Here is a 572,825-nt window from a genome sequence, read left to right as displayed (position 1 = left end):
AGACAATGATGCCGACGAGGAAGTAGAGACCATGTACACAGATCAGTACATTGTCCCAGTGTAAGATATTGGTCTATTGTCGGTCAATGAACCCTGGTGTCTAAACCATATATTCGCACAGGCAAATCAAGATACAACATCATGGACCAAGTTTGCAAGTTGTACACACACCGGTCGCTGAATGGTCACCCAGCAATAGGCAGGACATGTCCCTTTCCTTGTCGCTGGAGCCGACCTCAACAGGTGGTTGCCATGAACGTCCCAGATGTGTGGCACTGTGTGGTGTCCATGCATGGGATGTCAGCAGTTGGCGTGAAGACATCGTCCATATGGTTCAAGATAAGCCAGTTGTTAAAGAAGTTACTGGTGGAGAATGTGTGAAGCTCTGGTGTTACAAAACGAGTGTCTTTTAACTCGTTAAATAGGTATACAATTTAAACAATGTCGATATCACTTCAAATCATTTAAAACTTTAAAGAATTAACTTAAAAGTTCCTTTCGACAGTTACTTTTCTAAAAATTGTGGTAATGTCTTGGTTTCTATTGACAAAACCTGTTTTTTATACGTTACTTGATATTGCGGCGTTGAACAACAAACAGTGGTAGCTCATGTTGCTGCTCGTTGTGGCAGGCGTTTGGCAAGGGACTGGTCATTTGTTACAAGAGCGGGTGGGTGGTCGTGAGGTCGGTCTAAGCTTAGGTCCGCATGAAATTTTGCTGCTACTGTCTGGTCACTGATGTTCCTGCTACTGTCTGGTCACTGATGTTCCTGTTACTCTCTGGCCACTGTTGTTCCTGCAATTGTCTTACCTGTGATGTTCCTGCCACTGCCTGGCCGTTGATGTTACTGTTACCCTCTGGCCACTGACGTTCCTGCTACTGTCTGGTCACTGATGTTCCTGTTACTCTCTAGCCACTGATGTTACTGTCTGGCCTGTGATGTTCCTGCCACTGTATACCCTGTGATGTTCCTGCTACTGTCCAGCCTGTGATGTTCCTGCCACTGTCTGGCCACTGATGTCCCTGGTACTCTCTGGCCACTGATGTTACTGGTCGGCCTGTGATGTTCCTGCCACTGTATACCCTGTGATGTTCCTGCTACTGTCTAGCCTGTGATTTTCCTGCTACTGTCTGGCCTGTGATGTTCCTGCCACTGTCTGGCCACTGATGTTCCTGCCACTCTCTGGCCACTGATGTTACTGGTCGGCCTGTGATGTTCCTGCCACTGTATACCCTGTGATGTTCCTGCTACTGTCTAGCCTGTGATGTTCCTGCCATTGTCTGGCCTGTGATGTTCCTGCCATTGTCTGGTCACTGATGTTCCTGTTACTCTCTAGCCACTGATGTTACTGTCTGGCCTGTGATGTTCCTGCTACTGTCTGGCCACTGATGTCCCTGTTACTCTCTGACCACTGATGTTACTGGTCGGCCTGTGATGTTCCTGCCACTATATGTGGCCTGTGATGTTCCTGCTACCCTCTGGCCACTGATCATCCTGCTGCTGTACGGCCTGTGATGTTCCTGCCACTGTCTAGCCTATGATGTTCCTGCCACTGTCTGGCCACTGATGTTCTAATCTCTGTCTGGCCCCTGATGTTCCTGCCACTGTATACCCTGTGATGTTCCTGCTACTGTCTAGCCTGTGATGTTCCTGCTACTGTCTGGCCTGTGATGTTCCTGCTACTGTCTGGCCACTGATGTTCCTGCTAGTCTCTGGCCACTGATGTTCCTGTTACTCTGACCACTGATGTTACTGTTCGGCCACTGATGTTCCTGCCACTGACTGGCAACTGATGTTCCTGCCATTGTCTGGCCACTGATGTTTCCGTTACTCTCTGGCTACTGATGTTCCTTATACTGTCTTGCCTGTGATGTTCCTGCCACTGTCTGGCCTGTGATGTTCCTGTTACCCTCTGGCCACTGATCATCCTGCTACTGTCTAGCCTGTGATTTTCCTGCTACTGTCCAGCCTGTGATGTTCCTGCCACTGTCTGGCCACTGATGTCCCTGTTACTCTCTGGCCACTGATGTTACTGTTCGGCCTGTGATGTTCCTGCCTCTGTCTGGCCTGTGATGTTCTTGCCACTACCTGGCCACTGATGTTCCTGCCACTGATGTTTCTGTTACTCTCTGGCTACTGATGTTCCTGCTACTATCCGGCCTATGATGTTCCTGCTACTGTCTGGCCACTGATGTTTCTGCCACTGTCTGGCCTGTGATGTTCCTGCTACTGTCTGGCCACTGATATTCCTGCCGCTGATGTCCCTGCCACTCTCTGGCCACTGATGTTCCTGCCACTGTCTGGCCACTGATGTTCCTGCCACTGTCTAGCCACTGATGTTCCTGTTACTGTCTGGCCTGTGATGTTCCTGTTACCCTCTGGCCACTGATCATCTCGTTACTCCCTGGCCACTGATGTTACTGTTCGGCCTGTGATGTTCCTGCCACTGTCTGATCACTGATGTTCCTGCTACTGTCTGGCCACTGATGTTCCTGTTACCCTCTTGCCACTGATAATCTCGTTACTCTCTGGCCACTGATGTTACTGTTCGGCCTGTGATGTTCCTGCCTCTGTCTGACCTGTGATGTTCTTGCCACTATCTGGCAACTGATGTTCCTGCCTCTGTCTGGCCAATGATGTTTGTGTTACTCTCTGGCTACTGATGTTCCTGATACTGTCTGGCCTGTGATGTTCCTGCTACCCTCTGGCCACTGATCATCCTGCTGCTGTCCAGCCTGTCATGTTCCTGTCAGTCTGGCTACTGATGTTCCTGCTACTGTCTTGCCTGTGATGTTCCTGCCACTGTCTGGTCACTGATGTTCCTGCCACTGTCTGGCCTGTGATGTTCCTGCTACTGTCTGGCCTGTGATGTTCCTGCCACTATCTGGCCACTGATGTTCCTGTTACCCTCTTGCCACTGATGTTTCTGTTATTCTCTGGCTACTGATGTTCCTGATACTGTCTTGCCTGTGATGTTCCTGCCACTGTCTGGTCACTGATGTTCCTGCTACTGTCTGGCCACTGATGTTCCTGTTACCCTCTTGCCACTGATAATCCCGTTACTCTCTGGCCACTGATGTTACTGTTCGGCCTGTGATGTTCCTGCCAATGTCTGACCACTGATGTTCCTGCCACTGTCTGGCCAATGATGTTCCTGCCACTGATGTTTCTGTTACTCTCTGGCTACTGATGTTCCTTATACTGTCTTGCCTGTGATTTTCCTGCCACTGTCTGGCCTGTGATGTTTCTGTTACCCTCTGGCCACTGATCATCCTACTACTGTCCAGCCTGTGATGTTCCTTCCACTGTCTGGCCACTGATGTCCCTGTTCGGCCTGTGATGTTCCTGCCTCTGTCTGGCCTGTGATGTTCTTGCCACTATCTGGCCTGTGATGTTCCTGCCACTGTCTGGCCACTGATGTTCTAATCACTGTCTGGCTACTGATGTTCCTCCACTGTCTACCCCGTGATGTTCCTGCCACTGTCTGGCCTGTGATGTTCCTGCTACTGTCTGGCCACTGATGTTCCTGCTACTCTCTGGTCACTGATAATCCTGTTACTCTCTGGCCACTGATGTTCCTGCTACTGTCTGGTCACTGATGTTCCTGCTATTCTCTGGTCACTGATGTTCCTGTTACTCTCCGGCCACTGATGTTCCTGCTACTGTCTGGTCACTGATGTTCCTGCTACTCTCTGGCCACTGATGTTCCTGTTACTCTCTGACCACGGATTTTCCTGCTACTCTCTGACCATTGATGTTCCTGTTACTCTCTGGCCTGTGATGTTCCTGTTACTCTCTGGCCTGTGATGTTCCTGCTACTGTCTGGTCACTGATGTTCCTGCTACTCTCTGGCCACTGATGTTCCTGTTACTCTCTGACCACGGATTTTCCTGCTACTCTCTGACCATTGATGTTCCTGTTACTCTCTAGCCTATGATGTAAGCCCCCATGAGTAATAAGAGTGACAAGGCAAATACTGGAAACTGATTCACAACGATATGTTTATTTCTTACACAACACTATTATTATTTCTAACAGTATCTAATCCCTGAGTGTTTTTCATAACTATTTCACTTCTGTAGAAATCAGACAAATGTCTCATAAAAGTTGCAAAACTGATTATATGTTGTCATATACATGAAAACCAATATCAGCCCTGTACACAATGAAGTGGGATACACATCTCAAACATTCTAATCATCTGATTTGATTGATGAACTAAATACATTCGGACAGGGTAACTGATTTGGACTTACTGAGCAACTTAGGATCACAAGTGATTTGTTTAATGTCTATCATCCAGATATTCTGTGTCCAACTATACTTTACCGTAAATCATTTTATATGTTTTAATAATTGAACATTTGAAAAACTTAATTACTGTATCATTTACTTGTATTCTATATCATAACTCTTGCTATACAAAATGCATAGAATATTTATTGATTTTTTTGGTACTGTTATTGACAGATGTTCCATTCTGTAATTGAAAGAGAAAAAATATATTGAATGTACTGACAATGTACAAATTCAGTCTCTTTAATATGTCAAAAAAACACATGAGTTACTTTGAAAACAGACAGCATAGAGAATAATAACAAGGGCAAGATTCACTGTAAATAATCTCCAAATATCATTTTCATAATTATACCAGTACATAAGAAGCTGGACTCTCATGAAATATATATATAAAAACATACACACAAGTTTATGCTGTGGAACCTGAATAATCCGTATGGTACCATACTTGGTGAAATGTTGGCATTAACAAACTCCTAAATTAAAGAATCATTATGGGATAATTGGGTGTAACTGAATTCAAAGAATATATACTACTCAAAAGAAGTTGAAGACCACCCAATGCTTTCATATTATTTGAACTTCTTTTGAGTAGTGTACATAATAAGACATAACTATTCATCTGTGAATGTCCTGTGGTTTTACATCTTGCTTGTTCAAGAGGACAAACGAGTGGAAGCTCCTTCAGTACAGAACCAGTGTATGTTGTCCTGCAAACATTCCACCACTCCGCTCTTAATCACTCTTAGTCCAACAACGCAGTCACAGCAATCTGAATGACTGAGCTCATATGCTATGTCATGGCCTGTAGACTTCATTGAATGATTGTTTAGGGGCACAGTTCTCTCAAGTTTTCCTTCAAGCCATTCATACATCATGTATATACAGTATGTACATCTGTGCATCTGATTTACGAGGAGGGAGGCAGGATTTTCATGTATTTACAGATGATTGACAGCATCACTTCATCAGCACCGCCTCCAATGGACAGAAGTCTGAAGTCCCTGAAAACAGTATGACAAAAAATATATGAGGAAAGACTGCTTAAACATTGATTTCTGTTCTGCACAAAGGTATGAATAAGACTCATCAGTCTTGCAGACTAGCACATTGTATGCACAGTTTTTGTGGGGACACCTGGTAGAACATTATCAATGGTGCTCTTTAGACATAATGATCTTCCATTTTCTTGGGTCCAGACCACCTCAGTGGCCTTCTGATAGAGGGTCCGCCTGGCCACGTCATACCAGAAGACTTTAAAAGATGGTTCTTGTCGTTGTCTGGCGCTTGGCATTAAGGGTCTAAAACAAGGACTGGTCGACTCGGAGTCCATAATCGTGTCTGGGGTATTCAAGTTAAGCTGCAGCATGGTATATGTATCTCAGTGGACTAGCACTGTAAAATTGATATTAGTCCGGACTGGTACAAGCAGCCACACACACATGTGCATGCATGTTGCTATATAAGTGCAATAATCTTGGACACGATGATAAACCCAATTTCACCTCACCTTCTAGGGTCAGCTGATCCGTAAACAAATTAAACATTTTAAATAAATGTCAGGCTCAGAAGTTGTAGCTATCAAGTTACGGTGTTGTCTGGTAGACAGAAACATATTGTATGTGTCATTGACATGGTACATAGACACCAGGGATCATAATCAGAGTGAATGTGGGATTCGAACCCAGGAACAGCAGAAACCCAGGATCAGTTGCAGGCTTATTAAAATCAGCTGTTTTACTCTGATTCCATACCTCTCTGCATGAAGATCTGAGGATACCTCCATAGGTGGTCGTGACAGGGGAACTTTCTGATGAGTACTGAGGTTTGTAAATTCTCTGTACATACCAACCAGCACACGTCAGATTTCTGTATCATGGAATCCAACTCTTACATGACGATATGTGGATATTTTATATGCTGTTTCTGATGGAGTTCTGTTAAGTGAGGTGAGGTGAGGTGAAATTGGGTTTAACGTCGCGTCCAAGATTATTGCACTTATATAGCGACGTGCATGTATGTGTATGTGTTTGTGTGGCTGCTTGTACTAGTCTGGACTAATGCCAATTTATAGTGCTAGCTCACTGAGATACCATGCCGCAGTTTAACATGAATACCCCACTCAGACACAGTATACTGACTCCGAGCCGATCAGTCCTTGTTTTAGCCCCTTAATGCCGAGCGCCAGACAGGGTAACAACAAGTACCATCTTTTAACGTCTTTTGGTATTATGGGCGGGGTATCGAACCCCGGACCTTCCGCTGTCCGGATGGACGCTCTACCACTAGACCACAGAAGCAGTCTACTGTTGAGTGATATTTGTGTTATATGTGGGTTTTCATTTGTACAAATCAACATTTCTGAACTGAGGTGGCCAAAAAAATAAAGATGGAAAGTTGACAGTGATTTGCTCAAGAACCCATGCAGTATTTCTTTTACATTGGGCAGTCAAATTTAGCTCAGGGTTGACCTGACTGGACCTTCTATGGGGGTGTTCTCAGGTCTGTATGAAGAGTTAAAAAGATCTGAGATAAGGAGAGGTGAAATTGGGTTTAACGTCACGTTCAAGATTATTGCACTTTTATAGCGACATGCATGAACGTGTGTGTGGCTGCTTGTACTAGTCCGCACTAATGCTGATTTTATAGTGCTAGCTCACTGAGATACCATTGCCCAGTTTAACATGAACACACCACTACGACACAGTATACTGACTCCGAGCCAACCAAACCTTGTTTTAGCCCCTTAATGCCAAGTGCCAGGCAGGGTAACATGAAGTACCATCTTTTAACGTCTTTGGTACGACGTGGCTGGGAATCGAACCCAGACCTTCCGCTCTCCGGGTTGACACACTACCACAAGACCACGGTCAGAGCTTAGGTTAGGTGGGTAATGTGAACTCAATTTGTCCAAATCTCTTTTCTATTATGAGAGTCCATTGTGTTTATCATACACTCACCTGTACAAGCGACTAATGAGCACTTCATCAGTGTAGCCCATCCCTCCCCAGTACTGCAGACAGGAGTCGCACACCTCCCTCGAGAGCCGGCCTGCCTTCAGTTTACACATGGAGGCCAGCTTGGTCACATCATTCCCATCCATGTACAGAGCTGCAACAACAAGGTAGGCAATTCAGCTTCAACATAGTACAAGATCCCAGTATCCCATACCCAGTATCTGCAATAATACTGTGAGTACTGGCTGAGTAAACTAGTCAATATGATAGACAAATATACACCAAATAAATATGTAATTTGTCACATGGAAACCACATATTATCAAGATATAAATCTGTCATGTTATATATTAAGCAGGCCTTCAACATGTTCAAGAGCAGAAATGTACTTTCATGAACCATGTGAGTGAGTGAGTGAGTTGGGTTTTACGCCGCTTTTAACAGTATTCCAGTAATATCGCGGCGTGTCAGCTTAATGTGGGAGGAAAGCCTGAAGTGATGCAGGTCTCAGACGTTTACCACTTCGGTGAAACCCATGAGCACGGGTATGGTGCTGACAAACCTAGAAACATAATCGAACCGGGATTCGAACCCACAATCATCTGGCGTGTCCAAGGGACGCAACTCTGCACAGCGAATCGCGGCGCCTTAGACGACTGGGCCACCCATGCCCCCCAGGAACCATGTGAACCTATACTCAGTGTTATTATTGATAATTAGAGATAAAATGATCAAATCATAAGCTTCCAAGAGCGCAGTTCCGAGGCATCTATGAATTGTATATATATCATGTATATTTGTTATGAAAGTGACACTTGAGTTTATTCTTTTATTTCCTGCATGAACATCCACCATCTCAGATATGAGGTGGGCATGACCAAAATACAATTGTCCGACTGGCAAAAAAATATTTCTAGATCCCTTGAATGAACCATTATATACCCACACTGACTGTTACCTACCATGTATTGCCATGTCTGCCAAACCACTGGGTGGGTTCATGAGTGTGTTTTGGGTAGCTTTAACTATCACCTTCAATCTTGCTCTTTTCATTGTTTTTTATAGTCCTCCATTTTTCAAGTTTAATGAAATCATCGAATCAGCATGACAGGGGCATAAACAACATGTTCTTCAAATGTTAATCACATCGTCAACATACTCAGACCTAGTGACGCTAGTCGGCATGTGTTCATATTTGACTTCCTACATACCTAGGTGACCCTTCAAAAATGAAACCAACTGTATTTGTAAATGATACTACACTGCATAGCCTTTCATAAATAAACATTTGAATTTGAAAATGCTCCCTTCCTTTGTCCTCGATATCCTTATCACAGTACGGTGCAAGGTGAACCGGAAGAGGGGCAAATGGGTTGCAGGGTGCAAGGGTCTAGAAGTTTCTTTGTGTCATATCATGGTTGGAACATCTGAACCCTTTTCCCTCCTGATATCCTTCAGGCATTTAGAAGAGGACTACGTACCAACAGCCCTATACAGCAGAGACCGAAGACTCTCAATCTCAGTCTCCAGCTCGGCAAGGCGGAAGTGGACCACCTGGTTGCTGAGGATCGGCTTCCCGAAGGACTTCCGCTGAGCCGTGTATGCAGCTGTCTCCTGGACGATCTTCTCTAGGGGAGCCAGGACTGAAACAACACCAGCTTCGGGATGTATTTCTTACCTTAATGCCATGATCAGCAAGTTGAATGTTAGGAGGTCAATATACAATCTTGACATGGCTTATTACGTTCAACATCAACTTAGAGCTTTCTTTGTGGTTAATGTCGACTTCCTGTTAGCCATTTCATTGGTCTGTCAAAGGTCACCAAGGTCTTTCTGACGTGACCTGTAATGGGATGTCCTCAGCGAGAACTCATATCTAATTTTAATGAGACTGAGGTAATCTAAAACATGTGATTAATCCTGTCTTGTTTACTTAAAGCATTACTTGTTTATTATTGAGCAAGTTTATCTCTGCAGCCCTTGTAATATGCAGCTGCTAGCCGATTCGTCTCGCATCAAAACACGAGCTGTGTACCACGGAGTATGCTGATCACTGTGTTGGATTAACAAGACTGATTTTGGTAATTTGTTGCAAATTAAGTGTTTCGGAGTCGGAGTGCGAGACTGTCAGATGAACGGGTCTAAGTAGCACTGATTTAATCGGTTCCCATCATTAGTGTCGGATTAACGAGTGTCTGATTAACGAGGCTTGACTGTAAAACAGTGTCAACACCCACCAAGAGCTGCTGCATACAGTCTCTCCTCCTGAAACTGCAACATTTGGTAGGTGAATCCCATCCCCTCCTCTCCAATAATATAGCTGGCTGGAATACGAACGTCTTCAAAAAATATCTGTGCTGTGTCAGAACACTTCATTCCCATCTTTTCAATCTTCTTGGCAACCTGGATACCTGCAAAGGAAGATGACAAAAACAGGTTGGTCTTCAGCACATCCACCATCATCTTCCCATGACAAGATGCAGCTGATACGTTTGGTTCCACATAAAAACATCTTGCCGCAACTTTTCAGGGGCACACAATACGAATGTCTCTTATCTGGGCAGAAACAAGTTCTTCTCACACAAGATAATGATGGTAACAATGCAGAAAAAGAGTTGGGAATGTTATGCACTTATTCCCCACCTTCTTCTAAAAACCTAACGGGATGAGGGTTGTCCAAAAAGATGTACTGGCCCTTAATTTAGAACCAAGTAAGTTTATACATTCAGGTTTCAGAATTTAGTTCAGTGATATTATTTTTCATAAAATCAAAGATGGCTGCTTTGTTGCCATTTTGGATTTGAGTTTGATGACTATTCTATGCTTAAGTCCCCTCATCCCTGGATTACTGGTACCTAGTGAAAGTACACTCAATCCGACAAGTGTAAAATGTGTGATACGATGCAAATGATATTCTGGCCAGATGAGTTCTGAATGACAGCACATTATGCTATATGGAGAATGGTTTGGATCCAGGTGTCTCCTCACCTGGAAGGTCCATGGGTAGACAAATGAGAGACTTGTTCTGGTGGGCCTTCCCTTGCCCCGTGTTAGCTAACAGACACATCCAGTCTGCCTGTGTACCATTAGTTGTCCACATCTTGCCACCATTGATGATGAGATCATCTCCAGTTCGGGATGCTTTTGTGAAGATACCTGATAGACAATATCAAATAAATCTTTTAAAAGATTGTTGAGGGTTAGTTTGCTTGAAGCTTCATTAAGAATTTTCTAGTGACGTTTTACAAGTTGGAGAAATAGTCAAAGTGTTAGGTATGCTGAGACTATCGTATGTGAACCTTGACCTCCTATTATTAACTCACTCGGTCACCTATTTGGATGACTTATTTTTCTATGACCTGGCTTCTGATCCACGCAATAGGGATACGATGACATGCATCAACCATGTCACCAAGCCTGACCAACCCATCCCGTTAGTCGCCTCTTGAAAACCTAGTTGCACCAGACAAAACCAGTTTGCACCCTGGGCCCACTTGCACAAAGCGATCTTAGTGCTAAGATGATCGTAACTCCCATACTTTAACATAGGCTAACAATAGCTGTAGCGCTAAGATCGCTTTGTGAAAGTGGGCCCTGGTTCCACAAAAGGAACTAAACACATAATCTTGCAGTACACAGTTTGATGACAAGCCCAAGAAAGCATGCCAAATAAAGGGGTTAGTGGTGTAGTATTATTGGCAGAGCTTAAAGGTATTGAGAGGGTTCACAAATCATTGTTGGAATGAAAAGTGAGGGTTGGTCAGACACACATTTGAACTTGTATTACAAGCACTTGGTGCATGAATACATAAATATTACGCTGCACTTTTCAATAAAAGGTTGCACTGGTGAATGTGTTATACAGCTCAATCAGGCCATGGAACCATCAAATGGGTTGGACTTTCGATTTCTATGAATGATTTCCAATAACAAATAAGCAGGATCTGGCAGAAAAAATAACTGAAATAACATCTGACATAATAACACGTAATAACACCTGAAATAACCTGACATCTTAACTAACAACACCTACATAATCAGCCAAAATACCCAACAATGATACCTGACATTATAACCAACAATAACATCATACATAGTAACCAACTGTAGCAGGACGCGGAGTCATCCCACAGATGACATCCTTACCTTGTCAGCTTGCTGACGGGGTTAACCTCTTTGGTCATGTGGACAAGGCGTCTGATCTCGGATCAGAAGGTCCCTGGTTCGAATCCCATCACGGGACTCGGAAACTTTATGGTCGCTACATTGGCGCCCAACGTGGGGCTGAGCACGTTCATATTAAATTTGAGCAAAATAAGCCTCAGTACCCTACGATGCGACCCGGGATGTGCCTTCTGTTGACGGGGGAGTATGTAGCAGGGTGTGCAGTCATCCTACAGATGACATCCTTACCTTGTCAGCTTGCTGACGGGGTTAACCCCTTTGGTCATGTGGACAAGGTGTCCGACCTCTGATCAGAAGGTCCGTGGTTAGAATCCCATCACGGGACTCGGGAAAGTTTATGGCCGCTACACAACAATAACTTGATATAATAACCACCAATACCATCTGATACAGCATCTGCACTAAGCCCCCTGTTTACTTACTTGATACATCTGAGCCGGCGCCGACCTCACTGACCCCGAGACAGGCCACCATGTCACCAGCAATGGACGGAGCAAGGAACTCTCCCTTCAGTTTGTCACTTCCAAACCTGAAAGGAAATTATCCACCTTTGATTCGTCAATAAACTTTGTACCCAGTCTATATATTCCACCCAAATTTCTGGCTGCAAATGGATGAATGTGTTTCATGGGATTCAGATATATAAGTGACATCGTTTGAATTATGTTCCAGGTATGTGACAAGCATACTCCTGACCGATCAAGTCTTCCAATACTGCAACAACACACACTTCCAACCCTGCTCGCAAAACTTTCCAGATTTACAGTACAGTATTCAACATAATAAGCGCCCAGGGCGCTCTCAAAGTTAAAATAGGGGGCTCTTATTAGAATATTATTTTGGTGAAAAACAACAGAGTTGAAAGATCGTAAATTTCGGGGTTTATGCTGACAGCTTGAAATGTTTATATACGACAGATATATTTTTTCCAGAATTTAATTTCCCATAATTAAGAATGCATATAACATACGTATTATACACAAATAAAGAAGTCCTGCGTACATTGATCAATTGGGATTATTAACTAGCCAATACATTAGCAAATATCGCTGTGGGCGCTTATTAGAGCGGGGCGCTTATGACGTCGAATACGGTATATCACCAAGTGAGTTAGTGATAGTGTTGCTATACCTTTGCTTTTCGTAAACCCAATCACCTATAAAAGTCCACCCTCTGTATCTCCAGGGCTAGCGTTTCGGAAAACCTAAACCAACCCCTGGACCCATCTCCGTAATTCTTGAAATCTCAAATTACCCGCCCTTGATATGCATTAGCAATTTACTGACCAATCAAATGTCGAGATAAGGTCATAATTTAAGTAGGGAGGGGGGGCTTCTTATATTTTATTTTATCTTAAAGTCATCAAGCTGAAGACTGGACACCTTGGTAAGAACAACAAATGACTGAAATAACAAAGATAATAAATTAACATTGATTTCAACAGAAGCAGTTGGATGTATCTGTGTCAAACCTATTTTCGTTTTTCCAACTTGTACTCCTGCGTTTATGAATTTATCCTCAGTTTACGTTAACTTGTCATGTTCCACTCAAGCGAACTTGTTGAAGATTTCCATAAGAGTCATGGACTCTGGCAAAGGACAGGCATACCAGTATTTAATGGTTTGACCACCCTCTTGTATTTTCAAAATAGTGACCACCATCTTGACAGGCTGGCATATCGCAAACAGGAAATGGCCGTTTGACAGCTGATGTCATAACAGTGCTTTAAGCATTTCACTCAGGCAAATAAAATTAATTTGTCAGGGGGTCTAGTCTTGAGTCAGACGGGGATGATAATCTAATTTATTATGGCTTAAGGAAAAGGGAAGGGTAAGAGAGGTAACTCGTATCACCTGGAAACTGGTGCAGGGACAGGTAACTCGGGTACTGTAAATCGTGAAATTAATGCGTCTCCAAAAGAATGCGGCCACTGGACCCTAGCCAAAAATGCGACTCAATATGAATGCAACATCCCCTCCTCTCAAGCATCAGTGGATTTCTATCTAAAGATGTCCTCAGTCAGGTTTAGAATCCTCACCTTAATCCAACCTTACATTAATCCAATCACACACCAAATAGCACGGCTTATTAGCGCTGAGTAAAGTACTTCTGCAAAAACAATACAATGGCTCGTGTCAGCCTTTGACGCAGTCGCAAAGAACGTCTGTGGCATCTGTCTGGACTTGCAGGTGTGATCAGTGATGACATAAGTGAGTAGAACTCTTGTCTTGACCTCAGCAGTGAAAATTCACAGGACGTAATTAGTGTTTGAATGACATTGTTTATATACCTTATATACAAATGCTGCTCAATAAACAGTGGTGTGGAATACATCAGCGTATGTCTAAGTTGGTATTTTTGCTATCCAAAATGTCTTATTGTTGATATAAATGCGATGTTTAAAAATGTGAGCAAAGACCACACGCACTTTTTGCATTTAATTCACGCTCGCGTTAATTTCAAGATTTACAGTAATCATGTACTCGGGTACTCGGGTCAGATGGGTCAAGAGATGGACCCAGTACCCACAGGGCTACCCGGACCCGTGGTTAGTCATGTGATATATTGCTTAATAACAAAAAGGATCTAGAACTATATGGTTACACTACAAGTTCTACTAATGTTGGCATTTCTTTCTGACTAGGCACCGATTCCTTCTGACTTTAATACGTTTGAATAAAGATAAAACTTCAGTCAACTTCAGTGTATGCATGACCAGATCGTTTATATGTGTATCTAAATACATTTTGTCCAGGGCTACAGTCTAACTATTCCCAACAGGACATTTGGTACCTATCTCTTGAGACCAACAGCAGTTACCTGGGTAGGGTCGGGGAATAGGAGGGTGGGTACCTGGGTAGGGTGGGGGAATGGGAGGGTGGGTACCCGGGTAGGGTCGGGGAATAGGAAGGTGGGTACCTGGGTAGGCTGGGGGAATAGGAGGGTGGGTACCTGGGTAGGGTGGGGGGAATAGGAGGGTGGGTACCTGGGTAGGGTGGGGAAATAGGAAGGTGGGTACCCGGGGAGTAAATATGGACTTGTCTCAGCCCTACTGGAATCCAAAGCCAGTTGTATTGGACATGAAGACATTCTTCCCATCAAAAACTTTCATTTGCATGTCAGTCAGTTATTCAAAGTTGAATTTCTCACAAACTCAATCATAATCAATGGGACTGGCCAACCCAACATTGAGGCTGGTTTGTAACTTGCATTCTGATTGGTACATTAGGCCTTGTAGCGTAGCCAATCAAATTGGCATATGGAAATCAAGGGTGGGTAATTTGGGATTGTGAGAACAACGATGGGTCCAGGGGTTATTTTAGGTTTACGGAAATGCTAGCCCTGGAGGGATAGAGGGGATTGAAGTCTTGAAAGTATAAATGTTTAGTATGCTTCCGAAAGGAAGGGGAGGGAGTGCATAGGAACTACTATACATGTTTTTACAGCTTTCACCAAAGAATCCTCAGGTGTCGTTATGTCTTTCTCTGTCACATTGACATGACCTGGAGTCAGTATAAAGTGACAGATACCTAGCTAGAGCCGGCGTGGCCATGTCAGTCTGTACTCCTATCGCCATAGGAACACCTCCACAGTTAATGTGTCCCAGCTCCTCAGCCACAGCCATGCCATAGGAGTAGTCCAGCCCAAGTCCGCCATACTCTGTAGTAAATAGACAACAGCATAAACATCACAGCCAAATCTCCCATACTCTGTAGTGAATAAACAGCATAAACATCACAGCCACAGAGTCGTCCAGCCCAAGTCTCCCATACTCTGCAGTGAATAGACAACAGCATTAACATCACAGCCATAGGAGTAGTCCAGCCCAAGTCCGCCATACTCTGTAGTGAATAGACAACAGCATAAACATCACAGCCACAGTCGTCCAGCCAAGTCTCCCATACTCTGTAGTGAATAAACAGCATAAACACCACAGCCACAGAGTCGTCCAGCCATGTCTCCCATACTCTGCAGTGAATAGACAACAGCATAAACACCACAGCCACAGAGTCGTCCAGCCATGTCTCCAATACTCTGCAGTGAATAGACAACAGCATAAACACCACAGCCACAGAGTCGTCCAGCCATGTCTCCCACACTCTGCAGTGAATAGAAAACATCATAAACACCACAGCCACAGAGTCATCCAGCCAAGTCTCCCATACTCTGTAGTGAATAGACAACAGCATAAACATCACAGCCGCAGAGTCGTCCAGCCAAGTCTCCCATACTCTGTAGTGAACAGACAACAGCATAAACATCACAGCCAGAGTCGTCCAGCCCAAGTCCGCCATACTCTGCAGTGAACAGACAACAGCATAAACATCACAGCCGCAGAGTCGTCCAGCCCAAGTCCGCCATACTCTGCAGTGAATAGACAACAACATTAACATCACAGCCACAGAGTAGTCCAGCCAAGTCTCCCATACTCTGCAGTGGATAGACAACAGCATAAACATCACAGCCGCAGAGTCGTCCAGCCCAAGTCTCCCATACTCTGCTGTGGACAAACAGCAGCATGGACATCAAGGTGTGGATGGATGAAACTGTTGTTTATAAGTGTGAGTTAAGAAAATATATGTGAAATCGTTACAAGTGTAACAAATGTTATATTTAGGATAACACTTTCTTCGTAAAAAACAGATTCTCATACTTTTTGGTGTTGAGTCACGTCTGGGATTCGACCCACACTGCCAGAGTGAGGCACCTTATCACCAGCACACAAAGCCAGCGATCTAACCCACTCAGCCACTGAGGCTCCATACCATTACAAGTGTAGTCATATTATTACAACTGAGTTGGGTTTATTGTTGCTTTGAACAGTATTTCAGGAAAATAAGAGGGTCATTAATATTTCCCTCCTTCATGAAACACAATTAGATTTGGAACTGTGCTCACAGACTGAGGATCATCAACAAATTTGAACACATGACCGATAATGGAAATGACTCTAGTTGGGCCTTAGCTCCAAACATCAACACGAGTAATCGAAATGATATCACACTGCGTTTACATCACCAGTGTCTGACCTTCCATACCAAGTGACAATATTTGTTGTGACTTTAGCCCATTATAATGAGATAGATCATGATGTAAAAAACATTGTTTACTAAAATAAGTCCCACATAATCATGATAATAACATAACGCTTACAAAATTAATGAACATGATATCAATGAAAGAGCTTTCCTGAAAATCCTGTTGGCTAAAAATCTTCACAATTTTGTAAAGCAGCTATTCCCTCCCGTTGCTCACATTTATTTTCAAGGAAAGTTTTCTGTTATTACATGATTGTATAAACATATTTACTGTAAGAACTTATTTTCAAGGCAAGTTTTCTGTTATTACATGATTGTATAAACATATTTACCGTGTGAATCAATTAATTACTGAATAAAGAGCATTCAAAACATTGATAAATCACATGGGATAGAAACTTATAAAATAATCAATAAATTGGAATCACTTTTGTTCAGAAAGAAAATACAAACTTACATAAGTCATAATACATTACATGAACATGATCCAAACAGCAGGGCCCACTTGCACAAAGCGATCTTAGCGCTAAGATGACCTTAACTCCCATGCTTTAACATAGGCTTACAATAGTCATAGCGCTAAGATTGTTTTGTGCAAGTGGGCCCAGGATTACTAAAAATGAATTGAAAGTCTTGCTGAATCATGTTCATGATGTTAATAAATGGAACAAATAAAAAATAAAGTTTGAAAGATTTATGAAGTAATGTAAATGAAAAAAATGACTCGACTGGGCAAGGTGGCAAAGCCTGGGAAAGCCTGGGAAAGCCTGGGAAAGCCTGGGAAAGCCTAGGAAAGCCAAGGTAAATCCAAGGCTTCCTACCTGTAGGTTTAGTTACACCCAAGTAGCCAGCATTTCCAAGAGTCTTGAACACATCCTTGGCAGGGAACATTTGAGCTTTTTCCCATTCATCAACATAGGGATTGATTTCTTTATCAATTATCTGAAAACAGAAAACAGTCCTCCATCACTCCTTGTGATACATTACTAACTAACTTCACCAGATTAAACTGTCAGCTATTTATTGCTGCCAACATTGTAAAATTAGGTATGCATTGTGATCCAGTTTACATCTAAACAAAATCTACATTTGCACAAATAGATTGCTCTCATTGTCAACACACTGTGTATGTGACTGATTGTGCTCAAGCATGTTAACAAGCTTATCATGTGTCAGAATATTTTTATTCTTAAATGTGACATGAGTTTCGTTAAATAATCACAAACACGACATTCCTGAGAAGAGAGACGGTCAGCGCCTCATCCCCAGGCGTATCTGTGAGTGGGGTGAAAAGCCTTGTGTTTTATTTGAACAGATACATGGTGACATCAAGAAATGTACCAAGACCTTGTTGTCTACTACTTTCTAGGTGAGTAGCGCTAATGTAGTTCAACACAGGGCAGCTAGAATCATCTATCTCTGGGGACCCTGAACAACTCCACGCGTCATGCATGCGCAATCTACCTTTCTTAGGTTTTCTCTCAGTTGCTTGTGTTCAGGTCCAAACAATGCTTCTTGTGGCTCATTTCGTTGTTTGCATTGTCTTGATACTGACAAATTTCGCACAAAGCAATCTCGCTTTGCTCCAACTTGCCTACAAACCGGGTTTAGCAGACGACGAGCCATCTTTCTGATCAAAGTTCATATCCATATTGTCACTTCCGGGTTTAAAGTTTAAACTCCTTGCAATGTCAAAGGCATCGCTTAGCGCGCAATGCTCTGTACGAAGTTACGATATCGAGGATTGCACGGCACTTCAGAAGGATGGTAAGTGTCTACTCCAGTGCCCAATGTTTATCACAATCACAATGTATCTGTATTAGAGATGATAGGCAGGCAATAAATTATTTAAGTTGTACTGCTTTTCTATTTTGTGATACATGCAGGTGGTCGAAATCGTACCACTATACAGCGTGAAGACAAGTTTCTAGTGACTGCAGCAAGACGTCATCATTTCGTGACTGCCACCACACTCAGAAATTACATGCGGAAAGCCAGTGGCGTCAACGTTTCTACCCAGACAGTGCGTAATCGTCTACGTAAGGCTGGTCTCCGGTCACGGATTGCATGGATTCGCATCCCGCTGATCCGACATCACAGGCAAGCACGTTTGGATCGCGCTGAAGGTCACGTCAATTGGTCCAGGACTGGGCTCCAGTACTTTTCACTGATGAACCGAGATGCTGTCTAGACTTCACAGATCGCCGTGCATGAGTGTGGCATAGACAAGGAGAAATATTTCAGGATTCCAATGTTTCCGAACATGACCGCTATGGAGGGGGGACAATAATGATTTGGAGTAGTATCAGTAGAGCTGGAAGAATCGATCTCCATGTCCTACAGCTGGGCACGATGACAGTGATGACATTCTGGATGAGACGTGAGACATGGTGAAATCGGACCTGACTGAATCCTCATGGGCGATAACGCACGGCTTCGTCGTGCCAGTGTCGATGTTGCCTACTTGGAGCAGGAAACTATTGTCCGCACGGAGTGGCCAGCATGGTCACCAGACCTCAACCCTATCGAACACACGTGGAACGAGCTGCAGATCGAACTCTCACGACGCCCTGCCCTTCCGGCAACTCTACAGGAACTCGGCAATGCTCTTACTGAAGAGTGGCCCAATCTCCACTTGTCATCCATCCAGACACTTATTTGAAGCATGCGATGACGGCACCAAGTTGTGATCGCATCACGTGGATCACATACGCGCTGAGAGAGGTTTATTTTACATTATTTTACGTTTCAGTTGTTGTCAGATAGTCTCATTTTGACGGGTGATCTGATTGATCAATGGTTAAAGTTGTTTGTTGTCATTGTGTGGCACATTACAACGGACCATTAAACATGTCTTCACACAATGTTGTCTTTGGCTATTTCAACAGATACACACCATTGACGTATTACCTATAAAGTGGTGATCCTTAGCAAACTTGCAAGTTATACATGTTGATAATATTGTTTACACTGGTATAGAACGTACAACATAACTTAATATCAAACTTACGTTACAGGATGCAAAACTTTAACAAAAGGTAAATGTATAAATGTGTAGAAAGGTATAAGTAAATGCTAAATGAAATAGAGTGTCTTTTTATACTGTACCTTTACCATATTATGAATTAAATGACTGACATATATACAACACTTATATTTATCAACAATGGGCTGAACCACATGGTCTCACGAGCAGTAATTGACCTGGTTACCATTGCCATTACATCCAACGTACAGTATATCAAATATACCGGTAATACAATAAGTGACTGCATACACTAACCTGTCAAACGTTATCAACATTTATTCTGTACACAACTACACACTTGAAACGTTCAAAGTGATGTTATTACAAAATTGCATGAACAATTAACTACCATTGCAAAACCACTTCTCTAAAACCTGAACTATTGTTTCTATATTCGCAGCAAAGAAAGGCTGCTCCCTCTCCTACTGTTACCAGCTGATTGGTTATGCATTTGACATGTGGAACAGTATGTGCATTACTTAACCAATCAAACTGTGCTGACACTTATTAAGTAAGGATAAGATTTATGGATGAACAACTTCTTTATTACAATTAGGAGCGACGTTTCGGTGGAGGTTGCTTGATAACGGTGTTAGAACCTACACCGAAACGTCGCTTTTAACTGTATTAAAGAAGTTGGTCTTCCATAAATCTTATCCCTACTTAATACTCCAACTTCTAAATGCCTTTCAAAGATGAAATGACACTTATTGTTTTGACATTAACTCTTATTTTAACTGTGAGGCTTTCTATGGATTGGGGGTTCATATTGGGTTGTGGGACGTATTCTTTTATCTTGAGAATACTAAAATAATGATTTTGAAATTAAAATCCACCCGAAATATCTTCAAATAACATATATTTTTCAACTTTGTTTAACGCCGCACTCAGCAATATTCCAGCTATATGACGGCGGTCTGTAAATAATCGAGTCTGGACCAGACAATCCAGTGATTGACATCATGAGCATCGATCCACGCAATTTGGATCGATGACATGCATCAACCAAGTCCGCGAGCCTGACCACCCGATCCTGTTAGTCGCCTCTTACGACAAACATAGTCAACTCTTACGGCAAGCATGGGTTGCTGGAGACCTATTCTACCCCGCATCTTCACGGGTCGGAGTATATGGCACAACCACGGATATATTTGTGAATGGATAAGTATTTAGCTGACAAAAGTTCCGCGAGGAAGCGACCAAAACAAGTACAACTGTGTCCCATAATACCCCATGGAAAATAGGTGTAGTCAAGTATGTATTTCATCTTATCAATATAGCTTTTTGTGCCCACCAAATAAATCACAAACACTATATGTGAACCATTATTAACAGATTTATGTAACAACCAAATCAACACGTTGTTGTCATGGTAGGAAACGCGCATTCAAACTGTCATCATATGTGTAAAGTATTTCAGTTAAAAATATATCACGGCTGTCAGCTCGATGATGTGGGAGGAAACTCCGAAGTGATCGTGATGTAGGTCTTACACATTTACCACTTTGGTGAAACCCACAAGAACGGGTGGTGTTTACAAAGCTAGTAGAAATTAAGGGGATTCGAACGTATGATCAATAGATTTCTGTCACGCGTAAGGGACGCAACTCTGCACAGCGAATTAAGGCGCCTTAGACGACTGGGACACTCGTGCCTCCTTGCGGCTTTGTAATTGAACAGAAAATAGTATCTATGTTATCAGGGCGCTTCTATGCACTATCTAGCAACAATGAGGTTAATAACCATGTGATGGTGCACATGTTCAGGGAAAAACGGAAGGTAAGGGGAGGTTGGCTGATAAGACACCTAAAATACACTTCCGGTCAGCATTACATTTCTTACGGGATGAGACACTCGACTTTAAATCTGTGAGTCGCTACTTTTGTAAGAAAGCTATAGGCCCGACCTGTGTACCAACATCATTAAGTCCGGGTTAGAACTGGTCTTCAGCAACCCGTGCTTGTCGTAAGAGGCGACTGTGCTTGTCGTAAGAGGCGACTGTGCTTGTCGTAAGAGGCGACTGTGCTTGTCGTATGAGGCGACTGTGCTTGTCGTAAGAGGTTACTGTGCTTGTCGTAAGAGGCGACTGTGCTTGCCGTAAGAGGCGACTGTGCTTGTCGTAAGAAGCGACTGTGCTTGTCGTAAGAGGCGACTAGGCTTGTAAGAGGCGACTATGCTTGTCGTAAGAGGCGACTGTGCTTGTCGTAAGAAGCGACTGTGCTTGTAAGAGGCGACTATGCTTGTCGTAAGAGGCGACTATGCTTGTCGTAAGAGGGGACAGTGCTTGTCGTAAGAGGCGACTTTGCTTGTCGTAAGAGGCGACTATGCTTGCCGTAAGATGCGACTGTGCTTGTCGTAAGATGCGACTGCGCTTGTCGTAAGAGGCGACTGTGCTTGTCGTAAGAGGCGACTGTGCTTGTAAGAGGCGACTATGCTTGTCGTAAGAGGCGACTGTGCATGTCGTAAGAGGCGACTTTGCTTGTCGTAAGAGCCGACTATACTTGTCGTAAGAGGCGACTATGCTTGTCGTAAGAGGCGACTGTGCTTGTCGTAAGAGGCGACTATGCTTGTCGTAAGAGGCGACTGTGCATGTCGTAAGAGGCGACTATACTTGTCGTAAGAGGTGACTATGCTTGTCGTAAGAGGCGACTGTGCATGTCGTAAGAGGCGACTATACTTGTCGTAAGAGGTGACTGTGCTTGTCGTAAGAAGCGTCTGTGCTTGTCGTAGGAAGCGTCTGTGCTTGTCGTAAGAGGCGACTAACGGGATCGGGTGGTCAGGCTCGCTGACTTGATTGATTCATGTCCAAACTTAAGGGAAAACTTCATTCCTTGACCCTTAAGGCTTTTGTTACAAAACATGGTGACCATAGATACAGTTACATATCTAACTTCAGAGGTTTCGGGGAGTATGTCAATAATGAAAGCAATTGCCATGTGAAGTTTACTGAGAAAACTATGTGAAATGCTGTACTTCCTCATTGATAACATCGTTCGATAACCATCAAGTAGCCAATTCCCTTCCACTGATTTACCCACCTGAACTAGAAATAAAGGAGATCACCGAGTCCCTCCCGTATGGTGTGCCACATATTTTGGCCGCAACTTTTGGCTAAAAGCACAAGGCTGGGTGTTGTGAAACCAGTTTAGTGCACCTTGTGACCTCTCCTCACTGATGCCACATTAATAATACACATGATTCTCACCATGTTGACACCGCGTGTAACCCGGTTAGGTCACATGGCTGATAGGTCATTGGCGCAGTGTTTTGCCAAGGTAACACGAAGAGACTACATGAGCACAACACACTTTTCAATTGTAGATAGCAGAGCGACTTGTGCGTTTGTAGTTGACAGACTGATACACCCCTCTGTGTCGGAAAAAACGGGTAAGCCAAGACAAATTAATTCAACACATTGACTAAGTGCGCAGCTATGTGAGATTGTGCATACACATGATTTCACTTTAACTCAAATTATCATTGAAATATAAACTTTTGTTTTGTTTAACCTGTCAATCTTTCGTGTAAAATTCCAATATGCCACTAGACACGTAGAAAGATTATTAAAGTTTTTCAATGTTAAAGTTATAGAATGTTTATATAAATCATGATTTCTCATTAATTGATCTTCCTTTTGTCAGTAAACAGGAACATTGAATATATTCATGTTATAATGTATATAAGTAAATATCATTATCACGTATGGTGTATGATTTACGATGAGTAAATTTCAGATAAAGTAGAATATTCACTCATGTACACGATTTTTTTAATATTTAATAAAATACGTCGTAAAAATATTCATTCGTATATTTCATTGATTTTCACATAAAAAGTAGTTATTTTTAAGTGTTTAAGGTCAATATTTATTGCAACATATTTGTGAGTATAATGTTATTACATTTGTATGACGTTTCCGTGGAGATTCTAACACGGTTATCAAGCAGGCGCTGTGACGAAGAGGGTGCAAAGCCATACCATGTCATCAGCTATATACTCACGTGCACTTACCTGATAAGGGTGTTAGGGTCTAAACCGAAACATCGATACATTGTCAATAGTTACGAATCCAACATCAAAATGTCATTCAAAGAACATATGACTATATGTAAACATATATTTCTGTGTGTATTTGTTAAATGTATTTCGGTGCGCTGGGGTAGCCTAGTGGTTAAAGCGTTCGCTCGTCACACCGAAGGCCCGGGTTCGATTCCACATGGGTAACAACATATGTGAAGTCATTTCTGGTGTCCCCCGCCGTGATATTGCTGGAATATTGATAAAAAGCGGCGTAAAACCATACTCACTAAATTTATTACAAGTATGACGTATGACTTACTTTTGACACAGGTCCATCATGGCTGATGTAAAGACTCCACTGTTAGCGGACCAGGAAGACCTATCCTACTCATCAATAGGGGAACCATGCACCGTTAACCCTGACAGGAAACACTCGGAATCCTCCATAGACATTAAAACCTCGGCATCCGCCCAGGGAGATGTAACGAAAGACGATGTTAAAGTTAAACTATATAAGAGGCGATGGTATATGTTAGTCATATTTTCTCTAATGTCGGGCACTCAGTCTTTTGTATGGAATACCTGGGCCCCCATATCTAATTCCAGTGAAGTAGCGTTTGGATGGAATGATGCGGTTATCTCCCTTATGGCCAACTGGGGGCCAATCACGTTCTTTATTGGGATGCCTCTGTTCGCATGGATGCTGGATATGAAAGGTGAAAAGAACTTTAGTAGTTGTGCATGTTATTATCTGGCTTGTTTGTTATACATTCTGCTATTAATGTATCCTATACGCAGTGTTCGAAATACGCGCCTGCCCGTTAGCCCGTGGCAAGTAGATCTCGTGTCGGTCTGTAGTTCCAAATGTGTACGGGACCTTATAGCCTGCAGTAAATTCACTGCTGTGGGACGTATGGCAATAAATGTTTACTTTATTTAATCCAAATGGTGTGAATGGCGAGTGCTACCGGTTGGGCAGGAGATCCTTACTATTTTCGCGAACACCTGCTGTCATCACTCATTTTTAGTGGTCCATTCATATAATTTTCACAGCTGTTGTGCACTTTACGCCAAACGGAATCTGTTTCGGCTGATAATCTTGACTATTTTTTCTCTTGCGCTGACAATATATATCAACGTGTCGATTTATTTGTCACAATAAGCTTTTAAGTAAGTGTCTGGAGAGTTTAGTCAGGGTCTGCAGCTTCTAAAATCTGTGGGAGCTGATGGCAGCCTGTCATTTTTCTATTTCAAACACTGTTCTCAGCTACTACTCTCTTACTGAAGCTGAAAACTTTTCTTCACTTTTCTGTTCTGCGATATGACATTTTAATTTAAAAAAATGTTTTCTTTGACAATACAGCAACCATTTGTCTATGGCGTCACGATATGGCTGAAATACTGCCGACGTGACTACAAATTGAAATGCACTGACTGTAAGATGGCACAATTAGCTTTACAGAATTACGTCCCTTTGGCACACCAGGAACCTCTGATCGTGGGTTCGAATCCCAGCTCCTCCCTGGCTATATTTATAGGTTTGTCAGCTCATGGGTTGCACCAAAGTGGTACATCTCTATGACCTGCATCACTTCGGGCTTTACCCTATGCACGTTAACCTCACTGGTGTGATAATAACTAAAACACTGTCCAAAGTGACGTCCACCGAATCTGATAGCTTCGTATATTTTCCTTTCTCTATTTACATGCCTTATTGTCTCAACCCAAGGTGTGGTCTGTTTCAGGTCTCAGGATATCATCCCTCCTGAGCATGTTCATGATAGCAGCCGGCTGCGGGATACGATGCATAACAACCAGCCCCCCATGGGTCACGTGGTCAGTATATCGTTCACCCACATGATCCTAAATAATGTTATCACCCTGTTATCATACATTCTTCTCCTGAGACCCGTGAAGATCAGTGTTTGTCGTAATAAGCGACTATGCTTGTCGTAAGAGGCGACTAACGGGATCGGGTGGTCAGGCTCGCTGACTTGGTTAATGCATGTCATCGATCCCAATTGCGTGGATCGATGCTCATGATATCAATCACTGGATTGTCTTGTCCAGACTTGATTATTTACAGACCGCCGTCATATAACTGGAATACTGCTGAGTGCGGTGTTAAACAACAAACAAATAAAGCATTCTTCGCCTGAGGGGCACGGGTAGCCCAGTAGTTTAAGCCGCGCAATTGTATGTGTACAGCTGCGTCCCTTCTTATGATCGTGGGTTCGAATCCAAGATTGGCCCTGGTAATGCTCCTTGGTTTCTCAGCACCGTGCCGTGCTTGTGGGTTTCTAAGACATGCCGTTCTCCTTTTCATCAAGCAGACACGTCGTGATATAACGAATACCATTACGGCGTTAAACCAAACCAAACTCACTCTAAACGACGTCAGACCTAGCTCATTTTCTCACTCAACTCATTCTTCATTTTTTTAAAGAATGTGCGAAGGACTCCAAATAAATGTTAAGAAAGACATAAACAATTTTATAATTTAAACCCGTACAATGACTGGAGGATTAAGATCGAACACTGTGTATCTAGTAGGGGAAGCACACAAACAGGTACTTTTTATACACTTTTTGCCTCCAGGACAATGCATATTGGTCAGTTTCTGAACGGTCTTGCTGGGCCGGTGGGGACAGGCGGACCTCCCTCCATGTCGGCTACGTGGTTCCCACCCAACGAGAGGACCACAGCCACGGCCTTGGCTACAATCATCAAATTTCTCATGGTAGCTTGCTCCTTCGTCATAGGTAGGTATTGGTCAAAAGAACAGACTTTTCCCAGTGATTAAGCTCAGAATCAGAAGTTTATTGTCGAAACACTCCATTTTGATAATACTGATGCAATGACGCAATGGCGACAAGACTCGTGCAGTGCGCAGTAACATAGAGAGTCTTCAACATTATTCTAGTCGGTCGCTGACTTTGTGAGCTGGTTCGTTTACTCGTACCGAGAATTTAGAAGCGCCGATTAGCATATTAGAAAGTTCACGTGACCCACCCTCCTATGGAGGTATCCTTGGATCTGCATTCAGTGAGGGGCGGTGGGGTGGCCTAGTGGTTGAAGCGTTCGCTCGTCACGCTGTAGACCCGGGTTCGATTCCCCACATGGGTACAATGTGTGAAGCCCATTTCTGGTGTACCCCGCCGTGATATTGAGGGAATATTGCAAAAAGCGACGTAGAGACTCACTCGCTGATTCAGGGAGGTATGAGAGAGAACTATTTGATTTTAATTGGTTTGTGTTGCAGTGTTACTATTGTTTGTGTTTCTTATTCTGCATGTCTTATATCCAGGTCCCCAGCTGGTACCCGAGGTGCATACGAAGAACTGCACACTTGATAACTTTACCATGAGGTATTTACTCAAATATCATGTTATTGCGTAATGTCATCCTTTGCGATGTAATGTAACGTATTGTAAAGCGTTATTGCAGAATTAAGTTGTATCCCGTATAAGACGTAGAATTAAAGGGAATATCGTCTACATGCTATACATGTATGAAATGTGTTTCAAGAGTTAGTAAATTGTCTGAATATGACCTAAAGTGTTGGACAATTTCACAGGAAGTAATTACATGAACTTAACGTTTCATCTATTTTTTCTGAAGTTCGTCCCCCGCATCGCAGTTTGAAGAATTTCACCTTGAACATGGCTGCATGAACGGCACCAACGTCACAGGTCAGAAAAGAACTATCCCCAAATATTTTTTAATAAGAAAAGAAATAATTATAAATGCTTCAATATGCAAAACAGTATTGAAGCATTAAAGATCGATTATATGTATTAATGCAATAGAAATCATACGTAAAAGTAAGACAGAGTTCAGATGTAAATTCAGTTCAAACTGATCATTTACGAGTAACCATTACAAGATGGCTGTTCGAGTGTTCCAGTTAAAATAATAATATATATATATATATAGTTGTTGAACTTTGCAAGATTGTCTGTGTTTCCAGTGCCAACGGTAGCAAAACTGAGAGAAGACATAATGTTCCTCATGTATGTAGGTAAGAAGATTTATTAAATATATTTATCAGTGATTATCAAACTGTCTATCAAGATAATCTTAGTCTTAAGCCTATAACATTTCAGAGTGCGCCTCGTCAGTTATAAAATACTTTATATCATTCATTTCAGTATGAATCTGGTCAGTTATATAAATACTTTACGATCGTGCATTTCAGAGTGTGCAAATACTTTACGATCATGCATTTCGGAGTGTGCAAATACTTTACGATCGTGCATTTCAGAGTGTGCAAATACTTTACGATTATGCATTTCGGAGTGTGCCAATTCTTTACGATCATGCATATCAGAGTGTGCAAATACTTTACGATCGTGCATTTCAGAGTGTGCAAATACTTTACCATCATGCATTTCGGAGTGTGCAAATACTTTACGATCGTGCATTTCAGAGTGTGCAAATACTTTACGATCATGCATTTCGGAGTGTGCAAATACTTTACGATCGTGCATTTCAGAGTGTGCAAATACTTTACGATCATGCATTTCGGAGTGTGCAAATACTTTACGATCATGCATTTCGGAGTGTGCAAATACTTTACGATCATGCATTTCGGAGTGTGCAAATACTTTACGATCGTGCATTTCAGAATGTGGCTGGTCAGTCGGGTTGTTCCTGATAATGTTGCTGTACTTCCCCAACAAACCCCCACATCCCCCTTGTGTGTCGGCCTCGGTTAAGAGAGAGAGCTTCAAGCAGGGCGTCATGGATCTGCTCAGGTATGTCTTTCCATCCTCTCTCTCCGTTCCTTAAAAGATTACAACTAAAAAACATAAATGGAGGAAATTATTTATCTCTGCAACATAAACGAACAAACAACACACACACACACACACACACACACACACACACACACACACACACACACACACATAATCATGATAATCATACAGTTGCTATTTTCCCTTCACCAGGCGGCGGCAGTTCTGGGTTCTGGCTTTGGTGTTCTGCCTGGCCGGTGGGGGCAGCACGGCGTGGACAGGGGTGCTCAAGGTCAACATGAAACCCACGGGCATCAGCCAGGACCAGGCAGGCTGGATCGGCTTCTACACGTTCTTTGCTTCCTGTGCCGCCATGTTGGTAGTTGCAAGGTGCGCTGGTATTCAGTGTTATGAAATTTGTATACATGTATGTAAATATATGCGTCAAAACCTTTCCATAATATTAAGAAATAAGAGTCTATTGTACAATTCCGACTATATCATAAGTACCGTATTCGACGTAATAAGCGCCCAGGGCGCTCTTAAAATTAGAAATTGGGGGCTCTTATTAGAATATTATTTTGTAGAAAAAAAACAGAGTTGAAAGATAAATTTCGTGGTTTATGCTGACAGCCTGAAATGTTTATATACGAGAGATATATTTTTCCAGAATTTAATTGCCCGTAATTAAGGTGGCATTGAAAACATGAGTGCGTAGTATACGCGAATAAATAAGTATTGTGTACATTGATCAATAGGAAAGGGTGCTAATTAGGATTGTTCACGAGCCAATATATTAGCAAATATCTCCGTAGGCGCTTATTACGTAGAATACGGTATGTGTTTATGAACCACTATGAAATAATCACGAGTCGATAACAACTTTTGAGCAAGAGTCGTATGACGCTGTTTGAAATCTTAAAAGAGCATGCTGGGTTGTACCTGTGACACTGCAGACACCAGAGGCGAGATTATTGCTGGACATGCAGGCGAAGTTGACTATTGGAAAGTTGAGGTCATATATGAACTGGATATGGTTTTGTATCTTTGAATCTTTATGTACATATCCAAGTATGAAACACAAAAAGGCGGTTTCGCTGATCTTTTATAATTAAAAAGCAGGGAGGGGGGCACAAATTAACGAATTTATCATTAAGAGTTCAGAAGCATATATTTTCGGTGAAATATGTTTATGGTAGTTGAAAATGTGAAGAGGGTCATTTATGGCGTTGGGGCGGTCGGGTAGCCTAGTGGTTAAAGCGTTAGCTCGTCACGCCGAAGACCCGGGTTCGATTCCCGACATGGGTGCAATGTGTGAAGCCCATTTCTGGTGTCCCCCGCCGTGATATTGCTGGAATATTGCTAAAAGCGGCGTAAAACCATACTCACTCACTCACTCACTCATTTATGGCGTTAGAAGTAAATGACGTCATATGGAACACTAAGCTTGTCAGAATCCTTTGATCGTGGGTTCGAATTCCGATGAGCGCTGATTATGTCGCTAGTTTTGTAAGCACTCTCTGTATATGTTGCAGGCTGGTTGATCTGTTTTCCCGCTATATGAAGTGGTTCATCAGTGGCGTGTACTTCATCGCAGCGGCTTTCTTCGCCTGGTTTGCGGTCATATGTACTGGGGTGCTGCCGGCGACTTTACGTAATGATTTTCTCTTACTCAGACTACATTTGTAGGCTGTCATCTAACCCTGTGATATCTTACTTTACGCATGTTTCTTAGTTGCCGGACCGCCTCCGTGGTATAGTGGTAGAGCGTCTGCCCAGAGAGCGGAAGGTCCGGGGTTAGATCCCCGACCGCGTCATACCAAAAGACGTTAAAAGATGGTACACTTGTTACCCTGTCTGGCGCTCGGCATTAAGGGGCTAAAACAAGGCCTGGTCGGCTCAGAGTCAGTATACTGTGTCTGAGTATTCATGTTAAATGGCGGCATGGTATCTCAGTTGGCTAGCACTATAAAATCGGCATTAGTTCAGGCTGGGACAAGCAGACACACACACACACACACACACACACACACACACACACACGTCGCTATAATAATAATCTTTGACGTGACGTGGAACCCCATTTCACCTCACCTCACCTCTTTAGTTGCAGACTGAATCCCAGTTTAGCATGGTCCTTAGCATGGTCAGGGCACGTCCATAGGATGTCGAGTCACGTGAACCCTTAGCCAACTTTGACCTCCCAATATACGTGAAGGATCCGTGGGTTCTTGGCCAATCAGATGTCAGCTTTTTAAAACGATCGGCTATATTTCTTTTCCTCATTGAATTTCGATCTTAGCATGAGAAAAACCCCGACAGGGCACAAGTACATCATTGATAGTACATCCTTTGGGGCGTGGAGGCCATGCCGCCAAGTAACACCAGGCTGTATAAAATATAGTAGGGTTGATTGATATGTTCTAAGCCTCAGGAATTGTGTAATAGTAAACTACGTTCATAACGAACACGCTTATAACGAACTGACCGATATAACTAACTTATTTTTTGGTCCCGAACAACTGCTGTATATATGCTGTAAATATGCTTATAAGATGGACTACGTATATAACGAACTAAAATTAGTGATCCCTTTGAGTTCGTTATAACAGTAGTTTACTGTAACAGTGAAATCTTTTGTTATGGACATTACATGATGCACAGAGGTATACCACAAAAACTTGCGTCAGTTAATTCGTGACCAACTCGTGTTATTCCGGGACAAGCCGAATAGCGTTACGGAAAGGGGCGAGTGGTGACGAAAGTCTGTAAATTATGCAGGGGTCTGTAACCTTTGGAAAATGGACAAACTTGAGGAACGTGTTCAAGTAATAGCTTGTCCATTTTCCATCTACAGTAAACTACGTTTATAACGAGCACGCTTATAACGAACTGACGGATATAACGAACTTATTTTTAGTCCCGACCATTTGTTTCATAAATGCTGTTTGTTTGCTTATAACGAACTACGGTTATTACGAACTAAATTTAGCGGTCCCCTCGAGTTCGTTATAACCGTAGTCTACTGTATATATATATATATATATATATATATATATATATATATATATATAAAATAAAATCCACTGTACCATTTCCATAATCACATGAAAACGGGTGGCCCAGTCGTCTAAGGCGCCGCGATTCGCTGTGCAGAGTTGCGTCCCTTGGGAGCGCCAGAAAAAATGATTGTGGGTTCGAATCTCGGTTCGCCCCGATTATGTTTCTAGGTTTGTCAGCACCATACCCGTGCTCGTGGGTTTCACCGAAGTGGTAAACGTCTTAGACCTGTATCACTTCGGGCTTTCCTCCCACATTAAGCTGACACGCCACGATATAACTGGAATACTGTTAAAAGCGGCGTTAAACCCAACTCACTCACTCATTCACTCTGGCCTGTAAAAGGGGCACAACACCGCACAACGAGTTTTTGCGACGGCATGGCCGCCATTGCCTCATGTACTAAAACACGCCGTGGACAAACAAATACCCTGAATACCAACTTTGTAAAAGGGACGTTATACATTTGATCGCTGGACGCTGGGTTAGAACGGACCTTCAATGCAATATGCCTACTGTATTTCTAGCCGTGTTGTACGTGAGCGTGATGACGGGACAGACTGCACTCACAACGGCTATACCAATCGTCTATGAGATGGGCTGCGAACTCACCTACCCTATCGGGGAGGGCACCGCCAATATTGCCATGACGCTAATGAACAACGTGGGAGCTCTGATCTTTTTGCTGGTGCTGATGATCCCAAATATTGGTGAGTAGGTACACCTTGGGCCACATGTTTTACTTCTATCGATATTTGATTAACGCTTTGGTCGTTTGGGCCATTGCACAGTGTGTGAGTGAGTATTGTTTTACGCAGTTTTAGCAATATTCGAGCATTATCACGGCGGGGGACACCAGAAATGGGCTTCACACATTGCACCCATGTCGGGAATCGAACCCGGGTCTCCGGCGTGACGACCGAACGCTTTAACCACTAGGCTACCCGACCGCCCCTTGCACAAACAATGTGTAAGTGGAATATTCTATGATACTTCGTATCTATTGTTTGAATAGCATTTTGAAGCTGAGAAGATTTTTTATATCAACTGTCGTTATTATGTTTTCTTGTTGGAGCGTAGAGTAGATATGAATTAAATTTTGTGTGTTTAGACTCTGGAGCAGTTTAGTACTGACACTTTGGTATCCCACATGTTACTTTGTAGTGTAGGGTTATTATATCTGAGATACATTATTTCCTGTTTCAGGGACAGTGTGGATGAACTGGGCGCTGGTTGGAGCTATTGGACTTTCTATACCAATGGTGTTAATGATCCGTGAAACCCATCCCAGGCTGGATATTGATGAAACAAAAGTCGTCGAGAAAGACTAACACTTAAATGATGATACGATCAAAAGAATGCCTGGATATGCAAGATATTGTGGAAATAGAACCACAACGTGTGTGAATGTGAATGTGAAATCGGCCCCCACTTTCACTCAAGTACAAGAAGAGCGTGAAGTGTGAATAATAATAATACTAACGATATTATTAATAATGAAGTTTTTAACATGTGTCCATTTAAACATTTTCGTCCATGTAACAAATGTTATATTTGAGATAACACTTTCTCAGTAAAGTACAGATTCTAGTACTTATGGGGGTTGAGTCTCACCGGGATTCGAACCCACACTGCCAGAGTGAGGCACCCTAATCGCCAGCACACAAAGTCAGCGTTCTAACCCACTGAGCCACGGATGCTTCCACTAAATGAATGTCCGACAACTGGTAGTCTAGATCACGTACTTTGTGTACCCCTCTGACAGGTGTACATTGACACGGCTCCAATGGCAAGCCAATTTCATCCACGTTAAACATGGCGATGTTACTTTCTGATTCGTTTATATTTGTAAATGAAAACAGCCTACAGTTCAACGGCCGTCAAACGTCACAAGACCATTGGCTATTTGTTGTGCACGTGACATGCTATACGTCATCACTCGGACGTTTATGTATTGTGTAATAGCACGTGGATATGGTGATAGGAGGTGAAATGTATAAATGAACTTTAGCTGGGAAAGTTTTGTGCAATGCCATTTATATCACTTCATATGTTTTAATTTTTATAGCTTAATTTTATTGAGCGTATTGACATATCATCATGTGTATATATTTCATACTATATTTAAATAATGTGTATACGGAATTGTGTAAACAAAATGTAATATTGTTATGATATATGAATAAAATATAAAGAAGATTTTTCTGGTTCTGTTATTATTTTTCAAGGAAAGATGTTGAAGTAACAATTATACCATTGTATTGGTGATGATATGAGGGGTTGGTGAAAATGTGAGTGTATCCGACTCCACCGGTGGCCCCCGTCACAAACACATGCAGTGGCAAGTCACTTACTCACGTGAGAAAGTGCAGACACGATTGTACCTCAAGTGTTGTGAAATGTGGTCACCAAAAGGGTTTTTCATATCCAATACATTTTTGTTGATACATGTATTTAGCAACATTGTAAAGATAAAATACCAAAATCAATAATATCAACACCGCTGAAGGAGTGTTTCTAAGAATTAAAGTCTTTATATATGTTTTTCAATATAAAAAAACAAGGTGTGATTAAGGACATTATTAGTCCATGAAATTGACACAATTCAAAGTTTGACAAGCATAATTTCTTCAATTAATTCGACTCGCCAAAAAAAAGACACAATTATGACGAAACTAAATGAAATAGGTAGATAATAAGTCTTGGAAAAAAACTTACTATTGGCAACCCATGGTGACCTTCTCCTCAAATAGCTGCACTTTCCTAGACTTCACATTGTTAATAAAACTATTTTTATTCAAAAGACCTCTTAAACTGGCCCCTTTCACACATGTTAATCATGCTACAAAATTTGATATTGTTTACAGCTGAAAACGTGAATACATGAAAAATAAAAATGCCATATTAAATTGTCTCCAAATTCTGAAGTTGTGCAGTGTTAGTAAGCCACAAAGGGAACGTGAAAAAACACAAAGCTAAAAAAAAACAAGAACACATACACGCTAACATCCCAACTTGAGATCGCAGTTAACAGTTCATCAATTTATCAATTCCTGTTTTGGTTTCAAATTAGAACTGTTCACTCATACACATGTTACAGATAAAATGGTTGGTCTAGATCTGTTTTCTATCCCCAGCTGCGATCTACACCACCGTCATAGCAGGAAGAATGTCGATGAGTTCGTCTTTACCCGTCATCTTCGAGTTTGGGTGCGAACTCACCTACCCCATCGGTGAGGGTACAACGAACGGCACCATGACGTTGATGAACAATATTGGGGCTTTCATATACCTTCTGATCCTCATGATTCCGGGCATAGGTAAGTAGCTTGTTTCTGTGAGGAGCTCACATACCATTGTCACCCTTACATCATTCCTACTGAGGGGCGGTTGGGTAGCCCAGTGGTTAAAGCGTTCGCTCGTCACGCCGAAAACCCTGGTTCGATTCCAGACACGTACAATGTGTTAAGCCCATTTCTGGTGTCCCCCGCCGTGATATTGCTGGAATATTGCTAAAAGCGGTGTAAAATCAAACTCACTCACTCACTCATTCGACCGCGGAGGTGAGTAGCCCAGTGGTTAAAGCGTTCGCTCGTCATGCCGAAGACCTGGGTTCGATTTCCCAGATGGGTACAATGTCTGAAACCCATTTCTGGTGTCCCCCGCCGTTATATTGCTGGAATATTGCTAAAAGCGGCGTAAAATCAAACTCACTCACTCACTCACTCATTCTACCGCGGAGGTGAGTAGCCTAGTGGTTAAAGCGTTCGCTCGTCATGACGAAGACCTGGGTTCGATTTCCCAGATGGGTACAATGTGTGAAACCCATTTCTGGTGTCCCCCGCCGTTATATTGCTGGGATATTGCTAAAAACGGCGTAAAACCATACTCATTCGACCGCCTCCGTCGTCTAATGGAAAGAGCGTCGTCCCGGAGACGTATACACGGAGCTACGTTCTGTAGATATCACAGTCACAATGTCATTTTCTCTTACGTCAAATGATTGTTTTATGCGAGGTATGGTTTGCAGGTACAGTATGGATGAACTGGTCTCTTGTCGGTGCCCTAGTCCTCTCCATACCGTTGTTGTTGACGATACAAGAGACGCATTACAGACTGGATGTGGACGAAACCAAACCAGAGCTCACGGACTGATCTGTACCAGTAGACTGCCTGGACGTATGGAAGAGTTGTTGATATGTGGAACACATGCTTGCCTCCTCTAGTTACTCATGCATTTGTCATACAGCGGGGAAAGGATAACGAGAGATAAGCTGATACAGCGTCTGTTGGCTTAATGCACGGTCGGGTAGCCTAGTGGTTAAAGCGTTCGCTCGTCACGCCGAAGACCCGGGTTCGATTCCCGACATGGGTACAATGTGTGAAGCCCTTTTCTGGTGTCCCCCGCCGTGATATTGCTGTAATATTGCTAAAAGCGGCGTAAAACCATACTCACTCACTCACTAATGCACTAAACTCTGGGATTATCCACAAATTCAGTGAAATGCAACTAGGTATGCAACAAATGTGTATCAGCAAAATATTTCTTTCTAACGCCATGACTATATCACGTGAACGTCATTGCACGAACACCTTGTATCATCACTCTCTGACAGTGATTCCAAAACACGTGCTTATGATATAGTCGGAATCGTACAACGGCGTTTTGTTGAGATTTCTTATGATTATGGAAATGTCAGTTCTTATTTTTTTGAAGGTTATTTTACACAACTTCTTGCACTAGTCTCCGAAGCAGACATGCCACCACTGGAGGTTAATCACCAGGACACGAAAGACCAATGTACCAGTGCCAATGTCTAATTCAATGACGGAAAACTGCACTTATTTCATAGATTTACAAATGCTGCGTGTGAATTTAATCTGTTTTGTGTTGTTAACGATGTATTTTACATGTGTTACTGTATTTACCATACATTTTTGTGAATTGAAACAAATAAAGAGAAGTTAATCCACGTTTTAATGTGTTTTAATTACTAGTAGAATTAAGCAATTTGTCAAATAAATTTATGTCACTTTCAGACAATATGTATTGTGTTTGATCTTGGTAGGTAGGTGCGAACCCTGCACAACTCACGTGTTACAGTTTATCCCTTTCTAGCTGCTGGGTAAACGGGAATGGGTACAATGCCATACTGTGTTATGGCGTGCAACAGATGAGGCGTTTAAATATTGAGAATATAAAACACCCATCACGATTTACTGTACATATATTTGACTTGGCTACGCGTTCATCTAATCAGTACTGTACATCTACACTTTTTATGTATTTAATTTTTATGTATAGTTTTAATATGTTGCTCTTGTACCACCGTTCGTGGTGTTGAGAAAAAAATGTTTCGGAATCGGAACAATGTGCCAAACAGAACGGTGTTGGCAACAACACATGTACCACATGGCTATTGGGTGTTCTTCATGGCAAGGGTTGCATGAACATGCTTAGCTTAGGTTCTCCTAACCCCTGTCAGTGTTCTTACAAAATAAGGTACGAGGATGTACCCCAAACAGCTTGAAACAATAATATATATAAATATAAAAATTAAAAATGTTTGATTTAAAAAAATCATCACGGCTTAACGGCTTATTAAAATAAATGCGGAAAAACCGTTTCAATATTCATATCTATGACAAGAGTTAATTGTACAATTCCGGCTATATCATGAGCATGTATTATGAACCACTATCAAATGGTGATGATACCCGGGTTTCGCGAAAAGGTGAGCGTGTCCTGCCTCTACGCTGGCACACGTCATAAACTCATGCAAAGGCGATTCAATTATTCACCTAAAAAAACACGAGGACTCACGGCACATGACATGAGTTATCTGAGGGTTTCCAACGGGTATGACACTGGCCATTGAATATATTTTTTATAGAAAATTTACTTTAAAAAAATGATGATAGAAGTATCGCCGCCTGCTCATCGCGTCACCAGAATAGATTCCCCAGTCTTAGGTCATCACAATAGTTGCGTTAAAATAATTAGGTCAACACGAATAGATTATTTCTTCTTCAGAGAGAGGATACTTATGATTAAACAACTAATATTGATATTTTTAACAATATCTTTACAAGTTAGGTAGATACGTGTTCATGATCAGAAAATGTCGAAAACAAATCTCGATTAAATTTCGAACAAGAAGGGATCAGTAGCGGTCTAAATTCTGACAGCCTACGAAACTAGTGCTCTGGAATGTCGATGGCTGATTCTATAAATAGTCCTGATAACGTTATCGTAACGGGACTAGATCAAGGTTGAACTGGAAAATCATGTCGGTGGCTATACATATACCCTGCATTTATTGACCTCATAAATAGTCATGATGTAAAAGCTGTGCAAAAAACAACAGCAACAACAACAAAACGAAAACTGTCAGTGAAAGATAACAATGTAAAAGCGTCTCACTTGTCAATGGTAATGATAATATATTTGGTTGTGGGGGAGGATATTTTCCTTGGTCTACGTACCCCCAGAAGGTTAAAAATAAACCTAAAAGGAAATGTATATTTAATTAGAAGGGTCACTGAACGACATTTTATCACTCACCTTTGTTACTTTAGCTGGTTACACGTAACCTGTCGGGTTGTTGTATACCCGATATCTGATGAAACTGACTTACATGTTGATGATTTTAAAAATTAATTAACCCAGATAGTTTACTAAATTTACTTAATTTACCATTACTCCGTGCCAATCAGGATAACAACCGTGTCAAAAATTACATAAATAATCTGATATAATATCAATAGGCAAAATAATAATTATGTATTCATATATAATGGCCGAAAGGACTTTTTAAGAAACTATGTGAAACTTGTTATTTCCCTCTTGTTTAAGTTATTTTTGTTGCAGACTTGTCATGTTTGGATGCTCATTGCCCTTGTAAAAGACCCCCAGTTAGTGTGGAATCACCCAAGGAAGATAACATACATTTATACATCACAGCCTTTACCTTGTTAGCTAAAGAGTACGTCTTATACAGGAAACATTTAAATGTATGTATCAGCTACAGCTAATAAGCAACATAATAAACAACAAAAAACGATTAACAAAACAAATATATATCAAAACATAAAATAAAAATGCGCAAATCATTAAGAACTGGCCACATATGTTCTATGTATTAATCTGGAAATATTGTACTAAACGGGTGGTTAACAGAAAGTCTAACTTAAAGATTGGATTTCGCCCCCAAATACAAATGTTATAAAACTTTAGTTGGATGAAAGAGTCACCGAAACACTGCAAACGTAAGATCCAAAACACAACTATGATACCCGCATCAAATACATCACCATCGAATAACAATGTCTCGTTTGATTCATTTTTAACCACCATCAAACATGGGTGTATACTTTCTATTGCCCGACAGTATAAACAAGAGTAGTCGTTCTTTAACTATCATTACATTAACTTAGGGAAAAACTGTTCTTTATTACTCTACACAGGGGGTGGTGCAAACCTAATTTCTAAACTATTGTTTATGTATATTTATCCAATGTAATTTTATATTTTGTTCTCTGAGCAAATACATGATGGCGTATGAGGGCTTTGAAGATGAAATACCGATTTTCACAGAAACAATGCTTTGTATTAATACAAAAAAAGTCTCTGATACATTCCTTGTTTTGACTTGTTCCATATATTCATTGTTTTTTTCCCCCAGATGAACAATTGACTTGCCGTTGCATGTGTTTGTGACGGGTGTCAGCGTTGGGGCAGGATATGCCGACCTTTTCGCGAACACCTGGTATCATCACTATTTGATAGTGTTTCATAAACACATGCTCGTGGAATAGTCGGAATCGTACAATGGACTTTCAAGAGATTTCTATTGAATAGAGAAAGGACTTTGCCGCTTATATTTTTCTACAAAAGGGCCTGTGTGTCTCATGCCTGTCTTGGGAGTCGACTAAAAATCGCGTGGCCATGCGCTTCGACCACTATACCGATGGCGTGGATCGTTGTTCAAACTTTGCTCGATTCTCTGTCCCAGGTGCGATTGCGGACATGCCGCCGCGATACAGCTGGAATATTGCCGATGTAGAATTCATTAGCTCAACCACCCATACAGCAAGGGCGAGAAGTCAGTGCAAAGAGGCGACAGCTGTACATAATGGTATAGTGATACTAACATGACTTGGCATATATACTATGAAGAACCCTACACAGAAACGTTGACCATTGTATTGTTTTTTTAACAATACGTTTCCTCAGAGATATTGCGAACCGACAAATATATTATTTGAAGTACTGTAAGCCTTTATTTGAGAAAGCAAACAAACAGATGTAATGCATGATCAGAAATATACGACGACTTAAGACGTACTTAATCTCTGTAGTTCAATACAGTGTTAGGGGTCCATACCTCGCCATCTAATGTTTATCTTGTAGCTGTGCGATAACCGGAATCCTACCTCTGGAGGCTCGTGTAATCTGTGTACCTACAAACCTGGATGTGTGCACGCACTTGTAACATGTCAGTGATAACACGCTTAACTTAACTACTGCCATGTAGTGGCTATAATAAACACAATAGATACAGGCTACTCTAAAGGTGGGTGTCCTTAGGCGCTTTTTTCTCTTTGAGTGATTTGAGCCTAGTCTGACATCACTCTGGGGTGATTTGAGCCTCGTCTGACATCACTCTGGGGTGATTTGAGCCTAGTCTGAGATCACTCTGGGGGTGATCTGAACCTAGTCTGACATCACTCATGGGTGATTTGAGCCTCGTCTGACATCACTTTGGGTTGATTTGAGCCTAGTCTGAGATCACTCTGGGGGTGATCTGAACCTAGTCTGACATCACTCTGGGGTGATTTGAGCCGTCTGACATCACTCTGGGGTGATTTGACCCTAGTCTGACATCACTCTGGGGTGATCTGAGCCTAGTCTGAGATCCCTCTGGGGGTGATTTGAGCCAAGACTGAGATCACTCTGGGGTGATTTGAGCCTTGTCTGACATCACTCTGGGGTGATTTGAGCCTAGTCAGAGATCACTCTGGGGTGATTATAGCCTTGTCTGAGATCACTCTGGGGTGATTATAGCCTTGTCTGAGATCACTCTGGGGTGATTATAGCCTTGTCTGAGATCACTCACGGGTGATTATAGCCTTGTCTGAGATCACTCTGGGGTGATTATAGCCTTGTCTGAGATCACTCTGGGGTGATTTGAGCCTAGTCTGAGATCACGCTGTGGTGTTTTGAGCCTAGTCTGAGATCACTCTGGGGTGATTTGAGCCTAGTCTGAGATCACTCTGGGGTGTTTTGAGCCTAGTCTGAGATCACGCTGTGGTGTTTTGAGCCTAGTCTGAGATCACTCTGGGGTGATTTGAGCCTAGTCTGAGATCACTCTGGGGTGATTTGAGCCTAGTCTGAGATCACTCTGGGGTGATTTGAGCCTAGTCTGAGATCACTCTGGGGTGATTTGAGCCTAGTCTGAAATCACTCTGGGGTGATTTGAGCCTAGTCTGAGATCACTCTGGGGTGATTTGAGCCTAGTCTGAGATCACTCTGGGGTGATTTGAGCCTAGTCTGAGATCACTCTGGGGCGATTTGAGCCTAGTCTGAGATCACTCTGGGGTGATTTGAGCCTAGTCTGAGATCACTCTGGGGTGATTTGAGCCTAGTCTGAGATCCCTCCCCTCTAGTAGGTCCAACACACTAACTCCAGGCTCATATCACTCTCCGTTGGCCCCAAATCAATCCCTTACTTTCTACAGTATCACACGTCTACTGTTCTGGCATACAGTTCTGGTCCTTTCAGATCTTCACGTAACCTTCGTCACGTGACAGGACCCTGCGATACCACACATTAACCTACATGCATAGTCACATAACACAGCATATGAATGCACCTAATTACAACACTTCTCCCTTGGCAGGTTTAAGCATTATTTCTGCATTTAGACAACGAATATTCTCTTTTCAACGTACAGCATTTTGGCACCGTGTTGATTGCCTCGCTGATTTCAACTACAGTAAACTACGGTTATAACGAACTCCAAGGGACCACTAATTTTAGTTCGTAATAACCGTAGTTCGTTATAAGCATATATACATAATTTATACAACAAATGGTCGGGACTAAAAATAAGTTCGTTATATCGGTCAGTCCGTTATAAGCGTGTTCGTTATAAACGTACTTTACTGTACATTTCCGTTGTTCGGGTAAAATCAATGCCCGGGAGACATTACATACCGGATGTAAAACATTTGGTTCAGGAATTAGCAATGTAGGTGATACACTTTGGCCATTGACACACAATTCTGTACACTGTCTTGAATGGAATATTTTAAACTTCAGCATAGATTGATTCATACATTCTTGATTCAATCTTGAAACATTGTGTCCGATATTTCGTGTTATGTCTTTCCTTCAAATTCTTTTACTGGCCCTTTAATTGTAAGGCCTATTGTTGACAGGTACAAGAAATTTTATGGACCTTTACACCCAACACAAGTTCATTTCATATTCTGTTTACATCCACGTGTTTGTCCATGCACTGACTAAAACCCGGATGATTAACCAGGACAAACCAAAGAAAGTAGAGAAATTAAATGAAGCACTCGTAAAAGAACTAAAGTGCCATCCTCACAAGCGGTAGCCTACAAGCAATAACCATCATTACAAGATACCAATTATGTTTCTGGGTATTCACGAACAGACATTATGTATCCTTTGTTAACCAAGCCTCCTTTATGTTGTCATTCTCAGGTTAACCATGGGAGATAGTGACACAGCACCACTACTTTATGAACAACATAAGCAACAAACCTTTTCCTCTTCTACAAACACACCGGAAGGTGACACCTCAATACAGTACGGCTCGTTATCTGACACACAAGGAATATCTTCTGACGGAACAACAGACATCACTGTGCCAAATGAACAGGGTATTTCAAATGAAAAGGAAAGACTCTACAAGAGCAGATGGTACATTGTCGTGTTGTTTGCACTGCTTGCTGCTGTTCAGATGTCAGTCTGGAACACTTGGGGCCCTATCTCCCACACTGCTGAAGCAGTGTTTGGTTGGAATGATGCCGACATATCATTACTTGCAAACTGGGGCCCCATCACTTTCATGCTCGGGATGCCTGTTTTCGCCTGGATGATGGACGCAAAAGGTGAGAATACACGTCCACTTGGAATGATGTAGCAATCTGGCACCCTATTACATTTTGCTTGGTATGTATATAAACGACCAGGCAAAAGAAAGTTTACACAGTGGATTTGACCAAAACATTACAAACGTTATTCAAACGTTAATAGGTTGGATGAAAACGTGAGGACCAAACACTATTGTTTCGTTTTAGCCACTATCAAACATACATGCATATGTGGACTGTGTTTTGCCAGGCAGTTTAGTTATCTAGATGATAAAAACATATTCTTACGTCGTTAATAACATGCTGTAGGGGTTCGAATCCCGGTTCGCCCCAGTTATGTTTCTAGGTTTGTCAGCACCATACCCGTACTTGTGGGTTTCACCGAAGTGGTAAACGTCTGAGACCTGCATCACTTCGGGCTTTCCTCCAACATTAAGCTGACACGCCGTGATATAACTGAAATACTGTTAAAAGCGGCGTTAAAAACAACTCAGTCACTCACTCACTACATGCTGTAGGCATAATTATTCATCGTCGTCTCCCTCCCTTCATCATGCCCACAATGCCTTTGCTCGATGGTGTATTAGCCGACGCATCATGATACAACTGCAATGTCATCAGAGCAGCGTTAAGCTTGTTTGTTTGTTTGTTGTTTAACGCCGCACTCAGCAATATTCCAGCTATATGACGGCGGTCTGTGAAATAATCGAGTCTGGACCAGACAATCCAGTGATTGACATCATGAGCATCGATCCACGCAATTTGGATCGATGACATGTATCAACCAAGTCAGCGAGCCTGACCACCGATCCCGTTAGTCGCCTTTTACGACAAGCATAGTCGCCTTTTACAGCAAGTATGGGTTGCTGAAGACCTATTCTACCCCGGAATCTTCACGGGTCCAACCCAGCTAAGCAACTCTCTATGTGAGGAGATGCTTTACATGTTGAAGTTGTATACAGGGTACGACATATATTAACTTAAACTGAATACTCAGGTCTCCTCCTCCTCCTCCTCCTCCTCCTCGTCCTCGTCCTCGTCCTCGTCCTCCTCCTCGTCCTCGGTCCTCTGCATTGGCGTATCAGGACTAAAGCGTGATTTTGTTCAGATTACATAGGTTTCATTACGAAATGCCACTCGGTTTAACTCAATTCAATAAAACCCTGATCTATTTAGTCGAAACAAGTGGAAGCTAATGAATTGTATTTTCAGCTGAATAATGCATTACTATCGAAATATGATAACATCAACACGTCTTAGCAACTGTCACAAGGAATATCTCTCTCTTCTGTGTAGGTCTGCGAGTGTGTATGGTCATCACTGTGCTGTGTTTGGGATTAGGTTGTGGGATCAGATTAATCCCTACTCAACAGCCGTCCATGCTGCATCGATGGTGAGTTTTTTTTATAAGTAACTTCTTGCCAAATGTTGTTGCATATGGTGAGTGTGGCAGCTATCCACTCTACACTAAATATTGTGTCATATTTATTAAATATTGATTAGGCGTTATAGTTATGTCCACACATAGACATCCGCTTCAATGTTATCGAAGGCTATGAGATCATTGTAATAGAAAATACTTAATTGGACATCTTGTATTAGACATTTGCAGTTTAGTTACGGCTTCCGGCATGTTTGGTTATCCCAGGGAGTTGAGGAAGCATTAATCCTGAAACAACGTATTTTTGATTGTGCATTCACTTTTCATAGATAAACGATAATCTTTTATTCAACCATGAAATCAGAACTTAAATTTGAATCGTATGTCCAAAATATTAATGTAATTTGGTCTTTCCGTATATTCTGACAATTTCAACGATTATCTGCACCTTTTCCCCCAAAACCGATTGTTATATCTATCCTACTTTTGGATGCGATCGTTCGGCCATTGCGTTTATCTACGTTGCTTAGCCACATCTTTGGGGACCAACTCACTTGATATAATCCTCTCACAAATATAATCGTCCAGTTTTTACGTCACCAAGTTGTGAGAGTATGTTCGAATCTTCAGACATGACGCCATGATAGAAAAATGTTTCATCTTGAAAAATATACAACTTTTCGCTTCTGATTGTTCTTTGCGATTAATCGCATAGCTGTCTTTATTTTAAATTATGACCTATATTTGACAATTGCTCTTTGGACCATGGTCTTAAATTCTTTTTTAAACATTAATTTTCTGACACTTTGTAAACATCATCGCAAAAAATGACGCTGAAATTTCGCATATCTGTTCCCACTGAAAATCTATATCATTGCTTTTACTTGGCCATTTTTGTAGAAAATGTAACGAACGTTGATATTTGTTTAATGTGTGCACGTGTTACGTTTTTCAGTTCAATATATTATGAATAACATTTTTACCTTGTTTTGACCATGCTCTTTAATTCTCTGAAAATGAATATTTAGCTCTATCAAATCAATCTCCTTTGAAATGAGGGACTGAACTTTGGCATGTGGGTTCTGCTTATGATGACATAACGTTTTGTTTAAATTATTCAGTTAAACAGTTTAGTATTTCTGCAGAAACTATCTGAATACCAGTGATGACAGCTACTTTGTACAGTAACTCTTCTTCACATTATTATTGTTAACTGTATATCCAGGTGATTTACACTGTTAATTTGTTTCAGGTTGATCAACTTTGGGCAGATTCTTAACGGTATCGGGGGGCCTGTCTGTACGAGTGCAATGGCCCCGCTATCTTCACAGTGGTTCCCTCCAAACGAAAGGACAACAGCGACAGCCATTCCGTTGATAATCAAATTCCTGGCTCTTGCTGGATCTTATATCATTGGTAGATCTATATTTGGGTTATAGACATATTTATGTTTAGTAGTTCTATTACCCAGTTGGGTAGCCCCGTGGTTAACGTGTTCGACTGTCACATTCAAAACCCTGTTTCGATCCAAATGAGGCCGAATATTGAGCTTTAATGAGTGTTTTGTTGGATAAACATGAAATGTTCACATTGTTTTTTCATTGATTTAGTTCAATTTTCAACAACAAAAGTCATACCTGGATATGAGTAGACAGAAAACATTTTGTAAATATTTTTAGTACCAGGTTAGGTATGATATAGTTGCGAATTTCCCCTATTTTTCGCTGATATGTAGATCTAGTCAAGTGTAATGTTTTGATGGTTGTATGGTCCAGATTATTTACAAACCTCCATCATGTAGCTATTGCTGAGTGCGGCGTTCAAAAACAACAAACAGTATTGTGAATATTCAAAATGAACATATTTCTTCATTTTCAGGTCCAATTTTGGTACCAGATGTATCTAATCTGAATCAAAATCATTCAGACATCAATAGCACCATGTTTAGGTATATATCTTTTCACTATTGTTTAGAAATAAATCACCGAATTTTCACCAAAGGGTGTTCTATTTCATCAAGCATGACACAGATACTGGGAATACATAATACATACGACAAATGCACACCATAATATATGATATTTACCTAAGCCCAATGATGCTTGAATATGGAAAAGAAAGATATTTCTCCAGTGGTATGATGCATAGCCAATATTTCATCATTTCATCTTAAAGTCACTTAAAGAAAAACTTTGTTTATAATCGTTGCAATGTGAATGTGTCGCATTTTATTTATTTTGCCTTGTTTTTTGAACAGCTTTGAAGATTATGCTTTCATTGGTGAAAGTGCAAATCACAGCAATATTTCAGGTTGGCAGACCATTCTTCTTTTTATTATTATATTGTAACATTTAAAATTTGTTACATTTATCAATTTTGAATGTTCAACCAATTCTAAACCTTGACTGATTTTGATCTGATGTTCCTAATTGTTAAGGAACGCACTTACCACTTATGTGGTACATAAGAACATCATTAGAAATTGAGCGAGAGATTCAGAAAATGACTGGTAAAGTTTATGCTGTACAATGTCAATGAACTTTAATGTGTTTTCAGATTTGCAGGCTTTACTGAGTATGTGCTGCCCGGCGTCAGCCAAATGTTTCAAACGTCACAATTTCCTGGAATCTGAGAACACATACTATTAATCTCCAAATATCAGGTTTATCCCTGTCTTAAGTTAATTTCTACATATAAATTATGCATTTATGTTGCATTTGTACACTGACTGCTTACAGGGAATACCGCGGAGGAGCTGAAAAAAGATATTTACTTCTACCTCGAACTTCGTAAGTATACATTAGAATGGAAGTACCGTATGGTTAGCAAAAGTTATGTTTAAGCCATGCCCAGAAAATCCCGCCTTGATTTAGACTGCACACGGTGTACCTATGTCGCGATGATTTTGCCAGAGACGTTGTAAAGCATCACTTTTATGGTTCATATGTAAGAAAACATTATATAAATTCCCCCGGAAACATGTAGAGCTGATTGATTCACTAACTCCCAACCTCGATTATCCAGTGTATCAATCCTTCTATTTGTAAATTACGCGATATTCATTTGCTAACATCTTCGTTTCGAGCCCGAACTGAATGCACGACTTTAAAAACAACCCCTGGTCAAATTACTTTTATGAGCGATGGAGGCTGTGACTTCCGACATGTTGGCGAATGTGTCGAAGATATTTATCAAAATACAATGACGATATTATATACTGATTAGTAGAGGGTGGCTTAAAATGTGACAAGCAATACGTGGTATATTTTACTAAAACCATGGTCATCCACTGTGGGTGTATTTTTATTGTCCTTAATACCTTATCTAGCCCCCTCCCGAGGCTATGTTTTAAAAGGTCCAACCTTTGAGCAGTGAGTGTTGTGTTGTGGCAGAGGCTGGAGCGGCAGGTGTACTCCTGGTCCTCATACTGCTGTACTTCCCCAGCAAGCCCCCGACGCCGCCATGTCGCTCAGCTGCCCTGAAGAGGGAGGACTTCTTACCTGGACTGAAGCTACTCGCTGTGTGAGTGACGGCAACTTTACCTGTCTGTCCTAGATTATAGTAAATGACGGCAACCCTTACCTCTCTGTCCTAGATTATAGTGAATGACGGCAACTTAACCTCTCTGTCCTAGATTATAGTGAGTGACGCAACCCTTACCTCTATATCCTAGATTATAGTGAATGACGGCAACTTAACCTCTCTGTCCTAGATTATAGTGGGTGACGGAACCCTTACCTCTACATCTTAGATTATAGTGAATGACGGCAACTTAACCTCTCTGTCCTAAATTATAGTGGGTGACGGAACCCTTACCTCTATATCTTAGATTATAGCGAATGACGGCAACTTAACCTCTCTGTCCTAGATTATAGTGGGTGACGGAACCCTTACCTCTATATCTTAGATTATAGTGAATGACGGCAACTTAACCTCTCTGTCCTAGATTATAGTGGGTGACGGAACCCTTACCTCTATATCTTAGATTATAGTGAATGACGGCAACTTAACCTCTCTGTCCTAGATTATAGTGAATGACGGCAACTTAACCTCTCTGTCCTAGATTATAGTGGGTGACGGCAACCCTTACCTCACTGTCCTAAATTATAGTGGGTGACGGAACCCTTACCTCTATATCCTAGATTATAGTGAATGACGGCAACTTAACCTCTCTGTCCTAAATTATAGTGGGTGACGGAACCCTTCCCTCTGTATCTTAGATTATAGTGGGTGACGGAACCCTTCCCTCTATATCTTAGATTATAGTGGGTGACGGCAACCCTTACCTCACTGTCCTAGATTATAGTGGGTGAAGGCAACCCTTACCTCCATGGTTTTCATTATGATGAAATAAGGAGCGGGGAGGGAGGGAGTAGAGGGATCCGACACCACTGAGCCACCAGTAACGAGGTATATAAACGTGCATAATAAAAACTTTCTTGAAGTTTCAAAGGAATTGTTTTGTGATGTATTGAGATTTAAGATATGTGTTCTAGTTATCCTGATACATATAAACTCATTCGACTGTACCTTTATACTTTTGTCTGATTGTCTGAATCCCAAAATCTGATTATTTGAAGTTGTCTATAAATGTTTGTCCATTTCAATTTAAAATAATTTTGGATAAATGTGAAGAAAATATGACTTTGTATGTGACTACGTATCAACGTTTAGTGATCTATATTCCTAGAAATGGCAACTTCTGGATCTTGGCCCTGGTATCCTTTCTAGTTGGCGGGTTTAGCAGCGCGTGGATGTCAGTGCTCAGCCTCAATCTGAAAACAGTGGATGTGAGTCAGAAGGAGGCTGGCTGGATCGGCTTCTACAGCTTCCTGCTCGTGGGTACGGGGATGCTGATCCTAGCAAGGTAGAAACTTTTCCACAGTTCAGTCATGGTAGCAAACATATTACCTTGTCGGTTAGTTAACTTCGAATACCTTTGACATAGTTAATGTGACTGGTTTGATATGTGATGAACAACAGATCGCTAGGCTAGCTGAGTCATAAAATGGCATCAAATGTTAAATAACACATTTATACCTTTTGTTTTGTCTGTAAACGTGAATACGTTTCAAAAATCATTAAAACACTATTTTGATGTCAAACTTAAGTTTGTTTCATAAAAAATAACATAGGAAGCCTAGAAATATTCTTCAAGGTGAAGGCAGTTCAGACATGGTAGTAAAAAACATGTTACCGTTTGCACCATAGAACAACAATATATCATGTTTGAAACATTATGTTCTATTGATAAAAATGATACATCATTTGTTTGTTTCATATAATATAATAAAGAGTTTCATATAATGTTGAAACACCAAACACGCAAATGCATTAATTCTACACGAGACTAGTACTGTATTATGATGTCTATTGATTTCTTCAGATTGTCCGACTACTTTGCGCGTGGTATGAAGTGGTACATCTCTGGTTTGTACTTGATCTCATCCTCGATGTATTTATGGTTCGCCCTCATGTGCATCAAGGTGGCGCCGTTTTCTATGGGTATGTTGTCAACCCTATTCTCAGGGAAGCATACAACTTTCACGAAGTGCATCATGCGCATCTTTGCACTGTCGTACCCCAATACAAACGTTCTCATATAACTTAATTCTATCAAATACAATTTAGGATTTACACTTCATGAAAGTAATGACAATTTATTCTTAAGGAGGTTGCAACTAAAATTCATTTCAGGCGTCATTTAAAAAAAATATATGTTATATAGCAGAAAATCATTACTTTAGATGGTTTTGTGTTACGATGTGGAGATATTGGCCTCGGTTATTCTATAAGCTACTCTCCCTGGTGATAGGGTGAAAAGTGTTAATATCAGAATTAAAAAAAGGGCACACGCAAAAAGCAGTATTTGTTTTGTCTATTAAGTGAAGGCATGCCAATAAAGGTACATTAATATTTTACATATTGCATCCTATTCAGAAAAATCATGTTGTCATCTATTCGTGACAACCACATCTACAAAAGCCGACAAAATGCATCGAAACAGTTTTAAGTCTTTTGTTACAAATAACATGAACATAAATCTTAATGAAACAACCTTTCACACGGTCACACCCAACAGGACAGTTAAAAAGTTGACACAAGGGAGATAACTCTTCACGGTCTCTCATTGAGAGCATCTTACGTATTGCTGCTTATCATTCACTTTAGGGGAGACCTTAGGGGAAACAAACATCTGCCCAAACAACTCAACACGCATACTCAAAACATCTTTGTTATCCTCTTGAAAAACATGCATTTAAACATAGCGATTGGTTATAGAACACAAAGAAAGATAAGAAATGTCAATCAATTGGAATCACTTGGAGATAAGGAAAATAACTGTTTACCGGATGCCCTCAAATATATGAAAAGGGAAGTTTACCAAACAATGTAGAGGAATCTCTTAAGCGCTAAGTAATATCCACAATAATGTTAACATCACAAAAATACACTGAAACCTTGTCCGATAGACCATCTAACATGTGGCAAGATAGTTCGGGATAAACGAAGTTCGAGACAGAGTACCGATGTGAGACCACAGAGCCGAACGTAATAGCGACATAATGAAGTTCAAGTTAACTGTGCTTCATTGTAACGGAGTAGTTCTTCAAAGACTATAGATTTAAGGACAAAGTGCAATTCGAAAAACGGCCCAGTCTGCAGTTGCATATGTTTCCATTTCTCCTATGTCCAGTCAGCCTGTACCTGTCCCTCCTGATCGCCCAGACGCCGCCCACAGCCTGTGCCCCCCTGTTCTATGAGCTGGCGTGTGAGGTGGCGTACCCCGTGGGGGAGGGGACGGCAAGCATCGTACTGACATTCACAACCCAGTTGGCTACCATTGTGTTCCTCTTCATCATGATGATTCCCAATGTTGGTAAGTGTGATATGTCCGATGTATTGCTGTTTATAGTGTTTGTTGGTTTGTTGTTTAACGCCGCACTCAGCAATATTACAGCTGTATGACGGCGGTCTGGAAATAATTGAGACTGGACCACACAATCCAGTGATTGACATCATGAGCCTCGATCCACGAATTTGGGATACGATGACATGCATCAACCGAATTAGCCAGCCTGACCACCGATCCTGTTAGTCGCCTCTTACGACAAGCATGGGTTGTTGAAGACCAATGCTATTCCTAATTATAATGACCAGTGGTCATACACGGGGCGAACAAAAAAACAAGCACATCCTGTCACAGCTATGGGACGCAACTCTGCATAGCAAATTGTGATGCCTTGGACCTTTTTATAATAATCCGACAGAGTAAAATTTGAATTTCACATAGCCATTGTTGGTTTGCTCTTTTAGGCTGGGCACCACGATGTGCTATGCTTTTCTATACTATGAGCTTTCAATGAAGTTTTACACCTTCACACTTACGGTAATGGACGTCGCCGTAAGGCTTGGTGACTTGGTTGACAGCATGGCATCGTACGCCGCCTGCACATAATATTAATCACTTAATTGTCTGGTCCAGACTCGATTGATATGATCGCAAGAGTATCGCTGAGCGTTATTTTATTTACGTGTTACTTAATGTAAATTGTTTCAGTGCTGGTGCTATCGGTAGAGCAGGACATGCTTACCCTTTTGGTGAACACCTGGTGTCATCCATTCACACAATTTTCATCATTATTTTGCCTTTTAAGCACCCTGGCAGATAACCGATATATAACCGTATACCTGATTATTATCTAACCTTGACGTTGAGAAACAAACAAACAAACAAACAAACAAACAAACAATATAGTGGTTCCTGGAAACAAACTACTTGAATGTCTTGAGTGATCAAGAACGTTTCTCTTTCAGGTTCAATGTGGCTCAATTGGGCGCTGCTAGGAGCGGTGGCATCAGGTACAGTGTTAATACTGCTACTTAGAGAGCGACATCAACGACTGGATATTGATGTAGAACAAAGCCTTTCCAATAAAAAGGAACACTGACGAACTTCATCGTTCTGTTCTTGAAGATTGACCAATGGCGCGTCAAACGTTGTCAGACATTGTCATTTTATTAATACCATACGTAGCTTGAATAAATAATAGTATACACAAATAGAACAAACAAGAAATGTTTTTTCGATGGTGATGTATTTGATACGGGTATTACAGTTATGTTTTTTTACCTTAAGTCAGGTTGTTAACGTGTCGATAAAGTTTGTAAGGTGTTGGTCAAATCAAATTTTCAAGTGACTTTCTTTTTGCCCAGCAGTTTATTTTCCCGTGGTTAATTGATTACTAATACTTGTCTTGATAATAAACATAATGATACAGTAAGGCAGACATTACTATTCAGAAGAAACATTTTCACTATGTCTGACACAAACATCATGGCTGTAGAAATACAATGTAAAACTGCAGTGTGTGTGTCGTGGACATGCGGACATGCGGACATGCGGACATGAGTTCTATTTCAAGCCATTGAACATATTTGTACTCTTTGAAATATTGCGTTTTACTTCGTAATATTCCTTTACGTATTCAAACATCTCTTAAAATCACCCTTTGTGATCCTCTGAAGTGACACCCTATTATTCCGGACGGTACTGTTCATATGAATATCGTCCGGTTTAACGAATGTCCGGATTAACAAATCATTGGTAGATAGTAATGTTCTTTTAATTATGTGAACATTCCCAAACGTTATTATTCGGAAGAAAGGGTTCCGGTTTAACCGAGTCCGGTTTGCAAGGTTTCACTGTAAACAGCACGATAATGTTGCCACGGAAAAAAGCCAGCTTTTCAGCCGTCTTTTTCGCCACATTAGACGTCAATTGGACATACTGAAAAAAACTGTAATGCTAACTGATTTAGTATTCTACTTTATACTGAAATTTTACCATCTGATCTACGGATTGTTGACTACATCAGTGCAAAATAAATATTTTATTTGTTGAATACCAGTAATGAAATAACACCTATATAAATTTTTCAATTTTCTGAACTCAGTTTCACAGAAATATAAACCCACCCAGACCATGGCACAGTCCCAAAGAGCATGTTCATAGTCATGCATTGTTTGCTAACATATATGAAGTTTCTAGTGTATCAGAAGCTTCGTTATTAACCCTTTGTTTTATACCATGCACATCACTGTTGCTAACTAAATGCACTGTGATAACGGCTAATACCGGACGTCAATACAACATGACCCAAAGTGCGCTGTGAACATTATCTTCTTGTTTCTGTAACAGTAGGTGTCTGTGCCATGTTTTCATGTATGAAAGGGCCCAGGCCACGTTTATACTGAATTAAAGAAATGATTTATGGAAAATGTAATCGGAATGTGTTTAATGGCGAGAGCATCTTCCGCAATACCCTGTTTATGCTTATAATATAGTGGAGAGAATATGTAGAGTGAGCAGGGACGAAGAAGGATGACGTCTCCATCCTGTACCCCTCAACGAAATTCCACTGGGATCCAGGTACACCAGCATCGTTGACAGAAGTGTGTGGACTTCGGAGGGAGGGGATTATCTAGAAACATAATTACTCCTTCAACGCACTCTACGAGATATATTTAGCCTCAAAACATTTCAGCCTCCCCTAGTGTCATACAGCCACCGTTGATAAACCTGTGTTGCAGAGATTCGTAAAGTCCACATTAACGATGTGTCATGGTATCATCAGCTCTATGATCCAGTGCATTGTATGCCTATTGTATTACAATAATCTCTTTGGCATAGCATCGTTTTGAGAATGATTTGAATGCAAGGACGCTAAAAATAACCATCCAATCAAATTACATTCATTAACAAGAGAGACATTATAGGATACTGATAATTGGGACGGAGGTGATGTGTATATAGAAATTATTCTAAAATACATAGTCAATGCTACATACATGCGGGTTGTAGCCCTCTGCAGTGGTCCATCAGCTGACTCAATCTGCCCTTAAAGCCAGGTGTGATGACGCCGGGGTCAAGGGAAACAAAACATTGACCTGTGAAATATGTGTATTTGTTATGTCTTTATGTACACTCAATGTAGTGGTCTATGGGAGATAACTCCGGACGGCTTAATGTGTTCATGGTATCAAGCTCCTCACAGCGATAGCCCGTTCGCGGAGCTCTCTATTCTTCAAATTGAAATATGATGGCAGTCCCAAAGACATAAACAAAAGTATAAACGTTACTACATATGGGGTTGGAGGGCAAATTTCAAGATTCTTGAAATGGCTGCGCCCACACTGGGGGCAGCGATGTTACCGAGAGTGTAACGAAGGTGTCACGCGCTGGGAAGGAGCTTGTCATGGTATGGTCTACGGGAGATAACTCCGGACAGCTTATGTTATACAATGTACTCTTCAGTTCAGGAGTAAGAAAGGGTCATTTCCAATATGTCTGCCTGCATGTATGTGTGAATAAAAACCCTTGTTCTACCTTTCCTGAATCCATGATACAACAGTATTAGTTTGAGTGGTTGTGGTTACAGCTTACAGTAACAAATATATCTCCCCCAAACAGGTGAGATGAGGTGAAATGGTGTTTAACGTCGCGTTCAAGATCAATGCACTTATATAGCGACGTGCATGCACGTGTATGTGTGTGTGGCTGCTTGTACTAGTCCGGACTGATGCCGATTTACAGTGCTAGCCCACTGAGATACCATGCCGCAGTTTAACATGAATACCCCACTCAGACACAGTATACTGACTCCGAGCCGACCAGTCCTTGTTTTAGCCCCATAATGCCGAGCGCCAAACAGGGTAGCGACAAGTACCATCTTTTAACGTCTGGGGATCGAACCTCGAACCTTCCGCTCTCCGGGCGGACTCTCTACCACTAGACCACGGAGGCGGTCCCCCAAACAGAAATGCATATGTGGAGATTCATTCCGTGAAAGTGGTGATAAATAGCTGAAATGATTCCGTTTGGTCCATATAAGCATGTCCAGCTAAAAAAACATGTAGATTTGTTTCATGCAGCAGCTACACATGAAATTCTTTCCTTCCACGACTTATTTACCTTATTACAAACACATATGCGTTATTACTTTTTTTACATAATATATAAACAGCTGTTACATGCATTTTATCACTACCATATTAATGCCCAGTTTGGATTATTACACAGTGAAAGATAAAACCTGCGGTTAATGGTATTTTCGGACATAAAAACTGATTGAAATGGACAGTCTGCGTTTTGAAACGTTTTTTAAAGGTTATTTGTATTACAAGTCTGCGTTTTAAATATATTCGCATGTATACTGGATATAAAAAGTGTGGTCATGTTAAAAAGGAATGCTCAGGTTTAAAACGTCATTTGCTCTCTAATAAATAGCTGAAATGGCTCTGTTTGGTACAGCAAAGAACGTTTTTACTGTAAAATGTATTTCACTACTTAAGGTAACAATTGGGCAAAACAAATACAAGTTTCTTACATAATACCACTGCACAACTTTACATAAAATTATGATCCTGTCATATTTTTAAGAACCAGCGTGGTAGGATAGATTGAATCGTCTGAAAAAGAACTATTTCTAAGAACATATCATAATTATCATATGTATGGATATCCAATTGACGATTCATCAACAGTCCGTACAATACAGTGGGACCGACCGAAGAGCGCTGATGTTTGTGTTCAATTGACAGACTATTGACAGACTACTGACACTGTTGACAGACTATTGACAGACTACTGATAGACTATTGACAGACTATTGACAGACTATTGACAGACTGTTGACAGACGTTTGACAGACTGTTATTAGGACAAGAAGTATTATGGATAACAACTTATTTAACAGTGCTTCATATTAAGTTAAAAAAAATACATTTATTATGAAATTAAATAATGTTTATGTCAATACATATCACACCCGATATTGTTATTGTTAATTGACCCCTCTTTGAGCGCGTGTAGCTCTGTCTCCTGTTACCAGGTGTGGGTTTTGTCAATGAATTTGTTATGATAAAACATTGATCCGACAAATGACCAAATAGTATGTTCTTATTTCAATAACAAAACATTTACACCTCTTATGTCGTAAGAGGCGACTAACGGTATCGGGTGGTCAGGCTCGCTGACTTGGTTGATGAATGTCATCGATCCCAATTGCGTGGATCGATACTCATGATGTCAATCACTTGATTGTCTGGTCCAGACTCGATTATTTACAGACCGCTGTCATATAGCTGGAATATTGCTGAGTGCGGCGTTAAACACCAAACAAACATCAAACAAGCAAGCTTTATATGAATCACAGTTACTTTTTTTCGTTAGTATACATACCATCCAACTTTATACCTTTAAAGACTCTTATCTCTGATATGTCTAGGTCTGAGATGGTCAGTGGTCATATCTGTATTGTGTGTAGGTTTGGGGTCAAGGGTCAGGCGCATCCCAACCGAACAGCCGCCCATACCAACAAGCGGTGAGTTACAGTTACGCTTGTGTTAGTGATTGATTGATTCAGACTTCCTAAAGGATGTTTGTAATGTACGTAACAAAACAAATGTAAATATTCAAAGTATATAAACTAGGCAAACCTCTCGCTGAGTACATTTGCCCCTTTCATTCTTAAATATAGGTAGACTATCTCCGTGGTCTAGTGGTAGAGCGTCCCATGCCGCATCATACCAAAAGACGTTAAAAGATGGTACTTGTTGTTACCCTGTCTGGCGCTCGGCATTAAGGGGCTAAAACAAGGACTGGTTGGCTCGGAGTCAATATACTATGTCTGAGTGGGGTATTCATGTTAAACTGCGGCATGGTATCTCAGTGGGCTAGCACTATAAATCGGCATCAGTCCGGACTAGTACAAGCAGCCACACACACACGTGCATGCACGTCGCTATATAAGTGCAATAATCTTGGACGCGACGTTAAACCCCATTTTACCTCACCTCAAACACCTTAAATATAGTTGTATGGTTGGAGGCACGGGTGGCCCAGTCGTTTACGGCGCCGCAATTCGCTGTGCAGAGTTGCGTCCCTGTGACACATCAAGAACCTATGATCGAAGGGTTCGAATCCAGAAGGTTTGTCACCATACCCGTGCTCGTACGTAGTACCAAAATGGTTAACATGAAGGGCCTGTACCACTTTAGACTTTCCTCCCTCATTCATCTGACACACACATTTATAACTTATATACGGTTTTAGGCAACTGTACACCCAACTCATAAATTGATATCCAGAATTGTCATTTTGAGTGTAACATTAAACATGAAAGGAGTCGAGTTGTGATGGCTAAACGACAACAAATCTGCATTTGACTCACAGGTTGATGAACACAGGTCAGATTTTGAATGGCTTCGGGTGTTAAGTCGGCAGTGGCGCTACGGCCGTTCTAACTGCTCAGTGGTTCTCTCTTTACGAGAGGGCGACAGCCACAGCAATCCCTTTGGTCGCCAAGGAGCTTGCTCTTGCTGGATCCTTGGTAGATATAACGTGATGGTTGTTGCGACTCAAAACAGCTGTTACTTGACAGCACTGTTAAAGTGTATAATGTTTGCATCCAAAACAACCACATCGCATTTAACCGACTATATTCATACCGTTTGATGACCCCATACCTATGAAAAATATTTATCAATCCAAGATTTTTCACATTTGATGAAGGGTTTACTGAAATTAGAATATTTACTAAAGATGATGCATATCATAGGGTAGGTACATCTCTTATAAAGAAATAAATTAACCATGCATTACCATATAACGTGTTTAAGGAATACATATACCCTGGGCGTAATTAAATAGAAACAAGCGTTTAAAAGGCTATGCATCCTGAGCCTAATGAGAACACTTCAAATCTTCAAAGAAAAGATGCGTCCCCAAAAGAATGACAATAGGATACGTTTAATTTCATTTACCTTAAATAGTACAGAATTGTGCGCACATTTGAATTAAACATGTAAAACTGTCATCTCATGATTCATTTCACAGAGTAATGAGTTTGATTTGACGTAAAACTGCTGAGGTTATGTCTTTATTGTGCAAGCCATTTATGGAAAAGTACCAGTAAATACATTCACTGTTACAATAACTGAGGAAACAAATCTCCGTCAAACAGCCCCAGCTTCACGTGTTTACCATCTCTCACCTAGCATGTCCTCGCAATGACGTGTTAACATATATACACTGGGGTTAACCCGTTGACTGAAGGGTTACTGTGGACTCGGTTTGTGATCTCCGGAAAACTGTTGATAGCTTCTTTAATTTAACACGATCGACCCGGATGTTGTGCAGGGGCTGAAAACAGGGCGCGCAAGGGGCTGGTAAAATAAGTGTCAAACTGGGCAAAATAATGGGGAAGCATGACAACAATCTACGTGAACCCCTAGTAATCAGACAAGTACTCCAAAAAAAATTACGGATGAACAGAGACAACTTGAACCATACAAAAGAAAGATCGCCGCTTTCTAGTGAGGCATCGGATCTCGATTTAACCAACATGGCGGACGCGGTGAAGCATTGCACTGACGTTACACACGGGAAAACACGTGACAACGTGAAAACACTGATTCTGGAGGTACAGAAAACCAGAGCATTGGTGACCTACGAGTACAACGACATGAATAATCTGGTGAGTTTATTCATAATGATATTACTGAAATTCAAAAAACACAAATCCGTCTTCGAAGAGACATCAACTCTACCGAAGAATAACTTGCAGCCATGAAAACTCGATTAACCAGACTAGGAAATGAGGTTCTTGAGAACGAACGTACCAGCGTGGATTTAATCAGTTGGTTGTAATATGTTTTATCCATTAACATCCAGACCTGACTGGGATTTTCATAAACTGCCAGAAATTGAGGGGAAAGAATTAAAAAGAGATCGTGAATGTTTCAGCAGGTTTTGCATAACAGTAATATACATTTGACAACACTCAAAATTTCAATGTTATATTTGCTGATATGTTCAAGATACCTGTGCAAAACAAGATGAAAGAACTGTAGTTCAATGTTATTTATAATATTGTTCCTTGTCGAAAATGGTTATTCAAAATATATGGTCAAGTTAGCCCCATCTGTGAAGTTTGTGATAATGTGGAAGACGACACTCAATATTTCTGTCAATGTAAAAATGTTTCTGCTTTGTTAAAGGATTACAAAAACTTTCTTAGTAAATATAATTTGACAACAATGGCCCTTAGAAATCTATATGTATGGATCTTCAGTTAATGTGTATGACTTTTTATACTTAAGTTTGAAATATTATATTTACAAATCACGCTATGTGATAATTTCAACTAAGAGTTGAATTGAAATATTCTTGATAACAGTCAAATATAACAAAAAGATTATACATTTCTTGAAAGTCTCATGGAGGATATTATTTAGTATGCTCTTATGTGAAATTACATTCAAAACCAGAAGTCCCTGACCACGTGACATGCATGATTTATTGTAAAAGGGTGGTTATTATTTATGGTGATAATTTTTTTTAACATGATCATTATACACAGATATTTTGACGACACGGGTAACAACATTCTCAAGGGCACGAGACACACGTAGAAATGCAGTGACGTGTGGACATACCGTATAGAGTGCTGATGAGTGTATGGTTGCACACGTGCATAACTTATAATAAAATATCCAAGATAATACAGTAACACACACACACACGCACACACACACACACACACACACACACACACACACACACACACACACACACACACACACACACACATGAGAGGGTCCCATGGCATACATACATGGCAAGCATGGTATCAATCCAATTCCCATTCACCACCGCTTCTTTGGCAATGGCCATCCCATCTCCATGTTCCATTGCCCTCAAGACAAAGACCATCCAATTTCCATTCTCCATTGCCCTCAAGACAAAGACCATCCAATTTCCATTCTCCATTGCCCTCAAGACAAAGACCATCCAATTTCCATTCTCCATTGCCTTCAAGACAAAGACCATCCAATTTCCATTCTCCATTGCCCTCAAGACAAAGACCACCGAATCTCCATTCTCCACTGCCCTCAAGACAAAGACCATCCAATCTCCATTCTCCATTGCCCTCAAGACAAAGACCATCCAATTTCCATTCTCCATTGCCCTCAAGACAAAGACCATCCAATTTCCATTCTCCATTGCCCTCAAGACAAAGACCATCCAATTTCCATTCTCCATTGCCCTCAAGACAAAGACCACCGAATCTCCATTCTCTTTTACCCTCAAGACAAAGACCATCCAATCTCCATTCTCCATTGCCCTCAAGACAAAGACCATCCAATTTCCATTCTCCATTGCCCTCAAGACAAAGACCATCCAATCTCCATTCTCTTTTACCCTCAAGACAAAGACCATCCACTCTCCATTGCCTTCAAGACAAAGACCATCCAATCTCCAATCACCATTGCCCTCAAGACAAAAAACACACAATCTCCATTCTCCATTGCCCTCAAGATAAAGACCATCCAATCTCCAATCTCCATTGCCTCTTAAGACAAAGACCATCCAATCTCCATTCTCCATTGCCCTCAAGACAAAGAACATCCAATCTCCATTGCCTCTTAAGACAAAGACCATCCACTCCCCGGACAGGGGACTACATACTGTACATATCTCCGGTACGTTTCTAGTATATAACTACTCATGTACATATGTCGGTTATCTCTCAGCACCTGACCGCATCTTGTATCAGCAACCACAAGGTCTTTGCATCGATAACAGCGGTCACTAAGTGACGTGTAAACTATTCTCCACAAATAGTAAGTTGTTTTCCTATTGCCTGGATTAATGATGATATCACATTGAAAAGTGTGGTATATAATAAGCCGTAGTGTAATTGGCCACATAATTGTGTCATGCTTTATTTTGGCTGTGATATTGACGACAAGAGATTTTCAACACTCATTCTAAATGTTATGTATGATCGTATCATTATAACGGAATGCTTTTATCGCTTTGAAGTTTTTAGAATAGGTATACAGCCACTTCACTTGTAAAATATGAACAATAAAATATGTTAAACAGTTGAACGTTTTTAGTTTACCGCATATGATCGTATATGACCGTAGATAGTAGATAGGTATGTAGTTGACGAAATTTTAGTAACATGTGTATTTTGAATATGTGCTTTAAATATTCCGTAATAGTGTGCATTGCTACTTGAAGGATCTAACTAAAATGGTGAATGTGGTTAACGCCGCTTTGACAAGACCCGAGGTGATGTCCATCTTAGACGTTTGCAACTATAGTGAAACTCACGGGTGTGGTGCAGGCAAACTAAATATTAACAGGGCAAATCTGTGATTCGATACCAGAATCATATGTTTCTGTCACGTATAAGGACACAAAACTCTGCACAGCGAATTCCGGAGTCTTAGACAGTTGGGACACCCGCGCCCCTTTTAATATGTGTTATTGTCTTCGTTATATATACAAAGTTATATATGTTACAAAATGCCAAAACATTTCAGTCATTTTACGATTATTTTTCAGTGAGATAAAATCACACTAGACTAATTATGATAGTATTAGAAGCCAAACAAAATAATATATGTACATAATCCTATAATTTTCAGTTAATGGGTGATGAAATAATGCATAAAAATGGTTTTTATTCGTTATCAAAATATAATAAATGGCACAATAATTGTAAAATGTAAAAACATGGCGTTTTTTAAATTACCTAAGTGAATTTTAAGTCACTTTACACATTAACAGTAACATATAATATAACCTCTCAATTGTCATAAAGGCACATTAACTTCTCATATTTTAGTTTTGCTGTGATATTTGCAGTACTTTGAATTAACACAATGCCCCACATTCTAGGATATAGATATGGTTTGTTTACCATTACAGTAGTCGATAAACAAAACATGCCTGACCAAATGTTGGATTCCTTTATTTAAACCTTACTAAAAATGCTTTAAACCTATTTTCATTTATCACAGTTAACACATTTACTTTTGTGTCACGTCCAGTGTTGCTCGAATGCCTGGCGCAATGCCTTTACCTAACAATGAGTGTAGCAGTTCTGTTTTTAAATGATAAAGTGTTTCTATTTTCTTGCAAGCAATACCAGAGAATGGACGACGCACACACGCCATTGCTGGGTTCAACGACTGGCCCTGAAGTTCAATATCCTCCTGTACACAAACGCCAGTTTCCGTCCAGAGTTAGCCAACTAAACAATCCACGTGTTGCTATACCCGACAAGGTAATGTCCTCAACTACTGGCTATACGTATCTGGGTATATGCATCTGGATATATGTATGTATGTGCATGCATCTTGGTATATGCATCTGGATATATGTATATGTGTACATGCATCTGGGTATATGTATGTGTATACATGCATCTGAGTATATGCATCTGGATATATGTATGTGTGTACATGCATCTGGGTATATGTATGTGTGTACATGCATCTGAGTATATGCATCTGGATATATGTATGTATGTACATGCATCTCAGTATATGCATCTGGATATATGTATGTGTGTACATGCATCTGAGTATATGCATCTGGATATATGTATGTGTGTACATGCATCTGAGTATATGCATCTGGATATATGTATGTGTGTACATGCTTCTGAGTATATGCATCTGGATATATGTATGTGTGTTCATGCATCTGGGTATATGTATCTTTCATATACATCTGGGTATATGCTTTTAAAGTATGTATCTGGGTACATTTATCTGGTATATCACGTGTGTACATGCATCTGGGTTCATACATGTTCATTTGGATTTATTTGCATGCGGGTACATATATGTTGGTCTGCGCATATGTATCTTGCTATATGAATCCGGGTTCATGTATCTGATACATGTATCTGGGTTTATGCATCTGGGTATATGTATCTGGTATATGCATCTGGTTATACGCACGTGTGTACATGCATCTAGGTACATACATGTAGATGTGGGTATATATGCACGTGGGTAAATATATATTGGTCTGGGTATATGTATCTTGGTTATATAAATCTGCGTATATTCATCTTGGTATATGCATCCGGGTATCTGTATCGGAATACAATACATGTATTTGGGTATATGTATCTAGGTATATGCATCTGGATATATGTATCTGGGTATATGTATCTAGGTATATGCATCTGGATATATGTATCTGGTATATGCATCGGGGCAAATGTATCTGGTATATGCATCGGGCACATGTATCTGGGTATATGTATCTGGTATATGTATCTAGGTATATGCATCTGGGTATATGTATCTGGGTTTATGCATCAGGGCAAATGTATCTGGGTTTATGCATCGGGCACATGTATCTGGGTATATGCATCAGGGCACATGTATCTGGGTATATGCATCGGGCACATGTATCTGGGTAAATGTATCTAGGTATATGCATCTGGGTATATGTATCTGGGTATATGCATTTGGGTATATGTATCTGGGTATATGCATCTGGGTATATGTATCCGGGTATATGTATCCGGGTATCTGTATCGGAATACAATACATGTATTTGGGTATATGTATCCGGGTATATGCATCTATGTATATGTATCCGGGTATATGTGTCTGGGTGCAGCCGTATAGGTTCACCCATCTGGACACATACAACCAGTTAGATGGAGCTTGAAGAAAATATTCAACTGCATCTATTAAAGGCCAATTCGGACAACGAGAGAGTCAAAGTACAATTTGATGTCAGCTGATTTAATTCATCAGAAAATCTATCGACACAGAATAGAATTGTTACAGTAATCCCTGACTGACATATATGTTTACTGATGAGAGAGAAATGGTATGTTTATGTAAGAATTGTTTCATTTCAGGGAATATGGAGTGAAGGGATAAATTTTCAGTGTTTTTGAGTATTGTGTATGTGAATGTTTTATTCACTGAGCGATTCTAGCATTTTATATCATCCCTGACATTTTCATGGATTATATCTTATATCCTGGATTATATTACACATTCCATGTTACACGTGTGTCAGTAGTCTGTCTCACAGTCTCAGAAACATATTTCCCCCTTACGCCCAGCCCTTACTGAAATGCTATAGCCCTGAATGAAGCAAGTCTAGATTTTCCACAGGTTCTGAATCTCCCATGTCACTGGGGCTCCTTTTCAATTTAATATGCGTCAGTCTAATGTATCTGTTAAAAAAACATTTTCAGACAGAGGTAACAGTGGAGGCAGGTTTGAGGCTGAAGGTCTACAGCAGACGCTGGTATATTCTCATCGCCTATGCGTTCTTGGTCGGTCTCCAGTCCCTGGTCTACAACACCTTCCAGCCTATTTCCAAAACAGCCGTCTCTGCCTTTGAGTGGAGCAGAACTGACATCACCGTCATCGCCAACTGGGGACCCATCATGTTCTTCCTCTTCATGCCCCTGTATTCCTGGCTGCTGGACACTAAAGGTACACGCCTGTATCTCGGGGTACACAGCCTGCCTTAACTCTAGTGTCTTGTAATCTTGATGTCGTGCCAGGTTGTTTACAATACTTACAATAGGCAATAAATACTTACTTGTTTGTGCAAATTGTATGAATGGCAGGTGCCATTTACCTGATAGGGCAGGACATGCTTATTCTTTTCGCGAGCACCTGGTGTCAGCACTCATCTTGTACGATCCATTCATAGAAATTTCATCGCTATTTTGACTTCTGTTTCTGGAATCTGTTTCGTGGGAGTATAGAGCCTGGTTCTTCTGTGGCGTTGACGTTTTATACTAAATATTTATGTTGGCAAAAGATGGTGTTTTCAGGAGAGGCACAGCTACTCACTCGATGTTACTAAGGCAGACACAACATGTTGGTTTAAGCAAGTGAGATGACCTATCATTTCACGATTATATATTTTCAGATAATTTAAGTTTTTCTTTACTAAAATAATAAATCCGAGTGTGACATCTTTTAACATATATGTATAATGCAACTACTATTGAAGATGACAAATGTCCCTGGGTCTATAGAATATACTGGATGAATGTGTTCCTGTTCTAGGTTTGCGAGTGTCGTGTCTTCTCGGACTTTTCTCCATCACACTGGGGTGTGCAATCAGATGTATAACTTCAGACCCTCCTTGGGTCAGATGGTCAGTTCACACATGTTTCATGTCAACCCGTGGGGTAGGATTTGTCCCCAGTGTCCCATGTTTGTATAGGTCGCCATGATGGAACTGACATAATGTCGATTGCGATTAAATAGCATTCACTTAAACGTACATCTTTCTCTCATCACCTGACTGCGGTGCAACGCTCCTCTACCCCTACCTTTTCTTCAGAAGTAACCCAGATGTGAGTGAGTGAGTATAGTTTTACGCCGCTTTTAGCAATATTCCAAAGATATCACGGCGGCAGATACCAGAAAAGGGCTTCACACAATGTACCCTTGAGGGGAATCGAATCCGGGTCATCGGCGTAGCGAACGAACGATTTAACCACTTGGCTACCTCACCACCCTTTAACTGACATATGGGGTACGCAGGTCGCCAGCAACCCATGCTTGGCGTACGAAAGGAAGAAATGAACCCGGTTGTCAGGTTTGGTGACTTGCATGATTGTGTGAAATCGAACCCCTACTACATCTGATGCTGCTCATAATATCAAACACAGGTTTGTCTGTTCCAGAGTCAATGCTTTATAGGCCGCCTTGATATGGCTGGCATATTGCTTACATCTTAAACCTCACTCTTTGTTTGGATACACAATGCTATAAGCCTCCACAATTCAACAAGTCGTAATTGACGTGCCTTGGCATGTGTTTGTGACGGGCTTCACCGGTACCGGTGGGGCAGGACACGCTCACCCTATCGCGACCATCTGGTATGATTTAATAGTGATTCATCAACACATGCTTATGATATACTCACAATCGTACAATGGACTACAGATTATGAAAATGGTTTTGTCGTTATTTACATATATACAAGATTGCTAAACGCGACAATAAACCAAACTCACTCACTCACTCACACATCTACAGGACCATGCACCTTGGACAACTGTGCAATGGCCTGGCTAGCCCTGTCAGTACAGCAGCGCCCCCTGTGTTGTCGTCGCTCTGGTTCCCACCTCATGAACGTACGACCGCCACAGCACTCGCCGCCATGTCCAAGTTTGTCGCCCTGGCTGTGTCCTTTATTGTAGGTAAGATGTTTGAGGGACTAAATAATTCAATTCTGATGTATCCACTGCTCATGACGTCACAAACAAATACTATTTCGTCAGATTTATTTTTTTAAACATTTATGCTGTATTTTCTTTCTGAAGACATGTTATATACAAATTAACCTTTCAATAACACGAATCGTTACGTATGACTTCCTAGTGAATGAATGCTTGGCTTGTTAATCCGTAATCTCTTGTGGCTTTAGTTAGTTTTTACTTACAGCACCCCTTGCTGTTCCCGAGATAACACATAGGAATTGCACAGCGAAGAACTTTGCAAGGTGAGGTACGTAGGTTTGTCGAGCCTTATTACCTTGTTCCTACGATTCTATTTTGACACTCTATGAATGTGACCAATGATTTTCCCGAGGCTAGGGCGTTAACTGGCTATAAAAGTCCAGTTCCCACGCTTGCCGAACTGGGCTGGGGTTCCGGAGTTACATTTTGGCTGGACTAACGAGTCTTTGCATAGTCCAATCTGGGCGTCGACATATATTTTGCAACCCTTTTCATGTTTTTCATCAAGGTGCTCAAAGTGATCTGATGCACTTCGCGAAGTAAGACCCGTTTATTACAATATAGATCTTGATTATCCTTCAGATCGTTTTGACTGGGCGCCACCATTTTGTCTGTAGCAAATGCAAGTGATATGAGAGATGGAATCTGATTGGTCAATAGAAGGGACCGACAAGGGACATAACTCGTAATAGCCACTGGTGGCGCTACGATCTGGTCCAGAAATTCCAGCCTAGCACGGCAAGGGTGGAAACTGGACATTTATAGTCAGTTAACGCCCTTGCCTCGGGAAGATGGTGACCAGTTGACATCGCAACTGAATACAACATTGAACTAGTTTACAATAATGTCTTACTTTTTAGGTATGAGTGGGACAGTACACAATATAAAGAAGATGAGGGAAGTAACGTCACAGAAACGTGCATTGAAGGCGCTCAAATATCTGGTAAATCTGGTTAACGTTTAGCCCCTGAAATAGAATATTTAAAGATTTTCTTTCTGTATAATTATCTTTTCTTATATGTTAGAAAGGAGCCAGCCTGACGTTGAAAAACATCTGATCTTGCCAAAGATTTGTAGGCTTGCTTTTGGACTTGGGGTATTTTTGTTTCAACGAGGGTTTGAGTCAAGGGTCAAGCACATGCCTTACTAAATGTAATAATACAATAATATTCATTTTGGCTCTGGTGAGATTAAAACCGACTACTATTAACTCCTCGGCGAATATCCGCGTCCATATGTATGTATGGCATGTTAGAGGTCTTACTACGTTGAGAACACTGCCAATCAAGCACATTAACTAATTGCCTAATTCATCTGTAAAGCGTCGATACCAATATAGTAGTGATTGTAACACTTCTTTCTCTTTCCTGTTGTTTCAGAGCCCCCAGTTACAGAATTAAGGGCAGATATCATGCACCTGATGTATATTGGTAAGCATAAACACACCACTCTTCATATCAAATGTCACAAATATCATGTGATGAATCTGTCACTACATGAACACATTAATTAGCCTTACATACGATATGCCAGATTGTACATATCCTTGTCCTAAAAACATACAAAGTAAAATGCTTATGTCAAGTTATTTTCTACACGATATTTTCAGGGCATGGTCAAACAAGTTGTTTTTTCTATATATAACATTCTTTAATTGTAAACCCTAATGGAACCCTTGCGTTTATGAAACTGAAACAATGCCTCTCCACAAGTACGTTTGAGAGAATTAACAACTGTTCACTAGAGGCTGGCGTCGGTGCGTTGCTGTTGTTGATGATGTTGCTGTACTTCCCAAGACGTCCCCCATTGCCACCGAGTGCATCTGCCGCCATTGGGAGGGAAGGGTTTATGCAGGGACTGAAAGACCTCAGAAAGTAGGGAGGTTGTCTTTCAAAATAGTAATTAACATGAAATGGCGTTTCTTGTATCTGTTAAACACAGTTTTAAGAATGATATAAAGGAATCTACTTTCAGCAGATATTTCTTATGATTATTGAAAAGGTTTGTCGTTTTATGTAGAGACGTATATTCCATATGTGTATAAATATATACTGAACAAAATTAAAAACTTCACAATCCTAAAATTTTAACATTTTGACCAGTTATCATTGTGGGCCCTCATTGTGTATTTAAACAGTAATGGCCACGTATTGTCTTTAGATAACACCCGTTTTTGTGCAGGTGAATCGATCAAAATCATGTGCACAGCACTATAGTGGCAAAAGTGTTTTTTCACGTGCAACTGGTCACGTGGCCATAATACCGCACGTGTTTTCAGCCATACTTGTTAGCAGTCATTAACAAAAAAAGAAAAACACAAGAAAACAAAAGTCTTTACGGCCATTTGTCATGCCACGCCTTTCAAATGTGCAACGTGAACGTGCCATCGGCATGTTGCAGACGGGAACGTCCGTAGCTGAAGTCGCAAGGACGATGGGGTGTAGTCGACGGACTGTTTATGATTTACAGACGCGTCTACAGCAACCTCGGCCAGGTCGACCACGTGTGACGTCACATGCAGAGGATCGTCAGATTGTCTTACGTCACCCCCGCAACCGATTTTTGACGGCTACATCAACCAGAAATGAACTGTTTAGGGGTAGACTGAGTGCGCAAACTGTTCGAAACCGTCTGAGAACTGCTCACCTTCAAGCACGACGGCCATACTGCGGGCCGATTCTGACTCAATTACACAGACGTCAACGTCAATTGTGGGCACAGCGACACTTACGATGGACTCAGAGGAATTGGAATCAAGTCGTCTTCAGTGATGAATCCCGATTTAATCCTCGATTTGCTGATGGTAGGGCGAGGGTGTGGAGGCGCCGTCATGAACGTTACACCCAGTGTTGTGTACAGGGAGTTGATTTCGAGGGGGAAGTGTCATGGTTTGGGGTGCTTTCTGTGGCAATGCACGTTCCAGGCTTCTTGTCATCCGTGGCAACCTCAACGCTGCTGCTTACCGCGACCAGGTACTGGCACCAGAACTTCTGCCTTTTATGGCAGCACATGGACCCGGTTTGATCCTCCAAAACGACAATGCCAGACCCCACACAAGGACAAGGAATTTCCTTCAGAATGCGGGAGTCAACGTCATGGACTGGCCGTCAAGGTCTCCCGACCTCAATCCCATCGAACTCGCCTGGGATGCTCTTGGCAGAAGTCTGCGCACTCTCCAAAACCAACCACAGAATTTGCAAGATCTTGGCACCATTTTGCAGCAACAATGGCGTCGTCTTCCCAATCATGTGTTCACAAGCATCACAAGTTCCATGCGGAGGCGTTGTGTGGCAGTTGTCAACGCACATGGTGGCCATGCACGCTACTGAACTTGTGTGCCATCAGATTCTCGTGCTTGGGACTTATGATTTAAACTGTTGATGTTATTACCGAATACCGTGCATGGAACAAATTATGGTTACCACCGTTAATTAAAATCCTTCTTTGGACATTAATGATTAAAAATTACCTTCTCTGATACATTTGTCCGTTGTATATCATATATGGGATTACTTTTAAAAATGTGAAGTTTTTAATTTGTCTTAGTATTTATTTCTTGTGGGGAGATATGTATGGTAATAAATATGAATAAAGAATATCAGAAATTACGATGGCCATTGAAAATGCATGCCATTGCGTCTTTATGTGACCCGTAGTTGCATATTTAGGGGTTATTGTATGACAGTTTTCATAGCATTCCCCATATCAACCCGAGACCTCCATATCAACCTGAGGGCTATGAAAACTGCCATAAAATAACCTTTTTATCATATACCATAACATAAATTTGTAAAATGTATCTATTTGCAAGTGAATGCAAAACATTTTTACCTTGTTTGGAAGTCATTGTCACGGGAAAGCTGTCCGAGCAGACGAGCAGACGACGCATTTTCTCTAATTTGTTATCACCTAGGCTGATATCGATCTCTTATTCAAAATTCGTTGACAAGACATATCAGCCCGGCAGGGGGTGTAATACGGGTCTGGTTATTACAACCCCTGTCATATGCCCCTCTCTATTGCACATGCAAAATGCTCATATAATTGATAGGAATGTGATAAATAAATATATCATATCATATTAATGTTTAAGACATTAATGTAGATATAATATAGTTATACTTATAGTTTCTATATCGTCACGTTACGGCCTTACATTTGACACAGCATTCCCATGGTTGGAGTGTCCATGGTGTTCTACATGGTTCACTGCCTCTAGGCATTCCACAACCATGAACATGGTAAACATAGGGCTTGGAACGGTAAATGGCTCCGACGAGTGTCCTATAGAGCGTACAACCATGTTAGATGCCTCATTAGACCAATTATCACCATCGTAATCTTCAAACATCCGAGGGGGCACGGATGGCCCAGTCGTCTAAGGCGCCGCGATTCGCTGTGCAGAGTTGCGTCCCTTGGGCACGCCAGAAACCTATGATTGTGGGTTCGAATCCCGGTTCGCCCCGATTATGTTTCTAGGTTTGTCAGCACCATACCCGTGCTCGTGGGTTTCACCGAAGTGGTAAACGTCTGAGACCTGCATCACTTCGGGCTTTCCTCCCACATTAAGCTGACACGCCGTGATATGACTGGAATACTGTTAAAAGCGGCGTTAAGCCCAACTCACTCACTCACTCAAACATCCGACTTACGACTAAGGAACCGTTGGGTGGTGAACCAGGTTGTTCTGGCTGGGCTGTATCTGATGACGTCTTCCAGACACCCGAGCTTCTGGCTCCTGTCGTGTCTCTACATGATGTCCGGGGGGAGCAGTGCAGCCTGGGTGGGGACCCTCAGTCTCAACCTGAAACCCACCGGCGTCACCCAGAAGCAGGCAGGCTGGATCGGCTTCTACTCCTTTGTGACGATGTGTGTCTCGGTTCTCCTCACAGCAAGGTAGGCATCAGTCGGTGTCATTAAACCTCCACGTATTATAGGGGCGGTCGGGTAGACTAGTGGTTAAAGCGTTCGCTCGTCACGCCGAAGACCCGGGTTCGATTCCCGACATGGGTACGATGTGTGAAGCCCATTTCTGGTGTCCCCCGCCGTGATATTGTTGGAAGATTGCTAAAAGCGGCGTAAATCCTCACTCACTCACTCCACGTATCATAGCCAACATACCATAGGTGTCATGTCCAGTTTTAAACATTTTCAACCTTATTTAATATTTAATTTAATTCTAAGCTGAATTTTACTGATAGAATATTCCAAAAATTCAAACTCGTTGTGGAATACCCAATCCTTTTATATTGTGTTCGTTCATATCTATCGGGATTTCCAATTAGTTGGTTTTTCTCTGCATTTCTTTGTCACCGAAACACATGGCGTCACAGTTTTGTTTAATAATCGGTATGTTGGGTCTCTTCCAGACTGGGTGACAGGTTCCCCCGACACATGAAGTGGTTCATCTCAGGCCTCAGCCTCATCACGGCCGGCTGCTTCCTACCCGTCACCATGGCCAGCACTAAACTCCTCACCTTGTCACTCCGTGAGTATATCCCCCCGTCACCATGGCCTGCACAAAACTCGTCACCTTGTTACTCCGAGAGTATATCCCCCCGTCACCATGGCCTGCACTAAACTCCTCACCTTGTCACTCGGTGAGTATATCCCCCCGTCACCATGGCCTGCACTAAACTCCACACCTTGTCAATCCGTGAGTATATCCCCCCGTCACCATGGCCTGCACTAAACTCTTCACCTTGTCACTCCGTGAGTATATCCCCCGTCACAACAACGTGTAATAAACTCCTCACCTTGTCACTCCGTGAGTATATCCCCCGTCACCACAACGTGTAATAAACTCCCCACCTTGTCACTCCGTGAGTATATCCCCCGTCACCACAACGTGTAATAAACTCCTCACCTTGTCACTCCGTGAGTATATCCCCCGTCACCACAACGTGTAATAAACTCCTCACCTTGTCACTCCGTGAGTATATCCCCCGTCACCACAACGTGTAATAAACTTCCCACCTTGTCACTCCGTGAGTATATCCCCCGTCACCACAACGTGTAATAAACTCCTGACCTTGTCACTCCGTGAGTATATCCCCCGTCACCACAACGTGTAATAAACTCCTCACCTTGTCACTCTGTGAGTATATCCCCCGTCACCACAACGTGTAATAAACTCCCCACCTTGTCACTCCGTGAGTATATCCCCCGTCACCACAACGTGTAATAAACTCCTCACCTTGTCACTCTGTGAGTATATCCCCCGTCACAACAACGTGTACTAAACTCTTCACCTTGTCACTCTGTGAGTATATCCCCCGTCACCACAACGTGTAATAAACTCCTCACCTTGTCACTCCGTGAGTATATCCCCGTCACCACAACGTGTACTAAACTCCTCACCTTGTCACTCCGTGAGTATATCCCCCGTCACAACAACGTGTAATAAACTCCTCACCTTGTCACTCCGTGAGTATATCCCCCGTCACCACAACGTGTAATAAACTCCCCACCTTGTCACTCCGTGAGTATATCCCCCGTCACCACAACGTGTAATAAACTCCTCACCTTGTCACTCTGTGAGTATATCCCCCGTCACCACAACGTGTACTAAACTCCTCACCTTGTCACTCTGTGAGTATATCCCCCGTCACCACAACGTGTAATAAACTCCTGACCTTGTCACTCCGTGAGTATATCCCCCGTCACCACAACGTGTACTAAACTCCTCACCTTGTCACTCCGTGAGTATATCCCCCGTCACAACAACGTGTAATAAACTCCTCACCTTGTCACTCCGTGAGTATATCCCCCGTCACAACAACGTGTAATGAACTCCTCACCTTGTCACTCCGTGAGTATACCCCCCGTCACCACAACGTGTAATAAACTCCTCACCTTGTCACCACACCTTGAGTGTACTCGCCCCACCCCCTGGCGACTTCAATGTCGCATTTAGTTAAACATCCCTTTTAGCAATCATTTGTTTAATAAGCACAAGGGCGCTAATATATAAAGAAGATTATTATTTGGGCTTGAGAGATTTCTTTTGAACCTTAAGACCGCTTCAGTTTCATCACTTTCTTCGTCCTTGGGCAAACATACCCCAGGAGTCATAGGGGCGTGCGTGTTCAACGACCAACTGCATAGATTGCGTTACATATACGCGTGCAACTGCTAGATGTTGTTGTGTATATAAACATGCATCGGCGTGTCTGTTGTTTGGAACTGAAACGCGACTTTGAAAATCCAAACGTAGTTGGAAAGACTGTGTACATGCACACATAGATAACTGACAATGCAATTTTCAGACAAACATACATTAAAACAGAATATTTAATTATTACAGTGCATGGGAGCTATGGTAACGTTTCATGTAATTTACAGCGAATAAGGCAATAGAGTTCCTTAACATATATAGTAAATCATCTATAATATGAAAGAATTGGATATAGAATAGGGGGAGTAGTTTGAGCCTGATACTCAAGAATTGGATGTAGGACACAGGGAGTATTCTGAAAATAAATTATAGGTTAAGAAAAGTATAGTGATTTAAGAGAGACACCTTGAGTTTTTCCAAATAAAGTTAAATATAAAACGGTAATAAAATAACTGGTTCTAACACAGCTGATACAATATTGGGGCTCGTTCTTAACCTGACATTTCAGAATAGAAAATAAGAAAGAGGGGTTTAAAACCTTTATAATACAAGATACGTTTGATCTTTTCTGAAATCATTTTAATTCAAAACAGAGGGAATGTTTTGAGCCTGGCTAGGGGAGTCATGTGAGCCTAGGCCATATGACTCTAGAGTCAAATCTAGGAGGAGTCTTTGGAGCCTACTACACCGGTGGGTAGTCCAGTGGTTTACGCGATGGCTCGTCACGCCGAAAGCCCGGGTTGGACTTTACCACATGGATGAAACCCATTCTGCCGTGAAAACCCCGGATGAATGCTGAAGGCGGCCTAAGACCCAACTCGCTCACTCCCTCGTTATATCGAAACCTGCATTTTTGCATTTGTACATATAGTGCGAATATTCGATCAACGCGTCGGGTTCAATGTTTTCCCAGGTCATACAATAAGGTAGCGCACACTCGAGAAGGTTATTGCAGAGATCGACCACGGTGCCCACACAAATGTATTCTTTGTCTATATCCAATGCCCAACATGTTATACCAACTGTTTTCAGCCATGTTGTATGGTTTGGTCATCATCGGCGTCGTGGCTGGCGGGTCAACTATACCTCTTTTCTTTGAACTGGGTTGTGAACTCACCTATCCTATAGGGGAGGGGACAGCGAACGGCGTTCTCAACCTGTTCTACCATATAGGAGCGCTGACGTGTCTCCTGGCTTATATGATACCACAGTTAGGTGAGGCATGGGGACAAACGCCTATCTGTTCAGACTTTCATTTCAGCTTCTCAGAAATATATGGAATCCGAGGATGGGACATTGCGACAATGCGACAACGCGACATTTTAGCAATTTGTCGCACTGTCGGGCTTTGAATAATCTTTTTTTTTATTTTATCAAAAGGCGACAATGCCATAACGCGACATTTTCAAGGTCAAAATGTGTCGCGTTGTCGCGCTTTGGTTAATTTTGCCACTTTTTTCTTGCTTTTGCAAGAGCGACAATGCGACAATGCGACAACGCGACAATGTCCCTTCTAGGAACCCATCCAATTATATAAAATGTGTGAGTGGTGGGAGCTACCGGTAGAGCAGGACATGCTTACCCATTTCGGGAACACCTGGTGTCTTCGGTGTTTCAGTCATATACATTTCACCACTAGTTTGCCTTTTACGCCCAATGGAATCTGTTTCGTTGGCTAATTGAGAATGGTTATCTCAAGCGTTGACGTTTTATATTTACAAACCTCTATTTGCTTCATGCTTTACATGTGTTTTATATTTACAAACCTCTATATGCTTCATGCTTTACAGGGGGCACGGGTAGCCCAGTCGTCTAAGGCGCCGCGATTCGCTGTGCAGAGTTGGGTCCCTGGGGCACGCCGGAAACCTATGATTGTGGGTTCGAATCCCGGTTCGCCCCGATTATGTTTCTAGGTTTGTCAGCACCATACCCGTGCTCGTGGGTTTCACCGAAGTGGTAAACGTCTGAGACATGCATCAATTAGGGCTTTCCTCCCACATTAAGCTGACACGCCGCGATATAACTGGAATACTGTTAAAAGCGGCGTTAAACCCAACTCACTCACTCATGCTTTACATGTGTTTTATATTTACAAACCTCTATATGCTTCATGCTTTACATGTGTTTTATATTTACAAACCTCTATATGCTTCATGCTTTACGTGTGTTTTATATTTACAAACCTCTATGTGCTTCATGCTTTACGTGTGTTTTATATTTACAAACCTCTATATGCTTCATGCTTTACATGTGTTTTATATTTACAAACCTCTATATGCTTCATGCTTTGCATGTATTTTATATTTACAAACCTCTATATGCTTCATGCTTTACACGTGTTTTTACAGGGCGCGTGTGGCTAAACTGGGCTGTGGTTGTAACGTTTGCTGTGACATCACCTCTTGTGTTGTTGCTGAAGGAGAGACATCTCCGTCTTGAGGTAGACAGGTCTGTACAGGAGGACACATCTCGGGTTATAGATCCATCCCTGTCGTGAGCTTGCTGCTGTGTTGTTGCTGAAGGAGAGACACCTTACAGACCTGCTTAGAACTTGCTTCATCAATGTTGCTGTTCTTCACTGACTCGTTTCAATAAAACTATTTTGGTGCTACATGTTTGTAGGAAATGAGCTTTTTTTGTGAATGTGAATGTAATATGAATAGTTTGAGTGACTGGGTGAGTTGGGTTTAACGCCGCTTTTAACAGTATTCCAGTTATATCAAGGCGTGTCAGCTTAATTTGGGAGGAAAGCCCGAAGTGATGCAGGTCTAAGACGTTTACCACTTCGGTGAAACCCACGAGCACGGGTATGGTGCTGACAAACCTAGAAACATAATCGGGGCGAACCGGGATTCGAACCCACAAGCATAGGTTTCTGGCGTGCCCAAGGGACGCAACTCTGCACAGCGAATCGCGGCGGCTTAGACGACTGGGCCACCCGTGCCCCCAATGACAACACTGAAGCGTTTTCCTCATTTTAATATGAGCAAATCTATGACCCAAGCAGATGTATCTGTGATATGTAGAGACATTAAGTACAGACATTTGGTGACACACTCACCTTAGACCATGTCCTTTCCCACTCATTTTAGCCATATTGGTATACTTGATCATGTCAAAAGTAAAAAACTATGCAAGTATGAATACAAGCGACAAAACTCTTTTCATATTCATAAAAAATATCTGCCAAAAGCAGAGTCGATTGTAGGATTACGACTAAGAAAGACAAAGGGTTTGTGGTCAGTCCTTTGAACATGTTTGAAAATTTGTCCACCAATATTTCAAAGTTTTCTACTACTTTAAAATTTGATCTCAAGGTCCCTAATTCTGCCTCCTTTGTGATAAGTAAATTGGAAACCTGTGAATTAAGGCGGTATCATTCATAGAGTTATACTGAGACTATACCAAGCATCCCATGACTCAAAAACATGTTTAGGTAAACTGAGTCACCATGAGGACTGTGGAATAAGACAGCCCGCACCACACCAACCATCCACATGTTGATTATACAAAGGTAGTACATATGCTAACAGCTATTTGACCACACTGGCCCTGATGTATAGGCACTAGGGGTCCACCCACACACCGTTAAACCATTGTCTACCTGACTTCCTGACCCTGTGAATTGAGAACTCTGGATTACATGAACAATCACTGTTAGCGAGTGAGAGAGAAAGAGCTTTATTTCAGTAAAGGGGCCACCGGCCCATTATACAATACATGATATCAGAGTTAGACAACTTCAGCGCCAATGAGAAAGTTATTACGCCTTTTAAAAGCAAGAAATATAAATTTAGCTAAAGCATTAATTATGCATGGGGTTCTAAATGTACAGAGTGTTACAAATTTATCAAAAGTTACATTTGTGTAAAAATAATAAGGTAGAACCTTACGTCTCAAACTGTCATAGTATTGTTAGCGAGTACAACGATGTTAAAGATGTAAAATGCATTTACAAAATAATATCAAAGAAGTAAATGTATTCTTTAATAACACAAAAATCGTTCTTAGTAACACAATCTTCCTTTCTCTTCGTCATTGTTTAATACTAAACATTTGAATTGAACAAATTAAGTGTTGATTCTTTTCATATGATAAACTAGTGTGGAGGTGACAGAACATTGTGTACGTTGACTTTTAAGCAAGAGTCCAACAGAAACATGGGAGCTATTTACCAAGGAAGGTAATCTTCGGTATTTGTTGACTTTGTTGGCGCCACAGCTATGTGAATAAAGTAGCGTTTACCTACTCTGTATAAACACAACAAAGGTTAGCAGTAACATAGCAAAACGTGCTGTGTTGTTTGCACACGAATTTTTTCCTATTTCAGTTTTCTTTTCTCGAAAGTTAATTTTAAGAAAACGATGACGCTATTGCAACACGATGAGCCATCCCATTCCAATTGTTTGGATTAAGGGTGAAATACTGCCATCGCCTCTGGGTTGAATTTAATCGCATGTGAGTTTGAATTTTTTTAAAAATACTGCAAATGAAAATTTCATTTCAGTGTAACTTATCCACATTGCTACAATGACGTTACTGTAATAATTCTTGTTCAGTGTTGTGTTTACTTCGAAATACGTGTTATCACATTCAGCTAATTGGAGTGTGTGAGTGATTGGGTTTAACGCCGCTTTTAATATTATTCCAGTTATATCACTGCGTGTCAGCTTAATGTGGGAGGAAAGCCCGAAGTGATGCAGGTCTCAGACGTTAACCACTTCAGTGAAACGGGTATGGTGCTGACAAACCTAGAAACATAATCGGGGCGAACCGGGATTCGAACCCACAATCATAGGTTTCTGGCGTGCCCAGGGGACGCAACTCTGCACAGCGAATCGCGGCGCCTTAGACGACTGGGCCACCCGTGCCCCCTTCAACTAATTGGAGATGTTTAACATAGCACCATAAAGTTTTCCATGTGAAAAAGGTATGATGAGGGTATAACAGTAAGTACACTTCTTGGTATGTTCGATAGTACTTTAGATGACAAAATACTTCAAAGCAACGTCTGCGTCATTGTGTTGAAACCATTGATACATACTTATTCCAGCTAAATGCTCAGAATTATTTATCATATAGTGATTTGCTTAATGTGGTTTTACGCCGCAGTCAGCACTATTTCAGCGGCCCATACATAATCGGTCACCCCAAAGTGGTTGATACCACGAACAACGGTCCACGCCTTGAGGTCACGATGACATACAATCAGCAAGGTAACACATTGTCGGCTCTTATGACAAGCATGGGGCAGTGAGTTACTAGTCTACCCTGAAACATCAACGAGATGTTATGAAATAATAGAAATTAATCTACGTCATGCGACTCTAAAAAGTGGGCGGCGGGTAGTCTTTTGGTTAAAGCGTTCGCTCGTCACGCCGGAGACCCACTACGTGGGTACAATGTGTGAAGCCCATTTCTGGTGTCCCCCGCAGTGATATTATTGGAATATTGCTGAACACGGCGTAAAACCATACTCACTCACTATCGAAAAAGACACTTGTTTCTGAAACCATGAATGTTTCAGTACTTGGATTTGGATTTTTATCATCGACTCGAATTAATTCTGTCTTATGTACAGTTCTTTGTAACTTCAATTACTCAACATGATAATAACAATGATACATAAAAGCACAAGACCCTACTGTTACCATGCATTGTTTTACTCCATAACTTCTATGTTAATATCAGGGCTCTGTGTGTTGTGCCGAGATATGCAACTCCTATAAAATGTAAACGAGTAGCCATATAACATACCCCATTGGTCAAGAATATGGTGACCTTTGCGGCCGTTTGAACTCACGTGATCTACGTCAGCGTTACCATCCTTGACCCACATGGACCTAAATGACACAAAGGGAAATATCGCGGGATCTCGTCCAAGTTTCAACACTTTGACATGCGCAATAGTCTCGTCCATAGTACTTTCCATGGTAACCAATGCAATTCCGCCATCTTTGTAATGCACCGTGAACTCCTGTGCTTCTGGGTTGATGTGGACGTGAGTTATTTCTGCAGCAGGTCTCAGAGATGAGGAGTTGACTTGACCAATCAGAACAGAGGATCCAAATGGTATCCAATCAGCTCCGTGGGGTGTGTACGGCAACAGCCTCACGTTGCCATCTTGGTACATGACGAAAGTCTGAGAGAATCCTTCCGCCCAAGGAACTGGAGCGTACATTCTGAAGTAGTGAGCTGTCCTGGACATGTCTTCTCCCTCGATGGTGATGCTCATACCATCTTTCAGCCACCACATGTCGATATCCACGCCCTCAATGATCACGTTATTGTCGTTAAAGATTGAAAAGCTTCTATCTCCCTTTAGAAATCGTTTCTCCAATTTCACACTGGATACAGACGCAGAATTAACGTTATCCCCGATGAAGACGATCTTTAAGATGTTTTCCTTCTTTTCCGCCCACGTGTAGTCGGAGATGTCCCAGGTGAGGTTGGAACTGTTACCTTTCTTTATGTATTTGGTGCCGATGTTGTCCCAGATACCGTTCCGGCCTTGGACGACAACGCTAATGAATATTCCAGAGCGGACGTTGACTAGAGATATAGTCAGCAGTGCGCCAACGTCATGGTCATTCATCCCCTCCTCGCGACCTTGAACTTTGAAATTGGCTGTCATCTCAACAGCCAGCGAATGCTTCTTTACAAGGTCTAACATGACTGTCTTGTCAACGTACTTAAACGTTTTCTTCGCGAATTTGATTCCCTTTACCTCCCAGAGAATCCTAGTACTGAAGTGGCATTTGTTGAAATCAGGTTCTCTTTGATTGGCTAAAGTATGGTAACCCGGGTGACGTGCCCTGATTCTGTATTTTCTTACATTTTCATGGAAAAGCAGGATTTTGACATTGTCCGCCTCCGCGCACTTGGTGGGGTAGCTTTTCTGTAAAGCCTTCGCTGGTCCAACGGTATCTTTGAAAACTGAGTACATATTAGACGAAAATGGGATTTCTGTATAACAGAAGCTTTTACACGTGAATGCCTCTTTAGTTAAATCAAGGTCTTCAATATCCAGTTCAGCCATGTCGATGTTAACTCCATGACGGTCACCATTGGTCACCTGCACGCGCAGAACATGCCGGCCACGTGATAATGTCATTTGCTCTCCAACGCCTTTAAAGGATGAGTACTTACTCCTTATTTTACCAATGGCCTTGTTATCCGTGGTCATCACTCCAAGATACGTCCCATCCATGTGTATCACAACCGTGTTGGGCTTTCCATCGTTTAAATATCGCAGTTCTCGTAACGACACCTTCGATTCCTTCTGTAGACAGAAGAACATCTGATGCTTTTGTCCGGATTTTAAGTAAACGGCTTTGTTTCCAGACGCGTTCCTATGATTAATAACCTTCCCCTGGGTCCTAAAATCCTCGGCTTGAAGATAGAATTGGCTGCACTCAGCCGAAGCAAAAGCCAACAGCACAAATAGTATGGACATCATCAGCGGACCCTCTCTACTAGAATGCATTTCGGTATTCACTTCATCCGTGGAACGAACGCAGGCAGATTAAAGTATGTTGGCAGTCAACAGTTTGATGACATACGAGCGCTCCGCATCACCGAGTACATACTAGCAGCCACACCAAACACGCAGGACTTTTATACAGTTATCTAACGGTTTCCTAATCAGAGAACGCCAAAGTAGGCGTCCGACGAGTACACACCCAGGTTAAACACCTCCTGATCACGTATCTGCATAACAAATAATGACCTATACGTTTGTGGGTAGGACTCATTGTGATGAACGTCGCCTTCGGAATCGTTCATTTGTCACGGGGGGTTAAAGTAACTTGCATTACCTCAGAAAGAAAGTAAGTGTCAATTGTGAGAAATAGTGGTAGTGAAGGTCTAGGGTGTTCAGGTCGGCACGTGTAGTATATTTGGGGCCACTGTCGGTATCTCTAATGTGTATAGAAACAGCTAATTGTATACTTAACATGTGTTCTGAAATTGAACAGGCATTTAGTAAAGACATTCGACATTTTTGAGAGATACTCAGATTCTGATATTTTAAAAAAGTGAACCAATGATATTCCACGTTGGCACCTGCAAATTGGTTCAATGATATTGATATACGATCTTTGTGATCACAAAAGATAAAATTAATTGGGTAGATTTATAGATCCAAGATTCAGCTATTATATATCAACATACTCTCAACCTTTTGTTGCTATCACTCAAATATTTGTGTTAGTTATGCATAGGTTATTATTACTCCAAGTACTGTAAACAGATATGGAAATTTAAAGAATGTATTTTCCTTAAATATTTGAAATAGTTCTTTTTTTCATTGAAACATTAACTGCTGTTGGCCAAACTTACGTGTCAATCTTATGTTCAACTACTTATTTATGTAAATTGTAAACAGTATTCCACACGGTTTTGCCTCCAACACATAGGTCATACATTTATGCAACGATCTCTTTTTTCGGACGTGTTGACTTGTTTGTGCACCGTGTGGGGATAGGCTTGTTTTATTCTACATGTAAACCAGTGTACCGGAAATCAGTGCACCGTGAATCCTCGATAGGAAGCTGCGTGTGTAGATCAAAATTTAAAGGACACTGGCAACACCGTAGACCAAACTACAAAATAAACCTCGCAACATCGTAGATCAAATCTTAAAATATAGTGGTAACACCGAACACCAAATGTCTAAGAACACTGGTAACACGTAGACCCCATTTCACAGAACACTGGTAACACGTAGACCCCATTTCAAAGAACACTGGAAACACGTAGACCAAACTACAAAGAACACTCGCAACACGTAGACCAAATTTCAAAGAACACTGGCAATACCGGAGAGGCAATTACAAATAACACTAGCAACGCCGTAGACCCAATCACAAAGAACACTGCCAAAACCGAAGACCTCTGGTGTTGATGTTTTGAATTTTTGTGAACCATAATATTCACAACGTGCACCTCAAGTCTTAATTATGCTTTTCCGACGGCTTTGTTTTAAAAACGTCGATTTGCAGTGCATCACAAATGTTTCTGATGAAGTAAACATATACCAAGTGAACTGGCGCGTCAAGGGATCCAACAGTTACTAAAACAGCGAGAACAGGGAGTGGCTCATCACAATCCCTGGTCACGTACCTACTTTATATATACTCAACAACAAAAGTTCCTATGACACCAATATTTTAGTGTATTTTTCAAACAAGTAAAGTTTGGTTTTCAAAATTGTAGTACATGTATGGAATCAAGTCACAAAAACGCAGCTGCTACAGAAAAGCATGCATTCCATGCAAAAGGTGACTTTTATGCAAGGATCGAGAAACACGTCCACAGAAACACCATTTGGTGTTTATGGCGACGTTGGCAACAGACGATTGCAGTCTGAGATCATCCTCGGGGTGGCAGGCCACGCGTAACCAATTATCGACAAGACAACTGGATTCGAACAACACACCTACGAAATCGATTCCAGCCAGCAACAGTGACTGCAAGAAGCATCCCTGGCCTTCGACGAATATCTTCACAAACGTACGTCGTCGTCTCAAATGTGCAGGGATTGTCGCCAAGAGACCCGCCATACGTCCCATTTTGACAGGAAACCACCGTCAAGCACGTCTACAGTGGTGCAGACAGCGTCTACGCTGGACGGTCATGCAGTGGGGACAAGTTCTATTCACTGACAATTCTCGTTTTCACCTCAGCCACAGCGATGGACAGATTCGAGTGTACCGACGTCGAGGTGAACGTTACGTCAATCATTGTGTCATGGAAAAAGATCGGTTCGGGGGCGGCAGCCTTATGGTATGGGGTGGGATTACAGCAAGACAGAGGACCGTTTGATAGTGGTAGATGGAAATCTCAATGGACAGCGCTACCGCGACGAGATCATCGGCCTTAGTGTTCTACCGTTTTTGCGTCGTCATGGCCCAGGCATTACCTTTCAACATGACAACGCCCGGCCTCATATTGCTCGACTTTGTCAGGATTCTCTTCAACCAAACAACGTGAATGTCATCCCCTGGCCGGCTGGCTCCCCTGATCGCTCACCAATCGAGCACATGTGGGATGAGATGGATCGGCGCCTTCGACGTCAACCACGTGTTCCACAGACTCTCCAGGAACTTCGAAACATGCTCCAGCAGATATGGACAGATATCCCACAGGACTTTGTGCGACGCCTGGTCCATTCCATGAGACGAAGATGTGTTGTTTGCATCGCAACCAGAGGTGGACACACACGCTACTGATTTGTATATTGACATTTTGGCATGTTCATGTTTTTTTATGAGATCACGCATTTTCTGAAGTCAGTATGGCAAATTTAACCATTTGAACACTTACAGGATTCTTTTATCTGTTGCAAACCGAAATTGTTTCAGATTTGGTAAAAAACATAACTTTGCACTAAATCGTATTCAATGTCACAGGAACTTTTGTTGTTCAGTATACATGTTTAATGCTCCTTGCATAAATGGGGCACTCCTTTGTGGCAAAAATGCATGTACGTAATCTGCGGTGGGACATTCGCAGACAGATCACTGTGAAATAGCGCCGAATATACTTTAGCTGCCTGCAGATGGTACAGCCAGCTAGATAAAGTTATTAGTACCATATCTAAATATTTATTGTCGATGCTTGTAATAGTCATTAATCAAAGACTGATTATGGAAGTAGGACAAGATGAAACGGCTGTGATATGTTAATAGGCAGAAGACGAACGCTAGTGTGCTGATCCCGTTAATCCCAGTTAATCCGTTAGATGCGAGTCTCGTCAACATTTTGGGATTCTACATTTTTGAATTTGCATGTGGAGTAAAGTTGTTACATCTGAATCTTGAGGTAATACTTTTGTAATACAGTTCAGATGATGTAAAGTATCTCTCAACATTCAGTAAGGACTTATAACTTTCTAGAGTAAGATGCCATTTTTTGTTGAGACAGTCATGTGATCGTTGTATAAAAAATACTTAAGAACAGTTTGGTATCACCGACCACTTGACTTAACCATGCAAAGTCGAATCCATATTGGAAAAGTAAGGTCCTGATGTTGGTTGCCCAAGTTGTTTTCCAGAATCATCCAATGACTTGAGCATAGCACATACATGTCGTGGTAGCCTGTGTCTCCCCATATCCGTGTTGTGGTAGCCTGTGATTCCCTATATACGTGTTGTCTTAGCCGGTGACTTCTCACATACATGTGGTGGTAGCCTGTGTCTCCCTATATACATGTTGTGGTAGCCTGTGTCTCCCCATATACATGTGGTGGTAGCCTGTGTCTCCCTATATACATGTGGTGGTAGCCTGTGATTCCCCATATACATGTAGTGGTAGCCTGTATCTCCCCATATACATGTTGTGGTAGCCTGTGACTCCCCATATGCATGTCATGGTACCCTGTGACTCCCCATATACATGTTGTGGTAGCCTGTCTCCCCATATACATGTTGTGGTAGCCTGTGACTCCCCATATGCATGTCATGGTACCCTGTGACTCCCCATATACATGTAGTGATAGCATGTGAATACCCATATACATGTTGTGATATCCTGTCTCGACATATACATGTTGTGGTAGCAAGTCTCGCCATATACATGTGGTGGTAACCTGTGACTCCCCATATACACGTTGTGGTAGCCTGTAAATACCCATATAGATGTAGTGGTATCCTCTGAATACCCATATACAAGTAGTGCTATCCTGTGAATACCCATATACATGTTGTGATGCCTGTGAATACCCACATACCTGTTGTGGTAGCCTGTGACTCCCTATATACATGTGGTTTTAGCCTGTGACTCCCCATATACACGTTGTGGTAGCCTGTGAATACCCATATAGATGTAGTGGTATCCTCTGAATACCCATATACCTGTTGTGGTAGCCTGTGACTCCCCATATACATGTGGTGGTAGCCTGTGGTTCCCCTTACACATGTGGTGGTAGCGTTTGTCTCAGCATATACATGTTGTGGTATATGCTGTGACTTCCCATATACATGTTGTGGTAGCCGGTTACTTCCCATATACATGTGGTGGTAGCCTGTGTCTCCCCATATCCGTGTTATGGTAGCCTGTGATTCCCTATATACGTGTTGTCTTACCTGGTGACTTCCCATATACATGTTGTGGTAGCCTGTGTCTCACCATATACATGTTGTGGTAGCCTCTGTCTCCCCATATACATGTTGTGGTAGCCTGTGTCTCCCCACATACATGTTGTGGTAGCCTGTGAATACCCATATACATGTGGTGGTAGCCCTTGGTTCACCATACACGTGCGGTGGTAGCCTGTGTCTCAGCATATACATGTTGTGGTATATGCTGTGTCTCCCCATATACATGTTGTGATAGCCTGTGGCTCCCAATATACATGTTTTGGTAGCCTGTGAATATCCATATACATGTTGTTGTATCCGGTGTCTCCCCCTATACATGTTGTTTTAGCCTGTGTCTCCCCATAGACATGTGGTGGTAGCCTGTGACTCCCTATATACATGTGGTTTTAGCCTGTGATTCCCAATATACATGTGGTGGTAGCCTGTGGTTCCCCGTACACATGTGGTGGTAGCATGTGTCTCAGCATATACATGGTGTGGTATATACTGTGACTTCCCATATACATATTGTGTTAGCCTGTGACTTCCCATATCCGTGTTATGGTAGCCTGTGTCTCCCTATAAACATGTTGTGGTAGCCTGCGACTTCCCATATACATGTTTTGGTAGCCTTTGTCGCCCCATATACATGTAGTGGTAGCCTGTGTCTCCCCATATATATGTTGTGGTAGCCTGTGATTTCCGATATACATGTTGTGGTAGCCTGTGATTTCCCATATACATGTTGTGGTAGCCTGTGACTCCCAAAATACATCTTTTGGTAGCCTCAGACTGTGACTCCCAATATACATGTGATGGTAGCCTGTGATTCCCCATACACATGTTGTGGTAGCCTGTGATTCCCCATACACATGTTGTGGTAGCCTGTGTCTCCCCATATACATGTTGTGGTAGCCTGTGACCTCTCATATACATGTTGTGGTAGCCTGTGATTCCCCATACACGTGTTGTGGTAGCCTGTGTCTCCCCATATACATGTTGTGGTAGCCTGTGACCTCTCATATCCGTGTTATGGTAGCCTGTGTCTCCCCATATACATGTTGTGGTAGCCTGTGACTTCTCATATACATGTTGTGGTAGCCTGTGACTTCTCATATACATGTAGTGGTAGCCTGTGAATACCCATACACATGTTGTGATACCCTGTGACTTCTCATATACATGGTGTGGTATATGCTGTGACTTCCCATATACATATTGTGGCAGCCTGTGACTTCCCATATACATGTGATGGTAGCCTGCGTCTCCCCATATCCGTGTTGTGGTAGCCTGTGATTCCCTATATACGTGTTGTCTTAGTCCGTGACTTCTCACATACATGTAGTGGTAGCCTGTGTCTCCCTATATACATGTGGTGGAAGCCTGTGTTTGCCCATATACATGTTGTGGTAGCCTGTGTTTGCCCATATACATGTGGTGGTAGCCTGTGTCTCCTCATATAAATGTTGTTGTAGCCTGTGACTTCCCATATACATGTTGTGGTAGCCTGTGTCTCCCCATATACATGTTGTGATAGCCTTTGACTTCTCATATACATGGTGTGGTATATGCTGTGACTCCCCATATACATGTTGTGATAGCCTGTGAATACCCACATACCTGTTGTGGTAGCCTGTGACTCCCTATATACATGTGGTTTTAGTCTGTGATTCCCCATACACGTGTTGTGGTAGCCTGTGTCTCAACATAAACATGGTGTGGTATATGCTGTGACTTCCCATATGCATATTGTGGCAGCCTGTGACTTCCCATATGCATGTGATGGTAGCCTGTGTCTCCCTATAAACATGTTGTGGTAGCCTGCGACTTCCCATATCCGTGTTGTGGTAGCCTGTGATTCCCCATATCCGTGTTGTGGTAGCCTGTAATTCCCTATATACGTGTTGTCTTAGCCGGTGACTTCCCATATACATGTGATGGTAGCCTGCGTCTCCCCATATCCGTGTTGTGGTAGCCTGTAATTCCCTATATACGTGTTGTCTTAGTCGGTGACTTCTCATATACATGTTGTGGTAGCCTGTGTCTCCCTATATACGTGTGGTGGAAGCCTGTGTTTGCCCATATACATGTTGTGGTAGCGTGTGTTTGCCCATATACATGTTGTGGTAGCGTGTGTTTGCCCATATACATGTTGTGGTAGCCTGTGTTTGCCCATATACATGTTGTGATAGCCTGTGACTCCCAATATACATGTGGTGGAAGCCTGTGTTTGCCCATATACATGTTGTTGTAGCCTGTGTCTCCCCATATACATGTTGTGGTAGCCTGTGTCCCCCCATATACATGTTGTGATAGCCTGTGACTCCCAATATACATGTCATGGTAGCCTGAGACTGTGACTCCCCATATACATGTAGTTGTAGCCTGTGCCTCCCAATATACATGTTGTGGTATCCTGTGAATACCTATATACATGTTATGGTAGCCTGTGTCTCCCAATATACATATTGTGGTAGCCTCTGATTTCCCATATACATGTTGTGGTAGCCTGTGACTCCCCATATACATGTCATGGTAGCCTGAGACTGTGACTCCTCATATACATGTCATGGTAGCCTGACACTGTGACTCCCCATATACATGTCATGGTAGCCTGACACTGTGACTCCCCATATACATGTCATGGTAGCCTGTGTCCGTGACTCCCCATATACATGTCATGGTAGCCTGAGACTGTGACTCCCCATATACATGTCATGGTAGCCTGTGTCCGTGACTCCCCATATACATGTCATGGTAGCCTGAGACTGTGACTCCCCATATACATGTTGTGGTAGCCTGTGACTCCCCATATACATGTCATGGTAGCCTGAGACTGTGACTCCCCATATACATGTCATGGTAGCCTGAGACTGTGACTCCCCATATACATGTCATGGTAGCCTGAGACTGTGACTCCCAATATGCATGTCATGGTAGCCTGAGACTGTGACTCCCCATATACATGTCATGGTAGCCTGTGTCCGTGACTCCCCATATACATGTCATGGTAGCCTGAGACTGTGACTCCCCATATACATGTCATGGTAGCCTGTGTCCGTGACTCCCCATATACATGTCATGGTAGCCTGAGACTGTGACTCTCCATATAGATGTCATGGTAGCCTGAGACTGTGACTCCCCATATACATGTCATGGTAGCCTGAGACTGTGACTCCCCATATACATGTCATGGTAGCCTGAGACTGTGACTCCCCATATACATGTCATGGTAGCCTGAGACTGTGACTCCCCATATACATGTCATGGTAGCCTGAGACTGTGACTCCCCATATACATGTCATGGTCGCCTGTGTCTGTGACTCCCCATATACATGTCATGGTAGCCTGAGACTGTGACTCCCCATATACATGTCATGGTAGCCTGAGACTGTGACTCCCCATATACATGTCATGGTAGCCTGAGACTGTGACTCCCCATATGCATGTGGTAGTAGCCTGTGACTCCCAATATGAATAAGCCTGCTATGTAATGACACTACAAAGGTGTTCTGCTACACTCACCAAAGACCATGTTGTTGTTTGTATTACTGATGTCACGTGATGTCGGAGACCTTACATGCAAATGACAAATCTATTTTAAACATTTTAGCACAAGTTATGTGTCAAAGTGTTGTTCAAATCGGTTGATTGATAACAATGTTTCTGTGACTTGTGCTGCTATACATATTTGTGATTTAAACCATGAGAGTTTGGGAGTAGAAAAAGTAGCAAGGTATTCGTAAGTATTCACAGTGTCAATTTGTTTCTATTCAAAATACCATTTCTCATGTCTGGGTGGTCCACCCTTTCGGAATACAATACTCTTTGTCCAGTTAAGATGGAAATACATTCCTTTAGCATTACAGAACACTTCAACAAGGTTAATTTTTATTCTGGAGTTTGTTTGTAACGTAGTACCTGATACTGCTGACACACATAAGTGTAAACAGATGGAATATACGTAGATATAAATATACACATAACGCCATTTCCATTTCAAGTTGACATATAAAGATGGTGAAGATACAAGCCTTGGCGTGATCCCGTGTTGCACTTGGCAGTCAAATGTCCGTCCTGACATAAGATGGGAGTCTGCGTACATAGAAACAATAAACGTGAGAATTATCACCTCTGACCCCAATTGCTGTAGTCTTCCAAAGAGAGCAGTATGACACAGCCAAAAGCCGCAGGAAAGTCACCGAGGTGACAGTAAAATCAGCCCCACTTCTTCACAAGGTATTTCTGAATCATAGCCTGGAGTGTCAACATTGGGTCAATAGTGGAGTAATCTGTCCAGCTGCGATATTGCATTATTAGTGTCCTATCACTGTTGAAGTCTTTGATTTGTCACCTGTGTTAACAATTTACACAATGAATCAACAAGGGATATTACACTATAGTCCTTTGGGTCATGCGCGTTGCGAGACTTGTGAAGCGGACATATAATACTCACCCCTCCGCCCACCCGACACCGGTGAATGAGTTGCTGAGAAGTATGTTTTTAAAAAGTTTAGTAAATAGTGGAGTTAGGAAGTCTCTTGTTGATATTAAAATCTCATTTCCATTCAACCCGCATCAGAAGACTTATAATGCTTTAGGGTATTTAAAATGATTTATATGTCTTATTCTCGGACTGGTTGGTGTTTGATAATAAGTCTGATTGTTCATGAATGAGCGATACATAATCTGGCGGGGTACTTGTGTTATACCATTCAAGAGTTTCCCAAACTGTTTTGGTTCAGATCTTGAATAAGGTAATCATGCCTTGTTTGTCAAAATATCCATAAATACGTCTGGACGTCTGTGAACTGTCAACGTCAAAACCTATATTTCCGTTGATATAGGCTGTTACACTACGTTGATGTGTTCACGTCATGTTTATTAACGGTACAAAATATAAAATAGCACTTACGCCGGTGCAGTTAAACGACACACAGAACCAGTGGTAGAGCATCTCCGGGAGAGCAGAAAGTCGGGTGTTCGATCCCCGGAAGCGTCATACCAAAAGACGTTATAAGATGGTAATTGCTGTTACCCTGCCTGGTGCTCGGCATTTTCTAAAACAAGGACTGGTATCTCAGTGGGCCAGCACTATAAAGAAAATCGGCATTGCTCCGGGCTAGTACAAGTACACACACATACGCGCGCGCGCGCGCGCGCACGCACAGAAACAAGCTCACACGCTCACTCACACACACGCACACGCACACGCACACGCGCGCACACACATACACACACACACACACACACACACACACACACACACACACACACACACACACACAAGCACACACACACACACACACACACACACACAAGCACACACACACACACACAAGCACACACACGCACGTCGCTTTATAAGTGCAACAATTTTTCAACGCGACGTTGAACTCCATTTTACCTCACCTAAACGACACACATTTAGTAAGCGCTCATAAAATCACTAATCATCATTCACAAACGTTTGAATTCAGCGTCGTAGCTAACATAAGTGAATGTTGCCTAATGTCACACGCTGCAATACTGTCGCTGTATGACGGCGACATATATCGTGCTGGACCAAACAAACCAGTGGTCACGACGCTGAGCAACGATCCACGTGATCGGGGCACGACCACACACGGTCGGCAAAATCACAGAGCTTGAATACCAGATCCTCTCCAGGTGCTTCTAGAGTTTTATGGTAGACATGTGGAGGACATTTCCAAATTTGACGCATCTGTAACAAAATGAGGTCCGATGCAATTCCCTATTTTGACTTGAACAAAATGTTCCCGTGTTTTTTCATGTGAACAATTAACTTGCCTTTGCATGTGTTTGCTATGGGTGCCATCGGTGGGACAGGATACCTTTTCGCGAACACCTGTTTTAATCACTATTTGATAGTGATTCATAAACACATGATCATGGCATACTCGTAATCGTACAATCGACTCTGCTTTATGCATAGATTTCTATTGTATCTGAAAGGGTTTTATCGCTTTATTTACGAGAAGCAGACGTTAATGGGGACATATTCTTTCCCAAAATACAGCGGAAAATACATATATCTACCATCTGCCTTCATGTTAAATCACATTTATTATAGACTCATACAATGTACGATAAACGATGGGGTTGGTAATATGGTAATATTACGGTTTGTAAATAATCGAGTCTGGACCAGACAATCCAGTGATTGACATCATGAACATCGACCTACGCAGTTGGGATACGATGACAACCATCAACTTAGTCAGCGAGCCTGACCACCCGATCCCGTTAGTCGCCTTTTACGACAAGCATGGGTTTCTGTAGACCATTTCTAACCCGGATCTTCACGGCACCTCTCCCACTGTTACCAGATAGAGAGTATATGTAGGAATGTAGGAATCCCCCCCCCCCTCCCCCCCCCCCCCCCCCCCCCGTAAGCTTCCACCGTTCATCCGACACACTGCCAACATTTTTACAAGAGCCTTGGCCCAGATTATGGAAACACAAATTCCACAACTCACCTAACCTCATATTAACACTTATCTCAGGAAAACAATCAACACGTCGTAATCAAAGTCATTGTATCAAGCTGATGGCACCACCATAGAGTATTCTCGCAGTTGTTGGGTACCAGTTTCCACAAATGAAAGAGTTGTGACTTCAAATAATGTCTTGTTACCAGAGTCATACAGTGCTTGAGCATTTAATATGCACATGTAACATTGGCACGCATTGCCTCAGTGGCTATACAAAAACGGACAAGAAATCAGACCTCTAATTCCAACATGTTCATCCCTAGGATGTCGGGTCAAATTATCAACGTACAACAGCTAAAACCACAGCTGTAAGATTGCTACTTCGGCATAAACCAATATTCACGCACTCACTCACTCACTCGCTCACATAAACTGCCGGGTAAAAGAAATGTTACATTCATGTTTGATGTGCTGAGTCGATGGGGATACGGGGATAATAGTCGATATTACATGCATCATATCAATGAGTATCGCACAACAGGTGATGTGAACAGGTTTCACACAACCAAATGTTTTCCCATGGACTTTTATAGTAACGTTTTATTTATTTTAAAAATAACTAAGCATTCAACAGCTATTACCTGTACGTGTGTGCACAGTTTGGCCTTAGAGCAGCAATAAAAACACAAAAAAATGACTAGCTGAGCCAGTTCCTTTTCAGGAGTACAGGAAGCTAAACACACCACCCCCAGTTTCGCACCAAATGTCACCTACTTGAAAATAGCTGTGGTCACATTCAGCATAAGTCATCATGTTGAAAAAACAGTTCTAAATATAGAAAAACATGGCCAGTTTTAATAACTGGATGGATGTGTGTGATTTAGTGTAGTAGAACCAACATGGCGTTTCAAGGAACATGCCCGGCAGTTTATGTACAAACACAGATGAGTTTTAACAATAACAACTCTTAAGACACTACCATTTATGTGTACACCTGAAAAGAATTAAGCACCTCTTACTATATGCTTCCTTATAATTTATTTCTTAATCGCATCATGTATTACTTTCTTACATTTGTTTTTGTTCTTAGTGTGGCCAACTCATATTGAAGTATACCGCAAACGAATATCCAGTAACTGTTCCATGGCTTTAGCTGAACTAGGTTCCATTGCTTCATCAACTTCATATTGTAACTTGTCGATTCCCAAATTGAAACAATATGTTAACCAAGAAGACGTAAAAGAATTTAGTGTGAAACCAACAGACAATCAACGAATGTATTACATAATTCACTAGGTTTACTGATCAATACAAATTACTGTACAGCAATAACAATGGCATTACACAACAGAGTGGTAGTACAATATTCATTGACAGTATATAATATGATGGCAGTGGTCAATATCATAAATAAAAACACAGTGGTGATAGCAAAAGTCGGTGCTAATAATATATTCACCCAGCGGCGACGGTGTTCAAGCTTTCGAGATGGGCCTACTCAGGGAATCCGGGGTGATGAATGATCTTCACACGAACTCTGGTCTTGTTGTAATGAAATGTGTGAGAGACACGTTCATGTCCCCTTATATACAGTCTATCTAGCATCTGGAAATTTCAACACAGTGCCATCACAACATAGACTATTCCACATGTTTCTATAACACTCTATCACAGTCCACGGTATTCCGGAAGTTTACACATCACACTTGTATCTAAATACAGTAACTTAATCACAACTGCTTATATTAAATAGTACTACACTCCTGACAACTAATCACTGCCCAAATAAATTGCATTGAGCTTCTACCGTATTTCAACAGAAACAATGTAATACAGTTCCAATCATTGTTCAACAATAAAACACACTGCCATATAACAATATGATGTGAACGTGAACTTGTAGTATCTGTCTGGAATAGCATAAAGTGTTCTTTCATTTTATACCATGGATCAGTGGTATATCTTAGACATTTAATACAATGAGATCATTGCCATGAGAAAATGTTTCCAAAAGCTACACGGAATTCGGTATGTATGATAATACAGACGTACGGTGCTTTATAGATTTCCAGGTGTTATATGAATTGAAAAATACTGCATTCATTATATTCTGTAAGTTTTAAAAGGCCAACACGTGTCTGTTCAAGGTTACATGTGTTAAAATGCACTTTTGATGGCAATTAAGAAGCGTGTGAACAACCAGTTCAGCAATGAATCTCTATACACACAATAAAAAATATATGCTAATAACACATTTTTGCGACGATTCCTATTCACATATTTTCGCAAGGAAAACGTTTTTCATTCTTGAGATACTTGACGGATGAAGCCCGAACAAGTGTTGACTACGTACTTGCTCAAGCAGACATCCTTTACAATATTGACTGTTTATTTTTGGAGCCGTGTCAGAAATATGCTCAATGAAGATTATGCTTACCATATTGACCTCGTTGTAAACAATGTCTATGTGGAGATGCTGATGTTGGTCAACATGCCCCGGATGGTGCAACGCTGCAGTCGGCATTGTCAGGCTACACCTGGCGCAAACAGAGGATAGGTACTGCAAGACAATCTGTCCTCTCTTTTCGTGGTAGTCATACTATTTGCTAGACTCCTAATGGATTCGAATGGAGGTATTTTAGGTGCACAGGAATTTGCACAGGTGTTAATGCTGTTCTCTTTGATCAGAGCAAATAAGGCTAGAAAAAGGTTTCAAACGTTTTTGGCGAAATATATTTTTAAGTAGCATAATAGAAATGGATTTCGTAATGCAATTCTTGGTTGGGGTAACGAAAGAAATACACAATAAAAGATAAAGAGAGAAAGAGACACTGTAAGAAAAGTATAAGACTGGGGTGTTGTGAGGGACAAGTGAGAGAAAGAGAGACTGTTGGGGACTATGAGAGAAAGAGAGAATACGAGGGACCATGACAGAAAAAGAGACTGCGAGTGACAGTGACAGCAAGAGAGACCGTGAGTGACAATGACAGAAAGAGAGTCTGTGAGTGACTGTGACAGAAGGAGAGGCTGTGAGTGACAGTGACGGAAAGAGAGACTGCGAGTGACAGTGACGGAAAGAGAGACTGTGGGTGACTATTACAGAAAGAGAGACTGTGAGTGGCAGTGACAGAAAGAGAGACTGTGAGTGGCAGTGACAGAGAGACTGTGAGTGGCAGTGACAGAGAGACTGTGAGTGGCAGTGACAGAGAGACAGTGAGTGGCAGTGACAGAGAGACAGTGAGTGGCAGTGACAGAAAGACAGTGAGTGACAGTGACAGAGAGACAGTGAGTGGCAGTGACAGAGAGACAGTGAGTGACAGTGACAGAGAGACAGTGAGTGACAGTGACAGAGAGACAGTGAGTGGCAGTGACAGAGAGACAGTGAGTGACAGTGACAGAGAGACAGTGAGTGACAGTGACAGAGAGACAGCGAGTGACAGTGACAGAGACTGTGAGTGACAGTGACAGAGAGACAGTGAGTGGCAGTGACAGAGACTGTGAGTGACAGTGACAGAGAGACATTGAGTGGCAGTGACAGAGAGACAGTGATTGGAAGTGACAGAGAGACAGTGAGTAGCAGTGACAGAGAGACAGTGAGTGGCAGTGACAGAGAGACAGTGAGTGGCAGTGACAGAGAGACAGTGAGTGACAGTGACAGAGAGACAGTGAGTGACAGTGACAGAGAGACTGTGAGTGACAGTGACAGAGAGACAGTGAGTGACAGTGACAGAGAGACTGTGAGTGGCAGGGACAGAGAGACAGTGAGTGGCAGTGGCAGAGAGACAGTGAGTGGCAGTGACAGAGAGACAGTGAGTGACAGTGACAGAGAGACTGTGAGTGGCAGTGACAGAGAGACTGTGAGTGACAGTGACAGAAAGAGAGACAGTGAGTGGCAGTGACAGAAAGAGAGACAGTGAGTGGCAGTGACAGAGAGACTGTGAGTGGCAGTGACAGAGGGACTTTGAGTGGCAGTGAAAGAAAGAGAGACAGTGAGTGGCAGTGACAGAAAGAGAGACAGTGAGTGGCAGTGACAGAAAGACAGTGAGTGGCAGTGACAGAGAGACAGCGAGTGACAGAGACAGAGAGACAGTGAGTGGCAGTGACAGAGAGACTGTGAGTGGCAGTGACAGAGAGACAGTGAGTGGCAGTGACAGAGAGACAGTGAGTGGCAGTGACAGAGAGACAGTGAGTGGCAGTGACAGAGAGACAGTGAGTGGCAGTGACAGAGAGACAGTGAGTGGCAGTGACAGAGAGACAGTGAGTGGCAGTGACAGAAAGAGAGACAGTGAGTGGCAGTGACAGAAAGAGAGACTTTGAGTGGCAGTGGCAGAAAGAGAGACTGTGAGTGATAGTGATAGAGGGACTGTGAGTGACAGTGACAGAAAGAGAGACTGTGAGTGACAATGACAGAAAGAGAGACTGTGAGTGACTATGACAGAAAGAGGGACTGTGAGTGGCAGTGACAGAAAGAGTGACTGCGAGTGACAGTGACAGAAAGAGAGACTGTGAGTGACAATGACAGAAAGAGAGACTGTGAGTGGCAGTGACAGAAAGAGAGACAGTGAGTGACTATGACAGAAAGAGAGACTGTGAGTGACAGTGACAGAAAGAGAGACAGTGAGTGACAGTGACAGAAAGAGAGACTGTGAGTGACAATGACAGAAAGAGAGACTGTGACTGGCAGTGACAGAAAGAGAGACAGTGAGTGACAGTGACAGAAAGAGAGACTGTGAGTGACAATGACAGAAAGAGAGACTGTGAGTGACTATGACAGAAAGAGGGACTGTGAGTGGCAGTGACAGAAAGAGTGACTGCGAGTGACAGTGACAGAAAGAGAGACAGTGAGTGACTATGACAGAAAGAGAGACTGTGAGTGGCAGTGACAGAAAGAGAGACAGTGAGTGACTATGACAGAAAGAGAGACTGTGAGTGACAGTGACAGAAAGAGAGACTGTGAGTGACAATGACAGAAAGAGAGACTGTGAGTGACAGTGACAGAAAGAGAGACTGTACAGAAAAGAATAGAACAATATGTTTCACAATATTATTATGTTGTGAAATCTATAGAATTGCAAACTGGAATATAAATAGAATATTACTTGAGGTTTCCTTTAACTACAGGTGCATGTCAGATTTTGTAGATAAACTTTTCTGGCTTTGTTTGTGGCTTAATGTCAAGTGATTTTCCAAATTAGACACATCACTGCCAAAAATGATGGCAGATGTCATTCCCTAGTTTTACTTCCCGTTTGAACAATTGACTTGCCTTTGCGTGTGTTTGTGAGGGTTCCATCGGTGGGGCAGGATACGCTCACCTTTTCGCGAACACCTGGTATAATGGCTGGTATGTTCAGGATTGGATAAAGAGGGACGACATAAGAATGAACATACGAGTGACACATCGGCGAGTGAGTGGGTGGATGAGTTCGGCTTAGGGCAACATTTTGCAATATTCCCGCAATATCATGGGGCGGGGGACCACAGGAAAGGTCTTCACTCATTGCTTACAATGTGGGGAAACATCGGAGAATGATAGATGGTACTTTCTGGCAATGGTGGACACATATCCAAAGGTAGAATTTTTCACACACACACACACACACACACACACACACACACACACACACACACACACACACACACACACACACACACACACACACACACACACACACACACACACACACACACACACACGCACGCACGCACGCACGCACGCACGCACGCACGCACGCACGCACGCACGCACGCACGCACGCACGCACACACACGCACGCACGCACGCACACACACACACACACACACGCACGCACACGCATACACACACACATACGCACACACACGCACAAACACATAGGCGGACAGACCCACACAAACACCTCCTCTCTCAATCTCTATCTCTTATTCTCTCTCGCCCTCTCCCGCTCTCCAACAACCCTCTCTCTCCTCTCACTTTCTCTCTCACACCCCCACACCTTCACTCCCCCCCACCCCACCCCACATACATACATACATACATACATACATACATACATACATACATACATACATACATACATACATACATACATACATACATACATACATACATACATACATACATACATACATACATACATACATACATACATACATACATACATACATACATGAGAAACGACAATCACAGACTCAATAATCTAATCCATGATTCGGTCTAAGTATATGTGGGAAGCATTAGGTGCCACTTAACCTCATATCAAGGAACATGCCTTTAGCAACCAAACTTTGTAAGCAAACCGTGCTTTTGCCCAGTTTAAATGAATTGACATTTACTGCTATCTATTCCGAACTATGGAGAATGCGAAGACACACAACAGAACAACTCTCGTTCAGCGAGGCCTTGGTGGAAGAAACACATGCTAAGCCAGCAGACACCTCGCCCGCAACATGACGAATGTCACACGTGGCTAGTTGTCCGCCCTCTAGTATGTTATCTAACGTCTAATGTCTTCTCCATGACGTAATTACGTCATCCCCCGAAGAGTACACGGTGACGTGATTGCGCGTGTGTTGAAATGCTGATGGACATTTTTTCAAGACTTAATGACGTGGATGCATATGATGTCTCAACGACCAGAAAAGAACGTTTTAAAAACACTTAATGCTCCCACCCTACAGTGCTTCTGGGAATGAATGTATTCAGATGCCTGTGGTTGGGTAGTATTTCCCGTGGGTGTACCTTCCCCATTGTACATGTATGTGTTACAAGTTTGTCGTGACATTATGTGCCTGGAATACTGCCCACGTTAAATATAAACTCAGTGACATTACACACGATAACACTTTCAGCACCTTGATCGATCTTAATACTTCTGTCCAGCTGCATCAACCAATGGACACGATATGAGTATGAGTTAGTGAGTGAGTATGGTTTTACGCCGCGTTCAGCAATATTCAAGCAATTACACGGTTGGGGACACCAGAAATGGGAATCGAACCCGGGTCTGCGGCGTTTATATTATGAGCGAATGCTTTAACCACTAGGCTACCCCACTCTCCACGTGAGTATGAAGGTCACACTGACGGTAACCTTTACTCAATGTCGTTCCATGTAACTTATCTTATCGAGAACAGTGTTCGTTGCTGACTTTCAGATTCCACATGCCTAACAACAAATGCAGATGTGTTTTTCAGACAATGACCTGCCCTTATCGGTGATAACATAGCAAGGGGTAAATATGCTGCGTCATTACACTGCATATACATAATCTAGGTTGGGTCAGGGACACAGTGTCTAAAAGCACTGGGAACGATCCAAAAAGATCGAGATACAATGACACAGCCTTAATTAAGTCAACCCTGTGAGCATGATATTCTCAAACCTATCAAAAATATAATTCCTATGAATATGTCTTTGACATTTAAATGTTGGTGGATGTTGATTACAAAAAAAACTCCAGAAAGATGTAATGATACAAAAGTGTTTTTCTTGACGCTTCTCCCACAACTTTTTCACCAGCAATTTTTTCAAGAACCGGATCTATAACAAAACCTGCCCATGACCGCTTTACCGGTTTCGCAAAAAAGTAATTTCAAAAACAATACTCTAACATGTCTATCTCTCTGTGTCACTAGGCGATACAAACTATGTGTAAATATTTGAAGTCGATGACGGAGAAGCTACCTCTTCGCATGGTTACCTAGTCACGTGATTGCCAATACCACAAAAGCAGGTTTATGGCATTGTTCCGACAATGGTTCTGACAAGCGTACTATTGTTTTGTACCTTGTGTCTCATTGACATATGACCTTGTCTAGGTTACACCACATGAGTGTATGCTTGGGTCATTCTGTGAAGATTAATCAATGGGTCTAGTCTCTTAAAGCTTTTGCTAATATTCTCGTTTGTATTCGATTGTAACGACACTATTTTATTTTATGTAACACAACACTTAATGTCATTCTTGTATCGATTGTTTTAATGTTAGCTTATGTTTTTGGGCTTTTGACCTTTTCGAACCGACGATCATACTGGCATGCTTGGGTTTAAGACATAAGCCTCTGTCTACATTTCCAAGCACCCGAACATGCACAATGATCGAAATGCAACTTCAGAACCAGGTAAGAGCACGAAAGCGAGATATTTTTAAATAATTCTCAGATACGATCACATGTGCATCCATGATTCACCATCCAAACCCTCTCCAACACATAGATGTTTACTAAACTCAAAGACCCGTTTATAGGTGTTTACTTAACTCTTTATATAATCATCATGTTTTGACAGCAATCTCAATAGGTAGCTCTAAAGCATCAACGAGTCTAAGGATGGGCTTCTATCCTTCGTCATGGCATTAAGAAGACATGTTGTACCTTTTGTAGTGGATTTATTGTTCACATTTGTCATCCTTAAACTCAAAGCCTGAACAATTAGCACATGTGTGTTCGTTGTTTATACTAAGCAAAAAACGGAATTCTGTTGACGCGGAAACACATTGAAAACATAGGAAAGGTGTTGTAAGTTAATGTTTCGTTCTTTAGGGATCATTTTCCACTTGTAATACCAGTGTTCCTTTCACATGCTGATGTCATATTTGTAAACGTTTTACACACATCACTAATTCAGCAAAAAGGTTTGAAATAGTGTATGTATGTGAATGTGAACCTACCTTTCCCACGCCACAGTGTGCAAGGAAGCTCTGACTCACACACGCAGGACATATGTGACCAGGTTACTAACGTATGAGACATACCCTGTCACACACCTTTCTCTGTTTTCCGTGACGCTCGTCATGTCGGTGCCTAGTAATTATTTTGACAAAGAAGCTACTCAAGTGCATTTTAGAGAGAGTGCGAGAGAGAGGGGGAGGGAGAGAGAGAGAGGGAGAGGATAGGGAGATTGAGAGTGAGAGAGAGTGAGGGAGAGATTGAGATTGAGAGGGACAGGATAGAAGAGTGAGAGGAGGGAGAGATGTTGAGAGAGAGAGAGAGATTGAGAGAGTGGAGGAGGGACATTGAGAGAGAGGAGAGTGAATGAAAGAGATTGAAACAGAGGAGCGAAAAATTGAGAGATTGCGAGAGAGAGACTGAGAAAGTGGAGAGAGAGATTAAGAAAGAGATTGAGACAGAAGAGAATGATTGAGAGAGAAAGAGAGAAAGAAGAGAGAGCAGCTTTGAACAGTACCAAGTAAATACTTTGACAACGAAGGCACTGACATGCATTTTATAAGGTGAGACATATATGTATAAACTCAAAGCTTTCTTTATATGTATAAAGCCGCTTTGAACATTCTTTCAGTTGCGATGGCATCCGATGTTTAAGATATTGGTGAAACCCACGAGCACGGGTATGGTGCTGACACGCCTAGAAACATGAGCAGTGGGAAAACGCAATTCGAACCCACGATCAATCATAGATTTCTGACGCAATACCGGGGAGTGAATTGCGGTGCGTTAGTTGACTTGGTACTCCGTGCCCCTCTTCCCCGATTCCCTACCTACCTTTAGATGAAGAAGAACAGGAACATGGCTATTCATCAGATGCCAACATGTATACACTAGTATTGATAATATTTGTAACAAACCCATGCAACTTCTTCTATTTAATGACTTGAATAAATTAAACCCATACACAATCACTCACCTCATATTTACACTTGGACTATACACAGTACACAACTATCAATGCTACACTAATGCTAGGATAGTTGAAAGCATCATCATTGTATTTTACTATTTTTATGAGGCAAGTTGAGCATATAATAAAGAAGGTTAACCAAATCGAATATCATGAAAGTGATGTTTACTGATCTCAACCAAACTTGTTTTATAAACACGTCGAATCTTTACATGTATATTTTCACACGATGCGTGTTTGAACAGATTTAGATGTTATTGCAAAAATGCAGTTTAAGCATGTCTCCTTACACGTTGAAGTTTGAGAATTCAATAGTGTTTACAATGAGGCAGAAGCCATAAATTGTTATTCAATGATATGCGGTGGCCTGAAGTACATGCAACTAAACGTATCGATATAATTGTTTGCTCCAAGTATTAAATTAACGGCGAAAAACACGTGTAGGTACATATGTTTACCATCACGTCTAAACAATGTGGGACCAGCTCCCAGCCATCAGAATACGGTGTGATGAATTGTCGCCTACTGAATTCAACACTTAATGAACTAAATAAGGAACACACTATCTTGGTATTGTAAACTTCCAAATTGCTCTGAAGATCGTTACCTTCTTCTCAAAATCAAATAAACTCATTTGGACTGCGTCGTCAGAGGAAGACAACTGTAAAATTCATGAAATGTTACTGTTTATTATGAAAGCAGCAATCACCTGGAAGCGCCATAGAATCCAGTTAAAAATGTGCGGATTGCAAGCCTTGGCATTCAGACAAATATGTCGTTTTTAATATCCCCGGATATTGGATTCCATATGACCTTGTGTGACCTTGTGTGACCTTGGTCTCGTAGCCGTAACGCAGAACTAGTTGCGATTTAACAAATCCCTGTCTTGTTCATCAGGCTAATTGTTTTAGCTCTAGTTTTGAACGAGATCCATGGCCTTGTTAATTGTTGGCATTCATGCAATACCTTGAATTGTGGGTAATGGTGAGTCGTGTTGTCAGTTGAAGATCAATGGACCCCTATGTCGGAACGGCGTTTGTCATCTACACGACAATGTCGGTTACGTTTCTGTCGATGTGTCCAACTTTTTAGAAATATGTATAAAAACATTTTGATTATCTGTTTATTTTCATGACATTGTGCAAGTCGTGTAAATACAAAAGGTGAAATTTCTTGCATTTTGTATTTGCTCTTGGTGTCTACATTCACATTGGGCATCGAGTAAGCTCTTTTTACCAAGCTTTCAAAGAGCGTCATTCGACTTTTGCTCAGAAGTGTTTTGATCAAAGCTACTACATTCAAGGCCTCAGTACAGCTTTAAAAGGTTTTATGATTAACATGCGGAGGCCATTTCCAAATTTGACTTCATATCCTATGCAATTCACTTATTTTGTCTTGTGCCACATGACTGTGTTTGTTCAGGTGAACACTTAACTTGCCTTTGGATGTGTTTGAGACGGGCGCCAAATCTGTGACCGGATACGCTCACCTTTTGATGGTGATAGTGATTCATAAACACATGCTTACAATACAGTCAGAATCGTAAAATGACTTCATATTAATATGGAAAAGATTCTGTCGCTTTTATTAAAATATTATTAAAAAATGTTAAAATAGCCGAAGGAAGCAAGACATGAACGCTTGAGCACCAGGTGTCATCACTGATTTTCAGTGATCCACACTCTAATTTTCACCATTTTTGTCTTTTACAGCCAATGGAATCTGTTTCATTGGATAAGCGAGACTGGTTATTCTCTGGCGTTGACGTTTTATATTTAATTGATATACTGTGGTTTCATAGGACGGCATGCATGATAAAGGATGCCGAATATATTATTTTCAAATAGCAAATGTCTTCGATTTAAATTTTTTTGTATGTTTGTTGTTTAACGCAGCACTCAGCAATATTCCTGCCATTTGACGGCAATGTTTGAAAGCAATGTTAAAAATTTCAAAATCAATTTTTCGATCAAAATCTTTGTTTGTCCTGATAAACATTTACTCCATTGATCCTTGTTCAACAAAACCTAACAACCTTTACAAGCTGTTTATTGGATGGAATTTGATTTGTTGAAACTGACCACACGTAGACGGTCAAGGTAGACCGCATGTGGTCATGTATTTGAATAACAGAAATGCAAACATGATCGCTGAACATGTTCCTGCTAGAATTGATAATGTCTGAGTTTCGATTCAAGTTGGCCATGAATCGTGAATGGCGATAGGAAAACCAATGTTAGCTATCCCTTTTATGTTTTTGCAAACTTGCATATTTCGTTGACTTTGCCTTGATTAGCTATAGATTACCGAACATGGTTAAGTTTTTTAAATTGTTAATAATGCAAGCTCTTCTTATAGGTCCCATCAATAACAAAACAAACATCTTCTGTTTTATGGTTAAAAGATATATTTATTTCGACTGCAAATTAAGATCGGAAAACAAGACAACGCTTAATTTAATATCTCCCTATATAAAAATCAAGTAACGGAAGAAAGCCAAGGTGTACACATAATAATTACACAAGACATACCTTGGTGGTCAGTATCAAGCATAATCAACAGTGTTCGGTTTTGACAGAAAGATGGGAATGTACGTAATATTCATTCCTACATATATATCACTTATGTTCTTGTATATTTTTGCATTAGAGTAGAATGCATCTGTATATGGTCCCTAGATATGTTGTTGTGGGTAGAATAATGGACTTTCGCATATCTGTTCTCTTCTGTTAAGATTAACCATTATGATACCCGTAGTCATCTTTTGAAATTAACTCGATTGTTCATGCCATTGTTTCAATCTTCAATAAATCCTATATTATGATTGTTCAGTTATTACCACAGAAGCCATTTTCAGAAACACCAAACAAAGGTGATGATATTGAAAACGTATGTCTTTTTCAGCATGTAAACAATACACACAAATATAGAAAAAGTAAAAAGTACAAAATGTATTGAAGATTTCAAAGAAATAATTCATAATAATGATTAAAACTCATTATTTCTGTTTAGGTCAAACTGTAAGAATAAATCTGTTGCTGAAAGCAAATGTTCCAAGTTGAATCAAGGCATGCTAGGCCAAGCAATGTGGAATGAATGAAAACATCTGACACAATCAGATGCTTTTGATCCATTACCACAAAAAGAATTATACTGTTATATTAGTGAGCTGCGTTGCCTGTTCAGTAATTATATTTGCAATCCCTCCCCTAAGAATCTACAAATTGTATTCTTTTCTTTTTATGGAGTTTATCGCCAACGTGTGTATAGTTCTTAAGAAACACTGTTAAAGCAAGCAACAAATACGAAAACAAGTACCTCACGAACCAGTATTGATTGGACAAAACCTCCTAATTGTTTGTGAATTGCTTGCGTCTCCTGAATCGTGTTGTCCAAGTGGTCACTTCGATGTGCTATTGACACGGTCTCACGGTGTTCACCTTGGCAATGACATTAATGACAGTGATCACATTTCAGAAGGTCTTGACCACTCATTGCCATGTACTTTGGTTCCAGAAAAATGGTCGCCGTGATGCTTAAGATAGTTGACTTAAATAGATCTCTACATAATGCATTCATATACACACAGGATATGCCTGTCCTACCAAAACGAAGTCCCTCTCTAGAAGGCATGTTTACAGATATCTGAGGTTATATCAAAGCGTGGTTACCTTGGCCTTAAATGGTACGTACACATATGAGTAATATGATATTATGTGTGGTGTTGGAATTCTTCGCTTGGACTCAATTGATTGTTTGGCCTTTGGAATGCCGTGTGTGATGGTTTATTGTCTCTTTTGGCTCAGTGCATACGATTTGCTTCCGAGTGTCCAAAATATCTTTGTTCAACTGATATCCTCTTTGTACTTTTTATCACGTTGTTTAAACAACTGACATACTTGTTCTGGTGATAAAACGTAAATTGCCTCATACAACGATCTTTTGTGTGTTCGGGATAGCTTCGCATAATGATATGTCATTATCACAAATGTTCAAACTTGTGCAGTAAAGTCATATCAAACTGAAACTTTTGAGGTTTTTTTTGTCACCGAGATTTCATAACGCAACAGGATGTTTTACGTGTTTATAATTGATAAAAAAGTACGTTCATAAGCATTTATTTTCCAAATGGCGCACGTTTTTCTCAGTCGGATTAGGATTTTATAGCAAAGGTGAAATCCTTTAAAAATACACAAGATTTCCGTCAAAACAACGGAGTATTTGGGGCCCAAAAGAAAGAGGGCTCGTTGTATGAGATGCCTTTGAAACACATGTTTATCATCGTGATAACACATATTGAACATCGAGATAACGTAATTTAGTATCGTGATAACATATACTTAACATCGAGATAACACAAATTAATTAAACATCGAGATAACACAAATTAATTTAACATCGTGATAACACAAATTAATTTAACATCGTGATAACACAAATTAATTTAACATCGTGATAACACACCTTTACCATCAAGATAACAAATATGTAACATCGTGATAACACATATTTAACACCGAGATGACATATATTTAACATCAAGACAATATGCTTCAAGATAAGAGTGTGCGTTGTGGCAAGTGCCAATAGTGTGTGACACGAAAGACGACCATTCAATGCAACCATACATTGTCATGCTTCCTACATACATCAAATTCAAAGAAATATTATTTTTTCTTCTTTTGTATCACATGATACAACGTGCTTATCCTTGTTTCAGTAGCTATTAAGTCTCTAAATACATGAATACATCCATTTTAAGTCATGGAAACGTCTCTCTTCATCAGTGATTCAAAATGTTACTTTGACGGCTGTAGAATTATCGATGGCTAACTAACTATTGAATATGACCTTCATCTTTTCCGGTTCTACAGTTTGGGCATAGAGTGTTCAACATTTCTATTCCCGTACAATCATAAATAGATATGTTCTGGTATTGGTTTAACCAGTTTCTCATTCTAAGTCCTGTAACTGTTGTACGAATATAGATCCATTGTAGGGCATTGTGAACGTGATAACATAATAATGCTCGAAACATACACTTGAAACACGCTGAAACAAGATCAGCCGATGTAACATGAAATGGGTGAGTGAGCATAGTTTTACGCCGTTTTTAGCAATATTCAGCATTACCACGGTGGGTGACACAACAAATGGACTTGACACATTATAACCCATCTGGGGAATCGAACCCGGATCTTCGACGTATCGAACGAAGGTTTTAACCACGAGGCTACCTCATCACCCCTCAGCAGCTTGAACTGCTTGTTTCGGTACATGTTTGTTTGTTGTTTAACGACACACTCAGCAATATTCAAGCTATATGACGACAGTGTGTGAATAATCCAGTCTTGACCAGACAATCAAGTGATTGACATTATGAGCATTGATCTACGCAATTGGGATACGATAACATGCATCAACCAAGTCAGCGAGCCTCAACACCCGATGCCTCTTACGACATGCATTGGTGTTTATCTCAGAAGTGACAATACAGCATCTGAAATGACACTTAAAAAATATTGGACTCTTTGCGTTACTAATCACTGAGGTAACCGCATCTAACTTAGCATCAGTAAAGAATATTTATATCAAATTCACATCCATTACAAACTCTATAGTTGAGTGCAATTAACATAATCACGGGACGAAAAGCCGGATTTTACATAATTGAAACTAACGCAAATACATTAGGAAATGCATGCAATGACAGGATTTGCGTATGCTTTCCGATATCAACTAACTTTTGGCGTTTATTTCATACGAAATACACCTTTGAAACATTGGATCATCGTATATTGCCGTAAGCGCAAGCACCCTTGTCATGAATGCTATGACCGGATTTGCACCATTTCCAAGCATGAAGTTGATACCTCAGTAAATACTTGAACATAGATGCGAGAATGCTGAGGCGTATCCTGACCCACCATTGGCACCCGTCGAAAGTTATTGGTTTAACTGAAAAACACGGTAACATATGGTACAAGTGAAAATAAGGACTTGTATCGAACATCATTCCATTCGCTACTTCTCTTGTAGTCACAAATTAATCTATTTATACTGCTAAAATAACTTTCAGATCTGTGCATACGGACATACGCTGAACAGCTAGTGACTTTCTAATCTCTGTTGGAATAATGCAGTTGTTAGGCCTGGCATATATTTGGCAGATTTGTTCCGTTAAGACTTGTAATCATGTTGACTCCTTAATGGACTATTGGGCTCCACATTGTTTGCAATTTCTATAATTCTGCATTTACGAGTATCATTTTCCATAATGTTCATTCATCTCATAAGAATGTGTCATGAAACTCATATCTGACATGTTGTTTTTTTAAAGTTTATGAAGCTACATACAATTTGCTGTACTGTCCAAAATGTTTTCATGCACATAAACATGCGCACTGTCCAATTAAATGTGTGACTTTTCCCTACCTGTTCTGAAACATTTTTGTAAATACAACTTATGATAATATATTCAAGTAAGAATAAATTTATATACTTCCAGTTATATGAATCAGTCGACATGAAAATAAAATGCTTTCGCTAAAGGTTTATTCCACTGATTAACCTAGTGCACGCGCTACATGTGTAGCCTCATGACAACAGTGGGACAACTTTGGCAAAAACGCGTACAGTCCAGTGTGACCCTAAGCGGCCGAGTACAACAACGGAAATGGAAAAGTAACAAGTATAGCCAAGAAATAAATCAAGAATTAGTACTTCTGTGCACTATATCGATTTTCAGAAACCCGTGGTATCTACACTATAAGTGATATCACTAATAAGACATGCTAATATTTCATGCTACTGTATGTGCATTATTCGTATAAAGTAAGTTCAATATCAGATTATGTTCCAACATAATGAACTACAAGACTAGTCTATGGCTAGAGGAAAGGGAAAAGTGAGTGGGCACCTTGCATTAAAAACTCAAGTGAATAATCCATATGCTTCCACGTTTGCGGATGGGTAACTACTTACTCAAAACGATCATAACAACATATAGTACAATAGAAACACCCATACATATTATTTAACTAATAGAGGAATTACATTTGAAAACATACAAAATAGATCCGGTTACTCCTTGAAAATGGCGGTCCAGGAGCTAACATCGACTCACTCACTCTTAAATTAGTTTCAAAGTGTACTTGTGCAATGGTGTTAATCTTTGTTTCACGCGTCCTTTGTTACTATCATGATCGCAACCAGACAGACAACACAGACAGCCTCGGTGACTTTGTCATTGAACCGATTGATCACCAGCCAAGCATGTACATACGCTAGGGGAGTCGATGATATAACATGCCACCGTACCCACTCAATATTGTACATATCCTTGAATAGACTTGGTACACAACATGCACTATCTATATTATTGCCACATTCCGATGATCGCGTGGAACTGACAATGTTTTGTAACCTTGTCTGGTGTTTACTACATTGTTGCGAGGGAATACGTCGTTGTGTCAAATAAAATCTAATGCATTGCTGTTGTTGAGAAGGTCTCGCTTGCACAATGCAGTGATAAGCATATTCCGGGCGAACTACTCAAACATAGCCATAAGTCGTTGTGTCACGTTAGACAAATACAGTTTCCACTTTTTGTTCGGACCTCAACTTCTGCAAGATACGACCGTTAACATTCAGTATTGCAGCAGATAGCAAAGCAATATACAATGTAGTTTATATGTAAAATAATATAATAGATTTGAAGGAGATATGAATAATTATAAGTTAATCTGTCATTGTCTGTCTGTCATTAACTTAGATTGAGCGTCACTTCCGAAAGAAAACCATTTTTCTCAAACGTACCCATATGGGAACGTTTGAATTCATTCATATTGCCAAATATATGAATTAAAACTATCTATATTGTACAACATTTACTTGACCTGCGGCATAATGAAACCGTGGCGAAGTGATCAGGGCTAATCGTGAAATAAACATGCCATGAATATCGTTGTCAATAATTAGTTAATGAATCTATTTTGGAAACAGTCCGATGCCTCACAACGGTTTTTCTTCCGGGTTACTGACACTGTTAGTCTTCGGGGAAATTTAATCACAGTGCAATGAAATCAGGCGTAAGTCAGAAGAGAAATGTCGATCGATGTGTGATACCATTTAATGTTTAAGTGATCAATCACATATTCGTATTTTATAATATGGTCCACCCCAAACACAATTAAACATTAAATGTACTTGATTATCTGAATATTGTATCATTATTCTTTGATAATTTCAAACGTTTTCCTTGTAAACAATTCCAAACAAATTTTGGAAACAAACATATCAAAATGCGTCGAAAGAATTGAATGTTTTTACAGCGTAGTTACCAATTAAACGTCTTCCGGGGAGATGAAGTGCCCACTACTGATATAGAGACATAGAGATCATATTACATAACTAATTATTAGCTGAGTTATTGATAAGGCTCAAGTATAATTTGAACTTGAGTCCTGAATCACTAAACGATGCACTGCCTTGGACCCTCGCTGCTATTCCTGCAGTATATAAATATCATTATTCATTCATTACGTCATACTGGTTGATTTAGACTTATATTTTGGAACATACGTTGAAATGCATAACCTAGTAGTTTCCTTCAGGTACTCAGTATATGCGATTTCCGTATCCCAGTATAATCAGTGGACGTTCACAGACAGCTTAAAACATTCATCTATATCCCAACACAAGATATGCATGCAATGGAGAATGTGAGAGAAGTGTTTTATGATGAGAGAAGCAAGTATCCACAAGAATCTACACGCGACATGAACTTGAATAATACAGGAAAACGTCAACAAGAAAACACTATATGCCACAGGAAACTGGACCGGATATTCCCATACATGTGTGAGTATCAGGTTCGTACATGTTGCCAGAACGTAAAAAAGTTGTTATAAATTCTGTAGAAACTCGAGAAAAATCATAGAATGAAAACATTAGGCTTTGTTATAGTTTTTCAATTGAATATGAGGGCTGACTTTTACATACATATTAAACGATTACCATATTTACACACCTCTGTCATATATGTCATAGTATCTTGAAAGCTCTTCTGTTTCATGACCTGCGTAATACTGGATTCCAAAGCTCCATGAACATCCGTACAAAGACAGATATATTACTGGGTCAAGCAAATGTACCACCAAATCCCTGTCTCGAAGATTAAGCATCAACCTATTTCTATCAAGGAAGTACTCTCCGTATATTCCCAGAAAGCATTTGAGACAAGTGGAATTAATACCATGTGAATTCTCAAAAACTTCAATTCTGTCAAAACATGTGACTTTTCAACTTTGTACACCACTATCCCACACAACTCAAGGAAAAACTCAGTTCTTTGGGTCTTTTGCTACAAAACGTGGTGACCATAGAAACAGTTACACATCTATCTTCAGAAGGACATTTTGTCAAAAATGAAACCAAATACCATCTGAAGTTTACTGAGAAAACAATATGTGAAATGCTGGACCTCCTCATTGATAACATCTATGTACAATTTAGAGGTAAGACATGTAGACAAGAAGTAGGCATCCCCATGGACACCAATTTTTGTCCCCTTCTTGTGGATCGCTTTCATAATCCATATGAATCGGAATTTCTGCTCGGATTGGCAAAGTCAAAAGAACATAATTTGGCCAAGACGTTCAACTTAAGCTAAGCTTCAGGTATATCGATGATCTGATAGCGTTCAATAGCAATCAAATAGCCAATTCCCTTCCACTGATTTACCCACCTGAACTAGAAATTTAGGAGACCAGTGAGACCGCCTCATCTGTTTCATATTTAGATCGATACATAGAGATTCAGAGTTTAAAAAAACAAGCGCAGCAAGACTGTATGTCAAGAGGGATGACGTTCCCTTTATGTCGAGCAATGTTCCTGCAGCTCCAGCTCTTGGTGTATACAACTTCTGAGATACAATCGAGCATGCTCTTTCTTCTCAGATTTCAAAGAGCGTCATACGACTCTTGCTCAGAAGTTTTTTCACGCCCCAACAAGCGAACCTACATCACCTCTCGTCAAATCCCCCAGGAGAATGAACATCACATTCAAGCCTCAGTAAAGCTTTCAAAAGGTTTCATGGTGGACATATGGAATACACTTCCAATTTTGACTTATCCGTGACAAGAATGATGTCCAATGCAATTCCCTATTTTGCCTTGTACTATATGTTCCCGTGTTTTTAAGGTGAACAATTGACTTGGCTTTGCATGTGTTTGCAAAAGATGCCACCGGTGGGGCAGGATACGTTCATCTTTTCGCGAACATCTGGTAACATCACTATTTGATATGGATTCATAAACACATGCTCATGATATGGTCGAAATTGTACAGTCGCTTTTGGGGAGATGAATGTATATGGAAAAGCGTTTTGCTGCTTTTTTAAATTCATATTGATTCAAACCTCGGATTACAAGTTTATTTCCTAGCATGCATTAATTTGCGAAATACTGTCCCTTTGTGTGGTGAATCATTGAAGATAAAACAAAATTTGTCCCTAATGTCTGTCTTTATTTGTGTTGTGGGTGAGTTGGGTTTTCACCGCTCTAGGTATTATTCAAACCATATCACGGCGCAGCACACACGAATGGGAATCACATAGTGGGAGATCGAGCCAGGACATTGGCGTGAAGAGCGAACGCTTAATCAACTTAAACACCCACACCCCCTCATTTTGTAAATGTATGAACATAAAATTTGACGCAATGTAAAAACATTTCTCGCTTAAAAAAACACATAAATTAAATATACATATGAAATCGTGTATTTTTATGGAAACTCATTGCAGATTACGTTATATTTGTTCGACCAAGTATTAATTATTTAATTGACATAATACAGTACAATACAATGGATTTCCATTGTAACTATGGCCTTTTTCAAAGTAAATTTAGTGCTGTATGTCTTTATCGTGAACACCTGCTGTGTTTAAGGCTAGACTGGGACAAATTTAAGCAAGACACATCCCCACTAATTAGAAACAAACATTCTTACAAACACACACACAAACCTAAATAACTTGGAATCGTGATTCACACATACCTGGATTTGAATATAAGAAAGTAAAGGAGTTATGTGAAATGACATCATCAATTGTCGAATTTTCGAAATTACCCTAATTGGGTAGGGTGTACTAATTTGGGAAAACCCTAATCTGTAAATTTTTGCAATTAAATTGCATCACCTCAATTGAAGTATTTCAACGTAACGTTTCACAAGCTCTTCCTATAACCAACATCATTTCGCAATTCTCCAAAGGTGTGGGAAATCTGGCCCAATGAATGTCGCAACGATCTAAACAGTCCAGCCCAGGTTTCAATAAGGCTCGAACAAGTTAGTTCTCTAATCCAAACATCATGATTAGATTGAAAGCTACCTTCATCAAGACACGATTTCAATCAAAGCTTTATCAGGTCTTCCGCGAATCCACAGTCATCTCCTGAACTTTTTTGAAGTGGTTTCTGGCCCACGTGGACTGTCCCGCCAAAAGCAAATTTCTCAGGGCGTAGCAGACGTCATTTTGAGTGTCGTCTGCTCGAGCATCGAAACTCCGCACTGTCACGTCTGCACTTGTTTGAGATACTCTCCAACGTGTGCCGTTATTTAAAGCTTTGCACAGCCTGAGAGCGGGATTACCTGGGCAAAAGAAACTGTTACAGGCCTCTGTGCGGTCGATGCTAGAGGTTGGCCGGCGTTTAACAGCAGCCAAGAAAGGGAGTGTTGATTCATTAGGAGCTGAGGTCTCTTCTAGTATAGAAGGATTTTGACAAGCAAGTGAAAGTTACAAACCTTCTTGAGAAGAAGGAGGGTTTACAGCTGGGAGAGCTGCTAAGTCTTTGTGAATTATGATACGGATGCTGGAGTTGCGTGAAAACGGGTTTTGAGCAGATATACCTTGGACTTAGACTGCTGACCATTTGAGACTGTTTCGGGATTGTATGAACCTTTGGAGGTTTTGAACTCTGTGTGAAGTTCATAATAATATTTCATAATACCAAAACACTTCAAGGCAGAGGTGTACGTAGCTGAAACATGATAAAACATTTTCGGAAGAACTCTTCTAGAAGCAACACAATGGAGACTAAATATTGGTGTCTTTTGATTTTACTGTTGACAGTCATAGAGGTAAGAATCTCATTTTATTATGTTCATATCGCCCACCTATTTTGTGATATTCTAATTCTGAATTCTGAACATGGGTATGTTCACAGATATGTGTCGATTTGAATTTATATGTAAAATGATAGCATAATTGCCTTAATATGCTACGTTGGTCTTGGTATTCCATTGTCCTAAATATGTATGGCCACTTTATATTAAGAAAAGGTAAGGGAATATTTGTCTTGACTCACTTGGAAAAAAAGATGCCCTGTACCCATGTATTCGAAGAGCAGGATCGTCAAGATAAACCGACTGAATTTTAACAGCTTGATGTTACAAGAGCACTATATAACAGACTTGATTTTGAACCATTCAGCGTTGTTGTGGGTTACTCAACTTTCACACAGGTCTGTTAGACATGACCAGGGAGCCCTAGCATATGCTGTCCATCCTTGTTATTGTATCAGTCCCTAAACACTTCCTCCTAGGTGTGTTGTAGGAGATGCAAGGTCTAAACGATGGGTCAGCGAGAACCTGGTGCAAAATGTTTTACGTCTTTTTAAATGGCACTGTTAAAACATAACAGCATGGTATGATGTTCATGGACATAATACATACACTCTACTCTGGGTGAAGATACGATGTTGTTTTTTAAATTGAACTTTCTTGATCTTGGGCGTTGACGATGTGCCTTTGCCATAGATGCATTTTGAATGAGGAATGTGGGATTTCTTAAAGTTTACATAAACTGTGGGCATCGGTGAATATTGTGAAACAGAAAGGAAAACTAAATATATGAGATAATTGTCATCACTATTTGAAAAGTTTATCCCAAAAGCTTTTATTGTTATCTAAACCCATGACGAGTATATTACGTGCCCATCACTGATATTCCGCAAATACTCGTATATACAAGATTTGCAACTATGGACGTGTACAAGGTAATGGTGTAAATGACAAGAAGGCTGTCATTTCTTATTAGCTTCTAAGTGTTTACCTAATAATTTATAACTTTGTAAACTGCCGGACAAACGAAACTATTCACTTGAAAGTACCTGTTTCACTTCGCTCATTGCTATGTAATGTGAAAGTGCGACCCTCATTTTCGCCATGGCCACGCATATTGTCAGATACTCATTGATAATATGGTGGCTCATTGATATTCAATTGTAGCCATCATCAAACGTGGGTGTATACTTTCTTTTACCCGACCGTTTAAATTTCATTTTTATTATATCTCATTTGGTAAAAAAAACCCTCTCAAAGCAATTGCCTAACCAAATACTCGTCATCGCCTGATGTAGATAGAATCTATTCAGAAGTTGTGATTTTCCGTCTACCGGAGGCATTATGACAACTCGGAATTTCTCACATCATTAAATACATGTCGTCATTTAGTAAGAACAAAACATGTCACAAGCCACAAGCACGTCAATAAATATAGCAGAATATATCCTAATTCTAATAATTTCATTCATCTTCGATACCTTGACGCATATACTAATGCTTTATCATGTCCACGCCACACATCCGCCTCCCCATATGTCAGATTATACAGCACGACTTGGCAAAGACGTGTTGTAAACATGCTTCATATTCTTAACTATGGACAGATAATGCAAAAGAAATTGCTTTGTCCTAATTTAACTTGCGGTTAGACAAGTGGCGTGAGCATTACATATGTGTAAGCGATGTAGTTTCTAATAAAGGCACAGCCACAATCAAATTCTATTTAAGGGTCGCTATCCTCTCCCCGTGCTATGACCCTCTTCTAATGGCAAATCATCCACACGCATCCGTGAAAACTTAAATTGATTTAAATACAGATACGAACAATTCTAATATTATTCCACGTGTAACATAACCTTGCTGCAAATACGATCTTTTTTGTCATTGGATCGATGAAAATGCCTCAATATAATCTACATCTGGCATCTGTTGAGTTTGCACACCTGGGCCCACTTGCACAAAACGATCTTAGCGCTAAGACTATTGTAAGCCTATGTTAAAGTATGGGAGTTAAGATCATCTTAGCACTAAGATCGCTTTGTGCAAGTGGGCCCTGGACCAGAAAGGCTGCCATCCTCACTATTTGACAGTGATTCACAACATACAATTCATTACAATAAACCTACAATCGACTCTGCTTCTAGCAGAGATTTGTTATGAATATGTAAAGGGTTTTGTCGCTTTTATTTAAAAATAATTTTAAATAATTTGTTTTGGAAATCGTTTCATTTCAATCATTTTTGTATAATTCAATATGAAAGTAAACAAGTTATTTCCATTGTCAATATCCTTTCTTGAGATATTTATATTCTTCCTCATGTGTTTATGGTGCAATATGAAAAGCACACTGTCTGGCGGTTTGCATATTGACAAATCAAAATAGAAATTGAAATATAACATACTTCCCACAACCATAATGCAAATTACACCTTATCTTCATATAACGCGTGTATAATTTGGATTTTAATCAATCAAGTTCTATCTCACATGGTCACTGTCAAAGACAATGCCATTTCACGTGTCCACTTATAATTTGTATTATCTGATGACTATCAACAAACGTTATTTATCTTTTTGGAATCGTGTTTGTTCATCAAACAATACACACAGGGCATATGCAAACCCTTCTCATAATCACGAGACGTTGGCAGCATGTTTGATGCCAAATAGAAGGGTAACCACCATTATTTATTCTAAGTGAGGACTTTGGTTCTCGGTAAGCGATGCACTTACGTAATCGATGAAGCACACACATATGCGATTTCACTTAGGAATTTGGATAACAGGTACAGTTCTGATCCCTTGGGAATTAGAGCTATGAAATGTTAAGACAAAATTTTTGATTTAGTTTAAAATAGGCTTATGCGTTTGGCAGCACCGGTTCACATGCATGAGAACTATTCCATCGTGCTGTGTATGTTGACGTTGATGGGGTCTAAGAACCGGTGATATAACATCTGACAGGAGTTGGGACATTGTCTACATTGGACGAAGAGTACATACGACCAAAAGAATGTCTTCACACGAAAGTATATTTATTTTGTCACATGGCTGTGGTTAGACGTTTCAAATGCTTACATTGGTATTTAGCTAGTCATATTTGCTTACAAAGAAATTGAAAATCAGAAGGTGTATGTAAATATAAACAACAAAACCATTTCCACATGTCTTATTGCATTCTGATAAATGCTATACACTTGAATGCAGGTCTGCAGTTTTGGTATGTTTTCATAAACAGAATAAGAGAGTTGATTGTATGAAGAGAGTTGATTGTATGTGTTAATGATTCGGTTTTAACCATTACGGGAATGCACATTTAATCCCTCTTAATTCCGATGTCATGAAACCAAACGGTCATTATCACCACTGTAATTAACTGAAATGGCGTTTAGCGTGGATAACAAACAAGTCCTTGGTTCCTTACTGAAAATGAAAAATGACTCATTGTGATTTCAGGGTTTCTGAAACGCCGTGTTTTCGCTCTCACCCTGAAAGGGAATTACCCAGTATTATCCCCCGACCATTAAGCAAATGAATGTTGCGTCAGTTCTGCTTCTTTTCGCAGTGAACGTCCTAAATGGAAGTCTTTTGCTGTTTTGTTTATGTTTACATGAGTCATATTTCTGTACTGGGCCTGTTATCGTCTATGTGATCTTTAAGCTGGCAAGGACTCGGTCAACAGCTGGCATGAATGCTCACGCCTTAATTTCAAGATGGCTGCAAAAGTTTGGGCAAAGTTCCACCTGTTTATAGGGAGGGTAGATCTCCCCTAAAGGTAGTGTTGTCTCAGAATTTATATAATCTCTTTCAGTATCTCCATCGTTCTTGAATAAATTAGCATTGCCCCGTTACTGCCAATAACATGCAATATGCTTTGAAAAAACTATCATCTTTGGGTTTTGGTGGCTCGACTGATTTGACTTGTAACTTTATGTTATTGGGCGTCTAGTTGGATGTGATCCTTTGTAGCTTTTGAAGGGTGTGGACTCATGAGTCGGACATGGAAATGAAATAATTTCAGACATGCAGAGTACAAAACGTTTTGTGTGCACTCTGCCTCTGTGCCTAATTTGAAATCTCACAGTTTTGTAAAGAACACTTTAACGTCACCTGAAGACTTCTAAGCTTGAGCTGTCTTTCAAGGATTAAACAAACTCTCATGTCTCTATGGTTTGCTAGACGTGTAATGTCAGAGAAGGAGTCACGAGGACAATGTTAGTGGTGATAGTATATATCACGCGATATGGAGAAACGTCATGACAGATGCAATAGCAAGTTATTAGAAATGAGAGATGATGAATTAGGGGTGAATGGATTTTGTAATTTTCGAGAACGTAAAGTATTATTCAGTGAGCACTTATGTATAGAATAGGAACAATAAATCACATTAACTGTCAGCAATCTAAGAGGTCAATTCAGGGAGGCCTCCAGCTGACAATGATGACATTACGACACCATATGACCATTAATGCTATAACCTCCAAGTTCCAATCAGGACGATTCTGGCATATTGAAAATCCAACAAAATTCAACAAATCTGAAACCCTTTGTTTAGGGCATTGCTTCACAACCCTTATCACCTTGTCATGGGGCTCTCGCATGTCTCTCATAGTAAAATACCATTCAGTATCCTGCTGCATTTTTTGGCTCCATCGTCACACTCATCAGCATAAAGCCGCCCGTCCTTATAAGACACATGGTTCATAATACGCCTTTGTTTAGTATTGCCATGTGAACACCTTCTCGACTCTAACTGGTGTAATCTAAGTCAACAAATCACATGTTCCCTATCTTGCTTTTAAATTCAAAATGTTGAACTGCAATATACCAGCAGCTCCAGTCTTTCGGGTCTTCATTTCACTACTTTTAAGGTAAAATCGATCATGCTCTTCTACAAAGATTTCATGCGACTCTTGCTAAAAAAGTTGTTTGTTGTTTAACGCCGCACTCAGCAATATTCCAGATATATGATGGCGGTCTGTAAACAATCGAGTCTGGACCAGACAATCCAGCGATTGACATCACAGGCATTGCTCTTCGTAATTGGGATACGATGACATGTATCAATCAAGTCTGCGAGCCTGACAACTCAATCCCGTTAGTCGCATCTTACGACAAGCATAGACACCTTTCACGGCAAGCATGGGTTGCTGAAGAACTCCAACTCGGGTCTTCACAGATTCAAAAGTTGTTTGATCAGGGTTGCAACGTTCTAAGGCCTTAGTAATTTTCAAAATGGTTATGGTAGATATTTTAGGTCCGATATTTTGCCTTTAACGCCCAATGGATTCAGTTTCGTTGGTTATTCTCTGTTGAAGCGTTTAATGTTCTCGAAAGGGTTCTGTCGGTTATATTTACATAGTAGTACAGATTTTCTACTTCTAACTCACGACGCTTTGGTTGGAAAGTGGTATTACACAGACCAGTTGATAATAAATTTAGTTCCTCTCCACTCCAGGTTCAATATTTAGACCGTGTACCCCATGCGATGAAGTCCGTTATTCATGTATGTATGCATCAAAATGGTTTATTTCCTTGATTTCCTAATTTCGTTATAGGTTGTGTTGAATGTACGGATAACTGAAGCAATGAGGTTGTCCTGTTTGTATAGGTTGTGTTGAATGTACCGATAACTGAAGCAATGAGGTTGTCCTGTTTGTATAGGTTGTGTTGAATGTACGGATAACTGAAGCAATGAGGTTGTCCTGGTTGTATAGGTTGTGTTGAATGTACGGATAGCTGAGGCAATGAGGTTGTCCTGGTTGTATAGGTTGTGTTGAATGTACGGATAATTGAAGCAATGAGGTTGTCCTGGTTGTATAGGTTGTGTTGAATGTACGGATAGCTGAGGCAATGAGGTTGTCCTGGTTGTATAGGTTGTGTTGAATGTACGGATAACTGAGGCAATGAGGTTGTCCTGGTTGTATAGGTTGTGTTGAATGTACGGATAACCTCAAGCAATGAGGTTGTCCTGGTTGTATAGGTTGTGTTGAATGTACGGATAACTGAAGCAATGAGGTTGTCCTGTTTGTATAGGTTGTTTTGAATGTACGGATAGCTGAGGCAATGAGGTTGTCCTGGTTGTATAGGTTGTGTTGAATGTACGCATAGCTGAGGCAATGAGGTTGTCCTGGTTGTATAGGTTGTGTTGAATGAACGGATAGCTGAGGCAATGAGGTTGTCCTGGTTGTATAGGTTGTGTTGAATGTACGGATAACTGAAGCAATGAGGTTGTCCTCGTTGTATAGGTTTTGTTGAATGAACGGATAACCGAAGCAATGAGGTTGTCCGGGTGGTATAGGTTATGTTGAATAAACGGCTAACTGAAGCAATGAGGTTGTCCTGGTTGTATAGGTTGTGTTGAATGTACGGATAACTGAAGCAATGAGGTTGTCCTCGTTGTATAGGTTGTTTTGAATGTACGGATAGCTGAGGCAATGAGGTTGTCCTGGTTGTATAGGTTGTGTTGAATGTACGCATAGCTGAGGCAATGAGGTTGTCCTGGTTGTATAGGTTGTGTTGAATGTACGGATAGCTGAGGCAATGAGGTTGTCCTGGTTGTATAGGTTGTGTTGAATGTACGGATAACTGAAGCATTGAGGTTGTCCTCGTTGTATAGGTTTTGTTGAATGAACGGATAACCGAAGCAATGAGGTTGTCCGGGTGGTATAGGTTATGTTGAATAAACGGATAACTGAAGCAATGAGGTTGTCCTGGTTGTATAGGTTGTGTTAAATGTACGGATAACTGAAGCAATGAGGTTTTCAGGTGGTATAGGTTATGTTGAATGAACGGATAACCGAAGCATCTAGGCTGTCTCAGATGTATTAATCACTAAAGAATGTGGGGGAATAACTAAAGCATAAAGGTTGTCGACATACTGGCTTAACTACATGGATATATAGAAAAGACGACTCTAAATTAATGCAATCTGTCTTGTAAAATATATGGCGTATTGTATTTAACCTTGAATGTACTTCTCAATGTTAAAGACCAATTACGTACAAAACAAAATATAGAAGGGATAAATTCAAAAAACAAGGAGCGCAACCTTTTCGCGAAATACATTTCTTTGAATCTTAAATAGGACATCATGTTATAGTGACAATTATTGTCTCCCGCTCGATTCCTTCCTTGGTCATATTAGACGATGATGTCCTGTTCACATGTGAGATCTATACGTCTTAAACCAACTCCCGTTTGAGGGAGGGATTACACACCGTCTTTGTGGGAAGACAATAAGGGGCTCTTCATTTAAATTTACATTGAATCTGACACACTATCCCATGGCAGCACAGCCTTCGTGGCATTGATTAAACTCTTTAAAGTTATATAAATAAATACATCATTGGATTATAGCGCCTGTCCCACCCCCGTGGACGGTGTCTTCAGATTACAGTCTCCGATAACACAAGTGCCTGTTGATCAAACATTTGTGATCCCGTTTTGTCGTTTGTCGAAAATATGTCCTTAACATTGGTGAAAAATTGGTTTGTTTTGTATGGCATTTGATGACAAGATGCGTCATCTGTGCAGTGTGGACAATGTTTAACTCAAAAGGGCGTTTAGTGTCTTCAGTAAAGAGACATCCCAAATTTATAAAAATGATGTTTTTTGTAAATGTTTAAATGTTTCCACGCCAAGGTGCATTTTATCGACAGAGATTTAAATATTACATGGAATACATCACTAAATATTCCAAAGACATTTTGTGATAAATGATTGCGGAGATTGATAACAACATGTTCTAGAGAATTATGTCAAGGGTGGTATAGTTACATTTTTAGCATAGAAATGACAGATACATAGCCAAATGTCGAAGTGATTCATACGTACCCACTGTAGGGGCCTGTGTGACGAAACCCAGGTCCGGCAAACTTTCCAACACAAAAAATGTCAACTTATATCTAAAACCATTTCTCAACTATAATTTAAGCATAGTAGACATTCAATCTTCTTAAATCTGACATGTGTTTAATGTAACACATGCAGTGCCACACTGTGTCACCAATTTTATTCAAAGACACACATCTTTGTGTCAAGGTCAAAACCCATTTTGGCCAAATCGCGAGATGATGTTAAACTTTCTTTTTTAAAACCTTAAGGAGAAACATTGTGTGTCAGGACCTAAAAGCTTTAAAATCCATTTTCAAAATATTTCAGATCTTACTAATTGTATTAAAACCAACAAAAACTTTCCCCAAGTACGCTGTATATTCCTAAACAAGCAGCTAGCATCTGTTAAATATCTAACTTCTTTTGAATCATAATTCTAACCTCGACATAAATTCAGAGTTTGTTTTCATTTAACTTTGCCCAGAAAACCTTCAGCATATTGTCTCATTTGTGAAACATCGTCTCCTTGTACGTGACGCAAACGACTTTGCAACAGGAACAATAGCCTATTATGATCCTACCGACCTGCCCCCTGTAGCAGGTACACAAGAAACGTGACGTCAGCAGAAGTGGCGTTCTTATGGTCGAGCAAGTCCGCATGTCCAACTAGTTATACATGGATTACTGACCAATCCCGTCGAGGGGCTTTCATGTTGTATCCATGTACTCAGACTTCCAGATGACCCCAACATGACTTCATTCAAGCCATTCCCTTACTATCCGCAATATTTCTATATGTTTGGCACCAATTGACGCTTAACTACAGATGGGGTCTATAGAAAAGAGTAACAATCTATTTCAACGCTTTTCAACATGTACATTTACCCTCTCTATTAAGAACGGAGGTTGTAATTTGAATTGCCTGAATTTTGTGAACGTTATATTCGCTTGAAAGCAAGGTGTGTGTGTGTGTGTGTGTGTGTGTGTGTGTGTGTGTGTGTGTGTGTGTGTGTGTGTGTGTGTGTGTGTGTGTGTGTGTGTGTGTGACGTGTGTGTGTGTGTGTGACGTGTGTGTGTGTGTGACGTGGTTGTGTGAGTGTGTGCATGTAGTCTCCAATCTTGAAACAATGTGCAAACAGAACAATCAGTTTGATTTCCATTCTTCTTTGCCGAAATACGTCTGCGTCATCACACACAAAATACTTTTATTTCATTCCATCTTCTGGACCATATTGCCCTGTCCTTTTCTTCGTTAGTTTCATAATCCATGGTACACATTCCATTAACATTTTACAGTAGTGTTGCCCATTTTAGCACTAGTTGTTTGATTTACCATGTCGCAGTACACATACAGCACACAGTAAACCCTTCAGCAAATTGACAATTATATTTTCTTTAAATACATATTTATATTATGTAACTACTTCTACGTGCACACAATTCCTTTTATACACAAAGAGCATTTTCCTCCCTATAATGTATTTTTCCTCAACGGGACAAATGCTAATTCACATATTTACATATTTAAAAACCAACATGTCTCTATTCAGCTTTGTCACTGAAAGGTCTTTGAAGAACTCGGTATACGTAGTTGAGAAGCCAGCAGATAAACAAAGCTCTTTGGGCACGCCGACGGGGGCAGAACGCCGACTCCCATGCCTCAAAAGGGCGGTGTGAACAAAGGAGCAATAATCAGGAACATTACCCAGGAGATAATCTTGCGAAGTATTCTTTTGCACTCTGACATAACATACGACCTTTTCTATGTCGTAACATAGATAAAAAGATGAGTACATACATTCCTTACACATCGATGGGTGGAAACCCCATTTGAGATCTCTGTATCAAACATGTGTGTGAGATCGAATTCCAGGTCGGTGATTGGCTACCCCATGGTGACGACTAAGGTCATATTATGACGGACTTCTTTTCTGCTTGTTATTCATTGATAAGTTTCTCGTGTTTTAGTCGAATAATGTTCATACGTCTGTGTCGACACTTTAGGGGTTTACAATATTAAATAGATGTTGTATCATCTTATCTTGTTTGCATTATCATCATGACGTTGACAATCCACATGTTACTGGAGGGCCACACTAGGTATTAGTGAGCAATACATCTATCATGACCGGTGTGCCACAGCGGTCATGAAAATAGACCACATATGCATCGATTCGATGCTAACATGGGTTTTTGGATGTGTAAGAAACAGATTACAGCACTATTGCGTGTCATATACCATGTATCTGTCAACTTGTTTCAAAACGTATCGAACTCGCTTGTGTGCTGCATGGTATCAGACAGACGTGTGTGTAGTAATCTGACTTTTACACTTATGGTTACATGTAAACTATACGTATTGATTTTGTGCTGTGTATATGTTTTTATCATATGTATATGTATAATCATTATTTTCTTATTGAAACAACATTTGCGACCTTTGGTTTTCAGTTAGGCTTTATGTTTTATATTTTTCGTTTAAGTGAATCAACACATTTTGTCAGACCACTGACACTGTCTCATTGTCACTATGTGGTACCCCAACCAAACTATCTCAAGTATTTAACACGAGTGACCAAATACTGCAAACAGTCGGGTAACAAATCTGGGTCAACACCGTGTATTTGCATTGGCAGAGACTGGTCAGTCGGATCAGGTGTTCCATATATTTGAACACCCATGTACAAACGGTCCTATCCTTGATCTTGACCAATTCAACTAGCAGACTTACGAAACATTTCACACAGTAGATTGAGATCAACATCAGGGCTAGTGTACACATCTTGAAGCTTTTGTCTTTGAGAAGCAAAGAATAGAGGTCCAGCTTTGTGAATAAGCATGGTTTCTCCTCTGATTCTATACATAAACACAGAATATAGCATTTGTTCACTACTATTAAGTCTTTGAAAGGCTTTTAGAAATGATACACATAAGGAAGAGAATTTATGGATGTCAACTTCTTTATTGTGAGGAACACTGCTTTAAGTGTAACTATATTATTACGTACTCTTTTGCTAATTAGCCTAGTGCTAGCTTCATTCAGCGGGTGTCAGTGGACAGTATGCTCATAGCATTGTTTTAATCATGTTTTCTTGCTCTCTTTATAGGTGAAATGGGGTTTAATATCGCGTTGAAGATAATTGCACTCACTCAGAGACGTGCATGCATGTGTGTGTGTGTGTGTGTGTGTGTGTGTGTGTGTGTGTGTGTGTGTGTGTGTGTGTGTGTGTGTGTGTTTGTGTGTGTGTGTTTGTGTGTGTGTGTTTTTGTGTGTGTGTGGTTTTAACATGAACACCCAACTCAGAATGTATTATCTATGAGTGAGTGAGTGAGTGAGTGAGCTTTTTAACAAATATCTACCGCATATAACGGTGGGTTACACGAAGATATTCACCTATGTCAAAAACTTTATATCGTTATGTACCATAATCTCCAGCTTATGGCCACTACATTTGCTTTAGTTGTAATTGACATGTAAATAATATTCAAATTTCATGGAAAGATGCATTTTGCTTACAACTAAGCTTTAAATCAAGATTACACCATCAAAATGCCCGGGTAAAGTCATTCCTGAAATTGTTGGGGTAGACATTCAGAGGAATTTACTAAATATGACACATTGTTCAAAAGGTTTTGATCAGGTTTACAACATTCCAACCTTTTATAAAGTTTTATGGTAGACATGTGGAGCACATACACATTTCCAAATTGCCAAAATGATGTCCAATGCAATTCTCAATTTTGACTTGTACCATATTTTGGCATCAGCAATTATGTAACCTATATCTGTAACTGCTCCCGTTGGTGAAACCCGATGACCTTTGATGTCTTCGTCGTGGGTGTTGTCGTCTCACAGCCGAGCATGTAGGCGTGACTGGTCAATAGGTGGAGTTAACGCGAGGGCCCTAAGCTGGCTGACCAAACACATAGGTGAGAAATCGTCTCCTGATCAATGGCTCAGGAAAAGATAACCCTCAGAGAGTGCCATTCATCTCTGGATTACTTCAGGTAGTTCAACGCCCATGCAATGATCAGCATCTTTGGAATTCGCACTTTGAAAGATTAACACCTGTTAAAAACAAATTAGAATGTTGGTTTTGCATTTGTCTTGTCATACAAATAGTTTGTAGCTCTTTTTAGACAAAACAATGTCTGACACGTAAAGAACATAATTTAATCCATAGATATCCCTCGTTAACAGAAAAACGTCGCAATGCCAATTTGCTTAAACTTTTAGAAACTTCTTTTATAAAAATAATGTTTTTTCAAGCATTATAATGTTGAATCGTTCGAATCTCACACAGATTGAGAGTCCTAGTTACACAACTACCACCATGTTTGGGTTGTAAAGAAAGAAACAAAATGGACGTTTAATTGTTGAACATGTCCTTTTGGTCAGCCGATTACGTTGCTTCTTGCGCCTCTGTTGACAACCCATGTACATCCTTTGTTCATTTATCTAAAGGTGTCATGGATCTAATATTGAATATGTTAACAACGTAGCTATGTTTTCAAACATGGTGGTAGCCCAGTCCGATCAAAGTTTGATGGAGCCCATGAAGCAGGAATGACACACTCTATCAAGTACATCTTTCAACGTCTTAAAAATAATTACCTCATGAGGGTGACATGATGGAACAAACTAGGTAAATGGGAATAATGGAGAATTACTGCTATAGAACATGATCCAGACCGTATTTGTTGCACTGACGCATACAGTATTAACAAACGCAATCTGCCATAAAAGACGACTATGCTTGTCGTAAGAGGCGACTAAGGCGATCGGGTTGTCAGGCTCGCTGTCTTGGTTGATGCATGTCATCGTATCCCAATTGCGTGGATCGGTCCTCATGATGTCAGTCACTGGACTGTCAGGTCCAGACTCGACTATTTGCATAGCTGGAATATTACTGAGCGCGGCGTTAAACAACAAACAAAGACAAAGAACAAAGGCAATCAGAACCCATTTGCTCGTTCCACAGAGCAACTGTAGCAAGTGATGCCCATAAACCAGATGCATAGCTGAAGTCATTACAACTACTATAAAGACACCATTACAAGTTTCTCGGCACATTTTATAATTCACATTTCCTTTATACTACAGAAGAACAAAAATGAACTTTTAATTAGAAATGGACAGTGAGCTTCCATTTCCTGAAAAGACTTGACAAAGGGTGACTGCAGCCACATCTATGGCGACACGGTCAACAAATGACGGGCGTGTAACATCACTTCCTGCAGATAAATAAATGAGCCTGCTGGGAAAAGAAATGTCCTATTGTCTGTGAAATCCCAAAGACACACTAGATCTGTGGTAGGCTGTGTGATATGGCGTGGGTCCGCACGCTGATATGTGGAAAATGAGGATGCAGGAATCAACACGATGAAAGACCATTGTAGAAATGCGACTGTGATGGGTAGGTCATACATATTTGTAAGTGGTCAAGCTCTGTAAATACACACGATTTAGAATGTTGACAATTGATATAGGTTACAAGAACAACATTGTTGTACATCACTCGTCACTTGACACATATTAGTTGAATAGATCAAAATATAGTAAACAGAAGCTATAAATAAAAGGGTCATTTCTTTCTGTTCTTCCAACTTTTAAATGCCAACCAAAGATCTCAAAACCAGTGTATCGATGTCATAATCAATGCAATTCATTGATTGGGATTTGAACAAATAAATCTATACCATGGGCTTGTTAAGAATGTTCAACAAAGCCGATAGTGTAACATATTTGTAAGAAATTTTGAAAGGTGGGGAACTTTTGAGCTAAATTTTTCACTTTCACAATCCAAAATCAAATGGTCCAGTTATAGAGTTGACGGTTTCATCATGGACTATATAATCACATACTTATATTACTATAATGAAGACGTCATCACACGCACAGGTAGGGTATAATTCCCGCATGCTGCATGGTGCGTGGTTAGTGATGAAATTCTATCACTAACGGTGATATGTATAACAAGTGATATAAGTAAAATACCTTTCTGGGGGATGTGTTTTCTGTATTCAAATGAAACGCAATATTAATGTAGTTAGTGGAAAACTGGCGGGGTATGTCAGCACATTTGTGTCAAAATTATATGATACGTAGCATAACTTTGCCTTAAAACATATCTATCGAAGTATTGAGTTAAAATGAGGTTAGTACGTCCATGCTGCTGATACGGTTTTATATTCCGATCGAGTTCTAAATAAGAACTGGAGGTCAAATAATGTTATATATGTAGTTCCAGTTGAAAATACGTTTAAGTTCATAACTGTACATCAATGCAATTCTCTGTGCTGTGTATTTAATCGTTAGGTTGAATCTGTTTTTGGCTTTATATTTTCTCTATGCAATGAACTACACGTTTGGTAATCGAGATTTGAGTTTATGTCAACATAATATGTAGACGTGTATCTCGTCAGTGGAATACTGAGCAACTGTCAATGGACAGGTGTCACTTATTTCTGTCAGGGTAATCGAGTACATCACGTTTCTTGATTTACTCAAAACACTACTCAGGATTACGACATATTTGATTCTGAAGTTTGTCCTTAATTCAGCCTTAGATATTCTAACTGATTAAAATAACTGCGCTCGCAAAATTGTCTTGCCAGGAGTGTGTTCAGCTAAAGGAGTAGAATTGTGACATTTCAAATTGACATGCTACACATTCTGTGAAATGCCCCATTCACTTATAATTACATTCGCTTGTAAAAGCAGGTGCTAGTTTTCTATCTTGGACATGGACACGACTCTATCTAACCAAAGATGACAGACGTTGCAAAATATTTGAAATGGTTGTTGTCACGTTGGAAACTGACGTCGTTCAGAAATGCTGAATTTACCCCCCGAAAAAGCATGTTGATCAGGAAATTGACAACTGTTATAAACAACAGGTATTTTGTGTTGTGACAAGTTACAACCCTCTCTTTAAACGTCAATTGTCTGATCGGTGACTCTCAGCAAACAACAAACACATGAGGCCAAGCTGCACTCAAACATATCGAATTACTTCCGCCTTTACTTCTTTGGGTGAAACATGGGGTTGTAAAGAATTTGGTTTAACTTTCACCGGAATTCACAGTGTTTTGAAAACAGCACCCGACCATATTTTGGTTGTGCATGTTATACGTGTAGTATTGCAATGTCTGGGTATATTCAAGCATGAGAGTAAACTGCGCCTTCAGTATGGGGGAATTAATGTTAGATCAAAATAATTAGAGAACTTGTTATTAAAAAAATACATCCTTTATAATAATACAGAATATGTACATTACATCGCATTATGTGACCACATTTGTGTAACGAATCCATAAGAAACTCAATCTCAAGACATAAACCCATTACAATCCTATTTTCAATATAGGTGTTTCATCATCATATCTCGCTAAATCCCAGACGTGCATGCTTTTTGTCTTTAACAATGAATTATATAGTTCTGAAGTTCAATGTGTACCCAGCTGGCAATGCTGCACCTATATATTCACAATGTGAAGTTTTGGCATATATGAACTGATATAGTACATTCGATCTTGAATGTGGAAATTACTCAAGGTATGAAGGCGCAATAACCACCTCTTCCACCTTCCACTTTCGGAATCATAAGTACAATTATAGACTACAAAATGCAGTGTTAGATTTGGAAGGAAACACCATAGAAATCGACTAAGCGTGTGTAGTTGAAGTTCTATGGACCACAGACCTTGAAATACGGCGTTTTCATAGCCGACTGTAACGTCATATTTTTTGCGTCACTGTGAGCGATATGACGTCATCATAGTGACGTCCGATGTTCTGTAGGGTGCCTACTTCACGTCTGACTACGAAGATGCTGTCTATGCAGTTCCAATGCCTGGTTTATCGTTGATTTAAAAATACAACGTTTAAGCAATATACAATATAAACTTGGTTTCGTAACTCACATAGATAACCCACTGAAACAAAGACTCAATGTTAATGCGTGCTACATGCGTTTTACATATTGGGTATTGACATGGTCAGAAAAGAATTCTTAGAGCTTACGGTTTCGGCATAACTTTGGAAAAGACTGAGTCTTTTTGCGAATACCTGTTGTCATCACCGACTTTCACGGACTCATTCATATTATTTGCACAACTAGTTTTAATTTTATGCCCACTGGAATTTGTTTCGTTGGAAAATCGAAACTGGTTATTGTTTAGGATTGACCTTATATATTTCTACAACATCTGGTGTTTCATAATAGCAAATCATTTTTGTATGCCTGTAACAACTAGTTATTTTACATGGATATTTGATATTGACCCGGACACACATTTCAGCAGGAGGTAAGCTAATGTAGTTTAAAAATATATATTATTCAAGAAACAATTGTTAAAATTAGTTACCTGATCAGACAACCAAATATTTACTCCCTTTAAAATAACTTGTATTTTAATACACAAGAAATGTTTGACAAACAATAGTTGATGTTTACCGTTATACTTGCCTTCAAGCCAGACCCGAATTGATTTTAAATAGTCCATGTGACGTCGTATAATGTAATCGAGATAAATGTTGTCTATAATAGTGTGTGGAATTGAATACGATATTGAAATTATATACGTGTTCATTGGGCGAGACATTTCAAAACAATATGCAGTATAAGGTGTGAAGATCTTTAGTTGACTAAAGAGTATAGTTGATATAGTTGAACAGTAGAATACTATAAAGATGTAGGGAATCAATGTGGGCCTTGAGTGGGTGTTTTGGGCCTAGTAGAGGAGAGTGACCTAAGCCTGGGCTGGAAGAACTGAAGATTTGGTTTGAAATGGCTCAAAGACAAAACACCAATAGAACTAGCATTTTCAAAATTGACAATTTTATTAGGATATCATCAAAAACGAAATGATGTATAAAAGCATATTATAACTGTAACAAAGCAAATTATATTCAGATCAAACATTTCCGACTCCATACCAAAATTCCCACACATCAAACAAGAAAGAACCGATTCATATTACATCGACAGAAATATATCATATGCACAATGTAAAAACGGACAGTTCATGACATTTTGGTCTCTCTGTCACCACCTATTCGTTTAAACCCACGAAACTGCACAATCCAACAATATGACACTGGAATAGATTTTGTTTGTTATCATCTTTAGATATACTTTGCAACTTGTATGTATTTAAGATTGCATGTGAACTATATATATTCTGTAAACTGATTGTTTGTGTACTCCAAAAAGAAATAAAATCATAAAAAAGATTTGGTTTGAACCTAAGCTCAAACCACACAAGAGTGAATTTTAAAGTGATTGATTTCAGCCTGTCTCACCGGCGTTAAATGCAGGCGTACTCAGATACCATACCGGAATTGTAACACGAATACCCTGCTCATATGGTCTAGGGACGACAGCTGATCAGTCCATCTTTTATCCCCTTAATGCCGAGCTACATGCAGGGTAACAATAAGTAACAAGTATTAATGTACTTTGGTATTACGCGGCCAGGAGATCTTAACACCGACATTCCGCTCTCCGGAAAAACACTTTGTCCACTGAGGCATAGCTGATTACATAACAAAAGCTAACAGAGGGCGAAGCTACATTATGATGGTCAAGCCCATGAATTTTAATATCCTCACATCTCTACACAGTCATGGTGCTCCATAGCCTTCATATGTAAATTACATTTTATTAAAAAAAACCCATTCCTGTAGGTCTCATTGCTCCACAAACAGAAAACAGTTTTACTTGTGGTTTGCACTTAATCCTGTGCACAACGCACATGTCACAATCAAGCAACTTTGGTCGCTTAGAGTGGCTGGATGGGGGACCTTGGTCCGCAAGCTTGACTCCTGTGGAGTTTCTAAGGCTTTGGTTCTGCCCAAGTCTGAAACACAAAATATGTCTCGGAAGGCAAGTGACTTTGTCTGAAATCTGCCTCTGTTCATCCAGCAGTGAATGGGGGTACCCGCTAGGTATCCTATTGGTGTGATTGCAAAGCTTCTAGCGCCTTATAAGGTAGCTTGGGTTGTATTATTCTCCCAGGGAGCTGAGAATGAATTATTATTATTATTATTATTATTATTATTATTATTATTATTATTATTATTATTATTATTATAATTATTATTATTATTATTATTATTATTATTATTATTATTATTATTATGTAAACCTCTTGTGCTTGCAGAGTGTCTGCTCTCTTGGAACCATCGAGATCAGAGTGGAGAGACTTGAGGTTTCGGCTGGGTACGACTGCACACAATGCCAGCTGATGATTCGCGTGTGCGTGTTCGAGAGGGGGCGGCCACAGTGTGAGGACTTCCAGGAAAGTCAAGTACTAGGTACGACCTTTTTACTTCTACTCGTTTAGCAAAGACAGCACTTAATATGGTCAAATCGTGAGATGTTTTACATGCAACGGATGCTCTGATAACGTCGCGTTAGTGAGTCAACGGGTTTTGAGCGGTAGCAACCAATAATATATTATGAACTACAGCACGTGTTTTGTCTTTGGTAAAACAGACGAATTCAAGTCGAAATATTTCTGGCATTATAAGAGCAGTCAGTATCCACTGAACCCATCACAAGACATTCTATAAATCTTCTGAATTGCAAATAAAGAAGTATTTAGAAATAAAAGAGATCGCTGGTCGCTGAAATATATGTAGATTAAATTTTATATAACAAATATAGACCGTTAGAATATGATTAATAGAACAACTTCAACAGCATATATAGACGATGTTAAGTTCAGAAAGGAGGGTTTTGAAAAGCTTCAGTGTTCCTCTATCATAATAGAGAGTGATCTGGAATAAGAGGTGTTTCATCTAACCTTGAATCTATTACAGTCGGTATTCGTCATTTTTCGTCATTTAATCAGTCCCAATATGCTTTTGTAATTACTCTTAATTACAGTAGTAAACAGACGTGTGTAGTTCTTAAAACTTTTACTCGCCGCAGAAGGATAACGGTGGTAATGTAACGCATTTTGCGAAACCACATCAACATTTACAATTACTTTTAATCCACGAGTAAACATTGAAGATATTTAAGTGGTACAATGACCTTAACACCACTAGTGAGGAAGTGTTTGCGTCGATGAGAACCAGAACACATGTCATTTTTTATCGAGGGAAAAGCGTTCAAAACTCCCCCAACAAACCCTAAAAACTAGCGTTTCTTGGAATGAAGTAGGGAGTAGCCTACATCCTCGAGAGCGGTGAGAATCTTGGCAAGTCGTCATGACCTACTAAGACATCCATCAGGGTGGTAATACAGTTAGCTCTGACATTTGACAGTCCTATAAAGAACATACCTATGTCAAGACATTTACCCGCCTTCTAAGTCGCGCAATTCCGCCCAAGTCAGTGTTAGCAAACTGTTGACTTACCGATATACTTGCCGACCTGGGTATATGTAACGCTGAAACCGACAGGACTCCGACAACACGTAGTATGTGAGGAGGGATTGGCATATTGAACCATGTCTTAACAGATGCAGATGAGTTGGTCTGAGATAGATACCCAGCTATGCGGAGTGATGAATGTAAGACCCGTGTCTGAAACACCCCTTACCAAGCAATGCGGAGTGATGAATGTAAGACTCGTGTCTGAAACACCCCTTACCAAGCAATGCGGAGTGATGAATGTAAGACTCGTGTCTGAAACACCCCTTACCCAGCAATGCGGAGTGATGAATGTAAGACCCGTGTCTGAAACACCCCTTACCCTGCAATGCGGAGTGATGAATGTAAGACCAGTGTCTGAAACACCCCTTACCCAGCAATACAGAGTGATGAATGTAAGACCCGTGTCTGAAACGCCCCTTATCCAGCAATGCGGAGTGATGAATGTAAGACTCGTGTCTGAAACACCCCTTACCAAGCAATGCGGAGTGATGAATGTAAGACTCGTGTCTGAAACACCCCTACCCAGCAATGCAGAGTGACGAATGTAAGACCCGTGTCTGAAACACCCCTTACCCAGCAATGCAGAGTGATGAATGTAAGACCCGTGTCTGAAACACCCCTTACCCAGCAATGCGGAGTGATGAATGTGTCATGAATGTTACTAAGAGTGACAAAACCCTTTGCATATTCATAAGCAGTCTCTGGAAAAAACATTGTCCATTGTACGATTCCGACTATATCATAAGCATGTGTCTAGGAATCAAACCGTTGACGTCCGTCACAAACACATACAAAGGCAAGGCAATTGTTAACCTTAAAAAAACACAGGAAAATATGGTACATGTCAAAATAGGGAAGTGGACATATTTTCTGTCACTGATGCGTCTAATTTTGAAATATCCTCCTCGTGTCGACCATAAAACTGTGTGAAAGCTTTACCCACGCCGTCAATATTGTAACCTGATTAATCCAAATTTGAGCAAGAGTCGTATGACGCTCTTTGAAATTTTCAGAGAAAGTGCATGCTTGACTGTACCTCAAAAGATAAATGAAGACAACAAAAGCTGCAGCTCGACATAAAGAGAAATTTGACTGTTGGAAGGTTGAAGCCCTTCCTCTGGACATACTGTCTTGTGGAGAGTTTTCTGTCAATCTGAATCTTTTTGCACATCTACGAGTATTAGCACATGCTCAAGAGAAGTGACTATCTAGGAATAAGCCACCCAGTGGTTATTGAGCAATGTAAATAAAGCGACAAAACCCTTTCCATATCCAATAGAAATATCTACATTAAGCAGTGTCGGTAGTACAATTCCGACTGTATCATAAACATACGTTTATGAATCACTATCAAATGGTGATGATACCAGGTGTTCGCGAAAAGGTCAGCGTATCCTGTCCCACCAGTGGCACGCGTCGCAACACATGCAAAGACAAGTCAATTTTCACCTGAATAAACACGGGAACAAATGGTTAAGTCAAAATAGGAAATCATATCTGACATCATTTCTGAGGTGAGGTGAAATGGGGTTTAACGTCGCGTCCAAGATTATTGCACTTATATAGCGACGTGCATGTACGTGTGTGTGTGTGTGTGCGTGTGGCTGCTTGTACTAGACCGGACTGATGCCGATTTATAGTGCTAGCTCACTGAGATACCATGCCGCAGTTTAACATGAATACCCCACTCAGACACAGTATACTGACTCCGAGCCGACCAGTCCTTGTTTTAGCCCCTTAATGCCGAGCGCCAGACAGGGTAACAACAAGTACCATCTTTTAACGTCTTTTGGTATGACGCGGCCGGGGATCGAACCCCGGACCTTCCGCTCTCCGGGCGGACGCTAGACCACGGAGACTGTCTACATCAATTTTGGTCACTGATACGTCAAATTCGGAAATGGCCTCCACATGTCTACCATAAAACATATGTATCCGAAATGTGTTGTAACGCATTGTTACAATGCATTAAAGTCTGTTATTTGTTATTCGTAAATATGCATTTATTTAAAGTTCAAAATAGGTTCATAAATATAAGAGTTTCACTGACGCACACATTATGAACTTAATTTAAATGCTCATTATGAATAACAAATAACAAAGCTAATGCTAACAATGCGTAACAACACGTTTCGGATTACCAGACACCATAATTTAATTAATAGCCCTGCGCAAAGCAAAGGGAATGATAAGCCTGGCGTCCATTTGGTGTTCAGATGGGGACTGGGATGGGATTGTGTTTTCTTTGACTGAAAAAAAAAATTCGTCTTCAGGTATTACTTAAAAATATTTGAAAAACTGGTAAAAAAATAAAATGTACGGCATCTCCTTTCACTGAATAAAATTGCGTGTTTGGAAGCAGTGACCCAAAATATCCTGCCTCAAACAAAAAAACAAAAACAAGAATTTCTCCCCCTCCCCAAGAACATTAGATAGTTAATCCTTACATTAGTGATGTCACATGCATACATTTAATCTCTGACTAGACGATTTCCTCTGCTACCCCTCGGTATACAGCAAACACCAAGGGCGGGTCCAGATAGCCAGTGTGACACAACCAATGCATTGTACTCCTCGAACGTGGCTAAGTACACATTGTGTACGTACCTCTCGTGACTGTAGTATCACAGTTGAGATTACTTTTTGTTGATTGTCCGTTTTTATTCGTGTAAGATCCATTTGTAAATAATTTCTTTAAACAATGTTTTGAGTGCTTTCAAGAACATATCATTTCTGTGTCCATGTTTTATCGTAGCAACAACGGGCGGAAATGGAGCGGGATTGCAATAGGAATTTGTATTCATGAGAAAGTGACAGGTAAACACGGGCATTTAAAACTTTTTCTCACATCCTTTAGATGTTTCCTTGTTTATCGTGATGTCAGTTTATGTAGGTGTTATTGCCATTATTTTAGGGATGAAAATATAATGATTCTGCGGATAGCAATGTCTTTATAATTACATGACCACCTTTTCAAGAAATGTTATTATTCTCTTGATCGTGAGATTATGTTATTTGTCATGGACGTGTGTTTTCAAACACGTTTTCTGTGAAATTGAATTTATGCCAAACTGGTAATCAAAATATCCAAAACGTCATTATGTGTTTATGATGTATGGAAACAACTGGCTGGAGATAAAAGCGATTTGGACTGTGTATATTAATAAGAGAATTAACAGGAAAATAGAAGAACTCTTCCTCAAAACTTGTATTTTATCCCAGATCATGTTGTATTATGAAAGCTGATGAGGACGTTAGTGTAACGATGGAGCTGAACAATCTCATTTTTTCACAACACTTTTTAGGGGTGTGGGTAGGGTAGGGTGTGCCCATACCAGTGTCTGCACCCCGTTTTAAACCCGGTAGTATATACCAGTATCTACACCCCGTTCTGAACCCCGGTAGTATATACCAGTGTCAACATCCCGTTCTGAATCACGGTAGTATATACCAGTGTCTACACCCCGTTCTGAATCACGGTAGTATATACCAATGTCTACACCCCGTTCTGAATCACGGTAGTATATACCAATGTCTACACCCCGTTCTGAATCACGGTAGTATATACCAGTGTCTACACCCCGTTCTGAATCACGGTAGTATATACCAGTATCTACACCCCGTTCTGAACCCCGGTAGTATATACCAGTGTCTACACCCCGTTCTGAATACGGTAGTATATACCAATGTCTACATCCCGTTCTGAACCCCGGTAGTATTCACCAGTGCCTACGCCCAGTTCAGAACCCCGCACCAATGTCTACACCCCGTTCTGAACCCCGGTAGTATATACCAATGTCTACACCCCGTTCTGAACCCCGGTAGTATATACCAGTGTCTACACCCCGTTCTGAATCACGGTAGTATATACCAATGTCTACACCCCGTTCTGAACCCTGGTAGTATTCACCAGTGTCTACGCCCAGTTCAGAACCCTGGTAGTATTCACCAGTGTCTACACCCCGTTCTGAACCCCGGTGGTATTCACCAGTGTCTACGCCCCGTTCTGAACCCCGCACCAATGTCTACACCCCGTTCTGAACCCTGGTAGTATTCACCAGTGTCTACACCCCGTTCTGAACCCCGGTAGTATTCACCAATGTCTACACCCCGTCCCACGTTAATGCCAAGGCCACAGTGACATCACGCTGGGCGGAAAAGGTCATGTTTAAGGATGGTTAGTAAGCTAATGTTTTTCACAGTTTTACTTCCAAATCCCTCTATATCCATTATCTCTGAGCTGCCTAAGCTAGGGAAGTATTTATGTAAAACGTCTACTTTTAACAACTGAAGTGAGGTATATTTTGTAGTAGATGTTCCAAAGGAAGTGAGTGTAAATACGAGGCCACTATACCCATCTACACTATTTCACTACGTTGCAACTGCGTGTTTTTTCTTTTTCATTTAAAAATTATTTTTTTTTTATTCAATTAAGTATATGATGTTACATAATGTAATGTTAAATAATGTAATGTAATGTAATATACTTATTATGTGAAGGTTACATACCTATACAGCAGACAGTAAATTATAGATGGCTCGTCATAATACAGGTGTACAACAATGTTAACAAGTAGTGAAATTAGCAGGCAACATTTGCCATGCATTTTGGGGTCATCATTAACTAAGTGTGAAGCTAAATCCTTACAGCACATTAGTGGGAATTGTTCATGCTCAAAATACAGACATATTGACAAGACGGTTCATTTGCCATAGTTTTCCATTTTCTGTCTAACTGTCTTATTGTATTGGTTTTTTTTATGTGCAATTGATTTCTCTATCCGAAATACTAGTATATCCCCAAAACTAAAGTCTTCAGAAAGTTTTCAAGTGACAATTTGTTCTTCTTAATACTTGCTACTTGTATATATTTTTTGCATTCCAGTATGATGTGCTTTAACAGAATATTAGAGTTGTACCCAAGTAAAACAGAGCATTTTGTAAATGTAAATTGTTTTGTACATTTTGTATTAAGAAAACATTCGGCTTTGGCCCCAATCTCTTTAACATGCTTACAATCCCAATAAACATGCAGTGAGGATTTCAGTATTAGTTTCACAGAATGAGCATCGATCATCATCGAGAATTTTCATTCTTAACAGTTCTTTCTTTGTACAGATGATGCGATGAATAAATTTGTATTGAAATCAAGTAATTTTACATCTTTTGTACATTTTCTGTATTTGATGAAAACATCGTTCCATGATATAAGTCAAGAATGGAATCCCTGTTTTCACGTACTGTTGGGAGATTTGTTGTAGTTATAGTCCATAGCGCTACAACTGTGTGTTATGACTGTGGGAACGTTTCATAAACGGCAGCTGCCTATTCACGAATGAGTAAATGCAGTAAGAATGATTATATATTGTCTTTTGTTTGCTGATCGTCCAAGCCTGAAACTAGAGAAATTTGAGAATAATGTCCAAAAGTACCGATGACAAATAACTTTTAAAAACACGTTAAAGACAATGGAGCTTCATCGGCATGAACTGTATTTCATGAATAAGACAGAATCATCATGTATCATGTGACTAGACGCATGGTGAAATCACAGCTGGTTGTGGCAAAGACAAGTAATAAATAATCATGGCGAATGATTTCATTTCTGCTTCTTTGAAACTTGTAAAATATTTATTAAAACTACACCAGAGCATTTTACGATAGTCTCACAATGAATATTTGTCAATGTCATGTACGGGAACAACAGGACCGAATTGAGGTAACAATTTTTCTTTGGCAAAGAACACTCAAACAACGCTTTGTCTTCTACAACTCAATATACAGTTCTTTCAGCCTTTTCTCACTGATCAAACTGTTGAAATACCTTTTGGGAACAAGACCCAATATGTTTACCGATATTAATCTTGATCACGTCGCCACCACTGAAAGTCATTGATGCCATTCCCAGGTCAACATATATGATAGTCTTAGTCAACATTGGATGTACTTGTGGTCAGTCTTAAGCCCCGGGGCATGACTGGACATTGCCAGGTAAACCTAAAACCAACACATCAAAGGAAGCGTGATATGCATACCTCAACATGTTTATTATTACAATTGTGATATATTACATTATCCGCATATCGGCATTCGTCAACATTTGTAAAAGAGATATTGTTTAGTAGAACACTGACGTCAGAAGCATTGATGAACAAAAGTGTTCATTTGAGATATGTGACATATTCTTTCACTCAAATATTCGTACAATTTGGTCATCGGTGCTGAGGGCACCAGGGTACCGTTGTACAAAACAACCTTAGCACTACGACTGTCGTACGTCTGTGTGAAGCTATTGGATATAAGATCACCTTAGCGCTAAGATCACTTTGTACGATGGCACCGAGTGATGTTGAATGTCATTATATATAGGTGATAAAAACACAGCTAATATATGCCCCTTTTCACTAAACATTTAATATATGCAATAAAATATTTGTTGTGGGCAACCTGTTATAAATTCCATCTTGGAGGATATTCAGAAATAGCATTTGTGTTTATTTAACGTAAACATTAATTAACACCTTAGTTGAATTGCGTGTATTGGTTATGACGAGGTCTTATGTCCTTAAAACCTTTGAAGCGCTCCTGCCAAATAAGAGCACACTGAAGGTATCTTCGCTTCCTGAAAGGTGTACCATGTGTCATGTAACTATTATCGCCAAGTTGCCATGTTTGGATCCAAAATAGGACTGGTAAGCTGAATGTGGAGAGGCCATGAAAGGCGCTGGGTGTGTTATGGTATGTGCGTCCGGGAGCGCTTGAACTGATGGGCTAGGTAGAGAATGTGCTCGACTGACTCCGAACACTGTGGGTCGTACATGAATAAAAGAAATAGAAATATATATTTTGAAATATTTTGAGATAATTATCATATATGTGTTGAAAATTATCTACATATTTATTCTGCAGTCATGATGAAAGCTACTGCATGAATTAGAAAGTTCGTATTTATTTTGAAAAATATAACGCAATTTAGTAATAATATTTACTTTGTTAAACATTATTCAAATTGTAATTGAGTTATATTAGATGTCTCAAATATAGTATTTAATTTAATATTTTTCAAACCCTAGAAGCTGTTTTAGGCTAAATGTTTATGATTCGATCATATATGCGTTAAAACCTTGGGGAATATACGGTAAAGGTGAGTGTACAGACTGAAATGGGTGTTCCACTGTGTAAACGTCGTACCACAATAAAAGATTATCTGACTGAATATGTAACCGTTACTAGATGCTTGCATATCCATACGAATGAGCCAACGAGCGGATTGTCACACTCATTCCCTCACAAACACCGAGGTTTTAAAAGTTAAAATGAAAAAAAATTCTCATTGAATCCGATTTTACACGTTTAGCACAGGTAAAAAAATCCCAGGTGGATGTTTAAACAACTATTTTGTGTCGATAGATCCTATTTTCATTTCCTAAAAAGTTGTTCAAACCGGTCGTGCTGTAAGGTCTTCTTGACACGAGTTTCTAACCGAACACGCCATTCCTCACTTCCGGATTTGCGCGATTACGCTTCTTAGCACCTGTCTGTGGCTCGCCCGGGGTGCGTCTTTGATTTGGTCAGCTGTACGGTTGCTTTGAGCTCGCTTGATTGGATTTGTTGAAAAGAGGCTACCAAGAGACCCGGGTCCGACCTGGCTTTTTCTGACAATTGTGTGGGGAGGAATTAGCTCGTGGATGTCAAAATAAATGTTATTTTAAGAAAAACCTCTTCTAGTTGACTAAGTTATTTTTCATTTTGACCTTGAGCGTTAGGTTGAGTTAGGCATCCTTGCTGTTTCTCTCAATCAGTGCCAGCGAGTTGTTTTAGATAGTTTTATCAATTCAATATCATTTAATGGAAAAAGTGTTTTATGCGGAATCTAACTTACAATGCCTCCTTAACGTTTCCTTTGGCACGGAAAGGGTGTCAAAACAAATAGTAGTGATATATTCTCATCAGTGAAAAAGGTATATTTTTTTCTACCAAGAACAAGGTGTTAATTCATACATTCCTTAGCTATAGGGATTCATTCAAACAGTAAAAGTGGAAATAGTCTCTTGTGTTAAAATATGTTTTTCCTTATATTGATATAACAAAGAGCAGATTATCCTCACTAAACCTGACGATATGAATCAACCTTCACCAAATGCCAAAATGTTTGTAATATTTACAACATATAAATCTGGTGTATACGTATATAAATCAAATTAAACTGCCCTCAGAAATTAATTTACATTTGGTTAAAGTTGCCTATTGATTAAGATTACGTCTTACTTTTTCAAATGATGTAAACGATCATACGTCATGCTGTCTTTACTTTTGAGAGGTAGTCTAGTGGTAAGGGGTGCGCTGAGGGCCTGGGTTCGATTTGGTTACTATGTGTCAAGCCCATTACTTGGGAATCCAAAGCGGGTGCATTAAAAATGTTATTAAAATGTTACAGGATTAAAGTAGCACTAACTACGCGCAAATTTGCTAGCTATTAAGGACGCCATTAATAAGAGGATAAAAGAAGGTCGGCTAAGAGTTAGTGTCTGTGTAAGGTATCCGTGTTAAACTGCCGCATGGCATCTCAGTTGGCTGACACAGACACAGACAGACAGACAGACAGACAGACAAGTTATGATCTATTAACACGAAACTTCAGACAGGGATTAATCTAGGATTTTAAGGTGGCCTAAGTTTGATATATCCTTATACGTTATCATTTCGGAGATACTAAAGAATGGCATTTCAAGTCATGTTTGCAAAGTTAGAAGAAAAGGTAATTTTTATATTCCAATTTGTATTTGTAGACATAAGCCGAATATCGATATATATCCCTGAACTGATTACTATTGCACGTCCCTACGGGAATGTCCGGTATTTCAAAAGTACCGGCCTCAAAGCAACATAAGTCGATTTACATTTGAAACACATACGCTTCTTTTGACTAGCAAATATAAGATTTGAAACATATATATATGTTGTTTTGTTCCAATTGGTATGAACAGTTTGGCGAATACACACATTTAGTTACACCATGGCGTATGGGTGTTTGTACAAGTACTACATTGCAACGTCAGTAGATGTTATGGCCACATTTAACCATATTCCAGTCAAGTCACGGCACAAGAAATGGACTTCATTCCTCGGTCGGCCGAACACTTTAAAGACTAACTAACGAAACGCCTTCATACATGCAACAATTTCAAATGTATATGTATAAGAGACATCGACTTACTTCATCAAAGTACAAGCTCTCATATATCAGTAGTGACTTGGGCCTAGGATGAGATCACCCTAGATTGACTTGGGTGTAGGATGAGATCCACCTAGAGTGACTTGGGCCTCGGATGAGATCCCCTAGAGTGACTTGAGCCTAGGATGAGATCCCCCTAGAGTGAATTGGGTGTAGGATGAGATCACCCTCGAGTGACTTGGCCCTAGGATGAGATCACCCTAGATTGATTTGGGCCTAGGATGAGATCACTCTAGAGTGACTTGGGTGTAGGATGAGATCCTCCTAGAGTGAATTGGGTGTAGGATGAGATCCCCCTAGAGTGAATTGGGTGTAGGATGAGATCACCCTCGAGTGACTTGGCCCTAGGATGAGATCACCCTAGATTGACTTGGGCCTAGGATGAGATCACTCTAGAGTGACTTGGGTGTAGGATGAGATCACTCTAGATTGACTTGGGCCTAGGATGAGATCATCCTAGAGTGACTTGGGTGTAGGATGAGATCACCCTAGAGTGACTTGGGTGTAGGATGAGATCACTCTTGAGTGACTTGGGTCTAGGATGAGATCACCCTAGAGTGACTTGGGCCTAGGATGTGATCACTCTAGAGTGACTTGGGTGTAGGATGAGATCACCCTAGAGTGACTTGGGTGAAGAATGAGATCCCTCTAGAGTGACTTGGGCCTAGGATGAGATCCCCCTAGAGTGACTTGGGCCTAGGATGAGATCACCCTAGAGTGACATGGGTGTAGGATGAGATCCCTCTAGAGTGACTTGGGCCTAGGATGAGATCCCCCTAGAGTGACTTGGGTGTAGGATGAGATCCCCCTAGAGTGACTTGGGCCTAGGATGAGATCATCCTAGAGTGACTTAGGTGTAGGATGAGATCCCTCTAAAGTGACCCTGGCCTAGGATGAGATCCCCTAGAGTGACTTGGGTGTAGGATGAGTTCCCCCTAGAGTGACTTGGGTGTAGGATGAAATAACCCTAGAGTGACTTGGGTGTAGGATGAGATCCCCCTAGACTGACTTGGGTGTAGGATGAGATCCCCCTAGAGTGACTTGGGCCTAGGATGAGATCACCCTAGAGTGACTTGGGTGTAGGATGAGATCACCCTCGAGTGACTTGGCCCTAGGATGAGATCACCCTAGATTGACTTGGGCCTAGGATGAGATCACTCTAGAGTGACTTGGGTGTAGGATGAGATCACTCTAGATTGACTTGGGTGTAGGATGAGATCCCCCTAGAGTGACTTGGGTGTAGGATGAGATCCCCCTAGAGTGACTTGGGCCTCGGATGAGATCCCCTAGAGTGACTTGGGCCTAGGATGAGATCACCCTAGAGTGACTTGGGTGTAGGATGAGATCACCCTAGAGTGACTTGGCCCTAGGATGAGATCACCCTAGATTGACTTGGGCCTAGGATGAGATCACTCTAGAGTGACTTGGGTGTAGGATGAGATCACTCTAGATTGACTTGGGTGTAGAATGAGATCACCCTAGAGTGACTTGGGCCTAGGATGTGATCACCCTAGAGTGACTTGGGCCTAGGATGTGATCACTCTAGAGTGACTTGGGTCTAGAATGAGATCACTCTCAAGTGAATTGGACCTAGACTCAGACTAATCCCCCAAGACTCAGAGCACTCCACCCTCGTAGGCTCAAATGTCTCCCAGGGCTCACCTGACTCCCCTTACTATTTCAAATGTCCATGTTTGATTGTCTGTTCTGGTGTGTTGGAGGCGTATGTTGTTGGTGTTGTTGGGCGTGAGAGTTGCTTGGCTGACACATGTGCCCACTCCTATGTTGGTGCCTACACATGTGTCCAGTCGTTACAACTTACGAAAAAAACTAATAGTTTTACATCAGAAATATCTCAATTCGGACTGATGAAATCATTTGAAAGAATATTTTATTTATGTTTTATGTCTACATTATGGAAATGGTTTTATGATACACGGTACCTTTCCTTGCGCGTGTGGATATGTTGGGTTGATAATAGTCGGTAAAAGTGCATGTTCCCTTCAAACAAACACAGACAAACTTTATAACGTGAAACAACTTCGTGTGCATAACTGGACTCCCCAAGGTCTAGTTGGTGTGCTGTTCCCGATATCAAAACTCTATGTTAGAGCGTCATGTACATCATAGTCATGTACATACACTTTACACATGAGATATTGACAAGGTCCCAGCTTGCAGACAAGAATTCTTAAAGTTCACGTTTTCGCAATAACTTTGTAAATTCATCTGAGGCAAAGGCTTACCCTTTAGGCGAACAGCTGGTGACATCATTGATGTTCAGTAATCCCGTCACGTCAGTTTCGCCGCTAGTTTGAATTTTATGCCCAATGTTTTGTTGGAAAATTCTCCAGCATTGACGTTTAATATTATTTTATGTTTTATACTTCTGTTTACGACAGGGTTACGGGTGGCCCAGTCGTCTAAGGCGCCGCGATTCGCTGTTTAGAGTTGCGTCCCTTTGGCACGCTGGGAACCTTTGATTGTCGGTTCGAATCCCTGTTCGCCCCGATTATGTTTCTAGGTTTGTCAGCACCATTCCCGTGTTCATGGGTTCCACTGAAGTGGTAAACGTCTGAGACCTGCATCACTTCAGGCTTTCTACCCACATTAAGCTGACACGCCGCGATATAACTGGAATACTGAAGCGGAGTCAAACCTAACTCACTCACACTGTTTACGACAAGAGAATTGGTTGACAACAACATCTGTTGTTATATAATATCAAATACAATAAAATCGAAGGAAAACCAAGATATGTTATTCTCTAGCATTGACGTTTTACATCTCTTCAATGGCTGTTTGCAACATGAGTATTGATTCATAACATCTGGTGTTACATAATGCCAAATAAAAAATGCAGGTAAAGCCTTGGGGTTGTTTGACATAGATATTTGATATCATCCGGGCAAGAGATAAGCTATATATATATATATAATTTTGAATAAATAAAAGTGACAAACCCTCTCCATATTCATAAGAAATCTCTGTCAAAAGCAGAGTCCATTGTACGATTCCGACTCTACCACGACCATGTGTTTATGAAACACTATCAAATAGTGATGATACCAGGTGTTTGCGAAAGTTAAACTTATCCTGCCCCACCAGTGGCACCCGAAGAATTCACATGTCTATAGAAATAATGTTATTTTGGTTTGTTTCCATTGTATCCAAGTAAGAAGTAACTCCCTTAACCAAGATACGTTTTGGCTTACATGAAATGTGTATATCCTGCTGTATATCCTCATTACATATTCACAATGTGTATTCTCGGAATTATAAAGGGCAAGTATACTCTATGCTTATCGATGATCTGATTTCGTTCAATTACCATCAAATAGCCATTTCCCTTCCACTGATTTACCCACCGTCACTAGAGGTAAAGGAGACCTCGTCTGTTTCATATTTAGATCTTTGCATTGAGATGCAGAGTGACAAAACACTCTCCACAAGACGGTATGGCAAGAGGGCGACTTCAACTTTTCAATAGTCAACTTTACCTTCATGTCGAGCAATACTCCAGCAGCTCCAGCCTTTGGTGTCCACATTTCACAACTTTTGACATACAATTGAACATGCTCTTTCTATCGAGATTTCTAGGAGCGTCATACGACTGTTGCTTAGAAGTTGTTTGATCAATGTTACAACATTCAAGGCCTCAGTAAAACTTTCAAAATGTTTCATGGTGGGGACGTGTGGAGGACATTTCCAAATCTGACGCATCAGTGACAGAAATGATGTCTAATACAATTCTCTATTTTGACTCGTACCATATGTTCCCGTGGCTTTTTCAGGTGAACAGTTGACTTGCCTTGGTATGTGTTTGTGACGAGTGTCACCGATGGGGCAGGATACACTCACCTTTTCGTGAACACCTGGTATCATTACTATTTGACAGTGATTCATAAACACATGCTCATTATATAGTCGGAATCGCACAATCGACTCTGCCTTATGCAGATATTTCTTATGAATATGGAAAGGGTTTTGTTGCGTTATGTACACTACCAACATGTAATATAGGTAAAGAGAGTGTACTTAGCTGTTCGTTGTGGTATGCAGGCCCTTCTGACATTCATACAATGTTTGGGGCGGTCGGGTAGCCTAGTGGTTAAAGCGTTCGCTCGTCCCGCCGAAGACCCGGGTTCGATTCCCGACATGGGTACAATGTGTGAAGCCCATTTCTGGTGTCCCCCGCCGTGATATTGCTGGAATATTGCTAAAAGCGGCGTAAAACCATACTCACTCACTCATACAATGTTTAACATGCACATCGTCAAGAATCACAACTAAGAGGAAGTGTGAATTAATTAAATTTACAATAGAAACTTCTCTGCCAATATCAGAACACAACAGTGTCTGTGGGCAAAACTTTGGAAGATGCTGGAATTCCGCGCGGACAACAACCGTCTTCCACAAGGCACAGGCATTCGCACGTCCAGTCGAGTTGGTTTTGGCCGAGTGTTGTGTGATAGGGAGCTGTGTCTAATATGAAGGGCAAACATCTCGCCAGGCCCCGTACACAACACTAGCTTGCTGCATACACAACTAGTTTGAAGCTCTCTTGTAAATTAAACACCACGCTGCCTAAATTGGTCCCCTTGTCAACCCTCTTTCCGTTCGTGACAATTTCAAATTAGTTATAATTGTTATTGCTGCTCTTTCTTACTGACCCGGTCTGTTTGTCTTAACAAAGGTCTGGATTCGAAGAATGCGCGTAGGCACTGTGCGGTATTGGAATTTCAGTCTTCGCCTGAGAAAACTGCTTTCTCAGCATCTTCAGTTAGGGAGTTGTGATAACCTCTAGGTAATTTGTTATGTCAGCTTGAAACGCTTTGGAGAAGAATTGAATCCTATTTGATATCCCCTGACATGGGTCTTTTTGTCTGGAATGACAATACCTTGGAGCTATTTCTAGGTGATTATTTCCAACACGTGTAAAGATGTCGACAAAGTTAAAAGCGTCAAGGTATAGACAGAACACGTATTTTTCAAATAAAGATACTAAACGACTTGATCCCTAACGTATATACTTATATTGTCCACAATTAGTTCATTGTATGAAAACTGAAGGTGTTATGTTAAATTCAATCTATTTATTATTCAGTAAGTGAAATTTATAAGAACGCCGTACAAATAATGGCCTCGGGGACAAACAGCTGCTAGTTATGGATTTATCTGTACTGTACGTAAAACGAATCGTTTCATTCAAACAAGTTTAACATTCCAATAGTGAAGAGTACAGAAAGCTCAGTCGTTAGGGAACTCATTCATACGGATCTATCTAAGCTGCAGAGTGGGTGTTAATTTATTCATTCTTTCGTTCGTTCATTCGCTAACTCGTAGTGACATAAACATAGTTAATTATATGGGTATATTTTTGTTGTATCCATTTCCGGGAGTTAGAATTGTTTAACTACCAAATTTCATTCCTAAAAACACAAGAAAATAAATCTCACTAATCAAGCTTGTTCTTCTGCAGTTTGCTACAGTGAAAAAGCAACTGTTAATGTTTGAACATCTTAATGGGTGGGCAACCTTACGGACTATGCGGATTAATTGAACGTGGATTCACTGCGTGGTTCGTGATGTAGGAGTATTTAGCATCTCCACCTGTGTCAGAACTGCCCTACTTTCTTCGACAAAACTCCACCTACTTCGTATCTTCTCACAATACGCACGGCGCCTTACCTTCTCCCACATTACGTCATTGTTGTATCACAAAATCTTTTGAAATCCTCAAATCCCCTTTTCTTTTGAACATTTCTAAATATCTGGCAAGAACCTGTCGGGATTCGCCACAAACAACCAAATAGAGTTGACGATTGATAGCTTTCGTATTGACCGGATTAAGAGTCAGATTTTACGGCCATACACATAATCCCTCAACAAACATGGCGGACGCCGGTCTCTTCTCGCGAGATTCGCCGTTAATTTAGTAGAGAGCGCGGTTGTTTTATTAGGACATTTCGTCATTCATCAGCATCGATTGTAAATTGAGCGTAAAATGTCAGGCATTCAACGGCATTTACTTCCATTGTTGCCATGGTGATAAATATTTTTCGCTTCTTAAATGTAGAACGGACAGAACGTCCGGCATTGTTTTCACACGTCCTCTTTGTGGACACATTCTGGAAGCCCTGCTTGTAAGAGACATATTCGGAAGCAAATAACTATTTGAAGATCCTAATTAGGCATGTATTGAAGATTTAACGTGTTCGTGTTTCTTCCTATGTCTTAACGGACTCATTGCCTTGAATTGTCACCACACAGAATACTATTTAGGGTAGTTTATTGAACTATCTAGAATGAACTATTGGGATGATTGCGCTGAGTAGTATCAGCTTGAACTCTAGGACCGTGTTTTTCATCTTGTTTGGACAGACCTGATGCAATGGAATTCCGGCATTGCCTATTGGTAACATCCAATTCACGGTAGTTTATTGAACTATCCAGAATGAACTTTGAGGCTAATTGGGCAACCTAGTGTCGGAGTGAACTGTTTGACCGTATTCTTCCCGTCTTGTATCACTGTATCATTTCATAGAATATCGACATTGTCCTTTATGGTGACAAATATGCCACAAATATTACACTCAATAAGTATTACATAGGGGCACGGATGGCACAGTTGTCTATGGTGGTGCAATTTGCTGTACAGTGTGGGGTTTCTACAAAGAAACCTATGATCGTGGGAGAGAGAGAGGGGGGTGGAGAGGGGGGGGGGGAGAGGGAGAGAGAGAGAGAGGGAGAGAGAGAGGGAGAGAGAGAGAGAGAGGGAGAGAGAGAGGGAGAGAGAGAGAGGGAGAGAGAGAGAGAGAGGGAGAGAGAGAGAGAGAGGGAGAGAGAGAGAGATATTCTACAAGGTGAGACGTACGAGTACATGTAATGAGCTCAGGCGAGGCGAGTGAGTGACCTAGATTTTAAAGCCGATTTGAACATGATTTCCGTTGTCATGGTCTCCGATGATTACAAGTTTGAAATGTTAACGCTTTTTCTGGTAAATTGAGACTATTTACCTGACATTTTGAATATAAAATAATCATAAACCAAGTCATTTTGGGGCTTTGAAATAACCTTGAAAGAGGTTTAGCAACTGTTTTTCCATGTGTGGTAGTTAAGCCAGTGTCAGCTGGCATATTGTACAGTGCGGTGTTCAACAGCACATAAACAAAACAAAATCATATAGATATGACCCGCAGAGTTCTTTGAATAAATGGCTTCGAAAGTTTCAGCTGTTCCACCAGATGGTCTTCCTCCCATTTGAACACAAACGAGCAAGAAGGTACAGGTAGAAAGAAGCACCATGAAATAGAAATACATTCATTAATTGTTTGGTATTCAACGCTAGACTCGGGAATATTGAGTCTATATGACGGCGGTCTTTAAATAATCGAGTCTGGACCAGACAGACAATCCAATGATCGACATCATGAGCATCGTTCCACGCAATACGATACGATGACATGTATCAACCACGTCACCGTCCCTGGCCACCCGATAGTTTTAGTCGCCTCTTACGACCAGTACAGGTTGCTGTGGACCTGTATTCTTACCCGGAATCCCGACGGCTCAGAAATACATTTAAAACGTTTTGAATAGGTTTTACTGAACATAAAATAGAGGGAAATGGCAGTGAAGCTCACCTGATTCGTTTCAGGTTGTTCATTAATTGCAACAGTCCACGTACTGTAAGTGAGTTTGAATACAGTGAATTATATATTATCTGAAACAAAAATTGTGGTTGTTTTAAGATCTATACATTGTTTAACAATTTACTTGTCAACGAGGTTGTTTTGGTGGGGACGGACAGGGTGACAGCTCAGAAACTCTAAATCACGTAATTCTATTCACACAGTGTTGCAAGACATTACTCCTTAACGTACTTTCCTCTTCACTTCCGTTTTGGAGATGAACAGTGATTTGACTTTGTAAAGGGCTGCATAAGTATATTTCAAAGTTAGGATTGCCTTGGTTTTTTTTCGGATGAACGATTGACTTTGCATGCGTTTATGACCCGTGGGGCGTGAAACGCTCACCTTTTCGCGAACACCTGGTTTCATCACTATCTGATGTTAATTATCATATGCTCATGATATAGTCAGAATGGAATGGTACAATGGCCTCTACTTTAAGCAGAGAAGTCTTATGATTATGAAAAGGTATTTGTCGATATTATTCATTTCGATTACTATAGTTTGTTTAAATATTTAGCGTGTAGTAAAGTACATTATTATAAGTTATTACTGATACATACATATACACATACACATACACATACACATACACATACACATACACATAAACACACAGTGAAAGTGAGTGAGTATGGTTTTACGCTGCGTGTAGCAATATTCTTGCAACATCCCGACGGGGGACACCAGAAATGGGCGTCACATATTGTACCTACGACGGGAATCACACCCGGGTCTTCGGCGTGACGGGCGAACGCTTTCACCAGTAGGCTACCTGACCGCCCCATACACACACAGAGACATACATATGCATATATATACAGACAGAGATATACACACACATGCTCATATATATACATACACAATTCGATCAGCTCAAATAGTTTCATGTGCTAAATACAGCCAAACATACCGTGTGGCTGTAATTATTCACTCTTCACCAAGTCATATTTCAAAGATCTGGGTTGCATTATAAAGTTCATATCACAAGTCAAGTTGACTTATTGACATACTCCACAAAAGTGCACATATTTCACAGATTGTGAACGGATCAACTAAAATCCACCTTAATGCATGTAATACCCCTCTTTCATAAAACTGCCAAGACAAGATAACCTATAAGGATATGTCGATGTTGTACATACTGGAGTTCAAATGCATTACGTCATTCGCGAAAAACAACAACGTTTGAGTGGCATGCTTGCCACAAGTAAAATATGTCAGCATTTTAATCTTCACATACTTTAAGATATATTCCTGGCAAGAAATCGTCTACAAAGTTTATCCTTCTAGGAAGTAAATCTCTCGTTTACATCCGGAGTTCCAGTAAGATATCCCTCTCATTTAACACAGTATGTTCATGGGCCACGGCATGACAATGACTACGTCTTTGAAATTCTTTTGCTGGGTGAACAAAACTCCTTCTTTGATGTGTTATGCAAAATGACTACTATCCTGGACGCTTCCAGGACACGCAGAACATGCAGACCAGATCCTGGGGACGCAACATGTGTCTTGCGATGGCTAGAAATTGTATTTAGACGTTGAAACGCACAACGGTTGTAAATATGTGGTCCAGAATTTCTGACATTTGTCCCAAAACTCGGATATCGGAGAGTAGAGCGGAAGGAAACGTTTTTTTTACTTAGATTTGTTTTACTTCAGTTGCAAATGCAAAAAGAATGACTTCCTATTTCCAACTCTCTGGCAGGTGCTCGCAGTTTGTCACTCAAACATTCTCATTACCGGAACCCACAGTAGTTTTTTTTCGTTATTTGCAATGTCAGAAATAATGTTTTGCGTGGCTGTTTAGACTCTCTCGGTAAGTGACTTTGCACACATTTCCACAATGAAAAAAAATTGATTTTCTATGAAATACGTGCAGATATCTAGTTCAGACACAGCTTAGCCCCGCGAGACATGCTTCCTACTGATGTGACACACTGCAAGACTTCCGGGCGTCATAGTTTCCAGTCTTTGAAAGAAAATATTTTGATTCATTCAATGGAGAATATACACTAACCTCCTTAATATATACCTATTTATATATATATTAAAGAAACCCAATTCGAAAATAGCATCTTTTTCATTGTAGGTCTACTTTAACGGATACATTTAAGTTGACATCAAGACCTGGTGTCATGACTGATTTTCAGCGACCTATTCATAATATTTTGCCTTTTATACCCAATAGAATCTGTTTCGGCAGATAATTGTGACTGGTCATTCTCTGGCTAACGTTTTTTATTTCCTATAAATCCTGACAATATGATATAATAGTGTTATAAAAACTGATGACACATTCATATTCACATTCACCAATTTGTCATTCTTCTCGTAATGCATGGATCAAACGCAATATAATATTGTTATAAATGACCTGTCATGCGTGACATACATGTAATGTAACGCTTATAGGGTATGTCGAAGATTGGTATTGAGGTAATGAATGCAGATAACACAAAGGGTTTTCCCACATGCTTAAATGTGGTTTCTTGAAGACGAGCTCTCGATACAAATACCATGAAGAGTTTTGGAAGTAGGAACATCATATCACATACACCAGACAGCAGTCAGGTGTATGTATTTGTATCCTTACAAAATGGAAAAATGTTTAATCTTTTGAAGACGCGGTAGGGTAGGCTAGTGGTTAAAGCGGTCACTCATCACGTCGGAGACCCGAGTTCAAGAAATCACATTGGTACCGAGTGTGACGCCCATTTATGATGGTCCTGGAGTGATGCAGTTAGGATATTACCCATGGCAACGTTCAAAACAATCACGTACTTATATGTTAACGAATTATCAACTTGTGATTGATTTTGCTCAGTTTTATCAAAAAAATCTGGACATTTGTACATATGCTTTCAAAGGTCTAAAGGATGTCCTTATCACGTTTATTTTATTTATCAAGCATTAGTCACTAATCAACAAATTTGTTTCTCTATTCACTAATTCGTGAATATTCGAAACTTCTTAAAATATGCAGTGGGGGTGGAGATGAATCGTAAATATTGACACATATTACGAAAATAACATTTTAAAAAGAGCATAAGTCTAAGTATGGCTTTGTTTGTTCTTTTTTTTTTTACCTTTTGACTGCTGTGGCGGAACAAGCCACAGGACTTGACACCTCTGCGTTAAAGTAGCCAGCGATAGGGACAAAGGCAGTAGAACCTGCTTAAGTACGCTCATCGTTACTGCTTTTCTCTAGCTAACAACACCATTCTCAAACCTTTCTACAAATCTTCGCAAATTTGAAAAGTTTTACAGCTGAAGAGAACAAGCAGTATGAGATGTTTGTAGATTAACAAAACGGATTAACCATGTCTGATTTAAAGAAAATAATCCACGGGGTAATCCTAAAACCATGTTTCTTTTTCGAGGGATTCTGTTTATCAAGTTGACAAGGAGTGGCTATTATGTTTGTAAATAATCAACGTTTTTTCTCTCCTCTGTGTCGTGGACAAGGAACACATTCTCGAGGTCCTACGGCCTTGGGAACGGTCACATTTAGCTCTTGTCGGACTAGTTCCCAATTGGGTGGTAATATGTCGCATCCTACCATCAATCGGTGAAGTCTATGGCAGTTAAAGAAAGACTTTTGGACAGACGTGTGTTAATGACAAGACAAATGACATGTCTGCCTTTGACCGAATTCTGTGTCCAAAATGGCCCCTATTACTGATGTGTAGCCTTTTAAACAGAATAGTCGATAATGGGAGATGAGAGATGCGAAAGTATCGTTATAAGATGAAGGGTATTGAGGAGGCTGACGAATGAAGTATGATTTGAAGTTTCTTCCAGGTATTACATAATATCTAATAAATGTCTTTATGTACTGGTGCTGTTGTGTGTCTGATATGAAGTATATGTAGGGACACGAGTGTCGCAGTGGTAGAGTAAGTGGTAGGGTGCAGAGTTGCCCCCCTTAGTAATGCAGGATCTGCTGATCGTGGCTTCGAATTCCCGATTCCTCCTGATCTTTGGTTTGTCGACACCCTATTCGTGCCTGCTTAGTAAACTACGATCATACGATCGGGCTCAATAAAGGGATACTCCGTGATAACCGTGAAATACTGTTCGACTTATTCACTTGTAATGCGTTCATAAATATCCATGCCAGTTCAATATCTCTAAAATTTTCGGGAGAATCGATTGTAAAATTTGCACGTGTTCAATAATCGACTTTCCGGATAGGTCACTTGTTTGACGTGAACGTGCTGTATTGTTGATCATGACGTCATAGTTTGTGACATCACAAATTATTAACGTTACGACATAAAATATATCAGTTGCTTTCGACAATATTTCTTCCTTTATTTGCAAGTAGCGTAGCTCTAAGGTGTTATCAATGCTAGAAAAGACGAAGATCATTTAACAACGCCGCCATTTGCAAGTTCTGGACTTCATAACATCATGAAGGACATACGTGTAGATGTGGCTGCACATCTTAACCATTGTCACCATGAACAAGTGTTTGTTTCCAGAAGATATATTTTTACTGTCAATACCTATTTCCTGAAAACGTCTATACTCTGTAATTTTGACACATTTGGTGTGACGAAGTCTCACAATAACACATCTGATACGAGGGTTGATTTATAAGTCTTGAGCCTCACACAGAAGGAATTGCATGATAGTTGTTGTTGACATTACATGGTGTTATAGAGTCACAAAACTTGAGTCAACTGAGCACATTGTTTCGCTTTGACAAGTCAATAAAATAAGCAGGGGTTTGTGACCTTTGGAAATGGACAAACGTGAGGTACGTGCAGAGATCAAGTACTTGCAGAAAAAGGGTTTAACACCAACAGCCATCCAGTAACATAGCAGTACAACACTAGGACGGGTGCCCTTACTATACCACCGTAAAGAGGTGGGCAGCAGAGTTTCAGCATAGCAGGGAAAGCCTTGAAGACGACCCCCTTTCTTTGAGACAGGAATTTGGTGGTACATTTGCTGGACCCAGTAATATATCTCCGTTTTGTACCGCTTTGTTAAGCCTTGGAATCCAATACGAAAGACGAATGGACATATCTTCAGGTTTGGTTTCAGTGCCAAAAGTACTCGTGTGCTTTTTACAGATTTCTTCCTCAGTTTCTATACTGGGCTTAAAGTCTGTATTCTTTCTGTAGTACGACCAAATAACCAGCAATTTAGAGCATGTTTTCCTTACAAAACTCGCCCAGTCTCAAATTATCTTCTGCATCGCCAGCATTATTATATTTCGAGTCAGCGTTTGATGTTGACTTAAAACGTGAGAATCGTAGAGCATTTGGAACACGGAATTTGCACCAGCAAGTGTCACAAACGACAAATCAGACTAGCGAATTAACATTTGCAATCCTTTACGTTCGGCGGTTGGCAACGTCTATTTGTTTCCTCAATCCATTATTGTATTTGGCGTGGCGGTCAATTTAAGCATATAACCAGCTGGAGTTGGGATGCCAAAAATGTTGAAACGTACACCACAGGTGCGTCATATTTAGATTTCTTTTGGAGAGGCACTTCCGATCTTCTCACGTTTATAATTTGCAATTCAGCAGTGCACCACTGGCACGACGGGATTTAGATTTTTCAACATAAAACATTGTTTGGGACTCGTTCCATACTTGAGTTAAACCTTAACAAGAAGCATATTTTTTGACAGTAAATGTTAGTGTCTGCACAGAGAGGATTATCATTTATTTAGGAGTAGTAATAGCAGCAGCAGCAGCAGCAGGAGTAGTTGTAGTAGTAGTAGTAGTAGTAGTTGTAGTAGTAGTAGAAGCAGTATATCATTATAGCATAATTCCAGCAATATCACGGCGGGGGACACCAGAAATGGGCTTCATACCTTGTTCCCATGTGGGGAATCGAACCCAAACCTACAGCGTGACGAGCGAACGCTTTAGCCACTAGTATAACCCTACGTTTCTCATAAATCCTGCTGGCAGTAAGTGTGACATCTACACAAGGTTGCCAGGAACCTGGACATAGTTTAGATGCAAATCCGTGGAGTATATTTGCACACACATCAATAGTCACACTTCAATATGCCTTGTATCAATCCTTGATGCTATAGAGACTCAATTTCGGTTATTGATATGTTAATCAAGGAAAGCAAAAGGCAACCGTTGAACATGTTAAACCCACTATAAAAGCGATTATATTATAGAAAATTAATATTGCTATTTTGAAATTATTCCCAGGAAACCATTGTATTTTTGCGAATTCTTAAAACATGTGTTTTACACCACTACTACTTATTTTCTATAATTCATTTGATAATAATTATTGATGATACAAAATGATGAACGAATTGTTGCATATCAAATTTGATTTCAGGAAACGGTCCTGTTTTAAGAAGATCAGGGTCCTTATTCATTACAGAGGAAAATACGCTCGGGGTAAGTAACCTGTAATCTTTTAACTTTGTTGTGATGACCATGGCTCATTGACAATTGAAATGTTTGAACAAAATCATCTCATCGTTGTCAGATTTGGCTTTGGTTAAGAGAATACTGTACAAATACTGTATCAAATTCTCACGAATATTTTATACACAACATATGTCAGTCTTGATGCCATACACCATGTAAAACATCACCACTACACCATGTAACACATCACCAATTCACCATGTAACACATCACCAATTCACCATGTAACACATAACCAATACACCATGTAAAACATCACCAATACACCATGTAACACATCACCAATACACCATGTAACACATCAACAATACACTATGTAACACATCACCAATACTAACACATCACCACTGCACCATGTAAAACATCACCACTACACCATGTAACACATCACCAATACACCATGTAACACATCACCAATACACCATGTAACACATCACCAATACACCATGTAACACATCACCAATACACCATGTAACACATCACCAATACACCATGTAACACATCACCAATACGAACACATCACCACTACACCATGTAACACATTGCCACTACACCATGTAACACATCACCAATACACCATGTAACACATCACCAATACACCATGTAACACATCAACAATACACTATGTAACACATCACCAATACTAACACATCACCACTACACCATGTAAAACATCACCACTACACCATGTAACACATCACCAATACACCATGTAACACATTGCCAATACACAATGTAACACATTATCAACACACCAAGTAACACATTGCCAATACACCATGTAACACATCACCTATACACCATGTAACACATCACCAATTACCAATGTAACACATCACCAATAAACCAAGTAACACATTGCCAATACACCATGTAAAACATCACCACTACACCATGTAACACATCACCAATACACCATGTAACACATTGCCAATACACAATGTAACACATTATCAACACACCAAGTAACACATTGCCAATTCACCATGTAACACATCACCTATACACCATGTAACACATCACCAATTCCCCATGTAACACATCACAAATAAACCAAGTAACACATTGCCAATACACCAAGTAACACATTGCCAATACACAATGTAATACATTATCAATACACCATGTAACACATTGTCAACACACCAAGTAACACATCACCAATACACCATGTAACACATTGCCAATACACAATGTAACACATTGTCAATACATCATGTAACACATTGTCAATACACCGTGTAACACTTTGCCAATACACCATGTAACACATTGTCAATACACAATGTAAGAGTGAGTGAGTGAGTATGGTTTTACGCCGCTTTTAGCAATATTCCAGCAATATCACGGCGGGGGACGCCAGAAATGGGCTTCACACATTGTACCCATGTCTGGAATCGAACCCGGGTCTTCGGCGCACAATGTAAGACATTGTCAATACAGAATGTAACACATTGTCAATACACCATGTAACACATTGTCAATACACCGTGTAACACTTTGCCAATATACCATGTAACACATTGTCAAAACACCGTGTAACACTTTGCCAATATACCATGTAACACATTGTCAATACACCATGTAACACATTGTCAATACACTGTGTAACACATTGTCAATACACTGTGTAACACTTTGCCAATATACCATGTAACACATTGTCAATACACAATGTAACACATTGTCAATACACAATATAACACATTGTCAATACACCTTGTAACACATTGTCAATACACCATGCAACGCATCACCAATACTTCCCTCACATACCACAATACATCCACCATCCAAAGGGAAAGCTGACTATTGGAAAGTTGAAATCCTCCCTCTTGTCATACAGCTCAAACCACCACCAGACACCCACACAACCATATGATCACACACATACCACCACATTGCCAATACCCCACAACACAATAATTTCGACACCTTAATGGTTCAGAAGCCTTGAAGTAAGACACAGAAAACACTCTGCTTTGATTTGGCCGAAGTGTTTTACAAACGCCTAAATCCATTGATTTTTTGTTGTTGCGTTTACGTGCTCAGTTAACCAACATTAACAGTGAACATGTAAGGCAATATCCGTCCTTTAAAGTGGTATTTGTACTTTAAATTTGTCACAAAACAGTGAAAGTATACATTGACTCGTTAGTTCCAATTTGTGCCTTGTTAAAACATACGTATGCATTGTGGCATATAACACGTAACCGGTTAAGAGCTGTTTTGCTTGCATTTACATAATAAAGCCAATGTTTTAAAAAAGATCAACGCTTGTTTGGCGAAAGTTTCTCAAATATGTCCTCTAAATATGACAATTAAGCTCTAAGGTTTTCGATTATCCGAGAGAGAAATGATTTTCACAACTCTTCGTGAGAGAAGCTTAAAGGAACTGTTGCTGTTAAAGAGACATGATCCAAACGTTGGCTGGTATGCGTATCGTAAGTATTCTCTCCTAAATGCAAATTGCAATAATTAAATCTATGATTTTCAGATAGACATAAGACAGAGTTATGTCATTTCATTCTCAGAAACATCATTTTATCAATGATGGACGAAGCAATCGTGTGAATAAAACACATAGATTACAATTAGGAAGTACTTAAATACAAACACCTGTTCTATATGAAAGGGCTATCTTGAAATCATATGTCATGGTGTTACAAAAGGTAATGACACGAATATAGTATATATAAACCTCAGATGGGTTTGTTGACTTTACACTTTCATTGCATGCGTAATTTCCTATATAAAAGAGTGGTGACATCTAACATCTCTTGTCATAATAAAACATCTAACATTTCTTGTCGTGATAAAACGTGTTATACATGATGACACAAGTCGGTCAGCTGTTGGTTTATGAGTCGAATTAAAATCTGATTTGGCCCAGATGGTGAGTTGTCATCAGAAATCACTGACCAAAGTCAAGTCAAGTCAGGTCTATATTTCGCTTGAAGGCCACAGGCCCATCAACATGCCATTTACACAAATATATTCACCAAATGTCAACACGTGGTAAACCTGCGTTTATAACGTATCTGTCTCTTATAACTTTGCGACACTAAGTTACATAGTGTCTTTAGCAATGTTCCCCGATGATAGTATTTGAAACACATTCAGGGCTGGATATTGACAGTACATTTTCGGTAAGTAATATTCTCCGAGATCATCATAATAGTCACAGATTTAAACAAAATTCAACTTCTGTACCAAGTTTACATGCAGGACGTGTGCGTAGTGATAACTCTATTCTTAACTATCTACCTTCATTGAACTTCACTTTTGACATTCCGACTCCAAGTCATGCTACGACGTTTCTTGTCTGAGATTACATATATATACTTTACAGGCTCTAATGAAGTTTTTACTCTCAGTACAGTCTGTGCCTGGAACCATTGTTCAAGGCGCTATTCAAAACTGAAAATGCGTATCATTAGTGCATCTTTAAATACCATAAGAAAAACTACTTTATCGCCAACTGTGATTGCAAGCCCTGCCTGAAGCATTTACACATAGTGGCATATTGATGGGAAAACGACAAAATATTTTCTATTCTCTGCATGTTCTATTCTTGTGGTTAGTTAGTGTTTCTCCATTTACTATCTTTGATTGAAGAAAATACTTTCTAGTCAAACGTGAACACAACCGTTATAAAATCGTTTCCAAAATTAGCCTGTGTCTACGAAACCATCCAAAAGTGATGATATAACATGTTTACAATTATCCCAATACTATTGTTAGCAAAGGTGTGTGCAAGCACCCATATACGTCTGTAATGTTTAACTGATATGTGCATCTGGTCAGTTGGGTGTCTCACTCTGAGGGTGTGGGTTCGAGTCGGATTGGGGTCAACCCCCAGAAAGGGACCAGAATGTGTGTTTACTGAGAAAGTGTTATACCTTTGACAACTTTCTAAATGACATTGTCTATTCATATTTGGTATGAGTTTGAGTACTGTTTAATTCTGATTTATTTTTTTCAGGATCTAATGCTGAGAGTTCAGGTTGTGGACAATGTTGGATCGAGCAAGATACTGATTGGGGACTTCACGATGGACATGACAAGTGGGTGAAGAACAGTGCTAGACACACGTGGTTAGAATTGGTCTCCTGCAACCTATGCTGGTCTTGAGAGACGACTTAATGTATCGGGTGACAGGCTCGGTGATTTGGTTGATGGCGTGTCAACGTACCCCGACGGTATGGATCATTGCTCATAAAATCATCACTGGATTGTCTGGTTCAAACTCGATGGTTTTCTGGCCGCCACCATATGGCTGGAATATTTCTGAGTGTTGCATTAAACACAAAACTCACAGAGAGCAATGCCAGACACGCCAACAAAACTATCAGTGTCGATATGCGTTTTCAATTTTGCTGAAAGCAAAATTCGCCGATCATGTACGGCTCTTCTCGAAGGAAACACATTTCCATTACCTTTATCTATCTAGAGACTGTCGAAGCTCCATGTTATGGGCCTATTTCATATCAATGAGAAGTTCGTATGAAGATGTTCTTGAAAAAGCTAGAACAACAAATCATTGACCTTCTTCACAAGTTGTAGGCATTGGGTCAGGTATTTTCTATATCGTATACACAGCAACAGTGTAACCTGATTGTAACTTAAGTTCATCCGAAATCAAATTATTTCTTTGACTCGGAACAAACATTAACGCTACTGAATTGAATTTATTTTTCGGTATGTCCGATTTCGTATTATTATAAAGTGTATGATCTTCTCGGCAATTGTCTTTACATATGTGGGGCGGTAAAGCCGAGGACCAAGGTTCCCCACATGGGTACAAAGTGTGAAGCCTTGGTGTACCCCCCCGTGATATTGCCGGAGTATTGCTAAAAGCGGCGTAAAATCATACTTACTCACTGATAAATATGTAAATGAAGAGACGCAAAAACCATTGAAGCCACGTACAATATTCCACTATTAGAAGCCCTGTATCATATGAAACAGCATCTCAGTGCAGCTTGAATGAGGGGAAACGTGCGCAATACTTGCAACCTCGACATACACTAAAATGTAACAGTATTACCCCATATGCTTAAACGTTGTAGCATATTAGTGTAAAATATGTCTGAAGAAAGGCAGAGTTACAAAAAGGAATGTTAGCAGCTGGTAAATGATAAAACATTAACGTCAGCCCGGATGGCTGAATACCCTAGAGGCAATGACTTTGAGAAACGGTTTTATAGAACTGTTACTGGTCAGACATCTTAAACAATGTACCAAGTCCGACAAGATGCCCCCACGTCCTCATCTTCCCGAGGCAAGGGAGTTAATTGACTATACAAAGTCCTCTTTTATGGTGTGTTAACTCCCTTGCCTCGGGAAGATGCCACTTCCTCGTTGCCTGTACCTGTGAAGTAAAGAGGCAAAAGAAGGGCATCTTCTTGGTGCCACGAGGACATGCTGCATGCAACAGGAATTCAATGAATGTATAAGATCTTAAAATGATTGAGGTGGAAATCGTGTGAATTTTGAGGGAACACAGCGTTTTCGTAATTCATTAGAAAAATCACATTTTTTTCTGAATAAGAAATGGTCCAACTTCCTCAAAGGATAACGTAGTCTTGTTCTCCATCCCCCACCCCATCCATCCGTCGTTGTGCATTCAAATACTAAATCCCTATATGTTATTATAGTAGTTATTGGGTATGAACGTAGTGTTACAGCATCGAGGCGTGCCAGAATCCTTTAGTGATGGGTTCTATTTTAAGATTCACCCGTATAATGATCTTGGCTTTGTAGCACTATACCCGTGTTCGTGGGTTAGTTAAAAATGTAAGCACCAATGACCTGCTTCACTTCGGGCTTTCGTCCCACGTGTAGCTGACATATGAGTGAAAATGATGTATTTTTTTCAGGAAATTAATAATTTCGATGCATTTCATTCCAATCAAAACTTCCCCACTGTCTTCATCGCTGTGTAAGTAGGTCATGATAACTACATGCCAACTCTTCTGTGAGGCCCCTATCCCTCGTGTGGACGTGTAAAGTTGAACGCTTTTATGACAATATGGTGGAATGTTTCAGGTCTGAATGTTGCTGGCAGCGTGTATACTTCATCAGGCTTCGAGCAGCTTGTGTCTGTCCCCGCAGGGAGAAACACTGCCCAGATGGACCTCTCCATAGTCGCCAGGGTAAGCACGTCAACATCCACGTACATCCACGGAGTCTCTGTAAACATGGCGGATATGTCATGTGTCGAGTGAAATATAATGTTTATCTCATCTCGTGACGGGGGGAAGGAGATATTTTCACAAGTGGCGTATTTATTATATAACTTTTAGAAATTTACGAAACGACGAGTTCAATGAGAACTTTACAGTTTAGAACGAAACATTTTCAGACAAATAACAAACAGCAAGAAGCGATGTTAACTCCATAAATGGCCATCTGTCATTATTTTGCCTTGTCATTGTGGAAGTAACGTAAAAAGGAAGTCAAAAGTTTGCGAACGGGACGGACACTTACGATGAAGGGAGACACTCTGCGGGGGGGTAACTCTTGTGTGACAATAGTTCCGTCAAAGTATTATGTTCACTGCAGTGAAATATCAGGTGTTATGTTCACTGCAGTGAAAATTCCAGGTGTTATGTTCACTGCAGTGAAATATCAGATGTTATGTTCACTGCAGTGAAAATACCACTTTAATCAACCTCAGAAAACTCAGTCTTTCACACTGACATATAATATAAATGTAGCTAACCCGACTCTATGTTGGGGATCATGATCTTAACCCGCGATTCCAATTGCATTGTAGATTAAATGTATGTGCTGCAATCTGAGTGGTTTAAAAACGTATTATGGGGTTGACAATATTTCGGAACTGAGACGGAGTATGAATAAATTTAGTATCCTTTTTCTCTCAAATACAAATTTGCAAAACACATGAATCGTTTAGGCGAAATGGATACCGTATAATTTATATGGTTTGATCAATATTTATAAGAAAACGTTTGTTCAGTTGTTTTCTCCAAATTCTGCTTACCAGGGGTTCAGTTGCCACAGAAGTATATATAACATGCTCTGGCAAATTACTCACAACCTTTGATAATCTGTTATAAACTTATCCTCAGGGTGTACACACTAAAGCAGGGTTTACACAAGAAAGCAGGGTTTACACACTGAAGCAGGGTTTACACACTAAAGCAGGATTTGCACACTAAAGCAGGATTTGCACACTAAAGCAGGGTTTACACACTAAAGCAGGGTGTACACACTAAAGCAGGGTTTACACACTAAAGGAGGGTTTACACACTAAAGCAGGATTTACACACTAAAGCAGGGTTTACACACTAAAGCAGGGTTTACACACTGAAGCAGGATTTACACACTAAAACAGGGTTTACACACTAAAGCAGGGTGTACACACTAAAGCAGGGTTGACACACTAAAGCAGGATTTACACACCAAACCAGGATTTACATATAAAGCAGGGTTTACACACTAAAGTGTTCGCTGAACTTGATAATGGTCAATATGCCGCGGTCTTAAAATATATGATCGGCGCCTCCTTTCAGAGGAAAATATTAGTTTGTCTTAAAGCCCTGACCTATGAAACATTCTGTATTAACAAAATTAACACCCCCTCTTCCACCAGAATACTACATGGGTCAATCCCTTTGCTTCAATCAAGCTACTTCGTGCGACGTCATCACGATATGCCAGATCAAAAAGTGAAAGTACAAAACATCCAGCGATTCGGTAGAAAAACTACTGCAATAACACAATAACAACATGTAATCATCTATAAACAGTTGGCGTGAAGCAGGTAGGGCTGATTGTATACTGAACTGCTTCCAGATATACTGCCAGGACAGCTACTACGGCGTCAACTGCAACACATTCTGCCGCGACACCGACGCCTACACCTGTGACGCATTTGGCTCGAAAAACTGCACCATTGAATACACTGGGGAGAACTGTGATATCGGTAAGGTTGACCATCGTCGCGGAACGAGGGCGTTTTATGAAACTGATATTAATAATTGGTTCGCTGTTGTTTATGAATGACAGAAGAAATCTTATACGTCACAGAATAGAAAGTACAACTTTGAGCACATTATCTCAAGTGGAATGTCATTGTTTTGGGGTAATTATAACGAGTGGAAGTAGTTCCTCACAACGGAAACTATAAAAACTCTATAAAAAGATTTCACCGTTTTTGTTTTTTCTGGCGATAATAGTTCTATTACTAAGATAACTCAAAAGACATGATGTACTCGCCTTTCGCTATGCACACAACAATGCATACAATCTATGCGATATTTTTGCTTTTGTTTCGAATACAATACGTCTACGACGGTAATGTTTAGCACCCGGATATGTCATCATTTGAAAGGAAGAACCCTGTTACACTGACTCAAACTATTAAGGTTCTTTGGTCAAGATCCGTGCACAGATTTCGGGGCATCGTGAAGAATCAGTTGGGCCTAGAGCTGTTTGGACATTATTTTAATTACTGTTTCTATTTGTAGCCTTGATGCTCACAATGGTGAATGCGTAAATGTTGTTTTTGTCAGAGATGTCCAGATATATCACGTCCGCCTTTAAACATTCGTGTCTGAGCAGCGTAAACCAGTGGTTAACAGTTTAAGCAACGGCCCAAGACGTCAGGGCACGATGACATGCAATTTGTCATATCACACATTGTAACCGACACATCCCATTGGTCGACATCACAACTGCTCAGTGCCACGGCCTTTAGACACGACAGTAACAGTCTTCCAACCAAATACCTGTCCATTGTACATTAAAGCCTATGTTCAAAGCTGTTTCCGTCTTCAATCAAGCCGATGTGACCTTCAAGATCTACTCTTCTGGCCATTGCAGCAGAACCGTCGAGAAGACGTTTTCACAAACGTAGTTATGACTACTCGCTTGTATTTTACGGAAATATGTTCACCCTCATTATCCCTATTCTTTTATCCCTCTATGTTTGTTAGCTCACCTGATCCATGTCTTCCGTTCCAGTGAGCCCGTGCAGAATGTATCCGTGTCTCAATGGGGGATCCTGCAGTCCGATCCGGACCCAAAGCGGATATTCTTACCGATGTGAATGTGACCAACACTACACCGGAGACGACTGCAGCCGGGGTACGTACATTACTGACCGATGTATCGTTAATTTATCTGACATCGAGGTGCTAAATGGTTACAGACACGCTATACATTTTAAAATGAGTATGGTTTTACGCCGATTTTAACAATATTCCAGCAATATCACGACAGGGGACATCAGAAATGGGCTTCACACATTGTACCCATGTCGGGAATCGAACCCGTCTTCGGCGTGACGAGTGAACGCTTGAACCACTAGGCTTCCCGACCGCGCCTGCATTTTGGAAATTAGAATAAAGAATATTGTTTTATGACATTAACTTTATACAGGTACCGGTGCATATATTGTCTTTTTATCACCAAAGTGACAAAATCCTTTCTTTGATTGTGTATACATGTTAACCTCCAATGTCTGTTTAGACTTGCAGATGCCTATACCATTGGAATAGCCGCAAATCAAGGAACTTATCACATCTTTATAATGCATGTAGAAGTTGGACGAACATGAGTGATTGAGTTGGGTTTAACGCCGCTTTTAACATTATTCCAGTTATATCACGGCGTGTCAGCTTAATGTGGGAGGAAAGCCCGATGTGATGCAGGTCTAAGACGTTTACCACTTCAGTGAAACCCACGAGCACGGGTATGGTGCTGACAAACCTAGAAACATAATTAGGGCAAACCGGGATTCGAACCCACAATCATAGGTTTCTGGCGTGCCCAAGGGACGCAACTCTGCACAGCGAATCGCGGCGCCTTAGACGACTGGGCCACCCGTGCCCCCTGACGAACATGAAGATAAGATGGCATTGTATGGATGGCAACATGTTTATTGTTTGTAACGACCTTTCAAGGCTACGTATAGCCTCTTCATCCGGCATATTTCAACATCTGTGTTAACACACGTTATGATGTTGCAGGACGTGATGACTGCGCCAGTAACCCCTGTCGTAACAATGGCACCTGCAGTGACGGCATCGGCAGCTTCGTGTGCATATGCGCTCCAGGAATCACCGGAGAGAGATGTGAAGAAGGTAACAGCTTATGCAGAAATGTCCACGAAATACGGGTTCTTATCCCAGTAGTTAACGAGGGGCGTAAGCCTGTTGGTAGTCTAACATCTAGTGCAAGACTTTCACACACCATTTGTGATGCATGCCAATGTAACAGTTTATGAGTCTCATGCGTGCTGCTACTTTAAGTATCCAGACCTAGATGTGGACATGAGCAACATACCGTGGAGAAGCAGAGCTCATCCTTTAAAGCAATATATAGATCACCACTAATTGATCAGTTTGCAAACATTATAATACAAGTCCAGGGTTAAACTTTTGCAGTATATGAAAACATTCAGGGCTGCTTGCATACACCTAAAAAGGTTCATTGTGTCCGATTAAACAGTATCTGAACTTACATGTGTCTTGAAATTTGTCTGTGACAAACAACTTCTGATTCGCTTGCCTCAGAAAACTGAAACTGTTTAGGAAGACAAACAGCATACTTTGAGATGTTACTTTTCACCATTGCTTATTGGTTATATACTATTAATGTTAATAAATTGGTCATTTCTTTTTAATATTTGTTTAGTTTTGTTAAAATTACCTTATTGCAGATATAAATGAATGTGAAGAGTTATCTCCCTGTCGAAATGGTGCCACGTGTTTGAACACCCTCGGGAGTTATGTCTGTCAGTGTCCAAGAGAATTCACCGGCAAAGATTGCCAGACAAGTAAGTGCAGTACAAACGTGACGTTCATTTGTAATCCATGATCCGCTGATATATAGTATGAAATATATAGCATGAGGTACTCCAAGACCCGATTAGCCCCTTATCATATAGAGTGAAATATTTTCGAAGACATTTATGTTGATTTTATTTAAACTCAGGTAATAAGATCATGAGTCGATCAAGTAGGAATTTAGACGAGTAAATATGAAATTAATTTAATTGTTTATCATTTTTTAACCTATGTGTTATGCGGAGATGTGGTGTATAAATTAAAAAACATCGACTGTGTAGTTGAATATTTCTTTTAGATTAAATTCCACATTGGTAACATGCCAATCGCGTTAAATTCGAGATATAACAATGTTCAACACAACGGTTGTCGACTGTTTGATATTTCGGTTGTGTTAAAATAACATTTAATTTCTGTATGTCCCAAACGCTATCAATATTGAGTCAGTATTGTGCTTGTGTAATAAGGTCATAAACATATTCAATTTCTTCCAGAAATCACAAATCCCTGTTCACCATATCCATGTGTAAATGGCGGCGTGTGCTACTCGAATGACGAAAAGTTCATCTGCAACTGCCCGAGAGGATTCATTGGCGACATATGTGACCAGATAGACCGATGCACGTCAAGTCCGTGCCTGAACAACGGACAATGCACCAACGTAGGCAACACATTCACATGTGCATGTGAACCTGGCTACTCTGGAACAACGTGCAACAGTTACGACCCGTGTTACAACAGTCCCTGTGAGAATGGCGTCTGCAGCAGGAACGGCAATAACTACGCCTGTAGATGCCAACAGGGATACGTTGGTAGGAACTGTGACGTCGTGGACACATGTGGCTCCTCACCTTGTCTTAATGAAGGGTCCTGCGTCCCATCCCCCACAACCGCTAGAGGATATCGCTGTATTTGTCCCCAAGGTTTCACCGGAATTAGTTGTGAGAACTTCCAGCCATGCCTGAGTAACCCGTGTTTTAATGGAGGAGTGTGCACCGCCAGTGGACGAGGATTCGCTTGTCAATGCCCAATAGATTACACAGGCGCTACCTGCACAGACCGACGCGATCTTTGCGCTCCGAACCCGTGTCAGAATCGTGGAGCGTGCTTCTCAAACGGGGACAGATTCATCTGTAGTTGCCAGTCTGGTTTCACGGGTGAGAGATGCGCGCAGACAGATCGATGTAGCTCTAACCCTTGTCAAAACAACGCAAATTGCATCACCATTGGTAATTCCTTCTCATGTGAGTGTCGCCCTGGTTATTCTGGTCGCACATGCAGCGATTTTAACCCCTGCTTCGTCAACCCCTGTCAAAACAATGGTATCTGTCGAGCAAGCGGGAGCTCCTATACATGTGAATGTCAGCAAGGATTCACTGGAAAAAATTGCACAGTCATCAACACGTGTGAAACATCTCCATGTAGAAACGGAGGAACCTGCTCGCCCAATGGACTTACTTATCGCTGTAACTGTGCTTCTGGATATACTGGCTTCAACTGTGAAACGTACCAGCCCTGCGAGTCTAACCCGTGTCAAAATAGTGGAACATGTTTCTCGAACCCAAGCATCAACTCCTACTCATGCCAATGCACGAGCGGTTTCAGGGGAAGCAACTGCGAAGAGACGAATTATTGTGCCTCAACACCCTGTCGTAACAATGGCCTGTGTGTTAACACCAGAAACACCTTCAACTGCACATGTCCCAATGGATTCAGTGGTAGAACCTGTAGCATTCGCAATCCTTGTAACTCAAACCCATGTCTAAACGGCGGTTTCTGTGATGCAAATGGTCAAACCTACAGATGCATATGTACTAATACGTATATAGGAAACAGATGCGCTTCAAGAAACCCATGTGCTTCTAATCCCTGTTTGAATGGAAGGTGCTTGGCTACAAATGAATCCAGCTACACGTGTGCCTGCACTGAAGGTTACTCCGGTCCCCAATGCCAGACGTTTTCAATCTGTTCACGACAGCCATGTAGAAACGGCGGAACATGCACAGGAACTGGCATATCTTACACCTGCAGATGTCCACGTGGATATACAGGGAACAACTGTGAACGACAAGATCCATGCTCCTCAAATCCGTGCGACAATGGTGCGACATGCGTATCAGCAGGGGCGTCTTTCTTCTGTGAATGCCGCCAAGGTTATGGTGGAAAGAGCTGTGAGTTTGGACCCTGCTCGCCGCGAAACGGCGTGGCCTGCTTCAACGGTGGAATATGCTTACAGGAAGGGTCTTCCTATACGTGTGAATGTCCTGTTGGTTTCACTGGTCCAACATGTCAAATCGCAACCAGCTGCCGACCCGGGCTGTGCCAGAACGGCGGAGTGTGTTTCTCCTTCTCGCCAACAACATTCAACTGTAGCTGTCCAAGCAACTACACGGGACAATACTGTGAGAATCATGTGTGCGCTTCCTTCCCATGCGCGAACAGCGGGTTCTGCTTTCCCGACCCAAGCAATGCAAGGGGGTTTGATTGCAGCTGTTTGGCTGGTTATACAGGGGAGCTTTGTGAGGTTGAGGTGCGACAGAACTGTGGATCTAACCCATGCCAAAATGGTGGACAATGTGTTACGCGGGACTTCGTCTCGGGTTATTCGTGCGTATGTCTAGACGGGTTTACTGGACCGAACTGCGAACGAGAAGCGAATGCCTGTACTAGCCAGCCATGCTTAAACAGAGGACGATGCGTATTTGATGCATCCTACATTGAACAGTACAGATGCAACTGTCCAGTAGGATTCGGAGGTAAGAACTGCCAAAACTCCGAAGCAACCTCGTGTCAGGAGAACCCTTGCAGAAACGGAGGAACCTGCAGATTCGATGCTTCTAACAACATTGGCTACAAATGTACTTGCAGAGATGGGTATGAAGGTGCAAACTGCGAAACCCTATTGGACCCTTGTTTCACCAACCCATGTCAAAATGGCGGCATCTGTAATCGCGACCCTTTCCAAACGTCTGGCTACACCTGTGGTTGTTTAGCAGGATTCGCAGGAACCAACTGTCAAACCCCGATCGACGTCTGTGCATCAAATCCTTGTGTAAACAATGGAAGATGTGTTTCATCGGGTGCTATATACCGATGTCAGTGCACAACAGGTTTCGGAGGCATTAATTGTCGAACCCGCACCAACTTCTGTGCCCCGAATCCTTGCAGAAACGGCGCTAGCTGTTCCCCATTAGGTTCCACTGGCTATATATGTCGTTGCACAGCAGGATTTGGGGGTGTCAACTGCCAAACCCGCACCAACTTCTGCGAACCGAACCCATGTAGAAACAACGGAAACTGTGTCTCATCAGGATCTGGATACTCATGTCGCTGTTCTGCCGGATACGGTGGAGTCAACTGTGAGACCATCACTGGCGCCTGTTCATCCAGCCCGTGTAGTAATGGCGGAAGCTGTATTCAGTCGGGAACAGGTTATTCCTGTCGATGCAGTCCTAGATACGGAGGCACCAACTGCCAATCTCTCACCAGTACATGCAACCCAAATCCCTGTCAGAACGGCAACTGCGAGTTTGACGTCACACAGTCTCGCGGGTACAGGTGTCGATGTAATGCTGGGTATCTTGGGAGAAACTGTGAAACCAGATCCAACCCTTGTTCAAACAATCCCTGTCAGAACGGAGGCAGGTGCTCGCCGGATCAGCGTAGTCTGAATGGCTACGCGTGTCAGTGTAACAGCGGCTTCGGAGGGCAAAACTGTCAGACCCCTGTTGGACCATGTTCTGGCAACCCTTGCGAAAATAACGGCATCTGTCTCCCTCGCTCAAACACTCAATACACCTGTGCATGCCCAACTGGCTTTGTGGGTCCTAGGTGTGAAATAGATAGTAGTGAGAACAATGTTTGCAGTACTGTTACTTGTCAAAATGGGGGAACCTGTGAAATAGACCCAAGCGACTCTAGTAGATTCAGATGTGTCTGCCCGAGGGAGTACAGCGGTATATATTGCCAGACATCAAGCGGTGAATCCTGCCAGAATAACCCGTGTGAAAATGGCGGACAGTGTTCCTCCCTCTCGTTTGGGGGTTACATCTGCACCTGCGCTAGAGGATTTGCTGGAATTAACTGTCAGTACATGACGTCCCCTGCGTGCAGCCCCCAGCCGTGTCTAAATGGTGGAAGCTGTACCCCGTCGCCAGAGTCCCCCTTTAACTTCACCTGTTCCTGCCCCTTGGGATATGGTGGTCAGTACTGCCAACTCCCTGTGAGCACTGAAGGTCCCTGTAAGTCGTCCCCCTGCCGCAACCTGGGTACATGTGTCCCCATTGACAGCGTCGCCTTCCGTTGTGAATGCTTGAATGGATACACGGGAGATAGCTGCCAGATCAGGAACTTTAACTGCAGCGCCAGCCGGTGTCCAAATGGCGTGTGCTACCTGACCCAGTTTGGAGACGTCGACTGCATGTGCCCACCGCTGACCAAGGGTCAACGATGTGGTAAGTAGGCGAAATGGGATTTAATGGGATTAGCTTAAAATGTAGAAATACAGTTGGATCGATGTATGTTTATTCATTGTTTGTAATTTACAAACATGCATAGTGTTTTCTGTAGTCAAGATGGGTGGTCCAAGGTGTCGCAGGTTAAGTCACGTCGGGGTCTGTAGATCATTGTTCGAATCCAAGATTGGTCCCGATTATAATCCTTGGTTGGTCTACCAGGCTCTTTGGCTTCACCAAAGTGATAAACGTCAATTAGTTACATCACTGCGGTTTTCCTCCTACATTAAACTAAGAAACTTCAATTTAACTGAAATACTGTTAAACCTGCACCATTAAAATCATTCACTTAACCACTCTAGTTATGTCGGCCAATCAGCACCAAGATACATTGAGTGTTGAGGGGAGATAACAAGAATTCGTAGTTTTGACGACTGGTTAACTTCGAGAAAACGAGTGTTTCGAGATAACCGGGAAATGACAACAATGGTCAACTGTAATCAGTTATCAAGAAACTATCACACCTTAACATGAACCTGATATTCGAAGTGAAGAAAGAAGTGTCCACCTGGTTGTTTCCCTAACCAACACCTGTCCTATTTGTTTCAGAACACGTCGACTTCGAGTGCCCGCGCGGTGCGGGGGGCGAGTATCCGCACCCATGGGACTGCACCTTGTGGATTCATTGTGACTGGGGACGTGCATGGGTCAAGGACTGTCCAGCTGACCTTCACTTCAACAAGATCACTCACACGTGTGACTACTGGGATCGTGCAGGCTGTTCCGTTACGCCAAGCAGATACTGGTTCTTCTAGCCGACACCAGTCAGGACCAGTTCTCAAGGATACAAGCAGATACTGGTTCTTCTAGCCGACACTAGGCACAACCAGTTCTCAAAGATACATCATGCAATCTTTCATGTTCAAACTATGTTTCATGGTATTCTTCGGAAATGAGACCTGCTAAATAACGTCAATTTTTTTAAGCATACGTTTGTGATAAATGCGTTTCATGAAAGTATGCAGCGATTTCAAGTAAAAAGTTCAAAATATGATTCATTTTGAAAGATTGATGAAGCTTCATGACACTTACAGTGGTACATATAACTGGAATACTGATTATTTCCTCCAGCTTCTTTCATACGGGGTACGAGGCTATGTGTTAAGTAGCAAATAGTTCGGCCATATTTTGTCTTATCCTCTAAAACTGCATATACCATAGAAAGCATCATTACAGAGTTGACATATCTAGAAATGGTCAGTATTTCATTAATATGTAGCAAGATCGGCGACGGTTTCACAACTTGTTATTGTCTTTCATATCTTTGCATTCCTGTGTATTGTGTAAGTAAAGGAACTTCGGAGCGGTTCTAGTCCATTATTCCTGGTGATAATATTTTTTCTACTTTTATATGACTTAAATATTCACATATATGCTTGATATATAAGTTGCCACTTTCATTTTATACCTATAGGTACTCTGATATTTCATAAACTCTTGAAATTGCTTACGACTGAGAAAGATTACCATTTCGAATGAATTTAAAATTAGTTTTCTTAAACATTTTTTTTGTAAATAATCGCTTGTTACACGTCATATCCTCAGTACTTGTATCATACCTTGCATAATCAGTGTAAAACTCTCATTGCATAGCACTAATATTATTGTACCTGAAGTTGTGTGTCACGTGTGTCTAATTGTGTTCAATTTCAATGTTCTAATGTATGTGGTTCATAAATGTTCACGTGTAATCAATATAAGGAGTCAATTCAGTGTCGGGAGAAAAACACAAGCCAAAGCGTTCACTCGTCATGCCTTTGGTTCGGGTTCGAGCCCCTATAGAGGTCGTTTTGGGTGGAACGAGTGTTTGATGCATTCAGTTGCCTAGCAACCCCAAACAAACCCACACCTTTAACTCAAAACTATGGATAGCTAAAAAAATAATGTTTTGAGGGCGCGGTTGGGTAGCCTTGTGGTCAACGCGTTCGCTCGTCGCCCGGGTTTGATTCCTTTATAATATGGGAAAGTCCATTCGTAGTCTCACGTGCTAATATGGCCGAAATACTACCAGCAGTATGGTAAATCCTAACCCCAGACACCCATATCCTCATTCACGCCATTATAACTACCCAACTATAAATCTAGCTTTCTGTCTGTTGCTTAAATGCTATCCACCAACAGATTACCTAACTGTCTGTCCCTTTCTCCCCGCCACATCCAAAGTTCCTTAAATTGTGTCTGGTCTCTAAGGAATGACAATTGTTGTTTCGGTTACACGTATTATTATGTCTGGTTATTAATTGAAATGTGTTAAAATTATATGTATTGTGTCCTACAGTGTCTGTTCAAATGAAATGTAAATAAACTGAATTTCAATACAAGATCTTTAAAATGAAAATATTGTCAAACAGTGTTTGTATCATATGGTTCCAAATGTAAATGTTATGTTAATAAAAGGTTTATACTTGTCGGTTATTATATTTAGTTAATTCAGTTAATCTGTATGAACTTATGTAACCGGAATGCTGTTCAAAGCGGCGTTAAAGATAGTCATCGAGTCATACTAAAAGGTTGGAAGACGTAGAGTGCGTCACAGGCGAATTCTCTCACGCACGGCAGCAGGACATCATCTAGAGTAAACGTAGCTCGCATACAACCAATGAATATAGCAAACATTGTCCTGTCCTGTGTTTTGTAACTCAATGTTTCTGAAAAGGCCGCTCATGTTTTCAGGTGAACAATTGACTTGCCTTTGCATGTGTTTATAACGGGTGCCACCCTGGAGGCAGGGTGTGTTCACCTTTTTGCGAACACTTGGTATCATCACTATTCGATAGTGATTGGTTAACATTTGTTCATGATGTAGTCAGAATTGAACAATGGATTCTGCTTTTTAGAAGATATGAGTCAAAAACAAAAAAAGAAGTACACGCGCATACATATAAGCTGGCCGAACTATGCGCAGAATGTTTCCACAAGATCCAAATACATTTTTTAAACCCTTATGGTATTACATCTGTGACTAGTAATCTGATTCATCTGGGTGCTTCCGATACCACCCAAATTCAAAAAGAATGTTTTGTTGTAATCCCCGGCTATCCTAAGGATATCACCTGCAACTGGTACTATGGTTGAGCAGGAAACATCTTCAACCAAGAGAACACAACCGACGGAGCATACAGTGATGGGATCTTTACCTGTACGTACACGATACAAGAAATACAAAAGACGTCCACGTCCAGAAGAAGGTTCAATGAAGCCAGCACTGTGATGACTGTAGCCAGGTCCATGACGACAACATTAGGGAAACATCAGTGACATTAAGACACCAGCGTGGGATTACCTAAAAACGCTGAAGTAATATGTGTCATGTTAGAAACAGCGCGCTGTCAAATTAAATTTACATCACAGTACGTTTTTGACCCGTGAAGATCCGGGTTAGAATAGGTCTTCAGCAACCCATGCTTGTCGTTAGAGGCGACTAACGGAATCGGGTGGTCAGGCTCGCTGACTTGGTTAATGCATGTCACCGTATCCCAATTGCGTGGATCGATGCTCATGATGTCAATCACTGGATTGTCTGGCCCCGACTCGATTATTTACAGACCGCCGACATATAGCTGGAATATTGCTGAGTGCGGCGTTAAACAAGAAACAAACAAACAAAACGTTTTTGAAATCCCGGAATAATATAATTTGTATTCTTTACGCACTTTCAGGCGCGGATGTTAGTGGCAGATGGTTCGTGACGTAAGCAAACCGCGTCCTCACAATTATTTTCATTATAATGATGGGTCGGCTCCCGTTAAAATATGAAAATATAAATAACCATCACATACTACGAATGAACATGTAAAAACACATAAAAGTAATATTATCGATTCGTTTTAATGTTCAAATTTCAATTGTCATCATAGATGATTCTTGAACGAAAGTCGTAGATGTGTTGGTGAAAAACCTATATATATACTACTAATAACGACGGTGAACAAGGGTGTAAATGAAAGAATTACGACCCCGTCCAAGTAAAGTATGGACAATGGATACAAATCGCAATTCATACCTAGCCAGAGACACGCCAATAACTTAAAACATTTCTGGATCATGAATTATCAATCTCATTAAAATCAGATCTTAGTTCTCGCTATCGCTAAGCTTTGTTTGGCGGCATCGAGAACTTAGATCTGATTTTAATGAGATTGATGAATTATCGCTTTCGATTTCGAATGAAATTAACAGGTATCAAATCTACAATCGAAACCTCTGCTTTGAGAACACAGCTTGTTTTTCTCCTAATGAGAGAATAGTGTACTCGCAATGCATTATGAAGTTTTCTAACCCCGTAGGTTAGATAATACATAAAGTATATAATACATATATGTTATCAAATGTACATGTATTGTCTTTGTCTGAAAAGGGAGGATATGTTGGTTTCCGGATCACATTACAGATCACAGATCAATCACAGACATCACCGCTTTGAGCACGCTTCAGGGCGTAGCGTTGGTGCATTATACACATTATACAAATTATACACGCACACACACACACACACACACACACACACACGCACGCACGCACGCACGCACGCACGCACAAGCACACGCACACACGCACAAGCACACGCACACACACACACACACGCCACCACCATCCCCTTGTTGAAAACCAAATTTAGTATGTTGTGGACAACTACCCCAATAATAATATACACACTTAGTCAGTATGAACACTTTTCGCAGCGGACTGGTTCAAAATATAGTTTGACTGAAAAAGCTGACCAACTCAATCGAGTGAGTCGGGTTATAACCAGATAGGCTTGAGTGCTCTGTCCAGAATTCAAGTTCTGTTTACAAAAACTGTAACGGTATGTAACCCATTTAACGTATCTTATCAAGACCAATAACCTAATGGCCAAGATACGTAGAAACTACGTCAGATAACAAGTCATTGTAGATTAGATATCAGCCAGTTCAATGAAGAGGCGTATTATTCATTGGCCTTGAGCCTGTGACTGTCCTGAAAATGTGCTATTGCGATTTAAAGTCAAACTATTTTGACATAGTTTCACTCATTCGTGCTTGTTATGCAACGTGAACATTAAACTAGCGAGAATTAACATCAGAAATAACCATAATATGCCAGAGCTAGATCACATATAGATCCTCCTCCCTCACTATAGAAATGAGGGGGAATTATTAAGTCAAGTCATTCACCTAATCCGGGACCGGTGAAGATCCGGGTTAGAATAGGTCTTCCCAAGCTTGCTGTAAAATTCGACTATGCTTGTCGTAAGAGGCGACTAACGGGATCGGTTGGTCAGGCTGGCTGACTTGGTTGATGCATGTCATCGTATCCCAATTGCGTATATCGATGCTCATGATGGCAATCACTGGATGGTCTGGCTCTGACTCAATTATTTACATATTTACATATAGCTGGAATATTGAAAAAAAAAAAATCTATTCCGGGGCAGAATCGATCCCAAGCACCCATGCTTGTACGTGCCTACTGAAATAGATCTTTGCTCTTGCCGTCAACCATTGGTTTGCCAGGATTGTGCTACAGTGGCTTAAAACAACATTCACTATTCCACTGATGTCAAGAGTTTTAGCAGTAAAATAACTATTTGTTTCCTGGCCATGTCAACAATTCTCTCCTCCCTACCCGATAGTCCACAGATTGATGCTCACCGGGTCAATGGTTTACCGTTATAAAATGGTTACCGTTACACCTGTAAAGCTCGGCTATGTTGAAGAATGTAGTGGTGAAACAGCTATGACCCAAGCTCACTAAAATGATGGCCTACATTGATAGTGTGAAGGTTAGTGCAGCGACACTTGCTTAATTAGTTCAAGTACATTTACAATATGATAACATGAAGTACGTATGTTGTGTATAACCCTTGTCAAGCTTAAGACGAAGATGATGATGGTGCTATTCGGGATAATGGCGGCTATGGAGGAGTTGGTTGGTTGGTTGGTTTGTTGTTTAACGCCGCACTCAGCAATATTCCAGCTATATGACGGCGGTCTGTAAATAATCGAGTCTGGACCAGACAATCCAGTGATTAATATCATGAGCACCGATCCACGCAATTGGGATCGATGACATGCATCAACCAAGTCAGCGAGCCTGACCACCCGATCCCGTAAGTCGCCTTTTACGACAAGCATAGTCGCCTTTTACGACAAGCAAAGTCACCTTTTCCGGCAAGTATGGGTTGCTGAAGGCCTATTCTATCCCGGAATCTTCACGGGTCCTATGCAGGAGTAAACACCTTTGGTCATATGCTACTAGTCCGCAGCATACTTTGAATTAACGGTTACCAAAACTAACCAGACATTTTAGAAAAATATCTAGTCCAGCTAGATTTTCACTAGGGTCGGACTAACGGATCATTATGGATCATTCGCGCAATTGTACGCACCTTTTACGTGCACTTCCCTCAGCTCATTATCACTTGACGGGCGAAGAGGGGGGAGTGGGACAGCATGGGTTTGAGACAGTTTGTTTATGTTTAACGCCGCACTCAGCAATATTTCAGCAACATGTCGGCAATCTGTAAATAATCGTGTCTGGACCAGACCATTCAGTGATTGACTTAATGATATCGATCTACGCAATTGGGATACGATAACATGCATCAACCATGTCAGCGAGCCTGACGACTCGATCGCCTCTTACAAGCATGGGTTGCTGAAGACGAATTCTAACCCGGATCTTCCCGGGTCACTTTGAACAGTATTTCAGTCAATTCACTAGTAAACGATTTACCCGATGAAGGAGCAATATAGCTCTGAAACGTCGTGACAAAGAATAAAAGAAGTTTTCATAAAAAGTGTCATGTATTCAAGTGTAAGATGAATGCAGATAATACGCGGAGCAATTTGCGTTTTTGAGAGGCGGGTTGTTTTGTTGAAGAAATATCCCTAAATGACAGTGTCGTAGTGTTGTAATACAGTTACACTCAGTACACCCTGTTATCTAAAAATACCTCGAAAGGTATACATGTGTAGTATGCTTCAAAACGGGTGGGATGGCACCCCTTGATCGGCGTATGTGTGTCATATCACGGGGTGTCAGCTTGATGTTAGACGAAACCCTGAATAGAGGCAGATCGTGCACGTTAACCGCTTTGGAAACCCCTGTTCAAGGATTTGGTGCTGTGTAACAAAGGCTCACAATTAGGGTTTAATCTGAGATTCGAACTCAGACCAGTGTTAGGCCCGTCGATGGAATTTTCGTTTTGAGTCGATTAAGCGTTATTGCAGCGTGTTGTAGAGTTGCCTGGAGTGCGAGACCTGTAACACTGATATGAAACTAACTGTATTTCAAATATATACGTCAGTAATCGTCAACGTTCTTGTCACTAAAATCCTTTGTTAACCTTTAATTGACACAATTATGCAGGCCCCCCTTGGGTGTCTGGTGAGCAGAGGTATGTATCCATGCATATTCCTATCTTTTTTCACGCGTTGTGGCTCGATGTAAATTTATTGAGGGAGCATAGCGACACTGAGATATTTCCAAATACTCGTCTGTCATATTTCAAAACGACCGTTTTGAAATCATATACCAAACGGAAGAGGTATTTTGGCAAGTACAATCCGACAAACCTAATAAAAATTCTTAAGACATTTTGCCAGGAACATATGTTGACTCGAACTGTAAAACGCAAAGTTGTTGCTTTCTAGTTCAACAAATGGAGTGAGAAAGAGTTGTCTCCCTTAAAGCACCGACCATGTCGTGATGTCTTAAAAAGATACAAAACACATAAATAAGTTGTAAAATTGACCCAAGAATACCTGTTAGGCTACATAAAGTTGGATTTTTAAACGGTCATGTGTTATATAAATATACAAATGTGCTTTTAATATGGGCACACATTTACGACAACCACAATTCAAACTAACTTTATTCACGTGACTCAAATATAGTCTGCTATTCCTGTCTGCATTGTCAATACGGCTTCAGGGCTGTTTATCGTTGCTCAAGGTCCAGGCTTCTTACCAGATAATGTCATTCACCAGGGATGGTAAGTTGCAATCTGACTCGTGCTATTTAACCGTTCGGTTTAAGAGTTTGTGTACATGTAGTGCTGCAGGACAGCAGTGTTTCCGTCACCACTGGTCACTCAGAAACTTTCAGTGTAACTTTGATATCGATTTAATAGTAAATAGTTCAAAATACGACAGTGAGATATTGTAGCACGGACTTTCTCCTCCTTCCCCTGTTTATAGATCACTTAAGGGACTTACATGTAATAGTGATGCACCAGTTATAACCTGCATAACAATGACGTCATCCCATTGTCCTGTCCTGGTCATAAGACTCAGTGAAGTCCGAGAATTTAGTGAAGATGTAGAAAAGACGGGATATTTCTTGGCGGCGTATCCGCAGTTTTAACGGTCTACTATAAGTTATCTGTCCCAGATTCGTCATTGACGTGTATTGTTAAGGTGGCAGCGAAGGGTGTCACATTTGTCAGTCACAAGTAGGATTCATCACTGGGTCAGGTGTATCGAGGACAGTCAATTTGTTTTTAACAACATCATGTGATGAATTGTGCTTGTGCTATTGAGTGAGCTATTTACATTCTTATCTACAAGTTCATTATTACAGTGACATTTATCTGGGTTGTTATGTAAGCCAGTGGGATAAATTAGTCAGTCAAGGTTGTGAACCTCAGTGTTATGCTGTTGAATCTTTCAGCGATATTGTAACTCTGAACAGAATTTCTAGATTCTGGCTTCAGACGAGTGGCTTAAGACGTATAGTGATAATACTGATATATGTTATCTTTCCAAAACTGTTGGATAGTTGATTGAATTAGTTTTGTCAAAGATGTATGTGAACTGAACAAAATTTCTTTCAGTGTTATTTTGTTTTTTTAGTAACTCTGACTTTCTTGGATCTGTTTATATCTGGTAAAGAGTCCCCAAACACACCAAGCATTTGGGATTTCCGAAAGAGTGTCAGGATGAAATGAAATGAAAGGATAGAAATTACTCCAACTTGTTGTTTCTACTTCCCTTAAGCAATGTATTGTTGGTATGTTATTTCTGTAATGTTTTACATGTACTTGTTTAAGTTTTGTTCAGATCTCTCTTTTGATTGCCTGATTGACAATGCTATTAAATCCCTCTTATGACGAAAGAAGAATTGTTTAAACGGTCATATGATGGATAGGTGTAATACACTAAATTGTATCTCATGCTATTTCCTACTGTTGTATCTACAGGCTAACATATCTGACAGATAGGCAGCATTGATACACATCCATACAAGCATACCAGGTCAGGATTCATTATGGCTGAGGACTTGCGAAAACCCCTTCTCCGCTCGGCCAGCATCAACGATGGAGACAATGTTGAGGGCCTCCCTAACTACTCATCCATCAATGCAGTTGACGCTGTACATGAAGATGCAGTGACTTTCTCCAATACTCGTATTGCAACACCAAAATTTAATGATAACATCCTTGGCTCCAGTAAAGATATCCAATCAAATGAAGAAGTGACAATTGATAGTGAACTGAAAGTCAAACTGTACAAGAGAAGATGGTATATACTGGCTATATATTCGCTATTTGCGGGATCTCAAGGTCTTGTATGGAACACATGGGGTCCAATCTCACAGTCATGTGAGGAAGCATTTGGATGGAAAAATGCAGATATCTCCTTGTTAACCAACTGGGGACCAATATCTTATATTGTGGCTGCAGTATTTTTCTCCTGGATGATTGATGTCAAAGGTATGATTACGTTATATTTTTTTATTACCATGTTCAACATGCTCTGCAACTAGGTTTGTCGGTGGATCGATCGCCTTCTTGCCTTTTATGTTTCAGATCTTTATTCTATGTCAATTACCTGCGTAACTTCGGCCTATCCACCCACATTATGTATGAGATGCTGTGCTCATCCCAACTCACTCACTCACTCCAGGGCAATCAGTTCAAGATGGCCATGCTGTGATATATACATCTCTATGGTGTAGTGGATAGAGCATCTGCTCAGAGAGCGGAAGGTTGATGGGTCGATCCCAAGGCCGCATCATATCAAAAGACATTGAAAGAAGTAGTTACCCTGCCTGGGGCTTGGCATTAAAGGTAAACAATGCTCCAACTCCTACCTGTCAAGCGGCACTGTTTTAATTAGACCCAATAATCACCGGATGCCAGTTAGCGTTATAGCTGCCTGACAAATTGGGCCTCGAGGGGCAACCTGGAGGATATCCCTTTGAATCCTTGCATTGGATTAGATGATGCTTACTATAACCTTTCACCTTGCAAAATCCCTCTTTGTGTGTAAAAGTGTATGTACAATTATGTAGTTTGGTATACAGCAAATGCGTGTACGTAATAGTTTTGCAACAATGAAGTTCAGTTCATATACTCAAGACAGCAACAACCCTTATTTGTCAGGCGAATTGCATAAAATACAACAATAATAATACTCCTTTTTTGTCATCCATGTTTGATGGCAGTTTGGCTGCAGCTCTTTATTGTGTATCCTTTGTTATATATATATATATATATATATATATTATTCGATACTCCGATAGATAAGGCTTCACACAGTGCAGCAAAAAAAACGCCAAACAGAAGTCAAACCAGTCAAGATTATAGTCCATAATAAGCAAATTTTGATTCCGCGAAGAAAACACAGATTCATATTTCAATACTTTGAAAGTTGGAGCACTGTTTCCCTTTAAGGGCATAAACCGAGGATTGGTCATTATAAGGCGAGTGGAGTATCCATGTCTAACTGGGGGTATTGTCTCCGTGGACTAGTGAGTGAGTATGGTTTAACACCGCTTTTAGCAATATTCCTGCAATATCACAGCGGGGGACACCAGAAATGGGCTTCACACATTGTACCCATGTCAGGACTCGAACCCGGGTCTTCGGCGTGACGAGCGAATGCTTTAACCACTAGGCTACCCGACTGCCCCCTCCGTGGACTTGCACTGTCAGGCTGGGATTAGTCCAGATCAGTACAAGCAGCCACACCTGACATGCGCACATGTTGGTATGTAAGGGTGATGTAAAACCCCATTTCGCCTCCCCTATTGGTGGTGTGTTTTGTGTTGCAGGCTTGCGGTGGGCGTGCCTGTCCAGCATGTTCCTTGTGGCAGCTGGTTGTGGACTCCGCATCATCACTTCAACGCCCCCACTGGTCACATGGTAGGAGCCAGCCTTCTGTTTTTACCTTGACCTTCACAACTATAGGATCCCATTGATTAATTTTATGGGTCCCTCCTGGAAATACATGGGTCCTGTAGCGTAATTAACATTTGTGCTGTATGATGCAAGATTTGATAAGTACTTATACATCCAACCTTATATTTCTTGTCATGAACTTGGTACAATGAATAGTACTTGCATCTGTGCTAACTGGACGTAAATTTCTGCGTCGTGTAAAACCCTGCATGTACCGGTAGTTGTCAGACATTGACATTCAGTTTCAGGATCTTCTTCTTCATCCATGCTATGTATACATTCACTGTTTAGTATTTGTTCATAGAAGGGAATTCCCAGGCCTTTCCTTTTATTTATGGAAGGGACCGTCTCTGTGGTCTAGTTGTAGAGCGTCCACCCGGAGAGCGGAAGGTCCGGGGTTCGATCCCTGGCCGCGTCATACCAATGGACGTTAAAAGATGGTACTTGTTGTTACCCTGCCTGGCGCTCGGCATTAAGGGGCTAAAAGAAGGACTGGTTGGCTCAGAGTCAGTACACTGTGTCTGAGTGGGGTATTCATGTTAAACTGCGGCGTGGTATCTCAGTGGGCTAGCACTATAAATCGGCATCAGTCCGGACTAGTACAAGCAGCCACACGTACATGCATGTCACTATATAAGTGTAATAATCTTGGACGCGACATTAAACCCCATTTCACCTCACCTCAGCTTATTCATGGAAGGGAATTCCAAGGAACTTCCTTTTGTTCATAAAAGGGAATTCCCAGGGCTTTTCCCAGGTATGTGGAAGTATTTTATCAGTATTTATGTCATTTCCAGAATACAATCTCTTGAAAATCATACAATGTTTTATAGGCATCAAATTGTGTCGTCCATGCGCTTATGAACATCTGTTTCATGGTCATGTGACTGACCTCTTGTTCAATGGAAAAGATGTTTACTGTGTTTGTTTGTTTGTTGTTTGACGCCACACTCAGCAATATTCCAGCTATTTGACAGTGGTCTATTGATAATTTAGTTTCGACCAGACAATCCAGCGATTGACACATGACCATTGTTCTACGCAATTGGGACACAATGGCATGCATCAACCAAGTCAGCAAGCCTGACCACCCGATCCAGCTGGTCACCACTTACAACAAACATTATTGCCTCTTACCATGCATAAGGCAAGCCTGGCTTGCAGAAGACCTATTCTAACCCGGATCTTCATAGGTCTGTTTACTGCATAAACTTCACATTAAAAATTATTCTTCCTCACACGTTATTTGTGTACTGGGTACATTCACTTCTAAAGAACCGTAATAAGACAGCTGCCATACTAAATGAATATTAGCAGGATGTAAGGATTCTATAAGTTGAATACTCATGTACAAGTTTTTTCAGCTCAAAAATCAGTTTGCTAATTCGACTAATGACTTGTCACAGTTCAAATCTGTGCAGGAAAGCCCAGAGGTCCCGCCATAAAAGATACATTTTGTTACCTAGTGTTATAAGATAACAATGTTGGTGTTGTCCATTGATTGAAATAAAACATCACAATCCTCCCTTAATTTCCAACACTGCTTTTGAACATATCTTTCACACATTGATAGATTTTCACAAGGTATACATGGTTAACATGGTTAAAGTGTCCGTTGTATATTACAGGTTAGTCCATGCTGGTCAGTTTCTAAACGGCCTGGGCGGGGTGGTGGCCATGGGAGGGCCCCCTGCTCTCTCTGCCCACTGGTTCGCACCCAATGAACGTACAACTGCCACCGCTGTGGGTTCTGTGCTAAATGGCTTTGGCGTAGCAGTGTCGTTTATCATAGGTCTGTGTCGAACAGGACTACAACACATAGGGGTGGAACGATAGCAGACTTCCAGGGCCATAGGCAACTTGTACATGTTGTAGCTCTAGCTCAGACAGTGTAACCATGGCAACAGGGCTGGGGTAGTTTCTTACATACATAAATAATCTCATTGAATACTTTACTCTGATATGATACCCCTCTGCTTCAAGATCCCACACCCCTTCCATAGGAGGTCGCGTCAAGTAACCTTCCTAATCAGCCAATCAGCATTGAGGGTTCTAAATTCTCAGTACCATTGAGCTAACATTTAGGGCAGCATCTGATTTCCATATCACTGTTCCGAATGCAAAATATGAACCGTGCCGTTATGTTGTTCCATGTGTTGTGGATATTGTGTAACTCTGTTGTTGAGTCCCAGTGCTGTAATACTGGTGTTCTGTATGGGGTTTCTTTTGTTAGAATTGAAGTTGAATGGAATTGGAAAGATGACATTCGCAGTCTGCAACTTTTACGACTAGTGAGATGCCTGAGTCTTGTAAAATTCTGTTTGATGTATTGAGCTCTTCTAAACAACACTAAACTGAAGATGAAGCTAAGAACCATGTTTGGGGTAGTAGATTCAAATGTATGTGGCACAAAACGGCATCACCTCAAGAACCCACATGTTCTCCATGTATACTGGGCAGTCAATATACGCTCAGGGTTCCCCTCAGACAAACTTCTATGGGTTGTTGCCAGGTCTTATTGCAGTGAGGTATCACATGGGATTAGAAGATCTGATTTGAATGACATCAAATACATAGTTTGAAGGTTAATTGGTCATGGTTGCCTAACTGATGCGAGGTAGAGCTACTGTCCCTCCCTGACCCGACAGCTTGCTCCCATCACAATGGCCCGGGGTCTGTGTTGCATTGCAATATGTCTTGTCTTCATGATACAAATTTATATTTCATATGCCATTTTAAAAAGATAATCATAATGATTTAGTAAATGATTCTGAAAAATCATTTTTACTAAGGTTAAATTACTAGATTTTCAGCAAAAAAATATATATTATCATTTAGCATGTTTTGTGCATCAGCATATTAAAGCATATTCCTATTTCATATTTTATCTTTACACATGCAGAATACATCAATGTATCGTGATACACCTATTGTTTCTGGGTCAGTGTTGATATAATTATGGTTTGGTCATGCAGATGATTTAATTATGTTTGGAGATAATATAAATTCCATACTTAGATAATGGTATTGTGGAAGTTCAAAAATAATATATTGCAATACACACACAATATCCTTTCTCCCCTACAAATAAGGTTGACAAGCTTCTGTCTGTTGATGATCACTTTGTGTATGCATATGCAGCTTCACATGTGAGCAATTTACAGCAATACAAATAAAAATAGTGTAGTAATTGTTCGGACCTGTTTGAATTAGGAAGCGATTTTAAAATTTCTTTTCAGAAAAAGATTCCTGTGCTTGATATTCATGATGGAATTAATTATTTGTTTATTAATTCAGGAAAATGTGTTTCCAGATGGTTATGCCCACCTTTTTAACACTTACAAATATGTGTATTTGGAAGTTCTTATTATCTGAATTTCAGGGATACTTCTGTTCAAAGTTGTAGTTTAACAATGCATTTATCATGTTTATGTTAAATTAGGCGTCACAAGCTCTTCCTATATTGCCTCAAACTACTGGTCCTGTTATCTCATTTGAGAATATTAACTGACACCTGCAGACTTTGGACTGAATATCTGCCTCTGAACAGGACTAGATATGTCCCCATCAAGGTTTTCTTGTCATTACCTTATTGACAAAAGTTAAGATTGAAGGGGCACTTGCTACATACAAATACAACTACCTCAAGCCAGCTCAATGACCCTAGGACCCCAGGGACCCTTAATTTTAACACCGCATGTGTGTATGTGGTGAGAGAATGATTTGGCAAATTAAAATCTGCACAGGTGGGTATTTTTGGCTAGTTAGGCTCGGACATTCGAATTATTAATCTGGTATATGTCCCCATTGCATTGTTTAACCTATGGTGCAAATTAGAAATTGGCACTCGCCCTCTGGTCCATGCCAAACTGCCCAATAGTTAAGGCATCATAAGGACCAGTAGAAATTTGTCATTTTTAAGGGTTTTGCTATATATTATCATTATTAGGACTAGTGGACTAAAAGTGTTAGTTTATATACTGATTTTTCTGTTCCATGGTTAGGACAAAGTGATGATCATTATAGTATTAGCAGTAATCGTAGTCATTACACAAACGCCATCTACTGCAAGTGGGTAGACTAACATTTAGTCTCTGAAATCTTATATTACACAATATCGTTCTTGACTCTAAAAATAAAAATAAAATTCCCTATGTGGAATAGAGCTAGCTTGAGCTGGCTAGACTTGCTTTTGTATGCATTTCTAGATTATGTTTTTTTCATAAAATAAATATATTCCACGGTCATGGTGCAGGACTAGCAAGTGGGCAGCAGGGTGGCTTGTAGTTGAAGCATTTGATCGTCATGTCAAAGGCCTGGTTTGATTCCCAAATGGGAAAGGTGTCAAGCCAATTTCTGGCGTCCCCTGCTGTGATATGGCTGGAATAGTGTTAAAAGCAGCATAAAACCATACTTCCTCACTCACTCCACTCCCGGCTTGACCAACTACGCCATGTTCACCAGTGGTTGATATCCTACTCTTTTACCCTTTACTGTCCTATGTAACTTACATGAAACAATGATTATATTTCAGGTTAAATCATGTAGGTCTCTTCCTCAATGGGTTGGCAGGGCCTGCAGCTATGAGTGGTCCTCCAGTTGTGTCAGCACTGTGGTTTGCCCCACATGAGCGAACCACAAGCACAGCTCTTTGCTATGCCTTAACTGTGGGCTTGCAATCTCTCAGTTTCATTATTGGTATGGCCAATGGAAGGGACTGCACTATGGTATTCTAGGGACTTATCTAGGTGCTCTATGGCATATGGCAAATCTTATAAATAAATGAAAATTTGAATAACGATATTTTCAGCTAAAATGTAACTTACTAAAAAGATCACGTAAATATTGTTTTACTTTATTGCATTTGATTTATGTTGATATACCTAAATAGGGATTTGAAAAAAATCTCAATATTTTTGCAAAATTTTGTTTTCCCAAATTGTCTGACATGGGCCATGGTTGAAGGTCCTAGATAAATCCCTGCACCTATTACTTTCCAGTCACATTCATTTCATTTTGCATGTGATCTCTCCTGAAGCTGCTAAGGCTAGCTTTGTTGTCTCTTGTCATTACTGAACCTCCATATTGCTCTTTCTACCTTGAGCATGTTTAGCATCTTTCTTAACACAATTAATCTCATTCTCAAATACTATTGTTAGCTCATATGGAGCTACAATTACAAATTGTTTTCTTCTTGTAATATATTACTACTACTCAAATGAGATCAAACAGCTAAGACATCAAACCATGTATTAAAGTAATATTGGAAATGCTGAACAGAAAGATCATAAAGGCATATGTAGGTTTCAAATAACCTGACAATTTATCTCTGTGTCCTTCTCGGTTATTATATCTGGGACATTAACCAGTTAACAGATTTAAACATGTTAAAGGTTATATTACCATGCATGAAGTCCATCATATTTCAGAGATCTAACCATACAACATGTAGAACATTTGGTAATTTGTAACACTTGTCTAGATCTCATTACCTTAGATAATGTGACATTTTGTTTTATTAACAAGGCATCTGCTACTATTAACCTCACCATGCTTGGCTAATCCCTTGACTAGAGGAATACGTAGTGATCTGTACCATAGTCTCTTGGTTATAAGCCCAGGTTGTAAAAGAACAAGTTTTACAATTTTTTTGCAAAGTGTGTATATGCATTCATCATATAATGGGTAGGTTTCTCGGCAGGATAAAGCCAACGGATAAAAACGATATCCGTTGGGGTCATATGCGGATAGAGATGCAAATATCAAAGGTCAAGTAGGGACCACTTTCACTGTTTATAAACAAACATGGCGTCGCCCTCGTCATTCGGCGAATGAGTCAGATTTAAACATCGGGAATCTGGATAAACTACAGAGATAATTGCTTTCATTATCAAAAGAAAAGTCTAATGTACTGAAATTCAGTGTCTTACTGTGACGTAGCTAAGGCATTTTATGTTTTGGTAACTTTGGAGATATAAATTTCGACACAATTTTGCGAGGGCACGAGGCCTAGTCAAGCGGGATCAGTAGCCATATCTGTGCTTGTAGACCTGCGGCTTGAACCTTTCTCCACAAATTAAAATAGTTGGATTTGGCCGAAATATGTTTGAATTGTTACCCTGTTTTGTTTTGTGTGTACATCTGACTACACTTCTTAACGTTATGATAGGACAGACCGACTGTCAACAACATCTGACCTTGGCCGTGGCGTCTCATAGACTAGGGTTAGAGTAGCTTCCCTTTGACAAAGGGCAGTTACTCTAGCAGACAGACCGAGTGATTGCCGCTAAAGGCAATTAAACACAATTGTTGTTTTGCGTATATGTTGCTTCGCCACTGTATAAGAAAGAGATTTCAGTTGGAACTATATTGGCTACTGTCACTGTCCGACTGACACATCACTTACATGGTGACGTAATAAATATTAATGTGCACATTCCAGGAAAACTTGCAATGTTTCAGTAATGTTTGTAAGAGAGGGAAAGCGATTTGAAGCACAGAATTAAAGAATGACATTAAATGATAAAGAGGTTATCACACTTGTGTGTTTGGGGATGGTAAATATCCTGTATTAGGAATAAACACTATGTATTTAGCTCACCAAGGCTCGCTAAATACAATGTTTATTCCTAATGCAGGATGTTTACCCTCCCCAAACACACTCGCATGATAACCTCTATTTATCATCCAAAACAGGCTTCCACAGGAGATATCGCTTGGGTGAGATCAACCGATATCTACATTGCTTTGCAGACCATTGTGATGTCATTGGTTACTATGACATCACAATTAAATGACATCACTAATGGCTCTGCTATTGAAGCTGTTAACAGTACTTTGTACACTTAAGACACTGCTTATTACTGTCTACAAATTGAAAAAGTTGGAAGAATGATGTTGGATGATAAATAGAATTTCACCCTTGTGTCTTTTGATATCAAATATATCAACTCGTGTCGATATATTTGATGTCAAAAGACACTTGGGTGAGGTTCTCCATTTGGCTTACCAGGGAATTCTAGTTCGTTAAGAGATAGATATTGTAGGTTTTTCAGGAGGAACATATTCAATGCCTAACTACCTGCCCAAATGTTTTGTGGATGACCTTGAAATTAGCATGATTAGGTTTCTTCAAAGCAAGTATTCAGAAGTTTGATCCCTTAATTTCTTTCCTAGTTTAATGTAACTGAAATGTTTGTGTTATAAATTTGTGGAGACAATCAAAATATATACATAATGCAATCACCCAACAAGCGCTTGTACTGGACTGATGTGTGGACATTTGTTTTGAGTACTGGTAGTGTTCCTGAATATTTTGGATTGAAATAAACCCAGTATTTTGTCATTTTGAAAGTACTGCAGGTTGACACCTTTTCGTGGTACATGCAAGTGTTTAGTCGTCTTAAACATGTTAAAGCCATGCCATGATGGTAACCAGACTGTTTAGGTGTTTCTAGGTCAGAGCTGTACCAGAAGCAGACAGAATCGGATGCTTTACAATGGGTATTCCAGACGTAGGTTTCAGTGATACCGTATCTCCATGGTTCCTGGGGTAATGGAAGAAGTGATATTTACACTTTTTCAGGCTAAACCATCTGGGACAGTTTCTGAATGGGCTTGCAGGACCTATAGCTATGGCTGGACCTCCAGTGTTGTCAGCTGTTTGGTTTGGACCTCATGAGAGAGCAACAAGCACTGCCCTTGCATTCTCCATTACAAATATCCTGATGGCCTCTGGGTTCTTTTTGGGTATGTGAGACTGTATATAGCAGAGTCCATATACCAATATGTAGTCTCTGATTCAGCTGGTCACAGAAGTTGGTACCCGTGTATAATTAGGAGCATCTTGTATGTGTTTGCAGCATGTTTCAGAAGTTGACACTCGAGTATGTTTACCAGAAGTGATGTTTACATTGTGTGACTGACTCGTTAGGCATCCTTTCTTTGTACAGGCCGATAGGAGACTTCAGTAATAACCAAGAAACTACAAAGATATGAGTACTGTCCAAGAGAGGCAATGTTTTACCATTTTACTCAGTGAGGATGAGGTGGTGGGTAGGTCTGTATGACCTTGACAACGGTTGACAAGAGTTAGATGTCAAAAGTAATGTAACTTTGTTATGTAATAGCTTCCAAGTACTTCAAAATTTCAGAAGAACTATTTTTTTAAGCCATAATTTCTACAGTCAAACAGCATGTTCAAATGACCGAAAAAGCATTAAAACCACCTGTTCCTGATCCCAAATCCTCAGCTTTAGTACCTTCAGTATTCCTTTCGCAATGTATTAGAGGCAGTCAATATCTAGAGTGTCAAGTGTACATCCAACCACGTTCCATGTTTGTTTCATGACAAATTGTCAAAATGGAGAGATGTGGTCTAGTTTACCCCTCTTTATATGCATGCTGTGACACATATATGTCAATGTGCTTTTATCGTGTGCTTTCCATGTTGAGTGTAAAGACTGTTTGTCATTTCTGTGGGAATAGATATTTTGTGTATACAGTTCAAGTAAAATGTGTGTGAGTTAATTGTTTCTCTAGTCACTTCTTTTAACAAGCAGTACAGTACTGGGGACCTATTCTTCCCCAGATAAGCTCATCAAATGTATAATATGATAAGTAAGATGATTTTGGATAAAAGTGAATAGGTAGACAGGATTAGTAATGATATTTGGATACTATTACATCAATAACAATTGAGAATTCTAATAACCATTTATAATACTCCAGATTAACACCTCACACATGTTTATTAATACAACTGCAATGCCTTTATCTGTCTCTTTTTTGCACTCTTACTGCATGCTGACATCCTACCTACCATTGCATATCACTTTCTAACACTGTGGGTGTACCTTCACCTGATAACAGACTAAGAACAAACTTAACACAGTGTGCCTCTACACACACACAAACACAAACACACACTCACACTCACTCACTCACACACACACACACACACACACACACACACACACACACACACACACACACACACACACACACACACACACAGAGACACGCACGCACTCACGCTCAGACACACGCGCACAAACACACACCAGACACACACGCGCGCAAGCACATGTTTTGGATTTTTAATACTGAAATATTGTAAATCATCCTGATTGTCGACATTACAATTTATAATGCTGAAAGTACAGAATAAATTAATAACTGAGTCTCAGGATTTGATTTTACATCCATAATTATTCCAATGTATTGTTGAAATTACTTTTGATTTATGTAGTATTAATGCTATGTATTTGTATGTATTGTGTATATGTTACTGTGTTTATGTGTTTAGGACCTCTCCTTGTGCCGGAGAAAGCCCAACCTAACTGCACCATTGGAAACCAGTCAGTGGCATTTGGGTGAATACACGCTTATGATGTCACACAAAGTGACTTTTTCATATTGATAAAGTGTTAAAACATAATTATATCCTCTTCAACTAAAGAAACACAAAATGAATGAAGTCATTAATATATATGTAGGAATCATGAATATAATGAAATGTGCTCTAAACATGTCACATGTCACCATTGCTGCAGTTGCCTTAACTTGAATAGAAGTGGCTTTTATGCTGTGCAAGGTAGAGCTAGCATGGCTAGGGTACATGTCTGTATTTTTAATTCAGTGTGGGTGAAACTGTAGAACCCGACATGACAATGACTCCATAAATTAGTATCAGGAAGTTATGTGATGAAGGGAAACACAGGAATAATGGGGGTTTTCAAATAAGAAAACTTGATTTTGTTTTCAGGGTAGACCTGCCAAACTACAACTTTAATGAATTTGAGCTGTTTGACAACAACAGCTGCAGCAATGCATCTAAAGGTATGTTTACATACATCGAACCCATGTAGCCGACCAGAGAAAGCCATTATTGTTTTTTTTTGTTAAATCACAGGTTTTGTTTGTCAAACAGTCGAAGGAGGGAATGAAAACAAATATGGCACAGATGCTTAGGTCAGATGAATTCACCATCTTTAGCACCATCATCTGGTGGAAGATTAGTTATTTTTGTTTCTTTCTTGGGAGTCAAAGGGAGATAATTTTGGCAAAGTCTGCGTATCAAGGCCAAGGAACATAACGTACCGTTTTATGCAACACATTCAACTGAATGATTAGGCCAATCTCATTAAAATCAGACCTTAGTCCTCGCTACCGCTAAACAAAGATCAGAAGACATCCCATTAGGGGTCAAGTCAGAACGACCTTTCATCCGACCAATCAGAGCGTCACTTACCAGATCATGAAAGTGACAGTCGGAATGTGATTTCTAAATCATACAACCTCGAAACCTTTAACATGGGGTATTCTGAACGATAGTTACGGGTTTAGCGACTGAATCCATACAATCTAGACCATATATTAGCCATTCCAGAATTTCTTTTGTTTAGGTTTCAAATTTGTAATTGAGAATTTGTCAAGATATGTTTCGAAGCGTAGTCGCCAATTTGAAATTAGTGCCGTAAAACACGAGAAAGCTGCCTTCTGACTGGTCATTCCATTTGTCGGTCAAAGTTCGCGCAAGGTCGGTCTTGGATCAGTGGATCCGTTATCCATAAAGATAAGCAAATAATGTCCGAACACATATCATTTTATGATATCACTTAAAATGTGAGTCAGTATTTCTTGGGCATGCAGTGATCTTTATTTGGAATAAGAAATAGAAACACAAAAAGATGTCAAAGAAAATACTAAAGGGTTCCTTCAGAAGTCAACCAAAATAATTTTTTGTAAGAATTTAATCATGTTAGTACAGTGTATATTTTGTTTTACAGCTGCAAGGGTCACTAAGGAGAGAAAGGACATTATGTTTCTACTGTATATAGGTAAGACAGCCTTAGTTAGCACCAGAATATTTTTTTCTAATATAAGCTCTGTATGGGCTGACAGGAACCAATGAAGTTTCCAAGTGTTCCTTGTGTTCCTTGTATTGGCCAGCGACACAGTACTCCATGGGTCTACAGGGGTATACATGTTATACGACCACCTTATTTGTGGGGTCTACAGGGGTATCCATGTTATATGACCACCTTATTTGTAGGGTCTACAGGGGTATCCATGTTATACGACCATTTTATTTGTGGGGTCTACAATAAACCTTATTTGTGGAGTCTACAGGGGTATCCATGTTATACGACCACCTTATTTGTGGGGCCTACAGGGGTATCCATGTTATACGACCACCTTATTTGTGGGGTTTACAGGGGTATCCATGTTATACGACCACCTTATTTGTGGGGTCTACAGGGGTATCCATGTTATACGACCATTTTTTTTGTGGGGTCTACAATAAACCTTATTTGTGGAGTCTACAGGGGTATCCATGTTATACGACTACCTTATTTGTGGAGACTACAGGGGTATCCATGTTATACGACCACCTTATTGGTGGAGTCTACAGGGGTATCCATGTTATACGACTACCTTATTGGTGGAGTCTACAGGGGTATCCATGTTATACGACCACCTTATTTCTGGGGTCCACAGTGGTATCCATGTTATACGACCACCTTATTTGTTGAGTCTACAGGGGTATCCATGTTATACGACCACCTTATTTGTGGGGTCTACAGGGGTATCCATGTTATACGACCACCTTATTTGTGGGGTCTACAGGGGTATCCATGTTATACGACCACCTTATTTGTGGGGTCTACAATAAACCTTATTTGTGGAGTTTACAGGGGTATCCAAGTAATAAGATCCACCTTATTTATTGAGTCTACAGTGGTATTCCATGTGATGAGATTTGTGTTATTTGTGGAGTCTACAGTGGTATTCCATGTGATGAGATTTGTGTTATTTGTGGAGTCTACAGTGGTATTCCATGTGATGAGATCTGTGTTATTTGTGGAGTCTACAGTGGTTTTCCATGTGATGAGATCTGTGTTATTTGAAGAGTCTACAGTGGTATTCCGTATTAAAAGAACAAACTAATTTGTGGGTTAGAGGACCTCAATCGATGGCTCATGTTGCAATGTTGTGCTGAACAATGTCACTGATTTTGTACTGATGTCTTCAGGGGTTATTTTCAGGTGTTTTGATTATAAAAAAAGCAGTCTATAAAGTTATTATTGTTTGGTTTTTTATCTAATAGAATAGACAGAATAGACTTCAATATGTTTTTGGGTTATTTGAGTTACAAACGTAGAGATGTGGTAAACCTGCAATTGTAGCAGAATTACACATTTGTAATCCCATAAATGCAAACCAAAAGTGTGTGCGTGCGCTTGTGTGCCTCTGTGTGTGTGTGCACGAATGTGCCTCTATGTGTGTGTACGTGCGTGTGTGTGTGTGTGTGTGTATGTGGCTCTGTCTGTGTATGTGTGTGTGCTTGCATGTATGTGCGTGCATGTGGTGTCTTGTGTCAATGTGTTAAATGGTATGTAATGGCTATACCTGTCACTTCCAGAGTTTGGTTGGTCTATGGCGGTGCTGCTAGCCATGTTGCTGTACTTCCCCAAGAAACCAGCCATTCCTCCATGTGTCTCGGCCTCAATGAAGAGAGAAAGTTTCCGCAAAGGACTGATAGAATTGATGAAGTATGTCATTATATAAAAAACAGAAGCATTATAGTGTTTGTTTGTTGTTTAACGCCACGCTCAGCAATATTTCAGCTATATGAAGGCGGTCTGTAAATAATTGAGTCTGGACCAGACAATCCAGTGATTGACATCACGAGCATCAATCCATGCAATTGGGATACGATGACATGCATCAACCAAGTCAACGAGCCTGACCACCCGATTCTGTTTGTCGCTTCTTACAACAAGCATGGGTTGCTGAAGACCTATTCTCTACCCGGATCTTCACAAGTCTAGTGAGTGAGTGAGTGAGTTTGGGTTTAACTCTGCTTTGAGCAGTATTTGGGTTTTGTCATGATGTGTCAGATCAGCCCAAGGAAACTGTTTTTGTAATTGTGTCCGAATTGTTTATATGATGCCATGTTCATATGAAATGTTCATGTTGGCTGAGACAATTTCTCAACAATTTCTGCATGAAAACTATAGACATGCAATAAGTGTTCCTAGTAATCATGGTACTTAAAACCCATGTCAAGTCCATGATATAATTCCAGCTATATCATGAGCATGTGACATATAATATACTTCTCTTGAATTACAGGAGAGGAGATTTTTGGATTGTGTGTTTTGTGTATGGCCTGGCCCTGGGAGTGTGTAACGTTTGGACAGGCGTGATTGACGTCAACCTGAAGCCCCATGGAATACACCAGAAAGAGGCTGGATGGATCGGCTTCTATGGCACAGTTTCTGGATGTTTAGGATCATTAATTATGGCAAGGTAAGGCTGACCTACCTCTAGGAACACTACCGATGGCAAGGTAAGGCTGACTTTCCTGAAGGAACACTTCCGATGGCAAGGTAAGGCTGACCTTCCTCTAGGAACACTACCGATAGCAAGGTAAGGCTGACCTTCCTCTAGGAACACTACCGATGGCAAGGTAAGGCTGACCTTCCTCTAGGAACACTACCGATGGCAAGGTAAGGCTGACCTTCCTCTAGGAACACTACCGATGGCAAGGTAAGGCTGACCTTCCTCTAGGAACACTTCTGATGGCAAGGTAAGGCTGAACTTCCTGTAGGAACACTTCTGATGGCAAGGTAAGGCTGACCTTCCTCTAGGAACACTACCGATGGCAAGGTAAGGCTGACCTTCCTCTAGGAACACTACCGATGGCAAGGTAAGGCTGAACTTCCTCTAGGAACACTACCGATGGCAAGGTAAGGCTGACCTTCCTCTAGGAACACTACCGATGGCAAGGTAAGGCTGACCTTCCTCTAGGAACACTACCGATGGCAAGGTAAGGCTGACCTTCCTCTAGGAACACTACCGATGGCAAGGTAAGGCTGAACTTCCTCTAGGAACACTACCGATGGCAAGGTAAGGCTGACCTTCCTCTAGGAAACACTACCGATGGCAAGGTAAGGCTTAACTTCCTCTAGGAACACTACCGATGGCAAGGTAAGGCTGACCTTCCTCTAGGAACACTACTTGTGGCAAGGTAAGGCTGAACTTCCTCTAGGAACACTACCGATGGCAAGGTAAGGCTGACCTTCCTCTAGGAACACTACTGATGGCAAGGTAAGGCTGAACTTCCTCTAGGAACACTACCGATGGCAAGGTAAGGCTGACCTTCCTCTAGGAACACTTCTGATGGCAAGGTAAGGCTGAACTTCCTGTAGGAACACTTCTGATGGCAAGGTAAGGCTGACCTTCCTCTACGAACACTTCTGATGGCAAGGTAAGGCTGACCTTCCTGTAGCAACACTTCTGATGGCACGGTAAAGATGTTCAATATGAATGACATGCACAAATAATGTATTAGATTTGTTCAGTTTAGCTTCGAAACTAACTACAAGATATATATTTTTGCTACAATGAGTGAATATTGGACAATTAGGAACTACTTACTGTGCTGTGAATGCCACAAAGGCATACACTAATTTCCAATGAATCCTTCATTCTTTGCACTTAATTTCAGATTTGCGGACATATTTTCCAAACACATGAAGTGGATCATCCTAATTTTGTACATGTTAGGAGGAGGATTCTTCGTGTGGTTTGCACTGATATGTCAGGGAATAGCACCATCCTCTACAGGTAAGTGGTATTGAGTATGCCTGAATGTATGACCTGCATGTGCTTCTGTATGTTTAAGAGCGATTGCCTTCTCCTTGTTTCTGGATCTTTCTTTCTGGAATGCTTAAGCAGCTATGCTCTGATTTGCAGCGATGCTGTATGTGGCTGTGATAGGAGGGGTGACCACCCTCAACTCAGCAGTGCCCCTCTTGTTTGAGATGTCATGTGAACTGACATACCCTATAGGGGAAGGGACAACTAACGGGATCCTCACACTGATGAACAACATTGGAGGCCTGGTGTTTCTCTTTGTCCTGATGGCGCCCAGTATAGGTATGTAGGTCTTCTGGTGACAATCGTGACATAATAATATAAGATAACACCTTCTTCAAAGATTTACCTACCATCGATCATTTCATGGTAGAAGTTGTAGAACGTGATGAGATGACATTTTTGTTGACCATTTCTCAGTATGTTCGCAATGTTTCTACTTATAACACCAGTCCATGTCCCTAGCTATGAATATGTGCTCATTGTCTGGTCTGATATTTCAACAAGCTTTCAAACAATTCTAGATGGTATACTTCCAAACTATCTATTTATAGATTGTTTTCCATAAGACGACATTTTTTTTATATCTTGGTTTAAAGTCCAAGGGTTAATAAAGAAATAAAAATGAAAATTAGCCTCTTCTTTATTACCGCCAATCTTTTCATAAAAAACAGAATTCATTTCCTCGTCGAGCTCAAAGCAAAGGGAAGTCACTCTGATATTTCTCGGTGGGGGGGGATCCTTCTCTAATGCCATCAAAGCTTGTCAATGCAAAGCGCAGTGGTGACCAGTTTAACTCTTTCAACACTGTTGGCCGGTACACCGGTCAAGAAGCCACGAGTCACCAGACACCACAGTGTAGACTGGCCAAGTCAGGTCAAAATAGTTTATAATTTTATTAACCTATTTGTCATATCATTCATTTATTAAATCTATCACATTTCACAATGTCTGAAATTTGTATTCCATTTGATTTTATCATTTTTTATCAGTGGATTAAAAAATTATTCCCTATTTCCCGCAATGTTTTTTAAAATAAAATTCTCGGGCACACTTCAACAACGGGTCCTCATTGAATATGTCAATCAGCAAAATAAAGATGTTTCAAACATCTTTGAATATATTATACAAAGTAATAAAATCAACAAAAATATATGTAATATAAATAATATAAGTTGCCAACTGACATCTAAGTTATTCTTCTTCTTTGTGCCATCGCGTGTAATGTAAGTCAAATGACATCTCGGCTTCGTAAAGATGTTTTAAAAGAAGATAATTTCCTTGATAAATGTTGGCTTCATCTATTACACAAGAGGCTCTGGGAACTTGGTGTCACAGCAGTAATCTTCTGGTTGGCTGGTGTTGAAAGAGTTAAACGTCACCCATGCTGCCAAAATAGCAGCGTCTTCCACCGTCTTCATGCATTTCCACCCATGACGTGAATATTGTTATAATGACATTTGTGCACAAGCTGAGTGCCAGGGATATGATAAAATGTTCTTGAAAAATTGAGTTGTTTTAATTTTGTTACTCCAGAATATTTTTTTTATACCTACCTAACTTTTTAAGACAAAACTGGAAAGAGGAAATCGCAGAGGCTTTTTTTTATTTTTTAAATTGGCCTACTTCACTTTTGAAATGAGTTTGAAAACCGTAAACCAAGAAATAAAATAAAAATGTCGCCTGACATGTTACACAAGGTGTTTGAGAATGTGATGATATTAATTAAGGCCAACTGATATGTGTCATTACCATCAAACACTGGTTTGCCTGGGCCAGGCCTGAAGGGCAGATCCAGCATTTTTAAAAGGGAGGGGTTACAAAACAAAATCCTCTGTGTGTCTGTTGTTGGTGGTGGGGATCAGGGTGGGGGTGGGAGTTGTCTACAACATACTACATTTGGTTTTCAAAAGGGGTTAGGAGGGCAACCCCCCTCTGACTTCTGGGGTAATCAGTGCTCACTCACCTTATCACCATATTGTTCCATCTGGCTCAACCAGGGTAATCTGTGAGGATTCCAGAGCAGAGTAGGTGCCCCATACGGTGGTTCAATTTCGTCACATCAATACATGATGTGAAACCCATAATTCCTTTAAATACCTTACCTGTATTACATCAGAGCCATAAGTTCCCATTTTTACTGTCATCACACTCTAAAATCTTTTGATTTTCAACAGACGTCCTCTTCACTGTCTACTATGTAATTAGTTTTGAGGCAAACCCGATCCTTAAGCTTGAAGGTCGTTGGTCTGATCCCCAGCCACAAGATGTTAAGGGATGGTACTTTTCAAGCCCTAGGGTAACAAAAGAATAAAAAGAATGTACCACTTTATGGATAACAACTTCTGGTTTATTGCATACAGCAACGTTTCAATGTAGATTCTTACACCGTTATCAACCAAGTGATGAGAGATATATATGCATGACATGTTGTGATAAGCAGCAGATTAACATAGACAACGATAAACAAACGACAACAAGCACATAATTGGATGAAGCTAAATGTACAGTACGAAAAACAAATAGCACACGGGTAAAGAAGCACACGGGTAGTGAAGCCAGATATTCAGTGATGATAAGGATTTAAAGGATATACAGTTGTGACAAGCTGATTTGGTCCTAATCAAAATAGACTTGCTTAATTAGATCTTTATAGGCAGACTTATTTTGCCAACTCCTAGAATGCCAATCAAACAGTTAAAAAGAGAAAGACTAGTTCTCTCTTGTGTCACAGGTACAATGTGGATGAACTGGACCATCATTGGTGTCATCGGCGTCTGTGTTCCGGTTCTGTTCTTGCTCAAAGACACCTACAACAGGCTGGAGCTTGATGAGGCCAACACTGAAGCCTCGTAGCATGGAGGGAAGGTAGTCAACTCAGGGAACTTATCAACAACTGTTGATGGCATTTGTATCCAGTTAGCCAGTTAACATGTGTAACAAAATCTTTCCCTGTGAGTCCTGTCCGAACTGCTTCACATGCGAGGGAGTGTTTCTGTAAAGCTCTTCTGTCAAGTGGATCATCCGGATCCAGAACCAGATCAGTGAAGGCAGGCTTGACTATGGATGTCAACTTCTTTGTTGTTTTGATACAGATGCTCGTACCGTTGTCAAGCAATATAAGTTTTTGAGCAATTGAGTTTTTACTGTAGGGTTTCTATTTTAATTGGGTTATTACATTTTTCATTGGGTAACCAATATTTTTCTCTCATCTATTTATCACTCTTTTGTGTTTTTCACAAAATTAGTGAACATCTTGATATGATGTTTTAGATGTATATAACTGTTCTAAATATACAGGCTTGTATTAGCTCGTAATTGTGTTTCAGAAATAAGCTCCTTTGTATGCATGCTGGTGGAAAAGCTTCATTGGGTATTTACGCTGTTTTCATACATTTGAGTTTTTCATTTAATGCATGCGTTTCTGTACGAAAGTTAATTGAAAGTAATCAGGTTTTGAATTTTTTTTATTTTTATTTTTTATTTTTTTATTATTTTTTTTTTGGGGGGGGTATTTTACGCAAATATGCTGCTTATCTGTAGCTCTGCTACAGCTTCTAAAGGCCCAATTAAGATAGAGATCCACATTGTATTGTTAGCAGAAAAGATTCTCCAGCATGCATTCCATGTTCCTTTCTATAAACATGAAATTGTGGACATTGCATCATGCATTCCATGTCCATTACAATAACTATGTTATTGCAAAGCATGTGGTCAGGTATTTTAAGCATTCCCGAAAGAAACCAACCTATAATAAGATATAATCAGTTTGTATGTATTTATGACTTGATTCAACTGTGTACATGTTGGCACAGATGAGATCGATGTCGGTTAGGCCATGTAGGCATGTGTGAAGCATGTGTGATTCCCCATTGTTTCCCAAACAGGCATCAGTACAGGATTCCTGGGCCCCGCTCCACAAGGCATTCTTAGCACAAAGATTATTACAACTCCCATACTTAGATACTGACTTACATTTATAACAGTCATAGCACTGAGATCACTTTGTGGAACAGGGCCCTTATGTCCATTTCCTGTCATTGTAATAAGTGACTTGTGCCAAATGAAGGCATTGTCTCCATGTTAATATGCCAGACTACTAGGTTGTAGTACACAATAAACATATTTGTGGACAAGGTTTCAAATGACTTGAATCAGACTTGCTAGGACTGCCACCTTCCAAGCGTAACCTTGAACTGAGCATTAATTTCCAATTTCATTAACGATGCTGAAACCAATTCCTTCCCACTTCCAAAACGAAAGTGCACTCAAATGATTTGTAGCAATACTCCCCTACTTAAATATTTCAGCAAATCTTTATGGGAAAAAATTGACTTGTAAACATCTTCTTTCTATCTTATTCTGTGGAAGGTGAACAGAATTTATGAATATAGATTCAAAATATTATCTTTGAGATGAGATGACTTACAACAATATATGTGTTTCCCCTTGTTACACTTATCTGACCATTTGGGGCTTAACTTGAAATTATCTCCCTTGGTCAGTGTGTTTGTGCAGTGCTGTATGCAGGATCCTTCAACAGCATTTAGCTTCATGCCCCACCCCAGTGAGCTTCATACCCCACCCCAGGATCACACAATACCAGCCATCAGTCTTTCAATCACAATGTACTTTTTTTATGTTTAATACTTAATTTGAATACTCACGATCACCTATATAATGTATATTATGATTATTGAATAATAATTTGAAAAGTTAATGGAAATTGTCCTCAGCTTTCATTCTGTCAACATAGAAGTTGCTTGACTGGTACTTTTTGCAGAGTGCCTTTCATTGGGATAAGGCTTCCAGTGAACTTCTAACATTTGTTACAATAGGGCGGGCCCCTTCTTGTTTGTCAACAGAGGCGGCTTTATTGATTGGGTGATCAGACTTATTCTTTTTTTCATCATATTTATAGATTTTATATGTTGACTTTACTGTACATGTATGTATGATAACCTTAGTCTAGTTCTGTACTTGGTTGTTCCGTTACTTATAATAATTGATTTGCAGACATCGTAAATCTTTGTATCATGTTGTGATGCCCGTATTTGTTCATGGGTATGACGGTTACTGGCAACGTTCGTACAGATCAGGGGATCATAATGTTATTCAAATTTGGTATTTATCCATCAAGTCCAAGATTGACCCTGATGATGTTTCTAGGTTTGTCAGCACCATACCTACACTCGTGGGTTTCACCAATGTGGTAAATGTCTAACACCTGCATCACCTCCCTCTTTCCTCCCACATCAGGCTGACACACTGTGACATAACAGCAATACTGGTCAAAGCAGCATCAAATCTTACTCACTCACTATTACCTCAATGTATTGCAAGAGACCAACCCCAAATTACACTATGTAGTTTGTTTGGGAAAATAGATATGATATTGGTAAATATGCATAACATTTTGCATAATGTGAATAATAATATCTCACTCTCACTAAGTATACTATTATTATAAGTATACTATTATTATAAGCATTATATACTATTATTTAGATTGTATCAGATGTGGAATAATACACTCAAGTCAATGCATATTTATTCTTTGTTTATTTTATGCTATACTTCAGACTTCAATTAATGGCAACCGGTCTCAAACTTAATATGTCAGTGAAAGTTTTTCATGGAATTTTGCCACCACTGTCGGTGATTTATGACTACTGCACAAGGTTATTGACTTCAGAGATTATTTTTCCATGGACTTCTTCCCAACAGCTCAGAGAATTCTTTTGGCACATGTCTTGAAAAGGTCATAGGGTCAAGGTCATGATATTGTCAATTACATTTGTGTCAAATGTCAAGATACCTTTGAGGAAATTTTCAATGGCAAATAGATTATTGACAGAAAATATCCTATATTCCACATGCATCTAGTGAATTCATTTGGCACATACAGTGTGAAGATCTTGATTACAACATAGAAAAGATTGTAGTTACACATGCTCAAAACATATTAATGCATATATCATTAATCTTAGTATATACTTTCTCAATGATGGAGGTTTGAAAAGGTTTGGGTCAGTATGCCTCAAAGGTCAAGGTTAACTTTCAGCTTTTTTTAAAACTTGGTTGTCATTGTCAGTTTCTACAGGTATGAAACTTTATGTTTGTTCATGGGTATATATATATACAAATCCCACCTCATTTCATATGCCTTTCAAACATGTCAAAGGTCAAGGTCATCTTTGAGGGTATTGTTGAAACATGGTTTATTGCCAGTTGCTGTTGCTCTTTTATTTTTACAATCATGAGACTTGAGGAATTGGTAGGTCGTAACAAAGTCTTGATTGGGATCAAGATCTGGAAGTAATATTTTAGGACTGGAAGTACATTGTGGTACATTATGACTTTAAGCCCTGAAGAAATGGCAGTGATGGGGCTGCTTCTATGTTACACTAATACAAAGGTGTGTTTTACTTTGTTGCAAATTGATACCAGATTCACAGCCTACAACTGCTGATATGACAAACTATATGGTGCACTATTGGCAGTAAGGATGTCAGGAAATAATTGTATTCTACATAAGCTGGCAATCTATCATTAAACTCCACTCTTATATAGTCTGGAATGTAATTTAAGGTACCGATGTTTACTACAATATCTGAAAAACTATCGTACCTACTCCAGTCAAAGTTGGTATGAGATTATTAAACAGTCATACATAACTGGATATTACATTTAAAGACAATCGGTGCATGAATAAAAAATCTGTTCAATTTAGCTATCACTATATTTCATCAACAACCAGACCTGTTCGTCACGGGTTGAACGAGCATTCATTGAAACAGCCATCTGCGTAATGCTACCCCTGCGTCACAGGGCCATATGACACAGTTGAACCAATCAACTCAACTCGAAAGCACGAATACGGTGTTAGCGTGTTAGCCCGTCTGCCAACCAGGTTCTTTTGCTTAGATCTTTTTGCTGAAATCTTGCCAAACAGTTCACAACACACATTGTGTTCTGAATGAAGTGACAAAAAACACTTCCTGACGCTGCTTGAAATGTAACGGGTGAAGTACCACATTTTGTCTTTTTGTTCTTCAAAGTTATTTCAATGTGTTGCCATGTAAATATTTGTAGAATGAAAGTCACCTGAGTCATGTGTCTTTCAGGTTTCTAAATTGTGTGCTCACCTTTTTTCGGCTGAGTCATACATTTGTATTCTGCAGAATAGAAGGCATATTGCTTTTCTGATTTGATATAATTTCAACATTTCATTTTTTGTAGTTAATATATTTATAAAGTAATAAAAAATTAAAAACGATTAAACTGATGCTTAATACCAAAAGCATTTGAATGTTTAGTCATTTCATGCTGATTTCAACCGTCTCAGCTTAAGTGAATCACAGACCAAGAACCAGGCAATGGAGGCAGAATGAGAGGACTGTCTGAGGAAACCACTCATCAATTACACTCACTCTCAATACATATTGGATTTCTGTACAAATGTTTTGTTTATGTTAGATATACATGTAAAAATAGGGTAACAGTAGGTCTTTGAAAGGCATTTAGAAGTGATTCACATAAGGAAGAGAATATATGGATGTCACCTTCCTTATTATGAGGAACACAACGTTTCAGGGTATATGCTTATTCCTTCACCTGATGAAGTTGTGTTCCTCATAATAAAGGTGACATCCATATATTCTCTTCCTTAGGGTAGTTTTGTTATTATTACTCAACAGGAACAAATAGGTTGTGTTCACTGTGTAACTGTATGCTGTCCCATTAGTTTCCATAGTATAAAAATGTATTGTTTTATTTATATATGTGAATATTCACGATGATGGCTACAATAATACATCCGATGAGTGCAATCCCTCAGGAAGGTGAGTGAGTTAATATGTAACATCACCATCTGGAAAGATCCATCATACAAATGACAAAGGTTAAAGACATTTGGTGTAACTGACTTTTGACAGTGGGGGAATACACATGTATTTCCCAGGTTTACCCATGTAATAGTTGTGATTGGTGTATTTTAACTGTGGTTGAAATAACTATGTACATCTCTGCAGAAAAGGCAATTGTGTTAGATGTAAACTCTTGGTAAGATATTTGAATAAATGTTGTTGTTTTTATTTGGCATTTGTGTGTATTGTATTCATCATGCTTGGCATATAGCTGATCACACAGCTAAAGAACATCCTCATGAAAGTGAAAACAGAGATGTTGTTATGAATTTGTGTCTTCAAGCGTAAGTTATCAATCTGTAAAATGAGCAACATTGAGCTTTGGAATGAAGACAAGTTATCAGCCAGATCATGTCACTGTGCTCACGTTTCCACTTTCTGTTGGGTTTGCACTGCAACATCTTCAGTGTAGTAAAAACAGACTGATCATGGAGCATGGTTAAGGCAGGTTTTTATCCCTTTTACTTTATAATTTGAACTAAATCTAATATATGTCATGCACTGAAGTGCTTCCAGACCACAATCGTTATGTTATTGATATACGGCACTCAATATAAAGTTTAATATGTTTTACTTCAATTTTGGTGCTTAAAGCTAAGATACTAGTGTTAGGTGACACAGAAGACTAATCATTTGCCTAGATATCCGTGGTTCTGTTTGTTGTGTAACCCCACACTCAGCAATATTCCAGCTATGTGACGGCGGTCTGTAAATAATCGAGTCTGGACCAGACAATCCAGTGATTGACATCATGAACATCGATCCATGCAATTGGGATCGATGACATGCATCAACCAAGTCAGCGAGTCTGGCTTCTGTTTAGTAGCCTCTTATAATAACAAGCATAGTCACCTCCTTGGTTCTGAAAAAGATTGAATGTCAAATTGGTACTGCAGACCCATGAAAGAACATGGCATAAGTGACATCAACTAATGCCATGTACTATGATAAGGCCAGTGTGTTGACTGAGGAAGAAATGTGCTAAAAAAAAACGTGGGTTTCTCAAAATCAAAGGATTTCCTTGAATGTGTACAATCCCAGAAAAGAACCAAGTTCAAAACATTTAATCTTTTAACTTCCCCTCATAAATATCCCACATGCCACTTTTAAGAAAAAACTGAGTTCCTTGATCCACAGGGCATGCCTTAACGTAGTGACCATAGTTACATCTATGTTCAGAAATTCAGGACATTTTGTCTAAATTGAAAGCTAATGTCATCTTAAGTATATTGAGACAACTACATAGGAACCCATGAAGATCCGGGGTAGAATAGGTCTTCAGCAACCCATGCTTGCCCTAAGAGGCGACTAACGGAATGGGTGGTCAGGCTCGCCAATTTGGTTGATGCATGTCATCGTATTCCAATTGCGTAGATCGATGCTCATGATGTCAATCATTGGATTGTCGGGTCCAGACTCGATGATTTCCAGACAACCGTCATATAGCTGGAATATTGCTGAGTGCGGCGTCAAACAAGAAACAATCAAAACTCATGCATATTTAGGTCTTTTTATTATAATTCAAAGTGACAAAATCTATCAACAAGACAGTATGTGTTAGATAAAACACGTCAGTGGGTGTTTCTTTATATTCACGCGGATCAAACATGCAACCTTCAAAACTGTAGCCCAGGGAGTGTACTACTATAGGCGACAGGCGCGCTGATAAATCACAACGCTTTAAAGCTCCAGTTCGCCAGCAAAAGATATTTTACGCCTGTTTCCTATGATTCATGGAAAGTATGTTTGAAACGTAACAATGTTGTTTTAAGTTCTTTTTTCGGTTTATAAGTTGGATAAAACACATATCCTCGGGTTTTTATAATATTTAAAAACCCCATTCTCGGGATAAAACCTGGTATCGTCACTATTTAATAGTGATTCATAAACAAAGGCATATAATAAAGTCGGCCCGCGTCATAGAGCTGGAATATTGTTGAGTGTTGCGTTAAACAACAAACAAACAACTATAATATAGTCGGAATCGTACAGCGGATACTGCTTTTAGAAGAGATGTTTTATGATAATGGAAATGATTTTGTCGCTTCTATTCAACAAGAGAGCGAATAGGCGTTATTGCCACATGATGACGTTTTCAGATTATTGCCGCCAAATCAAGGTAGTTGAAATACTATGAGAGTATTCATGGATTAACAAAACTTCCTGAAATGTTTTAATCATCAATACCACAGTTGTTTTAAATATTTTAAAATTAATGTAACTTTCTTATACTAACCACACAGACAGTATTATTCCAACCTTGGCAGTAAATTTGTTCTAACAGCCAACTTTCATCAGCTCGATGGCGGTCGGGTAGCCTAGTGGTTAAAGCGTTCGCTCGTCACGCCAAAGACACCGGTTGGATTCCCGACATGGGTAAAATGTGTAAAGCCCATTTCTTGTGTCCCCCGCCGTGATATTGCTGGAATATTGCTAAAACCGGCGTAAAACCATACTCATCCACTCACTCCACCCGTACCAAAGTCTTAGTCTTGTGATCGCTTTGTGCAAGGTCTGCTCGTACAGTTTTTGTTCAGCAAAATATCTCACACACAGGTATTAAATTAATACAAATCCTAAATCAGTCTAATAAAGCTAAACTTGACACAAAAGTGCCCTGGTATGAACATGATGTATTTACACTGAAAAGCACCGAATTTTCGACTCGACTCGCTATCGCACCAGATGACACCAAACGTATTGTGTGCCGTATATAAATGATATAACGATTGTGGTCCGGAAGCCCTTCTGTGCCCTGACATATGTTAGACTTAGCTCAAATTATGAAGTAAAAGGGCTAAAAACCTGCCTGAACCGTGCTTCTTGAGCCCGGGTGAAATCACAATTTTCACTGTCCAGCCAGAAAATGGTAGTTGCTACTTACCAACATCCGGTTTGGCATGGACAGCGCTTACCCCCTGTGTCATAGGTAAGCGCAGCTGACCATCAGTCTCCGTGCATGTAGCAGACAGCGGGTAATAGCTGCCATAACACCTATCTCAGTGAGGTGAGGTGAGGTGAAATGGGGTTTAACGTCGCGTCCAAGATTATTGTACTTATATAGCGACGTGAATGCACGTGTATGTGTGTGTGGCTGGTTGTACTAGTCCGGACTGATGCCGATTTATAGTGCTAGCACACTGAGATACCATGCCGCAGTTTAACATGAATACCCCACTCAGACACAGTATACTGACTCCGAGCCGACCAGTCCTTGTTTTAGCCCCTTGTGATCCATGCTAATGGATCATACTATGGTAAGTGAGTGAGCCTAATGTGACAGGAAAGACTGAAGTGATGCAGGTCTCATACGTTTACCACCCTTGTGAAACCCACAAGCACAGGCATGGGGCCGACAAACCTAGTAACTTAATCAGGGCGACCGGGATTCGAACCGACGGTCATAGGTTTCTGTATAGTACCCAAGGGACCCAGCTGTGCACAGCGAAACGCGGCGCCTAAGACGACTGGGCCATTCGTGCTTCTGATACTATGGCCAAGATGGCCCCAAGATAGGCTCAAGATGGTCCCAAAGTTCAAACTTTAACCAACAACTATTTAAATGTTATGGCGATTCACACATCTGATTCATTAGCAGTATTGACAGCCTATCCTGAAACTGTTTGGATACATATCACAGATTCTGCCGCATGTACCGGTCGGGTAGCCTAATGGTTACAGCGTTCGCTCGTCACGCTGAATTCCCGACATGGGTACAATGTGTGAAGCCCATTTCTGGTGTCCCCGCCGTGATATTGCTGGAATTTGCTAAAAGCGGCGCAAAACCATACTCACTCACTCCACCCGTACCGCAGTCTTACACTCTAAATCTATGTGTTCTAATATAGAACACTGGACGCGTCCATACGTTCTGCCACAGAATACGAATGTTCTAATTCGTGCAGCACGTGTTCTATTGCTGAACGCCTGTGATCTGATGTAGAACGCGTGTGTTCTCTCCTGGGAGAAGTCCATGCACATTAGCAGAGATTATGTGCTGAATGTTGTTAGATAGATTTAAATTCGACCATCATATTTGTGTTTTCGGAATATTTATTTTTGAGAAGAAGAGAGGCTGGTAGATTGGTATGTCAAACAGAAAATGTGTATAAGAAGGGTTATATTTTGAGTTTGATGAATAATAAATAGTTTATAAACATGGCATACTTTGTGTTAATAATAACTCATATGTAGCCTGAATAAATACAACAAGAAACATTACTGAAATACAACTCATTGCTAATACATGGAAATAACTTGCTTGCATTGGGGACATTTACGTGTATCAGAACACTGGCATTCTGATGGCTAATTTTAGCTGGATCTTTAATGGGTGCTCTGGAACATATACGGTCTATTTGCTGAACGCCTGCGTTCTCTCCTAGAACGCGTGTGTTCTGCTGTGTTCTATAATGTTATATGCGAGAACACGTGTTCCATTAATAGAACATCGGTGTTCTGTTTTTCTAACAAGCATTCAAAGCTGTCCATGCTCTGTGATTCACATCCGTTATGTGAGAAACTGGCGTGACGTCGCATGTATTTGGCGCTACAATTTCCTATGATCTGAGGTGTGTCTGTGGTAAGTATCCATCTAGGAATACTTTTGTTTCATATTTAATACGTACCTAAAATAATGTAATATTTCGGCGATATATTCATATGCTGATCCCAACGAAGTATAACCGGCCCCTTACAAAACGCATAGCAGACGACATATTACTCGCCATTTTGACCGTCATTTCTGCCATTTTTCCACACGCTTTATTTATAAATTATGAGATGAAATTCCAATCCAAATTGCAAGTGTCACTATTTGAACGTTTCCGTTTATTTGAATGATGTTTTAATAAAATGAATATATATTTCAGTTTCTATATGAATCGCCTGAAAGTGCGAAGCGGGCTACATGCAACAAATCTCTGAACATCTAAATTTGGGATCCGAGGGCATGATCAGCAAGCATCGACAATGCATCGAAATCAGCAGGGAGTAGTGTAAGTATGTAATGAACAAAAAGAACTAAACCTTCACAGGACATGTTTTTGGCTATTATATGTGAAATATTTTAGAGAATCAGTCTTGTTGTTTCTATTTCAGGGTGCATTGCAGATAATCAGTACCATCCATGGAAACTATTGCACAGGGCACACGTCTACACAAAGGAGGAAAAGACACAAGGTTTTGCAGATCAAATAAGAAGGTACTTGTGTATATTTTGCTCTAACCTTTATCCAAGTAAGTGGTAACTTTGTTAGTCAAATGACATTTTTGGCAAAACATTTTGCAACCTATAAATAATGAAACAAATGTCACGGTAATCTTGGGTTTACTAACGAACATTTGTTAGAATGTCCTATGTAATATGTACGAGTTTGATAACTATATGACTATGATCAAATAAATGTTTTGTGTTGTAGGATGTTGGGGAGTCATATTTGACATGAAGTTTCCTGAAGCCTGCGATGGTCATGTCGCTGTTACGAACATCGTCCTTTGGGGATATTTACCCACAAGAAACATCTGCGAAGTACATGCGCTTCGTGAAAGACTTGAAACTTAAGTTATCTTAAGTATGGAAGTATGCTTCAATTTGCTACACGACAGTTTGTAATGTTTCATGAAGAACTCTGACTCATAAGTGACTTGAATATCCATGATCATCCCAAACAAATATAATAAAGAATTCATGGTTGCAGTTCAGAATTCGTCCGTGTGATTTTATGCCAGAGAATATGCATGGGTGTATGGTTTAAATTCTTACACCTTGAAAAACATCGGGTAAATTGTATTCGACACACACGATGAGTTGTCGTTTCAGTAATGTGGAAGTACGTGTCCGAGAACGTGTAGTGTTCTGAATCTCGGTCCAGAACACTTTACAGGCGTTCTAAAAGTGTTACATCGTCAGAACACGTTGAAGCGTTCTAAATATGTTTGTAGAACACTCCTGTTCTGGGTCGAGAACATCAACGTTCAGAATATTTTCAGAACACATGGACGCGTTCTAAAAGTGTTACATCCATGTGTTCTGTCTAGTGTTCAGAAGTGGAACACTTGGGTTTAGAGTGATAGTCTTGTGATCGCTTTGTGGAAGCGGAGCCTGGGCATCGGACTGGAATGTCGAAACTTTGATGCATAGTCAGCGAAAAAACAACCCAAAGTCTAGAACTGAAAATGCAAAATACTACTTAGCTGTTATAATTTTGTCCTGAGGGATGTTTATGTAATTGTGAGTGTCCATGACGTAAGATTATTGTCTCAACGTCCTTTATCTTCAGCTAGTACATAGGTCTCGGCTGACCCCATTGATAACAAAACCAGGGACTAGGAGCGCATACACAGATCATATCACGGGATACAGTGGGGAAGGTATGTGACATCAGGAATATGCTCCCATTTAAACAGTGCAGTGCCATTCAGGTACGTTGGTGGTAGCTTTATGGCCCTGTTTACCCAGGGGCCTGAAGTTAGCAGCGGGTTCGTTATTCGTTATTCGTTTTTCGAATAACGAAAAACAAGCCAGCACCGGGTTCGTTATTCAAAGGCGGTATTTAAACTACAGTAATGTGGTCAAATACACTGAAACTCATTTAATATATGACAGCAGGTTCGTCTTACATCATCATTCAAAAAAGCTGTTTAGGTATTCAGTACTTTTCAATAACGAAAAACAAACCAGCACCGGGTTCGTTATTCAGACTTGGTATAACAAATACATTATATAAGATACCGTATTTCCAGTTGGTTCGTTATTCGTTTTTCGAATAACGAAAAACAAGCCAGCACCGGGTTCGTTATTAATAAAGGCTGTATATTAAACAACTACAGTAATGTGGTCAAATACCGGGTTCGTTATTTAGTTTATGTCCAACAATACTATTAAATATAAGATAGTCTATGGTCTATCTCCCAACAACTGTTAAACTATTCAGTACTTTTGAGTAAAGAAAACTAACCAGCACCGGGTTCGTTATTCAGTTCATGTCCAAGAAAATATATAAATAAATGGAATAAAGAATCTGCTACTGTTTTTTTATTTATGTACTTATTTACAATAAAGACTTAAATTGTGGGGAAACCTTTGCAGAAGTAGCCCTCATTAAATATTGACTGTATTTTAGGACAAATAATCAAATATAGGAAAATTTAATTGTATAATGAGTGTGGCCTCTGCTCGTAGACCCTGCCACTGTATCTTCAACCATACCACCTATATCCGTTCCCACAGAAAAAAAAACGTTACTGGTCAGTGTCCATCATCACCCTCTATAGATACAATGTATCTATGTTTTCATGAATTACATGACTGGTCAGTAAATGGTGATGACATAGCACACAACTGCAGTAAGATGTCTTACTACTCTCCGAATGTCTGACACTATGCCATTAGATTTGTTTGGGTTTGTAACTTTGATCGTTGACTACGACCTGGAATGGATCCCATGATTGTATTCATCATATAGGTGACAAGTTAACCTCACGTTTGTTTGCACAGTTCTAGACAACCACTTGCATAGTGCAGTAAACTTAGATTATAGTTCAGTAGAGTTCAAGACTTCAGTAAACATAAGTGTACATTGTCTGTATAGATACATTGCCATTTAGTATTAAAGCAGTCAGATGGATCGGTTTTGCATTGTGACGTATATAACTTTCTGTCCACAGCAAATTTACCTATAGAATGAATATAACTGCTATCTGACGAACGACTTTTTATAGAAAATACTGTCTGGGTAACTCACTACATTTAACTGTAATGAAAATTATCATACAAGAGTGTAAGTGGTATTGTAACCCTTTCCTACAAATGAATTGAATACAGTTTGATCTATCCCCTTTTAGTTCGTTATTATTCATCCATAAAATGCCGGACAGAATCCGACTGAATAGTGTTTTGACAAAAGATGAGTGGTGCTGTTTAGATTCCAGTTGCTGGACAGTGTGTAACTAAAAAGTGCTTGACCATAAATTAGACTACCTCACATTTGTGAATTTGTTGGACATGAACTGAAAACTAAAATGCTGCAGTTTAATTTTTCGTTATTCAAAGTACTGAAATGAGTTTCAGTGTATTTGACCACATTATTGTAGTTTAATGAATAACGAACCCACTGGAAATACGGTATCTTATATTTGTTATACCAAGTCTGAATAACGAACCCGGTGCTAACTTCAGGCCCCTTGTTTACCCTGGGTAGCGTCTACCGTCTACCGTCTGAAGGATGATTATGTTTTTAGAAAATCGTTACTTTTTACCGTGAGCATAAGGATTGAGGTCGCTCAAAACAATATTAACGGTCGGTTGTATGTACGTAGGGAGCCCTTGTGGATTCCGGGTTGAGCCATCATCCCGAGGCAAAGCAGTTATCTGACTATAAAAGTCCAGTTTCCAACCTTGCCAAACGCCGCTGGAATTTCTGGGCTCGATCGTAGGCCAACCAGTGGCTATTACCAGTGATGTCTCTTCTATTTCCCTCCTATTGACCAATCAGATTCCACCTTTCATATCACTTGCATTTGCTTCAAGCAAAATGGCGGCGCCCAGTCAAGGCGATCTTACCGATAATCAAGATCTATATTGTAATAACACGGGTCTTACCTAGCGAAGTGCATCAAATTGCGTCAGCAACATTATTAAAAACATGAACAGATTTGGAAAATATTTGTTGACGTCGAGTTGACGGTACACATGCTATGCAAATCCTGCCATCGAAACCTCCACGGCAGTTTACGAACCGGATGTCCATTTCGCCAGGTGATTTTGATTGTACTATGCATAGACCCGTTAGTCCAGCCAAAATACAACTCCATAATTCCAGCCTAGTTCAGCAAGGGTGGAAACTTGACTTATATAGTCAGTTAACTTCCTTGCCTAGGGAAGATGTGTACGGCAACCGATGCTTGTCGTAAGACCTTGTTCGGGTGGTCAGGCTCGGTGGCTTGATTGGTCGCTACCCTGATGGATGGAGTGTTGCTCATAATATCAATCACTGGAGAATCTGGTTCAGAGGCGATGAGCCTATTTACAGTCTACTATGATATAGCTGAATTGTTGCTGAGTGCAGCGCTAAACATAAACAAAGCATACGTGGGGATTCGAACCTGGATTTCAGTGATAAACACTTACCAGTCACCAATCTAAATGACTGTCCTATGAAGGCCTGGCTCCATATTGTCGGAAGGTTTGCTGGTTTTTTGGAGACTGCGGTATTGTAGCGTATCATGTTATATCACGGCAGGGGATACCAGAAATTGGCTTCAATCATTGTACCCATGTTGGGAATCGAACCCGGACCTTAGGCGTGACGAGCGAACGCTTTAACCTCAGGGCTACCCTACAAACCCCTAGATTATGTAGAGAGAATATGTTATGATTTCGGCCTGTTGGATTTGTATTATGCACTAGATGTGGTAGTTAAATGGCGTATGGTTTCTTTGCCAATATGTCTACATCAAGATATTGTACTTCGTACATGACCCGTGAAGATCCGGGTTAGTTTAAGCCCGTATAACGCCTTCTTGTTTACCTCAGCGGCGCAGCTTAGAGCTGAGATTTGATGGTTGTTTTAAAAAAAATACGAGGTAAGGGGACCACAGATGAACATGATTGTGTAGCCTATGGTTTGTATAGGAAGTACCAATAGGTTGAAATAATTGACATTCATATTTCATGCGATATCGAGCTGATTCGAACCGAGTGCGAAATCTTGAATAAGGACCAGGATAGCGGGTCACTCCTTGTCTATACACTCTTAAAAAAAAGAGTAGTAAATTTATTGTACCTAATAAAGTCGATATATTTAATTTAATATCAAAGATACCAAATATGAAATTTTGGAGCTCGATATTCACATGTTGTCGTGGTACAAAGGCATTGAAAACTGTTCATTGTCGTGTCACATAAGGCCACAAGGTTGCGCAAGGTTGCGCTGAACTCAGTATGTCGTGTGACCGCCCCGGGCAGCAATCACGGCTCTGTATCTCCTCGGCACTGCCTGGATAAGTATACGAATTCTGTCCTGCGGAATTCAACGCCATTCAGCTTGTAGCGCGTTGGCTAGTTGTGGGAGTGTCTGCGGCGTGTTCTGACGTTGACGTACACGTCGATCGAGTTCATCCCAGAGGTGTTCGATTGGGTTGAGATTTGGAGATCTCGACGGCCAGGGCAAGTCGTTGATGTTGGCATAATGATGGTAGTCTACCGTGACACGAGCTGCCCCCCCCCCCCCCCCCCCCCCCCCCCTTTGGCGGTCAATGATTTGAAAAAGGTGGGATTGAAGAATGTCATATATCGATTTGCTGTCAATTTCCCCTGAACCACAACCAAGTCAGATCTCGTGGTGTAGGATATGGCCCCCCTCACCATGACATTACCGCCAATTCACATATACAATGTGGAGCAAAACGCTCATTTCGACGACGATAAACACGTTGTCTTCCATCACGCCGGTGAAGAAGAAATCGTGATTCATCGCTAAACCACACTCGTCTCCAGTTTCTCAAATTCCAAGGCTGTAAGGTATGGCACCAACGCAAGCGTCGCTGTCGATGGATCTGTTACAAAACAGGGACGAAAACGGGTTTTCTGGGTCGGATTCCAGCCTCGCGAAGATGGTCCCTGACAGTCTGGTCCGATATCCTCCTCAAACCAGGGATGCGTCCTGCAGTCTCCGTAGTTGTTGCACTGCGATGACGAAGGTGGATCAGTCGAATGTTGCGATCTTGTGCAGGGGTGGTAACTCTTGGTCGGCCGGTCTGCAGTGGAATTGAACTGTGTGTATCGGTCATAAAGGCGTCAAATGGTGCTGTGGTGTACGTTGAAGTGGCGTGCAACAGAAGACTGCGATTCCCCTCTTTGGATACGTCCTATGGCGATGTTCCTATCGGCAGCGCTGAGTCTCGGCATTTTTTAACTTGAAAAATCGACAAATCGACAATGGCTGCGTTTTAACGCACCGTTTGTCGAATATCAGGCCACCAACATTTTCCAATACCATATATCCAATTTATATACGGGATTTTTTTGTGTAGTCAGGTTCAGTGAACTACATACTACCTGTGCGTTTCTTTTTTTGAAGAGTGTATGTATAACGACGGGTGTGATTATTTTCTATACGAATATATCATGCTATACACGTTATCATTAAGTTCCTGTGATGTTATCGTATCTCAATTGCTTGGGTCGATGCCCAGACTCTGGCCCAGACTCGATTATTTACAGACCGCCTTCAAATAACAGGCTGATTGCCGCGTTAAACAACAAACAAACAAAACTTCGTACACGATAACTTGTCTCAGTAGCGGTTAAATTGCTCCATATGCATTCTGACTGGTGTTTGGAAGACTTGAATCATTAAAAAAAACTGTCAGTTTTGCCCGAGCCGAGTTTCCTCTTAAACTTATCCTACTGCACATATACCATGTCATATACAAACCACTAAAGATATAGGTTTGTGATATCACCTGATCAGTTGACGCAGACTGTAAAACGTCACTGACCTACGTCAAGGCTATGTTATCATGACATACCGTATATCTTCGAATAAAGCAAGGATTTGCCCTGTCGTGGAAACCGGATTCTACCTTTATTCTATTCTGTGCAAGTCTTTATCATCTTATACCAAAACTCACAATGTTACTTTGGGGCGATAGTCCCAAGTGTACTTGCCTAAACGGTTGTCACTTCTAGCCTGGTTAGATAACCTCTATCAGTAGAGTTTCTTAAGATGAAAACGGTGGCACCGTCATTATTTACAGCTGGAATATTGCTAACTGCGTCGTGAAACAACAAACAAACAAACAAACAAATCATGTGTTCACACAATCCTGTTGACAATGTCACCAAATGCCACCATGCCAGGCCACACTTAAACCCTGTAATGTAAGTATTATTTATAGCAAGGAAACAAAATTAATTAATAAAAACGTTTTTTGTTTAATACAGGACTTTTCAACTACCATAACGAGTCCAGGGGTATTTAAATGTTATTCTCCATTATAAATACAATACATCATGGACGAAAAAACAAGGCTTTTATCAAATACGACGGGCAGCCTATCTGACGGATCCGGCGAGAAAGAAGCTCCACCCGATAGGGTGTATACCCCGCAATATTTATCCATAAACGCTGCAGACCCCAAACTCAGGGGTAGCGATGACTCCTGGGTAGACCTAGCGTCCGACAGTACAAGAATAGCTACCCCAACTTTCGACGATAGTCTTCTAGCCCCAGTCAACAGCCACCCGAAGTCTCCACCAGTTGCCCAGGAGGTTGAGGTGAAGGTCAAATTATATAAACGACGGTGGTACATTTTGGTCATATTCTCGTTATTCGCGGCCACAGAGAATTTTGTATGGAACACCTTCGGGCCCATCTCTGCTGCCAGTGAAGATGCTTTCGGATGGGATGACGGAACCATATCTACGCTGACCAATTGGGGACCTATATCTTTCATGGTGGCAGCCGTGTTCTTCTCTTGGGTCATTGATGTGAAGGGTAAGGCTGTGCTGTTCTGTTAGATGTATTATCGTTTGCACTTTCCCTGTTACCATGCCAACTTCATCAACTTAGGTAGCATCATTGTCACCATCCGCATCATCTTCGTAAACAGTTTCGTCGGGTTTAATAATCTTCGATGTTATCACTAATACCAGCTTTATCACCATTGGCATCATAGTGAATGGCGTTGTCATATTGTCCTCGTCCTCGTTGTCACAACTACACTGCTCAAACTGAATTAAGGACCACCCGATTAATACGACTGTAGTTAATCTGTCATGACGGATTAACTGAGGTAATGTGAAGGTATCGGGCTGTCCTAAATGAATGAGCCGAGTTTCCTCTTAAACTAATCCTACTGCACATATACCATGTCATATACAAACCACTAAAGATATAGGTTTGTGATATCACCTGATCAGTGTAACGCAGACTGTAAAACGTCACTGACGTACGTCAAGACTATGTTATCATGACATACCGTATATCTTCGAATAAAGCAAGGATTTGCCCTGTCGTGGAAACAGGATTCTACCTTTATTCTATTCTGTGCAAGTCTTTATCATCTTATACCAAAACTCACAATGTTACTTTGGGGCGATAGTCCAAATGTACTTGCCTAAACGGTTGTCACTTCTACCCTGGTTAGATTACCTCCATCAGGAGAGTTTCTTAAGATGAAAATGGTGGCACCGTTATTATTTACAGCTGGAATATTGCTAACTGCGTCGTGAAACAACAAAGACACAAACAAAACAAAAAAATCATATGTGTTCACACAATCCTGTTGACAATGTCACCAAATGCCACCATGCCAGGCCAAACTTAAGCCCTGTAATGAGTATGGTTTTACGCCGCTTGTTGCAATATTACAGCAATATCACGGGGGAAACCAAATATGGGTTTCACACATTGTAACCATGTAACGCTTTAACCTCTAGGATACCCTACCACCCCTAGGTGGTCCTTAACGTCTTCTGAATAGTATATTCCCAGCTCCGACACCGAAACATCCAAAGTGTAACGACAGGCACTATGCTTCTTACTTGTAATTAAGTAATCTTACCTCAACAAAGCCTAACAAATCGAGAAATGCATGATCCGTTAAGTATACAGCACTGGTATGTAAGTAAACTCCGAATTCCAGGACATTGTTGTCATTATGGCGAGACAAGGCATCCAAAGGTGACTACTTTTGTAACTGCATATTCGCATTTTCAGGGATAAGGCCTGCCGTTGTGACCAGTATGATGCTGATAACAGCGGGATGTGGCATACGGTGTATCTCCTCCGCGCCACCTCTCGTAACATGGTGAGTACTGGAGACTCTCGTAACATGGTGAGTACTGGAGACTCTCGTAACATGGTGAGTACTGGAGACTCTCGTAACATGGTGAGTACTGGAGACTCTCGTAACATGGTGAGTACTGGAGTCTCTCGTAACATGGTGAGTACTGGAGACTCTCGTAACATGGTGAGTACTGGAGACTCTCGTAACATGGTGAGTACTGGAGACTCTCGTAACATGGTGAGTACTGGAGTCTCTCGTAACATGGTGAGTACTGGAGACTCTCGTAAAATGGTGAGTACTGGAGACTGTCGTAACATGGTGAGTACTGGAGACTCTCGTAACATGGTGAGTACTGGAGACTCTCGTAACATGGTGAGTACTGGAGTCTCTCGTAACATGGTGAGTACTGGAGACTCTCGTAACATGGTGAGTACTGGAGACTCTCGTAACATGGTGAGTACTGGAGACTCTCGTAACATGGTGAGTACTGGAGTCTCTCGTAACATGGTGAGTACTGGAGACTCTCGTAACATGGTGAGTACTGGAGACTCTCGTAACATGGTGAGTACTGGAGACTCTCGTAACATGGTGAGTACTGGAGACTCTCGTAACATGGTGAGTACTGGAGACTCTCGTAACATGGTGAGTACTGGAGACTCTCGCAACATGGTGAGTACTGGAGACTCTCGTAACATGGTGAGTACTGGAGACTCTCGTAACATGGTGAGTACTGGAGACTCTCGTAACATGGTGAGTACTGGAGACTCTCGTAACATGGTGAGTACTTGAGACTCTCGTAACATGGTGAGTACTGGAGACTCTCGTAACATGGTGAGTACTGGAGACTCTCGTAACATGGTGAGTACTGGAGACTCTCGTAACATGGTGAGTACTGGAGACTCTCGTAACATGGTGAGTACTGGAGACTCTCGTAACATGGCCAGAAAAGTCCAGTTTCCTCCTTTGCCGAACTAGGCTGGAATTAGGGAGTTAAATTTTTGCTGGACTAACGATACTCCAATCAAAATCGCGTAACGAAATCGACTTCCGGTTCGTAAACTGCCGTGTAGATTTCGGTTGATTGCAGGATTTGCAAAGCATGTGTACAGCCAACTCGGCGTCAACAGATATTTCCCAAATCTTTTCATGTTTTTAATCAAGGTGCTCACCTGATTTAATGCACCTCGCGAAGCAAGGCCCGTTTTATCACAATATAGATTTTGATTATCGATCAGATCGTCTTGACTGGGCGCCGCCATTTTGTTTAAAGCAAAGGCAGGTGATATGAAAGGTGGAATCTCATTGGTCAATAGAACGGACATAACTCGTAATAGCCACGGTTGGCGCTACGATGGAGTCCAGAAATTCCATCCTAGTTCTCGCGAAGATGCGTAGCATGGAGACTCTCGTACCATGGTAACTGGAGTGGACGCGATCGCCTGTTTACTCAGATAATGAATGTTGTTTAATGCCGTGCAATATTTCAGCTACACGACATCCATGTGTAAATACTCAAGTCTAGGCCCGACCAACAAGAGGTTTACGTCAAGAGCAACGTTGCCTTACGACATCTGCAAAATCTATAGGCAGACTCTAATTGCACATAAGTCACAAGAAGCTTTCGTTTTGCCATATGATGAAGATACCTTCATTTGATTTTTCCAAGGATCAACCACATCGGGGCTGCCTTGAATGGGTTGGCCGGGCCAGTGGCCATGTTTGGTAATCCCGTTCTCTCCAGCATCTGGTTCGGCCCTCACGAGAGGACAACAAGCACGGCTCTCACCATCGTCATCACCAACCTAGGACTGGCCTTAAGTTTTGTCATAGGTAAGTCCAAACACGCATCTGTTAAAAACTAACGAATAATATCTCAGTGAGTGAGTGAGTGAGTGAGTGAGTGAGTGGCTGCCTGCCTGCCTGCCTGCCTGCTACCCCACCGCCCCTCAGAAACTATGAGATGTAGGGGTACTGACTTACAGTTTGGAATGGTGTAGTTTCTCGTTTTAGATACGTTTATATTGTGGGAAATGTAAATATGAGTAGCAGTGTAAGACGGTACAATCTTCTAAGAAGTTCTTATTTAATATCTGAACACATGGAGCTGGTTTACTGTGGCTGTTTGAAGGAAGCCATCGAACTATACCTAAAGGTTAGGAGACATAACGTTTCACGTGACCTAACTATTTCGTATCACGTGACCTAACTATTTCGTAGTAGAATTCCGTCTGTGCACGATATACCACTGATATACATGTATGATCTATAGTTACATCAACGTAGAAAATAAATATAATGCGAGCTATAGCCAAGTAATGTATACTTCGTTTGAGGCTTCCTTTAATGGGCAATGAACATGTTTTCTTCTAGGGCCAATGGTAGTCCCGGACCGTACCAACCCAAACTGCACCAATGTACGAGACAACCAAAGGTGAGTGTTTTCATATTTATGTGCAACTAATCTACTCCATGACACGCTACAAGATTGCTGAAGCCTTAAGCAACAGTCATTCAAATAATGATGTTTATTTTTGATAATTTGAGATATTGAGGTTGTTAAAAGTTTTGTTGAGAAAAAATGACAGGAACATCATCGATAGGTAACCAGCAATAAGGAAGTGGTGCAACGCCGTCCTGAATAATATTTTGTGTTGTATGACGGCGTGTGAGCTTAATACGAATCAGGCGATTATCACTTACGAGAAACCCACGATCACTTGACTGGTGCTGACCGATAGAGGGTTATAATTTGGAGCGAATAAGGTATTCGAATCCACGATGAGTCCTGGCACGACTAAGGGACACAACTCTGCAAAAAGACATGGCGCCTAACACCACTGTGATGTTTGTTGTAATATTGAAGGGTTGTTCGTCGTATTAAGCGTCTTACTCAAATATGTACCCACAGTTCAAATTCTAGACCAAACTCTCATTAATTCGAATAGGCGCTCAGGACCGGAAATAGCATGTCAACAAATCCATTGTGAAGTCCCGTTGTCCTAATGATGACTATTCTTATCCTTTTCCAGCATCCACATCACGGCATATACTTCCCAACTCGTGGAGACAGACTGTTCTTTGTACTTCAATACATCAGGTGAGTGTCTTCACGACATGTACTTCCCAACTCCCAGACACCGACTGTACTCTGTACTTCAATACATCAGGTGAGTGTCTTCACGACATATACTTCCCAACTCCCAGACACCGACTGTACTCTTTACTTCAATACATCTGGTGAGTATCTTCACGACATATACTTCCCAACTCCCAGACACCGACTGTACTCTGTACTTCAATACATCAGGTGAGTGTCTTCACGACATATACTTCCCAACTCCCAGACACCGACTGTACTCTGTACTTCAATACATCTGGTGAGTATCTTCACGACATATACTTCCCAACTCCCAGACACCGACTGTACTCTGTACTTCAATACATCAGGTGAGTGTCTTCACGACATATACTTCCCAACTCGTGGAGACAGGCTGTAATCTGTACTTCAATCTAAGTTGTAATACCTTACCTTCAATGAGGTTTTTTGTGAGTTAAATATTAACCCAGGATTTTATTGACCTATGACTAAAACGACATTATTTATGAATATTTGTTTACATCATCGTATTCTCGCCCTTTAGGGACAAGGATAGCAGAAGAAAGGAAGGACATTATGTTTTTGCAGTATAGTGGTAAGAATCATCATTTCGCAAACATGTTTTTGTCATTCTAGTCTTTGTTGGGTCATATGTTACTGGTGGATTTATGTTTAAAAGTTTACTACTCAAAACATTCTAAGGATCACCACTTGATAGGGTAATACGTCAAATTGTGTGCATCTGTTGACATAGCCAGAGACATATTGCGTGAAGACATGTTTAATAAAGCAATGTCCGTTGTCATGTGCCACACAATGCCAACATGCAACATGCGACCAATAATCAGTCAGATCACCCGTCAAAATCAGCATATCTGACAAAAACTAAAATGTAAAAAAATGACGAAACCACTTTCATTATCCAAAAATTACACCTCTCAGTTGCGCGTATGTGAACCACTTCATGCGATCACAGCCTGGCACCGTCGTCTCATGTTCCTAAGTAAGTCTTTGGATGCCAAAGGAAGATTATTCTAATCTTCAGTAACAGTTAGAGTTCCTGTAGAGTTTCCGGAATTGCAGGGCGTCGTGAGAGGGCGATCTGCAGCTCGTCCCACGTGTGGTCGATTAGGCTGAGGTCTGTGACCGGGCTGGCCACTCCGTGCGGACAATGGTCTCTTGCTCTAAATTGGCATCAACGACCCTGGCACGATGCACTAGCATAACGTCTCACGTACACAGCCTGTGTCGCACACCTGTCGTCGTGCCCCGCTGTAGGACATCGGTTCTTCCAGCTCTACTGATCCCACCCCATATCATGACTCAGCCCCTTCCATAGCGGTCAGGTTCGGTTACGTTGGAATCCTGAAATATCCTTGTCTACACCATGCTCGGGTACGACGTTCTGTGAAGTGTTGACAGTATCTCGACTCATCAGTGAAAAGTACTGGAGCCCTGTCCAATTGACGTGATCTCCAGCTCAATCCATACATGCCTGTCTATGATATTGGGTCAGTGGGATGCGAATGCATGCCCCCCATGACCGGAGACCAGTCTAAGTAGAAACGTTAACGGCACTGACGTTTCGTATGTCAGTTTTGAGTGTGGTGGCAGTCACGAAGTGATGACGTCTTCCTGCAGTTATGAGAAACCTGTCTTTCCCGCTAAGTGGTGGAACGCTGTCGACCACCTGCTGATCCAAACGTCTGGTATCGATTCCATGCCCTGCTGATCATACTGTGGCTGACACCAAAAACGTTTGCAAAAAGAAGTTGCAGTTTCAAGCATGCCTATACATCTGCCTAATTCTTCGGTCGTCAAACGACGTCCCTGACGCTGATGGGGCATAACTATATTCAGTTGTGGCAGTCCTCAGTAGCAAATATTGTGCTCTCTGATAATGATGTGTAATTATTCTATCCCGATACATCCAAACACACATTTTCAAGAACCTCGTGCACATCGCTCCTATGACTGCATGCCTCTGTCCGTTCATCCTAAAATTGAGGTCCTGTAGGGGTTACGTTGTGTACCGGGATATTTCATTCTTTATTTGTTGGAGGATTTTTTTATACCATCAAAACGTGATCCTTAGCAAACATTGAGTAGCATATTTACATTTTTCAAGAGCAATGCTACTTTATATTATAAAAAATTCTCAAACAGTCTTCAATTGTACTGATACTACGTCACAATGTGTGACCTTGCTGTGTATCAACCACGTATGTATATGTCCCATTGTATACTTTAAAGGCTGTGGCGTAGCTAAAAAAACATTTTTTTATGGACAACAACTTCTTTATAATACTGTAATAGCGTTTCGTTCTAGCTCCTTACATCCTTGTCAAGCAAGGGTGTTATCCAGAATTGTTATTTGGTCTACATTGTCATCCATCAACTTCTAAGAAAAGCCTATCAAACAATTGTGGCGTAAATGTCATATTACTGCATGGGACCTAAATTTACATTTACATACGCTTTCACTCTACTGGCGCCGATAAGGACCATCTGACAACGGCATGTACGAGATGTTCACTCGATTGGCGCCAATAATTACCATCCGACAACTGCATGTACTACGCTTTCACTCTGTTGGCGTCAATAATTACCATCCGACAACGGCAATTACTGCATCTTCACTCTATTGGCGCCGATAACGGGACCATCTGACAACGGCATGTACTACGCTTTCACTCTATTGGCGCCGATAAGGACCATCAGACAACGGCAATTACTTCATGTTCACTCTATTGGCGCCGATAACGACCATCTGACAACGGCAATTACTTCATGTTCACTCTATTGGCGCCGATAAGGACAATCTGACAAAGGCAATTACTACATGTTTCAGTTTGTGGGTGGTCCGTGTTCCTCTTCCTGGTCATCCTGTTGTACTTCCCCAGCAGACCTCCCCTGCCCCCCTGTTTCTCAGCATCACAGAAGAGGGAGAACTTCCTGGTGGGACTCAAGACGCTCTTCAGGTGACCTTTGTTCGTGTGAACGCACTGTAAATCACATTACATTGTTACAATGAGAAAATCGGGGGCACGGGTGGCCCAGTCGTCTAAGGCGCCTCGATTCGCTGTGCAGAGTTGCGTCCCCTAGGCACACCAGAAACCTATGATTGTGGGTTCGAATCCCGGTTCGCCCCGATTCGCCCCGATTATGTTTCTAGGTTTGTCAGCACCATACCTGTGCTCGTGGGTTTCACCGAAGTGGTAAACGTCTGAGACCTGCATCACTTCGGGCTTTCCGCCCACATTAAGCTGACACGCCGTGATATGACTGGAATACTGTTAAAAGCGGCGTTAAACTCACTCACTCACAATGAGAAAATCCGATTGTATTTGTTCCAAGACAACCCTACCAAGAAATTCTATGCTTGACCTATAAAATAACTGTTTTTCCTAAGAATACAAATATTAATAATTAAAATATGTGGATATCGAACTTTGACTTCATTAACACTTTTGACAGAATGTATCATTAAACCACAGCGGTACTCTGTGGACGGGGATGGTCTACGTAAGGATAGGGCGATGGGGAAACCAATTGGTTAAAGTGTTCCCTCGCCACGCCGAAAGCAAGGGAACAATGGCTACACATAGCAAATGTTTCGTGGCGACATCCTGAAAGGAGAAGGGGCACGGGTGGCCCAGTCGCCTAAGGCTCCGCGATTCGCTGTGCAGAGTTGCGTCCCTTGGGCACGCCAGAAACCTATGATTGTGGGTTCGAATCCCGGTTCGCCCCGATTATGTTTCTAGGTTTGTCAGCACCATACCCGTGCTCGTGTGTTTCACCGAAGTGGTAAACTTCTGAGACCTGCATCACTTCGGGCTTTCAGCCCACATTAAGCTGACACGCCGTGATATGAATGGAATACTGTTAAAAGCGGCGTTAAACCCAACTCACTCACTCAATCACTCACACTGAAAGGAGACGACGTTTTCCGATAGCTACCACAACGTAACCATGTACTATTTCTCTTTCAGGCGTGGTCAGTTCTGGCTCCTGACTCTCATATATGGTCTCACCCTGGGAGTAGCCGATTGCTGGACTGGCCTGGTGGACGTCATCCTCAAGCCGTACGGAGTCTCTGAAAAGGAGGCCGGCTGGATGGGGTTCTACGGCAACGTGGGTCAGATGGGTTTGTCGTTAATAGTTGCAAGGTAAACATGATACGCAATTGTTAGAAAAAACACATTCTAATTATTCATAGGACATTTGATAATAAGTAATTTCATTGAAATGGAAGATTTCTACAGGGAGAGCTGGATAGTCTTATGAAGTGCCCCGAAAATACCTTTCCCCTCTGACATGGTTTTTAATATTTCAGATTTGCAGACAAATTTTCCCGCCATTTTAAGCTGTTGATATTCATCCTGTATCTACTGGGGGCTGGGAACGTGGCGTGTTTCGCCCTCGTCTGCGTGGGGGTTCTGCCCTCTTCTCTAGGTACTGGTGTAGTACGATTTGGTAAAAACACACATTGAATGAACACCGGGAAATCCACCTTTTTTACTGTTACAAGACCGGTACGGCACGCTCATAACGATATCCGTTTTCTTCTTGGCATTGAAAGCTGTTAAATATCTTTGAGACGGCGATTGCTTTTAATTCATGTTTTCGCGAACACCTGGCAGCATCACTGTTTGACAGTGATTCATAAACGCATGCTTAAAAATATCCAAATCGTACATGTATAAAATGTGATTAGAATGTAAAAACATGCAGATCTAAACACGTATAGAGTCGAAACAAATCATATGAACTATCGACTCAGATTATAAACACCACATAAACACAAACTCCATATAATCTGAACATGTTAAGAGTTTAGTCACGTTTAGAATTTAAAGATGTTTGATTGGTTGGTTGGTTGGTTGGTTTGTTGTTTAACGCCGCACTCAGCAATATTCCAGCTATATGACGGCGGTCTGTAAATAATCGAATCTGGACCAGACAATCCAGTGATTGATATCATGAGCATCCACGCATTTGGGATCGATGACATGCATCAACCAAGTCAGCGAGCCTGACATCCGATCCCGTTTGTCGCCTTTTACGACAAGCAAAGTCACCTTTTACGGCAAGCATGGGTTTCTGAAGACCTATTCTACCCTTCACGGGTCTAAAGATGTTTGAACAAAGAGCATATCAATGGGAATTAAGTCAAATATGGATAGGATGTATAATGTATGTTGAAATTACAAGGACCGGTTGGCTCAGAGTCAGTATACTGTGTCTGAGTTAGGTATTCATGTTAAACTGCGGCATGGTATCTCAGTGGGCTAGCACTATAAATCGGCATCAGTCCGGACTAGTACAAGCAGCCACACACACACATACACGTGCACGAACGCACGTCGCTATATAACTGCATATAACGTTAAACCCAATTTCACCTCACCTCACCTTAGCACAGATGGTAGCGTGAAGTCCTGCTAATCAAGAGGTTGCAGGTTCGTATCCCGCCGAGCTTTTAAAAGCGCTGTGTTCATAAATGTGAGTGAAAATGGTTTTACGCCGCTTTTAGAATTATTCCAGCAATATCACGGCGAGGGACACCAGAAATGGCCTTCACACATTGTACCCATGTCGGGAATCGAACCCGGATCTTCGGCGTGAAGAGCGAACGCTTGAACCACCAGGCTACCCGACCGCCCCTGTTCATAAATGTGTTGCTGCTGTATTACTAATAGCATTTCTATCATACAGGAAACGGAAGCTGACAATGAAAGAATATCTGGTTACTACGATAGATCCTCAACTTTTTAAGTTACCCTCCATACTTCTAAATCCCCATTCAGCGCTGAACAAAACCCGATCTTATCATCATGCGAAAACTTGCACCCAACTCAGACTCGGGATATAGGAAAGCAAGATTCTGGTTACAATATTATACGTACCACAGTTAGTAACGATTCGTCTTGGTCTGTTTGTAGTTTAGAGGGAAGGTAGGATAGCCTAGTGGTTCAAGCGTTCGCTCGTCTCGACTTAGACTGTGTTCGATTCCCAACATAGCTACAGTGTATGAATCCCAGCATCGAAGGTTGGAACTATTTCAAGAGAGTGTAAACTACATATACAAACAAATTCATTTTCGAATATCTTCAGTTATTATTTCAGGGTTCAGTTTTTTTATAAGAATTGACATCAATCAAAGACTTATATCCTTGCTTCAAAAACTTCCGTCTCGTTGATTTACGCAAAGTGTACACACCCTTATTTACGTTTATATCTCCATAAACGTAAAAATATATTTAAGTCAATTCTTATAAATAAATCAACAATAAAGTCACAGACAGCTTATTTAATCATTAATACACAAAAATGTTGACAACAATAAGAACTCAGTCACATGGTACAGCGCCATATTTATTATGCAACACAAACTCCGCCCATTCTATTATCATCCAATCAGTAAGCAGTAGTCCGTTAGTGGGCGTGGCCTTTTTCGGGTTATGGAAACAGAAACGCAAAAACAATGTGCTTCGTGAGCCATTCTTATGCCATGGAATCTATTGCAATTTATTTATTTGTATATGTTTCCTTTTTCGCAGTTGTCCTCTACGTAACATTCATTTCGGCAACCACCATCCTGTTTTGTGCCGAGCCCCTTATTTATGAACTGACTTGTGAGCTGACGTTCCCTATCGGCGAGGGAACAACCAACTCCATTCTGACACTTGTCAACAACATATTCGGCTTCGTCTTTCTCCTAATTCCTACATTACCAAATATTGGTAGGTATTTCAATACTCCTCCCGTATGTTCAAACGTTCTGAAAATGCTTTGGATTAAAACTATGACCTTTACATTCCATACATATCAATCTCATCAAAATCAGATCCAAATTCTCGCTATCGCTAAACAAAATTCTGAGGACATCCCATTACGGGTCACGTCAGAATGACCTTTCTTCCGACCAATCAGACCGTCGCTTACCAGATCGGGAAAGTGACAGTCGGAATGTGTTTTCTGATCATGCAACCTCTAACTGGTAACACGGGGTAATCCGAACGACAGTTAGTGGCTGTGCGACTGAATCCGTCAAAGTCATCATCGATCTCTCGCTCCAATGGGATAAACATTTGAACCGGAGGAGAACTTTCCATAGCCCGTGTGAAGTACTGTCATACAATCTCGGCCATCTATGAAACATTAAACAATTTTCTTTTGTACAGTTTTCAAATTTTGAATCAATATTTTTCAAAGCGTAGTCTGAAATGGAAATCGGCAGTTTGAACAACTTGCTTTCTGATTGGCTAAATGTCGAATTCTTGTAATTTCATTGGTCGGTCAAAGTTCGCGAAAGGTCGTTATGACGAGAACTAATATCTGATTTTGGTGAGATTTCATTCCTATGAAATGTGAACCGAGCAGACTAGTGTACAACCTGCTTGAAAAGATACAGACTGAATACTGGTTCACTGTTTAAATTACAGGGAGCCAGTCCTGGATGAACTGGGCCATGTTGGGATCTATAGTCGTGTCAATCCCTCCCATCGTGCTACTCAAGGACAAGTACTTGAGGCTTGAAGTTGATGAGCACGCCGAGACGAAGGTGACAAGGCAACAGTGATTGAACCATGGCCGCTGGCGCATCACTACATGAACAACTGTATTTTCTCTATGGATACTATCCTGGAAATGGATACCCGAGATGTATGCCATTCGTTGAGTTCAACACCATTGCATGACCTGCAACTTCGTACCTAGGATTTGTTGTCCTTCACAACATTCCGCAAACGTTCTCATTGTTGTATATTCATATAATTGGCGTTCCCTCTTAGATGATGTGTTAAAGAATGGTCCAATCGTCAGTGTGATAGCTACATATATGTCCGCATCTCTGACACACGAAAAAGAAGACAATCAAAACAATTACAGACAGACTGATAACACATCAAAGCATGAATGAGTGAGTGGGTACAGACAAAGTTAGGTGACTAGGAGACATTAATCAAAGATTTTGTACCCACGCGATCTCTTATTCTTAAACACATTTAATATAACCACTTAAATTATGCATCACGGTCTATTGTCCTGGTTTAGGACTGGTGATTCATACAGTGACTTCAGTTCTGATTTATTGGCAAATCTGACATTAGTAACAGCTTCACTCAAATTCAAGAGAATTGTCACTATTTAACATTAATTAATAGCTCAATGCATACCACATAAAGCATTGTATTAGGGACATTTCTGAATGAAAACATCACATAAAAGGAAAAAAATGAGGCTGAGTCAATGGTTGCAGCGACACGTGAAGATCCGGATTAGGTCTTCAACCCATTCTTGTAGTAAAAGGAGACTATCGGGACCAGGTGGTCAGACTTGCTGGCTCGGTTGGTTGATGCATGTCCTCGTAGCCCCAAATGCGTGGATCGATGCTCATGATGTCAATCACTGCATTGTCTCTTCAAGACTCAATTATTTACAGACTGCCGTCATATAACTGCAATATTGCTGAGTACGACGTTAAACAACAAACAATGGTTCCAGAAAGTGTACCCCCTTTCCTCCTTAAACAACTGGATTATGAATGAAAATAAACAGCAAGTATACCTGGTCCACCTGAATCACTTTGAAAAGTATATGGGGAGTGCTTAACGTGTAGTCGAATGTAGCAATGTCTTAGTGTCATCACTGATTTTCAGTGATCCATTCACCTAATTTTCACCGTTATTTTGCCTATCACGCCAATGGAATCTTCTTCGGGGGATAATCGAGACTGGTTCTTCTTTGGCTTTGACGTTATATCTACTTTGTGTACGTTGTGTGTAATGCAGAAACAGGTCATTTACGAACTGTTTAAACTAGGAAATTAAAGGTTGGGGTATGATTTCTACCCACAGTGTGTATATATATCTTAAACATAACATAAATGAATGTGTGACTGTTTGTAAACAAAACACCGGTATATTGACCGCTATACATGTTGATTGAATGAAATGTATGTTAGCTAACTCGTGCGGTTTTTAATCACTGTTCAGTTGTCAGGTAGGTACAAGGTGGCACGGGAAATAGACGCGTACCATATTTATGAAACCCACGAGCAATAACGTTAGTGATAATAGTTCAAGTGAGTGAGTGAGTGAGTTGGTATGTTTCTGCGCCGCTTTTAGCATTATTAAAGCAATATTACCGCGGAGGACACCAGAAATCGGCTCCACACTTTGTACCCATATGGGGGAATCGAACCCGGGACTTCGCTGTGACGAGCGAACGCTTTATCCACTAGGCTACCCCTCCTTCCCCGATAGTTCAAGTTACATCACTCAAGACTGAATGTGTTTGACATTTCAAAATTTGACGCTTCAGTGACAAAAAGTATCTCCGATGCAATTCCCTATTTCGACTCCTCCCATATGTTCCCGTGTTTATTACGGGGAACAGTTGCCTTGTTCACCAGCGGGACAGGATACGTTCATCTTTTAGCGAACACCTGGTATCATCACTATTTGATAGTGACTCAAAAACACATGCTCATGATACAGTCGGAATCGTACAATCGCCTGCTTTTGAAAGAATTGGAAAATGTTTTGTCGATCTTATTTGACACTTTCTTGAAAGGTCGATTAATCTCTGTGGGCCATTATTTGTCAATCTTATTGATTCTGCTTATCGTATAGTTGTGTTTTACTTAATTTCATTCATTATTTGTGTATTAACTAGCGACGCGTCGAACTGGGGTAATCGTCGCTGGTCACGTGTAAGGTTTTCAAATGAGGTGAGGTGAGGTGAAATTGGGTTTAACGTCGCGTCCAAGATTATTGCACTTATATAGCGACGTGCATGCACGTGTATGTGTGTGTGTGTGGCTGCTTGTACTAGTCCGGACTGATGCCGATTTATAGTGCTAGCTCACTGAGATACCATGCCGCAGTTTAACATGAATACCCCACTCAGACACAGTTTACTGACTCCGAGCCGACCAGTCCTTGTTTTAGCCCCTTAATGCCGAGCGCCAGACAGGGTAACAACAAGTACAATCTTTTAACGTCTTTTTGTATGACGCGGCCCGGGATCGAACCCTGGACCTTCCGCTCTCCGGGCGGACGCTCTACCACAAGACCACGGAGGCGGTCTGTTTTCAAATGAGTCCCTGTTCACCTTTGCACTTCGTTGATAGGCGTGGTTGTCTCTGGAGACGTCGAAATGAACGTCAATGTCAACCTTCAACCTTAGACCTCAGGACAGATTTTGCGGTGGGTCGGTTATTGTGCTGGTTGGACTCACTATGACATGACCTACCCCTACTCCATATTGTGCAAAGAAGGGTCAATGGGCAGTACTGTCGGGACAACACACTGACACCTTTGGTTGTCCCGTTTGTAAGGCATTCGGGTCGACGTTTTGTCTCAGAGGACGATAATGCCCGCGCTCACCGTCCACAAGTCGTCAATGCTCACCACCAGTAGTACAACATCCATAGAATGCCATGGCCAGCAATGAGCCCTGACCTTTTCCCCTACTGAGCACGTCTGGGACATGATAGAGAGTCGTGTGCTTCAACGTCATAGGCTGCCGACCACGTTTGCTGAACGTGGCCAGGCGCTGCAAGGGGAGTTGGAGACTCATACGGTGTGCCCTTCGCCGAGTGAATGAATGTTGAGTGAGTATGGTTTTACGCCGCTCTTAGCTATATTCCAGCAAAATCACGGCGGGGGGACGAATGAATGTTGACAAATCGTGGCGGTATTACCCACTACTGATAAAAAAAACTATCGTCCTTCAAGATCGCTGACGTCCATAACATCTATTATCCTACTTCACTACCCGCTGTAATGCGTTTCCCATTCGTTCAATATTATGTTCAGCTATTACCAGAAACTAATCTCTTACAATTTTGGAAAAAGTAAATAATTTCCGAGTATTACTACTTTTGTTTGAAGAGTATGTATAACACAAAGCCATAAGACAATCTTGGAATCTCAAGATGTAAGCACTATTGGTGGCTGAGAGTGTGGGTGACATGTCCGACTCCCGACATTTTCTTGAGATTAGTTCCAAGCAAAACGGACACACAGGTTCTTATTTTAACTGTGTCAATGTTCACCAAGCTTAGTAGGCAGCTATGTTGGTTCACATTTCCCAAAGAATTGGACCCCATGATCCAGTCCAGGGTTCATACAGGTTAGCCTGACAAATTTTCTGGATATCATTCCAGTTTTGTATATCACATAAAAGAAGTCTAAAAAATCACAACAAAAATTAAATCAATTAATTCAAACTTTCTTTCACTTTGGTCAAAGCATTTATTTGCCAGTCACAGGTATATCAACAAAAATAATTACAGGTATAAACACTTTTCATGACATCACAATTTTCTATTTTACAAAACTATTCCAGGCCTGGGAACTCACATTCCTTGTATGAACCCTGCAGTCCTATGCATCAATTGGAGAGGACTTAATAGTCAGGCTTGTTGACTTGGCTGAATTTGTGGATTTCTGCTCATGATTTCAAACACTGGTTAGTCTGGTCCAAACTTGATAACTTGAAAGCTGCTGTGAAAAAGCTGGAATACTGCTGACTAGCATTAAACAACATTCACTCACTTCAGCTTAACCATGGTAAACATGTATACTCTGAATATCAGTTCCATTCATGCAGCTGAAAGTTGGTGCAGCCTTGAAAATTATCTCAGTGATGCAGGCCTAAGATTATTACCACTATGGGGTTTGAACTAGCAATGAACCGTGCATGCCCATTGGGCCCCCAGCTGTTTAGAAATGAATCATCAATAACCATAATAACTACAAACTAGCTGCCTGCTGTTTCTCTTTGCCTAGGTGAACATTGGTGTTTGGAGGTTAAAACTATAAAAGTTAGCTAAAAAAATCATATGTTCAGCATGTTGAACATGATCTTATGCCTCCATTTTTTATTCCAAAATGTGTATCTAAATAATTTGAGTCAAGCGAACTAACCCATTAACAATTATGACAAGACTATCAGACTAGTACCATTATGAAACCATTTCTCACAATGGGCAAGGCTGATAACATGTTTCTCTAGTTTAGTACACAGTATTTTGAATACAGCACCTAGAACTTAGCAGTTTGTGGGTTGTATACTACATGATAACATACCTAATATGATATATACACGAGAAGTGAAACAGGTTTGAAATATATAGATTTATTTTCATTAAACATGTGAAATACAAAATCTTCGGACAAAAGTCCAGAAAAAAAACAGCATATCACCCAATCATTGGAACCACCATCTTTATACAAATAATTTTGGCAGCTCACTACTAAAAATTGGCCGAAAAAGTACACTGAAATGCCTTTATGAAATTTCAAATCAGATCACCAAAGTACATTGCTTCCCTCTTCTCTATAAAGAGCATGTAAAAAATAACCTACATGTATTAACATGAATTTTTTTTATTTTCTGTTAATTTGAATCAATTTCCAAGACAATCAATGAAATAGTTGGGTTTTTTAAAAGTCAAGGAAAGCAATTTTTAGATGTTTCATATCAGCAACATTGCAGACCTGCATAATGTATAAGACCAACAGGTGACAGCAATGCCATTTCAATCAAGATAATCAATCACACTGGGTGTACCTTACACAGAGAGCATTCTCATGCAGCCCAGATAAAGAGGTGGAGTTTCAGCGACTTAAGGATATGGACTCAAAAACACATATTACACAACCATGCACATTTACAGTAAATATTAAACAATGCCAACTTATTACAGTTATTTCTAGAAAATTTATACAACACCATAATTCAAAACACAATAATTCCTTAAATAATCATTCTCACTTTCAAATAGTACCGCAAACATTCTATTCAGTAAACCTATGGATCTGTTTTTGACAGATGCATATTTTTTAGTGATTTCTATGTCATGATTCTTCATTTCTGTTTTCAGCTTGCAATATTAGCACTATTTTTGTAGAGGGAAGCAATGTTACTGAACTAAATTACTGAGTTACTGCTTCATTAACTGAGCTCCAAATATGCTGCAAGCATCTTTCAAAGGCCAACAACAGAGGTAAATGGACAATGTATCCCATAAATCAACAAATAATGTTGTCCTCCAAGAACAATGAACAGGGAATATCTAGAATTTGTGTATACACCTGGGCTGCTGTAACGCAGTCATTTCATCTAATGTCTACAGTTTCCGTTAAATTATACAGAGGACTGGCACAAGATGCCATAAACACAAAGATAAAACCCTTCAAAGAAAAAGATTGACTGAAATATGAAAAGAAATTCTCGTCCCAACTTCGTGTTCTTTTATGCTCAAAATTCATTACAACTGATGCCAGTCCTATTTCATTGGTTGTCTTATAAACCTTTGTAATGACTATAATTTTGCAGATAGCTAGAACCAAACCCATCTTTATGTGTGAGTATCACAGACACCTTTTCTATGGGTTCATGTCTGTCATTCCTTTCCACTTGATTGGCAAGAAATTCAAGCCAATCCTTTTGTTCACCACAATGTAGCTCCTCCTCCGGAACCTCCTGTGAACCAATTAGAACTCTGTTGGGTACCCACAACTGACTGCCCCTGCATCTGAGCGATCTGCGCAGCACTGGGGGCCATACCAGGAGGAGGTGGCTGAAAAAGCAATATCTGTCGGTCAGACAAGAAAAAGGGATTTTCTGTGAAGTCATATAAGTGAGTTTGGTTAAAGCCACATTCAACAGCATTTCAGTTATATCACTGGGTGTCAGTTTGATGTGTGAGGAAAGCCCAAAGCAATGCCAGTCTCAGAAAATTAACACTTTGGTGAAATCGACAAGCATGGTACATGAGAAATTGTGCTGACAAACCAAGTAACAAAAATTAATAGATTTCTGGCATACCTAAGGGACACAACTCTGCTCTTAAAATATAGCACATTAGATGACCAGGCCACCCATGGCCTGTAAAGTCATTCAGGGTTAGAATTTTTTTTTTTTAGGCACAAGCAAAATAAAAAATCAACAAGCAATTATTTTTCTCAACTCAAAACTTCAAAATATATATCACAAGATTGCATGATCATGATTTATGCTGCATATAAACAATGGCTGATTATGCATGTTATGATATTCAGATAACAAAGTAATTAAATTACACTCATAAATCATTTATCAAAGATAATATCTGCATGTTTGTAAAACATCTTTGCTACCACATATTATACACCATTTCAAGTTCCAATCCTATTGTTTATAAATATGTTATGTTTATCACATTATTTAGATAATGCATAATTTACAACTTAATTATGTTCATTGTAAATAAAGAAAATGTAAGCTAACACATTCATAACGTCCAGATTAAGGACCAAGGAAGCGCAAAATTGACGATTTTCGCAAACAGAATCTATAAGATTTCATAAAAACGCAATTGAAAAAAATATTTTAAAAAGAATTGTAAATAGATCTGGTATCTGACATCACCCATTTCCCGATAACAGCGGCTGTCCGTTCAGAAACATGAAGAGATACCTCTGTTTTCGAATAACACGTTCATCAAAGACGGCCATGTGACACATCGCTAGAAATTTTCGATAAAATTGGTTTCTAAAGACGCTTTCTTTGCCAAAATCTGATACAAGGTTCGTGACTGGTCAAATGTGACCATGTGACCTAAGTCAGCCAATCAAATTACATCTATGGTATGATGAATTTCATAATTTGACGAAAGACTTTTGTTAAATTGTGTGATTCTGAACGTTTTAAGCAGGAAATTGTGATCTATATTAAAAATATGAAACTTCATGGATGTATCTTGCCATGTTACAAGCTGTGACAAAGATTTTTCATGCTTATATTTTTGCATTAAACATCGTGTTTCGAACCGAGGAAATTGAGACGATGAAAGCTGAGATGGCATTTGACTTACATTTAATACACGCGATTGCACGAAAAGATGGAAATAATAACTTAAATGTAAGTTTGACAACTTTAAGATATATTTTTTCATATTTTATCTATTACTTTGTATAATATATTTAAAAATTTGCTTGAAAAGTCTTTACATTGCTCTTTGACATGTTCGATGTGGACCCGTTGTCGAAGAGTGTTTTCGAGATTTCATTTTCAATAACATGGCGGGAAATAGTGAATATATTTTTTAATTTATCGATAAGAAATGATAAATTGAAATGGAATACGTATTTCAGACAATGTGAAATGTGATAGATTTAATAAATGAATGATGTGACAGGTAGGTTAATAAAATGATATACATTGCAGGGTTCCCCCTAGACTCCAATATCTGAGAGTCACCTTGACTCAGCCTATGAATTTTTGGGAGTCAAAAATATTTTTTGAGAGTCAAATGTTTTATTGTATGATTAATGAAATTTAACGTGTTCACTGTTAATGTTACACTAAAAGTTAAGTATCTTTTAAATATTATATGTCTTTAGTTTAAGTTATCAAGTGCTAATTAATGTTCTCAGCTGATTGTACAACAGAGAAATAAAGGATATATGAATGAAAAACAAAGTTTGTTGGTTTTATCTTTTCACAATCTTTAATTACTTCACAGCTCATGAAACAATTTACAGTGACACTAATACAGGATGAATAAATAACATCAGTCTCAACTGTGAGACATAATTTTTAATCATGGATGGATATTAAAATACATTTCATGTCAGATTATAATCTAATACCACTAGCTCATTTACATCTTTTATCTAGTTATCTTGTATTATCTATCAACAGTGAAGTTGAACTGAAGACTTGTGAGCACTGTAATATTTTCTGGTTGAATACAGTTTATTAGCAACAACAAACACGTCCAAAGCTTTACATTTCGTATATACCATATTTATTCGCGTATAATACACTCTCGTGTATAATACACACCCCTAATTATGGGCTATTAAATCCTGAAAAAATATCTCTTGTGTATAATACGCACAGACTTTTCTTCAGTCTTATTTCAGGCTGTCATGATCCGTCATTGGAAATAGCATAACAAATCCGAATTGAACAAGTATTTGTCACAGAGTGACGAAATATCCCCCGCCTGTACACCATAGTACCAAATATGAAGACAATCCAGCGATTAGTTCTTGAGATATTGTGGCAACACCGTTTTCCAACTCCAAAAACAGATTTGCCTGCTGTGACCTTGAAAATGGGGTCAAGGTCACCAAATCTGACAGGTGTATGCGGTGTCTGTATATACACTATAGTTCCAAATATGAAGACAATCCAGCGATTAGTTCTTGAGATATCATGGCAACACCGTTTTCTAACTCCAAAAGCAGATTTGCCTGCTGTGACCTTGACAATGGGGTCAAGGTCACCAAAACCGACTGGTGTCTGCGGTGTCTGTATATACACCATAGTTCCAAATATGAAGACAATCCAGTGTTTAGTTCTTGAGATATCGCGGCAACACCGTTTTCCAACTCCAAAAGCAGATTTGCCTGCTGTGACCTTGAAAATGGGATCAAGGTCACCAAAACCGACTGGTGTCTGCGGAGTCTGTATATACACCATAGTTCCAAATATGAAGACAATCCAGTGTTTAGTTCTTGAGATATCGCGGCAACACCGTTTTCCAACTCTAAAAGCAGATTTGTCTGCTGTGACCTTGAAAATGGGATCAAGGTCACCAAAACCGACTGGTGTCTGCGGAGTCTGTATATACACCATAGATCCAAATATGAAGACAATCCAGTGTTTAGTTCTTGAGATATCGCGGCAACACCGTTTTCCAACTCCAAAAGCAGATTTGTCTGCTGTGACCTTGAAAATGGGATCAAGGTCACCAAAACCGACTGGTGTCTGCGGAGTCTGTATATACACCATAGTTCCAAATATGAAGACAATCCAGTGTTTAGTTCTTGAGATATCGCGGCAACACCGTTTTCCAACTCCAAAAGCAGATATGCCTGCTGTGACCTTGAAAATGGGGTCAAGGTCACCAAAACCGACTGGTGTCTGCGGAGTCTGTATATACACCATAGTTCCAAATATGAAGACAATCCAGTGTTTAGTTCTTGAGATATCGCGGCAACAAACAGGTGGGACGTACGGACGGTCGTGAATACTATATCCCCCGCTTCGCGCGGCGGGGGATAATTACGCAAGTTAATCCTGTTGTTACACTATCTGGTAATAAAAATGTGTTCTCTGTATATCTGACCTTATGTTTGTCATCTATTTTATTAATTTTATTTAAAATTTCATTCAATAATGTTTACCTAAATTTCAGCAAAAAACATGTGTCCCTCTGATACTTACAACTTCTGTTTACCCCGTTCCATAGGTTCTGCTTAACCACATACTGTAACTGTGCCAAATCACATTATTCACCGGAACAATGATAATATTTTCTTCTGTTTCATTTTTTACAAGTCTACACATCTAGATAAACATATGTCATGGTTAACTTTTAGTGAGAAAATATGCCGAAACATGAAAAACCTTGTCAATTTGCGGAATTTTCCTTTGTTTACATCACGTGCTGTCATCGAAGCCACATGGAGTGTGAGAGTTACGTTCACTTTGATGCATAAATATATTTTGAAACGACGATTAATTAAAAACTAGACGTAAATTTTAAGATGTTTGCATATATTGTCTTCAGAAAATGTTTATAAATTAAGTTCAGGTGAGCAGTTGTAATATTTTCATTCCAAAGCTGGTAAACAACAACACAGATATTTTGAAATTGCGTCAGTCATGACGCAGTCATTAATTTCTGGACGTATTTTTCCTTAATTGAGAGTCATATACGCAAGAATACTGCGTCAGGGGAAACCCTGATACATGTACTATTTTGACGTGACTTCGGCTTGGTCAGTCGACCAGCCTTACGGGTGTTGTCTGGGATTCGAGAATGGCATGTCATCTTAAAAAAAAGAAACAACCTTGGGTCAATTGAATAAAATACCGATGACATAGTTTTTACGGCATTTGATTGGTGTCCCGAAAATAGACATACGTCATTGCAAAATATTAATCTCCGTGCTATATGTTCATTGGTCAAAAAGAGCTCGGAATAGTCCGCGTTCAAGAAAGTTGAAAGGAAGTGAAAGTTTTTTCCGGAAACGCAAATGGGGAGGTAACTCTAAATTGGAGGTAAACAAATCAAGGATAATCTTCGCGAAATCAAAAGTTATCACAGTGAATTTAGAAATCTAGGTATTTGTCAACCAATTGTGAAACGGAAAAAGCAAGTCGCAAAAACTATTGTCTTTATTTTGATTTATAGACGCAAAATCATAAATTAAGACGCATCTTAGCTTCCCTTAATTTCGAACCCTGAGTCATGTTAATTAACTATCATTGAAATGACACCTTGTGCAGTTAAAATGTAAGTGTATGGCATGCTACATACATAATATTACCAGATGTAACTATTACAAATTGCCATATGACAACTTGCAATAAACTCATTCCTTTTCATAATAGTGGCGCCTGTTTGAAAGGAACTTGACATATGGTTGTGTTGTGATTGGTACGCGCATGTCATTGGGTACACACTTACAGAATAATATAGAGGAAAGGTGACATTTCAACGTCTCTCTTGTACATGTTGTATGTTCAACATGTTCAAACAACACACAATTCTTGAAGTTTCGTACCCAACCCAGAAATTTCTCATGTTTCTTGATTCTTATGAACCAGAAAGACAGGATATTAAACACGCACACAGCAAAATGTAATGTTATTAATTGTGGATATGGTGATCCTTCCAATAGAACTATTGAATATAAAAGGCTGCAATGCACATGAAACACTGTATTGTGTTTGGATGGCATACTATTATCATAAATAGCTTAGTAACTTTTCCCTCTGGCTGATTTGATAACTTCCTTCCCTGACTGACTTAAAGGGCAAGTTCACACGGAAATGAACCAATTTTTCTTGTACTTTTTCCACATTAAAAGTGTTAACATAGAAGTGTCATAGACAAAAATATAAAAACATCATATTTAATTAACATTTTTTTTGCATTAAAACGATTTATATTTTTCACATTTACCAAGTGTTCTATTTCCATAACAAAAACACCATGGCTTATGCCCCTTGCAATATGACGTCATTGGTGCCAATTGATAAACATTATGACGTCATCATGCTTTGTTAGAGCCGCTTCACGTGGTGTAGGTACAGTTTTGTGATTCTAGCGTCTCAGATGCCAGCCAGAATTGTGTTATGCTGAGTCACCACTGCGCCGGAGTGTGTCGTAGACCATGTTGTTTTACAGCAAACTGGTCCTTGATATCTTTTGCGTTGAGAATAGACAGGGACCCAGTTGAATTGGCACCAATTACGTCATAATCTAAGGGGGATAACTCAGGCCTATTTCGCTCGTAAAACGAAGGCCTCATAACGACATATCATTTTAACACTATTGTGAGCTTCCTACTTTCACTGTGAAAAAAAATGAGTGTATATTTTCAGACACAGATACTAACTAATTCTAAAATTGCGTTTTGTTAAGAAAAAGAAAGAAAGTGATTTTTGCGTGAACACTTCCCCTTTAAATGTTTACAGACTGGAAATATTTTATGTATCCTTGAAGATTTCATTCAATGACTATTGACCACCCTCTACGAGGGCTCTAGATAATTGTATAAGCCATTGAGTATTTACTTACATGTTGTCATTTACATTGGGTATTTGATAGTATTCTTTGGGTATTCAATATATTTTACTCCCTTGAATCCAGTCTAATGGGTATTTTCAAACAAATGATTAGACATTTTTAAAAATAGTTATGCTTAATAGGCTGTTTTAGGTAACCTCTAATTGTCTTCTGTCCATGTGCTGCCCGAAATGTGTCCAGGGTCGCATAAGCTCACTACAGAGATACATGTGTCACTTGCAGTAAGCAATACAATTGTGCATTAATCACTACAGTTGAGTTTATGTATAGCTGATGCCTGCATTTGATCAGTTAGTAAAGATAAATAAAGATATTCAGGTACACAAGCAGAAAAGTCTACATTGGGTAGTGACGCACCATGTTGTTATGCTGATGAGTTTTAGAATTTTTTCAAGCATATTTTGTCCAAAAGCAACAAAATTAATTGGGATGTGGTGATTTATTTTGCGCAGTTTACGCAAATACACAGTTCATCTGGAGCTAAATACTCCACACAACTGAAAAGGGGATACAACTCATACTGGTGCGCTGATAATCTGTCGTAAAAAGAAAACATTTTGCAGGAGTGAGTGAGTGAGTACGGTTTTACGCCGCTTTTAGCAATATTCCAGCAATATCACGGCGGAGGACACCAGAAATGCATTTTGCAGGAAGGTACAGTGATATCGCAGTGTAGATTTATCTCTACACAATCTCTATGATTCCGACTGACTACTTACTGGGATTCGTGGCTGAGATATCCCATCAAATCGTGCTCCAGCATCAAAAGCTCCTCCAACAACAACTGTCCCTGGCTGCTGAACCATCATTTGTTGAGCCACCTACAAAACAAGCATCAGTGATAAGCACCTAGATAACCTAGATAACGCCACTAACAAGAATTATTTCGTTTGTAAGTGTGCCACAGGGAACTCATAAACATGTTCAGGTTTGCCCCTTTGAATTAAAATGTGTTAACTTTTGGATCCATCATCGAACTGAGGGAACTCCTTTGACCAAGGCTAGATAATTGCTTGAAAGTCTGTCCCCTTCCCTTTTGGTGAATATGATAATACCCTTAGTCTGATTACCCAAATCTATCTTGTGATTTATACCATGTATTTAGACTGTTCATATGTTTGTTTCTGATTTCATGTAATAAGCACTGTCCTGGGTATTGCTGCTACAAATATGATACCCTCAGGCACAGGGAACATAATATATACCCGTTCCTTTGGCATCAAAACACAAGTAATTTCAAACCTTGAACCAGGATCAGCTTCAAAGTAATTTGGCCACCAGGTGAGATAAACAAACTACTCAAGACATATTCGATATACATTTAGTGCTCACATACCAGGGTGTGTGCCAATGGCATGGTTAATACAATAATGACAGTTAAAACCAGTTTCTGGTTCCTGAAGGGCATATTTAAAAATTATTCTGGTTCTAACAAAATTGGAAAATTTCCAATACATTGTATATTTTTATACTTATCCTATCTCACACTATCAGGGTTTTACCTTAACCTTCAAAACTAGGGGTCCAGAGGGTACCCAATTACAAATTTCAAGGGTCCTTACAGGAAATATGAGGGTCGTGTCAATTAATGAAATGGTGTCGTATACTGTACTAAAGATCTAGTTACTACTTTAATTACACTACAGTAAGGTTTATATTTCTTGTCAAGAATTTGGTACAATGACCATTATTGTGCATCCCTAGAGATGCAAATATATTCTTTTCTGCATCCATTCTAAACATTTGTGCGTACTGGACGCACATTTCCGCGTCTCATAAAACCCGGCATTATACATTTCTTCATTCTTATTCGTTCCTATGTGGAAATAGGCTTGAACAACTTACAGGTGGGGTCAAGTCGTGTAGGTCGTTATGCACAGGACTAAGTGCATGACCAATTTGTTTGGGTGGTGACCATGGTGATGCTGGGATGTGTTCGGAGTAATTTTGTTTAGAGACTGGAAACTCAGACTTTTACAATAATTTGTTTATTCATATACTTATCCTTTCTCACACTGTGCATTTCTTATTCTTCTTTCGAACATGCCTGAACAAAAGTTTCCTGCTTCTAAAAAACAGTTCACCCAAACACACCTTTGCATCACCATGGTCACCTCCCAACAATCTGGGTCATGCATGCTTTTCATGCATATACCGTGTGAGATGGGATAAGTATATAAATATACAATTTATTGTAAATTTTTCAAATTTATTAACTTATCCTATCTCAAACTATGCATTTATTCCACGGTGGGATGGTGAGGTGCAAATCTCTAGCCTATAAAGGCAACAACCATAGTATATACATGAGGAAGCAGGTGCAAAACAGTGATACAGAACAATATAACACAGAATAACACTGTCTTGTGACATAAAACGCAAAAAATTGTGGACAGGGAAGAAACACACCCAAAAAAGTGTCGTGACCCTGATAAGTGAAACAAATGAAATACATGAGATCAGGAACAATCAGCAAAACGTGCTCATATGTAAAGAAGCAAATTGTAAAGCCACATGATACAATGTACGACTTATTCAGAGATGGACTCCAACTCGAAGAATAATGCCAAAGTTTATTGCATATAGAGAGATGTTGTACAAGGAACTGAATCGGGTACATGTCTCACTCTTATCTGCGTAGATATGTCCTATAGTGTTGCTGTGTGAGAACCAATGGGCCAACTTGATGCAGACCTTGGACGTCAATCACAGAGATGTCTTGGAGGTAGTGGGATTGGAAAACCATGTTGGATTTCCAGAAACACCCGTCCATAATTGCAGCCAAAGTGCAATTACTGTGTGAAGCTATAGTGGAGGTGCAGGCAGGCCAGCAAAAGTATAAGCCTGGAGAACAACCGACCAAATCCCAAAACAAATTGTGGTACAGGAGACTTCAGAACAGGTGCATTAGAAAGCGGAATATAGTGCCTCTTGGAGGAATGTCGAGGAGGTTTTGTCACATCAAAGTAGAACAGAAGCACATGTACAGGACACAAGGATACGTCTTCAAGATCCTCAGGGTTTAAGGTCGACGTCAAAAGCGAGATAGTAAATAACTGACCAGGTTGTCCAAGAAGTTGATTTTTGGTAATGAAGTCCCATCAACAGCCCAGAAAAACTTTCCCGTGCGAAACAAACTCGGTTGACGTGAGACATGAATCTCACTCACTCGAGCAGTCGCAAGAACCAAAAGAAAGACTGTTCTTAACATGATACATTCAAAGTCCTTCTTGGCAAGTGGCTCTTAATCAGCGGAAGTTAAATGGCAAAATATGACGTTGAGATCCAAGGTCGGTGGTTGGAAACGAGATGACTGGTCCGCCAACTTGTAAGACTGAAAAAGGGATTGCAGTTGCACAACAGTAGTGACCTTCACAACCGTTGTAGTAGCGACAACGGAACTGATCACAGCAAGATACGTAGATGAGGTAAAACCCTTAAGCCTTTGTGACTACTGAAGATGGAGGTATTCGGCAATTTGTTGTGGTTGCCTGGATCATCAGACTGAAAGCATGAAAACGTGTTGCCCAGTGTGACACTGCCAAGATCACTGCTTTGAATAAGTTGTTGATGTGAAGATGGCTTTCGTCGGCAGATCATGGCCCTGCCTCCTGTAGCTTCTGACAAGGAGCTCCCCAACCCACAGTTGCTCTGTTGCCATTGACGCAGATAGCCAATGGAACAAGGTGTTGAATCTTCACCCAACGATCTTGGTGAACAAACATCTTGCCTAGACGTGTGTTGAACAGGGCCCACGATAAACAGAAAATGTTGAGAAGGAACCATCAAGGATATTTTTGGCATTGACCAGCCAGCCGAGTTGATGAAGGTGATGCTGCGTGAAGTTGAGATGTAGTAGAAGGATGCCTGGGTCTTCACTGGCCTGAATGAAGTCGCTAATTATGATTCTAAGATGATGCCTCAAACATGGAAGGAATTTGACGATGGGCTTGGTGAGATTGATAAATAGCCATTGGGACAAAAAAATAGGGGAGCACCTTCTATTGGTAGGGGCATAGTAATTGTACATAGTAACATGATTGACGTCATCCAGAAATGTGGAGGTATATCTAGGTATAACTTGTTGAAAGTTTCCATGTTGAAAATGAGATGAGTTGATGGCTGTCTTTGTTTGGGACCATGAAGATTAGTAAGTAAAAACCCATTTGTGTTGTGGGATCTGTGCCCAGGCACTCTGCAAGTAGCGTACCTATGGTATCTGTGAGAACAGAAAGCTGCATGTCTGGATACAGGTGCTGAGGAGGCTTGTAAGTCGTAGGAGGAGTTGCCATGAGGGATAGATGATAGGTGGTAACACAAATGGGTAGTCCAGGATGGTCCAATTCTTCCAAATTCTTGCAAATAGACCAAATCTTCTGCCTACAGGCGATGTGACCACAGAAACAACTGAGGGTGAAAGAGCCCAGTCGGTCTGAAGAGGAGTCAAGACACTTAGAGTTTGTATCCCCGTTCTCCTGGATTTGCTACTTATAACCTCCCGGAGATCCGACTAAGTGCGAGTGAAGGCAGGTAATCTATAGTCTTTCCATTGTTGCTCTACAAGCTGGTTACATTGTAAATGAAGCAGATCAACTGTCACCTGGAGGGATGTGTCATGCCGAACATTTTGTGCAATGTCTTGAATGCATCCAGCAAAAGGTGAAGGAGTTGACCAAGTTGGTACAGGCGATTTTTGAAGGCGTCAAAGCTGAAGGACACCTAGCTGTCTTAAGGTAGTAATCGACACCGCGCAGTGAGCAAAGAAGATCCAAAATGGCCGTAACCTTATCCTGAATAAGACCAGCAGCATCTCGAATGCAAGTCTCCTTGGATAAGATGTATGATCCAAATGATGAGTAGATGACCGGATCCCTGATAACTGAATCTTAGAAGAATAATGCTCAGTGAGAGCACACCCAAGAACGTGACCCTGCATGAGTCTTGATCGACAGAAGGGATTGATGAGTTTGAGCGGCAATCCTGTGATAACCGATCCCCAGGAGGGAGATCTCTAGAACATCGAACAGGGGATCTCGAACGTTGAGAGGTAGACTGGGAGTGTAAACCTGCCAGAACAGACAAAATCGTAGTAAAAGAAACTATGGAGGGTTCAGTTGAAGCTGCAGCATTAGATATGCCTTCAGGCGGAAAAAAAATTATGTTGTTATCAACAACAGTAAAGGAGGGTGTTGAAGGAGAAAGACTAGGACAGGCTTTGTGTTAGCAAGTTGGAGCACGACCGACTGTGAAGAAAAAAAGGGGGTTGTTGGATCCAATACCATTGAGAGAACTTTCTGTACATCCAAAGCAGAAGGTTGAATTGCCGTAGACGTCAACAGTAGATTCTCCAGAAGGGGATGAACATTAGAGATGGTAACATCTTCCATGAGAAAGCTGTCACATACGCCGTCGTCACTGACAGACAAGACAGGAAGCGAGGTGGTTAACGATTTGCCAATCCCAGGAGTTGTAGGTAGCTTAGTCGCTTTCTTTTTCAAAGGGATTTTCATGACGTTGGGCGATTTTTCAGGTTCCTTGGATTGAGAAAGCCGGTCTTGTTCCCTGCCTTGGCACTTGTGTAGATAAATGCTGAATGTCGCGTCAGATAGGTTGACACACTGTAAACAACGTTTAGATGAACTGCTGCAATCCGAGAACCTACAATTCAAGCACGCAGGTCAGTGCATGTTGAAAACGACCAAAGAAAGGAAATCTTCAAGTCTTCATAGAGGGATATAGGTAGAAGAGAGAGAGAAGAAAATTTGATTTCTCTAGCGGAGCACATCACCAAACTGTGGCGATTAGAAAGCCATGTGTTCAGTCTTGTAGGTCACTACTTGCATGACCCCAATTATTGGGAAGTGACATGGTGATGCTAAGGTAACGTGTTCGGGTGAATTGTTTTTTAGAAGCAGGAACCCTTTGTTTAAGCATGTTTCCGCTTAGGATCGACAGAAGAATGAGAAATGCATAGTCTGAGATAAGATAAACACAAAAATTAAAAAATGTACCTTTCAAGAATGTTTCTTATATGAAGCCAGTGATAAATATACTTTCACAAAAAAAAACATCAAACTGGACAAATACCTGGCAACTGAGCATATGAACATGCGTAATGTACAGCATGATTCACACTACCACAGGATGCAGAAACTGAAAAGGGTATTATCAACCTCAATGAGAAGGACAAGGGCAAACTTTCTTAATTACAACTGCTTATTATATTCCTAATAATGAAATGAGATACACTGATTTTGATGATGGATAAAATGGACTCTTCTTGTTGGCACTCTCATATAAGAAACTGGATCCAGAATACAACCCAAAGCTACGAACTTGCAGGCTCAGAGTATCAGTACATATTTAAGTCTGGAATTCATGATGGTCAAAAGGGATAATGAATACATGAATAGATTCAACGAAATGAATACATACGACTAAAGAGAGAAATTAATTGTTATTTTCACTGGTCCACCAATCAGCTACAAAGTTGCCACATATCTAATGGTAAAACGTTAAAGTCTCAAGTCCTTCCTTAATTCTACTAGTCTCAGACTAACAAACTACTGTCAGTTTCGAATCCTGAAAAGAAAGACTAAAATATTTGCAAAGTTCTTGAATTTACCTATCAGCAGTGCTTTGAATTAATTTGTCTTCCTTAAAATTGCTTGCTATTTAGGATTCTACCTTAAAAACAAAGGACTAACAAAGTTGAAAACATCAATACCATCTGCAATATGTACCGTGTATACTTAACTGTTTCTAATAAGTTGTACACAAGTCTCATTTTGATTGGAAAATAGAGGATGTAAGTCAGTCTGTGCAAGTATAAAAAGAGGTAGTGTAACATGGCACTGTTTCCCTTACCGGAGAATAGGGGGGAGGAGGTCCGTGGGGAGAAACTCCCTGGGTCTGGTGGATCACTGGCATGTACTGCTGGCGGGGGTAGGCAGACGAGGAAGCAGGTACTGAAACACAATTCAAATGACAGACCAGTTAAACATGTTATAAGGTTTTACTGTTTGTTTGTTGTTAAACGCCTCAGCAGCATATTCCTGCTAAATGACAGCAGCCTTTAAATAATCGAATCTAGTGATCGATATTATGAGCAATGATCCATGTTGTCAGGTAAAAGGACACGCTATCGCCCAAGTCACAAAGTCTGACCACCCAATCCATTTGGTCACCTCCAGACAGCAACCCAGCATCTCATGGGACACATGGTTTATTACCATATAGTTTGCAGTTTAGTTGGTTTGTCATGTGAAGTGAAGAGCAAATTATCAAGTAGTATAAATGGATGTTCAATACTGTAACCATGACAGCCGATTATGAAATGAAGTTGATGTTAAAATGTGTTGTATCATATTCAATACTGGTTATGCTTGACAGTGACAAGATTGTCGGTGCTACAGCAGCAGCAGATTACACAATCTACGTCATTCATAGACTGTTCCAAACTGCAGACTCATTCAGATTGTGACAATTAACATAAAAAATATTCGGTCTCATAAACATAACTGCAACTGATGATTAATAACATTGAATTAGGATAATGAATACCGGTTTGCACATTTATTAACTGGTTACAAATTGTATTCAAATAGTAGCTGGTTATCCAAGTAATTGTGACAGGCCGATGGTTTATCCAGCGATAGAAACTAACAGTATTAGACCACTAGTCCTTAAAATTATAACATAGCAAAATCCTTAAAAAAGGCTAATTTCTACTAGTCCTTATACTACCTTACTATCGGGCAGTTTGGCCAGGACTATAGGACTAGTGCCAATTTCTAACGCTGTTATCCCCTTTACAAAGGTTATTAAACATCAATACTCACCATACCCATGCTGCATGGGTTGCATTTGAGCGTATGCCTGCATGTACTGCTGTTGGACGTATTGAGATTGGGCTTGGTATGCCTGGGCCTGTGCCTGCATGGAGGCAAGGTAGGCAGAGTCATGCTGTGAGGCAGACGCAGGGTAGGCAGCGGCGCTCGACTGGGCTGAAGCGCTGTATGGTGGGGGCTGAGATCCATACTGCTGCTGGAGAGGAGCACCGTAGGCATACTGTGGGGGAGGCATGCCTTGGGCTTTGCTGGGATCTGGAATTCAACAAAAGATATGATTCCTTTATTGTACAGTGTCATCAGTTTTTAACATTAGGCATCAACGTCAGGGGCCTGTGTGATAACTCCCATGTTAATTTAGGGGGTACATTGATCCAAATACTATAGCAGACAGAAAAGGCTTCCATATAAGTATTATCCACTGATCTCTGACCAAGCGATGACCCAAGGGTTCACAGTTAGTTACAGCCATAGAAGACAACAACGTGCTCATGATATGAGCATGAGATACATCAACCAGGTGCATACTATTCAGCACCTGTAACTTTGTGCAAGATGATGTTACATAGTAAATGAAGGTAAATGATGATTAATATGATGGTAGCAAAAGCAATGTAAAAAGAGTGATCAACTTTGATGACAGAACACGCAAAGAAGAGTTCATCATAGGCCGCACCACTGCGCCACTGGCACATTCAATTTTCAAACAGCGCATATTGAAATTATGGAGGGGCCACATTGTGAAATCCATAGTACATAGTGTTAGAAGATAAGTATGTGTAAATCATATTTTGGGAATATCGGTTTGCAGACGACAAATGTGATAATGCATTTCTTATACTTGTAATGAATATAAGAATCGAGTGTGATACCAGAGAAAAAAGAAAATGTAATTTTAGTAACTGAAACGTTGCTGTATCATCATGTGGCACTCGCTGTTTAGCCGATGGTCATAATTGGTACAGTTGGTCGACGGGAAACTTCTATTTCCACTATTATGATTCCCTATCATTGGGTAATATCAGAATTCTACTGATTGTTTTTCCACTGACAGAAATAAGCGCATATGCTCATAGTTTCACAAACAGTAGGCCAGAGTATTTTCATTCCTTTCAAAGAAATGAGAGGCAATTGAAGATCAAGATGTATCAGACAACTCTAAGGAAATGCCAGCTGATATTTTGCAAAAGTTGAAACTAAGTTCGTACCTCTAGTGTCTCGAAGAAATTGGCTTGAACTTTACCTGTAGCTTAGATTGTCAGACAGATATTATTAGCAATGGCCATAAGATTTTCTGATTGGCCCAGATTGTGGGGGTTTAGTGCTCATGGTGTCCACCTATTTCAGCTTGTTTGTTTGTTTGTTTTAACACAACACTCAGCAATATTCAAGCTATATGACAGCAGTCTGTAAATAATCAAGTGATTGTTATCATGAGCATCAATCCACGCAATTGGGACACGATGACATGCATCAACCATGTCAGCGGGCCTGACCACCCAAACTCATAAGTCCCCTCTAATGACAAGCATGGGTTGCTAATGACCTATTCTAACCCGGATCTTCATGGGGCCCACCTTTTTTCAAGTCCACAAGGAACTTTGACGGAAATATGAAAACTTCAAAATAGAGGGGATCGTTGAGGTCCCATGGAGTTTGAACCAGGGACGCCCTAAATCATTAACTTCTAACACTAGGGTAATGACAAGGACCTCTTGCCTTTCATGCCTCTGCCTGACAACCAGTGGATGATATTATGTACAATGTTCAACATTGTCAGAGTACAACACACAATATACCAGTCACAAGACTGACCACCTGATCCATTATTGCAGCATAGGTTGCCAGGGTCAAATTCTAACCTGGAATTCTAATGTGTGAATCTTTGGTGACATTATTCAAAAGAAATCAGTTCTGCACTCTATCCATGTGAAAGGATATATCCTCCTGAATCATCAAAAGTGGCTAGGTGAGTTTGTGACAGGAATCAGAAATCTGTAGTGTGAGTTGACATATCATAGTCCTGCTGCCTATTTGAGATGTGATGACATACCTATACATTTAGCGATACATAACGCGAAGGCAAGATATCACATGTATAATGCAAATCAGGATACTTATTATGCACTGTTTTGGCGTGGAATTCTACAGGGTCCATGTTGCCAAGTTCACACAAATTGATTGCCTTCCCCCAGTATGTGTTTCACTCATTGTTATGAGGTGAATTGTGACACTCCTCTGCCTTGTAATGTTAAATTATGATTATATGACATATATATTAGGATATACAGCAGTAGGGCTGTTGTCTCTCAACTCACTCAAAAAACTTGAATTCCTGTGGTCTGGGAACCCACATAATCTTAAGTCACCATTGTGACTGATGTGGTTGCTACATATACATTTCACACCTCATACAAATCATACCATAGTAATTTCTGCTAATAAAATCATCACATTAATCATAAAATAACAATAATGATGTAAATTACAAATTGTATCACTGTTTGAAAAAAGTAAAATTTCAACCCAGGCCACAATAAACTAATTATTAGATTCACATCCCACTCGCCTCACAAGGAAACAGACCACATCAGTTAACTTAACAATAATAGTGGACATTTATTTTTACCATGTTTACTGTACAATATCCACCCACAAGCGCCTACTCATAGCACTACAGAAAACAAGAAAGCACAGCTAGGGAGTAAGAACAGATTGAAATTAGAAGTAGTGACACCTGAAGAGATGGGTTTTCAGGACAGATTGGAAGAGGCCAGGGAGGGAGAATGCTTGATGTCGCCAGAAAGAGAATTCAAAAGTGTAGCTGCTGCATAGGGAATGTTCCTTGACCATAGGATTTGATTTCTTTCTTGCCAGCAGGTGGTGATGCTCTGACCAAGGGTATGTGGACGGAATGTATCATTTAATGAGCTCCATGACATAGTCGGAAGCAATTCCAGTCTGTCACAAAGTCACAGAATGTTGTATTCTATACTAGTCTTTACAGGTAACCAATGTAAGGCTTTCGGAACTGGAGTCATATGTTGATGTTTAGATGTTAAACATATAATATGGGCTCTATTGTTCTGAATTTTTTGCAGTCTGTGGACCTGTTCTTGGGTAAGACCAAACAAGAATCTTGAGAAAACAAAACTTTGAAAGAGTGTTGGGCTGCATCTAATGCTGTGATATGAACGGATGTTACCAATTGAGGGGAGCATGAAATAGCAGTTTCTGCAAAGGTTATCAGTCTGTCATGTCTGGCTATAGATACACCCCAAAATTGTATTTGCCTCTTTTGTGACACGTCTGCTAAGAACTTGTCGATGATTTATGATAACAGCATTTGGAGTAGCTGAAAATGATGAAATATGACTTGTTCTGAATACAACTTGTGAAAAGAACAACTGCAACAGATCGGCTGAAATGTCTGTCCGCATGTGTGTGGCTGTCAAAAGATCTTAACAAGTCTCTGTCTATTAAAATGTTATCAGTTTTGCGTTCTGATGTAAGCTCTTCAAAAATCTGCTGCCTTCAAAATTGTTGATTGGCTGTTATATTCATGTGAAGATGGTGTACAGTAATTCATGTGACATAAGTAAATTTAGCTGCATGTTCGGTTCCAAATTCAATTTAGTGGGGTTAAATCTACAAGGAACCTACCTTTACATTGAAAACACAGTATGTTTATCTCCTAACTGTCACATGTGACGGTGAACATAACATTAAACAAAACCAGTTATTTCCAGATAGAACTTGATAATCATTATCACACGAGGGAAATGTACAGTAAAAATCTTTGGAATGGATAACCAACATTAGCAAACCAGTCTAATAGATGAGTCAAGTCATTACATGATGTAGTGTGACACTCTGTGATAATCGTCACTGAATTTCTAGAATATATAGGCTACAGATATATCTAAAAATCATCTCCATAACTTGAATAATGTATTCATTTAGAGAATTTGAGAAGAAATTCAAGTTCTTTTTGCCATATCCATAGATTTACTGGAACAAAGTTGAAAAAACAGAATACAATATGGTGCATACACACAACCCACTACATGTATTTATCTCCTTTGTTGACCATCAGACCTATGTGTAGATCGAAAATAACGCGTTTTCACCACAAAGGTATATGACCATTAATCGACGTAAATCTACACGTGCCGGGATCTTCAGAGTAGAAAATATACGAACTGTACATTAAACTATATTTATCAGTGATATAGAGGTTAATTCGTTCTTGTTTTTCCCAATCACTGGAATTCCATGTTGGTGTTTTACTGTTGCAAAATTGTTCGCATTCTTTGAATGAACGATTCTTCCAAATAGCTATCTTTTTGTCCAACAGAAATGGATCACCGAGTGTTGAAGGAAACGATACATCTATGTGCATATCTGTGCTTTTGATTTACCTTGTTTAGACATAGCGATGGCTGTTTCAATTTCGCAATCTGAATCTATTTTGTGTTCGATCGCTGTGTACTTTCTGTTTTCTGAAGGCCAAGTCATGTGACCAAAAGGAAGTACCAGTCGGTAAAATTTTACCCCTCTTTATCTCTTGAGAAATGGAAAATGTGCAACATTTTTGTTTCTACATATATGCTACAACTATTTCGATATACGAAGCAACTTCCGTTTACTTGTATACAACATTTTGTCTTTGTTTTAATCAGTTTTAAAGTTTCTCGGCTATTTTTAGTAACAGATGCACTTATAGTATTTGCTGACAACTAGTCAACAGTTAGTACTATGCATGCCCATATATGGCTTAAAGGCTCTCAAACGGTTGTCCGTGAAAATGCGTCATGGTGATAAAGTGTTTAGTTCATGTCATATTTCTATCTGTGATAACTGACGAATGCAAATGTCAGCCATAACACAATCAAGAAAGTTCTGGTCAAATATACAATTCATGAATATTTTTGTATGCTGATGTGCATATTCAAAGAAAGAAACATATCTCAGTATCTGTTTTTGATTTCAAACATTCCTTGCATCGTGTACATCAACATTAATAAGTAACATATATAACTGTAAAATCAGTATAGTGTACGGTTATTTTGGTAGGGGAGTATTTTGCATAGTGCACTGTTAATTGTAAGGTTGGGGTGGGGGATATATTCTGTAAAATATCCTTAACACCTAGTACATAAAATACGCCAAAAAATCTTCTGTTTATTTTATTCCACAGATCCTCGAGCATGGTTATCCCTGGCTCGCAGAGGTTATAATAGGAACATGTTACCTTAAATGGGTAAATACTGAACGAAACGTCATCCACGTTACAACACTCATTCACTATTATCATTCCCTTTTTGGGGAATGTCAAAAGGTACGCCCCATCTGGTCCAATATGGAAAACAGGCTTCTCAATAAAGGGAAATAAACATTCGCATTTCAAAAGAAAACGTTTTACTCGAGTATTACTTAAAAACAAAAACAACAACCATGTAAACACCATAATCTTGGGACTGGAAAAACTCATATTTGACACAAGAATTGAACACAAAATGCCAACTTTTTTTCAGGATATCCAATAGGAGCTTACTCAGTACTACTCACTAATACATTTATTGCAAACGTAAATTATTGTACGGGATATTTCAACAGGTACTAGTCAAGCAGTCATTTACTCTTCTCTTAAAGTACAATTACTATATGTGTAATATGCGTAACTGTAAAATGAAAATGAAACATAAATAAAAAGTTACAAAATAAATAAATCCTCTATTATCCAGTATATTATTTGTCCATTCTGTGTCGATAGATATACCTTGAACCCATTCGCCAGCATAGTTTCGTTTAGTGCCTGATTCGAATGGCACTTTTAAAAAAAACAACCTGTCCAATCAAAACACGGGCGCAAGATATTCTGAGCTAAGTTAGAGACTGGAGCTGTGCATATGACGTCACTTTCGATACGGACCTAAGTTGGCGAATGGGTCAGTGGTGTTTGTCGAAATAGAACAATGGGTAATCTAGGATGAACAATACTGATAGGGTTAAAATATGTCTATATACCCATATATTTGTTTCAATATATTTAATTTCCCACACTCTCGTTCTTAAACAAATGACCATGTGAGACGCTATCTGTAATTTGTACCAGTAGCACTGATAGTCATATTCAGTGGTACTGGTATAAATTAAATATAAGGTCTATCGTGATCGTATTTTAGAACGGAGAGTGTAAACGGTTCAGGGGGTCTAATCATAAAATTATATATGCATATGGCGGTAGAGTAAAATCACAAAGCATATACATAATTTTTTTTAAAAATCAATGGGCAGAACAGTAAAAGGTTTCTGCACAAAAAAGGGCGGATCCAGCATTTTTTTAAATAACAGGAGGAGTCCAAAAAAATTCTCTTTCAGATAGATTTACTACCTATATAACCAAAGGCGTATATAAACTATATCTCTGATATTGATCTTTAAACTATATTACAGTTAAATCAAATACATGTTTATCTCCTAATCTGACAATATCGCACAATACTAAAGATAAGTTGATACGATCGAGTTGCGTGGATGCATTTTTGTCAGTCATTCCACCCTTCTCGTAAGTACTGCAACAACTTTTGCTATAATATTCTAAACGCAAACCGCTCAATGTCACGACGAAGTTAGAACATTATTTTTTGGGATGCAGTTACAGATTTATCGATTAGTATTAAAATTGTTGCGCCCCCTAGTGAGCCAATGCGGGTCTCGAAGGGCAGATAATCGACAGATTTGTGATCATTTTTCCGTGGATTGCGTGTCCAAATTATTTGGGACTTATTTTGTCGTTCTTTGCCGAACTATCCTGTCTAGTTTCGGCAGAATATTTTAGTAAGTATCCATGGACGTGTGTGTTGTAGAATCTTCCCTGTGCATAGCAGTTTTGCCAACTATAGACACGTTTTCCTGTAGTAGAAATTCGCATGACTTTGCATGACCGCCATATTGGTAAACAGAGTGAGCAAGAAATAAGAAAACAAACACAAAGAACTCATTAAGCTCCTTCGATGATTGATTATAACATGTTGAAATTATATGTTGAAAGGATAATTTAGTCTTAGGCATGATGTGGCACACTCCGAACATCGTTATTTGAAGTGAAAATGAATTGTCAAAATATGAGGACCGTGCATTCCTTTATATGCTTTTGTGAAACTCGCTGATTCGAACGTGTTGTGTCATATTTTGCAATTGTAACACATTCGCAAAGTTTGAACATCAACTGTCAATGTTATTAACCTATTTACTGTTTTTGATAATTTCTTTGGTAATCTCTGCACTTAACAACATGGTTAGTTAAGAGTAGGACATTAAATATCAGCGGTAGAAACTAACATTTTTATTCCACTACTCCTTAAAATGATAACATATCGCAAACCCCTTAACAATTTCTACTAGTCTTATGATACCTTAGGTATTGGGCAGTTTAGCAAGGACTACAGGACTGGTGCCAATTTCTAACGCTGAATGTGATTTGCTGTTTTACTAATATTATGCGTGCCAAATGCCATATGAACGGTCATTGGAACAGCACTTACACAGACATAGGCTGTCATGATATTTCAGTGTTGGCTAAATTAACAGTTGATTTGTTGTGTACCAAATTCAAAATGGGTAAGTTATAGATTTACTTGGGGGTCGAAGACCCATAGTGTGCTATTGAAGCAAACCTTGAGGACCCCCTTAATTTCGAACACTGTAACTGAATAACCTCTCTGTCGCGTCAGATTATAAGCCTGAAGTGAATGCAGATTTACTATGTTCACTGTTTTTATGTAAGTGTTTGATTATTATCTTTAGGATAATGTTGGGACCCGAATTATGACAACGATCCTTTTGACTAACTTTTAACACTAAGTAAGGTTGTCACTGAATGATATTGACTATAGTCAATAGGTTGTCAAATGTGTCAGATCTATCACATACTTTGGTTTCTCTTGAACATGAAACATTTGGCCTGAATTAATTTCTTTTAAACCATTTGGTGACCACTTAAATTCTCAGGACAATGTCAACTTTTTTAATAATTTGTGTCACTATATATTCTGATCTATCACATGAATAGAAGGTTTCTGGACTTAGGGAACTTTTCTTCAGAAACAAAGCAAATTGTTTGTATATTAAAATGTGCTTGTTGACAAGAATGAAAACAACATTCAAAGTGATATCATTTATCATGTATGAAAGATTTGAATCATTGTGTGCCACTCGTTTCAACAGCTTATCAAGAGACATAGAAACACCTGATCTGCCAAACAGTGTACAATTTGGATTGTTTTGTAAACCACAAATTTGCAATTATTACAGAGAGAAGAACAGTGTTTGAAATTAAGCATAAAAGTCAAATGATATTTTCCCTTATGTAAATGTTGCAGATTTAGGAGACCCCTGGATGTTAATACTACTAGAGCTGCATACCTTAATTTTGGAGCACAGGACCCTTCTATAATTCTAAGCACTGGTACAGAGCTATGTAGCCAACAATACTACTTTTGCTACAATTAAAGGAGCAGTCAAACTGCTCTTGCTACTACTAGCCAGATGACACTGCCTGCTTGGGCTCACTGAGACAATGCCATACACGTGTATATCACTAGGTGATTGATGCATAAATTCATCTATGAAGGTTTCAATTTACAAAGGATGCTTATTAATGAAATTCTTGAACATAAAGATAAAAAGAATGGTGGAGGCTCATCAGATGCCATTGTATGGAAATACCCCAGATGGTAATAGTTTTATTAACAAATATCCTACAGTGAGCATGGTGAGATCATGTACGGATTTCTGATTGTGTGGATGATAACAGACTGATTTGGATTTATGATGTTATCTATCTTGACTTTCGACTCAAACTATTAAAATTTAACTTGCCATTTGACAGCTATGACACATGTATAAGGCCACAACATGAAAACCCTGATTTCCACTGGGAGGTTATTATAAACTTCTATATCTGTATCAGATTCAAACTGAATGAAAATCAACTGCCAAACTGTATACAGCAAAAACAATACATATATTTGTTTCAGAAATGACCATTTCAGGCAACTACATTGTATATTCTGCAACAATCTCCACGTCCTTATTGTCATCCATGCTTTCATGGTGTAACCCTATACCTGTGTATTTGACGTCATTCACCTAATGCTCAGTTTTGTGACTTTATTACAAGTAGAATTAGTGGTAGCACCACAGAGTCCCTTAGATTTCCTGACAGACAATGCACAATAAACATGTCATCTGTCAAGACATGCGACCGCCTCCTTGGTTGAGCATCCACCCGGAGAACGGAAGGTCCGGGGTTCGATCCCCAGTCGCATCATACCAAAAGATGTAAAAAGATGGTACTTGTTGTTACCCTGTCTGACCAGGGGCTAAAACAAGCACTGGACGGCTCGGAGTCAGTATACTGTGTCTGAGTGGGGTATTCATGTTAAACTACGGCATGGTATCTCAGTGTGCTACCACTATAAATTGGCATCACTCCGGACTAGTACAAGCAGGCACACACACACATACATGCACGACGCTATATTAGTGCAATAATCTTGGACGCGACGTTAAACCCCATTTCACCACACCTCTCCTCACCTCTGTCGAGACATTATAACAAGTGTTTATCCCTACCTCTGATGTCTGAGATTATTCAGGTGATGGTGTCCAGGATATAGGAATCAGTGGTTTCCATTTAGTATATCTCTTGTCTTGATTAATTAATATTCCATGATATTTTTCCATCTACTAAGCCAGGTCTGATGTACTTAATATATTACATATTAATATTATTTATGTACTGTGCACATGGAAGCACAGTAAGAGAGGAATGATAAGCTGAGTTGCGAAAAAATGTAATCAGAAAGACTTACCAAAGACACATTGATTGATCATTGTTATCTTACTCAGTATTAGCTGATAGTACATTGATTCAACATGTTCAATGGATCGATGGATTTGTTGAAAAGACATAGACATTATGAAAATAATTGCCACATGTGCTATCTCATTTGGCCAAACAGACTTGACACCTATCCACCAATAATTTATAGTTGAATTTCCTCTATGCCAAACAGACACAACTAAGTCATTGTTTCCACACATCCTTTCATTTACAGACGTGCAACAGACGAGGTTATAAATAAAGTGAAGGTGACATCATTAGTTTGAGTTTCAAGTGAAAATGAAAATCACAGATTGCCTATCAACCTGCATATCCAAACTTCTTCAATATTACTGTTACTACCCCAAGAAGATGCCCACATTTGTAATGAATTCCATGACAAAGTTTATTTTATTATTTGTTCAGCAGTTATTCCCAAGTTATTTCGCCAATTCATTCTTCTTGCTCGCACCCCGCATTGCATGAAAACGCTAGTAGTGGTCATGCTATATCATGTTTATAACATGTGGGATGCAAACTGCTCAAAAATGATAAAACCAGTCAGTAAAATGCAATTCACATGATCCACTTCCAGCTGACATCACCAATATAACTAAACAAATGAAAGAAAGCCAGTTCATCCTGAAAACGTAAGCCAAGTGATTAAATAACACAAAGTAATGTCTGAATGACAGTTTGTTTCAGTTTGTGTGGTGTGATAGTAACTTGTACTTCCAGAAGTGACGGTCTACATGCTCTATCCACTAGCAGTGTTTCCCAGGGATTTATCTACGATTCAAGGACAATTTTGAAAAAGTCAATTTGTTCAAAATTGTGTTTTTTTAAAAATGTTAAGAGGTATATGAACATTGAATTATGTCTCTCCCTTCTTCTTCTCTCTCCCCCCTCCCCTTCCAACCCCAAGGGATTTTGGGGAGACATTGTTTTTGGCCTGGTTCTTGTTGGTGTTGGCATCGGCGTCATTAAACATCAAACCTGTTTCATCTGCTTCACACATGCAAGAAAATCAACCGATCCGAAACCCTGGTTTATCAACTGTTATCATCATTAGTTCAGAAGAATCATTGCCTTAATTAGGAATGTATAATTGAGATCAAATTGTTGAGGTCCTTTAAGTTCTATACTTTTTCAATTTCAGATGCACTCAAAGGATGGAAAACAAAGGATGACAGAGAGATAACTTCATCAGTTAAACCTAGAACTACAGCCCTCTGCTGTAGCATTGTGATATCTACAAATAGCAAAACCTCAGCTTAACACCGTAAACATTTTGCCAGTGCCATGGCAGGGAAGGGACAGAATCCTCATGGTCTCAAGCAGATTGAGTTGGATCAAATCTGGGATGATCTCAAGTCAGGGATCAAGTCTGTTTACAAACGACAGAGCATGTCCAAGCACAGATACATGGAACTCTATACGTATCCTTTTACATGTTCAATATGGGTAACACTGGTATCGACAGTGTCCTAAATTAAAATGAAATTTAAGGTGTCTTTGCCATACTCCGTTTCAAGCTGTCTACTGGTCTGTTGATATTTTGCTACAAAAGTGCCTTAAGGATGTCAATCTGTCTGTTGAGAGGATTTAACTTTTTGTGAGATAGGTATTTTTAAAATCGTTTCAATTTAACCAAACAGTCCAAATAAAGCAAGGCCTTAGAGGGCATTTTATTGCACATGAAATCGTTACATGCCAAATTCACACATTGCTATAAGGAACACTCACTATATTATGTTTTACATGTTTGAGACAAGTAGGCGACGCCCAGAATTTAGGCAAGCATGTTTGGGTTGTTACAGGTAGAGAGGGTGTACGTATGTTGTTCACATGTTGTCAAGATGATAAAAGTAACTATACTCCTGTGGACACATGTGTTGCTCATAACAAGTAGATACCAGAATTCTCTCAAAGTCGTTTGATAGAAGTTATTTACAAACATATAAACATGTCAAAGCCAGGTAAGCATGGCCAAATCATACATGCTCAGGCTTGGGAATTGGCCTATGTCATACATTACATGGAGAAAGAACGTAAAAATAACCTCAAGCATTGTCAAGAGATAGCATTGCCACTGCTCTGTCTGCATCAGAGCAGAAGGTATCGCTCGTAACAGGACACGCACATATCCATCATACTACTTGTTGCAGACCACCTACAATGCCTTTCTTCACAGTGGTACGCGCCAGCAGGCGGACCTCATACATAGTCATACGGGGTTAATAGTCGGGTCACAACTTAACTTATCCTGGCTTACCAGTAATATTATTTATCTTAATAAATTAGTTAAACATATCCATAAAATGTGCATCTGCAAGGAAAGATTATATTTTCTCCATGTTATTGTGCACAGTTTTAAGGAAATGGCATAACATCACAAGTACGTAATTCAGCGAACATGCATCAACATTCCATTGATGACATGATACTGTGCTAGCACGTCATGTAACATGGTTATGATACAGTAACTTTTATTGTTCGAAGGATGCGTTTATGTGGGATTGAATCATTTTTTACATAATTGATGCATTTAGAAAATTGCATGGTTAATCATATGCAATAATCAATTTTTTTTTAGCATAACAAACTCAGTTCAAATGTCATTTGCTTGCGATATTCCGATCAGATGTGAGGCAAACTTCAGGCAGAAAAGTAAACAGATGGAATTCAGAACAAGGCTTTCTAAAACTCTTTGTATGTACATGATAAAACAATCCCATTGGCTTGATGGTGTGTCCTAATGATCAATGTACACAGCTTCCTGCAGTTAAGTGGATCACAAAAATGTAGCAGGAAGTAATTCTGAGTTCCCTTTTCGGTCACCATACAGTGGAAATCATTTTGATATGTAGATTTAGACGTTGTTGGATGGCATAGTTAGCTGCTGTTAGTGGTTTACATTTACTTTGTAGGGTAATGTTAATAGTAGGAGCAGTAGGTAAGTTGAAGTCATTGGGTACCTCATTGTAGGTGGCAAGTAATACAGTGGAGAGGAAATATTTGTGTGAGTTAAGTACTGATAGTTTTGACTATTGTTTAGATTATTGAATGTTTAAATAAATTTTGCCTGCAACATTGTTCATGCAAAGCCCAATATTTCTCCAGGGCTGTGGGGGGCGGTCTGGTAGCCTAGTGGTTTAAGCGCTCGATCGCCACGCTGAAGACCCGGGTTTGAATCCCGACATGGCTACAATGTGTGAAGCCCATTTCTGGTGTGGCCCGTCGTGATATTGCTGGAATATTGCCAAAAGCGGCGTAAAACCAAACTCACTCACTCACTCACTCCAGGGCTGTGGTACCTATGGTCCACCCCCTCAAAATGTCCTTGTGTGATCACTGAGAATGTTCTACATTTGCTTACCCCGCAAGCAATACATGACTTGTCACTGTACCCAATTCACTTTTTGTTTGATATTATATTATATTCTGAACACATAAAGTTAGAGATCATGATTTTGTCATGTTTATGGGGATATTTTTGTTTAAGAACGAGCACACAATGTCATATTTCACATGTAAAGATTTTCATGATCGATAACCTTTTTTGGTTCAGGATGTAATTACAACATGTAAATGACGATTTGACTGTCTCAGCTTCATATTGGCGATAGACTGATGTCATTAAAGAACTCCCAATAAACAAAAGTTAGATTTTCCGAGTGAAAGCAAAACCAAACAAGCAGATGTCCTTGACATCAGGCTCCAGTTTCCAGCAGACATAGGGCTGTAATGATTCACTGAAGGTCATTCATGTCGTGTTTCAACCGACACCACGTTATGGCATTAGATCCTTCCCTTGGGGTAAAGACTACTTATACCTGTGATGATGCTGAGGTTTATTGATGGTTTTACAATGGATTTGTTGGGGCAAGCTTGTCAAGTGTTATGAGAGTAATAAAATAGGTTTGGTGATAATTCTGAAATAATCTGAAATAAGTGTAACATCAGCAAGTTTAAGAACCTTGCCCATCATGATTATAACTAATGTAAGGATGTTGCTAGGTGACATGGTCATGGGTTTCAAACCTGTGTTCTCCTCCATAAGGTTCACTGTGTTGCTTAGTATATTTTTTTTTCTAACGAGAACCACCTGCCAAAATTCTTGGGCAGTAAATATCCCCGGAACCGTATGATGATAAGAGCCAGCTAATATAGTCATTGCGGTTAAAAATTGTATGTTGTATGATAGAACTTTGGCATAAAACAACATTCACTCTTTGTTAAATACTATACCGATAACACATCAGATACTGTCTGTTAGTTTAGTTCTGCATTCTACCTTTGGATAAGGATTATACAGTAAACTACGTTTATAATGAACACACTTGTAACAAACTGATGGATATTACAAACTTACTTTTTGGTCCCGGCAATTTGTGTATATATGTTGTATATATATGCTTACAACAAACTAAAATTACTGGTCCCATTGAGTTTGTTATAACCATAGATGACTATTTTTGGCTAAAAATCGCCATATTGCTTTAGCTAGAAAATTGGAGCTAGAAGCAAGGACTCCTTGTGAATTTCCTTAGCTATTTGAAGGCATGTTTATAACTACTGCACCAGTGTCCATGGCCAGGGGTCAGGCTCACAGACACAGTCACGGGGGCCTGGGGGCCGCAAGATTAAACAACCCACCAGTGGGGCACAGTTTGTCGGACATGAACTGTACAAGAGAATCAAGGAGTTCCTCAAGAACTATCTGGTCAACTTGTTGAAGGTAACCAACTGAACAGTTTATGCTTGTTGTAAAATAACATTTAATGTGCCAATAACTTTTGACAGACCGAGACATTGGAGCTAGTGAAGAAACATTGCCCCTAGCCCTAGAGTTTTCGACTCTGAAATGATGCATCATTCAGGGACATTGTTGCATATGTCTCAAGTTAAACCCAGGTTGCATATATTTTATGGTACATGTAATATGGTTTCAGAACCATTGCATTGTTCTGTGGCATGCTTACACACATAAAGTTTGCATTAATTTACAACTATTCAATTTCAATGATGTGTTGAGCATGTTTACTGTGTGGTGCAGCAAATGCTGAAAGTTGCCAAGAATATATTTTGCCTGTTTGATAACAGTCGTGTGAAAAAACATAACTAGACCAATAGTGCTACCACAGAAGCTGCTCCACATGTCTGACAGGCTATTTTTTGTTCTAGACTCATCCTTCAGGCTAATGTCGCAAACTGATCATGCCACTTCCTTTTCAGATTCTTTGATGTAACGATGACCAATAATTTGCATCCCTGTGAAACGATATTGGGACTTTTTTTTATAGGTTTTGGTTAAGATTAGTCATTAGTCAAGGTCAGCTTTCAAATTTTTGGGAAACTTGGTCGTATCATTGTCAGTTTCTGAGACATACTTAACTCTATTTACATTATAAGTTAGTAAAACAAATCCCACCACATTACATGTCAATTGCATTTGTTGAAGGTCAAGGTCACATTTTAACAAAGTGTGCAATGTTGTCATTCTTCTTCTTGAATAAGGAGCAAAAATTGTTGGCCATGTTGACAGTAAAGGATATCCTGCAATGGATGTATTTCACAGGGAATTCTTTTGTCACATGCTATGAGAAGGTCAAGGTCATGAGAGCATGAATGCATTAGTGAAACTTTACTTTCTCAAGTGTATTATTGCATTTAGCATTAAAGTTAGTACATACTTTCTTTAGGATGGGGCCCTGTTTCAGAATGATTTTGATCAAAATAAGTTGGCAGTCAAGGTCAGCATTCAGGTTTTTTAAAGCATTGTTATAGCATTGTCAGTTTTTGAGGAGTGACATTTTATGTTTCCATGTATCTTTACAAATGCTACCATATGAAATGATTGTGAACTGTCTATCATTCTTGAGGTTATGAAACATGGTTGCATGATTTGTTGGAAGTTACTATTCTGCTTTTACTTTTACAATTCTGGAAGTAATGTCTCGGGCTGGGCGTACAAGTCATAAGTTTTGAGGAATTGGGGGTGAAGGGACTGCTTCTCTTTTTGCAAGTAGTTACAAACAGCTTCAGTTTACCAAGATGCATGAGCAAGATGAGTTCTACTCAGTGAAATCTGTACTGACCCATCTCTTTCAGTGATATACTTACAAAAGGATTTTTCATGGATTCTTTGGATTGATGTGTGTGATGATTGTATGAGAACAGATGCAAATAAAATCATGCCTTTACTCACAGGATGGTCAAGACCTCCTAGACGAGCAAGTTCTGCAATTTTATACCAGACAGTGGGAAGATTACCAGTTCTCCAGCAAAGTGCTTGATGGCATCTGTGCCTATCTCAACCGACATTGGGTGCGGCGAGAATGTGATGAGGGAACCAAGGGCATTTATTACATTTATTCTGTATGTATTTATTTAATAAGCTTACACAGTCAAGTCCTGTTAATCTGACATGGTTGGTTGCGTATGATTATGTCGGATTAATGAGTTTGTTTGATTAACACAAATTGAGTAGTATCAACGTTTATGGTTGAAAAAAGGACAACTACATGATTGATAACGATACAAACACATTGTAATAAAAAAAGGAAATAGGAAATATTCATTGTTACATTTATATTACATTGTTAGCGGAACATGTTTTCTAAGCATGCAACCTCTGAAGCTTAACACAAAACTACTGTTACATGCTGTATGACTAATTCAAAATACTTTTAAAAGCGTAGTATGGAATGGAATTCGCCAGTTTGAAATTAGTGACGCAATGCTCAAGAAAGGTGCTTTCTTAGTGGCTAATGTCGACCTCCTGTTAGTCATTTCATTGGTCAGTCAAAGTTCGTGAAGGTCATTCTGACGCGACCTGTAATGGGTTCTCGGTGAAAGTGAGAATTTGTATCTGATTTTAATGAGATTGAGGTAATCTAAGCATGTGATTAATCATGTTTTGTATATTTAAAGCATTAATTGTTTATTGTTAAGCAAGTTTATCTCTGCGGCTGTTGTAATATGCAGCTACTCGCCGACTCGTCTCACATCAAAACACAGGCTGTGTACTAGCGGTCAGATGAAAACGGAGCACACTGATCACTGTCGGATTAACAAGACTGATTAATGAGTGATTTCAGTAATTTGTTGCAAATTAGGTGTGTTGGAGTCAGATTGCGAGACTGTCTGATTAACAGGTCTAAATACATGTAACACTGATTTAATCAGCATGATCAGTTCCCATCATTAGTGTCGGATAAAGCCGATTGTTGGAATAACGAGTGTCGGATTAACAAGACTTGACTGTATTTTATGTATTTTCTTGCTTATGTGGATTTTACCATCTTTGCATTCAGCCTTAGATTTAGTTTAAGTGACAATCTTTGCAGTTGCAATTGTGATATTCCTGAAATATTGCTAAAAGCTATATGAAATCATACTCACTTGTAATCTATTGACCATTTTGCCTGATGTTGTGAAACACAATCCTCAGGACTGGCTGCTTGAAAGTCTGTCCTTGTCAAATGTTGCCAATCACAAATTTTAGGGAATAAACAGCATCTCTTTTTCTTTTTCTGTTATTTCAAACTTGAATTAGGGTTGTTTAGTTATGTATTACCGTATTTTCTTGTATTATACCCATGTATAATGCGCACCCCCCTCTAGCGGGTTCAAAATTTTGGAAAAAAAGAAATTTGAATATTATGCGCAGCGAAGTCCGGCAAACGAACGGGTGCTGAGAAACTTCGTCAGTACAAATTCGAAATTTGAGATAAAAAATCACCAGACATGTTTATTTACCGTTTAAATAGTATTTATTGTTCTGCTAGGCATTGTTTTATATTTAGGGATTAAGATTACCTTGCGTATTTTCTCGTAAACTAAGCCGGAAACAGCAATCAGCTGTACACACGTTTTCTTGGAATCGACCGGTGATTCGGTCAAGACACACCCAATGATATAACTTTATAGGATTTTTAATGCAAGGATCGGCAACAATTGTATCTGAAACTATTTTATTTATCAGGAATAATATATTCCAATATATTGTTAATTTAGATGCAACCTTTACTAAACATATTTAAAATAATAATAACCCTAGGCGAAGCAGCTGATCGCTATTCCCGGGTATTATTTTTTACATGGAACCAGTCTGACCAGTCACCGTCAAGGCTCACACGCACGTGATCACGTGATCGCGAGAATTTCATGTTGACATAGAATCGTCAAACAAAAACAAATATGACTTTTAACGAGTCAAAGTATGTCATTTATGATATATGTATCCATTCTCTGCCAACTAAAGTTTGTTTCAAGGCGTCAATAGCGGTATTCTGACCGTGGTTGCTGTTAATAACGGTGAGTTGTGCGATCTTCCGATCGCTTCACACACGATTTCGCCGAAATTAATAAAAACAATATTATAAAGAATTTTGAATAAAATCAATGAAATAAGTTACAAACATAAGTCCAGATATACAAAGAACACTTTTTATAGCCAGAAAGTGTAATTACATGATTATTTTGCGTACTTCAGTATGGATTTGTTGACATGGTATTTCCGGTGTTTCGTGCTCACGGTAATGTCTTTCCATGGGGGGAAAAAAACATCCAAACTCATAATTCGTGTATAATGCGCACCCCCTTCTACACAGCTGTGTTTTTTCGAAAAAAAGTGCGCACTATACTCAAGAAAATACGGTACTAATGGGCAGAATTTATGTGAACATCCACTGGACAGGTAAACTTTGTATTGCACCTGTTGTTGGTGGAATTGACCTGTCACAGACAGTGGGACAGGCTATTATTTGAAAATGTTATTTTGATATGGACACTGTTATGTTTCAGCTTGCTTTGATCACATGGAGAGACAACCTCTTCAAGCCTCTGAACAAACAGGTGACCAATGCTGTCCTTAAGCTGATTGAGAAAGAGAGAAACGGGGAAACCATCAATACCAGACTTGTCAGTGGTGTCATAAACTGCTATGGTGAGATATTGACTTGTACAAGTTACTCCTTTGAAGGGGATTACTTAATACAAAATGTCCCCAGTAATTGATGCTTGTACATGATGATGTCATTGTTCTCATGGTTTGTGATATGATGTGATGTAATAAAGCCAGCATGGAGCAAAGGTACTAGATACTTTATGGATGTAAGAGAGTATTGAATTTATTTCCTGCTGAGATTGGCTTGAAGCAAAGGTCTTAGATACTGTTATGGTTGTAAGAGAGTCCTGGATTTATTTTCAGTTGAGCTTGGTCTAAATGAGGACGAACCAAGTGCTAAAGGACCTACATTAACAGTGTACAAAGAGAACTTTGAGAACCCATTCCTGGAAGATACAGAGAGATTCTACACAAGGGAGAGCACAGAGTTCCTTCGACAAAACCCTGTCACAGAATACATGAAAAAGGTATGACATTCTTTTTAAATTCAGGGCAAGTGTTAATATTGATGTCCATTGCACAGTTGCTGTGTTTATACTATGGTTAATCATCAGTACTGTTCCTGGTGAATCGTCTGGATTAACAGATATCAAGATTAATTATTTGTTATAACATGGTTGTTCTATGTTGTCTATCCCAACAGTGGGGGCTCATATGGCTGTAATTTACACTGCAGAGTTGGGCACACTAGAAACCTATGATCATGAGTTCGATTCCCGGTTCGCCCTGATTATGTTTCTAACTTTATGAGCACCACATCTGTGCTCATGGATTTCTCCAAAGTGGTAAACGTCTAAGGCCTACACCCACATCAGGCTGACATGACTTGATATAACCGAAATACTGTCCAAAGCAGCCTATATTAAAATTCACATTGCCAATAGCATTCAGTGTTTGGACTAACAAGATATCTCTGACCTATGAAGTCCTCATTATCCACTGTTCCTGAAACAGTACATGTTATATAGAGAGAAAGACATAGTGAAAAGTGAGAGTGTCCGGTAGCCCCAACATGTGAGACAGCTGTGAATGTCTGTTGTTTTGTTGGCAGGCTGAGACACGGTTGTTGGAGGAACAGAAGCGGGTGCAACTGTACCTCCATGAGAGTACACAGGACGTGTTAGCCAGGGTGTGTGAGAAGGTCCTCATTGAGAAACATCTGGAAATATTCCATTATGAGTTCCAGAATCTGTTGGATACCGATAAGAATGATGGTAAGTGAAGTCTTGCCTAATAATTTGAGATCTACTCTGTGCACACAACATGCTCACATCATTGTCACATCACAGCCATTGACTTCAGGGGAGAGGGACTGGACAAACTATGAGATTTCTAGAATTTTGTGATAGTCAATTTGTAACACATTTACAGCACACCTGAACACTTGATGAGCGATGACATTCAAATAGGACAACTGTGGACATATATCCAATTGAAGACATTGCACAGCAAATTGACAAAGAGGCAGGTTAAATCTTGACTCGTCCTTGACCAAACAGTTCTCCATCACTGGTTAGACTATATGTGAGTCCTTCACACTGTGTCACAGTTAACAAAGTTGTTGACAGGCTGCCTGGCTCTGAGACGTACCTCATGAAGGTGGTTCGCTGATGTCTGGTCATACTGCTTCGCAATTCTGGAATTAATGCCGTAAATGATGTAACCATTGTAACACAGTTTGCACGCCCACACATATATTTATAGGCCTACTCATGATGTATCACGCAGAACAAACGTGCATCGGTCCTGTGGTTCCACTGCCTGTATTGTTACATTTGAGTTATGCATTTGGTTGTTGCTCTGCTTTGAGGGTTCCAACAATAACAACATGATGATGAATTTGGTACCATGCTTCATGCATCACATATTGGTTGTGTGTCTTCATATATATTAATATCACCACATTTTTTAGGAGTGTGTTGGTCAACTTCCTACTTTCACTGTCCACTGACAGCTTTTCAGGTAGTTTTTGTATAATGGTTTGAGTAAAGATGGTAATCTGTATTCAATCAAAGACAACCTGGCTTCAAATTAGATGTTACTTTTTCAGATTTAGGTCGAATGTACACATTGGTATCACGTATACAAGATGGATTGGGTGAGCTGAAGTCCCTCCTCGAGACACATATCTACAACCAAGGACAGGCTGCTATAGAAAGATGTGGAGAGTCTGCATTAAACGTGAGTCAGTGGTAAGATGTAAAGAAGAGGGTATCCATGTGTTGTAGCAAGATCTCCACTTCTGCTCTTGAACCACATTCAGGAGGCTAGGTCACCGGTACCCCATGGTTAACAGCTGAAATGGTGATTTGTATGTTAAAATGCCTACTGAATATAAGTAGTACTTCTAACATTAAGGGGCGGTCGCGTAACCTAGTGGTTAACGCGTTTGATTGTCACTCTGAAGACCCGGGTTAGATTCCTGCCGTGATATTGCTTGAATATTGCTAAAAGCGGCGTAAAATCAAACTCACTCACTCACACTGACATTAAGGATCAGTGATTTTGCTGTAGACTGATGTCGGTGGGACAATATCATGATTTCATGATCTTTTGATGGAGCATACTTCTATGTTATTACCAAATTGAGAAAAATATTTTAGGATATTTTGGATGACAATCAGTCAATGTCCTAGAAATTGAACCGATCTCAAGGCCTGAAGGATGACCACCTTACAATTTCCCATGTTGGATTCCTTGTAAGAATAGGCCCCAAGCCAGCTGTGCTTGATGTTAGAGGCAACTTAGTTAATCAGGTGGTCAAGCTTGGGACTTGGTTGATGAAACACGAGAACAAGAACTGTGATAGCATAGATCCTTGCTCATATCATCAATCATTGGATTATCTGGTCCAGGCTTGGTTAGTTACAGGCCACCATCATTTTGTTGGAGTTTTGCTGGTGTGGTGTAACACAACTAACACATCCATTGCACCAAAAAGTGTTTCTTTGAACCTGAAGACAGCAAGCATTGTTCATGTCATCGACCACTTGTTTGTATTACCCAGTCTTACAGGATGACATGATATAGTAGTGACTGCCAACACCACTTGATCACTGCAAATTGCTGGATGCATGCTGCTACACACAGCATAGATGAGAGTATGTAATCCCATCTGAAATGACAGCGTGTCGTTGTGGCTGACTCCTGATAGAAACCATCAACTTGTAATTGTTGATCCCCTTCTCAAGTCATGATGTAGCTGCTACTACAACCCTCACTCACCCATTACATGTATGTATTTTGCAGGATCCCAAAACTTATGTACAGACAATACTTGATGTCCACAAGAAATATCATGCTCTGGTCATGACAGCTTTCCACAATGATGCTGGCTTTGTGGCAGCATTAGATAAGGTAGGTGTTGACCAGTAGCTTAGAAATAGAGTATGTCAATATAAGAGTGATCAGATAGATAGATGTATTGCTCATGGTGTCTCATTTCGTTTATGATGGTAAGTAAATTGAAATTGACAATTGTGTAATTATGTCATATAGACATAGGTTATTAAATATGTTCCACTTTACATCTGTTGATCTCTCTGGAATTGTCAAATATGAAGTGTGTTCTTCAAGGAATATGTATGTAATGCTAAACTCTCAAGTAGATGTTGAATTGAGGATGATGTTGTATACTTGACGCTACAGGCATGTGGGCGGTTTATCAACAACAACTCGGTGACAAAAATGGCAAGTTCTTCAAGCAAGTCTCCGGAATTACTGGCTCGATACTGTGATCTGCTCTTAAAGAAAAGGTATGATTATCTCAAATGTCCTTTCTTCAATTCTCTAACACAGAACCAAAATTTGTGTCTCCTCCAGGGGGTGTCTCCACCATGTCACAGACTAGAGTTACCTTCCCTCAAGCTCTCACTTTTCCTCTATCACAGCTGGCAACACACAGCCATTAGCATCAGGCTCAATATTGGTTCTTCTGGATTACATTTGTGATTAACCTTTCAGTGGATGGTTACTACATACATTAACGCTTTAGTATGTTTTGTTCTTTTCAATTTTTTAAAAATTTGAATAAATAATAGGCTTGTGATTGACTGTGTTGAGGCTTTCAATCTATGAGGCAAGCATATAATTTCACCTATGATGTCAGTTTGTTTTAATGTGTGAGCTCACAAAGCACCTAGAATAACTGATTTAGAACCTTCATTGAAAACTAAGTGTAATATGGAAGTTGATCATCCACATACTATCTTGTCCAGTTGTACAGAAGGTAGTAGTCATCATCAATAGAAAGAAATAATATCTGACTGGAGTGTTTGTCCACAATTTCAGACTTGTTATAATGCTTTATTGACACCTTATCCATGGCAATCTTCAGTATCTACTAGTATTTTGGTTTAATATCCGGTGATCTGCTTTCCTATCTATTCTGAATGACAAGTGACCTAACTTTTGGTAGTGTAAAGTTTGTGAAATCAATAGAATGAAGAATATTGCACGTTATTCATTATTTCATGAATTTACATTTTTACAGCTCAAAGAACCCAGAAGAAGCTGAACTAGAAGATACACTGAACCAAGTGGTAAGATATCTTCTCTATGCATCATTATCCCTCGACTTTGTCTCAATTTGATCTAGGTCACCGTGCTATGTATTTTCATCTTCCTTGCTTCTGCATGGTCAGTCAATAGTCATGGGTCCATCAGTCAAAACAGTAGCGATAGTGAGTTTCTAGAATATTTGAACATATATGCAGCAGTCATTGGAGAAGTTGCAGATTTGGGTCGATTGCGGGATTTGCAAAGTTTGAGTACCTTCAGTTGGGCATCACAGATATTCTCCAAAGCTTTTCGTGTGTTTAATCAAGGTGCTCAAGTGTTGTGTTCCAAACAACATGCACTGGGTGTCTGTGTGGCAGGGAATGTGAAACCTTTCCTTGATTAAGTTGATCAGATTGTCTTGACTAGGAGCCGCCATTTTGATTGAAGCAAATGCATATGATATGAGATGTGAAATCTGATTGGTCAATAGGAGGTATATAGAAGGGACATAACTTGTAATAGCCACTGGTGGCGCTACGATTGAGCCACGAAATTCCAGCCCAGTTCAGCAAGGCTGGAAACTTGACTTTATAGTCAGTAAACTTCTTGCCGCAGGAAGATGTTAAGGCCCAGAAATCAGATTTTGCCTGTGCCAAATGCTTTAGCTGCCCATACCAAGAATTTAGACACCTCCATGCTGATAAGCTGTTTTGAAAATTAGGTAAAGAGATTGTAGTTGATCTGAAGTATTACATGAGCTTTGAACAATGAGGGTAATGATTTTGTCATTTGCTTTCAGATGGTTGTGTTCAAATACATTGAGGACAAAGATGTATTCCAAAAGTTTTACAGCAAGATGCTTGCCAAGAGATTGGTGCAGCACATGTCAGCAAGCGATGATGCAGAGGCCAGCATGATCTCCAAGCTGAAGGTTAGCTGGTGTAATAGTGGGGATACCTTTGTATATATCAGAACGACACACACTGATAGTATTTCTACTTTGCATATTACTCTTCCCCATAACAGATTCCTTGAAATGCAGCTGTCTGTTAATGTATTTTACAGAGAAACTCCTGTGGTAAATCTTGAATGTGGAAAGGCTGTACAAGTAACTGAACAGTAGAGTTGGTTTAAACAACTCTTCATTTAATATACCTGGGCCCACTTGCACAAAACAATCTTAGAGCTAAGATGATCGTAACTTCCCTACTTTAACATAGGCTTACGATAGTCTTAGTACTACCGTATTTTCTTGAGTATAGTGCACACTTTTTTTCGAAAAAACACAGCTGTGTATACACGGATTATGAGTTTGGATGTTTTTTTCCCCCCATGGAAAGACATTACCGTGAGCACGAAACACCGGAAATACCATGTCAACAAATCCATACTGAAGTACGCAAAATAATCATGTAATTACACTGTCATGCTATAAAAAGTGTTCTTTGTATATCTGGATTTATGTTTGTAACTTATTTCATTAATTTTATTCAAAATTCCTTATTATATTGTTTTTATTAATTTCGGCAAAATTGTTTGTGAAGCGATCGCACAACTCACTGTTATTAACAGCAACCACGGTCAGAATACTGCTATTGACGCCTTGAAACGAACTTTAGTTGACAGAGAATGGATACATATATCATAAATTACATACTTTGACTCGTTAAAAGTCATATTTGTTTTTGTTTGACGATTCTATGTCAACATGAAATTCTCGCGATCACGCGATCACGTGCGCGTGAGCCTTGACGGTGACTGGTCAGACTGGTTCCATGTAAAAAATAATACCCGGCAATAGCGATCAGCTGCTTCGCTTGGGGGTTATTATTATTTTAAATATGTTTAGTAAAGGCTGCATATAATTAAGAAAATAATGGAATATATTATTCCTGATAAAAAGAAATAGTTTCAGATACAATTGTTGCCGATCCTTGCATTAAAAATCCTATAAAGTTATATCATTGGGTGTGTCTTGACCGAATCACCGGTCGATTCCAAGAAAACGTGTGTACAGCTGATTGCTGTTTCTGGCTTAGTTTACGAGAAAATACACAAGGTAATCTTAATCCCTAGATATAAAACAATGCCTAGCAGAACAATAAATACTATTTAAATGGTAAATAAACATGTCTGGTGATTTTTTATCTCAAATTTCGAATTTGTACTGACAAAGTTTCTCAGCACCCGTTCGTTTGCCGGACTTCGCTGAAAGGTTACGGTGTAAATTTTTTCTGCGCATAATATTCAAATTTCTTTTTTTCCCAAAATATTGAACCCGCTAGAGGGGAGTGCGCATTATACATGGGTGCGCACTATACTCAAGAAAATACGGTAATATCGCTTTGTGCAAGTGAGCCCTGGACAGCAATAACTTACCCAATAGGACTTAGAATGTCTTTTGCCTTCAGCAGTTGTTTATGACTCATTCTCTGTATATGTTGATAAGCATTCATAATGTAAACTTTGAGTCATGGTGTATTATGCTCACTGTAACACAACACCAACAATGGTTTCCTTGTTCTGAGACCAAGGTACCATCTGATTTGTTTAGTTTATAACTTTCGCTCGTCACGCCAAAGACCCATGTTTGACCTCAAACTCGTTTGGTTATGGCAGAGCTGTATGTTTAGTTAATTTTCAAGCAGTCTTTTCAGAGGTGTATGTAAAAGATGAAGAAAGAACATACATCAATGTGGGACTGTATTACTTGGTCATATTACGGTTAAAGATGAGTCAATCATGTTAGGGCCACATGCACAAAGCAATGTTATCACTGACACAATCACAGGGCCAGTGTTCCTTGCTTGCATTGTCAGGATAAATTTCAATTTGACGTAATAATATTTCAGCATTGACAGCATGTGTGATATTCCCTTAGCAATACGCTGTTCCTCATTTTGCTTCCAGCAAGCCTGTGGTTTTGAATACACTTCAAAGTTACAGAGAATGTTCCAAGATATTGGTGTCAGCAAAGATCTCAATGAAACATTCAAGAGGTCCATTCAGTCAACGGATCCTCTGGATGGTAAGTCCAAACTGGTTTTTGTAGATCTCTTTTCTGTAGACCCTCTCTCTGTCTCCTCTTCAAGTTTTCTCCAGACATTTACAGAAAAATTACAAAACTACAAATGATTATTGAGTCATAATCATTGGTAATAATCTGGTGCTGTATGTATTTGAACGAAAGTTGAAAATATATTTATTTTTAGTTACATCATGTAGAGTTGCAACTACTATTTTGTGTATTTAGCTCAGACATTTAGCAACAAGTGAAATTATTTATTTACCACTACCATTTGTTGAAACTCTTTGTAATATTGTTCTTTCTTCAGATTGTTTTGTTGATCTGTCATATACTTCTGACTGATAGCGTGAATAAGTATAAATAGGTGTTTGGGTAGTTTAGTAGTTTGTCTATTCTCCAGTTATGTGTTCAAGAATAGACAAAGTGTTTTTCAGATTAGGCATTCACCTAGTGGGGATTCTGGGTAAGAATATAGGTCCCAGCAACCTATTCTTTGCCTAAGACACACTAAATGGATTGGGTGATCAGGCGCTGTGACTTCGTGGATTTTATGTCATCATATCACAATTGCTTTGATTGATTCTCATGTCAAGCAGTGGATTGTGTGGTCACGTGATAATTTGGCAGGCTGCCATCATATAGCTTCAGTATTGCTGACTGAGGCAACAAACGAAACAAGCCAATGATGTTTTCTTTTTGTCTCCCATTTTAATATTGCTGCACTCTTAGAAACAGAAACATCAAAATCAGTGCTTTCCCCACTTTTGGGGGAGTTCTTGTCCCTCCATATTACAATGTGTTTACATGTTTGCTTTGCAGTTGACTTCAGTATCCAAGTGTTGAGTTCAGGGTCGTGGCCATTCCAGCAGTCGTGTAGCTTCAACCTTCCAGTGGAGGTAGGAGCGATTATTAGATAGAGATACTGGTCTGAAAAGATATAAGGAGATAATCCTACATTGGGATAACTAGTAGTGGGACGATGCATCAGTGGATCACGATTTTTTTAGTCGATCACAAGAGCAAGCGCGCACTAAGCCAAAAAATATGATTCTTACCTTAAATGTTTTCTTTAATAAATGTTACTCCAAACACTTATTACCAGTGAAAATGAGCAGCGAAATTGTAAATATTTTCATCCATTGTGCCATACACTGCCAATTGTAAGTCGTTAGTGGGACAGGTATTTGGCCATCCTGTCAATGAAAAAGATGGCTTACGCACCACAGATAAGAGCACATGCAAGTATCGTGATACATATCGGATCGCACAGTTGGTGTATCGTCCCAGCCCAAGGGATAACAGGACTGATTATGTCCTGTTACCCCAGTACCCCATGCATGTCTTATAGGCTGCCATGTGATGATTGGGTGCTTAAAATCGGGTTTGTGACCACTCTGTCTTTCATCACCCATGAATAAGATAAGATGACACTTTATTATCCCAGAAGGATATTTGAGTTACATCAGCACAAGGTCTCAGGTTATTTTTAAACACACATTCAAATAAATAAGAGCATCACAAACATAATTAACATTAGATATGGCACTAGCCATTAAGTGCTCAACAATTATTTATCCCAAAACTGATAATGGAACCCGGTACTAGCTGGTATGGATGAATACATAGGCCGCTTTGTGGTGTAATAGTGATGTGTGTCTACTTTCAGTCAGGTAATGAAAACAGGTGATCTCGAACTTGCTGATGTCATGTGAAACCCACTCTGTGCATGAATTTTGGGCAAACCCTACCTTAGCCTAATATTGAAGTAATTTGTCCCGTCGATGGTCGCAAGGGTCATGATGGCCATGGCACATGTTGCACAAGAAATATTGTCGTTGCATTACAAATGCTGATTGGTCTGAGCACACACTGATTTCCCGGTAAACTGGAACAAGCTTGGTTCTTTGGTTAAAAATACTGACAACACCCTGAAGTGGCAATAGAGGAATGCAGTGTATACAAACCTGTTAAAGTATTGGCAGTGATGCGAAATGGCTAATAAGGGGTGATTGTATCTTGACAGTGTGGATCAGCACCCATGTCAACAACAGGTGTGATTTACCTTGACTCAGATATTTATAGGCCACTGTGATATAGCTTGAATTATTGCTTACAGGGCAAAAAATACAAGATTCTTTCACTTTTATGAAGTTATAAATTGAGGATGATAGAATTCAGTGTTAAATTTTCTCCTTTATGTTGGTATTGATTGAGATGCTTTTGATTTTGCAGTTGGAGCGAAGTTTCCAGAGATTCACATCATTTTATAGCAGTCAACACAGTGGGAGAAAACTAAACTGGTTATACCACATGTCTAAGGGAGAAATTGTCACAAATTGCTTCAAAAACAGATACACACTGCAGGTGAGTGTTTCAGATTAGCTGCATCTCAGTTTATCAGAAATCACGGATTGTGGAAGTCCTCAATATACATGCTTCTGAAACATACTGGTCTGCAGTTTTCTGAGAGGAGAGGTGTGGTTGAAGCATTGATTCATTACACTAAAGACCCAGATTCTATTCCTTACAAGACATTTTTCTTTGCCATTTTCAGGCATCTACGTTTCAAATGGCCGTCCTGTTACAATACAACACAGAAGTATCCTACAATGTACAGCAGCTGATGGAGATTACACAGATAAAGATGGTAAGAGGGCATGTGACATTAACTTGGTCTGTCGAGATGCTGATCATTATGATTTTGGAGGAATTACCGTATATCGCTATGTTTTGACGTGTTTTTCTTACCTAGAATTAGGGGGGTTTCAAGGGTGGCATCCTGAACACAGTGTTGAAGAGTTTTGATGGGTTTTTTCACCAAACACAAAGACATTACCGTGGGCATATAACACCGGAAATACCATATCAACAGTCCAAACTGAAGTACTCAAAATAATCATGTAATTACACTGTCTTTTTATAAAAAGTGTTCATTATAATTGCTGAGATCATCTGGTTGAGGCTGTATTGTTTCGAACCGCTGTCATAGCTGGAATATTACTGAGTGTGGTGTTAAACAACAAACAACATCTGGTTTACAATGTGATGTCATTTGACTTGAAGTTAAATCATTACATTGCCTTTAGGTTTTCTCCTTATGTTAGCTAAAGGCAAGGTAGTTTAATCTGATATAAGGTTCTAGTAGGCATGTGCTTCACCCAACGGAAGGTTATGTTGAAAGGTAGCACAATTATCTGACCAATGTCATTTTGATATTTTGCAGGACACCTTAGTGCAAGTGTTGCAGATCCTCCTGAAATCCAAACTCTTGGTTGCGGATGATGATGAGAACAACCTCCAAGCATCATCTCATCTAGCACTCTTCCTCGGATATAAAAAGTGAGCTCCTCTCATCAGTATTACTGATTTTAATTGTCCATAATTGATGTTTTCCACTTTCAGAATATAATTTGTAGGATAACATCCAAATTAAAGTACATATTAGGTCATGTTATGGCTATGTGCATGGTAGGTAATAGTATGTTATGTGTTGAACAGGATGGGGCAAGTAATAATATTTATACATGCAGACTTATTTTTCAGGACATGTAACTCCATCTTGCCTGTCCAAAACTAACTCTTTACCCTGTCACCAGTGCGGATTCGGTGTTAGACTTGTATCTCCAGGAACCTGCCTGCTTGTAAGAGGCAACTAAATGTTTGTCAGACTTGGTTGATTGCTCATTACGTTAATCACTGGTTTGTCTGGCCAAAACTATCATTCAGAGGCTGACGTCATGTAGCTGGAATATGACTGAATGCTGCATTAAACAACATACAAAAAAATATCTCCTTCCTGAATTTGAACTACATGTATTATGACTGAGCTGTTAATTGTACATGAACAATGAACTACGTGATTTCCCTGCTTATGCATTCCTCCACACTCATGTGGTGTATAGCTTGTATTATGATGCACGTGATCTCCACTCTGTTTACAGTAAGAAACTTAGAGTGAACATCAATGTTCCCATGAAGACTGAAGTGAAGGCAGAGCAAGAATCGACACACAAACATATAGAGGAGGATAGGAAACTACTCATACAGGTACTCATTGGAAGTTTCAGGGATAGGCCTTGCCATTAGTCTGTTAGTGAAAGACAAGTGAAACAATAGAAGGACCTTTTGGTATTCCCACAAAATCTAGTTGGTTGACAATAACCACGAGCCTGAAATGAGCTGCTGAGAGTTGGATATGACCCATGATGCCTAGCCCTGATATTAGTTATGTCCACGCGGGGATTTTGAGTGATATTTGCCTCCAGCAACCTATGTTGGCAACAAGAGGTGACATAATGGATCGGGTGGTCAGACTCAGTTATTGGTGCGTCATCGTACATTGATAGATTTTTTCTGGATCACTGGATGTGTGGTCCAGACTTGATTATTTACAGGTCACCACCATATAGCTGGAATATTGCTGATTGTGTTGGTAAATTTCGAGAATTATTGTTCTACTCATGAACGGCAAAGACGATAACCATTATTTCTGTCATTGCAGTATTTTTTACCAAATTCTGCCTATACGATTAAGTGATATATATCATAAATTTCATTGCAAATACATGACTGGTAATTTGAACAAATTATTATTTTGATAGTTCAATAACTACTCTTACATACAGACAGACAGATTAGATAGAAATTCTCTCATCAAATTGGACTTAAAAGTTAGTCAGATATTTTGTTCTTTAGAATTTGTTGGGGCCAGGGGCATATGTCCTCTTCTGATGACTCTTGTTTTAAATATTACTTAGTTTCAATGCCAGTTAACTCATGTATTCCTAGTTGCCTCAACGCCTCCAGGGTTGTCATCCCTGAAAAAGTGGAGTTCAGTAGCAGCGGGAGTTATGCTAGCCATATTTGTACTATCTTCTGTGAGCAATGCTTGAGCCATATAGTTTTAGAAAGAATTAAATATGAAATTATGTGCCCTCTTAAGATATTATCTGTTGGAACTTGATGTTCGCATTGGTTTCTGGCAGAAACAAAGCGGAGAAGAAGGGCAGAAAGTCAAGTTTGTTTAAGAATGTGTTCAATAGGGATACAAAGCTATTGTTAGCAGTTAGTATCGTAGTCTGTAGGTATTATAGACTCAATCCTTTGTATGTAAAGATTTCAGTAGAGCTGCTGTTGATGGATGTGTTCTAGTTATGTATCACATTCCTCCTTCCTCTAGGCTGCCATAGTGAGAATCATGAAGATGCGGAAAGTCCTAAAACACCAACACCTACTAGCAGAGGTCCTCAATCAACTGTCCTCTCGCTTCAAGCCCAGAGTGCCTGTTATTAAGGTAAGCACTACCAGACACTAACAACTGGCAGTCTCCATAAGGACTTAATAATCTGATAAATTGTCTCTGGTGTCAACCAAGGCAAACTATTTTACAATAAGTTTGCTCAAAATATATATACATTTTAGATACTGTCATCAAAAGCATCATGCATAAGGTACTTTATTTAATTTTTAGACAAAAATAATTAAAGTTATGTACCAATATAGCTTTTAACCTTTTAGTATTTATATGAAAAATATATGTTAATAAAGTGAAAAAAAGTATCTTACCCTATATCCATTCTTTGTTTTTGTTTCAGAAATGTATTGACATTCTGATAGAAAAAGAGTACTTAGAACGAGTTGATGGACAAAAGGACACTTACAGTTACCTTGCTTAGAACCTGTGGGTGCACCTTGCCTTGCTAGCCATATCTGTACAAGCCTGCTAACTGCTCGGGGGAAGGGGACTAAGGCTGCAGTAGCATCACTTCATCACTCAGTAAGCCTTGGATAACACCATGGTTTGGCTCCATCAGGCTCTTCGACACTGTTTTTACCCCAGATTATTAGACTTGGCATTTTTAATGACATGGTTGGAGTCAGACCAGTTGCACTCTGCTTAGAAAGAACTTACATATGCCATTCTACCATGAACAACTGCATGGTTTCCATACAGAATGCTTTTAAAGGTGATTGTGTGAACCTACTGAGGCAAGGGTTTGGAGTTATAAACCACATACTTCCATGTTCTTGTTGGAATATTAATGCAGACAGTGGGTTAGGCCTGTGGTATAGAATCTTTAAGACTATAGGCTCACAGTTCCAATGAATTTCCAGCTATTGGATATAATTGAATTGAATGGATTGGACCATAAAGGAGACTTTGGGGCAAAACCTTTTTGGTATCTTTGTATATGCCGGTAAAGGTTATTGTAGAATATGATTCCATATTTAAGATGTTTCTTTTAGGAAAGTGCTTGACTAGAAGTGAAGGGCAATAAATCTTTTCTTAATCTGAACAAGATGGTAATGAGATGTTGTTTCTAACATTAAGGAGACCATTCCTGTATTGCTATTTGACTTACATTGTGTTATGCTCGTGTTTGTAGATTCTTGCAAGAAGTCACTTGTTGGATAATCAGGCAGGTGTTATCACTGTAAATAGTGTTCAAATAAGAATTTCTTTTGATAACTTTTCCACTTGCAGCATATGTAATGCATGTGCCTATTTTGTAAATATATTTATTTATTGAATTCTGTCGTTAGTGACTTGTGTACTGTAACCATGGTAACCATGGTAATGTTGGAACAAAGATGGAATTGTAAGCAGTAATTATTTCCAAGGACTGGAGTTGCGCAGCATGCATCCCCTCAGGGCTTAGATTACTATTATAAATAAGGAATGAAGGGGAATATGTAGCAAAAATAGCAATACAAGAAGAAACTTTTTAATGTCATTGACTTTACTGTGCAGAGAATCAGGACTTCAGCCAATCAACTGTCCATACCAATACCAGAATTCATTATTATCAAATTGATTGCAAGGTGTTTTCTCTCTAAAATTTTAAACAAATCGACACGTTTGCACTCCTTGCAAACTAGATTTTTCTGTTGAGGTGCTTTGTTCCAAATGTGATAATACAAAAGAAAAAAGAAGCTAGATTTTATTATTCTCTTGTACAGTGTAGATAACAGGCTCAACCTCATATCACAACCCACCAAAGGAGAGAATCGGTAAATTTTGAACAGCCACACAAGGTTTGTTCAGCGTGTAAATATATATTGTAAAATATTGATATCTACCTCCTTCCCTTAATCCAGATGGAACCCAGTGAACCTGCACATGTTTTGTTAGGACTTGTATTTTGGAATGAGGGAAGGAGGGTCGTAAGATTCTAGTTGGTTCTTATTTCATTTTAAGACAAGTGGGTATGGTCATGTGACTATACTTGCTGCCATGGTCATGACATCATCCACTGATCCCCACATTGTTTTTGTTCAATGTAATTTGTATGTATTGTTACGGAGGTACTGATGGGGACTTAAGTGTGTGATACTGCATTTTCCATCATAATTGTAAAATTGGTACAAGTGTAGTATAATTTTTCACAAATTGAATGCACAGATTTCTGTAAATGCTTGTGTATCTAATACTGCAATATGGCTATAAAAATGTCAACTTTTAACTGTGTTCTTGTCTTCTTCATCATGGATACCATTTCATTGATATTTGTCTCTGGATGAAATTTAATAATGTCCGACAACCAACCTGAATAGCACTGAGAAGTGATAATCGCCCAACTTGCTGCCGGGTACCCATAGTGGATTGTGACCACTCCATATTGTTACAGTGAACTCACATGGTAGTATTGTGATAACACCGAATTCATTGCTCATTTATCTTAATAGGTTTAGGTGAAGTAGGAACCCGTGAAGATTAATAGGTCTTCAGCAACCCATGCTTGTCGTAAGAGGTGACTAACAGAATTGGGTGGTCAGGCTTGCTGCCTTGGTTGATGCATGTCATTGTATCCCAATTGTGTGGATGGATGCTCATGATGTCAGTCACTGGATTGTCTGGTCCAGACTCGATTATTTACAGACCGCCTTCATATAGCTGGAATGTTGCTGAGTGCGGCGTTAAACAAACAAACAAACAAACAAGCAAACTGTTTTGGACAGGTGAGGAAAATTCAAGACAATTTCTGGGCACATAAACCATTTTTCAAGGGCATATCAAGTCTCCGCAAACCCTGGTTAATAAAGTCTTAGATAGGTGTCTGGTACAGCTGCACAGTCAACAAGCATTATGAACAACAAACAAAAACAAACAAGGTGGAGTATGAGGATCATAAGCCTTAAGGACCATCCAGATATATGGAAACCAATGAGATATATCCTGAACAAAAGTGAGGGATCTTGAATATTTTGGGGGATAGTTTTTGGTAGTGAAGACTCAGCACACAACTACGTCAAAAATACTCCAATAACATTCATGATTCTAACCTTCTTTTGTTCAGCATATATTATTATAAAAAATAATTGCAAAATTTATGTCTGATTTGAGCAACTACTGATTGCTGAGCATCAGTCATGGGAAATATTGATGTGTGTCCGCAGCTAGATTTGCTAGATTATTTGTCACAGGTTTACTTGTTCCCGGCCCGGTCATGTCGAAAACAAAGCTGTAAAACCCCAAACACTCCATTCATCAAATGAAAACCCCAAACACTCCATTCATCAAATGAAAACCCCAAACACTCCATTCATCAAATGAATGTCATGGTCAAAGGAACACCAGTGAAAGTCCAAACAGTTTCATTGAGCCTCCAGGTGATCAGTGGATTGACTGTTGGATCAGGATAATTATGTACCAGAATGTGATCTTGTGTTTAGGCCTCCGTGTCTCCTTACAAAGACTCCAGTTCTTTGTGCTGGCAGTAGTAATTACTACCACAGTATCGTTCGATGAACTGTACATTGATGTTTTGGAATTTAACTACCGGTAGATATTTATAACCGGACATTTTATGTTAAAATCACCAGTTTCCAGTAAAATCAAAATGAAGCCAATGTTTCTCAGCCACAACTGACATTGTATCATGTGTGTTTTGGAAATAATTGTAGACAGGTAGATTTGCATTGATAAACACTGGAAAATCATAGTACACTAAACATTTTATTTACAAATTTATGAACAAACTGTTATACTAGGTGAGAGTAAAATTACATTAAGTATTCATCATGAAGACAGTGAAGTGGCAAACAATGCCAAAGAACATCAGATCTACATATATCACAGTTGTACTGTAAAACATCTCAACTTATCAACCTCCATGTTATTTCTTTTTCTGTCATTACATGATAGTCAAAATGATTTACTATAGACTATCGCAATGGTTGCTGCAGGGATAATCAGAAAAATGTCAAATATACTAAAAGAATTAAAAGAACACCTGTTGTTTTTAATATACTGGCATGGATGGTGCAAACAGTCCTCCAATTGTAAGGTGTTCTTAACTTGTTTTTAGTAATAATAAATTGTAGGGTGAAACAATACAGTAAGGTCACAATATGGTACATATCATGGTACATAGGTCACGATAGGTAAGCATATTTACAGCAAATCGCATGGAAACTTTTTGACAATGTATATTACAGAGCAGGTTCAAAAGAAAAAGCTAGCTGTAGGCACATGTTCGTAAGGGCTATTTTTAATAGTTTACTTGAAACGCTAATTACAACACATTTTGTTATCTGACTGACAAAAACGCCAGGGGTCATTAAACGAGTAGTAAGTAATTTATTTCAGCAATTGTATCATCTTGTATCAATACAGAGAAGAACGTATCGTGTATTGTATCGTCACATGAAAACTCACAGTGCACCGATGTATTGTTTCACCCTATCAAATTGGTACTACCTTTTGGACATACCACATTAACAGGTCTACCATGCTGGTCAACCATCCATGTACATATTCAGCAATGGCTGGCAGTGCAATTACTGACTACGTACGTCATGGGATCGATCATTAGTAAGACAACTATAACTTAAGGTAACATTTTCACCGCTCAAAACAAATGTGTGTTTATTGTGTGTCACTGCATTCAGCAATATTCCATCTATATAATAAGAGTCTGTGATATTTGAGTCGTCACCATGGTGACCATACCATCCAGTAATTGATGTTACAAGCCATAATCCACACCATCCAGGAACATTGATGTGCCATCAATCAAGCCTGACCTCCCGATGCATATAGTCGCCTCCAAGACCAGCATAGGTTGCTATGACCAATTCAAACAGGTGAAAAACAGGCTTGTTACTTAACTCTTTTCAGGATGGTATCAAAGTGCCACATGTGATGTAAGTATGTTTCTGTATAAGGATTCTCCTTGTAGATTAAGATTGTATCTGTGAGATGTGTACACACCCTGTTCCCAAAATGATCATAACACAATGACTGAATCAACTTCAAAATCTGAACTTGGACAACACATCTCCCTGAGGAACAGTCCTGACCCGTTTCAATCGAGGTGATAGGAATCCTGAAATTGTTGTCACACATAGCGCTAAGATAACTTTGTGGAAGGGAGCCCCAACCAAGGCCTTACAATTCATCTTTTTTCTTGTTTTTTCCAAAAACTCCAACTGGGCATGACACACCTACACCCCCGCCCCCGCAATATCCACCCGGGTTTTTATGCAGATATTGCTGGTGGTAATCCTCAGCGTAGTAGAACTCAGGAACAGGTATTATCTCGGTGGTAATCTGAGGGTAGCCTATTTTCGTCAGCAGCTCTTGATATGCATCCCTGGACCTTTCTGCCAGTTGTTTTTGTTCTTCATCGTAGTAGTATATACCTGATCGGTACTGAGTGCCGGAGTCATTGCCCTGTCGCATGCCTTGCGTCGGATTGTGGTTCTCCCAAAATACCTGAAATATACATTGGCACATCACTATCAAGATTGTCAGTGAGGGAAATCAGGTTACTAGGCAAGCTTCATACCAGGATGTGACACCTTTGTTACCGATGTCGTATCATCAGTGTGCATACAGGCATTACAAAAATCTTGAATTTTAATCCCTCTAACCTCAAATGTAGTGACATTTATAGGTTTGTGTATGTCTTTGGAAATGTCATTGTGACTTTCTATTTCCCAGATAAATTTACATTTTCTTTGATTGGTCCAAAATTGCAGACTAACAGAAAAACACCCAACTTCTCCCTTGCGTTCTCACTGAACAATTACATGTTGGTTGAAATGAAATAGAAATTCAAATTGACAAACAAAACAATATAGCTTTGGGAAGAGTATTTGGCGTAAACATAACATTCAGTTGGGAGTTCAACTCCATGCATGGTTGCACGTCACCTAGCACAGTGTGGAGCTGTGACTGATGGCAGCGATAATGTACAACTCCATGCATTGTTGTAGGTCACCTAGCACAGTGTGGAGCTGTGACTGATGGCAGCGATAATATACAACTCCATGCATGGTTGCAGGTCACCAAGCACAGTGTGGAGCTGTGACTGATGGCAGCCATTATATACAACTCCATGCATGGTTGCAGGTCACCTAGCACAGTGTGGAGCTGTGACTGATGGCAGCGATAATATACAACTCCATGCATGGTTGCAGGTCACCTAGCACAGTGTGGAGCTGTGACTGATGGCAGCCATTATATACAACTCCATGCATGGTTGCAGGTCACCTAGCACAGTGTGGAGCTGTGACTGATGGCATGGATAATATACAACTCCATGCATGGTTGCAGGTCACCTAGCACAGTGTGGAGCTGTGACTGATGGCATGGTTAATATACAACTCCATGCATGGTTGCAGGTCACCTAGCACAGTGTGGAGCTGTGACTGATGGCATGGATAATATACAACTCCATGCAAGGTTGCAGGTCACCTAGCACAGTGTGGAGCTGTGACTGATGGCATGGTTAATATACAACTCCATGCATGGTTGCAGGTCACCTAGCACAGTGTGGAGCTGTGACTGATGGCATGGATAATGTACAACTCCATGCATGGTTGCAGGTCACCTAGCACAGTGTGGAGCTGTGACTGATGGCAGCGATAATATACAACTCCATGCATGGTTGCAGGTCACCTAGCACAGTGTGGAGCTGTGACTGATGGCAGCGATAATATACAACTCCATGCATGGTTGTAGGTCACCTAGCACAGTGTGGAGCTGTGACTGATGGCATGGTTAATGTACAACTCCATGCACGGTTGCAGGTCACCTAGCACAGTGTGGAGCTGTGACTGATGGCTGTGACAATATACAACTCCATGCATGGTTGCAGGTCACCTAGCACAGTGTGGAGCTGTGACTGATGGCAGCGATAATGTACAACTCCATGCATGGTTGCAGGTCACCTAGCACAGTGTGGAGCTGTGACTGATGGCAGCCATTATATACAACTCCATGCATGGTTGCAGGTCACCTAGCACAGTGTGGAGCTGTGACTGATGGCAGCGATAATATACAACTCCATGCATGGTTGTAGGTCACCTAGCACAGTGTGGAGCTGTGACTGACGGCATGGATAATATACAGAGCCCTGTGAAGGGTATATTGCTGAGAGGAGCTTGGTTAATGGGTAACAAAGTTCTATCAGTCATCTATATGACTTACTCCATGAGTTTATATTATTTCCTGCATTACAAGTAAAGTATTAATGATGTATAAAGACATATCTGCCTTTGTTCAGATCTTGCATTATCATTTTCATGTTTCTTCACACCTGAAGCTGACATGCCGTGATATAACAGAAATACTGTTCAAAGTGGCGTCAACCCAAACTCCCTTATTTCTGTTTGAATTGTGAAAGAGTGAATAACTGAATCTGGTTTCAAGCTGCAGTCAGCAGTTTTCCAGCTGTATCGTGGCAGTCGGAATTAATGGAGCCTGGGCCAGGCAAACCAGTGGTTGATAGCATGAGCAACATTCCAAACTGTCAAATACAATGACCCACAATCACCCAGATTACATCTTAACCTGATTTTCATTCTTGTCAATTCTTACGACAATGGGGTAATGGGGACCTTTCCTGAACAGGAATATTCACAAGGGTTGTGAAAAGTGTTGTCATATCCAAATACTCATATACAGGATGTTTAGTTTAGTTATCCTTAATAAACAACATTGGTCAAACACATGGGATGGTCTCAACAAAACAAAGTGGATAGCAAGGGCGAATCCTGCATTTTTAGAGGGAGGGGTCCAAAATATCAAACTCTTCTCTCAGATAATTTTACTGCCTACAACATACTACTTTTGGTTTTCACAAGGGGGGGTGGGGGAACATGAAGTTGAACATGCAGAAAAGACGTTAAAAGATGGTATTTGTTGTTACCCTGTCTGGCGCCTGGCATTAAGGGGGTAAAACAAGGGACTGGTCGGCTCGGAGTCGGTGTACTGTGTCTGCGTGGTGTATTCATGTTAAAACTGCGGCATGGTATCTCAGTGAGCAAGTACTATAAATTGGCATCAGTCCAGACTAGTACCAGCAGACACACACACATGTGCATGCACATTGCCAAATAAGTGCGTTAACCCCATTTCACCTCACCTCATCACCTGAACATGCAGCCACTTCAAATAATAAAGGGAGATCACTACTTCATGCAACCAAGACATCTGGTACACAATGGCATTAAAATCAGATGTTGTACTCTGACGTGATACCTCTATGTGTCAAAATCTGATGACATCAGCATAGGAGGTCGTGTCAGGTGAAAGCTGAGCGAACGTTGACCACCAACTCTAAGTGAAAGCTGTGTAGGTTCAGGAGCTATTCAGATTTCAGATGTCTAAAATGGCTGGCATATCTGAAAGATCGGATTTCAATGAGATTGCCTGGTACACCGAATTACATAGTTTCATATCGGTCATGACAAACAACATCATTAGCGGAAAGGAAGGTACATGATTCAAATTACCTGCAGAAGTCTTGTGAAGTTTGTTTTTTCTGGGTCAAACACAACCCTGACGACCTCGGAATGCCCCGTCTGTCCCGTACACACCTCCCTGTATGTTGGGTTCTTGGTGTAGCCTGCTGCATAGCCAACCTGTCAACAGGGCATATGCTTCAGTATGTCACAAAACTCTATCCCTTTCCAACAATCCCTCCCCTTTTCAACAGTCCCTCCCCTAAATCCATCCAAATTAATCATTTTATAACACTTACCGCCATTTGTTACATATTATGGCATTTTTTTAATTCAAACAGAAGCAGCCAAGAGGTGATCATTGAAAGGGAGATAACTCTATAGCCTCCAGATTAATACCTAAGCCAGTTTATGAATTGTTTAAGAAAGTTTTTAACATATCTAAACTGTTATTTTTCAAACTATAATAATACATACTTATTGTTACGTAATTTACTGTTGGGGTACCCGTGAAGATCTGGGGTAGAATAGGTCTTCAGCAACCCATGATTGTCATAAGAGTTGACTATGCTTGTCGTAAGAGGTGACTAATGGGATCTGGTGCTCAGGCTTGCTGACTTGGTTGATGCATGTCATCGTATCCCATTTGCATGGATCAGTGCTCATTGATATCAATCCCTGGATTGTCTGGTCCAGATTTTATTATTTTCAGATATCCATCATATAGCTGGAATATTGCTGAGTGCAGCGTTAAACAAACAAACAAACAAACAAATGTTGGGGATTGGTGAGGAAAATACAAGGCCATTTCCAGGCACATCACCCATTTTCAAGGCCTTATCAAGTCTGTGCAAACCCTGGTCAATAAAGTTCGAGGTACGTGGTACTGCTGTTCAGTCAACCAGCATTGTAACACATCAATGGCCAAGCCTACCTGAGTGGAGTAGACACCCTTCTCCTTCCAGTACTTCTTCTCCACTCCCCAGAAACATCCCATACCTGGTGATGGAAAGCAAGATTACAACCTCTGTGGACACTGATCACCGTGATTACAACTGGCAGATGTTACTATCCGTGGAGTACTGTGGCATGACAACAACTCCAACAGATTCTATGTCCCATCATGATGTATACTACTCAAAAGAAGTTAAGAAACACCACGTTCTATCATATGACAGTTAATCTGTCGTGGCTGGTGGGTATTGCAACACACAGCCTTCCAATGGGGGTGTTATTTAACCTATTTTGAGTTGTAGATATCCATGGTACATGTACCACAACTTCAAAACAAGTTTAAACGTTTCACTAAACCTTTTGCTACAAAAGACAATTTTATCAGAGCTTCAGACAGATATAACAAATGTTATATTTGGGATAACACTTTCTTAGAAAAGTACAGATTCACATACTTTTTTGGGGTTGAGTTCCGTCCGGACTTCGACACACACCAGGCACCTAATCGCCAGCACACAAAGTCAGTGATCTAACCCACTCAGCCATCAAGGTTTCCACAAATATGGAAGTCTGACAACTGGTCGTCTAGATCACATACTTTGTGTACCCCTCTGACAAGTGTAAATTTGGTGGGTTCGAATGCCGGACAAGACTCACCCCCCCAAAAGTATGAGAATCTGTACTTTACTAAGAAAGTGTTATCCCAAATATAACATTTGTTACATTTGACAACTTTCTAAATGGCATTGTGTGTTCAGACAGACAGATCTCAATAAACCTTGGGGTGAGTGACGTGAAAAATGATACTCCTGGTTTCAGACCTGGAGTTATCAGGAATACAGTAAACTATGTTTATAACAAACACGCTTATAACGAACTGACGGATATGACAAACTGTTTTTGGGTACCGGCCATTTGCTCGGCGAAACCTCATTATCGGTGGTTCGAGAAGGGAGCTAACTCTGTTTGCCTAATTGAAAACTAAACGTTGTTGAGAATATGTACTACGTAAACAAACCCTACCTTAGGGATAAGCTGGGTATTTAATAGCTGGACCAATAACAACGTACAGCGTGACTGACGCCATTTCTTGCCATTACGAAAACAACAGAGATAGCTCCCATTTGAAATTAGAGTGACCTCCCTTTCCCAACATTTCCCACTGATAATGCGGTTTCGCCATTTGCTCTATATCTTACCACTAAAAAAAAATTGGTTGATATAATGAACACACTTTTTATGAACTGACAGATATAACAAACTGTGTTTTGGGTACCGGCCATTTGCTGTATATCTTATATAAAACTGATGGCTATAACGAACACGCTTATAACGAACTGACAGATATAACAAACTGTTTCTTGGGTACCGGCCATTTGCTGTATATCTTATATAAATTTGATGGCTATAACGGACACGCTTATAATGAACTGACAGATATAACAAACTCATTTTGTGGTCCTGTGTCTACTCTGTGAGTGACAGTGTGTATGTTTATAACAAACTGTCAATCTCTGAACTGCTCATGTGTCACCAATCTGCCCGTCAAATCATCTGCAGCCATGTGCAGCTGTTCAAAGCAGCTCTAAACAATTGAAGGCACGTGATTAACTGGATTAGGTTCTGACGCCTTGTCCTCATTTTACACACTCAGTTAATTAACAACAGTAAACACCGCGACAACACTCGATCAGATCCATCTTTCAACCAATGTTCGAAGCAAATTCACAGATTGCCTCACCGACGGCAAGTAACTCTTGTACTGTATATGACAATGAAACTGTCCCAATAGTAACATGTATTTACTTTTGTCATGTATGAGATGAATAAACATAGTCCACAAGATTAAGAAGCAGTGCACACTTTTGTTATTTTTCGAGTCACATGACGTGGTCACATGACTTTATCCAAGATGTCTGACGGTCGAAATGTGCATAAAATTAGTGGCCCCTTTGTGTTTGTTATAACCATAGTTTCATTATCTATTTTTCGCATTTCTTTCTGACTGTGCATGCATTTCTTCTAGCTAATATGTTGGAGTAAAGATAAAGCTTCAGTCAACTTCAGTGTATGTACGATCAGATTTTTGTTGTAGATGCATCTAAAAATAATTCCTAATCGGACATTTTGTACCCAACACTTAAGCAAAGGGTCAGGGTAATAGGATAGGGTAGTAATAGGCGAGTAAATCTTGACTCGCCCCAGCCGTACAGAGTTGTTTATAGCCAATCAACCTTCACACGTCTTACCGATCATGGCCATCTTCATGTTGTCTGGGAATGGAGGCACTGTCGGGTTCCCGTTGACAGCATGTTTTGGTGACACTTTCAGGGTATCGCTCCGTCCTGAAGCAGGAGCACTCCATCAGCTAAATATCCTCTTTATTTCAGCGAACAAGATACTAAATGGTTCTCTGGCACAATTCACATTATTTCTTGTCTGCTCTAAGTGCACAGTTGATTCAGCTACACATATAAGTGTCAACAGACATTATTACCTGGCACTATTCAAAGTAAAAATCAATTTTGAGAAGTCCCTAGATTGACAATGAGAAACTTACTAGTGGTGGCCGAAGTTTCACAATACTATGAGCCATGATAAGAGTATTGTATCATCAGGTGACGTATTGATACAAAATGATCCACAAAAATGTAAGAATGTTACCAAGTTAAATGGTAAGAAACTAATTGGCAGATTACCATTTTACTGAACCTGTAGACAAAATTCCCTTTGTGTTTTAAGTCCAACTGTCAAATGCTTACCATTTCTGGTTTGGTTTGGTATCCGATATTCCCACCAGGACTGGCAACTCTAAAAATTACCAGTCCCCCCTAATTTTTGTCAGTTCCAACTTTCAACAAATGAAAAAAAGTATGAAAATTACCTGTTTTTAATTCTTTCAACTCTATTTTTTTTTATATTTCGAGACTTAATTGCTGCAAATATATATTTAAACTTGAGGCAAAGCGAAATGTTATTTGATAGCACTAAAAATAGACAAGGGGAAACCCAGATGGCAACTGACAAGCTGACTTTGTTAGAAAAACATACTTATATGAATATAGCCGATGTTTTGTTCAACAACAAAGATTTATAAGGAACTTTATTTGCCGGTCCACAGGGACTGCAGTAACATGAATTACCGGTCCAAGCCAAATTTTACCGGTAAAAATCTGGTAATTAATGGGAACACTGGGTATCAACCACTGATTATGGAACACTATCATGTCAGCTATCTTTAGAAACCTATTTGTTTCTAGGTCATAAGGTGGTATGGTGGCACATTCATCTATCATGCCACATTTCGTTCCTCGGTATGCCAGAAACCTATGATCATGGGTTTGAAGCCCAGTTTTCTCGGATTATATTTCTGGGTCTGTCAGCACCATACCTGGGACCACGAGTTTCACCGATGTGGTAAATGTCTAAGACCTGCATCACTTCGGGCTTTCCACCTACATTAAGGTGACACAGTACAGTATAACCAAACTACTACATAAACCAGTGTCAAACCCAAATGAAAATGGTCTGGAGTTCTTAAAATTACTTGCTGAAACGACAGCACTTCACCACTAAGTTCATGTGTTGCTATAAGATTTCATGGAGAAATATTGAATGTGTTTTTAGTTCTCCTCTCAACAACATATGACAGCCATGCAAATGATGGGGAAAGAAGCAAAAAGACCTCAGAAGAAATTTCTTTCTTTCTGCACATGCAAAGTAAATCAAGTTTCAAACCTGGCATAGCCTCTTCCTTGCTGACCATAGACATCTTGGATGCCATATCTCCCATAGCAAACCAGCTGACAGAAGGGAAGCTGTTCTTCACCAGACTCACGGCAAGCAGCAATCGAGCAGTCCGCTGCACCAACCTGAAACATACACCTGGTCCATCAACTGATGACGTGAGTGAGTTTGGTGTCACGCTGCTTTTAGCAATATTCTAGCAATATCATATCACTGAATAACAAAAGTCACAAAAAATATAATTCCATAATCATAAAAAATCTTTACCATGTTGTAAATGTTCTAATCAATTGTATATTGACATACCTATTCTATCTACTCACACTATGCATTTATTCTTATTCTTCGATCCTGGTGTGGAAACGTCCTAGTTTCCAGCTTAAAAAAACACCACTCACCCAAATGCATCACCAAGTCACCACTGCGATCATGGGTCATGCACCACTGCAATTCCATGCGACATGACCCCTGAGATCTGATCACCACCCTCCACTAATCCAGCACCCTCATTCTCAATCTAGAGCGTACAGGCTGGTGTAACTGTGATGCGGGGATGGTTGGGTGGGCGTTTAGTGTGTGAGATGGGATAAATATATAAATACAATACAATTTATTAGAAAATTTACAATTCTTTAAAATTATCCTATCTCACACTATGCATTTATCCCACGGTTGGATGGTGGGGCACAGATACCTTAGCCTGTAAGGACCTCAACTGTGAGATGTATACGAGGAAGCTGGAACTAATCACGAAATATTCAAAGGATTTTACAAGGATTAGTGATAAGCTCGTGTAAAGGTTGCTTCAAAAACCCTCTTTGTGCTACCAAGAGAGATACTGCATGACATCGATGAATCATGTATTCCATGGTTTCACACAGGACGCCGTTCCAAGGCACGACCACGTATCCATGAGCCAGGTGAAACCTACTCAGGACTTCAATCTCGCCCCGGATAGGAGGTGTCCTGTCAAGTCAGACCTCACACATACGTTCTTGAGGACATAAGGTGGACCAGTTTGGCTTCTCTTTTATCGCTTTTTCAAACCTTTCAAGCTCACATAGAGGTTGAAGAGGGTAAGAACGATGGTAATGGTTAACAGGAGTGAAGTCATGTAAAATAAAAAAAATAAAAAGATTCTCTGTTTGGGTATACGTCCGAATACCAGACGATAGAATTGAGAACGAGGTTGCTGTATGGGTCAGGTGATCAGATCGCACTGGATTGCAGTGGTGCGTGACCCATGATCACAGTGGTGACTAGGTGGTGTATCGGATGTATTTAGGTGATTGGGTTTTTTTTTTAGCTGGAAACTTTGTTCTAGAATGTTTCCACACCAGGATGGAAAAAATAAGAAGAAAAGCATAGTGTGAGATAGGATAAGTTTAAAAATTCAAAGCTTACTGTACGATTCAGGTGAAGGGCATGAATGTGTTCATGAATCACCATGAAACAGCAATGACACCAGGTGCCCACAACAAGGCGAAAACAAAGGAACAAAAACTCAAACCTCCTTATCAAGTTTTCTCATTCTTTTACCCAATGTGGTGGGGATGGTATCAAATTTTGAAAAAATCATGTTTACGAAGCTAAAAATTGGTCAGTGTTGACAGCAGGAAAACAAATATGACAATATTGTATTTGATATCATAATTATGTCCTATTCAGCCATCATAACACAGGGATTAGTGCAACAACATGGCATTATGCAAAGGAAGTACGATCTTGTTATGCCAGATATTCACAAAAATAACATTTTATAGACCTTAAATTACTTCTTGCTGATTTTAAATTGATATGGATACAAAAGTATTCTGGTGGGTGGAAAAACAAAGAAAAGATCTTTTTAGCCTTCACACATTTGAACTGTATTCCAGCTATATTACGGGTTGTCAGCTTGTGGGATGAAAGCCCGAAGTGATGTAGGTCTCTGACGTTGAAACCCAAAGGCATGGGTTATGGTGTTGACAAACCAAGAAACATAATCAGGATTCAAACCCACAATCATTAGTGTCTGGCGTGCTCACACACTTGACATTGTCATGATTGCTGGAGACTTAAAGAATTACCTTTATCCAACAAACATTTTATTACAGTTAACACGGTTGTATTAACTCCACAGGTTGTGACAGCTGTGGGAGTTGTGGTATGGATTAAGTTAAATAACATGTAGATTTCTGTAGTCCATGATGATATTGCCAGGGTTCCACCATATGTTACAAAAGTAGGGACCCCCATAATTAATTATAAAGGGTTATGAGGGTCCTATGAAGTAATGAAATGGTGAAATGTTCTGTACGTTTTGAAAATTACTTGAGGGCCTGGAATGAATCAGTGATCATGTGGACAGTGGTCACGATTGAAGGATGAAATAACAGACACCCACAAATGCTTTCAATACGCTGTAGGTACAAAGAATATTATTATGGGTCCCTCAGGACACAGCATATTCTTTTTCTGCGTCCATTCTGAACATTTGAGCATACTGGACACACATTTGTGCATTGCGTAAAACCGTGTATGGCAAATAAACGAATAGACTTATAGTGAGTGAGTGAGTATGGTTTTACGCCGCTTTTAGCAATATTCCAGCAATATCACGGCGGGGGACACCAGAAATGGGCTTCACACATTGTACCCATGTCGGGAATCGAACCCGGGTCTTCGGCGTGACGAGCGAACGCTTTAACCACTAGGCTACCCGACCGCCCCGAATAGACTTATAACAAGTATTTGTCACAGAGTGACGAAATATCCCCCGCCTGTACACCATAGTACCAAATATGAAGACAATCCAGCGATTAGTTCTTGAGATATTGTGGCAACACCGTTTTCCAACTCCAAAAACAGATTTGCCTGCTGTGACCTTGAAAATGGGGTCAAGGTCACCAAATCTGACAGGTGCATGCGGTGTCTGTATATACACTATAGTTCCAAATATGAAGACAATCCAGCGATTAGTTCTTGAGATATCGCGGCAACACCGTTTTCTAACTCCAAAAGCAGATTTGCCTGCTGTGACCTTGACAATGGGGTCAAGGTCACCAAAACCGACTGGTGTCTGCGGTGTCTGTATATACACCATAGTTCCAAATATGAAGACAATCCAGTGTTTAGTTCTTGAGATATCGCGGCAACACCGTTTTCCAACTCCAAAAGCAGATTTGCCTGCTGTGACCTTTAAAATGGAATCAAGGTCACCAAAACCGACTGGTGTCTGCGGAGTCTGTATATACACCATAGTTCCAAATATGAAGACAATCCAGTGTTTAGTTCTTGAGATATCGCGGCAACACCGTTTTCCAACTCTAAAAGCAGATTTGTCTGCTGTGACCTTGAAAATGGGATCAAGGTCACCAAAACTGACTGGTGTCTGCGGAGTCTGTATATACACCATAGTTCCAAATATGAAGACAATCCAGTGTTTAGTTCTTGAGATATCGCGGCAACACCGTTTTCCAACTCTAAAAGCAGATTTGTCTGCTGTGACCTTGAAAATGGGATCAAGGTCACCAAAACCGACTGGTGTCTGCGGAGTCTGTATATACACCATAGTTCCAAATATGAAGACAATCCAGTGTTCAGTTCTTGAGATATCGCGGCAACAAACAGGTGGGACGTACGGACGGACGTACGGACATACGTACGTACGGTCGTGAATACTATATCCCCCGCTTCGCGCTTTCGCGCGGCGGGGGATAAAAATGGAACTCATATCAATACCTGCAGCTTGTGAATGTCTCCTGAGATGTTACACCATACAACAAGCCTGGCTTGTACTGTTACAGAACAGCAGCCATTACACTGCCCTGTTAATTACTACAGCAACAGGTGATAGTGACACAGCATGTTATAACAGTGTTGGTACAAGACATTAACCTAGTTGTATCATGATATGAATGAACTTTCAAACGGAACTGATATCATATCAGCAGTTTATATATTTAAATTACAGGGTGATAAATATAACATATAATTGTGATATCATTATATACATTACAAGCATCAACTATCAATGTATAATTTGCTGAATCACGATGATGACGACGACGACAATGATGATGGTGATGATGACTTATTCACATCTAATCCACTATCTAAACAATGTTAATTCTTATATAAATAACATATAATAATTAAAATAATAAAATAGTAATAAATTTCATAATGTAACAAATATTTCCACGATCAACATGATCTAGATGTCAGGACTACAACACACACATGCTGGCACTGTGCACATAGTGTACCAGCTGTCACAGTCAGTGTCATGGATCACAAATGTATTTTTCAAATTACATATTCATCCTGGCTTTCCGACTTCACACGCTATATATCTTACCACATGATATTAGTTCCGGCTGCCATGGTACATCCAAATTTGATATATTGTGTGCCAGACGTATATCCCTGTGCCACGTATCACACAAGCCACTATGCATGCTATGTGATATGTGAACACTACACATTGAATAAACACCAGGTAAATCCCACACTCTTATCTGTGTGGCCAACACAAGATTACATCTACTGTACGGGGTGGAGTACACCAGTCTTGGTCAACCGTCTGCAGCATGGACACTTCAGTGGTGGGTGTTTATACATCAACCACTTCACGTAACATCTGTCCATAAACGTCAAGATTCTGAAGCTCTGTAGCTCACTTTAACAGATAAGCCTTTAGTTGAAAGATTTAATTTTAGTTATATCATGTGTACATCTCTAAATTAAAGTTCTTGAAACTTCATCAATTTGGTCAAATATGTGTACACTTTTAACACTTTTTATCAATGTTTTGCAATTATAAATCTGTTGATTATAGTGGGACAATAATGGCCCTCACCTAATTATACCTTGCACTTTGCTTATTAATTGAGAATGTTCTTTATTTGAAATAATTACATGTTTGAAGTTGTGTTTTATCATTATGTCATAGCGACCGATTTGTGACAACAATTGTCTGAATGAACATTTAATTCCAAAGGCTATATGCCTTGATACACTTCATTGCCATTATTTATAAGATGGTAATCCCAATTATTAATCCCCATTGTATTGGACATCGACTGTCTGCCATCCTGAACGAGATGTGCAAGTATGCCACAGATGAATTACTGTTGTTTATATTTATGACTTACTAAATGTCAGGTGACCTTGGCTATATAAGCCTTGGTCCAAAGATGAAAATCAGAGGGAGAAAGAGTGAGACGAAAGGTCTTACCCTTAGCCTAGCTAGGGTTAGGCTGGGTGCTCCGGGGCACCAAGACAACAACCACTACCACTATGTGCTGACCTGGCACATAGTAATTTTTGTATACATGTATATATCTACCTGTATAAAGTAAAATTGTATATACAGCAAGCCATCGTCTCCAAGTTGTCACTTCCTACCGAGAACCATACGCCGACCCCTTGCATGCAAGGCATGCAAATAACATTAATCAACGTCACACCAGCGCGTTGTTAATTACATTCAAGAAAAAGTTTGAGGAAAACAAAAATAATCAACATGACAACTAAGGAATTCTTTGATAAGACAGCTTTCATCAATGTATTACACTATTTTGCTATACAGACAGTATACATGGTACAACTTGAATTTTACAAATCTTTGAAATACTAAGCTTTCTTTACCACATTTACAGAATTAAGAATATGATGAATGGTCAGTATCCTAAAGTCACTGAATAACACCATTTTATCTGTTTTTATACACAAGTATCGGACCACTTTCATCCTGTTCATCATCATTTCATAATTATATATTACAACACAGCCCTTTATAGTAAGTACTGACCCCTTCAGGAAAATGTTTGTAGTTGATGGCCTTGAACCTTTTCAGTCTGAAGAGAATTTTCTTACATACAATACATTCAGTTCTCTACTTGAAGACTATTTTATTACTTATTGAAAAGTCTAACTCGCTACATACATGAGACTACTTGAAATGTGATATACCATATTTGACGTATTAAGCACCCTGCTTCTAATAAGTGGAACCCTGACCAACGTCTAGAACAATCCATAAGTAATCCTTTTAAGGGCCCCTACTAAAACTGAATATTTAAATGCCAGTCCATATTTTTCTTGGTACATTGCAAATATGTTCTAAATAAGTTTGTTCACTACTGCTCGATCACTGAAGACAAATTGAACTCATTGCATATGGTTTTAATGAGGCCCCATTTTTTTACTTTACTGGTACACATGTGCTTATTATGACAAATACAGTACATGAAACATGACTCAATTACAATACAATGAACAATAGGCCTATACAAACATTTATTTATACAAACTGTAAATGTATGAATTGTTAGAATTACAAAATAACTAAGTTGCAGATAAGACAAGATGGCACACTTACCGTACCTACAAGTGAGTTGTGTCACTCCCTGTGCTGCCACCTACTTGTGAGATGTGCTCAGACACACTCCACAACATAACCTATCTCGTCACTGCACTGTGTCCTGAATAGGGATATCCTAGTTAGTCATGTCCTACACTTATTGCACGGGCCTCATGAATAGGAAATAAAGTTATCAAACTGAATACTTAACCTGAAATGACGACACAATGGGTATCTCAATAACAAGTACTAAACAGTTTCCCTCACCTGTGTTCAATGTTACAGATTAGGATTTATAGGGACTGGTCATTTATCATAGGGGGTGGGTCAGAGGGAGCAGGGGGGGGGGGGGGGGGGGGTCACATACAACTATGACAGTCAATAGGAGAATGTCCTTAAAAAAAAACACATACTTGAAATGCACAAAGACTTGTGAAGGGTCATCCCAAAATATGGCAAGCATTAGGGAGGGCAATTATTCTCAGTACATTAGGACATAAAACACCTGAACTTCCCAACCACCCCTTGTAGTGAATGAGTGAGTGAGTTGGGTTTAACGCCGCTTTTAACAGTATTCTAGTTATATCGCGGCGTGTCAGCTTAATGTGGGAGGAAAGCCCGAAGTGATGCAGGTCTCAGACGTTTACCACTTCGGTGAAACCCACGAGCACAGGTATGGTGCTGACAAACCTTGAAACATAATCGGGGCGAACCGGGATTCAAACCCACAATCATAGGTTTCTGGCGTGCCCAAGGGATGCAACTCTGCAGAGCGAATCGCGATGCCTTAGACGACTGGGCCACCCGGCCCACCCCACCCCTTGTAATAAATGAACATCCCCTAACATTATTAAGTTGTTGGGTTTTTTTCTTTTTGTAATTTTTAATCATTATGAGATAACAGGTTGGTCTACATGGTCTATAGAGAAAAAAACAAATAAAGAAAAAGAAAAGAAGTTTTGAGAAAAAAGGCAACCAAGATGCCAACATTTGATTCTAAAATGTTTATCCATAGGACCACATATTCGTAATAGGCAGTACTTATGAGATCTGTTCATGATTACTTGCTGTAATAATGCTGATTGGGGGTTAAAACAACAAACAAAAATAGAGCCACAAGGTCATGGCTGTCATGTTTCAGACTGGAATCGGAATCCTGTGAGAGACACCAGGGCTGGGATCACTTGACTTTCAGCCAAAACATTATAAAGGATGGGCGGCTTATTAGACTGAATACCTTGTCTCCTCTTGCAAAGGTTATCACCTGTTTTAGGTGAATCTGAGAAATAATTGTGCCTTTTTAAAGAAAAGTTTGTAATTCTCACCATCAAGATCACAGACGGACAAAGTATTTGTTTGTATTCAACAAAAAATACATTCTGGCATATTATAAGTTTCCACATAATGAGGGACTATGTTTCACAGAGCAGTACCCTAGGTGTGGACATTGTTATGCAATGTGGCATATATGTCAAACAGAGACATTGTATGTCAGCCTATAAAACAGGAACCAACAAGATTAGGCCGTTTCAATGCAATCATCACACTATTTGAGGCTGACTGTAAGACCCAATTTAAGTGAGCTTTCGAAAAGGTTCATTATGACATTCTTCCCTAATGTAATTAGCAGAATGGTTCCGTTTGTACATCTAAACACAGTCATAAAACATTCAAGTTCATACATGAACTTCTGAACATCATCAACAACTTAGTTATGGATCTTATCGTGCATTATTGAAGGCCTTTTGAAGCCTGTGCAAAATTTATGTGCGTAATTATAATTGTTTACTGCTATGGAGTGATGGTTTCACGATACTACATCATGTGTAAAAATACAAGCAGATTATCAACTCATGATCAGGTCATATCTTATGGAACTAAACACTTTCTTCGAAAACAGAAGGAAACGGAAACGACATAGCTTATGAAAAGTGAGTGAGTGAGTGAGTATGGTTTTACGCCGCTTTTAGCAATATTCCAGCAATATCATGGCGGGGGGTCACCAGAAATGGGCTTCACACATTGTACCCATGTCGGGAATTGAACCCTGGTCTTCGGCGTGACGAGCGAACGCTTTAACCACTAGGCTACCCGACCGCCCCCTTATGAAAAGAAAACAACACACAAACTATTATTACAAACTCACTTTGACAATTTAGTCATTAAAATCAAATAAAGGGATCAACTGGCTGGAGAGCAACCAGTAATGACACTCAGAGTGAGGGCTAAACTGTATGAACATCAGAGCTTGCAACACACAAAGTGAAAGTCAGTTCTTATCATTTTCATATCACTATGTAGGTCTAGATCTATACACAATTTTATTTAGTATGTGTGACTTCAAGTTAACACTGACAGCCAGACAACCACCAGCTGTACAGCGGAATACAATAGTTCCTCAAAACAAGAGGTGACGTGAGGGTAAGTATGCTCATCTTGCTCTACAGGAACACCTGTTGTAGTTAGCTTACTAAAAACATATTCAAATAACATCATTGGATGAGAAAGGTCTGTGAAGAACGACCTCAGTAAGTCTGTCAGAATGCCAGCACATTGTAATGGATGTTCATCAAGTGCAAGATGTCAAAAGGACGACATGATAAACATGACGGGAGAGTTTTCAGAAGTTGTTAATGAACCTGTGGAGGTTACATGTGTCATCATTGATCAATTAGCCGATGATTCATAAAGATGTGTCAAAAAGATGTCTTGGTTAAATTCATAGATTACTGTAGACTGTCACAGTCAGTTCAGACATGGACTGAGTCAAAACAACAATAGTTTGGATATATATGTGCATTTCCTCGTTGTCTTTACTATGTTGGGTCATAGTGAAGATATTCGTAAACAATCATGCAGTCTTGTACGTTTATGAATGTATACTAAAGTGCTGATTTCAAGATTAAAGGGACTAAATGATCAGAAACAACGCTACTGAATGTATTCGTGCTAGGGAATTCCAAGGAATGTGAAAGTAGTCAGTCAGTGTTAACGTCAATTCAAGTAAACAGTCCCGTGAACTTGTGTCGTTGATACACTTATGAACATCACTTTCGTGGTCATGTGACCAGCCTCTGTTCTAATGGAAACGCTGTATATCGTGTAAACTTCAAATTAACAAATTATTCTACAATAGCCTAGCTATATATATTGTTGTGCAACTTTGGTGATTAGGACCAAATGTAGATATATGAAAGTAAACTGATTACTTGATTATTGGTAAAGTTTTGACAATCAAAAATATTATTTTTAATTTGAATGATGAGTTAACAGAAAAGTCATGCCACACATTTATCACTACCAAATATATATGTGTTTGTTGTTTTTTGTTGAAAATCTTTGATTATATATATGTATCAACATGACCTAATATTCCAAACTCGCTGTACAATTGAACTGTGGATTATCCCATACACTGATGACCGAAAGCTATGAAATCAAACATGCATGACATTGACAAACTCGCAATTACCAAATGAACAACGGCTATCTCCATGATCTGATGTGAAAATATCAGACGAAATATTTGACACGGACCCGTTTACCCACTACCTTACTACGACAGAATGACTTGCTCTTTCTCGTTTCTGCATTATTTTCATACAACATGAATTATCAATCAATTAAATATTTTTTAAAGATACGTCAAAGTACATTTGACTTCAACGGTTTCTGACAACTCTTTAAAACTAATATAAGTTTCCAGTGTCACTGCATGATATATACTTACATGAATCGCTGTTGTTTACGTAAATGATGAAACTGCTTACTGATACTTACATAAACCACATTGGTGATCTCTACCGATTGGTCGCTCTCCCCTGACAAACACTGGGATTCCGCTGCTATAAATAATATGGAAACCTTCCATAGAGGTGCCCGGAACTCTCCAGTCTCAAACGAAAGAAGGCGTGTTCTTCCAAGCTCCTCACAGCGATAGTACGTTCCCGGAGCTCTCTGTACTATGAGAGTGTAACGAAGGTGTCACGCGCTGGGAAGGAGCTTGGGTGTTCTTCGTCGGAAGGGAGGTAACTCTGATATCCAGGAAATATGGCTACTGCAGATTGGAGTCCTCTTGGAACTATATATTACAGGTTGGAAAATCTAACTTAATGTCATCGAACGTTATTCGTAATGTGACCTCATTTTCAAGCTTTGCTGCTCTAATTTTCATTTCACATTTTATCACAGCAATTTCAAAGGAAATTATATCGTTTCAAGAAAGTGGGAGTGATCACTCATCAAGGCCTATTATTTTGGACCCTCGATAGCATGGATAGGCTACGAATACGATGAGCACTACAAGCCCTGCTGATATTGCAGCGTTAGAAACTAGCACTAGTCCCGAAAGCCTTGCCAAAGTGCCCAGTAGTTAGGGTATCACGAGGAATAGTAGAAATTTTCCATTTTTATGTTTTTTGCTATATGTCATCATTATAAGGACTAGTGGGCTAAAATATTTTTTTTCTGTTTTGTGTACAATGTAATAATAAATTGGAATGTTTGCTCAGGCAAAATAAACTATTAAGCTTCTGTCACTACTGAAACATTATGGTGCATTTTCACAACATCTCTATTCTTTGTAATTTGCAATCTAACGTTGACAGTGGATTTTTTTTTGTGTTAATAAAATAATGTTCAATGTTCATTGCTCATTGCTCATTGCTCATTGCTCATTGCTCCAAACATAACTAATGTAAATTTATTCTTTGCTTCAAGAAAATGCGAGTTATACACTATGGAATGGAGTGGTCTGGTGGACCTGTCAAAATGTACCGTGGCAGCAGCACCATACGGAGGACCCATAGGTAAAAATCTCACAGAAAAGTTTATGATAGAGACCTTTTCTAAAATCACAAGTGATGATTTAAATGTCCAAAATATAACGTTCTTTGTCACGTCTCCTAAAAGCTGCCAGTCACTGATGTGGTGATTACCCATATTGATCAACAGGATCAATTGCCATGATTATATCTTCAATACAAAGTGAAACCTTGTTTGTTCTATAGTTGGGAAGTGTTTGGGTAGTGTTAGATTAATAAAGGTTTCACATGGACATGATCAATCATTTCAGTTTCATTATACATATTCATATTTCTATATATGTAGAAGGAATATGTCAAATGTTTGCTGCTTGTACCCCATGTCCAGATTTACCATGAAAACTGAGCAAGACAAGTATTAGCCAAAGATTGGTCTCTATCATCACATCAGTCTCATTAACATCAGATATGTTCACCTAATCACACCTCTCTGCATTAAGATCTGAGAAACACCTCCATAGAGATTACACCAGTCAAACCTCTCTGCATTAAGATCTGACAAACACCTCCATAGAGATTACACCAGTCTAACCTCTCTGCATTAAGATCTGACAAACACCTCCATAGAGATTACACCAGTCAAACCTCTCTGCATTAAGATCTGACAAACACCTCCATAGAGATTACACCAGTCAAACCTCTCTGCATTAAGATCTGACAAACACCTCCATAGAGATTACACCAGTCAAACCTCTCTGCATTAAGATCTGACAAACACCTCCATAGAGATTACACTAGTCAAACCTCTCTGCATTAAGATCTGACAAACACCGCCATAAAAATTACACCAGTCAAACCTCTCTGCATTAAGATCTGAGAAACACCTCCATAGAAATTGTCATCGGGTGAACCCTGAGTGATCTTCAACTGCCCCGTCTAAAAGAAGGCTGCATGGGTGTTTCAGCCAATCAGCTGTCTTAAATGATAAAATGATAACCTTAATGTTATTTCCACCTTGATTCAGAAATTTTGAGTTGCACAAATAACCAACGGGGAACAAAGATATCCATTTTATTGTGCTCTCTCATGGGTGTGGATGCCATGGCGCTCAGAAAAAACAGGATTTGGTTGATCATGTTGATATATCCCGAACAATATAATGGTGCCGATATACATTCTACTTTCAGAATTTGTCATTTTAATTTGATTTCAAGATACTCAAATCATATATACTTGTTTGAATGCTTCACTCACTTGTACCAAGAATTTATAAGCGTTGATGCTCATTGGCTAATTAGAAAGTTTCCTCTGGAGGTGTCCTGAGATCTTCATGCAGACAGGCATGATATGATTTTATTGAGAATGTGTTTAACTTGAATGACAGATATTTGTCAAGATATGTGATGATTAGTATTATTAAGCATAAAGTTTAATATCAGAGGTGCTTACTTCTGTTTAACACTTACCAGCTGGGTGGCCAAGTGGTGTGAGGATCCCTTGATTTGGGTTTGAATCCCAGATTCCTCCCGATTATGATCCTTGGTTTGTCTGCACCATGACCATACTCAGTGTAGCAATATGTAGAATTGGTAAATGTCTACAATCTGTGTCACGTAAAACTTTCTTCCCACATTAAGGTGTCATTCTGTTATATACCGTATTTGACGTAATAAGCGCCCAGGGCGCTCTCAAAATTAGAAATAGGGGGCCCTTATTAGAATAAAAAAATTATGAAAAAAAGTTGAAAGATCATAAATTTTGTGGTTCATGCTGACAGCCTGAAATGATAGAAAATAAAAGTCTGTGCGTATTATACACGACAGATATATTTGTCCACAATTTAATTGCCCATAATTAAGGGTGCATATAACACATGATTGCGTATTATACATGAATGAATGAGTCTTGTGTGCATTGATCAATCGGAAGGGGTGGTAATTGGGATTGTTCAATAGCCAATATATCAGCAAATATCGCTGTGGGCGCTTATTAGAGCGGGGCGCTTATTACGTCGAATATGGTAACTGAAATACTTTGTAAGATAGAGTTAAGAGTTTGGCTTAACCCAGCCATGTCAATGAGTTTTTCAGCGCTGTGTTCTATACTTTGTTTTCAGCTCTCATGAGAGATGAGAGCAAGTCTGGCAGGGTGACAACAAACGTCAAACCCATCATCAGTGTTTACAATACTGCAGGGAAACTTCTCAGTCAACTCAGGGTAGGTACAACATTGTACAAGGGAGGTTGATACCTCCAGATGGGAGCTCTAATCCAAGGTATCTACATTATTACATGTGGACAAACTCCCTACAGTCATGACAACCATGGCAACATTACAGTCTCAGGACATCACTACAACCATTGTTAAACTGTGACATGGTATCTCAGTGGGCTAGCACTATAGTACCAGCATTTGTCTGGACTACAAGCAGCCTCACATACACATGCTCGCACGCCAACACACGCATGCATGTTGATATATAATCTTAGACACGATCAGGCCTACCAATGAAAACTGACAGACCAACAGAAAACTGTCATATGCCTACAACACACAAGGAATCAGCGAAAGAAAACAATGAGAACGTAACCAAAATCTAAGAAACAACCTCATAAATGAGAGCACACTGCCAAAAACATGACCGCAGCTTTCCAGACTTGGCCTGCGTGGAACAGGAAGGAAGTTGACAGTCATGTCATGAGGATCAACAAACAGCGAGTAAACGTGCATCTTACAGCACAATATAGATTATTCTAGATGTGTATCGTTGTATTACGGCTGTAAGATGTAAATGTACAGTTTTCTGTTGCAGTCTGTCAGTTTGCGTTGGCAGGCCTGACAATGTTAAACCTCATTTCACCTCACCTGACACATTGTCATGCTGAGATTCTCATCAGTGTGTTTGTGTTGTCAGTGGAACAGTGGCCACGTGATACAGATAGGGTGGACAGTGACGGAGGAGCTGCTGTGTGTGCAGGACGATGGAGTTGTGTTGGTGTATGACATCTTCCTCAACTTCAAGAGGACATTTGGGATGGGCCAGGTGTGTACACAGCATGACTTGTTTCCTTCACATTCATGTTAACTGTTTTTTAGATAACCGCAGTCTAAGTAAGGTGTCACTTTTTAATCATATCATGTTTACAGTGTACAGGAGTTGTAGACACAGATTATCTTAATCTCACCAACCCACCACCCCTATAATACAAGACCAGAGCCTTAGCTGAAACAATATAAATTTCAAATAAATATTTTTTATGCTGGATCTGAACTGTACTTACAGTAACAAGTATACTCTTCTGGCAGTGAATTTTTTTTTCTTTATTTGAAATTGGTATTAATAATTTATAACCATGATTACAGTTAATTTGTTGTGTTGCATTTTGTACATGTCCCCTATATATTTGGTGGTTGACATTAGAGAAGTTTCTCCAAAATGGTTTCATTTTTCCCTGTAGGAGGCAAAGGATGTGAAGCTTTTAGACTGCAAAATATTCAACAGTTTCCAAGGCACTGGAATTGCTGTCATGACGACAGGATTCCGAATATTCCTTATCACCAATGCTGAAGATCCCCGTGTCAGGAAGCTGGCAGAAGTCCCAGGTATCACAACTTAAGCGTCAGGGTCGGACCGTTTCATTTTCAGAGGGAGCAGAGTTTTTTGTTTGAGAAACAATATTTTGCCTTCATTCTTAAAGGCATACATTTTTGTCAATTTGACTTTATATTTTTATTTTTTTCAATATATTTCTTGAACAAAATATTTTTCTCAAAAAGATCTCGTCGCATGGTTAAAATTGTGATGGCACAGTTAAAATAAGTTCCCCGTTCCTGTGGGGGCACACTTTGAGGTCTAACCTAGGATCATGCTCATGTAAACGGCACTGGAGGATTTTGAGACTGGTGTACAATTTTTTTTATGTTAAACTGTAGGTAAACAGTACATTGAAGGTGAGCTTCAGTACCTCCAGTCCATGGTGCTGGTAAGAATTTATAATGATCACAAAGAGAACCACTGTGGATGGAAGCCAAGACTTAAGACCTAGCCCAACATGGTGCTGTTAACTTCATTGTGATCCAGGATTATGCTGGAAGTTTTGCTTGCTTTCCAGGACTGAATTCTCTACCCAGTAGCTGGACCATTATCAACATAGAGAGGAAGTCTCTAGCCCTGGTTGCCAAGAATGACCAGCTCTTCCTTGTGGATCATGGAGGCCAGTATCAGGAGCAGGTAAATCAGGGGGACAGGAGCAGGTAAATCAGGGGGACAATATCATGAGCAGGTAAATCAGGGGGGCAGGAGAAGGTAAATCAGGGGGACAAGAGCAGGTAAATCAGGGGGACAATATCATGAGCAGGTAACTCATGGGGACAGGAGAAGGTAATTCAGGGATTCAGGGGGACAGTAGAAGGTAAATCAGGGGGGCAGGAGAAGGTAAATCAGAGGGACAATATCGTGAGCAGGTAAATCAGGGACAGGAGCAGGTAAATCAGGGGGACAATATCATGAGCAGGTAAATCAGGGGGACAGGAGCAGGTAAATCAGGTAAATCAGGGGGACAGGAGCAGGTAAATCAGGGGACAGTATCGTGAGCAGGTAAATCGGGGGGGGGGGGGGGGGGGCGGGGGGGGGGGGGGGGGCAGGAGAAGGTAAATCAGGGGGACAGGAGCAGGTAAATCAGGTAAATCAGGGGGACAGGAGCAGGTAAACCCGGGGGACAATATCATGAGCAGGTAAATCGGGGGCAGGAGCAGGTACTTGAGGCGGACAGGAGAAGGTACATGAGGCGGACAGGAGAAGGTAAATCAGGGGGACAGGAGAAGGTAAATCAGGGGGACAGGAGCAGGTACATGAGGCGGACAGGAGAAGGTACATGAGGCGGACAGGAGAAGGTAAATCAGGGGGTCAGGAGAAGGTAAATCAGGGGGACAGGAGAAGGTAAATCAGGGGGACAGTATCAAGAGCAGGTAAATCAGGGGGACAGGGGAAGGTAAATCAGGGGGACAATATTGTGAGCAGGTAAATCAGGGGGTCAGGAGCAGGTAAATCAGGGGGTCAGGAGAAGGTAAATCAGGGGGACAGGAGAAGGTAAATCAGGGGGACAGGAGAAGGTAAATCAGGGGGACAGGAGAAGGTAAATCAGGGGGACAGGAGAAGGTAAATCAGGGGGACAGTATCAAGAGCAGATAAATCAAGGGGACAGGAGCAGGTAAATCAGGGGGACAGGAGCAGGTACATGAGGCGGACAGGAGAAGGTACATGAGGCGGACAGGAGAAGGTAAATCAGGGGTACAGGAGAAGGTAAATCAGGGGGACAGGAGAAGGTAAATCAGGGGGACAGGAGAAGGTAAATCAGGCGGACAGGAGAAGGTAAATCAGGGGGACAGTATCAAGAGCAGATAAATCAAGGGGACAGGAGCAGGTAAATCATGGGGGCCAGGAGCAGGTAAATGAGGGGGACAATATCATAAGCAGGTAACTCAGGGGAACAGGAGCAGGTTAATCAGGAGGACAGAAGCAGGTAATTCAGGGGGTGGCAGGCGCAGGAAAATTAGGGGGGACAGGAGCAGGTAAATGAGGGGAACAAGAGCAGGTAAATCAGGTAAATACTGGCGACTCATACCAGTCTGTATCATTATATATATATATTAAGATACGACAGGATAGATGAGAGGTTTTCATACTTTTTAGCTACTGCATAATATTCTGGTGTGTTCAATACCACCAGCCCAGTAGTTATAAAAGACATTCAAAATTAATTTTGTTATTTTATTCATAACTTGATACCGGTTTGTACTTTATAAATAAGTATTTACAATCCCAAGTTGTAAAATTGTGTCTGGCCTTTTTCAACATGATAGTGTGATGTTCACAGTCGCCGGAGGTGGAGTCCGAGGTGGAGGCGTACGTTGGCATGGCGCTGTCCTTCAACAACAAGTACCTGGCTCTCTTCACACAGACTGGGATGATATGGATCGGCTCCTCAGACTTACAGGTACCGGATGTTATCTGTGGAACACTGCACCACAGGGATCCTGTGGCAGAATACATCCTTAACTTGTTGTTAAAAAGTCACACTCAGCAATATTCAAGCTATACAACAAAGGCCTGGAAATAATTGAGTCTTGATCTGGCAACCAGTGATTAATATTATGAGCAACATCATATGTTGTTGGGGTATGATGACACACTGAACACACCCAATCCATTTAGCTGCATCTTACAACAAGCATAGGGCTGCATCTTACAACAAGCATAGGGCTGCATCTTACAACAAGCATAAAGCTGCATCTTACAACAGGCATAGAACTGCATCTTACAACAGGCATAGAACTGCATCTTACAACAAGCATAGAGCTGCATCTTACAACAAGCATAGGGCTGCATCTTACAACAAGCATAGAACTGCATCTTACAACAGGCATAGAACTGCATCTTACAACAAGCATAGAACTGCATCTTACAACAAGCATAGAGCTGCATCTTACAACAAGCATAGGGCTGCATCTTACAACAAGCATAGGGCTGCATCTTACAACAAGCATAGAGCTGCATCTTACAACAAGCATAGAACTGCATCTTACAACAAGCATAGAGCTGCATCTTACAACAAGCATAGAGCTGCATCTTACAACAAGCATAGAGCTGCATCTTACAACAAGCATAGAGCTGCATCTTACAACAAGCATAGAACTACATCTTACAACAAGCATAGAGCTGCATCTTACAACAAGCATAGAGCTGCATCTTACAACAAGCATAGAACTGTATCTTACAACAAGCATAGAGCTGCATCTTACAACAAGCATAGAACTGTATCTTACAACAAGCATAGAGCTGCATCTTACAACAGGCATAGAGCTGCATCTTACAACAAGCATAGAGCTGCATCTTACAACAAGCATAGAGCTGCATCTTACAACAAGCATAGAACTGCATCTTACAACAAGCATAGAACTGTATCTTACAACAAGCATAGAGCTGCATCTTACAACAAGCATAGAGCTGCATCTTACAACAAGCATAGAACTGCATCTTACAACAAGCATAGAACTGTATCTTACAACAAGTATAGAACTGCATCTTACAACAAGCATAGAGCTGCATCTTACATCAAGCATAGGTTGCTGGGGACCTATTGTCACCTGGAATCCCCACATATCTGTCAAAAGTGTTAACCGTTCTGAGGATTGAGATGTTATCTTTTGTGACCTGGCAGATTTTGTCCTAGTATCTGAACAGAATGGTTCATTACTAATGTTATCAACCACTGGTTTGCCAGGCCCAAACTCAGTTCCTTTCAAACCAGTGGAAATATACTTTACTAAGAATGTGTCATCCTAGATATAACATTTGTTACACTGTAGGTATATCTGGAGCATGGCTGACTGCTGCATAAACTGCTCCATAGCTGGACTATTGCTGTCTGTAGGGTAAATAACATGCGCTCATTCAGGAAGTCACTGAACAGTGTTGGTATTATTGTATCTGTAATTTCAGCTTATTATTAAAATTTACATATTTTTTAGTTTTAAGTACCTTTTCTTTTCTTGTTTCAGAAATGTTATTGTGAATTCAACACCAAATCCAAGTCCCCGCCAAATCAACTTGCATGGTATGTCATAATCTGATATGTTCTCGACAGATCACATGTAGTGACATGCTATGTGAATGTGTATTGAGTGACATTCTTCTTTCGACATGGTCTATCTAATAACTTCTGGATCACATAATTTACCCATTTCTTTTGCAAAAATTTAAAAAAACATTTTCAAGGGTTCCTACTATTTGAATCTCCATGACATAGTCCGTATGCCTTTCCTTTCCTTTTTCCAAAAAGTCTATGAGGACAGTCTTATGGAAACTTTTCAAAAATAAGTTTTTCTGGTTTGGAGGAGAAAATTTTGTTTTACACAATTAAGTTGTATACCTTATCAATTATAAAAAATGCATTGCCAGAGACTTGACGTGATGGAAGAGCTAGATTGTTCATTGTTCTGTCTGTATACAGGTGTGGCAACGGTGCTGTGGTAGCGATGTGGGACAGGCTGATGGTTGTGGTCGGACCAGATAAAGACTGGATCAAGTATCCTTTACATGTTCCCTCAGAGGGATGCTTGGGCACCAGGGTAGTCACCATCAGCTTAATCTAAATAGTCCATAATTTATTGTTATTGATTTTTCCCATAACATTTCGACATTTCACTTGTCTCCATCCAGTGGGATATTCTTTGTCAGAATAGGTCCCCAAATACTTCATGTCTTTCATAAGAGGCAATTACGATGTTATTAAGATGTGGGCAGTCAGGATCTGTGACTTTGCTGACTGCATGTCATCGTACCCTGATGAAGTGTGTCTCCCTCCCTCACTCACTCCCTAACTTACTCCCTCACTCACTCACTCACTCACTCACTCACTCACTCACTCACTCACTCACTGTCCGAAAAATATTATTCCTTAATCCGGTTCAGATACAACTTTGACAGCCCAGTCTCTCTAGTACAGGAGGAAGATGGGCTGAGGATATTCGGGGATGATATTCATGAGTTTCTCCAGAAAGTGCCAGGTATGTAAAACAGATGTGTCATCAGGGCTCTGAAGGAGGACACAGAGTGATATCTTGTCATCAGGGCTCTGAAGGAGGGAACAGAGTTATGCCTTGTCATCAGGGCTCTGAAGGGGGACACAGAGTGATATCTTGTCATCAGGGCTCTGAAGGAGGGAACAGAGTGATATGTTGTCATCAGGGCTCTGAAGGGGGACACAGAGTGATATCTTGTCATCAGGGCTCTGAAGGAAGGAACAGAGTTATGCCTTGTCATCAGGGCTCTGAAGGGGGACACAGAGTGATATCTTGTCATCAGGGCTCTGAAGGAGGGAACAGAGTGATATGTTGTCATCAGGGCTCTGAAGGGGGACACAGAGTGATATCTTGTCATCAGGGCTCTGAAGGAGGACACAGAGTGATGACTTGTCATCAGGGCTCTGAAGGAGGACACAGAGTGATGACTTGTCATCAGGGCTCTGAAGGAGGACACAGAGTGATGACTTGTCATCAGGGCTCTGAAGGAGGGAACAGAGTGATTTCTTGTCATCAGGGCTCTGAAGGAGGACACAGAGTGATGCCTCTCATCATGGCTCTGAAGGAGGTCACAGAGTGAAGCCTTGTCATCAGGGCTCTGAAGGAGGGCACAGAGTGATGCCTCTCATCATGGCTCTGAAGGAGGGAACAGAGTGATGACTTGTCATCAGGGCTCTGAAGGAGGACACAGAGTGATGTCTTGTCATCAGGGCTCTGAAGGAGGGAACAGAGTGATGTCTTGTCATCAGGGCTCTGAAGGAGGACACAGAGTGATGTCTTGTCATCAGGGCTCTGAAGGAGGACACAGAGTGATGACTTGTCATCAGGGCTCTGAAGGAGGACATAGAGTGATGACTTGTCATCAGGGCTCTGAAGGAGGGAACAGAGTGATGACTTGTCATCAGGGCTCTGAAGGAGGACACAGAGTGATGACTTGTCATCAGGGCTCTGAAGGAGGACACAGAGTGATGACTTGTCATCAGGGCTCTGAAGGAGGACACAGAGTGATGACTTGTCATCAGGGCTCTGAAGGAGGACACAGAGTGATGACTTGTCATCAGGGCTCTGAAGGAGGGAACAGAGTGATTTCTTGTCATCAGGGCTCTGAAGGAGGACACAGAGTGATGCCTCTCATCATGGCTCTGAAGGAGGTCACAGAGTGAAGCCTTGTCATCAGGGCTCTGAAGGAGGGCACAGAGTGATGCCTCTCATCATGGCTCTGAAGGAGGGAACAGAGTGATGACTTGTCATCAGGGCTCTGAAGGAGGACACAGAGTGATGTCTTGTCATCAGGGCTCTGAAGGAGGGAACAGAGTGATGTCTTGTCATCAGGGCTCTGAAGGAGGACACAGAGTGATGTCTTGTCATCAGGGCTCTGAAGGAGGACATAGAGTGATGACTTGTCATCAGGGCTCTGAAGGAGGGAACAGAGTGATGACTTGTCATCAGGGCTCTGAAGGAGGGAACAGAGTGGTGCCTTGTCATCAGGGCTCTGAAGGAGAACACAGAGGGATGCTATGTCATCAGGGCCCTGAAGGAGGGCTGTGATCTTGAGGACAGGGTTATTGTCTTATTGACACTCCAACACTGACTTCGCTCATCTTCCCAAGTTCAATAGCTCTGTAGGATCTCAGATAAGAACAGGTCCCAGCATATATTGTTGACTAAATCAGACCAGGTGGTCAGGTTCTATGACTTGGCTGATCATGTGTCACCTTGCTCCGATGCTGTGGACCATTGTATTCAGACACTGGCTTGCTTGACCCAGACTTGATTATTTACAGGCTGCTATTATGTAGCTGGAACATAGCTGACTGTGGCATTAATCAGCCTTCAAGCACACATTTAACCACCAGTACCCATACTTATAGCTCAAAACCTTAGAGTTCAAATCCTACAGTGGGAATCCAAGTATTCTGCACTGCATTAACATTATCATTAACTGTCATCTCAATTGGGGACATCATTTCCTATTCCCTTGACAATAACAGGACACAGTGTTGAGTGGAGAAGAGATCAGTGTTTACTGATAATTGTAAAATGAACAGGTCTATGCTCTTATCTGATCAGTTGAAAAATGTTCTTAGATTGGATTGGAAGCTGGAAATCTTTGGATCATTTACTGTAAAGATACTCCTGTATCTGTTTCTTCCATCCCTAGCTGTGACAGAACAAATCTTCAAGATCGGATCCATGGAGCCAGGGGCCATGTTGTTCGAGGCATCCAGGGAATTCCAGGTGTGTAACTTGCAAGCAAAAATAGACACCAGCAAAAACTCACCTGTTAATTACAGGCCATCATTACATAACTGAAGAAAAGTAACAAATGTTATGTTTGGGATATCACTTTCTCAGTAAAGTACAAATTCTCATACTTTTTTTGGTTGAGTTTTGCCTGGGATTCGAACCCACACTGAAGAAAAGTAATTGTGCAATTATTGTTGTGATGCCAGTAGGTAACACTTGTTTAGGGAAATTAACAACGATGTTGATAGTGATCTAATAAGGAGAAGCCACATGGTCATTTATAGTCTTTGACGTTAACCATTAGCCCGGAGTCTGGTGAACTGTTAGTCCGTCAGTTTCATTTTTAGACGATGATTTTGTAGATAAGGTTCAGTGTACAATATAGGGCACGAGTTGTAGCCCAGTGTTTGACATGTTTTAAATATATAGTAGCACTTAGAACACTCATTTGTAGGTTGTATGAACTGACTTAATGATTGAACCATACAATCATATTGTTATGATGTCATTTTATTTTTTATCCCCCGCCGCGCGAAAGCGCGAAGCGGGGGATATAGTATTCACGACCGTCCGTCCGTCCGTCCGTCCGTACGTCCCACCTGTTTGTTGCCGCGATATCTCAAGAACTAAACACTGGATTGTCTTCATATTTGGAACTATGGTGTATATACAGACTCCGCAGACACCAGTCGGTTTTGGTGACCTTGACCCCATTTTCAAGGTCACAGCAGGCATATCTGCTTTTGGAGTTGGAAAACAGTGTTGCCGCGATATCTCAAGAACTAAACACTGGATTGTCTTCATATTTGGAACTATGGTGTATATACAGACTCCGCAGACACCAGTCGGTTTTGGTGACCTTGATCCCATTTTCAAGGTCACAGCAGACAAATCTGCTTTTAGAGTTGGAAAACGGTGTTGCCGCGATATCTCAAGAACTAAACACTGGATTGTCTTCATATTTGGAACTATGGTGTATATACAGACTCCGCAGACACCAGTCGGTTTTGGTGACCTTGATCCCATTTTCAAGGTCACAGCAGACAAATCTGCTTTTGGAGTTAGAAAACGGTGTTGCCGCGATATCTCAAGAACTAAACACTGGATTGTCTTCATATTTGGAACTATGGTGTATATACAGACTCCGCAGACACCAGTCGGTTTTGGTGACCTTGATCCCATTTTCAAGGTCACAGCAGACAAATCTGCTTTTAGAGTTGGAAAACGGTGTTGCCGCGATATCTCAAGAACTAAACACTGGATTGTCTTCATATTTGGAACTATGGTGTATATACAGACTCCGCAGACACCAGTCGGTTTTGGTGACCTTGATCCCATTTTCAAGGTCACAGCAGACAAATCTGCTTTTGGAGTTGGAAAACGGTGTTGCCACAATATCTCAAGAACTAATCGCTGGATTGTCTTCATATTTGGTACTATGGTGTACAGGCGGGGGATATTTCGTCACTCTGTGACAAATACTTGTTATTTTAAAAATTCAATACTTTCGTATTGTCTTATAAGCTGGAATATTATTATTTGAAATTTGATAGAATTCCGGTTATACTCATAAATGTATGCCCATTATGTTCTACAAAATAGATATATGACCATGTCAGCATGAATAGAATCCTAAGTGATTTGATTTTTCCAGAAACGCAGCCAGAAAGCTGATGAATATGTGAGGATGATCAAGGACAAACTGGACATTGCAGTGGACCAGTGTATTGAGGCAGCGGGGAATGAGATTGAACCAAATAAACAGAGATTACTGCTGAGGGTAAGTGGTGGCACAGGATCCTGTGCACAGAACCATGGTCACCAATGAGGTGAAGTAAAGCAACGTTGGTCGTGGAGAGTAGTTGGATCGGTGACCGTGTTCGTCAGCTTGACTCCTGAGAGTTCCTAGGGCTTCGGTCCTGCCTCACACAGAAGCACATGCAGCACATGTGGCGTCTCTTGCAAGTGACTTTGTTCCAAACATGCCTCTGTTCACCAAGCAGGGAATGTTACCCAGCAGTGAATGTGTAATGTGGTAATGTGACTGTTAACTTTCTAGCACCTCACAGGCAGCTTGGGTTGTGTACTCCCCAGCAACTGTGAAAGAATATTGAATGCACACTATTCTATTGACCCGGGTAATAATGGTATAAGGGCTTTGAGCAATGTTCAACAGATGGACTAAAGCTTATTACAAATATCAATTTATTATTATATTATTTGATTGTTCAACTATCACATCAAACTGTTACAGCATATAAACATTGCCTGGAGATGTTTTTGAATAGAATTTTGATGTTGCCAGTGATCTGAGACATATCCTGCTTCATTTTATGTAAAATAAGGAACGAATAAACACATTTCCATGCAAATTGTTGCCCTCTGAGGATGGCTATATCTCATTATTCCTACTAGAGTATGGACCTGAGGCATGTGGCCCTGTGTACAGCACACAGCTCACAAAGTGGGTCGCAGAAAGTAGTTGGATCGGTGACTGCGCCCGGCAACTTGACTCCTGAGACTTCCTAGGTCTTCGGTCCTGCCCCCACACTTTCAGCAAATGTTCATAATGGGCCTCTATTATCAGCAAATGTTCAAAATGGGCCTCTATTAACCCAGCAGTAAATGGGTACCTGATACAATGAGATGATGATATGACTTTTAACCTGTTAGCACCTCAGGCTGAATGGGTTGTATACGCCCCAGGGACCTGAGAATGAAAATTGAGCACACACTGATCAATAACCAGTGTAAATATGGAGATCTATCATGATCAAAGCGGAATTTATGCAAATTCATAATTTAATCTTTTTTACTCACTCACTCACTCACTCTGTGCTTGTGTTTCAGGCTGCTTCATTTGGTAAATGCTTCTTGACCGACTACCGGCCGGAGGCGTTTGTCAACATGTGTCAGATGCTACGAGTGTTGAACCAAGTCAGACATCACTCTGTGGGTATTCCGCTCACATACGTACAGTATCCTTCTGGCAGAACTAGTGAATCGGTATTTAAAACCTGGGTGCTGTCATGTCATGTGGGGGCGGTCGGGTAGCCTAGTGGTTAAAGCGTTCGCTCGTCATGCTGAAGACCCGGATTCGATTCCCGACATGGGTACAATGTGTGAAGCCCATTTCTGGTGTCCCCCGCCGTGATATTGCTGGAATATTGCTTAAAGCGGCGTAAAACCATACTCACTCACTCACTCACTCATGTCATGTGCCCAGTCATCCAAGTCACCACAGTTCGCTGTGCAGAGTTATGTCCCTTGGGCATGCAAGAAACCTGTGACAGTGGGTTCGAATCCTGGGTTACCCAGATTATGTTTGTCAACAGCTCGTAATTTTCACTAAAGTGGTAAACATCTAAGACCTGCATCACTTCAGGCTTTCCTTCCACATTAAGCTGACATGCTGGGATATAACTGGAATACTGTTCAAAGCGATGTTAAACCCAACTCACTCACTCACTATTGACAGATGTAACAAGTTGAAGATAAAAAAAATATTTCATTGACACACTGGATAATTTGTCTGACTTACACCTTATCTGTTACGCCTTGTCTTTACAAGTTCCCTGAGCCGCTGGCTAGAGTATAATTGTTGTTAACCCCTGCAAGTTACTGTGGCCTGGTTGTGCTGGTTTTCCCCAAATATTTCATCTAACTACTTCTTCCGTTTCAATCTAACCCGGAATAACCATGGTCCCAAGCAACCTATAATACCAGGCAACTTGATGGATTGGATGTCAGACCTTGAGACTTGGTTGGTTGTGTGTCATCGTAACCCAATTGTGGGGATCGTTCATCATAATGTCAATCACTTGTGTTACTGTTCCAGACTTGATTGTTCAGTCTGCCGACATAAGACTGCAATATTGCTGATTATGGCGTAAAACAACAAACAAGGAAACAAGATTTATGCATCATGTTGTGTACTTGCATTTACCTTAACACCTTTAAGACTGGAGCACCTGTCAATGTCGGTGCTGATAGATCGACTGGTTCTCCGGAAGTTCTTCTGCCTGGCTATAAAGATCTGCCAGTATCTGAAGATCCCGGATGCAGAGGGTACCAGCAGAATACTGGCGCACTGGGCCTGCTACAAGGTAGGGCCGCACTTCTCAACCCAAATATACCTGTAACTTTGGCCAGATGGCATTGTGTGAGTTCCTGCTGATTGCACTGTCGTGATTCTTAGCACTAGGATCACTATAGAGATACATTAATGCATGTGATGACATGGTATGGCTCCTGTCTATTCTGGAGGTGTACTAGTCCCCAGTTACCTGTGCTTGACCAGTGGATAGGGTGGTCAGGTGCTCATATATCCAATCACTGGTTTGTCTGGTCTAGATGTTATTATGTACAGAATGTCGTGATACAGCTGGAAGGAAGGTGTCTAAGGTTTAAAAAATGGAGAGAGTGCAACAGCAATGGCAGACTGGCACCTTCATTGTCATTGTCCTGGGACGTGTGATGCATTATGGTTGATTACTGACTAACACTCAGTTCAATCATTCTGTTAGAATTTCCTCCCGTATGGAATCCAGGTTAGAATAATTCACAGGCAAATCTGTGTCATGAGAGGCAACAAAATGACTTGATCATCATTTGGACATTGCTCATAATATCAATCACTGGTTTGTCGGGTCAAGACTTGAATAAATGTAGGCTGTGTCATACAGATGGCATATCGCTGGGGGTGACGTAAGGCAAGAAACAAGCAAAACAATCAATCATTTTCTGTTATTATTTGTTTCTATGGAATTACAGCTTTGAGTTTTCACCTGGTACTCTGCACTCCACTGTTGCCTACAGGTGCAGCAGAAGCATGAGGAGGAGGACACCCTGGCTAAAGCCATCTCCCAGAAGCTGCTGGATGTCCCGGGGGTCTCCTTCTCCGAGATTGCCAGCCAGGCTCTGGACCAGGGCAGGAAGCAGCTAGCCATCAAGGTAACACAGCCATTGTCGTACACAGCCAGATATATATTGCCTAGCTACACAGGTGCAGTGAGAAGAGCCATCTCTGAAAGCCTTCATTATGAACAACAGTTACAGGAAAATGAGCTCCGTGCCATATTACTCTTCAACACTATTCGCCAATCCCTCTAAAGAATTTTGAAATTGGGTAACTAGACCTACCAGTACTAGCAATCACTGAAAAGAAACTACCTTGACCTGTTTGATGACGCTGATGAATATTTAAAAGTGGCCCATTCCCATTACAACCATTTGAAAATTTAGTTTTAGTTGAAACATGACTCCAAGGTTTTGGCTCAAAATGTAAAGGCCAGAGGGCTTTTCAGAAGCTCATGGTTATACATTTGTTATATATTTGTGTTTTGACTAACTTAGGATGTAAGAAATACCAGAATGAATAAAAAATAACCCACCTTATTGAAACAATACTGTAGTCGTGGTATAAAATAAATTCATTGACAGCGGGTTAGAGAAAGAGCACACGCAACATGTGCACAACTGAAGTCATGACATGTAACATTGAACACACTTTCATCACCTGTTTTGGTGGCTCAGTGGGAAAAAAGCTGGTTTCAAAACTAAATATGATATGGCTAGGATAAGGATAAATAAATAGTCTTGGTTCTCAGGCACTGCCCACATCATCAAAAAGTTCATTGCATGTTTTGTTTTTGTTTCCATTTTCAATTTTTTTTGCGCATTGTGTTTAAGTATTAGGATTTTTATATTTTTTTGAAAATGGAAATAAAAACAAAACATGCAGCAGACTTTATGATGTTTTTTTAGCCTAAGATTGCAGGTTAGGTTCACTTCATGAAATTTTTTGTGTGACTTTCAACCTCTCAAAAATTAACATTTGATGCATATGAAAAGGTTGTTTGTACAATTCAACTGTAAAATGTCGGTCTTACAATTCAAGTGAACAACCTCTAAGCAGGTCTTGCAATTCAATTTCTCATTCTCATTCTGACTTGTAGTGAAAATAATCAGCCATACGTGGAATATTCAGATGATATTGATTGAAGCATATAGATTTTTCTGAGACAACAGTTGTCTCCCCTTGACTGTTTCAGCTGCTGGAGTATGAGCCCAAGGCATCAGAGCAGGTGCCCCTGTTGCTGAAGATGGATCAGGATCACACAGCTCTGGGCAAGGCCATCGACAGTGGAGACAGTGATTTAGGTACCCATGACAACCACTTGTTTAAACTCATTTCCTCTTTTGTTTTTTGACTCTGCACCTATTCCTTGTGGCAAGTATATGGAAGTAGTGTGTTCTTTGTATGTAGTTTTGTTTGTAAACTTTGCACTCATGAATATTCCAGCTGTAGAATGAAGTGTTGATGATGTCTGTACCACACAAACCAGTGATTGATATAATGAGCTACAATCCATGCTATCAGAGTATACTGACATGCAATCAACCAAGTCACTGAGCCTGACACTCGATCAGTTAAGTCAACTCACATGACAAGCCTGACACTCGATCAGTTAAGTCAACTCACATGACAAGCACAAGCTGCTGGGGACTGATTCTAGCCCCTGGGGTCCCGCTATGTGTGAACCTAGCCAAGAACATGTACAATATATTTGTACCCAATTCCAAACCAACATGATGACACACCCTGTGTTTGCTTCCATTATTTACAAAACTTTGCAGTTGTAGAGGTTGTAGAACCATAGCAGCTACATCCTAATATATTCATATATGACGTACAAATCTCCTTGCCTCATCTTACCTTGTGTATTTAACATGTTTAATACTAGATCTACTTTCAGTCTAAAAAATAGTTAGCGCTCATGAAAGTAATTTGGCATGAGTGATAATTGATAGTACTATTTACTACATTGAGACATTGACCTTCTCTTCTTGTTTTACTTTTAGCTGCATATGGTTTATGTCATGAGATTAAAGTAAGAATGAATGATTGTGTTTCAGTGTACACAGTGCTGTTACGACTCAAGGAGAAACTTCAGAGCAGTGGTGACTTCCTCATGACGATCCGAACCATGCCTATTGCCTACTCCCTCTATATACAGGTAGATAACTAGAGCCATGCCTATTGCCTACTCCCTCTGTATACAGGTAGATAACTAGAGCCTACTCCCTCTATATACAGGTAGATAACTAGAGCCTACTCCCTCTATATACAGGTAGATAACTAGAGCCATGCCTATTGGCTACTCCCTCTGTATACAGGTAGATAACTAGAGTCATGCCTATTGCCTACTCCCTCTATATACAGGTAGATAACTAGAGCCATGCCTATTGGCTACTCCCTCTATATACAGGTAGATAACTAGAGCCATGCCTATTGGCTACTCCCTCTGTATACAGGTAGATAACTAGAGTCATGCCTATTGCCTACTCCCTCTATATACAGGTAGATAACTAGAGCCATGCCTATTGGCTACTCCCTCTGTATACAGGTAGATAACTAGAGCCATGCCTATTGGCTACTCCCTCTGTATACAGGTAGATAACTAGAGCCATGCCTATTGCCTACTCCCTCTATATACAGGTAGATAACTAGAGCCATGCCTATTGCCTACTCCCTCTGTATACAGGTAGATAACTAGAGTCATGCCTATTGGCTACTCCCTCTATATACAGGTAGATAACTAGAGCCATGCCTATTGGCTACTCCCTCTGTATACAGGTAGATAACTAGAGTCATGCCTATTGCCTACTCCCTCTATATACAGGTAGATAACTAGAGCCATGCCTATTGCCTACTCCCTCTATATACAGGTAGATAACTAGAGTCATGCCTATTGCCTACTCCCTCTATATACAGGTAGATAACTAGAGCCATGCCTATTGCCTACTCCCTCTGTATACAGGTAGATAACTAGAGTCATGCCTATTGCCTACTCCCTCTATATACAGGTAGATAACTAGAGTCATGCCTATTGCCTACTCCCTCTATATACAGGTAGATAACTAGAGCCATGCCTATTGCCTACTCCCTCTATATACAGGTAGATAACTAGAGGCCTACTCCCCATATATACAGGTAGATAATTCAAGCCATGCCTAATGCCTACTCCCTCTATATACAGGTAGATAACTAGAGCCATGCCTATTGCCTACTCCCCCTATATACAGGTAGATAATTCAAGCCATGCCTATTGGCTACTCCCTCTGTATACAGGTAGATAACTAGAGCCATGCCTATTGCCTACTCCCTCTATATACAGGTAGATAACTAGAGGCCTACTCCCCATATATACAGGTAGATAATTCAAGCCATGCCTAATGCCTACTCCCTCTATATACAGGTAGATAACTAGAGCCATGCCTATTGCCTACTCCCCCTATATACAGGTAGATAATTCAAGCCATGTCTAATGCCTACTTCCTCTATATACAGGTAGATAACTTGTCCTGTAAACAATACGGCTGCTATGTTAACCTCCCCCTCCCTTATGCTGTAAACAATACGGCTGCTATGTTAACCTCCCTCTCCCTTATGCTGTAAACAATACGGCTGCTATGTTAACCTCCCTCTCCCTTATGCTGTAAACAATACGGCTGCTATGTTAACCTCCCCCTCCCTTATGCTGTAAACAATACGGCTGCTATGTTAACCTCCCTCTCCCTTATGCTGTAAACAATACGGCTGCTATGTTAACCTCCCCCTCCCTTATGCTGTAAACAATACGGCTGCTATGTTAACCTCCCTCTCCCTTATGCTGTAAACAATACGGCTGCTATGTTAACCTCCCCCTCCCTTATGCTGTAAACAATATGGCTCATATGTTAGCCTAGCTAACTATCCTTCCTCCCCTCCACAGTTCTGCAAGCAGCAGAACCCCAAGCTGGTGGAGGACCTGTACTACCAGGAGGACAACTTCCTGGACAACGGCAACTGCAAGGTCGTCAGGAGCTTCCAGGAGGAGGTAGGACCAACACAACTCATTACGTGTTATACATTGCATGCTACACGTTACATGTTACTCTTTGCGCTTTGTTACTTGTTACATGTTGCACTTTACATGTTACACATACATCATGTCTGGTATTATAGATGGAATATTGCTGACTGTGCACAATTTTGCAAACAAAACAAAACATATTGAAAGTAGGGTTGCACTCCATACATTTACACATGTACACTAGCTGAGTTTTAGGCATGACTACTTAATTACATTAAGTAATACGTTACCACTGTTATACCGAGGCTGTTGTCTCCCACAACTGCTGCTATAGCGAAATCTACCACAGAGATCTCAATTACCTCATGCAGCACGTGCGTAGCCACCTAGCTGCCATGTGACACCCTTCACTCTTGTCTCCTTCGTCTGCTTAGCAAGACGTGTTTTCTCCTGCTGAAGCGTTCCTTGAAGATTTGGTGATATTTATTATAGTTTATTCTCTAATAAACTGTGCTTTTATGGGGCGTTGCGGTAGCTACGCTTGGTTATAATTTTCCCGCCAAACGGAAAATTTTTCCCGCCCTTTTTTCTCTATACTTGCGGGGTTCGCGTATGCACGTTGTGTTTTACGTTTCCCCTGTTCTTGTATGTTTTGGGGGTTAACATAACTTATTTCTTTAATAAAAGTTATATGTGTATGTTATATGTTCACATTGCTCGTTTATTTTCTTGTGAAAATGCTCGTTTGTGAATCGTTGTGGTGCGTGCGTTGTAACCATGTTTTGTTCTTTGTTTATAGCAAACAATGTCTGACATGGATATGTCCCCAGTATCCACCCCCTCTACCCCTGCTCCTCGGAGTTGTGGGGTGTGCAGAAAGTTTTTGTCATCCCGGGATCCCCACGATCGTTGCCCGCGGTGCAGGGTTCCTTGCGGGGACACCCGGTGTACCCTGTGCGAAGGTCTGGGGCCTGCGGAGTTTGAGCGGTACCGGCTGTACGTACAGTCCGTCTCCACCCCTGTGGTGGCCGGTTCGTCCGGTCGGGGTCCCCGTGCGGGTACCACCTCCTCGGCTGCGGCGGATCCCCTTGCGGCCCTCGGGCTGTCTGGGGCTTCCGTCACCGCATTATTGTCAAAACTTGTGGACTCCAAGCTGGCGGCCTTATCGCAAGATAGGCCGCTGGCTGTTCCGTCCCCGGCCTCTTCGGTGGCCGCGGGTTCGGACGCGGGGTCCACCGGTACGGCGGCGGCTGCCGTGGTTACCGGTCCTTCCCCTGAACCGTTGCTTCCGCTATCGGTTAAGGACCGCGTTGCCATGGTGTATGACCTCTTCGAGGACATGCCAAAGCCCCTGCCGATACCGCGGGGAATCCACGGTTCCGTGGGTTCCTCCGAGGTATACGACGAGACGTCCGACAAGGCTTTCCCGGCATCAACCTTGCTGCGCGGGATTAAGCCTTCTTTGGAGAAGGCCTTCACGGCTGCCTCCGGTCGGGGTCTCCTGTTACCTCCCCCGTCGTGGAGAAAAGGGTCTATCCCAGTACATGACCTTGCCTTTCCCGAGGCTGGTCCTTCTGCGGAAGCCCATGTGGAGCGTTTGGGGGTCCGTGCCCCACCGGTTGCCACGGTACCACAAGGTACCTTGCAACAGCTGGACACCCTCGCTCGACACTCCATGCTGGCAATGTCTCACGGAGACACATACCTGGCTGCAGCGGCCAGTCTGGTCGAAGGTTCTCCCACGGACCGAGACCAGCGCATTTACAACTGCTTGCTCGGTTTGAATGCTTCCCTGGAGTACGTTGCCGGGGCTTCGGCCTTTGTTTCCGGCACGTGCCATTTTCTTCGGCGCCAGTCGTATCTGGTTGCTTCAGGGTTGGACGCTGCTAATCAGGAGGTGCTCCTTTCGCAGCCTTGGTCTGCTCGGACCCTGTTTAATAACAAGATCCCTGGGGTTCTGAAGGAACAACAGGCCGCTGTGTCTGCCGAGGCCTCTCGGCACACACTGGATCTTGTGGGGTCCTTGCATAGGCGCCTGGGTGCCGCTCCGAAGCGGAGCGCGCCCCAGGATGCTGCGTCCGGCAGGCCTAAGGGGTCGGGTCCTTCTTCCTCCGGTCTCTTTTCGACTGTTTAACCTGATCTAAGATTTAGCTCACGCGGATACAGTGTTCTCATCCGCTGCGGCGATGAAATACCTATCCAGTGGGGCCGTTTGGAGTCACCAATCATTTTGGCATTGACGATTGAGCCTTACGGTATGCGCTTGACAGTGCTTTGGTATTCCTATAGGGTAACGCCTAGCTAGGTGCATGCGCATCGAGTGCTTCCGCCTTGGTGTTTACTTCCGCTGGTCGGAAGGAACGCTAGCAGTCAGGATTCGGGTTGTAGGTGCTCCCCACCACCTACTGTGGTAGTCAGCCTCGGTATAACAGTGGTAACGTATTACTTAATGTAATTTGTAGAATTTTCCTATTCGGAATATTCTATAAGTAATACGTTACCACTGGGCTGCTGCCCGCCCGTCCGTCCCCCGAGCACTTGCTCTCGCAGGAGACAAGAGTGAAGGGTGTCACATGGCAGCTAGGTGGCTACGCACGTGCTGCATGAGGTAATTGAGATCTCTGTGGTAGATTTCGCTATAGCAGCAGTTGTGGGAGACAACAGCCTCGGTATAACAGTGGTAACGTATTACTTATAGAATATTCCGAATAGGAAAATTCTACAATTTTCTGTGCTACATGTTGAACAATGAGGATGGCATCCTTTTTGTAAGTAGTTTTGAAAGGATGACCAAGTCATTAATCTAAGCTTGTCAGCACAGAGCATTATTTAACCCCGTGGCAGTTCTGTGATAGTGTATAAGCCAGTAAGGTACATGCTTGTCATGAGAGGATGAAAGGATGGATGGATGGATGGGCAGACTGAGTGACTTGGCTGATCGCATGTCATGGTACCCCCGGCGTGGAATGTTACTCATAATATCAACCACTGGTTTGTCGTAGCCTGAAGTTGCCAGCAGGTTTGTGATTTAATATTTGTTTTGTTTTTTAAAACAAAAAAACAAGCCAGCCCCGGGTTCGTTATTCAAAGTCTGTTTATTATACAAATACAGTTATATGGTCAAATACTCGTCTGACAGGTGTACCATTGTCCAAAAGCTGTTGAGTTTCAACAACTGTTGGGGCGGTCGTGTAGCCTAGTGGTTAAAGCATTCGCTCGTCACGCCGAAGACCTGGGTTCGATTCCCGACATGGGTACAATGTGTGAAGCCCATTTCTGGTGTCCCCCGCCGTGATATTGCTGGAATATTGCTAAAAGCGGCGTAAAACCATACTCACTCACTCACTTCAACAACTGTTTCGTTATTCAGTACTTTGAATAAAAATAAGCCAGCACTGGGTTCGTTATTCATTTAATGTCCAGCAATAAAAGATGTCTGTCTTTCAACAACTGTTTAATTATTCAGTACTGGACATAAACTGAATAATGAACCTGGTGCTGGCTTGGTTTTCGTTTTTCAAAAAATGAATAACGTAAGACGAACCCACTGCTAACTTCAGGCTGCTGTGGTTAGTCTTGTCCAGGCTTGAATCATACAGGGCCGCCATCATGTGGCTTGGATATTAATGAATGCAGCGTTAAGCAAGAAACAAACAAAACACAGAAAAGTGAAAGAGTATTAGATATTGGTATAAGAAAATCACAAGTTGGAGCTCCATGAACTCAGTGTATTGTTGAATGTGATGTTACTGTGTGGTCCAATTAGAATCCTCACCCTCTTACAGCAGTACACCATTTGTACACAGCTAGATTCGAAATATGGATAATTTTCATGGTCCAAGGATTTCAAGTTAACCAGTATGAACTGTTGGACTTACTTTTTTTTTTGTGGAAACTTCGGTGGCTGAGTTGGTTTGATGGCTGACTGTGTGCTGGTGATGAGGTGCCTCACTCTGACAGTCTGGGTTCGAATCCCGGACCCCAAAAGTGCTAGACTCTGTACTTTACTCCGAAAGGGTTTTCCCAAATATAACATTTGTTACATTTGACCACTTTCTAAATGGCATTGTGTGTTCATTGTTTTGGCCATTGGATCCGTGCCAATTTACAATCATCAGAAGGGTACTCAAAGTATGTTCCAGTTGTCGTACTTTCATTTTGTGGAAGCCGTGGTGGCTGAGTGGGCTAGATCGCTGACTTTTGTCTGCTGGCGATTAGGTGCCTCTCTCTGGTGGTGTGGGTTAGAATCCTGGATGGGACTCAACCCCCAAAAGTACTAGAATCTGTACTTTACAAAGAAAGTGTTATCCCAAATATGACATTTGTTGTATTGAGTAGTTGTGTTGTGGATACTGTTAGGTTCTTATTTGCAACTGTGTTCTAAGATCACCTGTGTCTCCACAGATGCTGGATGACAGATTGAAGCGACTGGAAGATGCTCAGAACTGCTACAGCAGGGCCAAGAATGACTTTGCTGCAAAGGTTTGTATTCCTAGAATTTGTTATTGGTCAGTATGTCAAACAGTCTACATGCAGCCGCTTACTCACTCAGTCGGGAATGAGGGGCGGTCGGGTAGCCTAGTGGTCAAAGCGATCGCTCGTCACGCCGAAGACCTGGGTTCGATTTCCCACATGGGTACAATGTGTGAAGCCCATTTCTGGTGTCCCCTGCCGTGATATTGCTGGAATATTGCTAAAAGTGGCGTAAAACCATACTCACTCACTCAGTAGGGAATGAGAGTATTTGACAGACATGACAAACCTATGTATAAGAAAACAGTGAGGACATAGTCAGTGGACTTACGATTCGATGGGCGGGTGTTAAAAGTCTAGACTTATTGTTGTTGTAATATTTGATTGCCTGTCAACTGTTACAGTGTACATTATTAACTGTTACACTGTACATGATGTCTTGTGTCTCCAGCAAACAGAGGACCAGATCTTGATGTTAACTGTTACACATTATGTCTTGTGTCCCCAGCAATCAGAGGACCAGATCTAGATGTTAACTGTTACACATGATGTCTTGTGTCCCCAGCAAACAGAGGACCAGATCTAGATGTTAACTGTTACACATGATGTCTTGTGTCCCCAGCAAACAGAGGTCCAGATCTAGCTGTTAACTGTTACACATGATGTCTTGTGTCCCCAGCAAACAGAGGTCCAGATCTAGCTGTTAACTGTTACACATTATGTCTTGTGTCCCCGGCAAACAAGAGGACCAGATCTAGATGTTAACTGTTACACGGCACATTATATCTTGTGTCCCCAGCAAACAGAGGAGAGATCTAGCTGTTAACTGTTACACGGCACATTATATCTTGTGTTCCCAGCAAACAGAGGACCAGATCTAGCTGTTAACTGTTACACTGCACATCATATCTTGTGTCCCCAGCAAACAGAGGACCAGATCTAGCTGTTAACTTTTACACTGCACATTATCATGATTATATCTTGTGTCTCCAGCAAACAGAGGACCAGATGTAGCTGTTAACTGTTACTCTGCACATTATATCTTGTGTCCCCAGCAAACAGAGGACCAGATGTAGCTGTTAACTGTTACACTGCACATTATATCTTGTACCCCCAGCAAACAGAGGACCAGATCAAGCTGCTCAAGTTCCAGCGGCGCCTCGAGGAGGAGCATAACAAGCCGTATGTGGACCTGTCCCTCCACCAGACCATCTACAAGCTGACAGTGGAGCAGATCAACAAGCCCGCGGAGCAGCTACGCAAGGAGTTCAAGGTTCCAGAGAAACGGTCAGCATCTTGTGACAGCAATGGTTTCAGCTTTTTGTGTGTTGATTATGATATGGCTTGGGCATGGGTCTTGTAATATAGACATGTATGTATTGTTTTTGCCCACTTGGCTTCAGCCTTGTGTCAGAATGATGACCTCCACAAACAGTGATGGACTGAGTACAATTTCAATGTGTAAGCAATATCATGTATAGAATGATTGTGCCAGACTCACCCTGATTAAGTTTCTAGGTTGTCAGCACCATTCCCATGCTGAGATTCACCAGAGGGTGAACATCTTCATCCCTTCGGACCTTCCTCCACCATCAAGCTGACATGCCGTGCTATAACTGGAATACTGTTCAAAGTGGTGTTAAACCAAACTTTCTATGCACTCACATGTATAGACAGATCAAACTAAATGACCCACAAAACATAAATATTAATGGCATAAGAAGTCACAAAAACAAAAGTATTTCTGGTATCCTACCACTGAGGATGTTTGCCGGTAAATGACCTGCTGCACCTCCCTGCAGGTACTGGCTGCTGCGTATCAACGCCCTGGCAGAGGCGGGAGACTGGGGCGAGCTGGAGAAGTTCTCACGGACCAAGAAGCCCCCTGTTGGTATGGAGGTGAGTGACATGCTTTATAACATAATCCCTACTCAATGATAATGTTCACCCTGCTTGACATAAGGGAGGTGGAGTACCCTGCTTGGCATAAGGGGGTTGGAGAACCCTGCTTGGCATAAAGGGTTGGTGTACCCTGCTTGGCATAAAGGATTGGAGTACCCTGCTTGGCATAAAGGGTTGGTGTACCCTGCTTGGCATAAAGGGTTGGAGTACCTGCTTGACATAAGGGAGTTGGAGTAACCTGCTTGACAAAAGGGGTTGGAATACCCTGCTTGGCATAAAGGGTTGGAAAACCCTGCTTGGCATAAAGGGTTGGAAAACCCTGCTTGGCATAAAGGGTTGGAAAACCCTGCTTGGCATAAAGGGTTGGAGTACCCTGCTTGACATAAGGGAGTTGGAATACACTGCTTGACAAAAGGGGTTGGAGTACCCTGCTTGGTATAAAGGGTTGGAAAACCCTGCTTGGCATAAGGGAGTTTGAGTACCCTGCTTGGCATAAGGTAGTTGGAGTACCCTGCTTGGCATAAGGGGGTGGAGTACCCTGCTTGGCATAAGGGAGTTGGAGTACCCTGCTTGATATAAGGGGGTTGGAGTACCCTGCTTGACATAAGGGAGTTGGAGTACCCTGCTTGGCATAAAGGGTTGGAGTACCTGCTTGACATAAGGGAGTTGGAGTACCCTGCTTGGCATAAAGGGTTGGAGTACCCTGCTTGATATAAGGGGGTTGGAGTATCCTGCTTGACATAAAGGAGTTGGAGTACCCTGCTTGGCATAAAGGGTTGGAGTACCCTGCTTGATATAAGGGGGTTGGAGTATCCTGCTTGACATAAAGGAGCTGGAGTACCCTGCTTGGCATAAAGGGTTGAAGTACCCTGCTTGGCATAAGGGAGTTTGAGTACCCTGCTTGGCATAAGGGAGTTCGAGTACCCTGCTTGGCATAAGGGAGTTGGAGTACCCTGCTTGGCATAAGGGAGTTTGAGTACCCTGCTTGGCATAAGGGGTTGGAGTACCCTGCTTGGCATAAGGGGGTGGAGTACCCTGCTTGGCATAAGGGAGTTGGAGTATCCTGCTTGGCATAAAGGGTTGGAGTTCCCTGCTTGATATAAGGGGGTTGGAGTACCCTGCTTGACATAAGGGAGTTGGAGTACCCTGCTTGATATAAGGGGGTTGGAAAACCCTGCTTGGCATAAGGGAGTTGGAGTACCCTGCTTGGCATAAAGGGTGGAGTACCCTGCTTGATATAAGGGGGTTGGAAAACCCTGCTTGGCATAAGGAAGTTGGAGTACCCTGCTTGGCATAAAGGGTGGAGTACCCTGCTTGGCATAAGGGAGTTGGAAAACCCTGCTTGACATAAGGGGGTTGGAAGCAAGTCAAGCAATCCAGAACTTAGCCAAACAAGACAAGTAAAGGACGTTTGTAAGAAATTAAGAAAGTTGACAAGTGATTGGCTCAATCAAACCCACATATTTTCATTGTCAAGGCCAAGCTTGTTCACCTTCTACCATCTACCTAAGGCCACACTTTTTTCATTTTATGTTTCACAGATTTATTCCACATGTTCCACACTAGGTCGGTTGAAATAAAAATAAATAGCTATGTAAATCATTTATTTATTTATGAGAAAGTCATTCTGCCGTGGAGTTAAAACTGCAGCTGGCTTCTTGAATCACTCATAGTGAAGGAGACATCAAATTTATACATAACATTTCATATTGCATCAGGGCTATATTACGAGAGGGAGACATAATAAAAATATATCTTTTTCTGTTTAATTTATTTCTTTTCCAGCTGCTTTACAGTAGGGGTGGCAGGCCTGTGAAATGAAAAATAAAAAATGTGTGGCCTAAGTTATCTGCTTGCCAGTTGTCTGGATGTCAGGTGTCGTTGCAGGCCAAAACTGGGGGAATGATGGGTTGGAACTGGTTATCAGTAACCTATGTTGTAGGGCTGGGACGGGTAACGCGGGTACTTGGGTCGGGTGGGTACTGACTAGGACCCGGGTACCCACAGGACTACCCGGACCCATGGTTAGTCACGTAATATATTGTTTAATGACAAAAAGTATCTAATACTCTATGTTTAAACTACAAGTCACTAATGTTCGCAGTTCTTCCTGACTACTACGCCCATTCCTTCTGACTTTTATATGTTTGAATAAAAATAAAACTTCAGTCAACTTCACTGTATACACCAGATCGTTTCATACATGTATCTAAACACATTTTACCAGAGCTACAGTCAAACTTTTCCCAATCAGACAGTTTGTACCTACCTCTTGAGACCTACAGCGGTACCCGGGTAGGGTCGGGTAATAGTGGGGTGGGTACCCGGGTAGTAAATTTGGACTCGTCCCAGCCCTACTATGCTGGTCGTAAGAGGTGACTAAATGGATCGGGTGGTCAGGCTCATTGACTTGGTTGATGGCATGTCAACGTACCCCAACAATGTGGATCATTGCTCATTACATCAATCACTGGATTGTCTAGTCCGAACATGATTATTTACAGGCCTCTGTCATGTAGCTGGAATATACACTGAGTGTGGTATTAAACAACAAACACACTCATCACACAGCCCTCCAGTGTCCCTGCCTCTAATTGTACTGTATATATTCCAGGTATTTGTTGAAGCTTGTGTCAAACTACACAACAAGCAAGAAGCTCACAGATATATGAACCGGGTCACTCCAGACAAGAAGGTCAAGTGTCTCATCAAACTGGGGTCAGTACTTTTGCGATATTGAGAGGACGTGTTTTATCTGTTAATATTGCGACTTGTGGATGATGATGAAAGATGTCAGATTTTACCGGTATACATGCATAACATGAGTATTTAAAGAATTTTATTTATACTATTTATGTGAAATTTGCTCAATTTGTCATTGGCCAGAGGATGTCATATAAGATGTTACCCATTGTCTGTCTATCTATCTGTCCATCAAGTCTCGCTTTTGTCAAAAGGGATTTTTGTTAGGACATATAACATATGTTAGGATATATATATATATATGTATGTATTGCAATTTGTATCATAATACAGCTCTCTGTATGGCAATATATTGCAGTACTATTTATGTGCCATACGCCCACCCTAACATAACATAATCTAGTTTGATCATGTGACTTGGTATCATACAGATCATTGGTGGTTTTGCCCAAAAGTAGCCAAATCAACCAGACTCCGTGATTCAGCTGAAAGATTCCTCCAAGCCTTTGTGGGTGACGGCTGATGATATTGGGAGCTTACCAAAAGTAGCATCATCATTTCTGTGTTGCAGGAACCTGAAGGCAGCTGCTGAAGCAGCATTTGAGAACCGAAATGAGGACGAGCTGAACACAGTGCTGTCTCGTGTCAGCCTTGCGGACAAACAGTTGGCGGAGTCCATCCGCGCCATGAGGAACGAACTGGGCAAGAAGTAAAGACACTTCTCTACTCAACTCTTCTGGGAAACATCAAGCATAATGTACACTATACAGCATTGAACAAACAGTATGTTGATAATCAACCAGTGATTTGGGGAATACATGACACTTTTAATGGATAGTAACTTCTTTTAAAAGAAGTTGCTATCCATAAAAAGTGTCATGTGTACATGTTCTTCCAACTTCTAAATGCTAATCAAAGACTTCAGTGATTTGGTATCCTTCATCATTGGTTCTCACAGTCACAAGGTCTACAGTAGCAGGCTAGACGCAATGATGCAGGACTTCAGTGTTCAATCTGTTAGTCTATGGGAGTGGACATAATTAAGCCCTGCCTGCTTCACTGGCTTAAAAACAGCAATGTATCAAATTTATGCCCATGGGCTTAAGTTGAATTATTATTTTGATGACCACTGTGAGTGAATGTTTAATAATGCATGTTGAACTTGAGCCGGTTGCACACTGAGTACTGATCAAGACTTCCACAGTGACAAGACGTTACCCTCATCACCTCATGAAGGCCATGTACTGGAGACTTGTGACAATTTAAGCTAATGTCAGATTTTTTGTCATGTGACACATCCTTGTTTTTGAGTGAGAGAGTATGGTTTTACGCTGCTTTTAGCAATATTCCAGCAATATCACAGCGGGGGAAAGGAAATGAGCTTCACACATGGTATCTGAACCCCGTTATTCAGGTAACGAGCTAACGCTTTAAGTACTAGGCTACCCCACTGCCCTCCTTTTTTTTAAGCCTAGGGCTTTAATATGAGTGAATTATTATCAGCAAAGATGGGTAAAACTCATAAATAAGCCCAGGGCTTAAATCTGTACATTGCATGTATTGAGTGATAGGAAGCACAGGGAAGACCCAGGTTCAGTTCCATCTTGGACACATTGTGAAGCTGATTCTTGTCTCCCACCATACTAAAGCTGCAATTTACTAACCCAAAGTCAGATTTCTGAACCCTATAAGAATGAGTGAGTGAATGTGTCATCACATATGCAGTGTTAAAGCTATTTTTGCATTGTTTCAAAGAAGAACTTTGTAAGAATAGATCCTTGTTTGAATAGGCCTTCAGCATCCTAGCTTGCTGTAAAACGCGACTATGCTTGTCGTAAGGGGCGACTAACAGGATCGGGTGGTCCGGCTTGCTGACTTGGTTCATACATGTCATCGTATCCCAATTGGGTAGATTGATGCTCATGATGTCAATCACTGGATTGTCTAGTCCAGACTTGATTATTAACAGACCGCCATCATGTAGCTGGAATATTGCTGAGTGAGACGTTATGCAACAAACAAACAAACAAACAAACAAAGATTATGATCCTTGATCAGCGCGATACCCATGCTCTTGGGTTTACCAAAGTGTTACATGTGTGTCATCTGGGTCAGCTGCGTTTCCTTGCAGACGCACTGCAATATAACTGAAGTGTTGTTCAAAGTGGTGTTAAGACCCTTGAAGATCCAATCTCATTAAAATCAGATCTAAGTTCTCGCTGCCGCAAAACAAAGATCTGAGGACATCCCATTACGGCTCACGTCAGAACGACCTTTCGCGAACTTTGACCGACCACTGGAATGACTAAAAAGAAGTCAACTTCAGCCAATTAGAAATCAGCTTTCTCGAGCTTTAGAACACTCGTTTCAACCTGGCGACTTCCATTTCAGACTACACTTGAAAAATATGTTGACACAGTTCTCGATTAAAATTTTGAAAACTGAACAAACGAACATTCCAGAATGTCTAATATATGGTTGGGATTGTATGACAGTGTTTACCACTTACTGTGCAACGCCTCCTCTGTTCAAATGTTTATCCCACGGAAGTGAGAGACAGACGATAATTTTGACGGAATCAGTAGTGGACTGCAACTGTCATTCGGAATACCCTGTGTTAACGTTTTCATGGTTGCATGATTAGAAAACACATTCCGACTGTCACTTTCACGATCTGGTAAGCTACGCTTTGATTGAGCAGATGAAAGGGCGTTCTGACGTGACCTGTAATGGGATGTCTTCAGATCTTTGTTTAGCGATAGCAAGAACTAAGATCTGCTTTTAATGAGATTGTGTGAAGATCCGGGGTAGAATAGTCTTCAGCAACTCATGCTTGCCATAACTGGCGACTATGGTTGTCGTAAGAGGCGACTAACAGGATCGGGTGGTCAGGCTTGCTGATTTGGTTGATGCATGTCATCGTGTCCCAATTGCATGGATCGATGCTCATGATATCAATCACTGGATTGTCTGGTCCAGACTCAATTATTTACAGACTACCATCGTATAGCTGGAATATTGCTGCGTGCGGCGTTAAACAACAAACCAACTACAACAACAAAGTGGTGTTAAACCCAAATTCCTGACATAGACTTAACATTGGTGTGAATCCTTAATGCTTCGGCTGAAAATTTCTCTTAAATGGTGCAGCCCATTTTCCCCTGTTACTCTTTCACCTTTATGCTAGATGTCAGCATAAGAAAGTTTTTATGACATTGAAATGTTTTCATGTGTATATTGACATTAAACCTGCAAAACAACCACCATTCCGGACTGTATGAATTTCAGTTGTGATTTGTTTAAATCAAAAACTGTAAAAGACACCGACGCATTGTTTGAGTGCTGCTAAATCAAATATATTATGATTGAGAGGACATTGTTAAATGTCTTGTGTAAAGTTAGTGCTGAGTATTTATTTGTGTTGTTTCAGCAGACAGGGTGTTTGTTAGACTTGTTATGATATGCCCGTGTAAATATACAACAGTGCAATATAAATAAAGATTCAGACGGATACAGTTTTTGGTTTTTTTGCTTTTGTTTTTTCATGAGAAAATTGATTTAAGGTCTGTGAATGTTATTTGAAATTTGTGATTTTAATGGAGGTTGACAGATATATTTTATATTTATTTACTAGAACCAGGTGAAAAGTATCTCTTCCTTAACTATATCTTCATGCGTTTGGCTTCTCTCAGTGTCTGGAATACAGTTATGTCAATACTTCAAATAATAGTTTGGAATTGTTTGTACGGATGATGATGATGATGATGATGATATTTTTTTTAGATTAATAGTTTTCTAAAATAGGCCATTTTTTTAAAATATATATACAAAAGAGAGTTTGTCCATAATAATTATTTCTATATTTGTTTTGACCATTGAACCCAATCCAGACCCAGACCCCATATTTTTTACAAAATATTCTTTAAGCCAAGTCATAAAAACTTTCTCGTATAAAATTGTTCAAATATTTATGCAATTTAATGATAACAACAACCTCGGTTTCACTGGGAGGGGGACCTCCTCCGTGGTCTAGTGGTAGAGCGTCCGCCCGGAGAGCGGAAGGTCCGGGGTTCGATCCCCGGGGGCGTCAGACCAAAAGACGTTAAAAGATGGTACTTGTTGTTACCCTGTCTGGCACTCGGCATTAAGGGGCTAAAACAAGGACTGGTCGTCTCGGAGTCAGTATACTGTGTCTGAGTGGGGTATTCATGTTAAACTGCATGGTATCTCAGTGAGCTAGCACTATAAATCGGCATCAGTCCAGACTAGTACAAGAAGCCACACAAACACACACACGTACATGCACGTCGCTTTATAAGTGCAATAATCTTGGACGCGACGTTAAACCCCATTTCACCTCACCTCACCGTCACTGGGAGGGACGTGAAAAGCATTTTGTGCAGGACATACAATCTGTTGAGACCTGGGCCCAGTTTCATACCAAGTTATTTGTGCTTTGAAGGATGTGTATGTAAGAGTATGTGACTGACGACAAATGTAGACAGATACTGCTTCCTGAAACAGTCAGATAATGTGTCCAGACCACCCCATTTTGATATTAACTGACCAATTCCTTCTCTCCCCAACTGTATCTTACATAATGGTGGCAATCCTCTGTATTTAATCCCTTGTTGGGCTGTCTTGGTGGGACACAGTAGCCAATGATTGCCATGACGGGTCATGTATTAGACCTGGGGAATGCTTTGGATGTTATTCAACGGGGGGGTGGGGGGGTGGGGGGCACCAGTGGTCCAGTCATCTAAGGCGCCACAATTCGCTGAGCAGAGTTGCATCCCTTGGGCATGCCAGAAACCTATGATTATGGGTTCGAATCCTGATTCGCCCCGAATTATGTTTCTAGGTTTGTCAGCACCATACCCATGCTTGTGGATTTCACCAAAGTGGCAAATGTCTAAGACCTGCAACACACCATGATGTAACTGGAATACTGTTAAAAGCAGAGTTAAACCCAACTCAATCGTTACTAAACAAGGTTGTCAGCAGTTAAGGGGAGACAACTCATACAATCGCTACTGTCGTAAAGTTATGATAGCCCATTGGTGTGTGGTTGTTGGGCTGTGTTATGTGCCTTAGACAGGCCAGGATCTGCTGGTAGTAACAGCACCATACCCACACTCAAAGGTTTCACCAGAATTTTATGACACCTACAACATACATCCATCCAGATATGTACATACGTCGAAACAACTATTGTATGTCTGTGTTAAATAACTGAATCACTATAGCTGATTGTAGCATTAAGATTTCAAGCCTTAGCCCAGTTTTGATGTAGATCCCGTAAATTATACATAGAAACAGGTCGATATGTTGGAACACCAAGAGAAGAAAGAACTTGTGATGTATGTAAGTATGGATATGTAGGAAATGTGTATCACTTGTTGCTGTTTGTGAGGCTTATGCAGATCTGCGTCAAATGTATCTTCACAAGAAATACTAAGTACATCCCACCTTACAGAAATATAGCATACTAATGTCTGTTGATAACACTGACGTTGTTAAGCATGAGGCAGTGTTTGTACTTCATGCAATGCAATTCAGAAACAATAGTGTTAGTGTGCAATTCAAAAACCGCCAGCTAGTGGGCTTTGTAGCTTACACTGTATGGGCCAATGGCCTGCATCCATGCTGGATAAAGATGATGATGATTGTGATGATGATGATCATAATGATGATTGTGGTGATGATCATAATGGTGATTGTGATGATTGTGGTGATGATCATAATGATGAGTGTGATGATGATGATGATTGTGATGATGATTGTGGTGATGATGATCATAATGATGATTGTGATGATGATGATCATAATGATGATTGTGATGATGATTGTGGTGATGATGATCATAATGATGATTGTGATGATGATGATGATCATAATGATGATTGTGATGATGATGATCATAATGATGATTGTGGTGATGATCATAATGGTGATTGTGATGATTGTGGTGATGATCATAATGATGAGTGTGATGATGATGATGATTGTGATGATGATTGTGGTGATGATGATCATAATGATGATTGTGATGATGATGATCATAATGATGATTGTGATGATGATTGTGGTGATGATGATCATAATGATGATTGTGATGATGATGATGATCATAATGATGATTGTGATGATGATGATCATAATGATGATTGTGGTGATGATCATAATGGTGATTGTGATGATTGTGGTGATGATCATAATGATGAGTGTGATGATGATGATGATTGTGATGATGATTGTGGTGATGATGATCATAATGATGATTGTGGTGATGATGATCATAATGATGATGTGATGATGATTGTGATGATGATTGTGATGATGATTGTAATGATGATTGTGGTGATGATGATCATAATGATTGTAATGATGATTGTGGTGATGATGATCATAATGATGATTGTGGTGATGATGATGTGATGATGATTGTGATGATGATTGTGGTGATGATGATCATAATGATTGTAATGATGATTGTGGTGATGATGATCATAATGATGATTGTGATGATGATGATGATAATGATGATTGTGATGATGATGATGATGATTGTGATGATGATGATGATTGTGATGATGATGATGATTGTGGTGATGATGATTGTGATGATGATGATGATGATGATTGTGATGATGATGATGATGATGATTGTGGTGATGATCATAATGATGATTGTGATGATGATGATGATGATGATTGTGATGACGAGGATGATTGTGATGATGATGATGATTGTGATGATGATGAGGATGATGATTGTGATGATGAGGATGATTGTGATGATGATGATGATTGTGATGATGATGAGGATGATGATTGTGATGATGAGGATGATTGTGATGATGATGATGATTGTGATGATGATGAGGATGATGATTGTGATGATGAGGATGATTGTGATTATGAGGAGGAGGATGATGACTGTGATGATGATGATGATGATGATTGTGATGACAAGGATGATTGTGATGATGATGATGATTGTGATGATGATGAGGATGATGATTGTGATGATGAGGATGATTGTGATTATGAGGAGGAGGATGATGACTGTGATGATGAGGATGAGTTTTGATGAGTGAGGGAGGGAGTGACTGAGTGAACGAGCGATATTACATTACAACACGGAGTTCAAAGAATGTATTTTGTTTGCACAGTTGAAGTTAAATCATCATGAATCATTGCTCATGCTGTCGACCCCCACTAGACTGGTCCAGACTCTATTATTCACATGCTGCCAGGATACAGCTGGAATATTGCTCACAACAGTACATGTGTGTACCAGTGCTGGCCATGCCTGTTCAACATCATGTCGCTCATTAGTAGCAAGGGAGATAACTGTAGCAGGCCCCCACAACACTATCTGCAGATCATATGTTGATAACAACTTTGTGCCCTGAGTCCAGATCCTTGATAAGCAAGAAAATGAAGTTCTTTATTTCTATAGTACACTTTTATCTGAATTTATATTTTGCATTTACATTTGTATTGAAAGAAAATATCTGCTTGTTCTTGTCCAGATCTGTTTATCTCAGGTTGCAGGCTACTGATCCAGAAAAAGTAGACTTTATATTGATCTTGTGTATTGCATTTTGTGGCCTTCTGTGTGAAGCTTGCGTTTATGTTGAACGTACACAGATCTGTGTGTTTTTCAACATGAAGCTCATTGCGACTATTATAACAAAGACAGAAAGACCTAATATAGTACCACTATATAAATGGAAGGCCAGTTTCTTTAAGTCCTGACTGATATTACCCTGACTTGAACAAATGTATTTTATGTATCCTGTCTAAATAACGTGTCTGTATATTTCAGTTTTGTTTCTTGAGACAATTTATTCGCCCACCGACATCTTAAATGCAAAATGTATTTCGTTCAGAAGTGTAACATACCGGGTTGGGTAAGTTGAATATTTCTGCATCTGTTTGTGTACCTGTGAAGCATCTGAAATGTTATAGACTCGGTGTATTCCCTGCCCCAGACTGTTATTAAACAATAACATTAAAAATGGCACCCATCATAAACATATGACACTCTTTGAAATCTTGTTAGAGCGCATGCTCGATTGTACCTCAAAAGCAGTGACATGTAGACACCAAACGCTGGGGCTGCTGGAATATTGCTCGACATAAAGGGAAACTTGACTGTTGGAAAGTTGAAGTCATCCATCTTGCCATACAGTTTTGTGGAGACACTCTGAACCTTTATGCATAGATCTAAATATTAAACAGATGAGCCCATATCACTAGTTATCTTTATTTCCAGTTCAGGTGGGTAAATCAGTGGAAGGGAACTGGCTACTTGATGGATATTGAACGATATCAGATCTTCAATATACCTGAAGCTTACGTAAAACTTCTTGACCTTCATCAGGTGATTGCTGAGTAAAGTGCAAGAGGCAAATTAGGACATATAGATCGTGATATGTCTACACAACACAAGGTGGGATGATTGTACGAAGATAACAATATAATGACAAAGCCAATGAGATACATCTTTGTACATTAATCCTATCTCATTGACTCTGATATTCATCCCACCTTGTGCTGTGTAAACATATCATGCTATATATATATATATATATATATATATATATATATATATATATATATACACACACACACTATGCACTAACTCATTATTCACCTGATGAAGGAGCAAGAAGTAGCTTGAAACGTAGTGACAAAGAGTAAAAAACGTTGCTATCCATATGGATATGGATATATCAATGAAATATGGTCTTCCAACTTCTAAATTCCTATCAAAGACTTTAATATATCTCTCTTTGTGCCCATTCTTATGGAGCTTTGGCATCCAGTACAAAAGAGGAATGGACATGTCATCAGGTCAAATGTTGACAGTACTGATGCATGGTTTGGGCAGATTTCTTCCTGAGTTAACATGCTGGCCTTACATATGGCATTATTTGATCTATCATTTATACCAAGTTCTTGGATCAAACAACTACAAACTTGATAACTGCTGGGTGGGACAAGAAAATAACTGTCTCCTTGGTCTAGTGCATGCCCAGAAAACATAAAACATAATACTTGTTATCCTGCCTGCCCCTATGGGGTTAAAACAAGGACTGGTCGGCTCGGAGTCAGTATGCCGTGTCTGAGTGGGGTATCCTTTGTAAACTGCCCATGGTATCTCAGTGGGCTAGTACTATACAGGGGCATAAGTGTGGACCATCAGACACACACACCCTCGTGCATGTGCACACACACAGACACATATGCAGGCATTTCGATATATAAGTGTAATACATGTAGTCTCTAAATGTGCGAAAAACTCAATTTCACCTCCCCCCACATGAAAATATGGACTATCATGAAATTTTCAGGCTTAACAAGGGGTTTTATGCTTCTAAGATTACTTCCAGATTGGTCTAGAAGTTGATTGGGGCTAAGCCAGTATTTGAGGTGTTGTTACATTATTACATTATTATAATGCTATGGAGATGGCCAAGGCCTACTCTGGCCCCTGATTGGCAACGTTTATAATGACCAGATGGTCAAACAGCCTGGGGGATGGAACAGACCACCCTAGTAACGGCCGAACTCTGGCCTCAAGGTCATCCTACTTGCCACAAGAGGGCTCTCAAAGAGGATCAGGTGGTCTTGTGACTAGTTCATGGATGGATCAACTCTCTGAAGACTGGTTCTCAGCTGTGATCTGGCTAATGGTGTGGTCATTATACCTGGGGCATTTGTCACCTGGCTTTCGTCAGTGCTCACAATATCAAACACTGGCTTTGCTGCTCAGAACTGCCTCTTTGGAGAGGTCTTATTCCAGGAGAGCAGGTCGGTGATAAAATGCATCTGACTTGGTGAATGGGGATAAAACTAGTCGGCAGTAGTCTGTACTCGTAATATTCTCTATTATCCAGTGTAAGATGTATCCATTCTATTATGACGGGCTATATATTTGTGGATCTATTCACAACCATAGTTTCATTAGTACCATGTCTCAGTGAAGAATGACACAATGCTGAAAAAAGACATCCAATCCAATCACACTGTTTTTGTATGATTGAAACAAGTGGCGACATCAGTATTCAGACGTTATTTTTTTGCCATCTCGAACACATCCAGAACATCTTGTAGCATAAAGACTACCCTCCCCTTGTCTTAGTACTCAAGAGAGTGAGTGAGTTGGGTTTAATGCTGCCTTTAACAATATTAGTTATATCACGGCGTGTCAGCTTAATGTGGGAGGAAATCCAGAAGTGATGCAGGTCTTAGACATTTACCACTTGGGTGAAACCCACGAGCAAATGGGTATGGTGCTGACAAACCTAGAAACATACTCTGGGCGAAATGGGAATCGAATCCACAATCATAGGTTTCTGGCATGCCAAAGAGACGCAACTCTGCACAGTGAATCACGGCACCTTAGACGACTGGGCCACCCGTGCCCCCCTATAGTACTCAGGAGAACATTCTTTCCAGGAAAAAATACATTCATAAACGTCTTATGATTAAATATATTGAGGTTTAATTTAGGCCAGTACACAATATCAATTGGCTGTGAATGATTTGCATCTACATTCACTCACTGACCAACTAAGTTATGAGACATCATACAAATATCTAAAAAATAAAAATAAGAGACAAAATTAAGAAATATGAAATTTATTCCTTCACAGTACATATTTGTGGCATGTGACAGATCAACAATATTCATGACTAGATAGTAACAGGATTTGACACATCACATTTTCAGAAATAAATAACCAGCTTATATATACACATCTCTGATGTAGACAAAGACAGTTGTGCCATGCCTACAGCAAGTTGTACGGGTAATAGTATGTGTTTGCTTGGTTACTGAGATCATGATATCTATTTACACATAGAATACTTGCTCTTTCAGTGGCCTAATCTGTAGAATACTAAACAAAAACACTATATGGTTATCTTATTTATATGACATCATGTTTCAGAAAATCTTAAATTTGTTATTTTCTTATCCCTGCTGTCGTACACAAATCGTTGTTTCTCACGCATCCATTTACATCAAGAACTGGTCACAATCATGTATTTATTGTCCAATCATATACTATAAAAGCAGTTTGCATCCGAAAGTCCCGTGCTTGCTTCCAATTATTTTTATGATGATAATACGTGAACTTCAATACCATCTACATGGGATCTACATCAGATGAATATTACATTAAATTAAATTAAGTTAAGAATTTGTATAACGCATTTTCCAATTAACAACTGCTTAAATGCACCTAGACCATGATTTATCTGTCAAAGGCTGTCTTGAAGAGACAGGTTTTGAGTGTCTTCTTAAAGTTTGTTAGATTTTCTATTTCTCGGATTTCTTGTGGCAGATTGTTCCATAGCAATGGGCCAGCATGTTAAAATGACCTATCACCATATGTTTTGGTACGTGACTTAGGCAACACTAGCAGATGTTGATCTTTTGAACGGAGAGAACGTGCGGGCTTGTATGGTGCCATCAGTTCCTGTAAGTAAGCAGGAGCCAAACTACGCATCGCCTCGTAAACCAGAGTGAGTAGTTTAAATCGCATTCTTTGGTGGATTGGCAGCCAATGCAGTTCAGACAATATTAGGGTGATATATGCAGTTAACCTATATCGTGTGTGTGGAGGTACAGTATTTGCAAACAGTACCAGGTCTGACAAAATGGTTTGATGTTTACGTCTTCCAGATATATGGATATTTTCACACTAGTAATGACAATAATATCAGCAACAAACAGGTTGTTTAACTGCTTAAATTTAAACAAGTGTTCATTGAGACTTGGACAACGTCTGCATCACCTTGGTACCTTTTCCAAAGTAATGTATAAATAATAATTTAAGAACCATATTGCTCCTTCTGGAATTTGTGTAGAAGTAGAATTTGGCGCTCTTGAGCAGGGAGTATCTATATATAAAGCACTATATAAATCTATAATATATTACTATATTGTATGGATGCATTTAATGCAGATGGCCACATTTGTTCCTTAAGATATTGCAAATTGTTTTAGTATCCGTTTATAAATAATGCAGTCATAGGTTTTAGCCCATTGATGAAGGGCCTTGTTATCATATTCGTGTTGTTTGTGTTACTCAACTACAGCATAGCACTAAAGGATGTAGACAATGTGCCGATACAATGAATGAAACTGTACAGTAAAGACACACAATATGACAATGTGAAAATAGCACAACACTAAACACTGATAGAATCAACAAGATAAAGCCAAAGAATTATACACATAATTTGTTGAATATAAACCATATAACAGATATAGCTCATATGAATATATACATCGCACCAGCATCTCGGAACAAAATGAAAATATAAATTTTCAGATAAGTGTTATCTGAGCTGTATGTTCTAAATGTAGCTCTTGAAGAGTATATATACATCTCTTAAACAAGCTACAGGTATCAGTATAGATATAGTTGCATTTGCCAGTGTTTTTAACTTCCCTTATTATACTATTCAAAAGAAATTAAGGAACACTCAATTTTATCATATTGCTATAGTAAATATGGCATTACAGATTAACTATAGTTATATGAAAAAATTGGGTGTTCTTTAACTTCTTTTGAGTAGTATATAAAGGTAATTAGATACCTCATGCCGCTTCTCTCACAAGGTATATCTGCCGGTATTATTTTAGTTTCAACTGTATCCTAGTTATCTGATTTTACCAACTTTCAGGAAAATGACAAATCCATTTTTGTTGCATTTAAAAAAATAATTTAAAAAATTTAAATTATTGAAAAAAGTTTCCCAAAAGACATGAAAACTAAACCAGTTTGGTTTTAAGATGAAACAAAATGATTAAATGAAAATTTCAACATTTGATGTTTTCATATTTGCAGAGTTGTTAGAAGCCGGCATGAAACAGTCCTCCTGGATGTAAAAACAATGAGAAATGACAGTACATCATCTACTTACATGTGACAAGGTAGCATGAGATCTAGACTGGATAGCATTGTTTGACTACTGAAATGAGTCAACAGTTTTATGGCTATACCCCATGAGTACTTGAAAAAAGCACATTTCATCGAATTATTAAAAAAACATCCTTTGCAGGAATTGATATTAAAAAATATCATTTTTTAACAATATGCATTTTGACAGTATTCATGATGTAGATTAAGGTAGAAAATACCTTAAATGTTCTACAAGAACTCCGTGGCACTCTGCCACAGACTCGTTCTGTACAAAGTGATGGGTGAGCCACTTCAAAGGATGTCAAAATAGTTCCCTGATTTGAATTGAGGAGGATGAAAAGTTGACTTTGTGAGAGGCTGTCTTCCATAACCAACCATTAATATTTTGGAGACAGATGGGATTTTTGTGAGGAAGATATTATTTTTTCAGTCATAAAACCATCATAAAATATTTCATGAAATGCTGAGCAATCTTTTTAGGAGTTGCATCATGTTAGTTTTCAGAAGTTTGGGGAACAGATAAATTTGTTATATTTTTTTCAAATCCCAGGCCTCCAGAATATCAAATGGCCAGGTTCTAACATATTTCACCCAGATTCCTGAGACCTATCTGTTCCTTTAGCCTAACATGAAACACAAGCACTCAAACCCTGTCAGTCAGCCAAAATGTACAGTTACATTAATGTTATCTAAGACAGTAAAATAATAACAACTACCGGGTACCCATATACTGGTTTGACAGAAATAATCAAGAAGTTTCGTGAGATTGTATTTGACCTCAGTCTGTCTGAGACCTCAGAACACCACATAAAGTAGAATTCATAATTCCCCTGTAAATACAAATAAATATATATTCAACTGTACAACACATCTGTAACAATTCAAATCTGCTACACAGCTTTAAAAGGAATAACATGTTTGCATGCCCATTTTGAACTTTATTCAAATATTTGAAATCTTTCATGCAATTTATCCAAGGTTTCCAAGATTGAAAACCTCCTAGCACCAGTAGAGACAGAAACTGGTTTGAGAATGATATGAAATATCTCTCAAAAATATATAATGAAATTGAAAGTTTCAAATTCAGGAAATGGTGATGATGAGGAGTCAACTTGAATTTTCAAAACAATTCCAGATGAACTCTAGGATTCTTTCTCACTTGTGTCCATTTATGTTCCTCTACACTGAAACACTGCTAGTCTGGACACGGTTCCCTCTGAACAAATACTGTGGATCTACAAAGACTGGTAATCAAGGGGAGTTTAAAAGGATGCTTTATCCGATATTCCAGAAGTTCTTTAATCTCACTGATTTCACAGGGAAGATTTCACATCCAGAATAATGTGAGTGAGTGAGTTTGGTTTAACGCCGCTTGGAAGAGTGTCCAGTGTCAGATTATTATGAGGGGAAAGCCAGAAGTGTTGCAGGTCTCAGACGTTTACCACATTGGTGAAGCCAATGAACACAAACCTTGAACCATAACAGGCGCACCCCGGGATTCGAACCCACGATAATAGGTTACTGGTGCACCAAAGGGACGCAACTCTGCACAGAGAATTGCGGTGCCTTAGATGACTGGCCATCTGTGCCCCCTCAGTTGGTATGTCAGCTTGATAAGTGGGAGGAAAGCCTGAAGTGATGCAGATCTTAAGACCTTTACCACTTCAGTGAAACCCATGAGCACGGGTATCATTCATAAATTCCAACCATCCATTTTATCATCATCATAATCATTTAAAGTAAATTTAGATCATTCATCCCATTTTAAATATTGGGATTGAAAGAAAACAAATTGTAACATCTCATTTATTGTGTAACAGATTTGAAAAGGTTCTCCATGTTATAGTCAGTAGACACACCCCTCCATGTATGGGCCCGGGGCGTACATTCGCTGTACTTCTTGCATATATTGTAGACGATGTTGTTCTGCTGTCATGGGACTGTTGGTATGCTGGGACGGCATGTTGAAGCCACGCATACTGTGGGACATGTGAGGATTGTGGGCATGTGGGGGTGTTGTCGTTAACGCCAGCGGCTGATTATCTAGCTGCTGATTGGATGATTTTAAAAAGTCCTCTTTGTTTGGTTCGCCTTTCAGTATTGGACGATGGTTATCTGGGAATGCCATTGAAAACAGAGCCTCTGGGTCACAGACAAATTTATACACATAGCGCTCCCCAGCTACCTTCTGCATGATGCCTTTCTCATAGTAATATCGCAGAGACCGGCTAAGTTTGTCATAGTTCATCGCAGGGCGGTTCTTCTGAATTCCCCATCGCCTTGCCACCTGAAACATGGAATGTATTATTTATATTTTTTACATGCTGACATAAAAATGCTATGATCAATCACAAAAGCATGGTAAACAGTCGATTCAAGAAAACCTCATCCTGGAATAAGCATCTTCTAAATGTAAAATGTCGACACCAGAGAACAGTCCTGACCCCAGTCTTGATTATCCAATGAAACAGATTACTTTGGGCATAAAAGGCAAAAATAACAGTGAAAATGATTTGAAAGGATCAGTTATCTGAGTAACTGCTGACTGATTCTCTGCAGCACTGGTGACTCAAGAGAAGGTCGACGGGTGCACACCAATCTCCAGACACCTGATTATGACTGGTATTGTGGGCTACCAATGCCACACCCAACTCACGTAATCCCACAGCTTGTTATAAGAACACCATTGCTGCTATGTTCATATATGAGATAGCTATCCCATAACTAGCAAAGAACAATGAAGAATGAACATGGTTTATTTCAGGATAACCCATTATTCTATCATGACATCATTTCTTGAGATTCGAACCTGCGCTTGCAACTTGATGACGTCGTAAATTGGACGTTATTTTTGACTGGGAAGTGTCTTGTGAGATGTAGTTGGGCAACACAGATAAATGCAATGGCTGAACAATCACCTCCTAAAACGGGGGAGATATGATAATCGTCATTATCGTTTCTCATACAATAAAACACGAGGGGCGCAGACCCGTGTGATTTATTCTCCCTGCAGTGTTTTATTGTGCAACATGCCCCAAGTGGTTTATTCTCCCTGCAGTGTTTTATTGTAGGATAAACAACTCCACTCGTTTAATTCTTGAATACATTGCTACCATAGAGTAAATGCCAAAATTCACCGCATCTTCCAGATCAAGTGAAATGTTTTCAGTGCATCTCACTCTGTCAGTGTCCTGGCTTAGTGGGACTACTGTGTAACACACTGACCTGTGTGGAGGCCAAGGAATATCTGTTACCAGCCCTAACTATGTATAATCAAATAATTATATATATCACATCCAACCTGCAGGAGCACAGCCAGTATGTGACATCCTCAAGGACTTAGCACCAGATCATTACTACACCACCACTGTACCACTGATCAATACCCTGTCTTGCCCTGGACATATGTACTGTCACTTCATGGAGGTCACTTATTTCCATGTAGCACGACTTTTTCAAGAATATTTGCATGTTGGGAAAAAATTAAGGAGGGAACAAACAATTACACTTTTGCCTTTAGTCAAACAGATTTTTAAAACATAAAATGTCAATGTCTCTCCAAAACAGTCCATTAGGCATAAAAGGCAAAATAGAGGTGAAAATTATATGCATGGATCACTGAAAATCACAGTGATGACACCAGGCGTTCACGAAAAGGGCAAGCATGTCCTCCCCTACCGGTAGAACCCGCCACCGCCATCCACCACAAAAGTGAAACCATTTCTATGTGGGAGTGGTCATGTTTGGATTTTGAAGAAAAAAAAGACAGGAGAAATAAGAATGCTTGCCTAGGGGTGAGGTCGTGTTTTCTTTACCACTGTTAAATATTGAAACTGTTATTGTTTCTACAATTTATGTTGGTAATACCAGAAACCATATAATAATCTATTATATGGTCTCTGGTAATACTACAGTCATATCTGGGGATAACCACTAAAAGTGTTCAAGATAATGAAGCTCCCTCTGACTGGCTGACAAAACAATGACTGATTATCTAGTACTCTAGTGTCATGTTTATTTTCCAGACTTGTTTCTCTGCGAACAATGACCTGTCATCATGACTGTCCAAGACAAATTCGGGAAATGAATTCTGTATATTCAAAATTGTGTATTGAAAGTTTACAGGCAGTTGGAGTACCCACCTCTTCTGGTTCGATGAGTTTAAACTCCAGTCCCCGCCCTGTCCAGGCGATGAAGGTGGAGTTTGACGGGTCGTCCAGCAGCGCCACCAGGAACTGCCACAACTGCAGCGACCCACGGCGCTGGTATGTGGGTGGGGCACCGTCTCTATGGTGATAGCGCTCGAGATACAGGTCTCTGTAAAACTCTGCCTTCATTTCCATACCTGGAAGAAAGGTAGACCGTGTACTTTCAAGATACAATGAACTGACGGACATTATCATACAAATGTATGTCTTACCATTTTTTATTGTTTTGAGTATAGCGCACACTTTTTCCCAAAACACAACAGCTGTGTAGAAGGGTGTGTGCATTATACACACCATTATGATTTTTGATGTTTTTTCTCCCAACACAAAGATACTACCGTGAGCATGTAACGACGGAAATACCATGTCAACAAATCCGTACTTGAGTATGCAATGTCATTTTGTAATTACACTGTAATTTTGAAAATACTTAATCCCCTTGAGGGGGATGTGCATTATACTGGGTGTGCACTATACTCAAGAAAATATGGTACTATCATGAACTATATCGTGTATAATTTACCACATCATGTCTACATAATTTACCATTTCAATACAAATTTACTATTTCATACCATGAGCTGCAAACCTGACTCTCACTGGTGTACATGAATAGGTGAACACATGTTCTGTTAGGTACATAAAGTAGAGATGATATCAATAAAGCACCTTGAGGTACATAGATGATATCAATAAAGCACCTTGTGGTACATAGATGATATCAATAAAGCACCTCGAGGTACATAGATGATATCAATAAAGCACATTGAGGTACATAGATGATATCAATAAAGCACATTGAGGTACACAGATGATATCAATAAAGCACCTTGTGGTCCACAGATGATATCAATAAAGCACCTCGAGGTACATAGATGATATCAATAAAGCACCTCGAGGTACACAGATGATATCAATAAAGCACCTTGTGGTACATAGATGATATCAATAAAGCACCTCGAGGTACATAGATGATATCAATAAAGCACCTTGAAGTACATAGATGATATCAATAAAGCACCTTGTGGTACATAGATGATATCAATAAAGCACATTCTGGTACATAGATGATATCAATAAAGCACCTTGTGGTCCACAGATGATATCAATAAAGCACCTCGAGGTACATAGATGATATCAATAAAGCACCTTGTGGTCCACAGATGATATCAATAAAGCACCTCGAGGTACATAGATGATATCAATAAAGCACCTCGAGGTACATAGATGATATCAATAAAGCACATTGAGGTACACAGATGATATCAATAAAGCACCTTGTGGTCCACAGATGATATCAATAAAGCACCTCGAGGTACATAGATGATATCAATAAAGCACCTTGAGGTCAACAGATGATATCAATAAAGCACCTCGAGGTACATAGATGATATCAATAAAGCACCTTGAAGTACATAGATGATATCAATAAAGCACCTTGTGGTACATAGATGATATCAATAAAGCACATTCTGGTACATAGATGATATCAATAAAGCACCTTGAGGTACATAGATGATATCAATAAAGCACCTCGAGGTACATAGATGATATCAATAAAGCACATTGAGGTACACAGATGATATCAATAAAGCACCTTGTGGTCCACAGATGATATCAATAAAGCACCTCGAGGTACATAGATGATATCAATAAAGCACCTTGTGGTACATAGATGATATCAATAAAGCACATTCTGGTACACAGATGATATCAATAAAGCACCTTGAAGTACATAGATGATATCAATAAAGCACCTTGTGGTACATAGATGATATCAATAAAGCACATTCTGGTACATAGATGATATCAATAAAGCACCTTGTGGTACATAGATGATATCAATAAAGCACCTTGAGGTACATAGATGATATCAATAAAGCACCTTGTGGTACATAGATGATATCAATAAAGCACATTCTGGTACACAGATGATATCAATAAAGCACCTTGAAGTACACAGATGATATCAATAAAGCACCTTGTGGTACATAGATGATATCAATAAAGCACATTCTGGTACACAGATGATATCAATAAAGCACCTTGAAGTACAGAGATGATATCAATAAAGCACCTTGTGGTACATAGATGATATCAATAAAGCAACTTGAGGTACATAGATGATATCAATAAAGCACATTCTGGTACATAGATGAAATCAATAAAGCACCTTGTGGTACATAGATGATATCAATAAAGCACCTTGTGATACAGAGATGAAATCAATAAAGCACCTTGTGGTACATAGATGATATCAATAAAGCACCTTGTGATACAGAGATGAAATCAATAAAGCACCTTGTGGTACATAGATGATATCAATAAAGCACCTCGAGGTACAGAGATGAAATCAATAAAGCACCTCGAGGTACATAGATGATATCAATAAAGCACCTTGTGGTACATAGATGATATCAATAAAGCACCTCGAGGTACAGAGATGAAATCAATAAAGCACCTCGAGGTACATAGATGATATCAATAAAGCACATTCTGGTACATAGATGAAATCAATAAAGCACCTTGTGGTACATAGATGATATCAATAAAGCACCTTGTGATACAGAGATGAAATCAATAAAGCACCTTGTGGTACATAGATGATATCAATAAAGCACCTTGTGATACAGAGATGAAATCAATAAAGCACCTTGTGGTACATAGATGATATCAATAAAGCACCTCGAGGTACAGAGATGAAATCAATAAAGCACCTCGAGGTACATAGATGATATCAATAAAGCACCTTGTGGTACATAGATGATATCAATAAAGCACCTCGAGGTACAGAGATGAAATCAATAAAGCACCTCGAGGTACAGAGATGAAATCAATAAAGCACCTTGTGGTACATAGATGATATCAATAAAGCAACTTGTGGTACAGAGATGATATCAATAAAGCACCTCAAGGTACACAGGTGATATCAATAAAGCACCTCGAGGTACACAGGTGATATCAATAAAGCACCTTGTGGTACAGAGATGATATCAATAAAGCAACTTGTGGTACATAGATGATATCAATAAAGCACCTTGTGATACATAGATGAAATCAATACAGTACCTTGTGGTACATAGATGATATCAATAAAGCAACTTGTGGTACATATACTAAACTATGGTTATAACGAACTCAATTGGCGCTCTTATTCTCGTTCGTTATAACAGTAGTTTGTTATAACTGCTTTTCGGCATATATACAGCAAATGGCCGGGACAGAAAAAAAATTATATCCATCAATTCATTATAAGCATGTTTGTTACAAACATAGTTTACTGTACATGATATCACTGAAGCACCTTGTGGTACACAGATGATATCAATAAAGCACCTTGAGGTACATAGATGTATCCATCATGTCCATATACAATGTAGTAAAACATTCATATGCTAATAATTCTACAAATTAAAGGCTTTTATTGCTAGTATTTTTACACTGAAATATTAATCGGATATATCAGAATCAAGGAAAGATAAAATGTGGGTGAAACCTTGAATTGACATTTAAAAACTCAAAGTCATGATTTGCAAAGCTTTCCAAGCTTAAGGAATAAAAGCAAAATATTTTACTTAATCTAAAATCCAAAATGTAAATTCAAATTTAATTCCCGAGCCAAAAAGACAACATTTTCTTTAACTTCAGCTAAGGACCATCTCATTATTCAACAATCATAAAATACTAAATCCTGCTAGTTTCTTTAGGGCGAAGTCCCTGATGATAAATTTACACCGCAGGTACCCAAACCAACACTGTTGATAAACCCAATCCATGTCACCAGCTTCAGCAGGGAAGTTTTCAATCAATCATGTCATTTTTTCATTTAAACGTCATCTCAGTACTCTGAATGAGAAGCGCTAAAAACCCGAGCCCAGTTGCAGCAAATCTTGAAACTATAGCGCCACTCAATCGAAATCCTTTGTTCGCTGACTCAATACAAAAACCTGTGTTTTTCTATACAGATTGCTCCATCTTGAATAATCAGGTGTTACTACAGTTTCATTTAATGAGATCATGCTAATCTTGACCTGAATACAAGATCAAGTGAATGTGAGAAGCCTTATTCGTGCATCAATCTCGCTATTGCTGTTTCCGTGGTCTCTAAACTGTCGCACATTGACGACAAATAACTTGTTGCTTTGTGGCCTCTCAAAAACAATGACAGTTATAAGATAGACACAGCTAATAAATCTGCCCATTTAGTGACAAATGCAGGGTTTTGACATAGTTTGGGGCCTCAGCTAACAGAACATCAATTACTCTCGTATCCTGCCACGGTTGGAGGGTGGTGGTTGTTGTAGTCAATTCAGCCACCACCTTACGCAAAACAAATAACGATGGTCTTCATATTCCAAAAAAAACATAAAAAGACTGTTGTTATTTTTTTCAGACAAGCCCTAGTTCAAATTGGTTTCAAGAAACACCAGTCTCAGGTCCAAGTTACTCCTAGTTCTGACTACCAGACGATCCCTATATGGAACAACCCCTTGGGTATTCCGGGTCTCCAACTACCTATGCTGGTCGTGTGAGACGACCAAAAGGATTGAGTTGTCCAGTTCGGTCACTTGGTTGATGGTGTGTCATCGTTCCCCGATGACATCGATTGTTGTTTACACTATCAGTCACTGGATAGTCTGGTCCAGACTTGATTATTTACAGCTTACTGTCATATAGCTGGAATATTCCTGAGTGTGGTATTAAACAACAAACAACCAAACAACTATGAGGAACATCTACATTTATACAAACAGCCATTACAATCATCCTGAAAATCCTGATTCAATCATCCTGAAAATCCTGATTCAATTATCCTGAAAATCCTGATTTGATCATCCTGAAAATCCTTATTCAATCATCCCTTGCAAATCCAGACTAAGTTATAAGACATTATGTCGAAATGTTTGTTTGTTGTTTAATGCGACGCTCAGTATTATTCCAGATATGTGGTGGTGGTTAAATAATCGAGTCTGGACCACACAATCCAGTAGTTGATATTGCGGTTGATTTTATTAACAACATTTGACACTGAAGACGTGCAATCAACCGAGTCAGCAAGTCTGACCACCCGATTACAAGAAGCATGGGTTGGACCTTCTCTAACGCGGAATTTCCACAGGGATAAACCATCGCTTTAGCTAATTGCCTCGCCCTTCTGTGGTTGATATTTGCACCATCAACATCTAGATGTCAAACTTCAAGGTATGTATGCTTTGTACGTACTTATGAATTGGGAATTTATTAAACAGAGGTGTTGACCTGAGTGAAATCAGGAGTCACCAAAATACAGATACAAACTGATTGTGTCCAGGTTGTCTGCACTATATACATGCTTGTGGGTTTCACCAAAGTGGTAAACATGTTAAGACAGCCATCGCTTTGTGCTTTCCTCCCACATCAAGCAGCAATGCCGTGACATGGTGGAGAAGCTCAGAGAGCCATGTTGAACCCAACTCACAAAAACATTAACCGATTCAGGGAGACTGGGTCAAGGAATAAAAGACACGCATCAGGGGCAACACTCTGGACATCTTGTTGGTGAGTGATCCCAGTAACAGGAGGTGTTGTTGAGTACTTTCCCAGCTGAACTGTCTCCATCCTACGTTCCCTGTGATTAACAAGTACACATATGCTAATCTAATATGACACTAGACGTGTAGTTTACCCCCTGCGGAGGAGTTACTGCCCTTGGCAAGATTTGGCACACTGATCCTGTGACAAAATCACCAAACTTTCTTTGAAGCTAGCAACACTAAAAAATATTCTGAGCATAAAAAGGAATAATTTATTAGGTAGGATTGCTTTGGGGTGGAGTCCCCATGGGGGCTCAATCTCGGGTCTGTGACATTTCTGGTTCAGTTATGGGAGATGGGTTTCAAAACGGATTGAAAATGTTAATTGCAAAATATGGTAAATGTGACATTGTAAGATGTCTATACCAAAATTGTTAAGATCTTGGGTTTGGCTACAGCGGAATATTAAAACTAACCAAACCTTTTTACTTCGATGGCAAGACCACTGAATATTACTGGTGATTACAGAAGCATACAGACTGAACATTAGAGTCAACATCAGAGTGAACATCAGTGTCAACATTAGCGTCAACATCAGGTGAACATCGGAGTCAGCATCTGGCAACATCAGGTCAACACAGGAGTGAGCGTCAGGTGAATATTGGAGACAACATCAGGTGAACATTCAGTGAACATATAATTTAATTTCATCTTAGGACAAGCATCACCACCATTTTTTGGACAAGTAAATGGCTGCATATGTTTATCTAAGGGCATATGTAACCAAGAATAACCTCTAACAACAAAAATAATTGTATATTATCAATTGGAGAGCCTACTATGCATGGTTAACACCTGTAGAAAGGTATAAACACCAACAACAGAAAAGTATAATCTGTAACTATGGACAAACAGAACCTTATCTATGAACAAGGATATCCACCACAAATTGACAAATAGTATTCTCTAACTATGGACAACCAAAAGTAGAACTTCATCTATGGACAAGCATAGCCTCAATCTGTGGACAAGAATAATCTCACCTATCGACAAGAAAAACCTCCATCTGTGGACAAGCATAACCACACCTATGGACAAGAAAAACCTCCATCTGTGGACAAGCATAACCTCACCTATGGACAAGCATAACCTCCATCTGTGGACAAGCATAACCTCACCAATGGACAAGCATAACCTCAACTGTGGACAAGAATAACCTCCATCTGCAGACAAGCATAATGTCCATCCGTTGACAAGTATAACCTCACCTATAGACAAGGATAACCTCACCTATGGACAAGTATAACCTAACCTATGGACAAGAATAACCACCATCTGTGGACAAGAATGACCTCCATCTGCAGACAAGCATAATGTCCATCCGTGGACAAGAATAACCTCACCTATGGACAAGAATAACCACCATCTGTGGACAAGAATAACCACCATCTGTGGACAAGAATAACCTCCTTCTGCAGACAAGCATAACCTCCATCGTGGACAAGTATAACCTCACCAATGGACAAGGATAATCTCCATCGGTGGACATTCATACCCTCCATCTGTGGACAAATGTAACCTCACCTATGGACAAGTATAACCTCACCTCTGGACAAGTATAACATTAATCTATGCCTGACCTACTGGTAGCTACCAGATTGTGTCCCCCCTGACACATGAGCTGTCCGCAGGCTGCACCTTGCAGCTGTATAAACTCTGTCACCAGCACATTAAGTATTAATCTTTCATTCAGATGATATCTGTCTCACAGAGACAATCATCAGCCTGCTCTGTAGGCACAAACCCACTTTAGAAACATAATTAATTTTGCAACGAAGTAAATTGACAAATTACAACACGATGTAAGATAGTTCGGACGTTGGATGGACACTGCCATAGGTTACACTGAAACTGTATATCTTAACAGTGAATGATAAGTTATCATAATAGGAAACTCATATATGGAAGAAATATGTACAAAAATATATATTAACAATTATCGTAGATCAGACTGTAATTACAAGTTATTAGTTTCACTTACGTCATTGCGCGCACTTGTGATGTGTTTCATTCCAGGTCGCCTTATACGGTCGCCTTATACGGTGTATAGGATTTTGGGTTGATTTCGAAGGCGTGTACAGGGGGGTCGTCTTATACGTGGGGTCGCCTTATACACAGCGATATACGGTATGACATGAACGTTAATTTGAAATTGCATTCTGTATACAAGGACATAGATAGCTTGTTAATGAGTGGGCCCGTTTCATACCGTATTGCTTCATATATACGCATTAAAAAGACACAACAGTGATTGATTATAATATATAGACGATATACAAAATTAATTATGAGATTCGTGTCCCACACAGGAAACACACCAGGGAACTTCCAAGGATTTCAAACTAAGTGTCCTTGGCAGGCAAACTGGGAAAACCTTTTAAAAGTCCTACTTTCTTAAGTTTAGAAGTACATATGTATCTCATCATTGCATTCAATCTAATCTCATAAAACTAAGCATAAAAGCCTCCTCTTCTCTATTGGTTCTGTTTTAAGTGAAATACAAGTCACTCTACAAAACTATTGGGCGGTGGGGTAGGCTAGTGGTTAAAGTGTTCACTGTCATGCCAAAGACCTGGGTTTGATTCCCCACATGGGTACAAATATGTGAACCAAATTCAGGTGTCCCCGCCATGATTTTGCTGGAATATTGCTAAAAGCAGCATAAAACAATACTTACTACAAAACCATACTACTTGTTAAAACTTCAATGATATGAACTAGAATAATTAGGTTTCAAGTTGGGACATTTGACTAAAATTTGCTGCAGATCTGGAGTGACTATGGGCCTGTGGGCAGGTCCCGAGAACTCCCTGTATACCAATATGTTTTTGTACACATCAGCAAGCACTAATTGTCATTAGGCCTATCGGGCATGTTGCCACTTTCCATTTCTAATTCAACACATAGCATGGGTCTAGAACGTAGTGACTCGAGTGGAAAAAAGAGTATTTTTGTAAATCAGACTACACTTTGAACGCACTATAGCATGACCATACACAAGTTTCATTAATATTAATACCACTACCCTGCTCCTTCCTCCCCCTCCCACCATCCCTCCCCATTCCCACCCCTCTCCTCCTCTCGCCACAACTTCTATACTACCCTGTGGTGACAGCAGACAAGACTCTCTGTGATTCCCTCAATTATACGATAATCATCAATACTAGCAATTTATATTGGAAAAATTTACATAATTACCCTTGAAAATGAACTCAAACCTCAAGCTGTATAATAAAGGGTCATTGACAACCCCACAGTCATGAATTATGGCCTAGTAATTGCTAACCTAAAGATGATAAATTTTCACAAAACCTAAGAAAGGCTTTTGTAGGAATATGATATGGCATCTTCACATTATAGTAACCGTGGCAACGGGGCACGGCCACTTGACAGGAAACAACTAAGGTGGGTCATCAGTGTTGGAAATTCGACTTTTCTGACAGAAAATTTACTTGATGTGATTGAGATGATTGCGGTGTATTTTGACAATGTTCATGTTTCACATCACACTTGATAAGGTGGACCAGCTCCCCTGATTGCAGTGAGGTGGTGGGCACTGATTGGCACAACTTATTCCTCCTGTTATTGATATCGGACAGATTTGCATGCCGTTGATGTGATCATGTCTATTTGGCTGATTTTCACATGTCACTGGTAACTAATGTGGATTTTGATTCATGTTTTGAAACATTTTAGTGTTGAATCCTTCTAATTCAAATGTTCATTGACTTTGTGAGTGTGATCTCTAAATACAAACCGTGAAGCTTAGGTTGTACGGCGGATACTTGTGTATAATTATTAATGTATTTCTTACATAAATTCTTTAAGCTACTTAAATATAAAATATTTGAAATGTAAGCTTATTCTTTAAAGATTTTAAGCACTAATTTTTCTTTTTATAAATAAAATTTAGACCAAAAATTGTTTTTTTTAATAAAGTGTATATTCATAAAATAATACTGACGAGACATTGTTTAACAAAACAGAAATAGGCATCCTCAACTCAGTAACTATCTTCACAAACATATTTACCATTCTCACAAAAATAGTGTGAGACAACACAGAAAGTTTTATCTACTATCTTGAACTGGTGTTTTAATAAACTTCCGTGCAAAGTAAGTACCGGTATACACCCATGTTTGATGGTGGCTAGTGAAACGAACAAGACATGGGTTATTCAATGGTGATGTATTTGATACAGGGGTCATAGTTGTTATTTGGACCTTATGCTTGCAGTGTTTCAGTGACTGTTTTCACCATAGTAACGTTTGTAATTTTTTGGTCAGATCCAATTTTTATGTGTATATTTGTTTTAGGTCGGTAGTTTAGATTATTAATTATGGAAAACGTGAAAATAATTTAAACTAGAAAAAGACAATTGAATTACTTTAATCTTATCATTTCAAAAACAACACCCCCCCCCCAAAAAAAAATCTTTTCCATCTAAATTTCCTAACAAAGCATTTATTTCTTACAATATTGCACTGTCTGATTCTGATTCATAACTCCATCTCAGATAAAGACCTGTGAAATCAAACAAAAAATTCCATATTTAAATAATCCACTTATTTCATGTTCGAAGTCATTATCAAGTGATTGAGATTTGATTAATTACTTCTATTAATCTTAAATATAGGTGACGACAATCTCTATTTCATTCCAATTTTGAAATTATGTAATAATCAATGATGCCACTAAATAGACAAAATTACAACGGAAATCCTAAACGCACGGAATGAATGGATGGGCATTCAATTAGGATAATTCCCAATTAATTTTGCAAATGAATCCAATGTATTAATATTATTTCTCTGTCCCTTTCCCTTCTGAAGCATTAATCAAACTGTTCATTTTGTATCTTGTTATGCGTCGACCGAGAACAGGCCATGAAAAAATAAACAGCATTCTTATTTGACTTTATACAGAAAATTACCAAATTATCAAAGTTCAACAAAATCTCTACAAAGGAGTATTAGAAATCCCCTCCCACCCACCCACACACCTAAGCCACAAGTTCCATCACACTATATCTGTCTATCAATACTCGTGTCATAATTTAATTCTCTATTTAAATCTCTGCATTCGGAATCGGCATCACTTACATGATTGAAAAAAGTAACTATTTTGAGAAAACATTTTTTGTTTATCTCATTGGCTTTGTCATTATATTGTTATATTTGTACATTACTCCTTGTGTTAACATATAATCACATACAGATATATACACTCCATACTCCTACTCAATATTCACCTGATGAAGGGGAAAGAAGTAGCTCTGAAATGTCGTCAAAACGAAAATAAGTTATTTATCCATAAAAAGTGTCATGAAGTCATAATTTTGATGAATAGGTTGTTTTGCTATTTACATACTTTATTGTAAGCTAACAAAAACAACAAATCCTTTGATAGGATGTAAATATGACACATATATTCTGTGAAATCCTACGACAATCGCTTTGGACAAAATTATGAAAATGAACCATTTTCACTTCAATTTCATTCACTTCAGAATATTACTACGATAATTACTATAATGCACAATGACATTACAATAAACATACTATTCAATTAACAAGTCCTTGTCCTTGTTGTTAAATCACATGACAACAATGACCTTTGGCATTGATCAACTCATATAAAACATGATAGTGGCCAAACCCCAAGACCTTTGCTAATTGACCAATTATATTGCACCCATCACTTTCACTCGGCACACGACCCTAATGAAATTGCCACCAAACTTCAGAACGGCATCAGGGCAGGTCAGGGCCTGCACAAAGATCTAAATTAACCGTTCAGCTTGTAGATGTCCCGATCTATTGAAACTCAATCTAGACGTGATGAAAAGACCTCTCATAATGAACATCAAAAAGCCAGGGTATCTTGCAGCCAGACTCTCTGAATTACACGCATCTATTGGATTTGAAATTCCTCTGTGACTTTGATTGTACAAGGGCTAATTTCGTCAGCGCGATCAGGACTGGGATAATTGCAGGCCTCGACATGAGCCATATGTTAGCTGTAAACCAAATGCTTCATAAGACTCTATCACATCGCGATGAAATCACTTGAGAATGTCCGCAGCGAGACGATACAGCCCTCTCACAGCGCTGCTGAGTGCATTGCTCACGATGTTGAAAAATCATTTGGCTTGCCGTGACAGCCTCTTTCTGGCAAAGCCCAGCTGATGAGCACTGCTAGTCGCCTCACTGTGAAATCATCAGGGATTAATCGCAGCATGATGATACAAGATTGTCCACACTGCTTGATGAACAAAATCCAATTTGTTCAAGGAATCGCAGAGAGTCAAAGCAATGAGAAACCTGGCCTTGCTAATTCCGCATAGAATACCACTAAATATGCTCAGTGATTGCTATGTTGAGAGAGGTGCCTGATTAAATGTAAAATCAGATTTCAAACCCCCCTGTTCCAACTCTCAACACTAATCTTATTAATTACTGCCACTTTCGCGTGTTTGCACTCAAATACTGTTATGTAATTTGATTGGAATCTCCACTAGAAAATATTGTTGTATTATGTGGTAGAGGGCAGAGATGTTGAAATAAAACTGACAAATACACAAACAATAATTCGAAACAGTTTTATCAGTTTTCAGTGTAAACTAAATCAAATCGTAAAACAAACATTTTATGTTTCTGGAGGTTAAGGGATAGCATTTGATATTTTCTTTCAATATAACATAATTGAAGTTGAAAAGTAGCATACCTTTTTCAAAATGCATGTTATCATGCTTAAAACCATATCAGTGTAATGCCATGTTCAAACTTATTTTAGTGGTCAGTACAGCAGGAGACCGGTGGCACGGAGACCTAAAGTTCATCAATTGTTTGTTGAATGTCGCACATTTGTCCATAGTAAAAATAAGTTCCAAATGAAAAAGATCAAAACTAGGAAGTTTTTTCTAATCTCAAATACGGTAGGTTATATTTATTACTGACAGATAAAGTTTACAACATATTTACCTTTTTCCTTGTATTCAAAAAGTGTTTTTCAATAGTTTTTTTGTCTGATTGGCTTAATTCCTTTTTCAAATCTTTCCCCATTTTTCTTCGCGTGAAAGGAAAAAGAAAGCAACAGAAAAGAAGGTGCCGGGTTTGATTTGAAGTTAATTATAAAAAAGACTCTTTGCATAGTTTTATCAAAAAATATAAATGAAACATTTGGATAAAAGTCAACGCCTGTTTTTTAAATTTGAAAAGTAGCATACAGTACTGTGCAAAATTTGTACCTGTAGAACTTGTACACAACCCCAACTTCACAAAAGTTTACCCTGATGTACCATCTACGTAAAGAAAGCCTGTCAAAGGTTTCACATTAAGAAGTTGACAGAAGCAGCTATTTTAAACATAGGGCAGATAAACAAGTTCAGTTGAAAAACTGAAATCAAACAGCAATTCAGGAAAATTGTTTGTAGGGGACTGTTGAGATCAATAATGATTTTTTTCATCGTTGACAGCATTTTTGTTTCATTGGCCATTGCTGCAGACTGCGAAACCTTTGATTTCTAACCCTTCAAACGAGCAACGATGCAGCCTCTGTCATATCTAAGCTTATGATTAAAAGCCAAAGGACTTTTCTTGTTAAAAAGCTCTTAACTACCCATTGTGAATATTTTTTTCTTCCTCCAGGTAAATGGCAAATTTTCCTGACATCGTTTAACTGTATTTTATGGGACGCAGTGTTGAAATCAATGTGAAACTGCCTCTGCACTCATGTTTTCGTGTAACCTGCAAATCCCACATCCTAAACATCCCCCTCAGGTTTTGGTCCTATCAATCACTACAAACATAACGTTTGATTACCATTTATTAATTATTCATAATTACACTAAATAGGGTCAATTTTGGCATCTAACGACCATCAAGGCAGCACTATAAATGCACTAACCCAGCTTGGTCTTTTCACTAGCTCTACTTCTAATGAACGAAGAGTATCGTGATTCTGCAGTCATATTCTATGTGTTACTCAGTAGAATTTGACAAAATAGGCAAATTACGTTATCATCGACATGGCAGTAATAGTCTTACTGAGAGGCTTTCTAGGTGTGCACTTGACATTAACGTCAATGCAACTACTGTTGGGTGCAGTCTATTGTTCCGATGTCAGCGCTGTGAAGGTGTGCGCACAAAAGCATTTAAACTCTGTCTGAGAAAATTGGCTCAAAAATTATTTTGAACCTGTTAACACCTTATTAAACTACAATCCAAATCACCAAAGCATGTCACACTTTTATAATATTTAAAAAAGTACAATTATTTGTTTCAAAACTTGCTCCCCTTTGTAAGAGTCGCTGCATATAAAAAAAATTGATGCCATTAAAATTTTCCTTTTAATTGATTGATGAATTCCTATACCAGTATTTGGAAAGAGTGAAGAAGTATTAATAAAAAATGTTAATGTCAAATCATCAATCCTGACACACCCAGACACTTTCTAAAAGGCATGCATATTCACAATCCTGTCACATTTCTTGTTGGGGGCTTTCTGCTTCTTGAGAATTTCACCAAGAAAATGTGCAAAACAATAAACTGAAAAGGTCTGCCCTGAACAGAAACTACATATCTCAAGATATATTCAAAAATCCCCAAAACATAAACAGACATCTTATTTTACCTAATACAAACTGGGTTCATCAAAAAAAAAAATTTAATTTTTTTAAAAATAATTAAATGGATCTTTTTCAATGGCAAGCAATATTTTCTTTTCAATATCTATCAGATATGATCAAAAATAATCATAATATCACTTTAAACATGTTCAATATATTACAAACATAATTGGTTAACAAGCCTCCTACACAAGGTTGTCCCGTTATAAATTATGTCAAATTTATGAAGTAATAAACATTGTAAAGTGATCAATCTCATGACACAATGCAATATTCTTTATTCCATGGGTGTTCTAATTACACGGAGATCAAAATTCATGGATCACCCTGCACCTGCAAACGTTAACTGTCTCCAACAATGGTCTCTCTCTCTCCAGGTTAAAGGCATTACGAGGATGCAATTCTAATCCCCCTTGGCGGTCTAAGAATAATGGCAGAGACAAGTTTAAGGGAAGAGAATATTTCATTTGAAATATAATTGTTGGCATCAAAATCTACTTTTCTTCTATTTTCCTTTATCAATGTGTTTCTGTAATAATAACCCTAGTCCTACATCCTTTATTATATTAAACAGGGACGTACCTAAACTGCATGTCGGAGGTACTTTGTATGAAGAATAGAAAGGTAATAATATTTTTGTTAAAAGGTTGGAGTTTTGTTACTTCGTAAACAATTGAGTGAGTGAGTATGGTTTTACGCTGCTTTTAGCAATATTCCAACAATATTACGGCGGGGGACACCAGAAATGGGCTTCACCCATTGTACCCATGTCAGGATTCAAACCCGGGTTTTCGGCGTGGCGAGCGAACGCTTTAACCACTAGGCTACCCGACCGCCCCACTTCGTAAACAAAGAACAAAACAGTTTTTACATACACATTTCAGAGCACTTGCTTATTCAGATAACATAAATGTCCATAAATATATGTAACACAATTGGTAATGGATCTACTTTCATGCTAGAAAGGAGGGAAATCTGTTATACAGAATGTACAGATATATGGCACACTACTTGTTTGATTGGTTGCAAGTGAGGTAGGATGGCCTTGTGGTGAAAGTGTTATCTTGTCATGCTGAAGACCTGGGTTCTATTCCCTACATGGATACTATGTATAAAATCATAGGCATAAATTATTAATGCCCGTCACTGTCATATTACTGGATTTGTGCTAAAAGTGACATAAAACCACTCCCTCACTCACTCTTTTCCCACACACACAAAAAATTAAAATTATATTTATCACAATTTTAAAAAAGTGAGGAAGTGTATATGAAGATAATAACAATAATCATATTTCTTGATATAAGTTGTAACAGCAAAAAACACATCATAAACCTTGACAACCCCTGAAACAAACATCATTGTGTTATTCATGAGAAATACCCTTTGCTGTAGGAAAACATGCGCGTACAGATGATTGTTCATCCATGCTAGACACGAATCATCTGCCATGTCAACGTGGATCATTTATGCTGTTGAGTCAGTAAAGAACTGGGTGATTAAGATTATATTAATGCCAGCCCGTGGAAACTGTTTGTTCAGTAGACAGTTTTATGACCAATTTACGATGTGAAAATATGGAAAGTGCTTCACAATTGTTTTAGTAGCTTAAGGCGCAATTAGTTACATAATTTTTTTCACTAGAAATGATACTTGATATAAATAGTTGTCATTTCATTTATTGAGTATTGTCAAGTTGTATTATATCGCAAAATTAGAGGCATTAATCAATCTCACTGACCTATTGTTTCAAAGATGTGGGGTTTCATTATTTTATGCCAGTGTGCGTGCGTGTGTGTGTGTGTGTATGCGTGCGTGTGTGCATGAGTGTGAGTGCGTGTGTGTGCATGAATGTGTGTGCATGAGTGTGTGTGCATGAGTGTGTGTGCAGGAGTGTGCGTGCATGATTGTGTGTGCATGATTGTGTGTGCATGAGTGTGTGTGCATGATTGTGTGTGCATGAGTGTGTGCATGAATGTGTGTGCATGAGTGTGTGTGCATGAGTGCGTGTGCAGGAGTGTGCGTGCATGATTGTGTGTGCATGAATGTGTGTCCTTGAGTGTGTGTGCATGTGTGTGAGAGACAGAATTAGACAGATGAAAAGAGCCCAAAACAGAACATTCGAAACATTACAAGTACTCTTTTCCTAGGAACAACTTAACTTTAATTAAGAGTAGTTGTGACATAGGGCTGTATATATATATAATAATATATGTACAGCCCTATATCACAACTACTCTTAATGCAGTGCACAGTGTGATACTTCAAACCACCCCAAAAGGACTGACTATATATAAAGACCTAATCATATTTACTAAACTTTGGTTGATCAATTTACTGGGACAAAAATACGACAGGAAAAATAAATATCCCGCAAATGGAAAAAATGAGACAGCAACACTTTAACATAGGACATGATTTTCTTTTAACTTGAAAATTATGAGCAAAGAATTATGGATTTTCAAAACTGAAATGACAGCTGTCAAAAAAGTAACAACAAACCAATATCGCAGTTATGCATGTCTGCCCTATGCATTTAAAATGTCATACTGAGTATCCAGAATATCACCTACATTAGGGGTCAGTGTGGCATGTACATGTGGAACAGCCCTTAAGGTGCAGTATAGGGGCAAACTGGCCACATAGAAGCGTGCCACAACACTTGTTAAAGAAAATCCTGTGACGGAGATCAATCAATTTTTAAATCAAATTTAAGCCCATGGGCTTAAAATCGTTCATTTGTTTTCATTTTTAAGCCCGAGGGCTAAATAACGAGGGGGTTCAGAAACTTGCAGTCCTGGTACCATATGGCGTGAAGGCCATTTCTGGTGTACCCAACTGTGACATTGTACTCACTCACTCACTCAACCAAATCAACAACAGATGGAGATTTTTTGTTTAGCCAAAACATAATAGTGGTCCATAATAACCCTAATAATGCCAGTTCTACATTCAAGTATCATATTGTATCGGTACATGATCCCATGATACAATACTTGTCACATATGGAACATAGTATTTCTATTCACTGACAAATTGTTAATGATTACAGCTTTAAACTAATGAGAGCCCATTTGCACAAGTCACAGTCATCATGGCCATAGGAATTAATACCATATTCGATGATTTTACACTTTGCACTAGTAAGCCCTCCCCCTGACCTAATTCTAGTCCAATCTGTAGGTAATCTTTTCAAGTGCCCCCAACTAAAACCGAAAATTTACACGCCAGTCCTCTTTTTCTTGTGTACATTACTGAAACCAGTAGCATAGAAGGGTATGTAAATACATTGTAAATATTTTAGTTTTAATTGCTTCCACGTTTGAACTATATTTGTTCCCTACTGCTAGATCTCTGAAAACTAAATCAACTTATTGAGTATTGTTTTTATAAGCACCCCTTTGTCAATTTTCTAAGCGCCTAGGGTGCTGATTGCAGAGTATACGATATAGTATTTGGGCTAAGAATGTTTGTACAAACAAGGAGATGGGGGCCGTTTCAGCACAAAGGTGATCGTAACTCCCATACTTTAACACAGGATTATGATCAAAACAAATTTAACTTAATGTGAATTGTCTTAATAAGCACCCCTTTGTCAATTTTCTAACACTTAGGGTGCTGATTCCGGAGAATATGACATAGTATTTGGGTAAAGAATGTTTGTGCAAATGGGCCCTGTTGGCATAAGGAGGCGGGCCCATTCCACGAAGGGATCTTAGCACAAAGGTGATCGTAAATCCCATACTTTAACACAGGGCTATGATCATCTTCTTGCTAAGATCACCTCGTGGGACGGGGCCCTGAGCTATAGAAAGAGAGCCAGGTAGCTGGGAGTGGGAGGCCGAACACTGTTTTATGCCGCTGTTAGCAATGTTCCAGCATTATCATGGCACGGGACACCAGAAATTGGCTTTACTCATTGTACCCATGTGGACAGGCACTCTGGAACAAAGGAGAGCCTGTTTTCTTCAATCCCATGATGTTGGGAGGAACTTTGCCAGGGAGATTATGATAAAGATGAAATCAAGTCACTAACCTTTATGTTTTTCTCTCAAATGACTGAAGTATGCTGATTCGTCGTGATAGAAAAATCGCATTGTGTTGTCATACGGGTAGGGCATTCCTAGAAATAAGGAATTCCACATAAACTTTTTGTAGAAAAATTCATCCAGTGAAATCATCTACGTGATTTTGTAACAGTTTGATGAAATTATCCATTATATAACTGGTTTTGTTCACAACTCAACAAAGTTATTAAAGATATTTATGTGAGGATTTTATTCATTATTCCGAAAGGTAGGGCTAGTCAGTATAAGGTTGTGTCTCATATTGTGGAAATCAAATACAGATTTAAATTAACTTGAGTTTCCTAGTACGGTACAGCATTTGAGAGTCAGGAGCATGGGATCTTCTCTGCATAAAACCCCACAATATCAACAACACAAAACAAATATAACAAAATATACTTGTTCAGATAGGCAATTGTATATTTGTCAAACAACAGGAAAAACATGTTATTTATTAGAAATTTATGTCTGAATAATACCCAAAATTAAATATCTTCCACACATTTGGAGGAATCAAATTTGTCCAAATATTGGGGTGCTATGAGGGAAAGAAAACTTAATTGCAAAAATAGATTTGCTTTTGAATAATAAGCAATAAAATAAATATGTTAATGACAACTCACCTTCCTGCGGACTGCCATGGTTGGTAAAGTCTGGTCTCGGGAAGGTGGGACAGGGCCGTAGACTTTCTGACAACATAAAACCCACAATATACACACTTGTTTCAGTTGTACAAACCACTGTTGATACTCACTGAGCTGACTATCTCATAACCATCTCCAACTGAGGTGCAACCCACAGCCTACATATTCATACCAACAGTCGGTCTCAACATTCTTGATAGCTCCAAGTTTCCCTCTCGTCCCTAACTTCCAGGTAATGTGACGCCTCTGAACGTAAAGATAATGTGAGTTGTTCTTATTTCAACACAACATGAATCCTTCTAACTTTGATACAAAGTGAGTCCCTCAAACTTTATTATAATGAGAGTCCCTCTTACTTCAATATAATGTGAGTCCCTCTTACTTCAATATAATGTGAGTCTCTCTTACTTCAATAGGAGTCCCTCTTACTTCAATACAATGTGAGTCTCTCTTACTTCAATATAATGTGAGTCCATTTACGTTAATATAATGTGAATCCCTCTTACTTCACTATAATGTGAGTCCCTATTACTTCACTATAATGTGAATCCCTCTTACTGCAATATAATGTGAGTCCTTCTTTTACTTCAAGATAATGTGAGTCCCTCTTACTTCAACACAACATGAATCCTTTTAACTTAAGTGAATACTTCTAATTTTGATATAATGTGAGTTCCTCTAATGGCCTATTTGACATAACCGAGTCTCTTTAATTGAGGTAAAGAGAGGCTGCTGTAGCCGACTGAACCTCAGACCTTTCACTCCAATACGATCATGACCAGCATCTAAATATTGGGAGAGTGAGTTCAGGAGGAGACTGTGTACAATGTCTGCTGATGGGGTACATTAGTCACAACAACCCACAAACCACAACTAATTTGGGGACTTTTGGAAGGACGTTTAACAAAAAAAGCTTCATGTTGCCAGATTAATGCATAACATATTTATCTTAATCTTGAAATAGAACTTTACTTGTAACAAAACTTATGTCATGTTTGTTCTGAAATAAGTTCAAGTAGATTGGTATCACAATGTGACAGAACATTATCAGGTTTTTTATAGACAATGAAAACAAGAAAACCAAATGATACATTTTGTATAAAGAAATCCTAACAAATTACAGTCAAGTCCCATTAATCCGACATGGTTGGTTGCATATGATTATGTCGGATTAACGAGTATGTCGGATAAATGAAATTAAGTAGTACCAACGTTCGTCAGTCATAGTTCGTGAAAGGTTCTTCTGACGTGACCTGTAATAAGATGTCCTCGGCGATAGCGAGAACTTGTATCTGATTTTAATGAGATGGAGGTAATCTAAGCATGTGATTAATCCAGTTTTCTTTATTTAAAGCATAAATTGTTTATTGTTAAGCATCATTCCCATCATTAGTGTTGGATAAAGCCGAATGTCGGATTAACGAGTGTCAGATTAACGAGACATGACTGTAGTAGTATTACAAAAATATGGTCAATTACATACAAAGTGATGAACATGAACAAGACTTCAACCTTTGCCCAATGCTACTACCAAACTGTATACATTAGATATTTTAAGTGTATAAAGTTATTTGATCATCACCCCACAAAATTTAATTAACATGATTAATTTAAAAAAAAAATACATTATACAAAGTTAAACTGGATTAATCACATTTTACCAATTTAATTTTAGCACCATTCAAACATTCCTCATGGTCAATGGTGTAGTTGAGAAAGGATTGTACGTCAATGATAATGCTTTCTCGGGCCCACATGTGTCTCTTGTAGCCACAAATTAACAAGCAATTGTGAACCTTTAATGCTGTATCCCTGAATCAAAGACTTGCCTTCACAAAATCTCAAAACCTGATATGCTCTCTCACCATCAGGCTTAATTCAATTACATAGCCAGCGTTCTATATAATCAGACATCGTTCCATTCTCCAATGCACACGTGGATTACCAGGTAGAATTCATCCCTCTACATCCCCTCCATCCCTGTAAATTGAAAAACTAGACCCGTACTGTTATGGTGTCTTATTTTAATTCATTTTAATTAGATTCTAGCATAAAATATGATCGAAATTCAGATAAGCTTGAAAGAAGACAAAACCTTCAAGACTGAATTATGATTTGTGGTAACATAGCTTTAATTCTGTGTAATTTGTGTTCATATAGTTATTCCATATTTTATTCTAACTTTTAAAATTTGAATAAAAGTTGGACCAAGTTGTCATGTCTACATTGTTCAGTGTTTTCATATTCACTTGATATTTGAAAAACACTTGTGCTCACATTTGAAACTAATTAAAATGATTTTATTCATCTAAGATATGTTTATGTATTTTCATAAAACATCTTGTGGAAATGTGTTATCAATCCACGACAGGAACTGGACTGTTTCTTTTCATAAAATGTAGAACACAGGATAAGGGAATGTCCTTAAACTTTTATGTTTATAGTTTCGTTCAAAATTTGCAGAAATAATGCTAACAAATGTATTGACCCGCTCTCCCTTTCTCACAAACTCGAGTGATGTTGCTTAATGTCATGTAGAGGCACTTATTATGGCACCTGTACAATAGCTTGAACAGGATGACCCAGGGGTCAATAGTATGAGCATAACCCAGCAACCATGTACAGTGACACACAACCAGTAGCAATGTGCGTTTGTCATGTTCATTGAGTTTGTCATGGTCATTGAGTTTGTCATGGTCAGTGAGTTTGTCATGGTCATTGAGTTTGTCATGGTCACTGGCCATGTGACCATCCAATACCCATTCCACTCCAATTGTTGCAAATCGATGTAACAATGCCACACCTGGACCTTAAGTTAAAACATCTACACATATACAGTGAACTTAATGAAAAGAATCTACCCATGATGTATGACAAGAATTCCTCCTGCCCAAATACATTTGACAAATTTTAGAAATGGTGAACTCTAAAAAATTAATTGGTAATGAAATTTATAGAAAGTGTTTAAATAACTGACATATGGCATTTTTTCAAATACATTTTAAACCTTTCACTTCTTAGGGAAATAAAAAAAACTCTCTGGAAAAAGCTAGAAATGGCTCTTATGACAAGAAAGTGTTAAAGACATAGAGAAAGTGGTCAGTCTAATAAAGGGTTAAAAAAGGGCTTGTTTTTCTATGTTTCTCCAAACTGTGATTTGGCAGTTCCAGCTGACTACAAAGGGCCCTTATCATACCTTTTTCTTCACGTTTTTTAAATTAACCTTTATAATAAATCAGTGGTGAATCCATGATTCATTGAATATGAATAGGTTGGCACTGAATACATAATTATGAAATAAATATAACGGCCGAATCCCAATTGGAGATACATGTTGACAGCATCCATGTGAACAATTTTCATAATACTGCAAAAAAAAATGGAAAGCTGGTGAAAAGGAAGATTTGATTGATCTCTGGCCACTGACACATGACATTCATCACAGCAAGGAATGTTTGTTAAAACCTGGGGATAGATCAGCAGTTGGAGAATTAAATAAAATGAGTCTGCAGTAGACTGTTTGAAATATGATGACAGAGTTTAAAGAGTAATACAATACACTAGGTGAAGATACAATATTTGTACAAAATACCCATAATAACTATACAAACATATTCTGTACAACTATATCAGTTTGTATGTTATGATAGATAACAGTACATCTGTGCTTCTCACAATCTGATGCTCTCAATGCCCACAACAATATAATGGTTTTCATTTTTTTTAAAGTATATCATTTTCATATTTGCAAATTCATGGCAGACACAAGTACAAAATGTCCATGATGTAGGTTCTGAAATTAGGTAAATAAAATAACATCCAAAATTTGATTTGTTGTGGCCTGTAGATCCATCTAACACACAAACCATGCTCAAGAACTGGTGAAAATAAACATCCTCAAAATGAATTACGTCTGTGTCACACATTCAAAAATATTTTTTTTAACTGTTATATTTATCTCCTTTTTAAGCAGTACATTAATCATAAAAAGCTAAAATTGTGACTCAAATAATATCACTCACAAAATGAGGGGACAGTCAGTAATATTCAAACTGACATGACAGCTCGCAAATGTAAATTGATGTATTATATATTACTTGCAATCTTTTTCAATTTAGCAAAAGATGTATCAATAGAGAAAATTTCTCATGTACCTGCATATCTATATTAAAATTATGGTAGTATGATTGAGAAGAACAACAATCAAGTCAAAAACTACATTACCGGTTTGGGAGATGTGGATTCAAGTGGTTTTCACATTGAATTTGTAACTTTGGTGGATTTATATTTTGATTCTTTCACCTTCATTTTCATTTACTTTGAAAGAGGTGGGAGGTGGGAGGGTGGAGGGTTGGGGATGGTGTGTGTGTGTGTGTGTGTGTGTGTGTGCGTGTGTGCGTGCGTGCGTGCGTGAGTGCGTAAGTGCGTGCGTAAGTGCGTGTGTGCGTGTGCAGCATGTGGGTGTGGAGGGTGGGGTGTGTGGTATATTTTAAACTTTTACAATCTGTGTACCATATTTTTTTGAGTATAGTGCGCACCCATGTATAATGCGCACCCCCCTCTAGGGGATTCAGTATTTTGGAGAAAAAAAATTCGAATGTCAAGCGCAGAAACAAAATACACCGTAGATCTACCCCTTCAGCGAATTCCGGTAAACGAACGGGTGATGAGAAACTTGGTCAGTACAAATTCTAAATTTGAGATGAAATATCATGTATGTGTGTTGTGGCGGACCCGGCTTTAATGTTCAGTATAGGAAATACTCCAGAAAAACAGTCCATGTTAGAGTGCGGGATTTACAGGGATCGCTATTGGGATGAGGGTGCTGGTGTATTTCTCTAACACTAGGCCCTGATTAATATCTCCACTGATTGATGATTTGATGTGCCTGAAGTTGCAGGAACATTTTGTAGAAACATGTACAATTTGCTCGACATATGCAAGCACTTCACTTGAAATACATCCGCCTATAGTTTGTATTTGGTCCTGGGCTAGAGGTGTTTTTTAATCAGCTAAACGCTACTGCAATTGTAAATTAATTACCAACCATTCAGTACCACTTCTTCACATTCTAAATTTATCACAATAAATCTTTTTTACGAGAACAGAGTCTACTTTAAAACACAAACGTAGCAGGACACCTTTTCCATGCTCTTTGGTGAATTTCGGCTCTATACACAATTGTAGTTCTTGAAAAAACTCACAAAAACATGATACAAAATAGAACTGAGATCAAACTGCGCTCTTCAGACAAGGAGGTGAAAAAGAAAGGTGGTGTCGCCCTCTTGTGACCTGAGACAGGAACTAAGCCATTGAAAATCCTCCCACATGAGAGGGGAAAACTTGTTGGCCCTTGAGATAATCTAAACAATTGGGAAGGCCTGGATTTGGACAGCTTGATTGATACCATAGCTTTGGTATTGCAAATGCTTAAGAATGGGTGTACCAAGAAATTATATACACCTTAAAGTTCCATGACAAGTCAGATAAATATCACTATTATGGTATACTGTATATTATTTGTGTTTGTTACCATGGTTACAGTAGTATCATTGAACAGAACAACTGGCAAAAGCAAAAGCAACATTATTACAAAATATATGTCAAATATTTATTATCTTAGGTATTATCATTTATTCTATCATAATCATAATCATCATCATCATCGGCCGTGAAGATCCGGGGTAGAATAGGTCTTCAGCAACCCAGGTTGCTGTAAAAGGTGACTATGTTTGTCGTAAGAGGCGACTTATGGGATTGGGGTGGTCAGGCTTGCCGACTTGGTTGATGCATGTCATCACATCCCAACTGCATGGATCGATGCTCATGATATCAATCACTGGATTGTCTGGTCAAGACTTGATTATTTACAGACCGCTGTCATATAGCTGGAATATTGCTGAGTGTGGCGTTAAACAACAAACATTATCATCATTATCATCCAACTAGAGATATAAGAATCATGAAATGGAAAAGTCTAGAATAAACAGAATTCATTATGGCGACATTATTGTGAATTATAAAATATTTGTCAATATGGCATGAAGAATATACACATAGATTCACAACATAAAATGTCAACTTCAAAGAAAATGTATTTCCGACCATCTGTCAAAACAGACTCCAATGAGCATAAAAGGCAACACCAGTGATGAAAATTACATAAATTGATCACCGAAAATCAGTGACGAAACCAGGTATTCTGACACCAAGAAATCCTTTCCCTGATCCACTTGCATCAGAAACACCAAAATATACAAATGTTAGAGTAAAAATCAAATTCACTACTTGCTGATTCCTTAACAATCCACCGTCTCCTTGAGACCATCTTCTATTCACAGGGGCACTTTAAGTAATATATTTAACATATGACAATACATTCTCGATTATTTAGACCACTATATCTCCATTCTATATTGATAAAAACCCTCGACCCAGCGTCGTCCCGGAAGTGACGTCACAACCCCATGCTCACATCTCTCTGCACAGATTTTTTCTCGCACGTGATTTGATTGGGTATCGTACTATTTGACTGTCGCTCAAAACGAAGTTATGGTTGTGAATGTATCTTCCGTATGATTCAGATTGAATCGAGTTACAGTCCTCTAGTTCAGACATTGTCTGTTTCTCTGAATATTTGAGACATAATTCTTTGTTCACATATAAGGGCATATTTCATTTTATTAAGGGAAATCCATTTAACATGTGGTAGCATTAATACCATGATATATAGGTATTTGAAGGACCACAACATAGCCCCATTCGTGACCAACTCGTGTTAATCAGGGACAAGCCGAATAGTGAACTTAGTCCGTTCTAGAAATACTACTTACCACAGCACTGACTTCCATCAAATGATGTTTCTCGTGGTTCCTGTTTGATGGCCAGAGTTCCCGTGTGAGCCGCAGGGGCAGATGGGTACCCATGATTCCTTCCCATGTCGTAGTTCCGCTCATAGTCGTGTTTCAGCATTTGTTGATGGTAGGGGTGGGGCAGCACTGGAGGGGGGTGGGAAAAGGCTTGTGGGCGGGGCTCAGGGGTAGTGTAACCACTGCTTGGTTCCGAATGAGATCGCTGATATCTGAAATAATTTCAATAACATTAATATGGTTTTGTAGCTATACAGACAAGTACAAGTAGCCACGTACACACACACGTGTCTGCAAGTGGCAATACACACGAAATCTCCTCGAAATGTAGATTCCATTGTACGATTCCGACTATATCATGCACATGTGTAGATTGATCACTATCAAATACACAAATACACCGGTGATACCCATCATAAACACACTCAAAGGCAAGTCAATTTGTCATGACAGATTAACTGTAGTAAAAGGGAAGAATCGGGTGTTCTTTAAGTTCTTTTAAGTGGTATATATTCCAATCTAACAGTCAATTATCGTGCATGAGAGATTTTGTCTCGTCTTGACACGTGGCATAATAATGCTAACGTCTAGACATTATCAGGAAATAGGTACCAGACTGCGGATCACAGATCCCCTTTACACTCACAGCTATAATGGTATATTAACCTACAACTATTGTAAGTCTATGATTACTTATCATTATAATCTGAGGGCTAATCTCGCTTTGTGCAGATGTATCCTTGGTATAGAAAATAGAATATAGAGAGGACCCCTGAAGGTCAGGGTTAGTATTTGTCTTCACAACCCAGGCTTGCCGTAACTGGCGACTATGCTTGTTGTAAGAGGAGACTAACAAGATCGGGTGGTCAGGCTCACTGACTTGGTGGAGTGCGTATATCGATGCTCATGATATCAATCACTGGATTGTCAGACCGCCGTCATATAGCTGAAATATTGCTGAGTGCGGCGTTAAACAGCAAACAAACAAAGAATATAGAGAGACTTCTAAATTACAGCAGAACCACACTGTTCCAGAGGCTAAACCTATATTTCGGAGACAGGATGTTAATCTTCTCAAAATAAACTTTTGACAAATGAGAATATCGCGCACAACAGTGCCTTAGGATATTCGTATTCTTACAAAGGTACATATTACTAACAGGTCTGTCTAGGGATGTAACACGTATTAGGTCTACCTAAGTGTCGTCAACTTTGCTTCCTTCATTGTATATATTACTGTCAGACTAGGTGAGACAGATGTATGGGAAGGGCAAACTGGTGGATTCAAACACCAATGATGAGTGTTCACCCTAACATCACAGACACATGAAAGGTAAAAGGATGTGAAAATGGAATGGACAAATTTGTAGTTGAACACATTCAGGAAACGTTTATTATTTCATGCGAAACCCAACCCAACATTAAAATAACTTTTATATATTTTTTTTTTTAACCTTTTTAAAATTCATATTTTCTATTTCATATCTTTGTCATACAAACAGGACAATTCATTAACACAACATTTATTTATGATAAAGTATTACCTAACCATAAACTTTAAACCCTTTGTGACAGATAAGTAAAGATTTATAAACCAAAGACAACCATCTCAGAATGAACCATTTCATTTGAGGACTGCGCCATAAAAGGACAGAAAAGTGTGCACGTAATCCCATAAAAACCGCTGTGCACGTCATCTGCACTCGAAAAAATGTACGTCATTTGTGCCTTGTTTTTCAACCCCTGTCGGTTATTTTTTCAATTATGAATTATTGAAAACCAAAGAAACACGGATAATAAATAGGAATGATCGTCAACTGTCACCCAAAACGTATTCCATTATTTGTTTTTTAACGCAAGCACACATGTACAAATTGATGCAAGCAGCTACGGAGTTTCCCTTACGTAGCCGCGGGCAATGATGACAACCCACGTCAGGACCGCGCGATCCCTCGAATCGAGAGTGCAATCAAACTATATTAATGGTCCAGAAAATTCCAAAGACACTCTCCCATACTGCAATTTGAAGCCAAATCTGCCCTTTTGCCTGCTTGACAAATAGAGAAAAAGCGAGAGCTGACAGAGGCGGTATGGCCCGGAGAGAAACTAACGCGACATCCATGCCTTGACTCGCCCCGTGATTCCAAATCATAGCTTTTACAATATCCACTATTAACACAAATTACACCTTTGAGCAATCGCACGCGTTCTCCCTCTCTATGAGAAGATTTCAATTTCACACAGAGATGCCGCTTCTTAAAACTGGTAACCAGGGCGACTGAAAGCTACCCTAGGTGGTTGCAACGCTTCGTCCTAATGGCTAGGATCAGATCTCGGACAATTACAACATTTAAACCCCTGATATGCTTGTTCGCGAATTCAACACCCTTATCCTAGCAGGAGAAGTGTTGATGGCTCTTCACATAGCTTCGAGCAGTTTTATGGTTGGAATTATTCCGATATGAATACAGGATGGCTATCAGTTTGTGCGACTGCCTAACTTACAATGATGTGAACTTCCCACATGAACAAAATGTTCTTAGAAACTCGTCTGTGGAAAAGTCATGGCATCAGAATCAGTGAGCTAACTAATGATAATGTAGCCTCTGCCACCGCAAGAGGCCCTCAATTAGCTGGCACAATAGCGACTGTCCTGTTCCCAAGCGTTCGGCCACTAATGTATTTTGAATCATTCGATGTCTCAAGCTGAACATTTAATAAAAAAAAGATACGAGTACGTCTTCATTTGAATCGAAAACTATTGAAAACTCTCCATTTGGGTAATGCTTCTTTTGACATAGAAGGGCACGTCCATGTTTCTATTAGTTTGTGTACTTAATGAAGAACAGTCACTTGTTTAGATATTTACTGACTTCATAATATGTGTACAGTAAACTACGTTTATAACGAACACGTTTATAACGAACTGACCCATATAACGAACTTATTTTTTAGTTCCGACCATTTGTTGTACATATGCTGTATGTATGCTTATAACGAACTAAGGCTATTACGAACTATAATTAGTGGTCCCCTCGAGTTCGTTATAACCGTAGTTTACTGTAATTGTGTCTGGTTCTGTCGGTGCCACTTTTGATTTCGGTCTAATTTCGTTTGAGAGATGAATCTTGCCGTGTTGGTCTGTTTTACTGATTAGCATGTCAAAATGTTGATATAAATACAAGGGGCTTTAAAACTGGACCCAATTTCCGAATAAAGAAAGCGAACATGTGACGATCTGTAAACTGTCAACTTGAATGTTCAACAAAATGTTCACATCGTTATCTACATATGTCCATTTTGGCCAAGAAATTGAATCTTATAACAATGAAAATAACAACCAAACAAGATTATATCAAATTTACAGTGCTATGGTGACGTTTGTCTGTGATCATCATGTCAGACAACCGTTAATTGCATCGCGTAGACTTGGTAAAAACCACTCTAAATAATATGTAAATATGACAACCAGCTACAATGAAGAAGTTATCGTCCAACCTATCATGGAACATATCTTGGTAATGTGAAAGTATTTCTGTTCAAACTCTTAAATGATTTCCACGCGACTCTTCCCTGTCGTCCCACGTTATCGTGTCGTATATGGGCCTGCTTCCTCTCAGTGTTGGCTGTGCAACGAATGGATGGCTCTGCGTTGTACTATAGTACAATGAACACTTCTAACAGCGCGTTGTGAACATAAAGTTGAGGAATTGAGAATACTAAATCCGCATGACACTTAAGTAGACTGAAATCAGTCTCCATTTCCTATATGAATTTAAAAATTAATTTTAAAAATCCAAGATATATTTTGTTTGTCCCTGGTACGTTTTGGATGAATATTTTGAAAACACGACGGTAAAATGAAGACTGCTCAGGTCTTCCCTTCAAGAGGTTAGACACTAGACTAAGCCATCCATGCACCAACACAAGGAAATGAATACACCATCGACGTGCCTATAATTCCTCATGACCTGGTGCGTATGTTTCAGCGGGATTCTTGTTAAACGACAAACTCGAGTATTTCTGAGTTAAAAGGATTGCAGCAGATTTCATGATTAACTGTATATAATTTTCCCTTGGGCGCCTTGTCTGGATGCGTGATTGAGCTGGTATTAACACATTGTATGTGTTTATGTCGGCTTCAGCCCATGCTTACCGTAACAGGCGACTATGCGTGTTGTAAGCGGCGACTAACGGGATCGGGTGGTCATGCTCGATGACTTGGTTGATGCATGTCATCGTATCCCAATTGCATCGATGCTCATGATGTCAATCACTGGATGGTCTGGTTCAGACTCGATTATTTACAGACCGCTGTCATATAGCTGAAATTTTGCTGAGTGCGGCGTTAAACAACAAACAAACAAACAAACAAACAAACAAACACAATTACTGTACAGCCCACATACCTCTCTGACCCCGGCGGATATAACTCCGTGTGGTTACTGAAAGAGGATTCCTTGTAGGAGCCCGATGACACGGACTCTTTCCCTGAGGCGGAGGAACACGCGGACCCTGTTGGTGATGGGGTCGCATGTTCATATGGACTGTTTACAAATGTTTTTTCTCCATATTCAAACTTGGAGGCAGAGACAGCTTGTTTAGAGACGATTTGACTGCATGGCTTGGAGCAGTTGGTCGACTTCTGTTCAGCCTTGACCTTCATGTAGGGATTCCCTGCAATAAGAACGTTACATCTTAAGTATGCAATACAAATACATATACAGTAAAGTACGTTTATAACGAGCACGCTTATAACGAACTGACCTATATAACGAATTTGTGTTTTAGTCCCGACCATTTGTTGTATAAATGCTGTATATATGCCTATAACGAACTATGGTTATTACAAACTAAAATTAGTGGTCTTTTTGAGTTCGTTATAACCGTAGTTTACTGTACTTGTCTTCCATGGTTGCGTGTGGGCTTACAAGTATTTGAAAAACCACCCCCATGACATTTAAATTGGATAAATTGATCTCAATTCAGCATTTGGTTGTCAACGTTGGACGCCCAAGGCCATGACAGTCGTGTCTGATATTAGACAACATGGTTCTCTGGGAATAGTTCGAGAACACTATGCAACATCACTGATGTAACTCCGGGCCGCTTACAACTTCGACATACACAGTGAGAACTCGTTAACTCGAACTTCATTAAGACGATATAAGATTCCCACAGAATCCTTAATTGCACATGGTTTAATATCGTTCCTATCATCTCAAACTAGGGATGACTCGAATCATTCTATGGTCGAGAGGACTTCGAGTTAACGACGTTTAATTGTACATGTATTTTGTTGTAGTCATGCAAAATGTTACAATTGCATTCTCACGATTCAAACCTAAGCAAATATTCAGTAGAGAAATCTTGATAGCGCTTAATACCCGTGAAGCATACATGTTTCTTTAGTATATTCATGTGTAAACCTTTATATAGATCTTTATACCGTTGTCATGTCAGTCTTGCTTGACAACGGTATAAGAATCTCTACCGATACGTCTACTTGGTTATCAAAATTCTTGTAAATCACAAGGCCAAGAAGACTAAACAAACGAGCCCTTATTGAGTGTAGCAATGATAAAAAAATTGTCTGTATAAACGAGCTTGTCATGATGAAAGAGAACATCTGATTCGACATACATATATCATTCGAGTCCAAAACTATTCACGCAAACACACGATGGGGGCCAATAACAGACAAAGGAAGGCTCTAATCGAGACTTTCAACCTGTGTCTGGTTCGTTGTAAATGTTGATAGTGATATTTCAAACGGATCCAATAAACAAAAAACACCCCATTCGCATTCATGTAATCTGAAATCCAGCCATGCAAAGAAGTGAAAGACATTTATCCGTTCCGCTATATTTATATTCATCACGGAATAATGGAATAGCAGATTGCATTTGTTAATAGTGCATACGATATCGGTGTGGGGAACCTAGATGGAACATTTCTATGTGTTTCATCTATACACATATCTAAAACTGGATAATATTGTGGTTTATTTTAGACTCAGATAATAATGACGAACAATAAACGACGACTAGTATGATAAAACTAAAAAAACAAACTGTGATCGTGTTTTTATTCATACTGTTTTTTCAAGATGCACATACTCTAAATTTCAACAAAAACATATTTTTCCTCAAAACCTTTGTGTTCGTTATACACGTTATGGCGAAATGTCAAGTTTATTAAAGTGTGGTTTGTTGTTTATGTTTTGTAACTTTTATTGTGTAAACAGTTGGGAGACTGCTCTTTAATGCCACGCCGACAATAATATACTTAAATTATACAAATTATTTGCCGTATATGGATAACTATATACGACAACAGTCATGTTAGCCTTAAAACATGCGTTTGTAAGGTTCTTAAATGGTTCGACTGGACAGTGATTCTTGGGAGCACTAATGTTCTCAGTTACTGAGCCACGTTCTACAGAGCGATCGTAGCGGAACGACTAACGTACGTCTGTGTTAATGTATGGGCGTAACGAGGTCTAAGCGCTACGTCTATCGTAAGACTGTGTTAATGTATGGGAGTTACGATGGTCTTAGTGCTACGATCGCTTTGTGGAACGGGTTCTGAAGGGGCTGCCACGTCCTCTGGGCATAACTATGCTAAAACCACCTGATCCTCCTCAAAATTTGAATCTTTTGTTATGATAATGATGATAACTATAATAAAAAATTAAAAAATTACAGTGACAATGATGACGACGATTATTCTAAATCCGATTTTCTTCCAGAAACGTTGTCTCTGTGCATAACGCTAGCCATATAACATATTGGTAGGGCGTAGACGTAATTAAATCGCCCTCTGTTCTGACTACAAAGCAACACGTGCCCAATTATTTCTTTTACCAATTATGTTTTGAAGGTTAAATAGACGTAATGCTATGTCCCATCTGTATCGATCCTTGCTATTATATTTCTATAAATCAAAATATCAGCTGAGGTTTATATTATATTGTGTAATGAGATTGTGGCCATTTATAAAAGCGTTTTGCCCATTTCGCTTACCTTTGTATAAATCATGGATTTTTCTTGCATTCTTTTTCATTGAACTGGGCTGTGTATTCTACGGGGCCTTGATTTACAATACTATTCATGAATAACCCTTCTCGTTTATAATCTCAGTAACCACTGTACGAAGCATTGATTCCCTTTCTGCAATATTCATATAATAATTAAAGAAAGCCATTACTCAGAAGAACTGCATCTCAGGTGGCAAAAGCATTACAGGTAGACGCTAAAGAAAGCAAAACAATGACAAGCAAAACATTTTTATTTGAATTCTACATTTTCAAACTCACTAATTCAAAGTTCGCAAAGAGGACATCTATGGTTATTAACATCATTTCAATCCTCCATCAGTGATTCTGGATCCGTTTCGCTTCTCTCACTGTCCTGTTTCTCCCGCAGATGGTTCGACTGTGGATGATGTATATAGGTGCTCGACCCATGCCAATAAAAACTCGTCAGAATCGAAGGGAAGCTTCAAACTGGTCTCAGATTCGGTAATACTAGACTCTGGAATGGTTTCCTAATTAAAACGCTGAATGAAGATCCATAGCCATTATATGCCCAAATGCAGAAGCACACTGAAGGCGAGAATAAGAATGTAATCCCGTTCTGTCAGTAAATTTGGATTGGGTCGTCCTGATATAATCCGTCATTGAACGACATAATTCTGTTGATGAATCTGTCATAGTCGTCAGTATGATTATTGTAGCAGTGGTAGCAGTCAGGGTGACTGCACACGCCCACGTTTATCGATGGTATAAAACAACAAACTCGCACGCAATTAATTTTAGAAGAAATATAACTGCATTGTACTTTATAATGGATAAACAATTATATATTATTGATAACGAAGTAAAAGATGTATAGTTCGGCGAAATCTTCGTGTGTCTATACTTTGATTTATGAGAAAGGTTCATTTTCAAACGTCAGAATTGTCATGAGTAAATGTAGTGAAAAAATCAAAGACGACAATGCAAAAGCCTTGAAAAGTACATATGGTTTGGAAGTTGTAAAGTCTTTGCCAGTCGATAGCTGATTGAGCACCTGTGCTTTATTGAGTATAAAAATGCTTTCACAAGAAGAATAAAGTCCCTAAATCACAAAAAAATACTGTCACCAAACGGCGTCTGTTGGTTTGGCCACACAGGCAACTCCATGTACAAATGAGAAGAATGCATGAAGACAAAACTGGAAAGTCTATTACTGTGTTGATTAGATCGTTGTGGTCTACCGCAATTATCTTAATGAACAATCTGACACGTTCTTATTAGCAACTGATTCCAGTAATGTCTGTCAAACTTTCACATTTCACCTGAAACTGACAAGCTGCGATCCATCTTCATCCGTTCTTGTCATAAGCTGCACCCTCCATCTTGTCTGGTATTAACGACTTGGGGGACTGAGAGAGTAGTACACTGATAGAGGCTACGGAATCTTGGATGTTTCCAAGAGAATACGAATTACTTAGAATACTAAATGATTTTGTACTGAGGTCATTTGTAAGACGAGCACACTTAATAAAGCCGACTGCATCTACTAATGGTAAGCCAATAGCGAGAACATTATGGAAAAGATCATTCGCGTGATCGATATTATACAAAAACTAATTTTGACAAATATTTTTGTTTATTAAGTCGTTCTTTTCTATGTTAAGGGAAACTTTAATTTCTCCATGATTATCTGAATGTTAGATAAGTACATGACATGCATCTTTAATAGGATTTCGCTGTTTGGGAAATTATTTCTAGGCGTCATACAGCAGAAATTAATACAATATCTTTTCCAGGAAATACTTTTTATGTTAGTTACTTTAACATTCAAACAATTAATGATGTTCAGACTGTAGAGAGAACAGCTCTCTTAACTAATATTTTTTCATATACAAATGCAATTCATGATAAAATAAATATGATAAATTACATCAGAAACAAATCAAGCGTCTTCCCACAAATTCTTTGAACAAACATCCAAACCAAACAAACAACAATCAGTACAATAAATGTTACCGAGTCTGACCCCGACCCAATGCCTTCATCGTATATAACAAATATAATACTGTTTTGAGAAACCCGAAGAATTATGTTCCGTCAAGCCACAGCTCTTTCGGCCCTCATTACAGTCTCTGCATGGTAATACTACATCTAAATCATGTCTATAAAATACTGAAATGCGCATCAAGTTAGAGAAATCTATAAAGTTCTCGGACACTCATAAATAAAGGAATCACAGATCACGTTGAGTAGTCCCCCCAGAAAGTCCCCTTCAATCCTCAAGGGTTTGAATTACTATGCGGATAACGTTTGCCGAGCTTATTGTGAATGGGCGTAGGGGTCTCTCGCATTAAGGGCTCAATAAATCTAACTAACACTAGGGAACAAGGGGCGAAAGTCAATAGCAAATGCATAAAAGATCATCAGTCTCAGAGCTGGGACTGATTGATTGTTGTTCACCGCTATTCCGTGCATCCAAATCGAATCAATTGTCCCTGCCGTGGCTCGGCGTAACATAGGGTCATCTTTGGCTGCCAGAAACATGCTCTGAAAGGTCGGGACTAACACTTAGGGGGCAAGGGTGGGCTTTTTACGACGCAAGGAAGACTCTGGGGGCGGGGGTGAGTTCCCGGGAGCAAAACAGTATGTTATTTGACAGAGGTGATGTCGAAGGCCCGACAGTCAATCTGGTAACGGCCCATGGCAAATTACATTGCCGTTTACGTCAAGATTTACAGGCCGGAGTGTGAACACTAGAAGTTGTTTGCATTAGTTTTGAGTGAAATACGGCTTTCCTTTTCCCATTATTACCAGTACATTTGTATATTCCGGTTCTTACATAGACAGCGTGTGCAGGATATCCTTAATACTTCAACCATACGGAAGGTATATGACAAGAACGATATCGAAATAGAAATCGCCATATTTGACTTTCATTACGGTTTGTAATAACTCAAACTAAGCTGATTAATACAGCCATATGTATCTGTACATGAAAATACGAACCACCTTTACCTAGCAACGGAATTATTTTTCATATGCTCCTATAGTTGTGAATCAATATCGGAATTAACGATATACTATCATTAAAAGATCATTTGTGAAATAAAAACCTCAAATTGTTTTTATCTGGCTTATCTCACTAGTAACCATTGCGGAGCAAAATGGATGAACAGCTGCAATGCGAACCCTACTGTCAGTGTAAGGAGATAATTCCTATCGTTACAACATTGTTTGCTCAGCAGCAGGACACCTGGGTAGATTGACTGACGGGTCAAGTGCATCCATTGGACACTGTCCATTTCTGAACTATGTCCATTACGCTGGCGCACGTCTCACCTCAGGTGGTCAGCTATTAATGACATCACGTGACAATCACGTGACCGACACCCGTCTCCAGTGCTGGCAGGTGATAGCGTCAATGGAAGGATCACACATTCGGTGTTATTATACTGAGATTAATATGGCTTTCTAATAGGTACGGGCGAGGGGGGTCATAGAAATTGCGAGAAATTAGCATGAGTGGTTTGTGGCACGATAAATGCATTTAAATTAAGCATGAGTTGCTACACCCGAACACAATATGTCAACCGTCGGGTGACCTCTTTATTCACGAGGACTAAGGTATTTTTAGACATAAGTCGAGTTCATTATCATAAGTGGACTTGTCAAAATAATTGAAAATGCAAACGTTTGTCCCTAAACTGGTTTCGCAGTAGAGCTGAAGGTTAAGGAGAGAGCATAATGTGTGTATTCAATGTGTGTCCACTAACGTGCAAAACGAAGAGAGGGAGGAATTCGCGAGAATAGTTGGGTGAGGTGAGGTGAAATTGGGTTTAACGTCGCGTCCAAGATTACTGCACTTATAATATAGCGACGTGCATGTACGTGTGTGTGTTTGTATGGCTGCTTGTACTAGTCCGGATTGATACCGATTTATAGTGCTAGCTCACTGAGATACCATGCCGCAGTTTAACATGAATACCCCACTCAGACACAGTATACTGACTCCGAGCTGACCAGTCCTTGTTTTAGCCCCTTAATGCCGAGCGCCAGACAGGGTAACAACAAGTACCATCTTTTAACGTCTTTTGGTATGACGCGGCCGGGGATTGAACCCCGGACCTTCCGCTCTCCGGGCGAACGCTCTACCACTAGACCACGGAGGCGGTCGTGACAATAGTTGGGACAGAGAGAGGTTGGTTAAACTGGCCCAGGGCTGTGTTTAAGACAACCGAAAATGGAGATGAAATGTTTTAACACTAGAGTGAGTGAGTATGGTTTGAAGCTGATTCTAGCAATATTCCAGCAGAATCACGGGGACACTAGCGGTGGGATTCACATATTTTACCCATGTGGGAATCGAACCCGGATCTTCGGCGTGATGAGCGAACACATTAAGAACTCAGTTACCTCGGTTACCTCTTTAGGAAGGAAAGGTTTTAACTGAAAAAAAAGATTGCTTAAAGAGAGACTAAGCTCTGTGGTCTAGTTCTTATTTTCTGTCTCACTCTAGACGTAATTAAATACGCGACAAAACCCTTTCATAATCATAAGAGCCCAGTGTACGATTCAGACTATATCATATATCATTTTATATGTATATAAAAATCACGATCACATGGTGATAATTCCAGGCGTACGCGAAAAGATTAGCATAACCTGCCCTACCGGTGACACCCGTCACTAACACATGCAAAGGCAAATCAATTGTTGAACTGCAAACACGAGAAAATATTGTACAAGTCAAAATAGGAACTGCATTTAGCACCATATGCGTCACTGATGCGTGAAATTGTCTTCCATAAAGTTTTGGAAAGCTTTACTAAGGCCTTGAATGTTGCAACCTTCACCAAACAACGTTTTTGCTGTAGTAATATGCTCGACATTAAGGGAAGGTTGACTGTGGGAAAGCCGTCCCTCTTGTCATGTGATAGCATGTGACAGACTGAGACATTGTATCGAAGTAAAAACATACGAAGTACTGTTAGAAGGACTTCAACCAAATTTGCTGGGACTGACATATAGACCGAACCTTTTCCCTCCCTCTTAGAGAGGTCAATCATAAATGAAAGTGCGAGAGAATCGGGTTACTTCAGAGAAACTGTTTATTAAAAAGGCACAATATATGCTATTTATGTGACGTGTCTGTTGCGTTATTTACTTTGATTTGTAGGAAAATCATTTCAAATTATAAAACCAGAGACAGTAAGTGTATTAACAGTATAAGTAGCACTTACTCATCCTTACAGCATCAACTAGAAATCTAACACTCCTTACGCGTAGTATACATGCTTTGAATACAAAACTACCCTGTATTTGTTGAAATAAAATCTCCCCATTATGGTTTTAAGACTGCACGAAGTACAAATAATTACCATAATAATTTGGGTGAATTTAATTCATCCAATGCTAAACTAGGTTTCTGTATACGACGCGCAGCGCGGCGTGCGTTTCTTCTAATGTTGATGCACTCGCTTCCCTCGCGTCTCTATCGACAATCACTGTACAATAACACAAAGATGCTTGTAGCGCTATGACCACAAGACAGCGAGGAAGCTGGCTATTGTCTGGAAAATCTTTCGGAACTTTCGTGTATGCCGATGAAAACTTGACTCAACAAGCACCACAAAAGAGCAAAAGAGAATTACAGCCTAAGATCAATACATTCTTATTCAAGGCATGTAAAAACAGTATTTCTATTCGATGACGCTTTTCAGCTCGTCTGATAAAAGGATATGTTGCCCAATGGACATTTGCAAAGAAGCCATGCTTCGCCCTTTCATAGATGGCCAGTCGAAGCCATCATTATTTTACCCAGCGCAATACCAAAGAGAATGAGCCATTGTTGCCACACTGGGCAAAAGTCCGCCTGACGGGAAGAAGAAAGAGACATTGTAATTAGGCATTTGGCGTCCCAAAAGAATCCAAACACAGATTAAGCAAGCCTATTCTCGCTGATTTTCATAAAAGGTTTGATTTCATTAGTGGATAAATCCCTCTATCGGTACCTTTTGACACACGGCGACGAAATTCATCAACAAAATTGCAATTTACTAACGATCTTAATCCAAGGTGATGGTTCTGGTGTCTTGATATGATTTGGAAATAGTTATGATATGTATACTAACGCCTAATCAGGGTGTTTGAGTGCATGTCTCTAGAAATATACACATATACACATAGGACTTTAACGCTAACCTGTTTACATGGCGGTGTGAGGAACTATTAGCAGGCCGATTGACGTATATCTTTCATTTATTATACATGGCATGCAAAGTTCATTGTAGTGTACTCACGAACAATTTCAATATAACAACAAAATAGATACATTGTTTGTAAACATAAACAAGAACAAACTCTTGATAAAAGTCACGCTTCTGTTTCTCGATAAAAGATCATACGTCTGTTCCTCCAAAGTCTTTTTGTAACCGATACAAAAAATATCTTTATTTCATACGTGCATTGTTTCAGACCATCTGAAACTACGGCTCTAAATCCGGCATAAATCAGATACACCTCAAGTGTGCAAACAAAATAGATTAATTATAACCAGCTTATAATCACACATGATTATCTTTTTCAATTAGTAATCGGTCTGACCCATCCTAAATCCATGCGTGAAAAGAATCCGACACCCGAACAAATATTGGCATAGAACAGCATGATGCTCGAGTCCCGTATTGTCGCCAGCATATGTCGCCAGGCTAATTACACTGATCAAAGCTTCCACCAAATCAGTCAAGTCACAGACATTGGGGTGACTAGTGGAGAGGAAAAACTGACAAAAACTATTGTTTTGGGCATTTAACTAATGAATGCTTTGTGTTGATGTTCTCTGACCTGCCAAGCAATTAGCACCCGTGCGGTTGGCGGCCCTCTTCGATTGGAACACGCGATTCATGTATTGCACGTGCATGTAATTTTCTTGTCAGTATGTTTGAAGGGGTATCAAGATCTTAGAAAAGGAATGGAAGGTTTGAGTCTCATGTTTCTTAATATCTGACTTGAAGTTTTGATAACCTTATTGGACAAGCAAATATTGCCCCCAGTGATCTGAACAAGCAAATATTGCCCCCAGTGATCTGAACAATATAATAAAAAAAGAGGAATTGTTTGTTTATCAAAATAAAATTTCGTAATGTTTAAAGATCTGATTTGAATAAAGTATTTCGAATTATAGACAAATGCAAAAGCAGCGATACAGTTAAATTGTTTTGAAAGTGTTTGCAAATAGGAATAACCTAGATCATCAAACACATATTTGTGCAAAGAGAAAAAAACCGATCATGTTCTACTTAAGTCTCTTCTAGAGCTTGAACAGAGTGAATTCCACGATTTCGTTTCGTTACAAAAACCTTGTTAACATTTTACGGTTTTGATTGCACCACTTGTCCTATGAGGTAACCTTTCAATAATGGCCTTGAGGTGTACTGTAGAGCAAATGATCCAATCAAGACATTTTTGTAGAATATCTCTGATTATTCTAGTCCTCGTGGGCTGTCACCATATGGCGAAGAGGCTGGTCTAGCCTCTCCCAGCTGTCACAAACTGCCAATTATCCCAACAGTCTTCTTATGGGTGTATGATATATTTTAACCCTAATACGTGCACGTTATTGAACGCGACGATTTCAAAAACTGAACCTCGAAATGGTTATTTTCTGATAGCTAATTTTCAGCCAATTTAATCGGATTGTCACTTTTATAGATTGTTCCTAAATGTTCAAACTGGTTTTGACAATTTATGAATTGAACTTTTATCAGACAATGGGTTATCAAATGTATCCCGAGGCTAAAGTGACACTTGAAGTCTCAGGTGGCATAGTGGAAACATGCCTAAAAATTATTTGTGGGCTTTTAAATGGCGCCAAAAACATTGTTAAGAAACGCAGGCGGTTTTAATTGGTTGTCCTGAAACACTTGGGATGCTTGAACAGAAATGGCTGCGCTAAGACAGCCGCTCTGAAATACCATGTAGTCAATATGATATGAAACGTCCACGCCAGAGAATAAAACCAGTCTTAATTCCACCGAAACGAATTTGGCGTAAAAGACAAAAAAGCGGTGAAAATTATATGAATGGACCACTTAAAATCAGTAATGACACCAGGTGTTCGCGAAAAGGGCAAATATGTCCTGACCTACCGGTAGGGCGTTCATAGGACGTTTGAATCCTTTGCTCCAGGTATTACAAGAAGGTATGATCAAGGGCGTTTGAATCCTTTACTCTTGGCATTACATGGGCGTTTGAATCCTTCACTCTAGGCATTACATGGGCGCTGAATCCTTTACTCCAGGCATTAATGTGTGTTTAAATCCTTTACTCTAGGCATTACAAGAAGGTATGATCATGAGCGTTTGAATCCTTTATTCTAGGTATAACATGGGTGTGTGAATCCTTTACTCTAGGCATTACATGGGCGTTTGAATCCTTTACTCTAGGCATTACATGGGCGTTTGAATCCTTTACTCTAGGCATTACAAGAAGGTGTGGTCATGAACATTTGCTATCGGCTGTATTATTTTTTGCTTTGGTGTTATTATTTGGTAAGGAAGGGATTGATTGGGAAGCTTGTGGAATGTGTTTGATGTCCGATGCAATTCCCTATTTGAAATTGTACCATATGTTCCCGTGTTATTTTCAGGTGAACAATTGACTTGCCTTTGCATGTGTTCGTGAAGGGTGTCGTCGTTTGGGGAGGATAGCACTTGTACCGTCACTATTTGATAGTGATTCATAAAAACATGCTCACGACACAGTCAGTATCGTACAGACCCATCGAAAGGAAACCATCGAAAGGTGGAAAGGATTTTGTCGCTTTCATCTAAGGACAAAGATTGGTTATTTATCAATATTGTGTCATCATGTATCTTTCCCCGTCACGAAGTTATTTATTTTTCATTGACATCTTTTGATTCAATCTTATGTTTGATACGTTGATAGGAGATAACACTATCAGTTAGTTGGAAGATTAATTATTTACAGTTGCGTTGTTTTTTTCTGGAGCTTCAAAGGACAACATAATGAGTGAGTATGGTTTTACGCCGCTTTTATCAATATTATGCAAGGGGGCAGAAATGGGTTTCAAACATTGTATCAGTGTGGGAATCGAACCCGGGTCTTCGACGTAACGAGAAAACAGTGGGCTACACCACCACTCCAAAGGACAACAGAACACGCTTTTGGGTCTATTGAAAATATAAGATAAACTTAATAATAATTTTATATGATAAAAAGTCAGTTGAAACATCAGTATTGGAAGTAATCCATGTTGGACGTGCACAAATAATGTTCATTCCTGCGTCCAATGAATGACATACAATAACAGAATGGGACATACATGTGTATGCCTATGTCAAAGAACATACAGAGCCAGCATGAATGATGTATTGTATTGAAATCGGTTGAGGTTATTTCAGTATTCCCCTTGAAGTACAGACATCAGAACACGTTGTACAAACATAAGCTGGATCATTCAATCTCCCAATACTCGAGATGCACAAACTATCAGGGACAGGTCAAGACTAAACGCCTACACTAGAACGTTCCTCTGAGGTTCCATGGAGGTCCAGACGTGGTCATCTAAGTTATAAACTGCCCAGGAAACCCACGTCATCGGCCTGTCTCAGCAGACATTATACACAGGAGAAGACAGTGCAAACAACTTGCCTGGTCTAGACTGACCATCCCTCACAAAACCTCTAAGCTGGCACTAGCTACAAATCACGCCCAAACACTACGGCCAAGGCATACTGAGACCTGTCTAAAAGCTAGAGCCTCTCTATTTACTAACACCAATGAGCAGGTGCTCGTTCTGCTATAACGTTTCCCGTATCTCATTTAGGGAGAAGCCATTCTCGTAATGATCGCAATGGGACCTAGATCCTCGAATCCGATGCATATACAGGTGTTAAAAGTTCATCCATTCACGTTAATTACCTTCAAATCAAGCAAATATAGCAGGGACCTCACCTGGGCTTAGCGAGGGCAAAACCCAAGACACCTAATTAGTGTTTGATCGACGCACTATGGTTCGCAGTCAACGCAAGTTATACACTGTCTCCTAGGCAGAGGCCGTATTGTTCTCCCACTCCCATAGAAAAGATTGTTCACTTTTTCTTACAAATGTATTTTTCCTAAAATGTATTTTCCAGAATAAACCTCTTTTTGGCTGAATTTTACACTCGGTCGTTTCTTTCTTCAGTTTTTTTCAAGAATGCCGCCAGCTTTGGGAATGTTCTTTTATTATTCTTTCATTGGAACGGTTCCCATTACAAATCTATATCCAACTCCTTTGGAACATAAAACGGTTCTTTTGAAAAAAGAAAATCATATTAGTTATTTTAGATATGTTTCTTTGATATAATTTTTTACCTTCAACCAAATGACACGTTTTAATTATGACATTTGAGGCTGTAGGTCCCTAAGGTCGGTATGAACGACGTTGTTTTTGTTCAATTTATTATTTATTAAAGGTAACTGAACGAATGTTGTCCTGAGATAGTTACATTTGAAATATCTCAATTATATCTAAATACCATAGCTACAAAATATGTATGTCCGCCATTGACATTTTAAGATGGTCCCATTGGTAATATTCATTCCAAGCACATGGCCACTGGAATGTAAACAACCTATATTCATCGCACAGCAACTCTATTAATACGTATCATATTATACGTCAAAAGACATTATTAGTGGGATGAAGTCTCGCATGAAAAGACTTTACTCAGAAAATGAAATATTTGATTAAAACTTCCCAATTTTCATGGATAGTTTTCCCAAACGTGTACTTTTTTATAACGTATTATCTTTTACACGTCATAATTACTGTTAATGAACCATATGTACAAATAATATTACTTGAATGCATTGTGAATGACTAAAAGGAATATGCCTGGTAATAAACTGGTGTTTACTTTTATAAATCAAAGGAATCGGGGTAGCCACATCAACATAATTAGTTTGTCATATGAAGCTTTTATTTCTGACATAAGCCTCTTCATAAATTCTTCATCTTCTCCCTATATATGCTTGTGTAACAAAGGATGAGAGATAAGGTCCATGTCAGGGTTATCACCTGAGTATGCCTCTTATCAACCTAAACACACCCCTTTAAGACACCTATGTGACAAATCCATTTCTGAATTGGACAAATATTTCTTCAACTAGCTACCTTGTCCTGGATGAGATTACAATGGGTACTATCATCCCTTGAATCGTTCCCTCCACAGATACAAGTCTCGCAGCACGCAGTCATTTTCATTTTGCACGGAGCTCCAAAAATGGCACAAGGCTTTGACTGACGCTTGTGATATGATGTTGTATCTGACATAGAAATATTTTCTTGGTGAATGTAACGACGGGTCCGCGAATTCCTGTCTTTAATTACTTCATTCCAATCTAGGGGTTGGTTGTTCCTTAATAAGATTACCACCGTAAATGCAGTGATTCCATCAGGATTTGTATTATACACTGTCTATTGAGCTTTTGACTCTCAACAGACCCTCTATACACATGCGTGGATCTCAAATACGCGTGTGGGGTACTTAATAATCGTCATATTGAAACTTACGAAGGGGTAGAGAAGCACTTAGATAAAGCAATAAATTTTCGATCGGAATGTTTTTGCTGGACAAAAATTGAAACTGACGTGTTTGATAACGAATCACAAAGCCAAAATCATTTTAGAAATGATCTTATCGCGTCTAAAGTAAAATGTTTTTCATAAACAAAAAATTAAAGTCCACATGTTTCTCATCTGACATATGGAAAATGAATGAATCTTGCCATTTACCATGTGATGATTAGTTATTAATATTGTGATGAGCTTTTGTCATCCAATTGGATGTGATTTTACGTACATTTAGTTGTTAATAGTGGATCGTAACAGAAGATGGATATCATCTCACATTATAATTTGTTTTCTAATGCAACTGCTTTCAGTTATTCTTTATCAATTCTAGGTAGCTGTGATGTGAAATATTACAATGACAAGTACACTGATAACTAATTAGCTCCGACTCCATACTACCATTGTGCTGTTCATACTCAAACGTCTTAACCAGAAATGCTATATTAGGATTCCATATTTCATTCACACAATGGCCACTACAAAGTGACCTTAGAACTGACAGGGTTAACAGGAGACGATTTAATGTCCATGTCTAGACTTTGTACCAAACTGAGCCATTTTCTCTGTGCATTTAGGATATTTATCAACTGCTAGATTGATAGACAAAATAAAATTGGATCTTAAAGTAAAACAAAGTCGGTTTTGAATTAAATTGTCTAGGTTTGCAAATTATCCCGATCCTTGTTTCTCTTTAAGTGTTTATTGTATCAACCAATATCTCATGACATTTCCGCATCTCAGTGGACGCCATTATATATATATATTACCTCAGCACAGCACAGACACAGACTACACTATTTCCTTTGGCCGCGTGAACAAGAACTGTCTTTTTCCATATTCTACATTGCCAAAAAAAAAAAAAAAAGGAAAAAGTCTCTCCGAGCTAAGCTGCCAGATTTACTAGGTCCAAAAGAAACGCATTTGTAGATATTTCCTTCTGTTGGTGTTTACCCAAAAGCTGTTGCTCCTTGCTAAAGGTGAGATTTAAACTTGTATGTTTGACTTCTCTGTCACCTCTACTTCTTTTTTCCTCTAGAAAGCGAAGGACACTTAAAGTTTGGACATTTCTGTCGATTTTTTGGTCTCCTCGACCTTGTTACGGGAGGATAAACAGTCTTTGCCATTCCAATTCCGGTGAGAATTTTAATTATTTGCCGATAGCTAGTCAGGCTTCGGGCACGCTGTATAAAAATTAGATAATTGAGTTAAAGGTATTTTTATTCTGTTTGATTTGATTACGTAAACTAAAGAACATTTTCACAGTGTACATACAGTAACACTGCTCTTGAGTTGAATGATATCTAGAACTTGGATGAAAGAAAAACGACAACGTCGGCGTGTAACCAATGACACATGCAACTTGTCATGCCTAGCCTGATCTTTTGAATTAGTGAGTGAGTTAATGCTTTACGTCACATCGGCAATATTTCAGCCATATCGTGACGATCTTTTGAATTAGTTGGAACGACTTAAAGTTTCTATATGGCCGCTATTGCAAACATTACTTTTGTTATTATTATGATATACATAATAAAACCATTTACGGTCGTTCAGTGTAAAGAAGGAGGCATGTAGAAGATCTGAGTTTGATTCCATGTGTTGTTACAATTTACGGTCGGTCCTGGACGCACAATACCGAAACCATTCACCTATTCTCCGCTTAAGAAAGGGTGTAAGAGAGAGAGAGAGAGAGAGAGAGAGAGAGAGAGAGAGAGAGAGAGAGAGAGAGAGAGAGAGAGAGAGAGAGAGAGAGAGAGTGAAATGGGGTCTGGAGAGACTCACCATTGGCTGCAAATTCTGGGACGTATTGTTCACCCTCTTCGGTGCCCGAAGTGTAGCGGGCTGCAATAAGATTAAAAAAATAAAATCAATTAGCTGAAATTGGGATGTATTCTTTTCATTGTATAAGAACAATTGAGTTTTCATTTTAAATAAGGGCATGTTTTTCATGCCATTTCAGCTAAGCAATCATTTTAAGTTATCTTTTTTTAAGTAAAGTGTTTGCATGATTTATTTGAAGAAAAAAAATAAGGTATCCAAAGCAACCGCATCAGAATATGTTAATCTATCATCCAAAACTGGCTTCCACAAGAGATATCGCCTGGGAGATATCGCTACAATTAAACTGCATCACAATGCTTTTCAGATCATTGTATCGTCAACGGTTACCACGAAGTCACAATCAAATGACATCACTATATCGTTTATCTCGTAAAATATATCAAAAGACTCTGGAGAGATGCCGTGTCTTCTGTATTCAAAATTCTTTCAGGCATAAAAATGTCAAAGAAGATTGTTTGGGGACACAACCATGTAAAATGACTACAGGATAGGAGAAAAAGGTCATACCCAGGCATATGTATCAATCTGTTTTCAGAATGATAGGAATAATTCGTATTGTTAGATATTATTCAAACTGCATAAGCAAATTGGTTGTATCACGAGCTGTGACCTCTAACTGGTGTTCTCATAACATCTGTTGGTAGGGCAAATATTTTGTTTCTCCATTTTAGATCACATTGTTGACTCAATTTGAGTAAATAACCCTCCTCTCATTGTCAAATATCGCCAATCTCTGGCATTTTATGTCACAAATTGCGGACATTATTCACAAAACTGTTTTTGCTTTCTTCAAATCTAACGATTGGTAACCACACATACGAGCATTGGCTTTTACACCATCGGCATCATTCTTGACGTTCATATTTCAGCAATTTGGCATATTAAACACTACACTGTTTGAAATGATGCATGTTGATAAATAGTGTCATGCCGTGGAAGGAAGATAATCCTCCATAGCAAGGCAATGTCAATCGTACAAGGAAACCAACACAAGGCGAGAAGTTTAAACATCAAACAACAAACTTAAAAAATATTTCTAAAAAAAGATGATCACGGCTCCATGCCCTCTATTGCGATGATGTCATACTTTGGAAAATCGTATAATTCAGCTGTACCAGACATTATTGAATTCCATAGGTTATGTTTGGACCGTTTGCGTTAGATTTGAAACTTCTTAGATCATCATGGAACGTGATTATTGTCGCCACTAATTTTATTTGAATATAGTCAGTGGCCGTTGATAAACATTTCTTGTTTTTTAGTGTCCCATTCGTTATAATGTTTATCACTATTCTGCCTTTTACGCCCAATGGAATCTGTTACTGAATTCATTTTGGACTATATAAATAGTATTTGAAACTTTTCATTGTGTGTCATGTAATATGATTACGTCGCTGATATGTTTATTTGAAACACAATTTGAAGAAACCTGTGTCCTGAGAGTACAGACCAGCACACAAGAAAGGTACCCACAACTCAAACTATTCAAATCTCTGATTGGAGTATGATCATGATACTGTTCATAATAGAAATTATCTTAACCAAATGGGTCTATTTTGCCTCCTTTATGTACTTTCCCCAACACTGAAATGTAAACAGTGACGTTACTTTCAGTACCGTTATTATCAAGTAATCGCCTGTCAAATGCATTCCTTTTAAGAGATAGTCTATTTCAGTTTATCAATGGAAACACTTGACGGTCTTCCAATTTGATAGTAATATCTGATACAATCAATGGTACTTTCAAAGGAGCATTCAATTAAAACTGCTGGTACCTGTTTAATGAGTTATCAGATTCAGAATAAACAGGCCTGTCATGTGAAATATTTGACATGCACTCAAGCATGGCACACCCATTGCAAGAAGACGAGTTCTTTTAAGGACCAGATATCAATCTCGAAGGCGTTATAGACAAATGACAATCTCTTGATATCTTGGTATTTTGATTCACTCAATAATCTCCTTTCTTGGCCATGCACCATTACTAACATCGATAAGTGGCTTTGTGGGGCGTTCAATGGAAATTTACGTGAAATAGATTTGGTTATTGTGAGATGTGTTTATGACAACGTCTAAAGGCAAAAGTACAATATAGGATTTGGCGGATAAAGACAGTCATGTGTAATACACAAAAGTCAATAGCACTTAAATGGGACATGAAGACAAGAACAATGTCTATATCGTATCAATACTCGTTTTTCCCTCCCGTGGCTTTTTTCTTAGTTGTTGATGGAGGAATGATTTCAGATTGCGCACTCCAGCTGGCGATCATCCATTTTCTAGTGGTCTGTGTACGATCTCAGCAACGCGGTACATGATGCTGCTATCATGCTGGATTGTCGTTCAAAATATATGGTTTTAGTCAGGTATGTGACATTCAAGCATTAACGTTTTTCAAACTAAAACAATATTTGCTCCTTTTGAACGTGTTCTTTCAATCTCAAAGAAAATTAATCTGAATCATAAAACACCTCAGCTTTTTCGGTATTAAGCTCTTCAGTTATCCTGTTTCACAATAGCACACAAGCCAATTCAAGTTCATTTTTACGTTGCTCAGTTTAAAAGCGTTTGATGTTTGAAAACTATGTCTACCGCAGGATACAGACATGTTTCAAATCCTATTGTCTGCATGCAGCATGATTGCTGTGTTCAACTGCAGTCACACCAGGCATCTAAATGCTTCACTGAGGAGAAAACAATCTCTATACCTGTTGAAGTCGTGCAAATGACCATCACTATAAACGCTCCCCAGGTCCAGGATTGATCAACATACGGAATCAAAATTCTCAAGCAGCAATACAAAAGACAGTTTGTGTGACGGCTACCTCAGCGTTTGGATTCAGTGGCGAACATCTTGTCAATATTAGCTATTTAAACACCGCAATCATTCTAAACAATCGATCTCGCGAAGAGAATTTAATCTTATCATTGCTGACACTGAGGGGGGCATTTGGGGAGTCCGAGAAGGCCATGCAAGGGCCCTAACAGGAGGGACGACTAGAAGGTGTTTGCTCACCGCCTTAAATGGATACACAGCGCGCGCTAAAACAGACGACACTTAAAACATGATGCTCCCTAGAAAAATATTGGGATGTCCTCAATGAAAATTAATTGTTTCTCGTTGCGGCAATCGCATTTATAACTCGAGTTTTGTTTTACTTTCAAGAAAATGTTTACTTTCTTAGAAAAAAACACACTTCGGTTTGGCATCGCGCGATGACTGTGCGATTCCACAGCACTATTCCAGACTTTATTAGCGTAACCAGAAAGCAATTACGAAAAGGAATATATTGTGAGTGAGTGTGTTTTTACGCCGCTTTTTAGTAATATTCCAGCAATATCACGGCGGGGGACACCAGAAATGGGCTTCACACATTGTACCCATGTCGGGAATCGAACTGGGGTTTTCAGCGTGACGAGCGAACGCTTTAACCACTCCGTTACCCGACCGCCCCGATAAGACTGTGATAATACCTCCAAGCTCACTGTATGATATAAAAAATAGCTGGTATGTTATATTGGATCATGAGAAAAGCTTAGCCGCCATAGTTACTGGTTGTGATGCCATGGATTAAAACATATCTGTCCAATTAAGACCGATCAAAACAAACAAGAAATATAAACTTAATGACAATAATACTACGTTTATAAAAATATTATAATAAAAAAGTAATGAAAAATTATAAGGATAATTAATGATATTAATAAAGATGTCGAAATGAAAATAAGATTCATGGAATATATCCATAAAATGAACAACAAACAGCCATAGCAAAATGTCAAGAAACGGGATAATTCGGTAACCCACACCCAAACCAATTGCACCCCAACTCATCAAAACTGACAAAGGTTATCCTAGCCAAAAGCAACCATGACAGTTCCTGACAATTACACTATGAAGACACATTATTTCACGCTCCAGCTGCCTTCAGAATCCAACAACGTGAAACAAAGAAATAATGATTGGCCTTACAAGGTCCGAACACCATAGTGCCCGTCAACGCTGAAGCCCCACAGCGTGGTAAACACGTTAGAGTATACCTGTATGCCGAACAAGGATTAGGTATTCAAAGACGGTACCTTGTGGTGGGCTGGACCCCACCAAACACTTTGCAAACCGTCTTAATCCCTCCACAATCGCCCAAATTTCGTTTATCCCCCCAACGTCAATATTTAACAATAGAATGTTTCGCCTTCCGTGGTTTTGGTTAGGTTAATCACACCATGCAGGTAAACAACTGAACAGGGAGGACAGCTCTGTGAAATACGTTTGCGCAATTTGCATTTTGTTAAAAAAAAAGAAACGATAAACAATGTTTAAACGTAACACCAGTAACCCTCTGTCTAATGCTGAACGGGAACTGATACTGAAAGATATTTGATCAATTAGTATCCGTTTGATCCATCCCTAGTTTGGTCTGTCGCTGTCTGTGAGGAGAGGATAATTTACAGTAATAAATCCACTATTTAACTCTTGTCACAACAACTCCAAACATATGATTAAATTGTCTGAGAGACCACTAAAGAAAACAATAGTTAAAGAACAGATATCAAACTAAATAACCTTTCCGTTTGTATTTTGTGCTCCAAATCTCACTTTACCACATCGCTGTGGAAAAAAATCAAAGAAAAGACTCTGTCTCGTATATCGCTTCGGGTAAAATAAAGTGTATTTTTTTTCAAGAAATAAATGTCAAATTGTAATTCCAATTTCCTTATTTCATTTAAGTAACCGCCTTGGTATGACATAGCCGGAATGGCGCAAGACTAGCTTGTAGAAGAGCAGACAACATCTCTTGTCATCCTATTGTTGCCGCCATCTTTTTTGGCGACAGTGCTAGTTTGCAATCAGCGAATTTGCATCAGATCTTAAACTGACTTCCAAATTCGAGATCGATAGCTGCCTTGTTGATGCGGCCTTTCAAAAGCACGGCCCGGCTGTGTAGAAAACACGTGCAAGTGACAGAGGAAAATTCAAAATGGCGGCTACACCTGTTACGCAGACGATAATTTGAGAGTTAATGTAGAAAAAGGCGCCAAATCATCTTTAAATGAAGCTATTGGAGAACTGGGTTTCCATTTACGCCCAATTTGATGCAGTTGTCGTGTATCTGTCATAATTTCGTGTCGTTTGTCCTTTCAACATACACCGGTCAACTCGTGTCTAGCCATTTCCAAACCAGAATAACAAGTCTTTCCAATATGTCAATTGCCCCGTTTAACACCTACACTCCACGACGAACATGTTCATTCCGCGAAATTTAAAATATATAAATTTAGACCAACAATTGATTATAAAATGTTAGCATCTGTGGAAGTACATGCGTCCTTATAAAGCACACTTTAAATTGGAAGCCATCACGATCAAGGAACATATTTGTTTACACTATTAATGATTTTAAGATATTTCTGCAAAGAATACATGACACTTTTTTATGTAGCAGCTTCAGTGAACACCTGATGAAGGAGCAAGAAATTGCTCTGAAACATCGTACAAATACTAAAAGAAGTTGCTACTCATAAAAAAGTGTCATGGCTCCATGTTCTCCCAACTTCTAAATGCCTATCAAAGACTTCATTTCTGCAGAGAACTTTTCTTTTCACACCACTCATTATCCTTAATCCGAATATATCTTATCAACTGTGGCAACGCATTTGTTCCCGAATTGAAACGTTGGCATATCAAATAGTTTCAAACTATGGAAAAAATACTGGAAAATTCTAGTTTTCTTGTGAATAATTCCCAATTGAGGTTATAGCCACACATTGCATGATTTGAAAAGATAAAAAACAAATCTTTAAAACAACCATCCACCCCCAAATAACAAAAAGGAGAACCACGAAGGAAGGTAAATCTGATCAAACGCCAACCCTGTATCACGTTCTTAGTTTCAAAATAATTTACCACTTCTCAAAAGTAAATTTGAAAGAAAGGTGAACTCCCTTGAAAAATTCAAAGTGAGGATGGTCCCTACAAAGTTGAATTGTATCTCAAGATGAGAGAGACGGTGGTGTTCTACCCCCACAAACAACGGGCCCAAGTTTGGACGTTGAGGAGACCCGCGTCTTTCAACTGTTGTAGACACGCGGGCTGGTGTGGTGTGACATTTAAACATCACAGAAATACACGATAACATGCTGATGAAACACGCATCACTACAGATACATGGAGGAAACACACTTTGTTTCGCCTTTTAACACAACTAGCAACGGATAAAGGGGGCAAAGACCTCAAATAATTACTATCTAGAGTAATGAAAATTCATTTAAATCCCCTATTCTGAGCAAACATCGTTTCCTTGACAGGACACACGACACCAGCAGATAATGCGTTAATCTGAGTCGTCGCTTAGTGCTTTGGTATATTATAGCGTTGCCCGAGGACCCCTTACATTTACCCTTAAATAGCGGTAAAGCATGAGCAAATAAGTGAATACTAATTGTTTATTGTGTGATTATATGAGCACATATGATGTTTGTTTGTTGTTTAACGCCGCACTCAGATATATTCAAGCTATATGATGGCTGTCTGTAAATAATCGAGTCTGGACCAGACAATCCAGTGATTGACGTCATGAGCATCGATCTACGCAATTGGGATACGATGACATGCACTATCCAAGTCAGCGAGCCTGACCACCCGATCCCGTTAGTCGCCTCTCACGACAAGCATAGTCGCCTTTTACGGCAAGCATGGGTTGCTGAAGACCTATTCTACCCCGCATCTTCACGGGGAGAGCAAGAAGTTGTCATTGTGGTAGCAAGTTTTGAAGCTGTCAAAGTGGCAGGCAGTTTTATGTTCAAAATCTTTAATTCAATAACAGTTTAATTTCCTTGTAACCATGATATTTGTTCTCATATGGTTCATAACTAAATCATATATGATATATTTTGTTACACGTAAAGTAAATCTATTGCACGTTCCTAAGAAGAATCTAATTTACAGTTTAACACGGATTTTTTATCGGTCATGCTTAACATAATAACAATGCACAGCAAGGATTATTGAGAATCAATGAAAATCATAATTAAATATAGTTGATTCAGTAACATCATGTATGTTCACAAAAAGATTGGTGAACTTGAATCGCAGCTGTTGCTTTCGCCAAAACGCAACCGGCACGTACTTGGAGCCGACCCCGCTGGTACATAATGTATTATATTGAATGGTCACATTGAAGCAAATATTAGCTTTGTTAAAATCTACCACCCGTTGTGAAATACGTGACTTTTACTCTCCCTAACCATTTACTCGCTCCATTTTTGTTAGAACAGAGTTGCCATCATGATGTAGAAAATGTTGACTTAATGGATATCTTGTGGTCTCTGATGGCTTTTATTGAGAACTCCAAATTCGCAGGAATTTATACTTTGTACCATGTTTCTATTAACAGGATCACGACCACTGATATCGTATTCAAATATTTACATAATGTGTGTTAAATATAGTTAAATATATATCACATTTTCGTTTATGTCAATTGCAGTTAGATCTGCTACGGTAACACATTTTGTCAACAGGAAACTCCGAAACAATAATCTCGCTCGGACGCTGTTTTTGTGTTAATTGACGACAACCTTCAAAGCGCCTCTTTGTGAAACTCCATGTTAATATTTTCAGCTAGGCATTGATCTGTTTAATTTGTGATATTTTGCTCATAAGTACAAATAATAAAAGAACAGTCTTAACATACTGTTGTAAAGGTACATCGAAACATGAAATTCTAAGATTTCAAGTTTTAATTAATTGAAAGTTTTTGACCTTTTCTTGTAAATGTCAGTGATTTAACGGTCATTTTAAAGGTCGCCTTGGCAATGCAGGATTATGCTAATACCTATGTTCACTGGCCCTTGACGTCTTCTCATAGTAGATCATACAGCGGAACGAAGGGTCAACAAGTGATCTTTTCAAGTAAATTAATCATTAAATATCTCATAAAATACTATCGTTCTATCAATATAACCCTCACGTTTTGCATTTGTGGTTGATCGATTCTTTCTTATTATGACTTGTAACATTTAAAAAAATATTATAAAATGCTGAACCAACACATTTCGTGGGTTGTCACGAAGTGGGTGTTTATTCAAAATGATATTGAAAGATCATTCTGAAAAATAAACAGATTAATCAGATTCCCATATACATTTACGGAGTCAGTTTTTAAAAAGTACATGATGAAGCTTATGTTGGGTTATTCAATTAACTAAGCACCATTATCATGATGTATATGTTTGGAAAATAGCACGTGAACTCGCATAGATGCATCTCAACTTCTCAAAAATGACAGGAAAAGAGGGGAAAAAACGCCTTCTCCCTCAGCGTGATTGAAAGGCAAGACAGGCACGTTAATTGATAATTTCGTAGCCATATGACGAGAAAACTGGCAAAAGCTTGAGAAAAGCCCAAATTATTGATACATGAGACATGGGCTGACAGTTGTTTCTATAATGGCCTCGACTTGGCTGCGTCAAACTAGGCCAAACCGGAAGCTTGGACTCTTCTCGGATCAATTACTCGCGTGTGATGATGCGAGAGCCTCGTTCACAGATCGAGTGCAGCCTCGACTTGAAGCCAAGACACTGCTACATGCTGTTTTTACGTAACATGTAGCTTTTTATGCTATAACATTTTATAAAATTGGGATTGGTGATAGTTTGAAGTATATCTTGAACAAACTCTATTTTTGTATGACATAGCGCCTCTAGCTTCTTCTATACAGTTTATTCCACGTACAGAGAAACTACAGACAGAGAAGTGTGACCTCGTATTAAAAGTATCTGTAAGTTGCAAACATCGGCAGATTTTCTGCAATATTGATTTATAATCACTTTTGGTGTATCCTGATAATCCGAGGATCTTGAAGATACTCTTGAAGAACACGCATTAACTGAATGTGAAAGAAAAAACTGTTAGAATCTGACGGAAACCTCTAAATGAAGAAGACAGCCAGATATGTTACATCTCTGAGAATCAGTTTTTAACATTTCTTTTTGCAGTTAAAACTTTTTTATGTTGGCAAAATTTTAAATCTCAGTTATAAAATTATACCAACAGATTAATCTTCAAAAAGCCTTCACTTAAACAAACTCTACGTGGTATTATTCTGCATTTATGACTAGTTTTATAACAAACTTACGCCAATTCCAACAAAATGTCATTCATTAGACAAATGTTTCAGTGCCGATCAGGCTTAAAAGAATGTTTATTAAGTGCTTCATAAAATACCGAAAACGAATATTTATGAATGTTCATAAATTAATATTTGTATACAGTTAATAACTGTAGCACCTTCTCATACGGTATCATGCTAACTGTACATTTTAGTATTGATGTATACATTGCAAGAACGCGAAAGGTGCATCACCTGGTTAGACGGCAATTATGAGGTATGCGAAATGTCAGGGTATTATCGCGACGATAATATGATATGTCGAGACTCGTCAGAAATTCACATGCCATGACCAATGACACTTTTGACATTTTCTTGGCAAATTAATTTATCTATTTGATCAGCGAAATGACATAAATGCCCTCCCAATAGTATCAGACTGGGAAACCGAACAGATTTGACATAAGCGCCACCACATTCGGCTCCGTATCGAGCCAAGACATTACAAGAGCTATCATTACATAATGACGAAGAAGTATGCTACGCCGAAGAGAATATTATTAATAATAATAAAATAGGGAGTCTTCACATTCCTCCAAAAGTTCTGGGTGGGTTAGACTGGGCAGCGCTTCCTGGGAGAAGTCCCATTCGCCGTCTGGGCTGCGTGTAGATAGGTCCTGAGCTGTTCATGAGCCTAACCAGTCTGACTCGGCCAGGATCACCCAAAATCTCAATGCGGCATTTTTATTTCAATCTGTATATACTAATAAGGCAATATATAATACGCCAGATTCCACCATGAGGGTCTAGGAGGTTTACAGTCACATTGCCATATCATCCTACCGGGTACCCAATTCACTGCTGGGTGAACGGGGGCATATTGCTACGCAGGAGCGAAGCCCTAGAAACTCACAGGGGTCAAGCTGCCCGACTCTCTCCGCGACCAACGATGCCTAACGTCGCCTAATTTGTGGCATGTCAATAAGTTCAATCTTTAACAGTTCTGCTACTTGAAATGTCAAGCTCAAATGGGCTTCTTTACACTCTACATCTTATCACCCTATAACTAAACGACAAACATTTTATTCCTTGCTGTTTGTCCTGAGCGAAAGAAGTACGTCACGCAAGCCATTACATGATGCAGACATAAATGTGATTTGATTTTGCTAACTAGATTCATATTTAGTAGAAGTATTCTGATAGAAGAATGATTAGAAATGGTCAACTAATCTGTCGTTAATTCTGCCAGTAGGGCTCTTAATTCAAGCCAAAGAAACATTTGCATCACTCAACGAGTGTCCAATTCATTTGTAGACATTTGACGAGAATCTAATGGCAAGATGCACGAGAAACAACCATCAACAGCACCCATACATGTTAGATACCATCAATGGCAAGAAACACCTGCATATGGGATGAAAACAGTTGTTCAATCAAGAGAAGCAATGCTGGTAAAGGCTGTGGCACATTACCAATTCAAATATGGAGATCGGAGTCAATCTAGCTATCGCCTTGTCCCTACATATGGCAATTGGGTCTATGACCCTTTCAGACTCAATGCACACTGTTGACGTAAACTAGTTACCCACGTGTCATAACCAAATCAAACCAGACTAATGTGGATTTAGATGTCCGCAGAGTGGATAGCATGGTCAAACGGCTTAAATTTTGTGGCATGTTCTTTTAGATCGTTGGCGTGTGATTGAACTGGCATAAAGACTTAAGCTGATCGGACTTTAGGTGTTTACAAAGGAGTTAAATGATCGGGTAATGGTCAGAGTAGATTATTCCAGAAGGTAATAATATCATGTCAACTTCGCGGTTCCTTAACCCCAATGAAACGGCTTTGAACGACGGGAGATGCGTATCTGTGAGGCATATGTACATGGTTCTGCACAAGACAGAGTTTGGAAATATTTTTAAGTGTAATCAATAACTGTACCTATTGTTTTGTCGAGAAGCAATTCTTCTGTTATAGTTTCTGTATTGCCCATTTCATTTCCCACATAATGAAATGTTTCCACTGCTTAATACTATGATTACTTTACCACATGTGAAATTGTCTTTCTAGCAGACAATAAATTTTTATCACTTGAAGTCTTGCTCGAAATCGATAGATCCTTTTCAGATTTTCATGACACAATATAATTAATGTAATTTGGATGAGTTCGATTCAAAGTAAGGTCAACCAATGGTTTATATGTCTTGAAATGGTATTGGTGTTACCAAAGTCTCATAGAGGTATTATATCGTACTAGTTGCACTAAGTTGCACCTTTCGCGAACACCTGGTGTCATCACTGATCTTCAGTGATCCATTCGTATAGTTTTCACCGCTATTTCGCCCTTTTACGCCCAATGGAATCTGTTTGGGCATAATCGTTGTATGTACTAAATATAAAACGTCAACATCTCGATTATCGCCATTGGGCGTAAATAGCGGTTAAAATTTTATGAATGGATCACTGAAAATCAGTGATGATACCAGGTGTTCGCGAAAAGGGAAAGCATATCTTACCCTAAACTGAATCTGAACTGTGAACGTGAAACACACATTAACTTACATTGTCATATATATGCACTGCAGGATCTTGCAGCTGAAGCCGTATGTTTCAAAATGAACAGATAAATCCTGAGCATTTTTAATGTCATGTTTCCAGAACCTCTCCATGTCTTTACCTTCAAGAGAACAGATCTCACTGCATCTTGGTCATGACGAACATGAAGATCAAACCATTCTTCGGGAAAAGTAAATTGGAACATTATGCACTGTCCATCGTTTGATATCTGGACTTGCATGACCAAGTATGTCCATGTATTGTCAAAGATGTGTAACAAATTCCGTACGTGTAAAAGTTGATAACTGAATAAGTATGTCGAAGTGTATCCACAAGTTAATTATATCGCCCTCATTAACTTGATTGAAACTTATAGCATGGATACTGTTCACATGTCTCTTGAGATTAGATGTTCAAAAACTGTTATTTCTTGCACCGGTTCCACAACACTGCTGACAGCTAGATTGATTTGATAGTCAGGCGAGCCCTTTATGTGAACTGCAACAATTGTGTTGAGAAATCGATAACTGAAGACGAGAACAGATCGCACATCTTTACTGCACACATGCGCGTGCACTTGGTCCCTGTTCGTATCATACAGACGCACGGTGACGTGTGAGCACATACGGGCCATTTGAGACGCATACGGACCACCTGAGACATACTGACAGGGAGACATTTACGAAGACGTGACCCCTCCCACATGCACATTCAAACACACATTGTCTCACTCAAATATATACAGAGACAAAAAGACAGTTTGGTCATCCCACAGACTTTGCGTTCAACATGGCCGTATGCATGACGCTGAAAGACATACAGTCACACGGATTGGCACATAAACGTTCATGTCTGAGACAGTGTCACACGTTCATTCACACATCGTTCCAAAGTTGCTCAGACACTTGGCACATATATATTTCAGATGAAATATTTCATTTGACCCAACACACCAACATGGAAATGTAGTATCCGAGATACACACACTCACACACATCCACACATGTCTCACACACTGCCTGTCTGGGGTTGAGTTTGTTTTTATACAAACATATATCCACAATCGGATATTTACAAACAGACATCCACAATCCGATGTCTGATCTACAAACATATATATCCGTCGAACAGTGCGATATCTACTAACATCGCTCCACAATAAGAGATAAACTAACTCACCTTCTGCTAACCACGTCTCCTGCATTTGACTCAAGTCGGCAAAAAGTTCTGAAAGACCATACAAACATACATTAACTCTACAGCATGACGTATGACTCTCAGTCGTATCCACCTTCAGGACAAGGGGTTTCAAGACAGAGGCATGCATTTTCGATAGTACAAACATATCTCAATTATAAATATTCCAAAAGAAATGTTTATACATTTTCATAATCTTTATTTGTATTTGTCGAGCAATATTCCAACAGCTCCAGCCTTTGGTGTCTACTTTTTGAGGTACAATCGAGCATGCTCTTACTTCGAAGTTTTCAAAGAGCGTCATATTACTCTTGCTCAAAAGTCGTTTGATCAAGGTTACAACATTCAAGGACTCAGCGAAGTTTTCAAAATGTTTTTATGGTAGACATGTGTTTTTTAGGTGAACAATTGCCTTGCCTGTGCATGTGTTTGTGACGGGTACCAACGGTAGGACAGGATAAGCTGACCTTTTCGTGAACACCTGGTATCATCGCTATTTGATAGTGATTCATAAACACGTGCTCATGATATAGTCGGAATCGTACAATAGACTCTGCTTTAGCAGAATTGTTTTAATGATTATGGAAACAGCTTTTGTCGCTTACATTAATCTGTATAAGACTATATCATTGTGCTTAGAGGACATATCCGAACGTACTAAAACAACTTAAACTTTCTAAAGGGCTTATGTAGACCTACATGCCCTAGTAGTGTCTGACTCCGTGTCAAGTTTTTCCCCTGCTATTTCGTTTGTTATTTTATCTGTCTATCCATTGTTATTTTCTATTACAAATCCCAATCGCTTTTCTTTCGTTTAAACAAAAGATGTTACCAAGGTAAAAACTCACCAAAAGATATATCTTATTAATGTATATTACGATACTGTTTAGTAATGGTTCGTTTGTTTGTGTATGTAATTTATTTTGTTTATTTGTCTCAAACAAGAGTAAAGTCGTCACCAGATAAAGATTTTTCGTTACCTGGGATAAAACTTAGCAGAAGATATTTCTCTTTAAAGTATATTGGGGTACCTTATTTTAAATGATTCTGTTTGTTTATGGATTTGATTTGTTTTTGTGTATGGTTAGGGATGATGGGGAAGGGATGTTAATTTTATCTTTGAGAACACTTCTCTGCGTATCAGACTTGGTTGCATACGCCGTCTTCAGAAAAAAGACAAAACTATACGAGTACACATTGGACTCAGTAATAAACGTACGTCTGTTATTGACATGACGTTAAAAGCTGTCGTGAAAGCGAGACAATACCACCCGTGTCCACTTCTCCAGCGGAAGGAGGTTCGCGACGACGGTAAAATGAAAAGTTATAATCATATGAAGCCAAGAGGGAGAAAAGCAATTATTACACTTGGAAGCAGGTTCCACGCATGCATATTTGATATGATATGCTTAACATCAGAAACAAGCATTTTGGATCACTGCTTTGGCCTGAATATATAATGAACCAGCCTTAATCTCTTTATTATAGCCAATCTGATCATTTTCCCGCCTTTGGTCATTCCTGGATTAATTACAAAGCGCCATTTTGAATTAAGATCTCGCCTGTCCGCGAGAGCTCATGTTTCAAATCTCGCACCACGGGCGAGAAGACAATCTCGTCTGCTCGCAAGTTGCGGGTCATGCGCACGTGCTAAGACGTCACTGGGTGGTGAGAAATATGGATAGAGTTGCCAGCATGGCAAAGGGACTTTTGTGAAATATTACACAATTAAGTGGCAAAGAGTGACTGAAAATGCACACACACCGTGTTGAGATAGGACGCGGACGGATCTCCCGTAGAGTTGTATGAACACTTGGGCCTGGCGCAGCCCACAGTAATTGCTACCATCAATAAAACATTCTCATGTAAAATTCAACACGTCTAAATTGAAACCTGGAGCGAGGTAATGTCCAAGTGTCGCAGTATGAATGGGTTTTTGTCGTCACCCGCACTTCATTTGGGAATTTCCAGAACAGCAACCGCACTATTTTGTTTATGGGTGATTATTTGCGGAAGGATATATTTCATATTTCGGTCAACCTCCTTATCCCGTCAGCCTCAAATGCATTTATAACAGTTCACGCTACTATTCAAATAAGGCTATGGAGTCCCTGCGCGACAACAGATCTGGTTGTTATTTTTTTTATAATAGCAATCAATTTTTTTGTTAAGTCTCAAGTTATTTTGATGTCTGCAAATTTAAAACTCTGCATGCTATCAATGGTGTATAGTACGTATTTTTGTAAAGTTCAAACAAACACAAAACTGTACGACGAATCTTGAAGCTCTGACATTTTAAAGAAAAAAATGGACTACGGAGCAGTATAAACGAATACTGCTTTGTTCCTCGGTTTATTACCTAAATACATTTTATGTAGGTATTTTTATGTGCTTTAAGATACAGGTTATTTTCTCGAGTGTAACCATCGTAATTTACGAGAATCGACATGTTCGTCCATAACAATTTTTAGTCAGAGATATATATACACTTTGGTGCCATCAAAATGGGAAGTGGTACATGTAGTTGTAAACGTAGCAGGAACATCGGCTGTAGACGTAGAGTAGTAGCGAGCTACTGAGGTTGTTGAAGTAGCAGAAGTAGTAGTAGTAGTAGTAGTAGTAGTAGTAGTAGTAGTAGTAGTAGTAGTAGTAAAATAAGAGAATGTAAAGTTAATGTCTTGAATACCTGTGAAGGTTTTAATAAAACTAGAGAATTTGTTTTAATGTCTGGGTGTTTTCTACCCACAAACAAATCTCTTTGGTTTCACTGTAGTATGTCCTGAAGTTTTGGCAGAAGTAGTAGTAATAGTTGTATGGTGGTGGTGATGGTGGTGGTAGCAGTAGCTATAGTAGTAGTAATAGAAGCGGTAGCAGCAGCGTGAGCAGAATCAGAATCAGAATAAGTAGCACTAGCACTAGCAGCTGCAGCAGCAGAAGTAGTAGTGGTAGTGGTAGTAGTTTAAGCAGCACTAGTTGTAGCAGTAGCAGTTTGTTGTTTACGCCGCACTCAGCAATAGTTTAGATATATTACGGCAGGTCTGTAAGTAATTGGGTCTGGACCAAACAATCCAGTGACTGACATCATGATCTACACAGTTGGGATACGATGACTTGCATCAACCAAGTTACCCATCTTGATCACCCGATCCCATTAGTCGCCGAAGACCAATTCTAACCCGGATCTTCACGTGTAGTGGTAGTAGTAGCAGCAGCAGTAGTAGTAGTTGTTGTTGTAGTAGTAGTAGCAGTAGTAGTAGGAGTAGTAGTAGAAGCAGCAGCAGCAGTAGTAGAAGGAGTAGTAGTAGTAGTAGTAGTAGTAGGAGGAGGAGGAGGAGTAGAGTAGGAGGAGTAGTAGCAGTAGCAGTAGGTGTAGTAGTAGTAGTAGTAGTAGTAGTAGTAGAAGGAGTAGTAGTAGTAGGAGGAGGAGGAGGAGGAGTAGAGGAGGAGGAGTAGTAGCAGTAGCAGTAGGTGTAGTAGTAGTAGGAGGAGGAGGAGGAGGAGGAGTAGAGTAGGAGTAGTAGTAGCAGTAGCAGTAGGTGTAGTAGTAGTAGTAGTAGGAGGAGGAGGAGGAGGAGGAGTAGTAGAAGTAGTAGTAGTAGGAGTAGTAGAAGGAGTAGTAGTAGTAGTAGTAGTAGTAGCAGTAGTAGATAGCAAAACAGAATGAGTAACAGTAATCGTATGTTGCGTTTTACTTGTGTATTAAATTCAATATATTGAATACACATACTGAATAAAACGGAGAAAGAAATGGCACATTTGTCACTGGAGACTGCGCGAAAAACAGCCCCGTTGCCTCCTCCAGCTCGACACGTTTTACGGCCTCTTAGATACAGTGACTTGTTTACCCTGACAATGTAATTTGACACGTTGTGACATTGCTGTCGTGCTTGTGGTGCCCGCTATTCCAGGATGACGGGGCTTTAAACACCCACAAGGAGGTGAATGTATATCTTTATCTTAATGAGATATTTACAAGCAATTAACTAAACGGCCGGGCAAAAGAAAGTAAAGACTTGAAAATCAGATTCGATAAAAAAAATCCAACATTATCAAAACGTCAAAACTGACGCAGAAACACTGCAAACCATGAGACCACTATCAAATACAACACCATCGAATAACCATTTCTTGTTTGTTTTATGTTTATCCAACATCAAACATGGGTGTATTCTTTCTTTTGCCCGGCAGTTAATGGTTTCCATATTAAAAACAACTTGGTGTTTTGTTTGAATGACGTACTTGAAAATCCTTGGGGTAGATATACCCTGTTAACCACACAATAAGGATGGACTGTGGCACATATGGGGAATGATGGATGGTTTAAAGGGGATGAAAGGCTAGGTAGTGGGATATATATAGATTGACTTGTTTTATCTTGAAACATATAACAACTTTAGCTACTAATGGGGTTTTTTTTAATATCAAACAGAGAATGATTAATCCGTATTTTCTGCCGAAACAGGTTTCAATGGACGTACAAGGTAAAACAGGGTTGAAAATAATGAGAAAGGATCACCAAAAATGTGAAATGTCTGCAAGTCTTCAAAACCCTTGATTCATAAGCTAGTTGTTTTCATGTCTTTTTGATAGCAGTTATTCACACAGTAAAAATATAAAAAAGAAACTTTATTTCGACGCAACCTCAAAACATTTTCAGTACAATACAAAAACGACAGAAATACCACAAAATCAGCATTTCACACAAACACAATCCTGACACAATAGCGACCCAAGCGTCTCAACGCCATCACTATTTTCGTAACAGCTATCTCCTTCCCCGCCAACTCAACAACCCAGCTAATGATGTGTAGATGTATTTACATTTACCCGGGTCAAAGTGGCTTATGTTTCTAAGCTATAAAGAGACCTTTTGATTCCCCCGCCCTTTCAAGTAAGGCTAATCAGACCCTTGGTGTGCACTTTTTAGTTAGCGTTTTCTTGAAGTTAGGAGGGTTAATCTTGGTGACGTTACCATTGCCTACGCAGAAACCATACATGTTGTTATTCAGAAACAAATGCACTGCTGGTATGAATGGCTGGTATTAATATGATGGTATGAAGCCCCGTGTTTATAATTTGTGTAGTCTAAAACAGAAATACACAATGATTGAGCACAAGTTACTAAACTAGTCATATAAAGGATGGCTTTTTTTTTCTTATTAGTTTTTTATTTCTTCTTATCGGTATTATCAATTTAGTTTGATCATTGTTTTTATTTTATTTTTGATAATTTATCATTTGGTTGGGTTTTTTTCAACTTGTTTTTAGTTTTAGGGTTATTGGATGGAATAGATGGATCGTCTATTTGATAGTGATTCCTAAACACATGCTTCTGATTCAGTCGGAATCGTACAAATTACTCTGCTTTCAGAGCTTTTAATGTAAAAGAGTTTTTCGCTTTTATTCTTAGGAGTTTATGTGGCAGTTGGATTAGTCTGAGATCGACCCGATTTTATAAAGTATATCATAAATGTCAACCATAAAACATAATTGCATAATTGTATTAAATAAAACTACTGAAGACATCAAACAAAACATGCTAAATTTTCATATTAATGAATGTTTTGGTATGAATGCCATAACTAATTTTAGTTCAGTGTTGCATGATAAAGGTCTAAATAAGGCATCACAAATGTTGCGAAATAGTGACCCGTCACAAAACCTCCATGTGTTATTTAATCATGAGAAAAGTTTGAATTCCATTTTAAAATGTTTAAATTCTTTCAATACTTCTACATGATTCATTGCAATTAAAATCAATTAAACCAACATCATGGACGATCTAAACACATTTCACAATTTGCTCAATTTCCATCGACCCACCACCAAGGTTAAACCGCATTGTCTCCAATCTTAGTCAACAACACAAGTGAAAAAAATCACGTCCCTAATTTGTAAGTAGAGCACAGATCCTCGGTTTAACCTCAAGGTATGGGAGGTGAGCTGATTATATTGGAACTTGGCTGAAATGTGTCATTGTTGCATGCGATTACATAAAAAATAACGACGTCACTGGCCCATATTCGGCCCCTCGCAACATGAAGTTGACATGCGACATTTAATGCTTAATTCCAATAGAATGTGGAATTCGTATAGCTTTGACGTAGTTTAGCCAGAACTCATGCCAAATAGCTAAGAATGAACAACTTTTAAAATATTTTTTGTCATTTTTAATTTCTGATAAATCTTATTTATTTACTTGAAAGAGCCGAGTCAGAGTTGTCGTAGTGTATGTAAGTGTTGCGAACGTTGACACAGCGTTCGTATGCCGAGTAAAAGAAATGTTATTTGTTCTTCATATATAACTTATGCTACATCACAGGCAGTCAAAGGGTTGAGGAAAAAACAACAAACACAGAAATGACAGAAATTGGAAAGGAAAATAATGAATTTCAAAGAAAAGGTTCCTATAACAACAAACCCCTGCCAAAGCAAACCAAGTCACATTCCCAGCCCCAAAACGCCCAACGTGTGGGACGGGTTCCAAGGTTTCTAACCCACGACACAACATCGTAAGCCGTATCCGGAGATAAACCGTGGAAACCCTTCAAAATGGTGGCCCGACCCTCACGCTTGAACCCGAGGGCTTGACAGAATTATCACTTCCTTGTTATGGTAAGCACGTGGAGACACAGGTTGCTGCCCTTGGGGACAAGCTAGTCTCCTAGGGGTGGGGTTCTTACACCCATGATGATGCTCCCTTATGACAAAACACCGAAGTCTTCCCATCTTCCCATCTTGGCGTACATGTGCACATATCATGTTCTGATTTCGCTTAAATAATGTTAATGTGAGATGTTCAGTGCAGTTATTTATGTATATTTTGTATGATCAGAGCAATGATAAATAAATACGTTGAATGAAGCAGTATACCCACCATGCCCAAAGAAGTGATTTAGAAACCAATGCTTAAAGTCCGTGAGGCTGGGCTAAGTCGTTTAAAGAGAGTGGTAATACTCTTTGTTGTTTTAGCCCATCCTTCAAGTGATGGAGTTACACAAACAGTTATCCTTGTGAAGTGGCAGTGATATACCTGATCATGACGTTACACTGGAGACCATGTCAAATACTCCAACGATAAAAGTCGTTTTAGGTGTCCCGGGGGAATTGTCAAATTCTTTGACCATTCTATTCATTTCTCTGACAACATCGGCAGCTTAAATGAAGTAGTAAATATCCAACATTGAGTTGCAACATTAATAATCCTACTCCAGAATTTTTGTTGTTTTATTTCAAAGTGAGTTAAACTGGGTGAGAAACGCCAGGCACAGTAACAATAAGTACCATCTTCTAACGTCTTATTGTATTAGGAGACCGGGGATCGAACCATCGACCTTTCGCTCTCCGGGAAGGCGTTCTCTTCACCAGACCAAGAAGGCGGTCTGTAAGTTGAGCTAAACAATATTTCAGTGATCACACGGCTTGTCAGCGCAGATAAGCTGCTGTCAGACCAATGATTATGATAGGATATAATCTAGAATTCGAAACGACAGCAGGTCCTGGCCCGACAAAGGGACACAGCAGTTCTCAGAAATTGCGACGCCTTAGAAAACCCGTCCTCGTGACCAACATACAATGTTTATTATGATATGATTGTTATCCATTAGCGTGATTCCGGTAATAGATACATTTCAGGCCTGACGTCACATTATCGGACCCGTGAAGATCCGGGGTAGAATAGGTCTCCAGCAACCCATTCTTGCCATAAGAGGCGGCTATGCTTGTCGTATGAGGCGACTAACGGGATCGGGTCGTCAGGCTCGCTGGCTTGGTTGATGCATGTCATTGTATCCCAATTGCGTAGATCGATGCTCATCTTAGATTTTTCTTAAGAACGTGCAATAGATTTACTTTACTTGTAACAAAATGTCTCATATACGATTTAGTTATTAACTATATTTGAACAAAATATATTGGTTACAAGGAAATTAAACTGTTATTGAATTAAAAGATTTTGTACCTAAAACTGCCTACCACAATGACAACTTCATACGGCTCTACCCGTGAAGATCCGGGGTAGTATAGGTCTTCAACAACCCATGCTTGCCGTAAAAGGCGACTATGCTTGTCGTAAGAGGCGACTAACGGGATTGGGTGGTCAGACTCACTGACTTGGATGGTGCATGTCATTGTATCCCAATTGCGTAGATCGATGCTCATGATGTCAATCACTGGATTGTCTGGTCCAGATCCGATTATTTACAGGCCACCGTCATAAAGCTGGAATATTGCTGAGTGCGGCGTTAAACAACAAACATACAAACAAATAAACGTTTCATGAAGGTGCACTGTATTATAAGTTTACCTACCTTCTGAATCGTGTATTAATTCTGGATCCGGGTTCTTCCGCTTGAGGCTCACGCTCATGTCATGGGGACTAGATGTGTCTCTGTCAGAACTACTGTCCTTCATCGGTTAACCTGTGTCAACAAAGTGGCGGTTAACGTCAATTATACACAGCAGTAGCACTATACTCCATAATCGGTTAACGCACAGTATATGCAACGGAGCACTGTTACAGCACAGTGTTGAAGCAGGCACCAGTTAGCACACAGTGTCTTAACCCGTGCCGTATGCAATAAAAGTAGTCTTGTAAATTATCGGTTAACATAAAATATATACAACAATTGTTTTGTGTTTGTTTGTTTGTTTGTTTGTTTGTTTAACGCCGTACTCAGCAATATTCAAGCTATAAGACGCAGTCTGTATATAATCGAGTCTGGACCAGATAATCCAGTGATTGATATCATGAGCATCAATCTACGCAATTGGGATCGATGACATGCATCAACCAAGTCAAAGAGCCTGACCACCTGATCCCGTTAGTCGCCTCTTACGACAAGCATAGTCGCCTTTTACGGCAAGCATGGGTTGCTGAAGACTTATTCTAACCTGGATCGAAAAGGGTCGGTGTTGTAGTTAATCGTCGGTTAACATGAGGAGGTATGTAAAACATGTGTACTGAAGCAGCACATGTTAACCTTTGGTATATGCAACAATCCACTGGGTATGTTTGAAGCATCGAATCATCGTTTAACCTTTAGAATATACAAATTGTACGATATACCCAAAGGCTTGACGGATTAACTATAGTAATATGAAAAAAACGGGTGTTCTTTAACTTCTTTTAAGTAGTATATATATACAAGAATGATAATTGTATTTGGCATAAACCAAACATATTGTAACAAAACTTCTATCAACATACCAAACACATTATGTTAAGACATCAGTTAACGTGAGACTTCCTGACACCGTACATGTCGAGATATCGGTTAACATGTAGTATTCCTGACACCTTATATGTCGAGTAATCGGATAATGTGTAATTTTAACATACACACTATACGTCGAGACATCGGTTAAGGTGTAGTGTTCCTGACACCTTTATGTTGATACATCGGTTAACGGGTAGTATAACTGACGATATATTTTGTCACATCGGTTAATATACAAAGATCTTATGTATCGAACTGCCAGTTATATGGTACACACAATAATTGTCCCACCAAACATGAGCGAGGATTCACAAGCATCTTTTACACTTTGGCATACGCTTCATTATTGGTGGCGACATTTAACAGACTTCGTGTAAAGTAAGATATAGAAAATAGAAACATACACATATTCCTTGTATCCCAAACAGTAGATAACCCTGTGAAATGTGTAACACCAAACATCAATTAACCTCTTGTATCGGCCACATCCGTGTTAACCCCAAACACAACCCCAAACAACTACAATGGTGTATACATCATCTATGTTATATACAAACACCCATCAGTCGGTGTAGAACTTTGTGCCGCTTCAACCATCAGCTACAATATCGGCAACCTCATCCAATCGGTTTAAGTAGGGACAAAGCTGTGACACCTACCGGACCCGAACTTTGATATAGTTCCCAGTCCCAGCAACATCTGACGTAACTTGCTTTTTGAGTTGAGAACACCAATATTCTGGGAACTTTAGTGCGTCAAATCGCCAGTGAATCCCCCCTTCACCCCCCCCCCACCCCAAAAAAAAAAAGAAAAGAAAGAAGAACTCTCTTTCTTAGAAGAAAATGTAGTGAAAAATAATGATAGTTATTGTTTTGATTCTTAATACGTTTTATATTTGTAAACTTTATTTGTATCATGTTCCTAAACCCCTATTGAAGCCTCCCTTTTTACCATTGTTCATCAAAGTGATCAATATGTAATCAGGTGTTTAAGTGATGTCTCTCTATAAGAAAGTTTTCACTTTGTATCTAATATTTAGAAAGTGTATTTAAAAAAATATTCCATGTAAATACAATTACAAAAGCAACAAGATGCGTGCATATGTTTCTATAGATGTAGAAACCACTCATGTACCTATGCCAGTGACGTATAAGAACTTTGTTGAAATTGTGTCACAAAATATGTTCACTCCTTCCCGAAACCACACTCTAAACATAAACTGAAAAAAATTGTTTTGTGACTAAAACATCCCCTGTTGATATAGATTTCGTGTTTGATTTGTAGTTGCAACTTATTTTCACCCATATTGTTGAATTATTGATGTTGAGTAAACACGCCTTTCCAACGAATGGCTCCTTGTAATTTCTTTAACAGTAATGCAGGTGACGACTGCGCACAAAATGCACCACAAATGGATAATCGCGTATGGTGAGGTTTGTCTTCACGTAATTAACGATGTCCCGAGCAGCCATACGTGATGTACATCTCACATGAAGAGTTGTTCAATAAAGAGATCTTGACATACAAATCATGTGCGCACACATTATCCAACTTCCGGCTTGGTGCTAAACAACTTCCGGAGGATTGACAACCCAAATTACCAGTCTCTCATTGACTTGGGAGAGTACAGTCACGTGACCTGTCCTCGAAGGCCTTGGAGACGGTGATCTGGCGACACTGAATTTATTCCCTTTGACTGGACTATTTACAAATGTATCCCATGCTGCCAAACATTTCTTATATAAATCCATAAATCCCTGATGTGTAAATGCAAAAAGCAGCCATGATATTCTGAAAAGTAGGTCTTCGGAATTTGTATTGATGTACCGTTGAACCTTACGAAGCAATGTTGAGACTTGGCCCTGTGCTAGAAAGAGGCAAACATATAGCTCAAAGCTTTTGCAACGAAACGTTGCTATAGTGTGTTCTTTTCTTACCAGTCATTAGTGTTTCTTGACGACTTCTAAAAAAGTCTGGTTTCCACATAGTTTATCCTTATTTTGAATACGAATCATTTCCAAATTGTTCTGTTTGTCGTTGTATAACCGCTATTTTAAGAATGATGTATATGGCATGTCTATGACGTCATTGGCAAACAGGGGGCACGGGTGGCCCAATCGTCTAAGGCGCCGCAATTCGCTGTGCAGAGTTGCGTTCCTTGGACACGCCAGAAACCTATGATTGTGGGTTCGAATCCCGGTTCGCCCCGATTATGTTTCTAGGTTTGTCAGCACCATACCCGTGCTCGTGGGTTTCACCGAAGTGGTAAACGTCTGAGACCTGCATCACTTCGGGCTTTCCTCCCACATGAAGCTGACACGCCGTGATATAACTGGAATACTGTTAAAAGCGGCGTTAAACCCAACTCACTCACTCACTCACTCATTGGCAAACTAAAAAGGGTGGCTTTAAATATGTTAATGAACGTTCATTTTAGAAGAGGGTGGTGAGTGAGACATGCTGTTTAACACCATCGTGATCAATATAAAGCTAAAGTCCTGCTAGTCTGTAATATTTCAAGGCTTAACCAAACCAGTGGTCGAAAGTGTGAGCACGGATACATGTCCGGTAGCCATGATACACCATCAGCCAGGCGATGATGAGAGTGGTATCGCGTATCAAGTTTATCCTACATCCAAGTACCGTTCACACGCTGCAACTACTGCGACATCCGATCCCCATTTACGTGTCATCAGTGAGTGGGTGAGTGAGTGAGTTGGGTTTAACGCCACTTTGAGCAGTATTCCAGTTATATCGCGACGTAACAGCTTAATGCTGGGCCCCGGCGTTTACGACTTTGGTGAAACCCACGAGCACGGGTATGGTGCTGACAAACCTCGAAACATAATCGGGGCGAACCGGGCTTCGAACCCACGATCATAGGTTTCAAGGGACGCAACCCTGTACAGCGAATTGCGGCGCCCTAGACGACTGTGACACTCATGCCCCGTCTTCTCATCAGAGTAAGCTGGGTTTGTTTTTGCTGTTTGGTGAGGAGACGGGAAAAGAGCAATATATCCTTGTAAGTTGCAGCTTAAGTAGAATCAGCTCTATCATATCGCAACACACTCGTGGGGAATCTGTGTGAGAACATACAACCCCAGCAAGCTATGATTGGCGTACGGAGCGACTAAATGGACCGGGTGGTCAGGCTTGGTGACCTTGTTGATTTGCATGTCGTCGTATACAATTGAGGAGATGGATGCTCATGATGTCAATCGCCAGTCCAGACTCGATTATTTACTGGATATTTATCATATCGCGAAAATGTTGCTTGGTGCGGCGTTAAGCAACAAACAAACCCATATGGCGATATGCAAAGAAATCCCTTGGTTCAATATGAACTATCCTTCGAGATAACGAGAACAGACTGTGCTATTTTTCAACGAACTAGATAACATGTAAAACTGATGGTCATTAGACTGGGGAGATAACACTGTACAGGTCATCACCGTGCTGACAGACTGCAGACTGCTGTCCAACGCTAGTTTACCCAGTAACCTTGGCTCTCGTAGAATGCCCTTATAGAGATTCAGCACTGAACACATTAGCATAGTAACCAGTTGACAATTCAACATGGGAAAACTCACTCACGCGTGTACCATGCTGTGTTAAAGGCACATGGACCTCATCTATCGTTCTTCACTTTCGTTGACTAACGTCAAGGTGTGTATCATACGAATCATATTTGAGATTTTTTTAATAACTATACAGTTAAGATTTAATTTATAGTGTAATACCTTGTAAAAAAGATTCGCAAAAGATAAATGGTAATGCAAATAAGTATTTGAAGGAAAGAATAAAATCCAAACTAATTTAACAAAACAAGAACGAATTTAACATCCCATATTGTTTTTTCCTGCAGCTAATCTGACAGCACAGCTTTAACACTGCATAAACTGCTGCCTTGCATTTGCATTGATTCCTTCCAATTACAACCTCAATTCACCGATGAAAGACCCACATATGTGGTATTTTGGTCACCCAGTGCACTTTCTTTATACATAAAACACATACAGCGCCACCAATAATGGTACACAGTTTGGAAGTCATATTCTATTTCAGGGACTGGAGAAGATGCCCTATTATTCTTAGCACATACTACATGTGCAGTGTAACAGAACAGGAATAAGCATTGCCTACATACACACACTGGTTTCTCAATGTAAGTAAAGGTCCATATGTACGATCAATGATGCGCTAAACAAATACAAGAACACTAGAGCATGGGCCGGTCTCGTGTTGAACCAGTGACACGATTGGCTCTGAGGTGTCGGAGTGGGGGTTTTAGGGTGAGGGTTTCAGAGTGAAGGTTTCAGAGTGAGGATTTCAGGGTGAGGGTTTCAGAGTGAGGGTTTCAGGGTGAGGGTTTCAGAGTGAGGATTTCAGGGTGAGGATTTCAGAATGAGAGTTTCAGGGCTAGGGTTTTAGAGTGAGGGTTTCAGAGTGAGGGTTTCAGGGTGAGAATTTCAGGGTGAGGGTTTCGCAGTGAGGGTTTCAGAGTGAGGGTTTCAGGGTGAAGGTTTCAGAGTGAGGATTTCAGGGTGAGGATTTCAGAGTGAGGGTTTCAGGGTTAGGGTTTTAGGGTGAGGGTGTCAGGGTTTAGTGATGGTTTCATGGTAAGGATTTCAGAGTGAGGGTTTCAGGGGGAGGATTTCCGAGTGAGGTTTCAGAGTGAGGGTTTCAGAGTGAGGGTTTCAGAGTAAGGGTTTCAGGGTGAAGGTTTCATAGTAAGGGTTTCCTAGTGAGGGTTTCAGATTGAGGGTTTCAGAGTGAGGGTTTCAGAGTGAAGGTTTCAGAGTGAGGGTTTCAGAGTGAGGGTTTCAGACTGAGGATTTCAGAGTAAGGGTTTACAGAGTGAGGGTTTATAGAGTGAGGATTTCAGATTGCGGGTTTACAGAGTGAGGGTTTCAGATTGCGGGTTTACAGAGTGAGGGTTTCAGATTGCGGGTTTACAGAGTGAGGGTTTCAGATTGCGGGATTACAGATTGAGGTGTCAGAGTGAGGGTTTCAGAGTGAGGGTGTCAGAGTGAGGGTTCCAGAATGAGGGTTTCAGAGTGAGGGTTCCAGAATAAGGGGTTTCAGAGTGAGGGTTCCAGAATGAGGGTTTCAGAGTGAGGGTTCCAGATTGCGGGTTTACAGAGCGTATAAAAGAATCTTGAACCAGAACAGAATGCAATATCATAACTCTGTCAGGCAAAACAAATTTATTTATTTAAACACTTGCGAAAATCAATCGTTTTAGGCCTAGATTGATGAACCAACGCATTATTTGAGCATATTCTTTAAGTTTTATAAATTGTGGAATTATGACTACCCATAACTAACTGTTCCCAGGTTCTGCAGGGAGATGTTATCCGACGCAAACATAGTATTCACATTACCGTGTTCGGGTCAGACAGGGCGTATTGTGTCCTAGGATTTCATTAACTGATCAACAGATTGACAGCCTGTGAGTATAGAAGGGGGACGATATCACGGCTGATTGTGTTGGAGCTGGCACAGACAGATGTCTGTCTACTGTCTACTGTCTCTGTCTACTGTCTCTGACACCTTCAAACACCCTTCTACAAAAACATACAATGAATGTTAATACAAATACTGATCTTCTCTCTCCTTCTGTTTCTCCCCCCCCCCCCCCCCCCTTCTCTCTCTCTCACTCTCTCTCTTTCTATGTTTTCAGATCTCTTTTAAGCTTCCGTTTTCGATTTCAAAAGTCGTGCCACTTCCAATGGCTTCGAATAGAAACCCCTCTCTTAAACACGCTCCATCTTTAGAGTCACTCGCTCTTTTCGAAATTCCTTCTCTTTCAAACTCCTGAGTTTTGAACCCATTCCGTTTGTAACTATTTGTAACTATTATACCTCGTCCGTCATATACGTTTTAATTTCCCTTATGTCAGCCCCACCTTCAACACCCACCCCACCCCCACCCCCACCCCCACCCCCACCCCCACCCCCACCCCGCCATACACACACATTTTTCTTTGACATATATAAAAACTGCACTGCAATCTTTCTTTGTTCCGATAATGTTATATAATTAACTGATACACATCGTGGGATACCCTTGATCTGCATTGTTTCCATATTGAGGCAATTTTACGCGTGGATTCCCAACGTTGTATTCATGATAATATGGATGTTAATATACGTACAACCTTACAAAGAGGTTTCATTTGGGATGAAATTAATCCAACGAACTACTGTTATTACCCTCAATTTCCATCGTGACGTGTTGTAAGATAACACATGGCAAGTGATGTGTGTCAAGGAGATAGCACACACAGAAACACAGCATTAATAAACCCCGGACAAACGTGTAAGGGCTTGTGATACACTCAATTGACAATATTGTGTTTACAGATTCCAACTGTTAACTACACAATAAATAAATATATACGATATACGAAAATTGGATCGAAAGAGATCCATATTGTCAATAAAACACAATTAATAAATTGCCATCTGATTACTTGCAGCCATATTAAACATTGTAAAACTGCGTTAAAGCACCTGTTTCGGCGTATTTGTATCTAAGTGCGGTTGAAATGTATTTCACAGTTCTAGAAATTTCCAGAGTAGAGGTAGAGATATTCAAAGTTGATTTGAAACATTTGCTGTGCATGTTGTTGAACATATCCATTGTGTCGTATCCATTGACTGTTTTGAAAAATATACTGGTAATACAAAATAAACAGATAAAAAGCATATTTTTTATCAAGTGAAAACCGTAGTATATGAATATATATTTGTATATAGTTCTCCCTGTAAATTCCTATATAGTTATGATGATAATGCGAATAGAATTATTCAGAACCCTTTTCCAGAAAAAGAATCTCTGATTCCGACTACCACAGTAAATTAGTGTTATACTGGCACTCCATGAGAACTTTCAGAGTCATTTTGTGTGTACTTAAACAATGTAATAAAGAATAAACATCTTCATATCTCGAATACCTCAATTAACCTAGTATTGCTTGAAGAGTTATTTATTTATATATTATAGCAAGTATAATGTATGTTTCAAATTGGTTTGTTCATATTCAAAATATTGAACAGTAATTAAACTGATGATAAGTTCGGTAGTTTGCATCGCTTCAGCAGGTCCTAGAGATTGTGACCCATCTGGCACACGACATCCGATGACATCATTGTAAACATAAGACCACGTGTTTTGCGGCTTTAGCCATTCAAATATAACACGCTGATATGAAATGGCCATCGCATGTGTAACAAGCTTTGAACGCTTCTGAAGACAACACGCGCGAAGGACATGATCAAGGTGGCAGAGCTTTTACAAGACGGAATTGCTTGTTTATCTCCTGGCTGTCTTTCCTATCTTTCTCAATGCTCTTAGCATGCACATGTTACAGATATATCACCACTGCCAGAGCATGTATGCATTAATGCATTATGTGCTGGTGGTAAAACAGTTCTGATCATACTTGAGATATCAGTATTATTTCATATCATATCAGAACATGAATGATTGAATGAGTCGACCTCTGGATGTCAGCTTCTTTATTCTTCCAATGTCACGTTTCTGCTCAGATGATAGTACCCTGATCAAGCAATTATATGAAGATTTAAAAAAGGTATCACGTTATACATAAATAATACAGAATTGTAAATAAACACATTTGTTTATATTTTAATGTTGATATTCATATTTTCAGTAAATATAAGACCAGTTGAAAGTCTTTAATATATTCTTTAATACAATCGCTCATAATGTTGAGATTATACCTAGTTTCCAGTAAAAGCATGCTGCCATATATTGTTGTATAAGTTAAAACGTACCATACTGTGAATTCAGGACGCTCTCATATCATTAACACGTGCCTATCCGATACCATCTACAGTAATAACTTATAGGGAAGCATAAAGTCATTATCAAACACTTTATCTGGCAACATCTCATACAAATAACACACGGGTTCTGATAGGATTCAGCACTAAACAAATATTAGTTTAGTGTATAAATGAACGAGTCCCAGGGTCCTTCCCACGTTCGATGTTAAACGGTGTTAATAGCGGGGTCGCATGCTTCAGTGAGGGATATTAGTTGATAGTATCCTTCATAAAACTAATATTTGTAAATGATAATATTTTATATGGTATTTATTACAAATATGAAGGCCTAAGTAGCTGTGGGTTAGCTACAGGGTGTCACTTAATGAGGGGGGTAAATGTGGAGATATACCGAACAATATGTTCATGATGATATTCCCTTGTTCGTTTACAACTGGATTGAAAGAGGAAAATACCGATGGGTATCTCCTTATACAAACTTATAACCGAAAAAGTGTTTCACACAGTCAGTGCAAATTAAATATATATCAGCTAGATTTAATTAACATGTTGTACTTTGAAAGCATTTTTGTGACTTTTATGCACGTTTAATACTTTAAATATCATCATTGTTTTGTTTCGGTGTGGAATGTTTAGGATATTTCGAAATATAAATACTGTTTACTTTTTCTCTTATTTTTTAGGGACACATCTCTGTGTCTCTAAAGATGCTTAGGGTATTTTATATGACATATTTTATTTAATAAAAATTAACTCGCATCTACAAACAGTCATAGTTTCTAACAAGCTTGCCACGCGCTGGTGATCATAGTGTTGGAACAAGACGTGATATAAATTCCTGATTGCTATTCAGATAGTCTGTGTCTGTTTACACTGTCCTAGCAATTATGATCTGTCTGTTCCCATCATATTTTCCTCCCAAACATCCCGATAGTGTAGATAGTTGTTTGTTGTTATGTATGGTCATATTTTATTCAACATGTCTCTTACATGCAAATGGTCTTTCACCAGAATTGCGACATGTTATAACATATGTTCGATGAATACATGTTTACATTGTATTATTATTCATTTAACGACCTTTTCATTATAGCACGTACTTTTTACGCATATATATATTTTTTAATTGTCTTCAAACCGAGTTAAACAGAAATATGCAGTTTTCACATGTGTTTAACATAGCCAGTAGTATTACTCCGCGCAGAAAACCCTTCTTTGTATCATTCCCCCATTAACCTTGTATTTTTTAATGTCACCCAACATGCGTGTTCTTTTGGAATCTTAGGTAGATAATTCAATGTTAATATCTGAAGAAATGTTTGTTTCACATAAGATCAATGCTACACTAAGCAAATATACACTGTAGAGAAAAAGAATCAGTAAGGTCTGCATTGTTCGTCCAATAAAGTTATTACATTACATAGATATCAAACAGCAGCAATACATTGTATATTTATTATAAACATGACATAATCATAAATGTGTGTTAGAATGAATAGCTGCTCATATTTTGATGTATGATCGTATAATTCCGCTATATTTATTTTACACTAGTCGTGTGTTATGTCTATATTATGTTATTAATGCATACTATATTTTTTAAATGACAATATTATATCAAACTATTTGAAAAGCATTTTCCATATTAAAGTAGCGAAAAATGTGTCAATGGGTAGTTCGTTCATGCATACGCAGAACCATATTTACTTTTGCATATTTATGTGTATCAAACGTGTGTGTGTGTGTGTGTGTGTGTGTGTGTGTGTGTGTGTGTGTGTGTGTGTGTTACTGCGTGTGTTACTGCGTATTATTGTTAGATGTGAATAAAAACGAAAAAACCTTTCAATGTTCATACGACATCACTGCCAGAAGCAGAGTTGATTGTACGATTCCGACTATATCACGACCATGTGTTTATGAATCCCCATCAAATAGTGATGACATCAGGTATTCGCAAAAAGGTGAGCGTATCCTGTCCCAACGGTGGTACCGCCACAAACACATGCAAAGGCAAGTCAACTATTCACCTTAAAAACACGGGAACATTAGGTACAAGTCAAGATAGGGAATTGTATCTGACATCATTTTTGTCACTGATGCGTCAGATTTGGGAATGTCCTCCACATGTCTACAATAAAACCTTTTGAAATTTTTCCTGAGGCCTTATAACGCTTATATGTTGTTGTTAGCAATGTAAATCCTTGGACTTACATCCCCACATTTCATTTATCTACAATCATTGATACTGTCTCACATCCTTTAATGAGTCGGATGAAGAGGGCATATTCAACTACCCTGCAAAGATGGCAAAAACCGTGTTCCATGCCATAAAGTAGTTATTCCTTCGTCTATGTAATATGACAAGGATGTCATATAACATTTTAATTATCAACCAAATAACAAGCTTTGCATAAGAACACCTTCGTGGATCGTTCAGTGATATTATAATTTGGTTGTTAAAAGGTAATATTATGTATAATGCTATTGTTCAGTATGTTGAAATAACATATTTATTCTCATATGTTTGTATGGTTTAGGAATTCGTTAAAATGGTCCTCTCAAACCAAGCACATTTATGAAAACTGTTTTATTTCTTACATGTATACAAAGTAAATGAATAAAGGCATAAGTGGAATACATTCCTTTACGTATTTTATTGTTGACACTGATAACAGATCTACAGATTCATCCTTTAAGAGACGACACATACCTTACATAGGTTATAATATAGTTCCTTCTTACTTACTGTTTACTTACTGCGTACATCATGTAAATGCGAAGTACATGCCAAATGTTAATAACAATCGCCAAACATTAAACGTTCTATTGAATATTTTTAACTACCGAAATCTAAATTCTTTTTTTATAAGATAAGTTGCACGTCCATATGCAATGGAAAAAATATGTTATCACGTTATTACTTTTAATAAACTAAATCGCTCCTGTCCTTTAATGTACGTATATAAGCATAAATATATATATTGTCACCCTTTCAGATGCCTTCTGAAAATAAGGAACGTTAGTTGCTGATAACAGGGCTTTGCGAAAGTAGGTTAACTTATGCATGATATTTACAAGCTATAAGGCCAAAAGAGAAAGAAACTCAAAGTATGATATATGAATATAGAACATAACTTTAAATGTGTATATTTTTTCTACACTCTGTGTACTTCACATTAATACAGAATTATTAAGGTAAATAGCTAAATTGCATAAGTGTACACTAAAACATACGCTTCCATGTGTGTAGATGCATTGTCACCATGATGACGTTAAAAGTATGCATTTTGCATTCGGATATGATAGAACTTTGGTGTTATAAAACATTGACCTACCTGTGCTTATTTGATAAAATCCCAGGCTATGACAAAGACATGGAGATATAATCCGAGGTTTCAGTACAAACGCCAGTGTAGATATCTGAACCACATGTCATCCAAACTCCGTGATAATAGTGTTTAGAGTGTCCAACTCTCGCAACTTGCCAATGTTGCATCTTCATCCCAGCCCGCTCTCATTGGACGAGGCGGGACCGCAGTAGGCGTGGCTAGCTTTGATCGACGGCGCACATCTCTACCTGGGATGAAATCGCGACGACACGTGATTGTATTACGTCATTCCCATGGTAGAAAAGGAATGAAGCGTATGGTTCTGTAACTGCCCTGTGTTTGGCACGATACACTTGATAACGGTACATGCAGGCTCGACAAAAGCAGGGCGTAAATGCACGTGAACGAGAAATGAAACACGAACTATCGCAGTCCATAGCTACAATGTATTCATTAAAATGGCTTCGGTATGAATTAAAACATGCCCACAATTATTATAATAGTTAAAAACTCTATGTGTATTTTCACCTTGTCTGTGTTTAGTTTAAGATTAATTATTATGATTCTGCCATGAGTTTTAAAAACAGAAACTAATTGATACACGTAAAGAAATATTTGATCAATCTTTCTCCAAAATCCTAAACAGTTTGTATCCTTGAAATGCAAATAATAACAATATAAATAATGATAGTATGGTTTAAAAAAATATATACAAACGACACTAAAACACAACAAGCAATCATGTTCTCAAGGTGTCATCAACACGAACGGCAGCGCTATAGTGGGGAGCGGGAGAGAAATCAGTGCGGACAAGCCTTTGTTCTGTGTACTGAGATTGAGCGTTGCTCATTTGGAGCCGGATCGATGCTGCATTGTTGTCAGATTGTATTGTGGCCGTAGCACCCGCCGTCGTCAACGTCCCTAACACCATGCGCAGGGACCGGGATCTTAGCTAGCGTCATCTTCGGTCGGCAACTTCAAGTAGCTATTGCACTTTGTGTGTCGACATATATGTAAAGATTCCTTTTCCCGCTGATGAAGTAAGATTCAAGTGCAGATGTGAAGAACAGGTATAATATATATAACTGACATACGTATAGACAATCAAAACCTATCGACCTCGAGATGATTTCCACCAACACATCATGTTGTCAATTGTAGAAGGCATTTTAAAAGTTAATTGCGTGTCGCAGCGTTGGTGCTTTACGAATAGGAATTATAGAATGATAATGGATATCGGGAATACGTTGTATGATTGGGGATTGAATAAGTATATAGTTTATACTGTTATGCGTACTGGTAGTATTAGACAAAATTTGAACGTTTTCATTATATCAGGGTGTAATATTTGACAACTTCTTTATCCATAGAAACATCGTCATGTATTCATTATTCTAAATGTCAATCAAAGACGTGAAATAGTTGACGCACAGTACGTGATCAGTTTGTTATTGTTTATAGGGGTACTGTTCTTATATTGTGTTATGCTTTATAATTAGTTTCTTACCTTGACTATATATAAAGAAAACGACAAATATTAGATATTATCATATGTGCTTGTCGGGTGAAGAGGGGTCCACGTATGCACTTTACACTTAGCTCATCGACAGGTCTATATGGGATAAACCAAATGTGTTATGTTGGAGTGACAACATTTGGTGGGAGATTTTCAGTTGACCATTCCCCCACTTTACAAACAAAAGCGACAAAACCCTTTCTACGGCCACACACAAAATATCTGCTAAAAGCATAGTCCATTGTACGATTCCGACTACCATGAGTGATCATTATCAAATAGCGATGAGACCAGGTGTTAGCAAAACAACTAATGCGAGAAGTCGATAGCTACTTCTATTGCATCTGTGTCTATCCACTGTCCATATATGGTTTGCGTTTACTTGAAATGTCTAATTTTCCAATCTGTAACACGCCAATGCGTATAGTGCCTCACATTAATCGTTTCAAACTGAAATAACAACACCAAAGAAATATACGTATCTCTGTCACAGTTTACACAATCTAGAGAAATAGGGAGCATAATAACTTCAACACAGTGCAAATTGGCTTTCATATATTAGCAGTATCTCATAAGTGTCCGCTCAAGTTGTTGACAACGTACTATATAAATATGGTAACTTGTACAATTAGGATTTATGGAAAGTATATGTAATTATATGAAGTATGGACATATAATGTTTGAATCAGAACAGAACGAATTTTAAAAGCCAAAAGTACAAAACAATTCTGAACATCTGTAATAAACAAAACCACAAATAATTGGATGAAGAAAAGTAGTTAAATATAACTTAATATGGAAACTGTTTACAAATAAACAAAGAAGCCATTAAAACTCTGAAAATATAACGTAGATAAAAGAGTCGAATTCAATAACTCTTTTTTACAAATAAACATACAAACTGAAAGAATGTAAAAAAATATTCATTATGTGTAACACTTCCTTATTTTATTTATCATCATAAATTAATACATGATAATGAATAATTATATATATTACTTATTGAAAAAATCAAAATTGTTATATCTTATTTAATATGTAAGTATATGAGTCAGCCAAGGTTAATTTTCCTACGATTTTAGATTTAAATGTAATAAATTGTTCCGCGTCAAAGAAGTTGGAAATACCATAAAATGTTTTCCTCAGCTGAAGAGTATCCTCTCAAACGTGTCAAAGAGAAATATGTCCGAGAGATTAAGAATATTCCAGAGCTGTGGAACACATGAACTGGCAGGTACCACGATTGATCAGCGTTAATGGTGCCAAGGTGAGCTAACATGCGCTAACCTGCTTGTACTGTTATACATAGTTGAATACACAGCCTGATATACTCCTCCCACCTCTAAGCCAGACTTGTCAACACCGATGTTCCCGTATTTAACTGTTAAGTGGTCTTAAGACAGATAGAGGATAATGGTTGAGCTAGCTTTGATTATTTTAACAGTTTACCAAACAACCCATTCTCTTCAAAGACATTTTCGTCGCCCCTGCTAAAGAATAGAGGATTTTCCGACACTCGAAATAGTGGCAATGAATCCAAGCTTTGCCGAAATACCAGATGATTCCACTAGCTAGCGTTCTTGGAATACAATTAAATGTATAGCAAAGGAACACTGCTTTTCTTGTAGGGACGTACGTATATTTCGTAATGAATTGGACGTGCGATTTCGTCGGATTGTTTAAAACAAGTTCCCCGTTTTAGAGTTTGATGTAAATACACAAGGACATTAAGCCCGTGTCTCGTTAAAATACCACTCACGGTTGAGTTCAAAGAAATGTTGTTTTATAGTATTTTTTATACACGATGTAGTTAATGGTTTAATTCCGAAGTGATTAAATCAAAAGCAGTAATTATCTTGTATTTTGAGACAAATGTAACATTAAGGTTAAACTATATCGTTTTAAAATATGACCGTTTTTATATACTAGTAAAGCACTCGAGTGTGGCGTGTTAAACTACGAAATCAATACCAATAATGCGAGTCCCTCGACATTGAGTCAAATGCGTCAGTAGCAGCTCTGCTTCAGTCTCACTGTTAGTGGTGTTCTTGAGTCATGTTTTATATATACTTCTTTGTTTTGAAAACAAAACGTTTACCAGAAACGATTGAGGCCTATGATGTTTTAAATGTCGGTCAAATATATTTATTTGCTGGTACATCTCTGAGGATCAAACTGATAGAGTTATGGTGTACGTTCTCATAATTATGCAAATGACATTGACAACATTCAACGTTTTATCATGAACGTCTTTGTTACAGTTAAATATGAATGTTTTTGGTTATGAAAACTGTTTTCTCTATTTCTTAATATTTTGTAAAAACATATGTTCGCATGTTAATAAATAATAATCTGTTTAACTTTCAGGTGATGCATTTGTTTTCTAATACAAATCATATCAAAATCAGATACAGGTTACTTTCAAACACGTCACATATTGTAAAACAAAATTATAATAATAAATTTATAGAGCGCATCTCATCCAAATAGTCATCTCATGACTTCAAAACGTCAGAGAATAAATTTCAAACTTTTGTAATGTGAATTTATTTATTGTAGTTTCAGGAAAGATATGACAGTAATTTTAGCCTTAAATTAAGTACAAACCTCTTTCAGATTCAGTGTTGTAAAAATACAATATCATCAAAAGAAAGCCTACCCTTTCCTGCCTATCCGACAGAAGGCCGGATATCAGGCATCGTTTCTATGCTTAAATGATAAATTTGACATTTCTCCCCTCTTTTTGAAAGCATATCATTTGTTGATGTTTATTCAGAAAACCGAGTCCTCCAGTATAACATTGTCTATGACAAAGCGTCTACATTGCACAAACTCCACGAGTTCCTGGCCTTATCAACTTGACAAAGCGTCAGGTTATTTGGCTGAAATATTAACAAACGAATTGCCCTCTGTTACTTTAAACAATCCCACTCACAGGGATATACAGATGGACGGCACATGTCCGGACGATAGCACAAATGACCTGGATATCATTGTATTTCCAGTATGTCATATAAGCGGTTTAACATTGGTACTCGGTGCACCTAAATACAAGGCGCGCGGATCCAATCGACATTTTAAATCTTTAAACTTTTTTCAGTGAACTCATGATAATTCAAGTATTCTGTTCATTATTATCCATTACATATTCTGAAATGAACCTCAAAATTACAAAGAGCAGTATTGGACTAAATACCTAGTCTTTGATAACTGGGATTTTGACTTTAAAACTTCGTGTCTATTCATATTTGTTTTCTCTACGCGGCTCCCTACAAGGGTTTAGAACATCCTTTAAATAGTATCACACCACAGACTTAATAGTATTTAGTATATGGGGCTTAGTATGATATCCAACTCGTGTAGAGATTAAGTACTCAGAGTGCTCAAGAGTGAGTGAGTGAGTTGTGTTTAACGCCGCTTTTAACAGTATTCCAGTTATATCACGGCGTGTCAGCTTAATGTGGGAGGAAATCCCGAAGTGATGCAGGTCTCAGACGTTTACCACTTCGGTGAAACCCACGAGCACGGGTATGGTGCTGACAAAACTAGAAACATAATCGGGGCGAACCGGGATTCGAACCCACAATCATAGGTTTCTTGCGTACCCAAGGGACGCAACTCTGCACAGCGAATCGCGGCGCCTTAGACGACTGGGCCACCCGTGCCCCCGAGTGCTCAAGAAGAACAAATAAGACTTCATACTTAGATTAAGTTGGTTTGAAGAATAACGTTCACAAATGACAATTACCCTTGACAGAAATATTGCTCTCTTATTCTCTCTCTTGCCTTCCTCTCCTTATACTTACTCCCATTTTCCCGCTCCTACCATCTGCTATCCTGTCGTTTATCGTTCTTACTCCTTCTCTCTATCCTTATCCTCTCTCCTACTCTTTAATCTCCCTCGAACTCCTCTCTCTCTCTCTCTCTGTCTGTCCGTCTCTCTCTTTCTCTCCCACTCTCTAATCTCCCCACCCTTATATACTCTCTCTCCTCTCTCTCTCTCCTCTCTCTGTCTGTCCGTCTCTCTCTTTCTCTCTCCCACTCTCTTATCTCCCCACACTGTTATACTCTCTCTCCTCTCTCTCTCTTCTCTCTCTCTCTCTCTCTGTCTGTCCGTCTCTCTCTTTCTCTCCCACTCTCTAATCTACCCACACTGTTATACTCTCTCTCTCTCTCTCCTCTCTCTCTCTCTTTCCCTCTGTCTGTCCGTCTCTCTCTTTCTCTCTCCCACTCTGTAATCTCCCCACACTGTTATACTCGCTCTCTCTCTCCTTTCTCTCTCCCCCCACTCTCTAATCTTCCCACACTGTAATACTCTCTCTCTTTCTCTCTCTCTCTCTCTCTCTCTCTCTCTATCTCTCTCTCTCTCTCTCTCTCTCTCTCTCTCCATCGCCTGTGTAACCGTCAACAACCCAGTTTTCAGTTTCTTACAAAACCAAACAAAGCACCATAATATATTATTTTTTTCCATTGCTTTACATTGATGCCACACATATGCATGCCGATATAAGCCAAACACTGACCGATGCTTCAGTACAATATCGTATTTATAGGTAAATGAAATCATATCTTTGCCACATGGACCCAATTCCAACAGAACGGAAATGATCAAACGCCACATAACATCCACACTGTAACGGTTGTCTTACCTAAAACGCACAACACAATGATCAGTGTATTAGAAGCTACCTCCAAATTAACATCAGGTTAGGTATGCATGAAAAATCTCCAGAATTCTGCATGTAGACACATTACAATAGGCTGTTGTGCCTGTCACAATAGCAGCTTCTGTTACATGCATGATCAAATCCACTGATGGAGATATTAAGACGCACTTGATGCACTGTGGGATGTCCTTGGAGCGAAACGTGGACCAGGTTTATACGGAACGCAAGCCCAGTGTTTATCCTTGGGAGAAAGGTACAGTGACCAACTCTATGTTTTATGTTTTCATTACTACGAGTGATTGAGTTTAGTTTTACGCCGTCCTGAACATTATTTCATTCCTGCAAGGCATGCCAGCTTGATGTGGGACTTGGGACAAAGTTTGGCGCCTCGTTCGACAGACATTGTTTGCAGGGGACCATTTCTTATACGGAATCCCCACAGGAAAATATATTCAATGATGCATTCTAATACAACGCACTTGTGTTACAATATGTTCACCATAATTATACTAATACATATATCATTCGACCCGTGAAGATCCGGGGTAGAATAGGTCTTCAGCTACCCATACTTGCTGTAAAAGGCAACTTTGCTTGTCGTAAAAGGCGACTAACGGGATCGGGTGGTCAGGCTCGCTGACTTGGTTGATGCATATCATCGTATCCCAATTGCGTAGATCGATGCTCATGATGTCACTCACTGGATTGTCTCGATTATTTACAGACCGCCGTCATATAGTTGAAATATTGCTGAATGCGGCGTTAAACAGACAAACAAACAAATCATATTTCATAATATTCAGCATCGCGATTTACTTTGATGTATCTGAGTCATTCAAGCTAAACAATAAGCAAATTCTGTCGTTTCCAGATGAAATTTCCTTGTACCAAATATTCAATAACAACCGCAAATCTGCAAAATACACAAACGTAAAATGCATATTTAAGTTAAAGGCAATCATCCGCTGCATTCTAATTCTAATTGTACTAAAATAGATTGTGCAACAGACATGACGTCATTGTGGAGTGTAATGACGTCATCGAATGATGTCATATTTGTCAAGGTCAACGGGAGTGTCAACTGAAGTCAACTAAATAATTGTTTCGTCTGTCAATTATTAATGAAACTGAATTCACATTTCATGTAACCGTGTCCCGTCTTAAAAATTTGGAGAAGAGGTTTAAATGATTCTGATAAAGAAAAGTATTCAGTAGCAGTGAAAAGTGGGAATTCCAGGCTACGAATAAACTAGTTTTGACTAATCAGATTGTCTTTCGTTTCACAGTAGCATCATGACAAACACGAACTTTAAATCAATCTAGCAAAATAATGAGTTCATTTTACACAAAATAGGCAACGAAGGGTTGTTTTTTTAATACACGGAAATCTGACATGATATCAAACAGGATGTGGTTATTAAACGCCATGTCAAGAAATTAAGATTTCCTAAACATAACTAAAGTTATAACAACGTTATCATAAAGACATCTTCACCATTATCATATCTTCACTCTGCTTTGTCTGTTATGTTAATGTGTATTGCCTATATGGGATAATCATGGATGACCATCAGCTATAAGGCATTATTGTAAGTGTTTTGGGAGACATTGACCGGATTTATGAAATTGTTGGGATTGTTTTTAAAGTTTGATTAATCTTCTTTTTAAATGTGCACATATTTGTGCTAATTAACATAGATTTCACAAACGATTGTCGTAAAATCATAATTTCACTTGACTGAGCTCAAACACGTAGCCACAACAACGTTCTTAAAAACCTCGAGACGTTTGGTCCGTTGACTAATCCCCTCCAGCAGACGGGTGGCAATTGGTTAAGATAAGTTTTATTGCACCATCAAATGTTTTTCAGGCAGAAAATGATGCAGTTTAAGTACCCTTACAATCCTAAAGGCTGGGCAGAAGTCTTTGTTACGTAAACGCCAGTTGACGATTGCAGGTTGTTCTCACAACGAACGCTGGTTTTCGACACCTCATCGTGCGCTCACCACTGATCACAAGAGGGCAATTTAAGTTAATCATCTCTTGCCAACAGATGTGCCCCTCCTTCCCGATGGTCTCCCCTTTCACGGAACTCTTCAGCGCGTGAGACACAAACAAAATAATGGATGGTTAACAACCACGCCGTTGGCATGAAGACATATTCTTTGAGTGTGCATATTAACGAACCAGTAACAATGATAGCAAACATGAAGTTGTTCGCTGACTGGCAACATTGTTGTTATGTATATTCAGTCTTCATAATGAATATAACATTCACTGTGATTTGTCATTAAAAGTTAAAATTAGAATGAATTTATATCTATCATGATGAACATTGGAGGTCAATCATCTGTGCTCCAGCTGATAATGAAAGTTCTTTAAGTTAGACGTCACGTGCACAGCAAGTGTTATAACTGACATCAACAAAAACAATAATGAGCTTCGTGGAGTCAGCTGATTTGTTGTTTGTTTATTTTGTTGTTTAACGCCGCAATAACCAATATTTTAGCGATCTGTAAATAATCGAGTCTGGACCACACAATCCGGTGATTGACATCACGAAAATAGATTTACGTAATTTTGATACGATGACATGCCTCAACCAGATCAGCGAACCTGACCACCTGATACCGTTAGTCGCCTCTTAAGACAAATCTTAACCCGGATTTTCACGGATCTAGAATTTGACATAGGAGTGTATATCAATGACAAAACACAGACACAAAACAATTTCCATAATCATAAGTAATGATTACAATTCCGACTGTATCATGAGCAGGTGTTTATGAATCACTATCAATTAGGGATGATACCAGGTGTTCGCGAAAAGGTCAGCGTATCCTGTCCCACCAGTGGCACCCGTCACAAATACACGCAAAGACAAAACACTTTTTATATTATTGGTAATGTATAATGCATAGTGTCCTGAATGATGTGTTCACATAACCTATTTTCCAATTCATCAGTTATTATGTGTAAACAATAAAGAACTCCACTTCGAATCCTGTCAGTTCTTTGTGGGGTGCTCTATTAATTCATGCAGTCAATGAAACATTAAGATGAATTAACACGGTTCACAGTTCGTGCCTAATTTTGTTTGAGTTTTTTTCAATAAATTGCTTTGGGCATTCAGAGATCGATCGCGGCAATTTGAGATTCGGGAGAGGAACAGTTGTTTCAGAAAATGATGATTTATCAAAAGTGGCGCTTCAGGTTGTAAAAAAGCATACAATTATTCGCTGGACATGCCGCGGGCCTTGCAATAATCGGACATACCCCACCCCCCACCCCCCTCCTCATTCAGAGATTTATGTTATGTCTTGAAACAGTAAAGTATAGTTATTTCTAACAAAATATAGGTTCAGCCCTGTTTCCCAGCGCCCTCCTCCCTCAACGCCCCAACCCCTAGAATATTCCATTCTTAGTCCATTATAGTCCCTAAAACACTGTTAAGTTATGGACCGAACGAACCTAATGTTCTTGTCCAAGTGCGCCCGTGTAAGCATGTGTATTTAAGAGGAGCGTATATTTCTGTGCAGTTTGCTCGTATTAATTACACCGAGCTGGCAATCGATAGAGCCTGAGCATTGATGGAATATATGAAGAAGATATGGATAGAAATAGCTCAAAGCAATAGCTAAACTATTATTTCCGATATTTTTATAGTGATGACTTGTTTCCGATATCCTTGTATCAATGGTATCACTTATCATATCTACATAGGTATTATCCCAGTCGCCCTTGGAGACTACTATCGTGTGATCCCCACATGCTCCATACAGTAACTACATACAATGTCCTGGAGCACATCTTGACCACTGGTCAGTTCAAATACAGACACAATCAGTTGCAAGCTCTATTTTAATTCCACAATTACGAGCCCCTGGGCACTTGAGTCTGGACATTGTCCCTCACGTGTTGACCAGCTGGCCTCGCGAGGTGAGAGTCCAGCTGACAGATGACGTCATTACTGGACGATGTGGTGTACATGCGTTTGAGAAAGGTTTGATTTGAATATTCGAGTACATATTGCATAAAATATTGCATTGTTTCTACAGTAAACCGCTTCTTTCAAATTAAAACATCCACTGAAGAGACCGTCCTTAATATCAGTGGACTTGCATGTCTCTATTAAAACGGGGGGCGGTCGGGTAGCCTAGTGGTTAAAGCGTTCGCTTGTCACGCCGAAGACCCGGGTTCGATTCCCGACATGGGTACAATGTGTGAAGCCCATTTCTGGTGTCCCCCGCCGTGATATTGCTGGAATATTGCTAAAAGCGGCGTAAAACCAAACTGCTGGCTCTGCATCTACCTATTCATGTTATTTCGAATAAAATTTCTTTTGAAAAATTACACCTCTAAGTGTCGGAGACTTTTAAAGGGTTTAGAAAGTCGTACAAATAAATGTCTATTTGTAAACCCGAACACAACTGCATACTTCCTACCGACATCGTGAATGTAACCAAGTTCTTATTACTGGAGCATGGGTTCTTTTAACGTACAGGGTGTCAACTGTGGCCAGATTAAATTGGTTCAAATATCTCAAGGAAATGTTCAGAGTTAATCTGTCTGTGACATGTATGGTGGCACACTTTAACCTCTAGAATGAATGTCTTTGTTGTAGTGAAATTGGACTGTTAATACATTTCAACCAATACTCTGCCTTTTCGACAAGAGCCTCGTGAACTGCAATCCCTCCCTTCAATAGATGGGGGTGGATGGTTAGCCTAGTGGTTAAAGCGTTCGCTCATCAAGACGAAGACCCGAGTTCGATGCCCACTTGAGTACAATGTGCGAAGCTCATTTGTGGTGTCCCCCGCTCTGATATTGCTGGGACCGCCTACGTGGTCTTGTGGTAGAGCGTCCGCCCGGAGAGCGGAAGGTCCGGGGTTCGATCCCGGGCCGCGTCATACAAAAAGACGTTAAAAGATTGTACTTGTTGTTACCCTGTCTGGCGCTCGGCATTAAGGGGCTAAAACAAGGACTGGTCGGCTCGGAGTCAGTATACTGTGTCTGAGTGGGGTATTCATGTTAAACTGCGGCATGGTATCTCAGTGAGCTAGCACTATAAATCGGCATCAGTCCGGACTAGTACAAGCAGCCACACACACACATACACGTGCATGCACGTCGCTATATAAGTGCAATAATCTTGGACGCGACGTTAAACCCAATTTCACCTCACCTCACCTCACCTGATATTGCTGGAATATTGCTAAAAGCGGCGTAAATCCAGACTCACTTACTCACTTTAATAGATGATCATTCTCTCCCTGCTTCGTGCGGGCAGCGTATTTTTGTCCGTCTCTTTCACGGGCACTTGCAGTGTATTAAGCGTATTATAACCATTTGCTAAAGTTGCCATATCAACAAAAGCCTAAGGATACTAGAGCCCATTTTGCTCATAGAGAAGCCATGCTTTGAGAACGTCATTCACGGACTACCTGGGAGATACTACCTCTATAAGTATATGCATGTTATGGACACCAGCGTGACCTTCCAAGACACCTGCCTCTATAGGTATATGCATCTCAGTGACACCAGCGTGACCTTCCAAGACACCTGCCTCTATAGGTATATGCATCTTAGTGACACCAGCGTGACCTTCCAAGACACCTGCCTCTATAGGTATACGCATCTTAGTGACACCAACTTGACCTTCCAAGACACCTGCCGCAACAGGTATATGCATCTTAGTGACACTAATGCGACCTTCCAAGACACCTGCCTCTAAAAATTAACAGTTAATGAATAGACATAATTGTGGCACAGGGTTAGCCTAATGATGAAAACGCTCGCTCAACATGCCAAAGATCTGGGTACGAGTTCCCTTTCGGTACAGTATCGGAGACCATGCTTTGTATCCCATGATTCTCTTTTGATGTTTAAAGGCGGCGTGCTAGAGGAGTAATACAACACTACCGCATCCCAATGCACTTACAGATACGACCGGTGAAGATCCGGGTTAGAATAGGTCTTCAGCTACCCATGCTTGCCATGGCTTTGCTAGTTGTAAGAGGCGACTTACGGGATCGGGTGGTCAGGTTCGCTGACTTGTTTGATGCATGCCCTTGTATCCCACATTGCGTGAATCGATGCTTATGATGTCAATCACTGGATTATCCGCTCCAGACTCGATTATTTACAGACCGCCGTCATATAGCTGGAATACTGTGCGGCGTTAAACAACAATCAACAAAAACAACTTACAGATACACAACAGCAATACACACATGAATGACAAGGCAGTGACATAATCGTTTCATCAGAGCGAAACCAGACACATTCACGTCTCTGTTATTGAAACAATATTTGAGTCAATTCTGATTACAAGGCACCTTTGTTCGCTGAAGACATTTGAATCCCTTGACATGGGTTAGTTGGCATTCAAGGTTAATAATGGACTGATTGGTCACGTGTTGGCACGTGCACGTCGTGATTATGCGCGCGCAAAATCAATTCTGAAAGCACAGTAAGGATAATTAGAAATATTTGATAGCTAGTCAATCAGATCGGGTTATCATCAAGGTGTTTGAACGTTTAGAGACCTTTCAGATGGGCGTTGAGTCTTAACGCTTGACTACATGACATTTCTGTGATCAGATAAAACATTTGTAGTTCGTTAAATTGTTTCTTTCCCCCGTTAGATCATGCTTTTTTCGATATCAGATTTTTGAATGATAAAATTCACATATATGAAATGAAAAGTGAATTTCAATTCTTGATGTTTGTTTGTTTCAGTTTCATTAGGAAACATCCTGCCTAAAAGAAATTACGAATCGAAGTATTGTGAGAACCCCAATGGAACTCTTTATGTTTTACAGCGATTTATTATCGTTTTAAAGATTTTTTTGCAAAACTCTGTTTTTTGAAGTTTCAAATGGTGTACGAAAGTGTCGAAGCGAAACGAACAATACATTAGCAGAACAGTCGCCACGCTCGAGTGGATCAAACAAGTCTCCCCTTGCAAAGAACAGTACAGTCATCGGCCTTGATTAATATTGAATTTTTATTAGGTTACAAACTTCATATTCATAAACAGCCGTGTACATAAAATCAATCTGTTTTGTCAACTGAATTAACCGATGTAGAGTATTTAGCGGCCGATTCTTTCTCCTTTTATCTGTATTAAATCTGCACCTACCTGACACGACAAGAAATTTTACCTTTTATTGTTTGCACTTTGTAATTCGTCACGCAAAATCGCTTTCTGTTAATCCTTGCATGGCTGAACCGAATTTGTATGGATCAAATCCAACCCGATTATTAAATAGCGATATATGTTCATTTCAAATAATTGGATTCAAATGAGTATTATTTGGGATGTATGGCCGGCATATATTTCACTGCCTTCTTCTGCGGAGAATAATACTTCAATAACGCTGCATTGTTCACAGGCACGTGGGTGACGACTGCGCTTTATACCTGATAAACTAAATCCTGTAATGTGTTCAAAACAAAATGGAGATTAATTGTGCTGCTGCGGTCCTACCGGAAGTGTAGCTGCATCAGACACCCGGATGAAGGTATTAGCAGTGTGATATGGGTGTGTAATCCAATCTATCTTTAGTTTGGCTGCTTCTTGTATAAAGAAAATAGGTGATGTGAGGTGAAATGGGGTTTATCGTGGCGTTCAAGATTATTGCACTCATATTGCGACGTACATGCACGTGTGTGTGTGTGTGTGTGTGTGTGTGTGTGTGCGTCCGCGCTTGTTCTATTCCGGACTAAAGCCGATTTTATAGTGTGAGCCCACTGAGATACTATGCCGCAGTTTAACATGAATACCCAACTCAGACACAATATACTCCAAGCGGACCAGTCGATTTAGCCCCTTAACGCCGAGAGCCAGACAGGGTAACAACAAGCACCATCTTTTAACGTCTTTTAGTATGACGCGCCTGGGGAACGAACCCCCGACCTCCGCTCTTTGGATAAAAAAGATGATAATAAAATTTGGTTACTTGTGAATTTCAATGTGCCCGTTTCCATGTATGTATACGTGGAGGTATATCAAGGTTTCTGTACATATTAACTCGGGTCATACTTAAGTGATTTGAACATCGTAATAATTATTGTTGTGTGAAATATAACTGATAACATAATCTAACCTATCTGGCATTTAAAAGTTAGACATTATATTTGTTGAAAGAATACTTAAAACTCGTTTTGTCTCGAATTAAAAATAAAGTTCCGAGCGCGACCACTTGTAACATAAACAATGCGCCGATTGTGGGTGAGTGAGTACTTACGCCAATTTAAGCACTATTCCTGCAATATTAAGACCTGGTTCACCAGTGTACCCACATGGGGGGTCTAGGTTACCTCACCGCCCACTTTTTGAAGCATACTGAATATTAATACAGTTTGGAGATCAGCAATATTCCAGCTATTCTATGACGGCTTTCTGTAAATTATAGTCTGGAACAGACGATCCAGTGATTGACATCATGAGCATCGATCCACGCAATTGGGATACTATGACGTGCTTCAACTAGGTCAGCGAGCTTGACCACCCAATCCCGTTAGTCGCCTTTTACGACAAGCAGGGTCGCCTTTTACGACAAGCATGGGTTGCCGAAGACCTATTCGAACTTTATTATTAATTTATTACATACGGTATGTTACGACGGTTGTACGACTTACAATCGCCCTAGTGCTAAAACGTCTTTGAGTGTCCGGTCCCTTGATGATGGACAAATTTGCCTGGAATCCCTCATACATCCTTAAAAAAACAGTTATTGCCAAATCTGAAATGGGAGAGTACATCAGGTCTTGCGCCGCTTTTAGCACCAACATGGACTTGATACGTTATGCTCATTTGAAAACCTAACCTAAGCCATCGGTATAACTGTGGCGGTGGTTTCGTTAGATAGTTGAGAGGGACAGTGGATATTTCGTTTATCCATTCATGCGCGCGTACATCAGATGAAAAAGGCATCTGGCTAATTGAGGGCGTCATTGTTGAACCAGCGTCGCTCTTCATCACAACACCTACTTGATGGGGTAAGATTTCCAGATCTATATGATAAAAAGGATTGAGGGGCAATGCATACATATATATCTTTTGGAAGGGGGAGGAGGTGGGGGGGGGGGGGGGGGGGGGGGGGGGGGTATGGCCGGAAGTCTTTCCCTTGATTGATGCATGTCATCGTATCCCAATCGCGTAGATCGATGCACACGAAGTCAGCTATTGGTTGGTTGGTTGGTTTGTAGTTTAACGTCGCAGTCAGCAATATTCCAGCTATATGACGGCGGTCTGTGAATAATCGATTCTAGACCTGACAATCCAGTGATTGATATCATGAGCATCGATCCACACAATTGGGAACGATGATATGCATCAACCAAGTCAGCGAGCCTGACAACCCGATCTCGTTAGTCGCCTCTTACGACAAGCACAGACAAGCACCCCGGATCTTCACGGGTCAGCCAGCCATTGAATAGTCTGGTCCTGACATGATTATTTACAGTAGCTGGAATATTGCCGAGTGTGGCGTTAAACAACAAACAAACAAACATTACGGCACCAAATGCAAAGTTAGATACTCAGGCTAACGAAGAAAGCATATTAACACACCCTCTCATGTACACGTACATATCATATTTGAAGAATGTCGAAACTATTTTGTTGAACAGCATGGGAGGGATGTATCCAGAATAGATGAGAATATAATTGCCCCAGCCTCACGGTGGGGTACATACCCTATCGCTGCAGGTTCTCTTGCCGGGTGATGACAAAAGAGGCTGGACATTTTAATGACTTATATCAAAACAACAGGCTTAACTGTAATCAGTACTGTTACATCTTAACGTTTTTATAATGCCGACATTCCCTTGCAAATTCACCTCTTCCACCTTTCAATTTACATAAGGCCAATCACACATTAGGCAATGCTGTGAGATCGTGGAAAGATCACTATGGCCTGAGTCGGGGGTCCGTTCTAACGATTTCTGGAACATGATCCGCCCTTTCGTGTTGACTTGCGCCTGCGGGAGACAGCAAACCCATAGACAGACATTCCTGCGACTGCACGTGCTGCCCGTGGAAACCGTGACTGTCCCGCCTAAAGCGGGGACGGCAGACGACACTGACATGCGGGTGTTTCTGGGATAAATGACAGCGGGTGCTTTCGTTCTGCTGGGCGGCTGGCTTAATGGGCTCCGATTATCAAAGTTGCGAATGCTCCTTTCGCTTGAGTCATTTGTAACTTCCATTTGTTAAAGGATTGTACATCCGAATCATGTCACACTGACAGCCGTGCCATTTATATTGTCCTCACCGTGACGGGATTCCGTGTGGGAGTGAGTATGGTTTTACGCCGCTTTTAGCAATAGTCCAGCAATATCAGGACGGGGTACACCAGAAATTGGCTTCACGCGTTGTACCATGAGGGGAATCGAACCAGTGGCGAGCGAACGTTTTAACCACTAGGCTACCCCACCGGCCCTGGGGGGCGGTCGGGTAGCCTAGTGGTTAAAGCGTTCGCTTGTCACGCCGAAGACCCGGGTTCGATTCCCGACATGGGCACAATGTGTGAAGCCCATTTCTGGTGTCCCCCGCCGTGATATTGCTGGAATATCGCTAAAAGCGGCGTAAAACCAAACTCACTCACTCACCCCCACCGGCCCTCCGTGTCGGAGTAAGCACTCAGTTTGTAATACCTGTCGTAATTTAGTGGTTGAAGCATTCGCTCGTCGCGTCGAAGACCCAGGTTCGATTTGCCACATGGGTACAGTGTGTGATGCCCATTTTGGTGTCCCAAGTTGTGATATTGCTCGCTATTGCTAAACGAGGCGTAGAACCACACCCACTCACTCACTGACTTCTGCTTGTCGTAAGAGTCTACATAGTGTTTCGGTTGCTCAGGATTTGTGACTTGGCTAATTGGTGGATCGTTGCTCATACTCTCAGTCACTGGTTTGCCTGGTCCAGTTTCGATCACTGATATGAATTAGGTGGAATATTGGGTACAGCTGCTTTAAAGCAATCCCTGGGTTTTGAAGACAAGAATGGGATTCGAACCGGGTGAAGATCCGGGTAGAATTTGTCTTCAGCAACTGATGCTTGTCGTAAGAGGCGACATATGGGATCCTTGCTCATGCTGTCTGCCGTGGCTGATGCATGATATCGTATCCCAATTGCGTGCATCGATGCTCATGATATCAATTACTGTGTTTTCTTATCCAGACTCGATTATTTACCAACCACCGTCATATAACTGAAATATTACTGGGTGCGGCGTTAAACAATAAACAAACAAACAAACAAACAAACCCATAATAACCGACCAAAATAGGGATCGGGTGAATACAATGGATTCAGTATTGGGTAGATTATTGCACTTATATAGCGACGTGCATGCAGCTGTGGCTGCTTGTACTAGTCCGGACTGATGCCGACTTTATAGTGCTAGCCCACTGAGATACCATGCCGCAGTTTAACATGAATACCCCACTCAGACACAGTGTACTGACTCCAAGCCGACCAGTCCTTGTTTTACCCCTTAATGCCGAGCGCCAGACAGGGTAACAACAAGTACAATCGTTTAACGTCTGTTAGAATGATGCGGCTAGGATCGAACCCCAACCTTCCGCTCTCCAGGCGGACGCTCTACCACTAGACCACGGAGGAGGTCGGGTTCGGTTTTGAGCATCTTGAATACTTTCAGGGCTTTGTAGAAAATGTGATCATGCTGATGGAGTGTGTCATCGCATACCAGTTTGTCTGATCCATTGCACGCTTATTGTTGCAGACCACCATCAAATAGCCGCATCCCTCCCAACAACAAACCCCTTACTGTTAGTTCAAAGTCTCCATGGATTAAGCCTCTCTCATCATTTCCGATGGTCTGTGTTGGCAAGATACAAATTCCACATGCACCTAAAATATTGCGAGACACCCGATAGTGTTCCATTTCGTAGTTTTGCTCTGTGGGTCACAGCGGTTGCTGGGCGGTCGGGTAGCCTAGTGGTTGAAGCGTTAGCTCGTAACGCCGAAGACCCGGGTTCGATTCCCGACATGGGTACAATGTGTGAAGCCCATTTCTGGTGTCCCCCCCCGCCGTGATATTGCTTGAATATTGCTAAAAGCGGCGTAAAACCATACTCACTCACTCACTCACAGTGGTTGCTAAGTATGAATAAATTCCCTAGCTTTAATACGGTAGGGGTGGCTTCCTCTCGAGGAGCAGACCGCCTCCGTGGTCTAGTGGAGAGAGCCTCTGCCCGGAGAGCGGAAAGTCGGTGGTTCGATCCACTGACCACGTCAAAAGACCTTAAAAGATGGTACTTGTTGTTACCCTGTCTGGAACCCATGTGGATTACGGGTATCAATATAGGTACTTGAACTATTACCCAGCAGCCACACACACGCACACATGTTATATAAGCGCAATAATCTTGAACGCAATGTTAAACCCCATTTCACCTCTCTGGAGCCGTATTCCTCTCTGCAGACTTGCGTTCCTTAATCATGCAGGATTCGATGATTCGATAAAATTTGCCTGGTGAGGATCCTTTGTTTTTAAGCACTATACAGTGTTCATGGTTTTCACAAAAGTGGTATACATTTGAGACCGTTGTCGCTTAAGCTTGCAACCCACATTTTGCTGACACGTTGTTATATAAGTAATAACCCCGTTTAACAACGTTAACTCTGGCTCAGACACCCTTATGCTAGTATCTGGCTAAAATTGCATATAGTCTCTTAAACAATAATACGCAATAATAATCAACGTTAATGTTGTCGCGTTGACTGCTACGTATAACGTCATGTACATGTTCTCTTAAACTGAAACTCTAAACCGTTAAAGGATTACGTTAATTTAACATCCCAAAGATGTCTCGTCCTACGTGCCTTCACAGATAGCTTACTGTTTCAACTCGTAATTAAAACAGTAGAGTAACCAAGATACGATTAATATTTAAAAAAAAGACAGCTTGTTGTCGCATGATCTTAGACAAACAATTGGAGACACTGCGTTTTTTAATGTGTTGAATTACCATGCAGCTAACCAGGTTGAACGATTAATTGGCTAATGTTCAACTCTTGCCACAATGACACTATTTCCCCATGGGATACTACCAGCATACCCTTTATAACCGCTATATGAAGCTATATACTTAAATCACTGTAGCGGTTTCATTACACGAGAGTGGGAGGATTTGGTATGTTCCGGCTCATTTGTAACAGCTTTCATGATTGGTTCTCCAAGGTAATACCACACGCGAGTACTCTAATCCTGGATGTTCGCGCAAGTTCAGCTATCTGTGGCGTCTGTGGCGCGTAGGGGCTGCGACTGCCGACAATAGAGCAAGTTTCATGTTTGACTATCAGGAAGACGCCTGTCGATTATAAACAAAATATCGCATGTTCTCGGAAACCGCGAGACGAGAGTTACAACCTCCATCAACATCTGGCTATGTTTCATCGGCTCTCCTTGTTGACCCTAGGATCAAAAGTTAGGAGTTTATATATTAACGTGGTTTTGAAAGGAACTGAACGCTCTGTTGTGCTTAAGGTCGGTGTGGTTTGGTCGAGGGTTGATTTTTTTCAGCCATCTTAGCGGTCACGTGGGGGACAACTTTCGGCTTAATCACCTCGTATGAAAGGCTTAGTTTGAACATATTTGTAAATAAAGTGCACAAACACGGACTGCTGGCAGTTATCGAAGTATGTCTGTGTTTCGAATACCGTAATCCCCGTTAACACTTATATGATTCTGTTTGTATTACATCTTGAAACTATCCACTTCAAAAGGATCTTAAAGTGACGGCAAAGGGTTGTAGCATCCAATGTTTGTACTAAACAAAGGGATACCATAATGGGCTTTTTCAGTTCTGTGTAAACACGCGTGTTCTGGTTGTGTGATGTAAAATGGAAACTGTATCTCCTTCAGGAGTCTATTTATTCATCGCTTAAACACTGGCGTTATCAATCTGTATGCTTTGTAAAGGAAACATTCATTTGGGAAGGCTTTCGAGGAATTACCATATATATACAAAAAACCATCACAACCAATAGGGATCATCGCTTTAGATATTACTGTTGATGAAGGACACCAAATATGAACACTAATTTCATGCAGAGAATCGAACTCGATTCTTCAGCCTGAGCGAGGACATTATCCACAAGGCTGAGATGCCTCCCAAGAAGGGAGTTAAACACTTAAAGTAAACTTCATTTTGGTCTTTCTAACAAAGAGAAACATTTGTGTCGATTTTGTAAACTACATTTCGTGTTCTATCTGAAATTGTACCAAATTAACGATGATTACCCTTTTCCCTCAAAGGGTGGGAAGGGCGATAGCCTAGTGACTTATGTGTTTGCTCGTCACGCCGAATACCAGGTTTGATTCCCAAAATGGATGCCATATATGAGGCCCAATTTTGGTGTCCTGCGCTCTGATATAGCTGCATTTAGTGGGTGGAGCTTTATCCACGTGCCTTATGTGTTCGCTCGATGTCTACTATAGATAATTGTCAAGATTATTGTCAAGAAGAGCCATAGTCATAGTTATTGTCCCCCGCTCACGCACCCTTTACGGACAAAAGCCTCAGCCGTTCTCTGTGTCACCACCCTGGATCCTACAGTTCGTATTAAAGTAGGTCCAATGTTGTCTGAGACAATGGCCACTCTACATTAGTAAACAGTATTAATAATCAGCGACCGTCATGTTCGCTTGTCTATCTGTTTGTACAGACTGATAAATGTATGCGTTCACAACTACAACACATTGACTATCACCAGCCTCCATATGCTACACAACACATATTACAATCGGTGAGGATTCCGCGAAATATATATACATGTTTGAGACGATTTATGTTAAGATGGGTTATTAGCAAAGCTTGACCTGGCATGTAGCTCACCTGCAGTCAGACACGGCAATACCATGAACCAAAGGAACCGTGAAGATTCTCTGTTGATGTTTAGAGGCGCCGTAAAACCCTATTCATTCACTTGTGCTAGAAGTGTAATAGCAACACTACCGCATCCCAATTCACTTACAGATACGACCCGTGAAGATTCGGGTTAGAATAGGTCTTCAGCAACCCATGCTTGCCTTAAAAGGCGACTATGCTTGTCGTAAGAGGCGACTAACGGGATTGGGTGGTCAGGCTCGGTGACTTGGTTGATGCATGTCATCGTATCCCAATTGTGGAGATCGATGCTCATGATATCAATCACTGAATTTTCTGGTCCTGGATCGATTATTTACAAACCGCCATCATATAGCTGTAATATTTCTGAGTGCGGCGTGAAACAACAAACAAACATACACTGGTTTATCTGGTAAAGACTAGAGTAGTGTTATATGCATGTATCTGACACACAGTCAGATACGGCTCCACGATGGACCACTGGTTACGAAGCTAAATGACGACCCACAGTTAAGGCTGTAAGCTGTAACTGGTAAGACCGATGCCTGATTCCCATTCGTGAGCAACTCGTGTTATTCCGGGACAATCCGAATAGCGACTCGTGCCCCTCTCATGGCCATTTTTCCGACTGGGTTCCGTCTTAGCGCAAACGGGCATACCTAAAACCATCGTCAACTCGTTGCGTAATGGTTCACATATATTTCACCATATATTATATATATTTCAGATGCAATTTAAAGCACATCGGGACGTGCGAAATTATACAGTATGATTGAACACATTTAACTGTGTCTTGGGTATATTTTTAGGTGCAAGACATATGTAAAATCAAAAAGAAATTTCTGAGGGATTATTTGTCAAAGAACTCGAAGTCATACGCGCATTCTGATTGGTTTGTCGTATTTTCGCACATAACATTCATCGATAGGTGGACGAGTCTTCTTGCAGGTTACGGAAAGGGGCGAGTGGTGGCGAATGGCCTGATTCCGTCACCCTGAAGCCATCCAGGCGCGACTGGGTGTCTTACTGTTGGCAGAATCGGCTGCACAGCTTGCGTGATATCGAATCACCATTTCACCAATTTCACTCTCTCATTCACTCGTCGAGGAGTGTAACATGATTATGTGAGATGCTCCTTAAAAGGCCCCTTAAAGGGTACTTAGATATCGAAGCAGTTCAATGGAGACATCCTTGACATCAATTTCCAGCTCTCATAGTCGTTAACTGGATGGGGGGCACGGGTGGCGTAGTCGTCTAAGGCGCCGCAATTCGCTGTGCAGAGTTGCGTCCCTTGGGCACTCCAGAAACCTATGGTTGTGGGTTCGAATCCCGGTTCGCCTCGATTATGTTTCTAGGTTTGTCATATCCGTGCTCGTGGGTTTCACCGAAGTGGTAAACGTCTGAGACCTGCATCACTTCGGGCTTTCCTCCCACATTAAGCTGACACGCCGCGATATAACTGGAATACTGTTAAAAGCGGCGTTAAACCTTACTCACTCACTCACTCACTCACTCACGTTAACTGGATGAGGTTGGACCTTCGTGGATCTACGTGTAAAATATATCCCTGAGATTTAGCTATTGAAATGGAATCAAGCAACGGATATGTTGTTTTTTAATTTAAATGATAAGTAACACACTACATTAACGTTAAAACACACATAGAGATAATTGGCTTTCTTGGTCAAAGAAACATGCTTACCCATCGTGTGACCTGACAAAATTGATATTTTCATGAGAGGCGCAGCCACGAGTGGAAATATCAACTTTTTCAGGTAACGAGATGAGATAAACATGTTGTTTGGCAAGAAAGGCGAATTGTTTTATTAATTATATATTTTCTTACTCGTCTATTACACTGTAAACCGGCTGCCTCCGTGGGCTAGTGGTAGAGCGTCCGCCCGGAGAGCGGAAGGTCCGGGGTTCTATCCCCGGCCGCTTCATACAAAAAGACGTAAAAAAAATGGTACTTGTTGTTACCCTGTCCGGCGTTCGACATTAAGGGGCTATAACAAGAACTGGTCGGCTCGGAGTCAGTATACTGTGTGTGAGTGGGGTATTCATGTTAAACTGCGGCATGGTAGCTCAGTGGGCTAGTACTATACAATCGGCATTAGTCCGGACTAGTACAAGCAGCGCCACACACATGCTCACACATACAATCACACACACACGTGCATGCACGTCGCTATAATCTCACAATAATCTTTAACGCGACGTTAAACCCCATTTTACCTCATCCCACACCATCTGTTCTGTCGTACATAGTAAGGTAGACAGCCACAACCCTTCATAGTATATTTACGGTACACACATAGTGGCGTGAATCTGTTATGTGCTACCTGCTGTATTAATGAGTGAGTATTGTTTTACGCTACTTCTAGCAATATCCCAACAATATCACGTCGAGGGACACCATAAATGGGCTTCACACACTGTACCCACTTCGGGAATCGAACCTGGGCCTTCGGAGTGACGACCGAAAGCTCGATACAAAGGTGTTTAAATTTTGTTTGTGAAGGAATTTTCAATTGCTGTGAATGTGTGTATATTAAAATCGATATTCCATATTCTGGAGACCGTTTCAGATGTTCTTTAGCCATATTCATTTTGAGTGGTCACTCTGCTAGCTTGTATAATATACCGCTTGTCATGACAGACATGTTGAACTGACCCCCTAGTGGTGGGGCGACAGCGAGGCTCGCTGTACGCATCAGCCTCGTTGTGATGTCCGAGCTTATTAGCTGCAAGGTGTAAACAGAATGTTATGTTCTCTTGTGATTAAGCTTGCTGCCTTAGGCAAGAGGTTATATTTCAATTGAAGTAAATAAATTGAATTTTCGTTAATTCACATTTTATATGCCAATATGACGTAGGTTTCTGCTCAGGGTGAAATAGTAAAAAAACATATTCCTCAAGGCTGCTGATGAGAAGAAATACTTAGACATTGTAGTTGTCATATTATTGTGTTTATGCATGTTGAATGTTTTGTTCAATTCCAATTTTTCAAGTTATTTTTTATCAACATTATTTTCATTTTGCACATTTACTGTATTTCGACAAGAAAAGGCCATATGTAGAATGCATACCACTGAGGTTGAGATGCTGGGATTCCTATATAGTGAGGGGCACGGTTGGTGGCCCAGTCCTCTAAGGCGCTGCAATTCGCTGTTGCAGAGTTGCGCCCCTTGAGCACTCCAGAAACATATAATTGTGGGTTCGAATCCCGGTTCGCCCCGATGATGTTTCTAGGTTTGTCAGCACCATACCCGTCCTCGTGGGTTTCACCGAAGTGGTAAACGCCTAAGACCTGCATCGCTTCTGGCTTTCCTCCCACATTAAACTGACACGCCGTGATTTAACTGGAATACTGTTTAAAGCGTCGTTAAACCCAACTCACTCACTCACTCCGATATATAGTTAGTGGGAACTGGTGGCCCAGACGTCTATGGAAGCTGTTGTTATTTATTGTAGTGTCAACGAAGCATCAATGAGTTCACTTATGGAGTTCAACTTGTTTATTTTTTCAGGTTTGTTGGTTCTAGTTACTGTCTCCGTGTATACAGCGTACAATATATACTACTCAAAAGAAGTTAAAGAACACCCTGTGTTTTATATGACCATAGTTAATCTGTCAATCTGGTGTTCTTTAACTTCTTTTGAATAGTATATTTAAGTGGCATTTGGAAGCTGTAGTATCAGTGAAGACGGAGTTGACTCACGGGTTTCAGTTTCTATATATTTTCTATAGCTTATATAACTTGAAGGCAAAGGAAATAAATAGTTTCATATTTATGAAACGAATGAAGAAAAGTTATGTGTAAATGGCGCTTTCCGAACAGAAGTTCTGAGTTTACCATTAATATACATTCAGACTCATCACATGACTTTTCAGATAGATTTATCTTGTGAGAGAGGTATTTGACAACATACAATCAAGTCCAAATGCTTGGATTAATAAGATGACCCTAACTTGTAAATCTCCATTGTAAACATGCTTCATTCAACCGTCTGTTGCCAGATTCGCTAACACACACTTGACACTAAGATGTACATAAAAATAGTTCCCAATTCGAATCAGCCTCTTTGTCCCAACCATTAATTTGTTCTACCTTCTCCCACCCACAATTAAGTCAAATAAATGACGTGTGTGGTGGACATTCTTCTTTACTCCCTTATAACTATGTCCTATATCTTAGAGGACAAACATATGTCCGGTAATAGGGTCGTGTGTCGCGGCTTGATACACACTGGTACTGATACTGCTGTTTGGTTGTGGATATAGTGGATCAGGAGTTGTGATAAATAAAGCACGTACGCCAGAAATAGGGATTAATATGATACTAGAACCAGAGATACAACATGTACGTTGCCATGTCAGTAGCACTTTAAGTATTCTTGAAACAGATTCTTAACATACTTATAGAGCTATATAGAGACGATACATATTATCAGTGTGCTAGAAACAGTAACCTGGTATGTATGTAGCGTAGCGGTGAATAGTACACGCATGCTTGACTCAAAACATATATGCGTTAAGTGTTATGTGGACATTATACTAGAAATAAAACCTACTATGTATTTAGTGTAGTCGGGAACACAAACACCATGCTAGAGTGAGAGGGTGAGTGAGTAGGATTTTACAGTCTGTTGGAAGTATTCTAGCCATAGAAAGTGATCTGTTACATGGTCAAATGTAACAAATGTTATATTTGGGATAACACTATCTTGGTGAAGTACTTTGTGTGCTGGCGATTAGGTGCCTCACTCTGAGAGTTGGGGTTCGAATCCCGGATGGGACTCAACCCCCAAAAGTAGAATTTGTACTTTACCAAGAAAGTGTTATCCCAAATATTACATTTGTTACATATGAGGGTGGTACCCGTGGGGATGGGTAAGAATGTAGGTCCACAGCATCATATGATTGTCTCTCTGTGGGGATTCCGTATAAGAATGTAGGTCCCCAACAACCTATGCTTGTCTCCCTGTGTGTATTCAGGGTAAGAATGTAGGTCCCCAGCAACCTATGCGTGTCTCCCTGTGTGTATTCAGGGTAAGAATGTAGGTCCCCAGCAACCTATGCGTGTCTCCCTGTGGGGATTCCGGATAAGAATGTAGGTCCCCAGCAACCTATGCGTCTCTCCCTGTGTGTATTCAGGGTAAGAATGTAGGTCCCCAGCAACCTATGCGTGTCTCCCTGTGGGGATTCCGGATAAGAATGTAGGTCCCCAGCAACCTATGCGTGTCTCCCTGTAGGGATTCCGGATAAGAATGTAGGTCCCCAGCAACTTATGCTTGTCTCCCCGTGTGCATTCTTGGTAAGAACGTAGGTCCCCAGCAACCTATGCTTGTCTCCATGTGGGGATTCCGGGTTAAAATGTAGGTCCTCAGCAACCAATGCTTGTCTCCCTGTGGGGATTCCGGGTAAGAATATAGGTCGCCAGCAACCTATGCTTGTCTCCCTGTGGGGATTCCGGGTAAGAAGATAGGTCGCCAGCAACATATGCTTGTCTCCCTGTAGGGATTCCGGATAAGAATGTAGGTCCCCAGCAACCTATGCTTGTCTCCCTGTGTGTATTCAGGGTAAAAATGTAGGTCCCCAGCAACCTATGCTTGTCTCCCTGTGGGGATTCCGGGTAAGAATATAGGTCGCCAGCAACATATGCTTGTCTCCCTGTTGGGATTCCGGGTAAGAATGTAGGTCGCCAGCAACATATGCTTGTCTCCCTGTGGGGATTCCGGGTAAGAAGATAGGTCGCCAGCAACATATGCTTGTCTCCCTGTAGGGATTCCGGATAAGAATGTAGGTCCCCAGCAACCTATGCTTGTCTCCCTGTGTGTATTCAGGGTAAAAATGTAGGTCCCCAGCAACCTATGCTTGTCTCCCTGTGGGGATTCCGGGTAAGAATATAGGTCGCCAGCAACATATGCTTGTCTCCCTGTTGGGATTCCGGGTAAGAATGTAGGTCGCCAGCAACATATGCTTGTCTCCCTGTGTGTATTCAGGGTAAAAATGTAGGTCCCCAGCTACCTATGCTTGTCTCCCTGTGGGGATTCCGGGTAAGAATATAGGTCGCCAGCAACATATGCTTGTCTCCCTGTTGGGATTCCGGGTAAGAATGTAGGTCGCCAGCAACATATGCTTGTCGTGGGGGTCAAACTCGGTGACTTTGGTCCGATGCTCATGATTTCAACGACTGGATTGTCTGGTCCAAACTCGGTTATTCACATGCCGCTGGAATATTGCTGGGCGCGGTGTCCAACGTACAAAAACACATAACGGAAGGGACAGTTGAAACTTAAAAATAACACCTTCTGACATTGTATACACAACATTAGTTTTCATTTAAAATATTTGAACAACGTGGTTGACAGGTTGACTGCATCTGAAGAATAACGGGATCTGTAAAAAGAATAACCTACTCAACATGTTTATTGTGTGAGGTGACAGTTGAAGGTTGAATATGAAAATATAACAATCAAATCAACTGAAGCACATTTTATGCATAAATATTAAGAGTAACACAAGACTATATGGCAAGAGGGATGAATTTATAGTCAGTAGTGAACTTTCCTTTATGTCGGACAATAACCAAGCAGCCCCAGCTTTTGGTGTCTACTTTTCACAACTCTTGAGGTGCAACTGGGCATGTTCTTTCTACGATTAAGATTACAACTCTTGCTCAAAGGTTGTTGGGTCATGAGGGGCAGTTCCATATTTGAAGCATCAGTACCAAAAAATTTGTCTGATGCCATTCCTTATTTTGACTTGTACCATGTGTTCCCGTGTATTTTAAGTTGAAGAATTTACTTGCCGTTGCATGTATTTGCGACCGGTGAGACAGACACTTGCTCCTTTTCGCGCTTCTTATGATGATGGAAAGAGCGTTCTTACTTTTTTTTATTGAAGGGGTTCATCAAAACATGCACCATAATATTATATACACCTGGAAAATGATTAAGCACCACCCTCTTAGATTATTTTTCGTTTGCTTTGTTTGTTAGTTTGTGTGTTTAAACGCCGCATTCAGCAATATTCCAGCTATATTATGGCGGTCTGTAAATACGCGAGTTTGGATCAGACACTCCAGTGATTGATATCATGAGCATCGATCCGCGCAATTGACATACGATGACATCCATCAACCAAGTCAGTGAGACTCACCAACTGATCCCGTTAGTCGCCTCTTACGACAAGCGTGGTTTGCTGAAGACCTTTTCTAACCCGGATCTTTTATATTTTATATATCCGATAACTACCATGAACATTTTGGAAATGTATCAAATATCATAAATGTCAACGCATCACATTCCCGATGAAACGTTGGCACAAGCAGTATGTTTCCCCCGATGGCCAAAGTACTAGTATTGTGTAACCGTGAGTAAACTCCGGTCAGGAATGTCAAGGTTTTGATGCAGTGCACACTGGCTGGAAATAGAAACTGGTAGAAAACTTAACGTCCCTCGTAAAGAAAGATTTTGCAAACTATGTCAAGTTGGCCTAATAGAAGACGAGTTTCATGTCCGGCTCGTGTGCCCTGCATATCACCTGCGCCATCTCTATGGTCCTTCAAAATATTATCTACACCCAAATGTCCATAAGTTTAATATACCTTTATCTACAACCAACACAAAAATCATCATTAATATCGGTAAATATCTGTATCACAGTAAAGAAGAGAGAACACGTATTTTATCATTGTGACTGTTGGATTCTGATCAATTGTTTGGGTTAATTTTATATTTAAGCGGTCTTCATTTAAGTTGTAAAGGGAAGTAACTTTTATGTTGTTGTTGGTATCGCTATGTGCAAGAGACTGTGCTGTGAGCGGGGGACCGTAGAGATTATAAAACGGTAATTATGCAATTAAATACAAAACTTCAGTAACCGAGAAGTAAGACATTATTAATGTGACCGTTTATTTTCATATTTGCGTCTAAATATTAGTATATTCATACACGTTTCTGCATTATTTTGCAGTCAAACAAGCCGACAGCGCTACCTTAGTACTCCGTGGCAACGGCACCCTTCAACTAGAACAAGAAACTGTTAGAATATGAAACTAAGAATTAGAATAAATGATGAAGTTGAAGAATGATTTGACGTCCTCAATTCTCGAAATCCACAGTGACTGTTGCCATAAATATGTCACACATTTTGTACAAAGGGCCTGTGGCCTGTACTGTACTGAATAAAGAATTCAAGTCATAAGAGGGGTGGCCGAAAAGTTCTGATCCTCACTATGATGGACTGCGTTGATGGATTTGGAGGCTGATTATTGTAGAACTTAATCCCCTCCCAGATTCCCACGGCTCTGCTAACCGGTTGTACCACGACAATTCTTTCTCCAGGTTTGGGAAGAGGCGGACAAATGACGATGGTGCCCAATTTGGTGAATACAGAAGATGTTCAATGAGTTCAAAGCCACAGTCATCATTATATGTTCCAAAATACAATCTGATTTAAAACTTTTCAATATTGAAAAAAATCGCATAATATACAATTGCTGATGGGTATCTTACACTGACATCTTATCTTTCAAAATCAATATTTCGGCACAAATTTACAACATTTCAAACATAGCTGCAAATTAATTTTTTCCGAGTCTTCTCTGAACCAATTTATTCTGACAGAAAATTACCCAGCCACAGATTACTTTTTACAAACTGTTGCAAGAGTGAGTAACGGTTAAATAGACATAATCAAATTTAACAATGGTTCCTTCAATTTTCAATTACATAAAAAGTAAACTAGGTATTCTTTCATTTGCCCTTCAGTTTAATAAGTTGTTTTGAACTTTTCCAAGTGTTTTAGGATATATTTTCTGCTGTGGGGAGAAGTTATAAATTTCTTGATATAAAAATAGAGCAGGCTATGCGTGTGTGTGTGTGTGTGTGTGTGTGTGGGGGGGGGGGGGGGGTTGTCATGCGCGCGCACATAGCCTCGTGCATGCACACGTGTGTGTGTGTGTGCGTGCGTGCGTGCGTGCGTGCGTGCGTGCGTGCGTGCGTGCGTGCGTGTGTGTAAACATATCGAAAACTTTATTTTTTTTATGAATTAAATCATATTAAGAAAGTGAAGGAAATTATTCAAATGATATCTGCTTAACCATAAAATGTTTTTTAAAAATATCATGTAATGGACATTTAAGAGGACACGAGACTCCATGTTTCGTTTATCCGGAAACCTGTCAGTATCGATGATGTTTGCTGGAGAGCTAAACGTCTGGTTAAACAAGGGTCTACTGTATCTAACCATTTCGAGATGACGAGAACCGTTGTTCGTGTCCTCGTGTGGATTTCATTTTCATATTTTTACTGTTATGATATGTTCTAATGAGTGTTAGTGACAATTTTAAAGTATTTTAACTGTGCCAGATCAATAGAGAGCGAAATATCTGACGAGCAGAAAACTTGTCAGTGCCGATACATTTATTGATTCTTCGCCTCGCCAAGGCCCTGTCTTGTTGCTTCACATGTTGGCTTTCTGCAGTTTAAATGTTTCGCGAAAACATCACTTGTTTGCTAGGCCGAGGATTTCAAAACAATGCTTTCTAAAAATCTTACACAAATCAAGAGATCAGGTTTAGACAAATTTAAGAATTTAAACGAGATTTCCTCGTTCGATAATCTTGCTGCAAGAATTTTAAGAGATTTTGTTTAAAATTTTGCAATTTGGTGATTTGTAGTCATCCACAGGTGCTTAAATAAACTACACGACATGGATTAAGAAAAAGATAATCTTTTTTTCTGAATACGAAAGTTCGAAAATTTGAAACTAAACTTTGATCTTTTAACCTTGAGTCGAAATCGTGGCTGAATTTGATCGAATTTTCGAAATGCTCTTTTTCTTAGGTGAATCACTACACAAGCGGCTCGGGTGTCAGAGAATACACTTTACACGCTCGACACTCGAGATATTGGAATTTTGGAGTTAAATGTCAACAGGCAGTGTGAGATTTTGCCAAGAAGACAAAAAACCTGTTACTAGTGTTCTGTTTACCGCATTATTTGTGTTTAAGTTGCAAACAATAACATTTGCAAGTGGGTCATTTATACTGTCCGTTATTCTACGTCAAACGTGAATAGGAAAATTCGGTCATTTTGTGTCAGTTCTGGTATGTGTTTTTCAAATATACTAGTCGAAATTTACATATCTCAATTGAAGATGTATCAGTTTGTCATTTGGAGTTTTTAGATATTTTCGTCAATACCTGTTCTTTAATTATTGTTTTGTTGATGGTTTTGTACATTATACTCGTAAGATAATTACAGTGAATAAAGCTAATAAATAATTATTTGTTTAACGAAATAATATTTACAACAAAACCCTTTACTGACATATGTATTATTAAAAATGTATTTGAATAGATTTTATTTTCTTAGAAATTTTAAAAAACAAGAGTGAGTGAGTGAGGTTTTACGCCGCTTTTAGCAATATTCCAGCAATATCAGGGCGGAGACACCAGAAATGGGCTTCAGATATTGTACCCATGTCAGGAATTGAACCCGGGTCTTCGGCGTGGCGAGCGAACGCTTTAACCACAAGGCTACCCGACCGCCCCGTTAAAAAACAAGAATTATGAAACCATTGCCTATGTTATCATATAACAAGTTACAATAGTGTTACAACAAAACATGCCTGAAAAGATAAAAAAATATGTTCATTTCTATATTCAGTCGAACTACTTGGACTCGAAGTTATTCTGATGATGCCTGGGTATATATCCTATGCTAAGATCACCCCACCTCATAAAGGGTCATCTTTGCATGAAAAGTAATACTACTCAAAAACCATATGGAAAAATTTAACGTTACCTTTATTATTTAGTACAAACTTGTTTTTATATCAACAACAACTTTTTACCATGATATTACACTAATGTTTCATTAAACATAAGTAACACAACAATTTATATAAGAAGAAAGGAGAATTTTCTATTGACACATAGATATCTGTAGTATCAAAATTGTTATTGTGAATCTTAATAATTAGTATCAGCTCTATTCTTACGCTCCATGTCACCAAAAAATTGTTAGACACACTACAAGTTCATTGTCGACACAGTTGCCTTCAATAGCGTGTATGACCTCCATCTGCCTCAATGCATGCTGTGATACGCCGTCTCATCGATGACGTTAGTCTTCTGATGACGTGGACTGGAATCCGTTGCCACTCGTCTCTCAGGGCCTGCTGCAATTCTTGTCTGTTCACGCTGATGGTGTGCTCTAATCTGTCTGTCAAGATGGTCCCACAGATGTTCAGTAGGATTCATATCGGGTGAGTGGGCAAGCCAGGGCTAAACGTCAACGTTCTGCTGGTTTAGAAAGTTCCGAGTCAGTCTTGCAGTATGGGGCCTGGCATTGTCGTGTTGAAACAATGTCCCCTGCTGTTGGTTTGTACGAACGGAAGCGCAACTGGCTGCAACACTTGGTCTCTGTACGGCACAGCGTTCAGGTTTCCCTGTATTATCACCAAATCAGTCTTCTGATCTCCACAAATACCGCCCCACACCATGACACCTCCCCCGCCGAATGGAAGGACCTCTCGAATACACGCCGGAGCCAAACGTTCCCCCTCTGCGTCGATAAACTCGTTCTCTGTCGTCATTTCGAAACAAGTTAAACCGACTTTCATCTGTAAACAGCACTCAATTTCACCCTTGCCAGCGTCGAACCTGCCTCGCCCATCGCAGTCTCAGGCGTCGATGTTGAGCGGTCAGTACCATTCCTCGGAAAGGATGATACGCTCGGATTCCAGCAGCACGAAGTCGTCGTAGTACTGTACGTTGGCTAATGGGATGTCCAAACGCTGTTGCTGCCGTCGCCGTCGCCGTTACGAATCTGTTTCGCAGGTGAATGAGCCGCATCTGACCGTCTTCCAGTGGTGTTGTCACTCGGGGTCGTTCGGTTCTAGGCCTGTCCTGTGTCCTTCCTGTCTGCCTGTACCGTTGAATCAGCCTGGCTACTGTCAATGGTGTACAACCAAACCTTCTGGCAATTTGAACCTGTGTTGCCCCCATTTCGGCCATACCGATGGCTCTCTCTCTCTCTCTCTCTCTCTCTCTCTCTCTCTCTCTGTGTGCTCCTGTGACAGTCATGGCATTTCTTTTATGTGCTTTCATCACGTGTGGTTATACCCTGCAGACGAACGCATTTATACAGCTAACATGCACGTGCAGTTTATGCCATAGGCGGGAAACCTGTTTCACCATTTTTTTTGTCACCGCAAGAGCGCCGTCAAGGGTGGCGCGTTCGGGTGAGGTGTTTTTTTGGTACCTGTTCCTGGGCAGTCAAATTCCCAATACCCACTTTCCACTAGTTATCGCTGTTTTTAGGAAAATTACAAATTGCCAACCTATACTTTCTTTTGCCGCTTAGTTTATTTACGACTACTCGCCAAATACTGTCACTGGGTGACAAATGTTAAACTACAAGAGTGCGTGAGTGAGTTTATTTTTACGCCGCTTTAGCAATATTTCAGCCAAATCACAGCAGGGAACACCAGAAAAATGGCCTTCACACATTGTACCCATGTGTTTAGTTGAACCCAGGCCAACAGCGTGACGAGCAACCGCTTTAACCACTGGGCTACCCCACCGCCTCTCATCCACAAGAAGACATGAATATACTATGAAGGAAGAAAACAGAAATCACTGTCAAATGACTAGTTCGGCTGTAATGAGTGAGTGAGTGAGTTAGGTTTGACGCCACTTTGAACATCATTGCAGTTATATCACAGCGTGTCAGCTTAGGGTCGGAGAAAACGTTATGTATGATTTAGAAGTTTATAACTTCAGTGAAACCAACGAGCAGTATCGTGCTGACAAACGTAGACGCCTAATCAGAAGAATCGAACGCAAACCGAAACGTTTCTGTCACGTTTAAGGATCTCAGCTCTGCACAGCCAATGGCTTATATGTCTGGGTCATCCTTGTTTATCAAGGAATAATATACTTCCATATGCGGATGTCGTTCACTCTATGAATGATATACTGCATGTATATCACAGCGACCTTCACCATCTGTGTCAACACTGACATAGTGGCCCACACGGCCTCTGCGCGGTTACAAAGCCGTCACAACCCATATATCAATGCTGAAGTCTTACATTTTGAAACGAGACTGACAATTTTCTGTTATAAATTACAGATTATCTCCGATGAATCTGACCTTTATGCATAAATTTCAGAAGTCAAATGATTAATGATAAAATAATGATGCAAAGGGAGCAGCACACCTAGTGATGGTCTACTGGGGTCTTTACATAGGGTTAGCCACTCTGTATAAATAACGTTGGGCAGTGTCTCATTTTTAACATGATTAAAATAACACCTAATAGTATGTTTGATATGTAATTATTCACTTAATCATTCCAAAAGACCTCAGAAGATGGTACTTGTTGTTACCTTGCCTGGCTCGGAGTCAGCACCTTGTAACGAATGAAGCAGGAAAACACACATGCATGCACGTCGCGGCATAAGCGCGATGTTTTATATATAATCGTATCTGCTCACTGACATTGGACACCTCGAAATGAACCCTGGGTACACGTTCCCATCGTGATGTTTCTCTAGCTTTAGTTTCAGCAGCAAGATTAGCGGTGTTCATGCTGCTACTATAGCGACACTGTATCTTCTTCTACTACTACTACTACTACTACTACTACTACTACTACTACTACTACTACTCCTACTACTACTACTACTACTACTTTTTCTTCTACTGCTCTACTACTACTTCTACTCTACTGATCGCCTCTATGGTCTAGAGTGGAGGGGCGGGGTTCGATCCCCGGCCGCTTCATACCAAAAGACGTTACAATATGGTACTCGGCAATAAGGGACTAAAACAAGGACTGGTCCCCTCTGAGTCGGTATACAGTGTCTGAGTGGGGTATTCATATTAAACTGCGGCATGGTTTCTAAGTGGGCTAGCACTATAAAATCAGTATTAGTCCGGACTAGTACAAGCAGCCACACACACGCACGCACACACACACACACACACACACACACACACACACACACACGTGCATGCATGTCGCTTTATAAGTGCAATAATGTTGGACGCGACGTCAAACCCCATTTCACCTCACCTCACCTCACCTCACCTCACCTCACCTCACCTCGCTTCACCTCGTCTCGCCTCGCCTCACTATTCTACGACTACTACTTATACTACTACCACCCTACTACTACAACTCCTACAACTACTACTACTACTACTACTACTACTACTACTACTACTACTACTACTACTTCCGCTACTATTACTCTACTACTACTTCAACCACTACCACCCTACTACTACAACTACTACCACTACTATTACTCTACTACTACTACTACAACTACTACTACTCTACTTCTACTAATACCACTGCTGCTCATTATGACCTTCTGATAGTACCGATGTTCTACCCTAACTGATGTTCAATCCACAGCCAATTGACGTTCATACTGATATTCTAACATTCTAATCTTCTCGCATATCGAACATCGAACATAGCAAATGGAGTTGCACCGACATACAAACCACCAGCGTCCTTCTACTTCATCTCGAATCCAAAGTTTGCCTTGATGATCCTTCGGGGACTGACCACATGACCGGGGGACTGACCGAGGTCCGCATATTTGCCATGGTTTTTTTCCAGAATCTTGTCAATCACAGTAGTTATGAAAGGGACAGAGATTCAATGATAGTTCCTGTGACATTGAATAAGATTTAATGCAATGTTATGTTTTCACCAAATCTGAAACAATTTCCGTTTGCAACAGATAAAAGACTCCTGTACGTTAAATTGTCTTGCAACATCACGTTGACTCGATCCTGCTTCAAGCATACCAATAGTTCGCAGACGCTCATTTTCGAACAGGCGTGGCATTTCGTAATGTTGAATAATTGCGTAATTTTGTTGTTTTTCTGAGTGGTTGTTGTCAGCACCATGCTAAACAATGCATGTGGAATCCCGTTTACGCACATGTTTTTACACGCATTCATGGGTAGTGAAAGGCATGGGGCTTGCATTAAAGTCAACTTTTGTATGGAATGCATGCTTTTCTGTAGCAGTTGCGCTTTTGTGACTTGATTCCATACATGTACTACAATATTGAAAACCAAACTTTACTAGTTTGAAAAATACACTAAAATATTGGTGTCACAGGAACTTTTGTTGTTGAGTATATATATGATTTCACTGGATTTATCAAAAAGGACAAGATCAGCTTGTTGGCCTGGATATATTTGAGGCTGTACACGGGCCTATTCCGAAGGATTTTGTATTCATCATTTTCTATGATGCCCTCTACATATTCTGCATACTACTACGACAGCAGCAGCTACATCTATGACTACCACTACTTCTACAACACCCACAACGGCTACTTCTTCTATTGCCATTTTCTCACATGGGAATGATTCCCTCTCGATGCTACTGATACCAGGTATATCTACCCGGAAAACTTCAAAGAAATCATTCATAGTGCTAGATGATGTTGCAACACTACCCTACACGACTTCATCAAATAGAATCATTCTCAACCAAACCCCCCTCCAACTACAAAGACGACGCAGAGAGAGTCGGAGACACTAACTAATGGCCACGGTGGACCAGGCCTGACCTCCTGGATTTCTCACAGTGTTTAGGTGACGACATATTATCTTCTTCACACCCAGAAATTACGAAAACAAACAGTGTAATCCCCGGTGCTGAAGGCATTGCGAAGATAGAAGACATCGGGGTGGCTGATGTCACGGGAACGGAGAACGGCCACATTTCGCATGTACCCATTGTACGTTGACACGTTGACCCTCAGTCAATATCAGAATCAAGGCCATTGACTGTATTTCAGATCGGTTATTATGATTTCGGGGGGGGGGGGGGGGGGGGGGGGGGGGGGGGGGGGGGACTATGGTTGGTGTTATTACTACCACTGGGGCTGCTGTTACTGACACAACATATTAATGTTGTTGACACAATTGATATTTTCATCAATGCATTACTGTTGACACAATTGATACTTCTATCACTGCATTACTGTTGACACAATTGATACTTCTATCACTGCATTACTGTTGACACAATTGATATTTTCATCAATGCATTACTGTTGACACAATTGATACTTCTATCACTGCATTACTGTTGGCACAATTGATATTTTCATCAATGCATTACTGTTGACACAATTGATACTTCTATCACTGCATTACTGTTGACACAATTGATATTTTCATCAATGCATTACTGTTGACACAATTGATACTTCTATCACTGCATTACTGTTGACACAATTGATATTTTCATCAATGCATTACTGTTGACACAATTGATACTTCTATCAATGCATTGCTGTTGACACAATTGACACTTCTAACAATGCATTACTGTTGACACAATTGATACTTCTATCAATGCATTACTTTTGACACAATTGATACTTTAATCAATGCATTACTGTTGACACAATTGACACTTCTAACAATGCATTACTGTTGACACAATTGATACTTCTATCAATGCATTTCTGTTGACACATTGATACTTCTATCAATGCATTAACTGTTGACACACTTGATACTTCTATCACTGCATTACTGTTGACACAATTGATACTTCTATCAATGCATTACTGTTGACACAATCGATACTTCTATCACTGCATTACTGTTGACACAATGGATACTTCTATCAATGCATTACTGTTGACACACTTGATACTTCTATCACTGCATTACTGTTGACACAATTGACACTTCTACCAATACATTGCTGTTGACACAATTGACACTTCTATCAATGCATTACTGTTGACACAATTGATACTTCTATCAATGCATTGCTGTTGACACAATTGATACTTCAATCAATGCATTACTGTTGACACAGTTGATACTTCTATCACTGCATTACTGTTGACACAACTGATACTTCTATCAATGCATTGCTGTTGACACAATTGATACTTCTATCAATGCATTACTGTTGACACAGTTGATACTTCTATCACTGCATTACTGTTGACACAACTGATACTTCTATCAATGCATTACTGTTGACACAATTGATACTTCTATCAATGCATTACTGTTGACACAGTTGATACTTCTATCACTGCATTACTGTTGACACAACTGATACTTCTATCAATGCATTGCTGTTGACACAACTGATACTTCTATCAATGCATTGCTGTTGACACAATCGATACTTCTATCAATGCATTGCTGTTGACACGATCAATACTTCTATCAATGCATTACTGTTGACACAACTGATACTTCTATCACTGCAGCTATTGTGTTACTTCTACTGGTGTTGGTGCTACAAATGCTGCTAAAGCTTCTTCTACTCCTACTAATGCTTCTTCTACTCCTGCTCATGCCGCTAATGGTTTTTTCTACTCCTCCTATTACTTCTATCACTTACTTTGCTGCTACTACCGTTGATGATGCTGCTGCTGCTTCTACTACTATTTCTCTTACTACTACTATTACTACTACTACTGATGCTATTGGTGATGCTTCTAATACTACTAGCGAAGCTGCTACTATTTCGTCAGCTCCTAATGTTGCTACTGCTACTGCTACTGCTACTACTACCACTGTTGCTTTTGCTACTACCGTTGATAGTGATTTAGAACTATGGAAAAGTCTCTTTTGGCCGTCAGTTTAGTCGGAATCGTACAATGGAGTCTTCTGTTAGCAGAATATTCATGTGATTATAGAAAGAGGTTTGTCGCTTTAATGTGTAGAGACAAACTCTGCACACACGTAAAACATGAAACTTCAGAACCCTATAATGCAAGTATATTCTTGACATGAAGAATCGTTCGTTGTCTGATTTGTTACATGGATTCTTCAGCCACTTCGTCTAAAACCTCCGATTTGGATTGAACTATTTTCTGTTCCTTCACAGCCCGCTGACGCTGTTAGCTACCGGTAACTATGAAGGTTCACTTTACACATAATAATCACTGATGTTAAACCGATGTTAAACCTGAGTTAACACCGACTCTACACCTTTACGCAACATCAAAAGGCTTAATATGATCATGGAAAGTGTTTTGTCGCCTTAATTTACATGATGGTTATCTTTAGTCGCTTACGGGAGGGTTAGGCCAAATTCATTTTCTTCACAATATTAATAAGACGAAACTAATGGAGTGAAGTGAATGAGTGAGTGGGATGTTAAGAGTTTTCAAGTGGATGATAGTGTGAAAACACAATGCCATTTAGAAATTGGTCAAATGTAACAAATGTTATATTTGGGATAACACTTTCACTTTCACAAAATTAGATTTAATCCGTTAAATCACTCATACATTAAAAGCTGGTCTTACAAGTGACCACCCTTTCATCTCTCCAGTTCATACCGCCGTTTAAAACCCAGAATCATTTATCATTTCCCTGGATCGCCCCGCATCTTCAGATATGCATTAAGGTAAAAGACAAGTCGACATTTGAGGATAGCTTGATCGACTAAAAAAAAACCCTTCTGTAGCTTTTATCGAATAAAAATTCATTAATTTTAGCAGTGAGTGTTCTGACCGAACAACTTGTTTGTCTATTTTATTTTGGCAGTTAAGTGAGAGACGGTTGTGTTGGATCTCCACACCAACGCAAAATAGATTCTGAAACATTGATTCTTCACACCCATCTGGGACAATTGGAGGTGAACTGATGATAGTAACAAGTATACAGAAAAAGTCCCCCATTATCTCAGCGTGGTGCTCACCATCGAGAACATGTTTGGCAACAGAGGACTTGTTTTGATTCACGATCCATACAAGATGGACGAATGTCCAAGACAATCTGAATCATGGTGCGAGTGGTTTAAAGTAATTGTAATATCAATATTGTGAAATGGTTTTTGAACCCAACTATTCTAAACCTCTGGTTTGTTTACTGCATGGTAATTTAAACGATCAAATCTCATCCTTAGGAAATGGCAAGTGTTAAGTCCTGTACGATGTGTACTGTGGTTCGTGATGAGGGTATAATGTGATGTACAATTATAAACATAACTTATATCATATATAAAGGGTGAATGAGTATTGGTTGAAGCTGCTGCATAAACAACTGTTGGAGCCATAACACCTTGGCAATAATTGTCCTATTCCTGCATGCCACATAAACTTAGTTACCTTTTCGTCGAATGCTTCGTGTCCAAACACTGAGACAGGGGTGTTGTTCTTTGGATGACAATATGATCTATTTTGAATTAATAAAGACTTTTAGCAATGCCCTTTGATAATGTATTCAAATTATAATGTCGAGCAGAAGAAAGAATATGCTTGAAAATTGGATTTGATCAAAACATTGCAAACGTTATGAAAACGGTACTAGGCTGAAAACAGTTGCCGAAACAATGCAAACTTCAGGTCTAAAACATAACTATGATATCCGTGTGAAATACATCATCATCGATTCAGCATTGCTTGTTTGTTTCATTTTCAGTCACTATCAAACATGGGGTATATTTTCTTTGGCCAAGCAGTTTATTATCAGTGGAATAACATTAGCCTTTCTCGAGTCCACTGACGCATCCTATTGCTAGGAGAAGGACTAGGCTCCATTGAAGCCGATAGCACGGGTCTTTATTTCAACAGTTACATTTTGCAGTTGTCTCAATCTCTGTTAGATTGACGTCGTATGTACAAATATAATTAAACATTGTTGTCCAGTTCGTCAACTTACCCCCTCTCAGCTAACAACTGTATTATTTGGTCGGCTGAATTTATATCTTCTGATTTGTAAAAGTCTTCTCATTTGCTGATTCCGATCTGCATATATGTTCTTTAATCAGGGTGAGAATTTACAAAAAACACGTCTGTGTCATTTAAGTTGAAAAACAGAAAAACAAGCGTTTGGTTATAATCGAACCAATTATGAGTTTTCGTCAATGAATCTATGCTGAGATATATTGTTATTTCGACAGTAAGGTTTCATGCTGGAATACATTATTGCCTTACGTTTAATTCGGATTCAAATCTCAGTTTCGTTTATATTTTTCGTGGATTGTTCAGTAGAGAACGATTACGCTCTGCCTCGTGTCGGGCTTTTCTCACACACGAAGTTGACACGTTATATCTAAATATATTTAAAGCGTACTTAAACGCAATTCATTCACTCACATTAATTCTTAGATGGTTAGATGGTGATTGATAAACACGTGTTAATGATGTCGGGATCGTACAGACGACGTTTTTGGCAGAGATCTCTTATGATTATGGCATTAATTTTGTCGCTTATATTTCGGAATGGCATTATATTGTGAAATTGCGATCAGGTTTTATTAATTCCAAACGGTATATTTACACTATATGAAAGAAAATTCATAATGCTACACTTATACAACATTGATACTTTAACAATAAACATCACGTGAGTTAAAAATACATACACGTGCATGAAAACCTTGTGCTTAAAAATATATTTTTTTAAATGTTTTGTGTTGTTACTTTGTTGTCTTCTAACAATAGAAACTAGATACAACAACGTACGATGTATCTTCTCCAGCGCAGACACACGAGTGACATTACTAGAATATTTAAGAAGTAGAAACAGATTTACTTAGCTAATCCAATTTATTCAGTCCTGCGTATTTCACACCTCATGTGGCAGGTGATGACGAGACAAAACTACAAACATGCCTACATTTTTAATAACAAGTTCAAGTTCACATCACTGTACTTTAAATGTTTTTGTATTATGTTTTCGCTAACCTGAGTCCTCTATATATTAGTTCGAACCTTTGACAGTAATCTGTAATATCCAACAGAACACACTCTGATGGTCCCACACAGAGCTGAATCACGACCAGCCTGTGAAGCGTGTTTAATTCTGTTGACTGTTGGCGGTTTCTTTTAAAGTTTGAATTGTGAGTACATGCGCTTTGTTTGAACTAGGGATATTTAGAGATTCGTTTCGTTGTCCAGACACCTTCGGCTTTTAGTAATCACCGTGTTTGTATAAAAACAGCAATCACGAGCCCGCACGCGCAGGCATCGCGCCAGACTTCCGGTGGGTCCTGGTCTGATTCAGCCTGCTGTTTTTCATCTGGGAGGAGATACATTTGTTGAAGATTTCGAGTAATAAATGAAGTTTTCGATCACTTAATGTTGAGATGAAGACGGAGTGCTTGTATGTCGTTGGCCGCCCTGGGTATGATGTTGCTGTGTAGCTGACCCTTCGGTCTGGTATTTTAACATTCACTTGGAAGTCAACCGTCAGTTCGCAATGTCTCTTAAACTAATGATACTTACTTCGAATGAATTGTTTCGTGAGTGTTTTCGTGTTAGTTGTTACAGCATTTTACGGATACAGTGTGTACCGATCAACCAAAAAAGTTAACGATAAGAACCGGAATGTAAATTAACCAAGAACGTCTCCTAAACTGGCCCGGGCTAGTTGGCTAGTGCTAATTTCCACCCCAAAAAGTTCCATGAAGAAGTCAGTTTGGTTTAACGCTGACATGAACAGTATTGCGGCTTAATGTGAGAGGAAAGGACAAAGTGACGCCCGTCAGACGTGTACCACATGAAAAAACCCGAGCTCGGGAATGGTTCTCAGAAACGATCACAATCGCGGATCATGGATCTGAACTCGCCTGTTGGACATCTCCGTACATCGGTACTGGCCAATTCTGGGATTCGAACCCTCGATAAGCGAAGCCAAGGAACACATATACACACAGCAGTCCTTCAACTCACTGGGCCCACCGTGCTCCCTACCGTAAAGGGGCGGTCGGGTAGCCCAGTGGTTAAAGCGTTCGCTCGTCACGCCGAAGACCCGGGTTCGATTCCCGACATGGGTACAATGTGTGAAGCCCGTTTCTGGTGTCCCCCGCCGTGATGTTGCTGGAATATTGCTAAAAGCGGCGTAAAAACCACACTCACTCACTCACTCACCCCTACCGTAAAAGATTAGATTGAGTGCTGGAAATACGAACCTATAGTTTTAAAGTCGTGACTATAAGACTATGACATGCCAAGCATGTTCAAGGCCCATGTAGTTCAGAATATTGAATATAATATTCCTCCTCTTGAAATAATGATTATTCTCCTTGTTTATTTGTTTTTTAAATCCACACAAAGCAATATTCCAGCTTCATAACGAAAACCTAGAAATAGTCTGGGCAAAACAGTGATTGACATTATAAGCAACTATCCACGCCATTAGAATGCATTGACATACCATCAGCCATCACTGTGTCTGACCACCCGATCCATGTGGTCACCCCTTACGACCAGCATAGGTTACCAGATATTTTTTTTCTGACCGGAACCCCTTTGTATTCTCTGTATATTCATAAGCCAAACAAAATGGTTCAGTATCCACTCAACGCGTCTGAAAGGTTCGCATCGTCAAACGTATAATAAAACTAACTCACCACAAAAACAAATAATTCATTCACAATTCATTAAATTGGAAAAGAAGTTGCACCCCCTCGAGGCTTTTGGAAATATCATCTGCCCGACTTCCCAATGTCTATAAAAAAAGCCTCCCTCATCAAATATTAATACATTGAATTATCTTTCATACAATACACTGTTGTCAATTATCACTTGGTCGTATGAGTGGGTGAGTGAGTATGTTTTTACGCCGCTTTTACCAATGTTTCAGTTGAGTATGTTTTTACGCAGCTTGTAGCGATATTCCAGGAGGACTGTCACCAGAAATGGGCCTCGCACATTGTACCCATATGGAGAATCGAACCCCTCGGCGCGACGCTTTAACGACTGGGCTACACCACATCCCTTTATGATCGTGTTACGATGAAGATGCACCTTGAGAAACAATTGATAAATAAATCCTTTTTTATCACATGTAATACTGCGAAGTGACCCTTTAAAGTTCAAGTTTAAAGGTTACAAGTGGTCAAAATACCATTGTTTTCATTAAGTCTGAAAGGTCTTTGCGTAAGTTCGAACACAATGACGCAAGCTGATTTACACGCTTTGAGCCGGATGAACTCCTGACAGCGCTGCTGAATGATGTGAGGAGTAATCAATTTGTTGACCAATCAGACAAATAGAAACAACCACTTTATAAATACTTGTGTGACCCTCTCTCAAGCCGAGTGTACATTATAGGACGCTGCGGAGTTTCAAGGCTAAACAAACGTTTAATGAGACAGGACAAAATCACCACACTGTTAGTTTCGTGTTCTTGTCAAATTGTTCATTGTTTTTATTAGTTTGCTCGTCTCTCAAGATAGCGATTAAAAGCGACACTTGTTCGACAAAAAGACGCGTTTGGGGTGAAAAAAGTGAAGTTGCTCAAAATTCTGGGAATTTTTCCCTGTGATTAAGAGAATTTTATTTATTTAGTGTTTCTGATTTTTTTTGGTTATTTCTAACATTTGTATTTAGCATCTGAGGTCGTTTCTTTTTATCAAATTCGGTGGAATAATGCTTTTATTGAACATGAAGGGCCTTGTAATGGACCATGTAGCAGCAAGAATAGGATTTGTTGACATCAACTGTGGGTTGAGGAAAATGTCATTAAACGTCCCTTGCTGTGTCGCAAAGAAGGATAGACGTCGTAACTTGATTTATGCAAAATTGCTACACAAATATTTTCTTCGATATGACATTGTTTTTGAGAGAATATAATTTAAACAAAGAAGCAAAACAAACAATACCCCACAACTGATATTATCATATATTTGATTTTGAAATGAAAATATATTATGTTAGCTATAAAAGATTTATGAATTTTTTTTAAAATATCATTTGATTTAAAGCTTTTAGAAATTAAAAACAAAAAGAGTTACATACAGTAAACTACGGTTATAACGAACTTAAAGGGACTGCTAATTTTAGTTCGTTATAACCGTAGTTCGTTATAAGCATATATACAGCATAACTATAGCAAATGGTCGGGACAAAAAATCAGTTCGTTCTATCCGTCAGTTCGTCATAAGCGTGTTCGTTATAAACGTACTTTACTGTAATACATAACTGCTGGTTGTTATTTTAGAATGCTATCTTTAAAAATCAATAAATTTGCATTTTTACGACACAAATTCACAACATTTCAAACATGGTAGGGGTGAAGCAGTTGCATCAATATAGTTTTACACAATATACCAAGTCACAGATCACGTTTTACAAACTGTTGCAGGAATGAGTGATGGTTATACAGACATGATTCAATTTAACAACAGTTCTTTTAATTTTTAATTACATTTAAAAAACAACTAGGTATTCCTTCTTTTGTCCTTCGGTTTATTTCAATTTGGAAGGCGTAACAGAAATATATATACATTCCTTCTCTTTCACACACATGTTCAGAAATATCGAAACGTATATACCTAAATAAGTGAATTTCGGGAGTTCAGTCATTTCTTGATGTTTCAGATAAATGCAGCCAGAAAGCTATAGTTTAATCAACAAAACGTCGTAGATATATATAAGGGGCGGTCGGGTAGCCTAGTGGTTAAAGCGTTCGCTCGTCACGCCGTAGACCCGGGTTCGATTCCCGACATGGGTACAATGTGTGAAGCCGATTTCTGGTGTCCCCCGCTGTGATGTTCCTGGAATATTGCTAAAAGCGGCGTAAAACCATACTCAGTTAGTCAGTCAGTTAGTCGCAGATATATACAACCAGCGCATCTCGCCTGCCAAGGGACGCAGTTAGATAAGTACGACTCAGACCCCGTTCCACAAAGCGGTCTCAGCACCAAGACTATCTTAAGTCTCGGTTAAAGCGTTGCGGAACAGGCCCCATCGCATTTCGCCAACTATGGGACACAACTCTTCGGAGAAACTTTCATATTGACATTTCATGTTTGTGTTGTTTGTTCAGATATCGTTCAGTGTTTCCGCAACGACGATTTTGATATGATGTTTTACTATCACACCAAAAAGTGAGTGAATCGTAATTATCTAACTATAGTTTAGTTATATCTGGGCTTTTCAACTTAATGTAGTATGAAAACCCACAAACAAGCTTCACAATAAGGGTCAGGGACATGAATCCATGGTCAGCGTATCCTGGTACACCTAAGGGGTGTAACTCTGCAGAGCGAATTGTGTGATTATCCAAGATGCTCGAGGATCTGGTTTTGCCACGGTGTGTTATACGTGAAACTGCTAATCAATCTGTGTGAAAACAGACCGTCATGGATAACGTACAGGTGGAGTAGAAAAAAAGGCAGAAGATATCTTTCCACCCGACACCTCAGTACTCAGACACCCTGTTTATTCAACACCTCAGTACTCAGACACCCTGTTTATTCAACACCTCAGTACTCAGACACCCTGTTTATCCAACACCGCGGTGCTCTGAAACCCTGTGTATCCAACACCTCAGTACTCTGACACCCTGTTTATCAGACACCTCTTTACTCGTACACCCTGTTTATCCAACACCTCAGTACTCTGACACCCTGTCCTCCGACATCTCAATACTCTGACAAACTTGCCACACTCCTACCTCACCCTTACCTTCCACCCCCCCCCCCCCCTACTCTTACCTCACCCAAACCATCCATCCCAATACCTTCTCCTACCCCACCCCAACCATCCGCGCCAACCCCTACTCCAACCTCACCCAACCATCCATCCCCTACTCGACTCCAATCTCACCCTAAATACACGCCACTCCCTACTCCTACCTCACCCCAACCATCCACGCCACCCCCTACTCCAACCTCACCCAACCATCCACGCAACACCCTACTCCAACCTCACCCCAACCATCCACGCCACCCCCTACTCCAACCTCACCCAACCATCCACGCCACCCCCTACTCCAACCTCACCCAACCATCCACGCCACCCCCTACTCCAACCTCACCCAACCATCCACGCCACCCCCTACTCCAACCTCACCCCAACCATCCACGCCACCCCCTACTCCAACCTCACCCAACCATCCACCCCCATCCTCGACTCCAATCTCACCCAACCATCCACGCCACCCCCTACTCCAACCTCACCCAACCATCCACCCCCATCCTCGACTCCAATCTCACCCAACCATCCACGCCACCCCCTACTCCAACCTCACCCAACAATCCACCCCCATCCTCGACTCCAATCTCACCCTAAATACACAACCTCATCCCTACTCCTACCTCACCCTAACTACCCACCCCCATCCCCTACTCCCACCTCACCCTAACTACCCATCCCCTCCTACCTCCCGCCACCCATCCACCCCCATCCCTACTCCTACCTCACCCTAACTACCCATCCCCATCCCCTACTCCAATCTCACCCTAACTACCCATCCCCATCCCCTACTCCAATCTCACCCTAACTACACACCCCATCCCCCACTCTACCTCACCCAACCATTTACCCCATACCCAACTCCAATCTCACCCTAACTACCCATTCCCATCCCCTACTCCAATCTCATCCTTACTACCCACCAGATCCCCTAGTCCTACCTCACTCAACCATCCACCCAATCCCCTACTCCAATCTCACCCTAACTACCCATCCCAATCCCCTACTCCAATCTCACCCTAACTACCCACCCCCATCCCCTACTTCCACCCCACAATTACTACCCACCAGATCCCCTACTCCTACCTCACCCTAACTACCCACCCCCATACCCTTCTCCTACCTCACCCTAACTACCCACCCCCATATCCTACTCCTACCTCACCCAACAATTTACCCCCATACCCTAATCAATTCTCACCCTAACTACCCATCCCCTACTCCCACATCACCCTAACTACCCACTCCCACCCCCTACTCCCACCTCACCCTAACTACCCATCCCCATACCCTACTCCTACCTCACCCAACAATTTACCCCCATACCCTAATCAATTCTCACCCTAACTACCCATCCCCTACTCCCACATCACCCTAACTACCCACTCCCATCCCCTACTCCCACCTCACCCTAACTACCCATCCCCTACTCCTACCTCACCCTAACTCCCCATCACCTACTCCCACCTCAGCCTAACTACCCCGCCCCATCCCCTACTCCCACCTCACCCTAACTACCCACCCCCATCCCCTACTCCCACCTCACCCTAACTACCCACCCCCATCACCTACTCCTACCTCACCCTAACTACCCCGCCCCATCCCCTACTCCCACCTCACCCTAACTACCCACCCCCATCCCCTACTCCCACCTCACCCTAACTACCCACCCCCATCACCTACTCCTACCTCACCCTAACTACCCCGCCCCATCCCCTACTCCCACCTCACCCTAACTACCCACCCCCATCCCCTACTCCTACCTCACCCTAACTACCCACCCCCATCACCTACTCCCACCTCAGCCTAACTACCCCGCCCCATCCCCTACTCCCACCTCACCCTAACTACCCACCCCCATCCCCTACTCCTACCTCACCCTAACTACCCCGCCCCATCCCCTACTCCCACCTCACCCTAACTACCCACCCCCATCCCCTACTCCTACCTCACCCTAACTACCCACCCCCATCACCTACTCCTACCTCACCCAACTACCCACCCCCATCCCCTACTCCTACCTCAGCCTAACTACCCACCCCCATCCCCTACTCCCACCTCACCCTAACTACCCACCCCCATCCCCTACTCCTACCTCACCCTAACTACCCACCCCCATCCCCTACTCCCACCTCACCCTAACTACCCACCCCCATCCCCTACTCCCACCTCACCCTAACTACCCACCCCCATCCCCTACTCCTACCTCACCCTAACTACCCACCCCCATCCCCTACTCCTACCTCACCCTAACTACCCACCCCCATCCCCTACTCCCACCTCACCCTAACTACCCACCCCCATCCCCTACTCCCACCTCACCCTAACTACCCACCCCCATCCCCTACTCCCACCTCACCCAACTACCCACCCCCATCACCTACTCCCACCTCACCCTAACTACCCACCCCCATCCCCTACTCCCACCTCACCCTAACTACCCATCCCCTACTCCTACCTCACCCTAACTCCCCATCCCCATCCCCTACTCCCACCTCACCCTAACTACCCACCCCCATCCCCTACTCCCACCTCACCCTAACTACCCATCCCCTACTCCTACCTCACCCTAACTCCCCATCCCCATCCCCTACTCCCACCTCACCCTAACTACCCATCCCCTACTCCTACCTCACCCTAACTACCCCGCCCCATCCCCTACTCCCACCTCACCCTAACTACCCACCCCCATCCCCTACTCCTACCTCACCCTAACTACCCACCCCCATCACCTACTCCTACCTCACCCAACTACCCACCCCCATCCCCTACTCCTACCTCAGCCTAACTACCCACCCCCATCCCCTACTCCCACCTCACCCTAACTACCCACCCCCATCCCCTACTCCTACCTCACCCTAACTACCCACCCCCATCCCCTACTCCCACCTCACCCTAACTACCCACCCCCATCCCCTACTCCCACCTCACCCTAACTACCCACCCCCATCCCCTACTCCTACCTCACCCTAACTACCCACCCCCATCCCCTACTCCTACCTCACCCTAACTACCCACCCCCATCCCCTACTCCCACCTCACCCTAATTACCCACCCCCATCCCCTACTCCCACCTCACCCTAACTACCCACCCCCATCCCCTACTCCCACCTCACCCAACTACCCACCCCCATCACCTACTCCCACCTCACCCTAACTACCCACCCCCATCCCCTACTCCCACCTCACCCTAACTACCCATCCCCTACTCCTACCTCACCCTAACTCCCCATCCCCATCCCCTACTCCTACCTCACCCTAACTCCCCATCCCCATCCCCTACTCCTACCTCACCCTAACTACCCACCCCCATCCCCTACTCCCACCTCACCCAACTACCCATCCCCTACTCCCACCTCACCCTAACTCCCCATCCCCTACTCCTACCTCACCCTAACTCCCCATCCCCATCCCCTACTCCTACCTCACCCTAACTCCCCATCCCCATCCCCTACTCCTACCTCACCCAACTACCCACCCCCATCCCCTACTTCTCATTCACACCAAACTCACTCACTCACTCATTACCGTAGTTCAGGCTAAACATTATTGTTCGCTTCTTTACAATGGGAGTAAAGTGGATCCAAATCTTTTTAACTATTTTTCACGTTTACATATTTTTCTTGTACTTTATACCAAACATGAATAATGATTAAGCGATTCATCATCGATTCCTTATAGTCAGCGTTTACAGGCGGTTGAGCGAAACGTGCTTGCTATCCCATCCCATACCTGACGCGCACCAACTGTTTGACAGGTAAATACCGCACACACATACACACATTCATCAAGCACGAACAATACTCACCATGTGTGTGAAATTAGTCACATTAAAATCATCCCGAAATTTGAATTAGGTGAGATTGCATTTCTTATGAAATCCGATCGACTGAATCCAGGTTGTCACAGCACATCCTTCGAACACGAAACTAAGCTGCCGAGCAAAAGAAAGTACACACTTCAAAATTGGATTTGTCACTAAAAAATACAAACGTTATCAAAACGTTAGTAGGCTGAAAATAGTCGCCGAAACACTGCACACTTCAGGTTCAAAACACAACTATGATACCACTATCAAATGCATCACGATAGAATAACCATTTCTTGTTTGTTTCATTTTAGCCACCATCAAACACTGGTGTAAACTTTCCTTTGTCCCGTATTTTTTACCACAATTTTTAACACGTGGTGTAACTGGTGAAACTCTTAAACGCAGTTGGAACATTGGACTACAATGAGACGTTCAACAATAATTTACAAATTACCAAAGCATGATATCTTTTTCTGTGTTAGCCCTTACTCCTACGCCCTATTTGCGTTAGAACGGTTTTATTTATGTTCAAAGAATTGAGACCGCCTCTGTGGTCTAGTGGTAGAGCGTCCGTCCGGAGAGCGGAAGGTCGGGGTTCGATCCCCGGCCGCGTCATACCAAAAGACGTTAAAAGATGGTACTTGTTGTTACCCTGTCTGGCGCTCGGCATTAAGGGGTTAAAGCAAGGACTGGTCGGCTCGGAGTCAGTATACTGTGTCTGAGTGGGATATTCATGTTAAACTGCGGCATGGTATCTCAGTGAGCTAGCGCTATAAATCGGCATCAGTCCGGACTAGTACAAGCAGCCACACACACACACGTACATGCACGTCGCTAAATAAGTGCTATACTCTTGGACGCGACATTTAACCCCATTTCACCTCACCTCAAAGAATTGAATGAATGATTTAATGATACATACGAAAAACTTGTTTATTCGCTTAAGCAATGGATTATCGAGGTTATATCGAAGTATTCGAAGTTCGAGATGAGCTGAGTGCCGATAATGGTTCATCCGGTTTATATCGTTACATCGGCTCAAACGATATATCATCAGTGATTAGACTAAACGAAGTTCCATTGTGTAAATTATGAAAAGGTTTTCTTTGTAGGAACATACTTTTTCACATTAACAGTTATTAATCTGATGATTTGGTGTTGGACTGGGACATCGAATTTTCAAAAAAAGTAGTACCGCGACATGGAATAACGGCTAGGGATCGCGACACGGAATAAGTTCTGGGGACCGCGACATGGAATAACGGCTAGGGATCGCGACATGGAATAACGGCTAGGGACCGGGATATGGAATAACAGCTAGGGACCGCGACATGGAATAACGGCTAGGGATCGCGACATGGAATAACAGCTAGGGACCGCGACATGGAATAACAGCTAGGGACCGCGACATGGAATAACAGCTAGGGACCGCGACATGGAATAACGGCTAGGGACCGGGACATGGAATAACAGCTAGGGACCGGGACATGGAATAACAGCTAGGGACCGCGACATGGAATAACAGCTAGGGATCGCGACATGGAATAACAGCTAGGGACCGGGATATGGAATAACAGCTAGGGACCGGGATATGGAATAACAAGTAGGGAACGCGACATGGAATAACAGCTAGGGACCGGGATATGGAATAACAAGTAGGGAACGCGACATGGAATAACAGCTAGGGACCGGGATATGGAATAACAAGTAGGGAACGCGACATGGAATAACAGCTAGGGATCGGGATATGGAATAACAGCTAGGGACCGGGATATGGATTAACAAGTAGGGAACGCGACATGGAATAACAGCTAGGGATCGCGACATGGAATAACAGCTAGGGACCGGGATATGGAATAACAGCTAGGGACCGCGACATGGAATAACAGCTAGGGACCGGGATATGGAATAACAGCTAGGGACCGCGACATGGAATAACGGCTAGGGATCGCGACATGGAATAACAGCTAGGGACCGCGACATGGAATAACAGCTAGGGACCGCGACATGGAATAACGCCAAGGGACCGCGACATGGAATAACAGCTAGGGACCGGGACATGGAATAACTTATGACTTATCAGATTCACTCAACCACAGCAGGTACCTTGACATCGAACGAATCTTTCCCTACCGCGCTGAACAGATAGAATTGTCCCGGTCCATCACCGCCGATTTCGCTTTTGTATTTTGTATATTCTCATTGGAGAAGTATTCATACATATAGACTGACACTATTGTTTCGTTAAGCTGTCAAAATTTCAGTAACTGTTCTAACCATAGGATGCATCTTTTATACATTTCAGTTTATACTTATGGTTTTATCAAATACTTCACTTATATGAAGACTTATGACAGATGATCATTTTATGTAAGCTTAAAGGACGATACAGGGCAGATACTGAATGAAACGGCAATAAAATCCTCATCGCTATGTTGGTTTGGTTAGTTTCTTGTCCAACGCTGCACTCAGCAATATTCCAGCTATATGACCGAGGTATGTAATATTCTGGACCAGACAATCCAGTGATTAATATCATGAGCATCGATCCACGCAATTGGGATCGATGACATGCATCAACCAAGTCAGCGAGCCTGACCACCCGATCCGGTTAGTCGCCTCTTACGACAAGCATAGTCGCCTTTTACGGCAAGCATGGGTTGCTGAAGACCTATTCTACCCCGGATCTTCACGGGTCTCACCGCTTTGTCATTGTATGTATAACAGCTAGTGACCGCGACATGGAATAACAGCTAGGGACCGCGACATGGAATAACAGCTAGGGGCCGTTGGTGAAGTATTCATACATATAGACTGACACTATTGTTTCGGTAAGCGGTCAAAATTTCAGTAACTGTTCTAACCATAGGATGCAACTTTTATACATTTCAGTTTATACTTATGGTTTTATCAAATACTTCATTTATATGAAGACTTATGACAGATGGTCATTTTATGTAAGCTTAAAGGACGATACAGGGCAGATACTGAATGAAACGGTAATAAAATCCTCATCGCTATGTTGGTTTGGTTAGTTTCTGTCTTAGTGATGCAAACATATATCACAACGTGGATATTCGCGGGGATAATAATTACAATGTATTACAGAAATCCTACCTGTATATTATAATCTATCTCAGATAAAATTCATCTCTGAACTAAATAGCTGATAGTAACTGCATACATACATATATACTTGTGCAAGAAATATCGCATGAAATTGAATTGAAAATCAATGGCCATATCTTGATTAACACAGTCTCTGATAAAATAAAATAAATTATCTTAACAAGCAACTAAATTTATATTGAAAAGGAGCAGCAGTGAGACAGGGATCTAGACTTGCTTTGTTAGGGATATACATTACAGTGAGGGCTGGGTGGAAGGGAACATATTGTGGTTCGGGGACTGATACAGACAATGGTCAAGACTTGTATGTTAACAGCTGGACCCCAGCTTCTTCCTGACCTCGTCTCAGCATGGATGAGGTTCCAGATGGTAGACCTTGGGACCCGGAGCCATATTTTGTAGAGCTACTAAGGGATGGTCCGTTTTGTAGCGCATGTCAATCAAAAACATTCTGCAAGCTTAACCTTGAATGTTGTAACCTTGATCCAACAGCTTTTGAGCAAGAGTCATGTGTCTCTCCTTGAAATCTTCGTAGAAAGAACAGGCTCGATTGTGCCTCAAAAGGCAACAAAGGCTGGTGCTGCTGGAACAATGCTCGACATAAAAGTATTGTTGACTATTGGTAAGTTGTGTTGTGTTCCTTGCTCTGTAAACTGAGAATTGTTAACACAACATGCATGCCCTGAACCACGGCCCTGGATGTACAGGGAACAGACAGGGGACTTCCTCAAGGTGGGCGGATGTCCTGATAAGTAGAAAAACACAGCAGTGTCATCTGTTTTTGTCGGGTGAACGTTCCAGCACATAAAATATTATAGAGCATTGTCTAGGCACAGGTTTCTGAACAACTTAATAGTCAGATAATATCACATGTATATTAAGTTGTGTCCCCCAGGTAATATCTCTAGGAATCCAGGTATCGTCGCTTGGAATCAAGGTATTATCTCTTGGAGTCCAGGTATTATCTCTCGGAATCCAGGTATCGTCGCTTGGAATCAAGGTATTATCTCTTCGAAATCAGTAGTTATCTCGAAGAATCCAGGTTTCTGAACCATTTAAGAGAGTCAGATTAAATTACAAGAATATTAAGTTATTATCTCGAGGAATCCAGGTAACTGAAAGGGATGGACATCTATCTCAAAGTTTAGAAAGGTATGAGATGACACAATTTGTTTTGTTTAACGCCGCAGTCTCAGCAATATTTCAGCTGTATGACGGCGGTCTGAATATCGATCTACACAATTTGGATACGATGGCAAACATCAACCACCCGATCCCGTTAGTCTCCTTTTACGACAAGCATAGTAGCCTCTTTGGGCAAGCATGGGTTGTGAAGACCTATTCTAACCCGGAACTTCACGTGTCTAGATGACAGAAAATAGCCCACATCTAAGGGATTAATTATGAAAAGGGAAGGACATTCGTGTAAACATATTGCAATATGGCAGTGTAATTGATTAAGTTGTCAGGAATGTAGTACTATCTAATGTAAGCAGTGGTTTTGAAGTTACTATATTTAGATGCTCTTTGGAGTCAAGTGTAATCTTCCGGAACAGCTCGACTCCACCAGCACTGTCTGGACACTTCTAGAAGGTATTTAGGCCAAATACGATGACAAGAACGTGCCTCTCGCATCTCACATTACATCTCACATTGCATCAAACCAGCGGATGTGTGAATATCACTGTTTTCACCCTGAATATCCGACTTAGGCCTACTTTTGGAAGCTTGACCACTGTTGCGGCTGGGTGATTATTATTACCACTGCCATTTGTACTGTCACTTTGTTGTATACTGTCATTGAAATTACTTTGCAGTAATTTTATTGATTTGGTAAACCTAGTTGTTTGTTGGCTTCACACTGAATTTTTTTACGTACATATTTCTGGGTTAACTTATTGTTAAGGTAGTAACTGAGAAGGTAGTTTTGGTGTTTTGTGATGGCATCTTGGGAGATGGACTTGGTTTTGCGATGGTGGCGTATTCGCTCTGTGACCAGGTGTTGCGAGGCTTTCTGTAGAATAGTGCATGCTGCTGTTTTCTTAGTTGTAGACCTTTAGAAATTGATAAAACTCCAAATTTTAAAATGGCCGCCAGATACAAAACAGCAACGAGACGTAATTTGGAACACTGCAACCTTGATACGCAAAATGGATAAATTTGCAAAAGGAGACTAATGCCATGCCCTTGTCATATTAACAACACAAGTTCATCACACTCTGCATCTGCAAACTGTCTTTTATCCCCACTTTAGCAGCTCTCTACATGACCGGAACGCCTCTTATAGTTTAGTCCAGAAGGGTTCCTATGAATCTGTTGGAGTTTAAAACCAACCCCACTTTACTTGGACAATGGAGAGCTGGATCTCTTTCAAGGGCCTGACCCCATGTGTGTCCAGCACGGTAGGCAACTCGCTTTGTGTTTTTATACAATGCCGCAGCTGTTTGTGGAATATTCTTAATTGATCGGCTCTGTTGCGTGAACAGTTCTTTTTGATGGAATCATTGGCATTGACAATGTTGCTGGTTCGGTCATACGACAGACACACAAAGCGATGTGCAAAGGGAAAGTTTTCTTCCCATCATGTTCAGTAGGTCCAGAGTGTTTGAAATGCATCAGTGACTTCTGTGTCAGCAAGTATCAGAGCAAAGACGTATATACGTCGTTGATCAAAGCAAGTATCAGAGCAAAGACGTATATACGTCGTTGATCAAAGCAAGTATCAGAGCAAAGACGTATATACGTCGTTGATCAAAGCAAGTATCAGAAAGTCTTACTTCATGCTAAAATATTCACCCATGTCCCATGAAGATCCATTAAATTCAATGAATATACTCTTCATGAAAATTATATACATATATACTTGACTTGCCTTCGCATGTGTTTGTGACGGTTGCCACCGGTGGGGCAGGATACGCTCACCTTTTCACGAACACCTGATATCATCTCTATTTGATAGTGATTCATTAACACTTACTCAGGAATCTGCTTTATGCAGATATTGCTATTGGATATGGAAAGGGTTTTGTCGCTATATTTATAGTGTTCATTCGATGTTTATCTTTCTGACGGCACTGACTGGAAGGGGTAGGCCGCGCCCCTAAAAAGAATATACCTTACAATGTTAAAATTTTATAATTAATGTTAAATCTAGTAAACTTGACACGCCTCCGTTTGTGTCATACTCTTGACATGCATGGATTCCATACCGGTAATATATATATACAACACAGGTCTCCCCACAATCAATGTACGGATTGTGTATATTCTGTACCGGCAGGGGGCAATACCCAATCAGCTTGCAGGCCTAGCCGGCCGTGCTAATTAAGCCAGGGCTCCTCGTTAGCGCCTTTAAGATCCGATTTGGCCGTAACAAATACAGACCTCAAAATACGCACTTTTAATAAAGCTCAACAGTATTAAGTTTACATTTTTACACTGTTTTTTTCCCCACCTTCGTATTGTACACCATACTGGCTATATATTTTAATGATGTAAGAAATATCTATTACTATTTTTCATGATATTTGCACTTTATGTATACCAGGGCTTTCCTTTTATTATAATTATACATCCTTTATGTATCGTATATCATCCATGAACATGGCAGCTTTTGTAGATAATGAAAGCCAGATGTCGCACGCACCCTACAAATAGGAGACTCAATACATGCAGATTTTTTTAAGGATATGAATCCGCTTAGCGGATTCTTACAAACGTTTGCACATCGGTCGGCTAATCAGAATGCAGGAATTACAATGAACACAACGGAAAATTAATTATATTCATTAAAACAACTTCATTTGTCAGATTGAAACTGATCGTGTACACGGCTGACGCATGTGTATAAGTCTCACTGCATTTGCTGGATGACGTAAAGAGGGACGACACAACAGCAGATTGTTCAGGCAAAGAGGGACGACACAACAGCAGACTTTGTTCAAGTAAAGAGGGACGACACAACAGCAGACTTTGTTGAGGTAAAGAGGGGCGACACAACAGCAGACTGTTCAGGTACAGAGGGACGACACAACAGCAGATTGTTCAGGTAAAGAGGGGCGACACAACAGCAGACTTTGTTCAGGTAAAGAGGGACGACACAACAGCAGACTGTTCAGGTAAAGAGGGACGACACAACAGCAGATTGTTCAGGTAAAGAGGGACGACACAACAGCAGACTGTTCAGGTAAAGAGGGACGACACAACAGCAGACTTTGTTCAGGTAAAGAGGGGCGACACAACAGCAGACTTTGTTCAGGTAAAGAGGGACGACACAACAGCAGACTTTGTTCAAGTAAAGAGGGACGACACAACAGCAGACTTTGTTGAGGTAAAGAGGGGCGACACAACAGCAGACTGTTCAGGTAAAGAGGGACGACACAACAGCAGATTGTTCAGGTAAAGAGGGGCGACACAACAGCAGACTTTGTTCAGGTAAAGAGGGACGACACAACAGCAGACTGTTCAGGTAAAGAGGGACGACACAACAGCAGATTGTTCAGGTAAAGAGGGACGACACAACAGCAGACTGTTCAGGTAAAGAGGGACGACACAACAGCAGACTTTGTTCAGGTAAAGAGGGACGACACAACAGCAGACTTTGTTCAGGTAAAGAGGGACGACACAACAGCAGACTTTGTTCAAGTAAAGAGGGTCGACACATCAGCAGACCGTTCCGGTAAAGTGCTCCGCACAATCGTCAATATAACCTTCGGAGTAAACTAAAACCGACTCAAGCGGCTTGGTAAGAGGATAGGTTGACGTTATTTAACAGTTATTTAACACCACCTGGGTAAGAGGTTGTTTATGTTACATCTGGATGTGAGGTTGTTTAGTAAAAAAGACGGGTGTGAGGATTTTTGGTTAAATAATGTGTGATTGTTAAACAAAGTGTCGTAAAATACATCCCAATTTTTCAAGTTTACAGCATTACGATTTGAGAAAAGTCAGCCCAGCAAAGATGAGTGAAATTCACGACTTTTTGAGAGACTGCTACGACTCCACTTCTGTAAAGTGCAACTTCATCTGCGCTATCAATGACTGGAACCTGACGCCCAACATCAAGAACATCGTGTCTCAGATACACCCTGAGACGATGAAGAGGTAGGTGCATGATGTGATGTGTGTGGGATGAGAGCTTGATGTTCCCTGTCTGGAGTAGGTCTGCATCTCACGTCCATGAAGCGTGTGGGATGAGAGCTTGATATTCCCTGTCTCTGTCCTAATTCTATAAAGCGTGTAGGATGAGTGTTTGATATTTCCTGTCTCGAGTAGGTCTGTATCTCACGTCCATGAAGCGTGTGGGATGAGAGCTTGATATTCCCTGTCTGGAGTAGGTCTGTATCTCACGTCCATGAAGCGTGTGGGATGAGAGCTTGATATTCCCTGTCTCTGTCTTATGTCTATAAAGCGTGTAGGATGAGTGTTTGATATTCCCTGTCTGGAGCATCTTCCCGAGGCAAGGGAATTAACTGACTTTATAAGTCCAGTTTCCACCCTTGCCGAACTAGACTGGAATTACTGGGCTCGATCGTTGCGCCACCAGTGGCTGTTACCAATTATGTCTAGATGGTGGCGCCCAGTCAGGACGATCTGATCGATAATCAAGATCTATATTGTGATTAAACGGGTCTTACATCGCGAAATGCATCAAATCACGTGAGCACCTTGATTAAAAACATGAAAGGATTTGGAAAATATCTGCTGACAACGAATTGGCGATGCACATGCTTTGCAAACCCTGCAATCGATCGAAATCTGCACGACAGTTTACGAACCGGATTTTGATTTCGGTGCGCGATTTTGATGGGACTATGCATAGACTCGCTAGTCCAGACAAAACGTAACTCCATAATACCAGCCTAGTTCAGCAAGGGTGGAAACTGGACTTTTATAGTCAGTTAACTCCCTTGACTCGGGAAGATGTGTCTGGATGCAGATATTGGAGCTTGATATTCCCCACTGTTTTGTGTACTTCTGTATCGTATTTCTGGGGACGTGAAAGCAGAGTGTAACGCCTTGTTTTGATGGATGAAAGATATCAAACTCCCTTTAAGTATCCAGGTGTTGCTGTAACAGTTTGGACAACAGGCTACACAGCATCAAACACTTTATCATCTGGTCCAGATAACTAAGGTCCAATCAAATACATGTTGCCCAAAGCATACATGTCAATGCAAATCAAACGAAACATGTATGTGTGTGTGTTTTTCTGATGCTTTCTAGCCATAAGTTGTTGATAAAATGATAAGGAAATCATGCCAAAATTGCTAACTGTTCTGGCAACTGGTGACTACGAAACCCATACACACGAATATGGGATCCTTTTAATTGGACTCGACTTTCTTTCTTTCTTTCTAGGTATTACGGTTGCGGACTCAATACCCCCGAAGGCATTGAAGGGAAACGTGTCCTTGACATTGGATGCGGATCAGGCAGTCTCGTTTTCCTCCTCAGCAAATTAGTCGGCCCAACCGGAAGTGTAGTTGGTGTGGACCTGTCGCCAAATCTGGTAAGTGTCACGTGGAAATTGTATACATGAAAATGGATTGAGTAAATATGTTATGACTTCATCATAATTAAGGTACTCCTACTGTTTGCAACAGTTTGTGTATGCAGTGTAACTTCGTTGCCAAGAATTCCATTATCTCGATATTTTTTTTTATCTCATTGTAAAATGAAGTGATACATATCCGATCCACATAATCGTTATCATAATCATCACAATAATTGAAATTGTAGGAATAGTGCCATTTTGTGTTGTCAGATTGCCGAGTGTGTGAACAGGGAGGACTATCACCGCAACAGATGGGGATACGACAAGAAAAACACGGAGTTCTTTGTCGGAAACGCCGAGAACATGTCCCAGCTTAAAGATCAAAGTTTTGATGTCATTGTGTGAGTGGAACAAAGTTTATAACTTCTTTATTTCTAAATACTGAAAAAGACTACCCCCCTATAGATAACTATGAAGCATGCTCACGCTCCGAACATCTAGGGAAGGTTTGCAATGAACAATCCAAGGTGAATTTTCATCACAAGTTTCACTTTCTTCGCGTCCATATTCTGACTATGAAATTACCCAAGTGCTCGCGGTCAAATGTTAGAACAATATAGGCCATAAAAACGTCTTAAATCGGCCGCTGCGTCACAATTTCTGAAACCTTTGCCCTTTTCTTTGAAATCAGGGTTACAAAATTCAATCTTTTAAAAATATTATGGTAGACACATGGACGACATTTCCAATTTGACCTTTATCATATGTTCCGGTTTTTTTTAGCTGAACAATTGGCTTGTCTTTGCATGTAGATAAAATGGGGCAAACATGGCCCTAAATGTTTCTGCTTCTGTTGGTTTGTAAAGCCTATGATATATCCAGCCATCAATATATGCTTCTCGTTCTGAAGGCCTACTGTTTCTCGACACTTGCGGTTTCTGTTGCTTTTTTGTTGAAAGGGGTACCTGTGTAAAAGGGGAGTGGAAAAAGATAGATCATGGCTACTTTGTCCTTTTTACATTCACAATGCAGTTTTATATGATTAATGATTAAATAAGTGAACAATGAATTGTGCAGATCTTTTGAGTGGACATTTGACATCTTGGGGGCATTAACTTGATTGGCAACATCCTTCTTCATTTTAAGAGATTAATTTGTATATTGACAACGTACATTTGAACAGATCAAACGGTGTGTTTTGCTTGATACCAGACAAGTCAAAATCGTTTGCTGAAGCCTTCAGATTGATGAAGGTAAGTATAAGTATAGAATATCCGAATTCTATACACAAGTATTAGTTTTACCAATTTAAAGAAGCAAGAGGTGCATGTTTGTCTGATTCCATTTAGGAGGTATCAATAGTGCGTTTTCAATTTAGTGGTTTCGAACGTATATCTGTAAATGTCATTCAATTCTGACCAAGTTAGCGTGAGGTTTCGAATTCGAAACTATTATAGGTATCAAATCGAGTTGGAAACCTCTAAAACTGAAAACACGCTGTTTGTCTCCGTTCTACCATGGCACAATGACAAAGTAAACGCAAACTGTTTGGTTACAACTGAACTGATCGGTGTGATAAACAAAATGAACCTAATATTTGGAGTAGGTGGAAAGGTCGAATTCAAGGATCGCTGGAGATCAGCTCTAGTCTGCCTCTATGTTTGCTTCATGAACCCAAACAATAATGTTCACCAGAATTCTAAGCAGACATCCCGTAATTATTATTATGACTAACACCCCTAAAAATGAGGCAGCCTTTGTATTGTTTTGCTCTAAAGTGCACATCTCTGTTGTGACCTCACAAAATTCTATAGATGGGAAGTCTAAGTATTGTGACGCGGTAGACATGACGTCACAGTCACGAAGAGCCGTGTTGACGTCACTTAATTTGACAATACACTCTCAAAGTGTGTGTTCGTCAAGTTTTCGACCGGAAATATATTGCAACAGTTGATGTATAGAATAGAGGAACAGGAACACGTTATTTACTAACGTTACTGACGTAATGCCAATATTTGAGAACAAATTGTTCTGAATAAATATAATGCGATCAGCAGCAAAATCGTGGTCTAACGTACATTTAATACCACATGGTGGACCCATCAGAATGCAGGATTCTAAAATGTCATGGAAGAACTATGGATAGCAGTTTAGTATTCACATCTCTCAGTTTAGTATTCACGCGTCTGCAAAATTAAATGTCTGGACTAAAGTCGAGACAATAGGGTTGGAGATAATTGTTTCATTCCTTCCCGATTCAGGATGGTGGTGAGCTCTACTTGAATGACATATACGCTGAAACACCAGCCCCCGCCGAGCTCAGGGATGATCTGAAGTTTTGGGGTGAGGCTGCGTGTTCTTAATGTCTGATAGTTTTATTTTGTTCCTTTGTTGTTTAACGCCTGGTAAATATTCCAGCTATACGGCAATGACATTTAAATAATCAAATCCGAACCGGACAAACTCGTGATTGATATTATTAGCAACCTCTTATGCCGTGAGGTAACCAAGTTACCGAGCCTGACCACCCGATTCGTTAAGTCGCCTCGATAGACAAGCATAGGTTGCTTTGGGCCTCTTCAAACCCGGAATCCCAATGGGTTACTTATTGGAACATGCGATGACACAGGTGTAAATGTCATTTTTCTCATAATGGACTATTTGATTGGTCCATTTAGGTTGTCGGAAAAAGTTGGGATAAAAATAGGACCATATCAAAAATGAGAAGTTGACATGGAGTTTTGAAAAACATTATTCATACACTGAATCATAGGAAAAGCATGTCTTTTGAAGAGTTCCATTCTTGTGGTTTGGTTAAAGTTCATAGACATTCGAAACTAAGCCATTCATAGCTTCAATACGCTGAAGATGGAAAGCTTCCGATTCCCAGAGTACTTGTGCAGGATATTTCTGTTTGTGTGATTGAATGGTTACATGTTCTGGTAGATTGGGCTGTGACTGGTTCCCAGCTGCCAGATGAGTTGCTGTCCTCGGCCAAGGACGTAGGCTTCACCCTGCCATACCTCACTTCCGTCGGACCTATCGACGTCAACGATAGTTTCAAAACATTGCTACGTGAGTAGTTACGTCACACTGGCGTCATTGCCTTTAGTTGGTTAATTGTAAAACTCGGACTGGCCTGTCTTGTATCCAGGGGGGTAAATGCTGTACTTGAGCCTGTGACCTTTCATATAATTTGTAAATTATTATTATTTTAATTAGTAGTAGTAGTAGTAGTAGTAGTAGTAGTAGTAGTAGTAGTAGTAGTATATTTAGATGATTGCTAAATGTGCTTGGGTTGGTCCTATATGAACTAAATACTTCCTCCGGGACTTGTATTTCAAAAACCGAGTCGCCAAAGAGCGAAAAGGGAAATTCACGTGGTGTTATCACAGTTTATTACCGTTTTAAAACTGAAATGTTGTTTACACATGTTAGGGGCGTGGGTTCTTTAGACGAAATTTAATGTTTGTGATGGTTTAAATACGTGAGTCCACTCAGATCCGATATTTACTCGTTGAAATTGTCATACAATCTCTTGGTCTACCCTTTACTTAAGCACCAAGTGACCTAAAAATGGCATTAAAGGAAGGAGTGTAACATACTTTCAATATGAATCCACTTCTTTGGGGTCAAAATTGCCAAAATAATCATTCCACCTAGACCTATCAATACACACTAGTGATTTAGTGACCACCCAACTTGTTTTACCCGATTTTTGAGGCAAAAACAGTGATTGTGAATAAAGGCAATTCATGTACAACCTCAGAACCTTTTGATTTTGTGCATATTGCCATCTTTTGGTTTCTGTAATTAAATGTTTCAACATCAACATCGTCAGCCGGAAGAAGGTACCTTTGCGCGGGCAACCGGATGTTCCGTTTAGGAAGCGGAAGTGACAGGGGACCAGCTTCTGTGACGTACAAAGGAAACATCAAAGATCATGAGTCGGAGTTCAAATGGGACGTCAATCTGACCTTTAAGGTGAGACGAGTGATAGAAACCATTCGTAATGTTTGACCAAATCCGTGTACATGTTTGATCGGGCGCGAAAACATGTTTACATCTCATCCTTAGAGGCTTAGGACAAGTAGTGTGAATGTAAAACAAATGTCATCTGAAGTTCACCGAAAAAGCAACATAGGATATACTGGACGCCCTCATAGATGTATCCGAAATTTAGGTATTGGACATTTAGGCAAGAAATTGGCACCATATGGGCATCAACTGTGTTCCAATCCTTGCGCAGCCGAGTCGGAATTTCTGTTCGGATAGGGAAAATAAAAATGCTTATGATATGGTCGGAATCGTACAATGGACAATGTTAACGCCACACTCAGCAGCATTCTAGCTATGTGCCGGCAGTCTGTATAAATCGAGCCTGAACCAGACAATCCAGTGATTGGTATTATGAGCAAAGATTCAAACCCGCCAGGTGCGATGACACGTACTAATAAGAGATGACGATCTACCAGTACATTTGCCGTACGGACGTTTGGTGTTTGGATTATCAAATATTTCAAATCTTTAAAAGGTGTAATTAATAAGGTAATCTGTCTTGTGTAGTATGGTTTCATAACCAACCAGCTGTTCATTGTAAGGGTCTTTGGTGTGGATAATAGAGGATACATTTTCAGTTGTTTGTAGGTCATCACTGGACATACCAAGTTTGAATACCCCCCACCCTTCACTCTATGCTGCTTCGGTTAAATGGTTCATTTCGTGTCATCGTATCCCTACGGAGACATCAATGTCTGGCTGATCTGGCCAAGGCTCTATAACTTGCAGTCGACCATCGTTAAGACTATTGCTGAGCACGGGTTCCACAACAGATACGCTAACTATACACAGCAAAAAAAAAAGCAGTTTCCGGTATCCGGATACCTGCCGGATACCTCCGGACACTTACCCAAAACGCGTCCGGGTATCCGGTGGCAGATACCTTGCCGGATACCAGATCCGTGGTATCCGGCATGGACACCTCATCTGAAAGTATGCCACCTGGAATCCGGGTATCCGGCACCGGATACCTCACCGGATACCTCAATCTGGGTGTCCAAGGATCCGGCACTGGATACCAAGGATCCGGCACCGGATACCTCAATCTGAGTTTCTAAAAACATGTCACAATTTGGGGGGTGCATTTTGTTCAACTAAGTGTGAAACACCTAAATATATATTGGAAACTAACCAAGAAAATTGAACATTGCTGAAGGTATCCGGAAGGTATCCGGCAGGTATCTGGATGCAATTTTTCAAGATGTCTTATTTCTGGTAAATAATGTTAGCCTGGGCATATCAGATAGCTGTAGTAATATTCTGTGTCATTTTAGTTGTAAATATCCCCTTAAAGTTGAGATCTATGGGCATGTACTTTTGGAGAAGACATTTTTTTCAATTTCATCTATAATTCTTTTTAGATGTTAAGCTGTTTAATGAACAAACATCAGTTCTAATACATGTATGATGATATCCTTAAATTTCATGTTCAGACTTCCAGATTGTTCGGAGTGAAAGTATAAACTCATCGACTGTGTGCTCACTTGGGCCTTTGGTCCTAGTGAGATGATAATATGATTATTTGTAAAGGTACAAGTACTTGTTACAAGCATACCAGCTTCATTTAAGTTTGAAACACTATATGCCTCACTCTGAGGGTGACATGTACCAGATTTCATCACACTACAGAGAGCTGTTCCTCAGTTACTGTGAACATTTTTACTGAAAGACATTGAAAGCTAATTTGACCTTCAATATCAGTTGCGACTATTTCAAAAACAATTGTAAAGTGCTTCATTCAGTGTAATATTGACAACCATATGACAATGATATACAACTATACGTATAAGAGTTATTTAGACTTCTGCAGGAAAAGGCACATAAGAGAACAAGAGTCATCAGAAAGTGGCATATACCCCCGGTAGCTGTCTGTAAAGTAACCACTTGTAAATGTGCAATTCTGTATGTAATGAGTCAACAGTTTAAAGTTCTTTAAGAAGCATACATTGTTTACCCACAAAAGATCCACAATGGTTGCATCCATATGAATGCGAAGTTTCGATCAAATACTTTGAATGGTTTTCGAATTCTGCCCCAGAAACGAACCCCATCCCCAATTGAGTCTATGTCAAACTTCATTCCATAAAAATTGAAAAAAATAAAAATTAGAAAAATCCCAAAATATCAAAAGGCACCACTTCAGTATGTGCCTGATAGATTTGCCAAGTTTCGATCAAATACACTGAATGGTTTTCGAATTCTGCCCCGAAAACGAACCCCATCCCCAATTGAGTCTATGTCAAACTTCATTCCATAAACATTTAAAAAAATAAAAATTAGAAAAATCACAAAATATCAAAAGGCACCACTTCAGTATGTGCCTAATAGATTTGCCAAGTTTCGATCAAATACACTGAATGGTTTTCGAATTCTGCCCCGAAAACGAACCCCATCCCCAATTGAGTCTATGTCAAACTTCATTCAATAAACATTTAAAAAAATAAAAATTAGAAAAATCACAAAATATCAAAAGGCACCACTTCAGTATGTGCCTGATAGATTTGCCAAGTTTCGATCAAATACACTGAATGGTTTTCGAATTCTGCCCCGAAAACGAACCCCATCCCCAATTGAGTCTATGTCAAACTTCATTCCATAAACATTTAAAAAATAAAAATTAGAAAAATCACAAAATATCAAAAGGCACCACTTCAGTATGTGCCTGATAGATTTGCCAAATTTCGATCAAATACACTGAATGGTTTTCGAATTCTGCCCCGAAAACGAACCCCATCCCCAATTGAGTCTATGTCAAACTTCATTCCATAAACATTTAAAAACTAAAAATTAGAAAAATCCCAAAATATCAAAAGGCACCACTTCAGTATGTGCCTGATAGATTTGCCAAGTTTTGATCAAATACACTGAATCGTTTGGGAATCCTGCCCCGGAAAAGGAAATGATTACGGACGGACAGACGAATGGACAGGGACAGACATATTTGCTCACTATATTCCCCCGCATTATATGCCGGGGGGATAAAAAGTAAGTGTATGACCTTTTGCCAACTTCTATCCCTGCCCTAAAAAAGAGTTTGGCCATTAACATTTTTTTTGTCTGGCTATGACATTGACCTTTGACATAGCAGATCAATGTGTTATTCCAAAGATGTTCAAGCAATGCATGGTTTCATACGATAACTGTGGCTATCAAACTGAGGCAAAATATTGGAAAATCCCCATTTACACAGCTGGCTAATGAAACATAAACAACAACAAAATTATCAATTTCTTTTATTTATATGCCTATATCACACATTGAACAATTTGTTATTCCAAAGATGTCCAAGCAATGCATGGTTTCATACGATAACTGTGGCTATCAAACTGAGGCAAAATATTGGAAAATCCCCATTTACACAGCTGGCTAATGAAACATAAACAACAACAAAACTATCAATTTCTTTTATTTATATGCCTATATCACACATTGAACAGTGTTCACATGATGGTTCCTGATGCAGTATGCAATTTCCTCCTATTCTTCAATACTCGTAACAGAGCGGGATAACTGTTCGCTTGTTACAGTTCAGAGTTACTTGCCCTCAAACATCCTTTTCCTTCTATATTGCCATGGAAAAACAGGAACCAGGATGAGGGGAGGCCAGATGGGCTCTATCCCTGTTGCATTCTGTTAGTAGAATTGTGAACATTCTATTTGGTGTTTGGGTCCACATTTATAGACAAGTTGTCGCAAACATCATTACTTTCAAGTGATTACCACATGGCCAAAGACAATAATTTCTTCAACGTCCTTGAAGGGTCCCACTCCGACTTGGCATTGGTTGGTCTTCTCACATTAGCTAGGCCAGCCTTTGTGAATGTGTCCCAGTATATTCACTGCCAAATGTTCTTAATGACACTCAACAGACCAGGGATGGATAAATTCTACATTCAATTTAAAACGCCAATTTAAAAAATAATATATCTGTGGTATTAAAAACATTATTGAACGCCTACACATACACTGATATAAGGTTTGGGCATTGATGACAACAGCTGTTTGCAAAGTAGACACTTGTAATGTAGCTCCACCAGTTTAACTTCACTTGTAGTTAGTTATACAGGCAAACGAATATTGTTATTGTTAATGAACTGGTCGTGGTTGTGTAACTTTGAATTAGTCTGGGGACAGATGGTACGTAGTATGGCTCTGACAATTGTTCTGACAGTCTTCATTCGAACACTTCATCGTAATTATCTACGAGTAGTATATTCACTGATGAAGGCACTAATCACATGAGAGACACGCGGGGTGGTACCTGGTAATGCTTCTATCATATAAACACTGGTATTTCAAACAAAGTCGACGATGATGCAGTCCTTTGTTCAATAAATGTTGTCGTTGGGAGCACTAAAGTCTTATGTTGGCTTCACTTCTTGGTTAGGAACAGGTTAATGCCTAAATTATTACTATAAATCAAATGTCGAGTTATGTGATGTTTTATCAGTAAATTTAGGATTTTGCATATATTCTTTGGTCACAACACGAGAAGGGCATTTGGTGTTTGAAGTTTATTTCTTCAATTCCAGTTTGATCGCTGAAATAGAGAAACGTATAATACGCGTGCGTGCGTACGAGAGTGCGTGCGAGTGTGTGTGTGCGCGCGATCTAGCCATTTGCACAAACATTAGGAAAACCTCTGAGTATTTGAAAAATCCTAACTGTGTCAATTGCAGAAGATTCCATGAATCTGGAACTTAGACCTCTAGAACATAATACACAAACAGTTACATGTACGAAGCTGGTACTCGTAACACAATAATAGCCTCTAACATTTGAAATTCTTGTTGTGCTACCTGCATTCATAATCATGCATCTATACAAACGCAACAACATAAACGAGGTGCATTATACTATCTGGTCATCGAAAAAAAATAAAATTCTTTATTAATGTTGATTGTAAACCTCAGGATCAATGTTCCAGGACGAGGTTGACATGATTAAACTCGTTGGTCTTTGATCTTCTGTATTCTCGCATTTGAATCATTCCACTTATTTTCACACGGCATAAATAGCAAAATTATTTCAGTATTGGTCATTTACTTAAATGGTAATGGTAAACATCTGGATTGCAGAATACACAGTTCATTACATTTTCATTACACTTCTAATAGAATGGATTGGCATATACATTGTGTTGCACATGCACGTTAAATCATATATTCTCAATTTATCATAGAAAAGCTACACAGTATGAATATATGGAAAGCTTTGGTAATTGATGTCAGGCCAAAAGCTAATGGATCATAAACCCTACCTGTTATCAGTTGTAAATATGCCATGTCCTATCTCACAAACAGATCGAACTCATATAACCCTGTATAGAATTCAACTAGAACAGTTATCTACGACATAAGCCTATGATATAAACTGTATGTAAATTTAGGAAATGGCACTTATTGCACCGGAGCTCGGGAACTGGTGTTTACAAACAACAAGTATTGTGTGGTGTTGGGACAACGTCTTACTATACTAAAGGGAAGTGCTACAGTGTAACAGTGTTGCCAAATTGCTATTAAAGGCTACCGGATTGTTACAAATTTGAAGTTGACTTTACAGATTCAGTCGGTATAACACGTCAATTTCTCGACAGATTTTGGTCACTGTTGCCTTAATTTGGAAAAGTCCCCCACAAGTCTACCTTAAAACCTTTCGAAGCTTTACTAAGGCCTTGAATACTGTAACCCTGATCAAACATATTTTGAGCAAGAGTCGTATGACTCTTTACGATATTTTTGTAGAAGAGTAAGTTGACTATTCAGCCGACCCTCTTGTGAAACCTTCTTGATGAGAGTTTTTTGTTCACTCTAAATCTATATATATTGATCTAATTATGAAACAAACGAGGCGATTCCACTGGCCTCTTTTATTTCTCGTTCACGTGAATCAGAGGAAGGAAATTGGCTTTTTTACCATTATTGAACTATATCAGATCATCGATATACCAGGAGCTTAAGTTAAACTTTTTTTTATTTTGCCAATCCAAACAGAATTCCGATTCGTGCAGAAAGAAACAGATCAGCAAGAAATGGAGCACAATTGGTGCCCATGGAGAATGCCAGCCTCTTGCCTATATACCCTGTCCCCAAATTTCACATATAAATTACCAATAAGTAAGGTCAGCATTTCACGCATACTGTTTTCACAGTAAGCTTCAGATGATATTTGTTTTCATTTTTGACAGTAGAAATGTAACAATCTCTACGGTCACCCGTAAGTTTTCCTTTACGTTTGTCTTGTGTAAAAAAGGCAGTCTCTCAAGGTCAAAAGACCAACGAATCTCTGCGTTTACAGTGTTAAATGACAACGATGTTCAACCGAATAAAAGTACGCAGGTAACTGGTAACAAGAACAATGAATAAATGCTGTCACATCTATCCTAGTCAGTACAAACAAATGTCCAAATTATTTCAGAAAGCATTCTACCCAACACACTGAACACACTAATATCCCAGCTCTCAACAAATAAAACTGTCATGGCGGCCCGTACGTCATGTTCAAATCTACATGAGACTGCAGTCAGCAATGTCAAATTAACCATTGTTCTCGTGGCCTCCGCACGAGGTTTGCTGTAAATGTAACGGTCGAACATATAACTAAGACTCGGTTGATATGTCCCATATTTAAAAAAACATTCGTGATGAAGGCTCTATATATAGCATATACATCCTCAGGAAATTGTCTAATTTCCGAATTGTTCTGGAGACGGTGGTGCAGCCTAGTGGTTAGAACGTTCGTACTGATTGGGTATAATGAGTGAAGCCCATTTCAACTCCCAAGTGTGTTTATTTGGCGTTGCTCTCAGCAAATGGTTCTCACTGTGTGATGCCATACCAAAGTGTATTGATGCATTGTCCACGACATCATCAATGTTCATTCCACATTCAGTCGTGGCATGACAGATTAACTACAGTGATATAAAGATCGTGATATCATCAACTCAAGACGCCCAAACAGTGTGTTATTTGTCCTTTTGTCAACGACAGTTTCTTACCATGTCAGACTGTATCATGTATTGTGCACGACAACATGAAGGTTCATTCCACATTTCAGACAGGGGAGGCAGTAACAGTAGACGGGGAACTGGCCGCCATCTTGGCCAATACTCGCTACAGGGATTCCTTTGACCTTCAAGACACTTCCGGTCCGGCCGAGACAAGGCGGGTAAGTCAGCCGTACATTTCCAACACCCCTCTTCACATTTATTTATCTTCGAGGCACTCATAAATGCGTCTTTTCTAGAATACAGCGGGTGGGTGATCAAGTGATTGAAGGGTTCTACTTCCCACATGAGTACAAATTGTGGAATCAACTCTTTAACCGGCCTAAATTCCTACTTCATGTATGGTCGAAAACCGGAGTAACAGCGGTACAAAAGCTCATCCTTATTAAGATTAGTACATCAAATAATCATTTGAAAATATTTTGTTTATTTTTTCGCGAAGTTAGGAATGTCTTTGCAAATTGAATATATAATCAAATTATTAACCTATTTTGACAGCTTACAAAAACCTAGTACCTTGGTACTCCAATGTAACTTTGAAGACTAACGGTCAAAACTATTCATTGCCCATTGTTCTGTCTGTCCATATCAATCAGAGAATGTACTACAGAGTATCTGTTGCTGGTCCATGGCCACCTTCTATTACATGTGCAATAACCTTTAGGGTAAAGTGTTCCTGTACGTTTCAGTGTCAGAATCCCTTTGCGCATCTGGACCAGCTGTCATCCCAGGGTAAACGTCCTCCCTGCATCTTCACTGTGGGGGTATACCTGTGATGTCAAACCACAGCTGAAAACGTGTTGATTTCGTGTCAGACGGTCGGTTAGAAATACATCAATTTAAACTTTGTCTGTATGCGTTCCTGTTGTTCTTTCATTCCATTCCATTTGTTTGTTTGTGCTTGAGACCAGTGAGACTGCCTCTGTTTCATATTTAGATCGACCGCCTCCGTGGTCTAGTGATAGAGCGTTCGCCCGTTGTGCGGAAGGTCCGGGGTTCGATCCCCAACCCCGTCATACCAAAAGACGTTGAAAGATGTACTTGTTGTTACCCTGTCTGGCACTCGGCATCAAGGCGCTAAAAAAGGACAGGTTGGCTCGGAGTCAGTACACTGTGTCTGAGTGGGATATTCATGTTAAAATGCGGCATGGTATCTCAGTGTGCTAGCACTATAAATCGGCATCACCGGACTAGTACAATCATCCACACACACACACACACACACACACACACACACACACACACACACACACACACACACACACACACGTGCATGCACGACGCTATGTAAGTGCAATAATCTTGGACGCGACGTTAAATCCCATTTCATAGTCAACTTGCCCTTCATGACGAGCAATATTCCAGCAGCTCTGTTTACACAACGTTTTAAAATACAAATCGAGCATGCTCTTTCTACCAAGATTTCAAAGAGCGTCACAAGGCTCTTGCTCAGGAGTTGTTTGATCAAGGTTGCAGCATTCAAGGCTTCACTAAAGTTTTAGCAGAGATTTCTATTGAATATCGAAAGGGTGTGGTCGCTCAAAAGAAGTTAATGGTCACCATATTGTTTCATTTTACTGTAGTTAATATGTCGTGGCATGATAAATTAACTATAGTAATTTATCAACTCAAGTTGACCAAACGTTTCGTCATCGAATATACCTTTCCGTTTGACGCCATACCATATGCTGTATTTGGCATTGTACACGTTGGTATTGTACACGTCAACGTTAAGGTTCATTACACATTCCAGACTGTGGAGGCAGTAACAGTGACATGGGAACTGGCCGCTATCTTTGCCAATGCTTTTTATAGGGAAATGACCATGTCGTTCTATGGATGTTATGCTGCTGGAAGTGAGCTTGACGAGTCGTGTACGGTGAGCACGGGCATTGTCGTCTTGAAGAAGTTGACCCACATACCCACATAACCTACAAATACGGAGTGGAGTTTGGTCAGTCACAGTGATGCCACCCCACACTATAACCCACCCCTCGCAAAAATTGTCATGAGGTCTCAGGTTGCCATTGGCTTGACCTTCATTTCGACGTCGCCAGACAGGATCACGCCTATCAAGGCGGTGCAACCTGAACCGGGACTCATGACAACATGGAAACATCACACGTGACCAGGTGTTACGTTTTACAGACAGAAATGGACTTGTACAGGAACTTATCAACACTTATCTTTGTCCTGGCACTTGGTATTAACGTTTATGTTTCATGACATCCTACATTTTATAAGAGTGTAGAAGTAAAAAATTGTGAAACATATATGAAAGGACCTCTGAACATGATTAATGACAATAGGTGAAAGCCAGATGTTGCAAAAATGTAAATAAATGTCGCGTTATAAATACAGATTAATATTCTATAAAACAGACATATGTGTCAGAGGGAAGCTTATTAATCTGCATTTGCTGTATGAGCTACAGAAGGGCGACACAACAGCAGACTTTGTTCGGGTAAAGAGGGGCGACACAACAGCAGACTTTGTTCAGGTAAAGAGGGGCGACACAACAGCAGACTTTGTTCAGGTAAAGAGGGGCGACACAACAGCAGACTTTGTTCAGGTAAAGAGGGACGACACAACAGCAGACTTTGTTCAGGTAAAGAGGGACGACACAACAGCAGACTTTGTTCAGGTAAAGAGGGACGACACAACAGCAGACTTTGTTCAGGTAAAGAGGGGCGACACAACAGCAGACTTTGTTCAGGTAAAGAGGGGCGACACAACAGCAGACTTTGTTCAGGTAAAGAGGGGCGACACAACAGCAGACTTTGTTCAGGTAAAGAGGGACGACACAACAGCAGACTTTGTTCAGGTAAAGAGGGACGACACAACAGCAGACTTTGTTCAGGTAACCGGCTTTTTATGGCTTTGGAAGTCTTGTGTAGTCATTCAGCCGGGTGCGACAATAGTTGACAAAACATACAGGGTTGTGTGATCCTCTTCTGGCTGATCTGTTTCTTAATGCACAAGACTCGGAATTTCTGCTCGGATTTCAAAATCAAAATAATGGCCAAGCAATTTGACTTAAGCTTCTGGTATATCGATTATCTGATATCGTTCAAAACCATCAAATAGCTAATTTTCTTCCACTGATTTGCCCACCTGAACAGGAAATCGTTCCAGTGAATCTGAACAGTTAAACCGACACATCTTTTTCATATTTAGATTTATGCATCATATTCAGAGTGAGACAAAGCAGTATGAAAAGAGGGATGACTTTCAAATAGTCAACCTTCTCGAGCAATAAACCAGCGGCTCCAAACTTTGGTGTCAACTTTTGAGATACAATAGAGCATGTTCTTTGCATGAAGACTTCAAAGAACGTCAGGCGACGCTTGCTCAGTAGTTGTTTGTCGAGGATTACAACATTCAAGGTCTAAGTGAAGCTCTAAAAAAGTTTTATGGTAGTCTTGTGGTGGGGGACAGTTCCAAAATTGAAGCATCTGTGACCAAAATGATGACATTTGCAAGGTGGACAATTGAACAATTGATTGTCTTTGTATGCGTTTATGACGGTTGCCATCGGTAGGGCAAGAAAAAAAACTTGGTATCGTCATTATTTGGATGTAATTCATAAACATATGTTCACGACAAAGTCGGAATTGTACAATTAACTCTGCTTTTAGCAGACATTTCTTAATTATATATTTATTATAAAAAATGTCTTTTGTCGCTGTCATTTGTATATTTATTATGAAACGAAACACCTATCAGCTGAATAGTCCATATTGTTAGTACCTTTGTGAACTACGCAATTCTCACTGATTATCCGCATTACAGCATTCCTACTTGAGACAACTTCTCCCCGGCAATATGACCGAAATTCACGACATCGTGAGAAACGAATACGACTCCACTTGTGTAGAGTGCGACTTCATCTGCGCTGTCAACGACTGGAACCTGACGTCAGACATCAAGAACATCGTGTCTCAGATACACCCTGAGACGATGAAGAGGTAGGTGCATGATGTGATGTCTGTGGGATGAGAGCTTGATAGACCCACTGTCTGGAGCTCTGTGTCTCGTGTCTGTGAAATGTGTGGGATGAGAGCTTGATAGACCAACTGTCTGGAGCTCTGTGTCTCGTGTCTGTGAAATGTGTGGGATGAGAGCTTGATAGACCCACTGTCTGGAGCTCTGTGTCTCGTGTCTGTGAAATGTGTGAGATGAAAGCTAGATATTCCCACTGTCTGGAGCTCTGTGTCTCGTGTCTTTGAAATGTGTGAGATGAAAGCTTGATATACCCACTGTCTGGAGCTCTGTGTCTCGTGTCTGTGAAATGTGTGAGATGAAAGCTTGATATTCCTACTGTCTGGAGTTCTGTGTCTCGTGTCTGTGAAATATGTGGGATGAAAGCTTGATATACCCACTGTCTTGAGCTCTGTGTCTCGTGTCTGTGAAATGTGTGGGATGAAAGCTTGATATACCCACTGTCTGGAGCTCTGTGTCTCGTGTCTGTGAAATGTGTGGGATGAAAGCTTGATGTACCCACTGTCTGGAGCTCTGTGTCTCGTGTCTGTGAAATGTGTGTGATGAAAGCTTGATATTCCCACTGTCTGTAGCTCTGTGTCTCGTGTCTGTGAAATGTGTGGGATGAAAGCTTGATATTCCCACTGTCTGTAGCTCTGTGTCTCGTGTCTGTGAAATGTGTGGGATGAAAGCTTGATATACCCACTGTCTGGAGCTCTGTGTCTCGTGTCTGTGAAATGTGTGGGATGAAAGCTTGATATACCCACTGTCTGGAGCTCTGTGTCTCGTGTCTGTGAAATGTGTGGGATGAAAGCTTGATATTCCCACTGTCTGTAGCTCTGTGTCTCGTGTCTGTGAAATGTGTGGGATGAAAGCTTGATATACCCACTGTCTGGAGCTCTGTGTCTCGTGTCTGTGAAATGTGTGGGATGAAAGCTTGATGTACCCACTGTCTGGAGCTCTGTGTCTCGTGTCTGTGAAATGTGTGGGATGAAAGCTTGATATACCCACTGTCTGACGTAGGTCTGTATATCATGTCTGTGAAGTGCGTAGAGTGAGACTTTGATATTCCAAGTGCCTGGAGTAGGTCTGTATCTCATGTCTGTGAAGTGCTTAGGATGAGACCTTGATATTCCAAGTGTCTGGAGTAGGTCTGTATCTCATGTCTGTGAAGTGCTTAGGATAAGACTTTGATATTCCAAGTGTCTGGAGTAGGTCTGTATCTCATGTGTGTGAAGCGTGTAAGGTGAGTGTTTGATATATCCTTTGTGTCCCTTCCGAATGATTTGATGTCCAATGAAATACAGGTGTTTTCAATCTCTTAATTCTGGTTTTTATCAGCAGTATATAATCTTTTATAAGACATCAACATATGTGCAACCTAGCACCTCTATCTTTATTAGCTATAAACATGTGAAATCTGGTGTCTACGAATTAGATATCTGTGTGGCAAGAATGCAGGACCCTAATAATTGATGGACATTCATTGGAAGAGCATTACTTGTAGGTATTACGGTTGCGGACTCAATACCCCCGAAGGCATTGAAGGGAAACGTGTCCTTGACATTGGATGCGGGTCAGGCAGTCTCGTTTTCCTCCTCAGCAAATTAGTTGGCCCAACCGGAAGTGTAGTTGGTGTGGACTTCTCGACGAATCTTGTAAGTGTTGATTAATAGTACAGGGACGCATGAATATTTTTTAATGAGATTTCATTGTTGATGTGGATTACACCATAGATTAATAATAATGAACAGGTAATGGGGTAGCCGCGGTTCCAGTTTGGATTCAATGGGTACAATTAGTAATTCGTCCAATTCCATTAGTTGTTTATTTGTCCATCTTTAGCAAACGAAAGAAAACAATTTTTACACAGATTCTATAATATCGAATCCAATATGTATACATGAATTTACATTTCAGTAATGTACGATTAGAAACATTGAGAAAATTGTCCAAATTCGATAAAAACATTATGTCATTGTTTAAACCTATCAAATAACTCTCCCTCTTATTGAATTGCACATATATTTCTACCCTGGTGAATCTATATAAATATACATGCATGTTCGGCAAAGATGTTTTTGTATCTATTCTATATTTATATGTATTATGTCGATGAAATAATGTTGTACCACCGATGGTGCCGATAGCGGTGGCCTGAGTGTAAATAAGAGTTCAGTTCAGTTCAGTTCAGTTCAGTCCGCCGTGATTTGGCTGGAACATTGCACAGCACCCTAATAAGACACTAATAACAACAGTATTCATGATGTTCCGTTAATAAGTACCGATAAAGATACTGGAATTATATTGCTGGAGAAGTTCCATGCTTTGTTGTCAGATTGCCGAGTGTGTGAACAGGGAGGACTATCACCGCAACAGATGGGGATACGACAAGAAAAACACGGAGTTCTTTGTCGGAAACGCCGAGAACATGTCCCAGCTTAAAGATCAAAGTTTTGATGTCATTGTGTGAGTGAAAATATGTCTTTACTTTTCACTTTTCAATAATAATAATAATAATAATAGCTAGCTCATAATCACGACAGCACGTACAAGCACAGGGTTTACACTGCATGGGGACTGCTGCAGCTAAGATGTTTTCATTTTAAAATGTAATTTGCTCTTGAACCTTATTTGACATCTATTTTTAGTGTTGGTACATTCAGTGCCACGATTCGTCTCTTCGGGAACATGAACATAACAAGATATTGTAGACTTTCTATAAGGATTTGGCTTTCTTGAAATGTCAAGTTACCTCCCACTTTGAAACAGGTTCTGAAACTTATCGTATAAGCTTAAGGACTGTAACTAGAGCATATTGTATATTCACTTGCGAAAGTCTGGTCAAATAAAGAAGTAACACTAAAATGAGTGAAAAAGGTCGGTGACATCTGGGGACAATTTACTATGAGCAAGTCTTCATAAAAGATAAATGTCCACCACGTGCTGTCTTTATCGACAGCTTCTGGCGAGGACTTGCTCGTTTTCTAGTATTAGAAAAATGCTTCCTAAATCTGCCGTTTCAACGCATTTTACCCAAACCTCTGCATTTGGTGTTGTCAAAAACATGTAACAGTTGAGCGAAAAACACTCTTAAGCCTTATCCCCCATGGGACCGCATCGGTGGCCTAGTATTAGAGCGTCCGCCCGGAGAGCGGAAGGTCCTGGGTTCGATCCTCGGCCGCGTAAAACCAAAAGACGATAATAGGTGGTACTTGTTGTTACCCTGTCTGGCGCTCGGCATTAAGGGGCTAAAACAAGGACTGGTCGGCTTGGAGTCAGTATACTGTGTCTGATAGGGGTTTTCGTGTTAAAACTGCGACACGGTATCTCAATATGTTAGCACTATAAAATCCGCATCCGTCGGGACTAGTACAAGCAGACACACACACACACACACACACACACACACACACACACACACACACACACACACACACACACACACACACACACACACACACACACACACACACACACACACACACACACACACACACACCTCTTTCCTGATCCTTTGCATGGTCGGTTTTGTTGAAAATATTTCATTTAGTTTTATGCATCAATATATAGCTTGGTACTATTTTGTTCATTCTACAGTCTCCGATATGTCATATGTGTGCTAAAATCACATAACAGATCCTTTACAAGTTTTCAATATCATATGTGTGTAAGATGTTGTAAATGTAGATGTTGTAAAAGTGTCTCCCCTCATGAGGGCACACTGCTTATTGATACAACCAACATGGTTGTGATATCTGGTGGCATTGTATTTTAAATGCAACAGTGAGTGAGTGGGTGAGTATGGTTTTACGCCGCTTTTAGCAATATTCCAGCAATATCACGGCGGGGGACATCAGAAATGGGCTTCTCACATTGAACCCATGTCGGGAATCGAACCCGGGTCTTCGACGTGACGCCGAACGCTTTAACCACTAGGCTACCCGACAGTCCCTGCAACAGAATAGTATATATATAGAATAAAGAGAATATATGTGGGTAGGGGTAAGTTGTACAAAGACAGGTCGAGAAACAGACGTATATACTACTATACAGTTTAATATGTTTAAGTATTCATCTACCAAAACACGATCCTGAAAGTTGGCTGGAATAACTGAAACAATCACTTGTGCAGGTATCCATATTTGTACTTGTAGCAGAATTTGAATATTGTGGGAGCAATAACTTGAATGGCAACAGCTATTTTCATGTTAACAGATCAATCTATCTATTAACAGATCCAATGGTGTGTTTTGCCTGATTCCAAACAAGTCCAAATCGTTCGCTGAAGCCTTCAGATTGATGAAGGTAAGTGGCAGATAAATGGTGTACGAATATTATTAAATTTCCTTTAAAGAATCAAAGAGGTGTATAAACTGGACAAAAACAATTTAAATATTGAAACTTTCAGTAATTAAGCCGGAATTATTCACGCACTTGAATACATACAGTTTAGACCCTGGCTTAACCTCGAGACGAGCACTATTTCGAGACAGTCGAGATCGAGATACTTAGAGACAATTGTTTCATGTACTCTCGATTCAGAATGGTGGTGAGTTCTACTTGAATGACATATACGCTGAAAACCCTGCCCCCGCCGAGCTGATGGATGACCTGAAGTTATGGGGTGAGGCTGCGTGGTGTTAATGTCTTATATTTGTGTTTTGTCTGAATAACTCCGCACTCAGCAATATCCCAACTATGTGACAGGGCTAGCTTCCCGAAAGAGGTGACTATGCTTGTCGTAAGAGGAGGCTAACGGCCAAGCTCGCTGACCTGGGTGATGCATGTCATCGTATCCATGGATGCTCTCAGGATGTCAGATGGTCCAGACTCAATTGTTTACAGTCATATAACTTGAATATTGCTGTGTTAAACAATAAACAAACAAACAATACGACTTGTAACGATAGGGTGCGAGGGACCCATTTTCTCCTTGAATCAGAACGTGGTTACAATGAATACACAGGCAAAGTGTCGTCACGAACAGTTTCATTCTGCTGTCTTTGTTTAAATTAAAACACATCTGTGGCGTCATTTTGTTGTTTTAACGCCCATATGTTTTCTTGTATCAACATTTCAATCAATATTAACATGGAATTGATCAACTACGGCGACACGTGATGGGCTGGTGTGTAATTAACCATTAAATATTTTGAAATAAGTGTATAATAATTACACAAATAATTGTTACCTAAATCTGACAATAATGACAACCATGTTAAGGGACATCTATAGGATAAATCCTGATCAGTTCAGGGCTCCATATTTCAAATATTCCCCGCAAGTGATTGATCACAACACTCATTTGGGCCACACGGAGACTTGTACGATTCATTGTGAAAAATCAACAGCAGCAGGTGACAAACTCCGTGTTCACACATTATAAACACATGTTTATTTTTCTAATATTTTACACGTTAGAGTATCTTGTCAAAGTCTAAAAATAGGGATATGTACAGACAATTTTGTACTAGATTTGGTTATGATTATGTTATAAATGAGTTTCATTTCTTACTTGTATGTGTGGCCTTTTGTCAATTTAGAGAAGGGGTTGATCACCATCGATTTTATAATAACCCTGAGACAATCAATCCAAATTTGTATTTCATGCTTTTAAGTTCTACCCGTCACTACGCATGTCATGTGTATTTAATGATTTGAATAACGAAACATGTATAATGTAATGTTACGTCATAGTGGCCTTTGACGCAATAAACAATTTCAGTTTCGGAGACATTCATAAAGACGCCATTGAAAGTTGTGCAGAGTAATTGTGCAGAATATTTTTGTTTGTGTGATTGAATGGTTGCATGTTCTGGTAGATTGGGCTGTGACTGGTTCCCAGCTGCCAGATGAGTTGTTGTCCTCGGCCAAGGACGTAGGCTTCACCCTGCCATACCTCACTTCCGTCGGACCTATCGACATCAGCGACAGCTTCAAAGAAAAGCTGCGTGAGTGGCATTACACTGGCAACTCCATGTTATCGTGTTTTCAGGTCAAGGTTGACATGTTGCCGTGTCAGTGTGCATTGTCTTCATAATGAATGAGACAATAAGAATAACCACAACCAGTCAACTCTCAACCTGGTATTATCAATCCTCAATAGTTGTGATCACCTATATTAATTTACCAGATCCAGACGCCTAGACTAAACACTAAAGAGACACAACATGTTACCTATTGTGATCTTTTTATTGGTTATGTATTGCTATGTAAATAGTTGTCAGTGCATGGATTCTATAATTCTATGTTTTAACACGCAAACCGTCAGCCGGAAGAAGGTGCGTTTGCGCGGGCAACCGGATGTTTCGTTTAGGAAGCGGAAGTAACAGGGGACCAGCTTCAGTGACGTACAAAGGAAACATTAAAGGGCATGAATCTGAGTTCAGATGGGACGTCAATCTAACCTTTAAGGTGAGACGACTGCTAACAACCATTTGTTAAAGGGAAGATAAGTTCAGGTTTTTACTTCGTTTTGGAGTTGAAATCACCTTTACATATGTGATAATGGGTAGATAGATGGATAGGTGAGTTGACGTGAAATGGGGTCTAACGCATCTTCCTGGGGCAAGGGAGTTAACTGACTATACAAGTTCAGTTTCAGTTCAGAACCCCCGACCTCTACCACTAGACCACAGAGGCGGTCGATAGACAGATAGATGCTCCGGAAACGAAGTACGGACGGGCGGACGGACGTACAGACCAGGGGGTCTGGGCGACAAAACCATTTCCACATTCGACAGAAATCTCGGCTTAAAGAGCGTACGAGTCGATTGTACGATTCCGACTATATCATCAGTCTGTGTCTACTCATCACTATCAAATAATGATATTGAGAGTATTCTGCCTACCGATGGAACCCAGGGCCAAGCAATTTGACTTAAGCTTCTGGTATATCGATTATCTGATATCGTTCAAAACCATCAAATAGCCAATTTTCTTCCCACCTGAACAGGAAATCGTTCCAGTGAATCTGACCAGTTAAACCGACACAATTTTTTCATATTTAGATTTATGCATCATATTCAGAGTGAGACAAAGCAGTATGAAAAGAGGGATGACTTTCAAATAGTCAACCTTCTCGAGCAATAAACCAGCGGCTCCAAACTTTGGTGTCAACTTTTGAGATACAATAGAGCATGTTCTTTGCATGAAGACTTCAAAGAACGTCAGGCGACGCTTGCTCAGTAGTTGTTTGTCGAGGATTACAACATTCAAGGCCTAAGTGAAGCTCTAAGTTTTATGGTAGTCTTGTGGTGGGGGACAGTCCCAAAATTGAAGCATCTCTGACCAAAATGATGACATTTGCAAGGTGGACAATTGAACAATTGATTGTCTTTGTATGCGTTTATGACGGTTGCCATCGGTAGGGCAAGAAAAAAAACTTGGTATCGTCATTATTTGGATGTAATTCATAAACATATGTTCACGACAAAGTCGGAATTGTACAATTAACTCTGCTTTTAGCAGACATTTCTTAATTATATATTTATTATAAAAAATGTCTTTTGTCGCTGTCATTTGTATATTTATTATGAAACGAAACACCTATCAGCTGAATAGTCCATATTGTTAGTACCTTTGTGAACCACGCAATACTCACTGATTAACCGCATTACAGCATTCCTACTTGAGACAACTTCTCCCCGGCAATATGACCGAAATTCACGACATCGTGAGAAACGAATATGACTCCACTTGTGTAAAGTGCGACTTCATCTGCGCCGTCAAAGACTGGAACCTGACGTCAGACATCAAGAACATCGTGTCTCAGATACACCCTGAGACGATGAAGAGGTAGGTGCATGATGTGATGTCTGTGGGATGAGAGCTTGATGTACCCACTGTCTGGAGCTCTGTGTCTCGTGTCTGTGAAATGTGTGGGATGAGAGCTTGATAGACCAACTGTCTGGAGCTCTGTGTCTCGTGTCTGTGAAATGTGTGGGATGAGAGCTTGATAGACCCACTGTCTGGAGCTCTGTGTCTCGTGTCTGTGAAATGTGTGAGATGAAAGCTAGATATTCCCACTGTCTGGAGCTCTGTGTCTCGTGTCTGTGAAATGTGTGAGATGAAAGCTAGATATTCCCACTGTCTGGAGCTCTGTGTCTCGTGTCTGTGAAATGTGTGAGATGAAAGCTAGATATTCCCACTGTCTGGAGCTCTGTGTCTCGTGTCTGTGAAATGTGTGAGGTGAAAGCTAGATATTCCCACTGTCTGGAGCTCTGTGTCTCGTGTCTTTGAAATGTGTGAGATGAAAGCTTGATATACCCACTGTCTGGGGCTCTGTGTCTCGTGTCTGTGAAATGTGTGAGATGAAAGCTTGATATTCAAACTGTCTGGAGCTCTGTGTCTCGTGTCTGTGAAATGTGTGGGATGAAAGCTTGATATACCTACTGTCTGGGGCTCTGTGTCTCGTGTCTGTGAAATGTGTGGGATGAAAGCTTGATATACCTACTGTCTGGAGCTCTGTGTCTCGTGTCTGTGAAATGTGTGGGATGAAAGCTTGATATACCCACTGTCTGGGGCTCTGTGTCTCGTGTCTGTGAAATGTGTGGGATGAAAGCTTGATATTCCCACTGTCTGGAGCTCTGTGTCTCGTGTCTGTGAAATGTGTGGGATGAAAGCTTGATATTCCCACTGTCTGGAGCTCTGTGTCTCGTGTCTGTGAAATGTGTGGGATGAAAGCTTGATATTCCCACTGTCTGGAGCTCTGTGTCTCGTGTCTGTGAAATGTGTGGGATGAAAGCTTGATATACCCACTGTCTGGAGTTCTGTGTCTCGTGTCTGTGAAATGTGTGGGATGAAAGCTTGATATACCCACTGTCTGGAGCTCTGTGTCTCGTGTCTGTGAAATGTGTGGGATGAAAGCTTGATATACCCACTGTCTGGAGCTCTGTGTCTCGTGTCTGTGAAATGTGTGGGATGAGAACTTGATATTCCCACTGTCTGGAGCTCTGTGTCTCGTGTCTGTGAAATGTGTGGGATGAAAGCTTGATATACCCACTGTCTGACGTAGGTCTGTATATCATGTCTGTGAAGTGCGTAGAGTGAGACTTTGATATTCCAAGTGTCTGGAGTAGGTCTGTATCTCCTGTGTGTGAAGCGTGTAAGGTGAGTGTTTGATATATCCTTTGTGTCCCTTCCGAATGATTTGATGTCCAATGAAATACAGGTGTTGTCAATCTCTTAATTCTGGTTTTTATCAGCAGTATATAATCTTTTATAAGACATCAACATATGTGCAACCTAGCACCTCTATCTTTATTAGCTATAAACATGTGAAATCTGGTGTCTACGAATTAGATATCTGTGTGGCAAGAATGCAGGACCCTAATAATTGATGGACATTCATTGGAAGAGCATTACTTGTAGGTATTACGGTTGCGGACTATATACCCCCGAAGGCATTGAAGGGAAACGTGTCCTTGACATTGGATGCGGGTCAGGCAGTCTCGTTTTCCTCCTCAGCAAATTAGTTGGCCCAACCGGAAGTGTAGTTGGTGTGGACTTCTCGACGAATCTTGTAAGTGTTGATTAATAGTACAGGGACCCATGAATATTTTTTAATGAGATTTCATTGTTGATGTGGATTACACCATAGATTAATAATAATGAACAGGTAATGGGGTAGCCGCGGTTCCAGTTTGGATTCAATGGGTACAATTAGTAATTCGTCCAATTCCATTAGTTGTTTATTTGTCCATCTTTAGCAAACGAAAGAAAACAATTTTTACACAGATTCTATAATATCGAATCCAATATGTATACATGAATTTACATTTCAGTAATGTACGATTAGGAACATTGAGAAAATTGTCCAAATTCGATAAAAACATTATGTCATTGTTTAAACCTATCAAATAACTCTCCCTCTTATTGAATTGCACATATATTTCTACCCTGGTGAATCTATATAAATATACATGCATGATCCGCAAAGATGTTTTTGTATCTATTCTATATTTATATGTATTATGTTGATGAAATAATGTTGTACCACCGATGGTGCCGATAGCGGTGACTTGAGTGTAAATAAGAGTTCAGTTCAGTTCAGTTCAGTTCAGTCCGCCGTGATTTGGATGGAACATTGCACAGCACCCTAATAAGACACTAATAACAACAGTATTCATGATGTTCCGTTAATGAGTACCGATAAAGATATTGGAATTATATTGCTGGAGAAGTTCCATGCTTTGTTGTCAGATTGCCGAGTGTGTGAACAGGGAGGACTATCACCGCAACAGATGGGGATACGACAAGAAAAACACGGAGTTCTTTGTCGGAAACGCCGAGAACATGTCCCAGCTTAAAGATCAAAGTTTTGATGTCATTGTGTGAGTGAAAATATGTCTTTACTTTTCACTTTTCAATAATAATAATAATAATAATAATAGCTAGCTCATAATCACGACAGCACGTACAAGCACAGGGTTTACACTGCATGGGGACTGCTGCAGCTAAGATGTTTCTTTTTTATTTACAGACAAATTAGACATTTAATTAGATTTCCGATTTAGTTTAAATGTTTTCATTTTAAAATGTAATTTGCTCTTGAACCTTATTTGACATCTATTTTTAGTGTTGGTACATTCAGTGCCACGATTCGTCTCTTCGGGAACATGAACATTACAAGATATTGTAGACTTTCTATAAGGATTTGGCTTTCTTGAAATGTCAAGTTACCTCCCACTTTGAAACAGGTTCTGAAACTTATCGTATAAGCTTAAGGACTGTAACTAGAGCAAATTGTATATTCACTTGCGAAAGTCTGGTCAAATAAAGAAGTAACACTAAAATGAGTGAAAAAGGTCGGTGATATCTGGGGACAATTTACTATGAGCAAGTCTTCATAAAAGATAAATGTCCACCACATGCTGTCTTTATCGACAGCTTCTGGCGAGGACTTGCTCGTTTTCTAGTATTAGAAAAATGCTTCCTAAATCTGCCGTTTCAACGCATTTTACCCAAACCTCTGCATTTGGTGTTGTCAACAACATGTAACAGTTGAGCGAAAAACACTCTTAAGCCTTATCCCCCATGGGACCGCATCGGTGGCCTAGTATTAGAGCGTCCGCCCGGAGAGCGGAAGGTCCTGGGTTCGATCCTCGGCCGCGTAAAACCAAAAGACGATAATAGGTGGTACTTGTTGTTACCCTGTCTGGCGCTCGGCATTAAGGGGCTAAAACAAGGACTGGTCGGCTTGGAGTCAGTATACTGTGTCTGATAGGGGTTTTCGTGTTAAAACTGCGACACGGTATCTCAATATGTTAGCACTATAAAATCCGCATCCGTCGGGACTAGTACAAGCACACACACACACACACACACACACACACACACACACACACACACACACACACACACACACACACACACACACACACACACACACACACACACACACACACACCTCTTTCCTGATCCTTTGCATGGTCGGTTTTGTTGAAAATAAGGCTACCCGACAGTCCCTGCAACAGAATAGTATATATATAGAATAAAGAGAATATATGTGGGTAGGGGTAAGTTGTACAAAGACAGGTCGAGAAACAGACGTATATACTACTATACAGTTTAATATGTTTAAGTATTTATCTACCAAAGCACGATCTGAAAGTTGGCTGAAATAACTGAAACAATCTTGTGCAGGTATCCATATTTGTACTTGTAGCAGAATTTGAATATTGTGGGAGCAATAACTTGAATGGCAACAGCTATTTTCATGTTAACAGATCAATCTATCTATTAACAGATCCAATGGTGTGTTTTGCCTGATTCCAAACAAGTCCAAATCGTTCGCTGAAGCCTTCAGATTGATGAAGGTAAGTGGCAGATAAATGGTGTACGAATATTATTAAATTTCCTTTAAAGAATCAAAGAGGTGTATAAACTGGACAAAAACAATTTAAATATTGAAACTTTCAGTAATTAAGCCGGAATTATTCACGCACTACGTACAGTTTAGACCCTGGCTTAACCTCGAGACGAGCACTATTTCGAGACAGTCGAGATCGAGATACTTAGAGACAATTGTTTCATGTACTCTCGATTCAGAATGGTGGTGAGTTCTACTTGAATGACATATACGCTGAAAACCCTGCCCCCGCCGAGCTGATGGATGACCTGAAGTCATGGGGTGAGGCTGCGTGGTGTTAATGTCTTATATTTGTGTTTTGTCTGAATAACTCCGCACTCAGCAATATCCCAACTATGTGACAGGGCTAGCTTCCCGAAAGAGGTGACTATGCTTGTCGTAAGAGGAGGCTAACGGCCAAGCTCGCTGACCTGGGTGATGCATGTCATCGTATCCATGGATGCTCTCAGGATGTCAGATGGTCCAGACTCAATTGTTTACAGTCATATAACTTGAATATTGCTGTGTTAAACAATAAACAAACAAACAATACGACTTGTAACGATAGGGTGCGAGGGACCCATTTTCTCCTTGAATCAGAACGTGGTTACAATGAATACACAGGCAAAGTGTCGTCACGAACAGTTTCATTCTGCTGTCTTTGTTTAAATTAAAACACATCTGTGGCGTCATTTTGTTGTTTTAACGCCCATATGTTTTCTTGTATCAACATTTCAATCAATATTAACATGGAATTGATCAACTACGGCGACACGTGATGGGCTGGTGTGTAATTAACCATTAAATATTTTGAAATAAGTGTATAATAATTACACAAATAATTGTTACCTAAATCTGACAATAATGACAACCATGTTAAGGGACATCTATAGGATAAATCCTGATCAGTTCAGGGCTCCATATTTCAAATATTCCCCGCAAGTGATTGATCACAACACTCATTTGGGCCACACGGAGACTTGTACGATTCATTGTGAAAAATCAACAGCAGCAGGTGACAAACTCCGTGTTCACACATTATAAACACATGTTTATTTTTCTAATATTTTACACGTTAGAGTATCTTGTCAAAGTCTAAAAATAGGGATATGTACAGACAATTTTGTACTAGATTTGGTTATGATTATGTTATAAATGAGTTTCATTTCTTACTTGTATGTGTGGCCTTTTGTCAATTTAGAGAAGGGGTTGATCACCATCGATTTTATAATAACCCTGAGACAATCAATCCAAATTTGTATTTCATGCTTTTAAGTTCTACCCGTCACTACGCATGTCATGTGTATTTAATGATTTGAATAACGAAACATGTATAATGTAATGTTACGTCATAGTGGCCTTTGACGCAATAAACAATTTCAGTTTCGGAGACATTCATAAAGACGCCATTGAAAGTTGTGCAGAGTAATTGTGCAGAATATTTTTGTTTGTGTGATTGAATGGTTGCATGTTCTGGTAGATTGGGCTGTGACTGGTTCCCAGCTGCCAGATGAGTTGTTGTCCTCGGCCAAGGACGTAGGCTTCACCCTGCCATACCTCACTTCCGTCGGACCTATCGACATCAGCGACAGCTTCAAAGAAAAGCTGCGTGAGTGGCATTACACTGGCAACTCCATGTTATCGTGTTTTCAGGTCAAGGTTGACATGTTGCCGTGTCAGTGTGCATTGTCTTCATAATGAATGAGACAATAAGAATAACCACAACCAGTCAACTCTCAACCTGGTATTATCAATCCTCAATAGTTGTGATCACCTATATTAATTTACCAGATCCAGACGCCTAGACTAAACACTAAAGAGACACAACATGTTACCTATTGTGATCTTTTTATTGGTTATGTATTGCTATGTAAATAGTTGTCAGTGCATGGATTCTATAATTCTATGTTTTAACACGCAAACCGTCAGCCGGAAGAAGGTGCGTTTGCGCGGGCAACCGGATGTTTCGTTTAGGAAGCGGAAGTAACAGGGGACCAGCTTCAGTGACGTACAAAGGAAACATTAAAGGGCATGAATCTGAGTTCAGATGGGACGTCAATCTAACCTTTAAGGTGAGACGACTGCTAACAACCATTTGTTAAAGGGAAGATAAGTTCAGGTTTTTACTTCGTTTTGGAGTTGAAATCACCTTTACATATGTGATAATGGGTAGATAGATGGATAGGTGAGTTGACGTGAAATGGGGTCTAACGCATCTTCCTGGGGCAAGGGAGTTAACTGACTATACAAGTTCAGTTTCAGTTCAGAACCCCCGACCTATACCACTAGACCACAGAGGCGGTCGATAGACAGATAGATGCTCCGGAAACGAAGTACGGACGGGCGGACGGACGTACAGACCAGGGGGTCTGGGCGACAAAACCATTTCCACATTCGACAGAAATCTCGGCTTAAAGAGCGTACGAGTCGATTGTACGATTCCGACTATATCATCAGTCTGTGTCTACTCATCACTATCAAATAATGATATTGAGAGTATTCTGCCTACCGATGGAACCCATTACAAACACATGCAAATATCAGTCAATTGTTCACCTGCAAAAAACACGGGATCATAAGGTACAAGTCAAACTAGGGAATGGCACTGATGTGTCAAATTTGGAAATGCCCTCCACGTGTCTTCCATTAAACGTTTTGAAAGTTTTGCTTCTGAGTGGTATGACGCTCTTTGAAATACTGGTAGATTGTACGATTGTAAGTTGGACCCATGAAGATCTGGTTAAAGAATAGGTCTTCAGCAACCAATGCTTGCCGTAAAAGGCGACTTTGCTTGTCATAAGAGGCGGCTAAGTGTGAGTGGTCAGGCTCGCTGACTTGGTTGATGTCATCGTATCCAAATTGCGTGGATCGATGCTTATGATGTCAATCACTGGATTGTCTGGTCCAGACTCGATAATTAGCAGACCTCCGTTAGATAGCAGGAATATTGCTGAGTGTGGCGTTAAACAACGAAAATCAAACAAACAAAACCTAAAAGGTTGTGAATTATAAAACACTGAAGGCTGGAATTTTGATCGACATAAAGGGAAAGCCGACTATTGATAAGTTTCTTGTGGAAAGTGTTTTTGTCACTTTCAAATTATATCAACTATCATAAATTTGGTGAAGAAGCTATGAAATGAAAATCTTGGCCTTTTAGTAATATTAATCGCCTAACTGCCATATATTATACCGATGTAACAACTCAGGCCGTTGGCCTGCAAACGGAAATAAACGTTTTTAATGATAATGATTCATAAACACATATTTGATAATCGTACAGCGGATTTTAGCAGGATTGTGTTATGATTATTACATATGATTATATGTTTTGTCGCTTTTTCGTCACTTAGACATGCCCGAATTCAAAGGTCTTTGGTTCGAATCCCAGATTCACCCTGATTATGATTCTTGGTTTGTCAGCACCACACTTATGCTCGCTGGGTTCACAGAAGGGTGACGTCTTTGACAGGCACCACTTCGAATTCGGTATTTCCTCTTAAGCTGACACACCTTGATATAATCGAAGAACTCTTCAAATAGTCGTTCGAATCTCATCTCTCTCACTTGATACATTTTGTGTCTCATTGTGTTGCAGAATGAAAGAAACTTAATACTCTTAGTTTACAATCATACGACTAATAGTGCCACTGTTAGTGCATGTTTCCTCCATGTAGGATGTATCAATGATATTTAGATCAACACAGTAGGGGCACGGGTGGCCCAGTCGTCTAAGACGCCGCCAGAAACCTATGCTCGTGGGTTCGAATTCCCGATTATGTTTCCAGGTTTGTCAGTACCATACGATGCTCGTGGGTTTCGCCAAAGTGGTAAACGTTTGAGACCTGCATCACTTCGGGGTTTCTGCCCATAGTAGGTTGACACGCCGTAATATAACTGAAATACTGTTCAAAGCGTCGTTAAACCCAACTCACTCACTATCAACACAGTTCCCCACACAGTGTGTTTATTTGTCGTTACTCCCAACAAATGGTTCTCACCGTGTGACGCCATACCAGAGTGTATTGGTGCATTGTACACCACAACATCAATGTTCATTTCACAATCAGATTAAGTATAGAAAGATGAAATAATCGGGTAGATCTTGATTTAATCAACTCAAGTTGCCCAAACAGTGTGTTATTTGTCGTTTCGTCAACGACAGTTTCTTACCATGTCAGACTGTAACATGTATTGTGCACGACAACATGAAGACTCATTCCACATTTCAGACAGGGGAGGCAGTAACAGTAGACGGGGAACTGGCCGCCATTTTGGCCAATACTCGCTACAGGGATTCCTTTGACCTTCAAGACACTTCCGGTCCGGCCGAGACAAGGCGGGTGAGTCAGATTCTGATCTATTCATCCCTCCACGTGTCCACCATCCACCAGGGTCTCTCAGATCAGTCTTATTAAGATTCCGGTGGGTGGATGAACGAGTGGTTAACAAGTGGATGAACCTCTTGTTTGGTTGACCCAGGTTCGTACTCACATGTGTACACTTTGTGCGATTTTATCAAAGAAAATAAAAGTGTTCCAGAAATCTATTTGAAAAATAATTATGCGTCAGACTGTTGAAAAATATGTGAATTTTCTGCCATAAAAATTATATTGTTGCAAGGTGGGGTTTTTTTCAAAAATATTCAGGCTAATAGTTTTAATGGAAAAATATATCTGGATGTGCAGCTAAAATATATAATCTTCAGCCAAAATCTTGTTTCATGTACCATTACCTTTTGGGTAAAGTTTTCCTTTATATTTCAGTGTCAAAATCCCTTTGCATATCTGGATCAGCTGTCATCCCAGGGTAAACGTTTTCCCTATATCTTCACACTGAAGGAATACCCCTGACGTCAATGTCCTAGCTGAACACGTTCAGATTTCTGGTTCAAGGGTTGTATCAGATGAGCGGTTATAAATAAATAAATCCATCTAAACTACATCTGTATGATTTCCTGTTGATCTTTTAACATATCACTTGCCATTTGATTGTTACTTGACTCGGCAATATTCTCATAAGCTGTTAAACATTAAGTATGAAACTTTGTCCCTTTGCCACACTGGAATTGGTAAAAATATATGTTTGCGTTTTGGGTTTTTTTTGGGGGGAGGGGGTTGACTCAGTTGTGTAAGGCGCCACAATTCGCTGTGCGGAGACAGGCCAGTAACCTATGATCGTGGGTTCGAATCCCGATTCGCCCAGATTATGTTTCTAGGTTTGTCAGCTCCATACCCGTGCTCGTAGGTTTCACCAAAGTGTTAAATGTCTAAGACCTGCATTACTTTGGGCTTTCCCAACACATCAAGCTGACACGCCGTGATATAACTGTAATACTGTTCAGTGAGGCGTTTAAGTCACTCTTGACAAAATATGATGTCTAGAATAGAAGAAACATACGTGCCAAAAAGGTTCAGCTTCCTCAATGTAACAGAAAGCCAAACATGCCTGTTGACAGAATGCTGACGGTATGTTCAGACAGCAAAGTTCAACTCAAAGATATACTTTTTCATATCGCAAAAAAATGGAACACATGTGTTGAAATAGGTTTCAGCAATTTATCACCCAAAACCGGCTCCCACTGGAAATATCGGATCGGTGAGATCAAGTGATATCTACATTGTAGATATCGCTGCAATGAAATTGCATCACAATGCTTTGCAGACTATTGTGACGTCATGTTATCATGATAAGCCATGACTTATTGACGTTAGCAGCATTTTTTACACTGAAGTCACTGCTTATTACTGTCTAGAAGAATGATGTTGGATGATAAATAAAATCTCACCCTCGTGCCTTTTGATATCAAACATATCAACACTCGTTGCAAGCCTCGGAGTCTTTCCACTTGCATCAACTCGTGTTGATATATTTGATATCAAAAGGCACTCGGGTGAGATTCTCTATATTTCAGCAAGTATATTTCACATGAAACATACTGATGCCTATTCTCGGCAATAAGTCATGCACTTCTTCACTATGTGTTATGGCTAACTGAAAAGGCCATGGTGGCTTATGGGTAAATGGAAAATAGATTAAATACAGGCATTGTTAAGAGAGAGATATTTTATATGGATTCGAAGGGATTCGATCTGTGTAATAGACTCAAACCAGTCCCAAACAAATTGTATAATGTGGCTCTCGCGGCTATGCTGTCAAAACATGCTTTGTGATTCTAACAGGTTACCGTATATAACAAAATAAGTCTTGTTTTCTCGTTTTTTATTCAACAAGGATAACAGGATGAACTCAATATCAATTAAGACCGCCTTTGATCTCTAAAAAACACCACGCTTAGTAATTTAAATGTGGGACACTCATTTAAAGGTATCTCTAAAGAACACCACGCTTAGTAATTTAAATGTGGGACACTCATTTAAAGGTATCGGTAATCGGATTAATTAATTACCCGCTAGAATAGGTGAAATGCACTCAGCTGAAAATGTGGCTCTACCGGCAATAGCCATTTCTGAAATGTGGCTCTCCCGGCTAGACACCGTTTTGAGCCTAGTCTGAGGTCATTCTGGGGTGATTTGAGCCAAGATCCCGGTCACTCTCCGTTGGCCTCAAATCAATATCCCTTACTTTCTACAGTATCACACGTCTTCTGTTCTGGCATACAGTTCTGGTCCTTTCAGATGTTCGTGTAACCTTCGTCACGTGACAGGACCCTGCGCTATCACATATAACCTGCATGCATAGTCACATAACACAGCATATGAATGCACCTAATGACAACATTTCTTGCTTGGCAGGTTTAAGCAATATTTCTGCATTTGTACCACTACATTTCGGTTGTTAGGATACAATTAATGCTTGACAATGATAAATTGAAAGAACAATTGTATGATTTGAGACAATTTTCATGGTTACGGATTAAATTTTATATCATGTTATCTTCCGAACCGGCGGATATATTCTCACGAAGATAAGGTCGTTGTTATATATAGAAATCTAGAAGAAGAACAAAATATGTTGACTGGGTCCAATGACATACCTTTCCTGTAATTCTATAGTCCGTTAAGTTAAGTTCCATAATAATATTCAGTATCATGATTTATTCATATGAACAAAGGTCAAATGTAGTGAGCAAATTCTTGAAAAGCTAAAATCTTCAATATACATTTACGTAAAATAGAACTGAAATATTGTTTCTCAGTAAACTTCAGATGACATTTGCTGTCATTTCTTACTTAATTGTCCTAAAACAAGTGAAGATAGATATGTCACTGCATTACCCATAGCGTAAAAAATAACCGAGTTGATGAAAATCGTATGTGCACTCGTGCAGATATCACTTCATGCGCACCAGGGTGTTGTTTACGTCATCGGGATGGCATTGCTGACGTCATTCGAATATCATTTAAATCCCGCTCGGAAAATAGAAGAATTTTGACACTCGTTTCGTAATATCAGTATGACACACATGCTCGTTAAAATAATCCCTATACATCCCTGGTCATCAAATGCTCCGTGGACCAAGGAAGGAAGTTTCCTCAAGTTTGCCGTGTGCGATAGTGGTGTACAGTTGAAAAATCAAACGTTTTGACATATTTGGACTTCGTTATTTTGTGACATTGCAAACATTCAAGCAATTTTTTTGTTTTTTGTTAAGAATTCACATTATATCAAGGACCATTGTATCTCCCCGCGACAGGGGTCAGGCTGTATACTCGCCGGACCCAGGAACACATCTGTCTCCTCACGCACCTCCTCGGTCATTGCAGTAAGGTGGCAGATTTTGTGTTATTCGGTATGAGCTGCGAAATCTGGATATCGTGAAAGCTAGATACAAACCCCATCACTATTTATGCATCGCCAATGATATGCAAACACTATTACCAGTTTTTCCAACATCGCCTTAGTCTGAGCGGCGGGGTAGCCTTGTGGTCAAAGCCTTAGATTGTCACGCCGAAGGCCCGGGGTTGATTACCAATATGGGTAAATTGTGTTAAACCCATTTCTTGTGTCGCTCCAACATATTGCTAAAATATCGCGAAAAGCCTATCACTCACTCCTCTTAGTCTACGGAAGTTAAATGCTATAAACATGATGCCTTGAATCTTCTTACAGCCACAATCATACACACAAAGGTTTAGCCTTGTGGTTCATAAGTAGCAGAAAATGTTTCAACATTTTTGTGAATTATTTTTGTGAATTTCAGCATCAACAGTCCAGTGGTTTCTTAGATTGTTTGTTTGGTTGTTGTTTAACGCCAGCTATATGACGTCGGTCTGTAAATCATCGAGTCTGGACCAGACAATCCAGGGATTGGCATAATGTGCATCGATCCACGCAATTGGGATACGATGACATGCATCAACCAAGTGGGCGAGTCTGACCACCCGATCCCGTTAGTCGCCTTTTTCGACAACCACTGTCGCTTTTTGCGGCAAGCATTGGTTGCTGAAGACCTATTCTAACCCGGATCTTCACGGGGCGGTTTCTTAGAAGACCTATTTATATATTTATTTAATTTGTTCCTCATAGGGATCCTTCTTCAGAACAACGGAATGCATTGGCACATGAGGTGGGTATGGATAGCAATTCCACACTCACTCCATATGTAAAATGCTTCAAAGCAACCTTCCCATTGTAATAATGGAGTGATGTATAATCTCAACTGTGATCACGTGACTGGAAGTTATCTAACACCCAATCAGTATAAGCCCGCATTGCTATGCAGTCACTGCGTCATACACCAAGGCGACAGTGGGTAGAGCTGACCAATCTAAACAAGGCTCTAACTCTAGAAGCAATACTAAACCCACAAAATAAACTAGAAAACTTCAAGGCCTTAGGCGTATTCTTAATCAAAACGGAACTAATAAAACGCATCTAAAAACACAATAACTCACCAAATCAAAATCACATAAACAAACAAACATCCACCATACCCAGCTCCCTTAGTTCTCCTCCCCAATCCCATCGGCATCTATTCCAAATCTCAAAATTCCCAAATTCTATATAAGCAACCCCTAAAACCCCCCTCTTGGGTTGCACAGACCACCTTCGCCCCTTTCGGAAACACATTAAATGGCCTGGCCGGGCCCGTGTGCGAAATACGCATCAGTCGGAAAGCGCACGTTAAATCTCCAAAGTAAGTAAGTAAGTAAGTAGAGATGACTTCGTTCCCGGTGGCGGTGGAAGGGGAGCCTTCGTATAGTCAGTCAGCATGCTGATTCTGTGTCTGGCTACGCTGCAATTCCTTCGTAGTATTCAAGGTAAAAACAACCTGTTCGGTATAATATATCCTTCTTTATTTCACTAATGCCCTAATCTATATTTCAATACCTGTATCAACTGCAGCTCTCAAATAAACATGTTCATGCAGTTTACTTGTACACAATTTCAATAGAAAATGTAACAATGTGATTTTACGACCACATTTCCTGAAACATGTTTTCACTATAAAGCCCAGGGCACTGATAGACAGTCCCAAAATGTATTTTATACGCGGATTCCGGGTTAGAACATAGGTCCCTGCAAGAGGCGACTAAATGAATCGGTGGTCAGGTTCGATGACATGGTTGATGCATGTCATTTGATCCAAATTGCGTGTGTTGATGGATCACTGGATTGTCTGGTCCAGATTCGATTATTTACAGACCGCCGTCATATAGCTGGAATAGTGCTGACTTTGGCGTTAAACTGCAAACAAACACACAAATATGAGATTCAATGAACTGACAAATATTTACACGATTTATCAAGTCTGTAAAATCTATAACTGATGGAGGGTCTGAACCAATAGTATGTCTCTCTCTTCTGGGATGCAGCTTTCTTTCCTCTGACACTCCAGATACTATCAACATTATTGTCATATGACATATTTTCATATTGTCATATTTTTATCTATAACAGTTACGTGATAATATACGTAATCAAAGACAATTTAAACTAACAGATATATTTAACAATGATAAATACGAATGATTGATGATACAGTATGTATACAGTTAAGTACTCATAGTTGCCTGGAGGCAAATTTATTTATTATTTATTTATTTATTACTTATATAATTTTCTAAAATTTGAATAATGTTCGCACTTCAGATCAGCCCACTTCTTCTTCTATACTTTTCCATCTACCTGTGTTACCTGATAACATGTAATGTCCGAAAGTAAAGTGGATATATATCTTAAACTACAAGGGTCAAGACAATTTCCTATTTCAGCTGCCACCTATCTCTACGTACGCGAGAGAGCCAACTACGTAGACGCTCGTCGCCTCTGTCAAAAGCATGGCCTTGACCTTGCAAAAGTGACGTCTGATGAGGATCAACACAACCTTAGCGAACTTATCAAAAAGCAAAGGTCAATAGAGACATCATGTGCGTCTCATTTCAGCATCACAATCACTCCTTACTATATTTCAGCCAGGACCTACTTCCTTAAGCCCAGGGGGGTTCCGGGTTAGGATAGTCAGCTAGTTATTTAATGGATTCAATCCGGCCAACAAAAGGACTAACAAAACACCGGACGACTTACGCAAAGAAAGAATTACAGCATGATTTGTGTGTTTGTTTGTTTAACGTCGCACTCGGCAATATTGCAGCTTTATTCCGGCTGGCTGGCTGACCAGAAAATCCAGTGATTGACAGTGATTCTCTAATGACAAGAAATACACATCGTCCTGATATCTGTTCAAATCTGTACTTACAACCCAGTGCTTGGTTTGCTGTCAAGTAACGTGTTTATGTACACGTGGTGTCCCACTTCCTTTTATTCAAGAAGTTATTGTAAATTTGCAAAATGTGTTGTTTGATTTGTGCAGCCTTTCCTGTGGGATCAGCGAGCGTGTTACCCACTATGCCAACATGGCCAGGACACCAACATATGTGATGTCATAGCTAATTTACATACCAACAAACTTGGCATCTGACTTATCGGTACGACTCGGGTGATTGAGCTTTCAAGCCGACTGTGGATATATATGTCGATGGCGTTCCAGGCACATACTTAGAAAAAACGATAGCCATTTAAATGAGTAAACACACGGCAGATTGCAGATGAATCAGAGCAGGACCCTTGATCGAAGTTTAGTGTCAGTATCAATCACTGCACCATCATTTACAATGTCAGTGTTCAACACACTCTGAAACTGACTTTCGAAAAGCTGCTATAATGGCTTGATTTTGCATTGGTGGAATTAAACTCCAAGGTCGAAAGACGACAACCAACGTTTAGTTACGTAATCGATTGTCGGTGACGTGGGTCTATGCCAGGGTCACACTCATCTCTGTTATGTCCTTCGTGTAAATAACAGCTGCTTTCTATGCGTTGCTGTTTTCCTTTTGAAGACGCAGCCCCAGCCCTATCTTTTCCCTAAAGCCCAAAGACCCGTGAAGAAGGTAGAATAGGTCTTCAGCAACCCATGCTTGACGTAAAAGGCGACTATGCTTGTCGTAAAAGGTGACTAACGGGATCGGGTGGTCAGGCTCGCTGACTTGGCTGATGCATGTCATCGTATCCCAATTGCGTTAATCGATGCTCATGATGTCAATCACTGGATTGTTTGGTCCAGACTCGATTATTTACAGACGGCCGTCATACAGCTGGAATATTGCTGAGTGCGGCGATAAACAACATACCAACCAACCAACCCTAAAGCCCTAAAATGTACACGCCGGACACATGTCTCATGAAACATTTGGACTTTGTTATTAGGGTAGCTAGAGGCATATGCCTTTCTGTTTCGAAGTTATTTTGCAGTGGGCATGGTGTTGTTTCCATATTGTAAGTGATGTTATTAAACAGGAAGTGCTTATAGTTTGCGTATTACGATATCTCGAGGTAAAGGACTTTCTGTTACAAGATTGTTCTTTGTGTGTGATCCGTCTGTCTGTCTGTCTGTGTGTGTGTGTGCTCTGGCTGTGTGTGTGTGTGTTTGTCTTGTGTGTGCGTGTGTGCTGTGTGTGTGCGTGCTCTCTGTGTGTGCGTGTTGTGTGTGTACGTGCGTGCGTGTGATTAGCCTACTCTATATAAGATTCATGTTACATACCCATGTTGTTGCATTTTGATGAACATTTTTGGCTATAAACATTTCATTTTATCCTTCTTTTTGTTAGAGTAGGTAAGTTATATACAGCCAACAAGTTTGCCATATGTGGCCCCTGATGGGCATATCGAAGGTATTCATTTAAAATGTGAGCTTGGTGTACCACGTGTCTTTTCACAGATCCAGGTTTGCTTGGTTGGGGGTGCAATACAACGGAAAGTCGTTTGACTACTCTGACGGGACACAGTTGAGTTTTGCCAACTGGGCCAAGGGTGGTTCGATAGAACCGGATAACGTCAACACGGACCGCTGTGTTGTCATCAGAAGTCCACAATCAGTGTGGTACACTCGCCCTTGTAAACAGCTATATCCCTCGCTGTGTGGCCCCTACCAACCTTATGGTGAGCCTATTTCAGTTCCCAAATATTTGGGAGAAAAATCTTAAATTGTCAATCCTAGCATGTTTTTTTGAAGTCATTCAAACACCATTTATTCGTCTGCTGACGCATTTTTGTGATAAATATCAATCTCACAGTTACCTGAATTAAACAGAAACAATGTTTGAATTTCAATCAGGGTGCAAACTTCAATGTCTAGGCCAAGACTTTAAATGGGCAAATAAAAAACATAGCTTATAACATTTTTGTCTGATTTGTAAAGAAAATGGTTAGCTTAGATTGAGTTATTTGTTATATCATTTTAAAAAAAAGTATAGTTTGAATAGATGCATGCAAAGAAAAGGTCACCTCGCTGATAAGATGGAGACAAGAGGTTGAATTTACCAGTCACCCGACACACGCTGCACCAGAAGCCGCCCTCCGATCATGCGCCAAGGACTGTGCGAAACTGACCTGCATGTACTTCACACTTGATAAACGGTGCAAGACGTACAACGACGACACTTACCTTGACACACGGCCCAGGAAGTAGTCGGCGATCTGGAAATAAAACTGACAACACAGACAGAAAACACCGATGCCTTAGCAGAAAGTATGTACAAAGCAAAGCACTCTTGTCTTGTTTGATTTCGATGTCTTTGTCTACTTATACGTGTTTGTCCATCTTTCATATATTGCTTGTAGGGTAAAGTACGTGTTATTAAAGTTTGTAAAACTAAAATTAAGTTTATTAATTTATTTACTAAACACGTCTATTGGATGATCACCCATATATACTCAGCAACAAAAGTTCCCGGACACCCCATTCCAATCAGTTGCATACAAGAAAAAACCTTTCTGGTGTTCAAACAAAATATGAAAACATGAAAATATGAAAAATATGAAATATGCACAACGCACCCTCAGCAGAAAATGCATGATCAGATGGCAAAAAAAAGTGTCTTTCGTGCAGCAATCATGCATTTTTTATGTAAATCAGGGTATAAAAGCACGTGTTTTGTAGGGATTCGGTGTGCTTTGTTTCTGCTTGTCTTGACAACTGCAACACGGACAAACATCCAATTTCAATAATAATTTGGAGTTTGGAGATGCCACGCCTATGCTCCAGTTATGAGCGTCGCAGCGTGAAGTTGCTAGGCGACGAGACCGACCAATGAGCGCAGGCTCCCCGTTACGAGCGTCCGTCAAGATCGTTGGATTCAAACCACCCATCTGCGAAATCGATTCCAGCCTGCAACAATCACTCCGAGAACCATCCCTGGCCTTTGTCGAATATCGGGATTGTTGCGAGAAGACCAGTCAGACGCCCAATTCTGACCAAAACAATAACCGCCGAATGCGTCTAAATCAACATGGTTTTTCGGCATGACAACGCCCGACCCCATGTAGCCCGGGTTGTTCAACAAGCCCTCGGACAGAACAGCGTGAATGTGATCCCATGACCTGTTCGCTCTCCAGATCTTTCTCCAATTGAACGTATATGGGATGAAATGGACCGCCGTCTCCGACGTTTACCACGTGCTCCGACCACAGTACAGGAACTGAGAGAAAGGAGGCTGGTGAAGGTATGGGATGCCATCCCACAATAGTGTGTTGGACGTTTGAAATTAAATTGTCACATCGGCAATATTTCAGCCATATCGTGACGGCCATCCAACAATACTGTGTTGGACTTTGATCCGTACAATGCGAAGGAGATGCATTGCATGCATCCAAGCGAGAACGGGACTCACACGCTACTGACGTGTGACTTGACAATTTTGTTGTTGCATCTTTCTCTTGTCATAACGTCATTAAATGTGTAAATTTGTTTTACTGGTCCATTGGCCATTGAAATTATCAATCCTTTCAGGTGTGTGCGTCTTCTTTGATCACGTTCTTGTTTTATATCGTGTCACAGGAACTTTTGTTGCTGAGTATAGTTAAGGACTGATAATGATCAAAGCACCAGTTGTTTAAGACCACACTGATGTGAATGTTTGGGGGTGTATTAATCATAATAATATATGAATCATGGTAATTCAAGCAGGAGCAGGTACACACAAACCAAAGTTTCACAAATTTAAGCATTGTGTTCATGGTCACAAAATCGTATCGCTCGAACACAAGCAGTTGTCAGTAGCTGCAAATCAGAGTATTGACACGTGGTTTTTAACCCCACTAACAGTAATGAATGACAGGAAACACTTGTTACAATGCGTTGATTTTTGAATGTTGAAAATCGAGGCAGAACTTTTGGGATGCTCCAAACTGGCAATAGTTAACGTCAGGTGGCTGTACATCTTAAAGTCACTCAGATTGGGAGACGGTGGCAGCGGTACCAGGCCACAGGAACAGTTGCCTATGCTTGAAAACCAGGTCGTCACAACACAGACTGACTGACTGACTGAGTATGGTTTTACGCCGCTTTTAGCAATATTCCAGCAATATCACGGCGGGGGACACCAGAAATGGGCTCCTCACATTGTACCCATGTCGGGAATAGAACCCGGGTCTTCGGCGTGACGAGCGAACGCTTTAACCACTAGGCTACCCGACCGCCCCTCACAACACAGAGGCCGGATAGGTACCTTGTCACCTTGCCCTACGTTACCGATTTCTGACGTTACGTCAGATAAGTGATAAACACTTTAACACAAAATGGTTAATATTTTTGGTGATTTCCTACATATTGTTGTTGCTATAGGGTAGGCTAGTGGTTAAAGTGTTCGCTCGTCACGCTGAATGCCTCATTCCGATTCCCCAACATGGGTTCAATGTGTGAAGCCCATTTCTGGTGTCCCCCCAACGTGATATTGTTGGAACATTGGTAAAAGCGGCGTAACTCACTCACTCACTATATATTGTAATTGAATTGCGTTCAAATAAAATGAAAGAAAAAGATCATGATTTTGTTTGATTTTCAAAATAGTTCTTCAAATCAAATTCAGTTATGTTGAAATTTGACTGAATGAGTGTGTGAGGGAATATATTTTATATCATGGCATGTCAGTTTGCTTTTGTAGGAAAGTTATGCGTGATGCAGGTCTTAGACGTTTACCTCTTTGGTGAAACCCACGAGCACGGGAATGGTGCTGACAAACCTAGAACCATAGAAACTAAAATCATGTCATTTCAATCTCATTAAAATTAGATCTTAGTTCTCGCTAGCTAAACAAAGATCTGAGGACATCCCATTACGGGCCACGTCAGACCGACCTTGCGCGAACTTTGACCGACCAATGGAATGACCAATCAGAAGGCAGCTTTCTCGTGCTTTACGGCACAAATTTCAAATTGGAGACAACGCTTGACAAATTCTCGATTACAAATTTGAAACCTGAACAAAAAAACATTCTGGAATGGTCTAGATTGTAAGGATTCGGTCGTTAAACCCGTAACTATCGTTCGGAATGCCCCATGTTAAAGTTTTCGAGATTACATGATTACAAATCACATTCCGACTGTCACTTTCATAATCTGGTAAGCGACGCACTGATTGGTCGGATGAAAGGTCGTTCTCACGTGACCCCTAATGGGATGTCTTCAGATCTTTGTACAGCGGTAGCGAGAACTAAGGTCTGATTTTAATGAGATTGATGTCTTTTTAACGTTACGTGTTGCGAGTTAACCCAAAGATTGGCAACGATTCAGTGAAATTCGACAAAAATACAACAGGGTGGTATTTTTAAATATTGGTATTCAACTAGGAATTAATATGAGATACAATGTAACTTCTGATTATACATTAAATTCTTTGTTTCACAATTTCACATGAATAAATGTAGTAGCTTGTAGACACATAGATGTACAATTAATACAATTGTATCAGCGTTTTTGGCCTGTTCGCCAAATGGCATCTGTTTCGTCGGATAAAATAGACTTTTTATTATCTTGCATTGACAATTTATATTTGCGAGTCAATGAACGTCACAGCACAACCGTATCACATATCTCAATCGAACACTCGTCACGATATGGCTGAAATATTGCCCATGTGACGTTAAATAATAACTCACTCACTCACTCAATCGAACAGTTGGGTTCCACCTGTTTTCAATTTGCATTAATTCTTTTACAATGGCAGATTGAAACATGACGGCAAGTTAATTCGTTGTAGCAGTACCACGCGGGTATACATGTAAGCGGTTCAATGCGTGCCTCGTTTTATCATGTTGAGACAGACACCCGGGGACAAAACAAAAACAAAACATAACATATGTACAGAACTGACAAAATATATCAAAATCGAAACACATGCACTTTACATTTACACAAACATCGTTGGGTGCCGCGTGTTACCAACCGTCTTGGAACCATCAACATGCATTACCAAACGGGGGAAACAGCATAGATTGCTGTACATCAATTCTATACCGGAATCCCCACTGTGGGGGAGTGAGTGAGTGAGTATGGTTTAACGCCGCTTTTAGCAATATTCCAGCAATATCACGGCGGGGGACACCAGAAATGGGCTTCACACATTGTACCCATGTCGGGAATCGAACCCGGGTCTTCGGCGTAACGAGCGAACGCTTTAACCACTAGGCTGCCCGACCGCCCCCCACTGTGGGAGGGGCTAGGGTGATAAGTATCACCATGATGCACCATGGAATGAATGACAAATACCGAGGCTGATGACTACTAATAAACGATTCACATTAAGACAATTATACAGAAACAGACTTTAACAGATAGGACAATACATCAAATTTTGTCATTATACATAGATAAGTAAATGGCATGATGGATGCTTTCTAACTATAAAGACAAGGAGTTGGTAAGATGAGCATTAGTCTGCAACAGCAGGTGCGATGGGGACGTGATGACCGGACCGTGGTCACGCTACCGTGTAGACGTACGGCAGTGTAACGCCCTGTCCAGTCAGCTGATCAAGAAAGTCAAATGGACACTGTCCCTGGAATATAAGACAATAGCTAGAAATACATTAAGCCATATACGCTGGTTAGACACCTAACAGAAAGTGAGCATACGCCATCGGCACAGAGTACATGTGGCAGAATGAATCTTGTTTTAGGCCACAATATTGCAGGTTTGTCACGGGAAGTCAAACCAGTGATCGATAGCATGAGCAACAATCCCAAGCTCGGTGCACACTGTCAGACCGATTTTGTTTGTTTTTTGTTTGTTTTTTAACGCTGCACTCAGCAATATTCCAGCTTTATGACGGCGGTCTGTAGATAATAGAGTGTGGACCTAGAAAATCCAGTGATTGACATCATGAGCATCGCGATCCACGCAATGGGATACGATGACATGCATCAACCAAGTCAGCGAGCCTGACCACCTGATCCCGTTAGTCGCTTCATAGTATTACCATTCTATCCGCATAAATCGGTTCTTAGGAATAACGTGTTGTCTTCTAGATGCGGTTGGTTAAATGCATCCTGTTGAAGAGATTAAGGTGTGGCATCATGAAGTTGTTTGGAGGACATTTTCAATCATTTTCGATGCAATTCCCTATTTTGACTTGAACCAAAAACAATGCTCCCCTGTTTTTCAGGTGAACATTGACTTGACAGTGGTATCATCACATTTTTATAGTGATTCACAATCACATGCTCATGCTACAGCTGGATTCGTACATTGAACTCAGCTTTCATACTTCAGGTGAATATTGACCTCGATAGTGGTATCATCACTTTTTATAGTGATTCACAATCACATGCTCATGATACAGCTGGATTCGTACATTGAACTCAGTTTTAATACTTTATGATCATGGAAACGGTTTATGTCCCTTTTGGTTGTTGAAAAGAACAATGATAAAGCATGCCTTTTTGAATAGGCTGGCGGATATCTGTTGTCATAAACACATGCTTATTATATGTTTCTTATGATTTTTGGTTTTGTCGTTTAAATTTATTTGATAAAACTGAAGGCAAAAAACGATGCCATCATTACTGGGTATTGCAGCGTCACAACAAGTAGCCTACCCTCTTGGTAACGGCTGTGTCAGCACTGTCGGCGACGTCAAAGAGACTTCCGTAACGGCTGTTGGTCAAGATGGTTGCTAGTTCCCCATCAACAGAGACTGGTTCCCCGGACTGTGAAATGAAACGTGTTTCCTTCACATTGTATTTCATTTGTTAAAATGCTTCCATAACGTAAAATGATAACTTAACCACATAGCTACTCAATGTGTTGTCGTTCACCAATAGGAGGCGGGTACCATGGTGACATGGCTACTCCATGGATGGGTCTGTATTATATCTAATATAAGATTCAAACACAATATTGGTTGAATACATTGTAAAAGGCAAATTGTCAATTCATCGGCGCAATACACTGAATTCGTGATGGGCATTTGTGACTGATGATTGATAATTACCAACCAAACGAAACCAGTCATGGGAGCTGTGTCCGTGGGATTAATATCTAAATGTGTGACTATACAGATGTGTGGGTTATACGACTGGTTTGGGTTGCTTCCCCACTTCTCAAACACGCTTAACCCTCCCTACCCTAACAGGTTCTAGTAATCTTTGTCGATTCATCCCTCCCCACCATCTACCCCGAAAGGAGAAGGTTGAGCACAGATATGGTGAATAAAGGCGACAAAACTGCCAAACCTTTAGCAAATACAGTTAGGAATCAAACCTTAAATGTCAGACTGATATCCCACTTGAATTCTTCTTCACTGCCCTTGTACGTGACCTTGGCTGGGCCTCTTTTGCCGCTAGGGGGCAGTCGGAACATCCGGTTCCGGGCACAGCAGTATCTGCTTCCGGCTGTAAGCGAGATACACAGTTTACAAGGTGCAGTGGCCACATATTATGAAAGTTGTTGTCCATAACGGTAACTGACATGTTACTTCGTTCTTTAGAGCGGCTTATCGCTCTTTATAGTCCGTTTGATGAGAGATGTTTGAATGTGTTTCCCGGAAGCGAATGGTTGGTTTGTTCGCAACAACCGTAGGCAAGTCCATGGTCCATTCTACACAATCCTGACCGCGTTAGGTAACATTGATGCTTTCTTAATGGTTTATACCTGAACATCAATAAACATCTACAGACAGCAGAGTCAAGCATGATCGAGAAACAAGTCCCCTTCAGACAGTTTTATTGGACCAGTATGCGAATATTGCCCATATAACAACAATGAACGATTTGTTTCCAACTACATGAGTGAGTAAGTGAGTGAGTGAGTTGGATTTAACGCTGCTTTTAACAGTATTCCAGTTATATCACGGCGTGTCAGCTTAATGTGGGAGGAAAGCCCGAAGTGATGCAGGTCTCAGACGTTTACCACTTCGGTGAAACCCACGAGCACGGGTATGGTGCTGACAAACCTAGAAACATAATCGGGGCGAACCGGGATTCGAACCCACAATCATAGGTTTCTGGCGTGCCCAAGGGACGCAACTCTGCACAGCGAATCGCGGCGCCTTAGACGACTGGGCTACCCGTGCCTGAGGTCATACCGCTCTCCCGTACATGAACATTTGATTATCTTCAGTTACTTAGATAAAGGACAGGCTTGACTTATGGGTTTCAATGTCTTTCAATGTGACAGTTCGGTTCAGATGCTAGTAGCTTTGCCAATGAAGCATCACTTCCTTGTCATAAACTTCTACTCTGCCTTCATTGATGCTAAAGCTTCTCAAATGCCACTTTCGTATGTACGATTAAATAGCACAAAATGTACTTACGAAGCTTCTCCTGATAGTCGGGGCTGAGGCAAACGGGTCCCACGCCAGTGAGCACTGGGGTGGTGAATCCAGCTGCCCGGGCCGAGGCGTGGAACTCCTCCCTCACCTGGGAGCCGGTGAGTCCGAATACTGTCAACACGCATTAGTTTACACATCAACATGTGATACAATGTAGAAGTGAGGTGATATGGGCCTTAACGTTGCGCTCAAGATTAGTTCCTTACATGGCGAGGAACAGGTGTGTGTGTGGTTGTGTGTACTAGTCTGGACTAGCCGGTTTAACAGTGATTGTCAATTAAGCAATTTTGAAATATCATGCCGCAGTGTAACATAGATACCCCCTCAGACATAGTATACTGAATCCGAGCCAGCAAGTACCTGTTTTATCCCCTCATGCCGAGCGACAGGCAGGGTAACATATACTATCTTTTAACGGATTTTGGTATGACGCGACCAGGGGATCGAACCCCCGACCTTTCGCTCTCCGCGCAGCCGCTCTATCCACTAGACCAGCAGGCGGTTTTACAACCTCATAGTTGGAGGGAAACGTTGTTACCGTATTGTCCTCTGTCGGCTTAACCTCCAGGGGCACAATGGTCTAACATAGCAATATCACGGCAATATCAGAAATGGGCTCCACACATTGTACCCATGTCGGGAATCGAACCCGGGTCTTCGGCCTGACGAGCGAACGCTTTAACCATTAGGCTACCCGACCGCCCCATATATTTAAGAAATGTACCACACAAAAGAGACGTGTCTTACCCCAACATACTTTGTCGTCCATCAACTCTGGCGGCGCCCTTTGGCTCGCGTAGACATCGCTCAGGTACAGCTCTCCTCCATCCTGCACATGCGCATATGATACCGTTATAAGAGGCTGAACGACTGAGCGTAACACATAATGCCTCTCAGAGGAATTCTCTCCCCGCCAACGTCAGCAGAACAACCTCTTAGTTTATTCGAGTAAACTATAGAGTGATATCAGTCAAATTAGTCTAGGAAAGCTCACTATTACTAATAGGGGTTCGCACCCTCAGTGCAGTCGTCCCTTACGCCAATACATTACCTTCGCCCGTGAAGATCCGGGGTAGAATAGGTCTTCAGCAAACCATGCTTGCCGTAAAAGGCAACTATGTTTGTCGTAAGAGGCGACTAACGGGATCGGGCGGTCTGGCTCGCTGACTTGGTTGATGAATGTCATTGATCCCAACTGCGTGGATCGATGTTCATGTTGTCAATCACTGGAATGTCTGGTCCAGACTCGATTATTTACAGACCACCGTCATATAGCTCGATTATTGCTGAGTGCGGCGTTAAACAATATACAAACAAACAAACAAACAAAACATTACCTTCAGTAGTCTGAATGCCTCTGCAAAGACTTTGTTCTTGTCGGTTATCATACAGACGACACCATTCGAACTGAATCAAAAAGAAACGCAAGATCTGTTTTATAATACATAAAAACAAAATGAATTGAGCGTAAAAATGAAGTTCTGACACAAGTTTCAGTTTACGGAATCTTGATGGGCTAAATGGATAGGTTTGCTAATGATGGTTTCAGCTGAGTCAACATATTATTCCAATATTCATTGTATTCCACAGACTTGTACTGATACAAGTACAACAAATACTACATCAAGCTACTTCTATTACTTGTATCAAGTTTTCGATTTCCGAATTTTATTGTACTTCTCCTTTAGATTCTTCTACCCATTTAACCTCAACTGCATCATCTACGACTTCACTGATCATGATTTTACTGGAACACTCACACAATCACGTCGAATGTATTGTCTTCGAGAGTTGAGAGATTTTCCGCATTTCCAATGAAGAACTCCGTGTTGGCCTTCTCATATCCCCAAGCCTCGCGGTGGAAGTCCTCCCTCGCCTTGCTCTCCGCTATCTAGAAGACACCCGTGAAGATCTGGGGTAGAATAGGTCTTCAGACACCCATGCTTGCCGTTAAAGGCGACTATGCTTGTCGTAAGAGGCGACTAACGGGATCGGGTGGTCAGGCTCGCTGACTTAGTTGATGCATGTCATCGATCCTAATTGCGATTATTTACAGACCGCCGTCATATAGCTGGAATTTTGCTGAGTGCGGCGTTAAACAACAAACCAACCAACCAGCCAACTATCTAGAAGATGTGTAACAATTTAAACATTGAATTTAATGAAAGTATAAGTAGACACATGCTTGTTTGCATGTTCTTCGGCGCCGCACTCAGCAATATGTACATATTCGAGTCTTGACCAGACAATCCAGTTATTGACATTATGAGCTACGATGCACGCCCTCAGCATCCAATTCCACGCAAACAACAAGCCTGACCGCCTGATCCATTAAGTCGCTCCTTACGACCACCGTGTGTTGCTTGGGACATGTTTTAAATCAGAATCCCTACGGGGGCGGTGGGGTAGCCTAGTGGTTAAAGCGTTCGGTCGGCACGCCGAAGACCCGGGTTCGATTCCCAAATATGGGTCCAATGTGTGAAGCCCATTTCTGGTGTCCCTACCGACACATGTCACTCACAGAAACGACAGGATACTGTGATATGACATTTCTTTTTCATTTGTTCGTTTATCAAATATAGTTTACAGTTAAGTCCAACAATACGTAAGTTCATTTCCATATCGCATTTTTCATTTATATGTAACGGCATGCGATGTCTATGAAAAGGAGAGTGATGGAGTACCAACCAAATTCTCGGCGAAATCCACACCAACAACGCGCCCAGTTGGACCAACCAGTTTGCTGAGGATGAAAACGAGGCTACCGGATCCACAGCCTATGTCCAGGATTCTGAGACCTTCAAGCTGCCCGGGGACGATGAACCCTGACCCATAGTACCTGCATCATATCACACCACTTGTCCTACGATCGACTTCCGGTTACCTGGGCTCGATGCAGCAGTCACCCCGGATAACCGGAAGTCGACATGAGGAGTGACATCAGTTATATCACGGCGTGTCAGCTTAATGTGACAGAATTTATGAGAAATGAAAATAATCCAGATCAATATTTCATCTCGTATGTCATTTCGCTCTGATCTGATTGAGAGAATAATACTTGTCAAAATTGTCATTTGATGTCGAAGACATAAAAACGGATTGATAAAAAGTGTTGCTAAACGTTGTTTAGTTGAGTAAAGAGCAAAGAAAACGTAGGTAGGTTCTTTTCCTATTCTATTAATGAACAGATCTATTTAAATTTGATCTTTCTGACCATCTAGAAATGGATAGGTTGCATCAAAGCACATTCATCTTTAGTGAGTGTGCGAGTTTGGTTTAACGCCGCTTTGAACAGTGTTTCAGTAACATGACGGCGTGTCAGCTCGTTGGTGAGAGGGTAACCAGATAGGTTAAAGTCACTTGAATTATTTGTCTTTCGGATTCAACATACCACAGTCGCATAATTTTACCTTTTCATAGTCTCGGGATGTAGTTTGGCTACGATGTCTTTGATGGCGGGGGTGAAGTCCCAGTCGTTGACGCCACATACGAACGTCAGTTTAACAGAAGTCTCATTGTAGAAGTCTCTAGCCGCCTGGTCCGCCATTCTAAATTAGCTGTTCGAAATTGAAAACAAGAAAATTGGGCTATTGAAGACTTTTCACGCATTGTTGTCCTAAATAATCGTTTAAATGGACCATTTATGTCTTAAGTCTTGATCGCTATACTAAAATGAACTTTGTTTCTTCTTATAACGCCGCACTCAGCAATACTCCAGCAATATGAAGGCACCAGGGAAACCAGAGATTGATGTTACGAGGAACGATCCATGCCATTGGTGTAAGACCAGGCCCGTAGAAACAGAGGGGGCTGTTATAAGGTAAAAATGCATCCCCAAACCCTTAGAAAATTATAACAAAGTCAACCTTTAAATTGATGGTTATACCTTTAAAAACGATTGAGACAGAAAGCCACAGAAAGTGTCGGCGCAAACAAGTAGGAAATCAATAGGGCGATGACAGTGGCAGAATATTTCGGGATAGCTTCGTTGGTGTTGCCGCCAATTAATCAATAGACATCTTTTAATCGGTCAGCAGGTTCTGGTAATTTTCCAATCACGACACAAACACGAGCTCGTGGTCTGATATTGTTTTTAACCAATTAAAATGATTTATGAGGATATGTGACAAAGACAGACCAGGCCCGAACACTATAATATGATACCGTCAACATTAGGAGGGGCGAGTGCGGTTTGAAGTCGATCGAGTCGAATCCCGATCGTTTTAAGTTCTCCCCATTTAGAGACGAGCTTGGCCGGTCTGGTCCTGTCGTATATTGATATATGGACTGCGAGCAATTAAAACTAAAGTGAGTATAAAGCTAGTGTTGCGTTTCTTTATTATGCCAGTATAAATGCTGATGGAGACAATTCGGAGTAAGCGTCGTTAGACCAATCACTCCTTGACTGAGCTGAGCCGATGCTGACAAGGCGAGTGCAAAGTCATGGCTTAACTGACCGTGATGACAAGGAACGACAATACCTTTAGTAACTGGTGAGGGTCCCACTTGACACCCGAAAACAGTTACGACAGGGCTAACGTATTTGTTAGTATATCATACTGAATCTTGGAATGATTGTATATGACCTATTTGTAGGCAGTCAAAGCCCCAATACACAAAAACAAGCTAAGCTAATGTCAACCTTAACCACTAAAGTTAGAATTAAGGTTACCTTAGGCTGAAGTTATGCCCGTCTCCAGGGTATGAAACTCCCCCAAATTTCAGCCAGACCACAGGACTGGCTAGCTGAAATACTTGCCAGCCCTGACCAAAACCTGCCTGCCCACTATAATCTTATGTTTCTCAGGATAAGCTATCGGGGTTTCTTTTTGGTTACATTTTATCATTCATCTTTACATGTGAATTAATGCTTATCATTGGGAAATATTTAGAATATTTTCACATATGAAATATAACCTGACCGTCGGGCAGGGGGATTTGAAAATCTGGCAGCCCGAGTTGAAATCAACTCGTCTCGGACGGTCGGGCAGGCAGGTATTTCGAACACTGCCGACTCACAAAGCAACTGTACGTAACTTGATCTTAATTCGGTGTGTCAACCTCAGCGCTTAGGTTCAGCGTTAAGGCTGTATGACATCGCGTACTGAAACCATATTACTCGATATCCAGTTAAAAACACAACGGTTTGGAATTTCATTTCCTGTTTCTTTTCCTTTTATAACTGATACTGATACTGAACAGGTTTCGCTGCCTACCACTAAGTTCAATCTACGCCAGGGTCGTCTCGTGGGGCCCAGCCTGGGTTCACTGGGTACCCTAGTCTGTCTTACAGACCCTGATACAAATATATATCAAATCCAGCCCATGCAAGTCTATAATGTTTGGCATGTCTAGATCACTGCAATGAAGAGAGTCACTGGGCTCCTTTTTATTTTATTTTTATTAAGATAACTGAACAACTGTTTTTTTATGTAAGATGTGTTCATTTCAGAGACTAGATGTTAGTCTATGGGTACCCGGGCAACCCTAAATAGGTACACCAACTGCCAGATGTGCTATCCAAGATGAACATGGTTTTGGCGACGCCAAATAACATAGAATCAACAGTGAGTGACATTAACATTACATTAGTGAGTGAGTATGGTTTTACGCCGCTTTTAGCAATATTCCAGCAATATTACGGCGGGGGACACCAGAAATGGGCTTCACACATTGTACCCATGTCGGGAATCGAACCCGGGTCTTCGGCGTGACGAGCGAACGCTTTAACCACTAGGCTACCCGACCACCCCTAACATTACATTAACTGACCTCAGATTTATTTGCTCTCGGCAATATGAGACCTATTATACCGCTGACTTTCACGAGTCGCTAAGGAACGTAACGCCGATAGAAGAAGAAGAAGAAGAAGAAGAAGAAGAAGAAGAAGAAGAAGAATATTTATTGTACATAAACACCAACAGGGGGCAGGGTACAAAACATGAACATGTCTAATTAAACATTGACATACACAATAGAATACAAATATTGCTATGATTATATTGCTACAGAGGAGAAGCAGATTTTCTTTGCCTGAACATTTTGTGAATGAAATTGGGGATAATTTTTGCAAAAAGCTCTGATGGATTTATAAGTATTTTTAGAGATATTGTGTTCATAGACAAGGTGGATGATGAATATAGTTCCTGTCACAGGTCTCTGTACAGATATGCAGTGTGCGAGCTCAGGCTATGTTACCGCTTATAGATGAAAACCAAGCCTCGCTTTCACACAGGTTATAAATAGATTCAATGCTAAAGGCCCCATAGTGACGTCACAGCCCCTGTCACAGGAAGTGAAAAATCCTGGGCTCTACACCTACCTCATATAAACCTTTTATTACAAATCCTATATGTACATGTAATGTTTTCATATATTTCCCATTTCCACATGTGTCAATTTACCAAAATAATACCTAAATATAACCCATCCATGCACTGTAGAGGCTGTGAGAACATGTTTATTGAAGTCACGTGACCTCAAAATATTCTCTCACAGGGTAGAAGTCATTCACAAAAATATGGGTTCCATCTATCTTAAAGGGAGGAGGGGCCAATTCCTATGTTTCCTGCAATCACTGATCACTAAGCTTACTATATCCAACTTAAAACAGGAGGAGCTACAAATGTAAACATGTTTTTAATTGGATAAAAGACAGTCCCCAGTTTCCCCCTCGAAGTGACCAAGAAGTCCCACACAGAGCGGCCAGAAACATAAATAAATCTGGCATCTTACTGATAGCATCACATTCTAGTGACAGATATGTTACTTTAGGGCAGTTTAACACCGTTTGTTTAAATTTGAGTTGACTGATATGTCATTGAGGGACTAATTTGTGTGTCAGGGGTCTAAACTGATGGTTTACAGGTTGTGGTGTTTGACATTTGGTTCTTTCTGTCTTAAGCTGTCTGGACATAGTTTGTCAGTGTTATCACACTGAACAGACATTTGCACTTAAATAAATCAGAACTTAAATCTCAAATATGTATTGGTTTGTTAGTTTTAATTAGGGAAAGTAACCCTTCACACCACCGGAAGTTGTCAACATTTTAGTCACGTGACCTCTATCAGTAAAATGATTGGCTCAAACCTATCGTCTGCTGTAGCAGTATACTTCTTTTACAGTTGTGGTGGACGATTACTTTTGGATTATACCTTGGCTATTGCATTTTTATGCTCGGTCATGGCTAAATTGTGTGTTTCAACTGTTATTTTCTTGGAACTCACTTGGAATACCAGTCTCTCACTAACTATTTATCATGATGCGACTTCCAAGTGACACCACTGGAGATTTGTCAAGAAAGGTATGAACATATTGGAATTCTGGCACCTCTATAACTAATGAATTTTCAAGTGGAAAATATCAAGAGTACATTTATACCAATAAGGCTTGTGTATGCATTAATATTATATAGAAGTTTAAACGCTAGTAGAATTTTGCATCTTGTGAATATATGTGCATTTATGCTATCCAACAAGTCAGAAAAAATAGAAACAAAAGAAAAAATAATGGCATTCCTCCTGAGAAAAATGTAAGACATCGTAACATAATGGTAGCCAATGTCGTCCTTGTCAGGTATGCATACAGTTGGGACAATTTAAAAAAAGATGATCCTCATCATGAAATGAATAAACCTTATTATCCAGGTGAAAAGCATTAATATCCAGTGAATATATTTTGTAACATGGAAAGCTAATAAAAGTACAAAAAAGTTGTTTCAGTAGAAACATCTGTTTAAAAACTCCAGTTGACAGGGACTGTAGAGTGAATATGTCATCTGCTAGCAAATTGTATTTACTGTTTGTAGGTCGCACTTGAGAACGAGGCTTGGTTTTTACGGGAAAAGATATCAATTACAAAATTGAGGCTAAGCTCGCACACTGATGTATACAAATAATGAACCGCGCCAGACAAAAAGTGTGCATGGATCCTCTTACGTCGCGGATACAGACATCAAGGCGCAAGACACCAACCGACGCCACACTTCGGGCCATGTCTATAACGTGGCTATTGAGTGAGCAGGAACGTACTCGCCTAGCACATGATTTATTTGTTTGTTTGTTGTTTAACGCCGCACTCAGCAATATCCCAGCTATATGTCGGCGGTCTGTACTGAATAATCGAGTCTGGACCAGACAATCCAGTCATGAGCATTGATCTACACAATTTGGATACGATGACATGTATCAACCAAGTCAGCGAGCCTGACCACCCGATCCCGTTAGTCGTCTCTTACGATAAGCATAGTCGCCTGATGTGTGAAGGGGTTGTCAAGTGTTCTCCCATTACAGGGCTTGATCTCCAATCGCCAGCAGTGGTCTATTCGTAGTGGTTTATTTTTATTTACGCAATCTGATTGGCTGGCTGAGAGTGGAGAGCTGTGTCATCGCGTTTTGATTGGCTGTCTAAAAATAAATGACGGCACTTTTTTCGGAGCGGGGATACCCGATGTCGTCTCAGTACAGGAAATCCCCAGCTGTCAAAACATTACCGTAGTGACGATGTTTCCATCTCCGTAAGATGGTGACCAAGAGAAAATTTGTGGGGGAGGAAGGGATGTGATAGGTGGAGATGTATCAGAGAATTTCGGCTTCCAAGTGTACGAGATTCAGTTGCAGAATGAGAAGACGGTAACCGAAGCGAGATACCGCTTCGATATTTGGGGACCAGGGGAGCCACTCCGGTAGATTCTTTACTGGGCTTTTTCAAGACTAATAAAACAACTAATGATACAGTTAATTAATTCTTGTAAAAATACTGATAAAAAAAGCGAAACATACCATATTGTTTTTGGTATTTTTAACCACATAACCACATAAGAAATGTCAGCTTGTTTCGAAGTGTTGATCAAGAGCCGACCGATCGTTTGTGTAACCCACCACAAAAACATATTTTATAGTTATATTAAAATAATCGAGGCTTATATTTCATATTTTAAGAAAATAAACACCTTAAATAATTTGTATCAAAAGACATACTCAATTTTAATGCATTAAACGATCAACCTTTGCCGGACCGAAATCTCACGACCAAGATGTTTTGCAACCACCGCAGTTGTTTCCCCTTTCAAAAGTTGGAGTTTATCCAGATCAATATAATTCATTCATTTTGGCCTGTAATTATTTGTTTGTTTGTGTTTTTAACTTGAAGACTTCAATTATTTGAACATACTATTTCAGGCCAATTAAGAAACTCATTTATTTTTAAAAACAACAATATTACTAGATTTAAACTTGAATGTATTTAGTTTAAGTACCTAGATCAATGTATTTATATTTTTTCTTAGCTATTTTGATTTCTTATAGGGAGCAGACAAAATGATGAATATAAACATGGTGGGCACCATTCAACCTTATTAGGTATTTTTTTTCAAAAACAATATTATTTTTTAATAATTATTTACATTTATGCATCTTAAAATATATTTGGTATTTTGGATAGGATGAAATCATCTCAAAATTAATTTCATATTATCATTTTTAGTTATACTCACTATCACAGTTAATTATTTTCAGAATTAACAGACAATACAGAGTATAAAAGACATGTAGAATTATGTTTGTCTCATGTATATTCTTTAAACCAAAGTTGTTGTTTTCATTAACCATGTTTACTGAAAAAAAACATTTCTTTAATAATGAAACTGTTATATTATCATAGCAGTTAAAGAACCCCAATATGCATAGCTAGCTTAATTTTAAAGATAATTATTCAGCATTTCTTTGGATGATAAACTGGACATATGAAAAAATAAGAAATGTAATTTTTCTGTATTATTTTCCCATTAAAGGTTTACAGTGATTTATTTTTTCCACACAATCTTATTGGCTGCCTGAGAGTGGAAAGCTATGTTGCTATTTTAATCCTCTATGTAAACACTACTGAGGGATATGACAACAGCCATGGAGAAGAAACAGTAACATGAGTTGAACAATATCAAGAGTCAAATTAGAAGGACATAGAACGCATAGACTTCGACTAACTTTGACTAATCTAGTCTCTGAAATGATAAAACCAGTTGTTAAATTATAGTTATGAATTATAATTAAAAAAAGAGCCCATATATATATATATATATATATATATATATATATATATATATATATATATATATATATATATATATATACAAGTCTGTGGTTTAACTTGACATATGATTGACACTAGTGTGCCCTACAGTGTGTCTGATCACTTGCCTATAATAGTGTCGCCGGTTCCAGTAAGCAGTACTAAACACTATGGCGGTGACAAGATTGACTACAAAAGAGCAAGCGAAGTTGACTTGATGCTCTACCGGTATGAGACTGAGAACAATCTCCGAGAGACGTGCGTTGATGTGCCATGCTACTTAACTCCTGCATAATATATCAACTCCTACAACGACTTTGTCGTACAGGCACTCAACGATTCATCAAACAACAGTATACCATGCTCCAGGTATCGCTCGTACCTAAAACCATATTGGAAAAGAGATGGCTTGAAACCTCTCCATAATGAAATGAGACGATGTCGCGGACTTTGGCTATAGAAAGTACAAAGACGCTAAACGTGAATTACGAAAACACCATCGGAGATCAAAACAACGCAGTCTTGACGGTAAACTCTGTGAAATAACGAAAGTTGCTGAAGTGGACATTACCGAATATGTGAAAGTGACAAAACGCTTATCAAGACAGAATGGACAAATGTCAAAATTAACAATTAATGGGATTACATCGACGACGCCAGAGGATATATGCTCAGCGTTTGGCATGTATTTATCTATCAGGTATACTCATCCTAATTGTTTGCTCACCAAATATGTAGTTTCAACAAAAGCGTTCTGAAATATTTTGTTTCAGGAAGAACCAACATTGTGATAGAAAGTTGCTACTTTTATTAGTACTGTGTAGGCAGGTGGGTAGAATCCTAGTTCTGCTGAGTTTGCCTCGTTGTGTCTTCATTTCTCTATTTTACTTGATTTTCCAAACACTACAACATTTGTTTTGTCACTATTAATCTTTAGGTTATTTGTGTTCACAAAATACACTTAGACCATCAAGTAACACTTGTAGTTTGTTTTTCGGGGAATCGGAAAATAGTACAGCAAACAAACAAATGACAAATGTTAAAACCATTAAGTGTTATATTATTATAAAGATTTGATATAATGTGGAATGACATTGAAGAATATATTAAATAATGTGGTAGACAAACTGCAACCTTGTCTTACCCCGATGTTGGAGTTAAAGGATTGTGAACAGCCTCTGTCAGTTTTCACTTTATAAGACATTTTTTATACACTTCCTGAGATTTTATTTGATTAAAGCTTTTTGGGTGTAGCGATCTGTTAACTGAATAGCAAGTGAATAGTCTTTCTTTTTACTTTTTGTAGATTCTATTAATGTTTTAAGAACGAATACATTATCTGATGTTCGGTATCTCTTTCTCAATCCAGACAGTGGTCTTGTATTTGATTTGTTTCCATGTGTTCCATTATTCTTTCAGTAGTGAATAATAGTTTACTTTGGCAGCTGCTTAGTGCAATGACGCTGTAGATGTTAGGTCAGTCTTATCGCCCGTCTTATGTACTGCGGTAATAACCGAACCGAGGTGACCCAGCTCTGTGGGGAGGGACCACTATTTTATACATCATTTAACAGTTTAACCAACTGGTCTATCAATGGACAAGATATTGATTTTAAAAGTTCATTACTTATGCTATCTTCTCCTAGACTTTTGTTTGTTTTGAAATGTTTTATACAAGTGAGAATTTCCTTAGCTGTTATTGGTTTATTAATAGTGGCACATATATGCATATATGTCACCTGGGCTCCAATGTAATTTACACACCTTGTCTGGCCAGAGTGGCAGGCTCCAGTGAAGGAGCTGGAGGTCTTGGCTCAGTGTGGGGTGGTGGGGGAAGCTCACCATGTGCTTATACTATACACTTATGGCAGCTAGAGATTAACTGATAATTACAAGCTCTGTCCTCGCTTGTGGAGATGTGTACAGACCCTGAAACTGCAGTAATCTAGACTTGCCAAATATTATAGACTTGCATTGGCTGTGTTGGCTATATTTGTTTCAGGGTCTGTATGTGACAGGCTAGTATAGACTCAGTATCACAGGAACGGGAGGACACTTTAGAAGAGCTCGTTAAACCACTGATGAGGAACAATTTGATCTTCAGTGGTATCGCAGAAGAGAGGGACAAAGGCAAAGAAACTAAATTAAAGGAGTTCATCAAAGATATCCTAAATATTAGAAATGTAATTGTGTTCGATCAAGTACACCGTTGAGGGCCTCATCGCCTGGGCCACCCTCGTCACATTACAGCGCGCTTGCTTGAGAGAGTAAGTGTGATATGCAGTACCCAAGGAGTTGAAGGGGGCTAATGACAACGAACAACTCCCTAGAATGATGAACGAACGGAGGAAGCAGTTACTCCCCATCTTCAGACGTGCCAAGGACAACGGAGAAAAGGCTAAGCTGGTTAGAGGTCAACCGTTTATCAATGGTCGACTGGTTTATTCTGACTAGCATTGTCAACGATGTCACACTGACCTGCACCGCTATAACGCTATAAAGAAACAACGCTCAACAAAAAAAACTTACTGACTCTCTGTGAACTTACCTGTGTAGTTCCTCAGGTATGTGGCCTGAAACCGAAAATAGTATCGCCTGATTTTACAAACTACTTTACATTTTACTTTCTTTTGCTGTTAATGATTTTTTAAAATAAGAGTGAGTGAGTGAGTATGGTTTTACGCCGCTTTTAGCAATATTCCAGCAATATCACGGCGGGGGCCACCGGAAATGGGCTTCGCACATTGTACCCTTGTCGGAAATCGAACTAAAAAAATAAAATAAGAAAGCCAGTTGGTGGGACAATATAATTAATGAGTATATAAAAAGTACAACTGGTATTATGATAAGTATATGCACAGCTGTATGTAATAAAATCGTGTTGTCACCCAAAATCTTGGTTAAATGGTACTATATGACCCATTTATAAAAATAAATTAGATTTTAATTACCCAAAGAATTATGGACCCATTACACGTCTGAGCAATTATTATTTACATATGTCTTCAACAACAGACTTCGTTTCTCGATTACACCAAAACTCAGAATTTAAGTTGGATTCCGGAAGGGATTTTCTACGAGTGATCATATCTCCAATCTGTACAGTTTTATTCATATTTTGAAAACACAAAAGAAAACGTTATTCTGTACGTTTATTGATTTTGAAACAGTATTCGACAATGTCTGGAGACCGGGATTATGGCAAAAACCTTAAAAAATATGGGATTAAATGTCTTAAAATAAAATATGGGATTAAATGTCTTAAAATAATAACTCAATGTACAGCAATATACAATCTTGTAATTCAAGCAAAGGGATACCCACAGACTTTTTTCCATGTCGTAGAGGTGTGCGACAGGGTGAAAACTGTCGCTTTTGTTATTTTCTTTATTCCTCAGTGATCGTAAGGATTTTCTAACTAAAAGAATTGTGATGGAATTTTTTATTGATGATGCATCTTGGAGTGTGTATACTGAGTTATATGCATTTCCATAGCCTGATTATTCTGTTCTTTTAGCAACAAATAAGAATGACTTTCAAAGACGTCGGTGTACATTAGATGAGTTTTGTTATAAATTGAAGCTCAGAATAAATATTGACAAATGTAAAATTTTCATATTTGATGGAACAAAGGGGGATTATTTCACAATGTTTACTATAAATAACGTTGTTTTAGAAAATGTGAATGAATATATATACCTAGGAGAAACTTTTAAAAGGCATGTACATTCCACCAAGCAATTAATGTGTGAGAAAGCATAAAAGGCAATGCTTTTCATTTTGACCAAAGATAGATTACATAACCTTTCTATAAGCTGCCAGTAAAATGTATTTGACGGAATGATAATCCCATGATAAGTTATGGTTAATAAACCGAACATTTTGAAAACTGCACTATAATGGAACTTGATTTTGGGGGGAACCTTTTTACCTATCCAAAAGATTACTCCACATTATAATTATTATGTTGTTCTTGTATGCAGAAATGGGACGTACACTACTTTACAAAACTGTAATGAGTAAAATGATTGCTTTCTCGAAAAAACTAATCCCTCGAAAACCCTTCTATTATGTATGAATTATTACTTGATACGTGTAACTGATGCCATACCCTCTCCATTCATCTTATTTAGGAAGCCACGCCTGGCATTGTCTATCAAAATGAGTAAGAAATCGAGAGACGAAACGTGTTAACACGGACCATACCAAGATTATCCTCAGTGGATTATCGGAAACACTGTGAAAAGGTACGAATTTATTACTAACCCTAGCCCTATCCAGGCTAACCCTAAGAATCGGAAAGGGGTGTCAGCACTCGAAGATCGACAAGGATTGTTGGATCGCCAAGGCGTGTCAGTTCCCTGAGATCGAAAATGGGGGTTGGATCGCCAAGTCGGGTCAGTTCCCTGAGATCGTAAATGGGGGTTGGATCGCCAAGGCGTGTCAGTTCCCTGAGATCGAAAATGGGGGTTGGATCGCCAAGTCGGGTCAGTTCCCTGAGATCGTAAATGGGGGTTGGATCGCCAAGGCGTATCAGTTCCCTGAGATCGATATAGGGGTTGGATCGCCAAGGCGAGACAGCGGAAGCGCTATAGCGCGGTAATTGAGCGAAGCTGCGCCCGGTTGCAATTCTTTCAAAACAGGATACAATGTTTTTCTGAATAAATAAATATCCATGCATACCAACGTCTTTTAAATGTATGATGAAGACGCCCGTGGAGGATCAGTTCATCCAACAATGGCACGTTGATATGGAGGCATCCACAAAATCTAGATTCTCGAAGCTTATCAAATATGAAATTAAAACAGAATTTTACGCGGATAAGTTACCAGAAAGATACCACATGCCACTATTACAGTTTAGATTGACTTGTCACAGGCTACCAATTGAAAGAAAAAGGTCGCTGGTCAAAAATACAATTAGTTGAAAGGACATGTCCATTCTTCTGTACATATATGACCAGTGGTATACCCGAAATACCTGCCTGCCCGACCGTCCGAGACGGGTTGATTTCAACTCGGGCTGCCAGATTTTCAAATCCCCCTGCCCGACGGTCGGGTTATATTTCATATGTGAAAATATTCTAAATATTTACCGATGATAAGCATTAATTCACATGTAAAGATGAATGATAAAATGTAACCAAAAAGAAACCCCGTTAGCTTATCCTGAGAAACATATGATTATAGTGGGCAGGCAGGTTTTGGTCAGGGCTGGCAAGTATTTCAGCTAGCCAGTCCTGTGGTCTGGCTGAAATTTTGGGGAGTTTCATGCCCTGATATGACATTGCTGTCGAGTATCATTATATGTAAATCTGTGAACATCTCGACTGGTTATTCTCTTGCGCAGACAATTCATATTTACCTATCGCTCAAAATATATCCATTTTTCAAGAAATTCTTATGTTTAAACTGGTGAAAATATTTGGGTGCAAAGATAATCTTACGACGAAAGACATCATGCAGATGAAGTTCTATAATATTATATTTACTTTAACTAATATACCACACATATGTATGAGTAGAAATGGTATCTCGAAAGTCCTGGAAATATCAACACGATGAAATAAACAAATTATTGGTGGGGATAGACCCCCGCTCCCCCGCCACACACACACGCCATTAATAATATGGGATCAGGACCCTACATCACGCCAGTGTCTTGTCTGTAGGACCCCATCGCTGTTCTCGACTGCAGAAGTGCACCATGCACAGCTTAACGTACAGCATATGAATATCAATTCATAATGATATCCAGATATGAAACAAAAATCTGATACATAATTAAAATAGTACTCGAAAGGGCCTATCTTCGCTTTACGAAGTCTGACAAGAGTTCCCTCCCTTCCCATTCCGAGTGTACATTCAAGTTGAACTGGGGCCTCTTGTGAGTGATACAAGCGATCTGAAAAATATGCATAAACCTATTCAGCAATCATAGTACGACTAATTCAAAATATCGGTGTGCTGTCGCTGCTAAACGCAATGAACTGACAATCGGGGTGGAAAAGTATAAATCATGCTATCAATTTCATGTCTTGTTGTTCCTTGAAAACTACGCTCGTTTTCACCACATCACCCTAAAAGGAAACCTACATTTTTGCCTCGCTTCCCCTACTTCAAATACAGACCAATGTCGCTTTTCAAAACCGAACTCCTGTTTGTCATATTTGGCTCGTTTCCAAAGATCGAGAGCTTAATGTGAAAAATCTTACATACCTATCTGAAACCTGTATGGAGAATATATGAGAAGTGGGCACAGGAGCACTGTTTTCTCAACGATATCGTCAGACCGGAAGTAGCCTTTGTCGAAATGGATAGGGGCGCCAATGTGTGTGTTATCATGACGTCATATTGACCTGTAGGATCACTCGTATAAGCTCCGCCCACTCAGAGTGCGGTAAATGCCCCTTTAAGCAACGACACAAGGGCCTGTGGTGCAGAAATCCACAACCCCAAGTGTCCATGCTCATCGGTACGTTAACTTAATGGCACAACATCTGTGCCAAAAGCTACGACACTTGGGGTCAATTTTGGTGCAAACAAAACACGATAGAACCGTGCAAATGACACTTGAATTCTTGTTTGTTTGTTGTTTAACCCACACTCAGCAATGTTCCATATATGACGGCGGTCTGCAAAAACAAATCGAGTCTGGAACAGACAATCCAGTGATTAATATCATGAGCACTGATCCACGCAATTGGGATCGATGACACGCATCACCCGATCCCGTTAGTCGCCTCTTATGACAAGCATAGTCGCCTTTTACAGCAAGCATGGGTTGCTGAAGACCTATTCCAACCCGGATTTTCTCAGGTCGTCTTTCAAGTAATCACCCCTTTGAGCTGATGCTTGCTGTACAAGTGCCCTACTTTCATATGCCAAATGCTTCCTTCCTTCAGCTTTTTGTCTTTTGTAATATTGTGAAAGTTTAGATATTTGCTCCTCTCATGCCTCACTGCCATCTCTCATCCTTGTGTAGATGGCCCACATATATTCTGTCCAATTGTCATGGGTACGATGTACTTCTCTGAAAATTGTACTTATTTGAAAATTGATCCTGAGCACATATTAACTTTTAGTATCAGGCTTGTAACTACTGTTATTAATTAGTACAGCTAAATACCTTCATCCGAGGTGCGTCACCACAGTTTCTTAGATAATTCTATCATCTCCAGTCTAAATCTGCTTTCTTCGGGCATGGTCAGGGTGTTGCTATGTCATCTTGTGATGTAACATGTGCCAGCGGCTACACTTGCTTTCCTGCATGCACTGCTACAACACTCATTTCACGATCTTTTACGTCCCTCTGTCGTTTCGTTACAAGTATGGCTTTCGATTTAACCATCCCACCCAAAGGACGTGCTGTCAGAAACCACCGCCTCATCAAGACTCCCAGGACGGAGCCAGCAGTCCAGCCAGGGAGATCAGCGACTGATAGGTCAGTTGGATCAGCAGACTTTCTTTAAACGTAACTGGTCTGAGGACATTTAATCAAGGGAGAATGCCGTCGGTGGTGGAAAAGGAAATCCTGGGTGTTGTTTTCACGTCCGGCAAGTGTTATGCGAGAAAGTATGGAGAGGTGAGTGTGTATTTGACTTCATTGTTGCCAAGAAACAGTCGCATGACAATAACGATTCGTTTAAGGTGGAAATGGATTTGTCAGGTAATCTGCGTTTTTGCCGGCCAAGCAGACAAATGCTAAGATATTTAGCATAGATCTATGCTTCTCACATTAACATGAGTATTTACATGAGTATTAATGTGGTAAAATATACTTTTCAGCCGACCATATAAGGCATGTTGGCATACATGGGAACACAACAATGCTGCAGTCTGCTGCAGGGGCTATGGCTGGTCAAACCACCACTAGCAGTTTGGGTAACGGATGACACGAGACCTGATTCAGGATTAAGAGAGGATCAACGAGGAACTGTAGTTGAAGCACAAGACACCGGCTCTACCCCATGTCCAAGAGGACATTTCAGCAGGAGGCATGACTTTACAGTCAACGCACGTCGTTTCTACAACAGGTCAAGGTGCTCCAGATCAGGTCAAGTTTACTCATAAATGCTCCAAATGCAGGTAACCACATCCAGCCCGTTCTTGCTTTTCCGTAAAGTGGTGTCGTAGGCCAAACAATTTAACTCTTCACAGCCAACTCATGCTAAAAGCACTGGCCCAACTCCGCTCATGTCTGCTAGATCTAATTCGCACTGGCAACTGTACAAGCAGTCTTACCATGTTCGTGCCATTTATTACAATGTTTGGATCAGGTTTTCGACTAGAATATAGTGGCCCCCACTAGTAGCTGCCAAGTTGAAGAAGTGAGTGAGTTAATATTTAACGTAACATCGGTAGTATCTCAGCCATATCGTGACGAGCCAAAATGAAGAAGGAAGTAGACTTGAAGAGATTGAGTCGCAAGTCCTTTTGATGTGCAGCCTCTGCCGAACATACAAGTTTCACCTATCATTCTCGTCCCAAAAATACAACGGGTAACTATCAGTCCTGGATGTGACTGATGATTTTCATATACATCACATTTCGTATCAACATGGCAGAACAATCAACGACCACATTGACAGTGAAGCATTACATGTTCTGTGTGGTGCACCAACTAGGTCCAAATGCACTGTTTGCAAAATTGGATGTGCAAATCAAGTTTCAGGATAATGCCTGTTCACTCTCAGAATTTTGAGTTGCTAGGTTTGTCTGACTGACTGACTGTAGGTATGGGGTTTTTAGGCTCATTTATACTGTGCCTATGATAAAGGTTTGCTAAATTCCTAGAAATGTTATAAAGAAGAAAAAGCTTCCACACGCTTTGATATAACATTATAAGAATGACATTCTGCATGCCATGGCGAATGATATTCCTGAAACATAATAGGCTAGCCAATAAGAGGTCAACTGTAATAGTCGCTACATGGCTGAAATAATACCGATGCGACGTTAAATTTTAACTCACTCACTCAACTGTAATAGACTCCACCATTACTTTATGTTGATTTACATTTTTTTAATTTTTTTTTTTTTGGGGGGGGGGGGGGGGGGGGGTCGGGGGGGGGGGGGGGGGGGGGTGTGTGTGTGTGTGTGTAATTCTGTTAATATTATAAATGAGCCACATTTTCAAGGTGATTACAAACAGTACACTTTGCAAAAATGTCATTTACAAAAATGTGGAGACAATTAGATATACTTGTAATAGAAGGCGTCCTTTTAAGGATGATGTCCATGGCTGTTGTCATTTTGTTTTAGAATGATTATAATTTATGGTGCCTAATTCTGCAGGAGAAGGTGATATTGTGTCATCCTTTTCAGAGTCATCAAAGTCTACTGCAGCGATAGCCCATTTATCTGTTTTCTTATTTCAATAAAGTCAGGTACTTATGAAAATCAAAAGAATCTTTACTTGATTTGTCATTTAGAGATAAATATTACTTTGATAAATACTTGCCATTTGGCTGCTCGTCATCATGCTCAGTGTTTGAAACATTCAGTACCTTTTTGCAATTGTGTGTTCAGCAAAAGTGGCAAAAAAAGCAGCTTATGTGTAACCTTGATGATTTTCTTACAGGCGGCACTGCAGGGATTAAAGATTTCGGTGGTAACCTGGATAAAGGCCTCAGTTCCCGGACTTTGGTGTACCCATTGGGAATGAAACTCTTGTTTAACTTTCCTAGGGCTTGAAATCTATACAAACAGAATGCAGGTCAGAATACCACGAGAAAAGAATCACCACGATCATACATGCTTTGCTATTAAGCACAAAGTCGCTCGAAAAGCTTTGCAGTCAATGGTGGGTAAGCTAAACTTAATGCTGAGCGCCAGTCAGTGTAACAACAATTACCATCTTTTAACATCTTTTGGAATGACGGGGCCGGGGATCAAACCCAAGACCTTCCCCTATCTGAGCAGACACTCTGGTTGCAGAGTCTACATGTGGAGAAAGGCAAATGACATAGTTATGTTAAACATGGTACCGAGTTTCCTCAAATTACATTGGATGAATTCGTTAAAAGATATAGCTAATCCACACCATACCTCAAAATTAACCCTTATAATCGCAAAGGGGTGCCTGATCGGAGGTGGATCCAAGGGTTAAGAATAGTATTGGGGGTAAGCTACCCTGCCCAAACACAACTAACCCTAATAATCCAAGAGGCAAGCGAGATCTGCGAATTGAGGATTTGCCACAGGCAATCCGGGGCGATAGACGTGCATTATCGGCCTACTTTCAAGAAGGGTGAGTGAGTGAGTATGGTTTTACGCCGCTTTTAGCAATATTCCAGCAATATCACGGCGGGGGACACCAGAAATGGGCTTCACACATTGTACCCATGTCGGGAATCGAACCCGGGTCTTCGGCGTGACGAGCGAACGCTTTAACCATTAGGCTACCCGACCGCCCCTACTTTCAAGAAGCCAGAGATAGCGGGAAACCACAGAAAATGCGTGTTAACAATATTATTGTTGAAGAACAGGTATATATTTGTACGACCGACCGACAAGACAACTGTGTGAGAAAGGCATCTATGGGAGGCGGTGCTCATCGTGATGCATGCAAGGCCCTCTTTTTGCGATCATTCATTGAGTGATTTGTTTGTACCCGGAAGCAACACGGAACAGGGGAGGCAACTCAATGTGGACAATTCTGGTAAGTGATGTGACGGCCACGGCCCAGCGTTTGATATTCTCTCGTGGAATATGGATGGACTTCGAAAATATGATTCCAGGCTTTTGTGAACAATTAAACTTGATCTCGTTCTGTGGGACGTTCCAATGAATTCTCGGACTTCCGGTTTTCTTAAGCTGTTTCCTCCCCAAGACTTATAAGTGCGGGCAATATAGTGGTGGTATTGCTGTTTTGATACGCTTTCATTGGTAAGAGAGTGGACTGTTGTGTTGGTTTTATGATAATTTTGAAAATACTGTTGTACTTTTTTCAAATCATCATGTTTATCATGGGACCGTATTTTGATATGTACCTATATTTACCAATTAATGTTAATAGACAATGGTGGATACCCAGTATCAACTGAAATTACAAGTTTGAGTTCGAAATTATATTTTTTATAGAGTTATTGCCCTTGCGCCGTGATTGTCATCTATACAAACAGAATGCAGGTCAGAATAGTTTTCTCAGAAACTGCGGAAATTACAAACGTATCTATGAGACTGATTTGGAAAATTGGTCCCGTCAATTATTTGTTTTACAGAGTTACGGTCCTTGATCCATGTTATTTAACATGGTGCATAGGGTCTGCAATGGGGACACATTTTTTTCAGAAACTACTTAAGTTAGCTTTTCTGATAGATACTTATCAAGACTGACCTATGTTTTCTTGAGAAGGGGTCTTTTGTGTCTATTAATTACACACTTAATCATTTTTTCTGATGACATAAAGCGGCCCAAGTGCCGATCTCTTGTTAAGGCTTTATACGACTCTTTTTTATACTTTATAGTCACTACTATATGAACAAACAAAAATCTAATGTGCCCAATGGCGGGGGATAGTGACAAGGCTGTTTTATTGTTTAATATATCCCTCAGTTTTGGTTGTTTATTTATTTGTTGCTTAACGCCGCACTCAGCAATATTCCAGCTATATGACGGCGGTCTGTAAATAATCGAGTCTGAACCAGACAATCCAGTGATTGACACCATGAACATCGATCCACACAATTGGGATACGATGACATGCATCAACCAAGTCAACGTAGCAGCATTCGACACTCGTCAGACCAATGGATCCTTCTCCAGGTGGCCAAGTTCCATCGGCTACGGGCACGACACCATATCGGACGATTCCTCATGTGCCTCTCAGTCAGTCGAGGACGTTTTACTGGTTTTACTGGTTATAACCAGCCGCTCTGAGGCGACGCCTTACGGTCATCGTCGAGAGTCTCTGATGGGTAATCCACTGCAGTCTTAAATCTGTTGAAGTGGTTAATGGATTTCGTCTGACTTTCCTGAAAAGACGTTTATCCTCTCCGTTAGAGGTCTTTCTTGGCATACCAGACCTATGCCTGTCATTGTGCCATCATTGGTTTGACCATGTTTGACAATCAAACGAGTCATAACACTGTGATGACGACCCATTTGTCTTGCAATGGCCTGCATGACATGCCAGCATTTTTCATGCCTATCACTTGCCATCTTTCAGCGTTCGTTAACTTTCTCCTCACCAAGGCTGATTTTCAACCTCTATTGGAAGGGGAATCTCACACAGGAGCAAAATGCAACCACGTGTCTGAAACTTGAATTTCACACTGGACAAAATATCATCCATTCCAAACAATCAAAAACATGGAAATATCACCATTCCAAAATTTGTCAAGGTTATTTTTCCATTTGGATTTTTTGGGATATGTTTGCCATTTTTTGGCCACGTTAGCCTAAACCTGGGAGAAATAAAGTTCTGTTCTGTCCTGAAGACGCCGTCATGATTAGTTGGCGCCAGTCTAGACTGTCCAATCAACGTGAATATACAAACCGTGATGTTACTTGACCAGTTGATGACACCTGTCAAACTCAAAGTGCTCCTGTTCGTCCACCCACAATGTGGAATACTTTAGCGAACTTGATTGTTTTAGGTGCAGTTATATCACTGTAAGGCTGACTGATAGGATGTGGCCCTACCGGCAATAGCCATTTCTGAAATGTGGCGCTCCCGGCTAGACACCGACTGGGTGAATACATTTTGTTGTTTTTGTTAAACGATCGTTTCCATTTTCAACGTGGTAACCTTATAACTTTTTTATCATGATGAAATGAAACATTACAATAAATCAGAGGGACTGACGATTTTTTGCATAAATGTCATGCTCGCTTTAATTTCATGATTTACTGAAGATAGATTTGAACATTTCTGAGCAACGATCATGTTTGGGTAAGGGAGATAATCTTGTCTCCGCTTGCAATTGGATTCAATCGGGCGAGCAGATAGATGCAGCTCTAAAGAAGTTTGGTTTTCCAGATGAATTTATTAATTTAGTGAATTTGTGTTATACTGATATTTCATCATGTGTATTAAATGATGGTCAGACAACAGGTTGGTTTGGAAACCTCAGGGGTACCAGACAGGGGTGTCCCCTAAGTCCTATCTTTTTAATCTGTGCAGAGTTAATAAATACAAAGTTTCGAAAAGATTAAAACATTAAGGGCCTAATATTTGGAGAAAAAGAAACGAAAGGAATATATTATGCAGATGATTCGGCTCCCATTTTAAGAGATATAGAATCGGTCAAGAAAACTCTGGAATTTTATTTAAATCAAAGTGCCTACAGCGGCTTAAAACTGAATTTAGATAAATCAGTCGTAATGTCACTGAGAAAAGACAATTTTTATTCCTCCTTTTGGCATAAAGAAAATTTCTAGATATAAGTTTCTTGGCGTAATGATAGATGTAAATGATACGGTGTGTCACGAGGAAAATATTGAAAGACCTTTAGAAAATATTAAAAGACGTTTAAAAATCTGGAAAAGTACAAATTTAACAATATATGGACGTTGTCTTTTAAGCAAATCTGAAGGAATTTCTAGGTTAGTCCATCAAGTTGTGTTTCCTTTTCACCAAAAATAATCAAAATAATCAATAGAGAACTGTTTACCTTTATTTGGAACAGCAAGTCAGAAAAAGTATCAAGACATCGGTTAATCCAAAAACAAGAAGGTGGCATTAACGCTCTAGATTTTGATACCTTTAACGCAGCGTTAAAACTAGTTTGGCTCACCAAGTATTTCTCTAAGAAGATCTGGTCAGTTCCTATTGCACATTATTTTATAAGCACTGGTTCGCTTGAATTCTTACTTAACTGTACCTTCCAAGTGTTCAAATTAAAATTAAAAATCCCATTATTCTATAAAGAAATTTTATCCTTGTGGAAGACCTTTCTTGCAAAAAGAGAAGATGACATCTATAATGAAATAATTTGGAATAACAAAAATATCTTAATCAATCGAAAAAGTATATTTGATGCGAAATGGAAAGATACGGGCATTATTTATATAAGGCAATTACTTAAAAAGAATGGGGATTTCTTTCAACGCGAAACAATTGCTAGGAAATATGGAATTGACATAACAACAAGACAATATAGTAGGTATATCAATGCTATTAGGAAAGCAATAGGGCAGAACATGTTTAGTTTCCAAAACGCGGGTCCTATAGAAATTGAACCACATCCTGAAGTTAAAGGAATCAGACTTGCTGACACACCTTGTAAAAGTAAATTTTGGTATAATACAATCCATAAGTGTTCCAAGTTGCTAATGAAGATGTTTTTAAATGGAAAATTTTAAAGGACATGAGAATTGGAAACAAGTATAAGCAACTGCAATTCAAAATTCTACACTCAATCATTCCTTGTTATCAGTATTTAAATAGAATTAACATTAAAGAAAGTAATGTATGTGAACATTGTGGTAGTATAGATACTGTTAGACATTACATGTTTTACTGTTCAAATGTATTACCCTTTTGGATAGAATTCTTTAAGTGGGCGAAGGTTAATGTATATAATCAGATTTATGATAATTACAGAGATATTGTATTGTATTGTATGGTATAGAAGGAGGCACAGAGGAGTGTACTTTGATTAATTATTTTCTACTGCTAGCAAAGTATATTGTGTACAGATGTAAAGTAACTGAAACCGATTGCCTTTTTAGAATATTTAAAAGAGAACTAGAAATACAATACAAAGTACTACAGTATAACAATGTTAATCTTGCAGAAAAAATTTAATGTGTACTGAATAATTAGATGAGTATTATTGCTTTAAGCAACTCAAACCCAAATATAAAACCTGGTATGCAAGTCCACGTGGCAATGTACAGGGCCATGTAAAATCGTCGACAATAAACATGAATAAATGATGTCAAAAATTTATTTTTTTTAAATTAGGAATTACATTTGAAGCAGTTGGTAAACTTTAAAATAGTGCTATATCTCGCTTGAAAAAGGCCTTAGGGCCAACACAAGCTTCAGTCTACCATTTGTAACCAAGATATACCTAAAGCGCTTGCTTGCAAATTATTCAAAACATTAATCGAGCCAGTAATCCTATATAATAGTGAAATCTGGGGTATAGAATCAATCCTCCTGAACAACTCCGATTCTGTCATCCTCGAGAAACTGCCGCTCAGATGTTGTAACTCATGACTAAAAGGTTTGCAAGGCATGTCTACCGCCAACTGGGCGTCCACAGATATTTTGCAAATGTGATTTAATGCACTCCGCGAGGTAAGGCCCGTTTTATTACAATATAGATCATGTTACACAATATCACAACAAGCAAAAACACTGCTCAGTCATACAGTACAATAACAGCAGTCGTGGTTGATATGTAACATAAACTCATAAACTGCCATGCATGGCTGGCTCCCTCTATCGCCGGCATGTCGCTGACAGTTCTCAGGGTACCTTTTCAATGTTTTGTAGTGCATCCCGCCTCTCCCGAACAAAAAACATCTCCTGATATAATCTTGCCGGTTGTATACACGAAACACCATTACCAAACTGCAGCCTCGGGGAATTGGAGGACCAGCCTCAGGAAAACTAGACTGGATAATAGTCGCTGTAGGTTCCTATACGGAGAAGAAACTGTCAAAACTTGGATCGCTTCTTCTCAATCATCTCAACGGCTCTGGCTTCAGCTCGGAACATTCTTCATCGTCGGAACTGACAGCCAGCTCATTGTTCTCATATTGACGCACTGTTTCCCATCCAGCTTTAACGTATCTGCTAGTTTAATGTGCTTTTTTCTTCTTCCGATGCATGAAATCTCATGAAATGAGGTGAGGTGAAATTGGGTTTAACGTCGCGTCCAAGATTATTGCACTTATATAGCGACGTGCATGCACGTGTGTGTGTGTGTGTGTGTGGTTGCTTGTACTAGTCCGGACTGATGCCGATTTATAGTGCTAGCCCACTGAGATACCATGCCGCAGTTTAACATGAATACCCCACTCAGACACAGTATACTGACTCCGAGCCGTCCAGTCCTTGTGGCGGCAAATGAGAAATGAAATGAAGATTATCAGTTTTACCATAGTCAAAAGTTTGATTTGCTTTAAATTGTCTATAGTGTCAGCATTAAAGTATGTTATGGCCGTCACGTTTCCACAAGAAATCTTTCTCTGATTTAATTTTCTGCAGTTCCAATGAAGTTCTATTCCAACCATCATGCACACCGGTGCGTTTAGCATCCACTGCATTGTCAATGTCTTCTTTGGATACCATCTGTCACAAAATGCTATCAAGTTTTTGGTTGATCTCGGCGGAATGTTCAATTCACACTCCATACATTGGCGGGAATGAAGCTGCTTGCTTTGTGGCAAGACGCAGTCGAGAATGAACTCACCGCACTATGACGTCACGTATATACTCCATACAAGCGCCCTCTATACATGAGTTACTCCCCTTTGTATCTGGTTTGCGCAAGAAGAGAAATCAATTTCATTCTAATCTTTCTATACAAACGAAAGAAATTTCATTCGTTGAGAGGTATTCAATGCTACTGTGTGGGCTGATCATTGTTTGTTGATTACCCGGAAACTCAGTCAATCAGCAACAGCAATATTTGTGTTAATTGTCTTTCACATTTGTATACATTTAGGACACATGATTTTAAGCACAACCCTCCATATGTTCATGATTCGCTTACATGAACCAATTCTTGGTAGCTTTAAGTCACATGACCTTATTTTTGCACGACATAATCTGATAATGATATAGGTGTTCCGCGATTTTGACGAAGCACTCTTTTCAGTGACGTGCTATTGTGGCGCTTGCGCATCCTGTTATGTTCTATACTGGCTCCCTATGTACACGTACCAGTATACATGTTACACGCGAAGATCCAGGGTAGAATAGGTCTTCAGCATTCCATGCTTGTCGAAAAAGGCGACTGTGCTTGTCGTAAGAAGAGTGAGTGAGTGAGTGAGTGAGTGAGTTGGGTTTAACGCCGCTTTTAACAGTATTCCAGTTATATCACGGCGTGTCAGCTTAATATGGGAGGAAAGCCCGAAGTGATGCAGGTCTCAGACGTTTACCACTTCGGTGAAACCCACGAGCACGGGTATGGTGCTGACAAACCTAGAAACATAATCGGAGCGAACCGGGATTCGAACCCACAATCATAGGTTTCTGGCGTGTCCAAGGGACGCAACTCTGCACAGCGAATCGCGGCGCCTTAGACGACTGGGCCACCCGTGCCCCCTGTCGTAAGAGGAGACTAACGGGATCGGGTGGTCAGGCTCGCTGACTTAACTGATGCATGTCATTGTATCCCAATTGCGTGGATCAGTACTCATGAAATCGACAACTGGATTGTCTGGTCCAGACTCGATTATCTACAGATCGTGCGTCATATAGTTGGAATATTGCCGAGTTCGGCGTTTAACAACAAAGAAACACACAAATGTTACAGCCAGTGTGTAAAATGTGTTTCATTTAGACAATTTACAAAATGCCTTAATATTGTTTATTGACTGACACATCTGTCCCTTGTCCATATACAGCTTTGTTTCATGTGTTGACAACCTATGTGTGTACATGTACCACTATATATATCTACGTTGTATACTGACACCCAGTGTGTGTGTGTGTGTGTGTGTGTGTGTGTGTGTGTGTGTGTATATATATATATACAGCTTTATTATGCCTCAAAGTGAGATTGACCAATTAGAGAGCAGACCTACTGACCCCACTTAAATCCGTATACCGTCATTAAAATCCAAGATGGTTGTTACTGACTTAATATGAGACTGTATACCGTCAGTAACAGCCATCTTGGATTTTCCAATACCTTCCTCATATATTTCACATGAAAACAGGAATTCGTTTTTCGACACTGTTTTCACTTTTAATATCATTAACTGTGATGTGGAAAGACATATTTTTTTTAAGAAACCGCGATCTTGACTTTATTAATAAATGATATAAAGGAAAAAAGTTCACAATGGTGGTTACTGATTTACAAATAGAGACGTGATAGAACATAATATGGGATTTCAACAGCTATCGTTAAAAAAACGGATTTATGCAACCAGCCTGAATGCAAGGCGTCCTTTGAAGGATGTGACCCAAACAGCTTACCATAGGCGGCAAAGATTGGGGGTGGGGTGGGCTTGGCAACACCAGGGACGGGATGTGCGCCCATGACGTTACAACATGTTTACATACATTCACAGATGGCAGAGCACGTTGTTGGCGACGAAGTGGCGAGCGTTATGCCAGGGCACAATTCTTTAACTTGACCAGTTTGTGGGTGGTTGAGTTATGGTGTGGGGCGGTATCACACATGACAGGCGAAGTGATTTGGTTATTGTGAATAGACATTTGACAGTCCAGCGATGTGTTGACCAAACGTCCGGTCGTTCCATTCGTTTGAAAAAATCGGCAGATATGTTGAACTGCAAGATGACAATACCAGACCATATCGTGCCAAGGTCGCCATCGATTATCTCAGACGAGAAGGTATACGGACATTGGACTGGCCCGGTAAGTAGCTAAGTCCCAGACATGTCACATCTGAAGATCCGGGGTAGAAATGGTCTTCAGCAACCCATGCTTGTCGTAAGAGGCGACTAACGGGATCGGGTGGTCAGGCTCGCTGACTTAGTTGATGCATGTCATCGATCCTAATGGCGTGGATCGATGCTCATGATATTAATCCCTGGATTGTCTGGTCCAGATTCGATTATTTACAGACCGGAATATTGCTGAGTGCGGCGTTAAACAACAAACCAACCAACCACGTCAGCATAGAGCATCTGTGGGACCCGGCAACATGGCCCAGCTTGGGGCAGCTCTCGGCTCAAACCTGGTATGTATATACGTTACCTAACAATGTAAATCAGTCCTGTTTGGCACAAACAGGTGTTTTTTCTGAGAAATAAGCTTAAATCGTTACTTTGTTTGCTACCTGTCGGCTGGGCGTTTTCAGCTTAAACAATTTTGGGTATCGTTTACGTTTCATGATCACCAACTGCGCAGTTGTATGTTTCATGATAAATGCCTGTTGGTGTCTATGAGTTTATCGTGAGTTTAAGTGTGTATGTTAATGTTATCTCTGGGGGGTAGCACATACCGAAGTCGTTGCACACAAGTAGTTGTGGGAACGTTGCAGCCTCACTGCATCACATGTGTATGTGCAGTTGTTTTCGTCAAAGTGTGCAGGCATGCGTAATGTCTCTGAATTACATTATAGTTTAAATTGCATAACAAGAAGCTTAATAACATTGGGTGAAGTGAAAGAAACACCCTCTAACTAATGTCCCAGGAAATACATCAGTCACGGCATTGTGAGTTGCACGTTCAAAGTCCAACTAATGTGGGACACTCATTTAAAGGTACCTCTAAAGAACACCACGCTTAATAATTTAAATGTGGGACACTCATTTAAAGGTATCTCTAAAGAACACCACGCTTAATAATTTAAATGTGGGACACTCATATAAAGGTATCAGTAATCGGATTAAGTAATTACCCACTAGAATAGGTGAAATGCACTCAGCTGAAAATGTGGCTCTACCGGCAATAGCCATTTCTGAAATGTGGCTCTCCCGGCTAGACACCGACTAGATAACAGCCCGTCGTTTGCGGGCTGCTATCAAGTTACAGCGGCCCGCATATTTCTAATAACATGCGGGAATTTTAATAATAATTCTACGCAGTTTAGCTATAATACTTAATTAAACGTTCACAATGAGTGCATTATATATTCCATTGTTAACTTGTTTTGTATTGTAACTAAGCATCGTTTCGGAATCACGTGTACTGGTCCTGTCATTTATACGAGTTGGACAGGTCAAGTTTTCATTTTGACATGACGTGCGATAAGGATACCACATTGTGTGAGATTGTCAGCATAATAAATTCACTTTTAGGTAAAGGAACCAAAATAAAATATTTCCTGGAAACATCCGTTATGTATTGGCTGATGGTTGTGCCCGACATGCTATACCGTTAGATCACGAGGACGAAAAGTGTTTTATGATACATGAGAGTTGGGACACTGGTGGATTACACCAAAACTTGTGTTTTGAAATCAGTCACTGAATGCGAAATTAAGTTAATTGGTGAGTGAGTTGGGTTTAACGCCGCTTTTAACAGTATTCCAGTTATATCACGGCGTGTCAGCTTAATGTGGGAGGAAAGCCCGAAGTGATGCAGGTCTAAGACGTTTACCACTTCGGTTAAACCCATGCGCACGGGTATGGTGCTGACAAACCTAGAAACATAATCGGGGCGAACCGGGATTCGAACCCAAAATCATAGGTTTCTGGCGTGCCCAAGGGACGCAACTCTGCACAGCGAATCGCGGCGCCTTAGACGACTGGGCCACCCGTGCCCCCTTAAGTTAATTAAGCAATATAATAATGCGTAAATAATTGTAGAGAAGTCATGATGAAAAACAATGAATTAGCCTTTAGTCGGGACTGATTGTTCAACAGCTTTCCTGTTTCAACCGAGGAGCCAAATTAAAGTAGATATAGCTATGAATGAAACTTGAAACTTTCTGGGTAGTTCCCGCGGAGGCTTCTCGCATTGTTGTGTAAGTGCCTACATGATGTATAATATATACAATGTTTCAAGTGTTTGATTGGCATTCCAGCAGTTGGTAAGAAAACGTACACCTTTATGGATGACAATTTCTGGAAATCCGCCGCCACAAACCTTGATCAACAGAGATCAAGGGTATTACATCTCGTCTGCCTGTGAAGATCTAATCAAACAATAGACTTTTTTAATAAGTATCCAATCAGCTTGTAACAACTGTTCAAATCGTGTAATCCTTATCCTTACTCTACATCTGGCTTCATTACCTGTGTGCTATTTGTTATTCTTACTGTACTTTTGACTTCTTCCAATTATCTGTATGCTACTTGTTATCTATTTCCTGTTGTTGCCAGTGTTAATCTGCTGTTTATCGCATGTCATGCATATAAACCTATCTTGGTCATCTTCCTGAGGCAAGGGAGTTAACTGACTATAAAAGTCCAGTTTCCACCCTTGCCGAACAAGGCTGGAATTATGGAGCTATATTTTGGCTGGACTAACGAGTCCACGCATAGTCCAATCAAAATCGCGTAACGATATCAATATCCCGTTAGTAAACGGCCGTGAAGATTTCGGTCGATTGCAGGATTTGCAAAGCATGTGTACCGTCAACAAAAATATTTTCCAAATATTTTCATGTTTTTTTATCAAGCTGCTTACGTGATTTGATTCATTTGAAGATCCGTTTTGTTACAATATAGATCTTGATTATTGTCTTCACTAGGAGTCGCCATTTTTTAAAGCAAATGCAAGTAATATGCATATGATAGGTGAAATGTGATTGGTCAATAGAAGGGACATAATTCGTAATAGCCACTGGTGGCCCTGCGATAGATGCCAGAAATTCCAGCCTAGTTCGGCAAGGGTGGAAACTGGACTTTTATAGTCACTTAACTACCTTGCCTCAGGAAGATGCACTTGGTTCTTGTCACCCCAACTGGCAATTATTTATGTGGGTATGGTGGGTATGGAGTAACTGAACTGAAAAGGGGTCTTTAATATTAAAAGAAATCGACAAATATTATTCTAAATATGATTCTGTACCATCGATTGTACGAAATACCTTTTTGTATTGCTTTCAATTTCAAGTGTAATAAGCTACAATCGTTTGAATCTATCTAGATGTTACAGTTTTAAAAGATTTTGTTGACTTAACATCCATGAATATTTTGCACAGCACATCTAATCTGTTTAATTCTTTCCGACTACAGTAAGACACTCTACACAACAATGATGACATCTAAATTAATAACTCAATCGTTGATTAAATAATTTCCCAAGAGAATAGAAAACGCTCCGGCGTCCTGTTGGAAAGTATGCAGCTCTTGGTGTTGACGGGAACAGAGGACAACGTGACGTTTTAAGTTCTAACCAGGGGGTGTTTTCGTTGTTCTTTGCCAACTATCATGATATTTTCATGGATTCATGAAATATTGCCGATGTGACGTTAAATATTAACTCACTCATGGATTCATGTTGATGAGTTTTCAAAGAGGATCAGTATATAAACATTACTGAAACCGTCCTTTTTAGGGGACCGTTTATACCTAGAATTGTTACGGGGAATTAACTCCGGGATCTCCACGCCTTCAAAAACAGACAGAGGTTTTCAGGCGAAATGCAGGAATCTTTATTATATGTGACGTCAAAAGGGCAACAACATACATTCAACATCATCTCAGCATTCTATTTCATAGTTTAGACATCATAATAAGCAATTAAATAGTACAGCATTAAGATATTGAAATCAATAATTAAGAATGATAATGAATTACATCATTATAGTATAGTAAAATATTTTCTGGTGTCTTGTTGAAAATATAACAATGATTATATAGTTGTAACCAGGGTAACTGCGGCACAGATACCTGGGGCTTAAGCCGGGCGTCACGGTACGTGCACCACGTGAACAATGGCTGGTGGCCAAGCGTGCGTTGAACCGTAGCTTTTACTCTAACGAGGTAACTGTCGACACTTACTTCAAGATGATGATGATTAAACATTTTAACACTAATCAAAATCTTCTGACGTTTACCAATTATAAGTAAATAACTTATAACATGAGAAACAGTTTATATAAGAAATGCTGGATATTGTATTGTAACTCTTATCTACTAGACTGCCACTGAATTGCCTGTATCTGTATAGAGTATTCTACGATATGAAACACAAAATCAACCGGCGCTTCACGATAGTGCGGATGCACTTATGTGATAAATAGTTAAAAGGCATTGCCGAATCTGTGCGTATTTAGCTACGGAAACAGTGTTACTTTTCGTGTATTGTGTTCTAGACATATACGGTCACAGACTGGTTATCTTTAAATACATTCATTTAGCTGCCGATGCTATGCTACTCATTATATTGAAACAAGAAATGTTTCCCGTGAAAATACAAACAGTGAGACGAATAACATGACCAAAATTATAAATGCAGATAATAGAACACGTTGACCACCAAGTCACTTGATACAGAAACGTTATACACGTTGAACATATTGTTTAATAAACATCCACGACTTCCATAACTAAAATGGCGTAATATGTTAGATTGATATTTAAACGACTAGAATACTAACGCTAGTATCTTATCCGGGACGCTCTATTATTCAGTATAGTATTTGATTTCTAGATGAACTGTATGAAATTAACATATAGCAGCCAAATCGTAGATTTTGAACAATACTTTTTGATTAACTGTAACATAAGTTCATTGTACCAGCAGAGTAACAAAGTTAGAATTATTTACAGCACGTTTAACAGAAATGGCAAAGTAATAAGTAAAAGTAACTTACCTTCAAAAACAGACAGAGATGTTTTCAGGCGAAATGCAGGAATGACTATGCCAAGATGCCCCTGCACTTATACCCGAGACCTCCAGTCCACGTTTGAAAGCATGTCACTACCCGTCTGTCCAGTTTGGAATTGATCACAATGGCTTCTCACATGTTGGTCAAATTATGCAAGTTTTGATGTGCTGACTTACTTAGTTAATTGTTTATTGGCTGGTCAGCTGTGTCTGAATCTGGTCAGCCGGGTCTAGAACTTCTATAGCGCTAGCTGATTAGCATCTGCCAGCTCGTTTGACTGGTTTCGACAGCTTGCATCTCCAAGCGTTACGTATTATGATAGGCGTCCTGTAAACTATGTAGCGTTTACTGCCCCCCCCCCCCCCCCCCCCCCCCCCTATATAACATATATTGTGCTAGGATACCCTTGTCATTTATACGCTCGACGTGGATGTTATGTATAAATTTCCACCAGGCCTTAATAATGGCCTTTTAGTATACATTATTTATCTTGGTAATCATTTGTAATCTTAATGTCTTGCAGGTAATTTCGAATGGGTCCAGAACGTGGTATTTTTTAAGAAGAATGGACACTACTTTGATATCGATGTGATGTTCTACGTACCATTGATATTTTTGGCGAGTGCATTAATTCTAGTATTTGGGGACATTTTATACCTCCATCTGATGTGTCACATATAATTTGACTTCTCTTTACTTTGTCGGTTTACCTCCCCAAATGATGAAGAAAACGTTTAAGCTTCGTATGTGGTGGATCTGGTAGAGGTGGGAATAGATGGTTACATTTTGGTAGAATTAGTGATTTTAGCACGGTATTTCAAAATCTACAAAATCATGTATCAATGATTGAGTAGAAGATACATTGACAGTAGCGATTGGAGTATCATCAACAGACCCGTGAAAACAGCACTACTTTATCCCTTTTAGCTAACGAAGTCAAAGCTCTAATTTAACCTCTCCTGGTGGACATTGTGCAACGGCCATTTTATACACACCCGCGCGCTCACGACCACTGGTCTCTTCCCGTGGTACGGCAATCAGTAGAACCCTCTCCTTCACATGTATCCTCCATGATATAACATATCTCATTAATCAAATGCTTCTATTTTCCAGCATCACGGTTATGGAACTGAGACAAAGAGATCCAAAACCGTCATTGAATAATTCGGGTACAGTAGAAACAAAGTCCCACCAAAGCTCATAAATATAATCACTGGAAGTAGTTCTGCAGACAGATGTCAAATCACACAAACGTTTCAATGACAATAACATTTCCCAGGATCATGCATTCTCTTAACACCACCGCAAAAGATCATGCAGAAGCCATTGGTCGTATAAATAAGATGTATCTGATCACAACAGTACCCATATTTTCCATCAGTGCAGAGTGGCGTCCCTTGGGAACGCCAGACACCTGAAACCTATGATCGTGTGTTCGAATCCTGGTTCGCCTTGTTTGTGTTTCTAAGGCAGCACCATACCCGTGCTCGTGTGTTTCACCAAAGTGCTAAACGTCTGAAACCTGCATCACTTCAGGCTTTCCTCCCGCACAAGCTGTCACGCCATGTCATAACTGGAATACTGTTCAAAGCGGCGTTACTACCCAACTCACTCACTTGAATATTCCGGCTGAGAAATGATCCCAAGCAACGTATGCTGGAGTGACTTTTTTACGGACTGGTATTTAGAGGTATGGATGGGGATGCGGCGGTTTAACAGGTGTTTCCTCTCGTCTTCGTCTTCACATACCTTTTGCCATATCTTAAAGATTGAAGGCGGGGACATCCATGTTATCTCAAC

General features: G+C 40.2%; 19 protein-coding genes and 2 long non-coding RNA genes across 42 annotated transcripts; 16 read left to right on the top strand and 5 right to left on the bottom strand.

Moving 5' to 3' along the window:
• Positions 1–3,984: 3,984 nt before the first annotated feature.
• LOC124135851 (probable acyl-CoA dehydrogenase 6) lies at positions 3,985–18,140 on the bottom strand. Its single transcript, XM_046501473.2, has 9 exons — positions 17,946–18,140; positions 17,303–17,423; positions 14,973–15,102; positions 11,865–11,971; positions 10,246–10,413; positions 9,495–9,668; positions 8,739–8,900; positions 7,261–7,411; positions 3,985–5,304 (listed from the first exon to the last, which is right to left on the bottom strand). Exons 1-9 carry the CDS (start codon positions 18,105–18,107, stop codon positions 5,211–5,213), a joined length of 1,269 nt encoding a protein of 422 aa, XP_046357429.2. The 5' UTR covers positions 18,108–18,140; the 3' UTR covers positions 3,985–5,210.
• Positions 18,141–21,310: 3,170 nt separating this feature from the next.
• Positions 21,311–35,957, top strand: LOC124135890 (solute carrier family 49 member 4 homolog). Of its 3 annotated transcripts, XM_048382162.1 has the most exons (13): positions 21,311–21,377; positions 22,831–22,896; positions 23,860–24,245; positions 25,275–25,365; positions 26,128–26,291; positions 26,837–26,897; positions 27,151–27,221; positions 27,500–27,550; positions 28,157–28,286; positions 28,482–28,658; positions 29,804–29,922; positions 31,856–32,038; positions 32,535–33,527. In XM_048382162.1, the coding sequence occupies exons 3-13, from the start codon at positions 23,867–23,869 to the stop codon at positions 32,657–32,659; spliced, it is 1,551 nt and encodes a 516-aa protein (XP_048238119.1). In that variant the 5' UTR covers positions 21,311–21,377; positions 22,831–22,896; positions 23,860–23,866; the 3' UTR covers positions 32,660–33,527. The 3 variants fall into 3 exon arrangements, with proteins under 3 accessions (XP_048238119.1, XP_048238120.1, XP_046357515.2); XM_048382163.1 differs by lacking the exons at positions 21,311–21,377; positions 31,856–32,038; positions 32,535–33,527 and adding exons at positions 34,466–34,648; positions 35,359–35,957 and having other exon boundaries at positions 22,802–22,896; XM_046501559.2 differs by lacking the exon at positions 21,311–21,377 and having other exon boundaries at positions 22,802–22,896.
• A 3,918-nt stretch (positions 35,958–39,875) lies between these two features.
• LOC124135901 (solute carrier family 49 member 4 homolog) lies at positions 39,876–52,065 on the top strand. The gene is made up of 12 exons (XM_046501569.2): positions 39,876–39,904; positions 42,065–42,474; positions 43,753–43,849; positions 45,090–45,253; positions 45,716–45,785; positions 46,095–46,147; positions 46,576–46,626; positions 47,230–47,359; positions 48,528–48,704; positions 49,224–49,342; positions 50,535–50,717; positions 51,656–52,065. The coding sequence occupies exons 2-12, from the start codon at positions 42,072–42,074 to the stop codon at positions 51,787–51,789; spliced, it is 1,581 nt and encodes a 526-aa protein (XP_046357525.2). The 5' UTR covers positions 39,876–39,904; positions 42,065–42,071; the 3' UTR covers positions 51,790–52,065.
• An 11,313-nt stretch (positions 52,066–63,378) lies between these two features.
• LOC124135892 (solute carrier family 49 member 4 homolog) lies at positions 63,379–66,210 on the top strand. Its single transcript, XM_048382471.1, has 5 exons — positions 63,379–63,444; positions 63,931–64,174; positions 64,760–64,850; positions 65,741–65,904; positions 66,149–66,210. Exons 1-5 carry the CDS (start codon positions 63,379–63,381, stop codon positions 66,208–66,210), a joined length of 627 nt encoding a protein of 208 aa, XP_048238428.1.
• Positions 66,211–66,803: 593 nt separating this feature from the next.
• On the top strand, positions 66,804–67,817 carry LOC125372338. Its single transcript, XR_007218078.1, has 3 exons — positions 66,804–66,886; positions 67,323–67,373; positions 67,688–67,817. It is a non-coding gene; the product is annotated as an uncharacterized LOC125372338 (long non-coding RNA).
• A 2,708-nt stretch (positions 67,818–70,525) lies between these two features.
• On the top strand, positions 70,526–75,663 carry LOC125372302 (solute carrier family 49 member 4 homolog). Its single transcript, XM_048381631.1, has 4 exons — positions 70,526–70,839; positions 71,313–71,431; positions 74,093–74,275; positions 75,409–75,663. Exons 1-4 carry the CDS (start codon positions 70,529–70,531, stop codon positions 75,555–75,557), a joined length of 762 nt encoding a protein of 253 aa, XP_048237588.1. The 5' UTR covers positions 70,526–70,528; the 3' UTR covers positions 75,558–75,663.
• A 37,187-nt stretch (positions 75,664–112,850) lies between these two features.
• On the top strand, positions 112,851–173,658 carry LOC124135852 (fibropellin-1-like). Its single transcript, XM_046501474.2, has 11 exons — positions 112,851–113,355; positions 131,344–131,497; positions 155,824–155,885; positions 159,904–159,985; positions 161,970–162,076; positions 163,743–163,872; positions 164,913–165,035; positions 165,920–166,033; positions 166,612–166,728; positions 167,233–171,192; positions 171,802–173,658. Exons 1-11 carry the CDS (start codon positions 113,263–113,265, stop codon positions 172,005–172,007), a joined length of 5,148 nt encoding a protein of 1,715 aa, XP_046357430.2. The 5' UTR covers positions 112,851–113,262; the 3' UTR covers positions 172,008–173,658.
• Positions 173,659–179,107: 5,449 nt separating this feature from the next.
• Positions 179,108–200,424, top strand: LOC124135853 (solute carrier family 49 member 4-like). Of its 4 annotated transcripts, none has more exons than XM_046501477.2 (12): positions 179,108–179,230; positions 180,437–180,949; positions 182,293–182,383; positions 186,954–187,117; positions 191,727–191,793; positions 192,186–192,259; positions 193,210–193,260; positions 194,847–194,976; positions 195,560–195,736; positions 196,938–197,056; positions 197,186–197,368; positions 199,821–200,423. In XM_046501477.2, exons 2-12 carry the CDS (start codon positions 180,505–180,507, stop codon positions 199,940–199,942), a joined length of 1,623 nt encoding a protein of 540 aa, XP_046357433.2. In that variant the 5' UTR covers positions 179,108–179,230; positions 180,437–180,504; the 3' UTR covers positions 199,943–200,423. The 4 variants fall into 4 exon arrangements, with proteins under 4 accessions (XP_046357433.2, XP_048237990.1, XP_046357434.2 ...); XM_048382033.1 differs by lacking the exons at positions 179,108–179,230; positions 186,954–187,117 and adding exons at positions 179,527–179,776; positions 184,048–184,211 and having other exon boundaries at positions 199,821–200,424; XM_046501478.2 differs by lacking the exons at positions 179,108–179,230; positions 186,954–187,117 and adding exons at positions 179,528–179,776; positions 190,005–190,168 and having other exon boundaries at positions 199,821–200,424.
• Positions 200,425–209,883: 9,459 nt separating this feature from the next.
• On the top strand, positions 209,884–210,705 carry LOC124137039. The gene is made up of 3 exons (XR_007218117.1): positions 209,884–210,011; positions 210,115–210,217; positions 210,435–210,705. It is a non-coding gene; the product is annotated as an uncharacterized LOC124137039 (long non-coding RNA).
• Positions 210,706–211,397: 692 nt separating this feature from the next.
• LOC124135893 (solute carrier family 49 member 4 homolog) lies at positions 211,398–230,758 on the top strand. The gene is made up of 12 exons (XM_046501561.2): positions 211,398–211,437; positions 216,962–217,514; positions 218,739–218,829; positions 220,475–220,638; positions 221,179–221,239; positions 221,838–221,905; positions 222,450–222,500; positions 224,757–224,886; positions 225,898–226,074; positions 226,242–226,360; positions 228,469–228,651; positions 229,354–230,758. The coding sequence occupies exons 2-12, from the start codon at positions 217,031–217,033 to the stop codon at positions 229,488–229,490; spliced, it is 1,665 nt and encodes a 554-aa protein (XP_046357517.2). The 5' UTR covers positions 211,398–211,437; positions 216,962–217,030; the 3' UTR covers positions 229,491–230,758.
• A 3,281-nt stretch (positions 230,759–234,039) lies between these two features.
• Positions 234,040–253,905, bottom strand: LOC124135854 (altered inheritance of mitochondria protein 3-like). Its single transcript, XM_046501479.2, has 5 exons — positions 253,786–253,905; positions 249,356–249,619; positions 248,382–248,482; positions 242,234–242,335; positions 234,040–235,502 (listed from the first exon to the last, which is right to left on the bottom strand). The coding sequence occupies exons 1-5, from the start codon at positions 253,880–253,882 to the stop codon at positions 235,374–235,376; spliced, it is 693 nt and encodes a 230-aa protein (XP_046357435.1). The 5' UTR covers positions 253,883–253,905; the 3' UTR covers positions 234,040–235,373.
• A 2,168-nt stretch (positions 253,906–256,073) lies between these two features.
• On the top strand, positions 256,074–283,161 carry LOC124135855 (cullin-1-like). The gene is made up of 20 exons (XM_046501480.2): positions 256,074–256,207; positions 260,416–260,695; positions 263,820–263,997; positions 265,470–265,637; positions 268,068–268,209; positions 268,474–268,637; positions 269,222–269,384; positions 270,221–270,351; positions 271,420–271,527; positions 271,819–271,925; positions 272,663–272,711; positions 273,470–273,601; positions 275,581–275,698; positions 276,518–276,594; positions 277,931–278,062; positions 278,253–278,345; positions 278,922–279,037; positions 279,640–279,745; positions 280,878–280,991; positions 281,293–283,161. Exons 2-20 carry the CDS (start codon positions 260,559–260,561, stop codon positions 281,371–281,373), a joined length of 2,316 nt encoding a protein of 771 aa, XP_046357436.1. The 5' UTR covers positions 256,074–256,207; positions 260,416–260,558; the 3' UTR covers positions 281,374–283,161.
• A 1,480-nt stretch (positions 283,162–284,641) lies between these two features.
• LOC124135856 (peptide methionine sulfoxide reductase MsrA 2-like) lies at positions 284,642–304,375 on the bottom strand. Of its 6 annotated transcripts, XM_048381637.1 has the most exons (7): positions 304,221–304,351; positions 300,468–300,561; positions 294,083–294,216; positions 292,594–292,689; positions 290,325–290,389; positions 289,442–289,570; positions 284,642–286,415 (listed from the first exon to the last, which is right to left on the bottom strand). In XM_048381637.1, exons 2-7 carry the CDS (start codon positions 300,533–300,535, stop codon positions 286,089–286,091), a joined length of 819 nt encoding a protein of 272 aa, XP_048237594.1. In that variant the 5' UTR covers positions 300,536–300,561; positions 304,221–304,351; the 3' UTR covers positions 284,642–286,088. The 6 variants fall into 6 exon arrangements, with proteins under 6 accessions (XP_048237594.1, XP_046357439.1, XP_046357441.1 ...); XM_046501483.2 differs by lacking the exon at positions 300,468–300,561 and having other exon boundaries at positions 304,221–304,375; XM_046501485.2 differs by lacking the exon at positions 300,468–300,561 and having other exon boundaries at positions 304,171–304,349.
• Positions 304,376–304,416: 41 nt separating this feature from the next.
• On the top strand, positions 304,417–335,899 carry LOC124135857 (vacuolar protein sorting-associated protein 16 homolog). Of its 2 annotated transcripts, XM_046501487.2 has the most exons (23): positions 304,417–304,534; positions 305,160–305,248; positions 307,320–307,420; positions 308,118–308,246; positions 308,662–308,806; positions 309,316–309,434; positions 311,080–311,199; positions 312,764–312,819; positions 313,216–313,290; positions 313,677–313,771; positions 315,948–316,024; positions 317,688–317,813; positions 318,884–319,011; positions 319,995–320,139; positions 320,852–320,986; positions 322,087–322,195; positions 322,952–323,052; positions 324,811–324,915; positions 329,296–329,373; positions 330,482–330,651; positions 331,167–331,263; positions 333,881–333,984; positions 334,541–335,899. In XM_046501487.2, the coding sequence occupies exons 1-23, from the start codon at positions 304,491–304,493 to the stop codon at positions 334,680–334,682; spliced, it is 2,490 nt and encodes an 829-aa protein (XP_046357443.1). In that variant the 5' UTR covers positions 304,417–304,490; the 3' UTR covers positions 334,683–335,899. The 2 variants fall into 2 exon arrangements, with proteins under 2 accessions (XP_046357443.1, XP_046357444.1); XM_046501488.2 differs by lacking the exons at positions 330,482–330,651; positions 331,167–331,263; positions 333,881–333,984; positions 334,541–335,899 and adding an exon at positions 329,816–330,452 and having other exon boundaries at positions 304,456–304,534.
• LOC125372437 (cysteine-rich, acidic integral membrane protein-like) lies at positions 334,875–340,272 on the top strand (the record flags this gene model as incomplete). Its single annotated transcript, XM_048382466.1, has 3 exons — positions 334,875–334,985; positions 337,700–337,743; positions 339,621–340,272. Coding segments are annotated over exons 1-3 (807 nt in total), but the record flags the coding sequence as incomplete, so codon positions are not given.
• A 29-nt stretch (positions 340,273–340,301) lies between these two features.
• Positions 340,302–343,617, top strand: LOC125372436 (cysteine-rich, acidic integral membrane protein-like; the record flags this gene model as incomplete). Its single annotated transcript, XM_048382464.1, is given in 3 exon segments — positions 340,302–340,403; positions 340,406–341,039; positions 343,502–343,617. Coding segments are annotated over 3 exon segments (852 nt in total), but the record flags the coding sequence as incomplete, so codon positions are not given.
• A 992-nt stretch (positions 343,618–344,609) lies between these two features.
• Positions 344,610–430,749, bottom strand: LOC124135858 (ETS translocation variant 1-like). 3 transcript variants are annotated; one of them, XM_046501490.2, is made up of 10 exons: positions 430,639–430,749; positions 418,581–418,691; positions 410,254–410,301; positions 397,348–397,407; positions 381,319–381,586; positions 376,874–377,121; positions 370,020–370,085; positions 369,366–369,452; positions 351,062–351,264; positions 344,610–349,206 (listed from the first exon to the last, which is right to left on the bottom strand). In XM_046501490.2, exons 2-10 carry the CDS (start codon positions 418,681–418,683, stop codon positions 348,766–348,768), a joined length of 1,524 nt encoding a protein of 507 aa, XP_046357446.1. In that variant the 5' UTR covers positions 418,684–418,691; positions 430,639–430,749; the 3' UTR covers positions 344,610–348,765. The 3 variants fall into 3 exon arrangements, with proteins under 3 accessions (XP_046357446.1, XP_046357447.1, XP_048238396.1); XM_046501491.2 differs by lacking the exon at positions 369,366–369,452; XM_048382439.1 differs by lacking the exon at positions 397,348–397,407.
• A 57,368-nt stretch (positions 430,750–488,117) lies between these two features.
• On the top strand, positions 488,118–502,500 carry LOC124135894 (arsenite methyltransferase-like). Its single transcript, XM_046501562.2, has 9 exons — positions 488,118–489,210; positions 490,468–490,618; positions 490,874–491,004; positions 491,787–491,856; positions 492,865–492,946; positions 493,550–493,678; positions 494,445–494,587; positions 501,719–501,829; positions 502,358–502,500. The coding sequence occupies exons 1-9, from the start codon at positions 489,068–489,070 to the stop codon at positions 502,442–502,444; spliced, it is 1,047 nt and encodes a 348-aa protein (XP_046357518.2). The 5' UTR covers positions 488,118–489,067; the 3' UTR covers positions 502,445–502,500.
• A 993-nt stretch (positions 502,501–503,493) lies between these two features.
• On the top strand, positions 503,494–517,805 carry LOC124135895. Its single transcript, XM_048382463.1, has 14 exons — positions 503,494–503,547; positions 504,097–504,456; positions 505,461–505,636; positions 507,157–507,307; positions 507,988–508,118; positions 509,888–509,957; positions 510,195–510,276; positions 511,475–511,603; positions 511,924–512,066; positions 513,274–513,449; positions 515,025–515,175; positions 515,856–515,986; positions 517,402–517,471; positions 517,704–517,805. Exons 1-14 carry the CDS (start codon positions 503,494–503,496, stop codon positions 517,803–517,805), a joined length of 1,926 nt encoding a protein of 641 aa, XP_048238420.1.
• Positions 517,806–518,980: 1,175 nt separating this feature from the next.
• On the top strand, positions 518,981–522,412 carry LOC125372486 (arsenite methyltransferase-like). The gene is made up of 4 exons (XM_048382659.1): positions 518,981–519,112; positions 519,433–519,575; positions 521,736–521,846; positions 522,270–522,412. Exons 2-4 carry the CDS (start codon positions 519,465–519,467, stop codon positions 522,354–522,356), a joined length of 309 nt encoding a protein of 102 aa, XP_048238616.1. The 5' UTR covers positions 518,981–519,112; positions 519,433–519,464; the 3' UTR covers positions 522,357–522,412.
• Positions 522,413–533,564: 11,152 nt separating this feature from the next.
• LOC124135859 (arsenite methyltransferase-like) lies at positions 533,565–571,114 on the bottom strand. 9 transcript variants are annotated; one of them, XM_048381760.1, is made up of 12 exons: positions 553,860–553,970; positions 553,437–553,545; positions 550,170–550,213; positions 540,982–541,128; positions 540,260–540,410; positions 539,332–539,462; positions 538,909–538,978; positions 538,319–538,400; positions 537,554–537,682; positions 536,503–536,633; positions 535,839–535,949; positions 533,565–534,799 (listed from the first exon to the last, which is right to left on the bottom strand). In XM_048381760.1, exons 4-12 carry the CDS (start codon positions 541,116–541,118, stop codon positions 534,722–534,724), a joined length of 1,020 nt encoding a protein of 339 aa, XP_048237717.1. In that variant the 5' UTR covers positions 541,119–541,128; positions 550,170–550,213; positions 553,437–553,545; positions 553,860–553,970; the 3' UTR covers positions 533,565–534,721. The 9 variants fall into 9 exon arrangements, with proteins under 9 accessions (XP_048237717.1, XP_046357449.2, XP_046357453.2 ...); XM_046501493.2 differs by having other exon boundaries at positions 550,189–550,213; XM_046501497.2 differs by lacking the exons at positions 553,437–553,545; positions 553,860–553,970 and adding an exon at positions 571,011–571,033 and having other exon boundaries at positions 550,189–550,213.
• Positions 571,115–572,825: the final 1,711 nt, after the last annotated feature.

The sequence above is a fragment of the Haliotis rufescens genome, unplaced genomic scaffold (genome assembly GCF_023055435.1).
Source record: "Haliotis rufescens isolate VD_foot unplaced genomic scaffold, xgHalRufe1.0.p SCAF_4, whole genome shotgun sequence".
Taxonomy (NCBI): domain Eukaryota; kingdom Metazoa; phylum Mollusca; class Gastropoda; order Lepetellida; family Haliotidae; genus Haliotis; species Haliotis rufescens.
The sequence above is the reverse complement of the archived record's forward strand: the minus strand, read 5'-3'. Positions and strand labels throughout refer to the sequence as shown.

Excerpts from the sequence above, each read along its gene's own strand:
- LOC124135851 (XM_046501473.2), bottom strand. The coding sequence starts at position 18,107 with ATGGCTCGTCGTCTGCTAAACCCGGTTTGTAGGCAAGTTGGAGCAAAG. Across the intron at positions 10,414-11,864 it reads CGCCGGCTCAGATGTATCAA|GTATCTTCACAAAAGCATCC; the intron begins GTAAGTAAACAG and ends ATTGTCTATCAG. Across the intron at positions 8,901-9,494 it reads ACTGTATGCAGCAGCTCTTG|TCCTGGCTCCCCTAGAGAAG; the intron begins GTGGGTGTTGAC and ends GTGTTGTTTCAG.
- LOC124135890 (XM_048382163.1), top strand. The coding sequence starts at position 23,867 with ATGGCTGATGTAAAGACTCCACTGTTAGCGGACCAGGAAGACCTATCC. Across the intron at positions 28,287-28,481 it reads GGCGTCATGGATCTGCTCAG|GCGGCGGCAGTTCTGGGTTC; the intron begins GTATGTCTTTCC and ends TCCCTTCACCAG. Across the intron at positions 29,923-34,465 it reads GGTGCTGCCGGCGACTTTAC|CTGCGATCTACACCACCGTC; the intron begins GTAATGATTTTC and ends TTCTATCCCCAG.
- LOC124135901 (XM_046501569.2), top strand. The coding sequence starts at position 42,072 with ATGGGAGATAGTGACACAGCACCACTACTTTATGAACAACATAAGCAA. Across the intron at positions 46,627-47,229 it reads TTACTTCTACCTCGAACTTC|AGGCTGGAGCGGCAGGTGTA; the intron begins GTAAGTATACAT and ends GTGTTGTGGCAG. Across the intron at positions 48,705-49,223 it reads GGGATGCTGATCCTAGCAAG|ATTGTCCGACTACTTTGCGC; the intron begins GTAGAAACTTTT and ends TGATTTCTTCAG.
- LOC124135892 (XM_048382471.1), top strand. The coding sequence starts at position 63,379 with ATGGAGCTTGAAGAAAATATTCAACTGCATCTATTAAAGGCCAATTCG. Across the intron at positions 64,851-65,740 it reads GACCCTCCTTGGGTCAGATG|GACCATGCACCTTGGACAAC; the intron begins GTCAGTTCACAC and ends ACACATCTACAG. Across the intron at positions 65,905-66,148 it reads GGCTGTGTCCTTTATTGTAG|CACCCCTTGCTGTTCCCGAG; the intron begins GTAAGATGTTTG and ends TTTTACTTACAG.
- LOC125372302 (XM_048381631.1), top strand. The coding sequence starts at position 70,529 with ATGACTGGAATACTGTTAAAAGCGGCGTTAAGCCCAACTCACTCACTC. Across the intron at positions 70,840-71,312 it reads TCGGTTCTCCTCACAGCAAG|ACTGGGTGACAGGTTCCCCC; the intron begins GTAGGCATCAGT and ends GGTCTCTTCCAG. Across the intron at positions 74,276-75,408 it reads TTATATGATACCACAGTTAG|GGCGCGTGTGGCTAAACTGG; the intron begins GTGAGGCATGGG and ends GTGTTTTTACAG.
- LOC124135852 (XM_046501474.2), top strand. The coding sequence starts at position 113,263 with ATGATAAAACATTTTCGGAAGAACTCTTCTAGAAGCAACACAATGGAG. Across the intron at positions 113,356-131,343 it reads TACTGTTGACAGTCATAGAG|AGTGTCTGCTCTCTTGGAAC; the intron begins GTAAGAATCTCA and ends TTGTGCTTGCAG. Across the intron at positions 171,193-171,801 it reads GACCAAGGGTCAACGATGTG|AACACGTCGACTTCGAGTGC; the intron begins GTAAGTAGGCGA and ends TATTTGTTTCAG.
- LOC124135853 (XM_048382033.1), top strand. The coding sequence starts at position 180,505 with ATGGCTGAGGACTTGCGAAAACCCCTTCTCCGCTCGGCCAGCATCAAC. Across the intron at positions 184,212-191,726 it reads AGCAGTGTCGTTTATCATAG|GACCTCTCCTTGTGCCGGAG; the intron begins GTCTGTGTCGAA and ends TTATGTGTTTAG. Across the intron at positions 192,260-193,209 it reads CTGCAGCAATGCATCTAAAG|CTGCAAGGGTCACTAAGGAG; the intron begins GTATGTTTACAT and ends TTTGTTTTACAG.
- LOC124135893 (XM_046501561.2), top strand. The coding sequence starts at position 217,031 with ATGGACGAAAAAACAAGGCTTTTATCAAATACGACGGGCAGCCTATCT. Across the intron at positions 217,515-218,738 it reads TTGGGTCATTGATGTGAAGG|GGATAAGGCCTGCCGTTGTG; the intron begins GTAAGGCTGTGC and ends TCGCATTTTCAG. Across the intron at positions 221,906-222,449 it reads TTTGTACTTCAATACATCAG|GGACAAGGATAGCAGAAGAA; the intron begins GTGAGTGTCTTC and ends CTCGCCCTTTAG.
- LOC124135854 (XM_046501479.2), bottom strand. The coding sequence starts at position 253,882 with ATGACTTGGCCTTCAGAAAACAGAAAGTACACAGCGATCGAACACAAA. Across the intron at positions 248,483-249,355 it reads ACCCATGCAGCATGGGTATG|TACCTGCTTCCTCGTCTGCC; the intron begins GTGAGTATTGAT and ends ATTGTGTTTCAG. Across the intron at positions 242,336-248,381 it reads CTCCTCCCCCCTATTCTCCG|GTGGCTCAACAAATGATGGT; the intron begins GTAAGGGAAACA and ends CTTGTTTTGTAG.
- LOC124135855 (XM_046501480.2), top strand. The coding sequence starts at position 260,559 with ATGGCAGGGAAGGGACAGAATCCTCATGGTCTCAAGCAGATTGAGTTG. Across the intron at positions 268,638-269,221 it reads TCACAGAATACATGAAAAAG|GCTGAGACACGGTTGTTGGA; the intron begins GTATGACATTCT and ends TTTTGTTGGCAG. Across the intron at positions 272,712-273,469 it reads AAGATACACTGAACCAAGTG|ATGGTTGTGTTCAAATACAT; the intron begins GTAAGATATCTT and ends ATTTGCTTTCAG.
- LOC124135856 (XM_048381637.1), bottom strand. The coding sequence starts at position 300,535 with ATGTTGTGGAGTGTGTCTGAGCACATCTCACAAGTAGGTGGCAGCACA. Across the intron at positions 290,390-292,593 it reads CATGAAGATGGCCATGATCG|GTATGGGATGTTTCTGGGGA; the intron begins GTAAGACGTGTG and ends TTCCATCACCAG. Across the intron at positions 286,416-289,441 it reads ACTTCACAAGACTTCTGCAG|GTATTTTGGGAGAACCACAA; the intron begins GTAATTTGAATC and ends TGTATATTTCAG.
- LOC124135857 (XM_046501487.2), top strand. The coding sequence starts at position 304,491 with ATGGCTACTGCAGATTGGAGTCCTCTTGGAACTATATATTACAG. Across the intron at positions 307,421-308,117 it reads AACTTCTCAGTCAACTCAGG|TGGAACAGTGGCCACGTGAT; the intron begins GTAGGTACAACA and ends TTGTGTTGTCAG. Across the intron at positions 319,012-319,994 it reads ATTCCGCTCACATACGTACA|ACTGGAGCACCTGTCAATGT; the intron begins GTATCCTTCTGG and ends AACACCTTTAAG.
- LOC124135858 (XM_046501490.2), bottom strand. The coding sequence starts at position 418,683 with ATGAAGGACAGTAGTTCTGACAGAGACACATCTAGTCCCCATGACATG. Across the intron at positions 377,122-381,318 it reads TATCCGCCGGGGTCAGAGAG|ATATCAGCGATCTCATTCGG; the intron begins GTATGTGGGCTG and ends AAATTATTTCAG. Across the intron at positions 369,453-370,019 it reads CCATGGCAGTCCGCAGGAAG|GAATGCCCTACCCGTATGAC; the intron begins GTGAGTTGTCAT and ends CCTTATTTCTAG.
- LOC124135894 (XM_046501562.2), top strand. The coding sequence starts at position 489,068 with ATGAGTGAAATTCACGACTTTTTGAGAGACTGCTACGACTCCACTTCT. Across the intron at positions 489,211-490,467 it reads CACCCTGAGACGATGAAGAG|GTATTACGGTTGCGGACTCA; the intron begins GTAGGTGCATGA and ends CTTTCTTTCTAG. Across the intron at positions 501,830-502,357 it reads GTCCGGCCGAGACAAGGCGG|TGTCAGAATCCCTTTGCGCA; the intron begins GTAAGTCAGCCG and ends TGTACGTTTCAG.
- LOC124135895 (XM_048382463.1), top strand. The coding sequence starts at position 503,494 with ATGTCGTTCTATGGATGTTATGCTGCTGGAAGTGAGCTTGACGAGTCG. Across the intron at positions 509,958-510,194 it reads AAGCCTTCAGATTGATGAAG|AATGGTGGTGAGTTCTACTT; the intron begins GTAAGTGGCAGA and ends CTCTCGATTCAG. Across the intron at positions 511,604-511,923 it reads CAGCTTCAAAGAAAAGCTGC|CCGGAAGAAGGTGCGTTTGC; the intron begins GTGAGTGGCATT and ends GCAAACCGTCAG.
- LOC125372486 (XM_048382659.1), top strand. The coding sequence starts at position 519,465 with ATGTTTCGTTTAGGAAGCGGAAGTAACAGGGGACCAGCTTCAGTGACG. Across the intron at positions 519,576-521,735 it reads ACGTCAATCTAACCTTTAAG|ACAGGGGAGGCAGTAACAGT; the intron begins GTGAGACGACTG and ends TCCACATTTCAG. Across the intron at positions 521,847-522,269 it reads GTCCGGCCGAGACAAGGCGG|TGTCAAAATCCCTTTGCATA; the intron begins GTGAGTCAGATT and ends TTTATATTTCAG.
- LOC124135859 (XM_046501499.2), bottom strand. The coding sequence starts at position 541,118 with ATGGCGGACCAGGCGGCTAGAGACTTCTACAATGAGACTTCTGTTAAA. Across the intron at positions 538,979-539,331 it reads AATACATTCGACGTGATTGT|TTCGAATGGTGTCGTCTGTA; the intron begins GTGAGTGTTCCA and ends TTTTTGATTCAG. Across the intron at positions 537,683-538,318 it reads GGACGACAAAGTATGTTGGG|TATTCGGACTCACCGGCTCC; the intron begins GTAAGACACGTC and ends GCGTGTTGACAG.